The sequence below is a fragment of the Pinus tabuliformis genome, chromosome 9 (genome assembly GCF_031772625.1).
Source record: "Pinus tabuliformis cultivar Carrire ecotype Pingquan chromosome 9, CPIR1, whole genome shotgun sequence".
In the NCBI taxonomy this organism is placed as follows: Eukaryota; Viridiplantae; Streptophyta; class Pinopsida; order Pinales; family Pinaceae; genus Pinus; species Pinus tabuliformis.
In genome coordinates this window covers 1,705,432,931-1,706,009,646 of record NC_142307.1, presented here as the reverse complement: position 1 = coordinate 1,706,009,646, position 576,716 = coordinate 1,705,432,931, and the positions used below count along the sequence as shown (strand labels likewise).

Genomic DNA, 576,716 nt, shown 5'->3' with positions numbered 1-576,716 from the left:
TTCTTGATGATGAGTCTTGTTGTAGACTTGAAACATCAACACAAAAATGGCTACTATGGAATTTCCGAGCAATAAATATTCTCAAGATTCCCACCACAGAAATCTACAAACAATCAATAATAACGTTAAAAAACATAATTATTACTACATTAGTATTAAAACAGGTAGTGATGGAGCGATGGAGTTGGTGCGATGAGTTAGGATTTCACTTCCTAGCATTCTCTCAGATGATGTCATTGCCTTTGAGATCGTGACTCTTAGTGGAGAAGGGACTTGGTTTGTGAATGACACTCTCATTTCTCTCCAAGGCATTGAACAATGTTGGTACTAGGCTCAATTAATTAAGTAATTTTCACTCCACAAGGTTAGATGCCTTGTTCGAGGTAATCCTAGTGTGACATGCATGTGACAGGAACGCCCAGCTGGGTCAGTGACTATGATTTTGGTAACAAGTTTATTTTCTTGTCATACTTTGTTTTTACTGAGGTTTATAGATAGGGTGCGCCATGTTCAACCTGCTCTTTTAGATGTGGAGGTCACAGATTTGAAGTCTCTTCTCCTCACAAAGGAATTATCATTCCCTAAAAGCACACTTCTTTCTCCCCTATCTGTCCAAGTTGAAAGACATGCAAAAACTAACTGGGGGTTTTTTCATATTTTTCTAAAAACAATAGATGGAAAGACTTCCATACTTTGGACCATGAACTCAAACTTGGTCAGAAACTTGAAACAAAACATTCAATTTAGGTTGTGCATCCTTGCATATTCTCAATGCCTTCCTTTTGAAGGAAAAGTGCTACAAGATTCCTTCCTCATGAAGAATTATCATATTTCGATGAATGCCACCATTATCTTGAATTTAGGATTGCGTGGTGGAGCATCTTGTTCCATAAATCCCAATGGCTCTATATCTTTTAGGGATACTGTGAAAGGGAAGCTTCTTATCCCAACAGATCAAATTCAAAACATTCCATGACCCTATATTATAGAACAACTGGAACCAGCTCCAGCCATGGAAGTTAAGATTTCATAGGTAAATTCACTATTTTCTTCCCTTCAATCCAACGTTGTTATCCAGTGGGTTTTTTCTTCTTGGACACCCAACTGTGACATTTATTCATGTTCCAAAGGCTTTTTCATTATTCAATTTCATACTCTGAAAGATATGGAGAATGTTTTGAATGATGGGTCATGGTTTTGGGGTAGAGATGGGCTCTTCATTACCCCATCGTCCCCTAAGTTTTATCCCACAAATATGGTGATCTCTACAATGTCAATTTGGGTGAGACTCCCAAATATCCCTCTACCCTTCTGGCACCATAAGGTCCTAGAGGATATTGGAAATACTCTAAGTAAATTCAAAAAGATGGACCTTGAAATATCAGAGAAAGGTATATTCACTTTTGCTAGAATTTGTGTAGAGATAAACCTTAGCAAAGGTTTATTTGACCACATTATGTTGAAGCATAAAAACTTTCAACGGACTCAAGCATTAGATTACGAGAACACGACTTTCAGATGTTGAATATGCTGCCAAACAGGGAATTTGTACAACACATGTCCATAGGAAAAAATCACCCAAAAAATAAAAAGAGGTAGGCCCATAGGTCAAAAAGATGGCAAGTGTCAGACAACCCCCCCCATAAGAAGAAGATAAAAATACCATGGAGAGTCAAATAGTCTAAGTAGAAGTGGATGCTCATCACAATGCTACCCTCAATCAGATCAGGGAAAATTAACTAGGAATCTAGTAATCAGAACATCAAACAAAAGTGATACACCGGGAGGATGGAATAGTTGGCACAAAGTGAGTCCATGCCTTTGAAAGATCAAATTCAAATAAATAACATCCTCCAAATACATCTGTGAGTGAAATGGCTTTGGTACCAGTATGTCCCAAATCTAGGGAATGGCACCAGGTCCAAAAAAAGAAAGGGAAGATAAGTGATTTCTACATTACTTGATCTTCCCCATTGTATTTGTATTTTCTCTTTAGTTCTTATTTCTTTTTAAAGTCATATAGGTCACCTCTTCCGATTGCTTTTAAGCATATGAAAATTGTAATTTTGTTTCCTTTTTGAAATAAAGTTACAATTATTTTCCTTAGGAAAAAAATATTTAAACAGAAAATTAAGATCATATTGTAATACTTGATATTAGTGATAAATGTGTTTGTTTCTATTAATGTTAATAATATTAATAATAAAAATATTAAGAGCTACAACGCAACATAGTCCCTGCCTTTATTTTTGATTGATTGATTAAGGTCATGCTTCATTCAGTGGGGTCTGCAATTCACCTGCATTTCTGTCTACGCACATGCTTCCTCCGCAAACCAGTCATCAACCACCGGCAACCCCTTCGTTAACCAGGCTCGTTACCCCACCCCTTAACACCATGCACCCCCATGATTTGCTTTGAGGTCAACCCTACTGGCTGATGTGCTCATGTCATTTGACGAGTTTGTTCATTGGCGAAGCTTCTCCCGACTCCAAGGCTCAGCGCTCTCAGCTAAAGCTCTCAATGCACTACCTAGCTAAAACCCCCAGTGCGCTACTTGGATGAAACTTCCAGTACGTTACCCGTCTAAAACTCCCAATACACTACCCAGCTAAAAATCCTAGTGTAATACCTTACTGAAACCCACAGTGCACTACCCAACTAAAACTATTTGTGTGCTACCTAGTTAAAACTCTCAATGTGCCTTTAAACCATTCGGGATCCTCTTGTCGGGATGATGTGTATGAGGCTCTATTGTCGACCTTCTTCACCACACCAGCTCTATCATGTCTTCCTGGCCTACTTTGCGTTATTAGTTTTTCCACACCATTCAGACCCCTTCTACCTCGATGCTCCCTTCTGCACCACTTTTGTGAACTTCCGAGATGGAGCCTCCATGCTTATGTCATCATGCACCTTGCATAGTCGTCAACCGCCCCAATTTAATCTTGGTCATTCAATACGTTGGCTTTTCATCTAGTTATGCCTTATGGTCTTATGGTTTAATGACCTCGCATTGAATTCTACACTTGCATGGCCTCATGAATCCCAAATTGTGACCATGGATAAGGTTAAAGGTTGAAGATAGGGGATAACGCTCCCTCCTACTTGACATTATGCACCTTTTGTGAAATACTTCAACCATGGATCAGTTGCGGTGGTTCTGCCCTAAGCTTGGGTCATAACAACTCGACAGATCTTGAATCCGATGGTTTTTTTTTATAGAGGTCCATTACATGGATTCTCACCGCAAAGGGGTTGAGGGAGCGTGTTATGCTACTTTCCAAGTTCAAGAGACTCAACCAGTCTCCTCAATATAAATTTAAGCACATAACAACACCATTGATAGTCGTGCACTTTGTGTGCTCATGGTGTTATCAACAACATCCTTAAATCACCAACTCCATCTGTCTCTTAAACCTATGCAAAGGTTCATTTAACCTTAGGGAAGGAAATCACCATATTATACAGAGAATTACACTATTCCTATATAGTCATATAAGGGACGAAGTGTCCAACACAAACAATTCTTTATCAAGTTCTCCTTGCACTCACATGGGTGCATCTATATTTGAAATCAGTGCATGAAAAGCATGAAAACTCGATGCAGAAAAACATTTATCTTCATTAGTCATGAAGCTTGTGGACTTAGGGAAACAACCCATCCCTCGTGCAATATCAATTAAATTTGGGCTTTTTACATTTAATTAAAGCATGGAAACACCACTAGATTTAATAGTGGAGATTAGGAAACTGATTTAGGGACTACAACTCTCCACCCAACCATAGACAACTGCAACTAAGCTTACTTGCAATTGTCATCCTCGGGATGGATTCCAAAGATTGAGATAGCTTGCTCAAGGGATTGTATGTTAACTAATAGCTGAAATAGGGACTCCAAAGGTCATCCTACCTCCACCCACCAACCAAACAGTAACCAGCAAGTCTTAAAGGAATTGATAGGACTACCACCTCTACCTTCCAACTATTAAACAACTATTGAGCTTTAGGGAATCTAGATACTTCACCCCACCATGAGCACATCGAAAATCATTCCACCCACTAAGGGGACTCGAGAATCCACTATAAAACTGAATAAAACAAGCAAAGGAGACTCCTGAGCTTCTTCCAGGACTTCAAGGGCTAAACCCCTACCCCGGGTTGTCAAGGGACTCTAGAGAAAGCCCATCTCTACCCTCTAGATCCCCCAGGGTATCCTGAAGTTTCCCCTCACCTAGAGAATTTCTTCCTGTACTCCAGATGCTCAATCAAAAATGTAAACAACTCCTTTGAGAGTCGAGGAACTAACTAGATGTGCTTCCATTATTACACCATGTTACCAATAAGTGATTTATTTTCCAGGAGGTGCACAAGCATTATCCCTGGTCCAGACCACACTTTGTTGTGTCTTATTGGTCTCATGCTACAGTAATGCCCAGATCCTAAGCAATTCCTAATTGTTCTATGTTTTTTGTGTTTTCTCTCTTTTGTTGTTGCGTCCTTTGTTTTAGAATGCCTCATCATGTTTCAAAGCGGTAATCAATGAAGGAAAAACTTTGTTCTACTAGCTTGTGTGTGCACTCTATGTGTTCTTGGCCATGGTGGTTCTTCTTAGCATCATAACAATAGATGTAAGCTCCCCCCTCCACTAATTGTACGTGTTGCTTTATATAATCTCTCGTTCATGATGGTTATAGGAAAGTGATTGTTCACCCCCGTTCTTTTTGTATGGTTTCCCCTTTTCAAAACTCCCCCCTGTAATACTTTTCTCATGCAATTCTCTAAGTGCGTTAGCTGCCCTCCATGTGTCCTTGTTCTCTCTTCTCCATAAGACACATCTCCTCTTTGCATTGTCGACCTCTCTCTACCAATACCCTGCATTGCCTTGAATTTGTACTCTTTTGCTTATCCCTTCTTCCAAGCGAGCATGGGTTGTGTACTCTTACTCCATCCTCATAAATTTGAGAAATATTGGGCCATTACAACACAACAACTAGTCTTTAATGTCTGTCACACGATCATACTTGTCTAGTCAGCAAGTAAATTGTGTAACCCAAGCAAAATCCCTCCTCAGTCTCTTGAATTTGTGCCCCATAAGTGAGCCCTTTATGAAAATATTTACATTGCAAAATGAGGTTAAGAAATTGGGGCTATCACAAGGATTATGCTGACAACCGCACAAAAAGGAGGAGAATTAATAAAGTGGGTGGTGTGGCCACCGCCATGCATGCTTAAGCATGCAAGCTCTAGTTATTCTACCGCCCATGATATACAACAAATGCAGATGGAAAGGAATGAGTTCTGACCGAGGGAGGCGAGACTTTGGGAGGAAACAACCAGTAGTTCTAAGAATGGAGGCCTGGTCTAATGCAAAGAAAAATCTAGGGGGGGCTTGCAATAACTGGTATAGTATTTATTAGTCCTTTTTATGGTGGTCTAACCATGGTGTGTCAGGAGGTTACTATACTACCAAGTTGAAGTAGAGTGCAGGATGGACAAACAAAATTTGCTTGTGGTCTCGTTGAGGATTGATCCGGATCTCTTTAGCTATCGGAATTAACCAAGATCTCTTACTTATGTGATGGTAGCATAATTGCATGTGAAAGAGTATGAAAGGCCATGTGTGCATGCTTTAAATAAGATGAAACATAACGACGACCATCAAATCAAAGGACACACACACATTGATAACAGATTTCACCCAATGTGGGTTACGTCTCCCGACCTAGTGTCAAGAGTGGGGAGGCCAAATTCATTAGATGTTGCAGAATGATGATGATGTACATGGTATTTTCTTTGTCATTACAAGGATAAATTCCCTCAACTAGAGTGGCATGTCTCTCCACGAGACGTCATCATATAGGAACTCTCACTCATATGGGTCTTCCTTTTGCATGGCAAGATAATAAATTCTCACATGACGTGGCATACAAGTATCCTTAAACATAATGGTAAAAGGATCTCAACAACAAGAACATCATCTGAGCAAATCAAAAGAAAGACATGGCATCACTGCATCATATACCTCCACTTTCGGGTATGGCCTGAAAATGTAAATATTAGTTGCTCAAACGAACATCATCGCTGAATTCGTGGCGCGAAATCGTGTCAAACGTCTACAAACTTCACCCATTTTGACACCGTCGAAATTTGGACCCTCAGGAATCTCGAAGATTCCCCCAAAGATTACTTCCTTGAGATGGGTGAAAAATCCACTGCTTGGATGAAAATTATGAGTCCACCTTCGCCCTCCTTGTGAAATTCTGAGAAAAATGACTATAAAATCGACATCATTCTGACTTTGTCAAAAATCAGCCTGCAAGGGATTCTTTTAGATTCCTCATGATTCTATAAAGATTCCTCACTCCTGTTTGCCTGGAATTTTGCTGCTCATATGAGGAAGTCGATCACACCATCACGTTCCTTGCAAAATTCTGATTCGTTTGAGCATAAAGTTGACATGATTTTGTCACTGTCAAAAATTGTCCTCCAGGGAATCTTTTAGATTCCTCAAGCATCAAAGAATATTCCCTCAAGATTGTGTCTTTCCCTCAAGATTGTGTCTTGAAAGACATGCCAAGTATGGTTCCGCCTCGGCCAATGTGTCAAGGTTTCACTTCTCGTACTCGACCTCCGAACTGCTCTCCACTATCGAACGAATGAAAAAATTGAGTTCTTTAATAAAGTTCGGGGGAGAATTTTCAAGGTAAGGTCGTTGGGCCACTTGGCAATTTGTCATATTAAAAGGTGAGGGGTCGACGGTTAAAACTGGCCACGCCCCAATTTAAGTTTTTGCACATTTTTATTTTTAAACGTAACTGTGGCAGGTTGTAGTGGTGGTTTATGGGTAATGAGGTGGCATTAGATGTTATGTCGTGTTGTAATTTGATTAGAGATCGATTATTGGTTAACAAAGCCACCCGTTGGAAGACCGGCCCACCGGGTCTAGCAGGTTCGATCCTTGTCGACTCCATGACTCACGACATAGCCATTGTATGGTGGGTGGGGTCCTGGGTCAAATTCGCGGGCCTCAGCCCATACATAATATGTCAGCCCATACATAATATGTCGGCCCATATATAATATGTCGTTGGTAACATGGGGGTGGCGGCCCGCTACCCCATTTTATATTTATATATATATTTTTTCCATATTTAAATGAACATGGACAAAAAAATCCAACCAAAATTTTGGGGTCACCGACAAAATTAACAAGGGGACAAATTCGCCTGTTTCAGCGGCAAGATCTGTCCCAGTACTTTGCCAAATTGTTGCCTTGTTAGTCACTACCGCTTGCCTTGGTTTGTCCAGAAGTTTGATCGTGAATATCTTGACCATATGAACACGGATTTGAGTGTCATTTGTGCTGTTGGAATCAGGATGACGAGCAATATGATCTGGTCCTAGTTTCACTTCAATCTGATGACTTTGATTTTTGAGCTATTCTGAACCACTCCTGAATTCTGAGTGTTTCTGGAGCCACTTGGATCATTCCTCCCCACTAAGGAGCTTTTGATCCTTCAAAAGCGTGAACATAATATGCAACTATTATGTTACATTGTCTTCACACCAAGTGTTCTGACAAGTCACACTTCCTCCTCCTTCACCCTTGTTCTTCGGAGCCATAAGTGATAAACCGGCACCTACATCCTCTACAAACATGTATTACAATATTTGCAAACTACATGTTCAATTACATGACCAATCACGACCCAAGCATCCCCATACTTGCCAATAGTTTATAACACACACTTTGTGTTCAAGCTTACATCATAATAGAAACCAATACCCTAACTATCAATAAAAGGCCAAAAACATCATCATTGCTTTAATAAGCGATGGAAAACACATCATCATTTTTACAATTATATCACAACACGTGATTTACAAAATGCGGCCATGACAAGATACCATACCTAGTAAAACCATCTCTCACTTATCAAAGTGAGCGGGTCATCTCCCTGTGGCGGATTTGCTTGTTGAACATTTTCACCAGCTGGTTCCTGCACGGGTGCTTTGTGAGCATCTAACACGTGGCTCTTTGATGTCTACCTCTGTTGCAATGATTACAAAAAGTTTTCTTCCTCCACACCTGCTTAACCTTCTTCCTTCCCTGATGTGGATATGGTATTTCACGTCTCGTCCTCTTTCTTACTACCATTCTCTTCCAACACTCGGCAACCATGTGGTTATGCAAGCCGCAAAAACTACATGGTTTTCTATGCCATGCTTTCTACTCATCATTAACAATATGCTTGTAATGAAAATGGACTTTAGAATGCTAAGACTTTTTATACCTCTCTTGATTGTCTCTAGTGCAATCCTGACGATGAGAGCTTGCCTTATCTCTTCCTCTACAATGTGCATTGTCATGGGAGGATTGTGATGTGTTCCAATCATCCTCTTTCCTCGATGGTTTAGAAAATTCCTTGCAAGCTTCTGCTACCTTCGAGCACTTTCCTTTAGTGTATCCCAAAACTAAAAATCGAGGTCTTTGTACTTCCTCCAATGGTTGAGTCATTCCTTAGCCATTAACACCAAGTCCTCTTCCTTTATACCCCATCTTGGTAAGGAGTCTCATGCCAGTTCCTGAATTGAGTACCTCCATGTTTCCAATAAAAATATCATCATGTGAAAATGAAACTGAAGAACAATCAACGCTATTTACCTTAGATGTCAATTCTGAAGTAGGTGATGATGGCTTTGCTAAGCCTTCGTTGCGCTTCAACTTTTCCAAGGCCTCTTCCATGGCTCGTAACTAAAGCTGCAATTTCTACTTCTCCTCTTTTTCTTCTCGTAGAAGTCTCCTCAATTCAACATTTTCTTCTTGAAGGCTCTGATTGATCTCCTCATTTGAATAATGAGAAGATGATGAAGAAGAAGATTGTTCACTCGAGGGGGTAGATGGAGCATCGTCCTCTACTCTTTCTTTCTCCTATTCCTCTCTTGTCATCTTCTCCTCATAATCTGTGTACATTATTTCCACCATGCATGTCATCCTGAGGAGGTCCTCATAAAGATCTTTGTTGTTCTCCATTTTCCTTCTCGTTGCATGTTCAATCATTCATACTCACAATTCACATCAGCGAGAAGACCACTATGATACCAAACTTGATCCAGATCTCTTCAGTTATTGGAATTAACCAAGATCGTTTACTTATGTGATGTTAGAAGAATTGCATGTGAAAGAGTATGAAAACCCACACGCACATGCTTTAAACAATATGAAACATAATGACGACCATCAAATCAAAGGGCACACACACATTGATAATGAAGTTCACCCAGTGTGGGTTACGTCTCCGGACCCGATGTCAAGAGTAGGGAGGTCGCTTCATTAAATGTTGCAGAATGATGATGATGTACATGGTATATTCTTTGTCATTACAAGGATAAATTCCCTCAACTAGAGTGGCATGTCTCTCCACGAGACGTCCTCCTATAGGAACTCTCACTCATATGGGTCTTCCTTTAGCATTGCAAGATAATAAATTCTCACATGACGTGGCATACAAGTATCCTTAAACATAATGGTAACAAGGATCTCAACAACAAGAACATCATCTTAGCGAATCAAAAGAAAGACATGATATCAATGCATCATATACCTCCACTTCCGAGGATGCCTTGAAAATGCAAAGTTAGCTGCTGAAACAGACATCACCACTGAATTCGTGGTGTGAAATCGTGTCAAACGACTATAAACTTGGCCCCATTCTAACACCGTTGAAATTTGGATCCTCGAGAATCTCGAAGATTCCCCCAAAGATTCCTTCCTGGAGATGGGAAAAAAATCCATTGCTCGAATGAAAATTGTTAGCACACCATCGCGCTCCTTGCAAAATTATGAGAAAAATGACTATAAAGTTGACATCACTCTACTCTATCAAAAATCAACCTCCATGGGAATCTTTTAGATTCCTCAAGATTCTGTAAAGATTCCTCATTGTTGACTGCCTGAAATTATGTTGCTCAGATGAGGAAACTGATCATGCCATCACATTCCCTGCGAAATTATGGTTCGTTTGAGTATAAAGTTGACATGATTTTGTCACTGTGAAAAATTGCCCTCCAGGGAATCTTTTAGATTCCTCAAGCATCAAAGAATTTTCCTGCAAGATTTTGTCTCGAAAAATGTGCCAGGTATGGTTCCGCCTTGACCACTGTGTCAAGGTTCCGATGCTCGTAATTAGCCTCCGATCCAATCTCCACTATTGGGCGAATGAAAAATTTGGGTTCTTTAATAAAGTTTGGGGAGAAATTTTCGAGCTAAGGTCATTGAGCCACTTGGCAATTGGTCGTATTAAAAGGTGAGGGGTCAGCAGTTCAAATTGGCCGCATCCCAATTTAAGTTTTGGCGCGTTGTTATTTTTAAACATAACCATGGCATGTTGTATTGGCATTTTATGGGTAATGAGGTGGCGTTACATGTTATGTTGCATTGTAATTTGATTGGCGGTTAATTATTGGTTAATGGAGCTGCTCGTTGGTGGGCCAGTCCACCGGGTCGGGCAGGTTCGATTCCTGCGAGCTGCACAACTCACGACATAGCCATTGTATGGTAGGCGGGGTCCCGGTTTAGAGCCGCAGGCGCCGACCCATACATAATATGTCATCCCATATACAATATGTCGTTGGTAACATGGGGATGGAAGCCCGCCACCCCATTTTATATTTTTTTCCATATTTAAAAGAACATGGACAAAAAAATCCGACTGGAAGTTTGGGTTCATCGGTGAAATTAACGAGGTGAAAAATTTTCCCGTTCCGGTGGTTGGATTTCGTGCGTCGGTACTTTTCCAAATTGCTACCTCGTTAGTGACTGCCACTTGGCCTAATTTGTCCAGAACTTTGATCACGAATATCTTGAGCATGCAAATTTGGATTTGAGTCAAAAGAATGTCATCGACAAACATCAAATGTGACAGAGTAATATTCCTCAAAAGCATGCACCCATTGATAATTCCCCCTAGACCTAACCTCCCAAATTCTTCTGCTCAAAACCATCAATCACTATCAAGAACAATAATAGTGACAGGGCACATCCCTGTCTTAATCCTCTAGACGCCTGGAAAATGTGTTTGGGAACCCATTAATGATGACTTCCAAGTGTGCCATCGACACACAAGCCATGATCCAATCGACCCCCTATACTCCAAAACAAATCTTATGGAGTATCGACCTAAGAAGCTCCCATTCAATGAGGTCGTAGGCTTCGATCAGGACTATCCTGAATAGACAAGCCTCAAGCTGCTTGGACTTAATAGAACATGCACTCTCTTGTGAAATAACAACATCGTCATGTATTTGTCTTTGTTTTGGAAAGTCAAATTGCTCAGATGTGACATGCTTTGATAACACAGGCTTGATCTGATTAAAAATCAATTTAGAAATCATTTTATAAACCGTATTACAAAGGGAGATAGGATGATAATCAACAAATGAGGATGGGTTTGCTACCTTTGAGATAAGAGAGATAAAAGTAGCATTTATCGAACCCAGAATCGAGCACAGTCGCCGAGATTCTTTGACCATAGTGATTATCGCTCTCATCATGTAAAGGTATTCGAATGATGGCACATTATCCATTGAAACTAAAGGTCCATTTCGCACCAAGGTGGATGGCCACATTTACCTAGGAGTCTATTAGACTATTTTAATTTCTTTGGATGTGAAACCAATCAATATGACATTCCATTAAGGTATATAAAGCTCAATTTTGGAGAGTATATCTTCCAATGGGAGATCCTTGGCTTGATTTTTTTTTTGCATGTGGCAGATGAGGATTACACATTCTCCAAATACAATGAAGTGGTAAGGATGAAAAGAATGAAAAATGAGAATACCTTGGTAGAGAACATAGGCTTTGGCCAAATTGTTGGTGCCTTCCTTAAAAATATATATATATATACATATATTTTCATTTTTTATATAAGTAATATTTTTTATTGAGTGAATATTTTTTTATTTATTTTAAAAAGGACAATATGAAAATAATTAGGTATCTCCCTCATATTGAACTGTAGAATAACTCAATTAAATTTATATTTTAAAAACAAATAATTAAAATAAATACGTAAAATTTAAATATAAAGATAAACAATAATAATAAATCACTTAAACTATACTTATTTTGAATTCACAATTAAAAAAATATTCAACATCTATAATATAAAAATATTCAATATCTATAATGTAAATTAACATTAAACTTTTCTTTATAATAAAAATATAAAATAAAAATAAAACCATTTTAATTTAATTTTTTATTTTATTTTTACTTTAGTTTTTATAGTGTAAGTAAACAAAAAATTCTTATAATGTAAGTAAACAAAAATTCAAATTCCATATAAAATGATGTTAAAAACATATGGATTGGAATTTGAATATGAATTATTTCAATTATAATTCATTAATTTGCCATTTGTCATTATATTATAAGTTAATAAAATTATAAATAACCAAAATATTATATTTTAAGTGATAATTTTGTTTTTAAAACAAAACTATAAATAAACAAAACGTTATATTTTTAGTGATAATTTTGTTTTTAATTGTTTTAATTTTGGATTAATTTATATATATGATTTGCGGAAGTAGTTTATGTTATCAGAAACGATAATACAAAGGTATTTGTGTCATTAAAATAACTTGAGCGTGAGTTATATCAATCTTTAAAATAGTTGAATTTTAAATTTCTTGTTTTAGCTACCATAAATTTTAAATCTGGAATATTTTATAAAACAATTTTTTTTAAAACAATCCCAATAAAATTTAACTTAAAATAAGTAAAAAATTATTATTTTTAAATTTTATTTTCAATAAAATACTTCATATTAATAACATAAATCCATCTCAATTCTAAATTACATATATATATATATATATATTAATTAATGTATTATAAAAAAAAACTAATTTAATATAATTTTTTTATTTTCTTTATTGTTTTTAACTTTCACACCATATATCAAATTAGTGCAACGACCATACAAGCAAATGTTCTAACATCTCATGTCATTAGGTTATAATAGCAATTCTCCATAGATAACAACTATTCACTAATTGAAATTTTACTAAACAATCTTTCGCATTATATATGAAATTAGTGTGACCACCATATCAACATCTCATGTTATTAGGTTATAAGAACAATTCACTTGATATAACAACTATTCACTCATTGAAATTGTGCTCTGATTCTCCTGAGATAACAACTATTCACTAATTGAAATCTCCATAATAACTACTCAATAATTGAAATTGTTCTAAACAACCTTTCACATTGTAACACCCTCATCCCACATCAACCCAAGTAACCGGCCAACTGGGGTAAACATGTGACGAGAAGTTACTATGATATGATTTGACTCCCTATGTGTTAGTTAAGGAAGTGGAACTGACAAAACACATCACACAGACTTTCCACATCAACAACAGAACTCCCAGGAGCCATCCCAACCACTGAGGTAACCAGTCCCTGAGACCAATTGAAGTTTTAATGCATCAAACCCCTGGATGCTCCCTTGATATGGACTAGGGTGCGTCTAGGAGGCTCTAGAATCTCCCACAACAAGGGCAAGGGAGCTTCTGGGGACCTTTTTCCCCTGTGTTGTGCCCACGAATCCAAGATTTGTGCCACGTTTTTAGGCCCAAAGCCCAAGTCACTGCCCGAAACTTAATGACATCTTCAAAAATGAATTTACACAACATAACAATGATACATTTGCAAAAACATTGACAAGGACTAGACTGGACCCCTACTAGCCATGATAAGCATTTCATCAAACATGTCACAAACATTAAGCAGGTCTTAATAGCAAAACTAAGCATAGGGGTCTCATACTTATCTGAAAATCGCTAAGAAGCATTGATGCCTCAACACATTAGCTACAATTTCATCTATTAGGCCATAGATACATTGTTCATTCATTTACAAGTAAAAACATGATATGAGCCAAACATCATGACAGTCATAAAACTCATTCATAACCAGCATATAAACATCAAAGATGCTAAGCATAGAACAACCATATAAGCCACATAACAATAAGCATATTTACCCATCAATACCATAGGAAAGAGCTTTTATTTCCACAAGAAAAATGCAACCAAGTCTGGGACTTCCACGTACCACTCGACCATAGACATGGTTGAGCCAAATATCTCTTCATCTAGTCACCCTCGTGCCATATTCCAAGCATGAATGTGGGATCTCATGGAACAATCCATCAAAACTGAACCAAGGCTTCCAGAGGCTAAACCACCTCAACCCATCAAACAGTGATTCCACCTCATGATCGGACATCACAAACCATCACCAGATTGGTCTCTACCCAAGCTTTCCAGGGCTCCAGAGCATTTTTTCCAACCAAGGCTTCCAGGACTAGTAACTCAACCCACAATTGTCGTCGGGCTTCCAGGGCGTTTGTCCAACCAAGGCTTCCAAGACTAGTAACTCAACCCACCAAGGGCTTCCGGAGTGGTTGTCCAACCAAGGCTTCTAGGACTAGTAACTCAACCCAAGTTGTTACAGGGCTTCTAGAGCGCTTGTCCAACCAAGGCTTTCAGGAACGAGTAACTCAACCCAAACTAAAGGAACATGAGCACCAACTAAAAAAACAAAGAAATGAACCCACAACACCATGGCTATCCTGGAAATGGCAAGGCTAGGAAAATCCACTGTCAATCCAGGCAATCCTCCATGCCAATGACAGATCATGACCAATAAACCACATGCATATGCCATGCATGCCAAAAATAGTGAGGAAAACATACATGCAACTCGGTACCTGCAAGAAAAACCTGTTGTAGTTGCTAATCCCGATGTCCTCTTGTGCTTTCTTGCTCTTCCTTTGCCTTGTTCCTCCAAGCATCCAAGCATGCCACACTCTCCAAGAGTGCTCCATGAAAACTCTAAGTGTCCAAGAGTATGAAAGAGAGAGAATAGAATGAGAGCTCCAAAATTTAACTGACCAAAAATCTTCACTGACCAAGCCTACCCACTGACCCTCAGGAGCATTTTTATTAATGAGGCCCCTATTTTCTTCAATTTCCAATATTTTCCTTCATTTTCCTCCTCACATGCAACTTGTGACCTTTCAGCTTCCTTTTCTCCTAATTTCCATTATTTATATAAATAAATGTGGCAAAATGTCATTTTAGCTTTCCAAATCCTTTTCCATTTCCTTTGCAAATTTCCTTAGCCATAATAAATCGAATGAACACCCACTAGGATGTTTTTTCCAACATTCATCTTGGAATACGTGTCCCATGACCTTGGTCTTATTTTTTCCTTTATTAACTTTTACATGGATTTTTGACCAGGGATGTTACAAAACCCTCCCCCTTGGGGGAACACTGTCCTTGGTGTTCAATGACACCTATAACCAGCAAGCTGGCTGCAACTGAACATACTACCCATGGAGCTTTATAACTTAGCTCGTTGCAGTATTTACAATGACCACTACTGAAACATGACGAACATATTGTTTATTGGAGATTTATAACATAACTCATTACAATATTTACAATAACCAAATATACACATATGCACATTTTCCAAACCAACAAATAAAAGGATATGATGCATGCATCAACAACAAGGAAATCGAAAGGCTTACACCTTCACCCTCAAAAGTAATGACAGGATTCACTTCCTTCCCAAGAAGTCCATAATCCAATGCCAAAGTGATCCAAATTGGTCATTATATTGTTTGTCATCCATCTTGATTCATTTGGAGTGGAAAAAGTGGAGGAATCAACTCACGGGACCGTTTTTACCGGCGGGACCCAGTTTGGCGAAACGAGGTCTGAAACCTTCCGGGAGCATTTTGAGGCATCAACCAATGTTTTTTTGGGGTAAAAAATTGTTTCTTAGGTGTATCACATTTTATTTCTATCTTACACACAGAGATCTTTCCAACAGTGCGAGAATCGCGTTAATCAGAGTCCGTATGCAAAAGTTATGCCACTCAGAAGTTGACCTTCTTGTTTTCACACCTGTAGTTCGAGAGGATGCCACGTCAGCCCCCATTATTCATGGAAAATGGGCTAGCCACGTGTTTTTTATGTAAAAGACTCTAGAAGAGTCTATTTTGTAACTCTAGTTAAGATTTGATGTAGTCAAACTTAACCACTAGTAGGCTATCGGGTTGTGTTATAACCTGGCCGCTAGGAGGAAGAGGCATTCCATTCTTTTGAGAGCATTTTGTTCCATAGTTGAGAAAGATATCCAAGAGAGATAGGAGGTAGAGAACACAGAGGGGATCTGAGAAGCCCATGGGCCACATGCATTCCTTCTTTGTATCTAATGCCATATTTCCAGATAGAGAAAGAGAGCAAAACAACCTCACCTTCTAGCTGGGTTTCTCCCAAAAGGGTTTTCCAGAGAGCATATCTTGTGTATTATGTGTGTGTGAGATTATTTTTTCATTCTCTACTTTTCTAATTGATTAATTTTACATGCATGCACTAATTATAGTTAATTTTACAGATCTATAAATTAAATAAAACTGTAATAGTGTAGAATCTCAGATGTTTAATATAATATGATCATATATGTTGTGACAAACTGTCTAGTGGAATATCCACGGAAATTTACAGATCATTTTTGTATCAGAGCAGGTTTCTTTTGGTATTTTGTGGAGATTGCAGGGATCTAGATCGGTGAGGCTGAAAATCGTAAAACCCTAATCATGGGCGACGAATCTATAAACGAACCTCGTGATCCTGCAAAGGTGAGGTTTTCGCGGCTCGAAGAACAAGTCGCAGATATAAACCACAATGTAAACCTCCTCATGGCGGCCCTAAGCAATAAGCTGGGGATATTTGGAGAAGAAGGGGGTTCGAATGCAAAGGAAAAATCAGAAGGGGGATCGGGAGATCGGGAAGACGCAGATAACCAGCCGAAGAAAGAACTCAAAAAATATCAACCCAGTTCAAGTGTCGTGAACCAATCCCTGTTTAAAGTGGAAGAAAAATTCAATGTCAAGCTATACCACACCGAGATAGATGCTCTGAAGCTAAACCACTTAAAGCAGCAACTATAAGTTTATTTTAGTTTCCATTAGATCGAGGAAGGGCATAAGATCTCATTTGCGTGACTGAAATTGGAGGGCCATGCACTAACTTGGTGGGAGAGCCACACGGAAACCCTGAGGTTGGAGGGAGAACCTCCAATGACTAAGTGGGAGGATTTCAAAACCCTCATTAAGTCACAGTTTTATCCCATTGGGTACGTGGAAGACTAGTGGATCCGGTGGCATTACTTCAGGCAAAAGTCAGGCCAAAGAGTGCAGGACTACACCAGATAATTCATAAAAATGGCTATAATGTTGGGTATCTCTCCAAAGAACCCAGATGTACTCCTCAAGTATTTGGGGGATTTGCACCACCATCTGCGTGAGAAAGTGATGTTGTTCAAGCCCAAAACGGTGAACGAGGCTTGTGTACAAGCACAATATTTGGAGAACATAGGCCTGAAAAGAGTGCAATCAAGTGGATCGAAGAAAAACGAGAAATAAGACACTTCTAAGGATGGGAAGAAGAAGCAAAAAGGGGGAAAAGATAAAAAGACAACAACCACAACATACCAGTGCAAAGATCCTAGCAACCACTTCAACCACTGCAACATTGATGGTCATACAGAGGAGAAGTGTTGGAAGTTGCATCTAGATCTAAACCCAAAGAACAAGAAGAAATATAGTAAGAAGAAGAATATCATGGCCACTTATTTGAGCAACCAAGTTGAAAGCAACTCAGACGTGGATGAGAAGATTATATGTACATCAGTGTAGAAGGTGGTGAATCTGAGTAGCCTTCAACAACAGGAAGAGAAAGAAATGACCAAACTCTTCCATGTAAATATATAGGTCAAGAAGACGAAGATTGATGCTCTGTTTGACTCAAGATCACAAGAAAATCTCATTGCAGCAGATCTGGTCAAGAAGTTGGAGCTGGAAGTTCGTGATCATCCAAACCCATATCCACTGGGATTGGTACATAAGGATGCAGAGCTAAAGGTAACAAAACAATGTAAAATTAGATTTGCTATCAGTGCTAATTTATTGATGAAGTAGATCTGGATGTGGTTCCCCTTGATGTATGTGGAGTCGTGTTTGGGAGTCCATATATGTACATGTTTGATGAAATATTCATGAGGAGAGCTAACTAGTACTGACTCATCAAGGATGGAAAATCATTCATCATCAACATGCATAAAGGCAAGCCAAAAATTTCACTAGTAAGTGCCAACGAAGCCAAGAAATTGATCAGTTCCAACAAGAAGTATGTCTTATTGCTTTTAAGAGAAAAATCAGTTTGTAGAGGAGTCAATAAGAGGCAAGGCATCCATAGAGGGGTGTACTAAGAAACAAAAACAACAATTGGAGGAGTTTTTATAGGCATACAAGGATGTGTTCCGAAAGCCTAAAGGGCTACCCCCTAAGAGAGAAGTGGAGCAGAAGTTCCAGCTATTGCCAGACTCCCCATTGTCAAATATTGGGTTGTATAGGCAGTATGTTATAGAAGCAAGTGAGGTGAAGAAACAGTTGTAGCAACTGTTGGAACAGGGTGTCATTTGACCAAGTACATCACTATGTGGGTCACCCATCATCATTGTGCCAAAGAAGGATGGAAATTGGCATATGTGTATAGATTACAAGGCATTGAATAAAATCACGCTCAAGAACATATACCCCCTGCCGAGGATAGACAATCTTCTAGATCAGCGGCAACATGTTAGGTCCCTATAATACTAGTGATTCCCCCATTACTATTGTCGTTGTATCCCTTATTGTTATTGTTGTGCCCCTATTTTCCCCATATTGTTATTATTATGCCCCATAAAATCCCACTATTATTATTTGTGTGCCTTTATATTATTATTGTTAGGTCAGAGCTTTGGATTTTAGGGTTTCGCTGCTCCAAACAGGTCATCGTGGAATTTTCGCTATAATTTGTTTTCTGCGACGTTTCAAAAGCTAAAAAACAAAACCATTTGAGATGAAAGCTTGCTAAACCTCGAGCCCGAATTTCATAGTTTGTCTCACTATATTTTCGGAGATATAATATGAGGAAGTTAGGGTTTTTGCAGACCCCCGAATTACATTCCAAACAGGTTACCTTGGGAAAATCGTCATAACTTTTGCTCTGAGCATCAGATTGAATTTACGTAAGAAGTTACAAAAAAAGGATGGACTATAGTTTTTTTGGGTATCATTTTCAGAACCTAAGGTTGATACAGTGACCCGTGGCACGTCGCACAAGTTCGCTCTACCGAACCAGTCTATACTCAGGTCATCGTGGGAGATTTGGCATAACTCTTCATTGGTGAATCCGATATTGATCAAACTTGCGGGGTTAGAAACATTACTCAGAGGGTTACTGAAGGAAGAAATTTCAGACCTAGGAGATCCACAATTACAGAGATACATCATATTCAATATCCAACTCCTACAAAGTGAAAAAAGGTGTGTAGTTTTTTTTAAATTTTTGCATAAGCTTGGTTTGAAAAATTAGTTTGAAGGAATTCAAAGGGCATAGTGAAGCATTATTATCGGTAATTGATGCCCCGAAGAAAGAAAATGGAAACACCTAGTAAGAAACTTGAAAGCTCTAGCATGACTCATGAATAAGAGGAAGAAATGCAACATGATATATCAAAATTACGAGACCAACAAATTTCACTCACACAAAAAGTAACAGAAGCTAATATGGATGGTTTAAAGAAAGACATAGAAGCTAAGATGTATGGGGTGGAAGCTAAGATGGATGGTTTAAAGAAAGGCGTAGAAGCTAAGATGAATGACGTGGAAGCTAAGACGGATGAAGTGGAAGCTAAGATGGATGGCGTGAAGCTAAGATGGATGATTTAAAAAAATGCATGGAAGATTTGAAGACAAATTTGACAAAGTTTCTACAAGAAATGCTTACTAATGGCGAAAGGGTAGTAAAGGAAACTCATGATGAGAACAAAATAAATGTTAATCATGATTTCATAGACTCTAACGTTGAATCGAAGAACCACCATGTTCCAAAGATCGATGAGGAAGTTTGATGGAAAGGATCCCGGAACATGGATACTACAGTTGGAGCAATTTTTTGATCTCCATAATGTGCAAAACACACAAAAGGTACACATTGCAACTTTATATTTGGAACCAAATCAGTTTGTATGGTATCTATGGCTTTTCTCTTGCAAACAAATTGTCACTTGGGCTATTTTTACGAATGAAATGATAGCACATTATGAGGATACAAAAAGCAACATTTTTTTTAGCCAATTGATAAATCTCAAACAAAACGGTTCAATGATGGAGCACATTGAGGACTTCCAAAAATTGAATATAAGGGTAAAAGATATTCCATAGGAGCATAGGATTGATATGTTCATAGGGACTTTAAAAGATAACATCCAACATGAGGTTCGCCTTTGGGAACCAGATTCATTGGAGAAGGCATTCAGGTTGGCAAGAAAAATGGAAAGCAAAATTATGGCAACAAGGAAGCCTACCACTCACAATCATAAAGATGGAAGTGTTGCTACCCCTAGCCATCCATAACCTACAAGGTTGACACCACAACAATTGGAAGAAAAAAGAGCAAAAGGGCTTTGTTACAGTTGTGATAACAAATACACTAAAGGTCATAAGTGTTTCGAGATGAAATTATTTTACATAGATTGTGAAGAGGAGGAAGAAAAGGAACAAGAAATGTCAAAAGAAGAGGATATACACCAAGAAAAAACCCTAGAAAAAGAAGAAATGAATCTGACCATATCTTGTAATGCATTGGTTGGAATTACCACTCCTCAAACTATCAAGATAGAAGGGCATATCAAGAAGAAAAAGGTAATAGTGTTGATTGATTCGGGAAGTACCCATAATTTTATTCATTGTAAGATAGCTAAGGAATTGAATTGCTTCCTATATCCAATAGCAGAGTGTCAAGTAATGGTTGTAAGTGGAGGAACCATAAATTGCTCAGGAAAGTTCCATAATATCAAGCTATCCATGGGAGAATATGTATTAAATAGCCCAATGCTTTCCATTCCAATGGGTGGTGTTGATGTTGTACTAGGAGTCCAATGGCTACAATCCAATAGATTTTAGTTTTCAAGAACTTTTCATGAAATTCTCTTCAGAAGGAAAGGAAGTTGAATTAAGGGGTATCACAGGGAAACCAGGAAAGATAATCAGCTCTAACGGAATGAAAAAGCTTCTAAAGAAAGAACAACGAGGCATAATTGCACAATTATGTTCACTAGAGGTTCCCACATCGAAATCATCCATTTCTCCAGATCTCCAAAAAGTCTTGGACAATCATTCCAAGGTACTTGAGACTCCCAAAGGCCTCCCACCTATTAGTGATCATGATCATGTTATTAATTTGATTCCAGGAAGTGTTCCTCCAAACATCAGGCCTTACAGATATCCTTATGTCCAAAAGAGTGAAATTGAACGTATGGTTGCAGAAATGCTATAGGCTAGTATAATTCAACCTAGTCAAAGTTCTTTATTTGCTCCAGTAGTATTGGTTCACAAGAAGGATGGATCGTGACGGATGTGTCCAAATTATAGGGAGCTCAAGAAGCTCACTATTAAAGATAAATTTCAAATCCCAGTCATTGATGAATTATTGGATGAATTGCACAGATCAATTTACTTCACCAAGTTGGATCTTCGTTCAGGATATCATCAAATCAGAATGACGACTGAAGACATTCCAAAAATAGCATTTAGAACTCATGAGGGTCATTATGAATTTTTGGTCATGCTTTTTGGCCTTACTAATACACCTTCTACATTTCAAGGTTTGATGAATTCCATTTTCAAACCCTTCCTTAGAAAATTTGTGTTAGTATTTTTTGATGATATACTAATCTACAACAAGTCTTGGAAGGATCATGTCCAACATGTTGACATGGTGCTCAAACTATTGGAGGAGAAACAATTATATGCAAAAATCTCCAAATGTTTCTTTGGAGTACAAGAGGTGGAATATTTGGGTCATATTAAATCTCATGAAGGTGTTAAGGTAGATCCTAGCAAAATTAAAACCATTAAGGAATGGAAAATCCCCACATCCATAAAGCATCTACGAGGATTTCTTGGGTTGACAGGGTATTATCACAAGTTTTTTAAGAATCATGGGAGAATAGCAGCACCTCTAACAACATTATTGAAGAAAGATGCTTTTTCATGGACTCCAGAAGCAACGAAGGCCTTTGAATATCTTAAAGAGGCAATGTGCCAAGCATCAGCCTTAACTACATTGTACTTCACAAAAAACTTTATTATGGAATGTGATGCCTTGAGAAATGGAATTGGTGTTGTTTTAATGCAAGAAGAAAGACCCATTGCTTTCAAAAGTCATCCAATCAAAGGAAAGTATTTACACAAAGCTATTTATGAGAAGGAAACGTTGGCAATACTACATGCGCTTAAGAAATGGCGACCCTACCTAACGGGAAGACACTTCAAGGTAAAAACAGATCATGATAGTCTTAAATACTTTTTAGAACAAATATTATCTTCAGAAGAGCAGCAAAAATGGGTCATAAAGATTTTGGGTTATGACTTTGAAATCATCTACAAAAAAGGGAAGCAAAATGTTGTGGAAGATGCACTCTCAAAAAAGGATGAGGATGTGGAAGCATTTCTTTGTGCCATTTCTATTATCCAATCAGATTGGATAAACGAAGCAAGGGATGAATGGAAGAATGACGAGGAAGTGCCGACACTCATTCAAAAGATACAACAAGATCCCAGTACATCTGGTACATTTAGCTGGAAAAATGATTCGTTATGGTACAAGGATCGGTTATACCTATGTAAGAATTCACAATTCAAACAAAAGATTCTTAGGTAATTGCACACCTCTCCCTTAGGAAGGCACTCAGGATTTCTAAAAACATACCACAGGGTTAAGAAGGATTTTTTTTTGGATGGCCTTAAATCAGATATTCAAAAGTTTGTGGTGGAATGTTTGGTTTTCCAACAAAATAAAGTTGAAACAATTAAGACCCCAGGACTATTACAACCTTTATCCATTCCAATCCAACGCTGGGAGGAGGTTTCAATGGATTTTATCACAGGTTTACCCAAGTCCGAAGGAAAGAGTGTTATCATGGTGGTAGTTGACAGACTTACCAAGTATGCACACTTTTGTGCATTATATCATTCATTTAAAGTGAGTACAGTTTCTACTACATTTATGGAAACAATTCAAAAGCTACATGGAAAACCAAAGATTATTGTAAGCGACATAGATTCCATTTTCACTGGAAATTTTTGGACAGAATTATTTTCTTATCTTAGTACTCAATTAGCTCATAGCTCATCTTATCATCGTCAATCTGATGGGCAAACTGAGATAGTAAACAAATGTTTGGAAGGATATCTTCGTTGCTTTGTATCTGATAAACAGACACAATGGGTCAAATGGTTGCCTCTAGTTGAATGGTGGTATAACACTTCCTTCCATACTACAACAAAAATGACCCCATTTATGGGACTTTATGGATATCATCCACCATCCATCACATCATATTTAAGAGAAAATTCTAAGGTTCAAGCAGTGGAAGATCACATCAAGCATCAACAACAAGTTCTCCAACTCTTAAAGGATAACCTCGGCTTGGCGTAGAATAGAATGAAACAATAGGCAGATCAACATCGCAGCGGAATAAGTTTTGATGTAGGTGATTGGGTATTCCGACGATTACAACCATATAAACAAATGTCCCTCAAGTAAGCTAAGAAGGATAATAAATTATCACCAAAGTATTATTGTCCGTACAAGGTGTTACAAAAGATAGGTACTATGGCATACAAATTGGAGGTTCCTGTAGCTTCCTGAGTGCACCCAGTTTTCCATGTTTCATGCTTAAAGAAGGTTATAGGTGACAAGCTTCCAGTTCAAACAATATTGCCAGAACTTGATGGGGAAGGAAAAACCATATTGGAACCTGAAGCAGTCAAAGAAACAAGAACTCGACAGCTACGAAATCGATCAATTTCAGAGTATCTCATTAAGTGGAAGAACTTACCCGTTGAATATTCCACATGGGAGGATGAGAATTTTATACAAAAGCATCCAGAACTACTCAAGCATTGAGGAAAACAATTTTTTGAAGGAGAGGGGCATGTTAGGTCCCTATAATACTAGTGATTCCCCCATTACTATTGTCGTTATATCCCTTATTGTTATTGTTGTGCCCCTATTGTCCCCATATTGTTATTATTGTGCCCCATAGAATCTCACTATTATTATTTGTGTGCCTTTATATTATTATTGTTACGTCGGCTTTGGTTATATTGTGACCGCTTAGACTCCTATATATAGAAAGGAGGTTTTGTCATTTGAATCATCTAAGAATTTTTCATTTGTGTAATGTAAAGGAGGTTTCCCCCTCAAAGAGGCTTATTTCTAAGGCATTGATCTATCTTTTCTATCTTTTTGTGAGCTGGTTTCATAACATAGCAAGCAAAGTATTTCACCAAGCTGGATTTGAAGCCTGGATATCTCCAAGTTTGAGTCAAAGAAGAAGATACATGGAAGACCACCTTCAAAACCATGCAAGGTTTGTATGAGTGATCAATTATGCCATTTGGCTTTTGTAATGCACTAGCTACATTTATGAGATTAATGAATGATGTATTGCGCCCTGTTATAGATTCATTTGTTATTGTCTACTTGGATGATATACTGGTATATAGTGCAACCTGGGAGGAGCATATTTCACATTTGACGCAGGTGCTATAAACATTGAAGAAGCACCAACTGCTAGAAAATCTCAAGAAGTGCAAGTTTGCGCAATAGTCCTTGGTGTATATGGGATATGTGATTGGTGGAGGAGAATTGAAGATAGATCCTTCTAAGATGGAGGCCATCATGAAATGGTCAGTGCCTACTAATTTTACTGAGGTTAGGAGTTTCATTGGAGTAGCATAGTACCTGAGGAAATTCATAGCCTCATTTTCAATGGTAGCAACACCGCTCAAAGCCATAACAATAAGTGGCAAGAGTTTCCAGTGGGGAAAAGGTCAATAGAAGGCTTTTGATGAGTTAAAGAAGAATATCAGTGAATCACCAGTTCTGACATTACCAAACTTGCAATGACCCTTTGAAGTGGAAACATTTGTGAGTGGGTATGCTATGGGAGTTGTCTTGATGCAAGGAGGAAGGCCCATTTGCTACCATTCTTAAGTATTTCATGGGGTAGTTCTTAACTACCCTACTTACAATAAGGAGCTTTATGCCATGGTGCAAGATGTGAAGAAGTGGAAGCACTATCTGATGGGAAAGGAGACAATAATCCAAATGGATCACCAACCGTTATAGTACTTGGATGCCCATAATAAGCTACAACAGACCAGGCATTACAAGTGGATGGGGTTTTTACAGAAATTTCCTTTGGTGATTAAGTATAAGAAGGTTAGCACAAACAAGTTGGTCGATATGCTATCAAGGCCACCCACATCAAAAATTACAGCTTTTGGGACTCTTATGCACATGGAGCCATTCACCCATGATGCATACAGAGAGGCATATTCAGAAGATGAGGACTTCAAGGAGGTGTATCGACAGTTGTAGAGTTAGAGTCATGTGCACGATGGCGACAACACCATTTACTACCAGCTCTAGGATGGGTTACTCTACAGGATGGATAAGCTACGTGTTCCTAAAGGTGAGCATTTGCAGTTGATTAAAGAGGCTCACACCTCCAAGGTTTCAGGGCACTTTGGTGTAGGGACGACCATGGCTAACTTGCAGAGGTATGTGTATTGGCCCAAGATGCAAGAACAAGTAGCTAGGTTCATAAGAGGATGCATGCTTTGTTGTACCAGCAAGGCTAGCAATAGGAAATAGGTTCTGTATCATCCCTTACATTTACCTACTTGTCCTTGGGAAAGAATATCCATGAACTTTGTGGGAGGTTTACCGAAAACCTGGAAGGGACATGACTACCTGTTCGTGGTAGTTGACAGGTTCAACAATATGTTTGTTCTGATGCCATGCAAAAAGACCATCAGCAGACAAGAAGCAACAAACTTGTTCTTTGGATAGGTCTGGGTACACTGTGGGATACCAAGGAGCATCATTTCAAATAGGGATACAAGATTTATCAGTGCATTCTAGACTACATTGTGGGAGAATATGGACACGAAGTTGAAGATATCTACAACATTCCATCCATAGACAGATGGGTAGACAAAAGTAGTCAACGTGACTTTGGTGAAGCTTATGAGGGGTTACAACCATAATCATCTCAAGGACTGGGATGAAAATCTAGTATATATAGAACATTCTTATAACATAGCGGTCCACACATCTACAGGAAAGTCCCTATTTGAAACTTGTTTTGGATATTTTCCACCTTCACCTTTGGATATTGCATATGGGCAGCAAGGAGGAGTGAAGGAAGACATTACAGGAGATGCTTTGAGGGCTGAAAAAATTATAGAGAAGATCAGGTAGATCCATCTACAGGTACAAGAAACACTGTAGAAGTTGTAGGTGAAGTATAAGGCCAGGCATGATCAACACAGAACAAAGAAATCATTCAAGGTGGGAGACAGAGTATGGCTACAGTTGAACAAGGAGAGGCTACAAGGGCCTAGTAAGAAAATGAAGGATATGAGGTATGGTCCCTTTGAGATACTGGAAAAGGTGGGTGATAATGCTTATCGACTCAGTTTACCACCATATATGCGCATTTACTCAGTTGTAAATGTATATAATTTGAAACTATATGAGCCTTCTCTTGTAACATTCTTGTTTTTGATAAGTTAGCTATTAGATAAAAAAATCAAAATGCCATACAAAAAATGATAAGTTAGGATATGGACCAAAAACAAGATGGAAAATAAAAATGTTAGGAGTGATTATTATTGCAGGTCCATATCAAATAAAATGATAGGGTAGTTGCTCTAAAAAAGGAAGGCAAAATGAAAATGATAGATAAGCAACAAAAGAAAAATATTTCCATTTAATTTATAAAATAATTTATGACACTAGTCCAAAAGTCAAAATTACTCGTTGGTCAAGTTAGCCGTTGGAGGCTCTGCTCAAACTATTTAACATGCAAAGTTGGATCTGTTTCTTCAACTTGTCTTGACGATGAACCACACTGGTTGGTTCGAAACGCGTCGACAAATGATATTTCATGTGATTTTCACCGAAAAATCTCTCGTAAACTAAAAAAATATTTTCTTTAGAAAATAAATTAAGGTTGCTAGCTCAAATGCACCTTTGAAAAATGTCCTTTTGATTAATAATGCTTAAGTTATTTAATTATGATTTAATTGTTGTAATAAAGCTTGATGACCTTATAAAATAAGTGACAAATGACTCTTTTGTCGTATTGGCGGAAACAACAACACAACACATCGGGCGCCGATAACCAACGCGTGCTTTGCAACGAAGATCATTCACTCTGCCCGGATCAATGATGGAGGAAGCCTTTCGGACCCCCCTTGGCCATTTCCCATTAACACAAGGGGGGGGGGGGGGGGGGGGGGGGGTTCGAAAAGCAGTTTTCATCGCTGCCGCTTTTTGCAACGTGGTGCCTCCAAAATGTTTCGGACCCCCAAGGCCCGAAACCACAAACCATTATGACCCTCCCCCCCCCCGAAATCCGCTTCTGGTTTTTCTTCCATCCAACCGTTGACTTCTCCTGTGCCTTATGCATCTGTTATCTTCCATCCAATAACGAACCTCCACGTCATCCATCTGTTTTCACTTACCCATTCACTGCCCGCCACGTTATAATACCGTTGCCCATACGCTCCAAAGCCGTTGTTGTGCCTGATTATCTGTTTAAACATCCGTTAAGCATTAATTCACATTTCCCCTACAAATTGAATGCCTATGGCTAGATCTAAACAGTCAATTGAGCCCAATTGAACCTATAAATCCTCCATGGCTCCAATCTTTGCCACTTTTCGCTTCCATCCATAAACCAAAAGCACCATTTGTCGCTCTGTGTATTTTCGCCACTGTCATCAATTTTAGATTAAAAACAACTTCTGAATTTCCCTTGCAGTAGTGATGGCTCCTAAAGAAAAGATACAGAAGACTGCCGAAGAAGGGAATCCCTCCACAGTCTCCCTTGATTTGGATCATATGCCACTTGTAGACTCCCTTTTCAAGATCAATGACTGTGAATGTGAATTTGATTTCTATGAATTACATTCATGGTTAAAACTGAAATATACTGATAAGGAGGATTCCATTCGCTTCTGGGAGACACTTCTGCCATTATTTTCTTTTCCTAAGACCCATCAATTCCCTGATCTAATCTCTTGGTGTCAAGCTAGGTATGACCCTGTGCAAAGAACAATAATGACTCAGGATGGAAAAATCCTGATTACCATCACTGCTCAGAGCATAAACCAGATGCTAATGATACCTCCATCTAATTCCCTTAGCCATTTCTCACCTGCAACTCTCATGGACCTCTACAATAAACTCACCTTCCCACAGAGAGCTCTTATCTTTGAACTTTTCCTACCAGAAGATGCCGAATTACCTAAGAGAAATCCTCCATATTCATCTTCCATGTTCCTTGAAGCTACTAGACACATTATCTCTCTGTTATCATACCTCCTAGGTTATGAAAATGACCAAGCTGTTGATGAATCCATCCTTGGATTCTTTTCTATTTTTAGCAAAGAATATCAACCTGCCTTCATGTATAATTATAGCCACTTTCTGGCTGATAATATACATGAACAATTTATGAATTTGACCACACAAGGAGTATTCAGGTACAGTTCAGTTATAATTCATCTAATTTTGTTTCAATTGGGAGATCTATTGCCTATTCAACTGAATAGACAAGATGAGGAGGGAGTGAATCAATCAATGATTCACTGGACAAAGCTAGTAAGAGCAGGATAGATGAAATAGTACCCCCTTTCTGTGTGACACTAAAGACAAATGAGTCCATGCTATATAATTGTATGCTTGATTCTGGAGCATCACACAATCTCATGCCAAAAACCATCATGGATCATTTAAATATTGACATAACTAGATCCTATCATGATTTGTACACCTTTGATTCCAAAAGAGTACCTTGTCTAGGATTGATTAAGGATTTAGTAGTCACTCTTGCCCAAATCCCAGTAAAGAGCATAGTGTTAGATATTGTTGTCACTGACATCTCTCCCAAATTTGGAATGCTCCTTTCAAGGTCTTGTTGTGCCAAATTAGGGGGAACTCTTCAAATGGATGTGTCGTATGCCACTACTCCAGTTTATGTGGGAGAAAAACTTAGGTTGTATAGAGAGGTTAGATTTGTCCACACGGTATGCAAAACAGATCAACCAAAGAACCACCCCATTTATGCAATTGATCAAGATTTTGGTTGTTTTCAACTCTCTTCAAATCAAATACATGAATCTCAAGTAAAAATTGAAGATGTAGTTGAAAACCCTGTATCAAATCAAACTGATGTATGGAAGTTGTTATTTGATGGTTCTTGTACAAAGGATGGAGCAGGGGCTGGGGTAGTGTTAATCTCACCAGAAAAGGAAAACATAACACAATCATGTAAACTTGATTTTGAAGTTACCAACAATGTAGCAGAATATGAGGCTTTCCTTCTAGGACTACAGTTAGCCAAGAGTTTAAAGGTACACAACCTGAGTGTTTTCACTGACTCAGAGCTCATTGTAATACAAGTTAGAAATATTTGCCAAACAAAGCATCCTAGGCTTAGGTCTTATAGAAATGAGGTTTGGGATTCCATTGAAAATTTATTTGATGCCTTCAACATAACTTATGTCCCTAGAAACGAAAACATACATGCAGATTCTTTGGCTGTTTCTGCAAGCTCATTTAAGATTCCTGATCAAACACAACTGTTATACCAAATCCAGGTTAAATACAGGCCATCTATACCTGATAACCAAAAGCATTGGCAGGTGTTTGAGGATGATGAACAACTAAAATCTTTCCTTCAACTTGTAGGTGAATTTTCTCTTCTGCAAATTGATGAAGACAATCTTGATATGGTCAATCCTCAAGCTGTTGATGATCTAGAATTAAATTCCAAGATTGCAGATCATGACATCATACAATTATCAAACAACTTCATTCCTAAGGGGTTAATTCCTTTAGAGAAATTATTCGATTATAATGATGTCCCCCGAAACCCTCCATCCATTTCTCCTGAAGATGACATAGAAGAAATCAATATTGGATCCCAAGAACAAGTGAAAAATATAAAAATCTCTACATCTTTAGCCCCAGAAGTTAAAGATGAATATCTTAAGTTACTTAAAAAATACAAAGATGTTTTTGCTTGGTCTTATGTTGATCTTAAAACTTATGATACATCCCTCATTGAACATAAGATCCCACTAAAAATTGAAGCTAAACCCTACCAGCAAAAACTTAGAAGAATTAATCCAGTTCTTCTACCAACTATTGAGAAAGAGCTTAAGAAAATGTTAGATGCACAGATTATTCTTCCACTAAGATATTCTAATTGGATTGCCAATCTAGTACCTATCAGAAAAAAGAATGGTGAAATCAGACTCTGTGTTGATTTTAGAAACTTAAATAAAGCATCACTAAAGGACAACTATCCATTACCTAAGATGGATCAGTTACTTCAACAAGTTTCTGGAGCCAACAGACTTTCTATGTTAGATGGTTTTTCTGGTTATAATCAGATTATGGTGGACAAAGAGGATAGGGAAAAGACTGCCTTCACAACACCTTGGGGTACTTTCATGTATGCAAGGATTCCTTTTGGTTTGACAAATGTAGGAGCTACATTCCAGAGAGCTATGGATATAGCTTTTGTAGGCCAGGTAAACAAATTTCTTGTTATTTATCTTGATGACCTTACAGTTTTCTCTAATTCTGATAAAAAACATTTAAAGCACTTGATGAAGGTTTTTGAAAGATGCAGGAAATTTGGGATATCATTGAATCCAAAGAAGTCTCTATTTGCTATCTCAGAAGGGAAATTGCTTGGCCATATAATTTCTAAAGATGGAGTAGTTATCAATCCAAACAGAGTATCAGCCATTCAGACATTAACATTACCAAGAAATAAAAAATAAGTTTAGGCTTTTCTTGGTAAAATCAACTTTTTAAGAAGGTTCATACCCAATTATGCTGAAATTGTCAAAGATATAACTGATATGCTTAAGAAGGGTCATGAAGTTAAATGGACTGTCTCTTCTAGACATGCATTTGATCAAATCAAGAAAGCTATCTCTGAAGCTCCAACCCTGGCCAGCCCTGATTATACCAAACCATTCAGTATCTTTTCCTTTGCCTCTGAAACAACCCTTGCTGCTATTTTACTACAAAAGAATGAAGATTCCCATGACCAACCTATAGCCTTTTTTAGCAAATTCATGAGAGATGCTGAGCTCAAATATGACATAATTGAGAAGCAGGCTTATGCCCTAGTCCAATCCTTGAAATCTTTTAGGATGTATGTTTTACATTCAACCATTATAGCCTATGTTCCCAACAATGCTGTTAAAATTGTTCTCACTCAACCAGATACTGATGGGAGGAGAGGTAGATGGATCACCCAAATTTTGGAGTATGATCTAACTATCAAAACCACAAAGTTAGTAAAAGGTCAAGGATTAGCTAAGATTTTAGTTGAATCCAATTGTAAAGTGTTAGGCATCAACTCTGTTCTAGAAATACCAGGGGAGAATCCACAAGAACCTTCCCAAAATCCTAAAGAAAAGAATCCACAAGAACCTTTACCCTCAGATCATATTGTTTCTGTACACATTGATGAGAAATTTCTTTTATCAGATTGGTATCAAGATATTGTAAATTTCTTAATTCATTTTGAGTGTCCTGCATCATTTTCCAAAAGTCAATGTAAGACTCTCAAATTGAAAGTAGTCAAGTATTGTATCATAAATGCAAATCTATATTGGAAGGACCCACTCAATATCTTGTTATTATGTTTAACAGAATCAGAGACTGAAGGGATCATTGATCAGTTTCATACAGGATTTTGTGGAGGACATTATGCTTGGAGAGCAACAGCATATAAGATATTAAGGGCAGGATTCTATTGGCCAACATTGTTCTTACAAGTAGGAGAAAAGGTCAGAAGTTGTGTCCCTTGTCAGATGTTTGCTGGTAAGCAAAAATTAACAGCTCTTCCACTGATCCCAACAATAGTTTCAACACCTTTTCTCCAATGGGGATTAGATTTTATTGGAGAGATTCATCCTACTTCAAGAAATCAGCATAGATGGATCCTCACTGCAACAGATTACTTTACTAAATGGGTGGAAGAAATTCCAATAAGAAATGCTATTGATTCAGTAGTAATCAAATTCATTGAAGAAAACATTTTATCTAGGTTTGGTTGCCCAACCCAGATTGTTACTGACAATGCCACAACATTTTCTAGTGTTAAAATGATTGAGTTTTGCCAGAAATATCAGATTCTGCTACATCATTCAACTCCATATTATCCTCAAGGTAATGGTCTTGCAAAATCATCTAATAAAAGTCTGGTAAAGGTTATCAGAAAAACTTTAGCAGATCATAAAAAGAGTTGGGACACTCATCTAATTTATGCAGTCTGGGCAAACAGGATTACTCCAAAGAGATCTACTGGAAAATATCCTTTTCAGTTAGTTTATGGGAAAGATGCAATTTTCCCTACCAATTTGGCCTTCCCTGTTTTAAAGTTTCTGTAGGATTCAACTGATGAACCTAATGATTTTTCAAGGAGGATAAATCAAATCATTAAACTAAATGAGAACAGAGATGAAGTTCAATACAAATTGAAAAAGTATCAGAATAAGATGAAGACCCTGTTTGACAGAAGAGCCAAGGAAAGGGACTTCAAGGAGGGTGATCTAGTTCTAAGATGGGATTCCAAAAGAGAAGACAAAGGAAAACATGGAAAGTTTGACAACCTATGGTTTGGACCTCTAACTATTGCTGAAGTAAAAGGAAACAACACTTTTGTGTTACAAAATCTAGAGGGACAATATTCCACATATCCTGTTAACGGAAGATTTCTGAAACATTACATTTAGTACTGAGAAGTTGGAGTAGATTTTACTACCATCATTGTAAAAAGTCCAGTGTTATTTTACTTTTTCAACTGTCAGTTTGATTTTTACAGCAAAGACTCCAGAGCCCGAGGAGAAGGCACATGGATCTGCAAGTTCTCTACATTCTACAGGAGAAAGCAGTCCCCGATTGCAACCGATGTTGTAACATTCTTGTTTTTGATAAGTTAGCTATTAGATAAAAAATTAAAATTCCATACAAAAAATGATAAGTTAGGATATGGACCAAAAACAAGATGGAAACTAAAAATGTTGGGAGTGATTATTATTTGAGGTCTATATCAAATAAAATGATAGGGTAGTTGCTCTAAAAAAGGAAGGAAAAATGAAAATGATAGATAAGCAACAAAAGAAAAATATTTAATTTAGAAAATAAATTAAGGTTGCTAGCTCAAATGCACCTTTGAAAAATGTCCTTTTGATTAATCATGCTTAAGTTCTTTAATTATGATTTAATTGTTGTAATAAAGCTTGATGACCTTATAAAATAAGTGACAAATGACACTTTTGTCGTATTGGCGGAAACGACAAAACAACACATCGGGCACCAATAACCAATGCGTACTTTTCAACGAAGATCCTTCACTCTGCCTGGATCAACAACGGAGGAAGCATTTCGGCCCCCCCTTGGCCATTTCCCGTTAACGCGAGGGGGGGGGTCCGAAAAGTAGTTTTCATGGCTGCCGCTTTTTGCAACGTGGTGCCTCCAAAATATTTTGGACCCCAAGGCCCGAAACCACAAACCATTATGACCCCCCCCCTCCCCCGCCCCGAAATCTGCTTCCGGTTTTTCTTCCATTGGACCGTTGACTTCTCGCACGCCTTGTGCATCCGTTATTCTTCCGTCCAATGACGTCATCCATTCATTTTCACTTACCCATTCACCGCCCGCCACGTTAGAATATTGTTGCCCATACGCTCCAAAGCCGTTGCTGTGCCTAATTATCCGTTTAAACATTCATTAAGCATTAATTCACATTTCCCCTACAAATTGAATGCCTACGGCTAGATCTAAATAGTCAATTGAGCCCAATTGAACCTATAAATCCTCCATGGCTCCAATCTTTTCCACTTTTCACTTCCATCCATAAACCAAAAGCACCATTTGTCGCTCTGTGTATTTTCACCACTGTCATCAATTTTATATTAAAAATAACTTCTGGATTTCCCTTGCAGTGATGGCTCCTAAAGCAAAGATACAGCAGACTGTCGAAGAAGAGAATCCCTCCACAGTCTCCCTTGATTTGGATCATATGCCACTTGTAGACTCCCTTTTCATGGTTAAAACTGAAATATACGGATAAGGAGGATTCCATTCGCTTCTGGGAGACACTTTTGCCATTATTTTCTTTTCCTAAGACCCATCAATTCCCTGATCTAATCTCTTGGTGTCAAGCCAAGTATGACCCTGTGCAAAGAACAATAATGACTCAGGATGGAAAAATCCTGATTACCATCACTGCTCAGAGCATAAACTAGATGCTAATGATACCTCCATCTAATTCCCTTAGTCATTTCTCACATGCAGCTCTCATGGACCTCTACAATAAACTCACCTTCCCACAGAGAGCTCTTATCTTTCAACTTTTCCTACTAGAAGATGTTGAATTACCTAAAAGAAATCCTCCATATTCATCTTCCATGTTCCCTGAAACTACTAGACACATTATCTCTCTGTTATCATACCTCCTAGGTTATGAAAATGACCAAGCTATTGATGAATCCATCCTTGGATTCTTTTCTATTTTTAGCAAAGAATATCAACCTGCCTTCATGTATAATTATAGCCACTTTCTGGCTGATAATATACATGAACAATTTATGAATTTGACCACACAAGGAGTATTCAGGTACATTTCAGTTATAATTCATCTAATTTTGTTTCAACTGGGAGATCTATTGCCTATTCAACTGAACAAACAAGATGAGAAGGGAGTGAATCAATCAGTGATTCACTGGATAGATCTAGTAAGATCAGGATCACTAAATTTTACATTCTCCTAGTTCATTGATTCCTTCGTACATCCAGTTCTCCAATTACTCAACAGTCAGGCAGAGCCCAAAATTGGAGAAGAAATTAAAAATACACTGCACCTATCAAAGCAAACCAAGACTGGTGACTGGTGACTAGTACCTATACTAGAATTACACTGAGATTAGGATATATGGCAGTGAGTTGACTCCATACAAACTACCTAAGTATGTGCCAATGAGAATATTCTCACTGGAATACATCAGGCAAATGATAAATATGGATGAAGTCCATTTTGTCTCAGGCAAGAAGAAATCACAGTTTAAACTCAAAGCCAAAGTAGGGAGTTTCATCTGTAACACTAGGTATGCAGGTACAAAAGCAGACAGATTGCTAAAGAACATGAACCTCCAGCCAAGCTTCACTTGGTCTTATGATCCTTTTGGGATTATTTCAGCTCTCAGAGTGTAGTTGAAGGCAACACCTTACAACCATACTCCCAAGCCAGAATTGGAGAAATTCATGAACCAGGAGCAATGGTTTGAAGGTACTCTCATAGAAGCTAATGAACAGGTTATATAAACTCCTCAGAAAAAGACTCCAGCTACACAGAGTACTCAGTATAAAAGAGCTAGAGAGGAAACTCAATCAGCTACAAAACCAGGTAAAGAGTACTATATCTTACAAAAGAAGTTGAAAACTGGGTTGTCAATGTCATCAGGAAGCAAGCCACCATAGATAATTGATCTTGGAGAATTGGAAGATGTTTCATCAGCAGGGACCACTGATCCCAAGCCTCCCTCTACTTCTTCAACTACTTCTTCAACTGAACCTATGGAGATTATCCAATCAACTGAGACCAGCTCAGCAGGAGATACTAATATCTTCTCAACATTTTTGGAAATCAAGCAAAAGAATGAAAGTCTTAAATCTCAAGTTTACAGTCAATTTTGGAAACATACATCCACTTCTCAGCATAGACTTCTCTTTGCCTTCGACAGTGAAAGAGGAAGGATGAAAATGGCATTTTTGCAGGCTCAGATTCCATTTCCTAAATCCACAGCAAACTACAAGAAGACCATCTTCTCATTTGATGTGAACCAGATACATCCCATTGATCAAATGGATTTGCATAGGCAATCAGGTGAGATGTTATTTTCAACAATGACTACAACTGCCATGTCTCTTTCCAAGCTCAGAACTACTTTGTCCAATGTACAGTCACAACTTAAGATTGAAAAGTTGTCATCCTTGTCTAAAGATAACAAATTAAAATCTTTATAAGATATCATTATCAAGATTGGATATGATCCCTAAGACTGTAAAGCAATTGAAGAAATACTGCAAAAGAAGAATGTTGATATTACAGCCTTGAAGAAATAGTTGAAGCTGCCTTCAACTGAGGATCCACAGATCAAAGAAATGGCAAAAAATGAACAGCACAGGGAGGAGATGTTAAAGATCATTATTGAGCAAAACATACAGATCAAGAAAATGGAGCAAATAGAACAATTGCTCAAGGAAAAAGAGACAACACAACTTGATGTGACCTTAGTGATAACAATTCTAATGACAGGTGCAGATTTAAGCTCATCTCCTGCTGACATTGCTTCGTCTTCAGCAACAGGTGAAACAACAAGGTTATCACAGGAGCTACAAGCACATAAACAACAAAATGAGAAGTTACTCCGGAAGTTCCAAGCCCTGGAGTCACAAAAGGTAAAAAATGATACCTTGTATGTAGAAGAAATGCAAAAGTCACATAGGTTAGAGCTCAAGGTTAAACAGTTAGAAAGCAAGACTCTAATGGCAGACACTTTGGCCTAAGCCAAAGAAGATATTTGGTTAGATATTAGCCACTCTATAACAAAAGTATGGCCATCCATACAAATCATTTTTGAGCAGCAAGAACTAATTATTAAATGCAGAGCAGAGATAGAGACCCAGAAGGCAGCATTGGGCACAAAACCCAAAGAAGCATCAGGAATGATCAGGGTACTAAACTCTAAAACTAGGCAGCAGTTACAAGAGATGAACATTCCAGATAGGACAACTACTATTTTGGAAATTAGTCCTAGTGATGAAGAATCTGTTAACTTAGCTAAAAATAAAGTGTGATGCTATGAACACTGCAGTCAGGAGGTTTCACTCTAAATTCAGTATATTACATAAGAAAGGTTTACCAGAGATAGTATCATCAAATGATCAACTAGTAAAATTGGAGGATTACTGTGAAAGGCTTTATACCATTGCAGCAGACAACAGTCAATTTGTAGGGATAAAAAGGCAGATTATTGGCAAGGAGTTTTTGGAAGCTTTAAGCTTAGACCTCTCCATTAAATATGAAATTGGTCATATTTTTCTCACCAAACCCAATTTTGAGAGATATACCGAAGTTGATGAGATACTTAGAAGGATGGTAAATCTTGAGATACCTAGTGAGAAAAGGTGGGATCAATTGTGTGAAACAATTGATTAACTTTTCATTCCAACAAGAAGACAGCAACAACATATTTTGAAGGAATAGTCATCAACAACTTCCTATCTAATAGGGACACATCATGCAACAATTTTTCTTTTCCTATCTTCTTTCAAGCTATCTTGTAATCAGTTTAGGATATTTTGTTTAGAACTTGTATAAATAACTCTCTTCTATGAGTTATTAAAGGTGGTACCTTTCCATAAGCAATTTTGTAAAAGCATTGATGTACAAGCTGTCTCTAGATCACTGATAATAAAGCAAAGGATTTTGAATTTGGTCTCATACAATTTCGTTTTCTTCTGTAATTTTTTCATGTGTTTCATTCATTATGTTTATTCTGCATATGTTTAAGTTTTATAGAGATATCAGGTGAGAATAAATGTGTTATAGTTATTCTTAAAATTCCTTTCTGAAGTTATTATCATAAAGAGACTGAGATATTGGACTGTCTGTCTAGAAAGCTCCCTCTAAATCATAACATTGTCAACATCTTATGTAATCTTAAGCATAGTTTGTTTAACTTTTGAACATTGGACAAAGGTTTTCCACTTATGATAATTTATCTTTCTGTCTGAAATCTAAATTAATCATACCTCCTTACTATTCTTTCTAAACACCTTATAAATTCAAATCACTGTGTGAAGTCAAATAGTAACCCTTTGATTATCTATTAGTACAATCTAAAAGAGTTAATACATCATTCTTACAATTTGTTATATGTATTGGTCCTCCTTAAAAACCAAAACCAAAACCCCTAAAACAAATATCTTAGATGCCTTGGCATGATCAATTGACCATTATCGTCTCAGAGGAACAACACCTTCCATGCTAGATCAGGAAGAGGAACAGGTCCTACCTTCTGTGGAGGATTTGGCACCAAACGCTCAGGCAGAGTTGACAGAAGATGCAGTTTTGCAAGGTCCAGAACTTCAAGACAAAGGCAACAAGACCTTTCGCAAATTGGGTTGAAGGGACAACTTCCAGGCAAACCTAAATGGTACACTAGAGAGAAGGTGGAGGAAAAATTTCCTCACCTCATTTAGTAAAAGATTTTGGGGACAAAAGCCTCCAAAAATGGGGAGGTGTGATCTGAATTGGATCATTATATTTTTTTTCCTCCATCTCGATGCATTTGGAGTGGAAAAAGTGGAGGAATCATCTAACGGGACCATTTTTACCGGTGGGACCTAGTTTGGTGAAACGGGGTCTGAAACCTTCTAGGAGAGTTTTGAGGCATAAAAGGATTTTTTTTTGGTGTAAAACTTTGTTTCTAAAGTGAAGCAAGTTTTCATGCTATTCTAAACACATAGAGCTTTCCAACGGCGCAATAATCGCTTCAATCGGAGTCTGTATGCAAAAGTTATGCCACTCAGAAGTTGACCTTCCTGTAGTTCAGGAGGATGTTGTATCAGCCCCCATTATTCATGGAAAGGGGGCTAGCCACGTGTTTGTGATGTAAAATACTCTAGAATATTCTATTTTGTAACTCTAGTTAAGACTTTATGTAGTCAAACTTAACCACTAGTAGGCTATCAGGTTGTGTTATAACCAGGCCGCTAGGAGGAAGAGGCATTCCATTCTTTCTAGAGAATTTTGTTCCATAGTTGAGCAAAGATAGCCTAGAGAGATAGGAGGTAGAGCACACAAAGGGGATCTATGCACCGTAGAAGCCCATGGGCCACAGGCATTACTTCTTTGTATCTGCAGCCATATTTCCAAAGAAGAGAAAGAGAGCGAAGCGACCTCACCTTCCAGCTGGGTTTTCTCCTGAAAGAGTTTCCCAAAGAGCATATCTTGTGTATTATGTGTGTGTGGGCTTATTTTTTCGTTCTCTACTTTTCTACTTGATTTACTTTTACATGCATGCACTAATTAGAGTTAATTTTACATATCTAGAAATTAAATAAAATTGTAATAGTGTAGAATCTCAGATGTTTAATATAATATTATCAAATCTATTGTGATGAACTATCAAGTGGAATATCCACGACAGTTTATGGATCACAAAGTCAAAGCTGCATCCAATGTCCAATGCTACAGTTTTGCGCCACTCGTCCTCTCAGCGAACAATTACCGGCTCATTGTTCCACGGCGCACTCCCAATGTGCATCTGATTCCATCTGGCAATGCTAATGACCAAAAAAAATCCATCCTCAGCCTTCCCTTCTCTGCTACACAGTACCTCGGGCAATCCGATCACCCCTTCCATGCAATCACTCACCTTTTGAGTTCCTCTGCATCCCCTATCCCAGGCAATCCATCCCTTGGCAAGGCTTCCTCGCATCGGAAGGTCAAACAACCAAGGCATATACCTGCCTCAAAACCATCATACCAATCATAGCATGCTCATGGAAATCAATGGACACTATTGGGTACCAATGTCCCACAATGGCCCTGCTCCTGAAGTGCTTTACTAGCATACTTCTACATGTTCCAATTTCTTTCGCTACTGCTGCTAATTCTTGCAGTCGGTTTCAACCACCCAACCCGGGCATTTCCCATGCTTTCCTGTACTAATCACATAAGTTCCATTAGCTTCAAAATAAATTGAAATAACTTCAAATCATCATGTATAAACATATCACATCAGGTTAGCTAAAAAAAAAATGATCATAGATCAAAATCATGAATCACATGCAATCATCATAAACCAAAATCATAGATCACATGTAACCATCATAGACCACAATCATAAATCACATCCATAAAAAAATTGAAATAAAATATTGATATTTATCCTTTAATCAATCCTTGGCTTCTACTTTTGTCTTTATTCCGCACGCACACCGAATCAATTTCCACACTCGACAAACACCCAGTTCCTTCTCTTCAACCATGTACACATGCACATAGTGTAAATCACACACATATAACCACACACGACATACAACACCATGCAATACATGCACCTACACTTGACATACAACACATACACCTACACCCAATGTACAACACAACACAATACATACTCCTACACCTAGTGTACACCACAACACAATACATACATCTACACCCAATGTACAACACAACACAAATACGTACACAAAGTACAACATAATAAATACATATGTCATGATACCATGACTACACAATGCACATATATAGTACCGGATGCCCACAACATAACATGCACACAATATCACATGTACACCAGTACCATATGTACAACATGTACACAATACCACCTGTACACAACATCACATGCATGACATGTACACAACACCCCCTGCACACATCACCACATGTACAACATGTACACAACACCACATGTACAATCATGCACACAACACCATATGTACATAGTACCACTTGTACAACATGCACACAACACCATATGTACATAGCACTGCATATGCATGTACATAACATCATATGTAAACAACACTGCAATCCAACATGTGCACAACACCATATGCACACAACGTCGCATATTTGTCATGCGCACAATACCATATGTACACAACACCACATATCCAATATGTACATAGCACCATCTATACCCAGCACTGCATATGAAATATGCACACAACACCATAGGTACAATCACTGAATATAAAATATGCACAACATATACACAACAATAGCACTGCACATCCAATACCACACTACCTCTACCAAGCAACCTTGCTTCTAGTGTCTCTCTACCATCCATGCTTATCCTAGCATGTCGTGGATCACGTTGTTTTCATTCCACTGATGTATCTCTCAGCATTAGCCTGTCCATAACATAAACATAGACATAGTATAATCACATAATATCAATTCATATCCACATGATACTAACCTCGGAGATATATCAGGCTACTCTTCCCACTTGATTCCTCATGAACCAAGAATCTATTCATTCCATTCACCTGCATAAGCAATCATTCCTCCACAAGAACGATTCTTGATGACCTTATCAGATAATGGTATGCATACATACACACACACATATATATATATATATACATATAAACATCAACATAAAACAATCATGATCCTGTTAGACAACGACATACATACATACATATATACATGCATATATATAAACATTAGCATAAACATGATCACAACATAATTACCAAATATCATAAGGTCAATGTTAAGAGAACTCCCTTTATCCATGCACAACATGCACAACATTGATAACAATCGTTCCCAACATAACCAAGGAATCAAATGCCTCACATCCATTCACTTTACCTTTCATGTTAGCTTTCTCATGATTTTCCTGCCACCATCCATATACACTAATGGACCCAACCAACTTAGCCGACTGTCATACTCTTACCTTTCTTGTTACCTTTCTCATGATTGTCATGCCACTGTCCATTATCCCAATGGACCAAACCAATCCAACTGGATGTCATATTCTTTCCTTCAACTTCCTTTTACTCATGTACTGAGCTTCATATGAGTCTCATATTACCTGACGGGTTTCATTCAGCTTCTCCCGAGCTCCATTAACTTTCCTCTTTGCCAACCAATTTCCAAGACTTAAAACTTAAAAGGAAATCACAAGAAACAAACAAGAAGAAGACCATGAAAACCAATAACAACACAACACCACAACAAAGTGGCAAGACCTTGCACCAGACATAAGAAAACCGCAAATCAAGCTCAACAAATCACAAAAGACCAAAAGCAAAAGACTAGCAACAGACCCCGTGAATCCATCCCCATGGTTCCTAGTGCCTCCAAGTGAAAGCTCAACTTGAGCCTTCTTTAAGAGTTCATGGAAATATCTTTTGCCATGGAATCCCCTGCATCATGCTGCCATAAATACATAACCTTTAGCTCATAAGCAAACATAACAACATACTAGTTACCTTACCTTGTCATACTAATGCCAAGCATGTTACCCTGCAACTGCTCACACATGTCGACCACATGTTCCAAGGATCAAGGCAACATATCTACTAATTTGAAATCAACCTTTACCAAGACTAAAAATCATGTCATAATCCATAGTCAACTCATAGTCATTAGACATAATGCTACAACTATCACCTACTTACACTCAAGTACATATCAACTATCTCAACACATATGTGTTAGTACAATCATCTTAAAACAAGATCATTTGAACACATACTCATATTATGCAATTCATCAAACATTCAACCAACTTGAAAACATACCATGTTAAATAAATCAACTAGACAACATAATAGACACCAAACACTCAAACACCAAATAGACAACATAATCCAACTCATATCTTAATGTATCTCAGGGGAGGTTATCTTGTCTGCACAATCAATCCAGATTAGCATGATATAACTTCACGACATATCAACTCAACCATAAATAAGGTCATGATATCCATAATAGTCACTAGCTAACATGTTCACATCATAAACTCATAAACAATTATCATTCATACATAATAATCACATCTGCACAGTCAGTCTAGATTAGTATGACATAATATCACAACATATTAACTCATACATGAATGTCATAACCCTAACCATTTGCATAGACCAATACAAAGTTGTATGATACATATAACATCAAGATCTTAATGTAATAACCCTAATTATCAAGTTACTAGCATATAACAACAACATGTTATATATCATGCTCATCAACAACATATAACACAATCATCAAGTTATCTAACATAAAACAACAATAACAGTGCATACAACCACAAGTTACTATCATTCACGACTATCTGACACATGTGCATACGACTACATTAATCAACTAGCATTTATCATGTATGTAACCATAACATCAATAGAATGAAAGGCATACACATAACCATAATGCATATAACAATCTTTAACCTATATACCTTCATGCCCAACATACAAACTTGTATGACAACATGCTCTTGCCTCGAGGTCCAATGTTGCAACTTCACTTTGATGGTATGCATCTCCTACTTTTTCTCAACCAACTCATTAACATCATAACATACCAATAACATCATGATGACCTAATTGCATACAATGACCTCATAATGCATGTCTGACCTACCATACATGCATAACCATAACCATGACAATGCATGCATAACAACATATAGACATTGACATGCATAGAAAATGCATATATAACCGACATGCATTCATGATAAACACATCCCAACAACAACATCATCAACTCCTACACGGAAACACAACTATAAAAATGAACACCACCATGCATACATAACAAGCACATATATAACCTACATGCATGCATGACAAACACATTCCGCCCATCCAATCCAAGGGCGAACCATGCTCTGATACCACTCTGTAACACCCTCATCCCACATCTACCCAATTAACCAGTAAACTGGGGCAAACATATGACGAGAAGTTACTATGATATGATTTGAATCCCTATGTGTCAGTTAAGGAAGTGGAACTAGCAGAACAAATCACGCAAACCTTCCACATCAACAACAGAACTCCCAAGAGCCATCCCAACCACTCAGGTAACCAACCCCTGAGACCAACTGAATTTTTAGTGCATCAAACCCCTAGATGCTCCCTTGATATGGACCAGGGTGCATCTAGGAGGCTCTAGAAGCTCCCATAGCAAGGGCAAGGGAGATTTCGGGGATTTCCCCCCCCAGTTTTGTGCCTATGACTCTGGGATTTGTGCCACTTTTTTAGGCCCAGAGCCCAGGTCACTTCCCAGAACTCAATGAAACCTTCAAAAATGAATTTACACAACATAACAATGATACATTTGAAAAAACATTGAGAAGGACTAGATTGGACCCCTACTAGCCATGAAAGGCATTTCATCAAACATGTCACAAACATGAAAGATACGAGTCTTAACATCAGAACTAAGCATAGGGGTCTCATCCTTATCTGAAAATCGCTAAGAAGCATTGATGCCTCAACACATTAGCTGCAATTTCATCTATTAGGCCATAGATACATTGTTCATTCATTTACAAGTAAAAACATGATATGAGCCAAATTTCATGACAATCATAAAACTCATTCATAACCACCATATAAACATCAGAGATGCTAAGCATAGAACAACCATACAAGCCACATAATAATAAGCATATTTAATCATCAATACCATAGGAAAGAAATTTTATTTCCATAAGCAAAATGCAACAAAGTCTAGGACTTCCACGTACCACCCAACCATAGACATGGTTGAGCCAAATCTCTCTTTAGCTAGTCACCCCCGTTCCATCTTCCAAGCATGAATGTGGAATTTCATGGAACAATCCATCAAAATCGAACCAGGGCTTCCAGAGGCCAAACCACCTCAACCCATCAAACAGTGATTCCACCTCACAATCGGACATCACAAACCATCACCGGATTGGTCTCTACCCAAGCCTTCTAGGGATCCAAAGTGTTTGTTCCAACCAAGGCTTCCAGGAATAGTAACTCAACCCACCAAGGGCTTCCAGGACTAGTAACTCCACCCACCAAGGGCTTCCAGAGCGTTTGTCCAACTAAGGCTTCTAGGACTAGTAACTCAACCCAAGCTATTACAGGGCTTCTAACGTTTGTCCAACCAAGGATTTCAGGAACTACTAACTCAACCCAAGCAAAAGGAACATGAGCACCAACTAGAAAAACAAAGAAATGAACCCACAAAACCATGGTTATCCCGAAAACGGAAAGGCTAAGCAAAACCACTATCAATCTAGGTAATCCTCCATGCCAATGACAGATCATGACCAATAAAGCACATGCATGCCAAAACTAGTGAGGAAAACATACATGAAACTCAGTACCTACAAGAAAAACCAGTTGTAGTTGTTGATCTCGATGTCCTCTTATTCTTTCCTTCTCTTCCTTTGCCTTCTTGCTCCAAGCATCCAAGTATGCCACACTCTCCAAGAGTGCTCCAAGAAAGCTCTAAGTGTCCAAGAGTATGTGAGAGAGAGAGAATAAAATGAGAGCTCCAAAACTTAACTAACCAAAAAACTTCACTAACCAACCTTGGCCATTGATCCTTAGAAGCCTTTTTATCAATGAGGCCTTTCTTTTCTTCAATTTCCATTATTTTCCTCCTCACATGCAACCTGTGACCTTTCACCTTCCTTTTCTTGTAATTTCCATTATTTTCATAAATAAATGTGCCAAAATGCCATTTTTCCTTTCCAAAGCCTTTGCCAATTTCCTTAGCCATAATAAACCAAATTAACACCCACTAGGATGTTTTGCCCAACGTTCAGCTTGGAATACATGTCCCATGACCAGGGTCTTATTTTTTCCTTTATTAACTTTTACATGGGTTTTTGGTGAGGGTTGTTACACACATTATACATCAAATTAATGTGACAACCATACATACAAATGTTCAACATTTCATGCCATTAGGTTATAAAAACAATTCATTTGAAATAAAAACAATTCACTCATTAAAATTGTGCTCTAATTCTCTCGAGATAACAACAACTATTCACTCGTTGAAATTGTGCTCTAATTCTCTCGGGATAACAACAACTATTTATTCATTGAAATTTTTCTCTAAAATGGGAAAAGGTGTTTAAGTCATACAATAGTTAAGAAATAGTGAGTTTATATACATTAATCAATCTCATTCGAGGTCTGTTTATCTTTATAGTTTTAAGGCGCTTTTTAATGTGTGATTACAAAAAAATCAATTGCCTTTTTCACAATGTTGCAAAAACAAGTAGTGTTAAACATTTTGGATTTCAACGTATCTAACACTATTTATCTTTTTTAACTTCATATCTCATAGAATGATCTAAATGTTGTGCTCAAACGATGTTACCTTCACCTTGAGTTTCTAGAATTTAAACCATTTGTCACCGAACTTTTCAATGACCTTTGCATATGATCATGTGGATGTTATTCTTCCAATTGATGGATAGTTCATATTTAAACACAACTTACAATTATTTTTTTAAACTGGTTCAAAATCAAATTAACAAAACACAAAATAAAATAAAATTATAGCAAATTAATAAAATATAATCATAGCATACTATGGCTCACCTCTAGTGAAATTGGAACCATATTAAGTCAAAATGGTTGTATTTTTCTTATGAGTTTGTAGTATAGAGTTACCAAAACTTAAAATCTTAGCATTTGTAGTATACAGTTACCAAAAAAATTAAATTTTAAAGTAAGTTTGTTTAGAAAAATTTTCAATATATCATTGTTAATGGATTAACGAGACCAAATTAAGATACCTGTTGAATATCTGTAAATTTAATTAGAGATGACATATGCTACTTACCCAAGATCAAACATCCTTGCTTCCACTATGAGGGGTGTTCTCCTCCTCCTCGGTATGTTCATCAAGCAGAATTGGGTGAGAAGGGGTGCCCTTAGTTTCTTTGGCTTCATCGCCCATATTTTTATTTGTTTCTTCAACTAGGCCATGTTTGACATCCCGTGGGTCTATCACAATGATATCAATGTCATAGATTGCTGTGAAAACAAACTTAAGTTTTTTTTTTCCATCATATTTACTTTCAAGAAAATTTCCTACTATTGTGGAGCTCTTTCTTCCATGACTTCAACTCTAAAAGATTTGTTAATCCAATGGAGTTATGACAACCTAAAAGTTTGGTGTCTTTATGTTGAAATTAGGGAGAAAAGTGATTCCTTGTTTTGTGCCTTAATTCAAGGAGTCAAAGTTGAGTTCCTTTTTTGTGCATGGTCAAGTTCCTAAAATTTAGGAGTTTCCCTAAAAATTAGGAGTACATGAGGCAATTAACTGATGTGTTGAAATTAAAAGTCAATTTCTTGATTTTCTAGTGTGAGTTAATTTGGAAATTGAAAGAACAAGTGGAGTTAGCCTCCTAAATTTTAGAAGGAACTAGTTAACAAGTTGTGGTAACTATTGTTAACTAGAAAAGCACCAGTTCGAATTTCCAAACATAGAACTAACTAATTTTAACCATTCAAATTGCCTTTAAAAGGAGGAACGAAGACACAAGTTTAATCATTGTTTTGGTGAGCATGATTTGGTGAGAGAAAACAATAGGAAGCACAAGGTTGTGCATGGAGCTTGTGAGAGAAGGTGAACAAGGCTAGGAAAGGCTTGTTGAAATTGGAGAAGGACGAATTCTTTGGGTAAGGAAGGAGAGATCAGAATTATTGCATATGTTTCAAGCTTAGATTAAGTAGGAAAGACAAGTGTGTAAGAGATCTAATGCTCAATTTTCCTCAATAAATTCTCAATAATCAAGCAAAGTGTTTTCCTAGTTGGGTTCCCTATAAAAATTGTGATGTTTAATTGTGTGTTTGTGCTTTTATTTATGTTCCTAATTCCACTGCAAATCGAGTGGAAAAAATTTGTGTTTTAGTGAAAAAAAAACTAGTTTTCAGTTTCAGATTGTTCACTATAACATTTTCATAATTTCAAGGAAATTCTACATGGTATCAGAGCTCAGATCAAAATAAAAATAACACATCCAAAGTGTAAAACACATCAAGGAAGATATATGAAGTGGCTGCAGACTTGAATAACTCCAACAAAGGTGAAAAGGAGTCGGGGTTGTGTCTTTTCTAGACTGTTTGGAGGGTTGAGTTGCATGGGCAGAAGTCTGAGACTATAGGAGGGACATCTGGGTTGTTTTTGTGCAAAAAAAAGAAGTGTTTTGTCTCCTGTTTAGGTTGCATAAATTATGTGTAATTTCAGAGGTGAGGTAGCTCTTGGTTGGAGGGCCAAGAGGCCTAAAGAGGGTTTACACACTAGGCCACATTCACAGAAAGTATAATGTAGGTGAAGAAAGAGTGGTCTTCTCTTTGGTAACAGGTTTGAAACATTTGCTATGCCCTAGTTGGAGAACCATAGGCCTGTAGGTGTCTTTTGGAGGACCCAAAAAGGCCAAGTAGGAGTGTTGGAAGTGATAGATGGGACAACAAGTTAGGACTGACAGTTGGGAAAGAGAACCACAGTCATTTGGAGTAGATTTAGGGTTGTTTTGTGCCCTGAACAATGCTAAAAAAAAATTGCACAATTGCCAAGGACAAAGGGAGTAAAAATAAGGTATGTATGTCTCCTTTTGCTAATGTGGTTCTGCTAGAGGATAGAGTACATGTTGGACAAATATTTGTTTGGAATTTTAATAGTAATGAGGGGGTTGCTAATAGGTGTCAAAAGGAGACCTACATGCATATCAAAGAAGGATGTTTGGTATGCTAAGAGAGGCAGTTTTAGAGGCCCTAAGTACAGTTCTTGTGAAGGACTACAAGATTGTTAGTGGGAAATTTTTAAGAGAGCTCTCAAGGGAAGCGATATGGCTTTCTAAGGGTTGAGAGAAGATCACTGTCTAGAGGGAGCATCAAACTTCATAGCTTAGAAAGGGAGGATCATGATAGTGTTGGAAGATAATGGGGTGGGAGAGTACATCAAGCAGGCAATAGCACCACCTCAAGACCCTCATAAATTGGCCCAACATAATAAGAATGATATCAAAGCAAAGAATGTCATTCTAGAAGGGGTCAAAGATCATATAGTGCCTCACATCCATGAGAAGAAGACATCATATGGGATGTGAAATACAAGCTTGAAGTTGTTTCACAATACCAGCGATACTAGGAAGCTTGCTCTTAAGGAGAGGTTGAGGAGTATCTAGATGAGTAAGGATGATCCCATCATCCCATATTTGACAAGGTTCACTCATGTATGAGATGAACTAGGTGGGGTGGGTGTGGTTGTATATGATCATGATCTTGTCAGTTTTTCCTTACTTGGACTTCACAAGTCATGGAAAGGGTTCGAGGATGATGTTAGTGGGAGAGATAAATTTCCAAATTAGGAAACGTTTTGGACTGATCACATACAGGAAGAGATCTGAATAGAAAAGATAACAGGGAGATCATTTATGACAAAGGATGATGAGAATGGTGCCCTGGCAGACAAGGATAACAATGCTAAGGGAAAGAAGGGGCAAGGAGAGGTTGGGTCAAATGAGAAGGGTAGGAAGAAGGATCTAAGTGAGATAAAATGCTTCATTGCCATGAGTTTGGATGTTATTCTCCTAAGTGTCTTGGTAAAAAGAAGGGGGTTAGGAAGTATCATGATGCTACATCAACAAAGGTAGATGAATTTTTTGTCTTGTTCGAGAAGGATTTATCATAGATAGCTTGCATGGCAAGCTCAACAGATAAAAATATGTGGTATATTGATTCGGGAGTTTCCTTCCACATGACCAGGAATAGTTTCAACCACCTGAAGGAGAAGGACATGCAGGTTCAAATTGAGCTAGGAGATGATGGTCAGTATGTAGCTAGATGAGTCGGTATTATTAGTTTTTCAGAGGAAGTCAGGTAATCCTCTTCATCTCAGAGATGTTCTCTATGTTCCAGAATTGAGGCATAATATTGTTTCAGTAGCTACCCTTGAGGACAAGGGATATGATTTCATATTCAGTAGAGGTAAGGCACACCTCCAACACTTAGCTTCTATTTGTAAGAAGTAGGTAGGTGTGAGGATGAAGAATCTATATGAGTTGCAGGTAGAGACAGGTGTAGCCTCAAACAACAAGCTAGGTGGAGCACATAGTAGAGAAGTGATGGTTGAGTGAGAGCAAGATAGATCTCTCAATATGGAGCCTCAGGCATATCTCATTTTCAGGTTAAGCTAATTGGCAGTTGGGTTGACCAACTTGATGAGGAGGAGGAGGAGTAGATCTCGTAGAGTATGGTGGGAAAGAACAAGTCTTCAAATTAGGTTATGAAGAAGAAATCAAAGAATCCTTCTAGCTCATAAGGAGCAGCTACAACAACGGAGAACTTGGTAGTGTTCGGGTCAAATCCAGGTGGACAAGATTCTTCGAGGAACACCTTCCTTGCTAAGAGGGGGTGTTGAAATTAGCGAGAAAAGTGATTCCTTGATTTGTTCCTTAATTCAAGGAGTCAAAGTCGAGTTCCTTTTTTGTGCATGGTTGAGTTCCTAAGATTTAGGAGGTTCCCGAAAAATTAGGAGTGCATGAAGCAGTTAACTGCTGTGTTGAAATTGAAAGTCAAGTTCTTGATTTTCTAGTGTGAGTTAGTTTGGAAACTGAAAGAACAAGTGGAGTTAGCCTTCTAAATTTTAGAAGGAACTGATTAACAAGTTGTGATTACTGTTGTTAACTAGAAAATCACTAGTTTGAATTTCCAATCATAGAACTCACTAATTTTTACCATTCAAATTACCTTTAAAAGGAGGAATGAAGGCACAAATTTAATCATTATTTTGGTGAGCACGAGTTGGTGAGACAAAACAACAGGAAGCACAATGTTGTGCGTGGAGCTTGTGAGAGAAGGTGAACATGCCTAGGAAAGGCTTGTTGGAATTGGAGAAGGAAGAATTCGTTGGGTAAGGAAGAAGAGATCATAATTCTTGCATAGGTTTCAAGATTAGATTAAGCAGGAAAGACAAGTGTGTCTTTTAGATTGAAACAATTGTATTGTAAGAGATCTAATGCTCAATTTTCTTCAATAAATTCTCAATATTTAAGAAGAGGGTTTTCCCAATTGGTTTCCTTATAAAAATTGTGATATTCAATTGTGTGATTGTGCTTTTATTGATGTTATAATTCCACCGCAAATCAAGTAGAGAAATTATGTGTTTTATTGAAAAGAAACCAGTTTTCAGTTTTTAGATTGTTCACTATAACATTTGCAGAATTTCAAGGAAATTCTACATGGTATCAGAGCTCAGATTAGAATAAAAATGGCACATCCAAAGTGCACAACACATCAAGGAATATCTATGAAGTGGTTTTAGACTTGAAGGACTCGAGCGAAGGTGAAAAGGAGCACGGGTTGTGTCATTTCTAGACTATTTGGAGGGCTGAGTTGCATGGGCAGAAGGCTAAGGCTATAGGAGGGAGATCTGGGTTATTTTGTGGAACAAAAAGAAGTGTTTTGTCTTATGTTCAGGTTGCAGAAATTCTATGTAATTGCAAATGTGAGGTAGCTCTTGGTTGGAGGGCCAAGAGGCCTAGAGAGGGTCTACACACTAGGCCGCATTCACAGAAAGTACAACACATGTGAACATAGGGTGGTATTCTCTTTGGTAATAAGTGAAACATCTTAACCATAGGCCTTTAGGTGTCTTTTGGAGGACCCAAAAAGGCTAAACAGGAGTGTTGGAAGTGATAGAAGGGACAACAAGTTAGGGAGGACAGTTGGGAAAGAGAATTGTAGTCATTTGGAGAAAATTTAGGGCTATTTTGTGTAGAAAATCCTTGTAGATTCAAATTTCTAATTGCAATTTACTAAAACAATAGACTTGAATCTACTCTACTCATCAACGGAAACAATTAAATGATCATGAAATCACGAAGCATACAAAAGAAAGAATTCAATCAACAAATTACACAATGATTTCCTAGGAAATCCACGGCTAAAAACCCATGCTATTTGTATATTGCATTAGTTAGAAAATATAAGAAGATTACAATGCTTTGATCAAGCTTGAGCAACCTCTGCACTATCTCTATCTATCTCACAGCTTTCTAGGCAAGCCTTGGATGAATACAATATGCTTTGCTCAACCTTGAGCTCAACCTGCACAAGTATTTTCTATCCTCTATCTCACTGACTGCCTTTGGCCAGTACTTTGCCAAATTCCTAGCATTCCAAACTCCTACTACCTTTCCCTCAAAAGCTCCATGCACAAAGTTGTGCTTCCTATTGCTTGGTCTCTCCAACTCGTGCTCACCAAAACAATGATTAAACTTATGCCTTCATTCCTCCTTTTAAAGGCAATTCGAATGGTTAAATTAGTGAATTTTATAATTAAGGAATGATTTATTTTAGGCCTTATTCTGACTGCATGCACCATATGTTTAATTTAGATGATTTTACAACTGATAGTACATTGTCCCTGAACTCCAATCTCAACTGAGTCTTTCACTGATCTGACATGGATGAGTTAAATATGAGTGAATCTTCAGTTTACTAGTTGATCACTACATGCAACACCACATTGCACTTCAAGAAACACCCCATTGTTCGACAGGAAGCACCAAACTACTGTAGTTTATACCCCACTATTGCAGGTTACACCACTACTGCAGATTACACCTCACTACTGGACCTCCCACTAATTCCTCCATCAATTTGAACTAGTTTAATTGATGTTAACTCAGTTAGACTGAATTAAATAATTACAACTCAAAATAAACCCAACTAGTGCTCCTAATTGTAGGAGACGCTCCACATGACTCTAGTTAGACCCTCAACTCAAATTAACTAAGCTAACTAAGTCAAATTAACTTGGTGCCCTAACCAGAGCTGAAAAAAGTACACAATTTCCAAAGACAAAGGGAGTAGAAATAAGGTATGTTTGTCTCCTTTTGCTGGTGTGGTTCTTCTACAGGATAGAGTCCAGGGTGGACAGAGATTTGTTTGGTATCTTAAGAGCAGTGAAGAGGGGTGCTAAAAGGTGTCAAAAGGAGGCCTAAGTGCAGATCAAAGAAGGAAATTTGGGTTGCTAAGAGAGACAGTCTTAAAGGCCCTAATTATAGTTCTTGTGAAGGACTACAAGATTGTTAATGGGCAAGTTTTAAGAGAGCTCTCAAGGGAAGCGGTATGGCTTACCAAGGGTTGAGAGAAGATCACTATCTAGAGGGAGAATCAAAATTCATAGCTTGAAAAGGGAAGATCACGATAGTGCTGGAAGATAATGGGGTGGGAGAGTACATCAAGCAGGTGATAACACCACCTCAAGGCCCCCAACAATTGGCCAAACATAATAAGAATGATATCAAGGAAAATATGATCATTCTAGAAGGGGTTAAAGATCATATAGTGCCTCACATCTATGAGAAGAAGACATTGTATGAGATGTATGATACAATCCTGAAGTTGTATAAGAGTACCAATGATACTAGGAAGCTTGCTCTTAAGGAGAAATTGCGAAGCATCCGAATGAGCAAGGATGAGCCCATCATCCCATATTTGACAAAGTTCACTCATGTACAAGATGAACTATGTGGGGTGGGCATGGTTGTATTTGATTTCCTGACTTGGACTTCGCAAGTTGTGGAAAGTGTTATGGGATGTTGTTAGTGGGAGAGAGAACTTTCCAAATTGGGAAAGGTTTTGGATTGATTGCATACAAGAAGAGGTCCGAAGAGGAAAGATGGAAGGGAGATCATTTATGATAAAGGACAAGGAGAACTGTGCCCTGAAAGGAAAGGGTAGCAAAGCTAAGGGAAAGAAGGGCCAATGAGAGGTTAGTTCCAATGAGAAGGGAAAGAAGAGGGATCTAAGTAAGATCAAGTGCTTCCATTGCCATTAATTTGGACACTGTGCTCCTAAGTGTCCTGGTAAGAAGAAGGGGGCTGGGAAGGATCATGTTATTGTATCAGCGAAGGTAGATGAATTTTCTGCCTAGTTTGAGAAGGATTTCTCGTTGATAAATTGCATGGAAAGCTCAACATATAACAATATGTGGTATATAGATTTAGGAGCTTCCTTCCACATGACCAAAAACAAGAATAGTTTCAACCACCTGAAAGAGAAGGACATCCATGTTCAGTTTGAGCTAGGAGATGATCGTCAGTATGTAGCTAGAGGAGTCGATATTGAGAGTTTTCATAGGGAGTCAGGCAATCCTATTCATCTCAGATATGTTCTCTATTTTCCAGGATTGAGGCAGAATCTTGTTTCAGTAGCTACCCTTGAGGATAAGGGATATGATGTCATCTTCAATAGAGGTAAGACATACCTCCAACACTTAGCTTATGGTTGTAAGAAGTTGGTAGGTGTGAGGATGAAGAATCTATACAAGTTGCAGGTAGAGAGAGGTGCAACCTTGAGCAGCAAGGCAGGTAGTGCACAAATTAGAGAAGTGATGCTTGAGCGAGATGAAGATGGAACCTCAACTATTATCTCAATTTCAGGTTAAGCTAGTTGGCAGTTGGGCTGACCAGCTAGATGACGAGGAGGAGGAGCAGAGCTCATAGAGTATGGTGGGAAAGAATATGTCTTCAAAGTAGGTTATGCACAAGAAAGAAAGGAAGCCTTCTAGTTTAGAGAGAGCAACTCCAACAATGGAGAACTTGGTAGTGTTCGGGACAGATCCAGGTGGGAGAGGTTCTTCTAGGAACACCTTCCTCGCTAAGAGGGAGTCTTGAAATTAGCGAGAAAAGTGATTCCTTGATTTGTGCCTTTATTCAAGGAGTCAAAGTCGAGTTCCTTTTTTGTGCATGGTCAATATCCCAAAATTTGGGAGTTTCCCTAAAAATTAGGAATGCTTGAGGCAGTTAACTGATGTGTTGAAATTGAAAGTCAAGTTCTTGAATTTCTGGTGTGATTTAGTTTGGAAACTGAAAGAAAAAGTGAAGTTAGCCTCCTAAATTTTAGGAGGAACTAGTTAACAAGTTGTGTTAATTATTGTTAACTAGAAAAGCACCGGCAGTTTAATTTTCCAAACAAGGAACTCACTAATTGTAACCATTTGAATTGCCTTTAAAAGGAGGAACGAAGGCACAAGTTTAATCATTGTTTTGGCGAGCACGAGTTAGTGAGAACAAACAATAGGAAGCACAAGGTTGTGCGTGGATCTTGTGAGAGAACGTGAACAAGCCTAGGAAAGGCTTGTTGGAATTGGAGAAGGACAGATTCCTTGGGTAAGGAAGCAGAGATCATAATTCTTGCATAGGTTCAAGCTTATATTAAGCAAGAAAGACAAGTGTGTCTTTCATATTGAAACAATTGTATTGTAAGAGAGATCTAATGCTCAGTTTTCTTCAATAAATTCTCAATAATCGAGCAAAGGGTCTTCCCTATTGGGTTCCCTGTAAAAATTGTGTTGTTCAATTGTGGTTGTGCTTTTATTTCTATTCCTAATTCCGCTACAAATCGAGTGGAGATATTTTGTGTTTTAGTGAAAAAAAACTAGTTTTCTATTTTCAGATTGTTCACTATAACGACTGCATAATTTCAAGTATATTCTACACTCTATTGCTATAGGACTCTATAAGGGGCCCATTTTAGAAATTTGGCCTTTATTTATTCATTGGTTACTTTCTTTCTTGTGCTCCTAATCAAGTTTTATGTATTATTGACCTCATCCTTAACAAGTCTAGAAAAGTGTTGTTGGTAATTACCACAATATCTATGTAATTGTTAGCTTGTGTTTGGACAATTTGTTCGAGTTGTTGAAGGTACAAGGTCTTAGAGTGCATATTTTCATAGTTTGAATTCGTGTTGGAGAAAAGATTCTAGAAATAATTGTGTGTGGAGAAACTACAATGTCTAAATGTTTCAGGTGAACACTTCACCCATCTTCAAGGACTGTAAGCTTGAAAATTCACGGTGAAAAGAGAGCAAGACCAGTTAATTTAAAGATGATTAGGGTTAATCAATCATTGAAGGAAAATTAAATTAATTAAAAGGTTTTGAACGTTTATTCATAAATAAGTTAAATAAATTTAAGGTTGAACATTCAAGTAAACTAGAAGAAGGAATTAATAATAAAATAATAAATTTGAAATAAGGATGGGTAAGATCAAGAAAGGAAAGGTCATAAATAATTATTTAGCAATTAACGAGATTATTATAATGATATATATATATATAAATTAGAAAGGGTATCCTATAAAATTATTATCATTATTATAGTGGGATTGTTAATTAGGCAAATTATTATTATTACTACTAGATATTATTTATCTATTACTAGAATTCATATCGTTAGTACTTGATCATCGTATTATGTTATATTTCATAGTAATGGATCATATTAATAGATTGTATTATTTCAAATAAATATTAAAATATTATAGTCAATATAAACGGATTCTAAGGAGGAGAGAACCCTTAATTAGCGGATCAAAAGAATAAAGAAAAGAGAGATCAAAGGATCAAGAGAGATAAATTGAAAGACAATCAATGATTGAAGATGTGGAATGAGGAAATCAATCAGCCCAAGGGGAAGGCTTATCGTAAATATGGTGCATGGTGGGTTTCCATGATTGACTGAGTTTGAAGTCGTCTTCCTGATTAAAGTTGTTGGGGTTCTTTTCGATTTCAATGGCTTCTCTGATGATGGGAGAAGATTGGAAAGTATTAGAACCTAAAAAATTATTTTGTCAAAGCAAATAAGGTGTTTTGAATTTGTGGAATGCTCAACAATAGCATATTTTGTGATTTTGTTATGGAAGGTGTCAACAATGTGTTCTCTTAGATGAGCCTTAAAGGACCTTCTTATTTAGCCTATATAAGACTTGTCATGTGAACAAGGAATTTCATAGGCCTCAAGGCCAAGCATAGGGCTAGAGTTATCTTTAAGGGTTTTAAAAAGGTTTTAGAGGGTCCTATGGGGCTTAAACAAAGTTTTTAGGTTTTGTTTGCGCAAGATTTTCGCTATATGATTTGTGATCCCATGAATGTGGGGTAGAGAAATGGTTAAGGGAGGAGATGGGGGGAGCACCTTTAGTTTGGGATGAAGGGATGAGTGAAAGGATTTATTATGTTGAGAGGAGGAGTAACGTTGGATAAAAAGGCTTTTGTAAGGTGGGCCCATTCTTTTTCAAGGTGTTGGGGATCAGAAATGCGAATGGATTCGGATATTAAGGTTTTGAGGACAACATATTTTTTAGTAGGGAAGTGATGGGATTGGGCATGAAGATATCTATTGGTAAGTATTTTTCCAACGTATTTAATGACATAGGGAACCATCCAAGATCTTAGAGAGAAAAACGTCGAGGAAGGTAAGAGAATTGTTATTTTCCAATTCTATGGTGAATTGAATATGGGAGGAGAATTGATTAAGATGGTTTAGGAAATAGTATAATGTAGGGAGGCCTTGGGGCTAGATTACAAAGGTGTAATCTACAAATTGATGCTATCACTTTGGTTTTAAATAGAAGCTATCTAGGGCTCAAGATTTGAAATTATCCATAAAGATGTTGGCAACTACTAGGGATAAGTAGGATCCCATGTCAAAGCCTTTAGTTTGTTTGTAACAAACACATTTGAAGGTGAAGAAGGTAGAGGAGAGGTAAATATTCATGAGGTTCATGGTTTTGAAGTCAACTAGTGCAGCAATGAGTTTGAGGGTCTCATGAGCAAAAATTTTGGTGAAAAGGGAGGCAATGTCAAAGATTATCATGATGGCATAGTCAGAAAGTTTAAGGTGCTTGGTTTTTAGGATAAATTTCAAGGAAACTTTGAGAAATGAGGTTGTTTGTCCCATGAAGGGACGAAGCTTGTAAGCATGGTACCAAGATAGGGCATGATTGGAGTGTCAATTCTGGTAACAACGGGCTGCAGGGGGATGCCAACCTTATGGATTTTGGTCGATCCATAAATTCTTGGAGTGCGAGGATTGTGGGGAATAATTTTTCTTTGGGTGACATGATTTATTGAAGAGGATTTGATTGATTTTGTGACAAGGTTGGTTATAGAGGTTAGAGGGTTTTTGGAAAGAGATTTATAAGAAGAGGATGAGAGGAGTTCACGCTTTTTCCAATCATAGTAAGCTTGATTCATAATGACAAAAGCATTCATTTTGTAAGCTTTAAGAATTAGGATATTGGGGTTGTTGTTGAGGTTCTTGATGGATTGGGATTTGCTTTTAGTAATGTTGGGTTTTGGGTGCTTATATCAATACTTAATGTGATTGTGTTCTTGATTAATATCTTCGGCAATATGGCGAGGTAATTGGCGAGATTGATTCCACTGAGAATATAACCTCTTAAGTGAGGATGCAATAGAGGAGCAATGCATAGTTAAATCCTTTTTCCCAAATACTCAAGATATATTGGTCTAGAGTTTTAATGGAAAGGTTAACCACCTCGGAGAAAAGGGATAAAGTGAGAATGAGCAGGTTAGGGTAAGATATTGACGTAGGTAAAAGGGGAATATTATAACTCATACACGAGAGAGAAGGAGAAGAGGGGGAGGGGGAGATGACCAAGCTAAGAGGAAAGGAACACGAATTGAGAGGTGAGTAAGGGTTTGGATAGTTCAATGAATGAGGAGAAGCTGTAGAAATATCGGGGGACGACAACATCCAAAGGATGACCTATCAGGTTGATGGTACACAAGTGTGGAAGATTATGAAAAATCATAAGGATTATGAATGGAAGGAAGGGTGCTATTAGAACGCTAGGGGTATTACGCTAAGGGGTATCGCTATGGACAAATTTGACGTCCAAATTTGCAGGAGAATTATGGTTGGGAGGGTGAGGATTCAAGAAGGAAAATGAGGGAGGTTGGATGGAGGAAGAAGTTACACATGAAGGTTTAGCATAAGGTGAATGCCCAGGGTCTTCCTACTTGTTTTTTTATTCCTCTTTTTATCCCCTTGTTTGCTAGATTCCAGTCAAGACTCACATTTAGGCTTCAACATTTTATCCCCGTGATAAGAAATAGTCATAAAAGAGGGAAATTGATGAGGAAGGATTAGGAGAGACCATTATATATGGGGGATAGAATTCATAGCCAATACACCAACGCCCTACAATGAAAGGACATATAAAAATGGACATAGTCCCCAAAGTTACACAAAAATATCCTAACCAACTAAGTAGAGTAGTGGTTGCCTTTCGAGGAAAAATAAAGTGTTGAATAAGAGAAATCCAAACTGCAATAAAGAAAATGAAACAGAAAGGTAAACTAGACAAATATAACCTAGATATAGGAAAAACCAATAATGTGTTACAACTCTCCCCATTCTTAGTTTCTTCCTCCATTTCTTGTTGCGTGGTTCTACCATTTAAATTTCCAACCCAATTCTTGTAATGAATTAGTGTATGGGAAGAATAATAACCATGCCCTAATTAAAAAAAGTTTATCTTACAAGAAAACTCTATAATAAAATCCCCTATCTTTACAACCACCATTCATATAACCTCCTACATACTCGAACCTATATGTTTATACAACCAGCCTGGATCCAACCTAACTCTGGATCTATCAAGCACTGAGAGGGATTAAATCTCTCGAGGTGCAAACCTCTTTTTTGAGTATAAAACTTGATGAAATGTTTGCACCTCGAGATATTTGATCCCTCTCGGCACTTGACAGATCCGAAGTTAAGATGGATCTAGGTTGGTTTCAGTCGTGTTTGGCCAAGGAAAATCTATCGAACATATGATTAATTTTATCAATAATATGTAAATACATCTAATATTAATATAATCATTTTAAATATGCTAAATATATCTAATATTTATCTGGTCATTTTAATTTTAAATTTGCTTAGTTACCTCAGTTTGTTGAGATGATAAATATTGTTAATAAATTTAATGATGAAAAATGATGAAATAAAAATTTTGAATGCAAAGTGACAATGTAATAGTGTTGAATGATAGAAAATGTGAATAATAAGAATGTAGTCAATTACAAATAGTCTTTATTATGATTAATTTCAAACTATTTTCTTGTATTATTCTTATTGTCACCCTTATTAGTTTTGTCATCTTTTCACATCGATTATATGAAAAAGACAGTTGAAATCACAAACCATGTAAATATTTAGCTCGAGTTGTTGTAATAAACATTATACCTTGTTTCTCTTGCTCTCCAATATTAATAGGCTGAATTAATATAACACAAAAACCAATGTACATTGTCAATAATCTTTTGTGCTTAAACTGAAATCAATACACACTGTTAATCCGATCACTTTAAAATTAATGTACCATTATACATCTAAGTACATCAAATCAGAAATCAACATCTACCCTGAAATCAATGTCTCTAATGCAAGCAATCAAATAAGAGTAGCAAACAAAATCTACAATGAAATCAATGCATCTAATGCAAGTAATCATATAGGATTAAAAATCAACATCTACACTCAAATCAATGCATCTAGTGAAAGCAATCAAATAGGATTAGAAATCACCATCTACACTGAAATCAATGCATTTAGTGCCAGCAATCAAATAGGATTAAAAATCATCTACATTGAAATCAATGCATCTAGTCCAAGCAATCAAATGTCATTAGAAATCAACATCTACATTGAAATTAATGCATCTAGTGCAAGCAATCAAATAGGATTAGAAATCACCATCTACACTAAAATCAATGCATTTAGTGCAAGCAATCAAATAGGATTAAAAATCATATACATTGAAATCAATGCATCTAGTGCAAGCAATCAAATATCATTAGAAATCAACATCTACACTAAAATCAATGCATATAGTGAAAGCAATCAAATAGGATTAGAAATCACCATCTACACTAAAATAAATGCATCTAGTGCATGAAATGTTCTTCCCTCCCCCCCCCCCATCTATATCTATATCTCCCTCTATCTCTCTTTCTTTGTATCTCTATCTCACCCCCCCAAACTCACACTCTCTCACTCCATATCTATCAATATCTTTGTCCCTCCCTCCCTGTCTCCATCTCTCTCTTCTTCCCTCTCTTCACCTTCCATCTATATCTCTATCTCCCTCTATCTCTCTATATCACCCCGAAAACATACACTCTCTTTCTCCAATCTATCTATCTATCACTCCCTCCTCCTCTCCCTCTCTCTCTTTCTTCCCCTTCTCTCCCTCTTCCCTGCTTCTATCTCTCTTCCCTCCTGTTGTCCTCACTCCCTCTCTCTCCATTTTCCTTATCACTCCCTCTCTCTCTCTATGTATTTCTTCTTACCTCCCTCTCTCTCCCCCTCCATTTCCATCTCTCTTTCCCTAACTCTCTCACATACTCTCTCTTCCTCCCTCTCTCTCCATTTCTCTCCCACCTCTCTTTGTCTCTATCTCTCTTCACCCTCCAACTCTATTACTATATGCCTCTCTCTCTCCTTCTCTGCCCCCTTCTCTCCATCTCTCCTTCTTTGTCTCATTATCTCACCCCCAAACATACACACTCTCTCTCCATCTCTCCCTTGCCACTCCCTCTCTCTCTCCACTTCTCACTCTCTGTGTATTTCTTCTTCCCTCCCTCTCTCCCCCCTCCAACTCCATATCTCTATCCCTCCCTCTCTCCTCCTCTCTCTCAAGTCCTCTCTCTCCCTTTATCTCCTACCTTCCCCTCTCTTCCCCCATCTCTCTCTCTCTCTCCCCTCCAGTCCTCTCTCTTCCCCCGTCACTCTCTTCCTCTCTCTCAAGTCCTCTCGCTTTTCCTTCCAATCCTCTCTCTCTCTCCCTTTCTCTCCTACCTCCCTCTATCTTCCCCCCCCCCTCTCTTTTCCATCCAATCCTCTCTCTCTCTCTCTCTCTCTCCCCCCCCAACTATGTTACTATATCCCTCCCTCTCTCCTTCTCTCCCCCCTTGTCTCCATATCTCCTTCTTTGTTTCTTTATCTCACCCCTAAACATACACACTCTCTCTCCATCTCTCCCTTTTCACTCCCTATCTCTCTTCACTTCTCACTCTCTGTGTCTTTCTTCTTCCCTCCCTCTCTCCCCCTCCAACTCCATCTCTTTATCCCTCCTGATCTCCTCCTCTCTCAAGTACTCCCTTTCATCCTTCCTCTCTCTCCCTTTCTCTCCTACCTCCCTCTCTCTTCCCCCATCTCTCTCTCTCTCTCTACTCTCCAAATCCTCTCACTATCTCCCTCCCTCTCTCCTTCTCTCTCTCCCACCTCCATCATTATGTCTCTCTCTCCCTCTCTTACCCTTCTCTACCTCTCTCTCTCTCTTCATTCTTCCTCTCCCCTTTCCTTCAATTTATCTCCAGCTCTCCCTTATCTCTCCCCCTATCTCTCCACCTGTATCACTCTGTGTCTAGAGTGGAGCCAAAATCAAACATGTCTGATTTAGTGTTGTAATGCTCCTCCTTAACTACTAGGGGGGTACTTTCCTTTGTCTTAGTGGATTTAATGTTTCTCCATCTAATTTTTATTGTACTCCACATGACCTCCTAAATTTGAGTTGATATTTTACAACAATAGGCTATTTTTGGGTATGCCTACCCACAAGGAGCAGTGTTCCAAAGCTCATTACAACTGTCATGACATCACTTGGGTGTCGAATTGACATCGTGGGGGTGTACCTTTGCCCCATGCTAGCAAAAAAAAAAATCATATCTTCCACATGTTTGAATAAGTGAGGGATGAGACAAGCTCTGAACCCAAATTTCAAGATGAGAATTTCCCTTGCATGTTGTAGAGGGGGAGAGGTAGCCATTTTTTCCCTTTCCCATTTGGGATAAATACCCTTTGTAGAAATTTCACCGTAGATCACCTGATAATGCAATATACTAAAGCAAAATACTTGATCTACTTCTACTATCAAACTTTGCGGAAGCTTAATCAATTTGAGCAAGATCAATCGGAACACATATAATAGAGAAGAAGAAATCATACACATATGAACACAGAAGAATACTCTGGGGAAAGCCTCAGCTAAAAACCCCGCTATCTGTATTATCATACAAGTGGAAATATCTCTGGATTACACAAAGCTTTAGCTCACAAGCAATCCAACTTTCAGTACAATCCCTCAATGCTACTCATAGACTGAATAGACACAACATATGCCTTCCCTCAGTCCTCCAAGCCTCCTATTTCCTTGCGCAGTTTTTCCTAGGTCCTCTGGCTGCCACCTGTGTGAATTCACCTCTCACACAACTCACCAAACTCAGAAATAATTGCGCAATCCTGAAGGAGATAATTCCTTCTGCATGGATGAGTTTCCTATATAGGAAAAATCCTCCAACTGATAGTACACTGTCCCTTCCTCTGATCTCAACTGGGTCTCTGACTGAACTGGCATGCATGAGTTATTTATGAGAAAATATTCAGTTATCTGAAGTACATTAATTACATGCATGCATGCATTAACTAACTGAACTCACAATTAGTTCCACAAACTGTTGGAACTAATCTAACTGGACTTAACTCAGTTAACTGAGCTAACTAATTACAACTCATCCTGATCTCCTTAATTAAGGGATAGCTCCTCAATCAAAGGGATAATTGTTGCATGTCTTCACATAGACTTCATGTTTGATTTTCTCCAACTAATTAACTCAATATGAATTAATTAATTATTTTTCAAATAGTTGCTAAGATCAAATTCGAATTTTAATTCTCAATTTTAGTTCAGGGACTAACTAAAATTGGAATGTATCCTGAAATGCTATTTTTAGCATTTCTATTTTATCATCCCTTGTTGCTATATCCAACACTGGTACCTGAAATGCTATTTATAGCATTTATTGTTGCTATTTTCAACACCCTTTATCTTTTTTTTTTTATAATTCATCGGATTGTGCATATTTTGCTAGAATGTTGTCCTCTCTCTTGTCATTTTTTTCTCCAACCTTTATCTGGAAACCTCTTAAATATCCCAAAGCGAAGCCTAGAAGGTGAAAGGTATGCCTACAACTTGAAGATTTGGCTTGATTGGATCCATGACTAGTTCAAGGAGGCAAACCAGTGAGGCATAGATCATTGCCTCTAGCTATAGCATTGGACCATGATATACTAAATGTTAGAACCCATGGTCACACAAAATATGTTAGAACACTCCATAGTATGAACCCAAAAGGTTTGATCTTATAGGATTATAAGGAAACAATTATCAACGAAGTCCCATTAACTAACTGCCCAAAATTTGGTCTCGAGAGAAGGATCCTATGGGTTAGACCATATTGAATTTAGAGGTTATGAGATAGATGAGAGAGTTTGTTGTCGGACTCTGAGTCCCTAAACAATCACAAAGTCCAAGATCATATTGACATGAGTTGTAAACCTTATCTCTTGATAAGGCATTGTGACAATATATTGATGAGTTGTCAATGAGATTTAGATCTAGAGTGTTCAAATGCATGTACTATAAATTTATATCATGAGATCAATTCAATATGTTGAGAAAGTTTTGTAGTGGCTACAACCATCCTTCAAAATTTTGGCTCACATGCAAATTCGGAGCCTACCTTGGATCCTGCGATCGATCGTTCCTTGGTCACTTGTTGGTAAGCTAATGATATCAAGCTCCCCTCCTTAATCTTAAGAGTTTTCCATGCTCTCATCTTTATGCGGCATATGTGTCATCTTTGGGCATAGGGATTGTTGTTTTTCATGCAAAGGGGATGTTGTTTTGCTTCAAGGGAAAGCATGCATGCATGAGTTGTTATCATCTCATAGACATGTTTACACTCACTTCACGCACTCTTGTCACGAAAGTTGTTGCATCAAGAAGAGTATGTTTTATACATTCTGGATGACCTACATTATATCACTAAGTGTTCATGTGTGATCATAGTCGAGTCCTATCACTGTTCACATATGTTTCACTGATATCACACTTAGCTCATGTCCCGAGAAACCTAGCCTCATCCAGCTTCCGAAACTGTGCACTTTTCTTCTGCAAACCTTCAAACTTTCTCCCTTACCTGCTAGAACCTCGTAGTGCGCAGAGACCCCAACTTCCCTTGGCACCCAAAAATGCGCAGTGGTTTCCTCCAATGTCTTCCCCCTGCCGGAACCCACTGTCTCCAGAAATTGTGCAATCCTGTCCCTCAGCTGCTCAGTCTGTCTTGCAACCTGAAACTATGTAGATGTGTCCTCCTAGAACCCATCCTACAGCATTGCCTTGCATCAGAAATTGCGCAGTATTGCCTTTCATCTGCCCAAGCCGCATTGCATCCAGAAACAACGTAGAGGTGTCCTCCTAGGACCCCATCTCACAACAGTGTCCTGTGCCTCAAAACTGTACAGTGTTGTCCAAGTTGTCATGTTTGTCTTGCATGCAAAAACTGCAGAGATGGGCCCCCATGGCCTCATTTTGGCAGTAGTGACTTCCCGTTGAAGCTGCGTTGATCTATCTCTCAGTGATTACAGGAAAAGGTGACACTCCCAAGGAGTTGAGGAGAAGGACCAAGAGTCCAAGTGATGGGAAAAGATAAGGACCACATGCAAACTTCATTGGATGCATGATCATCTCGAGGGTAAGTATGGTAAGTAAAGAACACCTTTCGAAGTACACCTCTTAGTTGAGTTGCAAGATTGCTTGTCATTGTCATATCATCTTGTCTTCAGTAACATGCATGTGTGCAAAAACAAAATTCATTTCATGTGTTTCCTCTACATGTTTTGCTTCCTTTTTGCTTGTTTGACCAATTGTCATCTTCGGCATGTTGATTGCTATGTTAGGCTTGCGACCTTGTTCTGTCTATGTTGAAGGTCTGTCTTTGTGTGTACAAGTTGTTTTTTCTATGTACATCGCAATCACACACGAAGTTGTATGCAATGTCGTGCAAGTGTTTTCATGGTTGTTTAATGATCTCTCCGAAGTGTCGCACTTGTCGCTTTCACCATTAAACAATCCTGCAGTCAGTCACATTGAGACATGCTATCTCTTTGGTTTGAGGTGTCTTGTCATCGATTCATGTTGAGTGTGTGTTCACAAGGTCATATACACGAGTTCACTTGCTCACACACTTAACCATTTTGTTGAAGATTTGTCTACTTGACCACCCTCCATCAGTTGAACCTCCACTGAGCTGCATTATGCATTCTCAACCCTCAGTGACCAAGCATTGTTGCCCATAATTGTGCAGAGATTGAGGCTGCCTTCTAGGAAGTATACACTGCGCAATCCTAGAATCAACCTGACTGATTATCACCCAGAACAATGCAAAAGTTACCCAAGAAGTTGTCTTAGTCTGCGCTTCCCGCAAGCCTATCCATCAAGTCTCCCACTGGTCAACAGAGAATTTGACTTGGGAAGTGACCCAGGTCTGCACTCCTCCCAAAAATTGTGCAGAAGATGCCAGCCTCCCTACTTGCACTGCCTGAAGAAATTGCGTAGACAAGAGGGACAAGCACCCGGTACTTGTCACTGCACTATATCTAGAAATTGCACAGATTTGTCGGTCAGTCCCGCTATCGGCCTGCTTGCCACTCCTCCTGAAAATTGCACAGTTTTCATGGACAGTCCACCTGCTACCTGGCACCCAACTTAGCCTGGAAAATGTGCAGACATGTCTTGCATGACTGCCTCCCAGATCTGTGCAGTTATGGCCAGCAAGCTCACGCAGCCCGATCCTGACCTCTTGTTGAAAACTACGCAGTATTCATTGCCTGTGCTTCCTGCTACCCGCATTGTCTCCCCGGGAAAATTGCGCAATCCTACCTCCCAGCTAAGCCATCTCATACAGATGTCACTACTGTCCCGGATTGTTCAACCTAGCCTCTCAGTGACCTCTGTGCAGTTTTTCCCGACAATGTCCCGGAGCCTCGCATCCCGACCTAACATGTGTTATGCATTTGTTTCAGAGTCTTGTCCTCTCTCCCGGTTACCTGCACCCAGAAACGAAAGACAATGTATCATGGTAGACTAGGGGATTTCTAGATTTGATGTCGCCTCATCATGAGTGATTGCAGAAACACGTACATGGATGAGACATGGCGCAGCGATGAACGAGATGAATAAGGAGTGCATGCTAGAAGACTTGCTCGCGGTTGGACAAACACATGAAGCATACCAAGCGAAGGAGATAAGTGCACGTGCATGGACCATCAAGAGAACACCAAGACCATTGAAGACTCCGCGCACTTTGCCATGCGAAGGTGAATCTATGGTACACCACGGGCACACTCATCACTCAATAGCACAACAGCTCGACACGAACAACACAACCAACATGTGCATACCAACAGTGTTATGTCGAGTTGTGTCACAATTCGCCTCGGCCACATCACTACTTTGGGTCATACTTGTGTAATGTAATTTGGAAGTCCAAGAGACCCACGGATGAAGTTAAAGAGTCATGTAAGTCGAAAAGTCATGTAATTCGAATAATCATGAGGGAAGTCAAAGATTATCAAGGTCCAGTTTCACCCTTGGCTATATATACCCCTCATTTGTACATGCAAAGGACTTTTCACCTTGGCTCCTCCCACATAGCCTTGAGAGTCTGTAGTATTTTCTTTGAGGAGTGAGCAGTGGCTCCAACGCCTCGCTATTGGGGCTAGTGATGTATGGTGTACAGATGTGTCTTGGAACTTTTGCTTAATTCAGAAGCCTGTTAACAGGCCAACATGTTTTTCGCACATATTGTATTTGTTTGTAAGACTATTCTTTGGACGCTTGTAATGAATGTGGTTTTAACTTGTACTAAGATAGTTGAATTATTTCAGTTGTTTTAGTGAATATGATGTTGGAAATGTGTTGTATTAGTTGTTATCGTCATCTCGCCCGTGTGGACTACTCCATCGGACATTCGATAGATTCATTCTCGTAAACTTGTTATAAACAATTGTCACACTCGTGTGGACTACTCTGTTGGGTATTGTATGTGCTATCTGTTCGCTTTGTGTTTGTGACTGTCGCATTCTTGTTGACTACTCCGCCGGAAGCTGTGCATGTCCTATTGTGTTGTGTGTCTCTAACTAAGTTGGGACTATTCCCTTTCGACTTGAGACTTGCTCTCACCCTCTCCCTTTGCAGTGAAAGAAATTTGACACAAGCGACACTAAGCACTCACCAGGCACACGAACGTCGTTGTTTGAAGACTAAGTATACCACTCTCATGTGCTGACAAGCAAGAGATAAGGCATATCTTTAAGATAATGGCAACTGAGCCATCAACCGAATGGGACTCCTACACCAAACAGTGTGAGGGCTTGTTGGGACTTCATACTGGGGAGAACCCTTGAATGTTGGCAGGTCTAAGACTGTGAATAGAAAGGCTTAAGCTTTTGCTGCCATATTTTGTGTCGCTCATGCTGGTGCTCAATTCTTAACATGTTATTAGAGCCATGGTCAAGTAATGTTACTGGAAAGTTTGATTTCATATTCCTATAGTTCTTAGGGTATGAACAAGTCATTGAAGAGCTTATGATGATGGTGATAATGGTGTTGCCTACAACAAAAAATTGCAAATTTATGATTTTTGGCATGCACAATGGCATTAAAGAAGTCATTATATTTTCGGCCTAAGTTTAATAAGGTTAATATCATATTATATATCTTACTCTTGTTATTCTCAAATTCTTATTTGTATATGCCTTTATATCACTTTCACAATTTGTAAATTGAAGTGTTACCTAACAAGTTTGCTCATAATAATTTGGTGCATGTTGTGATATATAAGAGAATTGAGATCTATATAAATCCATCAAAATATCTCATCAATTTATTGTATAAAATACTCCTTCACACTCACATTGTGGATATAACAGGCAAGCGATTTAAGTATTGTAGGTGTGTCAATTTGAGTTTTGATTTTGACATTGTATATCTAAAAGATAGAGAAAACCCACATCAATGTCCCACAAGGTAGATTTTGTGGCAATATTGAAAGGATTATATGGCATGTATCAAGATATATGGACCTCCCCATCATGCTTGATTTTACTTGTTACTTGTACCTTTCCATTGGTGTAGTCAAACCCTCCAATCTCCTTGTGATATTCATCATATTTCTTGTTATCATTCCTTGCTTCCCATAGATGTAATTGAAGTTTTATATGACGAACTTATTGACTCTTTCCTTTCAAATTCCACATGGTCTATGAACTACCCATATTGAGAACCTTATAGGAAAGCAAAGATTGATCCAACTTAGAAGTCTCGAGTTTGATTCTTGTTTGAGTCATTTTGAAAAGTTCTGGAGATGCATAGGCTTGAAAGTGTAGAGGTGGGAGTCGCTTGCCTTTTGTTGTGATGATGCTACTATTTCAATCAATAAATCAATCGATGGTAAAAATTTTCTATTGTTTATTATGGTAAACAAGGGGAAAACATATAGATTGGTGTTGGAAATGGAGCATAAATCTTAATTTTTATCACTTGGGAGAAAGATAACACATAATTATATTCATCTAGGCTCATATGGATTGATGATCCTTGACATCAAATTTGGAGTTTCCTGGAGCTATATTTGGCCAACTCAACAACTGTTGGAGACCCTCCATTGCAACAATTTCACCAAGGAGCCCACACACAACTTACATGAAAAATGGGGGTGAAGTATTTACATTATTTTTTTTGCACTTTTTTTCCATGCGGATTGCTTATATGAAAACTCATATTCAAGATTGTCCATGGTGGAGAATGCTAAATGAAGAGGAGAGTTAAACCCTTTTATTCAAAAGATCCATATTGTCAAGTACTTTGCCAAATATTTTTTCTTAAGAGTAAGGACCCTTTTTTTTCTTGGGGTAAGAAGAAGTATTAAAAGGAATAAGATAATGTTTTGGTTTTTATTGAGCCAAAAGTAATGATGATTGGAACTATTATTTTGTAATGGAAGCTTGGGGAAATTAGTTTTCATGCAAGTGCTTGGAGAATTGCTATGAAGCTAGAAGGCTTGTAATTGGCAAGATAAGAAGTGAAGACCATTGGAAGATTCCATTTGTAATATTCTTGCAAGAAGGATACCATAATAAATTCAAATTTTTGCAATGGTATTTTGTCCTAGATCCACTGGAACTTGATTAAGGGGATCTAAGGACATTTGTACTTGTGTGCATTTATGCATAATTGAGTGTCTAGTTTTTTGACACTCTATTTTAATTAGGTTAAAAAAACAAGCACAAAAAAAATTAAATACTCATGCACTCATGAAAGATAGTGGTGCATTATCAAAAATAAGGATAATGGTCCATTGCAATTAGGATTTGAAAACATTAAATAAGAGGAAAAATAGTTTTTTTCTCCTCTTATTATTTGAATCATTAAATTGACCACTACATTGTAAATTTTGAAGGACGAGTATTTGAATCTAAGTGTTGAAACAAACGAAGTGTAAAATTGTAAACCCTTTCAAAGCAATAAAGAGTTTTTTCCTTCAAGTCAAAAATCAATTGTGACTTGCCTCAAATTGAATGAGGAGGTCAAAAGTGAAGTCATTATGGTGCATGATTAGTAGTACCTAACACTCTAAGGTGACTTAAAATCAAGCACCAAGGGCTTCACTCAATGAACCTGTGACATATCACGTGTGTTCATGACATACTAAACAATACCCCCAAATTGACTACATATTGGAAAATATCTCTAAAAATCACATTATTTAACCCCCTACCAATGCGAACCCAATACACCTTCCCAATTTAAAAAATCCCTACTTTCACTAGATATTATAGGTATTCATTTTTTCATTAACATTTTTTGTACCCCTTTATATTTTTCATTAACTTTGAGCTCCATTTCTAATACCTGGCAATATAAAAACCCTTTACCCCCAATATATTCTCAATATATTATGTCATTTTTTCCTCAATATATATCTGCCAATATGAATGCACGTGGTATGTAATTTCTCCCTTAGTGAAGCCCCTGTAAAATCAAGCAAGCGTGATATAATTAAACAAAGTACAAGCGGGCAATTACAAGGGAGTGTAAGCATAAGTAAGTGAGTACAAGGGAGTGTAAGTGCAATCAAGTGTGATAAGTGAGCTTAAGAAAAATGGGTAAAGCAAGAAAGAATTTACAAAATTCCTCTCGAGAAATCAAGGAATTGCATGGTTACAAAAATGAATTGCATAATTGGCTTATGGATCTTCAGGATCAAACATATATGAAGGATTAACTAATTGATGCACTTCAAATAAAACTAAGAGAAAATCGTAATCAAATTGTTGATATGCTTGATGCAACATATGTAGTTAATAAACTCTTATATAAAATGTTGATGCAATTTGTGATACAAAGGATCTCATACAAAAAATTAAAGCAATTTGTAATACATATAAACACATCTAGAAGGTTGATGTAAGTTGTGATATCGAGGATATATCCAAAAGATTGACGTAGCATGTGATAAAGATGAGATTGTGCAAAAGGTTGATGCAACTTGTGACACACAAGATATAATAGAGTTGGTGGATGCTCATTGTAATATAGAAGGCCTTATGGATATGGGATCATGCAGTCAAATAATGAAGGGAACAATGATTGAAGATGAGTCATGAGCATAATGGAAACAACAACAACAAAAAAATTGAAGAAGAAAAATAACAACAAAGTGATATTTTTAGGATGTTTGTCAGACCTCAGGAAGAATTTTTATTCAATAGAAATTGACATGGCTTGGGATACAACAAATGAAATAATTGTCATATCCCATATTGCTCCAAACCAATTTAGTTTGTTAGTATAGGATTTCACGAAGTTATCAAGAATATTGCTATCAAGTGCCAACATTGTCAAAGAGTTGGTCATATAGAGAATCACTATTTTGATCTCCATCGTTGTCTTCATTGTGGGAGGACAAATCACCTATTTAAAAAATGACAAAAGTAGAAACATGTTAATAAAATAATCCATTATGGATGGATAAATTATTGGAGATGGAATCAACAAGTATATAAGTTGCATAACTCTTACCATCTAGTCACGATAGAGGTAAAAATACAACTAGATGAAGAAATGACCAAAGCAAAAAGATTTCAAATAGTTATTCCAAAAGTTTTTTGTCATGACCAGATCTAATTCTATATGCTCTTTGAAGTCAAAGAAGGTGCTCATCACACCTTAAGGTGGAGGACTACATTATAAACGAAACTCTCCTAAACCTTAAGGTGGGGAGTGAAGATGGTTAGTGGAAAAACAAAGCCACCACATCAATCAAATCAAATTGTTTAGTGGTCATCCAAAACCACCATATTGTTCAAAACAAATTGGTTAATGGTCAACCAAAACCACCATGTTGTTAAAAAAATATTGATTAATGGTCATCCAAAGCCACCACATTGTTCAACTGAAAATAGTTAGGGATAAACACAAACCACTAGTAACAGATGGTTAGTGGTCAACTAGAAAAACCACCAAATGAAGTGAAGATGGTTGACGATCAACCAATAAAACCACCACCTAAAGAATACAAAGCTCCAACTTTGATCCTTCAACTATGAATTATTGAAAAACAAAAGAATCCAATACTCAAGCTTGGATACCTTGAAACATAGAATAATAAAAAGGTTCAACTTGGATCCCTTCAACAAAGTTCTCACCTTACGCTTGACAAGGGGGATATCAGATATCAATGATGATATTCATGCTCCAAGTTTCAAATTCCTATCAATCAATAAAAAATCAAACATCATTTGGGAATTCCAACATAGCAATTGGTCTCCTCAAAATCAATCAAATCAACTATTGGGATGATAATTAAAACGTGAGAATGTTTAGGCATGGAATTATTCACTTCCATATATCAATGGTTTTTCAGGAATATCTTCATCGAAGCTTAGTTCAATAATTCTAGATTAAAGATGTTATGAGTTATTGGTATAATTATTCAGACTTGTGATTCAAGGAGGGAATGTTCAAGTGTGAGACCCTGAACAATAAAAAACTCCAAGACCAAATTGATATGAGTTGTAAACCCTTATCTCTTGATGAGGTTTTGTTATGATCTACTGATTAGTTGACAATGAGATCTAGATCTAGAATTTCCAAATGCATGTACTATAAATTGTGATCAGGTGCTCAGAATTATGCTCAAAAATCAAAGTGTCAGCATATTCTCAAACTCAACTTCATATTGAAGAACTTGTCATTTTGAATCCAACGATGCGAATGAAACTCGAATCCAAGTTCGTATGCGGAAGTTAGAGCAAGTCAAATTTCAAGTTTGACTTGCCTACATGGCAGGATTAGGATGATGCGGCAAGTCTTCAGCGAATAAGGAGGAGCCAAGTGGTAGTCCACCATTGGCCCTTGCAAATCACATATCACAGCGGTAGGCGAAAAAGGTGTTTCAAATCGGCCCGTGGTAGGTTGGGTTGCGATGCGATCAAATCGCAATCGAAATCGGTGAAAGGGATCAAAGAACAGGTATTGGCCCCAGCCTCGGCAAGGTTAGCGATGCAATCACATATCGCAATCGTAGCAGTAACATGAATCGGCCCCGGTGCAAGTTAAGTCCCGAATGTGAAAGACCCTGGACGCGATAACATTATATGTCACAATTTAAAACTCCGGCGGGTCCGTGATATCGCAATCGCAACATTTCACCGAGTAAACAAGACATTCCGCTCGGTGCAACCTGCCGATTGCAATCTGCGATAAGGCCAACATGATATGGCCTGCGGTGCGGTGATATTATTGCCCGACTAGCTGATTTTGGGGCTAATTTGTAGTTTTCTGCCGGTTTTGGAGCATTTTGTGGAACGAATACTGGGAGAAGTCATAAATCCTTCAGTTCTTATCCAAATTTGATGCAAAAATAGTCAATTCTAGCAATTTTTGGTATCCTGAACTCATTGAGATAGATTTCAAAGGATTCTGAGCATTGTAAACACACTTTTGATGTAATTTGAGCATAATAGAGAGGCCCAAGCCATTGGAAGCTGGACCAAGGAGACCCAAGAGGGGTGAACTCCTTTATCATGTGCTTGTTGTGTGTGGTATATTGATGTTCGTTGTTGTTATACTACTTTTGGTCAGCATATGTTTTTATGCTAAATTGTTTATAACATTTACATAAGAAACTCTCATGGGAATCTGTTAATTGCAAAAGTTTTTGAATCCTTAAGCACTTGAAAAAGCAAATGATAAGCATCTTGGATTTCTTTTTGAATGGGGAATTAGCACAACATTACTAATCTTCTCCAATTTAGATCAAGTTGGTATTAGTGCACTGGTTTTTCTTACTAGATTTTCTTTGTGAAAGAAGGATTTAATTGTTTGCGAGTTTATGTCATGCTCACAAGGTTAAAGCTAAAAAGAGGTGAAGGAAAGCTGGTTGAAAGCCTTGAAATTGGGTCAAAGGGAAGAAGAGAAAGGTTGCCAAAGTATTCTACACCAATACAGCCTCAAGTTGCAGAATTTGTAGTTGAGATTCCAACACTAGTATAACCTCAAGTTGTAGTTGAGTCTTTAGAGACCATGTCTCATGAAGGAGAACCTATCATGACAGAAGATGAGAATACCTTTAGAAAGGCTTTCTTTGATATGAAATAGATGGTTAAGGTCCTCTATGAAGAGAGGAACAACAAACTACAAGGAGAAAGTTTCAAGCCTCCCAATGGAGAAGGCTCTTCAGGAGGAGTTAATGGAAAATAAGATAAATGAAAAGGAAATAATCGAAATGGAGACAAACCTCCACCATCTCCACCATATTCTTCATCTTCTTCTTCGAAAGCATCTTCACACTCTTCCACCAATACCACCATTACTCATACTCATCATCATTCTTCAAAAGGGGTTGGTAAATCACCTTTTCTGAAGCTTGATGTTAAATTCAAGTTGCTTGTGTACAATGGAGAAGTTAATGCAGAGAAGCTAGATGACTAGATTCGTCAGTTGGAGGTGTATTGTAGAATTCAGAACCTTCAAGAGGATGATATCAAGATTCATTTGGCTTCATTGAGAATGGAGGGTGAAACACTTGTATGGTGGGAAGCAAGGACTCAAGACGAGATCAAGAAACATGGTAAGATCTCTATTACTTGGTCTGATTTCATTGCTGCTATAAAAATACAGTTCTACCCTTTAGCTCATATGCAAAAAGCCATTATGAATTGGCAAAATTTTAGACAGTTGAAAGGTCAAAATGTGCAAGAGTATACTCAAGAGTTTAGGAAAAGAGCTCTTATGCTAGGAGTAGACTTACAGTCACAAGATACCTTGCTGAAATACATAGGAGGGTTGCATAGCTATCTTCGACATACTATTCTTATGTTCAATCCCATGAATCTTGATGAGGTCTGTGTTCAAGCTACACACCTCGAAGCAAGAGGGAAAAATATACAGGAAGAAGGTAAGAAGAAGCCATTTCAGAGTGTTGAAAAAGGGAAGAAGTTTAAAGGAAAGCAGAAGAAAAATGCTTTTGTTAAGAAAGAAGGGGAGAGACCCGTGTACTAGAATTGTTCCAACGAAGGACACAATGAAGCACATTGTTGGAAGCTTCATCCAGAATTACGACCAAAGAAATTCAACAATAAAGGGAAACATAAGACTAATGTTGTAGCACAACAAGACTTGGGTTCAGACTCACAGGATGAAACAAAAGTCGCAGCCACAGTCACCAAAGGAAAATTCATGTCAAAAGCAAGCAAAGAGGTCAAAAAAGAGGTAGCTGTAGCAAGTACCAGCACAAAAAATAATACCCACAACATTTCAAATGAGGAAAACTGAATAGAGCTATTCCATATCTAAGTCATTTCCAAACATATGAAAATCGATACGTTGTTTGATAGTGGATCGCAGGCCAACTTAATTTCTGCGGATTTGGTTAAGAAAATGAATCTGGAAACCATGCCCCATCACAAACCATATCTATTGGGATGGATAACCAAGGATGCTAATTTACAGGTCACATAGAAATGTATTTTCAGGTTTGCAATCACCGCTAATTTCATTGATGAAGTTGAATTAGATGTTGTGCCATTGGATATCTCAGGAATTGTGTTGGGAAGTCCGTATTTGTATGAAAAGAAGGTTGTTTTCCACAGATTTGAGAAAAAATACCATTTGTTCAAAAACGGAGTGGAGTACATTGTGAGATCCCATCGCAAGAAACTTAATCTGTCTTTGGAAAGCGCATGTGAAATGAAACGACTGGTTAATTCCAACAAGAGTCTCGTGCTCCTCATGATCAAGCAGAAAAATGACACGGAGCAGGAATCCTTTGCAGGCTGTGATGTAAATTTGAAAATTGAATTGATTGATGTGGTCAATCAATATGGGGACATGTTTCAAGAACCAAAGGGACTGCCACCAAAAAGAGGAATTCAACATGAAATTCAGCTACAGCAAGACTGTCCACTCCCAAACATTGGTATGTATCGAATGTCAATTCTGGAAAGTTTAGAAATTAAAAAACAAGTCCAAGAATTGTTAGATAAAGGAGTAATTCGTCCTTCTACTTCACCATGTGGTTCACCAATAGTATTGGTACCCAAGAAAGATGGAACCTGGCGCATGTGTGTAGATTATCGAGCTTTAAATAAGATCACAATAAAGAATCGATACCCACTGCCCAGAATAGATGATTTGCTAGATCAGTTGAAAAATGCAAAGTATTTTACTAAATTAGACTTGAGAAGTGGATATCATCAAGTAAGAATAGTTGAGGAGGACATATGGAAGACTGCTTTTAAAACCAAACAGGGATTGTTTGAGTGGCTGGTTATGCCTTTTGGTCTTTGCAATGCTCCAGCTACATTCATGAGAGTTATGAATGATGTTTTAAGATCATTTATTGATGAATTTGTAATTGTCTATTTAGATGATATTTTTATATTCAACAAATCAAGAGAAGAGCATGTCAAGCATGTTAGGAAAGTTTTGGATATCATGAGAAAAGAACAATTATTTCTAAATATGTCTAAATGTGAATTCGGGAAAACTTCCTTAGTGTATTTGGGCCACATAGTTGGAGGAGGTGAGCTGAAGATTGATCCCTCTAAAGTTTCAATCATTGTGAATTGGCCAATACCCAAATCAGTCACAGAAGTAAGGAGTTTTTTAGGAGTAGCGCAGTACTGGAGGAAGTTCATTGCCAATTTCTCCTCCATAGCAACTCCACTACATGAATTGACAAACTTGAAGGTTTTCTTCCAATGGGGAGCAAACAAAAAAAAGCTTATGATGCTTTGAAACAAAAGATCAATTCAGCCCCAGTTTTGGCATTGCCGGATTTGAAACAACCATTTGAAATATAAACAGATGCAAGTGACTACGCCATGGGTGCAGTTATTTTACAACATGGTAAGCCCATTTCATTTCATTCTGAAATTTTTAATGGTGATGTTATTAATTATCCTACGTATGATAAAGAGATTTACACATTGGTACAAAGTGTGAAGAAATGGAAGCATTATTTGATGGGAAAATAAACCATTATTCACACGATCATCAGCCTTTGCAATATCTGCAATTTAAAACCAAATTGCAACAGTCAAGGAACTTTTGTTGGATGGGATTTTTACAGCAATTCCACTTGGTAATCAGGTACAAGAAAGGCATTTATAACAGAGTTGCTGATATGCTTTCTAGACCGGTTGTAAATGTAGCCATTTTACTCAAGAATAATTATGTTTCTCCTGAACGCTATGTTGAACAATATGCACAGGACGCTGACTTTCAAGAGGTGTATTTAAACTTATTCAAGGCCACCAAGTTGAGGAATTAGACTACCATGTACATGATAATCTATTGTATCATTTGGGAAAACTTTGTGTTCCACAGGGGAAGAGAGTAAATGTCACAAGGGAAGCACACACTTCTCTTATTGCTGGACATTTTGGTGTAAGTAAAATAGTGGAAAATCTTCAGAGGTATTTTTATTGGCCTCGTATGCTTGAAAGTGTGTCACATTTTATAAGAGGTTGTTCATTGTGTGCAGTCAGTAAGCCTAGTAATAGGAAACTAGGATTGTACACACCACTTCCAATGCCTTCAAGACCATGGGAAAGTGTTTCTATGGATTTTGTAGGAGGTCTTCCTTTGTCAAGGAAAGGTCATGATTATTTGTATGTAGTTGTGGATAGGTTCAACAAGATGTGCATGTTAATGCCTTGTAAAAAGAAAATTACAACTGAACAAACAACTCAACTTTTCTTTCAAAATGTATGGGTTCATTTTGGATTGCCTACTTCTATTGTAAGTGATTGTGATTCTCGATTTGTTGGGAATTTTTGGTCAAGTTTATGGAACTTGATGGACACCAAGTTGAAGAAAAGTACAACCTTCCATCTATAAATAGATGGTCAAACTGAAGTGGTAAACATGACAGTAATTCATTTACTAAGAGGATATTGCAGCTGTTAGAGCCAATATTTGCATACAGCCATCAGTGATAAAAATTCATCTTTTCATATCATATTAGGGTCCAATTTTGTAATTTTTGTCATTCCACTAGGTCGTCATGCAAAAAATTGGTCACTGAAGGTTGAATTAGGGTTTCCTTTTGTAGGTTTTAACCCCGTACAGAAAATACTTGCATACGAATTCTAAAACAAAGAAAATAAACAATGCGAGAGCATAACACATATACACAAAGATTTTCCCTTGGATCCCAAAACCGGGACTACCAACTTATTTTTTTATTATGTTCCTTTCAATGTTACAATACATATTTATACATGCTGAAGCATCCAATACCATGGACCGAAAACCATCGCGTCCAAAAGCATGTGCGAAAATCATGCACAAAACCATAGGTAGGTCCGCCCAACCTAACATAGGGTCCAAAACCAAAATTTTCCATGGCGCTACCCTGGACCCCATAGAGTGGGGTTACCTGCACCCCGCTATGCAATTGGCGCAACGAAGGGGGGGCTCCGCCCCCCTTCTAACCCCCGGTTAACTACGTGGGCTAGTCGTGGAAAGAATATAACACAACCCAACATTCTCCCACTTGTTGTTTTCTTTCCACAGGGGGCCACAAGAGAGCTTAGTCATTTATCCAACCCTGCAACGTCCATTGTTTCTCTACACCAAGAGAACTTCTCAGAGCTCACAGATTTTGTCAATGCATCTACAGTATTCTTCAAAGTGTTCACCTTTACCACCAACACCTTTTTGTCTTCTATCATATCCCTCACAAAGTGATACTGAACATCATTGTGCTTTGTCTTTGAATGATATGCAGGGTTCTTTGCCAAGAAAATTGCACTTTGGCTATCACAGTCTATCCTTATAGCTCCCTGTACTAACCCCATATTTGAACATAATCTCTGCAAGCAAACTGCTTCCTTGCTTGCATGAGTGGCTGCCATGTATTTTGCCTTTGTAGTTGATAGTGCCACTATAGATTGTTTCTTACTCATCCAATTGACTGCACCTCCAAATAGGTTAAACACATACCCACTTGTAGATCTTCTCTGATCTAGATCTCCAGCCCAGTCTACATCAACAAAGCCACGAATATCCAACACTCTGTCTAATCTTGGTCTTCCTTGGTAGCACAAACCATAGTCACTAGTGCCATGCAAATACCTGAAAACCCGCTTCACTATTGTCCAATGCTCCTTCCCTGGTTTTGACATAAACCTGCTCAATACTCCCACTGCATGTGCAATGTCTGGTCTAGTACAGACCATCACATACATTAGGCTACCGACTGCACTTGCATATGGAACACGGGACATGTCCTCTTCCTCTTCTTGTGTCTTGGGACACTGTTAAACAGATAACTTTACACCTACAGGAATAGGAACCTTCACCAGTTTACTATCCTGCATATTAAACCTATGCAATATTGTCTCGACATACTTCCTCTGGTTTAACCAGAGCTTCCTCTTTGTCCGATCTCTTTTAATTTCCATGCCCAAAATATAGTTTGTAGCACCAAGATCTTTCATGTCGAATTTGGAGGACAAATGGGTCTTCAAATCCTGGACAATTTCTTTGTCATTTCCAACCAACAACATATCATCCACATACAAAACTAGATAAATAACACGGACACCAATTAATTTAAAATACACACAGTGATCTACTTTGCTTCTGGTGAAGCCAAGTCCCCATATAAATGTATCAAATTTCTGATACCACATCCTTGGTGACTGTTTTAACCCATACAGAGACTTATTTAACTTGCATACCAGCTCTTTCTTACCCTTCACTGCAAAGCCTTCAGGTTGCTTCATATAGATCTCCTCTTCCAGATCCCCATGAAAAAATGTTGTCTTCACATCCATCTGTTCTACCTCAAAATCAAAAGCAGCAGCAACAGATAAAAGTAATCTAATAGAAGTTACCTTGGCAACAGGAGAAAAAATTTCACCAAAATCAATACCTGGCACTTGGGAATAACCTTTTGCTACCAACCGAGCTTTGTATTTCTCCACCTTTCCTTCTGCATTTGTCTTCTTCTTGAACACCCATTTGCTGCCAATGGGTTTCCTTCCAAACAGCAACTCCACCAGATCCCAAGCCTCATTTTTGTGCAAATATGTCATTTCATCAACCATGGCTTCTTTCTAGAGTTTTCCATCCTCTGAATCTACTGCTTCCTTAACAGTTCTGGGATCATCATTAGTAATAGATAAAGCAAAATTTGAACAGAAAGCAGATGGACTATACCTTTTTGGCTGCCTTCTTTCTCGAACTGATCTTCTCACACCCGAAGTTTGTGGCTCTTCATCTTCTGATTCCTCCTCTGCTGTATAGTTTGATTCTTCTTCCTTTAGCTCAAACTCTATCTTCTCAAGATCCTTTGGTTGGACTTCATGTTTAATAACATATTTCACCTCTCTGAACACCACATCTCGGCTGTACACAACCTTCCTTGTTACTGGGTTCCAAAGCTTATAACCCTTTAAACCATCCTTATATCCAATAAAGATGCACTTTTCAAATTTACTATCCAACTTGGTTCGTTTCTCCTTTGGAACATGTACATATGCATCACATCCAAATACCCTCAGATGTGAAAGAGAGGGTTTCTTACCAGTCCATACCTCTTGTGGAGTCTTATCCTCCAACGTTGATGAAGGTGATCTATTGACCAGGTAAAATGCTGTCTCCAACGCCTCTGCCCAGAATTCCTACCCTAACTCGGCACCACTAAGCATGCTTCTTGCCCTTTCCATAAACGTCTTCTTCATTCTTTCTGCAACTCCATTTTGTTGAGGTGTATATGGAGTAGTCTTCTGCCATGCTATACCACACTTCTTACAGAATTCTTCAAATTCCTTACTGCAAAACTCTCCACCGTTATCTGTCCTCAGCACCTTTATCTTCTTCTCTGTCTGGTTTTCCACCAGAGCCTTAAATTCTTTAAACCTGTCAAAGACTTCATATTTTTTCTTAAGGAAATATATCCATGTATTCCTTGAGAAGTCATCTATAAATGATACATAGTACACAGACTTACCCAGTGATGGAACCTTCACAGGTCCAAACACATCACTGTGCACAAGCTCTAATATATGTTTCGCCCTCTTACCACCAGAGGGGAAACTCACCCGATTCTGCTTCCCATATACACAATTTTCACAGAAATCAAAATCCAGAGAGCTATTACTCATACCTTCTACCATACCTTTACCATGAAGTATTCGAAGGCCCTTCTCTCTAATATGTCCAAGCCTTTGATGCCACAACATGGTCTTCTCTCCAGAGACCACTAGATTTTCTGCTCCACTTTTAGGAACCACAGAACTATAACACCCATAAAAAACAACGCTACCTTGTAGCTTGTACAGAGTTCCAATCCGAACTCCCCACATCAATACCAGTGCTCCCCGAACCATCTTGCAGGTATCTTTCTTGAACACTGTTTTTACGCCTGCATCATCCATCTTGCTTACAGAAATCAGATTTCTGGCCAATGAAGGAATATGTAGAACACCCAAAGTTTTCTAACCCTTCCACCTTGCAACTTCAACTTTACTTTCCGCGACCAGCGATTCTAGCCTTCCTATCATCCCCTAAGAAGACATCGCCACCATCGTATTTCTCATACTCGTAAAACCACTCTCTATGGGGAGTGAAGTGAAAGGATGCACCTAAGTCAATCAACCATGCCTCATGATCTACATGTGTACTTGAAGAAGCCAAGTACACATCCCCACCTTGATCTGAGGTAGTTTTCGCCTCTGCAGAAGGAGCATCATCAGATCCCTTTCCTTTGTCAGGAGATTTAGATTTACAGTCCCTTTTGTAGTTCCCTTCCTTTCCGCATTTCTAGCACACCACCTTTACAGGTTTTCTTGGATATTTAGATCTCCCTCTAGATTTAGATCTCTCACTCGATGAATTATTTTTGTTTCTGTTCTGGGACCATCCTCGTACAGACAAGGCATCACCATTCTGGCTCTCCATATTTTTCCATCTCATCTCCTCCATCAGCAAGGATGATACTATTTCATCAAACTGTAAGGCAGTTGCATTGCTACCTATTGCAATAACCAGACTATCCCACAAATCTGGTAGAGAACACAACAAACTGATGCACTTATCTTCATCTGAAATTTTAATATCAACAGATAATAACTGACTTACCATGGTATTAAATGCATTCAAATGCTCTGTCATTGAGTCTCCATCTTTCATCCTCAGGTTATACAGATTTTTCCGCAAGAACAGTTTATTCATGAGAAACTTAGATTGGTAAAAAGTCCCTAACTTGTCCCACAAAGCCTTCGCCGTAGCTTCCCCTAATACATTCAACAATACTAAATCTGAGACACACAATCATATTGTACTCTTTGCCTTCCGATCCAACTTCTTCCATTCTTCATCGGACACTCCCGTTGGTTTAGTACCCAGATCTACCACGATCCACTGATGTTTATCCACCAACACATCCTCCATCTTGAGTTTCCACAACTCAAAACTCTGACCATTAAATTTCTCGATCTCTATCTTTCCACTGCTTGCCATCTTCTTTCACCACCAGAATCGATCTCGCAGATCTCCCACTGAACAGGGTCTACCACAGGCCCGAGCGAAACCCCTCAGTAACAAAGGCGTCCCCTTGAAGCCAAAACAGCTCTGATACCAAATGTAGGTTTTAACCCCGTACAGAAATTACTTGCATACGAATTCTAAAACACCGAAAATAAACAATGCAAGAGCATAACACATAAAACACATATACATAGAGATTTTCCCCTAGATCCCAAAATTGGGACTACCAGCTTGACTTTTTATTATGTTCCTTTCAATGTTACAATACATATCTATACATGCTGAAGCATTCAATACCATGGACCGAAAACCATCGCGTCCAAAACCATGGACCGAAAACCATCGCATCCAAAACCATGTGCAAAAATCATACACAAAACCATAGATAGGTCCGCCCAACCTAACATAGGGTCCAATACCAAAATTTTGGACCCCATAGAGTGGGGTTACCTGCACCACTCAAACCCCATGTGACTCCCCCCGCTACGCAATCAACGCAACGAAGGGGGGGCTCCGCCCCCCTTCTAACCCCCCGGTTAACTACGTGGGCTAGTCGTGGAAAGAATATAACACAACCCAACACCTTTACTCCTTTTAGAAATTCACCCCTTGTTGGCTCATTTCAACCGTGTTGAGTATCCATTGTCCATAAATTTAATGACATCATGCCATCACATCAGTCATGCCATCTTGAAATTCAGTCCTTCAAGGTCTCATTAGGTCTTTTAGGGTTTTTCAAGGTTTCATTAGGTCATTATGGTTTCCAAGGTTCCAATAAAACTCCATTCCATTGCATAAGACCAGCAAGTAAAGGGTGATCAAATAACATCTCTTCACCATGTGAAGATGATTTGTAAAGAGAAATTCTTATTTCATCATGTAATTTTATGTTCACTATATGTAATAAGTATTGTTCCTAAGCTACCAACTCAATCTCTATATGCCAACTTCATTAAAGCAAAGTCAAATTCAAAGAGTTCTCAAAGACCATCAAAATATCAATTTGTCAAAGGAAATAGTCAAGTGAAAGGGTAATGTTTCAAAAAGTTAAGTGAATGCCAAAGGGAGTTGTCTTTTCCCAAGGGTGTCCAAATCATCATTTTCCACAAGCACTAAACCCTAATTTCCTCTCCCACTGAGATAGGGTTGGCTATGGAATCAGAGACATCTGAGTAGAGGAGGCCTAAGGGAGGTCATTTCAGCAAGTATGAGGTCATTCCAACTCATAAACATCATGTCTCCATCATTTTTCAAGAAGTCATTCCAAGGGACAAATCATTTGCCACACATAGGGCTAGTTTTGCTTCAAAGTATGTTTCCAACCAAATAGAGATGGATTTTACAAATGTGAGAGAGGTTTTTGTCCATAATAGTATAATTATGAAAAACCTCCTTCAGTGTTTACAAAAGTTCCATGGTTTTGAATAAATGTCAAAAATACAGTTGCTACAAGAGGTTTTCTGCATTTCTGGAGCGACCTTGGGAAAACCATTTTTGCTTCTATCCGAGGTGTCCAAATGACTTACTTGATGAGTCAAATGATAAATATACAGAACGAGATTTCCAATTTGGTATCATGAGGTCAATTTGGAGTTTAGGAAGACCTCCAAAAGTTTCCTGCAAGAGCACACTGCATTTTTTCACCCCCATTCTGCACTTTTTGACCAGTCTTGGGAGAATTGATTCTTGAAGGGCTATACTTGATCATTTTCAGTTCTTGATAGGTCCATTGTGTAGCCAAGAGAGATATATTTCCAAAGAGCTATCATGAGGTCAATTTGGACACTGGAAGGCACTCCTAACTCGGCTGGAAGATGGCGTTGTGCACAGACTAAAGGCACTGCGCATAGACCACTGGCGCTACGCACAGGAACAGTCTCGGGAGATTGAATTTTTGGAGGGTCAAATCTTATCATTTTTTGGAACCAAGTGAATTTTTGGAAAATAGACATGATAAGGTTTCCAATGAGATACCTTGAGCTCAATTTGGACATCAGGAACCCCTTCAAAACTCAGCTAGAAGATGGCGCTACGCATAGGACAATTTGCCTTATTTTTCACTGTTTTTCTCCAATTTTGATTTTAATCCTTGGGAATCAACTTTTTACTGATGTAATTGATATGATAAATGTAATTATGGTCTTTTACTATTACCTAGGGGTAAATACATTAGGTAAATAGTCTTCATCAAGTCAAATGAATCAGTTTCAATGTAATTAGGGATGAGTCACTTTTAACACCCTACACTCTAGCTATCAGTTCAGATTTTGGTGGAATTGCTCCTCCTCTCATGGATTCGACCCCTGAGGTTGGGAGGAGTTTGTTTTGATGTCCATATCTTTCCTTTCTTCAGTTTTTTCAGAGGCTGGACTCAGTTGGATGTTGTACTAGTGATCAGAGACACTATTGTATCAAATTTTTTCCAGTATTAATAGATGAGTTGCAGCTATTTCTTTGGGATACATGTGGTATGGATGTTTAGCATTCTTTCTTCTTTGTTATCATTTGTATGAATGCTTTGTAAGCTCATAAACCATTTCATGTCTATTATATGGTCATTTTCAAGTTGATAGGCAAAATACATGTTTGCTCATGCCTAGTTTTAGGAAAGTTATCATAATTTGTCCATCTTTCTTTAGTTTAGGAAGAATACATATCCTATGCTCTTCCTAACTCCTCATCAGTATTAAACCATCTCACCAAATCACCTTTTAAGTGCTAAGCCTCCTACTTACCTTTCCCCTTTGAATGTCTGCAATCATATCTGATTTGCCCTGACCTAGCCTCTTTGACCTAATATCCTCATCCAACAATAACCCAATCAAATCAAATCAAAACAAACCTCTGCACTTTATACCTAGCCTAAAACCCTAATCCCACCCCCTTGGTTGTGATTCTTTGGAGAGAGCCCTCTCCGGCCTAGTAGGCTAGCTACCCAAGTCAAAAGGTTGGTCTGTGGTCACCTCAGCTAGACTCTTCCTCAGCCTTGGAGATCCAGAGGAGTGATAACAGCAGCAAACAGCCTAAGTTGTGGGATGAATAGTTGCATTATATTCAACATGCTTACAACCGAGAAAAACAATCTTCTACTCTAACTTCACCTTTTGAGGCATGTCTTGGGTATTTGCCTAAATCGCCTTTGGATTTCATATTTGAGAAAGATGTAGTTGTAGATGGACATAATGAAATAGACCGAGCAAGGAAATTCATTGAGAAAATTCAGTTCATTCATCGAACAGTTCAAGAATAACTAGATAAGAGTAAAGGCAATTATAAGGCAAGGCATGATAAGCATTGTGTGGATCATCAGTTTCAAGTAGGTGATGAAGTTTGGCTATACATTAGCAAGGAAAGGCTTCAAGGTGAAGGTAAAAAGCTGAAACCAATTCGTTATGGTCCATTTAAAATTCTGGAAAAGATTAGTAATAATGCTTTCAAGCTTGACTTGCCTTCATATATGCAAATCTATTTCGTTGTTAATGTTGAAAATTTGAGATTATATGAACCTCCTTTGATTTAAGATCAAGGATAGAATGTTCAAATTACATCTATTGAAGACTTTTCTCCAGAATACCTTGATGTGCTTCAGCAAGACACTATACTTGACAGAAGGACAAGGACAACTAAAAGAGGAAATATTGATTATCTTCGGGTGGGTCTCAAAGATACATATCCATCAAAGGCCAAATGGATTGAAGTGGGGAAGGTGAGGGAACAATATCCTCATCTGTTCAATAAATGAAAGTGATCCTTTTTGGGTCCAAAAGGCTTCCAGTGGGGAGGAGTGATCAAGTGATCAAAATTATGCTCAAAATTAAAAGTGTCAAAATCTTCCAAAACTCAGCTTCAATCTGAAGAGCTTTTCATTTTGAATCTAATGGTGTGAATGACACTTGAATCTGAGTTCGTATGCAGAAGTTGGAGCAAGTAAAAGTTCAAGTTTGACTTGGCTACATGGTAGGATTACGATGATGGGGCAAGTCTTCAACGAATAAGGAGGTGCCAAGTGGCAGTCCACCATTGGCCCTCATAAATTGCATATCTCAGAGGTCGGCGAAAAAGGTGTTTCAAATCGGCCCCTGGTAGGTTGGGTTGTGACGCGATCAAATCATAATCGCAATCAGTGAAAGGGATCAAAGAAAAGGTATCGGCCCCGGCCTCGACAAGGTTAGCGATGTGATCACATATCACAATCAAAGTAGTAACATGAATCGACCCCGACGCAAGTTAAGTCTCAAATGCAAAAGACCCCGAACACGATAACATTATATGTCACAGTTTAAAACTCTGACGGGTCCGCGATATCGCAATCGCAACATTTCGCCCACCAAAACCCACTGATTGCAATCTGCGATAAGACCGACATGATATGGCCCGCGGTGCGGTGAAATTATTGCCTGGCTAGCAGATTTTGGGGCTAATTTGTAGTTTTTTGCCTATTTCAAAGCATTTTGTGGAACAAATAGTGGGAGAAGTCATAACTCCTTTAGTTCTTACCCAAATTTGATGCAAAAATAATCAAGTCTAGTATTTTTTGGTATTCTAAACTCATTGAGATAGGTTTCAGAGGCATCTGAGCATTTTAAACACACATTTGATGTAATTTGAGCATAATATAGAGGCCCAAGCCATTGGAAGCTGGACCAAGGAGACGTAGCCCAAGAGGGGTGAACTCCTTTATCATATGCTTGTTGTATGTTGTATATTGATGTTCATTGTTGTTATACTATTGTTGTTCAACATATGTTTTTATGTTAAATTGTTTATAACATTTACATAAGAAACTCTCATGGGAATCTGTTAATTGCAAAAGTTTTGAATCCTTAAGCACTTGAAAAAACAAATGATAAGCATCTTGGGTTTATTTTTGAATGGGGAATTAGCACAACATGACTAATCTGCTCCAATTCAGATCAAGTTGATATCATGAAATCAATTCAACGTGTTGAGGATGGCTTAATATTTTTCCACCATATTGTGTTTCATTCATGTTTGTGCTCAATTCTTAACATTTGAAACTAGGACATATAATGATGAAACCAAAGGGAAACCTTGTCGAATTGACCGAAAATTTCCTACTATGTTAGATTCATTTCTATTTATGGAAAGATGGGATGACACATCAATAAATAGGGTTTTAGCATAATTAATGAAATTGGGACCAAACATTGGAGCTTTGGTCATCAGTAAAATGAAAGACTATTTTACTTAGCCACATGCTTTCTAAAAATCAATCTGGATAAACAATGTGTATGGACCAGAAGATGGTCCCATTCCATTCCCTCCTAAACTAATGAAGGTAAATTCTATATTTATCCCTTTCTAAAAATCATCAAAGTGAACAAAATAGAAACATAGTCTCACAATGATTACAGCGAGGGTTGTAGAACCCAAGGCACACCTTCAAAGTAAACTAAGCTTATTTTTCCCCAACTACTAGAAGGGTGGGAAACATCCTTTATTTGTCTTCTTCAAATTTAACCATGTTAAAGTCTCCATGATGTGTCAAGTATTTCATCATCTAATAAATTCCATAAGGATGCATGCCCTCCTAAATCATCAGAAGCATAGATATGGCCAAATCCAAAATTTAGCCATCGAGATTGAGTAACACGCAAAGAATCCTTTGAGAAGGGCTAGTCCTGTAATCAATAACAACGTTGGCTAAGTGAAGGTAGACACACATTAAAACATAATTTTTCCTTTTAACATGCTAAGAGAAGCTATGGTGGGCTCTAGGCCATACAAGAACGAAGGGAAAACACAACATGAATCCCATGATGTTTACTTCTTGCAAACACAGAATATATGTCCCACTAATTGAAGACAATGATTGATGAACAATATGTTATTTTCAAGGTTTTATTAAGTCTTAAAAATTTAGAGAGATCACTTTCATTGCAAACCAATGGAACCTTGAATCTTCACATCATTAACTTTGAGGTCTCAAAGAGTGGCCAAAAAAATATTTGTAATAATTAGTGATTTAAGAATCCAATCTGCAAACATAATTTGTTTTAGGCATTTACTTTGGTTGTTATCCTCATTCAAAGTTTATTTTCCCTTGAGATGTGGGATTGAAGGTGTTTTTCAAGCTTGATGGGTCCCACTCCTAGGTTAGGCCAAACTTGAGGAAGTTTTATTTGTGTGGCTATCGACACTTGATGGATCTAGTCATGACTAAAGTTTTAGAGGTGAAAGCTTTCAATGTACGATTCTTACATATTATATCATTTTTGTTCTTCCTTGCCATACAAATATAATCTTATTCGCCCACATTTTAGGCTTGGGAGGATTTAATAAGTAAGGGGGCTGCATGCATTGAGTCATTATAGAATTGTTGTAAGACACTAGTAAATAGTCACAAATACTATAGTATGAGCTTTGGCACTAAGAGAAATTGTTATGAATATTTATCTAGCAAATCGATTGCCTATACTATTATTCCATATCTAGATGAGAACATAATTCCCAAGGTTCCTTGAAAGGTTTACCCAGACACAAACTTGATGTTGGGCCATGGGATAAAGAACTACTTAGGTTCACAACATATGAAATCCCCTAAGGGGGCAAAGATACACTTTATGGTCGCCCAAAACTAGATTTGGAGGCTAATAAGTTTGACTAGATTAGGCACAATAATTGTGCCACTTTATTAATTGAAAAGTCATGAGACTAACCAAATAAAATAATTAGGGCGTTCTTGCAAAACCATGGGTTGTGACATAAGATTTCCATCACATGGGTTAATTCATTGAAATGGGAAGAAAAAAATCCTTGGATTAGACTATAGGTATGGGTGCGGTGCCATCCTTTTGTATCCTTGCACGCCTCCTTGCTATGTCCCCAAATAATTTCCTTAAGAAGTACCCTCCAAACAAAATGAAATCAAGTGGATCTAGATCCAAACTGATTACATCAATAATCATATTTAGATTTAAAAAAAAAAGAATATAAGAAGGGGTTCATTGCCTCATGATAGAGCTTTGGAGTAAATTTATGGGGAGTTGTGGGTATTGTGATTTCTCTATGAATCGATTGTTACTTCTAGCATCATGGATGTTTTTTGGCTAGTGAGGAAACCATAATACCCATCCTAACCATATGGCCAACAATTGCAACGTGACAATATGATCATGCCACTTCAATGTGAAAATACATATAATAACTCTACAACAACCTTAAGAGATCATAATCCTTTCACCCTTGTTAATCTAGTAAACATTGAAAGAGTTTATGAGTTTACATCCTCACACACACACATTGTAAGGCTAGGCAGAGCTAAACAGACATAAAGTTTTGTTTGTTTCTATTGAACTACTGCTTGGGAAACTAGACTAGTGACACAATAATAGTTATTTTATCTATACGAGAGAAGAATATGATATCCATTGCTCAAAATTGATAAAAAGTTTGATAATGTATAAACTAAAACATGAAAGTTGAAACCTATCTTTTTTACTATGAGCAACCTTTTTGTTTCTAAAACAAAAGACATATACTAAAATGATAATTTATTATGCTAGAAGGGATTCCGCCTGAATGGTGGTAAGAACTTCAATATCCTCCTCATAATTAAGAATTATAGGTTGCCTATTTTCTTAGTGAGGATTGAAACTTTGTCATCCATTTTTTGAAGTTGTATCTGAGCTTCATTAATATAAATAACACTTTCTTGTTGGGTCTCTGACCCCTCTACTAGAACCTCCCCCGTTATAGTTTTCAATTTCCAATATAAATCTACTAACTACATGTAATGGGTCTACCAAGTGCGAGCATTACCAGTCTTGGGAATCCCACTATTAAATTCTTCCTATATGTCGGCTTTGGATATAAACCTCCTTTCCATCCAAGCTTCATCCTTAGTTTGGCGTATTTCTCGATGGGTTTTTAGATTTATGGTAGTTATTTATATTGCAGCAAAATGTTGTGCAACAACCTGGACTCTTGATGAGGAAGAGAACTAGGCCACTTGAAAATCCCCCTAGCCTGAGGGTTGATGGATCCTAGGTATCAAAATGAGCCACACTAAGGGAGGAGATAGAAGACAACAAGGGATAGTAGTAGGGTGAAGCTAAGTCAATATCGAGCTTTAAAGGAAGGTGGGATAATGGGATACAAGAAACACAGAGGAATGGGACACAAAAGAGAAAACCACCCTGGAAAATGAATAGCAATAAAAAAAACCTAATACTTTAACCCAAGAGAAGCCTCAAGATGGAAAGGAGAGAAAAAGATGAGGGATTTTGTCACAAAGTCAAAGGGCTCAAAACCAAAGGGAGTCTAACCCCAATTGATAAACCTAGTAATAAAAGACTAAACATATAACAATGTCCATATGAACCTACCCACTCAATATTAGCAAATCAATCATGTAATATTATGCTTCGCTAGCATTATTTTTGGGTTATAGAGCTTAAGTAAGTAAGCCTACTGCTTAACCGAGAGAGTAACAAGGTGGGTGAGAGAGCCTAACCTTTGAGAATGAAGAAGAGAGCATAGAGGAAGGGTTGGAGAAATAATCAGTGAGCTGGGTGAGAGAACCTAGTTTGAATTTTGAAAGAAAGAAGGGCCAACGTAGAGCTTGGGTTATAAAGTTGGAGAGGTAGAGATTGGGATTGGAACTTGGCTTGTAGAGACTTCACAATTATGAGCACTGGGGAAAGCTTAAATATCAAAGACCAAGAAAAATCCAAAAAAGGAGAGAGAAAACCTCCTAAATAAATTTTTTATTTGACAAACACTATTACAATTGTATTAAAGGGAAATAATTATGACGAGGGCTTACAAAAGAGTTACAAAATGCTCCACAAGAAATAAATGGAGTGAGAATTTGCCTTGAAATACATCATACTATTGTTTTATGTATTGTTGGCATGTTACATTAACATTTTTCCAATTCTAACTTAAATATGGACAACAAAGAATTTGACCCTATTTGCATGACCCAACAAACCCAAAAGGCATTGATGACAGACCCAACTCTTATAGTGATTTCTAATTATATATATCATAGTGTGTGATTAGATAGACTAAATCGCTAAAGCAAAACCAAGAGTACAAGTTAAAGCTAAAAAGCCAAAAAAAATGAGATAAGTACCGTAAGGCTAGAGAAACCTGAGACAGAGAGCAAATTAAGTTGGTGGAGGAAAAGATAAACCATTTGGAACACCAAAGCGAGCTAACTGTAGACTAATAAGGAGTGTGGTAGATGAGATTTTTCCAACATCTAGGAGTGTCCCTATCGATTGTTGTTACATGGCCACGGGTGGTAACTTCTTTTCTAACATGCTAACCCTGCTTTCCAAGCCATTGACCCAATGATTAAGATGCAAGAGAACACCCAAAGATAGGTCCAATCTTTGTTGTGGTGTTTTCTAAGGCCTACATTCTTCTTGAAAGGATCATCCATGTTGAATCAAAGCTCATTGATGGTGATGGAGTGCTATCATAGGGAGTTACCAATAACTCATGGCTCCCTAACGTCCATAACATATGTAGAGAAGGATAACCTTGACAGATTAATGCCAGAATTAGTCACCCAAACTGCACTATCAACCATACATTTGAGCTAGGGAGAATACCACAATTCTTCATCACAAGCCATATTTATTCCCATATAAATCCCAAAACATGCACACTAGATATCATAATGGGGGGGGGAGGTGGACAATGATTAAACTCGATGTGAGGATGATCCTGACAAATCCATGTGGTACAAGTTTGAGATATCACTTGGTGATTATGAAGTTAGGGAATGGGATGGTTGTGATGTCTACCTTTGAAATATATACCCCAATTTTATCTAAGCTAATGATGATATTAAGATGATGATCAACAAATTGATTAAGTCCCCTCTTTACGTAATATCATTCAATCAAACATGCTAAAACTTGGAATCATACTTGGTTGTTGACAGAAGCGAGTCCAATGTATTATGCATTTGTTCCTTTGGCTATATATATGATTATGAGTTGAGAATATCTAAACACTGGAAGTGGTTATGGGTGAAAAGCTTGAGCTAGAGTGACGTCTTTCAAGAGTGCACAAGCTTCTTCCATGTTGTTGGTCCTTGTTCCAAGTTTCCAAGCAAAAGATCCTTTGATTGTTCCTCCAAGGCAAAAGACAACACCTTGTCTCCTTCCCCCCCATCTCCACACCTGCCTTCTCTGGGTTGCCCTTTGAGGCTCCAACAAAGAATAAAATATAAGAGTCTTGAGATTTCCACTCTAAGGAGAATTATACTAAGTCTAATTGAAGTTGTCAAAATGATTTTAAGGGAACTTTGAAAACAAATTGTTGCTTGGAGGTGTATAAATCAATGATAGACAACCACCGTGCTTTATTTGCTTCATCTAAATGAAGTTCAGGTTAGCATAAGACAATATGATACAAGAATTCTTGAAGGGAAAATCATGTTTTTTTGGCCACATATTTAGGAAGGAGAATAATTTGATGAAAAATGGTTTTGTTGCGAGCAAGCCATAATTTCGAAAGAAAAATTTTTGGATGGTCGTCCATAACAAATTGAAGCTTGATTTAGATCAAAGGAGCCATTATATTGTCTATGCCAATTTGCAATCAAATTGTGCCATGTGGATGAGGGGGTTGACATGAGGATTCAACTCTTAAAGAGGAAGGACCAAACTTGTTTAGCATATGGGAAGTCAAGAAAAATATGCTTGGATGTTTCCTTAGAGACCAAACAAAGGTCTCATCTAGAAAGCTCAAAGGATTCCTCTTATACTTGTTTGTCAACTATTAAAATCTTCTCGTGTTCCATAATCCAGTAAAGGAATTTTTAGAGGGGCATTGTTGACCAATTTTTTTCCACATCAGATTTTTCGTGGTGATGTTTTGCTGTTTGATTTTCCATAAATGTCCTTCTTTGATAGTGAATTATCCAATTTTCTAAGGGACTTGGGAGCACATCCTGTAAGTGAATACTCTAGGATGGGGATCAAATGAGAGATCTGAATTGCACATTGAGTCACATTCCATCATATCCTTAATCCATCTAGGTCCCAAAGGGAGATGTCTTTGAGAGTCCTTTTGTCCATGTTGTCTAAAAATTGTTTTAAAGGATACAAGAGTTGATTCTCAGACAATGGAGGGTGTAATTTGATGCTATCAGTCCATATATCGATACACTTCACACTGTATGGAACCCATGATAGCTTAGATTTAACGATGGGAATGGTTTCTAGATAGGGGAGCTTGATTGTTCTTTCATAGGAGAGTCGATGCATTTTTTCCTATCCCCTTTGAAATATTTTTTTGAAGAATTTTTTTCCACCACTCTGATTCCACGTGACTAGTCTCCACAGGGTTTTGGATCCCATCACTAGATTGACTAAATGGGGTCCCTAATTACCAATCCACTAGAGGAGAAGGGCACTTTGACTATCTCCCGTTTGACCAAATTAATTTTTTGTTGTTGTAGAGGTCTTTCCTCCTTCCCACAAAAAAATAGTTTTCTTTTGAGAATTTAAGTGTTACATTTGAAGGAGCTAGGGGGGGAGGAGAAATGGAATATAGGGACAGTAAAGAGTATATGTTTTGGGAGAACCAAGCAACTAGTAGGGTTTAACCAATGGGATCCTTAGATGGTTATTTTTCTTTTGATCTTGGAATTTGTTTTTTTTCCAATGAATGGAGTAGAGGGAATGAAGACTAATGGGGATGCCCAAATAAGTGGAGTCCCATTTTCTAGAGAAAGGGAAGGATAGGATTTCAACAATGTTAGAGAGGATTTGATTACTCACGTTCCAACCATAAACTTGATATTTCTTATTGTTGATATTCCCTCTTGAGACTCTTAAGAAAGTTTCAAGAATTATTTTGAATTGACGGACCATGATTCTGGAAGCTCCACTTAAAAAGATAGTGTCATTGAAAATTTTGGAATATTATCTCTTTTGGAGCAATACTATCTTGATTTCAGGTATTTGGCTTGACATTCTTTCATTTTACAATTTCTTGCTTAAAGAATTTGCCATTATAGTATATAGCAGAGGGGAGGTGGGGAAGACTTGTTCAAGGCCTCTTCTAGCTTTGCAAAAGGAGGTGGGCCTACCATTTACTAGGGGGCATATTCTTGGACTTCAAATACAAGCAAAGGTAAGGATTATAAAGGCTTGACTGAACCCAAACTTACCTAGAACTTTGAATGTGAAGGATTGATTTACTTGGTTGAAAGCATTGGCCATATCCAATTTGATGGCCATGAATTTGTCACCCCTACATTTACTTGAGTGAATGGATTCAAGGATTAGTGATGGAATAGGAATCCCCCATTGATTTTCAGATATGAGCTTTGGAAGCAGAGTCTTTAGTCTATTAGCCAATACATACGTAAGAATCTCATATGGTGCATTGGATAATTAGATGGGACAAAAGTGAGCAAAGGAAGAAGGATTTGAGTCTTTAAGGATGAGAGCTAAGAATGTAACGTTGATTGACCCCTAGTTCTTGAGGATTTTTAGACATACCCGATCACTCTCACTAGATCGAATTTGATCAATTTCCAACATGATTTGTAGAAGTTGATTGCGAAACCATCTAAACTTGGGGCTTTGTCAAGATCTAGGGACCAAATTGTAGCCTACACATCTTCCTCCTTTATTTCTACTTTAATGTGTTGTTTCCATCCAATGAGAGACTTGTGGGGATGTGTTCCAACATTTGATCGATATCATCTTTGGGAGGTTATAAGGTGGCCATATAAAGGTATTCAAAGTTCCAAATTACCTATTCTTTGATATGTTCTATGGAGGATAAATATTGACCTTCTTTAGATTTGATAGAACTGACAATGTTTTTCCATTGCCTAATTCCAGCTTAATTGTGGAAAAAGGTGGTGTTTTTTGTCTCCAACTAAAAACCATAAACATCAAGACTTGAGTCTCCATTCTAGTTCTTGGTTGTGGATTGCTTTTTCATATGCAAAGTGCACCTCTCTTTCCTTATGAAGCAATCAAAGGGTGACTTGATTAGATTCAATTTACTTCTGAATATCTTTTAGAGATTCGTTGCAAGACAATAACTTTTTATCTGTGGGGGGGGGGTGATGGTTTTTGGCCTAGACTTTGAGAACTAATTTGGTTACTTTGACTTTTTGCTCCCAAATAAAGGTGGGGAATCCTTTGATCCAAGTTGACCAAACTTTATGATATTTTGAGTGTCTTGGTGTTGAAGCCAAAGGGAATTGAATATGAAGGGGATGGGACCTTAATTAAGATTGGGAGTGATATCTAGATTGATGGGACGATGATTGGAAGCGGCCTAAAGGATGATGCGAGAAGATATGGATAACAACTCTTGAAGGAAAAAATAGTGACTAAGAAAATGATCTGGCCTCACTGCTATGTGGCCTGAGCCAAGACGTTTATTAAACCATGTAAACTTCCTTGCACATGACTTGACATCTGGTAAGTCCCAGTGATTGATGAGATTTTCCAGTTACTCTTTGTAGGGATCTTGAACTCTAGAGTCTCCTCTTCTTTCTAACTAATCTATTGTTATATTGAAATCACCCCAACGGTTTTCTAAATAAATATTACTAACATAAAATGTTAAAATTATTAAACAAACTAATAAATACCATCAAAACATAATATTACCCATAAATTCATTAAAAAAAAAACTCAATATTTAAATTTTATTATAAAAAATAATATTATAATTTTAACCCTTTTAAATTGAAATAATTATGCTCTAATTTAAACTTTTAAAATTTAAAATAACTTTAGACCTACAATCTATTGTCTTATAAAAAAAATACCAAAATTTTCACAATCATTCCTTACGTATCTCACTTAAATGTCCTACTTTAAATCTCACTTAAATATCCTACTTTGAATGGATTCTCTTTTCATAAACCCGCCCATAGTAATGGGTGATTATCTTTTCATATACCCACCCACCCATCGGTAGATGGATTGGAACCATGTGGAAATCAATTGGAGGACTTGGATCCATGTCAACCATACATAAAAGTAATGAAAACATCCTTTGAAAAGATCATAAATTGCGCTACTTTTTAAAGTTCCAGTATTTCATTTGTCAACCACACTCCTTTGACTCAGTCCTCATCAACCAACCCATTCGTTCGTAGGACCCAATTGGACCTAATAGATGACAATAACCAATTGTAATGTGAAATTGTGGTCTTAATACCTTGGGTAATTCATGGTTGATGAAGCTCCACACCTATCATATCAGTTGGATCTAATAGATGACAATAACCAACTGCACTAAGAAATTGTGGCCTTCATACGTTGGCCAATTCACGGTCGAAGAAACTACATGACCTATCATCTTTTTATTGTTTCATGATTTTTTTGGGATTCAATGATGTGAATGACAACGATGTTAAAAAAGTAGTAGTTTCTCTATTTTGATCAATTATATGATGTTTATAAATAAGTTGAGGGGAAATAGTTTGAATAAGTGGATGGATATTGTTTGAATACTGGAAAGATGAGTTAGACAATATTTGGTTAATTGTGATAAGGTTAGGAGAGTACATATTTTTCAACATGTGACATTCATACAAGTGTTTTTTTAAATGTCTTTACCATCACTAAGTCATAAATGATTGGTCATGTGACATCCATAGAAGTGTTTTTCTAAATGTCTCTACCATCGCCAAGTCATAAATTATTGGTATATCTAACTTGCATATTATTAAATATACTCTTGGATTATAATGTCAACTATTCGACTATCATGGATCTAACTTAAATCACTTTGATGAGTTATCAATTTTCATAAAACAAAAAAACAAATAAGAGAAGAGAAGAGAAAAGGAAGGTGCTAATTGTGTTTCTCTTATCTTCTCTTCTCTTCTTTTCTAAGAAACACAATTAGCATCTTTCTTTTCTCTTCTCTTTTTGTTTTGTTTTGTTTTTTTTTTTTTAATGAAAATTGATAACTCATCAAAGTGATTTAAGTTAGGTGCATGATCAAGTTGAATAGTTGACATTATAATCCAAGAGTATATTTAATAGCACGCAAGTTAGTTATACCAATAATTTATGACTTAGCGATGGTCGATCGATATATATATATATATATATATATATCCACATGGAAAATACCTTCATATTCTATATGAGGAATATACATGTTTCGATTCTCGAGGACTATTCATTCTCAACAACAAAGCTTGAAGGCATTACATTAAAACTCATCATGTCACTTGTGGGAATTGCACTTGGGTGGGGAGGATCTCAATCATTCTTTCTAGCCACCCAAGATAACCCCCTCAAACACACATATTTGAGGTAAAATATTGCTATATTAATAAGTTAAATTTAAAATATGTATATAATTTTTTAATATAGATTAACTAAGATTGAATTATCTATGTGATTGGAAGTTTCAATACCCTAGGCCTAATTATATGATTATTAGGTGAATGCTTCGCTATTGAGTTAATAGTCCATTATGTAGGCATTCTAGGATGAAGGCTTATGGATACATTAATACTATTTTTTAGAAAATTCAATATAAAAAGTGAGTAATACCCTGTTTTATAGGTCTCCTTACGATGGAGACCTTGATATGTCCAAAATTGCAAAAGATAAATTGTCACTAACCTATAGTTTGCTTGAATTTTGATTTACAAATTTGAGTTTCTCTCGAGTTTGTTTTGGCACTTGAGGTTGTGTAACAATTCCATGCCTTAGTTGCAAGGTTTGACTAGCTTGCTTCACTACAACTAGACTATGTGTCTTCACTTAGGGTCTACTCATAACTTCACTCTAAGCTACAAACTATGAAATACAACTAAATCCTACTCAACCAAGTCCATTCAACAATAAGAACACATCTAATCACAACTTTTAAAACATCCCAACAACACTTAAACACTCAGCCAATATTTCAATACTTAGCCAACATAAAGCAAAGTAAGGAAAAATAACATCCAATAATCATAAAGAGTCCACAACACACTTGTATAGGTGAAACCCATGGCAAAGGTCTTAAATTTATTATATGAAGAATGGGACAACCATACAACAAGAGAGTTGCATCTTTTTGTTGACAACCCTATTACAAATGTACAATGAATCCAAGACAAATTTTCTACCTACAACTCTATTATAGATGTACAATGAGCCCGGGGAAATATTTCCTTATAATTATTACTCGACAAACTTGCATAATCCAACTCTTTGAAGTAACCACAAGTTTGCATCCTAGTTGTTACGGGGCTAGAATTCTCATTCAACTTAAACATCCCACACCACTCAAGAACTCTAGTCATCATGTGTCATGAAGGTTACCTTGCTAGTCGTGCATGTTTTAACATTGTACAATTAATTGATGTAAATAGATTCTCAACTAAAACAAAAAAGGTGCAATGAAAAACACACACATTAACACATAGATTTTATCTTGGAAACCCAAATTGGTAAAACCAACAAGTTTTTTCAATATATATTCTTTTGTACAATATTGCAATACAATATATATTTTGTGTCATCCATGAACCACCAATCCATTTATCTTGGATGCAACTGTAGTTCCTTAACTGAAACCATGGGAAAAAACACCATGCACCACAAAACCACTTTTAGCAAAAATCGTGTGCTAAAAACCACCAAAAATGGACACAAAAATTTCTTCTTCCTTTTTTTTTTTTTTTTTTTTTTTTTTTTCTTTTTTTTTTTTTTCAGGGGCACTCCTCCCCTCTAACCCTCTTGTTACACATCACACATTTTTACAACACGTGGGGATAGTCATGCAAAGAATATAACACATACCCAACAAGTTGGGCATGACCATCAATCCCTTGTATATCTCAAAATATCCCTACTTGACATGTCCTAATGAAGCCCATGACGGGCACCTTCACTCGTGCAGAATATTAGAGTGCTTGTTTCACTGTAGATGATGTAGCATCATCACTACCCAACCATAGAAAACCTATTGTCACTTCACCCAAACCAAGCATACTTGAATTATTGACTATCCAATGTGAGCCCATGCTATCATCCATTTTAACTAACACATGATGTCTATGATAATCAATTCCCTCTTTCATTAGGCGTTCACATATATTTTTACAACACCATTATCTTCCAATAGACAACACACACAATCTATCAAATTGTTGAACCACCCCATCCTACATCTAAGCTTGCAATGAAACACCTTATTGGTCATTTGTCCTACTCAACAAGACATCTTTGGTCCTCCCAGTCTATGTGCTAGTACATCGTCCTAATCATCTTACGAATCACCATGACTAACAAAACTTATAAACTCATAATGCAACTTGCCAAATATATTCATCACACTCTCTGTTGTGTCATTACCAATAACACCTCAGGTCAACTCCTTGAAAAACCCTTCTCTTTTTTTTCCTACATTCCTTTGTAAGATATCTACAAATATTAGGGATATCTACCAATATTATTCGAGAGTTTTCGTATTGAATGAATGAATGCAATTTTAACGTCCATGATCCGCTGAAGTTGATGCAAGTTAGTGTTTAATTGAGCAGTAAGAATCTTTGCTCTCCACAGAGTGTTAGCTCCATTGTACTCTTTTTGTTGGAGATCACAAGTAAGGTTGAATTCCTTAACATAATACTTCTTCTTTCTACCTAACTATTTTCCCCAAATATGCTCGTGAAACTTTTCCAAAACAAAATTATATAACTCCTTGCTATTTGTGGCACAGACATTGAGGTAGATATTCCATTTTTGCATCGATTTATTGTTTTGTCTCATCCATGTTTTCTTTCTTTCACTCATGCCTTCATTGAAGACAACTTTAGGCCATTTACTACTCCCACTTGCTCAATTATTTTTAGATATCTTATGAGATGTACCATAGCAATTGCTTCGATGGGAGCTACCTTATTTCACTCAACATTATCTCATAAGGAACCAAACTTTTCATTTTGAACTCGTTTATTTTTATTTTTTATAAGTCAATATTTTTCTATTATATCATGAGAAAAATACATCATGAGGAGTTATGAGAGGATGCAAAAATGGCCTCACTCTGACCGGATTTGTTGGCCTTTAAGTATAAACAGAACAAAATAGAGAAAAACTTGACAAAATAGGGCCTAATCAGATCTATAGTCCACCATGAACAAAATATATCCAAAAAGTAAATACAACCAATAATCATCCTTGCATCTGAGTAGGTGGGGTGGGGTTGACCTCTGTAGCTCCACCTTTAGTCTCTGGGTGGTGGAAGGCTTCATGGATGTGAGATTCCACGTGAGCCATTCGAGTCTAAAAGTTGGCCATGCAATTTTGGAGACGCCTCTGGTTCCTTCTGAGAGTGGCCTGATGGTCCAAAATGCGATGCTGATTATGAAGAATGTCAACCATGAAACTAACCAATTTTGCATGGTCCTCATTCTGAGATTGGGATAACTAATCGACTGAGCATTGTAGATGGTGTCTTTGTGCTTCGATGGAGTCAAAAGGGGCAGGTAGGTCGACTCAACCAGATGAATTCCTGATTACCGGGACCAATTATCCATCATCCTCGTGCCCTCCTCGTCCTTGGTTCCCGCCACCCCACTGAGGTCGTCCTATTTGGCACAACATGTGAAATGAGCCTCTCCCACCTTGAACCATGACAAATGTATCCTTTCTCACCAAACCACTGGATTGACTCACCCCAGGAACCACGACTCTCCACATACTATTATCCTTGCAGCTGACATGAGAGGGCTTGAAAAGGTTGAGAATAAGAGTGCCTTCTAGTGAAGCGAGAGCCAATTTGAGATGCCACTGATACAAGGAATGAAGGAGGGAGCTATCCAAGCTCCCTACCGAAGCATTCGAAGATAATACCCAATTTCGAGAGACTCGCCTTACAACAAAGAAAGGTCTGAGGAACACTTGAAAGAGACCAAACAAATAGGGAATTACCCGAGAGGAAGACAAATCTGTACTAAGAAATCCTTTGGGTCCTTTAGGTTGAGCTTCAATCGCAAACTTCGCTCCACGGTTCACCTAGAGTCTACCTATCTTTACGCCAGGATCCCACAAAAAAGGACCGCATCAGAGACTAGGTACACAAACTATCCAAAGAGTGGATAAAGCATGATCCCGAGACTTCTCTCGCCAATAGAAGATGGAAAGGGAGCCTAGGGAGCTATCCTCTGCATGGGCTTTGGTTTTCTGAGTTACTTGGTTCAATTCCTCACTCATCGTAATGCCAACCGTTTCAGCTGCCTCGACTAATAACCTCATCGCTGCATCGAGAACCTTCACCGACCATTCTCCTGAAGCGCAGTTATTCCGCCCCATGATTCCTTTCAGCCTTGTGTGATGGATAAATGCCTCCTGTCCTGTCATCGACCTTGGTACTCACCCCCATTTGTGTTATTTTAAACTTGTTCATTATCAAGCATTTTTAGATTTTCTCAATCTGTTTCTATTTTGAAATAGGGTGTTGATAGCCCATAATTCACATCCATATAACATCACTATTTTCTCAATTTGTTTCCATTTTGAAATGGGGTGTTGCTAGCCCATGATTCACACCCATATAGCATGACTTGATAAACTAGAACCCAACAACACTTTAGTCATTTTCCAATCCCATAACTCTACCTCTCTAGTTTCTATTAAAAGAAATAAAAGTTAACATATTCATCCAAAATTTAGATCCATAGGTAATCATGTTTTTCACTTATGGATGCCCTTAAGAAGGAGCTATCATTCTCCAACGCATCGATTTTCGAAAAAACCATAGCTTGTACAATTAATCATTGGGCCCTAAGTCCTACCAAATGCTATTATGAAATGAAATGATATTTTAAGGTCCACGAGACTAAAAATAGTCTATGAGACCATTAGTTACCCGTTTTCCGCCTTTTGCAATTCAATCCTTTTCTTATTCAAATTGATGATGGGTTGGCCCAACCTTCCAACAATCCCCTCGTTGAAAAGACAATGCCAAGAAACCGATGCTAACATATTCCCATAATTTTCTCTGATGTCTTTGAATGCATCACATTCCAAAATGAAATGTTTTTTCCGATTCCACTGCCCTAGACGTGCAAAATGTACACACTCGTTCTTCCCAAGCTTCTTTAGGTATTTTCCACCGTCCTGTTTCACATCGAAGTTGATGCGATTTGGTCCATAATTGAGCAATAAGAACCATTTCCCTCCACGAAATGCTAACTCCAATGAACTCTTTTTGTTGTAGATCACACGCAGGGTTGAATTCCTCAATGTAGTACTTCTTCTTTCTACCCAACTTTTTTCCCCATACCCTTTTACGAAACTTCTCCATAACAAAATTCTTTAGCTCCTTGCTATTTGTGGTACAAACATTGAGGTAGATATTCCATTTTTGCATCCATGTGTAGTTTTGTTTCATCCATGTTTTCTTTCTTTCACTCATGCCTTCATTGAAGATAACATTAGGCCATCTACCTACTCCCATTTGCTCAATTCTTTTTAGATATCTTATGAGTTGCACCATAGCAATTGCTTTGATGGGAGTTGCTCCTGTTTCACTTAACATTATCTCATAAGGCATCAAACTTTTTATTTTGAATTTGCTCATGATCAAGCATTTTTGGATTTTCTCAAATTGTTTCCATTTTGAGACGGGGGTACTGCTAGTCCACAATTCACACCCATATAGTATCATTGGACAAACTAGGAGTCCAAAAAACACTTTAATCTTTTTCCAATCCCATAACTCTGCCTCTCTACATCTGTTTTGAAGAGCATATAATGTTTTCCACCCTCCTAAAATTCTCTTCTTTCTGCAGTCCTCCCAATTAAGTTTATTGTTGAAATCAATCTCGAGGTACTTGTACTCACTTACTTCTTTAAATATATTGTACACTGACATATTATATCTTTAGCAACAACCCACCTTCTAAATGAGAAGTCTCATTTAAGGAGTCCAGGGAGATTCGTCCAGGGAAGTGACATGATTCTTTACTTACCTTAGATACCTTTAGACTTGATAGTTAGGAGTGTATGAGTAACACGTGTATAGTAGAGTCTTGAGGATTGAGTCCACCCAACCTTCTACTAATGGATAGCATGAGTATTCGATACATCACAAACGTAAGAACCACAAGTTGGTTTAAATTGGTCATTGGACCCAAAGTCACCGCCACAATTAAAAAAAAAAAGGAACAACAGTTAAAAAGGATCCCCATGCAAGTGAGGTGCGCAGAATGCGAGATTTAACGTAGAACACGTCGTTGAACAGTCGCCAAAAGAAAATGAAACATTATTGACGGAAGCAAAAAATACATAATAAATAATTTAAAAAAAAAAAAAAAAAGTGGAGGAGAAGAAGCAGAAGCAGGCGTAGAGGTCCAAAACAAGGCATTTACATAAAAAGTATATATATTCAACCCTCAGTGAGCCTTGAAACCCTTCATAAAATTTGTTCTCAAGCCTGCAATTCTGAGACACAGCCTTCATTCAGAGAATTGAATTTAAACGGAGGAAAATGGCTGCGGGTTTCATTTGCAATAGCGAGTTCGACGGCGTCGACGAGCTCCCTACGGTCTTTTCTTTTCTCAGTTCTTTTTAATATTTTTAATTCTATTTTCATAATTGTCTTAATTTAATTTGTTTTAATTCCGTGAATTCATGCCTGCAATGGCCGAATGCAGTTCGGGGATTCGAGTTCCAGTAGCCACTGGGAGCAGCAGAGGAGTAATATATATGATCTCGTGCTGCAAGGCAACAGAGCATTTCGAGAAAATAAACTCGAAGAGGTAAGTCTCAGGGAATTGTTCAGGAATATTTGTAAAAAAAGCGTTGCGATGTAAATTCGAATTGAATAATTTGTTTGAGAAATTGGAGTTATTTTGCATTTCTGCTTCACTGTCATGAGCTGCAATGAATTTTGACCTCCTTTGAGCCAACCTGGTTTGTAGTGCTTTTCTTTATAGAAACAGAATTGAAATTTAAGTTTAACAAGGATTTATCACAATTTAATCCTGTTTCGATGCCGATTTAACGTATATTTAATCCATAATAAAAATATCGATGTGAAAGATTTCGTTCCTACGATTGAATCGGTATGTTATGAAATTTCTCGGTTCTCGTGAAATAAGATGTTTTGGATTTAGGGCCTAAATCGGGCTTCATTTAGGTAAGTGTTTGCTGAGAAAATATACCCAGATGCGCTTTCGTATTTAGCTTCTTCTCACTGAATTGCAAAACACAGGATACGGAAAACAGAGCTTTAAATGTAGGTTTTTTATGTAATTGTTATTTGTAGTAGGTGGAGTTAGAGTACTCGTATGTTAAAGCAGACATTATATTCTTGTTCCTTAGATGCCCAAGAGTTAGATGAGCTTATTTTTGTCGACATGTGAGTTGATGCTATAATTGTTGGTGCTTCTTATATTAATTGTTTCCATGGGCAGTGTCTTAGTATTTTGGGGTCAATTGGTAAATTTACCATCTTTAGTAAATTGATATATGTAGCAAGACCTATCCCAGGCACAAATATGAGTAGTCGGGAAGTGGTGTCCGTATTTGCTGAATGATGTTAGCTTCAGTTGAGTGGACATGGTTTGAATGAGGTCTAGTTTGGTTGAGCTAGCTTCAGTTTGGTCCTGCTACACTTCAGTTTATTAGTGTACATGTGATATTTACTGAGCAAGGGTAGCATTCCAGCTCAGGAAGCTTCTTGGAAGCTTATGTTGTGCATGAGTTGATTTTTCTTCATTAAGGGGTCATGCACCTTGGTGGATTTGCCTATTTTTAGAGTTTGAGTGCTTGTTTATTTTAAGCAGATTATCTTGATGGTGGCTTCATAGCAAAGTTACCTTTTTTGGATGAAGGCCCATGGATGGAGGAAGTTCCCATAAGTGTAAGAAGTTTCCATGCTTTTAGTCTTGGACTAAACCTTATCCACATGTGTGCTTGAGTTGAGTGCCTGAAGCAACAAAACTTAAAGCTTGTTGAAAATACACAAAGGTACTTGTAATAATAATTTATTATATATATATAAGATGTACAAGCGATGTTGAATGTTACAATGAGGACCTGCATATATACCTAAGCAGGTGTCCTTTCGTGACTGGGCATGTCTTTTAGACATGCCTTTTCACTTAATGATTCTTTAACATAATCATCATTTCATTATTTATTATTTATATTTATTTATGTTTATCTTATTTTATACAATTTATGTTCGTAACATTGCTCCTTCCTTCAAAAGCTTTGTCCTCAAAGCTATATTGTTGGCAATTGTCTTTGCGGTTGTCATCTTGGCATATGGAAACTCACCGTCACTGGTAGCTCAACTTTTATAATTCGCTGGTAACTTTGTTTTGAGTCCAGGGTTATGTCTACTCTTGAACCTAGGGTTATGTCTACTCATTTTTTTAAATAATAATAATAATAATAATAATAATAATAAATTAAGACATGTTTGACTGTTTATTAAATTTATTGATACGTAAAAATGATTTGGGTTTGACCGATCTGAATTTTATTGATACAAATTGATCCGCCGGTAGAAAAAACGTGATGTTTGACTGTTCGACGTGGAATGGGATGTCGGGCTGTGGAAACAGGATAAACCGACGACGGTTGTATGGCGGCTCGGATGGGGAGCGGAAAATGCGTGACAAGCCGACAACACAGGACGGGACGGGGTAGTAGAGGAACCTGGGAGTATGACAGGAGGGTGGTTAGCAACGTACAACGTCGGGATGGAGACTGTGGTGGCTTGGCAACAGGGGCAGGGTTGTGCAGAGATGGAGGGTTGTCGGTGGAAATCGAGGGTGGAGAACTTTGATGGAAGAGTGTGGATATGGGACGACGAATGTGGGAGCATCGGGACTTCAGGGAAGCGCAACAGTGACAGTGGATGGTCGTGAGCAGCGGACATTGAGCGACAACAAAAGTGCATGTTGGTTTGGGGTAGCATCGGATGTGCTCTAGGCCTCAAATTTTGCAGGGAGGCTTGGGCACATGTATTCCAAAGAACCTAGAAAGCATTTTGGGAAATTCCACCCAGAAGCATTTTTATTAAAATAATTAATATTTTTTAATGGGCCCCTAAGTCTAAACCTGGGAAATTAAAAATATTAATGGGTATTAGTCTCATTGTGGGTGTAACTTCTAGAAGAAGATGAGGATCAAGCTAAATGATCTTAGCCATTGATTAGCTTTTAATTTGGGTCGTTGATTGTCAACGAGAAGATTATTTAAGGAAGCTTGAGGGTCATTTGGAAAATACATCGAGAGATCAAGAGATCGAATTTATGAAGTGAGAAGTTCTCAGGAGGAAATTTTGATCGAGTAGATTTCTTGCAGTTGAGGGGCAGAGATAGCATTCAGAGAGAGAGAGGTTTTCTCAGCTGGAGAATCATCAACAGAGAGAGGCAGAGAGTGATCTAGTAGCTCTCACATAGAGGCTGACGCATGGCCACGCAGAGGGTGAGAGAGAGTCCTAAATTTTGCAGTAGAGTCAGTTTCAGAAGCCGAGAGTCAGGGTGTGAGATCGGGAGGCTGAGAATAGTGACTCTGGGCAACAAATCGATCAGTTGGCTGGGTGACGTAGTGCCTAGAGGAACTGACGTAGGGACTGCATAAGGACTGCACAGAGGCAGCGCAGGGCATTCCAGAGGCACCTCATCCAGTGATCGAATTAGCCGAGATTTTTCTCAGTTATTGTGTGAGGTAATCTCACAGATCTTTTTGCCAATATTTATCTCTGTAACTGAATAACCCTTGAGGTATTCAAAGATGTATTCAAAATTTGCTACTGCTTAATAAAAATAAACCCTCAGATTTGCTACACTGGTTTTCCCGCATTGGGTTTTTTCTGGGGACATTTGTCCAAAAATAACGGTGTCATTTGTGTTGTATTTTCTTTCTTACTCAGTCTCTTGTTTCCGCATAATATTTAATTAAGTTAAGGCTGTAGTGTATGTATTTCAATATTTGCCGTAGGAAATTGCAATTAATTTGTTTGAAGGAATTTAACAAATAGGAGAAATATCATCAGTTGCTATAGTAGGAATTCTGGTTTAGGAATTTTCACAGTGCAAACGGGTGAAGTCGGAGTTAAGGATGAAGTTCGCTGGCCGGCGGTCGGTCGACAGAGCAAAGGTAATGACTTCTCGATTCAAGCAAGTGAACTCATACATGACTTTTCTAATCTCACACCCTAAAGCCTTGGCACTCGCTTCACCTAATATAATATTTGCAATCTTTGGCTTATCAAGATTGCCATCACTCTTTTCCTATGAATATTTTCTCTCATTCTTGTGATTGTTATTTATTGGGTTATTCTCAGGTTGATGTATATGCAAAACAAGGCTTGCAATATGTAGAGTTTGATCATCCCTTCCACTAACCACACAGTGAAGTGAACCCAAATTCTCAGCCTTCAGACTTCCATCACTGTTTAAATTTGAAATGTAAAGACAATTGACTCCAGATTGGTGGGCAGAATAAAACACATGTAAAAGCTAAACCCTTCATATTTCATTATAACTGCCTCCAGTATCTAGATTTATTGAAGGTCCTGAGGAACTTTTTTGGATTCTACTATTTCAAATTCAATTTGTCTGATAGAGTTATCCTTTTGCTCCTCAGAAATTTTATTTTCACTGCCATTAAGACCATAATTCAAGATGGTTTCTTCTCCAATGGTATGCAAGGGTGTTGTGCTTGATGATGAATTGCAAATATGAATATTTGCAGAGCCTGTTTGATGAACAATCGCTCTTGGAAATCCATCTTGCTTCCTTATAAGTAATTAATAGGGCGAGGAACGCATTGGGCAAGAATAGTAGAACTATCGGTACCTCTCCCCTTGGTCTTCGAGTTCCTCTATTTTGGGGCTCATCCTTACCCTCTGCGGGAAACCTCCAGTGACGCCCACCCTGACTTCTTCTCCCAGTGCGTGGGCATCTTTGGGCAACAATATCCTCTCTAGGATAATAAGCAAAAATTTTAAAATTGAAATCCCTGACTATGTCTGTCAAGTCCCACACCGCGATACTCCCAGTTGTTGCTCCACTAAGTACGAGTTATATGTTTTGAATGTTTTCTTGTATAATATTTACACCATCATTATAATCTTCTATATATTCATCTTTAGTGGACAGAATGTCACCCAACCTTTTATTCGATTTGATTCCTTTATTTGATTCAATACCAGATTTATTCAGTTCCTTTTTATTTTCATCTTCACAACCCTTCTGTGATGCTCTCTCATGGGGAATACCAAGCTGAAGTGCCTTTGTAGGCTTGTAATCCTTTTTCTCTCTTTTGGTGCGCTCTCTATTTTCTTCTACCTTTTCCTTTGGTCTCTTAGCACGAAGATTGACCACCTCTACACTATACTGAGCTGGGTTGAAACGCGGTTGATGATAGCTAGGATTGATCATTTCATCCTCTTTGTCATCAATTGGATCTTTATGACATTGTTCTTTTTTCTTACTTTCATCATAAACCATTCTCATAGGAACTTCATCATCGACTTCGATTTCCATATCATTTCTAGCTTCCTCATTCTCATTATCAATGTCCATATCATTTATATTCACAGATTCTTTGTCTCCCTCCAAATCAACAATTTTGATATCTTCCCCTTTATCATCTACGGATTCATTTCTTCCATTGGTACTCTTTGCATCCACATCTTTCTCTCCCTTATCATAATAAACCATTTTCACTTCCTTTTCATTATCAAAATGAGTAATCTTCACATCTTCATCATCGACAACTGCATTTACATCCTTAAATTCATTTCCACCACATCTTATCTCTCCGTTCATTTCATTTTCCTCTTTATCAGCATTATCTGGATCATCATCTTGATCTATATCATCCTCATCCACATCAAGATCAGCTCATCTGGATCCTCATCCCGATCTATATCAACTTCATCGGAATTTACAACATTATAATCATCTCCCACTTCAACTTGTTTCATTTCACCATCTCTATCATCTTCTTTATTATGGATTTCCTTTAGACATGCTTTAACTTCTACATATGATTTTCCCATTGCTGAAGCTTTTCTTGAATTCAGGACGTAAACGTAATGGCATATTGTGCGGCGAACAACGTTCAAAGACTCGCATGGTTATATTGTGTGACTGATAATGTTCAAGGTCTCGTATGGATCTGATACCACTGAAGCAATAAAACTTAAAGCTTGTTGAATTAATGTAAAAATACACAAAGGTATTTGTAATAATAATTTATTATATATAAAATGTACAAGTGATGTTGAATGTTACAATGAGGACCCACATACATACCTAAGTAGGTGTGCTTTCGTGACTGGGCATGTCTGCTAGACATGCTTTTTCACTTAACTTAATGATTATTTAACATAATCATCATTTCATTATTTATTATTTATATTTTTTTATGTTTATCTTATTTTATACAATTTGTGTTCGTAACAATGCCTCACTTAGGATGCTTTTTGAAGGTTCCTTTCCTATGTTAAGATCATAAACATGTTAATTAATTATGTGGAGTTAATTTTTATGGAGTAACCTTGTGTTGAATTTTTTTACGTGCAATGTTCTATTTTTATCCAACATTGGAGCGTTCCACTTAGGAGTGATATTATTACTAAATACAAATGCTTTTCTTTCTTGTTTGGTAGTTTTTGTAGCATCGAAGGTGTTCTAGTCTCAAAACTTTATAGAGAGGCTAGAATACAGGATTTCTCCATAACCCATAAATCGTTTCAGGAAATTCCACCAATAAGTGTCTCAATTAGACTATTAACCTATTTTTTTTTAATGTTTCCTAAGTCTAAACTTAGGAAAATTGGTTAATTAATCAATATTAATTGAGATAAGGTGTGAATCATCTAGAAACTCACACAGATCGACTAGGAATTAATTTGGGCCCTTGATTAAGTTTTAATCTTAGACATTGGAGGTCCAATAGAAGATTATAAGAAGCAGTCGATGGATAGATGGACAACACACTTGAGGAGTTCGATTTCCTTGGATAGTTTAATTTTCTAGAGAGGCAGCAGTGCTGGGAGAGTTCGAGCTTCAATAAGGAAGCAGAGACAGAGAGGGGCAGAGACAGTGAAGTCGAAGGAAGATTTCCATATCCGACGAGTGCATTTGCAGAGAGGCAAAGAATCAAGATAGCCACAGTGAGGCTAATGCAGGGGCTCTGAAGAAGCCTCTAGAGGCAGTTTGATTTTCTGGAGAGAAGCCAAGTTTCAGTTCTAGAGGCTAGGAAAGGGTTCCAGAAGGCCGGAGAGACAACTTCTCTGCCAGTGGTAGACAAGACGACTACAGGAGAAGTTGATTTAGGCTGAGCACAGAAGGGATTGCGCTAGGGTGATGCAGGCCTGCGCAAATTAGTTTGGATGACTCACTTGGAGCTGCAGTTAGAGCCCGAATTTTCTTGTGGGGTGAGAAAACTCCTCACTAGATTTTTGCTAGTATTTTTCTTTGTAAGATTGCTAGATTCAACATCCAGATTGTACTCAAAATTTCTCATTGTTGCTTAAGAATATAAAACCCTCAACTGCTGCACCAATTTTCCCAAGTTGGGTTTTTCCGAGGACATTTGTCCAAAAATAACTGTGTCAATTTTTATGTGTGTGTGTGCTAGTATTCCTCAGTTTCCAATGCTATTTTCTTCCGCAGTTTATTTATGAAGGTTGCAGTGTGAATTATTTGGTATTTGCCGTAGCAGATAAATTGTTAAATTAAATTAACAATTAGAAAAATAATTTCCAGTTGCTGCAATAGGATTTCAAATTTGAAATTTTCACATGGTATCAGAGCGTGATTGATCAGCCGGGAAGTGCATAAGTGGAGAAGGGAATTTTGCTGGTCAGAGGGAGCAACAGGCCGAAATTCTCAAAGGCTGCGCAGTATCTAGACAAGCAGTACAAATTGTTGGGGCAATGGTTCGATTTTCAATTGCAGGTTGGCAGAAAAATCAATTTGCCCAGAATAGTGATTTCAACAGTCAAAGGCAGCAACCACAACTTAGATTTTCGCTGAGTAGATTCCTTGGTTGGACGCAGAGGGTTTTGCAAAAACAAAATCAACGTCGGGTGGAAGAGGAAAGCACAAACAACAAAGGGAAAATTTCTCCCAGGGAACTTCGAGTTTTAGAAGTTCAATTTTTCCAGTTGCAAGTGGCAGTATTAGCTAGCAAGACCGTGCATTCCAAAAGGGAGTGTGAGTAGCAGAACAACAACCAAGCAAAGGCAAAGAGGGAATTTTCGACAGTTTCAGAGATGGCCACAACTAGGCTTAGAGATCAGGATAGGTTGGAGGGAGCCTCCAATTATGTCATTTTGAACGCTAGGATGTCCTTCCTGCTAGATGAACATGGCCTAAAAACCTATATAGATAATGTGGCAGCAGTACCCTAGGACCCTGATCTGCTGAAGGAGTACAAAAGAGAAATGGCGAAGGCAAAGCGGATAATCTTGGATGGAGTCCGAGGTCATAGTCTCACATATATCTGACAAGAACATGACCAAGGAGATGTGGGATGGTCTTTCCACGCTGTATCAGAGTTCTTCCGAGCAACGAAAGATGTTTCTCCAAGAGAAGTTGAGAAGCGTCAAGATGCAGAAGGGCGAGAGCATAGATGCCTTTCTCACTCGGATTCAGGAAGTCCGAGATCAGTTGGTAGCCGTTGGGGAGGTGTCCCAACCCACAAAGCTTGTACGACTGGCAATAAATAGTGTCTCGGAGGATTGACAGGTATTTGTCCAAAGTATCTTGGGCAAAGACACATTGCCAAGATGGGACAGGATGTGGGCCGATCTACAACAGGAGTTGAGGCGTGCTCTATTGAAGAGTACCATCAACAGAAGCAACAACAAGGGCATGAAGAGTGAGAAGGAAGAGGAAAATGTGGCCCTAGCATCTAAGGGTCCTAGTGAGGGGCAGGGGGAAAAGAAGAAGAAGGACCTATCAAAGGTCAAGTGCTTCAGATGTGGTGAGTTCAGTCACTACAATACGCAGTGTCCTCTTAGGAAGAAGGACAAGTAGGAGAAGCGAGACCAGGCGGCAACGTTGGCTGAGATAAATAAGTTGTCCTTCAGGATGGAGGAAGACTTCGCTATGATGGCAACCATACCTCCAGGAATGAGGTGGGGCGACATGGAGCTATAGTCTAGAATTGCAGAGATTGGGCAGGATCATTGAGTGTCCTCCTCATGGATCAATACATTGCTATGGGGGCCCATAGTATTCAGTGGCAGGATGGGTCAATGTCAGTGATACAGTGTGATTCCAGAGTGATAGTTGTAGACTAGTCGTACTCAGGGGTTGAGGAGTGTAGTGCAATGTTGGTAGTAGAGCAGGTGGCTCAGTGGCAATGTCAACAACAACGTAGATTCTTCAATGGACAATGCAGAGGCTAGTAGCAGTCAAGACTCAGGAGGCAAATGCATCATACTAAACATAGTTGATTCAGTATTTCAGATGCTTCTCAGTTGCAGTAGTTGCAGTTGCAACAACAACAAATGAGAGCGAGTTGCAGTGCAGAGCTAGCAATAGTATGATAGTGTCAGCAACAACACAGATGCAACATCAGAGTTGCGCAGTGGTTGGTGGGCAGTCACAGTGGCCAGACATTAGTAGCATGACAGAGGGTGATATAGAGACAGGGTATTGTAGCGCTACGACACTAGAACACCTTCCTCACTAAGAGGGAGTGTTAGTTTTTGTAGCATCAGACGTGTTCTAGTCTCGAAACTTTGTGGAGAGGCTAGAATATAGGAGTTCTTCATAACCTAGAAATCGTTTCTGGAAATTCCAACTAGAAGTGTCTCAATTAGATTATTAACTTATTTTTTTAATGTTTCCTAAGTCTAAACTTAGGGAAATTGGTTATTTAATCAGTATTAATTGAAATAAGGTGTGAGTCATCTAGAAACTCACACATATCGACTAGGAATTAATCTGGGCCTTTGATTAAGTTTTAATCTTGGCCGTTGGAGGCCCAACAAAAGATTAGAGGAAGTTGATGGGTAGATGGAGAACACACTTGAGGAGTTCGATTTCCTTGGAGAGTTCGATTTTCCAGAGAGCCAACAGTGCTGGAGAGTTCGAGCATAAGTAAGGAAGTAGAGACAGAGAGGGGTAGAGACAGTGAGGACGAAGGAAGCTTTACAGATCTGACGAGTGCATTTGCAGAGAGGCAGAGATAGCTACAGTGAGGCTGACGCAGGGGCTGCGTAGAAGTTTCTAGAGGTAGTTCGATTTTTTTGGAGAGAAGCTGAGTTTCAGTTCCAAAGGTTGGGAAAGGGTTCCAGAAGGCCAAAGAGACAGTTTCTCAGCCAGTGGCAGATAGGACGACTATAGGAGCAACTGATTCAGGTTGAGCACAAAAGGGATTGCGCTAGGGTGACGTAGACTTGTGCAGATTAGTTTGGACGACTCACTTGGAGCTGTAGTCAGAGCCCAGATTTGCCTGCGGGGTGAGGAAAATTCCTCACTAGATTTTTGCCAGTATTTTCTCTGTAGGATTGCCATATTCGACATCCAGATTGTACTTAGAATTTCTCACTGCTGCTTAATAATATAAAACCCTCAGTTGTTGCACCGATTTTCCCAAGTTGGATTTTTCCGGGGACATTTGTCTAAAAATAACTGTGTTAATTTTTATGTGTGTGTGTGTGCTAATACTACCTCAGTTTCCGCTTTGTTTTCTTTCGCAGTTTATTTGTGAAGGTTGTAGTGTGAATTATTTGGTATTTACCGTAGCAGATAAATTGTTAAATTAAATTAACAATTAGAAAAGTAATTTCCAGTGGCTGCAATAGGATTCAGATTTAAAATTTTCACATTGTTTTGCTAAGAAAATTAAGGATATGATTCTTCAAGAAGGAAGCTCATTGATTACTTGGAGGCATGCACTCTAGTTGGGCCTCTTAGAGCTTATCTTTGCAGATATTTTTGCATATTGTTAACATGAAGGAAAGTGCACCACTCTTGGAGGATCTTTGGCATGCATGTAGGATATTTTTAGCAGGATTGGAGCACCCTAATTGAAGGAGATTTCTTGGAGTTCATTTTATCTTCTTTCCTTCAACTCTTACTTATTCTATTTTGATCTCTCTCATTCTATTCAAGGGACTATCCTATCCCAGTCTCATCCTATGATAGCCAAGAAATTCCACTTAGTAGGTTGATCATGATTTTCATTGAGTCCCCTAGTCTTTCAACGTTTTATTGTTAGTGTGAGAGAGCATACCAATGTGTGAGAGGTAGTGGTTACCTTCATCTTGTTCATCTGTTCCAAACCCTGAACTAGTTGACGGAAGGAGATTTGGTTGTGGGTTGTATCCCATAGAGTGATTTGAGTGTGAAGCTTGTATCTACAAACCTTGTACTTGCAACTTTTGAATATAGCTATAATGTTTTTGGCAACTATATCTTGCGCTTTTGGCATGTTTAATTGCATTAATTGGAAATGGTATGTTGAAATTTCTAAGTCGATCCGTTAGAAATTTTATCTGTATTCTTCTGGTTTATTTCTCCTACTTGTTAATTACAAACAAGTTATTTAAACATATAAACATCGAAATAAACACAATACAGTCTCAACCATCTATAGATCAATAGCTGAAAGAATAGCAAACACACAGGTGACACCGTTATTTTTGGACAACTCGTCCCCAGAAAAACCCAACTTGGGAAAACCAGTGCAACAATTTTGAGGGTTTTATTATTATGTAGTATATCGTTGAGTACAACTGGGTGCCAAACTGGCTCACCTGACAGAGAAAAATAATCGACAGTAATACCTCTCTATTCGAAAGTAGATATTCAGAAAATCTGCGCCATGAAACCCTCTCTAGCACCACTGAAGCACTACGTCAGCCCTCTTGGCCTCCGCGTTAGCCTCAAATCCTCTGCGTCAGCCCTTTGAGGCACTGCGCAGCCTCTATGGCCTTTTGCGTCACTCTTGCTGCCCTTTGCGTGGATGACGCAGGGCGCTCTGGCTCTGCGCTGTCTTTGCTGGGCTCTGCGTGGCCTGCTCTGGCTTCTGTGTCTACCTCTCTACCTCTGCGCTGGTCTCTTGGTACTATCTCTGCCTCTCTGTCCAGTAATCACTACCCCTCGCTACAAACTGATCACTGATTCGACTTTATTTAGCAAACCCCGCTTTAGTAAATCGAATGACTGATCACTCTGGTGTGTTCTCCAATTGACCCTCAAGCCTCCTCTTATACTTTTCTTGTTGGTCCTTCAATGGTCGAGATTACATCTCTAATCAATGGCTAAGATTAGATTTGGCTTGATTCGTGTCATTTGGAACCTTCTAGCCCAATTTTATATTAATACCCATTAATATTTTATTTTTCCTAAGTTTAGACTTTGGAACTCCATTAAAAATATTAATTATTTTAATATCTCCCAAACCGGGTACAATCTGTCCAAACCATTTCTAGGTCTTGGATATCCCATGTGCTTTAGCCTCTCCACCAATTTTCATGGCTAGAGCACATCCGATGCTACCCCAAATCAACACTCCCTCTTAGCGAGGACTGTGCTCTAGTAATACTCCACACTGAGCATCACCCAGATTATCCGGCACTGGTCCCTGTGCTAATGCTAGGTCTCCTTGCCCAACATCCTCTGCACTGCCGCATCCTGTACTATTGCCCATGGCCCTGCCACTGCCACTACTGCATCCGTACTGCAACTCCCTCTGCATCCGCGCCGCTGTTGGTCCATCCTCCCAACACTGCATCTGCATTGCATCCCCTCTCATCATGTTGCATCGTGCTACTGCATACTGCTACTACACTGCAACTCAGTTACTGAGAAGTAAGTAATTGATCCACCCAACTTCTGACATCCTTGTCAGTCTAGAAACACTCTCGATGCTGAAGCTCCCTCTGCCGCTAACAAGTGCTCCCTCTACTGGTCTCTGCGCTGCAACAACTCCCTGCATCTCGCACTGTTTGCACACCTCTTTGTGCCATCCTGCACTGGTGCAACACTCTTCGTACCTCTCGCACTGTTGCAGCCTGCTAGCCTCGCGTTGCCCGGGAACTCCTGCACTGTAGCACTCTCTGCTACTTCATCTGCATCTGTCTCTACCTACATTTGCCAGTCTTGCTACTCCTCTTCGGGGCTCCTGTAGCAAGGTATAATCCAAGAGGTTGGGTACCTCAAGGATCCTGTCCCTCATCGCCTGTAGTCCTCCTAACTACAGCTCTATGTCTCCCCACTTCTTCTCAAGTGGCACATGAGCACTCATGGCACAATCGTTATCCTCAACTTCTTTCTCTATGCTCGCTGGCACTGCCTTTGAGTCAGATGCCTCTCCCTTGTTCTTCTTCCTCGGACACTAGTTCACATAGTGTCCTAGTTCCCCACAATGGAAGCACTTGACCTTGGAGATGTCCTTTTTCTTCCTCTTCTCTTGCTTTCCCGCAGATGCCAGAGCCGCATCCTCTTCCTCTTACTTTTCATTAGATACCGGGTCAACTGGGATAGCCATCACTCTCAAGGCGAAGCCCTTGATATGATGTCTGTCTAGAATGAGCAAGATCCCGACCTTCTAGACCAAAAAGTTGGACGCTCCGTCCAACCTGTCTTGATCTCTCAGCGCATTCACGGCCATCTCGCTGCTCTTCTGTCGACTCCTCCGAGTCTCTCTACTTCCCGCCTAGAAGTTCTTGGTTCGACTCTTGCTGAGTCTCTCTACTTTGCGTCTGGAAGTTCTCGGTTCGACTCCTGTTGAGTCTCTCTACTTCTTGTTTGGAAGTTCTCTTCTAGACTCCCTCTGAGTCTTGATTTCCCTCTTGGAAATCCTTCTTCCAACTGTCAAGTACTCCTCTTTGATCGTTTGTGCAATTGCAACACTAATCCGGATTCCTTGGCTAGAAATCTGCCTCGGCAACAACTCCCTCTACCTTGGTCTTGCCCTGTTAGGTACTATTATAACCACAGTACCCTACCAGCTTCGCTCTGCAAACTACCCACAGCCTCCTATGCCCCAACAACTGAAGGATTGAGCCTCTTGGCTCTGCGCAATCCCAACACCAGCAAAACAACTCCCTCAACCGTGTCAGCCCTTCTGGCCTCTGCGTGGCTCTGTGTGAGCCTCTCTCTGCCCTCCTCAACCTCTGCGCTAGCCTCTCTCTGGCCTAGACTGATGACGCAGTCCCTCTGCGTCAACCCTTCCTCTGTCGCTTCTGTAAGGATTAGCTACTGTCACTTGGGTTAGCTGATTTTGCTGCAAATGCTTTTCTCAGCTGATGCCTTCAGTTTTCCTGTGATCTGCAACTACGCTCCGATACCATGTTGAAATTTCTAAGTCTATCCGTTAGAAATTTTATCTGTATTCTTCTGGTTTATTTCTCCTACTTGTTAATTACGAACAAGTTATTTAAACATATAAACATCGAAATAAACACAATACAGTCTCAACCATCTACAGATCAACAACTGAAAGAATAGCAAACACATAGGTGACACCGTTATTTCTGGACAACTCGTCCCCGGAAAAACCCAACTTGGGAAAACCGGTGCAACAATTTTGAGGGTTTTATTATTATGCAGTATAACCTTGAGTACAACTGGTTGCCAAACTAGCTCAACCGACAGAGAAAAATAACCGACAGTAATACCTCTCTATTCAGAAGCAGATATTCAGAAAATATGCCCCATGAAACCCTCTCCAGCACCACTGAAGCACTGTGTCAGCCCTCCTGGCCTCTGCGTCATCTGAGGCACTGCGCAACCTCTACGGCCTTTTGCGTCACTCCTGCTGCCCTTTGCGTGGATGACGCAGGCCCTTTTGGCTCTGCGCTGTCTCTGCTGGGCTCTGCGTGGCCTGCTCTGGCTTCTGCGTCTGCATCTCTGCCTCTACGCTGGTCTCTTGGCACTATCTCTGCCTCCATGTCTAGTACTCACTACCCCTTGCTGCAAACTGATCATTGATTCAAATTTATTTAGCAAACCCTACTCTAGTAAATCGAATGACTGATCACTCTGGTGTGTTCTCCAATTGACCCTCAAGCCTCTTCTTATACTTTTCCTGTTGGTCCTTCAACAACCGAGATTACATCTCTAATCAACGGTTAAGATTATATTTGGCTTGATCCATGTCATTTGGAACCTTCTAACCCAGTTTTATATTAATACCCATTAATATTTTATTTTTCCTAAGTTTAGACTTAGGAACTCCATTAAAAATATTAATTATTTTAATATCTCCCAAACTGGGTACAATTTGTCCAAATCATTTCTGGGTCTTGGAGATCCCATGTGCTTTAGCCTCTCCACCAATTTTCATGGCTAGAGCACATTCGATGCCACCCCAAATCAACATGGTATCCATAGTACATAAATGATTAATCATTCACACATAAGCCATATAGTGATTATAAACAAAAAGACAAATTTTTGAGCCATATAATAGGGATTAGACCATTGACTTATGTAATGAAATGGGTTATCGACCCACTGTTAACATGACCAAATAGTTATGTTTACAAAATATGTCATTTGGATCATTTCTAACATGATATTTTAATTGAAGTATGAAGACCAAAAGGTCCAAAATGCTAAACATGAGCTAGTTGCTTAAGACTATGAGTCTATGACTTATAAAGTAGATAAAAAGGAGAAACAATTATTCTAATTTCTGTTTACTTTTACTTCCTCTTTGCACCACCATGATTGCTGGTGAGCCTCCATGTGGTGGTAGTGGAGCTGAAGCGAGAGGTAGTTGTGTAGAAGCAAATGGAAGTGGAAGTGAACATGAAGCCCCTACTCTTGCAACTAGAGTCTTGGCAAGGGGGCCATGGCAATGGATGAGTGTGGTATTTCAACATGATCATTGTCATTTGTAAGAGCATTCTCCAATTGCTCCAAAACCAATAATCCATTCTCCAAATCATCCTTCTTCGGATTGTTGTTCCAAGTCTTAAATACTTTATCCATGTTTGACTCCTCATAGTAATGGGACAATAATCACAAGTTATAATGCAAATAAACGAAGCTATTTATTGGTTTATATTCAATTTGTTTGTTTTGGAACTGTGGATGAAACTGTAGGTGCTCCAACATGTATTTATAAAAAGAACTGTTCAACGCTTGTGAAAGCACTCAAGTTGCCAAATGTTGCAGTTGTGTGATAGCACTGCCATGCATGTTCCACCATTTGAGAGAGGACAAATTCCCTCAATCTATAATTGCACGGTATAGTGGCTCAGTTGTCTCCATATGGTATCACATTCCTCCTCATCAGGGACCAGTTTGTCTAATGTTTGCATATAACCAACCTGAACCTCTAGATCCTGGTATGGTTTTCTATTCACCCCATCATGAGTTGCTAATGCTAAAAGCCATAATATATGATATAATTCTGGTGTAAGCACGTATTCTAAGGCATGAAAAACATTTTGTCTTCTCCCAATGTTTTTTTCCACCTCTATATCAATATGACTATACAAGTTGTCAATGGATTAAATGTTGAATAAGGTTGGTGTGTGTGTGTGTGTGTGTGTCTCTCTCTCTCTCTCTCTCTATATATATATATATATATACTATATATATATATATATATATATATATATATATATATATATATATATATATATATATATATATATATATATATATATATATATATATGTGCAACGTTGGAAAAGGATTGGAGCCAATGTAAATGTGTAGTCAACATTAAAATGTTGTTGAGCCGACCTGTGTTGGGTTAATTTCAATAGCACTAACTTGTGCACTGGAATAAAAATTAGAGAGCGTTGTTGGAAAAGGATTGGAGCCAATGTAAATGCGTAGTCAACATTAAAATGTTGTTGAGCCGACCTGTGTTGGGTTAATTTCAATAGCACTAACTTGTGCGCTGGAATAAAAATTAGAGAGCGTTGACCTGGAAAATAACATATAAAATGTTGGGAAACAATACATTGGAGTCGACATATGGTGTAAATACCGAGTTGACCCCTATACATGTTGAGTTATGTCATTTACTCGTGATATATGGATTTGGGCACCCTTGCATGATGTGATGAATGCCATTATATCCACATATTTACATCCCTAGGGATCTTGCTTACATAACATATTGAGGAGTCATTTCCTTAAACAAGTTTAAGGGTTGATAATTACACCTTGAAGCTTTCTTGTCCACATTTGGAGATAGTTTTAAGTTACCTTTGTTGATTTGGGATAGCATCGGATGTGCTCTAGCCATGAAAATTGGTGGAGAGGCTAAAGCACATGAGATATCCAAGAATCAGAAATGGTTTTGGTAGATTCTACTCGGTTTGGGAGATATTAAAATAATTAATATTTTTAATGGAGTTTCCAAGTCTAAACTTAGGAAAAATAAAATATTAATGGGTATTAATATAAAACTGGGTTAGAAGGTTCCAAAAGACATGGATCAAGCCAAATCTAATCTTAGTCGTTGATTAGAGATGTAATCTCGGTCGTTGAAGGACCAACAGGAAAAGTATAAGAGGAGGCTTGAGGGTCAGTTGGAGAATACACCAGAGTGATCAGTCATTCGATTTACTAGAGCGGGGTTTGCTAAGTAAAGTCGAATCAGTGATCAGTTTGCAGCGAGGGGCAGTGAGTACTGGACAGAGAGGCAGAGATAGTACCGGGAGACCAACGTAGAGGTAGAGAGGTAGACGTAGAAGAGGCCACGCAGAGTCTAGTAGAGACAGCGCAGAGCTAGAAGGGCCTGCGTCATCCACGCAGAGGGCAGCAGGAGTGATGCAGAAGGCCGTAGAGGCTGCGCAGTGCCTCAGAGGGCTGACGCAGAGGGGTTTGAGGCTGACACAGAGGCCAGGAGGGCTGACACAGTGCTTCAGTTGTGCTGGAGAGGGTTTTGTGGGGCAGATTTTCTGAATATCTGCTTCCGAATAGAGAGGTATTATTGCCGATTATTTTTCTTTGTCGGGTGAGCTAGTTTGGCACCCAGTTGTACTCAAGGATATATTAATATACTGCATAATAAATAACCCTCAAAATTGCTGCATCGGTTTTCCCAAGTTGGGTTTTTCTGGGGACGAGTTGTCCAAAAATAACGGTGTCACTTGTGTGTTTTCTATTTCTTTCAGTTGTTGATCTGTAGATGGTTGAGACTGTATTGTGTTTATTTCGATGTTTATATGTTTAAATAACTTGTTTGTAATTAACAAGTAGGAGAAATAAACCAAAAGAATACAGATAAAATTTCTAACGGTTAGACTTAGAAATTTCAACATGGTATCAGAGCGTGGTTACAGATCACAGGAGAGCTGAAGGCACTAGTTGAAGAAGAGCATTTGCAACAGAGACAGCTGTCTCGAGTGAAAAAAGTTGTTCCTTGCAGAAAGCGACAAAAGAAGGGTTGATGCAGAGTGACTACGTCATTAGTCCGGGCCAGAGAGAGGCCAGTGCAGAGGCTGAGGAGGGCAAAAAAGGCTCACGCAGAGCCACGCAAAGACCAGGAGGGTTGACGCAGGTTGCGCAGAGCATAGAGGCTCAGTCCTTCAGTTGCTGGCGTTAAGGAAGCTGTGGGCAGTTTGCGAGAAGTGAAGCTGGTTGGGTGCTATGGGCAGAACAATACCTAATAGGGAAAAACCAAGGTAGACAGAGTCACTATCGAGGCAGATTTCTAGCCAAGGAATCCGGATCTGTGTTGCAGGTGCACATAAGATTGGAGAGGTGCGACTTGACGGTTGGCAGGCAGATTTCCAGGAGGGAAATCGAGACTCAGAGGGAGTCTAGCAGAGAACTTCCAGACGAGAAGTAGCGACTCAGAGGGAGTCGAAAAGAGAACTTCCAGAGGGAAGTAGAGACTCGGAGGAGTCGAACGAAAGAACAGAGAGACAACCATGAATGGACTGAGGGATCAGGACAGGCTGGACGCGGCGTCCAAATTTGTGGTTTGGAAGGCCAGGATCCTGCCCATTCTAGATAGACATCACATCAAGGCTTTCGCCTTGAGAACAGTGGCTATCCCAATTGACCCGACTGATAATGAGAAGTATGAGGAGGCAATGGCCAAGGCGAAATGCATCATCCTTGATGGGGTCAAGGATCATGTGGTCCAACATATTGCCGAGAAGGAGACGGCAAAGGAAATGTGGGACACCTTGAAGACGTTGTACCATCATACTTCCGTGCAGAGGAAGATGTTACTTGAGAATCAACTGCGGTCGTACCAGATGCAGAAGGGGGAGCAAATAGATCACTTCCTTGGTCGGTTGAAGGAGATCCAGGACCAACTGACTTCCATAGGGGCCACGCCGGATCAGGAGTTGATGTTGAGGATCGCACTAAATGTAGTCTCCGAGGAGTGGGAGACATTTGTCCAAGCATACTAGGCAGGGAAAATCTTCCAGATTGGGAAGAATTGGGGCGGCTCTTCGCCAAGAAGAGGTCAAACAGTTGAGCAAGATAGGGAGTAGCAACAAAGGAGTCTGGATCAAGAAGGAAGAGGAAGAGGATGCAACTTTGGCATCTGCAGGGAAGCAAGAGAAGAGGAAGAAAAAGGACCTCTCCAAGGTTAAGTGCTTCAACTGTGGGGAACTGGGTCATTATGCGAACCAATGTCCGAGGAAGAAGAACAAGGGAGAGGTGTCTGACTCCAAGGCAGTGCCAACGAAGGCGGAAACGGAGGTAGAGGAGGATGACGATTGTGCCATGAGTGCTCACGTACCTCTAGAGAAGAGGCGGGGAGACATTGAGCTGTAGTCAGGAAGACTGCATGCGATGTGGGGCAGGATCCTTGAGGTACCCAAACTCTTGGATTATACCTTGCTACGGGAGCCCCGAAGAGAGAGTAGCAGGATTGGCGGATGTCGGTAGAAACAGATGTGGATGAAGCGGCAGAGAGTGCTACAGTGCAGGAGTCCCAGGCAACGCAGAGCTAGCAGGCTGCAACAGTGCAACACAAAGAGGGTTACAACAGTGTAGGATGGCACAAAGAGGTTTTGCAGCGTTGCGAGAGGCAGGGATTTGTTGCAGCAACGTAGAGGGAGCACTTGATAGCGATAGAGAGAGCTTCAACATCGAGAGTGTTTCTAGCCTAACAGGGATGTCAGTAGTTGGGTGGATCAGTTACTTACTTCTCAGTAACTGAGTTGCAGTGCAGTAGCGGTCAGTAGTAGCACAATGCAACATGATGAGAGGGGGCTGTAGTGCAAATGTAGTGTTGGGAGAGCGGACCAGCAACAACACGGATGCAGCAGTGGCAGAGCCATGGGTAGTAGTACAGGATGTAGCAGTGCAGAGGATTTTGGGCGGGGAGGCCTAGCATCAACACAGGTACCAATGCCATATAATTCGAGTGATGCTCAGTGTAGAGTATTACTAGAGCACAATCCTCGCTAAGAGGGATTGTTGATTTGGGGTAGCATCTGATGTGCTCTAGCCATGAAAATTGGTGGAGAGGCTAAAGCACATGAGATCTCCAAGACCCAGAAATGGTTTGGGCAGATTCTACTCGTTTGGGAGATATTAAAATAATTAATATTTTTAATGGAGTTCCTAAGTCTAAACTTAGGAAAAATAAAATATTGATGGGTATTAATATAAAACTGGGTTAGAAGGTTCCAAAAGACATGGATCAAACCAAATCTAATCTTAGTCGTTGATTAGAGATGTAATCTCGGCCGTTGAAGGACCAACATGAAAAGTATAAGAGGAGGCTTGAGGGTCAGTTGGAGAATACACCAAAGTGATCAGTCATTCGATTTACTAGAGCGGGGTTTGCTTAGTAAAGTCAAATCAGTGATCAGTTTGCAGCGAGGGCTAGTGATTACTTGACAGAGAGGCAGAAATAGTACCGAGAGACCAGCGCAGAGGCAGAGAGACAGACGTAGAAGCTAGAGCAAGCGACGCGGAGCCCCACAAAGACAACGCAAAGCTAGAAGGGCCTGCGTCCTCCACACAGAGGGCAACAGGAGTGACGCAAAAGGCCGTAGAGGCTACGCGGTGCCTCAGAGGGCTGACGCAGAGGGGTTTGAGGCTAATGCAGAGGCCAGGAGGGCTGACATAGTGCTTTAGTTGTGCTGGTGAGGGTTTCGTGGGGCAATTTTTTTTGAATATCTGCTTCCGAGTAGAGAGGTATTACTGTTGGTTATTTTTCTTTGTTGGGTGAGCCAGTTTGGCACCCAATTGTACTCAAGGATATAGTAATATACTGCATAATAAATAACCCTTAGAATTGCTGCACTAGTTTTCCCAAGTTGGGTTTTTCGGGGACGAGTTGTCCAAAAATAACTGTGTCACTTGTGTGTTTGCTATTTCTTTTAGCTGTTGATCTGTAGATGGTTGAGATTGTATTGTGTTTATTTCGATGTTTATATGTTTAAATAACTTGTTTGTAATTAACAAGTCGGAGAAATAAACCAGAAGAATACAGATAAAATTTCAAATGGTTAGACTTATAAATTTCAACAACCTTGTGAAGAATGTTACTTAAGGGTTCATAAGATCCTTTTGGAGGTTGGATGTGACTTAGGAAAGCCACCTTGGATGATGTTTGGAGGCCACTAGGGTGCCTGTTTAGGTAATCCTTGGAGAAGAAGTTGTGACCCCTTACAGGCTTGTGTGTCTAATTTGGAGGGTTACATGGCAGGTTTGAAGAATAATTGGAGGATTCTTATGCATTGAAGGGCCTTTGGAGGCTGGACATTGCACCGAAAACCCACTTTTGCCCCTCATTTATTGGATTTGGATCGCTTTTGAGGGCTTTTTCCCCATAGAATTTGTAGAAGTGGCATAAATGCCCCTTAATTTTTGTAATTTAGATGAACTAATGATGAAGAGGGCCTTTGGCCTCTTCTTAGGCTAGATTAGGGGATTTTAGCATATAAAAATAATATTTTAATGTAAAATAAGTTGAGCACCTCCTCTATAAATTGAGGCGCACTTCTCATTTTCTCATGGTTGGATTGGGGGAGAATTCCCTTAGCAAATCTGTTTTTTTGAGAATTTTCTCTATTATAATTTGGCTATGGATGGATTTTGTTAATGTGGATTTTGATATCTTTTCATGGATGGTTATGGTGAAACTTGGATGAATGAATGGTAAATGAAGTAGGCTAACTTCTTTTTATTGGATGGATAAATCCTCCAAGTCTTTGAGGAAGTAGCATGTTAGCTTCTTCCCTTAAAATTCTTTGTGAAAATTGATGGCCTTGATCCAAAACCCTAAGGTAAGTTGGTTTACTTGCCCTAGTCTATTTGAGCCTTGTATCTACTCCATATTTTCCCAAATATTGTATGTTCCTTGACCCCATATGCCTCAAAAATATATTGGCAAGATAAGGCACCCATTTTTCTTTATAATTTTTATGACTGTTTTGCTAGTGTTTCCTCTCCAAGATCATTTGGCAATCCCTTGTTTGTGTATGTTTGGGAATTCCCCTTTTGAACTCAAATCCTAGAACTACCAAGCCCTAGCAATCTTGTCCTAGGGAGAATCCCCTTTGAGACGAAAGAGAGCTGATTAGAAGTGAGAAGAGGGTTGGTGAGGTGACAGTGGCTCCCTCGGGTGTAGTGGGTTTTGTACTTGAGCTTTCAAGCTTTATCTCAGGAAGTGCGAGATTTTGTTGTAACAGGTCCTAGTTCCTTCAAGTTGGATTTCCCACCTCAGCTTGGCATCATGATGTGGTGAATGTCAGAAAGTTAAAGTTAAATGAGCCATCTCACTTGCAGGAATATGTTCTAGTCACATATCTATAGGCTACAATTTCAGATTTTTAGCCTCCCCTTCATGAAGATACATTTCTTGATATCCACACCATACCCACTAGGGGTTGTCAAATCAGCACTTGGTGGACTGCAAAAGTAGTTTGCCCTCTCAAGCCAAGTGGCTGTCACCGTGAGCATTTGAGAAGATCTTTCCACATCTCCAACAAAAGTCAGGGATGTTCTCCTCTCAACATTGAGGGGTTGATGATATAGTCTAGTGAACATGTATTATATTTGTACTTCTCTATTTTATACTTTATCCTTATCTCTTTTGAGTGACTTAGGCTAAATTGATCACTTATTTTTTTGTATTTTATTGGAAAGTTGGTCAACTTTGATCACTTTTCCCACAGTTCTGTACTATATATAGTAATACAAATGATTGTACAATAAGTGTATAGTTTTGGCAATATTCTCTCATACTTGCATATTAGCTCTGTTGTGTTTTATTAGTATCATTCTTTTATTGCTGGTATTGTGCTCATATCACTTTCATTTTGGATAAAAATCATATCAAGTTATGGGCTTTGCCAGGCCATCTATTCAACGAATTTAATATGTTCCGACATAAAATACACTTAGTCAACCAAGGTCTTACTTAAGCTGTCTTTGCTTCCCTCGCCCACACATGATTTTGCCATGTCCATAGATAAAAGACAGTTTGACTGCCTATCTTTAATTGTCAGAATTCCAACTCATACGTAAGTCACAAGTTCATGTCTCATGGACAACACACAAAACAAAATGTTGCAAGGATATGTATGACATGGATGGGTGCATCCCACACCTAATGGGGATTTGTAGATAATCTCCCCTTTCACAAAATCTGGATGATAGCATAAATTTACCCATCCACTCTACATAACAATAATGATGTATACGGAAAACATGTACAACATGGGTATTAAAAGTGACGTACTTGCAGTAAATTATTTATGTGAATGCAAACTTGCAAAGTACGATTTTTAATACTTTGGCTGGAGCAATCTGCAAGTTCATACAAATTTTGGTATTATTTTATATATCATGTGAAAGAGGCTAGCCCCGAAGGTTAGCTCAATTGGTCGAGGTCCCGCTGCTAAAAGACCTTGCTATTGGGAGGTCATGGGTTCAATTCTCCTCGACGCTCTCGGGGTTAGGCTCGGATTAGTTTGGCCGGGAGTGTGGTCCCTTTGGGTGGACCTACCCTGATTTTCCACTAAAAATAAAATAAAATATGAAAGATGCTATAGAATGTGCTAACCCTTCCCGATAGTAAAGTGAGCATCACTTTTGTAGTTTGTCATTAAAGATATCCTTTCTTACAACTGTTCTGCTGTGCAGGCAATTAGTATATATTCAAAAGCTCACAGATTGCATCCTACTGATCCTGTCATTTTGAGCAATCGTAGTGCTGCCTTTGGTCGGTGAGTGAAAAGTTTCTTAACAGTTAATCTGAATTCCAATCCATTCTGTATTAATGTATGATAATTTAATGAAGATAAGCTGATATCACTTATTTACTCGATTAGAATACTAAAGGATTCGGTCACTTTTTATAGTTATAGTCAATATCTGAGGAACCGTCCTGCAGCAATGTCTGAGACTGAAGCTCTGATTGGAATGGATCCCATGATGCATGCAGAGGTACTAGTGATCTTAGACTTCAAAGTTTATATTTATTTATATCCTTCCAAAGTGCCCATCTATTATCTTCATCATTAAGATTTAGATTTCTTTACATCCTTCAAAATGCTCGTCTATTATCTTTATGATTTTGTGGTTTTCAGCTTGCCTTGAAGGATGCAGAGAAGTTACATGAAATCCAAAGTAGTTGGCCAAAATCATATTATCGGAAAGCAGTATCACTTATCCTGGTAATTTTATACCAGTGAATTTAAGAAAATGGCTATGCTAATGTTACAAGTCCTGATAAATAGCTGCTATTATTTTGATGCAATATAGTCAATTTAATATTCGAATTCTCCTGTTGTAGTGTTCTTTCTACAAATGCTTGCATTGATCTCCTGATACCAACCCACTACAAGATGGCAATTCTTGCTTTTCCTGTGTATGCATTTTAGTGGAACATGTTGCTATGAAAGCACTATAAATCTGAAGTACTGACTTTTATATTCTAGTGATTTTTGTGATGTTGGAAATCATAGAAGGATAAGTTATACGTGATTCTTGAAGTTTTGCAGGCTTTGTGTCAGCATTGAAACGAAGGGGTGTTAGCATTATATTATGGCTGTAATGCACTGAGACAGCAAGAGAAGAATGACTACAATGTCTTCCCATACAAATAATTGATTATAAACGCATTTGTTGAAACTTAGAGCCATATCTTGAATTCCCTTCATGCCTAGTAGCCTGAGCTCAGAATCTAGATAGCTTGTGCTGTATAAATTAAATGTTGATTGCCTCTTTAGAAGATATGGACCACTGGCATGTGTGAAACATCCATTAATTATGTAATACTCTTAGATACATGGATAACACTTAGCAAGAGCGAACAAATCCAACCCCTATATTGATAATAATTCTGAGATGGATTGATTTCTATTACATTTATTTCAGCCTCTTGTCAATGCTCAATTTATTGAGGATCACTTTGATTAGCTATTTTAGGCCATCCCTGTGCCAATTGTTAGATGAACTGCGATGTTTGGTATTTACCTCATTTTGGAGAATATGTTGCACTGGAAGGCAATCTGGAAGGTGGGAATGGGAAAAGGCTGGCTGGGATAATGCGAAAGGGAAATGGTTTTCTATCTGGCTTTCTGACTGGCTTTCTGGCAATGCTGGCTTCATGGGCATTGGAATCAATGGCTGGCAGGAGCGGAGCCCACTTCAGTGTCAGTGTTTGGAGCAATGTTCGTACCGAAAAAAAGATGTTCAACTTTGATCCTAAAGAATCCGCAAGTACGTTCAGAATTAAGTCTGTCTGCATTGGGTCTATTTTTCCAGGAGCAGTGAAAATCCAGTGGGTAGGTTTATAGGTGATTCCTCATCTGGGTTTATGAGCGGCAATAATCTTGAAATAAACCCCCCTCTTCATAGGCCAAACTCTATTTCTAATGAGTAATAGAATGTGCTTAGCACACCTATAATTTATGAGAGGAACATGGTGTACAGATGAGGTGACCGTACAGCAAGTCAAGCCATCGGAGAAGGGGAAGAATGTTCAAATAGATTCAACGCCATCTCACCTAAGTTAGAGTGATTCCCTTGCTGCAGTAGACAAGTTACCAAAAAAATAGGTATCCAAACTCTTAATAGAGAAGTGTTGGCTTTGTTGGGACAGCAATGAGAGAATGGGAATAAAGTTATAAACAGACAAAAATATTATTGTATGCCAATGAGTGAGAAAATTGAAATGGGACTTTTGTTGCAAAATACTGCAGAAAATTTTCAATCAGATTTCTGAATAGGCAAACAGTATGGAGAAAAATTCAGCTAGAGAAATGACAAAGGAACAAAAGCTATAAGCTGGCTTGAGCTCTTTCATGTTTGTTGGTACAACATAATCTAGCACCTCCATATGATACAAAGTCCCAAGCATCAAGGAGTTAGTCTTTTGCAACTTCGAAAGACTGCCCATTGTCATCATAGCAGCTCTTCCTCTTGCTTTTGGTTGGCTTTTCTCCAACTCAAGGGGGGATTACCTAGAAATATGGTTACTAAGGCTATAGTTTGGAGGCACAAGGTGATTTATTGAAGAGTAAGCATAAGAAAAAGAAATGGGCTTTAGTATGGATAGATAATAAATGACACAGTTGTCAATTGGGCTTATCTCGGATGGTTGGGAGGAATGATTGGGATCCTCCCCACCTAGGTTCAATTCTTGCAAGTGACATATGAGCTTTGATGTAATGGCTTCGAGCCTTGTTGTTGAGAATGAATAGTCCCTTGAGGACTAGAACATGTATATTCCTCGTATGGAATATTTCTACTTGGAAAAAAATAAATAAATGGCACAATTTAGCGAGATTATGCCCGTACGTGGATCTAATTCACCAAGGAATTGGGGAATTGGGGATTCATATCTGATTCTAGAGGATTCGGTCAATTTTTTTTCAGATCTGTTTCCATTGTTAAGAAACTGATTTGGTTGTTTAGGAAACAGATCCTCAATTAGGATTTGGCGTACTAATTAAGGGAAATGGATCCCATTGGTGGAACTGAATCCTAAAGGTTATGAATCAGTTCCCCCAATGGGAATTGCTTCCTATTGATGTTTGTAGCATCAGAAAGGAACTTCTGCACAGGTCTATGTGTCAAGATGTGTGGAAGTCATCCGAAGTCTTCAATCTTAGCAAGTTTAGTTTAAGTAAAGGACATATCAAAATGAATTGCTTTTTTATAAAACTGAGTTTAATCTAATGAAATTTAAAAGTTTTTACATTAGTGAATTAGATGATTCTTAACTGTTGATCTCAAGAGATGCGAGATCTAATTTGAATTGTCAATCACTTTGGAGATTGGAGTTAATGGATTCGGTCAAGAACTCAAGATTATAAAAGGAAGTCTAGGTGAAGGAGAAAGACACACTTGAGACATTGAGTGACTTAGTCACAAAGGACAGTGATTCAAGAAGATCTTAGCAAGGGTGATAAAGGAGTTTCATCTAGAGATCAAGTCCAAATGAGAGTGTAAGCAGTAGAAATCTGCAACAAAAGGATTTAGCCACCCAACAAGTTGTACAAGGCGACAGAGTGCAGACTGAGAGTACAATTGCATAAGTGTTGTGTAGAGTTCGTGTAGCAGGTCGAGACTGCAACTGTACTGTGAAAATTTCTGAATCGAACCAGTCAGAAATCCTACTGCAGTAAACTGATTTGCATTACCTACTTGTGTTCTTCATTTAACAAGTTATTTTCTGAATTATTCAGAAAATATTAAATGCAAATACATTGCAGACTACACCAACATATAGATCAAGTACTGAAAAATAAATGAGTCAAACACGCAGAGGACACTTATTTTGGGCTAAACGTCCCCAGAAAAACCGGTGCAGCAGCTCTGAGGGTTTTCTATTATTAAGCAGAAGTTCTGAATACAAATGCTAGTTTCCCTCCCGACAAACCAGTGACAGAGAAATACAATGGCAGAAAACCTGAGTGAGTTTTACCTCACTTCACTCGGTAGATTCCGGCTGATCCGGCAGCAAAACTGGCTGGCCCTGGCTACAACTGCGCTGCCCCTTCGCAGTAACTGCATGGGCCTACGTGGAGCTCTCTAAGGCTCTGTGTCAGCTCTTCTGCCCACTTCTTCAGCTTTCCCGGTTGTTCCAGCGATTCCCGGCAATTTCGTCTCTCTGCGTGGAAGGCAACTTTCTCCCTCTGCGCTAGCCCTTCTGGCTCTGGGTCAAGGTTACGTGGGCCCAAACTAGACCAGCGTTAGCTCTTCTTGGCTACTGTGCTGCCTCCACAAGCTTCTCTCCGCCTCTCTGTCAGTATTCCCGAACTATCACTGCCCCTCAGCTGTAAGATCTCCCCAAACGATTTCCCTCCTAAGAACTTCTTACCTCAGAAAATCTATTTCCTCAATCTCTTTGTGTGTCTTCTCCAACTGACCTCAAGCCTCCATTTATACTTTTCCTGTTGAGAAATCAACGGTCGTGATCTAATCTCTAATCAACGACTAAGATTAAATTAGATTTGATCCTCGTCTCTTAGAAGCTTCTCACCCATATTTTCATTAATACCCATTAATATTTTAATTTTCCTAAGTTTAGACTTGGGAACCCCATTAAAAATATTAATTATTTTAATAAAATACAATCCGGGTGGAATTTCACCAAATGATTTCTGTGTCTTGGAGATCTCATGTGTTCTAACCCCTCCACAAAATTTCGGAGCTAGAGCACATCCCATGCTACCCAAAAAATCAACACTCCCTGTTAGCGAGGAATGTGCTCTAGCAATACTTCCCAACAAAAGTATCACACTGATCAATGTCATCGGTCTTTTGCGCTGCTGATGCTCGACTTGTTGCCCCTCATCTACTGTGTTGTTGCAACCTGTACTGCTGCCCATGACACTGCCACTGTCACTGCTACATCTATACTGCAGTGCCCTCTCAATATGCTGCATCATGCTTCCCATAGCACTGCCACTGCTAACTGCTGCACAACAACTTAGTTGCTGAGAAGTAAGCAACTGAAAATCTACCCAAAAGCTAACATGCTGGTCAGTCGGGATGTCCTTGGATGCTGAAGCTACCTCTGGTCCTCTACTGCTAATCTGTGCTAACCCTCAAATGCTACTACGCTGCTGTTGTATCTGCTTTGTGCCTCCTGCACTGCTGCAACACTCTACTGTGCTGCTTCAGACTTTCGCATTCTAGCTCTACCACTGTTGCTCCATCATTCCTCCCACCAACCAACTCCCGTCATTTTGCCACTGTCATTAAGGGCTCTCGTCATTGTATGTGATCCAAGTGTTGATTTGGGGTAGCATCGGATGTTCTCTAGCGATGAAAATTGGTGGAGAGGCTAAAGCACATGAGATCTCCAAGGCCCATAAATGGTTTGGGTAGATTCTAACTGGTTTGGGAGATATTAAAATAATTAATATTTTTAATGGAGTTCCTAAGTCTAACCTTAGGAAAAATAAAATATTAATGGGTATTAATATAAAAATGGGTTAGAAGGTTCCAAAAGACATGGATCAAGCCAAATCTAATCTTAGCCGTTGAAGGACCAACAGGAAAAGTATAAAAGGAGGCTTGAGGGTCAGTTGGAGAACACACCAGAGTGATTAGTCTTTCGATATACTAGAGCGGGGTTGCTAAGTAAAGTCGAATCAGTGATCAACAACGAGGGGCAGTGAGTACTGGACAGAGAGGCAGAGATAGTGCCGAGAGACCAACACAAAGGCAGACGCAGAAGCCATAGAAGGCCATGCAGAGCCCAACAGAGACTGTGCAGAGGCCAGAGGGCCTGCGTCATCCATGCAGAGGGCAACAGGAGTGACGTAGAGGGTTCGAGAGGCTGCGCACTGCCTCAGAGGGCTGACACAGAGGGGTCTGAGGCTGACACAGAGGCCAGGGGGCTGACGCAGTGCTTCAGTGGTGTTGGAGAAGGTTTCGTGGGGTAGGTTTTTTGAATACCTGCTTCTGAATAGAGAGGTGTTATTGCCGGGTATTTTTCTCTGTCGGGTGAGCCTGTTTGGCACCCAATTGTACTCAAGGATATACTGCATAATAATATAACCCTCAGAATTGCTGCACCAGTTTTCCCGCATTGGGTTTTTTCGGGGGACAAGATGTCCAAAATAACTGTCACTTGTGTGTTTGCTATTTCTTTCAGCTGTTGATCTGTAGATGGTTGAGACTGTATTGTGTTTATTTCGATGTTTATATGTTTAAATAACATGTTGGTAATTAACAAGTAGGAGAAATAAACCAGAAGAATACAGAGAAAATTTCTAATGGTTAGACCTAGAAATTTCAACATGGTTTCAGAGGGTGTTTGTAGATCACAAGAGAGTTGAAGGCATCAACTGAAACAAAGCATTTGCAGCAGAAAACAACTGTCCCGAGTGACAAAAGTTGTTCCTTGCAGAAAGTGACAGGAGAAGGGTTGACGCAGAGGGACTGCGTCATCAGTCTGGGCCAGAGAGAGGCCAACGCAGAGGCTGAGGAGGGTAGAAAAGGCTCACGCAGAGACCAGGAGGGCTGACGCAGTTGGCTGGGGGAGCATTTTAGCCAGTGTCGGGATTGCGCAGAGCCTAGAGGCTTAGTCTTTTTATGTCTGGGGTTTAGGAAGCTATGGGCAGTTTGCGAGGAGTGAAGCTGGTGGGGTGCTGTGGGCAGTTTGCGAGGAGAGAAGCTGGTGGGGTGCTGTGGGCAGTTTGCGAGGAGTGAAGCTGGTGGGGTCCTGTGGGTAGAATATTACCTAACAAGGAAAAACCAAGGTAGAGGGAGTCGCTACTGTCAGGCCAGGTTAACTACAGGAATTATGAGCGCAAGACAGAACTGAGTGATATTATTCATTAGACTATTATTATTTATACATATACAGAAACGGATCAGTTCATCTTCTAGATGACTGTCCGGCTTCACCTCATCCGTTTCGGATTAGGTGTCAACATTCCCCCCCTTAATCTGAAGGGATGTTGGTGAGTCCAAGCATCGTTCTGAATCTTTCAAGCTTTTCTCTTCCAAGCGCTTTGGTGAAGATGTCTGCAATTTTCTCGTTTGTGGAACAATGACGGAGATGGATTGTTTTGGCCTCAACATGATGTCGGATCAGATGATATTTAGTATTGATGTGCTTAGTACGATCATGGAACTTTGGATTCTTGGCCAACTTTATTGCAGATGTGTTATCAATCATGAGTGGAGTAGATTGTATTTGTTTTACTTGCAAATCTTCAAGAATTTTCCTGAGCCACACAATTTCTTTCGTTGCTTCAGCTGCTGCCACGTATTCTGCTTCTGTTGTGGAATCTGTTGGTACTGATTGTTTGCGTGATCTCCAGGAGACAGCTCCTGATCCAAGACTCATAGCATATCCTGAAGTAGATACCCCAGTTTCTTTGTCTCCATTGAAGTCTGAATCAGAGTATCCAATCAAGTTGAAGTCGTCCACCTGTGTATACTTGATTCCAAGGTCTTGAGTTCCCTTCAAGTACCTTAGAACTCTTTTTGCAGCAGACCAATGTCCCTCACAAGGCTTTTGCATAAACCTGGAGAGGATTCCAACAACAAATGAAATGTCTGGTCTGGTAGTAGTGAGGTAGATGAGACTTCCTACAAGTTGTCTATACTTTGTTGCATCCTCAAATTCTTTTCCTTCAGTAGATGTGAGCTTCAAGTTTTGTTCCATTGGAGTAGAAAGGGGATTGCACTCTGTCATGCCAAATCTGTATAACAAATCTCCAATGTATTTCTTTTGAGAAAGAAATATGGACTTTGGATGTTGGGTTACTTCAATGCCAAGATAGTAATGAACATAGCCCAAATCAGTCATTTCAAAAAATTTTCCTAATTCTTTCTTTATGGATGCAATATAGCTTTCATTGTTCCCTGTCATTAAAAGATCATCTACATATACCACAAGATATACAACTGTTTTGCCAACTTTCTTGACAAATAAAGTTGCATCATCAAGATCAAAATGTTTGAAGTTGAGTTTCAGAAGATGCTCAGTTAGTTTTTCATACCAGGCTCGTGGTGCTTGTTTGAGGCCATACAAGGACTTCACAAGTTTGCATACTTTGTGTTCATGTCCTTTCACAGCAAATCCTTCAGGCTGGGACATAAAAACATTCTCTTTTAGATCTCCATTCAAGAATGCAGTTTTTACATCCATTTGATGGACTTTCCAACCGTTCTGAGCAGCTAGTGCAAAGAGTGTCCGGATGGTGGCCCATTTTGCTGTGGGAGCAAAAGTTTCCTCATAATCGACCCCTTCCTTCTGTGCAAAACCTTTTGCCACAAGCCTAGCTTTGTGCTTGTCAAGTGAGCCATCAACTTTTTACTTGTTCTTGTAGACCCACTTGTAGCCAATTGGTTTGGTTCCAAATGGAGGATCAACCAGCTTCCAAGTGCCATTCTTTATGAGGGCATCATACTCCTTCTGCATCGCTTCTTTCCATTCATCATGAGAAGCAACTTCTTTGAAGGAAGTTGGTTCAAAATCTGTAGACAAGTTCAATTCACAATCATAACATCCATATCAACAAGTGAATTAGAGTTATCTACATCACCTCCATCTTGTCGGTTTGAATTTCTGGTTCCTGTTTTTCCAATTTCATCAGGATGAACACTTTCAAGTGTCTTTGTCAGCCACTTTGGGGGACCTTTCTGAGATGGTCCAGGCTGTTCTGTTGATTGAGTTGGGTCTGAATCAAGATTAAGTCTCTCAATTCTATCAATTACATCACTTAAAGCATCATCCGTTGTTGGAGTGTCATGCAGGGGAGATTGTTCTTTAGAAGAAGATTCCACATGTTGATCTAGTATAGGAATCCCCCCTTCAAGATGTGGAATCTGATTATCAAACTCTTGAAATGATTTCGGTTTTGTGAATCTATCCAGGCGATCAAGTTGCCGCTCAACAACACTGTCAGATTTGGATGATTCAAGAAAAATGACATCTCTAGATAAAACAAACTTTTTATTTACTTCATCATAAAGGCGGTATGCTTTAGATGTGTTTGAATACCCCAGGAAGATACACTTACGACTTCTAGCACCAAGTTTGTTTCTATGTACCTTTGGTATTAAAGCATAACAGGTGGAACCAAATATCCTGAGATGTTTTACCGAAGGAACATGTCCATACCACAATTCATAAGGAGTCTTGTTTCTTATAGCACTAGATGGGCATCTATTCTTTATATATGCAGCACATAGAACAACATCAGCCCAAAACATTGTCTTTACATTTTTGAAGAAAAGCATGGATCGTACCATATTCAAAATTGTTCTGTTCATTCTTTCAGCTACACCATTCTGTTGAGGATTATAAGGCACAGTTGTTTGATGTTTAATCCCATGTTGGCGAAGATAGTGTTCAAATTCATTTGATGTATATTCTTTTCCATTATCAGTGCGAATAGACCCAATATGAGATTGTGCATCATTTTCAATCCATTTATGAAAATTCTTGAATGTTTGAAAAGCATCAGATTTGTTCTTCAATAAGTAAACCCAACACATTCTGGTGTAATCATCAATAAATGTCATGATATACTTATTTCCATTTGCAGAAGGAACAGGCATTGGACCACATAAATCTGAATGAATAAGTTCAAGCTTCCTATGTGCTCTTGAATGTGAATCATGAAAAGACTGTTTGCTATGCTTTCCTAGAATGCAAGCATCACATTGTTTATGTTTTCTAGGAATTGTAGGCAAACCAACAACACCATTTTTCTTCAACAAGCGGAGACTATCATAGTTTAAATGTCCAAATCTAGCATGCCATAATAAACTTGATGGAAGTGTACCTTCATCATGATGAGAAATATATGAAAAATGCTGTGCATGAGCAGAGTTTCCTTGCAGTTTAAGAAGTCTTTCTTCTTCTATACCCCTCATGACAAGTGAATGGTCGGATGTCTTTCTTACCTCAAGCTTTCCATCAAACATATGAATGGAGTGACCTTGCTGGCGGATGTGGACTAGGGACAACAAGTTTCTCTTGAGCTGTGGGAGATATAGAACATGATCCAGAAGAAAGTCTGGAAGACCAGGCAGTTTAAGCCTGACTGTGCCAAGCCTTGATGGCTTGATTTTTGACTGATCTGCAAAGTATACTGCTCCATCAACATTATCAGTGAAATCTTCAAAAAAATCTTTCCTATGAGTCATATGACAGGTTGCTCCTGAATCAAGCAACCAGTCATTTTTCGAAGAAGTAAGTGAAGCATTAAACAGATCTTCATTTACTCCAATGTTACATTGTGCCTCAATATAGTGAGCGGATTCAGGTGCTTTACCTTTGTCTGTGTTATCAGTTTTACCTTTCTGCTGATTTCTTCTCTGCTCAATCTTTTCCCATGGTAGCTTGCATGTAGAAGCATCATGAGATCCATTTCGTTTGCAGCGAATGCAATGTAAGTCTGCCTTTTCTTCTTGAGAATGTCTGCCCCCCCTGCCTCTGAAATATCTTCCTCTTTCTCTCGAATGCATACTGTAACAAAAATTATTTCTGCTGATAGAAAAATAATTTTGCTTATAAAAAGAACTTCTGCTGATAAAAAAATCCTTACGCCAGAGCCTTATGCATTTTATTTTCTTCTGACAGTTAATAGAAGCATCAACATTTCTTATATCATCATTTACAATGTTTGAAAAATGCACAATGGATCACTTCACTTCATTCTATTAATATATCACTTCAATATATTAAAAATGCGCAAGGGATATATCACTTCAATATATATATCAAAATTATTATGAAGGCAGCGCAACAAAACTTTTGAATGATACAAATGTTTTGAACAATACTGAACACTAGCAGCTTCGTGTCAAGAATGCATGGAGAACCACCCTCTCAATCCTTTCCGTTCCAAGTATAAGCATCTGTGTGTGCATACTATAATATTCAATGTCTATACAGCTGACAGCTAATAACTTGTTTCAAATACATGCATACAATAATATCATCATACAATATCTTTATGCCTAGGTCCCGCTGAGCATATTTTGAAACATCAAAGTTTATGAGAGAAATATGATTGGCGCAGTTCACAGGAACTTGTTCCCGTAGAGCTCGATCTGTTCCTGTACTTGAAAATATTTTAATTGCTATACAAGAGAATATGTATCAACAAGGGTACCGAAAGAAAGCATTCTTGAAGTAAAATGCGTGGTTCCATCTAAACTGCACACGAGAGAGTAATAAAAATATTGCACTGTCGCCCATATAACATTATATGTCCATCTTCAAACAGCTTCAGCAAATCGGAAAAAAAACGAGTTTGAGCCAACAGTCCGGCCAATCATGAATCCATTCATGGTATTCATACCTCTGCTAGCCGAGGCCTGGAATTACGTGTCGGAGGTCACCGCGTTTGAATCAGATCCATTCGCAATGGTTCTCCCCACCAAGAAATTGCTGGGGGTGAGGAATCCTGGTTACTGGTGCTTGTTGCGTGCAACCTTCAAAAACGCATCATACCATCTTCAAAAACGCAGCCAATACGCATAACAGGTGGAGCAGTCTTCAAAAACGCATTACAGGTGGAGCAGTCTTCAACAAGCATAACAGGTGGAGCAGTCTTCAAAAACGCATTACAGGTGGAGCAGTCTTCAACAAGCATAACAGGTGGAGCAGTCTTCAAAAACGCATCATACCATCTTCAAAAACGCAGCCAATACCATTCTTACCACAGTCTTTACAAACAAAACGCAGCCACAGTCTTTACAAACAAAACGCAGTCACCATTAAAAAGGCAGTAAGTATTGACTTGCATATATTATACTGATTTGCTGCATATGCTTGCACTTGTTATGCACATAAGATTGCTCGCAAATTTACTCTGGACAGTTGCATATGCCCATGGTTTGACACACTTCAGTTCTCACATTCTTCCACAACATCCAATTAAAAAGCCGCACTAACAACAATTACTGGGCATTCAATATTAAAGCTAAAAGAGTACAGCCAACACATCGCACACCCTCAATGTCACGTATTCGGATCCATCACCACTTTTAAACTCATTACCAGCAAATTTCGAGTAGAGAACAGTATTTCCAGCAGTCATGAAGATGGCATTACAAACGCAGTTTTCATTACAGCAATTCAACGCAGTCATGGCATGGCTTTGATAAAAACGCAGTCACCATTTACAAACTCCAATATCATTTTTCAAAAAAAAAAACGCAGTTGCATTTTCACCAAAAACGCAGTCATGGTTATGACAACTGAAACGCATCAACGCATACTTACATTCAACAGCGCATTCCACTCATCAACGCATAGAGCTGGACAGTCATGTCAGTCCAGGGGCGCTCAGATCACTGCCAGAAGCACGCAGTCTCAGGACAGAGGTAGGTTTCATGAGGCAGTAGAAACCTGGCAGAGGCAGGAGCTATTTCTGGGACCTGTGCTCTGATACCATGTCAGGCCAGGTTAACTCCAAGAATTATGAGCGCAAGACAGAACTGAGTGATATTATTCATTAGACTATTATTATTTATACATATACAGAAACGGATCAGTTCATCTTCTAGATGACTGTCCGGCTTCACCTCATCCGTTTCGGATTAGGTGTCAACAGCTACTGAGACAGATTTCTAGCCAAGGAATCCAGATTAGTGTTGTAGGTGCACAAAACATCGAAGAGGTGTGACTTGACGATTGGTAGGAGGATTTCCAGAAGGAAAATCATGACTCAGAGGGAGTCTAGCAGAGAATTTCCAGGCGGGAAGTAGAGAGACTCAGCAGGAGTTGAAGAGAGAACTTCCGGAGGGAAGTAGAGAGACTCGGAGGAGTTGACAAGAAGAGAAGAGAGATGGCCATGAATGTGTTGAGGGATCAAGATAGGCTGGATGGGGCATCCAACTTTGTGGTCTGGAAGGCCAGGATCCTGTCCATTCTAGATAGACATCGCATCAAGGCCTTCACATTGACAACAGTGACGATCCCAGTTGACCCGACTGATAATGAGAAGTACGAGGAGGCAATGGCCAAGGTGAAATGCATCATCCTTGATGGGGTCAAGGATCATGTGGTCCAACATATTGCTGAGAAGGAGACGGCAAAGGAAATGTGGGACACCTTGAAGACGTTGTACCAGCACACTTCCGTGTAGAGGAAGATGTTACTTGAGAATCAACTGCCGTCATACTAGATGCAGAAGGGGGAGCAGATAGATCACTTCCTTGGTCAGTTGAAAGAGATCCGGGACCGACTGACTTCCATAGTGGCCAAGAGTTGATGTTGAGGACCGCACTAAATGCAGTCTCTGAGCAGTGGGAGACATTTCTCCAGAGCATACTAGGCAGGGCGAATCTTCTAGATTGGGAAGAATTGTGGCTAGCTCTTCGTCAAGAAGAGATCAGACTTCTGAGCAAGACGGGAAGTAGCAGCAAATGAGTCTAGATCAAGAAGGAAGAGGAAGAGGATGCAACTCTGGCATTTGCGCTAAAGCAGGAGAAGAGGAAGAAAAAGGACCTCTCCAAGGTCAAGTGCTTCAACTGTGGGGAACTGGGTCGTTATGCGAACCAACGTCCGAGGAAGAAGACTAAGGGTGAGGCGTCTGACTCCAAGGCAGTGCCAACGAAGGTGGAGAAGGAGGTAGAGGCGAATGACGATTGTGCCATGAGTGCTATTGTACCTTTAGAGAAGAGGTGAGGAGACATCGAGCTGTAGTCAGGAGGACTACAGGTGATGAGGGGTAGAATCCTTGAGGTACCCAACTTCTTGGATTATACCTCACTACGGGAGCCTAGAAAAGAGAGTAGCAAGACTGGCAGATGTCGGTAGAGACGGATGCAGATGATGCGACAGAGTGCTACAGTGCAGGAGTTCTTGGGCAATGCAAGGCTAGTAGGCTACAACAGTGCGAGAGGCAAGGAGTTGTTGCAGCAGAGCAGAGGCAGTAGAGGGAGCACTTGATAGCGGCAGAGAGAGCTTCAGCATCGAGAGTGTTTCTAGCCTGACAGGGATGTCAGTAGTTGGGTGGATCAGTTACTTACTTCTTAGTAACTAATTTGCAGTGCAGTAGCATGATGCAGCATGATGAGAGGGGGTTGCAGCAGATGCAATGTTGGGAGAAAGAACCAGCAGCAACTTGGATGTAGAGGGAGCTACCGTATGGATGCAGCAGTGGCAGTGGCAGAGCCATGGGCAACAATACAGGATGCAACAGTGCAGAGGATGTTGGGCGGGTAGGCCTAGCATCAGCACAGTTACCGATGCCATATAATCAAAGTGATGCTCAGTGAGGAGTATTACTAGAGCACAATCCTCGCTAAGAGGGAGTGTTGATTTGGGGTAGCATCGGATGTGCTTTAGCCATGAAAATTGGTGGAGAGACAAAAGCACATGAGATCTCCAAGACCCAGAAATGGTTTGGACAGATTCTAACTGGTTTGGGAGATATTAAAATAATTAATATTTTTAATGGAGTTCCTAAGTCTAAACTTAGGAAAAATAAAATATTAATGGGTATTAATATAAAACTGGGTTAGAAGGTTCCAAAGACACGGATCAAGCCAAATCTAATCTTAGCCGATGATTAGAGATGTAATCTCGGTCGTTGAAGGACCAACATGAAAAGTATAAGAGAAGGCTTGAGGGTCAGTTGGAGAACACACTAGAGTGATCAGTCATTCGATTTACTAGAGCGGGGTTGCTAAGTAAAGTCGAATTAGTGATCAACAGCGAGGGGCAGCGATTACTGGACAGAGAGGCAAAGATAGTGCTGAGAGACTAATGCAGAGGTAGAGAGGTAGATGCAGAAGCCAGAGCAGGCCACACAGAGCCTAGTAGAGACAGCGCAAAGGCTAGAGGGCCTGCGTCATCCACGCAGAAGGCAACAGGAGTGACGCAGAGGGTTCCAGAGGACGCGCAGTGCCTCAGAGGGATGACACAGAGGGGTCAGAGACTGACGCAAAGGTCAGGAGGGTTGACGCAGTGCTTCAGTGGTGCTGGAGAGGGTTTCATGGGGCATGTTTTTTGAATACCTGCTTTCGAATAGAGAGGTATTACTGCCAGGTATTTTTCTTTACTGGGTGAGCCTTTATTGTTGATCCACTTACCTACCATCCTTGCCTTGCTAGGGTTTTGGTATCCTAGGATAGGAGAATGGTCTAATGGTGCATCCTGCCCCGGGGGGTGGCCCTTGAAACGACCCATTTCATTATCCCCACTCAAGATGGCTAAGGGTACCGCCTACTACCCAGGTTTCTATCAGTCTGAGGGCCTATACAGGTCATCTCTCCTCCTTGAATGCCTGAGGAGGTGGCTTTCTAGCCTTTTTATTGGGGATTTCCTACCAATTCTTCCTCTAGCCTTTTCTCTAAAATTTCTTGGTAATTGGGTCCAGATACTTACGGTAGTACCTATCCTTCCTAAGATCCCCTCCTTCCCCACTCGGATAACATTCCTAGAGTTGGTCTTTCCTTTCCTTAAGGGTCTATAGGTATTTTTCCCCGGATGACCAGTAGTTATCCTCAGAGCCATGACTTTCTGGCCTGCTCCTCTGAACAGAGGTGGACACCGTTGCCCTGGTCTGAGGGCTCCTACATACTGGATTTGTCTACTCCTTGATCTGGGCTTCATGGTCCTCTCAGGCATGTTTCCTAGACTTCTATTTCTAACTACAGCGTAAAATACCAAGTAAGAGGTTGAGACTACATCCCACCTTACCCCGCCATCTCCTTTGCCTATTCATTACTCCTATCGTCCACCACCTTTCTGCGTTCCAGCCAGCTTCGTTCTCTATTGCATGCAAGGTCAGGAGGGTTGACGCAGTGCTTCAGTGGTGCTGGAGAGGGTTTCGTGGGAAGTCAGAAACTCAACAACTGTTTTTGAGTAAACCGGTGCAGTAGCTCAACAACTGTTTCAATCCACATAGGAACTCTTGATTCAAAACTCTAATTCAACCATAAAATAGATGTTCTTAAGGCTTTCTATATTTGAAATGATTGGTGTATTGGAAAATCGAGATCAACCCCATAATTTGGAACAATTCTCACTCAAAAAACACAATATATTTACATAGAGACTTAATTTGACTTCACGATTCGTACAAACTTCGATTCTCAAATATATACACAGACTTAGAACATACACTCAAACAGAGATTATCAGAGAGGTGTAATCTCATTCAAATTTGACACCATATGTCAAACATTAACACAAGAATATTGAACTCACAAAACTGGGGAAGAAAATACACCACTTTCATTAATCTGAACTCAGAACTTGATTTCTGTAAACTTAAAATTACCTCATACCCTTGGTTGGTCTGATTACACATTTTACCTGGGCGTTTCTTGGCCCTGGCTGTTGAAAAGTGTAGTGAGAGAAGCTCTACTCTGGTGTGTGCCTTGGCCAGAAAGACCTTGAATTGTCCTCAGGAGATAGACTTCAGTTGTGGTGAGTTAATTTCCAGTTTATGGGAATAATCATCATGAGTTCATGCGTAGAGTTGGAGCTCCAGTTAAAGAGGAGTCTTCTTCAATTAACTACAGGATAGATGGCAGTTCAAATTTAGAAAAGGACGAGTTGGGAACTTCAGTCTTTGATTGAAGGAGGATGAGTTATAACTCCAAGTGATGATTGGAGAAGAGAACTAGTTCGACTCAGTTAACTAGTCAGTCACAACTCAACTTCCAAATTTGTAACTTGCCTATTATAGCGTGGACAAAATCTATAAAGGAAGGATGAAAGGCACAAGTTATTCAATTGTTTTGTGCACAAGGATTGTGAGACAAAGCAAGTTCACAAGTTAGTGAGAGAGATCTCTTTGCTTGTGGTGTGCGTAGCCTTGAGGAGCAAGCATGAACTGGTTTGGTGAGCAGACTTGCACAAGGTTTAGGAACTGCCTCCTATATAATAGAGGCCTGGTGCACACAGAAATAGGAGCCTGCTGTGCTATAAAATAGGAGTTTTTGTGCGCACAGATATAGGCCATAGTATGCTAGGAAATGTGAAAATTCGTTGAATGCAATTAATTGGAGATTTATCTTCTAACTGTTAGCAATTTATTTTTCTTCTGAATTATTATTCGACAAATAATAATAAATTCACAATTGCATTCTTCACAATAAAAACGCAAACTGGAACTGAGAAATAGATGCACACACACAAAAATATAACACTGTTGTTTTTGAAATTTGGACAATTGTCCCTAGGAAAACCTCGAAGGGAAAATCAGTGCAACAGATGAGGGTTTTATTATTATTCAACAATTTAAGAGTACAATGATTTGCTTGCCAATCTGGAAAAGTTCCAACAATATTCTACTGGCAAAATAATCTAAAAGGAACCCTTGTCTTCCTCTGGAACTGATCTGGCCCTCTCTGGCAAAATCGCACTTCTCTCGCTGCTCGCTCAGCAGTCCAGAATTGTGCACTGCTTGCGTAGATAAAATCGTACAACCCCAAAAATAGCTCCAGGCAAGTCATATAGCCTCCCTTTGCATCTAAAATCCACTTGCTTTGCCTCGGGGACCCTGATCTGGCAATTGGAAACTGAAACGTGTCTCTTCTGGCAATTTGCATGGGTAAACTGGCTAACTCGCACTGTTGTATTTGGCCCCCTCTTTGTCTCCCATACACTGAAAAATGTTGAGGAAAATTCCTCCAGACTCCTGCTCTCAAATCTCTACTGATCCCTTGCTTCGATGCTTTCCCTAGCTTCAACTATGCCCTTGCTAAATACCTGCAACTGGGCAGTTGAACTGCTCAACTTATGAAATGATGCATCCTCCAAGCCCTTCGACATGCTCTTATAATCTCTTGTTGGTCTCAATGGCCACGATTACATCTCAACCAATGGCTAAGATCAATTTGACTTCATCAATAGAAGCCTCTAGAGCAAAATCAAACTTCCTTAATTAATTGCCTTTAATTAACCAATTTTTCTAAGTTAGACTTAGGAACTTTTTAATTATTGGCTAATTAATTTAATTAAGGTGTCTCCAAGTATTTTCCTGCCCTCCCTAGGGCCTTTGTGAGATATCAACCTCCTGCTGGTTTGTGGGAACATGTAGTAGCCAAACTCATCCACGCTGCTGGTGTCTGACATCTGTGAAACCTCCTTGACATCTTCAAGCTGATCTGACTTCTTGTCACTTGAAATCACTGTGAAGAAACTACACCGACTATCACTATCCACCACGCTACTACGCATACTCCGATCTCGCATTGATGATGCCTTTGTATTGAAGTCATCACTGCATCTGTGTGTACTAAGCTCTCAGAATCTGAAGATCAAGCTTCCATAGGGTTGCTCCCTCTGAAGCTAGTCTCCCCCTGAGTAAAAAACTTTGTTGATCTATTGTGTCATTGCAACTGGCTCTGCACATGTCTCTCGAGTATCTGACTGCACTGAACTGGCTTTGCACTGTCTCTCGAGTATCTGACTGCACTGAACTGGGTTTGCACTATCTCTCGAGAATTTGGTTGCGCCTTGTTGAGACTTCGATCGTCCTGCTACTTTAACTCTTCGGTTCCTATAGCAAAGGTACTAATCCATGTGAAAAATATACAGTAACTGGATCTGATCTACTGATCAAGCCCTCCTTGTCTATATCTAGACCTTTTGCTACTTCTCCCTTAGATCTTGCCCGATCTGGCATACTGGAGTATCATAACCCTCCATCTGAGGATATTGCAACAAACATAGCGAACTCATCCTCCTACTTGGCGGATAAGTCACCAATCTCTACCGAAGCTGTCGTCTGCTTCCCCTTCTTGTCCTTCTTCCTCTTTGGACATTGGTTGATGTAGTGACCAAGCTCACCACATCCAAAACACTTGACCTTCAACAGGTCCTTATTCTTCTTCTCTCCTTTAGAGTCCTGTCCTTGGCTGGGACCCTTCTTCGCTTTTCCTTTTCCTGCAAGAGCAATGTTTTCTTCTTCCTTCTCTACCTTCGGTCCCTTGCCACTAGTGGTGGTGGTACCATCTACAAGATCAAGCCTTAGATCCTCCTGAGTGAAGTTACTCCATAGGTGCTCCCAACTAGGAACTGTATCTTGCCTAGAAATCACTTGGGCGAATGTATGCCACTCCTTGGTGAATCCATTGAGTGCTGTGTGCACCAACTCACTATCTAATGGTTTCTCTCCAACAACTGCAAGTTCATCTTTGATAGCCTGAATCCTAGTGAGATAGGATGTAATATTCTCGCCCTTTTGCATCTCGACCATCCTCAGCTTCTCCTTGAGAATCATATCCCAATTCTCAGATGGATCTTGGTATAGCTTCACGATGACATCCCACTTGTCTTTTGCTGTTGTCTTGTCTGCAATATGTGGGATGATATGATCCCAAACTCCATCTAAGACCATCCTCTTGGCTTTGGCCATATCCTTCTTGTACTCATGGTACTAGATAGGATTGGTTGGTTCAACAATCACTGCTGTCATGAACTCCTTTAGACCTTGGTCATCCAAAAGGAATTGCATCCTGGCCTTCCAAATGCCAAAGTTTGACGCTCCATCCAACCTGTCCTAATCTTTGAGTCTTGCTGCGACCATCTCCTTTGAAAACTGCGAAACTCAAATAAACTAGATATCTCTCACTCCTACTAGAAAATCACTTTGGAAATGCTAAGCTTCCTTTGCAAAAAACTGACTTGACCTTCTTCGGAAAATCACACCCCTCTGCAGCTCGCTCTGGATCCTGCACCCTGCACTAGATCCTGCAACTCGAAATTCTCACTGAGAAATTCTTCGGAAATCCTTTTCAATGAATATGCTGCCTCCTTCTGTCTTTGAAGCTATTTGCAATTCCTCCGACAAATGGATCCGACAATTGGAAATAAAATTATTGCTTTAGATCTACGAATTTGGTAATCTGACTATTCAATCTGCTTGATTTGGCCCTTTTCTGCAGATAAATTGGCCTTTCTCTAACTTTGAGAATATTGGAGAAATGAGACCCTCGTGTGTTTTTCTCTTCCTTGCCCTGCGCTGATTTGTTGCTGCAAAATCATTGTGCTAGATTTGCTCTGCGAAATGACTGATCTACTCATCGGAAACCCTCATCTGGTAACTTTACTGCCTGCTGCTATTGCTCTTGAGACAAATCAAACTTTTCTTTCGACATGGACTGGAAATTGATTTGTTGTCTCTCCTGCAATTCGCACTGCCTGGCTAGGCTTGCGCAAGTCTGGAATTTTGCGCTTCAGGTCTGCCTCTAAACTACACAAATCTCGCGTCCTTCACTTCTAGAGCCTTTGATCTAATCTTTACTGCTTTGATACCATGTGAAAATTCCACGATTGCAATAAACTGGAGATTTATCTTCGAACTGTCAGCAATTTATTTGTCCTCTGAATTATTATTCGACAAATAACGATAAATTCACAATTTCATTCTTCATAATAAAAACGCCGCGGAAATATAAAAATCGGAATTGAGAAATAGATGCACACACACAAAAATAATAAATATAACATCGTTGTTTTTGGACAATTATCCCTAGAAAAACCCCGAAGGGATAACCAGTGCAGCAGATGAGGGTTTTATTATTATTTAAGAATTCAAGAGTATGATGATTTGCTTGCCAATCTGGCAAACTTCGACAATCTTCTACTCACAAAATGATCTGAAAGACACCCTTGTCTCCCTCTTCAACTGAACTGGCCCTCTCTGGCAAACTTGCACTTCTCTTGCTACTCGCTCTACAGTCTAGAAATGTGCATTGCCTGTGCAGGTAAAATCGTACATCCCCGGAAATAGCTCCAGGCAAGTCGTCTAGCCTCCCTTTGCCTTTGAAACCCACTCGCTCTGCCTCTAGGACCCTGATATGACAACTGACAACTGAAACTTGTCTCTTTTGGCAACTTGCACGGGTAAACTGGCTAAGTTGCATTGCGATATTCGACCTCCTCTGCAGATGAATTCGGTCTCCACTTTCCTCTCTCCCGGAGATTGGAAAAATGTTGAGGAAAATTCCTTTGGACTCCTCTCAAATCTCTGCCGGTCCCTTGCTCTAATGCTTTCCCTAACTTCAACTGCGTCCTTGCTGAATACTTGCAACTGGGTAGTCAAAATGCTCAACTTATGAACTGATTCCTTCTCAAATCCCTTCAACCTGCTTTTATAACCTCTCGTTGGAGTTTCAACGACCACAATTACATCTCAACCAATGCCTACGATCATTTTGACTTCATCAACAAAAGCCTCCAGAGAAAAATCAATTTCCTTAATTAATTGCCTTTAATTAACCAATATTCCTAAGTTAGACTTAGGAACTTTTTAATTATTGGCTAATTAATTTAATTAAGGCATCTCTAAGTCTTCTCATGAAACCTTTTCTGGGTTTTGGATCTCGTGTTCCTTAGCCTCTTAGACATCATAGAGACTAGAACACTTGTCTACTGCTACCCCAAACTCAAAAACTAACAAGAAGTAGGGCTAGTATTGTGCAGAGTTTAGGAGGAGGAGTCAAGTGAGTTTTGCAGGTTGTTTTAAGCTAGTACAACAAAGAACAAGTCTGTTCTCAAATTGCCTTACAAGAGAATTCATTGCTCAAGTTTTATCAATAAATACTACAACAAAGAAGAGGGTTTTCTCAGTTGGGTTTCCCAAGAAAATTTATTTTGTAACTTGTGTGACTGTGTTTATTCTTTTTCTTATAAGTTTTAAGAAATTCTATGTCTTGATGAAAGAAAGTTAATTTCAGATTGTTCATCTAAGTAGTTGCAAAATTTCATGGAAAATTAACGCACTCCTATTCCATTTCTCACAGCCTCTATTTTCGCTACTCTACTCTCATTTACAAAGATTAATTATATACAAGAATGATGGTTTGTTGAGATCCACTAAAAGTGGATCTAATCTTACATACAAGGAAAATATCAAACCTAATCCTACCCAGTGTTCCAAACATCTTGATTTTATTGCGAAAAAATTACAAAATCGCAAAAGGAAAATATCAAACCTTATCCTACCTAGTGTTGCAAACATCTTGATTTTATAGCAAAAAAATTACAAAATCGCGATTTTTTGGCCTATATGATGTTGGCCGATTTTTAGCGATATTTTGATGGTATCTTAATTTTGCCGAAGTTTGCCAATTTTTACCAATATTTTCTCTATTTTTACAATTTTTTGGTTTTTTAGAGGGTTGCCTCAAAATCTAACAGGGCTTGTAAGGGGGAGCTACAAGGCAAAAACTAGACTAAGGGACAACAATGAGGTGTGGCCCAATGTCACCAAGGCTACTACCTCTTGCTTTTTGGTGGATTTTCACCACTAGGGAGGCTTCCCTTTGTATGGGTCACCTAAGGATATATTAAGTTCAAGGATCAAGGTGATAAGAAAGGCTTATAGAGGACAACTCTTTCTAAGAACAAAGATCAGCAAGTGCAAAAGGACAATTCTCATCCTCTAACAAGGCCTATTAAGGCACACGTGATCTAGGGCTTGAGAGATAACAAGCCATACCCTAGAGTCAAGAGGCCAAGAAAAGGTTTCCAAACAATGAATACTAGCAATAAAATGGAACAAGAAACCTTCAATAAGCCCCCAAGTTGAAGCCTAGGGAATCTAGGGTTTCCTAGGGCAAAATCTACCCGGGGAAAAAGAATTTAGCCTTAGAATGGATGGATTGGCCACTATAAGGAAGTGATTTTGAGGCAATCAACACTCCTTCCAATGTTGAATCCTTTCACAAGTGAAAATTTCCACACTAGATCAATTCGTGCCCTAGCTAGTTGCTTGACCTTAAAGAGGCCGAAAATCAGAATAGGAGAGAGAAAATTAGATTTATGGTGAAATTTGTACGCGATCAAAGAAGTGACAAGGCCAATGCCTAGTCCTTGGGATGATGGAGTCTATGGGAGTGAAAAATATGCTAAGTCTTGGTAAGGAGTAAGGGAATTTTGAAGCCCTAGCTCAAAACCCTAACTATTACTTTTGTGAGGGAACAAATTCACTTGGGAGAGCTAGTACACCGAGGGGATCGCCATTCACATTCTACTAATGAGTAATGTATACAATGTCATCATCTAGATTGCATACATTGATTTTCAACAATTACTAGCAGAATCGAAACCCTAGAAAATAAATCATTCCATACATTTGTTGAGTATGTTGTCATTGATGTCAAAGCAGGTGCCTGATGTCAAAGCAAGTGCATGATGTCATAGTGGGTGCAGGATGTCATTAGTGATGTCCTTGGCACGCTGACATGTATGGATGAGATGATGCATTGGTGAAACCCTAGCTCCAGGGTTTGATTTCCTTGGACAATGATCATACCCCACAATTGATGGAGATTTTGAAGCAGAGGATCAATCAATTCGTCTTGAAGATTCTCGCCATTGGATTCTATTTGTCATGCTGATTCTATTGATATTTGGAGCGCCACGAGAGCCTTCACGGTTTGAGAGATATGCCCTGTCAAAGACAATGCACCCTCATTGTGGTCAAAAACCCCAAAGTGTGATGACATGGCAATTTATCATTGGTTCATAGGCTTAGAAGGATTTCACCTTGGTTGGAGGAATAATTATTTTTATGATTAAAGGGAATTTCATAATGTTTTATCATAAGGTTGTGGAGGGTGTCAAAATTATTTTGAAGCGGTAAAGGGTTTTGGCTCCAAATTCAAATTATTTGAAAATTCAAATACTCCCTCAAATATTACTCAAGTTTCCTGTCCAATTCATGTCCCTCAGAAACTATAAGAAGGGTATTACTCTTCCATCAATTGTATGGATCAATTGCACATCATTGAGCTCTGTACTCTCGACCTTGTGAGGAATTGAAGGTGGAAGCTTATAGCAGGGGGTTTCTGGGGACCTTTTCTATTGGGATTAGGGTTTCATCTTGTCTTATTTTTGTAGGTGCACTCCTAAATTTTGCGGCCCTAATGAAAGGCATTAAGTTGTCCTTTGAAGACTAAAGCTGAAGCAGTGATTTGCCCTAATAATTTTGCTAGAATCCCTCTTGATGTATTTTAACAAACACCTGAAGATTTGCAGTCTGAATTCTTCGTCCACACACTCAAATATACACTGAATGTAGATTGAAGAAGTGAGTTTGTGGCACAAGTTTAATTGTAATTTTGAAATCCCTAGAGGGTTGCTTTTCCTGTAGAAATCACAAGCTTGTGTGTGGCATTGATACTCCCATTAGGGTTCGATCTGATAAACAACGAAGCCCTAACTTATGCGATGGTTCCACTTCTCATTATAAGCCAAATTTGTGTTGGAGGTAACACCTTTCCAGTCAAAGGACAAGTTTTGTGTTTACACTTGCGAAGAACTCAGTGAAGGACTGTACCAGAACTCACATATTCTGAGAGTTTTCGGGCACACTAGATCTGGAACAGAAGTAGTAATTAGAGATCATCTTGATGCATTCAATTCCTTGGAAAGTCTGATGCAACTAGGATAAATTTGTCGGTGATGACAAACAATTTTCTGAAGTTTGGACGATCAAGGATTCTGTTCATAAGATGCAATTGTTTTTTTTGTCTCGATGGTGAATTAAAGCAACACTCTAAAATTAAATTCGTTGGATTGTTCGTTGAACCTTGATATGATACAACCTTGATATGGCTGTTCATTGAACTTTGATGGCATGACCGCATTTCATAAACCCGCGAAGCCCATTTCAATGCTCACAAATTTACATCACAGCAAAGTGACCATTGACAAAAATCTTGAGATGCAATTGCAAGTTCAAAAGTTCAGCTTTGGCATCATCCATCAAAATCACTTGTATAGTAGTGCTCATTCTCAAGGATCATACTTTGATCATCTGTGGGTTTGTCATCTGGCAGCTTGAAGAAGAGGTCATCTGCAATTTGCAAATAGATAGTATATTGATTGAGATTGGTTGAGAACAATAAACTCTAAGTCTGTCATCTCAAGAAACCATATGTATCTCACAAACTTGGATTGATTTCAGTACTGCTCCTCTAGATGAACATAACTGCATTCTGGGTTATTCTATCTTCAGCCCATGCATAGAACCTTCACTGTGCAAATATCAATCTGTGACTGTGATGCCTTCTGGAATTGTGGATTATTGATGGGATATTCTAAGCCCCAAAACCATTAAAGCAAGCTGCTTCAGGGCATGTGGTGACGTTTTAGTTGAAGTGTAGCAAGCTATGCAAAGATTGATTGGTCGTCATGGAAACTAACAATGCTATGACCTGAATTGCGGTGCATAAATAAGGATCTTGTGTCTACAAGCGATGTGCTAGAGTAATCCCTGAACCGTGCGAAAGATTACTGGACTTTTGATGAAGTTTCGAGAATTAATAAACTTATGCAATGTTAAGTATGATGCCTCCATTCTAAGTATGTTGATGCAACAGAGTCATTTGCTAGGGTTATAAGAATAAGATTTGAATTGATCTAAGGCCCTTTCAAGAAAGTAGTTGACTAGAATTGAAGAGCAAAATATGGCTATGTTTTGTGACTTTTATGCCCAAAAAATTGAAGACTGTATAGCTACAAAATTGAGGCATTGAAACCAAGTATTGCATATTCAGAAATTAGTGTGTAAGAGCAGAGAAAGTTCACTTGATGAGGATATTGCTTATTGAGTACAAAACAGACGCTGTTGATTCAGAGTTTAATGACATATAACCAGTGCTTGTTTCTTAGACAGAGTTGAGTCATTTTGTGAGCAGGGTTTGTCAAGCTGTTTGACGATGGAAAATGATCAGTGGTTGATGATAAGGGTAGAGATTGATTTGAGTATGATAGTGTAGCCAGGGTATGGTGGGCCAACAGTGTGGTGAAATGCAACAAACTTTATGACAGTAAAAACAGTAATCTTCATGACAGTTATGACATTGTGATTGTTGGCTTGCTTGTGACAGTAAGGGAAGCTGATACATATCAAAGTTTGCAAGACAGTGATGTCAAGCAACAATGGCAGCAGATAGAGGAGTGAAGCGGATTTGAGCAGCAGGTAGTGTGGAAGAGAATTGGTATAAGTGGTAGTAGCAGCAGTGGAAGTAAGAGTGGACAGTGGTAGTTGTAGCAGTATCAGTGAGAATGGACAGTAGTAGCAACAACAACAGTAGTTGAAGTGGCAGATTGTAGTTGGGTCATTGTCCCTAGTATGGGAGCCAAAACTCATTCAGGGAGCATTTGCTTCCTTCTAGCCTTGTTGGTAAAACCCTTGGGGAGTCTTGTACTTCCTTCTAGTTCAACTGGTAATTTGTATGTAAACCATACATAATCAAAGCTTGCTGAGAAAAACCTCTTGTGTACTGATGTTTCATGTTTGTTTGATGCTCTAAATGTTTAAAAGATAAACTAACCAATCATGAAAATTAAGGGAAATACTGATTCACCCCCTCTCAGTATTCCCAACAACATTAGATACAAGAATAAAAATTTATCAAATCTAAGGCACACTTACAAGATAAAATGCATGTACAATCCTTTATTGCTCCAAAGTAGCATCTCCAAGACCAAAGAAATAGCTCCAAATAGCAAAGTACGCCATAGAGTCACATCTCCACAAGAGTCCAAGAATGCCGAAAATCTCTAAGAGGGTCGAGAACAGTCACAAGTGATGATGATCCAATACAAATGAACCTATCTTTTATTTATATGAGGATTAGGAATGCTAATAAGCCTACAAAACCCCTAAAAGCAAGTTTGATGCTAAAATGAACTTGGGTTACAAGCCAACCCATTAGCTTTGTGAAGTATGCCCTAATTATCCCACACGTGTGAGCCATAAGCTCTTTAGGGTGACATCATCCAATGTAAGTGCTCCAAATGTCATTTCCAAGGGTGATGAGGTGTCCAAGGTGGTGTAGGCACATGTCAAGTCCATGATTTGAGGGTTGGCCCTCAATTCCACCTCATTGCCTCCTATGGGGACCCAATATCCAATTGGGGCACCCACAAAGTGGTGCCCATGGGTCTCCAACTGCTAAAAGTGGCCTCCTCTGCTCGAGCGTTAGGGGGTTCTTTTGAAAATTCCTCAAATTGCATCAACTGTAATTTATTCTTCTAACTGATTAGTAGTGAATTTGTTTCATGATAAATAATGAATAAATCACATGCAATATTTTCACAGTAAAATTACGCTGTGGAAGTAAAATCAGGAACTGAGAAATAGATGCACACACATAAAAATTTGAAACAATTATTTTGGAATAAAAGTCCCCGAAAAAACCTCGAAGGGAAAACTGATGCAATAGATGAGGGTTAATTTTATTATTATGCAACAAATTTTGAGAGTATAATAATCTGGATGCCCAATTGGCAATCCTCCGGCAAATATTTGGCCAAAATAATCTGGAGTTCCCAGATTTTGTTTGCTAAACAAATCGACGTCCTTTATCCTACTTGAACCCCACATTGGCTATTCGCACTACAACATGGAATTCACATTGTTGGCCCTAGGTAACTTGCACTGCTTGGAAATTGGCTCCAAGTGAGCCGTCCTGCTCAAGGTTACTTTGGAGAGGGAGCGAAAGTGGGGAGTGACATTTTCAAAAGCTCCTGGTTCGGGAGGAATCAGGTGCAAATTTTTATATATTTTGATGCATATATGTCAACAAAAGCATGTAGAATGATGAATTAGATATAAAAAACATAAAAACATGGATTGAACAATATAACATCAATCATCTACAAGTTATAATCTTCATCAACTACGTCCACAAGTTAGTAACATACAACATATTGAGCCTCATGATTCATCAATCTTAAAGTTTCAAACTTTCAAAATTCAATACATAACATTTATCATCATTGATCCCTAAAGTTGTAACTTGTACTTGTAATCATTACCATTATCAAGTAACCAAATGATAACAAAGAATATCTAACATGAAATGAAATGTTTCAACTTTCAACTTTCACGAAGCATCATATTCATAATTCATTACCAATGAGTTATAGATGCATATATTGTTTACAAAAAATACTATAATAAATATGAAAGAGTCAATAGTTATAAAAATTACTAGAAACTAGAAAAGACAAGTAAATCTATTATCTACCGCTTGACCCTCTTTCCATGAGAAATTTCTAATTACTTGTCTCTTGCTTTATTGGGAGTCTCCTCGTGCATAGTCGAATGGCCTTGGTGCTCTTGATTAAATACAAGTTCCATACCCTTGTACCCTAAGTGCTCTTGATTATTGGGAGTCTCCCCACAAAGAGGGCTTGGTGCTCTTGATTAAATACAAGTTCCATACCCTAGTACATGACAAAATCCAATGGAAACAATGCAATCCCCCACAATCTTGAAACCCTGAAAAAATGACAAGTCTGCTGGATTTTAAGTGAGATCTAAAATTCTACTTTCTCCATATGACATCCAATCAGGTCGAAACCACTCTCAAACATCCTGAGTCATTTCATGGTAATGTTAAAAATTTAAATAATGTCACTTTTACTTTAAGAATTTAACATTACCATGAACTGCATATCAACACTAGGGCCATAGGCTTGAACATTAGGCTACCCCACTCAAAAAAAAGTTGTTTCCAATCTTCAATAACTCTTTAATAGGGAGGAGTGAATTTTTTTAGGGAGCACGCTTCGGGAGCTGATTTGACCGGGGAGGAGGGGGGGCGCTCCCCCACAACCCTGGTCTTGCTGCCCTCTGCCTCCTAGAAGTTGATCCGGTCTTTGACAATTGAATCCTCTTTCGGCGACTCACATTGGGGTTTCTGGTTGTTGGCACTAGCTTCTGCAACCCTCTTTGCAGATAATTCGACCTCCTGTCTCCTACCAATCTGACATTGGAGAAACACTAGAAAGCTCTCTCGTATCTTGGTCTCAGATTTTTTGTTGCTCCCTCTCTCCAATGCTCTCCTTCTGGCTCAAACTGTACCCTCACTAAAGATGTGAACTGGGTAGCTCGATTTGCCATGAAAAAACTAAGGCTCGATGTATCTCTCTCTATCCCTTTGAGATGCTCTTATAATTTGTCATTGAGACTTCAACGACCAAGATTAAATCTCCATCAAGGGCTAAGATCAATTAGACTTCATCAGTAGAAGTCTCTAGAGCAATCTCGAACATTCTTAATTAATTGTTGGCATTATGACTCAGGTTTGGTGCTATGGCACAAGTGTTGTCCTTGATGGCAACTCACTCAAGTGGCAAATCTCTGTTTAGGCTCTCAAAATAATAGAAAATGTGATACCCGCAGGTTCTCCGAACAAAAGGTGCGGACGTCAAATTCACTCACTTTCATGCAGAGAAGTGCGCGCACGTGGGAATTTTTATGACTGGTCCATGGTATCTAGTCCGATGTGTGTGATCCTATGGTTTTGGTTCGTGGTATTGCATCTAAAATATTGAACCCTGGTTTTTGGGTCCCTTGTATTGGCTTTCTATGGTTTTGATCCATGGTTTGAGTAAGGGCTTGCCTATAAAAAGGAAAGGAGATCAATTGGCTAAGCATACCCGCAGGTTCTCCGAACAAAAGGTGTGGACGTCAAATTCACTCACTTTCATGCAGAGAAGCGCGCGCACGTGGGAATTTTTATGACTGGTCCATGATATCTAGTCCGATGTGTGTGATCCTATGGTTTTGGTTCGTGGTATTGCATCTAAAATATTGAACCCTGGTTTTTGGGTCCCTTGTATTGGCTTTCTATGGTTTTGATCCATGGTTTGAGTAAGGGCTTGCCTATAAAAAGGAAAGGAGATCAATTGGCTAAGCACTTTTTATATGTTGAATATCTTAAGAGGAACAAGATCTGAAATAATTATAATCGGTTGGTGAGTTAGAGTTGAACCTGAGCATGAGAAGACAGATCAATTGAGGGGTCGTGATCTCTTTGGCGCATGATCAGATCTGTGGATCTGACAGTCTGTGGCACATTGGAGGATTGATAATTTGGCTCTATTCGGAGGTCCGCAGGCGATCCACAGCGCAGGTGCGGTGGTACACAGCTCAGCGATAAGAGCAGGTGCGGAGGTACGCAGTCCAGTAGAAGGCGCAGGTGCGCAGTCCAGAAGAAGCCATAGGTGTGGAGATACGCAATCCAGTAGAAGGCGCAGGTGCGGAGGTGTGCAGTCTAGAAGAAGCCGCATGTGCGTAGGTACGTGGACCAGCAGAAGCCACAGGTGTGCAATTCAGCAGAAGCCGCAGGTGCGCAGTCTAGCAAACGGATCACGTGCGGAGATCCGCAGTCCAGTGAACGGAGTAGGTGCGGAGGTGCGCAGTTCAGCAGACGGATCAGGTGCGAAGGTACACTGTCAAGTAAATAGAGCAGGTGCGGAGCTACGCAGGGTAGACAAAGAAGAACTGCGGATATTCGCAGGTTTCTATTGGTGAAGTTGCAGACTTTTCTTGAAATATTTGTTGGCTGCCTTTTGTCTATTGCTGCTGAATTCTGGGTTTAGATTACTGGTATTGCTTGTCTGGTTACTGCATTCTGAGAGGCTCATTAGTTGATTGTAAAAGGAGATTGGTTGATTCACATGTACTTGATGATGATTTGATGTTCATGGATCCAGTCTGAAAATTAATGAAACGTGGTCCTTGGAAGAAAAGAAGTAGGTCAGCATCTATGTACTAGTAGCTCAGCTAGTACAAGAGCTAAGTGGGTTGTAGCTCCCTTCCAGGAGAGACTGGAAAATGAGAGAGGGTTGTAGCTCTCTGCAGGTTGCAGCCTGCGTACTGGTAAAGGACTGCACCAGTACGGAATCATTGTAAAAGAATTTTCTAATTGAAAGAAGATAGAAACACATTGCAGCAGGTGGTTTTCACCCACATTGGGTTTCCACCTTTATATCTGGTGTTCTTTGGTGTGATTGTCTGTTTTTCTTGTTCCTGTTCATTATTATATGGTACTGAAATTCAAATTAATGGTCAACATCTGAAGAATAATTTAAATTATAAATCTAGAGGGAATATTGAAAAGAATTTGATAATACTGATTCACCCCCCCTCTCAGTATTATTTCCAACAATTGGTATCAGAGCAGGTCCTTCAGAAGAAGCTTGATCGCTTGAAGGAAGATTTATCATCATGAGCAACTACGAGAGAGAAGCATCGATCAGGCCACCTATTTTTTATGGGACAAACTTCGTATATTGGACGGTAAGAGTCACTGCCTATCTTCAATCTCTTGGTACAGAAGTCTGGGATATCATAGATACAGGGTACACTTTTCCGTCAGCAACACCTAGAGATCCGGCGGGTAAGAAGCAATATGAAACAAATGCAAAAGTTGTTAATACTCTATTAGGATGTCTATCTCAATCAGAATTCGTCAAGGTTATGCAGTATAAATCCACAAAAGAAATATGGGACAAGATTGTTCTGAGCTATGGAGATGAACAGGTAAAACGAGCAAAACTTCAAACCCTCAAAATTCAGTATGAAAATCTCAGAATGCACAATGATGAAAGTGTGGCTAACTATTTCCTTCATGTAGATGAGATTGTTAATTGTATGAAAAATTTGGGTGAAGAAGTAAAAGAGGCTGTTGTGGTTGAAAAGGTTCTAAGATCCTTGTCCCCTAAATTTGAATCTAAAGTCTCTGCAATAGAAGAAAAGGAGAATCTACGAAATCTCACTATGTCACAGCTGCACGGAATTCTGACCACTTACGAAATGAGGAAAGGAGGACCATCAGACAGAAGAGAAGCTGCATTCAAGGCTTCAGGCAAAGGAGATTACTATGAGTCAGGACATCTATCAGAAGAAGACGAAGAATCAAATTTTGTCAAGGACCTTCAACGGGGTGCTGGAAGATTCAGTGGTAAGTTACCTTTCAAATGCTTTGCTTGTGGAAGAGTCGGTCACTATGCTGCAAAGTGTCCTCATAAAGACAAGCTTGATAAAGGTAAGGAACCTATCAGATGGAACAAGAAACAGAATGTAAATAAGAAAAGCTATTACACTCATGAAGACAGTGATGGACTTTCAAATAGTGACGAAGATGAACAAGGTAACAATTATAGACTCTTAATGGCCTTTGAAGATGATGATTTCATGGATGCTATAGATGAAGAAGGTCTGTATGAAGAGATTTCTAAACTCAAAATTTGTTTAGAAGAGAAAAATATGATTATTGATACTCTGCAGTTCCAACTGGGTGAAAAAGAAAAACTTCATGAAAAGTTAGAATGTGAAATTGTTGGTCTTAGAAAAGAGATTGAGAAAACAAAAGCTCTTAATCTTAAGTTTGTTAAAGGATCTGAAACTCTGGATGAGATTATCAATGTGCAGCATTCTCCACTAATCAAGACAGGTCTGGGATATAATGAAGAAGCATCTCAAGCATCCACCTCCAAAATTTATCTTGATGCAGCAAGGAGGAGCGAGCAAAGGCCTAATAGAAATCATCAGGTAAATCAGGGACAGTTTACCTCAAGAATGAACAAAGACTATCAGGTAAATCGGGGACAATCTACTTTAAGGACAAATAGAAGCTACAACCAGCCTCAGGTAAAACCTTCTCAATTTGCTTCAAGAATGGGTGTCAATAGAAACTACAATCGTTTGGCCAGTAGATTTGATAATCACAGGAGTTTCTTCAATGGCCAATGTTTCTCTTGTCATAACTTTGGCCACAATGTAGCTCAATGTGTTGCCTATAAGACAATCATGACTAGAGAAGCTCAAAAACAAAGGAGCATGACTGGGATCGTGAAAAGAACCTACAATAACTTTTCTGCTCTTGAAAATGAAATAGAATGCTCTATTTGTAACCAGTGTAACAGGAATCGGCAAAAAATCGGAATAATCGCGAGTGGGAGTCGGATCGGCGGCAGAACGAGCAGATTCGAAACTGGGCGTGTCAACTCGCGTTGACCGAGTGTAACTCGTGGTCAACGCGAGTTCGACTCGCGATTTATGCGATTCGTCCGATTTTCACGAGTTTTACGAGTCCCGCCAAATTAATAAGGGTTTTCGCCTTCCGGTTTGCCGCGTTTGCTTTCCCGCATCGGTGAACCGTGACTTGTTTAACAGTTTAACGCTGCCGCCTTTATAACTGTTAACAGTGCCGCGTTTGTCATTGCAATTTGCAGCATTCGAAGTTCGAACACGATCGGACGAAGCCTTCGACTCGAAGCATATCCCTGTCTCTTCGACCGACGACATTGCTTCAGCCTTGGAAGCACAGTCTCTTCGACCGACGAAGCCCGCATTGGAAGCACAGTCTCTTCGACCGACCGGCGACGACATTGCTTGCATCTATTCGAGTCTCGAGTCTCGACAGTCGACTGTTGATAATAGATATACGTTAACCGACGGTTACAGTGTTGACAACTTGCAGGTCCCGTTAACTTTAAAGCCGGAGAGAATGGAAGCTTGCCGAGACTACAACTGAATCCAGATTCCATACTCTTGGTCAAAGGTAAGTGTACAGCTCCTTTTATTTCTCTGAGTCTCAGTTTACGTCTATTTCTAGTGAGTTTATTACTAGTTGAACCATTCGTTTTTTTTTAAATTACCACATCATATTTTGAGTAACCTGTACTGCGTCAAATGATTGGCAATATGCACTACATCATACTACATATAATATTATGGCAATAAATGTTAAGGAGAGGCAACTTTCAGGCCAATTGTTAGTTTCTAGTTTGTTCTCCTTTTATAAATCAGAATACTATCACTAGTCTCATCTCCTTCAGAAGTGCTACCTGCATCAAAATTATCATATTTCAAGAATGATGTGAAGATTAGCTCTCCATTTCAACAAGCTTCAGCAATCCAACGACAATCTTCAAGAAACTGTTGATATACTGTAGAATGCTAAAAATACAACCTCTATGACAGCTTGAAAACACCATCTCCAGAAGCTCTATGACTGATGTATGAAGCCAAGAATAATATATTCTGGTCTCCTGTAATGAGGCTCCTATGGCTAATGTTGCATCTTCGCATTTTCATTTTCAATATTTATGTATGTTGCAATATAAGCCTGCAATGTATATAGCTTACAAGAATCTTTCTTGATAAACAGTATATATTAGCACCTGCCACCAAGTCTGAGCTTGAAGCAGCTACAGATATGAGTGTTTTGTCCATCTGTCTTGAGACTCTTGAGTCTTGACTCTTCATTTACTTTTTTAAATTTCTAGCATATTTTAAATTTTTGGATGATTTTTAAATTTGATTTTTTCTTGTCTTTCACAGGACTCATCTTAACAGAAACTACAAATTAAACACAAGTTCAAAGCAACAACAATGCCGAGAGAGAAGGACTTTGCTTGGGCTTATTGTGACAAGATTCCTGGAAAAGCCTTGCTCCTTTGTACATTTTGCAAAAAGGAATGCAGTGGAGGCATTTATAGATTCAAGTTCCACCTTGCAAAAATACCTGGCCATGATATAGGTATTTGCACCAAGGTTGACGAGAATGTCCAACACCAAGCAGCCTTGGCCCTTGAAATGTTAGAGCAACATAATGCTAAGAAAGCAAAGCAAACTGCTGAAATAGGAAATGTTGGAGTTGATACTTTTTCTGTCACTAGCCCCATGTCACCTCAATCTGTTGAATCCTCAATGCCGTTCCCAAGTTTTCCACACATGCCTCAAAGCCATGCCAGTCCTTCAACTCCTTCCTTGAACACTGGAGGTGGAAACATAAACGCCTTTTTTGCTCCCCGCACAAAACCCGGTTCCCAACCTACCTTGGATGGCACTGGTTGGAAAAAAAATATCCATATTCAGGCAAGGAAGGCCATTGCTAACTTTTGGTTCTATTCTGACATACCTTTCCACTGTGCCAGAAGTCCTTATTGGCAAGCTATGATTGATGCAATTGCTAATGCAGGTCCAGGGTTCAAAGCCCCTACATCAGAGAGCCTTAGGACAGATATGTTGTTAGAGAGTGTTGAAGATGTCATGCTTCTGCTAGCTGAGTTTCGTTCATCATGGGTAGAAACAGGGTGCACCATCATGAGTGATGGATGGACAGATCAGAGGAATAGAACTTTAATAAATTTCCTTGTATCTTGTCCCGCAGGCACAATGTTTCTCAAGTCAGTGGATGCTTCAGATAAGGTTAAGAGTGCCCAACTTATCTGTGAAAAGATGGAGGAAGTTGTTCAAGAAGTGGGAGAAGAAAATGTTGTACAAATTGTCACCGATAATGCAACGAATTATATGGCTGCTGGTAGACTTTTTGAGATGAGGCACCCCACTATTTTTTGGACCTCTTGCGTTGCCCATTGCATAGATTTAATGCTTGAGGACATTGGTAAGCTTCATTGGATACATGAGGTTGTGGAGAAGGCAAAATCCATAACCAAATACCTATACAACCACACTATTGTCCTAAACACTATGAGAATATACACTGAAGGTAAAGAAATTGTTCGACCTGCAGTGACTAGATTTGCAACAAATTTCATATCTTTGCAATCTGTGGTTGAGCAAAAGATAAATCTGAAGAGGATGTTCTTGGGACCTGAGTGGATGGGATCTAAACATTCCAAGACCCCTGAAGGCATCGAAATTGCTGCACTTGTGTTTAATGATGGCTTCTGGAAAGATGCTGAAGAGATTATTGCTGTGACGGAGTCCCTTGTTAGAGTTCTCAGGTACTTTTAGTCTTTTAACTTTTTCATTTTTTAAATTTCATTTCAAGCTTCTTTTTATTTACAATGTTTCATATTTCTTTAAATTTGAATGCTTGAACTTTCAGGATGGTTGATGGTGACAAACCCGCTATGGGTTACATTTATGAGGCGATGGATCTCGCAAAGGAGGCCATCAAAAGAAGATATGGGGATGATGAGACAAAGTATATGCCTCTTTGGGACATTATAGATGCACGTTGGGATAGGAAATTGCATTCCCCCTTACATGCTGCTGGGTACTTCTTAAACCCACAATATTTTTATGATAAGAGAAAATTTAATGAGGATGGGGAGGTTGGCAGAGGACTTATGACATGCTTGGAAAGGTGCTTCCCTGATCCAGAACAACAAAGTCGTGTCTTTTCCCAACTACAAGATTATAGGACACCATCTAAATTGTTTGCCTATACCAGTGCTATAAGACAAAGGTCAAAGATTTTGCTAGGTACCCAGCTTGAAGGCTTCATCAATTCATTAAATTTGTTTAAACTTTATTTTGTATGTTAAATGTTTTATTAAATTTTATTTTCTTTTTAAGTTTTTACTATTTACTAATTTGGTACTTCTAGTCTTCTACTCACAAACCCTTACCACTTGCTAGGTCTTTGGTGGCAAAACTTTGGTAGTGATACGCCAGATTTGAAGAGATTTGCCATTCGAATCTTAAACCAAGCATGCAGTGCTTCAGGTTGTGAACGCAACTGGAGCATGTTTGAGAAAATACATTCTAAGAAGCGCAACCGATTGACACAAAAGCGCTTGAATGACCTTGTATTTGTCCATTACAATCTACGACTTCGCAACAAACAAATACAAGGTGAGATTCGAGAGCTTGAATTTGAAGGTTTCATAATCTAGTTCGTACTTTAAAAGTTTAAACTTTAAAGTTCAAACTTCAAAGTGAAATTTTAATTCACATTTCAATGTCTCATGATAATGACAGGTATTGATCATTCACCAATTGACCTTGAAGAGTTAGATTTGCAAGCTACAAATGCGGCAGAATGGGTTCAATTAGATGAGCCTCCTCTTTTCAGCCTTCATGACTTGGAGAACTTTGAGAGTCAAGCAAGCGAAGGAGCGGGAGGAATTGCTTCTAGTTCTCACTCTTAAGAGTCTTAGACTCTTAGTTGCTGATTTTTTTCTGATTAGTATGCAGTTTTTTACTTTTTTGTAAACTTTTAGAAGCATATGCTTCTAAGGACTCAAAACTCAGTGCTTTGGATCATGTGTGGACTCATAACATATATGAGATACTTATTTATTCATGATATTTTGGACATCTATTGATATTATGCATTGTTTGGACATACCTTTACCCAATATTAATGAAAAATGGTTTTTTTAATTCAATATATGTGTATATTTTTATTTAATGAATTTGCCGATTTTTTCCCGATTTTTTCCCGATCCGATTAAAACTCTTCGCTCTTTTGCCTCGCCGATTTATTGCCGATTCCGAGTCTGGTAACATTGTTTGTAACAACTTCGATCATGAAGATTCTGAATGCAGGAGCAGGTTTCGGCAGACAACTCAGAAGGAGCAAGCCTCAAGTGTCAAAACATGGAGAATGAAGGAACTACAACCAGAGAGATGTGGTATAGCTTTATATGCAGAAGGGCAAGAAAATCAATGGTACATTGACAGTGGCTGTTCGAAACACATGACGGGTGACAAGGAAAAACTCCAGTCATATAGTGCCTTAGAGAAGGAGAAGAAGGTCTCTTTTGGAAATGACACCCCTGCGCTCATAAAATGTAAAGGTTCTGTTCAGTTGAAAGAAAAGGTCAAAGCTAGAAATGTTATGTATGTTGATGGGTTAAAGCATAATTTGTTGAGTGTCAGTCAGATGTGTGATCAAGGAACAAAGGTAATATTTCGATCAAATGGATGTAGTGTTCGCGATCTGGATACAGGAAAAACAGTGATCAAAGGCATAAGGACTCCAAATAATTTATACATATTCATAGAAGGACAACATCAATGCTATCTAAGCAAGAACGATGAACACTGGTTATGGCACAGAAGACTGGGGCATCTTAGCTTCTCACAGATAAGGAAAGCTTGTAAATACCAGGCAGGTCGTGGTCTTCCAGACATCAGAATTCCAGACAATACAATTTGCAAATCGTGTCAGTTTGGTAAGCAAACCAGAACTAACTTCCCTGAGAAGGAAGGATCAGCTAGCAGGCCACTTGAACTTGTCCATACTGATGTATGTGGCCCATCTAGGAAAATGTCACCTCGAGGAGAAGAATATTTCATATTATTCATTGATGACATTTCCAGGATGTGTTGGATAGGACTTATGAAGCACAAAGACGAAGCCTTTGAAAAGTTCAAATCATTCAAAGCCTTGGTGGAGAACGAATCAGATCACAAAATCAAATGCCTAAGGTCTGATAGAGGTGGGGAGTTTACCTCGAATGAATTTTTTGACTTTTGTGAAGAACATGGAATAAGAAGGGAATTCTCTACAACTAGGACTCCACAGCAAAATGGAGTGGTGGAAAGGATGAACAGAACGGTTCAACAAATGGCTCGAGCTATGCTTGATGAGTCTGGAACTCCCGCAACCTTCTGGGGTGAAGCCGCATTTGCTGCAGTTGTTATTCTCAACAAGACAAATATTCGGGTGAACAGAACTCAAACTCCTCATGAGCTCTGGTATGGTGAGACTCCTTCAGTAAAACATTTCAAAATTTTTGGAAGCGAATGCTATATTAAAAATAATGATGAAAATCTTGGCAAGTTTGAACCTAGAGCAGATGAAGGCATTCTCCTTGGTTATTCTCCTCACAGCAAAGCTTACAAATGTTACAATAAAAGGCTTGGAAGAATTGTCGACAGCATTGATGTAGTGGTGGATGAAAAAGAAAACACTCCCAGGCAGGTAAGATCTGAAGACTTCGAAGATGATGAGGACTATCCATCAACATCAAATCAGATTCATAATGAAGAAGAAACCCATGAGGCACCAGAGGAATAGATAAGGATAGAAGAAAAGACTCCATTCAGGTATGTTCAAAAGAATCATCCAGAATCTCAAATTTTGAGGCAAAAGGAGGCAGGCATACAAACAAGAAGAACAATTGCAGAAGCTTCAAGCTATTTGGCATTACTTTCCTCCACTGAACCACAAAATGTAAGAGAGGCATGCAAAGATGAATGCTGGGTCAAGGCAATGGATGAAGAACTTGAACAGATTGAAAGGAATAACACTTGGGAATTGGTTCCTATAACAAAAGATAAGAATGTCATAAGGACAAAGTGGATTTTCAAAAATAAACTAAATGAAAATGGTGATGTGGTTAGAAACAAGGCAAGACTTGTTTGTAAAGGATATGCGCAACAAGAGGGCATAGACTTTGAAGAAACCTTTGCACCAGTTGCTAGACTTGAGGCTATAAGAATGTTTCTTGCTCTCTCTAGCTTTCAAAAGTTCAAAGTATTTCAGATGGACGTAAAATCTGCCTTTCTGAATGGAGACTTGAATGAAGAAGTGTACATTGAACAACCAGATGGGTTCATCCTTGGAAATGATCCAAATCTTGTATGCAGGCTCAAAAAGGCTCTCTATGGTCTTAAACAGGCTCCTAGGGCATGGTATTATCGGTTGGATAAATATCTTCATCAACAAGGTTTTATAAAAGGATCAACTGACAGCAATCTATATATAAAGGTTGATAATGAAAAGTTGCTAATACTTGTTGTGTATGTAGATGATATCATCTTTGGTAGCAATGAAGAAGACATGAGTCAAAAGTTTGCCTTGGTGATGCAAAAGGAGTTTGAAATGTCCATGCTTGGTGAGCTCACATATTTCCTTGGTTTGCAAGTCCAACAAAACAAAGATGGTATTTTTCTATCACAAACCAAGTATCTCAAGCAGATCTTGAAGAAATATGGGATGGAGGATTCGAAACCAGTATGTACCCCTATGGTGACAGGATGCAGCCTCAGCGCAAATGATGAGTCGGCAGCAGTACATCAACCAACCTATAGATCCATGATTGGAAGTCTGCTTTATTTGACAGGTACCCGACCAGACATCATGCATGCAGTGGGAATTGTTGGAAGATTTCAGGCAAATCCAAAGGAAACTCATCTTCAGGCAGTTAAGAGAATCTTCAAGTACCTTCAAGGAACTCAAAACTATGGCTTATGGTATCTTAGAGATACAGATCCCACACTTCATGCTTATACAGATGCAGATTGGGTTGGAAGCATGGATGACAGGAAAAGCCCTAGTGGTTGTGCATTCTTCATGGGTCCTAGATTAGTATCTTGGTTCAGCAAGAAACAAAGCTCTATTGCATTATCTACAGCTGAAGCAGAATATGTAGCTGCTGCATCTTGCTGCACACAACTCCTTTGGATGATGCAAACATTGCAAGACATGCAAATCACTTGTACTCCACCTATCTCCATCTTCTGTGATAATACAAGTGCAATCAGTATTTCAAAGAATCCTGTCATGCATTCAAAGACCAAGCACATTCCAATCAAGTATCATTTTCTTCGGGAACAAGTGCTTGAACAAAAGGTCAAGTTGGAGTATGTTCCCTCTAAGGAACAAGTTGCAGATATACTCACCAAACCGCTGCCCAGGGAGACCTTTGAATACCTCATGCAAAAGCTAGGGGTAGTTGATGCATCATCTTGCTGTTGAATCTTGTCTGTTTCAGAGATTGTTGGTTGTACGCGAGTTTCATATGAGGTATACGCGTACATTCGCTGGTTTATGGATTGGTCGAAGAACGAATGGCACAGGTTCAGGGGGAGCATATATTCTTCTAATAATGCATTGTTGGCATTATTGTAGATCAATGTTACTTGGGAGCGGGAGCGGAAGCGGGAGCGGGAGCGACCATTTTCAGAAGCTTCCGGTTTGGGAGCGAATCCCGGAGCGATTTTTTAAAAATATATATATTTTTTATATTTTTTAATTTTTGATACATATATGTCAACAAAAACATGTAGAATGATGAATTAGATATAAAAAACATAAAAAAACATAGATTGAACCATATAACAACAATCATCTAGAACTTTAGAAGTTATAATCTTCATCAACCACGTCCGCAAGTTAGTAACATAGTAACATACAACATATTGAGTCTCATGATTCATCAATCTTAAAGTTTCAAGCTTTCAAAATTCAATATATAACATTTATCATCATTGATCACCAAAGTTGTACTTGTAAGCTAAGTGTAACCATTACAACAAATAATATCTAACATGAAATGAAATGTTATAAAATGAAATGAAATGAAACAACTTTCAACTTTCATGAAGCATCATATTCATAATTCATTACTAATGAGTTATAATTGCCAACATCAAACTTAAATTGTCATATATTGTTTAAAAAAATATCATAATAAATATGAAAGAGTCAATAGTTATAAAAGCTACTAGAAACTAGAAAAGAGAAGTAAATCTATTATCTATTTCCTATGCTTGGGCCTCTTGCCACCACGAGAAATGTCTAATTTTTTAGTCTTGTTGCAAAATCAGGATCTTTGTCATTAGTATCACCCTCCAAGCATTAATATCCAGAGGTATCTTTGTCATTACCTTTGTATCTGTATAGGGATCTTTGTCATTAATATCACCCTCTAAGCATTAACATAAGATAGAAAAAGCATAGCATGTCAAGTCAAGATTTTGTTTGAGTGATGCGTACATTTTTAGAAGGGTCATGATAGAGGAGTTCGACAACCAATGTCACTAACATCAAGGTACATAGAGGGATTGGTACTCTTGATTAAATATGAGTTCCATACCCTAATACATGACAAAATTCAATGGAAACATTGCAATCCCCCAATCCTGAAATCCTGAAAAATTGATAAGTCTGCTGGATTTTGAATGAAATCTAAAATTCTACTTTCTCCATATGAAATCCAATGAGGACGAAACCACTCTCAAACATCCTGAGTCATTTCATGGTAATGTTAAAAATTTAAGTAAAAGGATGAAAATGAAAATTAAAGAAAATGTCACTTTTACTTTAAGAATTTAACATTACCATGAATAGCATATCAATACTAGGGCCTAGACTTGATCATTAAGTTGCCCCACTCAAAAACTATTTGTTTCTTTCAAAAAAAATTGCATTTCGAACATTAATACAAAAAAAATAATGCAAAAAAGGCAAAACGCTCCCGAAAAGGCTCCCGAAAAGGCAGGGAGCGATTTTTTTTTTAGGGAGCGCGCTCCCGAAATCTCTCCCTTTTCGAGAGCGATTTCGGGAGCGCGCTCCCGACCCGCTCCCGAGTCGCTCCCGCCCGGAGCGCGGATCGGGAGCGGGAGCGAGGGGGGGGGCGCTCCCCCGCAACACTGTTGTAGATCTTGGAGGAGCATGTACAGAAGGAGTACATGGATGCTGATCTAATATTGCTGCTAATGTTTTGTCTCTATGTCTTATACTTCTTTTGTCAAGGTCATGTAACGGCCTATGTCCGGGATGAATGATGTAATGTACTTGGTTGTCATATGTAAATTTCTGATGTAACCCCACTTGGTTGGGAGGATGATCCCCACTTGGTTGGGTGATGAATGTATGTATAGAATCTTTTGGTGATAGGAAGGTCATTTGGTGTATGGTGGTTTATGGTTCTTCTTGAAGAGAATTTCTTTTGCAGATCTGGTCTACAGTCAGGGGGAGCACTATCAGCACAGCATGATCTTAGGGGGAGCATAACCCTTTGCCCTTGATGACAAAGGGGGAGAATGACTTTGAGGATCTTGGGGTTGCCATCAAGTCCAAAGGGGGAGATTGTTGGCATTATGACTTAGGTTTGGTGCTATGGCACAGGTGTTGTCCTTGATGGCAACTCACTCAAGTGGCAAATCTTTGTTTAGGCTCTCAAAATAATAGAAAATGTGATACCTGCAGGTGAGCCTAACAAAAGCTGCGGACCCGCAGGTGCCCTGAACAAGAAGTGCGGGCATACCCGCAGGTTCTCCGAACAAAAGGTGCGGATGTCAAATTCACTCACTTTCATGCAGAGAAGCGCGCACACGTGGGAATTTTTATGACTGGTCCATGGTATCTAGTCCGACATGTGTGATCCTATGGTTTTGGTCCGTGGTATTGCATCTAAAATATTGAACCCCGGTTTTTGGGTCCCTTGTATTGGCTTTCTATGGTTTTGATCCATGGTTTGAGTAAGGGCTTGCCTATAAAAAGGAAAGGAGATCAATTGGCTAAGCACTTTTTATATGTTGAATATCTTAAGAGGAACAAGATCTGAAATAATTATAATCGGTTGGTGAGTTAGAGTTGAACCTGAGCATGAGAAGACAGATCAACTGAGGGGTCGTGATCTCTTTGGCGCATGATCAGATTTGTGGATCTGACAGTCTGTGGCACATTGGAGGATTGATAATTTGGCTCTATTCGGAGGTCCGCAGGCGATCCACAACGCAGGTGTGGTGGTACGCAGCTCAGCGACAAGAGCAGGTGCGGAGGTACGCAGTCCAGTAGAAGGCGCAGGTGTGGAGGTGCGCAGTCCAGAAGAAGCCGCAGGTGTGGAGGTACGCAGTCCAGTAGAAGGCGCAGGTGTGGAGGTGCGCAGTCCAGAAGAAGCCGCAGGTGCGGAGGTACGCAGACCAGCAGAAGCCACAGGTGCGGAGGTGCGTAGTTCAGCAGAAGCCGCAGGTGTGGAGGTGTGCAGTCTAGCAGACGGATCACGTGCGGAGATCCGTAGTCCAGTGAATGGAGTAGGTGCGCAGTTCAACAGACGGATCAGGTGCGTAGGTATGCTGTCTAGTAAACAGAGTAGGTGCGGAGCTACGCAGGGTAGATAAAGAAGAACTGCGGATATTCGCAGGTTTCTATTGGTGAAGTTGCGGACTTTTCTTGAAATATTTGTTGGCTGCCTTTTGTCTATTGCTGCTGAATTATGGGTTTAGATTACTGGTATTGCTTGTCTGGTTACTGCATTCTGAGAGGCTCATTAGTTGATTGTAAAAGGAGATTGGTTGATTCACATGTACTTGATGATGATTTGATGTTCATGGATCCAGTCTGAAAATTAATGAAACGTGGTCCTTGGAAGAAAAGAAATAGGTCAGTACCTACGTACTAGTAGCTCAGCTAGTACAAGAGCTAAGGGGGTTGTAGCTCCCTTCCAGGAGAGACTGGAAAACGAGAGAGGGTTGTAGCTCTCTGTAGGCTGCAGCCTGCGTACTGGTAAAGGAATGCACCAGTACAGAATCATTGTAAAAGAAGTTTCTAATTGAAAGAAGATAGAGACACATTGCAGCAGGTGGTTTTCACCCACATTGGGTTTCCACCTTATATCTGGTGTTCTTTGGTGTGATTGTCTGTTTTTCTTGTTCCTGTTCATTATTATATGGTACTGACATTCAAATTAATGGTCAACATCTGAAGAATAATTTAAATTATAAATCTAGAGGGAATATTGAAAAGAATTTGATAATACTGATTCACCCCCCCTCTCAGTATTATTTCCAACATTAATTAACTTTAATTAACCAACTTCCCCAAGTTAAACTTAAGAATTAATTCAATTATTGGATAATTAATTTAATTAAGGTGTTTTAGAGCCATATCTCGTGAAACTATTTTTGGGTATTGGAGATCCTATGTTCCTTAGCCTCTTAGAACCATCTGAGACTAGAGCACTTGTCCGATGCTACCAAGAATCCATAAACTAACACTCCTTAGCAAGGAAGGTGTTCTCCACTATATGCATTTGTTCTCTAAAATAGACGAACTTAGCTCTCCCTAGAGATTTCGTGAGTATATCTGCAACCTGTTGCGCCGTGGGAACATGTTGTAGCTGGACTGCTCCATGCTGCATGCAATCTCTAATGAAATGGTATCGTATGTCTATATGCTTCAACCTATCATGAAACACTAGATTGTTAGAGAGTTTGATGCAACTCTGATTATCACAGTAAATACGGTCGCCTCCATCTTTTGACCGAATAGACTCACTAGCAGCTTCTAAAGCCAAATAGCTTTGTATGTGGCCATGTTAGCTGCCATATACTCTGCTTCTGCAGAGCTCAGTGCCACGAAATTTTGCTTCCTGTTGCACCAAGATACAACTCTTGATCCAACGCTGAAGCAACACCCAGATGTGCTTTTCGATCCACTGAACTGCCTGCCCAATCTGCATCCGTATAACCACATAACCTGACACCATCACCTCGAGTATACCTCAACCCATACTCGATTGTGCCGCGCAAATACCTCAGTATATGCCTCGTTGCTTTCTAGTGCACTCTCTTAGGTCCCACCATAAACTGACTGAGAGTGTTGACTGCGAAGCAGATATCTGGCCTAGTGTTGACTAGGTATATGAGGGAACTGATGAGATTCCTATACAAGGTTGGGTCAACGTCCTCGTCCTCTGATGCATTGATCTTCCTCTAGTTCGTAATCATAGGCGTAGACATAGGCCTATAGTTCTGCATCCTGAACCTCTTCAGAATCTCTGTAGTGTATCTCCCTTGACCAAGGAAGATCTCCCCGTCCCTCTGCCATACTTCCAAGCCTAAGAAGTAATGCATCAGTACCAGATCCTTCATGTCAAACTCTGTTGCCAGTTTCCTCTTGCAGTCCTCTATGAGCCCTGATGACCTAGTAAGAAAGAGGTCATCCACATATAAAACTAGGATGAGTGTCTCACCCTCTACCATCAAATAGTAAAGGTTGGGATCTACATCACTCTTGACAAATCCCATTTTATGCAAGTAGCTGTCAATCCGACCATACCACACCCTAGGAACCTTTTTGAGCCTGTATAGAACACTCTTCAGTCTGCACACATGTGCCTCTCTCATGTGTCTCGAAGCCCTCTAGCTATTCGATGTATACTGCCTCCTCTATCACCTAGTTCACGAAAGCTGTCTTGATGTCCATCTGGTGAATCTGCCATGGCATCTATGCTACTAGAGATATAACGAAACAAATGGAAGTATATTTGGCAACTGGGGAAAGGTCTCCTCATAATCTATGCCTTCCTTTTGCGCATACCCCTTTTCAATGAACCTAGCCTTGTACTTGTTTACGCTTCCATTTGCAACATACTTGATCTTATAGATCCATCGAGAGCCCACAATTGACCTATCCATAGGCCTCAACACTACCTCCCAAACATTTTTCATCATGATAGTGCTATACTCCTCCACCATGGCATCTACCTGTTGATTTTGGATAACATCGGATGTGCTCTAGCTTTGAAATTTAATGGAGGGGCTAGAACGCATGAGATCTCCAGAATCCATAAATCGTTTAGAGAAATTCCACCCGGATGAGGAGTTATTAAAATAATTAATATTTTTTAATGGGTGAGAATTTCTAAGAAAATGGGTGAGAAGGTTCTAAGTGACGACGATCAAGCCAATTCTAATCTAAGCCGTTGATTAGGGACTTAATCTCAGCCATTGATTCATCAACAGGACAAGTATAAGAGGAGGCTTGAGGGTTAGTTGGAGATACACCAAGAGATTAAAGAGTTCTATTTTTTTGGGGCGTGGTTTGTTGAGAAAGTCGAGCTAAGTGATTTGAGTTGCAGTGAGTGGCAGTTCGGCAAGGGAACTTTAGTCTGAGGTCGAAGAATACATAGAGAGAGGCAGAGCAACACTGGGAGAGACAGCGTAGTCCCAAAGAGGGTGACGCAGAGGCCGTAGGGGTTGACGTAGGTGACGCAAAAGCCGTAGGGGTTGACACAGGCCCTTAGAGGCAGTGCTGGGGAGATTCTGTGGGGCAGAGAGGGAGGAGTTCAACAAATTGACTTTCTTAATAAGGGAGACTCACTGTGGGGGTGAAATAGTTCCAGCGCAAAGCTTGGAGCAGCCATTACTGCCCAGCACTGGGAACAATCGGGTCATCTATGGGGTTTGATCATCCAGTTGTTGAATTTGCCGGAATATCTGTCTCCGAATAGAGGTACTTTTGCCAGGATTTTTCTCTGTTGGGTGAGCCATATCTGGCACCCTAGTTGTATTCAAGAATCTGCTTAATAATACAAACCCTCTATATGCTGCACCGGTTTTCCCGAATTGGGTTTTTTCGGGGACGATTGTCCAAAAATAACGGTGTCCCTTGTGTGATTGTCTCAGTGTATTTCAGTTCATGATCTGTATGTATGTGTAGGCTGCAATAGTGTTTTACATCGATATTTATGTAATTAAATAACTTGTTAATGCAAAGAACAAGTAGGAGATGTTAAACCAGTAATTGCAGTAGGGGTTTCTGATGTGTAGATTCATAAATTTTCACACTACCCACACCTGATGCTGTGCAGCCTCATGATAGCTGGAAGGTTCAACAACCCGTGCCACCAATGCTTGGTACCTGTCTAGTTGTTTGTGTTCTCTCAAGTTCGTCCTAGGAGCTCTTATGAACTCCTTTTCATCCCTTAGTGTTTGATGAACTTCGCTGTTGGTTTGACCACTAGTGGTGGGAAGATCAACCAGCTCCTCATCCTGCCGTTGCTGCTCCGTTTGCTGCAAACTCATAGGATCGCCTGCACTTGAGGTCATGCTAGCACTGGTAACTATACTAGATCCTTGTGACTGTCCTAACTGCTATCCTTGTGGTTGCCCCTGCTGTTGGACTAATGGAGCTATTGTTGTCTCACTCTAATCACCCGTTGGCATCTCGCGAGATCTCTTGAAGGCCCTGTCCTCCATGAACTTCGTGTTTCTTTTCATGATAATCTTTTTGCTGCTAGGAATAAAGATCTTGTATGCCTTTGAGGTTTCGCTATAGCCAACGAAGAACCCATTCTTTGCAGTCTGAACCAACTTAGTGTGTTTTTCATCTGCTATATGGCAGCAAGCTACACTACCAAAGACCCTGAAGTGACTAACTTTTGGTTTCTTCCCTTAGAAGACTTCTGCGAGTGTTATCTTCCCCAATGCCTTGTGAGGAACGCTATTCTGTATATACACCGTTGTGTTACATGCATCCACTCATAGAAACTTGGGCATGCCCTAGTCATACAACATAGCCTTTGCCGCCCCAACTATAAACCTATTCTTCTGTTCCACTACATTTTGCTGTGATTGTATGGAGTTGTCCATTCCCTCTTAATGCCCTTCTTTGCACAAAATCTCGTGAAGTCACTGTCTGTGTACTCTCCTCCGTTATCTTTGCGAAGTACCTTGATCTTCTTTCTTGTCGCATTCTCCACTAGAGCCTTGAACTCTTGGAAGCAATTGAAGACCTCATCCTTGGTCTTAAAGAAATAGATCCAAGTTTTCCTGGAGTAGTCATTGATGAAGGTGATGAAGTACTCGTACCCTTTGAGAGATCTAGTGGACATAGGGCCACAAATATCCGAGTGTATAAGCTACAACACGCCATTTGATCTACTATCACTTCTTGGGAATGTTGCCTTATCATATTTTCCAAGCACACACCCCTTGCACACATCATCGTGTTTTGTATTAATTTTGGAACACTTGTCACTGTCTCCCTGAGCATCCTAAGTGCTCCATGGTGTAAACACCCCATTATCATATTCCATAGTTCATTTATGTCTCTCCCATTGCTATTGCTATCACTTTTGCTGCTGCTAACTAGTGCCTTTAAAGAGTTGATCTGCAACTTATACAGCATGTTGCTACGAACTCCAATCTGCTTGACCTTTTTCCAATTTCGGTGTTTGATGAAGCCTTCTTCCCTACAAAGTGGACATTATATCCCTTATCGTGTAGCTGGGACACTGAAATAAGGTTCACGTTGATTTGGGGTAGCATCGGATGTGCTCTAGCCACGAAATTTGGTGGAGAGGCTAAGGCACATGAGATCTCTAATACCTAGAAAGGGTTTGGACAAATTCTTAACAATTTGGGAGATATTAAAATAATTAATATTTTTAATGGAGTCCCTAAGTCTAAACTTAGGGAAATTAAAGTATTAATGTGAATTAATATAAAACTGTGTTAGAATGGTCCAAAAGTCATGGATCAAGCCATATCTAATCTTAGCCATTGATTAGGGACTTAATCTCGACCGTTGATTTGTCAATGAGAAAAGTATAAGAGGAGGTTTGAGGGTCACTTGGAGAACACACCAAGAGATCAAGATTTCGACTTTCTAGGGCTGGGTTTGCTGAGAAAGTTGAGAGAGTGATCTAGAGTTGCAGCTGAGGGGTAGTGAATACAGAAGCAGAGAGGCAGAGATAGTGCCAGGAGGATCAGTGCAGCAGCCAGGAAAGCTGACGCAGAGGGCAGAAGCTGGAATTGCCGGAATTGCAGGGAAAGCTGATGCAAAGGGCAGAAGCCGGAATTGCCGGGAACAGCCGGAACTGTCGGGAAAGCTGACGCAGAGGGCAGAAGCCGGAACTGTCGGGAAAGCTGACGTAAAGGGCAGAAGAGGCTGACGTAGTCCCTAGACGCTGATGCTGGGGTTTTTCATGGGGCAGATTGGAGCTGAGGAGTTGCCGGAGTCTTTATCTGGGGTTTCGGCCGGAGCATCTGTCTCTGAAGGAGTGGTACTACTGCCAAGATTTTTCTTTGTTGGGTGAGCCAGATTTGGAACCCAGATTGTATTCTGAAACTGCTTAATAAATCAAACCCTCAGATAGCTGCACTGGTTTTCCCGCATTGGGTTTTTCCGGGGACATTAGTCCAAAAATAACGGTGTCATTTGTGTGCTTGTTTCTGTTTCCTTCAGTTGATGATTTGTAACGTGTTGAGCATGTACTTGTGTTTATTTTCAATATTTACATGGTAAATAACTTGTTAATTAATCAAAACAAGTAGGAAGGAATAAATCAAAAAGTACATGGAGGGTTTCTAAATGTTAGACTTAGAAACTTCAACATGGTATCAGAGCGTGGTTGCAGATCACAGGAGAAATGAGGACATTAGCTGAGCAGAGTAGCAACAGCAGAAAACAACGGTCCTGAGTGACATAAGCTATTCCTAGCAGCAAAACAACAAGGAAGGGGTGATGTAGTGCCTGCGTCATCAAGTTCGAGCCAAGAAGAGGCTGTGCAGAGGCTGAGGGAGGCAAAGACAGGCTCACGCAGAGCCACACAGAGGCCAGGAGGGCTAACACAGTTGGCTTAGGGAGCTAGTTTGCCAGTGCTGGGACTGCGCAGAGCCTAGGAGCTCTCACCTTCAGGTTGCTGGGGTTTAGGAGGCTGTGGATAAGTTGTAGAGTGGAGCTGGTGGGGTACTATTGTCAGAACAATACCTAACAGGGCAAGGCCAAGGAGGAGGGAGTTGCTACTAAGGGTTTCTAGCCGAGAAATCCGGATCAGTGGTGCGGTTGCATAGACGATCAGAGTAAGGGGCATCTCAACATCGGCAGAAGGATTTCCAGGAGGGAAATCGAGGCTCAGAGGGAGTCACATCGAGAACTTCCAGGAGGGAAGTAGAAGAGTAGCGGAATGGCACTACACGGAGTAAGAGACCAGGACAGACTGGACGGAGCCTCAAACTTCGTAGTCTGGAAGGCCAGAATCTTATCCGTACTTGACAAAAATCATGTCAAGCACTTCGCCTTGAAGATGATAGTGGTCCCAGTTGACCCAATTGACAATGATAGGTATGAGGAAGCAATGGCGAGGGCCAAGAGTATTATTCTTGACGATGTCAAGGATCATATAGTACCACATATTGCCGAGAAGAATACGGCACGGGAGATGTGGGAGGCCCTGACCAAGTTGTAACATCATACTTCTGTGCAGAGGAAGGTGCTCCTAGAAAATCAGTTGCGGTCATACTAGATGCAAAAGGGAGAATAGGTCGACACCTTCCTCGGTCGATTGAAGGAGATCCGAGATAAATTGACTTCCATAGGGGCCACACCAGACCCAAAGTTGATGGTGAGAACAACCCTGAATGCAGTCTTAGAAGATTGGGAGGTGTTTGTCCAGAGCATATTGAGCAGGGCGACCCTTCCAGATTGGGAGGAAATGTGGGCAGCTTTTCGCCAGGAAGAGATTAGGAGGGTGACCAAGATGGGAAGTAGCAGCAAGGGGATCAGAATCAAGGAGGAGGAGGTGGATGCTGTCCTAGCATCTGAGGGTAAGCAAGAAAATCGGAAGAAGAAGGACCTCTCCAAGGTTAAATGCTTCCACTATGCGGAGCTGGGTCATTAGGCGACCCAGTGTCCGAGGAAGAAGAGCAAGGGAGATGAAAGGACCTTAAAGCAGATGTAAATACAATAAATGGGTTTTTATCATGAGCCTGTAATTAATTTCCTGAAATCTTACAAAATTAACTAACAAAACTGTTGAGGGTACCTACCTGTGCACCTGCGGTTGATGATGCCTCCAGCTACCCTGTGCACCTGCAGTGGATGATTCCTCCAGCTACCCTGCTTCGGTTACCAAAAGACCGAATCCACCTAGCCAAACTGAGCAGAACCTCGCTACTCAGTCCTGTAAGCTTCTTAGTTGAAGCAGACTGTTCCCCCGTGCCTAGAAACCTCAGAACAATCTGCGCTCTTCCTGTTGGTAACTCCAGTTTATGGATGTCCTCCCTTCAGTTTCCCTTTCCTCCGTTCTTTTCCTTCCTCCCGGCTCCCTTCCAAAATTCTTCTCGGTGGTTTATATCTCGTTTCTTGGCGGTGGCCGCTCTTCCACCAGCAGCCCACCGCTTAGCCTCCTGGTGACACCCTTCCATGTCACGTATCATATATATATCTTTTATGGTCACGTATATATATTTCTTTTATGATTTAATAAATTATATTTCTTTATGATTTAATAAAATATATTTCTTTTATGATTTAATAAATATATTTCTTTTATGGTTTAGTAAAGTACCTTTAATATAAAGATCATAAGGTTATACTAAGTACCTTACTTTTAATTAATTTATTATATTATTATTATAATTTATTAATAATCTAAAATATATAATTATATAACCATCTTTTAGGATTTAGCTTAATTTTTAACATCTATCCTTTTATTGTTATGTTTATATTATACATTTTAAATTTAGTATCTACCCATTAATCATGATACATTAAGCAATATGGGTGTTGATGGATGAATAGAACTTCTATTTGAAGAAGTGTCATGATATTTAATACTTATAGTTAATTTAGTATATAAATACTAGTGCGGTGTATGCGACACATGCATATGTAGCTATCATATGCATGCATCGTATGCTTGCTATTATTCTTGTGTTCTCTATATTTATAGATAGGTCGTTACATACACTCCCCCTTCAGAAAACTTTGTCCGAAGTTAGAGTTTTTATTTTATATGATTACTTATGATAGCAATTAGTACATTCTTCTTAGGATTGTAAATCGAGGTTAAATTATTATTTAATGTGAAGACACTATAAAATTGGTGTTTTGAATACTTCTAGGTTTATAATTTTAATGAATATGCTTTACCTCAATCAGGTCCCCAAGCTATTACAAAATCATCCTATCCTTCCTAATCTCTTCCGCCCCATCCTATCCGTCCTCTACTGGAGTATGCCATGGCGTCAGTTATACTGACCTAACCATTCATAAACTCTAAGGATGACAGCGTCGGCTATACCGACCTGATTCCCAGTAGGCATCCAACAGTCATCATCACATGTCTAGGGGAGCGTGATTCGCACAGTCTTCCCATGACTCCAGGGTTTGGAGGATAAACGGTGGGCAACACCTCCACCCCTCCCAGTAGAATCAAGGTTAATACCCTATCATGGAATCTCTTTGAGCCTTAATTGTTCTGAGGTTTCTGTCATCACGTGGTCATTTTGGTAACGGATATTATCTGCAATCATAAACACTTGTCCATGCATTTATAAAATGTGCATTAACATATTAAAAAACAAACAGCTTATGTATAATTCACACACATCAACTACGGTGTAACATACTTTGCCATATCCTATTCATGTCATTAACTTTCATATTAAAATGTAATCATTCTTTGATTTCTATCTCATCAATCATATTGATACGTATAAATGAAACGAAGTTATAATATCTTAATTCCCATTAGAAGCAAAATTACTCAAATATTTTAAACTTTACTTCGATAACTATAATTTAGTAAGATCAATAACATATTCCGTCTTGGTATCCATGTACCAACAGAATTTAAACATATATTATGTCATAAAAATTCACGTTTATATATGATCATTCAAAAATGGTTGAGTCTCTGATTTATAGTAAAGTAAATATATACAAAACATAGTTTAAAGTTTTTCAAAATTGACACAGATTGGGGTATTTTTGACATATGTTCTTTGTATCTTTCCAAGTAGCTAATCCAGGGCTATCCTTGTCCCACTGGACCTTAACTTGGTCTACTAGACGATTTCTGAGTTGTCGAACTCTACGTTCCAGTATACGTAATGGTTCGACCAATATGGTTTCTTCGTCCGATACCTGCAGTTCCTTCCATTGAAGGTTATGAGATTCGTCAGCTATGTAATGTTGTAATACAGTACATGAAATACATTATGAACTTTATGCAAGTGAGGTGGTAGTGCAAGTCGATAGGCAACAGGTCCAACCCTTTCCATGGCTTTAAATGGTCCAATAAATCGGGGTGATAATTTTGTTCATTTTCCGAATCGGATAGTACTTTTATTCGGTTTGATGCGGATGAAAACCTGATCCCCTACTTCATACTTCCTATCAGTTCTGTGGGCATCAACATAACTCTTTTGTCTGTCCTGTGCTTTGTTTAATCGCTGTCTAATTTATTTTACCTGCTCTTCCATTTCTTGGATTAATTTTGCTCCTATTATCACTCGGTCTTCTAACCTGTCCCAAGTTAATGGTGTTCTGCAAGGTCTGCCGTATAATGCTTCAAATGGAGGCATCCCGATTGAACTGTGGTAACTGTTATTGTATGCAAATTCGACTAAGGATAAGTACCTTTCCTAGTGTGATTGCTGATCCATAACATATATCCTCAACATATCTTCAAGTACTTGATTTACCCTTTCTGTTTGCCTAGCAGTTTCAGGATGATAAGCTGTGCTCAAATTTAGTTGAGTTCCTAAGGCTGACTGCATGCAAGTTCAGAATCTTGAAGTAAATCGTGAATCTCTATCTGATATAATCTTCTTAGGTACTCTATGAAATCTGATAATTTCATTTATGAATACTCGGGCTACGTCAGCAACTTCGTAAGTATCTCTTACGGGAATAAAATGGGTGCTTTTCGTTAATTTATCCACTACTACCAGAATGGCATTGTGTCTTTGAGATGTAAGAGGTAGTCCAGTGATGAAATCCATGGAAATGATCTCCCATTTGGTCATAGGAATGTCGTGAGGTTGTAAGAGACCCGCTGGGTGACAATGATCTGCTTTTATTTGCTGACATTCCAAACATCTTGCAACAAATTGAACGATATCGCGTTTCATGCTTGACCAGAAGAAGAGTTTTTTAGTATCCGTATACATTTTCTTTACTCCAGGATGTTCACAATATACTGCTCTGTGGGCTTCCTTAAGGATGGTGTCTCGAAGATCCCTATTATCAAGAATATACATCCTTCCATGAAATCGTAAGATTCCATCATCTTCTATTTCATATCCTTCAAATTGAGATTCTTTCGGCTTTTTACTATCGAGACTAGATCTTACCTTTAAATACCAGCTATCTTTTATGAGATGTTCTAGTACTCGCTGCCTTAAGTCTACTTTCATAGGTATTGAGGGAGAATATCCGGGGTTTTCTGCTTAAAGCATCTGCCACTACATTTTCTTTTCCTTTAATATATGATATTCCAAAGTCATATTCACGTAGGAATTCACTCCATCGTCTTTGCTTGGCATTTAAGTCTCTTTGGGTGAACAAATATTGAAGACTTTGATGGTCGCTTTTAAGCGTAAAACTTCGCCCTACTAGATAATGTCTCCAAATCTTTAAAGCTAGTACTACAGCGACTAACTCTAAATCGTGAGTAGCATAGAGTTCTTCGTGAGGTTTTAACTTTCTGGAGGCATATGCTATTACTCCTCTATCCTGCATTAATACTGCACCTAACCCATGTTTGGATGCATTAGCACATACCGTAAAATCTTTGTCCATATCAGGGACTCTTAAGATTGGTGCACTGGTTAGTAGTCTTTTGACTTCAGAGAATGCTTTGTTACATTCCTCAGTCCATTCATACTTAATACCTTTATGCTGAAGGGTTGTAATTGGCCTTGCAATTTTAGAGAATCCTTCCACAAATCTTTGGTAGTAACCGGTTAAACCCATAAAGCTTCGTACTTCATGTGCATTTTTCGGTATTGGCCATTCCATGATTGCTTTTATTTTCTCAGGGTCTATTGAGATTCCTTCACCTGATATGATATGACCTAAGTAATGAATCTTTTCCTGAAAGAACGAACACTTGGATAATTTTCCATACAACTGATGTTTTCTAAGGCAAGACAACACTATCTGTAAATGATCTTCATGCTCTTTCTCATTCTTGGAATAGATGAGTATATCATCTAAAAAGACTTGTACAAATTGATCAAGATACTTGCGGAAAACATTGTTCATAAGATTCATGAACACTGCTGGTGTATTTGTTAATCCAAATGGTACCACAGTTGATTCATAATGTCCAAAACGTGTCCGGAATGCAGTCTTAGAAATATCGCTTTCTGAAATCGTTCGCTGATGATAGCCTGATCGAAGATCAATTTTTGAAAAGACAGCAGCTCCTTTCATTTGATCGAAAATATCATCAATTCGAGGCATAAGATATCGATTCTTTACTGTAGCTCGATTCAAGTCTCGATAATCTATGCATAATCTTAAGGATCCATCTTTCTTTTTGACAAAAATTACAGGAGCACCCCAAGGTGATATACTGGGTCGAATATGTCCTATATCGTATAGTTTCTTCAATTGAATTTGTAATTATTGAAGTTCTGGAACTGTCTTTCTATAAGGCGATTTAGAGATTGGTTGAGTACCAAGTTTCAATTCAATAGTGAGATCTAGCTCTCTTACAGGGGGTAATCCTAGTAATTCCTTTGGAAATACATTCGGAAATTCGGTTAACACCGGATATTGTTCTAAGGATGGTCCTTTTTCTTTACTTCTTGAATTACATATGCCTGACAACTTTTTCTTAAGCAACGTTTCTTTTTCATTGCGGATATGTAGCGTAAAGATACTTTTCTCTTGATTCCTTGAATTTGGATTGCTTCTCCTTCATCATTTATACCTAGAATTTTTTTCCCATAACAGTCTACCCAAGCTTGATGAGCTTCTAGCCAATCCATACCTATGACAAGATTATAAGTTCCTAAGGCTGTGACATAAACTTTCAGTTTAGTCGTACAGACCCTTAGGTCAATTTTGCATTGATCCACACTTCAGTCTACGGATTTGAGTTTTCTTGAGGCCATTTCTACCTGTCTGAAATCATTTTGTCTGCGAGCTGCCAACCCACATTTGTTTAATGCATATGGCGAAATGAAACTATCTGTGGCACCAGTATCAAATAAGATTTTGAATTTTATACCATTAATAATCCCTGAAGATTCCACTACAGTGGATTGATGAGCTGCTTGGTCGTTGTTGACTAATGCATGATTTCTATGATTGCCTTGATTATTTGATATTGGTTCCTTTCTAGTCCTATGCAATATACTCGATGAAGCTTCTGGACAATCATGTTGAAAATGCGGTCCTCCACATCCTCAACAATTAACCTGTGTTGGTCCTCTTGAATCAGGACGTGAATTTTTAGATAAAGAGCTTCATGCTCTCATGTTGCTTCCTCTCGAATTTCTTCCTCTATTAGCAGTTCCGCGAGATGTCCATGGACTGGTGTTTGATGATTCAGCGGCTATAGTATTAACTGCCATGGGGGCTCTTGTGCCTACATTTCTTGGGATAAATTTATTACCATAAGGTGGTCTTGGGCTACCTCCCCTGAAGGAATTTCGGGGAGTCTTTCCTGGAAATCTTGATTGTAAAGGTTCTGCTGGCCCTACATCCTTTTTGATTCCTAGATGTTCTTCTGCATAACCGCCACATTCTACTGCCTCAGCTATTGATGATGGTTTCCACATGCTCACCAAGGCCCTGATGCGAGGATTTAACCCAAATATGAAGCGTTCAGCTTGACGTTCATCAGAATCTAAGTAGTGAATGTATTTTACAAGCTCCATAAACCTTATCTCATATTCTTCCACTGTTTTATTACCTTGAACTAATGTATGAAAGGCTCTGGCTTGTTGTTGTTGAAAGTATGGAGGTAAATACTTTGCGCGGAATCTTTCCTCGAACAATTCCCAAGGGACATTATCCGATGTGAGGTGTAGTTGTTTTTCCAGATTTCCCCACCAAATCAAGGCACTTTCCTTTAATTGAAATACAACAATTTTTGTTTTTGTAGAAGAAGAATATTCTCTTAATCTAAAACATTTGTTCATTCCTTCTAACCATGCCTCAGCACGTTCACCTGCTCGACCTCTTGAAAATTCTGGGAGTTTAATTTTCTGAAGCTCCCTAGAAATATCTTCTTTTGATCTTTTATGCTCAAAATTCTTTGGTTCCGCTGAATTGGTTGCTAAGGGTTGAAGTTCTTCTTTGGTCTTAGCCATAGTTGACCCTTTTAATGTTTCCAATAAGGCTTCCAATGAGTTCATTATCACGGTCAACTCCGGTGCTGGAGCGATTGGTGTTGATGATGGTCTCGGTGGAGACGATGATGATGGTGGTGGTGATGGGGATGATGATGACGACGGTGGTGGCATTAATGATGGTGATGCTGCCTGATCACGTCGTTGTCGCTCATATGTCCTTACCATTGTAATGTTTCCTGTGTACATAATAAAATTTTGTAAAAATTTGAGGTATACATTCGAATTTAACATATAGTTCTTTTTTTTTTAATATACGCTTTGTTAGTTTCAAAGTTGGGTGCTGGAATTCTGACAAATTCCAAAACGTTAACGGTAGTGACAAAGATGTTATCCATTGACGTTACATACTGAAGAGGCAACGTTGGCCGTCACATTGAATTTAATGGCGTGGATGGATTTGGCATATCAACATTTGATTAATATAATTAAAATATATATGGCTTAATTTATAATTAATTTATATAATGTTTATATAAATATTAATTAAACGGTATTAGTTTATATAAATATTGAGTTATACGATATAATTTGTAAAGCCGGTCAATTGGCAATTTAACGGTGAACAGAAGGCGAGGAATACAGACGGCAAGGGTTTATGGCGTCAGTGTGGCCCTGGTTCATTGGTAAGACGCTGCGTTAATACAAAGGAGGTTTGTGGGTTCCATTTGGGTGTAAATACCGATTTCCACGAACCAGTAAGGAACAACTTACGTTTTATAAATCGAATATAGGCAGGGTAGGGAAATGAGGGATTTACAAACAATAATACCATTGTATACCATTATTCAAGTCAAAATTGGACAAACCTTGAAATTCATCCTGTGACTACGTTTAGCTTCAAAGTCGTGCCGACAAAGTTGAATTGAATGGTTCCAAAAACAAAATTTTAGAAAACGATGCCATCACACACCATTGCCATTCCCTCCATCTGCAAACATGAGGAGTCCCGTCATAGTCGAATTCCAGTGTGAGCCTGACCAGCAAAGTCAATAGCAATGAAACCTCTTTCTAATAGCCATTGTTTCAGATTATGGGCGGTGATGATATATAGCAGGAAATTGAGGTTTCAAGTTACCTCAGAATTCAGTTCGATACTTTCACTGAGACGGTTGCTTTCGAGTCCATGGTTCTAGCTCGTAGTTTTATTTAGAAAATGAAGACAAGGGAAAACTATTTCTACAGTTGTGAAGCTTATGCCAACAAAATTCAGGTTTGCCTGAAAATCTAAAAAGACAAATCTAAGAGGCAGAAAACACAGGTGGGTGTAAGGCCTGTAAGGTCAAAGGGTTTTAACCTCCTTTGATACCAAAATGAAAGGACCGTAAAGCAGATTTAAATACAGTAAAGGGGTTTTTATCATGAGCCTGTAATTAATTTCCCGAAATCTTACAAAATTAACTAACAGAACTGCTGAGGGTACCTACCTGTGCACCTGCGGTTGATGATGCCTCCAGCTACCTTGTGCACCTGCGTTGGATGATGCCTCCAGCTACCCTGCTTCGGTTACCAAAAGACCGAATCCACCTAGCCAAACTGAGCAGAACCTCTCTACTCAGTCCAGTAAGCTTCTTAGTTGAAGCAGACTGTTCCCCCGTGCCTAGAAACCTCAAAACAATCTGCGCTCTTCTTGTTGGTAACTCCAGTTTATGGATGTCCTCCCTTCTTCAGTTTCCCTTTCCTCCATTCTTTTCAGGATTCCCTGGACAGCGCGAGGCTAGCAAGCTGTAACAATGCGAGAGGCACAGGAGTGTTGCACCAGTGCAGGATGGCACAGAGGGGTGTGCAACGGTGATAGATGCAGGGAGTTGTCGCAGCAGCGCAGAGGTCAAAGAGGGAGCACTTATCAGTGACAGAGGGAGCTTCAGCATCGAGAGTGTCTCTAGCCTGACAGAGATGTCAGAGTTGGGAGATCAGTTACTTACTTCTCAGTAACTGAGTTGTAGTGCAATAGTTAGCAGTGGCGGTGCTATGGGTAGCACGTTGCAACATGATGAGAGGGGATGCAGTGCAGACGCAGCAGTGGTAGTGGCAGGGCCATGGGCAGCAGGGATGTAGAGGGAGTTGTCGTACAGATGCAGCAGTGGTAGTGGCAGAGCCATGGGTGGCAGTATGAGATGCAGCAGTACATATGATGGACAGTAGGCCTAGCATTAAAGACTGATGCCGGATGATCAGAGTAATACTTAGTAAAGAGTATTGCTAAAGCACAATCCTTGCTAAGAGGTAGTGTTGATTTGGGGTAGCATCGGATGTGCTCTAGCCACGAAATTTGGTGGAGAGGCTAAGGCACATGAGATCTCCAATACCCAGAAAGGGTTTGGGCAGATTCTAAACAGTTTGGGAGATATTAAAATAATTAATATTTTTAATGGAGTCCCTAAGTCTAAACTTAGGGAAATTAAAATATTAATGTGAATTAATATAAAACTGTGTTAGAATGGTCCAAAAGTCATAGATCAAGCCATATCTAATCTTAGCCGTTGATTGGCTGTTGATTAAGGACTTAATCTTGGCCGTTGATTTGTCAACAAGAAAAGTATAAGAGGAGGCTTGAGGGTCACTTGGAGAACACACCAAGAGATCAAGATTTCGACTTTCTGGGGTTGGGTTTGCTAAGAAAGTTGAGAGAGTGATATGGAGTTACAGTTGGGGCAGTGAATACAGAAGCAGAGAGGCAGAGAGTGCCGGGAGGATCAGCGCAGCATCCGGGAAAGCTGACGTAGAGGGCAGAAGCTGGAACTGCAGGGAAAGTTTACGCAGAGGGCAGAAGCTGGAACTACCGGGAACAACCGGAACTGCCGGGAAAGTTGATGCAGAGGGCAGAAGCCGAAAGTGCTGGGAATAGTTGAAACTGCCGGGAAAGCTGACATAGAGGGTAGAAGAGGCCGACGCAGTCCCTAGAGGCTGACGCTGGGGTTTTTCATGGGGCAGATTGGAGCTGAGGAGTTGCTGGAGTGTTTATCTGGGGTTTCAGCCGGAGCATCTGTCTCTGAAGGAGTGGTACTACTGCTAAGATTTTTCTTTGTTGGGTGAGCCGGATTTGGAACCCAGATTGTATTCTGAAACTGCTTAATAAATCAAACCCTCAGATAGCTGCACTGGTTTTCCCGCATTGGGTTTTTCCGGGGACATTAGTCCAAAAATAACGGTGTCATTTGTGTGCTTGTTTCTGTTTCCTACAGTTGATTTGTAACGTGTTGAGCATGTAATTGTGTTTATTTTCAACATTTACATGGTAAATAACTTGTTAATTAATCAGAACAAGTAGGAAGAAATACATCAGAAAGTACATGGAGGGTTTCTAACTGTTAGACTTAGAAACTTCAACAGTTCATGCCCAAGTCAGGCACATGCAACACATTTGTAACACTGGTGCTTGCTTCTGACTCCCTTTGAATCTTGATGGTACCTCTCCCAACTGGAGTACATTTACTCTTGTTTCCCATCTGATTTTGGAAGTCCATCTCCTCCTCCTTGTAGCTAGAGAAGTAGTCTCTAGCTCCTGCCATATGAGCTGATGATCTATTGTCTATATACAAGACACCCTATGAAGATGAGTTAGAGAGGCAAGCTATCTGAGCAAATTCATTCTCCACTTTGGAAGACAAATCCGTAGCCTCTTGAATGTTGAATATCTCTATGGCCATATAGGAGAAATCTGAGAATTTTACTGGAGAAGTCCCCGGTATAATTTCTGTGTGCTTTTCTCTTCTTGCCCTGTGCAGATTTGCAACTGCAACTCTTGCTGCAAATCTTCTGTGCCTAGATCTACTTTGCGAATCAACTGATCTGCTCATCGGAACCCTCTTTCCGACAAATCCACTGCTTGCTGGAATTGCTACTGAGCAAATCGAAGTTTTCCACCTCATTGGTTCTGGAAATTGATTTTCTGCCCAACAACTCGCACTGGCCGTCTTGTGTAGATCTGAATTCTGTGCTTCAGATCTCCCTCTTAAACTGCACGATCTCTCGATCTTTTGCCTTTGAGCCTCTCAATAATGCTCTGATACCATGTGAAAATTCCTTGAACTGCAACAACTGGAATTAATTTTTCTAACTGATTAGCAGTTTATTTGTTTCACGACAAATAACGAATAAATCATAATGCAATTCTTCACAATAAAATTATGCCATGAAAGTAAAATCAGGAATTGAGAAATAGGTGCACACACATAAATTTGACATGATTACTTTGGACTAAAAGCCCTTAGAAAAACCAATGAAGCAAATGAGGGTTTATTTTATTATTATGCAACAAATTTTGAGAGTACAATAATTTGGATGCCCAACTAGCAATCCTCCAAAAAATATCTGGCCAAAATAATCTGGAGATCCCAGATATCCTCTGCTAAACAAATCGACCTCCTTTATCCTACTCAAGCCCCACACTAGCTACTTGCATTGCACCCTGGAATTTGCACTGTTGGCCCTAGGTAACTTGCACTGCCTGGAAATTGGCTCCAAGTGAGTCGTCATGCCTCCCTCTGCCTCTCGAAGTGACTTGCTTTGCCTCTTGGAAGCTGATTCGGCCTCCGACAACTGAATGGTCTCTCTTCCGACAACTTTCACTGGGGTTTCTAGTTGTTCGTACTAGCTTCTGCAACCCTCTCTGCAGATAATTTAGACTCATGTCTCCTGCCAATCCGACACTAGAGAAACACTGGAAAGCTCTCTAGTATCCTGCTCTTAGATTTTCTGTTGCTTCCTCTCTCCGACGCTCTCCCTCTGGCTTGAACTGCACCCTCACTGAAGTTGTGAGCTGGGTAGCTTGATCTGCCAAGAAAACACTGATGCTCGATGAATCTCTCTCCATCCCTTCGAGCTGCTCTTATAATCTCTCGTTGAGACTTCAATGGCCAAGATTAAATCTCTGAATTGCCTAATACCTTAAAATTCAATTGTCTTTTGTGTCTTTGGAGTTTGGACCCCCACCTTCTGGCAAGTCTCTTTACAATCAGTGGTGTAGAGGTTGTCTTCACAGTGTTATCTCATTATAGTCCTAGCTCCATCTTGAATCTTTCCAAATAGGACCAAGTATTTCTGGTTGCAGTTGAAGAGGTTAAAATGATGAATAGCTTTACAGAGTTCGAGGTAGGTAATTTTGTTAGTGTTTGAGAGACGTTTGTTATGGTTAATTGTTATCCATTCTATGTACATGCTTCTTAATATGTATCACAAATGTACCAAAACTAGAAATTTCTTCTTGACAATCATTTTATATAGATTTGGAAAAATATCCTATCTGTTCTCAAACAATGCAAGGTCCTGATTGATGAATTTCATGTTTCTCCATGAATTTTCATCAGCTTTCATATATGCTTTAAAGTACAAAGTGACGCTATACTCGCTTTTTATTGTCTTTCTGGATATTATTGAGTGCTATCAATTTTGTGTTCTTCATCCTACCTGCTATGCTTTGCTTTGCTAATAATATATACTACAGTCTCATCATGATGATAGGGTTGAAGTTTGAATTTTCATATTTGAAAGGAAAGATTGGAGAGGGGGAGGGAAGGAAAAATTTTTCCCATCCAAAGTTATGCAAGTCGGTTGTCATACAATATACTCAACATATTGATTTTGCAGCTAGAACGATATGGCGATGCCAGACAAACGCTTCTTTCTGGGCTGCAGGTTGATCCGTTCAGGTATACTGGTTTCTTTGAGAACAGACATAAGAAAATAGATTTCATTGATAATTCTCTCTTCTTGCTTGTCTTCCTGAAATTGAAAGAGGTTTCAATTGTTTTATATTTGGTTGTTTATTTCTTTTCACGGTAAGTCTATAAACTTATGCTTGAAGACAGTTGTCATTTCACCTCTCTGGGCTTTTATTACAGCATTCCCTTGAAGGCAGCATTGGCTGAGTTAGATAGACGAATTGGGTTAGGATCATCGGACGATATGACAAATAGGATTAAACGGGCCAAAATCCAGAGAACTGATGACTTTGAATGTACTCTATGTTTGAAGTTGCTTTATGATCCTGTGACTACTCCATGTGGACATACATTCTGCCGTGCCTGCCTTCTTCAATCCATGGATCATGGTAAGCTTTGGTTGACTAGAAAATGCCTCACAATTTTTCTGGCTGTAGGTTTTCATTTACCCCATCTAACATTTCTCTTGGTTTAATGTAGGTAATAAGTGTCCAATGTGCAGGACAGTACTACTACTAAGTCCTAGGACATACCCTTTAAGGTAGAAATTGGAGTTCCTCTCTTGTCCATTATATTATATTCTTGTCTTTTGTCCATTTACATAAAATCATTAATCCATATTTTGTCCATAATTTATTTTAAAAATGAAAATTGATGCCCATTTTTTGTTACTATTTTAACTAGTGCAATTATTTGACAGCTTTGAGTTTACTTTTAAGATAAATACAAGCCTGTCCATAAAATGTCAGCAGGGTTTCTACAGCTAATCAATATAGGGGTTTTTTGTAGATTTCCATTTTTTTTAATAAATTGACAAGCTTAGAAGGTGTTCAATTATATTGTATTGATTGGCTTTTCTCAGTGTGACTCTGAACAATATTATACAGAAAAATTTTCCTGAGGAGCATGCCGAACGAAAAGCTGAGCAGGAGACCCTGACACATTTAGGAATTCATATATTGCCTCTATTTGTTATGGATGTTGTGCTTCCATGCCAGAAATTAGCACTCAACATATTTGAGCCTCGATATAGACTTATGGTGAGCTATATTTTGATCTTATTAACATCAAAGATACTGTTCATGAGTACAATGATATTTGCTCATCATGGATACATGAAAAAGGTGTTTTAGTTAATGGAAGTTATTCTTAAGGCTGCAGGTTTTTCTCTATCTTTTCCAGAAATCATGTTTACATTACCACTGAACATTGTCAGCACAGATTCCTGGATACTGCAAATATGTTCTAACAGTTATTGGAAATAGGTCGAAAGACATTTCAGGGAGCTTCAATAGGTGTTTTGGCTAGAATTGCCACTTCATCCCTTGCCATCGGTTGTTATTTTCTTTTTCCTATCCTATTTACCCATTATCCAAGCTTTTTCTTGCTCAATTTCTTTTGCCGTTTTCCTAGTCAAAGTTAGTGTTTAAGAATATTTGTCTCCCCTTGAAAGGTGCAACTCTGTTAAATCAAGTGGTTATAAATAATCTACATAGTGATATCATTTCTTTTATTCCTAAATTTGTACATTTTGACAAACGATTCTTAATATTTATTTTACTGAACTCTACTGCACTTATTTTCCTTCTTTTTAACTAACCCTAATTCCCATTCCCTTATTTGAAATTTGTCACTTTCCCCCTTTTTCCACATCCATGCTGTTGAGGTTCTGCACCTTAATTTATAATATCTGTTGATTTTCTTTAGGGTTATAGTAAAAAACACAGTTAAACTTATGTTTCAGATGGGTATTTATCTTGTTAAATGCCAAACCTGAACTTCCTTTTTAGTTTGTGATCCCTGTGCGCATCCTCAATGATCAATATATTGCTTCAAAATTGCTTGAAATCATTGTCTAGATTTTGATGGAATAGGATTGCTGGCAGTTGAGGTTAGTCTAATACAATGAATCACATGCTTATCTTTTATGGTTACTGCCTGCTCCTGTTGTATTTCCTTATGTGTATCATATCTTTCTTCCAAGATAACTTCGATGTGTTCTGATCAATCACATTCATTTTTATACGTGGGTTTTCTGTTGGTAAAATAAACCAATGTTGCACTTATTGTGATATTATTTAAATCATCAAGATAATATTGCCAAAACTAACCTTGGTGATAATATCATTACTATATATTGCGATAATTGGCCCTTTTGAAATTATCATGATAATTTTTAGGTAATTATCGTGATAATTTGAAAATCAACGTTCTTTCAATGTTGTTATTACCTTATAACCAATTTTCTGGTCATTTAACTCTCAATTTTTAAAAGAGAGACAGGGGATTTAGCTTTGAGGATATTGTGACCATTTTCCATTAAGCAAACAAGGGGAAATCTATTGTTTTCATTTCCCATGATTGATCTTATGAGATACATACCCTAGTAGTTAATGATAATATTAAAGATTTAAATTTTTAACGTTACCATTAATTGTTTAAGGATGTTTGAGAGAGGTTCTAACCTCATTGAATTTCACATGGAGAAAGTAGAATTTTAGATCCCATTAAAAATTCAACAGATGTAGGAGTTTTAGGATTTCAAAATTGGCAGGATTGCCATCTTTCCATTGGATAATGGGATGTATGAGGGTATGAAACTGACTTTTAATCAAGAGCACCCAACCTTCTATGTATCTCGATGTTGATGGCATTGATTTTTGAACTCCTCTATCATGACCCTAGTAAAAATGTACCCTTCACTCGAGCAAAATAACTGTTTAGGCATGTTAAGATTTTTCTATCTTATTTTAATTCTTAGTGTGATATTGACGAGGAGCATCCGAATATAGGCAATGATTATTGATGCTATGTAACTATTTGTTGTAGCATGTTGTAGGCATTTAGAGCCTCTTTGTTGATGTATTTTGGTTTAGAGATGGATTTTCCTCGGTGCTATTCTGGTTATATGCACCCTTACTATATACATGAGAAACTTTGCATATTTGTGTCTAATGATTTGGATTCATATGGATGCACATGAATTCTATGTTTTTTTTCAAAAATTTAAAGTTGTCTTTTTTGGTCAACGGGTCCACTGATTTTGTTCTATAACATTGAGGATGTTGTGAGTTGTGACCATTTTCCAACAAGCAACCAATAGGAAATCCATTATTTTCATTGCCATGATTCTTCTCATGAGATACACTTATTTTTGTTTTGATGTGATTTTGTATCATGTTCTTAGAAAGTATGGCTTAAGATAAATATCATATTTCAGTATCGATATTTAATGTACCACTTGACATTTGATATATCTTATATATCAATTTTATTTTTATATTTATGTAACAATGTATTTATTTGATGTTGATGTTGGTTTAGAAGTTAAAAAAATTGAAAAAATGATTATTTTTTTGCTTTTTTAAATTTCTTGATAGTTTTCGATATTTTCTCGATGTTGCTGATAATTTAAATTTTGGAACCCCAACAATAAATTGTTGATAATGATAAATGCAACATTGAAATAAACATAGCATTTCTCTTTCTCTGTTAAATGATTTCTGTATTGTTGTCTAGACTCTGCATATAATTTCAATTATAATAAAATAATTTAATTTTGTTACAGTAGATTAAAAGATAATTTTGCCATTTATATTTATGATTCCTAAAAGTTGACTTGGCATTGGTTCTACCTTAAGTGGGTGCAAGTCTCGCTAGTTTTTGGTGAAGCAATAGAAACATACAATTTAACCTTCATATTCAATCAATAGAGTAAGAATTTAAAAAATCAATAATGAGTAAAGCACATAATGGTCCATGCCACGTTGACATTAATTGTTCCTTAGTAGTGAGAAATCGAATAATGTAACGAGTATGTTATGTTAAAGTCAAAATAGCAAGATTTGAGAATATGGCGATCGTTTTGGGTGTAGGAAGTGTCGTCGCTCGGATTGTATAGGCACCACGACAATGCTCAGGTTGGGGGCTATCACCCTGATCCCCGACCTCTCCGTTCTCGCTGCACTGGTTTTCCCAAGTTGGGGATTTTCCGAGGAATTTTGTCCAAAAACAATAGTGTTAATTTTGATGTGTGTGGGCTAGCATTTCTTAGTTCCAGTGCTATTTTATTTCCACAGTTTTTATTTGTGAAGGTTGTAGTGTGTTTATTTCGATGTTGTTGTAGCAATAAACTGAATAACTAATTTATCGGTTAGAAGAAATAATACCAGTTGTTGCAATAGGATTCCAGTTTTTGGAATTTTCACATGGTAATAGAGCATGAGCGATCATCCAGGAAGCTCAGAAGAAGAGAAATAATTTCGCTGCTCAGAGAGAGCAGCAGGCCGAAATTCCTGTGGCAGTGTAGTGCTCAGAGACAGGCAGGCCGAATTGGTGGGCCAACAGTTCGATTTTTAGTTGTAGGAGTGCAGAAAATTCGATTAGCCCAAGAGAGTGATTCCAACAGTTAGAGGGAGCAGCTACAACTCATATTTTCGCTGAGCAGATTTCTGGTTGGACGCAGAGGGTTTTTGCAGCAACAAAACTAGTGTTGGGTGGAAGAGAAAAGCACACAACAGAGGGAAAATTTTTCTCAGGGAACTTCGAGTCTCAGAAGTTCGATTTTTCCTTGTGGATTGGCAGTAGTTGTGAGCAGATCTTCTCGCTCTAGTAGGGAGTGCGAGTAGTGGAACAACAACCAAGCAGAAGGAAAGAGGAGATTTTCGACAATTTTCACTATAGGGCTTAGAGATTAGGATAGGGTGGATGGATCATCCAACTATGTCATCTGGAAGGCTAGGATGTCTTTCCTTCTAGATGAATATGGCCTGAAAGCCTACATTGATAATGTAGTGGCAGTTCCTTAGGATGCAGACTAGCTAAAGGAATATAGGAAGGAGATGGCGCAGGCGAAGCGTTTCATCTTGGATGGAGTCCGGGACCATATAGTCTCACATATAGCGACCAAGGGGATGATCAAAGAAATGTGGGATGCTCTCTCCACACTATACCAGGGTACTTTTGAGCAACAGAATATGTTCCTGGAGGAGAAGCTAAGATGCATCAGGATGTAGAAGCAGGAAGGCATAGATCCTTTCCTCACCAAGTTTCAGGAGGTCCAAGACCAAATTGCAGTTGTTGGGGCAATGCCTCAACCTTCAGAGCTAGTACGATTGGCTCTCAATAGTGTCTCAGAGGATTAACAGGTCTTCGTCCAAAGTATATGAGGCAAAGACACGCTACTAGGATGGGACATAATGTGGGTTGATTTGCAACAGGAGGAATTGAGACGAGCTGTGCTGAAGAGCTCCATCAGTGGCAGTGGACAAAAGGTGGTGAAGGAGGAGGAGAATGTGTCCCTAGCATCTAAGGGTCCCAGTCAAGGGCAGGGGGAGCAGAGAAAGAAGAAGAATGACCTGTCAAAGGTCAAGTGCTTCAGGTGTGGTGAGATCGATCACCACAGCACGCAGTGTCCTCTGAGGAGGAAGGACAAGTCGGAGAAGCATGACCAATAGGAAGCAGCGTCAGCTAAGATTGACAAGTTGCCCTCCAGGTTGGAGGAAGACTTCGCGATGATGGTAGCCATACATCTAGGAGTGAGGTGGGGTGACTTGGAGTTGTAGCCCCAAAGAGCTACAGATTTGGGTAGGGTCCTTGAGGAGTCCACCTCATGGATCATTACCTGGATATGGGGGCCAACATTATTTAGTGGCATGATGGATCAGTGGTAGTTGATGTCGTCAGTAGCAGAGTGATAGTTGCAGACTAGTAGCAGTCAGATTCTGAGGAGCGCAGTGTAGTGTTGACAGCAGAGCAGGTGGCTCAGTGTAGAGTAGGTAGCATCACATATTCTTCTGTGATAGTGCAGATGCTAGTAGCAGTCAGGGCTTGGGAGACAGATGCATCAAACTGAACACAGTAGATTCAGTATTTTGGAAGCTTCTTGGTTGCAGTAGTTGCAGTTGCAGCGACAAAAAACGAGAGGGAGTTGTAGTGCAGATGTAGAGCTAGCAGCAACACAGATGCAACATCAGAGTTGCGTAGTGGTTGGTGTGCAACAACAACCAGACATCAACAACGTAACAAAGATGATAAAGAGACAAGAGTGTTGTAGTAGGGTGTGCAACACTAGAACACATTCCTCACTAATTATTTTTTGTAGCATTGGATGTGTTCTAGCCACGAAATTTGGTGGAGAAGCTAGAATACATGAGTTCTCCAAAACCCACAAGTATTTTTTGGAAATTCCACCTAGAAGTGTCTCAATTAGATTATTAGCCGTTTTTAAAATATTTCTAAGTCTAAACTTAGGGAATATGGTTATTTAATCAGTATTAATTGAGATAAGGTGAGAATCATCTAGAAAATCACACAGATTGACTTCAAGATGATCCTAGCCATTGATTAAGATTTAATCTTGGTCGTTGGTGCTCCAACAATGGATTATAAGAGGAAGTCGATGGGCACTTGGAGAACACACTTGAGGACACCAGAAGTTCGATATCCTTGGAAAATTGATTTCCAGAGTAGCAGCAGTCAGCTGCCAGAGAACTAGAGATCGAAGCAGTCAGTGAGGGGTAGGGACAGTGATTCGGAGGAGATTTTCCAGATTCAAAGAATTATATAGGAGGGCTGAGTTTCCTCAATGAGGCTGCGCTGAAGCTTCAGAGGCAACAATTCGATTTTGCCAGATAGAGGGTCGATTCAGTTGCTAGAGGCTGGGAAGATTTCTGGAAGGGACCAACGAGTCATTCTCAGAGGCTGGATTGGGTAGACGACTTTATCAGTTGTAGGTCCAGGTAGAGCATATCAGTGGTTGCGCAGGCTTGACACAGAGGCTGGCATAGGGGTTTTGTGGAGCCCACGCAGAGCCAGTTTTGAAGCTAGATCAGTGCCGAGTGAGACAAAAATTGTCTCACTAATTTTTGTGGCCAGTTTCTCCTATAGTGGATTGCTAGTTTGTGCATCCAGATTGTACTCAGATTTCACTGCTGCATAATAAGATAAAGCCCTTATCCGTTGCAACGGTTTTCCCAAGTTGGGTTTTTTCGGGGACATTTGTCCAAAAAAAAGGTGTTAATTTTGATGTGTGTGGGCTAGCATTTCTTAGTTCCAATGCTATTTTATTTCCGTAGTTTTTATTTGTGAAGATTGTAGTGTGTTTATTTCGATGTCGCTGTAGCAATAAACTAAATAATTAATTTAATAGTTAGAAGAAATAATACCAGTTGTTGCAACAAGATTCTAGTTTTTGGAATTTTCATAGATTGCTCCCTCCTACATCTATATACCCATGTGTGGGCTTCCCTCATTATAGCTACCCTTGTACCATGGCATGTGGCTTGGAGCCTTCCCCTACTACCCCACTTCGTTCGATCATTATTTCATATGACACCTGCCATCTGATGAATGTACCATGGACTGGTCACTCCCTTAGAGGTTGAAACCACTTAATATGGTCCTTAATTAACCTCCTTCTTGAGCCTGGAGACAACTGTATGTTGATTTGGGGTAGCATTGGATGTACTCTAGCCACGAAAATTGGTGGAGAGGCTAAGGCACATGAGATCTCCAATACCCAGAAAGGGTTTGGGCATATTCTAAACAGTTTGGGAGATATTAAAATAATTAATATTTTTAATAGAATCCCTAAGTCTAAACTTAGGGAAAATAAAATATTAATGTGTATTAATATAAAAGTGGGTTAGAATGGTCCAAAAGTCATGGATCAAGCCAGATCTAATCTTAGTCGTTGATTAGGGACTTAATCTCGGCCGTTGATTTGTCAACGAGAAAAGTATAAGAGGAGGCTTGAGGGTCACTTGGAGAACACACTGAGGAGACCAGTCAGTTCAATTTCTGGAGCGGGGTTAGCTGAGAAATTGAAGCAGTGGTATGGTGAGCAGTCAAAAGGTAGCAAGTATGGAGCAGAGAGGCGGGATCAGCCATTGGAGATCATTGCTGAGGCAGGAGAGGTAGACGCAGAGGCAGCAGAAGACTGCACAGTCACTTGCTGGGCCTGTGTGAGTGACGCAGAGAGGCCCAGGGCTGATGCAGAGGGTTTGAGAGCCATGTAGAGGTTAGCCGGGCTGACGCTGGGATTGGGAGAAGTGCTGGAGAATTATTTCTCTGTGGGTAAGCTAGTTTGGCACCCTGTTGTACACAACAATTGCTGAATAATACAATCCTCCCTTGCTGCACTGGTTTTCCCACATTGGGTTTTTTCGGGGATTGTTGTCCAAAATATCTATGTCAATGTGTTAATTCTTGTGCTATGTTTGTTTTTGTATTACGGTGTGATATTTGCAGCTGTATTTATTTTAATGTTTATTGAAGGAATTTGATAAATAACTTATTGTGGAATAAGTAGGGAAAATAAATCAGTTGCTGCAGTGATAGAATCTTCACATGGTATTAGAGCAAGTAATCAGAGACAGAAAGGGAAAATCAGTTATGGGTCGAGACCACAATGCCGAGGCATCCACGTCAGGGGGCTCACACAGATTTTCAGAAGATTGCACAAGAGAGAGATTTCAATTTCTCTATGTTGGCTTCCAGGCTGGAAGAAGAAGTGGCGTGTATGACTGGTGTTGCATCATCAGAAGTATGGTATATAGACAGCGGAGATTCGTGGCATTTGATGGGAATCAGGGTGTGTTTCTCAGAATATCGAGAAGAGAAATGAACTTTCAGATCACCATGGGGAACAAGGCAAAGTGTACTCCAGTAGGGAAGGGTACCATAGTTTTTCAAACAAAATCGAGAGAACGGTTCCGTGCTACAAATGTACTGCATGTACCAGGATTGGGGATGAACTTACTTTCCGTGTCGCAACTACAAGGCAAGGGCTATGACGTCTACTTCATCAAGGAGAAGGTATATGTCAAACACCCGAGCTGGAAAAAGAAAGTGCAGATCGGGATCAAAAGTAATCGGTTGTATAGATTGCAACTAGAATCACCAATGGCACTAATAGGCAGTCATGGAGACAAGGACTTGAACGAACTATGGCACAGAAGAATGGGTCACTTGCACCATGGAGCTCTGAGAATTCTCAGGAGCACTGTAACAGGAGTTCCGGATCTGAGTACGGAACGAGATGATGTATGCAGGGGATGTGTTCTAGGAAAGTATGCCAAGACAACATTTCCTAGGAGCAAACACAGGGCCAAGAGTGTACTAGGATTGATACACTCTGATATTTGCGGACCTATGTCCGTCAAAGCTCTCAGTGGTGCCGAGTATTTCCTTACCTTCATTGATGACCACTCAAGGAAAACTTGGATTTATTTTCTGAAAACCAAGGATGAGGTTTTTGTTGATTCAAGGAGTTAAAGGCTCTAGTGGAGAATCTGATTGGGAAGAAAATAAAAGTTTTGCGCTCAGATAATGGTGGAGAATATGTTGATAAGGACTTCACTGATTTTTGCGCTAAGGAGGGCATCAAAAGAGAGTGGACAACTCCATATAATCCAGAGCAGAATGGGGTAGCAGAAAGAAAGAACAGGACTATTGTAGAAGCAGCTAGGGCCATGATGTATGATCAGGATATGCCAAAATTCCTGTGGGCAGAAGCATGCAACATAGCAGTCTATGTTCAGAACAGGACTCCTCATCGGGCAGTGGGCAAGATTACTCCAGAGAAAGTCTTCATAGGGAAGACACCTGAAGTTAGTCATTTTAGGATATTTGGGAGTCTAGCATATTGCCGCATACTCGAAGAAAAGAGGAAGAAGCTGGATCAGATTGCGGAAAAGGGATATCTGGTAGGATATAGCGAGAACGCTAAGGCATACAGAATCTATCTTCCAGGGAGCATAAAGGTAGTAGTACGACGAGATGTAAAGTTCATGGAGGATAGGGCTTTCAAAAGATCTCGTGAGATGCCTTCTGAGGAGTAGTCAAAAGAGGAGCCATTGGTTAAGCATCTTCAACCAACAAAAGTAAAGAATTATTCCTTAGGACAGGAAGGTTCTCAGGATGAGGAGGAGGAGCGAATAGAAGCACCTGCAGGCAGAGGAAGACTAGCAGGGAACTTCGTTGGATTCTGCGAGATGCAGAGGACTTGATCGGTGCGCCAAGAAACAATAAGAGGGAGCGAAAACAACCAGATAGATATCAGGCATTAGTAGCTCACGATGGAGAGCCTGCCAGTTTCAAGGAGGCAACTCAACATCAGGTTTGGCTAGATGCGATGGTAGAGGAATACAACTCCATAATGGTAAATGATGTCTGGGAGGTGGTGCCAAGATCTCAAGACAAATCAGTGGTAGGTTTTAGATGGATCTACAAGATCAAATACGCTGCAGATAGCAGTGTTGAGAAATACAAGGCCAGGTTTGTGGCTAAGGGGTATGCTCAAAAGGAAGGGATTGACTATGAGGAGACCTTCGCCCCGGTATCCAGGTATACGTGTATTAGGACTGTGATATCTCTTGCAGGCCAGATGGGATGGGAGATCCATCATATGGATGTCAAAATGGCATTTCTGAACGGGGTAATAGAAGATGAGGTATACATTGAACAACCAGAGGGCTTTGAAACTCATGAGAAGAAGTCTCATGTATGCAGATTGAAGAAAGCCTTGTATGGGCTGAAACAGGCACCGAGAGCATGGTATGGTTGAATAGATGGCTACTTGCAGAAGATGGGGTTTGTCAAGAGTGACGCGGATCTGAATCTATACTATCTGGTTGTAGAGAATGAGCCGCTAATCTTAGTATTGTATGTGGATGATCTCTTTCTGACAAGATCATCCAGACTCATTGGGGACTGCAAGAAGAATCTAGCCACATAATTCGATATGAAGGATTTGGGACGAATGCACTACTTCCTAGGGTTGGAAGTTTGGCAGCAGAAGGGGGAAATCTTCCTTAGGCATGGGAGGTATGCTACTGAAATCCTGAAAAGATTCGGGATGGAAGAATGTAGACTTATGGCTACGCCAATGATCACCAACTGGAAGAAGATTGATGCATCACAAGACAAGGATGTCGATCCCACCCTAAACATGCAACTCATAGGGTCCTTTATGTATTTGGTCAATACCAGGCCAAACATTTGCTACTTTGTCAACACCCTCAGTTAGTTCATGGTGGAATCGAAGAGGGCGCACTAGGCAGTAGCCAAACACGTTCTCAGGTATTGACAGGGAACAATTGATTATGGACTCTTGTACACCAGTAGTAAGGATATCAGATTGAGTGGATTTACTGATGCAAATTGGGCAGGAAGTTCAGTGGATCAGGAAAGTACCTCTAGGTACTGTTTCAACATTGGATCAGAATGACCTCATGCTGTAGTAGGAAACAAAATTCCGTGGGTTGGAACTCATCTAAGGCAGAAAATATGGCGGGAAGCACAACGTCGTGCGAGGCCATATGGCTTAGAAAACTGCTTGTGAATGGAAACCGGGATCATGTGTGATAATTAGAGTTGCATCAAGTTCTCCGAGAATCCAGTGTTTCATGATAGGTTGAAGCATATTGATATCTAATGTTACTTTGTCAGGGACTGTGTCCAACGAGGAGCTGTACAGTTGAGTTACACTCCTACAGGAGAACAAGTGGCGGACATACTCACCAAGGCCCTTGGAAGGACAAAATTTGACTACTTCAGGGAAAAGATGGGGATGGTAAAGAACCCGTTTCAGTAGAAGAAATGGGAGTAATAACTGCAAGGATGCAAATGGAGTTGCATTGCAGATGTAGTGTTGGGAGAAAGGACCAGCAACAACACAGATGCAGAGGGAGTTGTCGTACAGATGCAGCAGTGGCAGTGGCAGAGTCATGGGCAGCAGTGCAGGATGCAGCAATGCAGAGGATGTTGGGCAAGGAGGCTTAGCATCAGCATAGGGACCGATGCCGGATAATCAGGGTGATACTTAGTGAGGAGTATTACTAGAGCACAGTCCTCGCTAAGAGGGAGTGTTGATTTGGGGTAGTATCGGATGTGCTCTAGCCACGAAAATTGGTGGAGAGGCTAAGGCACATGAGATCTCCAATACCCAGAAAGGGTTTGGGCAGATTCTAAACAATTTGAGAGATATTAAAATAATTAATATTTATAATGGAGTCCTTAAGTCTAAACTTAGGGAAAATAAAATATTAATGTGTATTAATATAAAACTGTGTTAGAATGGTCCAAAAGTCATGGATCAAGCCAGATCTAATCTTAGACATTGATTAGGGACTTAATCTCCACTGTTGATTTGTCAACGAGAAAAGTATAAGAGGAGGCTTGAGGGTCACGTGGAGAACACACTGAGGGAGACCAGTCAGTTCAATTTCTGGAGCGGGGTTAGCTGAGAAATTGAACCAGTGGTCTGGTGAGCAGTCAAGAGGCAGCAAGTACGGAGCAGAGAGGCAGGATCAGCCATTGGAGATCAACGCTGAGGCAGGAGAGGCAGACGCAGGGCTTTCAGGCAAACGCAGAGGCAGTAGAAGACTGTGCAGTCACTTGCAGGGCTTACGTGTGTGACGCAGAGAGGCTCAGGGTTGACGCAATCAAGCAGGGGCTGACGCAGAGGGTTTGAGAGCCATGCAGAGGTCAGCCGGGCTGACGCTGGGATTGGGAGAAGTGCTGGAGAATTAATTCTCTGTGTGGGTAAGCCAGTTTGGCACCTTGTTGTACAGAAAAATTGCTGAATAATAAAATCCTCCCTTGCTGCACCGATTTTCCCACATTGTGTTTTTCCAGGGACTATTGTCCAAAATATTTGTGTCAATGTGTTAATGCTTGTGCTTATGTTTGTTTTTGTATTACGGTGTGATATCTGCAACAATATTTATTTTAATGTTTATTGAAGGAATTTCATAAATAACTTATTGTGGAATAAGTAGGAAAAATAAATCAGTTGCTGCAGTGATAGAATTTTCACACTGTACATTCTAAAGCCCATTATGGAAGGGCATGCCACTATGAAGTGCCCACTTGGTTCCATGATTTGTAAGCTCATTTGCTCAATTGCATTAATGAATTGTTGTACTGGAAGGTGAGGAGACACATTGGATCTTATACAGGATTGTAGGTGGGTCTTCATCTTGGGGTTTGGTCTCCCTATACGGGATCCAAGCCCTCCAGAGGGTCATGATGGCACTTGTAGGGTGAGCGTTGAGAGCCATGGGCCTCCACCATAACAGAGAGCAGATAGCCACACCATGGGATCCTTCAACACCACCTATTGCTTTCTCGTGTCCCAGTTATTCGATGATGATGATGCACTTGGACCACATTGCCCAGCCAACTACACACTTGCACCACACACTTGACAGTTGATCTAGGGCCTAGATGGGGTTTTATCTCACCTAGAGAGACAAGAGAAGGCTTGCATCATCGTTCCAGCCCCTATAGATGGATCACAGGCTTGCTTGATTTAGTTGGAGACCCATGAGGCCATTCTTTGTGCCCCCATAGTCACTTGGGAGCACCACAGTTTATTTTCTTGTAGATTAAGGGGCCACCTCCTTTATCATTGTTATCAGAGCCCTCCTATTAGGACTTGATTTGGCCATCCAATGACCCTATTAGCTATTGTTCTATCATTTCGGCCCTCTTGAGAGGCTTGTCATTTACTTTTGGAGCTATTTGGTGGGCTTGTCATTAATTTAGTTGTTATTTGCACACTAAAATATTAATTAGGAGCTAATTAGGTTGAATTAGACCATTTGAACTTGTGAGAGGCTCATATATATTGATGAGACCTCATTTGTAGTTCCTCATCCCACTTGGGATTTTTCACTAGCCTCATTAGAGGATTTCAGCTTGCAATTTTTGGAGAGAATTTGGATGTTTTTGGGATACACTTTGATGTATGGATAATTTGCTATCTTTTTGGAGCCTCTAAATGCGTTATTGATGGATGTATATACTTCATATTGTCTAGTAAGTGCCTTTTCTTGTTGAATGTCCTTATGCAAATGTCTAATACATCGAATTCTTTCTCATAGTGAAAATTTATGTGCTAATTTACTTGATTTGGTGCGAAATTGTGCTCTTGAGAAATTTTGCGTGTGTTACTCATTGATGATATGAAATGAATTGTCCATGAAACTCCATTAAATAATGTAATGAAGCTAATTGTTGAAAGGGGTAGTTAGGGCTTCCTCTTTTAGCCTCCTTGAAGGTCAATTTAATCTACCATAAGCACCCATGACTCCATTCTCCCAATGGTACAGACATTATTCAAATTCCTTGGTGGTCACCCTTCCTTAAACCTTTTTCTCCCTCCTTTTCTATTTTCGGCCCTAAGCCTAGGAGGCCAATTAGGGCCTAGCACGAATTGCATTAGAGACATCTCCTTGGGGTGCTGATTGGTACACTACTGCGCTATCCTTTTCTCTAGGTGCCCTCAAAGTTTCAAGCAATTGTTGTGGCTAGTTTGAGAAAAAGTTCAAGCCCTAGCTCCAAAACCGTTTCTATTCTTCATCTTCCTTGGTTAATAGCATTTCTAGGGTCATTTTCTCTTGAAAACTCGTTGGAAGTTCACCTTCCTTCGACCCTTCCTTCTAATCTTTGCTTGACCTAGTCATATTGTTGATGATCACCCCAAACCTTAGCCCTTGCTTGGATCCCCTAGGTCTCTCTTATGGCCCCAGCCTTTATATGTTGTACATTTCACAAAACCTTAAGAGATGTCCTTCTCCCTTTCTAGGAAACCTTGATCTAGGCATAACTCTTCTATTAAATATCCTTTCACCGAGGTCTCGGTCTCCTTCCCACAAGCCTCTCTTGGAGAGCCCTTCTTTTGCTTCTAAAACAAGCAACCTATTATCTGAGCGTCTCCTCTGAATGGGCTTTGGAGATCACATTGTATGTTGTTATTGACCTCATCATTCTAGTGATTTCCTTAATATCGAGCCTCCTCCCATTGGTGAAAGTCCATAAAGAGCAAGGGACATTGATTGAGGTGACAGTGGTTCCTTTCCCTGTTGTTGCCATTTGGTCTAGTAGTTGTCCCTTGGGAACCCCTCTTTGGACCCTTGCTAGAATGCGTGGTAACAAGCATCATTCAAAAAATTGTAGTCAAAGGTGGCGAAATGACACGTGGGGCTTCCTGGGGCAAATTAGGGTGAAAAATTGACATGCATGAGCAGACTTTATGTCAAAGTTGAAGTGAATCATGTTTTAGAGGAAATAATATAAATTAGATTTGCAAGTATTGTCAAGTTTAAGTTGCATTTACATCATTCTATACTTAAATCACATTTTTATTTTTATTTTTTAAAAATTAATGGTTCTATATTCAAACCCTAATCATGATTTACCCTAAACTGTTTAGCTCACGTGTATATATTTTATTTTATTTATCATAACAAATATGGAATTTAACATTGCTTAAGAAAAATCAAATTTGCAATTTAGTTAAGTGTGGTGCTTTGACATAGTCATAATCAAATTCTAGACTTATTTTGTAATTCACAATTTGGAATCATTCTTCAAGGTTCATATATTAAGGATCTAACTATGATTTACCTTAAGCTTTGCATTTCAAGGTTTATCTTTCACTGAAGGCTATTTTTATTCATGGAAGCAAATTAGAAATTTAATCTTGTATAATATAAATCAAATTTTCGATTGTTGATAAAGTCTTGTTAATTTGACCTGTTACCCACCATTTTTGGGTGATATCCCTAGGAGATTTTTTTTTTCTCCAAGATGGTCCTCAGCTGGCAGACAACAACCCCTTGTAGCCACCAACTAGCTCATTGTGCCATTTCTCTGCCACCTGAGCCAGCCATGTGGTCCCTCACCCATCTGTCATGATCATATGTTTGAAGGTGGGCGTCTCGAACCTAAAGGTATGCCTTGTCATTTGGTAATTGAGTAATATAGTTTGCTTATCATGGACACTTCTGGGCATAGATTAATGGCGGGATTTGGTGGAAAGAGTGGGCTAGGCCTGTGCTCGTCCCCTAGACCTATTTTGGATGTTATCCTTGGACCCTAGTCCCGTGGGCTCTCTTTTACTAACCCTTGGGATTTAGGGATCATACTACATGGGAAACCCTGATTTTGGTTGTGTGGCTCCGCTCCCTCATCCATATATGTTGCCCCCTTCCACTCATTATAACCCCATTCATCATTTCTCCCACCTAGGTCCACATAGGGTTAGCCTTCCCCTTCCCCTTTGCCCACACGTTTGGTCAGGCCTGGAATGATGCCCCGAAGGTTGATGCGGCTGAAAAGAAAAGTAAATGCATAATTGGCCACATTCAACAGGAAAATGTACCAAAAAATGCAAAAGATGGTCGGAACAAACACATTTAGCTTGTGGGAAAAAGCCAATACATGAGATCTACCCCATCATCATGGCCATCATCTTGGTTTCTATAGGCCCTAGATGAGCCTCCTTTATCATTCAGGAACACATGCAGGAGGGTTGATGCAGTGCTTCAGATTGTGTTGGAGAGGGTTTCGTGGGGCAGACTTTCAGAAAATCTGCTTCCAAAGAGAGGTATTACTGCCAGATTATTTATCTCTGTCGGGTGAGCCAGTTTGGTACCCAGTGTACTCAAGAAAAGCTACTTAATAATAAAACCCTCGAACTGCTGCACCGGTTTTCCCATGTTTGGTTTTTCCGGGGACGATTGTCCAAAAATAACTGTGTTCCTTATGTGTTTGTCTATTTCTTTCAGCTATTGATTTGTAGATGGTTGAGACTGTATTGTGTTTATTTCAATGTTTATATGGTTAAATAACTTGTTAGTAATTAAACAAGTAGGCGAAATAAACCAGAGAATATAGATAAAATTTCTAACGGGTAATACTTAGAAATTTCAACGGGTCCCTCCTTAAATCCTCTTGTTAAAGAGCCACTCACATCTCCTCCCATGAAGGTAGTTTTTCTCTGCCCAATATGATTTGGATGAAAACTTGCCATTCATCCGAGATTCCATTCAGGGCTATCCTCACCATCGCGGTTGGCTGAGGAGTGGATCCCACTGCAGCAAGCTGGTCTCTAGTGCCTTGAAGACACTGAAGATAGAGGTTCACCCCTTCTCCTTTTTGCATCAAAGTCAGCTGCAACTTCTGCTCCAAAAACATATTCCGCTGTTCGGAAGAGCCTTCATACAGAGAAGACAAGGCTTCTCACATCTCTTGGGTTGTATCCTTAACCTGCAAGTGTGAGACCACATGATATCGAACTCCATCGAGAATGAGCCTCTTTTCCTTCCCCTACTCGACATTGTATTTCTTCTTTTGATCGTTGTCAGCAGGAACAACTACAACACTATTGATGTAGGCCTCGAGATCACGTTCCTCCAGAACATTTATGATTTTGGTCTTCCATATGACATAGTTGGAGGCTCCTTCCAACCTGTCCTGATCTTTGAGCCCATGTGATGCCATCTTTGAGCCCATGTGATGCCATCTTACCCATCTTAGTCACTTCTTAGCACTGCTTAGCTGCTCAGCAAGTGAGAAATTCGAACTTTCTTGCCGAAAGTTCTTTGAGGAGAAAATTCCCCTTTTATGTGTCTTCGTTCTTTTCCAGCAGATTTCTGCCCAGCAGAAACTATGCCCTGCAAGCATTGCGCTGAGGCTCTACGTCACTCCCTCTGCCTCTGCAAACTCACGAATTGGAAATCGTACCTCTCTATCGTCTCACTCAGAGAGAGATTTCCTTGGATCTGCTTCACGGCAAGGACTGCACAATCCCTTCAAGGGGATTTGAATTGCTGCCAAGTGCAACTTTAGGCCTCATTGCTTAGCACTGGATTTGCTCTTCTTGTTTCAAAATCAATGCTCTGATACCATGTGAAAATTCCTAGACTCGAAGGAACTCCTACTGCAACAAATCTAAATCTACTTCATCTACTTGATTTTTAAATTACATTCATCATGTTATTCTTTTGAATACTGAAGAAAATTACTTCTGTAGCCTACACTAATTAAATATTTGATCTCATGAAACAAAAAACAGAGCAAAGAACAAGATACATAGGACACACTTATTTTTGGACACAATAGTCCCCGAAAAAACCCAATGCGGGAAAACCGATGCAGCAGTTCCGAGGGTTTATTATTATGCAGGAGAAATATTTGAATACAAATCTAGGATGCTCATCTAGCAATCCTTTACAGAGAAAAATACTGGCGGAAAATCTGATTGAGTTTTAACTTTTACCTCACTTCACCTGGCAGAATTCCGGTTGATTCGACACAAGACTGGCTAACCTCGACTATTTTTGCACTGGCTCTGCGTCATCCTTGCGTCACCTTCTCTGCTCTCTGTGTCAGCTCTCCTAGGTGTTCCGGCAGTTCCCGACAGTTTCAACACTTCTGGATTCTGCGTGACAGGCAACTTTTCTGTGTCAACTCTCTCGGCTAATGCGTTGCCTCTGTATCAGCGCTCTTGACTGTTCCGGCAGTTCTGGATTCTGCGTGTCAGGCAGCGTTTCTGCGTCAGCTCTCTCGGCTACTGCGCTGCCTCTCTGCAAGCTCTCTCCGCCTCTCTATTTTGTATTTTCCGGAAAGTCCTTCTCTCGAATTCTCTTTGCCCCTCAGCTGCAAGATCTCGCTAATCGATATTCCTTCTGAGAACTTCTCACCTCAGAAAATCGATTTCCTCAATCTCTCCGTGTGTGTTTCCAAATGAACCCCAAGCCTCCATTTTATACTTTTCCTGTTGAGTCTTCAACGACCGAGATTAAGTCTCTAATCAATGGCTAAGATTAAAACATGACTTGATTCGCCTTCTAGATCATTCTCACCCATATTTTGATTAATACCCATTAATATTTTAATTTCCCTAAGTTTAAACTTAGGAACTCCATTAAAAATATTAATTATTTTAATAAAATACAATTCGGGTGGAATTTCACCAAACAGTTTTTGAGTTCTTTAGAACTCATGTGCCTTAGCCTCTCCATCAATTTTCAAGGCTAAAGCACTTCTGATGCTACCAAAAACTAACATCCTGGTGGGCAATGAACCACCCTACCTTAAGGGGGGTATCCACTGCTATATCTCACAAATCATGCTCTTACCCCTTGATCCCTGAGTAGTTAGTTAAAGAAAAATCATAAAAAAGGCATATAAAGAAGGGTGGAAAAATCAAGGCCAGGGCACCTCATGTACCACGATTTCTCCCTCCTATACAATATATACCCAAGTGTGGGCTTCCCTTTTATTAGCTACCCTTGAACCCCAACATGTGGCCTAGGGCTGCCCATTTCATTCCCTACTCCATTGATCCCTTTATCACATGCCACCTCCCTTTAAAGAATGTACCTTGGACATGCCATCCCCTATAGAAGTAGAAACCACCCAATAGGATACTTGGTTAACCCCATTTGGAGCTTGGAGACATTAGCACATGCCAAAGCCCACTATGGAAGGGCGTGGCCATTATGAAGCCCCCACCTGTTGTCCATGGTTTGTAAGCTCCTTTACTCAATTTCCTTGATGACTTGTTGTACTGGAAGGGTAGGGGACGCATTGAATCTTATGCAGGATTGCAGATGGTCTTCATTTTGGGTTTGGTCTCCCTATACGGGGCGCTAACCCTCCAGAGGGCTACATTGGCACATGTAGGGTGTGTGTTGAGAACCATGGGCCTCCACTACAATAGAAAACACTCCATGGATCCCTAGAGATGTTCAAAGATTGCTCAGGATTCACCTTTTGGACGAGGAAGATGCACTTGGTTCACCTTTGCTCAGTTAGCCCCACAGTCGTACCATGCACTTGGAAGATGACCCAAGACTTGTATGCTGATGTGGCATCACTTACACCATCATCTGAGCCCTTCAGATGGTCTATAGGCATCTTCGACTTACTTGGAGATCCATGAGGTCACTTGCGTGCCCTCACACCCATTGGGAGCACCACTGGTTTATTGTGTGGAGAATAAGCGGCCATCGCCTTGTCCATTACTTTTGGGAGTCCTATTCATCATTATGGCACTTATGGTCTTCATCAGGCTTCTTAGAGAGCCCAATGACATGTATTATTGATCATTCAAACTCTGGAGAGGCTTGTTATTTTGTTTATGAGCTAATTTGGTGGGCTTGTCACCAAAAGTCGGTTATTTGCACATTATTCTTATTTTACGGGCTAATGTAGGCTCAAGTAGCTAAATCAAACTCATTTGGAGTGTATAAATATAAATGATGAGAGTTCATTTCTGATCATCACTTGGTTTGGACTTGTATCTCTCTTGATATTTTCGCCATTCCTTCATGGTGGACAAAATTTTGGAGCATGGATGAATTTTGATGTATGAATTGTCTTTTCTTATCTTGGAGCTTCATGATTGGCAAGTCTATTGGTGGTTGGATATATTTTCTTACATGTATGTGCAAATTTAATGCTATTATTCTTTTACTTTGTCACATGCATTGATAATGAGATTTTCGCTATACTAGAGCTAGTTGCTGCATGCATTTACTGCGAAATTGTGGAATTATGTTTCTATATAGCATATCTCTATGTATGGGCCATGTATGTTGAACGAATTCTCCTAGGGACAATTCTATGGTTGAATTTATCTTGATAATCCACTTCACCTTGCAAAACGAAGTATAAAATCTTTTAAAGTCACTCTCTTTTGCCCTAGTGAGAAGCGAAGTTGATCTTAAGGCCTCCTTGACCTAGAAACGAAGTCTATCTTCATATTCTTCTTGACTCCAATCTCCCCAAAGGATTAGGCATTGGTCTACCATAAGGTGATCAATCAAAGAAACATTTTTTCTTCACCTCTCCCTTTATTCTAGGTCTAGCCACGTTAGGGATCTTGGGCATCATTTTCTTGACAAACCACCCATAAGAAAAATTCGATCTCTTGGCCTCTATTGCGCTGGTGTGTCTCCTAGGCCTCCTCCAAATTTGAGGAAATTTCAACGGTGTGGGGTTGTGAGATATCCCAAGGCCTAGCCTCAAGATTGGTTTTTGCCCTAAGTTTCCCTACTAGCTCCTCATAGGGATCATTTTTCACTTTCAACTAAAAATCAATTCTTTGATCCCCTTCTCCTCCTGGTCAAATATATCATTGATTGTCAAAATCCTCTCCCTTGACCTAGCCTGGGTCCACTTGGTCCCGTGTGGTCCCATATCTCTGAAAGGTCAACTCTTCAAAAACCATTTGGGAAACCAAGTTCAACAAGGATTTTAGGCTTTGGAAGCTCCTTTAGGATTCGCACTCCTTAAACCTAGCCCTTAAATCGTCATCACCTTCTCCTAGAAAGCTTTGTACCTTGCTTGAGAAGCAAGCAAGTCCTATTCTTGAGCCTCCTCTAGGAAAGGGTCCCCGAGATCACTTCACACCCATCTTAGTTGATCTATCCTTTATAAGTGATTCCCTATATACCGGGTCTCCTCCCATCGGTGAAAGTCCGTAAAGAGTAGGAAGTTTTAGCTGTGGTGATAGTGGGCTTTAGCTTCATTGTTGCTTTTGACCTAGCAAGTGCCCCTCTAGGACCCCCTACTAGTTTGAGCGGTAAAATGATCTAGTTGCAATCACATTCTAGACTTGTCTCTTAAATCATAATTTGAAGCTATCTCAATTCTTATATATCAATAACCAAATTGTGATTTAACCTAAGTTTGTTCTTGAAGAATTTATCTTTCACTTGGGTTGCTATTTATTTTCACAAATCTGGAATTTCATCTTGTACACTATAAATCAGATTTGTAAATTAAGTCTTTGAGCTTAGTTTCATGACATAGGAAGAGTTTGAGCAAGTGGTTTTAACCACTAGGCTCAAATCTGGAAATTTCCTTCATTATATAACAAAACCAGATTTGGGTTTGATCCACATAATTCGTAGTGGCTTTATATGTAAGTGGGTTTTATGTGATGTATGTTTTTTTCTATTAAGGCTAAAATGAACTTGTATGAAGCATTACATCACTAAGCATTGAATTTTCTATTTATAATTCTCTTATACTGTATTGTATTCTCCCGTTTTCTCCCTTATTTCATATCCTGTTCAAATTTCACAAATGACAATCATGTGGTTGTCCTACTGTGCACAACTATTGATTTACTGAGACTAATTATCTCCTTATGTTTCATCTTTTTGTGGTTTAATTTTTGGTTTCTTTTCTCTTCCTCATAAGTGATTTGGTATGATTAAAACAGCACTTAGTTTTAAAACTTTATTCTATTTTGAAACCTTGAACCAGATGCTAAAATTAGCGTACTAATCATTGGTGTTGTCTTTGTGCAGGTAAGGAGAATCATGGAAGGTAGTCGGCGAATGGGGATGGTAAGGCATATGTGTAATACTTGCTTAACTATTCAGGATTTTCTTATTTTAGGAAACTCTTTTTATTTTGCTGAGGTTCTATTGTTTATTTTGCTATGTTGTTTATGCAGGTTGGAATTGATTCTACAACAAGTTCTATTGCAACTGTTGCTTGTGAAGTTGAAATATGCGAGTGAGTGTAATACATGTTCGTTGTTGGAAATAGAAGCTATCATTCGACATCCATCCAAAAAGGATGGCATTTGTAGAAGATGAAGTACATTAAGAAAGTCAGATCTAAAAGAGAATTTAAACACTGATGAGAGAGAAACATGGAATTATCATTGCTGTTACTGGAATATTCATAAATAAGGAAGAAATGTCTATGAATTTACAAACAAGGCTGCCTCCAAAGAAAATTGCATGAACATTAATTCTTTTGGATTTGCATGTTGCTTATCTTTTTAATTTGAGTTCATTCTATTTCTCCTTTCTATTTCAGTTGACTGGTAGAAGAGATATTGTGTATTGTTTCCCCTAATATTTCTTTGTTCTTTTTAACAGTTGTGAGCCACTTCCAGATGGACGATTCTTATTGCAGGTTAGCCAGTTATGACCTCAATAAGTTATTCTCATTGAAGCAAAAGCAATAGAGAAAATGAATGGAGGAGAGAAACCAAAACAAATAAATCCATTTTTTGCTTTGCATGAATAAAGAGATGCCTTTATTTTTCATGTGGTAAACTGCAGTCATTAAATCGACCATTAAACTCCATAATTCTTTTTCTTTTGAAAATGCAATTTATATAACTTCAAATATGTTACCGCACAAACTAGCACTTTAAAATTAGTCCAAAACAGCATTGCTAGTCTATGGGCAACTTGAAGGGCTTATCCTATGTCATCACAACAATCCACTTCCACTCTTTGGGTTGGATTTTCTACAACTCAAAGGGGGCTTTGCTAAGGTAGGAATACTAAAGCTTATTACAAGGAGGCTCAAGGTGATTAGAAAAAATAGCTTTAGTAAGACATAATTTCTTAGAAGAGCTTTAATAAAAAGGGTGATGGGAAGATCAAGACCCATGTCAATTCCATTAGGCAAGTGGAGCAAGCATTAACTACTAATGGCAACAACTAAGATATCAAGAGTGGATGTAGCCCAAATTAAGAACCTACAGAGAAATAACTCTTGCTGTCAACTATGTGCAGAAAATTAATTGTGAATATATCCAAATTAAAGAGCAATTCCAAACATGTAGGAGAGGGTGTGTTTATTGAATGGTATGTGAATATGTAGCTAGCCTGAATTAAAAAGATAGGTACTTATGAATAAACCCCGGCAACAAGATACAATGTCTTGGAAGGAATGAATCACACATTAGCTCTTCTAAATCAAGGAACCATCTTCTTGATTAGGAATAGTGTTACCTATATTTTCAGCCCTTCCACATACATTTGATGCAAGTAATTTCCATCCATAGTCTTCAACAAGTGAACCCAATCACATATGTCACAATAAATAAGATAGATAATTTTATTAATGTCCAATGACTGACAACAAAAGTAGGTCAATGGGACTGAAGAATACAAACAGTATGAATGTAGTGTGAGAGTGCAAGTGCAACTCCTAGAAAATGCCAAAAATAACATAAAGAAAGAACAAAACCTACAGTAGTATATCCTTAATATAAAACACGTATATATGATCGTGACAAAGGTACAATGATACAAAATACAAACACTGAGTATGTCCTGTTACCGCTCAAACTAGCGGGGGACCTAAGGGGGATCCCTAAAGGGAAAATGCTAGGCCAAGGGCAACAAATGGAGACTTAGCTCATTGTCACCTCACCTAAGGCTCCCTTCTATTTATGGACTTTCACCGATGGGAGAAGACCCGGTATATTATGGAGGCACCGATGAAAGATAAAGTCAATGAAAGGATGTAGGGTGACCCAAATAATCCCTTTCCCGGAAGAGTTGGAAAGATGGAGCTTGCTTGCTTTCTAAGCAAGGTACAATGTCTTCTAGGGAAAGGAAAGGATGATTTGAGGGTTTGGTTTATAGGATATGACTTATGAAGGAATTTCCTAGTCCCTGAAATCCTTATTGAAATGCATATCCCGGATGGTTCTTGAAGAATTGTCCTTCAAGGGAATGAGACCACATGGGACCAAGTGGACCCAGTCTAGGGTAGGGGAGAAGAGTAGGGTAATCAATGATTTTCCCTAACCTGGACAAGGTATGGAAATGGATCAAAGAAAGAATATCCACTTGAGGGTTTGAATTGATCTAATAAGGTGCTAGCCTTTGGGGATGCTAGGGCAAATTTTGATCCTGAAGCTAGAACTTGGCTTTTCTCACAACTCCATCGTCGGAATGGCCTCAAATTTGGAGGAGGACTTGAGGAAACCCAGCGCAGGAGACCCTAAGAGATCAAACTTTTTGGATGTGCAGTTCGCTGGGAAAATGATGCCCTAGGTGACCCAACTTGGTTAGACCTAGAGAAAGGTGAAAAATATGTGATTTTAGGTGACCACCTCTTGGTAGATCAATGCCTTAGTCTTGGGAGAATGGAGTCTATGATGAATATGAGTAAGGACCTTTGGTTCTTGGTCAAGGAGGCCTCAAGACTACTTCACTAGCCTTCTAGGTCAAAGAGAAGCAATCTTGTAGCTTTTATACTTCGATGTACAAAGGAGATGGCTTATCAAGGTCAATTCATTGTTAGAATTACCCCTAGGAGATTTCGTTCACATTACATGGCCCATACATTGAGACATGCTATAATAGAGACAATTCCACAATTTAAAGTAGTAAATGCATGCAACAATTAGCCCTAAAAATAGTGAAAATCCCAGTCCAATGTATATGACAAAGTAAAACAAGAATAACATTAAAAGCATGTACTTACATGTAACAAAATATATCCAACCATCCACAATTGACAAAAGAGAAGCTCCAAGATAAGATAGACCAATATCCACACATCAAAATTCATCCATAAAGCTCCAATTCATCCTCTAGAAAAAGTGCGAAATTCTCAAGAGAGAGAAAAGATCCAATCCAAAGTGATGATGAGAAAATGAACTCATCTCACTTGTATTTAGACACTACTTAGGATTTTGAATTAGTCTCTTAGGATTATGATTACTAGGCAAGGGACACTGATGAGGTGGAAAAACACAAGTAGGTTGCCCATGATGATCATACTGAAATGGGGGATTATAAATTGATCATGATCTTGAGGGTGTGTCAAAAGAGATAAAGTACAGTTAATGAGGGGTTCTTCCTTGACACCATACTCAAAAAGGGGAAAGGGCTCATGGTCACTCGGGATCATTTGAAAAGGGGTGAGGGAATCACTTGTGGAAGACTTGAAGTGATGGATAAAAGGATAAGGCAAAGGGGAGGGTGAAGTATTATGTTCAACAGGTTTTCCATCCTCAAAATCATCCTCTTCATGTAAGGGAAATAATGACCCTTCTTCTCAAGGGTATCAATGGATATGTCATCATAAATAATGCCTGAGAGAAAGGGCAGACCACTCTTAACCTCATCTTCCTTGTCGGTGTCATAAATGGCAGCACAATCAAATTGAGGACCAACAATTTCCCATTTCTCCTTTTTAATGTGGAAGTAATCTTCAATGTCATCTTCCAAGGGGCTAATGGGGTCACATTCTTCAAGGTTCTCAATAGGAGATTCATCGAGAGTGATATCCTTGAGAAAGGTAAGGTTAGTCTCAACTTCAGTTTCAATGGACTCATCCTTCCCAACACGTGTTCTCAAAATCATTCTCTTCATCATGTGGACCCAAGGAGGACTCATCTTCCCATTCATCACTTAGATTCTCAATGTCTTGATGATGCTCGATGAAGCCTTCCTCTTGAATTCTCAATGTGGGGCATACTTGAAAATTTCTAAGAAAGCCATCAACGAACTCCTCAATAGATGAGATGCTCCTAGGTTCGTGATTTTGCAACCATGAGTTATGACCATAGAGAGAACTAAAGAATAACAACATAAGGACATCTTGGTGGACCACTTTCTCCTTTGAAGTATGTACATTAAATCTTTCCACATGGTTAGTTGTAGAGCTGGGGTCACCATCAAACACGGGTATTCCACGTACCATCCTTCCTGTGACATGATTGGGGTGCCTAGGGACGCTAGCGATGTACAAAGCAGGAAAATCATCAAAGGAAGACTCCCTACTTCAGGAATACATCTATATTCTATAGGAGTCGCCAAGGAGATTTTAATTATGCCTAGAAAAATGCTTGCTTCACCCTACAAGCATCGACCTTAAAGTTCAATGAAGAACTAGGGCTTTGTTCTTCTAATGGAGTCGCCAGTAATGATATGTCAATGTGTCGTATGGGGAAAAAACACACGTTTCGTGTCGCTGACAATGGCGCCAAAATGTTATCGCTCAAACTAGCAGGGGTCCTAAAAGGGATCTTTGAAGGGCTACTACTAGGTCAAGGGAAACAATGGAGCAATAACCCACTGTCACCTCGACTAAAGCTCAATTTTACGAACTTTCACCGATGGTAGGAGACCCGTTGTAATAAGGATCACGAAAATGAATGGATCAATGATGATGAAAGGTGATCCTAGAAGCCTATTCACAAGAGAGGCTCAGATATATGGCTTTCTTGCTTTGAAATCAGGATAAAAGGCTCTCTAGGAAGGGCTTAGGGGAATTCTATGAGCTAGGGTTTGAGTATATGACTTGTCAAGAAGACTCTTAGCTCCTATAATCCTGTGGAAACTTGGATTCCAAGTGGTCTTTGTGAAATTGGCTTGAATAAGTTGTGGGACCACACGAGACCATGTGGACCTAGAATTAGGCCAAGGGGATAGAATTTATCAACCAAGGGTGAGCTTAACCTAATTGAGGGGGAGAAAGGGATTAAAGGAGATTTTTTCTTTGAATTTGATGCAATAATCCCAGTGAGGTCACTAGCCAAAGGAAACCTAGGGCAAGAAACGGTCCTCGGCTAGGGCTTGCAATATATCGAGATCCCACCAGCGGATTTGCCTTAAATTTGGGGGCCTCTAGAGAAAATTCTAATGCAGTTGTGGACCAAAACTCGAATTATTTGGATGGCTAGATTGTGAGATAAGTGATGCCCTAGGTGACCTATGTAGGCTATGCCTAGAAAGAAAGAGAGAAGGTGAAGAAAAATATTCTTTAAAGTGATCACCAATGGAAGACCAGTGCCTTGCTCTTTGGCCGAGATGGAGTCATGGATAAATTAGGGTTTGGCTCAATTTCAACTTATCAAGGAGGCCTAGAAGACACTTCGCTAGGCTTAGGGCTAGTTTGAAGCAACTTCAAGGTCTTTATACTTTGTTTAGCATAATTCGATGACTTATCAGGAGAAATAGTTATCCCTAGGAACATTCATTCATTCATTGCATGGCCCAATCACGATACAACACCATTTAGAAACTTAATTTCCACAACCTTGCATAAATTGATGCAGTAAATAAGCCCTAGAATAGCGAAATTCCCAGCATCATGATGCAGCAAAATTACATAACAAAATAGCATTTTAAAGGTGCTAACATGCAAAAAGAATATATCCAATCATCAAATTTTCCAACAAGAGAAGCTCCAATACAAAGAAGATTTAACCAGACATCAAAATTCATCCATTCATCCAAAAATCTCCTCCAAAGAATGCAAAATTATCACAGGAGCTAATGATCAATCCAAGTGAGATGAGTTCATTTTCTCATCATCACTTGGATTGATCATTAGCTCTTGTGAGAATTTCACATTCTTTGGAGGAGGAGATTTTGGATGAATGGATGAATTTTGATGTTTGGTTAAATCTTCTTTGTCTTGGAGCTTCTCTTGTTGGCAAATTTGATGATTGGATATATTCTTCTTGCATGTAAGTACCTTTAAAATGCTATTTTTGTTATGTAATTTTGTTGCATCATGATGCTGGGAATTTTGCTATTCTAGGGCTTATTTACTACATCAATTTATGCAAGGTTGTGGAAATTAAGTTTCTAAATGGTGTTGTATCATGATTGGGCCATGCAATGAATGAATGAATGTTCCTAGGGATAACTATTTCTCCTGATAAGTCATCAAATTATGCTAAACGAAGTATAAAGACCTTGAAGTTGCTTCAAACTAGCCCTAAGCCTAGCGAAGTGTCTTCTAGGCCTCCTTGATAAGTTGAAATCGAGCCAAACCCTAATTTATCCATGACTCCATCTCTCCCAAAGAGCAAGGCACTGGTCTTCCACTGGTGATCACTTTAAAGAATATTTTTCTTCACCTTCTCTCTTTCTTTCTAGGCCTAGCCTACATAGGTCACCTAGGGCATCACTTATCTCACAATCTAGCCATCCAAATACTTCGATTTTTGGTCCACAATTGTGCTGGAGTTTTCTCTAGAGGCCCTCCAAATTTGAGGCAAATCCGACAGTGGGATCTCGAGATATTGCAAGCCCTAGCTCGAGGATTGTTTCTTGCCCTAGGTTTCCTTTGGCTAGTGACCTCATTGGGATTATTGCATCAAATTCAAAGAAAATTTCTCCTTTAATCCCTTTCTCCCCCTCAATTAGGTTAAGCACACCCTTGGTTGATAAATTCCATCCCCTTGACCTAATTCTGGGTCCACTTGGTCCCGTGTGGTCCCACAACTTATTGAAGCCAATTTCACAAAGACCACTTGGAATCCAAGTTTCCAAAAGGATTTTAGGAGCTAAGAGTCTTCTTGACAAGTCATATACTCGAACTCTAGCTCTTAGAATTCCCCTAAGCCCTTCCTAGAGAGTCTTTCATCTTGCTTTCAAGCAAGCAAGCCATATATCTGAGCCTCTCTTGTGAATAGGCTTCTAGGATTGCCTCTCTAGGATTTTAGGAGCTAAGAGTATTCTTGACAAGTCATATACTCAAACCCTAGCTCTTAGAATTCCCCTAAGCCCTTCCTAGAGAGTCTTTCATCTTGCTTTCAAAGCAAGCAAGCCATATATCTAGGCCTCTCATCCTATCATTGATCCATTCATTTTCATGATCCTTATTATAATGGGTCTCCTCCCATCGGTGAAAGTCCATAAAGAGTAGGGAGCTTTAGCCGAGGTGACAGTGGGTTATTGCTCCATTGTTGCCCTTGACCTAGTAGTAGGCCTTCAAGGATCCCGTTTTAGGACCCCTGCTAGTTTGAGCGGTAACATGTCCAACATCGGAAAACTGGACAACTCAAAAACCTGTCAAGAGAGAGAGTGAGTGGAAAGTGGTAAGTATGGAATAGGGAGAGATGGGACTACACCATCTCAATCAGGGCTTCCCCACTAGTGCCCCTTCCTAAAGCCATGACCATTAAGGGAGGTCTCACTGGATTAGGATTGAAAACTAAACCCCCATTTAAGGTGAGGGAACAAGATTAGGGGCAAGATCCTTCTTTTTTCTAAGTTACCCCATAATCCATGTTCAAATTCTCAAATTCAAACATGCATAAGCACCCAATTGCAAAATGAATAAAGTACCTTTTGATTAGAAACCCACCTTCCAACATGTGTTCTTGACAAATGGGCGAGGATACATATCACTACTGCAGGTGGTGGAGATATGAATGGCATGTCACATCAGCCACAAGGTGGCTGTACGGTGCTGCCAGCTGGAAGACATGAATAGGAGAAAAGTTTCTCATAGGGGTTACCCAATTTTGGTGGGTAACAAGGCACATAAACATAAGCTCACTGACCTCTAACTACACAGGGAAATCTCCAAATTTAGCCAATCCAAAGACAGATCTGTATACAACTACTTGATGTTAAGCCTTCATACTGAATAGAATGGAAGGTTAATCTTCTTTTACCAGTTTCTGTACTAGTGCAGGTGCTGCTGTGTACATTGCCAGTTATGTCTATGTGTGGTAATGCTTTTCTAACCATGATTACTTGGGACAACACACATTTAATGAATGGTTGAATCCAAATTATGTGGGAATTCATAATAGTCATAGTGAATGTTTGCATGTGTTGTATTAAAAGAAGGCACACTGAAACACTGCCTATATAGTTATGAGCATATTTATGGAATAAATAATGTCCAGCGATGTATTCATTATTTAAAAGTTATGCCATTTTTTATTGAGTACTGCAGGCACACCTTATCCCAATAATTACTGTTACTAAGCTTGTACTTGTTCCTGTTGATTGAATTACCTCTGCAACCAAAATATACTTATCAACGGATCTTATATAGGGTGATTCTTAATAGTATCTTTATCTTGTTCAGATCCCATCATGCTGATACTGTCAGAAATGATACAGTGCTTATAGAATAGTTGTTTGTTAATAGTATTTACCTGTTTTATATTGTTTTTCCTCTCATGGTAGTAAGGGATTTGTTTTCTTTCCTCTTCACTTCCTTATTCTGACAATTTAAATCTGTAATTCTGCAACAGGTTGAAGGACGTCGTCGTTTTCGTATTATTAGGTCTTGGGATCAGGATGGGTAAGTATGATGCTGGAGATCCAGGCTATAGTACGTAGCTGTAGCTTTTTTGTGTTGACACTTGTAGAAAGTTGACGTATGCCCAATTTCCATTTTCTGAATTCAGCAAGCCGAAATCTATAATTGAGAATCTGGTTGGCAGGTATAGAAATGCTGTGGTCTGTGATTTAATATGTGAAAAAGTAATCAGGGAATTGGGTGTATTCGGAAACATTACAGTTTGTTTTCTCCTTCAAAATATCATGTTCTGCTTCAGAGAGTAGTTGTTATTTGTTTAAACTTCAGAGTAGTTGGCAAACAAAAGGAAATGGTCGCAACATACCATTAAACTCCGAATGCTTATCTGTTTTATAAATAACAGCAGAAAACAGTTTTGGTAAATGTGTTTTTGCTTTGAACTCATGCAAACTGAAATTATGGACATAAATATGTAATCAACAACTGAAACTATTTTTCCATGGAAAAACTAATTAAATTCCTGTGAGCAAGAATGTTTGAAATTACTTATGGTAATTGGTTTTGGTTGTTGATGTTTTTCCGTTTTCTTATTGAGCTTGTTAGTGTTTTATATTGCTAGAAACTTAGAAAATGATAATCTTTGAGAAAAGAAGAAGAATGCAAAATCTTTGCTTGTGACACTAGAAAATTTATCAAAGCTATCTGGAATACCAATCCATTAGTTTCAAGTGCACGTGGCTGAGAGTGTAGATTTTACATATGGGCGTTGTTGCCTCTGTGTTAACACCTAGACATGCCTGTGCAACTGGAGGGTTAAGATATGTTGATTTTGGGTAGCGTCGGATGTGCTTTGCTTCGAAATTTTGTGGAGGGGTTAGAATACTTAAGATCTCCAAGACCCAAAAATTGTTTGGAGAAATTCTATCTGGATTGTGAGTTATTAAAATAATTAATATTTTTAATGGGGTTCTTAAGTCTAAACTTAAGAAAATAAAAATATTAATGGGTATTAATAAAAATATGGGTGAGAAGCTTCTAAGAAACGAGGATCAAGTCTATTTTAATCTTAGCCGTTGATTAGGGACTTAATCTTGGCTGTTTATTCATCAACAGAAAAAGTATAAGAGGAGGCTTGAGGGTCAGTTGGAGACACACCAAGTGATCAGTCAGTTCGATTTTTTTGGGGCGTGGTTTGCTGAGAAAATCGAATAAGTGCTCTGAGTTGCAGTGAGAGGGGCAGAAACAGAGATTTGGATCGGAAAGGAGTTCTGAGCCAAAGAGTATGTGGCAGAGAGGCAACGCAGATGCCTACGCAACCTAGGTGGGGCTCACGCAGTGCTGACACAGGCCAGGAGGGTCTCTTGCAGTGGCAGTGCAGAGTATTCGTCAAAGGTTTGTGTATGTCTGCAACCTTATTATGTATGCCCTTCTTATATCTGATAACAAGATGAAATTACTGTAGAAAACCCATCCACCGATAATGTCTTGATTGTTGCAATTTAGTTTGTGAGTGTAAATATTGAAGTGGTTGATGATCTGTGTGTATGATTGTTTCTTTACCCATTATGTAATGTTTCCACTTTTTAACACTCTGAACTAATGCATATAATTCCTTATCATATGTAAGATAGTTAACTACTACTGATGTGAATGTCTCAGAATGAAAGCATATAGGCTTTCTGTGCTGCATTAACACTGCCCCCATGGCATATTCACTTGTGTCTGTCTCGATCTCAAATGGATGCTGAAGATCTGGCAGTGCTAATACTGGCGTTGTACTGATCCTTTCTTTCAATGTGTCGAAGGCTTTCTGTTGTTTGCCTCCCCACCAAAACACCTGTTTCACACTTGTCAAAGCATGTAAAGGAGCTGCAATCAAAGAAAAATTAGCAATAAACTTTCTCCAATATTGTGCTGCCCCTAAGAAACTTCTAACTTCTGTAACAGTGTTGGGCTTAGGCCAATATTTATAATGACTTCGACCTTAGAGGGATCTATCTTCAATTCACCACCCCCTACAATATAACCCAAATAATTCAAAGATGTTCTGCCAAATTTACAATTTGACAGTTTTACATAGAGATTTTCTCTTTTCAAAACCTCTAAAACCTGTTTTACATGCTTTACATGTTCATCCCATGTTCTACTGAAAACAAGAATATCATCTAAATAGACTATTACAAAATCATCAATGAATGGCCTAAATACATCATTCATGACTCGCATGAATGTAGTTGGAGCGTTAGTTAAGCCAAAAGGCATAACCATCCATTCATAGAGTCCTTGCTTTGTTTTGAAAGCAGTCTTCCATACATCCTGTTCTGCAACTCTGATATGATGGTAGCTGCTTCAAAAGTCCAATTTAGAGAAGTAAACTGCATCTTTTAATTGATTTAACAAATCATCAATACGAGGAAGAGGATAACGATTCTTTATTGTGATTTTATTTAATGCTCTAAAATCAATGCACATTCTCCACGAACTGGCTTTCTTTCGCGCTAACACAATAAGTGATCCACACGGTGATGTGCTTGGTCGAATAAACCCTTGATCGAGCAACTCCCGTACCTGCTTCTTTATCTCTGCATTCTCTAGAGCTGATAACCTGTACATTCTAATGTTAGGTAGTGGAGCATCTTGCTGCAAATAAATCTCATGTTCTATCTCTCGCTTGGGTGGAAGCCCTCTAGGCTCTTGAAACTGAATATCATAATCAGAAACAACTTTAACTAGATCTGCTTTCTGTTTAAGATTACAGCCTTGGAAAGCATCAGATTTATCAATATCCTTTGCTTTTACAATCATAAGTAAAAATTGTTTACTTGAATTTACAATTCTTTTCATCTGTCCTGAATTTATGAGAGAGAAATTATCTTTGAGTTTATGAGCCCTTACAATATATTCAATTCCATCCTTAGTGAGTTGATACTTATTTTCAGTTCGATAGAAGATAGCATTTCTATCGTACAAGTATGGACTTCCTAATACAATTCCACATATGTCCAATGGGACTATGTCTAACTCAACCTCATCTACAAACTTTGACCCAATAGCAAAACGAAGTTTACATTGTTTTGTAACTTGTAGCTTAGTTTTATCACACACCCAACCTAATGGATATGGCTTTTTATGAGGTTTTGTTTCTAGACCCAACTTCTTTACAATTGCTTCAGAAATCAAATTAACTTGTGACCCACTATCAAATAAAGTATCAATTTTAGTATGCTTGGAAATGACTCTAATGTGAAATAGCTCATTTCTTTTCCTCTCATCATTATCATTATCAATAGAATGTGAAGAAGTACTTGTAGATGCTTTAGAATCTTTACCTTTTATACCTGTCGTTGTAACCGTTGTTTCGTCACCTGAATATGATCCCAAGTCCTTTTGGATAACAACAACATTCTTATGCTCTTTACTCCCAAACTTCTTAGGCTTCAATTCCGGATGCAATGAGTAGCATTGTGCCTCATCGTGTCCTTCCTTCTTACAATGAGTGCATGAAGGTTTATCTTTCTTCACAGTGTTTGTTTTCTTCTCCTTCCATTTAAGTTTCTTCTTGCCTTTATTCTTGCTTTCAATAGGTTTGGATGATTTCCCAACATCTTGGGTTACATTTTTGCCTCTAGCTTCTAGATGAGTTGCTTGGACCGACACGTCATCTAAGCTAGTTGGATTAAACATAAGTATGGTATGCCTCAAATAACTATGAAAACCACCTATGTATTTCAACAATGTATCTGGTGAGTCCAATGATATGCCTAATGTTAAAGCTCTCTTATGGAATTCCTGAGTATAACTTTGAACACTTTGACCTTTTAATTGACGTAGTGTTTGCCAACTCATCATTGCTTGTTGCATATAAGCCAAAGGATAAAATTGCTTTTTAATAGCAGAAACAAATTCATTCCAAGTTGAAATGATTTTACCATGCTTTTGGAGATCTGCTTGTGTCTTGCCTTCCCACCATACAAGTGCGGTTCCTCCAAGTCGAAGGCTAGCAAGCTGGATCTTCTTCCTTTCTGAAACAACTTTCTGCACCCTGCAATACACTTCAATTTGTCTTATCCAATTATCAATCTTTTCAGCGTTAAGTTCTCCATCATAAATTGGCAAATCAAATTTTACATCTAATTTGATCAAAGAGGATTTCTTCTTTTTCTTCTTAGAAGGACTAGATTTATGAGAAGAAGAGGATGATGATGATGATGATGGTGATGATGGAGGAGATGGTGGAGGAAGCATTCCTCCCTTTCCCTTATCTTCTTGATCTTTGTTATGAATATAATTCATAACAATTAGATAAATAAAATAAAATATAAATATTAGATAATTAAATATTATTTAGGGTAAATAGTCATTAAATTAAGTGAAAAGGCATGTCTAAAAGACATGCCCATTCATGAAAGGTCACCTGCTGAGGTATAAAAGCAGGGTCCTCATTGTAATCTTATATCATCTTATACATTTTATATATATTAATAAATTATTATATTAAGTACCTGTGTGTATTTTTATATTAAAGTCTATAAGCTATCAGTTTTCGTGCTTCGGCATAAGTTTTTATGCTACAGTGGTATTAGAGCCATGACACTCTATATAATCATGCGGGCCTTTGAACGTAGTTCTCCGCACAATGTGCCATTACGTTCACATCTTGATTACGTTGAACAACTTACTATTCAAGAAGCATTTCAGCGTTTAGAAAAATCATGTGCAGAAGTTAAAGTATGTATAAAGGAAATCAATAATAAGGAAGATGATAGTGAAAGTGAAGGAACAGAACAAGGTGAAGTAGGAGAAGAAGATGTTGACCAGAATAGTGATAATCAAAATGAAGATGTAATAAATGATATATTTGATGAAGATAAAGATGATGATCCAAATGAAGTTGAAGATGGAAAAAGGGGCTTGGAAAGACAATCAATGAGATTAAAGTTGGAGGCATCAAATACCGCTAAGGATTCACAAGATGCCCACCAAAATGCACCATCTCCATCCAATGATCTAGAAGTAAAGAAAGTTGCTGACAAGTTAGCATGTTTTGTGGCAACTTGGCAAGGAATGGGAGACATTTTGAAAATATTACGAGGCAAAAAAAAATCCTAGTGATACACCTTTTAGGTTCTTGTTCGATGTACATTGTCCTGACTAGAAAGATTTTGAATATCGTGTTTCTGAAGAAGAAAGAGCACTTGCACAGACGAGGGATTCTTAGAATACTGGGACTGCCAGTACAAGCAATACAACATCACGACAAGGTAGAAATTTGCAAAAAGGTGCTCCTCAACAGCGAACAAATTATCAAACTCCAGCATCTGCACTCTATGATGCTGGTGGTGTAGATTCAAGATGGTCAAATCAATCAACTCATGTAGCTTGTTCCTCTGGTGACCGCACCACTGAGCCACCACCCACAACAGCAGATCCAGTAGCCATGATGGAATACTATGTGAAGAAAGCTGCAGCAGAAGAGCTAAGGAAACCACCTAAGCAGACCAAAGATGAAATGCCCCCTCCAGCTTCCCTATCGGGTCCACCAAAGAAAGGTCACCACATGGGTGACTACATTCCTCTTGACGAGCTAGAAAAAATTCTAGCATCTTGCAATGATGCTACTGCCCAAAAAGCTTACAGGGAAGCAATAGAGAAGGCAAAAATTCAGTCAGATAATGTTGGGCATAAGCTATTGTCAAAGATGGTTACTGAAGGTCGGAATCCGAGCGACGAGGACGAACACTTGGAAGAAGGGGAAGAAAATCCGGAGCTGCCAGTGGATGACAAGGAGCAGAGACGAAGACAAAAAATCAGAGACCAATCCCGCTCCTTTTTCTCCAACGTCCGCCGCAAATACAATGGCAATACTTTTCAGAATTGGTCTGCAGAGATCCGGAAGCCCACTGAAATCTGCGAGGGCACCATCATGCTGAAATCATACCAAACAGACGTGGAGGCCGTGGTGGTGGCCTCCGTGGTGTCTCGTCTCTTCGAAATAGTCGCGCAACCAATTCGTGACCTGAAAAATAACTCTGATTCTATCAGACACCCATGATTACCAAAAGTAATACTCAACAAGCCCGTCGGGTGCTACGATTACCTCCTCAATCGCGAACTCGCAAAAGGCAACCCAGTTCTTGACTGCCAAAGCAACCACATCATTAGAAAGTTCGTGCAGCCCTGCCACGAACACTTCATGGAATTGGTCAGAGCTGTGAAAAACAAGACAGGTCGTGCAAATCCTATTCAAAACCCTGCTCAGATAAAGAGAAAGGAAATTCGAGCAATGTCCGTAGCATACGTAGAGTATTATGAACATGGGTAGCCAAAGATGGGGGGGTTTGAATGATCTTCGAATGGGCACTGCAGACAAATCGCTGAATTGCGAAACCTGTGGGTCGGGTTTTCACACCTGGACCCAGTGGCGGATCTGACTGCAAGCACAGGAACGGGCTTAGCAGCGTCTGAGGTCAGATCCCCGTCAGCAACCGTGGCCTGTGTCCCCTGGATCTGTGGCATGGAGAAACCGTGCTCCACGATGTGGATCATGGTTGTCGTTGTTCAGATTAGCGGTCGATCGAAGATCCCCTTTTCACAAACCCGGTCAAGTCTCCACTCATACAACGTGACTGTTGGTCATACACTCGTCCCTTTGTTAATAAGGTTTTTAAAATATATATATAGTCGCTCTGCTACATTAAACGCATTCCAGCCATTTTGCTATGACCAGTACGTCCTTCCACTCGCCATTTTTGCACACAGATCATGTTAGCGTTGGGTTTTTCAAAGGACGTGTCTTCTGCCCGAGAATCAATTCGGAAATGATGATTTGGTCAGGGCTTGATATGTTATAAAGAAAAAAATTATAATCACATTTATATAATATATATATAAAACTTATCTATATATATATATAATATAAATTATAATTAAAAAAATTCCAAGGTAATATTATTGATGAGCTACATTATGAAACGATGCCTAGATTATATGCCAAAAAGATAACCACCACAAAGACAATTGCCAGCAATATAGCTTTGAGGACAAAGCTTCTGAAGGGAGAGGCTATGTTATGAATATAATTTATAACAATTAGATAAATAAAATAAAATATAAATATTAAATAATTAAATATTATTTAGGGTAAATTGTCATTGAATTAAGTGAAAGGGCATGTCTAAAATACATGCCCATTCACGAAAGGTCACCTGCTGAGGTATAAAAGCAGGGTCCTCATTGTAATCTTATATCATCTTATACATTTTATATATATTAATAAATTATTATATTAAGTACCTGTGTGTATTTTTATATTAAAGTCTACAAGCTATCAATTTTCGTGCTTCAGCATAAGTTTTTATGCTACAATATTTAGGTGATGAAGTGCCTTCATCTTTGTTCTTCTTAAACTCGCGATACATCTCTTCCACCATTGCACGTATCGTCATGAAACTATCCAAGAATTGAGATTCTGACCCAAGTGGAGTTTCATCTGCCATCCTTCTTTGTGAAAAGACCCTTCCAATCTCTGGATTTGCCTCAACAAGTTCACCTTCACCTCGTCCGAGCCTCAACCTAGTAAGCATTCAAATCTTCACACAAACTTGTCAAACCTTAAAAACCTTGCTGCTCTGATACCACTTGATCCATTAATGAAAAAGGTATTATAGACTTTATGTGAAGTTGCTTATGTTACTTAGTGCAACAGATCGAAAAGATTGCAAATAACATAAACACATAAACAAGTTGAAAACACATTCAAACACATCAACACAGCAAAATTTAATAAAGGAGTTCACCAGACTTCCTGGCTACGTCTCCTGGTCCTTTAGCTTCCAGTGCTGACTTCTTTATTTTGTTTTCAAATTGCTGTTACAGGTATGAGCTTGAAAACACAGACTCAAATGAGAAAATGGACCTCACCACTGCATTCAGCTCGAAATTACAGTCAAACGAGTATAAACTTGACCATATTTGGTCACTGTGACCTCTAGACCCCCTGGAATGGTCCAAAACCGCCTTTGTCCCAGCAAAACCACTCTCTGTTTTGAAAAAACCACCTTGGCCTGCATAAAACCACCTCGGTCTACACGTTGGTGGTATGGCGGGTTCAGCACCTGCAACAGTTTAAATAAAATTTTGTTCGACTTTGTATCAAGGCCGAACATGTGACATGTTGGTTAACTGAGGTATGTTAAAGCGTTGCATGTTTTGGTGGGTCGAGGGTTTGAAACCCCCACCTGACCATTCCGCCATTGGTTACGTTATACATCGTATATGGTTGGTTGATATGATATATGGTATATCCGTTGGTTTAAACATTAATCAGATGGTATTAATATACCATGTATAACTGTGACTTGTGGTGAATGTGGGATATTGCATATGTTTCAAATGATAAATCAAAGGTCCGGCGGTCGTGGGGTTGACCCCGACCGTCCGGCGTTTTTCTGGTGATCCAAAATGGATCCTAAAAACCCTCTAAGTCTTCAAAATCAAAAAACTATCGCAAAAGGATGGACTTTCACAAAATGGCGGAAAACATTATCGGGAGCGAAAAACATGAAGAAACAGTGGAAAATAGGCCTATTGAAGGTCAAAGGAACGACGCACAGGAGCCATTGGATCTGGCCGATCAACGGTCCAGATCCGATCAACATATTGCAATCGGCGGAGGCTATTGAAGGCTACCATATGAAATATGCGATAGCGATCAGCGCGGGTCAACAAGGACCATCGATCAAGCGCGCAGATCGACGGCCCAGGTTAACTCGCAATATTGCAATTGGCAGATTACAAAGGAGCGCTTACAAACGGCCCGGGGTCTATGCAATATGCGATTGCGATCAATCGCATCGCAATATCACGTCGGAGTAATACAACGGAGCGGGGCCGATATAAATATGACTCGCGATAGTCGGACTCGATGGGGTTATAGATGATATTTAACATATTTTGAGATTCGGAAAACAACATTTTTTTGTGTATTTCACATTTTCGCCAAATAAACGAAATACAAAGGGAATGCGCCCGATGCGATGAATCCGGACCCGAAAGGGTTTATAAATGCAAATGTATATTATTTGAAGTCCGCCATAAAGCCATTCGACGGTATTTTCAGTGTTTTAATGTATTTTTACAAATACAAAGGAAATGCGAATTGGGCGATATAACGGACCCAAAAGGGTTTTATACGCAGCGAGATGTGTTTTGAGTTCCGAAACGAGTGGGATTTCGGGCGGGCTGTAGGCGGTAAGTGGTATTGGCCGGGCTTCGCTCGAGCCCATACACTGGCCGCCACGTGGCTAGGCGTTAGAGAGAGAAAACCACCCTTTTCGGGCGGGTAATCTCTGTGCGCGTTAGCCACCCGAAATCAATAACAGCTGTAGGATCATGATCACTTGCGATAGTGCCCGAAGACGGATCCGAAAGGATTATAAGGCGGAATTAATAATATTTTAGGTCCGAGAAAAGGCACTTAGACGGATTTTTACAGTGTTTTAGTGTATTTCTCTGTGTAAACAGAGAATGATTATTCTGAGGATTTCAAAGGCGCTGATGGTCCTTCCGTTACAGAATAGGTGGCTACCATCCCTGAAGGTATTTAGCAATGATTGCTAACGCTGAGAGGGGGATTTGAGCGGATAGAGGCTGGGAGCTAGAGAGCCCAGAAGAGGAAACACACAGACAACGCCGATTGGCTTAAAAGCCACAGAAGACAGAAGACAGAGACAAGCAGTGCTGAGATAGAGAGAAAACAGAGCCAGAGAAGGAGAGAAAGAGTTTGTGTACTCAGAGAGGCTTGAGGGATTCAAGAAAACTCCTGTTTTTTTGTATATGTTGTGTTGAGACTCAAATTGAGCTCACATTTTGTAAAACTCTGCTCTTGAAGACATAATAGAGAGGTCACCACTGAAGGCTGGACCAGGAGACGTAGCCCAAGAGTTTTGGGTGAACTCCATATTAAATTTGCTGCGTTATGTGTGTTTGTCTATTATGTTTCTTTAATTGCTTCCTTGTCTATGTTATTCGCAATCTTATCGATCCATTGCACCAAGTAATATAGGCAAATCCATGCACGAGTCTGTAATACCTTAAAATTAATCTAAGATCTTCATTTTCAAATCAAGTAGTATTAGAGCTTTAGGTTTGCTAAGGTTAGACAAGCTTGTGCTGGATTGTTGAATGCTAACTAGGTCAAAGCTCAAATTAGGAGGAGAACTGGTTGAGGCTAATCCAGAAATTGGAAGAGTCTATCCTGGGAGGAAAATGGCAGAACAAGTCCCATTGGAATCAAAATCTCAATTCATGGACAGTTTCATGACCATGAGAGCCATGGTAGAAGAGATGTATCGAGAATTCAAGAAGGGTCGAGGTGAAAGCACTTCGACACCCAAACAAGATAAAGGAGCAGAGGAACCTTCTCTAGATGCCCCAGAGGGCAAAGGGAAAGCGGAAAATCTTTCTCCATCATCTCCTCCACCATCACCTCCATCATCCTCATCTCCTAGCCCTGAAATTAAAAAGAAGAAAACATCTTTGATTAAATTAGATGTAAAGTTTGATTTGCCAATCTATGATGGAGAATTAAATGCAGAAAAGCTAGATAACTGGATTAGACAGATTGATGTATATTGTAGGGTGCAGAACATCGATTTAGAAAGGAAAAAGATTCAGCTGGCTAGCCTTCGCCTTGGAGGAACTGCCCTAGTGTGGTGGGAAGGCAGGACACAAGCTGATTTGAAGAAGCATGGTAAAATTCTTTCTACCTAGAATGAATTTGTTTCTACCATTAAAAAACAATTCTATCCACTAGCTTATATGCAGCAAGCAATGATGAGTTGGCAAACTCTTCGCTAATTAAAGGGCCAAAGTGTACAAATCTATACCAAGAATTTAGAAAAAGAGCTTTAACTCTAGGCATTTCTTTAGACTCACCTGAAACTTTTCTAAAGTATATAGGTGGTCTGCATAGCTATTTGAGGCACACCATTCTCATGTTTAACCCCACTAGCCTAGATGATGTATCAGTTCAGGCTACACATCTAGAGGCTAGAGGCAAGAATGTGAACCCAGAGATTGGGGGATCATCAAAACCCTCTGTAGGCAAGAACAAGGAAAAGAAGAAGTAGAAATGGAAGGAGAGGAAGACAAACACTATACAGAAAGACAAACCTTCATGCACTCACTGCAAGAAGGATGGACACGATGATGAACACTGCTGGTCTTTGCATCCGGAGCTGAAACCCAAAAAGTTCGGTGGTAAGAAGAAGAAGGCTGCTGCTGCTATTCAGAAAGATTTGGGGTCAGACTCAGCTGATGAAACAACAGTCACAGCTACAGGTATAAAAGGTAAAATTTTTGAAGCATTTACAAGTAATTCAAGTAATTCTGCTCAATCTATTGATAATGAAGATAATGAGAGGAAAAGACATGAGCTTTTTCATATTAGAGTTATTTCCAAGCACCAAAAGATTGATACTTTATTTGATAGTGGTTCACAAGTAAACTTGATTTCTGAAACAATTGTAAAGAAGTTGGGCTTACTAACAACACCTCACAAGAAACCATATCCATTAGGTTGGGTATGTGATAAAGCAAAGCTACAAGTGACTAGACAATGTAAACTTAGGTTTGCTATTGGGTCAACATTTGTAGATGAGGTTGAGTTAGATATAGTTCCCTTGGATATATGTGGTATAGTCCTTACTTGTATGATAGAAAAGCCATTTTTTATAGAGCTGAAAATAAGTATCAACTCACTAAAGATGGAACAAAATACATTGTAAGAGCTCATAAACTCAAAAATAACTACACTCCCATAAACTCAGGGCAAATGAAAAGAATTGTAAATTCATTCAAACAATTTTTACTAATGGTTGTAATGGAAAAGAACCCTGATAAAACCAATGTATTTGAACGCTGTGATGCTAAATAGAAATCTGATTTAGAAAAAGTTGTTTCAGAATATGATATCCTATTTCAAAAACCTAAAGGTTTGCCACCCAAAAGGGAAATAGTACATGATATTCATTTGCAGCAAGATGCTCCATTGCATAACATCAGAATGTACAGGTTATCCGCTTTAGAGAATGCAGAGATCAAGAAGCAGGTACAAGAGCTGCTCGATAAAGGGTTCATAAGACCAAGCACATCACCATGCGGATCTCCAATCGTGTTGGTGAGAAAGATGGTTCGTGGAGGATGTGCATTGACTACAAAGCACTGAATAAAATAATGATCAAGAATCGTTATCCTCTTCCTCTCATTGATGATCTATTAGATTAGCTGAAAGAAGCAGTTTACTTTTCCAAGTTAGACTTGCATAGTGGTTACCATCAGGTCAGAGTTGCAGAACAAGATGCATGGAAGACTGCTTTCAAAGCAAAGCAAGGGCTGTATGAATGGTTGGTTATGCCTTTTGGCTTAACTAATGCTCCTGCCACTTTCATGAGAGTTATGAATGATGTACTCTGACCTTTTATTGATGATTTTGTAATTGTATATTTAGATGACATTCTTGTTTCGAGTAAAACATGGGAAGAACATTTGAAGCATGTAAAGCAGACTTTAGAAGTTTTGAAAAGAGAAAATCTCTACATGAAGTTATCAAAATGTGAATTTGGCAAAACATCTTTAAATTATTTGGGTCATATTATAGGGGGTGGTGAATTGAAGATAGATCCCTCTAAGGTTGAAGTCATTGTGAACTGGCCTAAATCCAAATCTGCTACAAAAGTTAGGAGCTTCCTAGGAGCAGCACAATATTGGAGAAAGTTTATTTCTAACTTTTCCTTGATTGCAGCTCCCTTACATGCTTTAACAGGATTGAATAAGGTGTTTCAGTGGGGAGGCAAACAGCAGAAAGCCTTCGACACCTTGAAAAAAAAATTTGTACAACACCAGTACTAGCATTGTCAGATCTTCAACGACCATTTGAGATTGAAACAGATGCCAGTGACTATGCGATGGGAGCAATGTTGATGCAACATGGTAAACCCATATGTTATCATTCTGAGACATTTACTTTTGCAGTAGTTAATTATCCCACATATGATAAAGAATTGTATGCATTAGTACAGAGTGAAAAAGTGGAAACATTACCTAATGGGCAAAGAAACAATTATACATACAGATCATCAACCACTTCAATATTTACACTCACAAACTAAATTGCAGCAATCAAGACACTATAGGTGGATGGGTTTTCTACAGCAGTTTCATCTTGTCATCAGCTATAAGAAGGGCATACACAATAAGGTTGCAGATATGTTATCAAGACCAATTATAAATGCATCTACTATACTTTAGCATAACTCAGTATTGCATGAAAGCTACATTGAACAATATGCTCAAGATGTAGATTTTAAAGATGTATATGCAACTTTAAGTCTTGGCAAACAAGTAGAAGAATTGGATTATCATGTTAAGGACTGACTCTTATATCATTTGGGAAAGTTATGCATTCCTCAAACTGAAAGAGTTAACATAATCAGAGAAGCACATCTCTAATATCAGGTCATTTTGGTGTAAATAAAACAGTGGCACAACTGCAAAGGTTTCTTATTGGCCAAGAATGCATGAAACAGTTTCTAGATATATTAAAAGGTGTACCCTGTGTGCTAAAAGCAAGCCCAACAATAGAAAATTAAGCTTGTACACTCCACTTCCAATTCCTTCTTGACCTTGGGAAAATGTTTCCATGGACTTTGTTGGGGGGTTGCCAAAATCTAGGAAAGGTCATGATTATTTATATGTTATTGTGGAAAGGTTCAACAAAATGTGTATTTTAATACCTTGTAACAAGCAGATTATAGCTGAACAAACAATGAAGTTGTTCTTTCAGCATGTATGGGTTCATTTTGGGTTACCCACTTCTATTGTATCTGATCGAGATTCCCGATTTGTTGGGAAGTTTTGGTCAAGTCTATGGGAGTTGATGGACACCAGATTGAAGAAGAGCACAACATTTCATCCACAAATAGATGGCCAAACAGAGGTGGTCAACAGGATAGTGATCTAGTTGCTCAGGGGCTATTGCAGCAAGCATCCCAAGCTTTGGGATGAACATTTGTGTTATGTGCAACATGCTTACAACCATCCCAAGCACTCTTCTACATAGAGATCTCCTTTTGAGACTTGTTTTGGTTTTACACCAAAGTATTCCTTGGATTTTGTTTTTAGTAAAGACATAGCAGTTGATGGACACAATGATGTGGACAAAGCAACCAGGTTCATTGAACAGATCCAAGAAATTCACCAAGCAGTGCAGGAACAGCTGGAAAGAAGCCAGGCCAAGTATAAGGCAAGGCATGACAAGCATCGAATTGAGCATAGCTTCCAAGTTGGTGATCAAGTCTGGCTGTACATCAGCAAAGACAGAATGCAAGGTGAAGGTAAGAAGCTGAAGCCAATAAGGTATGGGCCTTTCAAGATACTTGAGAAAATTGGTGAAAACGCTTTTCGCCTTGATTTGCCAGCTTATATGCATATCTATTCAGTCATTAATGCAGAGAACTTGAGACTATATGAACCTTCATTGATTGAAGATCCCGAAGAGCAAAGTCAGTTGCCTTCTATTGATGATTTGTTGCCTGAATATCTCAATGAGTTGCAGGAAGACACAGTTCTGGACAGGAAGGTGAGAACTACGCGCAGAGGGGATATTGAGTACCTCAGAATTGGACTCAAAGGTTCAAAACCAAGCAGTGCAAGATGGATAGAGATTGGACAAGTGAGGAAGCTGTATCCTCACTTGATTGATGCTTAAAAACCAACTTTTGGTGGTCCAAAAGCTTTTCAGTGGGAAGGCGTGATCCAAAATCGATCTTAAAAACCCTCTAAGTCTTCAAAATCAAAACACTATCGCAAAAGGATGGACTTTCAAAAGATGGCGGAAAGCACTATCAGGAGCGAAAAACATGAAGAACAATGGAAAACTAAAAAACGAACTACTACCCTAAAAAACGAACAGTCGAGGGGTAGATATTAGCATCATGGAGATGCTTGGGTAGGATGAGCTTGGCTCTCACAGATTATTCGCCACTAGGCCTCAGAAGAGGAGGATACAGTCTGCGCAAGATGGGGAGTATGTCATAGTCAGAGTAGTGCAACGTCAGCATGGTGGCACCACTCTGAGTGTTGAAGTTTCTAAGTTTACTTAGTTTAGAAACCCTTCATGCACTTTTTCTGGTTTATTCCTACCTACTTGTCATTTTTCTTTAACAAGTTATTTACAAAGTAAATATTGAAAACAAACACCAGTGCATGCTCAACATATTACAGATCAACTACTAAAAGAAACAAGAACAAACACACCACATGACACCATTATTTTTGGACCAATGTCCTCAGAAAAACCCAATGCGGGAAAACCGGTGCAACTATCTGAGGGTTTTCTTATTAAGCAATATCAGAGTACAATCTGGGTGCCAAAACTGGCCTACCCAATAGAGAATTTCCTTAGCAGCTATACCTCATAGTTTGAGAGAAATCTCCTGTCTGAAACCCCGGAAAATCCTTCCGGCAGCTCCTTAGCACAAAACTGCTTTGCAACCCTAGCGTCTGCCCAATCTGGACTGCGTCAACCTCAAGAGGCCCTGCGTCAGCTTCCTGGACCTCTGCGTCAGACACACTGGTCTCTCTGGTGCTCTTGCGCAACACTTGGTTGCCTCTGCGTGGCTCTGTGTGAGCCCTTGCTGGCTCTGCGTCCCTCTCCTAGGTTGCTGCGCTGCTCTCCCGGCACAATCTCTGCCTTCTCTGTTTCTATATACTCAATGCCCCTTAGCTGCTCTCCTGATCATTGATTCTATCTCTCTTAGCAAACCTCGCTCTAGAGAATAGAATGACTGATCACTCTGGTGCTTTTTCCAAGTGACCCTCAAGCCTCCTCTTATACTTTTCCTGTTGACATCTCAATGGCCGAGATTAAGTCCCTAATTAACGAATAAGATTAGATCTGGATTGACCCATGTCTTTTGGACCATTCTAACACAGATTCATATTAATACACATTAATATTTTGTTTTTCCTAAGTTTAGACTTAGGGACTCCATTAAAAATATTAATTATTTTAATATCTCTTGATCTGTTTAGAATCTGCCCAAACCCTTTCTGGGTATTGGAGATCTCATGTGCCCCAACCTCTCCACCAAATTTCGTGGCTAGAGCACATCCGATGCTACCCCAAATCAACACTCCCTCTTAGCGAGGACTGTGCTCTAGCAATACTCCTCACTAAGTATTACTCTGATCATCTGGCATCGGTACCTGTGCTGATGCTAGGCCTTCCTGCCCAACATCCTCTGCACTGTTGCATCTTGTACTGTTGCCCATGGTTCTGCCACTTCCACTGTTGCATCTGTACGACAACTCTCTCTACATCCGTGCTGTTGCTGGTCCTTCCTTCCAACACTACATCTGCACTGCACTTCCTCTCATCATGTTGCATCGTGCTGCCCACTGCTGCACTGCAACTCAGTTACTGAGAAGTAAGTAACTAATCTCCCAATTGACCTCCCTGTTGGGCTAGAAACACCCTCTGATGTTGAAGCTCCCTCTGTCGCTGACAAGTGCTCCCTCTTTATCCTCTGCACTGGTGCAACAATTCCCTTGCATCTCGCACCGTTGCACACCTCTCTATGTCGTCCTGCACTGGTGCAACACTCCTGTGACTCTCGCATTGCTGCAGCTTGCTAGCCTTGCGCTATCTCAGGACTCCTGCACTGTAGCTCTCTTTGCCGCTCCATCCGCATCCGTCTCTACCCACTCAGCCAATCCTGCTACTCCTCGTCGGGGCTCTCGTAGCAAGGTCTAATCCAAGACGCTGGGTACCTCAAGTATCCTTCCCCTCATCGCCTGTAGTCCACCTGATTATAGCTCGATGTCTCCCCACTTCTGCTCAAGTGGTGCATGTGCACTCGTGGCAAAATCATCGTCTGTCAAAACTTCCTTCTCTGCCCGTGCTGGTGCTGCCTTAGTCTCGAAAGACTCTCCCTTACTCTTCTTCCTTGGGCACTGGGTCGCATAATGACCCATCTCCCCACAGTGGAAGCACTTGATCTTGGAGAGATCTTTCTTCTTCCGCTTCTCCTGCTTTCCCTTAGATGTTAGGGCCACATCCTCCTCCTGCGTGACCTTGATCCCTTTGCTGTTGCTACCTGTCTTAGACTGTTGTCTGATCTCTTCCTGGCGAAGAGCTGCACACATCTCGTCCCAAGGTAGGAGAGTCCCTCTGTCCAGGATACTGTGGACAAACACTTCCCAATCTTCTAAGACAACATTCAGGGCTGTCCTCACCATAAGCTCCTGATCCAGTGTCGCTTCTATAACAGTCAACTGGTCTCGGATCTCATTCAATCCTCCGAGAAATGTGTCAATTGATTGACCCTTCTTCATTTGATACGACCTCATCTGGTTCTCGAGCAACATTCTTCTCTGCACAAAAGTATGTTGTTATAGGTTCTTGAGAGCCTCCCACATCTCAACTGCCGTTTCCTTCTCGGCTATATGTGGTACCACATGGTCCTTGACCCCGTCAAGGATAATGCACTTGGCCCTTGCCATTGCCTCTTTGTACTTGTCGTTATCATTGGGGTCGACTGGGATAGCTATAACCTTCAAGGCGAAGTTCTTGACACGATTCCTGTCAAGCACTGATAAGATTCTGGCCTTCCAGACTACGAAGTTTGATGCTCCGTCCAGTCTATCCTAGTCTTTTACCTCGTGTAGTGCCATGGCGCTCCTCTACTTCCCTCCTGGAAGTTCTCTGTTCGACTCCTCTGAGTCTCTACTTCCCGTCTGGAAGTTCTCTTATGGACTCCCTCTGAGTCCTGATTTACCTCCTAGAAATCCTTTTTCCACTTATCGAGATGCCCCCTACTCTGATCGTCTTGTGCAACTGCACTGCTGATCCAGGTTCCTCGGCTAGAAACCCTTGGTAACAACTCCTTTGGCCCTACTCTGTCAAGTAGTGTTCTGACTCCAGTACCTCACCAACTCCACTCTGCAATATTTCTGCAACCTTCTAGACTCCAACAACTGCCTCTCTGTGAACTACGTCAGCCCCTCTCTGCCTCACGCTGGCTAGGCATCACCCTAGATGGTTCTGCGTCAGCCATCTGGCCCTCTGCGTCAGCAACGCTGGCCTCTCTGAGGCTCTGCACAGCTCCCGACTTCTTCTGCGTGGCTCTCGCTGGCTCTACGTCACACTTCTTAGCTTCTATGCTGCTAGAAACAGCTTCTGTCACCTCGAGACAACTGTTTTCTGCTGCTATTTTTCCTCTTGGCTGATGTCTTTTAGTCCTTCTGTGATCTGCAATCACGCTCTGATACCACGTTGAAGTTTCTAAGTTTATTTAGTTTAGAAGCCCTTCATGCACTTTTTCTGATTTATTCCTACCTACTTGTTATTTTTCTTTAACAAGTTATTTACAAAGTAAATACTGAAAATAAACACCAGTGCATGCTCAACATATTACAGATTAGCAACTAAAAGAAACAAGAACAAACACACCACATGACACCATTATTTTTGGACCAATGTCCCCGGAAAAACCCAATGCGGGAAAACTGGTGCAGCTATCTGAGGGTTTTCTTATTAAGCAATATCAGAGTACAATCTGGGTGCCGAAACTGGCCTACCCAACAGAGAATTTCCTTAGCAGCTATACCTCACAGTTTGAGAGAAATCTCCTAGTTGAAACCCTGGAAAATCCTTCCGACAGCTCCTCAGCACAAAACTGCTTTGCAACCCCAGCGTCTGCCCAATCTAGATTGCGTCAGCCCCTCTTTGTCTCACACTCGGCCTGCGTCAGCCTTTCTTGGCCTGCGTCAGCCTCAGGAGGCCCTGCGTCAGCTTCCTGGGCCTTTGTGTCAGACACACTGGCCTCTCTGGTGCTCTGCGCAACACTTGGCTGCCTTTGCGTGGCCCTGCATGAGCCCTTGCTGTCTCTGCATCCCTCTCTTTGCCTGTTGCGCTGCTCTCCCGGCACAATCTCTGCCTTCTCTGTTTCTTTGTACTCAATGCCCCTCAACTGCTTTCTCGATCACTGATTCTATCTCTCTTAGCAAACCTCGCTCTAGAGAATAGAAATACCGATCACTCTGGTGCTTTTTCCAAGTGACACCCAAGCCTCCTCTTATACTTTTCCTGTTGACATCTCAATGGCCGAGATTAAGTCCCTAATCAATGGCTAAGATTAGATTTGGCTTGATCCATGTCTTTTGGACCATTCTAACACAGATTCATATTAATACACATTAATATTTTATTTTCCCTAAGTTTAGACTTAGGGACTCCATTAAAAATATTATTTTAATATTTCCTGATCTGTTTAGAATCTGCCCAAACCCTTTTTGGGTATTGGAGATCTCATGTGCCCCAACCTCTCCACCAAATTTCGTGGCTAGAGCACATTCGATGCTAACCCAAATCAACACTGAGATTAGCGGGGGACCTGTGTGAAAATTCGGTGACCCTGAATCCTACTGCAGCAACTGATAATGTTTCTTCTATGTAATAAATTAATCAAACAAATTACTTGCAATTTCCTATGGCAAATATCTAAATATATACATTGTAGCCTTCACAAATACAATACTGCGGAAGAAATAAAAATATTGGAAGAATAGATGCACACGCACAATAATATGCCATTATTTTTGGACTAATGTCCCGAGAAAAACCCAACTTGGGAAAACGGGTGGTGCAACTAAGGGTTTTATTATTATGCAGTAGCAAATCTGAGTACAAATCTATGGAAGCTTAAATCTAGCTTTCCATATAGAGAAAATGACTGACAAAAGTCTAGTGAGAAAAACCTCACTTCCACCAGTGATCCGACACTAATCTTAGTTCAAGATGAGCTGCCCCTTGCTGCCTCTGCGTCAGCGTACTGGGACCAACATCTCTCTCACTCTGTTGATCAGCTGCTGCTCTGGAAACTCGATCTTCTTCCCTTCGGGCTCCCACTCCAGTTCTTGCCTCTGAATCTCGACTTTTCCTAAGCAAATACAGATCTCCCTCTGAATCTCTGCATTGCCTCTCTGCACTGCGTCAGCCTGTCTGTCGATTATGCTCTCTCTGCTATGCCCTCACCGGACTAGAAAAACTTCCTTCTGGCCTTACTATCCCTGCCCTTCTCTTACTGCTTTGAAACTACTGAATCACCTCCAGCAACACACAACTGCTACTTTGGAGTTCTATTTCCCAGCAATATCGAATTCCTTGCTCCTTAAGTGTGTTCTCCAACCTCCATCGAATTTCTTCTTATAATCTCTCGTTGGGACTTCAACGACCAAGATTAAAACATAATCGATGGGTAAGATTAACATGAAATCGATCCATGTCTTCTTCTAGAAGCTTCTCACCATGACTTAATTAATACCCTTTAATTAACTAGATTTCCTAAGTTTAGACTTAGGAACCATTAAAAGAAAGTTAATTATTTTAGCTAAGTCGTCTCTAGGCGGAATTTCCAGAAATGATTTTTGGGTTTTGGAGAATACATTTATTCTAGCCTCTCCACAAAATTTCGTGGCTACAACACATCCGATACTACAAAAATCAATGGCCTAAGCATCACAGCTCTTCACAGCTCAATAACCTTTACGGATGAGTTGGCTACTATAGGGAGAGATCATGCAAGTCTTCCATTGGGCTTTAGTGAGTCACTGATGGAGTGGGGGACTTCATTAGCATGGTAGGTGGGCCAACAGGATGATATCAGGAGAAGCTCACGTGAGCGAGACACTATCTCTACAGGGATTGGGTGGTATCTTCGAGAGTATACTCTTGGAGTGCATGGGATGGCCTACGTGGTAGGACAACTTCACGAGGGGTTGGGCATAGTGCCACATTATCATGATCCCCTACTCATTGATGGTATGTAGGGGACTTCTGGTACTTGTACCAGGCAGGATAGTGAGTGGAGCGAGGGGAGCTTCACGCTGGACAAGATGGCTTGGGATCCTAGTATTGAGGGCTTCTTTCATGTCAGGACAGTGCAGAGGTCAGGGATGATTTAGTGGCACATCTGGGACCCTGGTCCATTTTGCAGTGACAGTGGGGAGCAACAACTAGAGAGGATGCTTGTTCAGGCATTGCTTGAGGACAAGCAATTTTTGGCGAGGAGGACTGTAATATCCCTTCCCATAAAAATCTGCTAAGTGCCTTTCTCAATTTTTGTAAATTATGGATGGGGAAAATTTTGGATACAAACTTAGGAAAAGCGGGTGGACATTAATTAAATTAATGTTGTGTGGTAGTGGAGGCCCCAAACATTAGACAAAGGGAAGATTAATCACATAGTGGGATGTGGGGACCACCCCATGATGAAATACGCACCCCTTGATGGAGAAATTCGAATGGCTAAGGAGGGGGCTTGAATTGCTTGGTGAAGAGGCCCATGTGAAGGAAGAGAGCAGAAATTATAAATGAGAGGAAGACAACATCATTGAGCACTTTTGATGATTTGACATTTTGCACATTGTTGCTCAAGCTGTTCAGTTGAGTCGCAGGTGTTGTTTAGCACTAGAGGTTTCCAAGGGGAAATCTCACCCTCTTCTTCAGTGGACCACGAGTGCCACCCCAGGGAGGAAAATTCTACTCATCTTTGGTAGCCGGGAGGATTGGAGGGGATTTTGGAGTATTTTTCAGCATTTTGGTGGAGCAGCAAATGCTACATATACTACAAGTTACATCTTCTGCTTGTGGAGGAGGGCCAAGCATTTGGGGTCAATTTTGGAGCGTCAAAACTAGGAGAAATCCTTTCTGGGTTTTGCTGGGTTTTTCTGACCAAGAGGTATATCCATTTGTTATAGACTCTCATAATATTTACCCAATTTTGCGACACAATATGTTTTAGTAGACCAAGTGATCTGTAATAAAATAATTTAACCAAATAGCTTAAATTATTCCCAAACCACTTTTACAATAGACTGAACTGAAAACATTAGGACTCACCTAAGACTTTGTCATTAAATTCCACCCTAGTTTTGGGGTTTAAGATGGGGGGAAAATGCCGTCGATTATCTGTGTTTAGAAACACACATAATGCAGTGAGACGAAAAACCTCCTAAGATGAAATTCGTCGCCAAAATCATAGGCTTACCTAGGTTGTTACATAATTAAACGGTTATACTAGCATCATTTACATTACAATTTGTAGAAATTGGACATAACAAGCTGTTGGCTGATGATTTTGAACTTTCAAAAAATTTGCACAAACTGCTTCCATGGACTTGTGACAAAATAGGTGCAAAAAGGTTCATCTTGTATGAGATATCCTAAAAGTGACTTTGGAGGCATGGCCTCTAAAAGGGAAATGGTACCTTGTCCCTTGGTGAGCTGTAGCTAAAATGCCTTTTGGATTGAAGCAAGGCTTGTGAGGTGCAACACTCATAAGTGGAATATCCATCTCATCTATGATAGGAGCGATATTTGTTAATACTCATATGAAGGTCACAAACATAATAGAATTTATTTGTAGAAATGTAATAACCCAAAATTTGAGGACTCACAGAACATGAAATGTATATCAAGATTTATGACGTGAATTTGCATTTGTATTAGAGGCCTTTATTTATGGATAATGTTTTATATTGTTGAGGAATAGTTATCATGGTACGTACATATATTGAGCTCTTGATATACATGTGAATTGTGATCGCCAACACAATGAGTAAGGACTAATAAAAAAAGCTTAGAGCAAGACTAACACGAGTGCCTTCATGTGACTAACATATGGTTCATCAAAGATATCGTGTCATTGTCTGTTTTAACTTGTTGACTGAATGTTAAAATCTCTTAAGAAACAACATGGTTTCCAATTACAATCATCAATTATTGCCTATTGCTTGGAAGTATGTTTTGTTTTTCGTTTTTTTTTTCATTTATTGAAAGAATATGATGTTTAAAATGTTTATTGATTTTGGCTTGATATGTGTGTGCAGGTATCGAGTTGCAGAAGTTGAATGGATTGGTGACAACTGTCCCCCAGATGGAACTAAGGATAAAGAAGATGTAAGATACTCTTGTTGTGCAAATCCTCTCTCTCTCTCTCTCTCTCGCATGTATGCACTTGTGCAAGGCTGTCTTTGGTGGCATAACATATATAACTTCTCACTTTGATTATTCTATATTATAGAATTATCTCTAATTTTCTAAGAAGCTGTAAAAGAAACAACTATATCGACTTAACCTTTGGATTCTTGATTTTAAAGTTCATTTTAGGCCAAACTTTTATATTATTATTGCCCCTTCGCAATGAGCTTGTCTTCGAAGAGGAGATATTGATATTGCTTCCTTTGGCTTCCACTTACAAAGGGTCTATTAATGGAAATATAAGATTGGGACTTGGGTCATAGCAATTGTAGAATATTTATGATATTCTATTTTCTAGCTTTGAGAAATTTTATCTTTATATTCTCCAATTTAGAAGAGCATTATGTTCCCTACTAGGGATTTGGGCTATTTTTTACAGCTTTGAAATATATGACATATTAGCATCTATTTCCTGCTCAAGACAAATGCTACAATGAACATACATTAGTACATTCTAAACAAGTCCAAGAATTCGCATAATTTCAGAAGCCTAAAGATTCTAGATGGGGCTTGTGTAATATTCAATCTAATTAAAATTCTGCAAAGTGAATTCTAAAATTTTGCAATTTTGATGGAGGACAAATTTTGGACACAAAACTTACGAAAAGTCGGTGAGAGACATAAAATTAATTTTGTGAGAAAGGAGGCTTCCAAACATTAGAAAGGAGGAAAAATTATTTGGGTAGTGGAATGTGGGGGCCACCCAAGGAGAAATTCAAACTCCCTTGAGGAATTCGATTTGGAGGGAAGGAGGAGAGAGAAGGAGGTTGAATGGGAGGCCCACAAGGAGAGAGAAGGAAGCTAGGATAAATAGAAGTGGGGAGCTTCATTTTGGGATTTTTTTGCCAATTTTAGATCTGAACTCTAGTTTGCTTGAGCTGCTTAGCTAAGTCGAATCGTACTGCTTAGTACAAGAGATTTCTGGGAGGGAATCTCACCTCTTTCTTCAGTGGACTTTGAGTGCTACTCTAGGAGAGTCCAATTTCACAATTGCAGAGCTGTTCCAGAGTCCATTGCAGGTGTGTTCGACCAATTCTATGAGCAGTGGGGTGCAGAAAAGGAATTCAAACTTCTTGGGAGAGGCAGCTCCAGTGCCAGCAAGTTTCTGGCTATTTATGGGGTTCTTTTCCATCAAATTTGTTGGAGGTTTGAGGTAATTTGTAGGGATGAGTGTGGAGGAAAGCCTCAATCAGAATTTGGGGCTTTTTAGGGCCCGTGCAAGCTATCATTGGCAGGGATTGCGCAGGGGTTTTGGGGAGGAATTTTTTGAGGAGAAAGGTTGGATATTTTAAGAGGGAAATTGCAGGGGAATTTTACAGGGATTTTATTGGTCATTTGGGGAGTATTGTACAATAGTGCCCCAATAGTACGTTCAGGAGGACGAATTGGGCAAACACTAATTTGTGGGTTTTTCAGAGAGCTGGTTTGGAGCCAAACCCTTTCTGGGTTTTGCTAGCCTCAACGAAAAAGTACACTAGCTGAAGTTTCAAAATTTTCTAAGCACTTTTGAGGGAATTTTTTTATTTCTAATCCTGCAACAATAGTAGAAAAACTCCGGGTCAGCACAAAACATGGAGTGGAGCCTATCTAGCACTTGGGCAACATGATTATTACTTGGGTTTGGCCTAGCTTGCTGTAGTAAGCCCATGTTTTTCTATTCCCACTTATTGTATTCCATTTGCTCAGTATAACAAAATGGCTCAGTATTTTTGGTGCAATTACTGGTGTAACTTACATTTTTGTGTGTTAATTTTGGTTGCATGTTTATGATTTTGCTTTTGTTATCACTTAATATTTCCCTCAGGAATATTACAGTGGTATTAAAACTGTGATCTGTCCAGCTATGGGGAAGAATTCTTTCTATGATCCTATGAGATAAGCATGTTGGGTTGTGTTATATTCTTTCCACGACTAGCCCACGTAGTTAACCGGGGGGTTAGAAGGGGGGAGGAGCCCCCCCTTCGTTGCGCTAATTGTGTAGTAGGGGGAGTCACGGGGGGTTTGAGGGGTGCAAGTAACCCCACTTTATGGGGTCCGGGGCAGCGCTCCGAAAATTTTTGGTGTTGGTTCCTATGTTAGGTTGGGCGGACCTACCCATGGTTTTGTGCATGATTTTCGCACATGATTTTGGACGCAATGGTTTTCGGTCCATGGTTTTGGACGCGATGGTTTTAGGTCCATGGTATTGGATGGTTCGGCATGTATAAATATGTATTGTAACATTTAAAGGAACATAATGAAAAAAATCAAGCTGGTAGTCGCGGTTTTGGGATCCAGGGGAAATCTCTGTGTACATGTGTTTTATGTGTTATGCTCTCGCATTGTTTATTTTCTGTGTTTTAGAATTCGTATGCAGGTAATTTCTGTACGGGGTTAAAACCTACATTTGGTATCAGAGCTGTTTTGGCTTCAAGGGGACGCCTTTGTTGCTGAGGGGTTTCGCTCGGGCCTGTGGTAAACCGTGTTCAGTGAGAGATCTGCGGGATTGATTCTGGTGGTGAAAGAAGATGGCGAGCAGTGGAAAGATAGAGATCGAGAGATTTAATGGTCAGAGTTTTGAGTTGTGGAAACTCAAGATGGAGGATCTGTTGGTGGATAAAGATCAGTGGATTGCGGTAGATCCGGGTACTAAACCAACAGGAGTGTCAGATAAAGAATGGAAGAAGTTGGATCAGAAGGCAAAGAGCACAATACGATTGTGTGTCTCAGATTCAGTATTGCTGAATGTATGAGGGGAAGCTACAACGAAGGCTTTGTGGGACAAGTTAGGGACTTTGTTCCAATATAAGTCTCTGGTGAATAAACTGTTCCTACGGAAAAAGCTATATAACTCGAGGATGAAAGATGGAGACTCGGTGACAGAGCATCTAAATGCGTTTAATACTATGGTAAGTCAACTATCGTCTGTTGATATCAAAATTTCAGATGAAGATAAGTGCATTAGTTTGTTGTGTTCTCTACGAGATTCTTAGGATAGTCTGGTTATTGCAATAGGTAGCAATGCAATTGCCTTGCAATTTGATGAAATAGTCTTATCCTTGCTAACGAAGGAGATGAGACGGAAAAATATGGGGATCCAGAATGGTGATGCCTTGTCTGTAGGAGGACTGTCCCAGAATCGAAACAAAAATAAGTCATCGAGTGGGAGGTCTAAATCTAGAGGGAGATCTAAATCTCCAAGAAAACCTGTAAGGGTGGTGTGCTGGAAATGCGGAAAGGAAGGGCACTACAAAAGGGACTGTAAATCTAAAGCTCCTGATAAAGGAAAGGGATCTGATGATGCTCCTTCTGCAGAAGCGAAAACCACATCAGATGAAGGTGGGGATGTGTACTTGGCTTCTTCAAGTACACATGTGGATCACGAGGCATGGTTGATTGACTCAGGTGCATCCTTTCACTTCGCTCCCCATAGAGAGTGGTTCTGCGAGTATGAGAAATATGATGGTGGTGATGTCTTCTTGGGGGATGACAGGAAAGATATAATTGTTGGTCGCGGAAAAGTAAAGTTGAAGTTGCAAGGTGGAAGGGTTAGAACACTTCCGGGTGTTCTGCATATTCCTGCATTAGCCAGAAATCTGATTTCTATAAGCAAGTTGGATGATGTAGGTGTAAAAATAGTGTTCGAGAAGGATACCTGCAAGATGGTTCGGGGGGCACTGGTATTGATGCGGGGAGTTTGAATTGGAACTCTGTACAAGCTGCAAGGTAGCACTATTGTTGATGGGTGCAACAGTTCTGTGGTTCCTGAAAGTAGAGCAGAAAATCTAGTGATCTCTGGAGAGAAGACTATGCTGTGGCATCAAAGGCTTGGACATATTGGAGAGAAGGGCCTTCGAATACTTCATGGTAAAGGTATGAGTAATAGCTCTCTGGATTTTGATTTCTGTTAAAATTGTTTATATGGGAAGCAGAATCGGGTGAGTTTTCCCTATGGTGGTAAGAGGGCGAAACAAATATTAGAGCTTGTGCACATGTGAAGTTTCCATCACTGGGTAAGTCTGTGTACTATGTACCTTTATAGATGACTTCTTAAGGAATACATGGATATATTTCCTTAAGAAGAAATCTGAAGTCTTTGACAGGTTTAAAGAATTTAAGGCTTTGGTGGAAAACCAGATAGAGAAGAAGATAAAGGTGCTAAGGACAGATAACGGTAGAGAGTTTTGCAGTAAGGAATTTGAAAAATTCTATAAGAACTGTGGTATAACATGGCAGAAGACTGCTCCATATACACCTGAGCAAAATGGAGTTACAGAAAGAATGAACAAGACGTTGATGGAAAGGGCAAGAAGCATGTTTAGTGGTGCCGGGTTAGGACGGAAATTCTGGGCAGAGGCGGTGGAGACATGTTCCCTGGTCAATAGATCACCTTCATCAACGTTGGAGGATAAGACTCTACAAGAGGTATGGACTGGTAAGAAACCCTCTTTTTCACATCTGAGGGTATTTGGATGTGATGCATATGTACATGTTCCAAAGGAGAAACAAACCAAGTTGGATAGTAAATTTGAAAAGTGCATCTTTATTGGGTATAAGGATGGTTTAAAGGGTTATAAGCTTTGGAACCCAGTAACAAGGAAGGTTGTGTACAACCGAGATGTGGTGTTCAAAGAGGTAAAAGATGTTATTAAACATGAAGTCGAACCAAAGGAACCTGAGAAGATAGATTTTGAGCTAAAGGAGGAAGAATTAGACTCTACAACAGAGGAGGAATCAAAAGATGAAGAGCCACAAACTCTAGGTGTAAGAAGATCAGTTCGAGAAAGAAGGCTGCCAAAAAGGTATAGTCCATTTTCTTTCTGTTCAAATTTTGCTTTATCTATTACTAATTATGATCCCAGAACTGTGAAGGAAGTAGTAGATTCAGAGGATGGAAAACTCTGGAAAGAGGCCATGGTTGATGAAATGGCATCTTTGCACTAAAATGAGGCTTGGGATCTGGTGGAGTTGCCGGCTGGAAGGAAACCCATTGGCAGCAAATGGGTGTTCAAGAGGAAGACAAATGCAGAAGGAAAGGTGGAGAAATACAAAGCTCGGTTGGTAGCAAAAGGTTATTCCCAGGTGCCGGAAATTGATTTTGGTGATATTTTTTCTCTTGTTGCCAAGGTATCTTCTATTAGATTACCTTTATCTATTGCTGTTGCTTTTGATTTTGAGGTAGAACAGATGGATGTGAAGACAACATTTCTTCACGGGGATCTGGAAGAGGAAATCTACATGAAGCAACCTGAAGGCTTTGTAAGGATAAGAAAGAACTGGTATGCAAGTTAAAGAAGTCTTTGTATGGGTTAAAACAGTCACCAAGGATGTGGTATCATAAATTTGATACATTTATACAGGGACTTGGCTTCACCAGAAGCAAAGCAGATCACTGTGTTATTTTAAATTAATTGGTGACCGTGTTATTTATCTGGTCTTGTATGTGGATGATATGTTGTTGGTTGGAAATGACAATGAAATTATCCAGGATTTGAAGACCCAATTGTCCTCCAAATTCGACATGAAAGATCTTGGTGCTGCAAACTATATTTTGGGCATGGAAATTAAAAGAGATCGGACAAAGAAGAAGCTCTGGTTAAACCAGAGGAAGTATGTCGAGACAATATTGCAGAGGTTTAATATGCAGGATAGTAAACCGGTGAAGGTTCCTATTCCTGTAGGTGTAAAGTTATCTGTTGAACAGTGTCTCAAGACACAAGAAGAGGAAGAGGACATGTCCCGTGTTCCATATGCAAGTGTAGTCGGTAGCCTGATGTATGCGATGGTTTGTACTAGACCAGACATTGCACATGCAGTGGGAGTATTGAGCAGGTTTATGTCAAAACCAAGGAAGGAGCACTGGACAACAGTGAAGCGGGTTTTCAGGTATTTGCGTGGCACTAGTGATTATGGTTTGTGCTACCAAGGAAGACCAGGATTGGACAGGGTTGGATATTCGTGGCTTTGTTGATGCAGACTAGGCTGGGGATCTGGATCAGAGAAGATCTACTAGTGGGTATGTGTTTAACCTATTTGGAGGTGCAGTCAGTTGGATGAATAAGAAACAATCTGTAGTGGCACTATCAACTATAGAGGCAGAATACATGGCAGCCACTCATGCAAGCAAGGAAGCAGTTTGGTTGCAGAGATTGTATTCAAGTATGGGGTTAGTATAGGGAGCTATAAGGATAGACTGTGACAGCCAAAGTGCAATTTTCTTGGCAAAGAACCCTGCATATCATTCAAAGACAAAGCACATTGATGTTAAGTATCACTTTGTGAGGGATATGATAGAAGACAAAAAGGTGTTGGTGGTAAAGGTGGACACTTTGAAGAATACTGCAGATGCATTGACAAAATATGTGAGCTCTGAGAAGTTCTCTTGGTGTAGAGAAACAATGGGTGTTGCAGGGCTGGATAAATGACTAAGCTCTCTTGTGGCCCCCTTTGGAAAGAAAACAACAAGTGGGAGAATGTGGGTTGTGTTATATTCTTTCCACGACTAGCCCACGTAGTTAACCGGGGGGTTAGGCGGAGCCCCCCTTTCGTTGCGCCGATTGCGTAGTGGGGGGAGTCACAGGGGGTTTGAGGGGTGCAAGTAACCCCACTCTATGGGGTCCGGGGCAACGCCCCAGAAAATTTTGTTTTTGGTCCCTATGTTAGGTTGGGTGGACCTACCTATGGTTTTGTGCATGATTTTCACACATGATTTTGGACGTGATGGTTTTCGGTCCATGGTTTTGGACACGATGGTTTTCGGTCCATGGTATTGGATGCTTTAGAAAATTTTGGTTTTGGTCCCTATGTCTATGTTAGGTTGGGCGGACCTACCTATGGTTTTGTGCATGATTTTCGCACATGATTTTGGATGCGATGGTTTTCGGTCCATGGTTTTGGACACGATAGTTTTCGGTCCATGGTATTGGATGCTTCGGCATGTATAAATATGTATTGTAATATTGAAAGGAACATAATGAAAAAAAATCAAGTTGGTAGTCCCGGTTTTGGGATCTAGGGGAAAATCTTTGTTTACGTGTGTTTTATGTGTTATGCTCTCGCAATGTTTACTTTCTGTGTTTTAAAATTCGTATGCAGGTAATTTCTGTACGGGGCTAAAACCTACAAAGCATAATATAACTTACCGAAGGTACAAATACAAGGGAAACGAGTGAGAATTATAAAATACTCCAAACGCAGAGGTCCTTGAGCAGGAAGTGGTAGAGACAGCCATGGGGAACACAGACAAAGATGACAAAACTCTTCAAAGCATAGTAAAGGCTTTGAATGATTTGGTAAAGGGACAAAAGGAAGTGATGGATCAGACGAGGTAGTAGCACATCAGAGACAACCATAGGGAGTTCATGGGAGGAGAGAGTTCTAGTGCATCCCGCAATACAGATAACACTATTCCCTGGTGCTACCACCTCATGTACAGTGGATAACCCAGATCTACCGTGTGCATGTTCTTGACAACAGGCACTGGGGAACAACTGGACATAGATGAGATGCCTATGGGAGAAAATTTTCGTGAATATCAATCCATGGGGGAAGAGTTTCGTGCTGCTTTGACCTTCAAGGACTTTTGCCAGCTCAAGCATAATAATAAAGGCAAGGGAACCTGTGGCTCATCTGCGTAGGGCTCAGATTTACAACACACAGTTGGGAGGTTGTACCTTCCCACTTTTGATGGCTCTTCTAAGTGCACCACTAGGGCATGGGTGGAAAAACTAGACGCCTATTTTCTCCTTAACCAGATGATAGAAGTAGAGACGATCAAGATGGCTACTCTACACATGGAGGGAGATGCTCATGATTGGTGGTTCCATGGACTATCCATGTTGGGGCATGCCAGCGTGACTTCTTATGAGGACTTTACTAGGAGGGTGTTGGAGCGTTTTGAACTGAGAGACCTTCAGACACACTTCAGAGAGCTAAACCATCTCAAGTAGACAGGAGGCGCAGGGCAGTACATAGCAGAGTTCTTGAGATTGTTAGTGATGGTCCTAGAGCTGTCAGAGTCCAGGAGAGTCTTCCTGTTTGTGGAGGGTTTAGATGAACCCTTGCGTGGATTGGTGAGGTTTAATAGACCTACTTCGCTTCAAGATGCAGTGAGCAGGGATTGGGATTTACAAGGGGCGACAATCCCCAAGACTAAACCCCTAGTACCTGCGAGACCTACTTTTCCACAGAAAGGTAGAGATACTGACCCCCACTATAGAGGGAGATGCCAGGGCGTGGGCGGTTGGATGATGAGACGAGGAGAGAGCTTCGGAGGAGGAAGTTGTGTTTCACGTGCCATGAGCCATAAGCACTAGGGCACAGGTGTACCAAGGGTAAGACCAATTAAATAGAGGTGTTCTCGGATTGTGAACTGGAGGATGATGCAGAGCAGGAGGCAGAGGGAGGTGACAAGGAGCCATAGGCTATTGGAAGAGGAGGGCAACCTCCCCCACCTAGAGGAGGCCCTTTCTTGCCCACAGGTGGAGTTATTGCTTCACTTTGGGAAGTACCAAAGTACATGACATTGAGGATCAGAGGCGCGGTGTAGGGGGCAGTGTGTATCAATGTTGGTGGACAGTGGGGCTACCCTCAATTTCGTTGATGCCCAGACAGTGGAGCGAAGAGGGCTTTTTAGTTCTAGTGCCTGGAGACAGGACCATGCAATTTACCAGATACGTCCCTAGCATGACTATGACTATGGGGAAATACTCGATGACATATCATTTCTTTGTAGTTGATGTTCTGGACACTAATGTGGTGATGGGTATTCAGTGGATTTACTCCTTTGGGCGTGTCACCACGGACTAAAGGAGATTGGAGATGGAGTTCACAAGGCCAGATGGGAAGTTGGTTGTACTGGGGGCATGCACTTCTACCCACCTTACCCGGTGTTGGCACACAAGATGTAGGCTGATTTGTGACATGCTGATATAGAGTGGGTTGTGGATCTCAAGATCTCAGAGGCACAGACTCAGCCATGACCGCCACATCCTGATATTTAGGCGATATTGGACAGGTACCCGACAATTTTTGGAGACATTCCCCCAGGCTGTCCATCAGATAGAAGGTTTGAGCACACGATTGAGCTATAGAAGGGCGTACACACAATTGTCACTATGCCATACAGACATCCCAAGGCTTACTGTGATGAGAATCGAGATCAAGCGGTCCATACAAGAGTTGCTGGCCTTGGGACAGATCAGGCCCAATTCTAGCCCCTTCGCTTCATCTGTAGTGTTGGTGAAGAAGAAGGATGTGACCCTCCGCATGTGCAGTGACTACAGGGCCCTGAACAAGAAGATATTGAAGAACCAATACTCGATTCCACATATTGACGAGTTCATGGATGAGGTTAGAGGAGCCAAGTACTTCTCTAAGGTAGATTTCCGCACGGGGTACCATCAAATTCGGGTGAGGGAGCAGGATATCCCGAAGACGACGTTTAGGTGTCACTATGGATACTTTGAGTTCTTGGTGATGCCCTTCGGGCTAACCAACGCTCCAACTACCTTCCTGTTTTGCATGAACCATGTGTTCCACAAGCAGCTGCACAAATATATGCTAGTTTTCTTTGATGACATCCTGATTTATAGCAGGATGTAGGAGGAGCATTTACAATGCTCGGAAGAGGTGCTATGCATCCTAAAGGAGTAACAACTGTATGCCAAGATGTCCAAGTGTGAGTTTGGACTAATAGAGATGTTGTATCTTGGCCATGTCATTGGGGAGGATGGGGTGCGAGTTCACCAGGAGAAGATCAAGGCCATTTTGGAATGGCCTACACCCAACACCCAGGAATGTGACAGAGTTGTGGGGATTCTTGGGCATATGTACTTATTACAAGAGTTTCGTGAGCTGATTTTTCCAGTTGGTAGCACCCCTTATAGATTTGACAAAGAAAGGGGTGTTTGTGTGGACCAATGTGGCATAGAAGGCTTTTGAGCGCCCCAAAAGGGTAATGAGCAATTGCCTAGTGTTGGCTTTCCCTGATTTCTCACAACCCTTTGTCTTGGAGCGTGATGCATTTGGAGAGGGCATTGGGGTAGTTTTGATGCAGGGGGACACCTGATTTCTTTTGAGAGTCGGAAGTTGTAGGCACATGAGACACTGTATTTTATATACGACAAGGAGATGTTGGCCATCATGCATGCATTGGCCAAGTTTCGATAGTATTTGGTGGGCAATAGGTTTAAGGTAATGATTGACCACAACAACCTCTGATTCTTCTTGGAGTAGAAGCAATTGTAGGAGAGGCAACATAAGTGGGTTAGTAAGATCTAGGCATGCGATTTTGACATAGAGTACATCAAGGGCAAGCAGAATGTGATGGCGGATGCACTGTCTAAGAGGCCCACGACATTCTCACTCATGAGCATTGCTCAGGATTGAAGAGTGCACTTGTTGGTTGAGTACTCCAAGGATCGACATGCGTGTTAGATCCTAGATAGCATAGCTGGGGATGATTGATACAAGGTGATGAACAAGGCGATGTACTACAAGGACAAGATTTATTTGGTACCAGGCTCCCAATTGCGGGAGAAGATCATGCAGGTTGCACATGACTTACTGTTAGCCGGCATCAAGGATTCCTTAAGATATACAGGACCATTAGAGAGCATTTCACTTGGAGGGGCCTCAAGGAGGACATTTTGAGGCATGTTCGAGAGTGTGACACTTCTTAGAGGAACAAGGGTGAGCATACCAATCCGGCTGGCCTACTGCACCCTCTCCCTATTCCTAAGAGGAAATGGGAGAGGATCTCTATGGACTTCATCACAGGTTTGTCAACAGTACAGGGACGAGATTTCATTCATGTGGTGGTTGACAAGCTGATTAAATTGGCCCAATTTTTCGCCATTCCTACTCAGTACTCAACTTCACAAGTGGTCGAGTTATTCTTCCGGGAGGTTTTTAGGCTACATGGTCTCCTTAAGACCATTGTTAATGACAGAGACTGTAGATTCATGGGAGGATTTTGGCTAGAGTTGTTTCAACTTGTGGGGACTGAGCTCACTCCTAGCACTAGCTATCACCTGTAGACGAACGACCAAATGAAGATAGTGAATAAGTGGCTGGAGGGGTACTTACACAACTATGTGACAAGGCAACAACGTGCATGGGTGAAGTGGTTGCATCTTGGAGAGTATTGCTATAACACCACCTACCACATGTCTATATGTATGCCACCTTTCCGTGCTTTTTATGGTTATGATGCATTAACCTTTGCTGATATGGTTTTTGGTAGTGTTCCATAGGGACGCGTCCCCCAGGGTTAGGTGTGCGCACCCCTTGCATCCCACGCACTCGGGATGGGGAGACTATTGGGGGTGCGTTTCCCCACACACCCCTTTTGGGGAGACTTGGGGAGATGCAAGGGGATTCGTTTGCCCAGTGTCGGAGACGCGACTCCCCAAAAGGGGTGCTTCTGGGCGTCCCCCCCATAACATGGGTGCTTCTGGGCATCCCCTTTTGTGGGGGGACGTGGCCCCCTTCGAATTTGTCTAATGCCCCTTAATATAAAAAATATTGAAAATTAGTGTATCAAAAAACTAAAAATTAAAATAAAAAAATAAAACAAAACTAACAACTAAAAATGAAACAATGAAAACTTTCCTAGGTTTCCTTTTTCATTTCCGCCATCGAGTTTTCACCTCTTTTCATGTGCCCACGTCAAGCTCTGCGCTATCGATTCCACCATCGAGCTCTGCTGCCTTCGATTCCACGTCAAGCTCTTGCCTGCGCCCATGCTTTGCAGACTATCGTTGAGGTTCCACAGTCGCTTGATGCTCCACACTCCACATTCGCTCGACGCTCGACTTCCATAGTCACTGCTCGACGCTCGATTTCCACAGTCATTGCTCAACGCTCGGTTTCCACAGTTGTGGCTCGACGCTCGTGGCTTCTACACTGCTTGCCGCTCCACACTACATAGGCCGCTATCGACCCTACCGGCGACCCTGCCGTCGACCCTCACCGCTCCACACTACACAGGCTGCTCGTGGCTTCCACACTTCTCCTTATCGTCGAACCTGCCTTTGCCGCTGTCGATTCACCGTCCACTCCAACGTAACGCTGTCGAACACTGATCTTTGTTGCAGGCTGCAGCTTGCTTGCCGTCGTCGACCCTCTGTTGCAGGTTGCAGCGTGCTTGCCGCCGTCAACCCTCTGTTGTAGGTTGTAGCTTGCTTGTCGCCGTCGACCCTCTGTTGCAGAGCCACAGGTGACTGCAAAGTTGCATATATGATTTTTTATTTTTTTTGACCAGTGTTTTTGTGGGATTGCTTGACCAACGATTTTGTGGTGCTTTTGACATTTTGTGCCACTGCTTGTAGGCTGCAGCTCTCTCGACCAACGTTGGCATCCATAGTTTTTTACCTCCAACATCTACTGTCCAGATTTAGCTTCGCTATCATTTTTTGGCATTTGCAATTTTGTAGCATCCAATGTCTCTTGTAAGTTGCTGCATTTTGATTTTTTCATGTTCTAATGTGGCATTAAAATTTTTGTAAACCATGGAAACTAGTAATGACTCGGATTTATAAATTATCAGTAGTTTTAAATTTTAGATTTTGACAAATTCAAATTATCAAAAACATTTGGCATTAGATTTTAAAATTTTAAAACCCTTCCTGCAGGGCACTAAATATAAAAAATTCTGCAAAATAAATTGAAACCCAACGAGATGCAAGTGCAAAATGAGTGATCACGATAGTAGCCACAGTGCCACCGACAGTGATAGTGAATATGATCCTCAAACAACAAGTCCTCTTCAAACTGAAACCCCATCAACAATGAATGAAACCCATGGCAGTAGTGCTACTAGTGCTACTCTCAGTCTAACGACTCCAACCCGATCAGAGTCATTGGCAGAATATGCAAAGGAGACATTTAATCCAAGCAAACCCCTTTTGATATATGCTACCAAAATGGCTGGCTCCTCAACCCAACCAAAACCAGGAAGCAAAAGAGGTGGGACACGCCATTGGACACGCAATGTTTGTGGCCATTCTTGGGGCGGGAGTTATAGTTGTGTCAGGGTGCATCTTTTGGGTGTAGGTGGCAAAGGGGTTACTATATGTACAAAATTAACCATGCTGCAAAAGTCAGAGCTCTTGAGGATGCAAATGGTAGCAGATGTAAAGGGCATGTTCTCAAGCAAAACTGTCATGGCCCAAGCTCATCAGAATATTGATGAAGCTACAAGCTCCAAAAGAAAATTAAAAGAGATGAAAAATATGCCTCCACCATCTCCTGTTGGGACTAAGGGTTCCCGTTCTTGTGTAGTGGGACCAACTCTTGCAGAGATGTATAGTAAGTTGAACTGTGATGATACATATGATGCCATTAGAAAATTTGGCTTTGCCAATGGCATTCGTTTCCATGTTAGTCGTTCTCCTTACTACAAGGAGATGGTCAAGGCAATTGCAGCAGTAGGACCCTCATATGTGCCCCCAGGTGAACATAAGTTGAGGACAGTGATATTAGAAAGGCAAGTGGCCAATATTAATGTGCAAAAGGAAACTCTGAGGCAGACATGGGTGAGGGAAGGTTGTTCTATTGTTATCGATGGGTGGACAAACATTGCCAAACGTCGACTTATCAACATCATAATTGCTGAGAGGGGCCTTTCTTTCTTAGAGCTATTGATTGTTCTGGAAAGCGCAATGATGTAGCTTTCCAATTTGAGCTTCTTCATGATGCTATAGAGGAGGTTGGCTCTACAAATGTTGTATAGGTTGTGATAGATGCAGCAATAGTGTGTAGATCAACAGGATTAATGATTCAAAGTAAACACAAACATATTTTCTAGACCTTTTGTTGTGTGTATGCGCTCAATAATGCATTGAAAGACGTTTGCAAAATTGAGTGGGTATCTAACTTGGTGACAACTGCAAGAAATGTACAGATGTTTATTTGCAATCACCACAGCTCTTTAGCCATGTACAGGTCTCATGCGAGGAAGGAATTACTTAATCCTACTGATACAGACATGCTAATTATTTTCTTTTATTAGAGAGGATGTTGGAGGTGCAGTCAGCATTGCAGGCCATGGTTGTGACTCCAGATTGGAACAGATGGGCAGAATCCAAGAGAGAGGAAGGGAAGAAAATCAGAATTTAGATATTGGATAATGATTGGTGGACAAATTGTGGTTATTTGGTGTCACTCTTACGTCCTATAGTTGAGGTCATTCGCTACACTGACACAGATTCTCCTACTCTTGGAGAAATCTATGAGACTTTTGATAGTATGTTGGATCAAGTAAGGGTCGCCATTCGTGAGAAAGATCCTTCCTTAGAGTTCTATACGACCCAGATTCGACCCATTATTCAGCGTAGGTGGGATTGAATGAATACACCTTTGCACATGGCAACATATGCACTCAAGCCAAAATGGTATGTGGCAAAGACTGGTAGAATTCTTCCCATTGAAGATCCAGAGGTCAAGAAGGGATTTCGAGCTGCCATTACAAAAATGTATAGTTCAAAATAAGGGAGAATAGTTAGGAGACAGTGGATGCAATTTGCAAGTCTCAATGGTCCCTTCAATAAGTTTGATGCAAAGGAAGATCACAATGATTTAGGCTAGACTTGTTGAAGGAAGTGTAACTAGGTTCGGTCTTCATAAATGTACTTTTGATATTTGTACTTATTCAAGAAAAGAAATATTATTTTTATAATATATGTCAGTGAGTTTCTTTCTCATTGAAATATGTCCAGCACATGTCAAAGTGCTATAGGTGAGTCGAATAGTCAAAAGAAAATGTTGAAGGCCTTAAGGGCATGTTACACCATGTATAAATATATATTTAAGTCAAAGGGATAACCTCCAACCAAAGTCAAGTCTAATCCTATGCAATGGCATCATCAAAATCTCCTTCAAGCATGCTACACCACCATGGAAACTATCCGAATTTTGCTCAACAAATCAACCTCCAAAACAGCCTCAAAGTCGACCTACAAACAAGGTGACTAGTCAACGTAAATGGAGGGACAATCCTCTATTTATAGAGGCTGTCCACTCCAAATACAATGCACCAAATTAGCTCTGAAATCCACAAGAGAAAGAGAGGACAAGAAGAACGAAGGAAGCCGAGGTAAAGGGTCTACTAGGGCAGCGAAGTAAGGAGGAAGAACAACGAAGATTGAGGGACTGTTTTCTAGGGTATACACAGTCACATGTGCGAGGAAATGAAGGACAGTCTGCGGCTATAACAATAGTGAGATCACAGTTATATATTCTTCTTTGTTTGGGCTAGTGACTTAGGCCTATTAGGCCCCATACTCAAGCGAAGAAGAGGGTCTCTCTAGCGAAGGAAAAAGGAGCTAAAAGCTTAAAGGAAACCTCCCACACATGCGAGAAGGTAGGGCTGCAGTACCACTATATCAAGTCTGCACTATACATCAAGAAGAAGCTCGATTGGGTCAAGAGAAAGAAGGTATACTCTTGGTGAAAGATCTCACTAAGGATCAAAGATTAGTGTCTCTTCTAGAACTAGTATAAGAGAGCCTACTAAGGAGTAGAAGAACGAAGTGCCGGAAGGAGGAGGACGAAGTGCTGGAAAACAAAGTGCCGAGGTATATGGTGCAGAAAGGAGTGAAGACTTGACTTGTGCTTGGAGGATCTCTTTGTCAGGGGTCTAGGGTTTGGCATTGATCAATAGAAGCTTCAATAAGAGAAATTCACTAAAGGTTTTTCCTCTTAAGAGAAGGGAGGTTTTGGCCCTGGCAGAGAGCCAACATCTTGTGTTCTTGTTTTTATGCTACACCACCATGGAAACTATTTGAAGTCTGCTCAACAAATTAGCCTCCAAAACAACCCTCAAAGTCGGCCTACAAACAAGGTGACTAGTCAGCTTAAATGGAGGGATAATCCTCTATTTATAGAGTCTGTTCACTCCAAATACAACGCAAGAAATTAGCTCTGAAATCCACAAGAGAAAGAGAGGACAAGAAGAACGAAGGAAGCCGAGGTAAAGGGTCTACTAGGGCAGCGAAGTAAGGAGGAAGAACAACGAAGATTGAGGGACTGTTTTCTAGGGTATACACAGTCACACGTGTGAGGAAATGAAGGACAGTCTGCGGCTATAACAACAGTGAGATCACAGTTATATATTCTTCTTTGTTTGGGCTAGTGACTTAGGCCTATTAGGCCCCATACTCAAGTGAAGAAGAGGGTCTCTCTAGCGAAGGAAAAAGGAGATAAAAGCTTAAAGGAAACCTCCCACACGTGCAAGAAGGTAGGGCTGCTGTACCATTATATTAAGTCTGCACTATACACCAAGAAGAAGCTCGATTGGGTCAAGAGAAAGAAGGTATACTCTTGGTGAAAGATCTCACTAAGGATCAAATATTAGTGTTTGTTGACCACTACGTGTCAACTACCCATAACAGTACACCCTCTTATTTTTCGCAAAACGGATGGTGCTTAATCGACATGTTCGTGCCATTCGACAGTCATCGTCGACTTGATCATGTTATGTTGTAAACCCAGTCTGCATGTGTAACTTGTAAATAATCTTAGCAGATCTGAGTCATGTATGTAAATAGCTTAGGTAAACTTAATTTTCTAGTGATAATCTACATTCTGAAAGGTTTTTTGTCTCACTGATCCATGATCGGCAGAGTTTTCCTTCAGCCTAACCCCAATGCCGGAATGAATTTTGTCTTTTTTGAGAAGAATCTCTGGCAAAAATCACATAGAGATATTTTTGTCGACGCGTTTCGAACCAACTAGTGTGGTTCATCGTCAGGACAAGTTGAATGAGCAGATAATGCATAGCAAGATCTGCTCATTCAACTTGTCCTGACGATGAACCACACTAGTTGGTTCGAAACGCGCCGACAAAAATATCTCTGTGTGATGTTCGCTGAAGATTCTTCTCAAAATTGATATGGATCACAGAAGCCTAAATTCAATAAATGAATTTTGTCATTAGAATCTTTTAGGGGAATCCTAGTGTGCTTCGAGTCTGTGTAAAAGTAATTTGGAAATAATTCTAACTATTTGGTTAGGTTATTACAAATTGCTTGATCTGCTAGATTATATTTGTGTCGCAGAACTGGGTGGTCTATGAGAGTCTATGTCAAATGGGTTTTCCCCCTTGAGATGTAAAAGTGTAAAAGTCATGATATAAAGTGTCTTGAGGGTTAGAAAATGTTTTATCCCCTCATAAGTCATAAGTCCTAAGTCCTAGGTCCTAGGTGATTTTTCCAAAGGCTAAGTTCGAGGATCCAAAAATAAAAAATGAAAAAACAATAAAATAATAAAAAAAAAAAAAAAAATTAAAAAATAAAATAAAATAATAAAATAATAATAAGTCAAAGTTTTGAGAAAATAAATGTAAAGTTTTAATTTTTTAATATATTAAAAAGCATTTAAAATTTCGACAGATGAGATTAAAAGGGATTGTGATCCTCATCGACGGTCGAGATTAGTTTGACATGGATCACTCGAACTAGCCGTTGAGAATTTTTCCTTTAAATAGGGTGTTAGGGGTCATTTGAGAAGATTTGATCTGAGAGTCTGGTGCTAAAAAAAGCTCTCTTGTAGTCATTTTTTGTGCAACAAAGAAAGATTTTGGGGTTGAAAATCTTGCTGGTGTTACTCTTCTGGAAATGCTGTATGATGTTTTATTTTTCTGCATAATTTTATTTTCAGCCATTGATAATAGCTTGATGAAGATTGATCTAGGCACAGGTATCTTGTCTGATCTTTGGGGTTTGAATGATAGTTTAGTTTCTGAAATATAATGGCAGGTATCTCCATTTGATCTGGATTTTACTATTGTTTTCTCCCTCTATGTTAATAGTTGATTTTAAGTTGTGCAGGAAATCCTTTTTTTAGATTACCAGGTGTTCGGGGAAGTTTTCGGCCGAACTAGCCAACTTCCGGATTGCATTTTTTGAGAGAGCCCAGCCAGTTCTTGATCCCGGGCTTATCATTTGATTTTTTTTTTTTTTTTAATGAATGCATGAAGGGTTTTCTGAAGCATCTCACATTAAATTTAAAATTCTAAAAATACTTCTGTGGATTATTGATAAATCTGGCTGCTTAGAGTCGTTAATCTGTAAATACTATAATTATTTAGCTGGTTTTAGGGTTTTTAGGTTTTGTCTCTTGCACATTTTACTTCTGGGTGTTCGGTTTTTTTTTTGCAGGTTGCAGGTACAGATTTTGAAAAATCTTCAGGGTTTCTATCAGGCAATCTGGAGCAGGAAGGATTTAAAATTTTGATTAAATTTCTTGATTATGGATCTATTTCCTCCAGTTTAAGTTTTTCTGCTGCTTGAGATCCGTGTCCTTCAAGCTGCAGCTCTGCCATCAAAATCAAGTAACGTCCATTATTTCACCTGCGCATTCTACACGCACTCCATTACAATTCTCCTACGCTGCCAGGTCATCCCTCCTCATCCACGCGTTGCTTCAGCTCACCTCACGCAGTCTTTTTTTTTGCTCCATTCTGAAACTGCGTGTTACCCATCGCTTTTCTCTAGACCTGCATGGTTTCCTCAGTTCTGCCCTTCGATTTGCCTGCGTTTTTCCTTTCCTATGCAGTTTTAGCTCCATCTTATCTCTGATTTGGTCTCTTCTTCAATGAAAAAAACCGCTCTCTATTCCCTCACGCAATCATCAAATCCAAAACGCAGTTGTAACTCGTCTGTCCTTTGTATTGCTGCCAACGTAGCCTCTCCTCCACCCATCCTTTCACCTGCGTATTTCTTTTTCCACGTGAACTCCACATACCTGCGCACTTCCACTAGTCTCATCATTGGAGCTCCACGCAGCCTTGGCAACCCTTGTCACCCGCGTAAATCCTCACTGCTCGCTCCACTGCCCTCACTTCTCTCGTTGCCACGCCATCCATACTTGCTCTCCACTGCTCCACGCAAACCCTGCGGTGTTCTCCCATCGAACCCTCTCTGCCGTTGCTTCGCAGTTCCTCCCTCCGTCAACTTTTTTCATCTGCAGACCTGTACACACAGCCAACAAAAAACTCAAAGTGTTTTCGATTATTGAGATGCGTCTCATGAGTTAGCGTAGGTATTTCTTTGTTTTTTTACGAGTTTCATTTAGTTTAGGCATTAGTTTAATTTTTTGTTTTAGTTTTAGAATTAAAGTTTAGTTTTAGATCTATTTCTTTTAGTTTTGTTTTATTTAATTTTTTTTTTTTAGAATTTTGAAATCATAAAAATATAAAAATTAAAAAAATCAAAAGAATCAAAAAGGGGTTTTTTATGGTTTTGTTTAGTTTCTGAGTTAGCGTTAGTTCATTTAGAGTTAGATTTAGTTTAGATTTTAGTATTAGAATAAATTTTTAGTTAGATTTTGGTTTTAGATTTATTTTATTCTAAGATTTGTTTAGTTAGGTTTTAGTTTTAATAAATCTTCATTTGGTTAGAATTAGACTTTTGATTTTGCAGTTTTAATTTTAGAATTAGATTTGTTTTATTTAACAAATAATATCAAAAAAATATAAAAATATCCCAAAAAGCATAAAAAAGTTTTAATCCTTAGGTTTTTTTTGGTTTAGTTTAAAATTTTATTTTTATTTTCTTTTGTTTTATAAATAAAAATAAATAAAAATTTCAAAAGTCCAAAAACATTTAAATCGAAAACTTTTCATCTTGCTTGGCATACTAAAAAAATGATTTTCCAAATTTGTGAGTTTAAAGCTTCCTTATATGGTTAAATGTGCGATTAGCTATCTGAAAGTGGTGAATCATTTTATGAACTGGTTAGCATTTAAATTTTGTGGTTATTTAAAGCATTTGATTTTCTAAAGTTTAATTGCTAAAATTTTGTGCATCTGGTGAATGTCTCGCATCTATCTTTCGTTATTGCTTGATTAATGCTTATCACTTCTATAACTATTTCCAAGCTATTGTTAAAGGGTTTGTTTCCATTTCTATTTTCTAAGCAGTAAACCAATCTAGCAAAGGCATTGGTCTTAAAGTACTTAAAAGGCTAATCAATTCTTAAATCAATCAAGTGCTTGTTGCCTCGCTATGTCCCAACCCAACTGGTCCACAGTTGGTCATCCTTTATCTCATAGGGTCTACCCCCTTAGCCTCGTGAGACGGCTTAAATGGAGAGATTGGGGATCAGGGTGACAGCCCCCGGTCTGAGCATTGTCGTGACAATCTGTGCGACATCTTTTGGCGCCGTTGCCAGGGATAGAGTTTTTTCTCTTGTTGGTTCCTTCAACATTCGTCTCGTTTTTTTCCTCTCGTCCTTAGCTCTTTCATTTCAAGCCTTTCCATGTTTCACTTCCTATCCGGGTGGCGACTCCACTTCATATATCATCTGCAAGAGTGTATACTAGAAGACATCCAATCAGTTTGTGCAATCCTGCGCTTGATCCTGAAAGGGCTCTCAGGGTACGATTACACAAACTCTCTTCTCGTACACTTCTTGTTAACCTCGAACAAGAAGCCCTCTCTGATATCCATTTGCTTTTTACTAGTCAAGTTGGGCACGACATCAGGGATATATATGCCCCTTGCGATTTTTCTAACATTCAAGGTTATCCCAATGATCTTCCAGCACTTGGGATAGATAAGTTGCCTAGCTTTCAGGGAGATAATGCGATTAGTGCTAATTCGCATATGAGAGATTTTAGTATATGGATGGCTAAGTACGCAAGGTCTGCTGATTTTGATCATGAGGATGTTAGAATGACTCTTTTTATTTTAACCTTGGGGGGCGATGCTCATGAGTGGTTTTCAGAAAAGCCTCGGAATTCATTTAACTCCTTACAATTGATCATTGATGCCTTTAAGGAAAAGTATGGAGATAAGAGAGAAGGAAGACACCTCGTGAAAGCTATTAGCATAATAAAAAAAAGAGAGAATGAAATCGTTGAAGAATTTAACAAAAGGTTTAATGATATTATTAAAGAATTACCTCAAGATTATAAACCTACCGACAAATCTCTTCGAGATTTTTACATTGATGCCTTTAGTCCTGAGCCCTCTTATGAATTAAGGCGTGCTAAACTTAATGATTATAGGGATTGCCAAGCCTTAGCAATAGAGCTTGAAAAGGACAAGGCGGCGTTTGGGAAGTCTGAGATCCTAGGTTTCGATAGGGCTACTACGAAACTAAAAGAACCTAAAGGAAAAGAGGTTCAAGAACCTGATAGCGAGCTTGTTCAGAAATTGCTCCAAAAGATCGAAAGCATGCAAATTAATCTAGCGAAATTAACATCTAACCATGCTAAGGAGATAGTTACTTTGCAAATTAGGTTGGTCCAAATGGAAAGAGCGCAAATGCAAAATTTCTAGCCCGGAAATAATAACAATAATACAAATAATAATTGGCAAAAGAAGGGTCAATCTAGTGAGCAAAGACCTCCTAATCCGCTTACTAATTTGGTCGATGATGCTCCGCCTTACTGTTAGGTTTGTGATGCTCTTCATGAGGAGGCTGCTTGTCCCATCATTAGAAATTTTTTGGATAATGGAATGTTTGGGATAGGTGATCAAATAAATGTAGTGGGTAACGAGTTTCCTTTGTCTATGAATGATTGGATGGAGGTTAAGGAAAATAGTCGAGACGTTATGCATCCCTCGTCAGTTTTTGGTATAAATAATCTTGAAAATGAAGATGACATTTTGGCTAAGTTATATGGTGAAAAACCCTCTCTAGAGAAAATCATGGAAATTGCTAGAGATAAAACCTATTAGAGAAGGGATGATCAGAGCGGGAATCAAATTCCCCCTCGAACTTTTAACCTTGATTTAAACTCTCGATTCGATGTCGATTTGGGAAGTTGGTTTAACAATGCGAAAATCTGGGTTCCTATCTCTAAGATTGCTAAAATCCCTTCCCAAAGAGATAAGTTACTGAAAGCTATTCAGGGTCCTCTAGTAAATATTTCTCAGCAGAAGACCCAGGAAGTTGACTATCACGATGCTCCCATATATCTGCAAAGCTTAGATGCAGATAATAAAGATCACCAACTTTTCTTTATCACCTTTGTAGAAATTTCTCATTTCCCACCTCGGTTTTCAGTTTCTCCTTATTTCTCCCATATAGTTAAATGCCCTTTCTCATAACCATACATTTAACAAGCTGGAAAAAAAATAAATTTGCTGAAAACACAAATTCTGGAAATTTTACAGAATGCTGGAAATTGTAGAAATAAAAATCAGCAGTGATAAACAGCCATTAAAACACATTTAAACACTGAGATTGTTGGTCAATGAGACCCTGGAAAAACCCCCTACAACTCTTGGGGAAAACCAGTTTGAGAGCTCTTCTTTATTTATGGAAAATGCCTTTTTACAGTAAGAGAAATATTCAGCAAAAATCAGCAAGCAAACTTTTACAACTTATCTTAACCATGTTGAAACTCAGCCTTGCTGAAACTCCGCCCCGCTGAAACTCTGCCGTACAGACTTGCTGAAACTCCGCTGTTGAAACTCCGTGCTGCTGAAACTCCGCAGCTCACTGTCCAGAAATATCCCTTGCTCTCTTGCTCTTCTTCTCTCAATCTGCTCATGAAAGAATGAATGACCTTTTCCTTTCTAATTTTTCATTGACTTTATAAAAGTCACTTTAAAATTAGACTTAGTAACTTTATCACTTAAAGTCACTTTTGAATTAGATTTAACTTTATAAAGTTATAAAGTCACTTTAGGAGAAAAATTAAATTCTTTTGGACACTTTTCCCTAGGCCAAAGATCAAAGCCTAAGGGAACCACCTGTCCTCCGGTACCAAATTTCAACAACCTTGTTGGTTAATGGATATAAATTGAATAATTGCATGTTGGATTCTGGTGCATCAGCTTGTGTCATGACTAAAAGGGTCATGGAACAGCTTAACTTAGGAGTTTTTAGACCCTACTATAATATATGTGCCATGGATTCTAAGAAGATTGAAGTGCATGGTTTGATCAAAGATTTACAAGTTCATCTATCAGTTTACCCAGACATCATGATTGTTAAGGATATTGTTGTTGTTGATGTGCCTGATGCCTAGAAAGTGGGCTTCTGATCTAGGAGGAAGAATTCAAATGAATTGGTCATATGCTATGATTCCTCCTCCTAGAGGTGATGGTTTTGTAAGACTTAATAGAGAGCCCAAAAGAAAATTTCATGTTGAAGATCCTAAGGGACCCCACAACGAAATAATTAAAGAACAATCTGACATTGGGAATTACGCTATCATGTCTAATTTCATAATTCCTCCTGATGATAAGATTAAGGATCTCAATTATAGAGTTTGGTACATGTACTTTGATGGTGCATCGTCTAGGCATGGTAAAGGTGCAGGAATAGTGCTTAAGTCACCTCTTGGTCACATTTTCAAGTTTGCCTATCGATTAGAATTTGAAGTAACCAACAATGTTGCTGAATATGAGGCTTTATTGTTGGGTCTTGAATTGGCAAAATCTTTGAAAATTAAGTTGCTTAGCATTAAGGGGGATTTTGATTTAATTATCATGCAACTTAAAAATAAGTTTACATGTAAAAATCAAAGATTAAGGAATTATCGAATTGCTGTGTGGGATACTATGGAACACTTTGATGCCCTTGACCTTGAAGCTATCCCAAGAGAGCATAATAGTTCGGCGGATGAACTTGCCATAGCTGCTACTACCTTCCAGTTATCTGATGAGCTAATTAAGGATAAGATCAAAATGGAAGTTATATTTAGACCATCTGTTCTAGATAACTCAGAGCATTGGCAAGTCTTTAATGATGAAAGGCAAGTCATTCGTTTTCTTGATAGTCTGGACGAGTTTGAAGATTTCCGGATAGATTATGAGGAGAATGGATATTTTAATCATGAGCGTATCATAAATCCTACTCCTAGGAATGTGGTTGCCTTAGAGCAACACCGTGATTGTCATGATGCCACGAAGTTGAGAGAGGAAAACAAAATGGACCCAGGAAAACATAAGAAGTTCGACAGTTTGTGGCTAGGACCATGCATTATTCGAGATAGTGTTGGACCAAACTCATTCCACTTGAGCAAATTAGATGGCGAACCACTTGATTTACCTGCAAATGGCCAAATGCTCAAGCTGTTCTTCAAAGATGATCTCTGATGCCATGGGGCATCCTTTGTATTGTATTTCTAACCTTACTCCTTGTCATTTCAGCGTTTGATTTCTGTTTTAGGATTAGATTTACTTTTCATGTTACTAGATAGTTAATACATGAAGAGTTTATATCTTTCCTGTGCTTAAAGTTATATGATGATTTTTGGATGGACGCTACTTATTTTTGGTTGTGTGTTCCGCGGATGCAGATTCTGGATTCTCACATTCCTACAGTGCAACAACGTGTTCCCAAGTAGAGCCAGATGTTGACTACTATGTGTCAACTACCCATAGCAGTACACCCCTTTTTTTTTCGCAAAAGGGATGGCGCTTAATCGACATATCCGTGCCATTCGACAGTCATCGTTGACTTGATCATGTTATGTTGTAAACCCAGTCTGCATGTGTAACTTGTAAATAATCTTAGCAGATCTGAGTCATGTATGTAAATTGCCTAGGTAAACCTAATTTTCTAGTGATAATCTACGTTCCGGAAGGTTTTTGTCTCCCCGATCCATGATCGGCAGAGTTTTCCTTCAGCCTAACCCCAACGCCGGAATGAATTTTGTCATTAGAATCTTAGGGGAATCTAGTGTGCTTCGAGTCTGTGTAAAAGTAATTTGGAAATAATTCTAACTATTTGGTTAAGTTATTACAAATTGTTTGATTTGCTAGATTATATTTGTGTCGTAGAACTGGGTGGTCTATGACGGTCTATGTCAAATGGGTTTTCCCCCTTGAGATGTAAAAGTGTAAAAGTCATGATGTAAAGTGTCTTGAGGGTTAAAAAATGTTTTATCCCCTCATAAGTCATAAGTCCTAAGTCCTAGGTCCTAGGTGATTTTTCCTAAGGCTAAGTTCGAGGATCCAAAAATAAAAAATGAAAAAACAATAAAATAATAAAAAAATAATAAAAAATAACAAAATTAAAAAATTAAAAAATAAAATAATAATAAGTCAGTTTTGAGAAAATAAATGCAAAGCTTTAATTTTTTAATATATTAAAAAGCATTTAAAATTTCGACGGATGAGATTAAAAGGGATTTTGATCCTCATCGAAGGTCGAGATTAGTTTGACATGGATCACTCGAACTAGCCGTTGGGAATTCTTCCTTTAAATAAGGTGTTAGGGGTCATTTGAGAAGATTTGATCTGAGAGTTGGTGCTAAAGAAAGCTCTCTTGTAGTCATTTTTTGTGCAATAAAGAAAGACTTTGGAGCTGAAAATCTTGCTGGTGTTATTTTTCTGGAAACGCTGTAAGATGTTTTATTTTTCTGCATAATTTTATTTTCAGCTATTGATAATAGCTTGATGAAGATTGATCTAGGCATAGGTATCTTGTCTGATCTCTGGGGTTTGAATGATAGTTTAGATTCTGAAATATAATGGTAGGTATCTCCATTTGATCTGGATTTCGCTATTGTTTTCTTCCTCTATGTTAATGGTTGATTTTAAGCTGTGCAGGAAATCCTTTTTTTAGATTACCGGGCGTTCGAGGAAGTTCTCGGCTGAACCAACCAACTCCCAGATTGCTTTTTTTGAAAGAGCCTAGCCAGTGCTTGATCCCGGGCTTATCATTTGAATTTTTTTTTTTAATGAATGCATGAAGGGTTTCCTGAAGCATCTCACATTAAATTTAAAATTCTAAAAATACTTCTGTGGATTATTGATAAATCTGGCTGCTTAGGGTCGTTAATCTATAAATACTGTAATTATTTAGTTGGTTTTAGAGTTTTTAGGTTTTGTCTCTTGCACATTTTACTTCTGGGTGTTCGGTTTTTTTTTTGCAGGTTGCAGGTACAGATTTTGAAAAATTTTCAGGGTTTCTATTAGGCAATTTGGAGCAGGAAGGATTTAAAATTTTGATTAAATTTCTTGATTACAGATCTGTTTCCTCCGGTTTAAGTTTCTTTGTTGCCTGAAATCCGCATCCTTCAAGCTGCAGCTCTGCCATCAAAATCAAGCAGCGTCCATTATTTCACCTGCGCATTCTCCACGCACTCCATTACAATTCTCCTACGCTGCCAGGTCATCCCTCCTCATCCACGCATTGCTTCAGCTCACCTCACACAGTTTTTTTTTTTTTTTGCTCCATTCTGAAACTGCGTGTTACCCATCGCTTTTCTCCAGACCTGCGTGGTTTCCTCAGTTCTGCCCTTCGATTTGCCTGCGTTTTTCCTTTCCTATGCAGTTTCAGCTCCATCTTATCTCCGATTTGGTCTCTTCTTCAACGCAGAAAACCGCTCTCTATTCCCTCACGCAATCATCAAATCCAAAACGCAGTTGCAACTCGTCTATCCTTTTTATTGCTGCCAACGTAGCCTCTCCTCCACTCATCCTTTCACCTGCGTATTTCTTTTTCCACTTGAACTCCTCCACATACCTGCGCAATTCCACTGGCCTCGTCATTGGAGCTCCACGCAGCCTTGGAAACCCTTGTCACCTGCGTAAATCCTCACTGCTCGCTCCACTGCCCTCACTTCTCTCGCTGCCACACCATCCATATTTGCTCTCCGCTACTCCACGCAAACTCTGCGGCGTTATCCCATCGAACCCTCTCTGCCGCTGCTTCGCAGTTCCACCCTCCGTCGACTTTTTTTCATCCGCGGACCTATATACGTAGCCAACAAAAAACTCAAAGTGTTTTCGATTTTTGAGATGCGTCTCATGAGTTAGCATAGGTATTTCTTTGTTTTTTTTATGAGTTTCATTTAGTTTAGGCATTAGTTTAATTTTTCGTTTTAGTTTTAGAATTAAAGTTTAGTTTTAGATCTATTTCTTTCAGTTTAGTTTTATTTATTTATTTAGAATTTTAAAATCATAGAAATATAAAAATTAAAAAAATCAAAAGAATCAAAAAGGGGTTTTTTATGGTTTTGTTTTATTTTCTGAGTTAGCGTTAGTTCATTTAGAGTTAGATTTTAGTATTAGAATAAATTTTTAGTTAGATTTTGGTTTTAGGTTTATTTTATTCTAAGATTTGTTTAGTTAGGTTTTAGCTTTAATAAATCTTCATTTGGTTAGAATTAGACTTTTGATTCTGTAGTTTTAATTTTAGAATTAGATTTATTTTATTTAATAAATAATATCAAAAAAATATAAAAATATCCCAAAAAGCATAAAAATGTTTTTAATCCTTAGGTTTTTTCTGGTTTAGTTTTGATTTTTGGTTTAGTTTAAAATTTTATTTTTATTTTCTTTTGTTTTATAATTTTAATTTTTTTTTTTTTTTTTTTTTTTTTTTTTTCAGAAGTCCAAAAAAATTTAAATCGAAAACTTTTCATCTCGCTTGGCATTAAAAAAAAAATGATTTTCCAAATTTGTGAGTTTAAAGCTTCCTTATCTGGTTAAATGTGCGATTAGCTATCTGAAAGTGGTGAATCATTTTATGAATTGGTTAGCATTTAAATTTTGTGGTTATTTAATCATTTGATTTTCTAAAGTTTAATTGCTAAAATTTTGTGCGTCTGGTGAATGTCTCACATCTATCTTTTGTTATTGCTTGATTAATGCTTATCACTTCTATAACTATTTTCAAGCTATTGTTAAAGGGTTTGTTTCCATTTCTATTTTCTAAGCAGCAAACCAATCTAGCAAAGGCATTGGTCTTAAAGTACTTAAAGGCTAATCAATTCTTAAATCAATCAAGTGCTTGTTTGCCTCGTTGTGTCTCCCAACCCAACTGGTCCACAGTTGGTCATCCTTTATCTCATAGGGTCTACCCCCCTTAGCCTTGGGAGACGGCTTAAACGGAGAGATCGGGGATCAGGGTGACAACCCCTGGTCTGAGCGTTGTCGTGACAATTTGTGTAACAAGAGTGTTTATTCTAGAACTAGTATATGAGAGCCTACTGAGGAGTAGAAGAACGAAGTGTCGGAAGAAGGAGGACGAAGTGCCGGAAGAAGTGCCGGGGTATATGGTGCAGAAAGGAGTGAAGACTGACTTGTGCTTGCAAGATCTCTTTGTCAGGGGTCTAGGGTTTGGAATTGATCAATAGAAGCTTCAATAAGAGAAATTCACTAAAGGGTTTTCCTCTCAAGAGAAGAGAGGTTTTGGCCCCGACCGAGAGCGAACATCTTGTGTTCTTGTTTTTATGTTGTGGTAGCAGTTTGATGAAGTAAACACATATGCATTAATAATAATAAGAAGAAGATTAAGCTAACAAGAAAAGTAAAAAGACTCCACAAATTGTTATCAAGTAATGAAGAATCACACTACCCCACTTTGCCCTAGTTTTTTCAACAACATTGATCCCATTGGTTGGTGGACCATGCATGGGGATGATGCTCCAGAGACCCAACAATTTTCTATTCGCTTATTGTCTTAGATTGCTAGTTCCTCTGCAACAAAGAGGAATTGGTCCACATATAGCTTCATCTACTCTATCAAGAGGAATAGACTATCCTCTAGGAGAGAAGAGAAGCTAGTTGTAGTGCACAGTTCTCTACGTCTTGCACATAGGACGACACCAGAGTATAGAAGGGGACCAACAACACAATGGGATGTGGATCCAGAGGATAGTGCACAACTAGATGACGAGGATGGATCAGATGAGTTGCAACATGGTTTGGTTGGAGTTTTGTTGGTTACTCAAGAGAGTGACTTTGACTCAGATAATGACATTCTCATTGATGGTCCCGATGACTTCATGTAGTAGATGGATGTGGAGGACCAATCTTTGAGATCGAGTCCTTGATGTTGATTTTATTTTCAGTGCTCATTATCCATTTTTACTTTTTAGTTTTAACCTTTGAGTTGTGACACTAGATATTGATGACCTCAAACTGATTCTTGACTCTTCACTCTTAACTATTTTTGAGTTTGAAACTTTGAGTTATATAAATTTAGTGTTCAAACTTCAGTATCTAGTATATAGCATATAGTAAGATACTAGTATGTTTTGCTTTCAATTTATATTCTATAATGATGAATGATGGATTTGTTGAGAAATCTAGGGCATTTAAAGTTAATAATTTCTCTGCTTGATAATTGCTTGTGATACACTTTTACTTCTTAGCTTATAATCTTTTCTTCGTTATGTCATTATTGTGTTCTCTTTATCAAGACAATTACCAATAAGAACAATAAAGACAATTGACACAGTATGTAGGCTTCTCAGCCAGGGGCCAAGACCTCTCACCTCTTGAGAGGAAAACCCGATCAAAATTCTTCTTCTAGATCTTCAATTGATAAGTACCAAGACCTTGACACAGACCCTTAACTATAGTATCCTCCCAAGAACCTTGTCACTAACCTTGATGTTCTGCCTATTCCTTCCTTCGCCTGTCTTCTTGATCTTGAACTGCCTCTCCTCGGCTCCTTCTAGAGAAACTCAGTCTCTATCCTTTTCCACTGCTCTTTCACAACTTCCCTAGAGAATCTCGGTCTCTAGGTCTTCTATGGAGAAACTCAATCTCAATTTCGATCACCCAGAAGGGTCTTCTTCTGCTGCCCCAAAAGATACCTTCCTTCACTATCCCAGAAGAAACCCTACTTCGCAGGTCCTAGAAGAATCCTTCTTTGTATGCCCAGAAGAATTCTATTCACTGCCTCCTCCGTTGTTCCAGAAGATCCCTTCTTTGCTGCCCCAAAAGAATATTTTTCGTAGCCGTAGAAGAAACTTCGCTATACCCAGAAGATAGTCTCCCAGAAGAAACTTCCTACTTTACTTCAAGATCCTATTTTGTACTCCTTTTAACCCTTTCTTCGCACTTCTTTCTAGACCGAATTTAGATTGAGTTACTTGCTTAGAATCGAGGCCGAGTTAGGCTATCTATACACCACTTGACATGATCTTTAGGCCGACTTGACAACTGGAGTTAGGCCGACTTCATCTAGAGAGTTCCTTCATTGTTTGTAGGCTGACTTGAAGAGGTTAGGTGACAAGTTCTTGGAGGATACTTTACATAGACAAGGTGACTTTTTTCGAAGTATAACATGACTTCATTTACATGACAATGACTAACATTTATGAATAGATGACAAATAAATCCTAAAGGCTCTCAATGGGAGTCTTGACTCAAAAATAAAATCCTTGCTCATGAAACCCATGAAGCAAGTCAATATAATAATTTTATTTTTCCTTATTTACATCTCATTACATAAAATTAGAATTGCATGTCATTATGAACATTGAACCTAGTTACACTTTTCAACACGCCCTCTTAACTAGGGAGGTATTCATAATGGCACTTGGACTTTCTCAATTTGAAGAATATTTCATAAGAAGAATTCGAGTTTGTAACTCATTTGTATAGCATCATATCAACCAACATTGTTATATAAAAAGGCCTTGAATAACAACTCTATCTCTCCACAAGATCAAAGCACAATGCTGGTGAGACTAATGATTTATAGACATACTCATCATTGTCTCTCTTGGAACATAACCCACCAGGGTTCTCTCAGGATATGCTCCATTAGGACTATTATTTTCTTGGACTCCCTAGTCCCACAAAGAATATTGGTCCTCCACGACTACTCTTTCATGGGATTCCCTATCTCATCCCCTAAGAGTATCGTATGCCAAATGATTACACAATCCTCCATTCTGTCTTCCCAGGTCAAGACCAGAATGACAAGTCTATCTCTCCTTTTACAAACCTGGAGGACATATTCCAGTAAATAAATGTACTCATTCCTATCACAAAGGAATGTACCTAAGCTCTCTGCTTAGGAATTTTCAAGTTTCTTCCAAGTAAGAACTTCTTTTCAGGCTCCCTCTTAACTAGTGACTTACTGCAACTCCTCATGTGGAGATCCTAGAACAATCAGCTACTTGAAGAGCTCCTTCCTTCGATGTCATGAATTTCTTCTTCGTTAAGGAGTCTTCATCTTTTGCAACTTCTACATAGGGCACAAATCATCCATCACTTTTATCCATGAGTTAGTCATGCCCTCAACTCATCAAAAAGTGATCCAATAGATTTTCCATCTGGCTTTGCTTCATGTCATTCTGCTTTCAAGCCATATATCTTAGAGGGATATTGCATCCTTCTATATGGTCCACTTGGAAGTCATCTGCAGATTTCCCTTTGGTAGTCCTACAATAGCCTATCCAGGGATTAGTTTAAAAATAATTAATGAACACTTCAAATCAAAATTACCTTTGTGATGATCTTTCACCATGACATCTTCTTGTGAGTATCAACATCCTGCATGCAGATTGACACATCTCCCACAGATATCCATTGTCAAGGGTCTCTATCTTTTTCTGACTTTCATTAGAGTTTTCACATCTTTCCGGGAGATATTCTAGTTAAATCTTCTTGGACTTTGGATGTTGAATACCTTCTACCTTTGTTGCATATTATCATGATCTCTTCCTATCTTTTCATACATACTTTATTTCTAGGAGCTTCCAATCATAGTTCCTTGATTGTAGTCAGCTTCCTCATGATTCATATGAGAACATATTATGTTGATTTCATCTAGTGCGACTTATGCTTTGCTGCAGTCTTTTGGAGGAGGAGATCCTTTCTTCTCTTGATCATATTTCCCAAGATGGAAATAGTGATCCATATTATTTGCAACCATATGACATGACTTTCATAATTATCTATATAAGCATTCATACCTCATTTTTCTTTCGGTCATCTAGACTTGTTAGGATATTCCGACACATAGGAAATAGTTAAGTATAACTTGGTCTAGTATAGAGTTAGGTAAAGTGTGTTTCTTTACTATGTACATTTTGTAACTTACAATCCGACAGTCACGATATGTAGTGATCCGACGGTTCATTCTCTCCTCGGTATTACCGACACTTGATCCGTGGCTTAACACCCGATTGGTCCATGATCTCTATTTAAAGAGCATGGAGGGTCATTTGTAGGTTAACCGTCCATGAGAGAAGCTTATGTAAATTTTCATTCTTTTATTAATAAATTGCCTGAAGTGGCCGCGTTGGCTCAGGCCGTGGAATGTTTCCCTCTTTGAGGGTTTTAACCACGTCAAAAGCACTGGTGTATTGATCTGTGATCTGTTTGTGAGCGGTGTCCTTTGGTGTTCTGTCTGAGGAACTTACCCTGTAAATTCCTACATGGTATCTGAGCTATTTGAGGGCCGCGTCCATTGGTGATCCAAATCTGAAGTCGGTAGAACTGCATCCGACTGTCGTTTCCTAGATCTACTGTTTCTGACTACTTTCGGGCCGAGAGGACTGCTCTATTGTGTTGGGAGCATTTGTTCTAGTGTGGAACCCCTTTCGTTTCACGCGAAAAGGTTTCCGGTAGCCCTAGCTACGTCATTTTTAAGATCTGGAGGTATACAATTATTTGCAGTTTACAGTTATTTTCTCTCTGTTTATTTCAGTTTCGGTTTATTTAGCCTTTCTATACCTTTCATTTCTGCGTATGCTCTTTGCCTCGCGACTCTGTGCGATCTGGGCAAATCAGAAACAGAAAGGAAGGATTTTTCTCATGCATATGCTCTTTTCTGTTGCGCCTTAGTGTGATCTCGGAAAATCAGAAACATTGAGGAAAATATTTAGTTTCCGGCTAAAGCTAACTTCGAGCCGCAAGGTTCGTTTTTTTTTGTATGTCCGTGTTGGGTTTTGTGTTTTTTGTTTTGTAGGGAAAAAGAGCTTTCTCAAAGCAAGCACGCAACCCAAAACTTCAACACCCCCCCCTCTCTCTCTCAAACTTTTTGTATAGCTCACTTGGTCCAAAGCTAATTTATGAGAGTAGAGGTCTTGAGTTCAAGTCTCCTTTTTGTGGGGGCGGATTTTTCATTCCCGCACATTCCCGCACTTCGTCGGCATCTTCATCAAATTTTCTTCATAAAGCCATAACTTCTTCATCCGGAAGCCGTTTTCAGAACCGTTTTTTTTGAAATAGCCTAATTTTTTGAGATCTTTCCATTGGAACACTTAGTTTCAGCATCTATAGCTTCAGTTTCTGTTAAAATGGAAAGTCCATTGCAAGTTATTCTTGACAACACCAACTAGTTTCAATGGTGGTCCTACATTGTGGATTTACTTAGAAGTAAAGGTCTCTACAGAATAGCCTCAGGCCAAGAAACCAAACCGAAAGATGAAGATAAGGCAGCTAAATGGGAAAATAGGCAAGATCAAGTACGTGGGTTGATAGGGATGTCTATTTCTCCAGATCTTAGATTCCATATTGCAGAACTTGATACTCCTGATAAAGCATTGAAACAGATTACTAAAGTTTTTGGAATAAAAATGAACTTAGAGCCCATCAACTTGAAAATGAGTTGCTTACATTGGACCCCAATAATTTTTCTTGCATTGAAGATTTTTTGTCCAAGTTCAAGACCCTTAGACTTCTCTTGGAAGGTGTTAAGGTTAAGAAAGAAGATAGTAACCTTATCTATTCCATTCTTACTAAGTTGGGACCAGCCTACTCTGTGTTTGTTTCCACCTTCCATTCTACAAGAGAAGCCTTCATTTCTCAAGGACAAGACTACAAGTCCCCTTCCTTTGATTCTTTTTGTGATTCTTTAATAAGAGAACAAGAAAAACTCTTACACCTTGGTCTTCTTAATCTTGGAAACTCTTCCAAGAAAGCGTTAGCCGCCCAGCAACAACCAAATCCAAAGAATCCTAAGAAGTTGTATCCTAAAAGGAATGGTCCTAAACCAAACAAGGGTCCTAAGCAATCTCAGCCTCAAAATGAAAAATCATTTCAACAAAATGATAAGACAAATAAAAACAAAGGGAAAAAGATTGATAGACATTGCAACTTTTGTAATCGAGATGGCCACTTAGAATCCAAATGCTTTAAGAAGATGGAAGCCTTGGAAGCAGCAATGAAGAAGCATAACATCCATTTGGAGCACTCTTCAACTTCAACTTCATCTTCAGGAATGGCACTTTCTGCATGTGGTTGTCAAGCATCTCGGTCTGGCTATGCACTAAATGTATCTTCTTCTTTTCATTCTCATGAGTGGCTCATTGATTCTGGAGCTTCTTATCACATGGCCAAAAACAAAGCCATGTTTTCTTCTTTAAATGATTGTAACACCAAAAATATATATGTTGGTGATGATAGATCTCTTAGTGTTGTAGGGACTGGAACTGTTCATATAGACAATGGTCAGTTTAATGATGTATTATGTGTTCCAACCTTATCCTGCAACCTTCTATCTGTATATCAGATAACTCATTCAGGTGAAGGTAAAATCATTGAATTTTCACCTCACGATGTTGTAATTAAGGACCTAAGAGATCCTAGACAGATTTTAGCTACTGGCATTACTGATGATTCTACAAGGTTGTATAAGTTTCACAACTTTGGGTCATCAAATCTTCCCTCAGTGTTTGTTGCTCATAACGATGAAGTGAGCAAACTTTGGCATGAGCGATTTGGTCACTTAAACTATCGCTCCCTTCAGAATCTATGTAAAGAAAATATGGTGACAGGTCTTCCAATGGTATCTTGCAGAGATGGTGTTTGTTCCGGATGTGTACTCGGAAAACATCATCGGGATAGTTTTGAAAAACGTGCCTCTTGGCACGCCTCAGCCCCTTTACAGCTCGTGCATAGTGATTTATGTGGTCCACTTCCAGTTGTTTCATTCTCTGGCTACAAGTATTTCTTAACTTTCATTGATGATTTCTCCAGACGCACTTGGGTATACTTCTTAAAACTCAAGAGTGAAGTATTTAACATGTTCTTGGCCTTTAAGGCCTTTGTTGAAAAACAATCTGGACATCAAATTCTTAAGCTAAGATCTAATAATGGCGGAGAATATGTTAACAACAAATTCATCAACTTTTGCACTGAGAATGGAATTCAAATGCAACATACTGTTCCATATACTCCACAACAAAATGGTGTAGCTGAAAGGAAGAATCGCACCTTAAAGGAAATGGCTAATTGTATGCTTCAATCTAAAGGACTTAGTCTTAATTATTGGGCAGAAGCAATTAACTGTGCAAATTACATAATAAATCGCACTCCTACTAAGGTTTTAAAGAATATCACTCCAGAAGAAGCATGGAGCTCAATTAAACCAGATGTAAGTCACTTTCGTGTTTTTGGAAGTGAAGCATGGGCCCATATTCCAAATGAGAAACATAAAGCTTTAGAACCTGAGAGTGAAAAATGTATTTTTGTTGGATATTCTGAAGATGTCAAAGGATATAGACTTATTCCACTTAAGTCCAAAAATGTTATCATTAGAAGAGATGTAAAGTTTGCTGAAAATATATTGGCATACGAGCCTAGTTCGGCGGATGTGCCACCTCTCCCTATCTCTTCTACTTTTGAAAATATTTTTTCTTCAGATGATGAAAGCGAGGATGAAAATCCTTCCCCACCTTCTCAGGATCCTCCTTCAGCTCCTCAGCTTCCAAAATGGGTCCGTGCTACTCGGGATGCAGCAGGTGATCTTGCCGGTGATCCTACAGATCAACGATGTACACATTCTCAGTTTGATAGAGCCTCTTCTTTACTGGCTCAAGCTTCAGTGAATTATGATCCTGTCACCTTTGCAGAAGCTTCAGGCCATCCAGATTGCGAAGCAGCTATGAATGAAGAATATCATATTATTGGCAAATGATACACGGGATCTTGTTCCTCTACCAAAGGGACGAAAACTTGTTAGATGCAAATGGGTTTACATAACCAAGTATGGACCAGATGGGAAAGTTGATAAACATAAAGCTTGTCTTGTTGCTAAGGGTTTTTCACAAGTTGAAGGCATTGACTACACTGAAACCTTCTCCCCTGTTGCCAAAATGAACTCTATCCGCCTTGTTCTTTCCCTTGCTGCCTCTTTCAAATGGGAAGTCCATCATATGGATGTTAAATCTGCCTTCTTGCATGGGGACTTGCATGAAGAAATCTATATGGAACAACCTATTGGCTTTATACAAACAGACTCCAACCTTGTATGTCGGCTTAAGAAATCCCTTTATGGTCTCAAGCAAGCTCCTCGAGCTTGGTATGCCAAAATGGATAACTTTATTTTAGAAAATGGCTTTTCTAGGTGTCATTCTGACAATACTGTCTACACCAAGAAAGTGGGCAAGTCTCTTATCATTCTTGTTCTTTATGTTGATGATCTTATTCTGTCTGGTAGTGATCCCAACCTTATAAACCATGCGAAGACTAGCCTTAAAAGGAAGTTTGAAATGACAGACTTAGAACACTTACATTATTTTCTTGGTCTTCAAGTCTTGCAATCCAAGGAAGGTATTTCCCTTTCCCAGTCCAAGTATGCCTGTGATATTCTACGCCATTTTAACATGGAAGACTGTAAGCCAGCCCCTTCTCCCTTTCAGTCTGGAGTCAAACTTTCAGTCACTTGTACTTCTCCTGAAGTTGATGCTACCTTATACCGTCAACTTGTAGGAAAACTTTTGTATCTAACCCATACTCGTCTTGACCTTTCCTTTGCTGTTGGCCTTGTTGCTCGGTTTTTGCAAAACCCACGTGAAAGTCATTGGAAAGCAGCTAAAATAATACTTCGTTATGTTCGAGGTATAGTTCAGTTTGGGATTCATTACTGTGCCGAAGCATCTCCTCTATTGGTTGGTTTCACTGATTCCGATTGGGCTGGTGACCCTGATGATCGGAAGTCTACTGCAGGTTATGTGTTTACTCTTGGTTCAAGACCTATTACATGGGCTTGCAAGAAACAAGGTGCTATTTCTCTTTCTTCAGCAGAAGCAGAGTATCGTGGTGCCGTAGAAGCTAGTAAGGAAGCCTTGTGGCTTCGTCAGATCCTGTCAGAGTTTGGCGTTCAGCAGCAACATCCGACTACACTTTGGTGTGATAATCAAAGTGCCATTCAACTATGCAAAGATCCAGTCCAACATTAGCGCAACAAACACATTGAACTGCACATGCACTTCATCAAAAAGCTCATTCACGACCATGTTCTTGAAGTGCAATATTGTTCAACAGATGATCAAGTTGCAAACATCTTTACAAAGGCTCTCATAGAGGCGAAGTTCACTAAACTTCGATTTATGGTTGGAGTTCAGGAAGTTGTCACTAAGGGGGGATAGGCTCTAGTGCCTCCTTCCTTCTCCTATTGTGTCATATTTGTAAATCCTTCAATCCTATCCCAAGTTGTTCTTAAGGGGGGATGTTAGGATATTCCGACACATAGGAAATAGTTAAGTATAACTTGGTCTAGTATAGAGTTAGGTAAAGTGTGTTTCTTTACTATGTACATTTTGTAACTTACAATCCGACGGTCACGATATGTAGTGATCCGACGGTCCATTCTCTCCTCGGTATTACCGACACTTGATCCGTGGCTTAACACCCAATTGGTCCATGATCTCTATTTAAAGAGCATGGAGGGTCATTTGTAGGTTAACCGTCCATGAGAGAAGCTTATGTAAATTTTCATTCTTTTATTAATAAATTGCCTGAAGTGGCCGCGTTGGCTTAGGCCGTGGACTGTTTCCCTCTTTGAGGGTTTTAACCACGTCAAAAGTACTGGTGTATTGATCTGTGATCTGTTTGTGAGCGGTGTCCTTTTTTGTTTTGTCTGAGGAACTTACCCTGTAAATTCCTACAAGACTTCCTGTAGCAGATTCATTCGAAAGGACTTTATCTTGCTTTCCTGTTATGTCATCATGCCATCATCCCTTGAATCCCACGAGTTGGAATTCCTGATGAAAACCTTGTTTTTCTTTCTACATCGGTGAATCCTTTGAATTAGGACTCTATCAGAGAAACTCGAGGATGTTTCATATCCTCACCTGACAGATGTTTTCATTATTGACTATGATGGTCCCTGTCGATGATGACCTCTGCTTCCTTTTATAAGTATCAATGAGGTTTCCTAAGAGCTTCATATTCTTTGTAATCAATAGGATTTGTACCAGACATACTTTTTGCTTCTCATGTCACGAGCTCTTACTTCTAATGCTTCTATAATGCTATTTTCTAATCTGATGCATCCTATCTTATTTACACTGCACCCTATCTATAATTTACAAGTGGAAAGTACCTTCTAGAAGAAGATCATCTCAGTCATAGTAGAGATCTTTTACTTCTTCATTCTTAAGCTTCTTTGACTCAGGTTCTTTCACTTCTTCAGTAATGTGGGCTTCTTCCCTATTCCTCTTGTCCTTACTACGATTAGGACAATCTCTTCTATAGTGCCCAAGTTCATGACATCCATAGCATCTTATCTTATCCATGTTCTTCCTTTTCTTTGGAGGACCGAACTTTCCAAATTTTCCTTTTCTTCTTGTCATCGCAGCATATGCTTGATTCTGCTCACTTGGTCCAACATCAATCTTTGCCTTCAGTCTAGTTTCTTCGATCTTATAGAGTGACAATAGATCTTGAAATGGAGTAGTTTCTTTCTTCCCATATAAAATTGAAGTGAAGTTACCCCATTCTTCCGGTAGTGCATTTAGTACCACTGTCGTTATCTCTCTATCAAACATGACTTCTCCTAGTTCTTGTAGTTGATCTCGAATTTCTGATATCCTCATGAAGTATGAAGCTATTCCATCTTCCTTGGATATCTTCAGTTTGTAGAGTTTTTTCCTTAAAGAGATTACTTCTCCTGCAGTACTTACGGAAAACAACTCTACCAATTTGTCATATATAGCTTTTGCAGTCTCCAATTTTGATACACATGGGATTAGAGCCTTTTATAGATTCTATAAGAATCCTTTGGGCTCTCACTTATCCCTTCATGTATCTAGCATGAGCTTGAGTATCTTTTTTTGGAGGCTGGGTTATCGATCCCTTAATGTGATCCATGATCTCATTCTCAATAAGATTTAGGTCTGTCCTTTTCTTCCATACAAGTAAATTTACAACCCCAACCAATTTATTTCTTTCCTTCCAAAAATGCATTTTGATATTATCAGATATAGTCATAGACTTACTTGAGTGATTGTTGCTTGCTTCCTCCTTAATCTCAATGTTGATAGAAGATCTTCTTCTTGAGTGATTGATGAGAGAGAGATTGATTCACGATCCTTCTTGAATGTTCTAGTCTTCCTTCTTTCTTGAAGAGCTTTCACTCCGTTGATGATGTGATGATCTCTGAAGTGCTTCTAGGGTTTTGGTCTTTCTTCCTGCTTCCTTCTTCAATCTAGGGTTTCTTTGATGTAGATCTCAATCTTGTTGATAACCTTTGACTTTCTTTGATGCCTTTCTTTGAAGATTGATTCTCGTGTGTCAGCTTGCTTTGACTGCCCCCTCTTGTCTTCAACACCTGAGCTCTGATACCATGTTGAGAAATCTAGGGCATTCAAAGTTAACAATTTCTTTGCTTGATAATTGCTTGTGATATACTTTTACTTCTTAGCTGATAATCTTTTCTTCGTTATGTTTTATTGTGTTCTCTTCATCAAGACAATCACCAATAAGCACAATAAAGACAAGTGGCACAGTATGTAGGCATCTCGGCCAGGGCCAAAACCTCTCACCTCTTGAGAGGAAAACCCGATCAAAATTCTTCTTCTATATCTTCAATTGATAAGTACCGAGACCTTAACAGAGACCCTTGACTCTAGTATCCTCCCAAGAACCTTGTCACTAACCTTGATGTTTTGCCTCTTCCTTCCTTCACCTTTCTTCTTGATCTTGAACTGCCTCTCCTCAGCTCCTTCTAGAGAAACTTGGTCTCTATCCTTTTCCACTTCTCTTTCACAACTTCCCTAGAGAATCTCGGTCTCTAGGTCTTCTATAGAGAAACTCGGTCTCTATTTGGATCACCCAGAAGAGTCTTTCTCTGCTGCCCCAAAAGATAGCTTCCTTCTCTATCCCAGAAGAAACCCTACTTAGCAGGTCCCAGAAGAATCCTTCTTTGTATGCCCAAAAGAATCCTATATACTGCCTCCTTCGCTAATCCAAAAGATCCATTATTTGCTGCCCCAGAAGAATGACTTTCGTAGCCATAGAAGAAACTTCGCTAGACCCAGAAGATAGTCTCTGAGAAGAAAATTCGTACTTTTCTTCACAACTCCTTCGCAGCACTCCTTTCCACCCTTTCTTCGCACTTCTTTCTAGACCGAATTTAGATCGAGTTACTTACTTAGAATGGAGGTCGAGTTAGGCTATTTATACACCACTTCACATGATCTTTAGGCTGATTTGATAGCTAGAGTTAGGTTGACTTCATCTAGAGCAGTGATGATAATATCGGCGATATGTCGCCGAATATCGAAAATATCGCGATATTTTCGGCGAGCCGAAATATCGTTGAGCTGAAATATCGCGATATGTTGGCTCCCGAAAATATCGCAATATTTCTGAGATATCGCCGATATCTCAGCAAAATATCGTGAGACGACAGAAAATATCGCCGGGCGTGTTATGCCATGGCTAGAAAAAGGGAAAATTGTTTTTTTTCTTCATTTCTGTTTCTGAGTGTTGGAGAAGGAAGCGGAAGAGTTTTGTGGTGGTTGTCAAGGAGGGTTTGAGGATCAAACAACGATTATCACCACCAGCTAAGATTTTTTTGTGGATCAAAGATTGAAGAACAGTGAGACAAACTTCATTTCTTCCATTAATAGGTATGTTCTTAAAAACCCCTATGTTAATGATTTTTTCATAGATTTAGGGTTATGTTTGCTTGCCTCTTTGCCTACCAACATTTTGTTTCTTTGTTTTTTTCCATTTGCTATGATTTTCATGCCCATGACCCAATGCAAGGGTTTTCTCCATATCTGGACAACAAGCTTCAATTTTTTTTTCAACTTTCTTATGCTGCCTCTTATTGCCATTTTTCGTTCACATTGCAAAATGCAAATAATGTAGTAATTTTTTTAAAATGAGGTGGTTATTACTTATTATTTTTTGTGTCGGGGGGTTTAATGCCGATTTTTTGTTTTTTTGTGCCCTAGGTTTGAATTAGTTCACTACAAATGTCAAATATGCCAAAAGCCTTGGATCCATTTTGGGAGTATGGGGACGCTGTTGGTGGGGCAAATCGGGCATATATATCATGCAAATTGTGTGGGACCAAGATGTCAAGAGGGGTTACATGATTGAAATACCATCTGGCTAGACTCCCTGCACATGATGCAGATGTAATGCCTTGTATGGTTTCTAGTGTAGAGGTTATACAAAAAGCTCTTGAAGCAATTGCTGAACAAGACAAAAAGAAAGTTGCTAGGGAGAGGCCAATGGTTTTAGATAGATAGCTGCTAGTTTTATTTGTTTTGCAACTTTTTCTACATATAAGTTTATAACTCATGATGATGAAATAATTTTAAAGTTTTATATATGTGATGTTATTTTGTTTGAGTCCTTGATTGGACAATTATCAGGGATCAATAGGATATATGATGTTATTTTGTTTGAGTCCTTGATTGGACAATTATCAGGGATCAATAGGATATATGATGTTATTTTGTTTGAGTCCTTGATTGGACAATTATCAGGGATCGGCAAGATTTGGTATCGCCTTTGAAGTTTGATGTATCATTTCTATTTGACGTCATATATATCAATGCTTTCTTCATATTTATGTGCCAATGTGTTTAGTTCTTGTTGTTATTGCGTTATATGTTTAGAAATTTGAAAAAAATGAATATATTATGCATTTTTTATGCTTGCCGATATTTTTGCCGATATTGCCAATAAGATGTTTTCTGGACCCTCACCGATATTTTGTCGATACTAATATTTTCAACATTGATCTAGAGAGTTCCGTCATCCTTTGTAGGCCGAATTGAAGAGGTTAGGTGACAAGTTCTTGGAGGATACTTCACATAGACAAGATGACCTTTTTCAAAGTGTAACATGACTTCATTTACATGACAATGACTAACATTTTATGATTAGATGAAAAATAAATCCTAAAGACACTCAATGAGAGTCTTGATTCAAAAACAAAATCCTTGCTAATAAAACCCATGAAGCAAGTCAATATAATAATTTTATTTTTCTTTATTTACATCTCATTACATAAAATCATAATTGCATGTCATTATGAAGACCGAACCTAGTTACACTTTTCAACAAAATTTAATTTTTAAATGAATGTAGATTGTAGAATGATGAATGATATGGATCAATGTATTCATAGTTTTAAAAACCGGCTGGCTTTAACTGGAAACCGGTCAAATTGGACAAAAAACCTGGTTTATGGGCCTATTTTACCAAAAAACTACAAAAATCGGCCCAAACTGGCTGATTTATGAAGGAGCCAACCGATTTTCCCATAAACCGATCAGTTCCTTCATAACCCGACCGGTTTATTTTCAGGCCAGCTACAGACCCCACATAATGCAATTGTCTGAGTTTTGATGTTGTTTTGAGGGAAATTAGGAGTTGTTTCCGTCCAAAAACAACCCGTCTAAGAAAAGCATGCCTCCCCTCTCATTTGCCTCACACATATCAAGTAAAAGTGGCATTTCCTTTATTTTTTATTTTCATCCTTTTACTTAAATTTTTAACATTACCATGAAATGACTTAGGATGTTTAAGAGTGATTTAGAGTCTAGACCTCATTGGATTTGATATGGAGAAACTAGAATTTTAGAGTTTACTCAAAATTCAACAGACTTAATGGTTTTCACGATTTCATGGTTTGGGGGTCTGTAATGTTTCCATTTGATTCTATCATGCAAGAGGGTATGCGATTGGCGTTTGATCAAGAGCATGAAGCACTTTAAGGATCTTGATGTTGGTGGCATTGATTTTTCAACTTTGTTGATGTTGGTGGTACTGATTGTTGAACTCCTCTACCATGGCCTTAACAATAATGTACCCTTCCCTCAAGGGAAAACAATTGGTTAGGGATGCTAAGCTTTTTCTACCACATTATAAGGTTGAGGAGATGAACCCTTCACTCAAACCAAAATCACTAGTTAGGCATGTTAAACTTCAATTTCTATCATATTATAAGGTTGAGCAATCCAAGTATGAAGACTTTGAGCGAGATGATGTTTATGTATCTCTTGTTGATGATCCCATTTTTAGTAGCGTTGAATCAATGATGAGTTTCATGAGTGATCATGTTGATGAATGACTTGTAGTTTTGATGTCTATTTTTAATGGGTTCCTAAGTCTAAACTTAGGAAAATAAAATATTAGTGTGTATTAGTAAAATATGGGTGAGAAAGTTCTAAGTGACGAGGATCAAGCTTGTTCTAATCTTAGCCGTTGATTAGAGATTAGATCACGGTTGTTGATTCATCAACAGGAAAAGTATAAGAGGAGGATTGAGGGTCAATTGGAGACACACCAAGAGAGATCAGTCAATTCGATTTTCTGGGGCAATGTTTGTTGAGGAAATCGAGCAAGTGATCAGTTGCAGTGAGGGACAGTTCGGTAGGAAGCCAAAGAATACATAGCAGAGAGGCAGTGCAGTGCCAAGAGAGACAGTGCAGGCCCAAGAATGGATGACACAAAGGCCGAAGGAGCCAGCGCAGAGGATGCAAAGGGCCTCAGAGGCAGCGCTGGGAGATTTTGTGGGGCAGACTGGGAGCTGATCAACAAATCCTGAGCTGGGAGAGGGCGACGCATTTCCAGAGAGGGTGACGTAGTTCCAGAGCAGTGCTTGGAGCAGCTTTTGCTAGAAACAGTTAGAGTCATTATAGGGTTGATCATCCAGTTGCTGATTTGCTGGAATATCTGTCTTCAGAGAGAGGTACTACTGCCAAGGATATTCTCTGAAGGGTGAGCCAATTCTGGCACCCTAGATGTATTCACTTATCTGCTTAATAACATGAACCCTTTATACGCTGCACCGATTTTCCCGCATTTGGTTTTTCCGGGGGTGATTATCCAAAAATAACAGTGTCCCTTGGGTGATTGTCTCAGTTTATTTCAGTACATGATTTGTATATCTGTGAAGGCTGCATTTGTGTTTACGTCAATGTTTATGCAATTAAATAACTTGTTAATGTAAAGAAAAAGTAGGAGATAGTAAACTAGAAATTGCATTAGGGGTTTATGATGTGTTAGATTAAGGAATTTTCACATGGTACCAGAGCGATTGCAGATCAGAGGCAACTGAAGACACCGGCCGAGAAAATTTGAAAATTTGCAGCAGAAAGCAACTGTCCCGAGAGACAGCGTTGTTTCAGAGTCAAAGACGTAGAAGGAGGAGGGATCCAGTGCAGAGAAAGTGACGCAAAGGCTCACGTAGTGCCTGCGTTAGCACTCTGAGTCAGGTAAAGGTAACGCAGTAGCTGGGAGGAGCCCATGCAGTAGCTGCGCTAGCTATCCAGGCCAGCGCAGAGGCAAAGGGGGGGCAGTTCAGGCCTACGTAGTGCCAAGTCATCTTTCTCAGCCAGGAAGGATTGACGTAGTGGCTAGGAGGAGCTGATCCAACTCTCACTGTGATTGCACAGAGCCAGAAGGGCTTAGATTCTTCATTTGCCAGGGCTAAGGGAGCTGAGAAGATTCTGATTTGTGGAGCTGGTGGGACGTTGTTTCTATGAGTACAGAACAATGTCTAAGGAGACTAAACCAAGGTAGAGGGAAGCACTACCTCGATAGATTTCTAGCCAAGAAATCTAGATATGGGGTGCAGCAACAAAAGGGAATTGGAGATGAGTGATTCGACAGTTGGCCAGAGGATTTTCGAAAGGGAAATCAAGACTCAGAGGGAGTCTAGAGTAGAGGAGCAGAGATGGCAGTGAACGGATTGAGGGATCAGGACAGATTTGATGGGGCTTCCAATTTTGTAATCTGGAAGGCCAGGATCCTGGAAATCTTGGATAAACATCACATCAAGGACTATGCCTTGAAAAAATTTGATGTCCTAGTTGACCCTAATGCAAATGAGAAGTATGAGGAGGCCTAGGCGAAGGCAAAATGCATGATTCTAGACGGGGTTAAGGATCAGGTCATACCACATATTGCTGAGAAGAACACAACAAGGGAGATGTGGTAGATGCTGACCACCTTATACCAGGGCTCTTTCGTGCAGCAGAAGATGTTATTAGAGAATCAACTAAGGTCATATTAGATGCAAAAAGGAGAGGAGATAGATTCGTTCCTTCTGAGGTTGCAAGGAATTTGCGACCAACTTACTTTCGTGGGGTCTACACTGGATCTAGAGTTTATGGTCAGGACTGCTCTGAATGCAGTCTCCAAGGACTGAGAGACGTTTGTCCAAAGCATTTTGGGCAGAGCGACTCTCCCTAGTTGGGAGGAGATGTGGGCAACTCTTCGACAGGAAGAGATCAGGAGGTTGACCAAGGCGGGGAGTAGCGGTAAGGGAGTACGAATCAAGGAGGAGGAGGATGCAACTCTAGCATCTGCCGGATAGTAGGGGGTTCAGAAGAGGAAGAAGAAAGATATCTCCAAGGTCAAGTGCTTCAACTGTGGGGAGCTGGGACATTATGCCTCTTAGTGCCCCAGGAAGAAAGGCAAGGGAGAAGCTTCCGACTCAAAGGCTGCTCCAGCAAAGGTGGAGAAGGATGTCGAGACTGATGACGATTGTGCCATGAGTGCTCATGCGCCTCTAGAGAAGAGGTGGGGAGACATAGAGCTGTAGTCGAGAGGACTACAGAAGAGGGGCAGGATCCTTGAGGTGCCCAAACTCTTGGATCACATACGGCTACGGGAACCCTTAAGGGTAGTAGCATGATGATAGGTGTCAGATGGAGCAACAGTAGCAGTGCTAGAGTGCCGAAATCTAAGGCTGCGCAGTGGAGGTTGCGGCAGTGCGAGAAGCACAGAGGTTTTTGCAGCACCGCGGTGGCAGCAGAGGGAGCACAAGGTAGCAGTTGAGGTAGCTTCAGCGTCACAAGGCTTCTAGACTAACCAGGATGTCAGTGATTAGGTGAAGTCAGTTACTTACTTCTCGGTAACTGAGTTGCAGTGCAACAGTTAGTAGTGGCAGTGCTATGGGCAGCATGCGCAACATTTTGAGAGGGAGTTGCAATACAGATGTAGTAGTGGTAGTGATAGTATCATGGGAAGCAGTACAAGAAGCAACAATGCAGTGGATGTGAGGCAACGGTCCAAGCATCGACATAGAGGACCGATGTGGAGGATCAATGTGATGCTTCTATGGTGAAGCATTGCTAGAGCACATTCCTCGCTAAGAGGGCATGTTGATTTTGGGTAGCATCAGATGTGCTCTAGCCTTGAAAATTGGTGGAGAGGCTAAGGCACATGAGATCTCCAAGACCCAGAAATCACTTGGAAAAATTCCACCTAGATGAGGAATTATTAAAATAATTAATATTTTTAATGGGTTATATTAATGTGTATTAATAAAATATGGGTGAGAAAGTTCTAAGTGATGAGGATCAATCTAGTTCTAATATTAGCTGTTGATTAGAGATTAGATCACGGTAGTTGATTCATCAACAGGAAACGTATAAGAGGAGGCTTGAGGGTAAGTTGGAGACACACCAAGAGAGATCAGTTAGTATGATTTTCTGGGGCGAGGTTTGCTGAGGAAATCGAGCAAGTGATCAGTTGCAGTGAGGGGCAGTTTGGTAGGAGGCTGAAGAATACATAGTAGAGAGGCAGCGCAGTGCCGAGAGAGACAGCGTAGGCCCAAGAAGGGATGACGCAGAGGATGCATATAGCCGTAGAGGTTGACGTAGAAGTCGTAGAGGTTGATGCAGAGGACGTCGAGGGCCATACAGGTTGATGGAGAAGCCATAGAGGCTGACGCAAAGGGCCTCAAAGGCAGTGCTGGGAGATTCTGTGGGGTAGACTGGGAGCTGATCAACAAATCCTGAGCCGAGAGAGGGTGACGCAATTCCAGAGCAATGCTTGGAGCAGTTTTTGCTATCTAGCACAAGGAACAATTAAAGTCACTGTGGGGTTGATTATCCGGTGGCTAATTTGCTGGAATATCTGTCTCCGGAGAGAGGTACTACTGCCAAGGATATTCTCTGAAGGGTGAGCCAATTCTAGCACCCTAGTTGTATTAACGAATCTGTTTAATAATACAAACCCTCTATATGTTGCACCAGTTTCCCACATTGGGTTTTTTCGGGGACGATTGTCCAAAAATAACGGTATCCCTTGTGTGATTGTCTCAGTTTATTTTAGTAGATGATCTGTATATTTGTGAAGGTTGCATTTGTGTTTACTTCGATGTTTATGCAATTAAATAACTTGTTAATGTAAAGAACAAGTAGGAGATAGTAAACTAGAAATTGCAGTAGGGGTTTCTAATGTGTTAGATTCAGGAATTTTCACACTGTCCCACCTTAAGGGGGTATTCATTGCTATTTCTCACATATCATGCTCTCATCCCTTCGAGCCCCGAGCAATTACAAAAGAAAAATTTATAAAAGGAAAATGGCATATGAAGAAGGGTGGAAAAACAATTATTGGGGTAACTCATGTACCATGATTGCTCCCTCCTACATTCATATACCCATCTGTGGGCTTCCCCTATTTTAGCTACCCTTGTATTGTGGCATGTGGTTTGGACCCTTCCCCTAATGCCCCACTTTATTCCATCGTTATTTCACATACTGTCTTCCATTTGATGGATTTACCATGGGCATGTCACCCCCCTTGGGTGAAACCACTTACTTGGTTAACCTTCTTCTTGAGCTTGGAGACACCTGTACGTTCTAAAGCTCTATGGAAGGGCATGCCATTAGGAAGTGTCCATTCGGATCCATGATTTGTAAGCTCTTTTACTTAATTGCACTAATGTTTGGTTGTACTGGAAGGTGAGGGGATGCATTGGATCTTATACAGGATTGCAGGTGGGTCTTCGTCGAGGGTTTGGTCTCCGTATACAGGGTACAAGCCCTCTAGAGGGTCATATTGACATTTGCAGGGCGATTGTTGAGAGCCGCGACTCTCCACCATAGCAGAGAGAAGATTGCCACTTCATGGGATCCTTCAGTTCCACTTATTCCTTGCTCATGTTCCACCTATTGGATGATGATGATGCACCTAGACCACCTTGTCCAGTGGGCTCCACTCTTGCACCACACACTTGGCAGCTGATCTAGGGCCTAGATGAGGATGTGCCTCACCATGAGAGACAATGGGAGGGCTTGTATCGTTCTTCCAGCCCTTAGAGATGGGATATAGGCTTGGTCGATCCATTTGGAGACTCATGAGGATGTTTTGTGCCCCCAGAGCCACTTGGGGGCACTACAGGTCATTTGTTTGGATATCAAGGGGCCAACCCTTTTATCTGTGAAAATTAGGCTAACCCCGAATCCTATTGCAACAACTGATGTCATTTCTTCTATTTGTTAAATTAATTAAACAAATTATTTGTTGTGTGCTACAACAAATATCGGAACAAATACACTGCAACCGTCACAATTAAAATACTGCGGAAGAAATAAAACGCTGGAAGAAATAGATGCGCACACACAATATGACACCGTAATTTTTGGATTGAGTCCCCGGAAAAACCACCTCGGGAAAACCTATGCAGCAACCGAGGGTTTTATTATTATGTAGTAGTGAAGTTCTGAGTACAAACTATGGATGTCCAAACTGGCTATCCAAACAGAGGAAATTTGGCAAAAAATAACTAGTGAGGAAAATTGCTCACTCCACAGGTGATTTGACACAGACCTCAGCTCGAAACTGAGCTGTCCCTTGCTACCTCTGTGCAGTCTCTGTGTCAGCCTATGTAGTCACTGCGTCCCTCTAGCTTGGAACTGCATCACCTCTCACTGTCTCGTCAGCTACTGTCTGGGAAACTGATTCTCTCGGCCTATGGAACCTCTATCCAGCTTCTGGCATTGAGTCTCGACTTCTCCCCAACAAAACGGAAATCTCCTCTAGAGGGCTCTATTTGCCTTTGTACTGCCTCTCTCTAGCAATCATTGCCTCTCTGCAATGTACTCGCTAGAACTGGAAAAGCTTCCTCCGGCCTCACTATCTCTGCCCCTCTCACTGCTTCGGTCTCATTGAATCTCCTTCGACAACTGAATGCTGCTACTCTAGAGATTGATTTCCTAGCAAAATCGAATGATCAACTGATTCGGTGTATCTTCTACAGGCCCCATCGACCTCTTCCTATAAGCCTCCGTTGAGACTTCAACAGTCACAATTAAATCTTATTTGATGGCTAGAAATCGATCCATGTACTTTTCTAGAACATTCTCACCATGACTTTTTAATTCTGATTAATTAATCATATTTCCTAAGTTTAGACTTAGGAAATATTACAAATTGACTAATAAATCTAATTAAGTAGTCTCTAGGTGGAATTTAAAGAAACAATTTCTGGGTCTTGGAGAATACATGTATTCTAGTCTCTCCACAAAATTTCGTGGCTAGAACACATCCGATGCTACAAAAACTAACATTATCACTATGTTTGGAGCTCATTCATTCATCTTGGCACACATAGGACTCCACTAGGCCTCCTCAATTGCCTTTCGACCTATTGTATCTATTATTTTTCCCTCTTGAGAGGCTCATTGTTGTATTATGGAGCTATCTTGGTGGGCTTGTCACGAAGTTGTGTTATTTTTGCACATTATTTTATTATTTGGGGCATTAGTAGGCCTAATTAGGCAAATCAAACCCCTTAGGGAGGATATATATATTGATGTGATGATCATTTCATTTAATGATCACTTGGACTTGGATCATTATCTCTTCTTGAGATTTTTGCTATAGCTCTTGGAGAAGAATTGGAGATTCTTGAATGCATTTTGATGTTTGGGTTGATGCTATTCTATTTTGGAGCTTCTCTTTTGCAAATGTAATGGATGGATATACGTTTTCTGCCATGTAAGTTTCCCTTTTATGTGAAACTTTCATTAAATATCTAATGTATGGAATACTACATCATGAAGCTGCTTGTGCTCTAAATTATGCAAAATTCTTAAATCACTTCATAGTCTTGATCTATTGCATGCGTTATTCATTGGGCAAGGAAAAGTGAATGTTGCTAGGGGTTTTCTTTGAAGCCTAACGCTAAAACTCCATTCTTTTGGCAAGTCGAAGTATAAATCCTTGTTGTAGCTGGGTAGTTGCTTGACTAGGGCATGCGATGCTGCAACTAGGCTCCTTGATAGAGCAAAGACTTGGAATCAATCTCATTCTTGACTCCTTTCTCCCAATAGGCTAGGCACTGGTCTAGTCCTAGGTGCACCAAAATGAAAATCATTCTCACCTTTTTTCTTCTTTTTTAAGCCCTAACCCTAGGAGGCTTCCTAGGGCATCACATGAAATCAATTATAGCCATCCAAAATTAGTGAAACTTGGTCAAGAGTTATGTTGTTGTGTCCTTGAGAGGTCCTCCAATTTTCAAGCCATTCCAATGGTGTAACTTCAAGTTATCCCAACCCCTAGATCAAAAACCGCTTCTCCCTATGCTTCCTTTTGTTAGGGGCTTCATTAAGGATCATTGCATTGAAAATCTTGGTCAAATCCTATATCTTTGATCCTTTCTCCTTCCTCACTTGGTCGAGTCGATTTGTTTTAAATTTCACCCCAAACCCTTTACCTCACTTGGGTCCGCTAGGGCTTTCTTGTGGTCCTGCAACCTTGTCACTCCAATTTCACAAGGATTGCTTGGAAACCCTATTATTTTAGAATTCTATGGTCTAGGGCACTTCATATCAAGAAATACCCCTCAACCCTAGGTCTAGGTCTCCTTCTAGCCCTTCTTGGAAAGCTGTTGACCTTGCTTCTAAAGAAAGAAATCCCCATAATTAGAGTCTCTCCTCTGAATAGGATTTTGAAATCACTATCCACACACCACTGATATATTTCTCCTAGTGGTTTCCCTGATACCGGGACTCCTCCCATTGGTTAAAGTTCGTAAAGAGTAGGGAGCATTAGCTGAGGTGACAGTGGGCTATTGCTCCATTGTGGCCATTTGAGACCTAGTAGTTGCTGTATAAGAACCCCTCCTAGGACCCCTGCTAGTTTGAGCGGTAACAGGGCTGAGTACCGTCAGGCCCGAAAATTTAGGAGCAACGGAAATTTAGGGCTGACTTCTGTTAGGCCTGAAAATTAAGGAGCAGCGAAAATTCTGGGACAAAAATCTAGGAGCAGCTCGAGTTTTAAGAAGACTAAGGCCCAGCTTTTCAGGAGACCACCAGTTCAAATTTTCTGTGTAGTATCAGGCCTAAAACACTGGAAAATACCTCTTTTATGGCACAATTTTGGAGACTGAAAGTTAGTGGACAGTGTGTATCCTGACTGTGTATATTTCAGGCTTCCAGACTAAAACTTCTGGATTATTCACAACAGAAACTAAGGGTTGTTTTCCTGTAGTAAAACTCAATGTTTTATGTGACTGTTGGAGAAGTAAAACCAAGCAGAAGTCTGGCAAGTAGAGGTTTGCCTGAGGCAAGGAGTACAAGAACAGTTGCACAAATTCCTAGAAGGCTGAGCTTTAACTTCAAGGGAGATAAGTACTTGAAGTTTAATTTGCTGTGTAAAATATATCTCTAAGATTGCAAATAAAATCCTCCTTTCAATGGTTTTCCCCTTGTGGGTTTTTCTAGGGTGAATTGACCAAAAACAAGTGTGTACTGTGTCTATTTAATGTGTGTGTGCATGCATTTAATTTTTTATATCAATGGGAAAATTCAAAAATCAAATGGTAGAGGTAGCCTTGTGTTGCAAATAAATTGCGTCATAAAAGTTTATATAAGACTTGGGAGTTTGGGACTGTGGGTATCAAACTTTTAAGCAAATAATTTGAAACCTGTGAGGGCTGCCAGCTTATTAACTTTTGTACATGGTATTAGAGCTTGGGAAGCTCTAAATCTGAGAAAAGAACCTTCAGATCTGAGAACCTTCAGCTGATATTTCAGAGCAACAAGCAACATTCTACTAGAACAGTGACAAGACAACCTAAAACCTCTTCAGAAACCCAAAGGATTGTTGGTTGAGATGGAGGTAGGCTGCCTAGTGACAGATCTGATATTTTTGTCTTGGTTGGGAGAGTCATGGCGACTAGTATAAGGGTGGAGGACAAACTGGTAGGGACAAAAAAATTTCGCTCCTAGAAGGAGAGGATGACACTTTCGTTTGAGGAGTTTGAGGTATGGGATGTTGTGGAGAATGTCATAGAACCTCCTAAGGATCCTGTTCAGTTCACTGTGTTCAACAAGAAGAACGTAAAAGCAAAGAGAATCATTGTCGATGCCATCAGAGACCACCTATTTCCTCATGTGTCTGGGATGAAATTTGCCTACGAGATTTGGGAGTTTGTTGTCACATTACACCAGAGTTCAATTGAGAACAGGAAAATTGTGTTGAGACATGTTGTTGCTTTTTCTAGCATCTGTAGCACAAGTGCTTCAAGAGATATAGAAAGCTTCCTAGAGACAGCCTCTGGGTTGATTGTAAACCAGTGCCTAGGACATCTTAAATAGAGGAGTGCATTGGAGATTATCTGTAAGGGGTTTCTACAACATTCCAATTGTCATGAAGTTTGAAGAAGAGAATAAAAGGGGCTTGGTTCAATAGCCCTTCATCAAGGTAGACTCAAGCCAATACATGGATCCAAATGTTCAGGGGGTAAATTGGGCCAACCTTAAAGAGAAATGTCTGGTTCTGGTGGCCGACACACAACAACAGGCAGCTTAATATTGACATTGTAGTAAAGTGAAGAGGAGGAAAGGGAGGAGGGGATTCGGTGCGTAGGGCTGATTGCAATACAGAATCCTAAGCAATTATTGTTTCGACAGAAATATGGAAGAGGGAGGAGATGAAAGAGTGGAAAGAGTGGAGTGCGAATTAAGGTTTCATGCCATATACCTCATGGGTACCTTTATCACCAAACAACATGAGTAAATCTGTGCTCATACAGGTACTGCAGGTTAATCAAATAACACAAGTAGATTTGTCTTGTACACAAGTACTGTAGGTTATAGACTAACATAAGTAAATTTGTCTTAAACACAGGTATTGTTTGCTATTTAGCAACGTAGATAAATCCATGAATCAGAGAGAAACCGACAACTTCATCACACTATTTCAGAGAAAGAAAAAAATATATGAAATAAGATTTACAGAGGGGAAAACATACTGCGCATTACCATGATTGGAATCACCAAAGAGTTTCATTAATCTTCGAAATGAGTCCCATTCACCAATCCATTTACATTCAACAATCTATAGCTCAAGTCCCTCATGAACAAGCTTCATAGAACTGAAGTGGAACCACAAAAATTTGGACCACTGAGGGTGCAGAATTCCAGAGCTTGTATTAAGTGTTTCTTCCTCCCTTTTATAAGGAGAGAGAGATCTTGGAAATTAATTACAAAAATATCTCATCCTGAGCATCCAATTGTCTGCTAAACTAGTTGTCTCAGCGTGCAAGGCTCTGTCGCCCCAAAATGATTTCATTCGGATTTTATTCTGTTCTTGGAAATATAGAAATTACAAAATAATAAAAATTACAGAAAAATAGAAACAAAGGAAATTGAATGATGATGGAGAAAAATATCTTTCTGAGGTACCTGTGAAGGCTTCTGATCAGGCCACGTCTCTGCGACAATGTGTCCCTCCAGCTACTCAGTTGGTTCCTGTTGCTTTTGCCTTAACTATCTGTTTTCACCACTCTCTGGAGTTGGTAGCGATCGACTGTGTTTGCTTGTCATAGAGCAGAAGCAGAGTTTGTCCTGGCAGTCCTTCGTTGTGTATCTGAGTGGAGCTCCATGCTGAGCCATTAAGTCTTCCTGAGTCCCATACCTCCATTTACTCTCCGAAGACGTGCGATGAAGCAATCAAATTCATTTCTGTGGCCCATGTAGTCCTTGGTTTCTTGTTGCAGGGGCTTCTATAGGATTAGCCCATATCGATTTGCAACTGCTCCATGCCTCTATTCAATGTCTTAGCTGCCGACCCATCCGCCTTTAAAGCTTTGTACCATGCTATCGGAACATTACTGCATCGGGACTTTTATTCTAGAGGACGTTACAAACAACGAGTTTTGATGCTCCTTGGCCCCCTTTGGTTTAGCCCCTTTCAGTATTTCTTCATCATAGGACCGAGGGCTGTGACTTGGGGCTCAGCCTCAAGGCGCTAGGGCCTTTAGACCCCTGTTGGGGGCCGTTTTCATTTTATAAAGCACTTTTTACCCCTTTTCTTTAAGTTCCTCTAGCGATCGCGCGCTTAGCCAAATATCGGAGCTCCTCTACATCGGAGGTTTCCAGTCAGGGTTCTTATATTGGAGCCGCAACATGTTTGCGATCTTCAATTGTGATAGCCCTTTAGTGCTTGGCCTCCAGCTCGACCTTTGGTTTTTTATGCCTTTGTGACCGCGGACCAGCCCCCCACATTGGAGCCCCTTTATCACACTTTCCCATGTGTGCACTGCGTTACAAAGTGTGATAAGCCTCAACCTTCGATTTGCGATTGCCGATGTGATGTCATCACTGCCACGTGGCACTTCCTGAGTGGTGACACGTGTCACCCGGATATGCCCTCTTTGGACCCTTGAAAATGCCAGATTTGCATGCCACGTGTCCTCCGTACTGCCACATCATGATGACGTTAGACGCCACGTGGATTTATCGAGACCAATAGTATTCCACCACGTGGCCTTCTAGAGGAGAGAGAAAAGGCCCATCCATCCTTGGCTTTTCTCTAATTTCATTTGCAAATCGCTTTCGGCCTTTCCAGGTGATTTGTAATATCGGCATATTCTCCCCGCGATTTCTTAAGAGTGGTCGGTTGAATATCGCCGATTGCTGATTTGTGACATATTTGTGCTGTCGCAATCGTCGATCGCCGATTCACCCCGCCAATATACCTAATCGCTAATTGCTAATTGGCAAAATGCTTTTGCTATTTGCACTATACTTTGAAACCCGCGATCGTTGATTTGCTATATTGGCTCGCTGATTTCACCCCAAACCTCCGATTGCCTCATTGCTGCCTTGGATCACTGATCTTTGATATCAACGATCACGGATTGCTGGTATACTCTACCCTGCCATGCTGCCTGATCCTCCAATATGCGATTTGCGAGATGCTCCTGAACTTTTGATATGCTTCTCTCCTTCATTTCAATGGCAACAAAACCCGTGAACTTCAATAGGCCATATCTTCAGATACTGAAGTCCATTTTTGGGCCTCCACATACTGCTGGAAAGCTTATTCCGAGCACTATCCAATGGGGAGGGTCCGATTTAGCTTTGAGAGCTTCTGTGGCTTGGAAGATGGCTTCATAATTCACTTCTCTTTTGCACTTTGGGCAACTGAAAACCCATTTTGCAGTGAGTGACAACATTGGCTCCAACTGGGGATAGTGCCTTGTTGGCAAGGTGCTAAGAACTTGCAGACCAATAGCCTTCACCATTGGGCATGGAGTTAAAAATATAATGAACTTATATAACTAGAAAATGTCCATGAAACTTCATTCGCAGAGAGTACTTTTGTCATCAAACTGAAATGCAGAAAAATAAATTCTACCAACTGTAAAGTAAATGCTCAGCTAGTGAGCTTATTTATATACAACTCCTACTTACGTACAGGGCTCAATTCACCTAATTGAGTTCAACCCTCCAATGGAGCCAGGCCAACATTTGGGTACTAGACCTCATGCCTCCCTGTTGCTGAAATTTAAAAATTAAAATAAGCATGCACCATGAAAAATATGTCCTAATAATGTGGTCATGTAATCAGCTACAGGGTCATAGAACTGACAAGGAAAATTTGCAGCTGCCTTATTTTCATGAACAGTCTGCTGACCAATATCTTCTTGGTCAGGGCAACTACAAACACTGTTCAACTCCTCAACTTTAGATTTTTCGAGAAAAACTTGTTGCTGATATTTTGCTACCCATTTGTCAACGGGCCAACCCTCTTGGAAATCTGCAATAGATTCTTCATTGTTTGAACTGTAAGAGTCATGGATTGGAGAATCTACTGAGAATTCCTGGCAGGAATCTTTCTGCAACAGGCAGTCACAGACTCTGCTTGGTCCTTCAACTTTGGGCTCTTCTTGAAAAATTTGTTGTTGAGAGCTTTCTCCCCACTTTCTTGTAAGCGGATCCCTTTGACAATTCGCGACCATCTCATCCTCCTCTGAATAATATGAATCATAAATCAGAGGAGGTTCTTGATCTTGTTCTCTAGGTGAAGGATGTGCATTGTAAACTGGAGCCTCTTTATTAACCTCCTAGTGGGCTTCCTCTTCTTGTTCAACGTCCTATGACTAGGAGCGTTGTGGCTCTGCATCACTTTACTCTCCATAAGAAGGAGAAACATCCAATTCGGCCGAATAAAATCTCTGAGGGTTTATTTGTAGCTCGATGATGTTTCCTTCTCTTTCTTGATCATTAGGTGATGCTTCTTGATGCGAGTAGATGTTTTTTGCTCCACAAAATCTTCAGCAGGAACATTAACCTCAAGAATATTTTCAACATTAAAACGCAGGCAACAATCTTCAAACAGAGCATTCTGTGGATATAATCTTTTGCAATAATGATTGAATGCTATGTGAAAGCTCTTTAAGGAAGATATGCTACCACGAGGTATTGTTCTGTACCAAATTCTAAAATCGTCTTCCAAAGACTACATGAACAATTTCATTTGCGCATCTTCAAAAATAATACCCTGTTATTCCATGCATTCATGAAAATCCTTAAGGTGCTGGTCCGACCTTCAATCTGTGTTTCCACTTGTTGATTTGGGGTAGCATCAGATGTGCTCTAGCCATGAAAATGGGTGGAGAGGCTAAGGCACATGAGATCTCCAATACCCAGAAAGGTTTGGGTAGATTCTAAACAGTTTGGGAGATATTAAAATAATTAATATTTTTAATGGAGTCCCTAAGTCTAAACTTAGGGAAAATAAAATATTAATGTGTGTTAATATAAAATTGTGTTAGAATGGCCCAAAAGTCATGGATCAAGCCAGATTTAATCTTAGCCATTGATTATGGACTTAATCTTTGTCGTTGATTTGTTAAAGAGAAAAGTATAAAAAGAGGCTTGAGGGTCACTTGGAGAACACACCAAGAGATCAAGATTTCGACTTTTTGGGGCTGGGTTTGCTAAGAAAGTTGAGAGAGTGATCAGAGTTGCAGCTGAGGTGCAATAAATATAGAAGCAGAGAGGCCAAGATAGCACCGGGAGGATCAGCGCAATAGCTAGAGAGGGATGCAGAAGTAGCCAAGGGTTCACACAGAGCCAGCCAGGGATCATGCAGAGGGCCAGCATGGGTGACGCAGAGGGCCAGAGGGCTGATGCAGTGCCTCTAGAGGCTGACGCATGCCAAGCCGGAGTGACGCTGGGCTAACGTTGGGCCAGAGAGAGGCTGACGCAATCCCTAGACGCTGATGCTCGGGTTTCGTGGGGCAGATTGGGGCTGTGGAGCTGTCGGAGTGTTTATTCGGGGTTTCAACGGGAATATCTGCTTCCTAGTAGAGAGGTACTACTGTCGAGATTTTTCTTTGTTGGGTGAGCTGGATTTGGCACCTAGATTATATTCTGAAACAACTTAATAAATCAAACTCTCAAATAGCTTCACCAATTTTCCCGCATTGGGTTTTTCCAGGGACATTAGTCAAAAAACAACGGTGTCACTTGTGTGCTTGTTTCTATTTCCTTCAGTTGATGATTTGCAATGTGTTGAGCATGTACTTGTATTATTTCCAATATTTACATGGTAAATAACTTGTTAATTAACATAACAAGTAGATAGGAATAAATCAATAAATTGCATGAAGGGTTTCTAATGTGTCAGACTTAGAAATTCCAACACCACTGAATCTAAGAAAATAGGTATTCCATTCATGAAACAAAGGGACATGATTGGGATAACCAGGAATAGAAGAAAAATCCAGTGGGGCAAATTGGTTGGCCAGGAATGTAGGAATGGCCATTTTGAAAACCCCCTAGGTGAGTGATCTTAGTTTTGAATGTAGGGAAAGTTTTCGGCCGCTTTAGCATAAGAGTGATAATGAGGCTACTTGAAAGCCAGGATGATCAAATAGAGATATGGATAGTGGAGTCGCTAGGATATTTACCATAAAATTGAAACAACGGAGTCGCCAAGATGAGAGATCTTCAACCCACACTTCCCTTGCTCACCGAATAGAGGGAATGTAAAAATTTGTTGTACCCAGGGAAAAATATTCTAATCCGTTCCCCGACATCGATGCCAGAAAGATGTTGTCACTTTTTCTAGCACCTGTAGCACAAGTGCTGCAGGAGATATAGAAAGCTTCCTAGAGACAACCTTTGGGTTGATTGTAGACCAGTGCCTAGGACATCTTAAATAGAGGAGTGCATTGGAGATTATCTGTGAGGGGTTTCTGCAGCACTCCAATTGCCACGAAGTTTGAAGAAGAGAATAAAAGGGGCTTGGTTCAATCGCCCTTCATCAAGGTAGGCTCAAGCCAATACATGGATCCAAATGTTCAGGGGGTAAATTGGGCCAACCTTAGAGAGAAATCGCTGTTTTTGGTGGTCGACACACAACAATGGGCAGCTTAATATTGACGTTTTAGTAAAGTGAAGAGGAGGAAAGGGAGGAGGGAATTTGGTGCGTAGGGCTGATTGCAATATAGAATCCTAAGAAACGATTGTTCCGACAAAAATATGGAAGAGGGAGGAGATGAAAGAGCAGAAAGAGTGGAGCGCGTATTAAGGTTTCATGTCATAAACCTCATGGGTACCTTTATCACTAAACATCACGAGTAAATCTGTGCTCATACAGGTACTGCAGGTTAATCGAATAACACAAGTAGATCTATCTTGTACACAGGTATTGTAGGTTATAGACTAATATAAGTAAATCTGTCTTATACACAGGTATTGTTCGCTATTTAGCAGCCTAGATAAATCCATGAATCAGAGAGAAACTGACAACTTCATCACACTATTTCAGAGAAAGAAAAACACATATGAAATGAGATTTACAGAGGGGAAAACATACTGCGCATTGCCATGATTGGAATCACCAAAGAGTTTCATTAATCTTCGAAATGAGTCCCATTCACTAGTCCATTTACATTCAACAATCTATAGCTCAAGTCCCTCATGAACAAGCTTCATAGAACCAAAGTGGAACCACAGAATTTGGACCACTGCGGGTGCAGAATTCCGAAACCTGTATTAAGTGTTTCTTCCTCCCTTTTATAAGGAGAGGGAGATCTTGGAAATTAATTACAAAAATATCTCACCCTGAGCATCTGGTTGTCTGCTAAACTAGTTGTCTTGGCGTGCAAGGCTCTGTCACCCCAAAATGATTTCATTTGGATTTGATTCCGTTCTTGGAAATATAAAAATTACAGAATAATAGAAATTACAGAAAAATAGAAACAAAGGAAACTGAATGATGATGGAGGAAAATATTGTTCTGCGGTTCCTGTGAAGGCCCCTGATTAGGCCACGTCTCTGCCACAATGTGTCCCTCTAGCTGCTCAGCTGGTTCCTGTCGCTTTCGCCTTAACTGTTTGGCTTCACCACTCTCTGGAGTTGGTAGCGATCGACTGTGTTTGCTTGTCATAGAGCAGAAGCAGAGTTTGTACTGACAGTCCTTCATTGTGTATCTGAATGGAGCTCCATGTTGAGCCATTAAGTCTTCCTGAGTCCCAAACCTCCATTTACTCTCCGAAGATGTGCGACGAAGCAGTCAAATTCATTTCTGCGGCCCATGTAGTCCTTGGTTTCTTGTTGCAGGGGCTTCTACAGGATTAGCCCATATCGATTTGCAACTGCTCCATGCCTCTATTCAATGTCTCAGCTGCCGACCCATCCGCCTTTAAAGCTCTGTACCACGCTATCGGAACATTACTGCATCGAGACATTTATTCTAGAGGACATTACAAACAACGAGTTCCGATGCTCCTTGGCCCGCTTTGGTTTAGCTCCTTTCAGTATTTCTTCATCATAGGACCGAGCGTTGTGCCCTGGGGCTTAGCCTCAAGGCGCTAGGGCCTTTAGACTCCTGCCGGGGGCCGTTTTCGTTTTATAAAGCACTTTTTGCCCCTTTCCTTTAAGTTCCTCTAGCGACCGCACGCTTAGCCAAATATCGGAGCTCCTCTACATTAGAGGTTTCTAGTCGGGGTTCTTATATTGGAGCCACAACATGTTTGCATTCTCCGATTGCGATATCCCTTTAGTGCTTGGCCTCCAGCTCGACCTTTGGTTTTTTTATGCCTTTGTGACCGCGGACCAACCCCCCACATTGGAGCCCCTTTATTGCACTTTCCCATGCGTGTGCTACGTTACAAAGTGTCGATAAGACTCAACCTCCGATTTGCGATTGCTGATTTGACGTCATCACTGCCATGTGGCAGTTCCTGAGTGGTGACATTTGTCACCCGAATATGCCCTATTTGGACCCTTGAAAATACCAGATTTGCTTGCCACGTGTGCTCCGTATTGCCATGTCATGATGACGTCAGAAGCCATGTGGATTTATCGAGACCAATAGTATTCCGCCACGTGGCCTTCTAGAGGAGAGAGAAAAGGCCCATCTGCCCTTGGCTTTTTTTGCTAATTTCCTTTGTAAATCACTTTCGGCGTTTTCAGGTGATTTGTAATATCAACATATTCTCCCTGCGATTTCTTAAGAGTGGTCAGTTGAATATCGCCGATTGCGGATTTGCGACATATTTGTGCTGTTGCGTTTGGCGATCACCGATTCGCTCCGCTGATATGCCTGATCGCTAATCGCTAATTGGTGAAATGCTTCTACTATTTGCACTGTACTTTGAAACCCTTGATTGCCAATTTGCGATATTGGCGATTGCTGATTGTTGATTTCACCCCAAACCTTCGATTGCCTCATCGTTGCCTTGGACCACTCATCTCCGATATCGGTGATCGCTGATCACTGGTATACTCTATCCTGCCATGTTCCCTGATCCTTTGATTTGCGAGATGCTCTCAGACCTCCGATATGCTATTCTCCTTCATTTCAAAGGCAACAAAATCCCTAAACTTCAATAGGCCATATCTTTTGATCCAGAAGTCCATTTTTGGGCCTCCATATACCGTTGGAAAGCTCTTTCCAAGGACTATCCAATTGATAGGGTCCGATTTAGCATTGGGAGCTTCTGTGGCTTGGAAGATGGCTTCATACTTCGTTGATTTTTTGCACTTTGGGCAACTGAACCCATTTTGCAGTGAGTGACAACTAGACAGAAGCTAAGAAGCACCAAGATGACCAAGACCGACAATGTGACCTCGTACCTCACTAGGATCTCACAGGTGAAGGAGGAGTTCGTTGTCATGGGAGAGGCTATTCCTAAGGACCAGTTGGTCAGGATTGCACTAGATGGTTTCTCAGAGAAGTGAGATGGATTCATACATGGCAGTGTGGCCAAAGAGCACTTTTTAGACTAGAGGAGGTTGTGGGATGATTTCATCTAAGAGGAGACCAAGAGGAATGCCAAGGCGGTGTCAATTTTCCACTGCTCTATGCTGTTGCAATTACTTTAGCCCAATTCACTTAATCAATTAACAATATTTTCAATGACAATTAATTCTTCCAATAAACAATTCAATAATTGAAGATAGAACAATAGGAGACAATCAACACAACAACAAGAGACACTGATTTGGTCAAAGACCGAGGAAAAAACCCACAAGGGGGAAAACCCTTTGAAATCCTTCTTCTAGTAGATTTTCGTCAAATGTTCAGCAAAGTACAATGAGCCTAAATCCATAAACAATAATCAAAGTCAAAGTTTTGACTTGTATAATAAATCTACCAACCAATATCAAAATATGTGCCAATAGTCAAATCTGGTCAACTGTCATAAAGTTTGCAATTCTGAAAACTCAACAATAGTCAACTTGCCCTACTAGTCCTTCAGTCAATGGACAAACTACCCTTCAAGAGCTCAAACAACAATCTACAATTTTCACCCCAGTTGCTGGTCAAAGTCAGCCCAAAATAGTCAACAAAAATCCAGTCAAACTCGGTCAAATGAGAGATAAGGTCTGTGGTCAAAATCTGCAATCTCATGCTGTTAAAGCCTGCAGTCAATGCAGGTCAAACAACCTAGAATATCTCGGTTTGTATGCCAATGAACTTATCCTGAAGAGATCGAACTTTTCCTAGTCAAGGTAAATCAAATCAAGAAGTCAAACTCTGTCAAACAGTTGTCAAACTGTCCAGAGAAAAAAGTAAATCCAAAAATGTCAAAGAAGCCTCCAAGACCCTCACACGTGTGAAGAAGAACAAATGCCTTAGACCTGTATGAACCAATCCAAGCAAGAGTGAGAAGAAGAGATGTTGATGTGATGTCAAATGAGCTTGAGGTCACTTGTATTTATATGCAACTTTGGAGGGGCAATTTGTCGTTAGGGCGACCTTGATGATTTGTTTACCTGTGGGCTTCACTTCAAAAATACACTTTCCCTAATCCAAATTTAGTGCTTCAAAAGTCAGAATTGGTCTTCTCGGAATGAGGAATCCAGTCCAATGATTGGAATTTGTCACTGAGTTTCCAAATTAACACTCCCTCTCGGCTAGGAAGAAGTTCCCACTGCATCATGTGATCATCGCAAGTATCCTATCATGAAATCATATCCCATCTTTGCTCGACTCTATCTGGTTTAACATTCTTGAATCTAAAGAAGAAGAATCATACAACTACCACCCTATAGGGACAATGAGGAAGGTCCTATGGGACACTCTCACCTCATGTCTATGACAGTGAGGAAGGTCCTCTGGGACACCCTCACTGCCTGCAAACTCTGCTCTAAGAAAATTCACACTTTTCCTCCGAATTGGATCTGGAAATTGAATTTCCTGCCTCTGCAATTTGCACCCCTAGCTTGGCCTGTGCAGATCTGGATAAAGTGCTTCAAATCTCCCTCTGAAATTGCTTGATCTCGCTTATTCTCGCCTCTGAAGTCTATAGAGAGGAAGAAAACCGATTTTTTGGTGCCTCTCTCTCTTTGTTTCGTGGTTTGGGTTGGGAGATCGAAGTCTCCTAAGATTTCGTTGTTGCCAGAAGCTACATGTTGCTGGAAGTTGCTTCCTAGTTGAAGTTGCTGGAAGGGGTCAAAGATCTGGGAGGCTGACATGGTGTGGAGGGAAAGTCTGGTATTGGTCTAGGGTAAAGAGTCTCAAATAATACTATTGAAAGGAAGAATTATCTTGACTGGGTTTTCCTCTCGAAGGGGGTTTTTCCTTGGCATGTGCCTATATCTTGTGTCTCTTGTTTTGTGATCTTTATACACACATAATATGGTAATTTCTTGATGAAAGATAAGATAATAAAGAAGTAAAAGAAGGCAACACAGTCACAAGTAATTATCAAGAAAGGAGAATCAAGCCTTAATATAATATCTTTGATTTTCCAACATGGTATCACAATTAAGGTCAAGAGAAGTCAAAGATCACTTTGTTGGCATGGATTCTCCCTCTATGGGGAACTACATAAGATTGGGTTACAAAACTGCTGGAAGCTAGATCAAGAATGTCATCTATTGCTTGTTCAACAAGGTTAAGAGTCAAGGATTCTTGGCTGCCCTTACAGGTTCTCTTTTTGATGACAATGCATGGATCATTGATAGTGGAGCATCGAGACACATGACAGGTGAAAGCGAGCAACTTCATACGCTATCAAAGGAGCCATCCTCTCATGTAGTGGAATTGGGTGTGTTGACCACTACGTGTCAACGACCCATAGCAGTACACCCCCTTTTTCGCAAAAGGGATAGCGCTTGATCGATATGTTCATGCCATTTGACTGTCATCATCAGCGCGATCATGTTATGTTGTAAACCCAGTTTGCATGTGTAAATTGTAAATAATCTTAGCAGATTTGTGTCATGTATGTATTTGCCTAGGTAAACCTAATCTTCTAGTGATGATCTACGTTCCAGAAGGTTTTTTGTCTCACCGATCCATGATCAGCAGAGTTTTCCTTCAGCCTAACCCCAAAGCTGGAATGGATTTTGTCATTAGAATCTTAGGGGAATCCTAGTGTGCTAGGTCGAGTCTATGTAAAAGTAATTTGGAAATAATCCTAACTATTTGGTTAGGTTATTACAAATTGCTTGATCTGCTAGATTATATTTGTGTCGCAGAACTGGGTGGTCTATGAGGGTCTATGTCAAATGGGTTTTCCCCCTTGAGATGTAAAAATGTAAAAAATCATGATGTAAAGTGTCTTGAGGGTTAGAAAATGTTTTATCCCCTCATAAGTCCTAGGTCCTAGGTGATTTTTCCAAAGGCTAAGTTCGAGGGTCCAATAAAAATAATAAAAAAATAATAAAAAATAATAAAATTAAAAAAAATAAAATAAAAAAATTAAAATATAAAAAATAAAATAAATAACATAAAAAATAAATATTATTATTTTTTAAATAAAATAAAATAATAATAAGTCAAAGTTTTGAGGAAATAAATGCAAAATTTTAATTTTTAATATATTAAAATGCATTTAAAATCTCGAAGGGTGAGATTAAAAGAGATTTTGATCCTCATCGACGATCGAGATCACTTTGGCATGGATCATTTGAGCTAGCCGTTGGGAAATTTTCCTTTAAATAGAGTGTCAGGGGTCATTTGAGATCATTGGATCTATGAGTCTTGTGCTAAAGAAAGTTCTCTTGTAGTCATTTTTTATGTGCAATAAAGAAAGACTTTGGGGTTGAAATCTTGCTGGTGTTACTCTTCCGGAAATGTTGTAAGATGTTTTATTTTTGTGCATGATTTTTAATTTCAGCCATTGATGATAGCTTTATGAAGAGTGATTTTAAACACAGGTATCTTGTTTAATCGCTAGGGTTTGAATGGTAGTTAAATCTCTGGATATGATGGCAGGTATCTCCATTAGATTTGGATTTTAGTATCGTTTTCTGCCTCTTTGTTAATGGTTGAAGTAAGCTGTGTAGGAAAATCTAGATTTTGAAGATCAATGGGTGTTTGGGGAAGTTCTCGGCCAAACCAGCCAACTCCCGAAAAAGCATTTTCTAAAGAGCCCAGCCAGTTTGATCCTGGGCTTATCATTTGAATTTTTCTTGTGAATGCATGAAGGGTTTTCTAAAGCACCTCATATCGAACTTAAAATCTTAAAAAAATATATATTTCTATGGCGTACCGATAAATCTGGCTATTTAGAGCCTTTAAACTGTGAATACTGTAATTATTTAGCTGGTTTTAGGGTTTTTAGTTTTGTTTCTTGCACATTTTATTTCTGGGTGTTCGGTTTTTGTTATTGCAGGTTGCAGATCGGAAGAAAACATTTTGTCCGAAGCCAGATCTAGGCCCTGGAGGGTAAGATCTGGCCTCAAGTTCACCTCTGGCTACTTCATATCTGGAAAATTTTGCGGGGTTTTCATCAGGCAATCCGAAGCAGAAATATTTTAAATTTTAATTAAGTTTTCTGAAAAACCATTTGTTCAGGGGTTTCTAGGTCACCAGTTCAGTTTCTCTGCTGCCCAAGATCTGCGTCCTTCAAGCTGCAGCTCTGCCATCAAAATCAAGCAGTGCCCATTATTTCACCATTCAGAACCTGGGTTCATCTCACAACATTCTCCACATAGTACTCTACCTGTGTCAGTCCATCTCTCCATTCACGTTGCTCTCTCGCAACCATCTTAACGCTTCCATCACCAGCTTCCTTTCCTGCGTGCTGGCTCCCCATCGGTCCATTCTCACACGCTGTTTTCTTATTCGCATCCTCTCCAAATCTTTGTTGTTCCACGCATCTGCAAACAAAAACATAAACTCGTGGCTCCTTGCGTTGGTTGCTCCACGCTGTCACTCCTTCACCTTATCCGCAACAAACCCCTGCGTTTCTGCCATCCCACGCTGCATAACCTTTCGACTTCCAAAACCTACATCCACTGCTGCCATCCCATGCACAACCTTACCTTCATCGCTGTACCTTCGCTCCTCAGCAACCTGCTAGACCTGCGTTCCTCCGTCGGCCATCACCTGTACATGCACACAATAAGATTTCGATTTTTTTTTTTTTAATTTTTTTTATGCGTGGGTAAAGCTAAGGGTTAGCATAGATTAGAACGTATTTAAAATTTTAAGTTAGCGTATTTTCTTTTTGTTCATTCAGATTAGATTTTAATTTTATTTAAGTTAGATTTTAGTTTTATTCTATTTTGATTTTAAATTTAGAATTTTACAATCTATAAAAAATAAAAATAATAAAAAATTTCGATTTTTATTGTTGTATGTTTGATGCTATTAGGTGTTAAGATTTTTTTTATTATTATTTACTTTTAGTTTCATTTAGCTTAGGTTTATTTTTGGTCTTAGAATTAGGTATGTTTTAGTTTAGTTTTGTTTTATTTTTTGATTTTAAAATAAATCAAAAATCCTAATTAAAAATTGAAAATTCCTTTTGATGTCTTTTCTTTGTTGTGGGATTAATATTTGTCATTTTTATGTAGTTAAATGCGCTTAAGATTAGCTATATGAAAGTGATGAATCATTTTATGAACTGGTCAGCATTTGAATTTCATGGTTGAATAATGAATTTTGATCCTTTGAAATTTAATTGCGAGAACTCTGTGCATCTTTTGATTATCTTGCATCTGGCGAAATTAATCATTGTTTGGATTATATAATGCTCGTTACATGTTGGATATTTTGTAAATATTTTCAAGCAATCATTAAATTACTTCATAAGTAGCAACAACTAATTAATTACTTGGTTTTCATTAACTCCATAAGGCACTGGTCTTAAGCATTTAAAGATCTAATCAAATTCTAAAATCGATCAAGTGCTTGTTTTCCCTTGCTGTGTCTCCCAAGCCAGCTGATTCCCAATTGGTCTTCCTTTATCCCATAGGGTCTACCCCGCTTAGCCTGCTTCAGGGAGACGACTTAAACAGAGAGATCGGGGATCAGGGTGACAGCTCCTGGTCTGAGTGTTGTCGCGATGCCTAGACAATCTATGCGACAATAGGGTGACGACAAAAGCTATGTTGTTAGAGGCCTGGGATCAACATCATTGAAGTTGGATAATTGATCGAAGTTGCATCTCGACAACATTCTCTATGTTCCAGGTTTGAAAAGGAATTTACTTTCTATTTCTTGTTTAGAAGATAAAGGGGAAAGGATTGCTTTTGTTGATGGAAAAGTATTGGTTTGGGGAAAGACTCTAGCATTGATAAAGCTAGGGTTGTTGGAGTTCATGAAGGAAGTCTTTTCTGGGTCATTACACCATCCCTTCAAGCTTTGGTTCATATGGAAATAATACTCTAAGTTCTGACAATTGTGGGGAATACACTTCTAAAGAATTGATTGCATATTGTAAGGATGTAGGTATTAAGAGGGAGCTCATTGTTCCCTACTGTCCCGAACAAAATGGATTGGTCGAAAGAAAGAATAGGTCAATTGAAGAGGGCATTCAAACTATGCTTCTTGATCAAGATCTACCGAAGTTTTATGGGGTGAAGCATCGATGACTGCCATATACATTCAAAATAGAAGTCCTCATAATAGTCTTGATAATATGGCAGCGCCGTAGCCGCCGTCTTGCGTTACTAAATAGGCCGACTGCTGCACCCATTGTCCATAATAGATGCCGCCACGCTGGAGCAGTTGCAACGATAGTGCCGTCGCAATAAGCTGACACGCCCAAGCACCACAACCGCAACTTGCTTAGCTTATCTCTGTCAACACCGCTCCCGACAATTGACACCGATCTCGTTGTCTCCCCATCATTTAAAGTCGTTGTGCCTTCAGTCGCCCATCAAAATTGTCTGCATCCCTCCACCACATTGATTCATGTTCTAGAAGACATTTAATTATATACATTAATTTAAAACTATATAATTTATTATATAGTTAATTCGTATTTTATATATATATATATATTAATTAAAGCTATTTAATTAATTAAATTATTTATTAAAAAAATATTAATTAATTAAAAAGGGGGGTTATATTAAGAAAGACAATCAAAGAAAAAAAGAAGGTGATTACCTTTAAACCCTAAGCTTAGCGACAAACAAAAATAAAAGTTCATCACTGAAGAAAGATAGAGTCTGTTGTCACACAGAATGTCTAGGCACCGTGACAACGACTCAGATCAGGGGTTGTCACCCTGATCCCCAATCTCTCTGTTTAAGTTGTCTCCCTACAACAGGCTAAGGGGGGTAGACCCTATGGAAAAGTGGAATGAAGAAGAACTAGTTGGGAACTAACCAGTTTGGGAGACACAATGAAGCGATCAAGTACTTGATTAAGATTTATCAAGACTTATAGGATTTGATTAGATTTTAAATGATTGTTACCAGTGCCTTATGGAGTCAACGATCTTGCTAGGGAAAATAAGACCAAGTAATCGATTAGCAACTGCTGCTTAGATGAATGACTATTTTATATGAAATGCAGATCCTAAAATTAATGTGAGATACACGAATCTTGTTTAATTTTAGTTAAATGCCTATTTAAATGTGAACCCTTCAATCCTTTTTGTGTTGAGCCTGATTTCGTAGTAATTGGCAGAGAGAATATTAGGAGAAGCACACTAAGGTGTGATTAACGATACCTCTCTTGAAATTCTAACATACCCAGTGCCTCTGGCGCTGCAGAGAACTGTGGCTTTGACGACTGCAAGGTCACCGTTTTAAGTACAATTAAAACAGGCTTCTCAAGAAAAGACGGATGGAGATTTATCTGTCTATCGACCAAGCTTATTCTTGGAAGTAAATTTTATCTATGCAAAGTTAACTTATATGCAAATGCACCGGAAGATGATATGAAGTTAAACTCGAGAATGGGAAAACACTTATGCCGCAAAAATCCTCAATTACCCAAATGAAATGCTCGCCTTTTTTTAGATGAAGACTTAGAAAATAAACTTTTGAAGATACTATAGTTAAAACACCAGCTTATTTCAAATCTTCTTGATACAATTCAGCTCAAAGAAAACAAAAACAACTTTGCAATTCGATATCAATGTCGACAGATGCTCAAAAAAAATACTCAGTTTATGAAACAAAGGATATGCATTTTATCACAATTCCATGACAGAGTACTTAATTTTCAGAAATTAATTTTTAGGACAGCAGTAAGAAAAACTTTATTACAACAACAATATGACAATGAAAACAGTAAGCTATCAATGATATCTTTATGCCAAAAATTTACCGAAATTTTTCCAAACTTGCCCACATGAATTATCAAAATTTTTCAGCCTGTTGTGGTGTGATTTCCGAAATTATATCAGATCTGATATACTTATTACAGTCAGCAATTAAAACATGAAATAAGCTTAATGATGAATGTCCAACTCAAGAAATTAATTCCTTAATGTATTAGACAACTTAAGAACTGGTTTTAGGTTAACCAACATGAAATTTTTCCACTGTTATATTTCAAACTTTAGAAACAAAATTATTCAGAGATAACAGTGACCCAAAATGTAGATCTAGGCCAAATTCATCAAACATAAATGACTTATTAATGTATTTAGCAATTTTTTAGTTAATTTCAAATCACTTAGATGTATTTTTCACCACTATTAGAAAGGTATATGATTGTTGTAGCAAACAATGAGGAAAAAGATGGTTGAGATATCAAACCCTTAGGCCCTAGGCCCTGAAGATCACTTGCCCAAGTTGCCAAAAAAATTCAATACCTGAAACACAAATTTTTACCAAATTTTCTGCAAAAACCCACCAATGATTAGCTTCAGAAAATTAAATATTCAGATCAGAAATTGAGCAAGGGGAATCTAGCGCCAATGAGAGCTGGCACTTGGGCTAGGAGAAGCCAGATCTGGGCTTAGGAACCCCAAAACTTGAAACCCTTGGTCTCAAAAAATTATTTTGCTTCAGGTCTTCAGATTTATTGCAAAATATTTAATGGTTGGCCTTGCAAAAATATTTGGGATAAGATATTGCCTTCCAGGGCCTAGATCTCTCTCAAAACCACCAGATTTGCTTGAAAAATCTTAGATCCGAAGATTTACTTGGTTGATTTCTCAAATCTATTCCTGCAAACAATCTTTGAGCCCAGATCTTGCTCTCGAGGGTCTAGATCTAGCTCAGATCTATATATTTACTTCGCTGATTTCTCAAATCTATTGCTGCAAACAATCTTTGAGCCCAGATCTTACCCTCCAAGGTCTAGATCTAGCTCAGATCTGAAGATTTACATGGCTGATTTCTCAGATCTATTTCTGCACAAGTGAAAAAACAAAAACCCAATACCCAATATGTACAAAAATAGAGAAAATCCCAAAAACCCAAGTGTTAAAATTTAAAATTATGTTACAAAATTTCAGATCTACACAAGTAAATAACAGATCTATACAAATAATTTACAGATCTATACAAATAATTTACAGATCTATCAGATCTGAGGAGTATGAGTCCAACTCCGCTCCCAGATCTGATAATCTAAGGCTCTTAATAGCCAGATCTATCAAAATTTCCACAAAATATTTAAAAGATTTTGAAATTTTAGAGAGGTACTAGCCCAAAAACACCCTGCAGAAAAAAGATTATCATTAGATAAATCTTGAGGCTTATATGAAGTAGGCTCTTCAGAAAATATGTGTTGAGAGTTGGCTGGTCCAACCGAGAACTATCCCCAAATGCTCAATGAGAACCTGAGAGATCTTCTGCAAACACTAGATCAACCATCAAATCAAGTAGAGAAATAGAACAAAAATAAAATTATGAAGAAATAGAGATACCTGCTACTTCAATAAAAATTAAAAATGTTACCCTAGAACCAATAAACTAAATAAGATATCTGTATTCAGATTATTCTAAGAGAGCTATTGATTGATAGTTTTCACATAATATTAAGCAGAAATTAAAACAATGTCACCATAAATTCATGAAGAGGAACACTACAACATGTTGAAACCCCAAAGACTTTTGCATTAATTCAAAAAAGTATACAAGAGAGCTTGAGAGCTTAGTACACAATCCAAACATTGGATGATCTCAACTAACAATTGACCTCCTATTTAAAGATAAATCTTTCGACGGCTGGTTTGAGTGATCCTTGTCAAAGTAATGTCGGTCGTTGATGAGGATCAAAATTTCTTTAACCTCATTTGTTGAAATTTTAATTATTGAGGAAATTTCAAAATTTTCAATTAAATGCATTTTAATTAATTCAAAAATTAAATTTTTGAATTAATTTCTTCAAAATTTTGACTTTGACTTAAGCCCAGGGACCAAAGGCTTAAAATTTAGCAAAATAATCAATTAACCTTAGTCCCTAAACCTTTTAAAATTTAGTTTTTAAAGAACCCACGAATTTTGCCTTTGGAAAATTTAAATTTACCTAGGACCTATAATTAATTAAATTGCTAGCTTATGATTTTAATTAATTTTGGCCATAAAATTTAATTAATTAACCTACGAGGGGATAAATTTTTTTCTAACCCTCAAGACAGTTTACATCATGATTTTCACATTTTTTGCATCTCAAGGGGGAAAACCCATTTGCAAAAGACCCTTACAGACTACCCAGTTCTGCGACACAAATATAATCTAGCAGATCAAACAATTTGTAATAAAATAACCTAACCAAATAGTTAGGACTATCCCCAAATCATTGAAGAATAGATTCGAAGAAGTTTTCGCAAAGGAAGCATCAAAATCGCTAGATGTAGTAGTCCAAGTTGGGGAAGAAGAAACAAACATCGATCCCACTAATCTTATAGTTCAGGCAAATCCAAATACTACTAAAGTAAAGACGTACTCAAAGGTTGTCGTTCAAACTACGAACACTCCAAATGAGGATTTAGTAATCAATTCTACAACAACAAAGCTTGAAGAAAATCAGTAAACAACCACTAACATGATCAGGGAAAGTCCAACCAGACGAGCTTTTTATTGACATCCAAATCACAAGAGCAGATTTTCCAGTCAACCTAAGTATCAATATCATTAAGAGAACAAACAACAAATTTATGTTCCAAATAATACTGAAGCTTGCAGAACCCAACCCTATGATAACGATTCATCACAAAATCCCAGAGATCAGAAGATTCCATAGAAGGTTAATCTAGGATGGTTCGATCCATTTCAGTACGACAATTCTATCTGTCGCTTAGAACATCATATCATCTTGTATCAACAAAGATGAAATCTCAGAAACAAGAAGATATTCCGAATGATAGAAGAGATCCAGTCCTTCATCATTAAGCTTTGAGGACAAAGCTTTTTGAAGGGGAAGGCAATGTTATGAACATAAATTATATAAAAATAGATAATAAATATAAATATAAATATAAATATAATAATAAATAATAAGTAATTAACTAATGGTTAGTTAGTTAGTAATGAAAAGGCATGTCTTAGAGACATGACCGTTCGTGGAAGGGCACCTGCCTAGGGTATATAAGCAGGTCCTCATTTTCAATTGTAATCATCCTACATCAATTCTTTATACATTATACAATTTACAATTACTATCCTACAATGGATGTCTTTGTCTATGAAGTATTTTAATATTTCCGCTGCGTATACGACTACTGGTCATTACAAAAGGAGGCTCTACCTTTATTTGAAGTTTCATGTAAATCCATCAGTTGCTTCCAAATAGCTGCAACCTCACGCCAGTGTGCCTCAGGAAGCATTTCGTTAGTCTCCAAAAGCTTTATCGACATCACTTTGTTTTATCCTAGTTTTAGCTTTGGCATTTTCTAGGAGTTGCATTTGCACTCCCACATTGTACTTGTACTGCCCTTCAGTCCCATTGACCTATTTATGGTCATCCATTGGACATTAATAAAATTATCTTATCTTATCTTATCTATTCCACTAGTCAATTTCATTAGTCACTAAAAACTTTATCAGCATCACGATTTCTCTATTCCACTCATCAAACTTGGTTTGATTATTTTCAGCTATTGTTGATTGTGCTTCCTTGCCTAGCACAAGCTGATCTCAACACCTGTACTAAAAAATGGCTAACATACGCATGTTTCCAGGTCCTATAAGTTTATTTAGAAAATTCATGTTTACCTTCTAACATTATGCTAAATGAACTGACCACTAGAACACAAAAAAGCGGTCTATTTATGGCTAGAAATAGAATTTGCAATTCAAATAAAGACTTAAAACCAATCAATTGGGTGTAGCTTGAGTGGTGAGGAAAAGTGCTACCCTCTCCACCTAAAAGAATGTTGAATGAATTAATTTCGAATGAGCAAACAGCTCAAACATAATACAGAGATATTTACAATAATAGAAACATCAGGTTTCTATGTAGAATATAGAAACACTCAGTTTCATCAAAGAAACTGCTAAAATAATACAAATAGCAACAGCTAAAAGGAATGAGCATTAAATGCTAAATAGGGATATTCTAATATATTCTAATACCCTCCCTTAATGCTCAATCTATTTACAACACCAATAGACCCTCTGAATTTTACAAATTTATCAGGACCAAGAGGCTTGGTGAAGATGTCGGCGGGCTGCTCTGTTGTGGGAACATATTGTAACTGAACTGAGCCGTCTTCAACAAGCTGGCGAATGTAGTGGCAATGAGTTTCCACATGCTTTGTTCGTTCATGAAATACAGGATTCTTGGCAAGTTTGAGTACTCCCTGATTATCACAAAACAAAGAAGTAGGCCCTGTCTGGGAAACATGCATATCTGCCAGCATACGTCAAAGCCAAACTGCCTCACAGGATGCCTTAACTGCTCCCCGATACTCGGCTTCTGTTGAGGAGAGAGCCACGGCCTGTTGCTTCTTACTAGTCCAAGTAACAGCACCGGATCCTAGATTAAACACATACCCAGCTGTAGATTTACGGTCATCAACCGAACCTGCCCAGTCAGAATCAGTGTAACCACTGAGAATAGGATTGGAACTTCGAGTGTATAGGAGGCCATAATCAGAAGTGCCACGCACATATCGTAGCACACGCTTTGCTGCTTGCCAATGATCAGCTTTAGGAGCGGACATGAAGCGAGAAATGTAGCTTACTGCAAAACTGATGTCAGGTCTGGTAGCAGTAAGATAGATGAGACTGCCCACTAATTGTCTGAATAAAGTTTCATCCACAAGGGGAGAGGATGATTGAGCTGAAAGTTTGAGCCTTGGTTCCATAGGAGTCGTGGCCGGTTTGCAATCCTGCATTCTGAATCTGTCCACAAGATTTTTGGCATACTTGGACTGAGAGAGAAAGATCTGATTTTCAGTCTGCCAAACTTCAACCCCCAGACAATAATGAAGAAGGCCCAAGTCTGTCATCTCAAAAGTTCTGCATAAATCTTGTTTGATCCCATGGATCAAATGTGCAGAGCTGCCAGTAATGATAAGATCATCCACATAGACAACCACAAACAAGATATCATCACCAGTATGCTTGATGTACAGGTTTGCATCAGAAGGGCTCCGCTGAAAACCCTGATCTGTCAGGTACTGATCAATTTTCATGTACCAAGCCCGAGGAGCTTGTTTCAATCCATAGATTGCTTTAGCTAACCGACACACTTTTTGTTCTTGACCAGCAACCTTGAATCCTGGAGGCTGCATCATGTAGACTTCTTCTTGGAGATCACCATTTAGGAAAGCACTTTTTACATCCATCTGATGAACTTTCCAATTGAACTGAGCTGCTAGGGCAAGAACAAGCCTTATGGTACTCATCTTGGCTGTAGGAGCAAAAGTCTCCTCATAGTCGATGCCTTCCTTCTGTGAGAATCCTCGAGCCACAAGCCGAGCTTTATACTTGTCTATGGTTCCATCAGCTTTGTATTTCACTTTATACACCCATTTGCAGCCTATGGGATTTTTGTCTGCAGGAAGATCAGAAAGTGTCCATGTGTGATTCTTCTGAAGACTCTGGAATTCGGCTTCCATAGCCTGTTCCCACTCAGATGTACCCTTAGCCTCTGAATAGGTTTGAGGCTCAAAAATACTGTGCAGGTTAGCCATAAGAGCAAAATTGACTGTAGACTGTTGTCTGTTCTTATGTCTAGAAGTTCTGCCTTCAAGGAGCTCATCATCCCGGAGATCACCAATGGTTTTAGCCCACCATTTTGGCCGAAGAGTAGAAGAAGCAATAGCAGGGGTAGAGGAACCAATATCAGGAGGAGGTGGAGAAGACTCAAGAGCGATAGGGGCCGCAATAGGAGGATTATTTTCTGGAGGACGCTCAGATAGAGTATTATCAAATACTGATGCTACATCATCCCTCCCATCAGGTGGACCAACCGGAAGAAGAACACTGTGAGGCTGATCCTCAGAATACCGCTTAGAAGAAGAAGACTGAAAAAATCCTCTGTCTTCATCAAATACTACATCCCGACTGAAGCTAAGACGACCAGTTGCTATATCTATCAGCCTATAGGCCTTGTGATGGTCACTGTACCCTGTCATCATAAGTTTCTGGCTTTTGGAATCCAACTTAGATCGCTTAGCAGCTGGAATCCAAACATATGCAACGGAGCCAAATACTTTGAGATGACTGATCTTAGGCTTACGGCCAGACCAAACCTCTTCAGGAGTCTTCCCTGTAACAGCCTGAGTGGGTGATCTGTTAAGAAGATAAACAGCAGTAAATACTGCTTCAGCCCAGAATTTGTTTGGAACACTCCTGTGTTGTAGCATGGAACGAGCCATTTCAACAACCGTGCGATTGCGACGCTCAACAACACTATTTTGCTGAGGAGTGTAAGGAGTGGTTAATTGACGTTTGATGCCATGAATATCACAGAAGTTGGCAAACGCCGAAGAACAAAATTCCCCCCCATTGTCGGTCCTAAGGGTCATGATGTTACAACCAGATTCTTTTTCCACTAAGGTTTTAAACTTCTGAAAGGTACTAAGAGCATCAGATTTATTTTTTAAAAAATATACCCACATCTTTCTACTGAAATCATCTACAATAAGTAAAAAATATTTGCAAGCAGTGATAGAAGCTGTATTCATAGGACCGCAAATATCAGCATGAAGTAACTGAAGTACCTTAGATGCGCGCCAAGATTCTCCATTTTTGAATGAAGACCGATGTTGCTTTCCTGCTTGACAGGCGCTGCATACCCCCAACTGCTGAGTCTGAATATCAGGTAATCCAGACACAAGTCCCTCCCGAGAGAGCTGAGAGAGATACTGCATATTGAGATGCCCATATCGCTGATGCCATAGAGTGCTGATAGGAGAGATACGTGCTGCTAGAGCCACTTCTGGAGAGTCACCGGTGTCAAGTAGCCTGTATAGACCATGATCCTCTAGGTCGACAGCAACTGTTAAACTAGTCTCCCTGTCAATAATGGAACACTTGTGGGTACTGAACACTACATCAAGTTGAGGAGAATTCCTCATAATCTGGCTGACAGATAGCAGATTAATTTCCATACCAGGAACATAGTATACATTCAGAAATATAAGTGTGCGCCCACCAGACTGAATTTGAACTGTCCCTCTGCCAACTACTGTGTACTTTTCACCTCCGCCAAATACCACGGAATCACTGAAAGGTGAGAAGTCAATAAACCAGTCACGCCTGTGAGAAAAATGACGTGATGCGCCAGAATCAATGTACCATGCAGAGGAAGGAATAGGATCTGAAGCTCTTTTAGCCATAAAGGCGTAAAAGGCAGACTCTGTCTGCTCGGAATGTTCTGCAACATTTGTTGTCTGATGTGGCCCTCCCTGTTTCCTCTGTTCAGAAGCAATCCTCTGTCGACAGTCTTTCTTCATGTGACCGAACCTGTGACAGTAATTACACTGCACACTTTTCTTCCGAGCAGGATCAAAAGGCTGAGAGGAGCCTTTCTGCTGAAAGGACTGAGAGGACTGATATTTTGCAGAAAATGCATTTTCCGAGGACACTGATGAAGCACTACTACCAAATTGTTGTTTCCACCGATCCTGCTGCAGAAGTTTGGTACATAAATCTGGAAACTTCAGATCAACATTTGTAGTGGTAATGTTGAGTGTTTCGATGAAATGTTCATAGGATTTCGGTAGACTTTTCAAAGTAATAACTACCATATCTTCCTCCTCCATGGTCCTACCAATGGCTTCGAGCTGATCTCGAATGTCTTTAATTTTGTTGAGATGTTCCTGTAAGGACATATGTTCGTCCATCATGATGGAGAACAACTGATTTTTGAGAAAAAAGCTCTGCTTTTGTCAGATGTCTCATGCAGTTCTTTCAACTGTTGCCAGATTTCAGCAGCTATCTTGCCAGAAGGGATTTGTGGTAACTGATCATCAGCGACAGAGAGCTTGAGAAGCATAACAGCCTCTCGATTTCGATCATCAAATTTATCTTGATCGGTCCCAGCTGTACCAGGACGAAGCTCTTTGCCCAAAATGAGTTGATCAAGACGCCTGTACTAAAAAATGGTCAGCATTCTTTGTTTCCAAATGTTATAGTTGTTGCCATTAAAGCGTTGATTTCCTTCTAACATCAGATTGGTGAGTGTGGCCATTTTCCCAAAGAAAATGCAGAGGTCAGCAAAAATATCTCTCCAGTCTAAAAAACAATAGTAATACTGCTGAAACTGTCCCCTTTAATCCTGCTGCAAAAATCCCCTTCTTTAATAAATGTGACAGGTCCAAATCATAAAATAAAGTTTGAGGTTCCTTTATCTGTCCAGATCTGAGTTTTATCCTAAGATAAGCACAGGTCTGAGAATACAGTTTCCCACAGGTTTGCTTCAGGTCCGTGGAGCTCCACCAGAATCCGAGTGGCAACAGAAAATTTCAGGTCTGAGATTGTAATGGGAACACACTGCTGGTTTGGAACAGATAAGAAAAGAACGCTGATTGGGAACACACTGAGCGACAACAGGTAACAAAAAACGCTGATTGGCTGATTGGAAACACGCTGCCGGCAAACACTGCTGATTGGGAACACTGATAAAGTAAATACGAGGATCTAAAATTTGGCCCACGTGAGCTATCACAGCTTCACGTCACGTCTCAGCTATGTGAAATACACTTATATATATACACGTTTGAAACGTATTCCGAGTCGTTTGAAATATATTCACGGCTTTTGAAATATATCCACGGGCTTAGTTGTTTGAAATATATCCACGGGCTTTATAACACTTCGAAATATATATTCACGGGATTCAAATAAACCACGGGTTTGAAATATATATATTTACGGGATTCAGATAAGCCACGGGTTTGAAGAATATATATTCACGGGTTTCAGATAGCCACGGGTTTGAAGTATATATATTCACAGGTTTCAGATAGCCACGGGTTTGAAGTATATATCTACGGATTTCAAATGTATAGCCACGAGTATCTACGGATATCAAATGTATAGCCACGGGTTTGACATATATATCCACGGGTTTCAAATGTATAGCCACGGATTTGGAATATATATAGCCACGGGTTTGACAGAGTTTCAAAAATATATCCACGGGTTTTGAACTAACACGCGTATCCACAGATATCCTGTTTGACAGCGTTCGAGAATAAAAAAAATAGACAGTTGCCCGCAGATTGACTTTTCAGACCACGACTCCGATTTAAAAAAATGAGTTTTGAACTAGAGAAAACACCTGGAACACGATTGCTGAGGAATTCCACGTTGTAGCCGCCAGGCGAAGAGGAAGATAGCCGGATTCACGATTCCAAGCAAGACTGGCCAGCCAAAAAAAATTTCGCTCCCACGAAAACAGTCACCGCCACAAAGTTATTTCCTTAAAACAATGATCATGCAAGGGAAGAATCCATTTCTGTATCGAGATGGACGACTGTAAGCTTTTATCACAACGAGCAAAGCCGAGGCTAAGACTCAGTGAAGGCTGCCTGGCTTACAGAGGGCTCGACCTTAGAAAGGACTCAAGAGGTTGCGATGCAGAGAGAATTACTGTTCAAGAAAACCTCTTAACCTTGCTCTGATACCATAAAAGAATGTTGAATGAATTAATTTCGAATGAGCAAACAGCTCAAACATAATACAGAGATATTTACAATAATAGAAACATCAGGTTTCTATGTAGAATATAGAAACACTCAGTTTCATCAAAGAAACTGCTAAAAGAATACAAATAGCAACAGCTAAAAGGAATGAGCATTAAATGCTAAATAGGGATATTCTAATATATTCTAATACCACCTACATTCAATCCCACTTTCTGACACATTTTCTGTTTGTGCACTGGTTGTCGATGAGCTATATAGGATCTATTCATGAGTTGCTGACCTGGCCTTGTGCCTTGAAAAATTTAAGCTTTATCTCAGGTACCATCCTTGAAATAAAGAGTTCTTAAGAGGTTTAATATATCCTGGATTAAGAGAGAGAGCAAGAGAGAGAGAGACTAAATGTGATGGAGATATTAAAAAAAAATTATCATTATTATTATTATTATTATTATTGAATTACTGATAAACCTGCAGAACAGTGCACATATATGTTACAAATCTACAAAATACATGCTAAATCAGAGAAATTTATGCAAAATCAAAGTGCTGGACTGTATATTTGATTACTGAGCATCAAATTCGTTGTTGTAAGGTCAAATTCACTGCAAAATCCATCAATTCCTGCTCTTGGGTGCTCATACAGGCTATATGCAAGCTGAGCTTCCTAGGCAGTGACTGTCCTGTGGCATTCATAGGGTCATACTGTTGCTGCTGATTGTACATTGTGGTACGATGGCTGGTCCATACAATGGCTTTTCCAAAAGAAATGGATTTTTTTTAATCGGTTCTTTTCTCCTTTTCTTTTTCTTTTGATTTTTTGTATATCCCGTCTTTCCTTTTTAAATTAAAAAACAAGGCCTTGCTAGGTCAGTGAAAAAGAACATAACCTGTCTTTTAAAACCAAATATTAATCAAGTGCCTCTCTTTTTCAAAAAACTAAATGTGGCTTAAGAAACTGAAAATCCAATCATGGTTCGCTTTCTTTGCTGGAAGGCCTTTTTCGTTTCTTGGTGTGTATTGCAAATCACTACCTCATCCATCGCTCATATTTGCAGTCCCTAGGCATTTACCAGCATTGATTCCGCCTAAGTATGTCTCTAATACCATAATATAAAAAGACCAAACACATGGAAAAGCTGAGAACACCAAAGAACTTGGAAGAGAGAAATACTTCTTGAATAATAAAATAGAGAGAGCGCATCTTTTTAGGTATTGTCTAACTATTATACATTTTAGTTTTTTTCGCTTGAATCCAGTGATACAATTGTGGGAACAATTGTGATCTTCGGTTGTTTATAATGCTTTTTTGACTGCATAAATGGATTCAACACCCTGAAAAACCTTGGAGCACCTAGATTGTACAGATTACCCAACTCGAACTTGTAAATCTAACAAATATGTGCTGGATTTCAGCAAAAATGGCTGGAAAATAATGCCTGGAAAAGCTCCAAAATGTAGAAGAGTTAAACTACTACCATCTTTTTATAGTGAAGGAGTGGTATAAACCCTAAAATGACTTAAATATACTTTAAGTCATTAATACATCACTAAAGCATGAATTAGACCAAGACAAAAAGTGACAGTATAAAGTTTAAACATACCTATGTCTATAGTCTAAATGACCATTATGAACTGTATAACTCCGACAATTCATGACTGTAAGAAACGTTGACCCTTGTGAATTTGGAATCTTAATGAAAAAACAAACCAGCGTCTTTGTCGAGGTACCCACTGACAATTCATGACTGTAAGAAACGTTGACCCTTGTGAATTTGGAATCTTAATGAAAAAACAAACCAGCGTCTTTGTCGAGGTACCCACTTTCCATTGGTTTAGCATGTAAGTAATAATGTAAATGAGTATGTATATTGGAAATGAGCATGCAAAGTAGATTTGAAAACGTAGCTTGTTAGTCTTGGAGTTTCTGCACATATGCCTTCATGACATAAAAATCTCTTTTTGGGTGATGTCAGCTACAAGAAATGGCTAGAAGAGCAGAAGAATTAGCACGATCTTGGCTAAGACGTGCACGAGCAGGTACTTGAACTACTCTTTTTCCATATGAGAGTTTCTCTTGATTTCTTCTCCGAGAATATCTTCATCTTGTTATTTTCTGTTGGCTTCAAAGTTCTCATACGGTGTAGTTACTCCTAGTTTTCTCATCTAGATACAGTGATTTACTGTCTTCCCTAATAGCAGTTTGGAAGCCATCTGCCATATATGTTACAATTAAATTGAGAATGCGTATTCCTTTGAACTGTCAAAAAGTGTACAAAGGCCGTTGATATTGATTTCCTGCTTTAACAAGACAACTTGGAATCACTAGTATATGAACTTCAATTAAAGCAACACTATAACAGCTTAGAAGACTCTAAAAGATGAAAAGCTACACATAAGTAAGAGGTCAAGTATCACAGACAGTATAACACTTTGAATGACTAAAAAATGTTCTATATTTGTCCTTTCTTCTGAACCAATTGCATTGGAGAAATAAGGAAAAGCTGACCATGATGCTGGAATAAGGGAATGAGAAAAATATATTATTCATATCAAGCAGTTCAACTATTAACAAAATTGATGGCAATGTTAACTGGAACACTGGATGATGCCACCGATTACAGAGATAGAGAATCATGCTTATGGTCAGAGGTGAGGAAATAAGGCTTTGACATGTGACTGCCTTACGTGAAGGCTGAAGCGTTAAGCATACCATTTGTGATCCACAGATTTCAGAGAATTCTTGAAATTCCTTTTGTTGTAGGTTTGATTTCCCCCATAGGTAATACACAGATAACTAAATGATCAAACTAGAGGATTTACTGGTTAAAAGGATACCCTTGTTCAAGATGTAAAATTTGAAGGATGAGATGAACATAACCAAAAAATCACTGAAAAAAGTCGTTCCTTGATGTTGGTAAGGAGACTGAGGTTTCTGCATGTTCAACGAGAGGTTTAGAATCACCTTACAAGGTTTAAAAGAGATGTCACCATGACAACATATATTGTTGTGATTGATTGTATATGGTGAGAACCGTTTTTGTCTTCTATTAGCTCTTTCCTTGTTTGTTCTGTAGAAACTGAGTAATATGTAACACAAAATTACAAAAAGGACAGAGATTAGTGCATCAAAAAGCTATTCTTCCCTCCCTACCCAGGGAAGGAGGGAAAGAAGGTCTGAGTGAGTCCCTCAGCTTGCTGATGTGTACTTTCTAAGAAGATGGAACCTAGCTCAGAGTTATGTTACTGTTTCATCCATACAAAATGGACACTTGCATCACAAAAGTCTCACTCAACATCATCAAGTGTTTCCCTATTTTTATGAACATTGGGAAGTATATAGCTCTAGGCTAGAGAACAAACCAAAAGCTCCAAGCCACCTTCTTAGAGAACTGTGGGTTTCCAGGCAGAGTTGCTAACCAATGGGCATATCGATAAAGGATAACTGGGAATCGTTGGTTGATTCTTATTTCACAGTTAGCAGGGAAATACACATTCCCAACAAGTGTGTTTGATATCCTACTCTCTTCCACATTTTTCATAAAGCTCACTTCTCAAGCTTATATTTCATGAGTCAGTCTATATTTGCTACCCAATCCTTGGAAACAGATTAGCTAGCAACGTACTATGAGTTTTCAAAGCACATGCACTGATTGAAATATATTTACATTATGAAGCCATTTATCTTTGGGTCCATGTTACCACTCAAACCAGCAGGGGACATAAAAGGGGTTCCTAAGAGGGTAAATGTTAGGTTAAGGGCAATGGTGGAGGCTTAGCCCATTGTCACCACAGCTAAGTCTCCCTGCTCTTTACGGACTTTCACCGATGGGAGGAGTCCCGGTAGTGTAGGGATCACTTGTAAAGTATATGTCAATGGATAGGTGGAAAGTGACCCTGGAAACCCTTTCCCAAGGATGGAGTGAAGAATGGAACTTGCTTGCTCTTTAAGCAAGGGACTTGGTCCTCCAGGGGTAAGGGGTGAGGATTGGAGGGTTGAGGGAGAAGGAATAGGCTTATAGACGAGGTTCTCAATCCCTATAATCCTTGGGAAACTTGGATTCCCAAATGATCCTTGACAAATAATCTTTATTGAGAAGTGGGACCACACGGGGCCAAGTGGACCCAGCGCAGGTTCGGGGATGGAATGCAACAACCAATGATGTTCCTATCCTAGACAAGGTGAAGGGAAAGGACCAAACAAGAATATTTACTTCAAAAGGTTGAATTGATCTTATTGAGGTCTAGCCTTGGGGATGCCTAGGCAAAATTCGATCTTAGAGCTAGGGCTTGGGATTCATAGAGATTCCACCATTATAATTGCCTCAAATTTGGAGGAGAGGGAGGGGACCCACCAACGCAGTAGCCTATAGGAGATCGAAGTTTTTCCTTGGGTCAATTCCCGAGAAATTGATGCCCTAGGTGACCTTTGAGGGCTAGACCTAGGAAAAAGTGGTAAAAGGTGGAAAAGGTGAAGAAGATGACCACCATTTCTAGGGATCAGTGCCTAATTCACTTGGGGATATGGAGTCAAAGCCCACTTTTCTATTGGAATTTTTAAGTCTATTCGTTAGAAATTCTTTCTGTACTATCTGATTTATTTCTTCCTACTTGTTCAATTACTTAACAAGTTATTTACCATGTAAATACTAAAATTAAATACAAGTGCAGTATCAACACATACAGATCATAAACTGAAAGAAACAAGCACACAAGTGACACCATTGTTTTTGGACTAATGTCCCCGGAAAAACCCAATGCAGGAAAACCGGTGCAGCTATTCAGAGGGTTTTATTATTATGTAGTTTTAGAATACAACCAGGGTGCCAGAAATGGCTCACCCAACAGAGAATGCCCTCGGCAGTAGTACCTCTCATTTAGAGACGGATATTCCAGCTAAATCACCAGATGAATGATCCCACAGCAACAATGCAGCTTCTGTTGCTCTGCGTCACCCTATTCAGCTCTCTAGCTCCAATCTGTCCCACGAAATCTCCCAGCGCTGCCTCTAGGGTCTACGTCAACCTCTTTGGCTTAGCGTCAACCTCTCGGGGCTCTGCGTCAGCCTCTGGAGCCTCTACGTCTCACACGCTGGCCCTCCTCAGGCTCTGCGCAGCTCCTGGCTGCCTCTGCGTGGCTTCTAGCTAGCTCTACGTGAACCCTTTCCTGTCTTCTGCGCTGATGCTTCCAGTACTAACTCTGCCTCTTTGCTATGTATTCACTGCCCCTCAGCTGCAACTCAGTTCACTTCACTCAATTTCCTCAGCAAATCCTGCGCCAGAAAATCGAGTTCTTGATCTCTCTCAGTGTGTTTTCCAACTAACCCTCAAGCCTCCTCTTATACGTTTCTCGTTGGTCCATCAATGGTCGAGATTAAATCTCTAATCAACGACTAAGATTAGATTTGGCTTGATCCATGACTTTTGGACCATTCTAACCCAGTTTTATATTAATTCACATTAATATTTTATTTTTCTTAAGTTTAGACTTAGGAACTCCATTAAAAATATTAATTATTTTAATATCTCTCAAACTGGTTAGATTCTGCCCAAACCATTTTTGGGTCTTGGAGATCTCATGTGCTATAGCCTCTCCACCAATTTTTGTGGCTAGAGCACATCCGATGCTACCCCAAATCAACATTTTCTATGTCATTCAAATCGTATGGATTCATGGATTTCATGAATACATAGCATGAGAAGTTGATGGATGTCAACAAATTAACACATCGATAAGAAATGGAGGATAGACAGAGGAAATGGACATCAAAAAAGGGTGAAAAACAGAGGCCAATGGAGATAGGACGAATACAACAACAGAAAAGGTTGATGCAAGACCAGGATGGTAGAGGTGGCCAGAGATCGACGAGTGTGAACATCAAGGAGGTAAAAAAATCGACTCCTTAGACTACATTAATTTTATATTGTATGGCACTAAAAATTTGTACATATGGTACGATTTTTAAAATGCATAGTGAAAGTGATCACTTATATCAAATGGTACTACCACTACCATAATTAGTTTTCTGTTTGGAACGCATGAATGGTGTAAGGTACAATTGGTGGTTGGGTACACGATAGAAAATATGGTCGATTCTTTTTAATTTGTAACTCTTGACAATTAGTCCATACGGTCCATTTCTTTAATTATATGGCTTCTCTGGCTACAAATTAATTTCTTTAACTTGTACAATATATATATATATATATATATATATATATATGGTTTAACTAATAGTTGAAATGGCCTTTTGCAATGCATATTTTCTGGTCAATTTTAACCAAAATCCAGCAGAGATTTTAAACAACTTGAGTTTAAGTTGTTTAATCTATATAATTTGAGTGTTAAATCCATTTATGCATTCAAAAATGTATTTTAAACAATAAACAGTTGCAATCATGCTTGAAATTGTATTGTCAGATTTTGGTGAAAGAGGCCATTTTCACGATGGTTACAAATTTTTGGTGGTTATAGATTCTGGTTCTTGATTTTTTTCAAATTGACAGTAGATAATAAATAGTAAATTTTGAATTGTGTAGCCAAGGGTTGGTTTGTGGTCAAAAACTTTGAAATTGGAGAAATTCCAAAAACATGGCCAATGGCCCAGATAAAAAATGAGGCTTTGATACCAAATGTGACAACCAAACCTGCCTTGCAAATGAGATTATCCAAAATATTTGGAAAATAAAAATATTCATTCAAATAAATAAATAATATATAAATGTACAAGTAAAAATAATATGATTTGATAGTACAATGAAGCCCCAAATATATACCTATGTGGAATGTTCTTTCATTAATATTCATGTCTTGTGACACATTTCTTTTCGTTATACTAATTATTATTTAAGATTATTTATATTTTTATATTCATTACACTCTGACCACTTGTTTGCATGGGGGAGCTATGTGCTTACTCATAAGGATGATTCTTTACGTTCTTGATAGAGCTTCTTGATCCGAATTGGATCCATAAAGAACTGTCAAAAGAACCATGACTGTATCAGGTCGGGACCAACATCAAAGAATTCAAGATAGCGATAAAAAAACCTCCGAACCAGTGGCAGTTGGCAGCCAGCGTGGAACGACGAGGACCTCGGTCAAAGCGTGTTGACTGAGGCCCATGGAGACTGCGCGGGAGGTGGAATTAGCCCCTGGGAGGCCCGACTCGGGAAACAGAGGAGGTTTTTGATGCGCGATTAGTGCTGGGCGAAAAGGCTCGAAATGGAGAAGGCCGAGCGCTTGGTCGCGTGGAGAGCCGAAGGGCGAAATGCGAAAAGGCTAAAGGACAAGGCGGGACCCGCGCTCCGAAATCGACGGCATTGATTAGGGGCTCCTTGAACGGTAAGCGGTTTTGGATGAAAGCGGAGCGATCTCACTCAGCGATTGACGCGTGGCAAGCGGAGGAGAGAGAAAACCGCCGCTCATCGCGTGCTAACAGTTGAGCAAGTCAACTGCGCGAAATGAGCGGATGGCGTTGGATTTGGGGGATCCAGATCTGACGGTTGACATTGCGCCCGACGACAAGACCGGATTTAAGGAGGGAATAAGCCGCAGTTTGTAAAGATTTGAGGTCCGCTTTGACTGCCATGGTGGAGGAGGACTCGTTCCATGACGTAATTGAAGAATTGAACCGACGAAGCAGGCTGGTGCATTACAGGAGGACATGTGGCCACTCCTTGTGAGCCTGATGATGGCGCCGAACAGGGAACTCCAAGCGTAGCTGCAGAAGGCGATTCGACACAGGTGGAAGAGGAACTGAACAGACATGGGAACGGATGGCCTTAAAGCCATGAACAGAGATAGGAGACACAGAGAGAGACAGAGAGACCAGAACCCTGAGAGGAGGACGAAACACAGAGAAGAAGACAGTGAATCAAAAGCAGTAAGAAGACAGAGGGCCGAGCTGACCAAAGGCGGCATCAAGCACCAGAGAGCTTGAGAGATTCAAGCCATCCCAGAGAGGATCTGTCAGACCAGAGAGGTCAAAGAGCTGGTAAGCAAAAGAGTCTGTGCACTCCAGTGGCTTGGGAAATCCAAGAACCACCCTGCCAAGCAAATCTGTTTCAAGAGACTTATATTTAGCTCTTGCATTGTAATTCTCTGCTTAAGGCACAATAAAATAAGGCCACCACTGAGAGCTGGACTGGAAATGTAGCCCTGGAGGATAGGGTGAACTCCTTATTAATTTCTTGTGTTCTTGTATTTGCTTACTGTATTTCTCTGGTGTCTTTCCATTTCAAGTGTCTGTGTATTTGCAATTTGATCGATCCGTTGCTTAAATAACATAGACACACACACTAGCACATGAGTTTGTAATACCTTTATTCAATACATCTTTAACTGAGGTCACTCATAGGGTGATTATCAGATCAAGTGGTATTAGAGCTTTAGGCTGTAAGGTTAGACAAGCTTGTGTTGGTTTAGTTGTTGAATGCTCACTAGATCAAAGATCAAATTAGGAGAAGGAGAGTTGGTGAAAACTAATCCTGAAATTGGGAGAGTCTATCCTCGGAAGACAATGTCATAGGAAGGTTCTGTGGGGCTAGACCCTCAATTCATAGAAAGTTTCCTAGCTATAAAGTCTATGGTAGAAGAAATGTATAGGGACTTTAGAAAGCATAAGATTGAAGATTCATCAGGTTCTAAACAAGATAAAGAAGAAGATGAGTCTCACTTCCATGACCACTCCAAAGGAAAAGGGAAAGAGGAAAGCTTTCTCACACCTCTTAATAGCCCTGTGCATAATAAGAAAGTGTCTTTGATTAAGCTAGATGTTAAATTTGACTTGCCTATATATGATGGAGAGCTAAATGCTGAAAAGCTGGACAATTGGATTAGACAAATTGATGTGTATTGCAGAGTACAAAACATAGACTCAGACAAGAGTAAGATTCAGCTGGCAAGCCTCCGCCTAGGATGCACTGCCTTGGTTTGGTGGGAAGGTAGAACCCAAGCTGATATAAAAAGACATGGTAAGACCATCTCTGTCTGGAGTGAATTTGTTTCTGCAATTAAAAAGTAGTTCTATCCATTGGCCTACATGCAACAAGCCATGATGAGTTGGCAAACTCTTCGGCAATTGAAAGGGCAAAGTGTGCAAGGGTATACTCAAGAGTTTAGAAAGAGAGCATTGATGCTGGGTATCTCATTAGACTCACCAGACACTCTTTTGAAGTACATTGGTGGTCTACACAGCTACATGAGGCATACCATCCTCATATTTAATGCCACTAGTATAGATGAGGTATCTATACAAGCTACTCATCTAGAAGCTAGAGGAAATAATGGAAATCTAGAAGTTGGGGGACCATCCCAACCCACTGCAAGCAAGAGCAAGGAGAAAAGAAAGCAGAAGTGGAAAGCAAGGAAGGCTAACACTGCACAGAAAAGCAAAGCTTCATGCACTCACTGTAAAAAGGATGGGCATGATGATGAGCATTGTTGGATTCTGCATCAAGAGCTAAGACCTAAGAAGTCCGAGGGCAAGAAGAAGAAGGCTGCTGCAGTTATTCAGAAAGATTTGGGGTTAGACTCGGGAGATGAAACAACTATTGCAGCCACAGGTATAAAAGGTAAGAATTCTGAAGCATCTACTAGTAATTCTGCTCAATCTGTTATTGATGAAGAAAATGAGAGAAAAAGACATGAGCTTTTCCATATTCAAGTTGTTTCCAAATATTAAAAGATTGATACTTTGTTTGATAGTGGCTCACAAGTAAATCTAATTTCTGAAGCAATTGTAAAGAAATTGGGATTAGCAACTACACCTCATAAGAAACCATACCCATTAGGATGGTTGAATGATAAAGCACAACTACAAGTGACTAGACAGTGCAAACTCATGTTTTCTTTTGGGTCGGAATTTGTAGACGAGGTTGAGTTAGACATAATTCCTTTGGATATATGTGGAATTGTTTTAGGAAGTCTTTACTTGTATGATAGAAACGCTATTTTCTATAGAGCTGAGAACAAGTATCTACTTGTTAAAGATGGAATCGAATACTTTGTAAGAGCTCACAAGCTCAAGAATAATTATACTCTCATAAACTCAGAGCAGATGAAAAGAATGATAAATTCATGCAAACAATTCTTACTGATGGTTGTAAAGGAAAGGAAACCTGATAAAACCAATGTATTTGAGGGCTGTAATGCTGAACAGCAAGCTGATATAGAAAAGGTTGTTTCAGAGTATGATGTCTTATTTCAAGAACCTAAAGGTCTGCCACCCAAAAAGGGAATAGTACATGATATTATTTTGTAGCAAGATGTTCCATTGCCTAACACTGGGATGTATAGGTTGTCTGCTTTAGAGAATGCTGAAATCAAGAAGCAGGTGCAGGATTTGCTCGAGAAAGGGTTCATCAGACCTAACACATCACCATGTGGGTCACCAATTGTTTTGGTGAGAAAGAAAGATGGCTCGTGGAGAATGTGCATTGATTACCGAGCATTGAATAAGATAACAATAAAAAATCGTTATCCCCTTCCTCGCATAGATGATCTTTTAGATCAATTAAAGGAAGTTGTTTATTTCACCAAGCTAGATTTGCACAGTGGATACCATCAGGTCAGGGTTGCAGAGCAAGATGCATGGAAGACTGCTTTCAAAACAAAGCAGGGATTGTATGAATGGCTGGTTATGCCTTTTGGCTTAACTAATGCTCCTGCTACTTTCATGAGATTAATGAATGATGTACTCAGACCTTTTCTTGATGATTTTTTTATTGTGTACTTGGATGACATTCTGATTTTTAGTAAAACGTGGGAAGAACATTTAAAGCATGTTAAGCAAACACTAGATGTTTTGAAAAGAGAAAAACTTTATGTTAAACTCTCAAAATGTGATTTTGGCAAAACATCTCTAAACTACTTGGGACATATAGTAGGGGTTGGTGAATTGAAAATAGATCCCTCTAAAGTGGCAGTCATTGTAAACTGGCCTAAACCCAAGTCTGCTACAGAAGTGAGAAGCTTCTTAGGAGCAGCACAATATTGGAGGAAGTTCATTTCTAACTTTTCCTCAATTACAGCTCCCTTACATGCTTTAACAGGATTGAACAAGGTGTTTCAGTGGGGAGGCAAAAATCAGAAAGCCTTTGACACTTTGAAAGAAAAGATTAGTACAACACCTATGCTAGCACTGCCTGATCTGCAAAAACCATTTGAGATCCAAACTAATGCCAGTGACTATGCCATGGGAGCAGTGTTGACACAGCACGGTAAACCCATATGTTATCATTCTGAGACTTTTAATCCTGCAGTAGTTAACTATCCTACATATGATAAAAAATTGTATGCATTAGTTCAGAGTGAAAAAGTGGAAACATTACTTAATGAGCAAAGAGACAGTAATACATACTGATCCTCAACCACTTCAATATTTGCACTCCCAAACTAAGTTACAGCAATCAAGACATTACGGATGGATGGGGTTTCTACAAGAGTTTCATTTAGTCATCAGATATAAAAAGGGCATACATAACAAAGTTGCAGACATGTTATTTGGACCCATTATAAGTGCATCTACCATGCTTAAGCATAATTCTGTACTACATGAAAGCTACATTGAACAATATGCTCAGGATATGGATTTTAAAGATGTATATGCAACTTTGAGTCAAGGCAAAAGAGTAGAAGAATTGGACTATCATATGAAGGACCGACTCTTATATCATTGTGGGAAACTCTGCATTCCACAAACTGAGAGAATAAAGACAATTAGGGAAGCACACACTTCTCTAATATCAGGTCACTTTGGGGTAAGTAAAACAGTTGCACAGCTGCAAAGGTTTTGTTATTAGACGAAAATGAATGAGACGGTTTCTAGATATATAAGAGGGTGTACTATGTGTGCTAAAAGCAAGCCCAGCAACAAAAAACTAGGCTTGTACACTCCATTGCCAATTCCTTCTCACCCTTGGGAAAGTGTTTCCATGGATTTTGTTGGAGGACTGCCTAAATCTAGGAAAGGTCGTGATTATCTATATGTTGTTGTGGATAGGTTCAGCAAAATGTGTATTTTGATACCTTGTAATAAACAGATTACAGCTGAACACACTGCAAAATTGTTCTTTGAACATGTATGGGTTCATTTTGGATTACCCACTTCTATTGTATCCGATTGAGACACCTGATTTGTGGGTAGGTTTTGGTCAAGTCTGTGGGAATTGATGGACACCAAACTGAAGAAAAGCACAACTTTTTATCCACAAACTGATGGCCAGACATAAGTAGTTAACAGGACAGTGATCCAGTTACTGAGAGGATATTGCAGCAAACATCCTAGGCTTTGGGATGAACATTTGTGTTATGTGCAACATGCTTACAACAGAGCAAAACATTCTTCTACACAGAGATCTCCTTTTGAGACCTGTTTTGGTTTCACACCAAGGTCTCTTTTAGATTTTGTCTTTGGTAAAGATACCATGGTTGATGGACACAGTGATGTGGACAGGGCAACTAGGTTCATTGAACAGATCTAGGAGATCCACCAGGCAGTACAGGAACAGCTGGAAAAGAGCCAAGCCAAATACAAAGCTAGGCATGATAAGCATCGGATGGAGCATAGTTTTCAAGTTGGTGACCAGGTCTAGCTGTATATCAGCAAGGACCAGTGAAACAGGAATAAGTGATTTTGCCGATTAATCGCGATTCCCACTCTGCTCGGCCATGAAACAATTCGAACTGAATCTTCCCGAGTCAAATCGCATTGCCCGAGTTTGACTCGTGGTCAACGCGAGTTTGACTCGCGAGTATGGCGATTATTCCGACTCTGCGTTTTTTTTTCTGAGTCCCGCCAAATTTTTTGGGTTTAGGTTTATCGGGTTTTGGGTTTCGGATTGTCGCGTTTATCACTTTATCGGTTACGTGGTAGAGTTGTTTCATAATTCATCGTCCCGCGTCCATAGTCCCGCGTCCAGACTCCAGACACCGCACAGTCGACACCGCCGCAGAGCCTCAGAGCTGCATTCGACGCCGCATTGTTGAGATATCATATACCTGCGTGAGCCTTGAGGTAACCCCTCTCTCTATATATATAATGATGAATCGTGATATTGTGCAGTGTGATCATGTGATGCGAATCGCGATACAGCAGAGAAGAACAGAGATGCTAATGCGGCAATGCCATATATATAACAGTTATGCGTCATGCCTGCCATATATGTATTTGCCTGATATATAACGCAGAGTTAATCGGAATCCATACAAGTTTACAACTATGACCAACTATAACGCAGAGAGATGACAGACATAACCATATCGCAGAGATGCCATGCCTGCCATATATGTATCTGACAGTAGTACTAAGGTGCAACATCCTACAGGGATCAAGCTGTTTTCCAACTCTGATATTTATTTATCCAACTCTGATATTTATTTATCCTTATTTTATTTAGTTTGAGAAACAAATTGCACTGTTTTCCAACTCTGATATGAAGCATATCAGATCTATTTCAAATCCACGTCTAATGAGGTAGCTTACTGATACTCCCTAAGCTACGTTCTTGGGATATGCACATGGAGGACCAACATATGTAATAAAAAGTTAAAAACAGGCCCACAACAAATATTACTCCTCTCTGGACTAAGATCAGAATTATTCTCATCCCCATCTGAAGTATGCTCCATTTGTTCCCAAAGATTCTTGAGGACTGAGTTTTCCTCTTCTAATATGCCAATAAAGTTCAGGCAATCCTCATTGATCCTGAGATCAGATATCAAATCACCATGGACTTGAGCTTTCCTTTCTATCGTTGGACATCTGGCCAAGATAGGAACTGAGGGTTTATCAATTTCATTTGCTATGTGTGCAAAAGGGCATTGAAGCCTTTCTTTAATGTTATTCTCTACTAAACCTATCTCTCTGTACTCCACATTATCTGTTAAAATAGGCTTGCAGTGAATACTAGTCTTCTCTGGGCTAAGACTGAGATTATTTCCATCTCTATACTATATAGAAAGCCTGATCCATTTCCATCCAGAAACTTTTAAGAACTGAGTTATCCTCTTCTATAGTGCCACTAAAATTCAAGCCATCACCATTGATCCTCAAGTCAGATACCATATCATCATGGATCTCAACTTTCTTCTCTACCATTGAAGTTATGTATTATCATTATGGAGGTTGCTCACACCTCAGGCTAAGTCAAATTCACCTGTGAAGACTTTCTGTTATTTTAATTTTTGCATGATCAATAAACAAGCTTGAAAATTACTTATTCCAATTTCCAAGCACCTTTTTCGAGATTTAATGAGAGATAAGTCAACCTTAGAGGAGGGTGCTACTGTTGCTGCTGTTAGTGTGATGGAGAGCACAGTTTTTGGATCTCTTTTGCATAAGATAGGGTGTTGATTTTTGAGTATGTTTGCTTGGTAAGGACTCAAGGAGATGCACTTCTTAAGAAATTTTCAAGCAGTTAATGTGCCATTTTTTGGTCTGCTTCGCATGTCATCTGTGCCGCTGTTATGACTATTCTCAACCAGCAAAACTTAAAAGGCAGTACTGCACTTTGGCCTTTCAGCATGACATGGCACTTTCTTGGTGTGCTTTTGTGCCAATTTTTAGAGCTATGTTGTGCTCCATTGAATAAAACCAGGGTTCTGCATGTTTTCTAGTTTTATTGAAAGGCAACATTTCTATATGTTTACTGACATCTGTCTTCATTTAATTTTTTAGATTTCTAGCATATTTTAAATTTTTGGATCATTTTTAAATTTGATTTTTTGTTGTCTTTCACAAGAGCCACAAATTAAACAGAAACCACGACTCCAAATCTTAATAGAAGCCACAAATTAAACACAAGTTCAAAGCGACAACAATGCCGGAGAGATGGACTTTGCTTGGGCTTATTGTGACAAGATTCACGGAAAATCCAAGCTCCTTTGTAAATTTTGCAAAAGGGAATGTAGTGGAGGCATTTATAGATTCAAGTTCCACCTTGCACAAATACCTGGCCATGATATAGGTCTTTGCGGCAAGGTTGAGGATAATGTCAAATACCAAGCAGCCTTGGCCCTTGAGATGTTAGATCAGCATAATGCCAAGAAAGCAAAGCAAAATATTGAAATAGGAACTCTTGGAGTTGATAGTTTTTCTACCACTAGCCCCATGTCACCTCACTCTGTTGAATCATCAATGCCGTTCCCACGTTTTCCACACATGCCTCCAAGGCCAAGTCAAACTCAAAGCCATACGAGTCCTTCGACTCCTTCCTTCAACACTGGAGGTGGAAACATAAACACCTTTTTTGCTCCCCGCACAAAACTCGGTTCCCAACCTACCTTGGATGCCACTGGTTGAAAAAAATATCCATAGTCAGGCAAGGAAGGCCATTGCTAACTTTTGGTACTATTCTGGCATACCTTTCCACTATGCCAGAAGTCCTTATTGGCAAGCTATGATTGATGCAATTGCTATTTCAGGACCAGGGTTCAAAGCCCCTACATCAGAGAGCCTTATGCCAGATATGTTGTTAGAGAGTGTTGAAGATGTCATGCTTGTGCTAGCTGAGTTTCGTTCATCATGGGTAGAAACAGGGTGCACCATCATGAGTGATGGATGGACAGATCAGAGGAATAGAACTTTAATAAATTTCCTTGTATCTTGTCCCGCAAGCACAATGTTTCTCAAATCAGTGGATGCTTCAGACAAGGTTAAGATTGCCCAACTTACCTGTGAAATGATGGAGGAAGTCGTTCAAGAAGTGGGAGAAGAACATGTTGTACAAATTGTCACCGATAATGCAGCTAATTATATGGCTGTTGGTAGACTTTTTGAGATTAGGCACCCCACTATTTTTTGGACCTCTTGTGCTGCCCATTGCATAGATTTAATGCTTGAGGACATTGGTAAGCCTCATTGGATACATGAGGTTGTGGAGAAGGCAAAATCCATAACCAAATACCTATACAACCGCACTATTGTCCTAAACACTATGAGAATATACATTGAAGGTAAAGAAATTGTTCGACCTGCAGTGACTAGATTTGCAACAAATTTCATATCTTTGCAATCTGTGGTTGAGCAAAAGATAAATCTGAAGAGGATGTTCTTGGGACCTGAGTGGATGGGATCTAAACATTCCAAGACCCCTGAAGGCATCGAAATTGTTGCACTTGTGTTTAATGATGGCTTCTGGAAAGATGCCGAAGAGATTATTGTTGTGACAGAGTCCCTTGTTAGAGTTCTCAGGTACTTCAAGTCTTTTAACTTTTTCATTTTTTAAATTTCATTTCAAGCTTCTTTTTATTTACAATGTTTCATATTTCTTTAAATTTGAATGCATGAACTTTCAGGATGGTTGATGGTGACAAACCCGCTATGGGTTACATTTATGAGGCGATGGATCTCGCAAAGGAGGCCATCAAAAGAAGATATGGGGATGATGAGACAAAGTATATGCCTCTTTGGGACATTATAGATGCACGTTGGGATAGGCAATTGCATTCCCCCTTACATGCTGCTGGGTACTTCTTAAACCCACAATATTTTTATGATAAGAGCAAATTTAATGAGGATGGGGAGGTTGGCAGAGGACTTATGACATGCGTGGAAAGGTGCTTCCTTGATCTAGAACAACAAAGTCGTGTCTTTTCCCAACTACAAGATTATAGGGCACCATCTAAATTGTTTGCCTATACCAGTGCTATAAGACAAAGGTCTAAGATGTTGCCAGGTACCCAGCTTGAAGGCTTCATCAATTCATTAAATTTGTTTAAACTTTATTTTGTATGTTAAATGTTTTATTAAATTTTCTTTTCTTTTTAAGTTTTTACTATTTACTAATTTAGTACTTCTAGTCTTCTACTCACAAACCCTTACCACTTGCTAGGTCTTTGGTGGCAAAACTTTGGTAGTGATACGCTCGATTTGAAGAGATTTGTCATTCGAATCTTAAACCAAGCATGCAGTGCTTCAGGTTGTGAATGCAACTGGAGCATGTTTGAGAAAATTCATTCTAAGAAGCACAACCGATTAACACAAAAACGCTTGAATGACCTTGTATTTGTCCATTACAATCTACGACTTCGCAACAAACAAATACAAGGTGAGATTCGAGAGCTTGAATTTGAAGGTTTCATAATCTAGTTCGTACTTTAAACTTCAAACTTCAAAGTGAAACTTTAATTCACATTTCAATGTCTCATGATAATGACAGGTATGGATCATTCACCAATCGACCTTGAAGAGATAGATTTTCAAGCTACAAATGCACCAGACTGGGTTCAATTAGATGAGCCTCCTCTTTTAAGCCTTCATGACTTGGAGAACTTTGAGAGTCAAGCAAGTGAAGGAGTGGAAGGAATCGCTTCTAGTTCTCACTCTTAAGAGTCTTAGACTCTTAGTTGCTGATTTTCTTCTGATTAGTATGAAGTTTTTTGTAAACTTTTAGAAGCATATGCTTCTAAGGACTCAAGACTCAGTGCTTTGGATCATGTTTGGACTCATAACATATATGAGATACTTATTTATTCATGATATTTTGGACATCTATCGATATTATGCATTGTTTGGACATGCCTTTACCCAATATTAATGAAAAATGGTTTTTTTAATTCAATATATGTGTATATTTTTATTTAATGAATTCAACGATTTTTTGCCGATTTTTTCCCAATCCGATTAAAACTCTTTGCTCTTTTGCCTCGCCGATTTATTGCCAATTCCGAGTTTGGTAACATTGGCAATGACAGAATGCAAGGTGAAGGTAAAAAGCTAAAGCCTATCAGCTATGGACCCTTTAGGATAATTGAGAAGATTGGCGAAAATGATTTTCGCCTTGATCTACTAGCTTACATGCACATCTACTCAGTCGTAAATGCAGAATGCTTGAGATTGTTTGAACCTTCAATGATTGAGGACCCTGAAGAGCAGATTCAATTGCCTTCTATTGATGACCTGCTACCTAAGTATCTTAATGAATTGCAGGAAGACACCATGCTGGACAGGAAGGTGAGGATGACGCGCAGGGGAGATGTGGAGTACCTGAGGATTGGGCTCAAAGGTTCAAAGCCAAGCAATGCAAAGTGGATTGAGATTGGGCAAGTGAGAAAACAATACCCTCACTTAGTCGATGCTTGAAAACCAACTTTTGGTGGTCCAAAAGCTTTTCAGTGGGAAGGCTATGATCTGAATTGGATCCATAAAGAACTGTCAAAAAAACCATGACTGTATCAGGTTGGGACCAACATCAAAGAATTCAAGACAACAATCAAAAAACCTCTGAACCAGTGGCAATTGGCAGCCAACGTGGAACGACGAGCACCTCAGTCAAAGCACGATGACTGAGGCCCATGGAGACTGCGCGGGAGGTGGAATTAGCCCCTAGGAGGCCTAGATCGGGAAACATAGGAGGTTTTTGATGCGCGATTAGCGTAATCACGCATCGCTGGGCAAAAAGGCCTGAAATGGAGAAGTCTGAGTGCTTGGTCGCGTGGAGAGTAGGAGAACCGAAGGGTGAAAGGCGAAAAGGCTAAAGGACAAGGCGGGACCCGCGCTCCGAAACCGGCGGTATTGATCGGGGGCTCCTTTAACGGTAAGCAGTTTTGGATGAAAGCGGAGCGATCCCACTCAGCAATCGACGCGTGCCAAGCGAAGGAGAGAGAAAACCGCCGCTCATCGCGCGCTAACGGTCGAGCAAGTCAACCGCGTGAAATGAGTGGATGGCGTTGGATCTGGGGGATCCAGATTTGACGATTAACATCGCACCCGACGACAAGACCGGATTTAACGAGGGAATAAGCCACAATTTGTAAAGATTTGAGGTTCGCTTTGACCGCCACGGTGGAGGAGGACTCGTTCCATGACGTAACTGAAGAATTGAACCGACGAAGCAGGCTAACGCATTACAGGAGGACATGTGGTCACTCCCTGTTAGCTTGATGATGGTGCCGAACATGGAACTCCAAGCGCAGCTGCAGAAGGCTATTCGACACAGGCGGAAGAGGAATTGAACAGACATGGGAACGGATGGCCTTAAAGCCATGAACAGAGACATAAGACACAGAGAGAGACAGAGAGACTAGAATCCCGAGAGGAGGACGGAACACAGAGAAGAAGATAGTGAAGCAAAAGCAGTAAGAAGACAGAGGGCTGAGCTGACCAAAGGTGGCATCGAGCACCAGAGAGCTTGAGAGATTCAAGCCATCCCAGAGAGGATCTGTCAGACCAGAGAGGTCAAAGAGTTGGTAGGCAAAAGAGTCTGTGCACTCCAGTGGCTTGGGAAATCCAAGAACCACCCTTCGAAGCAAATTTGTTTCAAGAGACTTATATTTAGCTCTTGCATTGTAATTCTCTGCTTAAGACAATAAAATAAGGCCACCACTGAGAGCTGGACCGGAGATGTAGCCCTAAAGGATAGGGTGAACTCCTTATTAATTTCTTGTGTTCTTGTATTTGCTTACTGTATTTCTCTGTTGTCTTTCCATTTCAAGTGTCTGTGTATTTGCAATCTGATCGATCCGATGCTTAAATAACATAGACACACACATAGTACGTGAGCCTGTAATACCTTTGTTCAATAAATCTTTAACTGAGGTCACTCATAGGGTGATTATCAGATCACTTCTACTCATAGGTTTGCATGATCCTATACCTTCTTACATGTTCTTCTAGTGATGAATCTTAGTCTATTCTAATAAATCTCAACTTTCAACATTGCAATATCGGTCTCTATCTAGTGGAGATAGTGGTGCCATCCATATAGGCTAGAACAAGCGAGTAATGGGTGTGAGGCAATTCTAGCTCATTTTCAAAGTTGGAAGATAAAGTTAGATAAGATTATTATCTAACAAATGACTATTGTTACCTCTTAACTCTCACTTCATGTGTAAAATTTCCAAGGACTTAGAGGTGCTATCCATTGTCACCTTGGTAACTCCCTTTGTCACTTTAGGTTGGCTCTTCTCCAACTGAACCAGGTGGATATTGATGGCCACCCACCTATTCCACTTGGACCCCCACCATTGTTTCTTTCAATTTCCTTAATTTTAGCATGGTTTACTATTTTTGGCAGTTTTTTTGGTCATGAACTTCCGACGTTGTTTTGAGGCCCTAAAGGACATTTTTTTGGAAATCTGGCAAGCTCATAACCTATGGCAGGGGTTTGCAGTCAAAAGTTGTAGCCGGACATATTTTTCTAACGAGGTGTCGTATGCCAAAGTTACGACCCTGGGAAGTTTGTTGAAGTTTCTAAGTTTACTTAGTTAAAAACCCTTCATGCACTTTATCTGATTTATTCCTACCTACTTGTTATTTTACTTAGCAAGTTATTTACAATGTAAATACTGAAAATAAACACTAGTGCATTCTCAACATATTACAGATCAACAACTAAAGGAAACAGAAACAATCACACCATATGACACCATTATTTTTGGACCAATGTCCCCGGAAAAACCTAATGTGGGAAAACCGGTGTAGCTATCTAAGGGTTTTCTTATTAAGCAATATCATAGTACAATTTCGGTGTCGAAATTGGCCGACACAATAAAGAATTTCCTTGGCAGTAATACCTCTTAGTTTCTGACAAATCTGCGGGCTGAAACCCTAGATAATCCTTCCGACAGCTACTTAACACCAATCTGCCCCATAAACCCCAGCCTCACCATCTCTCTGGATTGCGTCAGCCCCTCTCTGCCCCATGCTGGCCCTGCGTCACCCCAGATGGGTCTGCGTCAGCCTTAGGAGGGCCTACGTCAACCATCTGGCCCTCTGTGTCAGTAACGCTGGCCTCTCTGAGGCTCTGCGCAGCTCCTGGTTGCCCCTGCATGCGCCCTAGTTGGCTCTGCGTTACTCTCCCCGGCTATTGCGCTGCTCTCCCGACACTATCTCTGCCTCTCTGTCTCTCTGTACTCAAATGCCCCTTAGCCGCATCTCCCAATCACTAATTCTATCTCTCTTAGCAAATCCTGCTGTAGAGAATAGAATGACTGATCACTCTGGTGTGTTCTCCAAGTGACCCTCAAACCTCCTCTTATACTTTTCCTGTTGACATATCAACGGCCGAGATTAAGTCCCTAATCAACGGCTAAGATTAGATTTGGCTTGATCCATGTCTTTTGGACCATTTTAACACAATTTCACATTAATACACATTAATATTTTATTTTCCCTAAGTTTAGACTTAGGGACTCCATTAAAAATATTAATTATTTTAATATCTCCTGAACTGTTTAGAATCTGCCCAAACCCTTTCTGGTAATTGGAGATCTCATGTGCCCCAACCTCTCCACGAAATTTCGTGGTTAGAGCACATTTGATGCTACCCCAAATCAACAAAGTTGATGTACCAATTTACCCCAATGGGGCCCACAGACTTTTGGCGCTTCATCTCCTAGAGTTAGGTTTTTGGATGTTTAGGGTTTTCCTTTGTTTCTCAATAATAAATAGGCCTTCGAGCCTCATTGTAACATAGTTCAAAAGGGATCTAGCCGCCACATTTCATCTTAGAGATAAGCTATCATCGCTTAAGCTAGTTTATTTCCATTCTGCATGTAAATAGAGTTCAATACTTTGTTGTTAATGAATTGAAATTTTGTTTTTGATGTATCTTTGTGTTTCTATTCATATCTGTATTTCATTTCGTTCCTTCATAAATTTGGATCAATAGTATCAGGTTGGTTTGCTCTTTCTCTTTTTTTTAGTGCATGTCCCCAATGAGGTCGGTGTATAAGGAGTTAGGACTTGAACTGGTTGAACCTTTGAAAGACTAGCTTCACCGACCCCGACGACCTCCCATGGTAGAAGAAAAGAAAGACGAGGGAGTAGGAGATCCTTTCAAAATATTGCTCGAAGAATCCCTCAAGTGACAAAGGAACGCAATGATGGACAACTTTGCCCAGATCCTTCGGTGGATGCCCACTGGCAACAGATCTTCATCCAACAGTCACTTCGGAGGCACAACCCCCTTCAAGGTACAAGTAAACTTCAATATCCTTATATTCGAAGGTCAAATAGATGCAAATGTTGTAGATAAATGGTTGATTATGTTGGAAGGTTACTTTTTAGTCCATAGTTTCTCCAATAGGGAGAAGACTACTTTTGCACTACTTAAGGTTGCTTGCCATGTGAAGGACTAGTGGGAAACTTATTGTGAGAAAAAGGTCGAGGAACCCTCTCTATTTACAGCTGCCCCTCTTGGAACTCTTTCCAAGACGCTTTCAAGGACAAGTATTACCTTGTGGGGAGCTATGAAGACAAGTACATACAATGGACCACACTACAACAACAAAGGGACCAAGATGTGCATGAGCTCACAAATATTTTTCATATTCTATGCACAAAATTGGGTATCAAAGACTTTAAGCGACATCTGGTGCTCAAGTACCGCAGTTGTCTGCACAAATACATTAAGGAAGAGATGGAGTTCCTAGACATCTCCTTACTTGGTGCAGCATACCGATATGCTACCAAGATTGAACAAAAATTTAAACAAAAGACAAATCAAAGGCGGGGTGGCCCAAGACAACCTGCTGAACCCGCAAGCAAAGAACAAAACCATGAAGATAAAGAAGGACACAGGAAAGTGGTGTGAGTTCCATAAGAGCCCCACTCACAACACACGTGAGTGTTGATCCAAGCAATCACTGGTGGCCGAACTAAAGGCTTTAGAGTCAGATGCATGTTCCGACTCTGAGTCAGAACCTGACAAGGGAAATGACAAAGGGAAGCAGATTATTGATGCAGAGCCCCGCCCCATTGTTGGCACCACCAAGATCCAAAAGATTGAGCCCGAAGATCCAGAGGATGGGGAGTGTCTCTTCCACTCATAGATGTGGGTGAAGAGTTCTTCGTTGTATTTCATTATCGACAATAGGGAGCCAAAAGAATCTCATTTCAACAGAGGTCGTGAAGTGGTTGGACCTGCTGACCACACCACACCTGCAGTTATACACCATTGGGTGGCTTCAGCAACGATGAGATCTCTGCGTCAGTAGTGTCATCTTCCCTACAACATCAAGCCCTTCACGGATGAGGTATTGTGTGATGTTGCTCCTCTTGAAGTTGTGATGTATTATTAGGCCAACCATACTTGTGGAAGTGCCATGCTGTGTATGAGTCTAGGCCTTACACTGTTATCATTACTTTGGGCAATAAGTTATATAGGATGCCAGAGTTAGCCCTGCCTACCGCCATCTTTTTTTATCTTTGCTCAGCAATGCAGTAAGATCATCTCCCAGATCGGGAAATTTGTTTTTTTCTGATTCGATCTCAAAGTAAGGGGAAATCGTGGCCACATCCATGGCCCCTGGGAAGGGTTCCTCCACACAGCCAAAGTAGGTGGATAAGGTCGTGGAAGAATACAGGGACATCTTCTCCTCACCCATAGGGGTACCGTTGCACTATCAGGTCAAGCATTCGATCGATCTGACTCCTGGTGTTGAGAAATCTAGGGCATCAAGTATTAGGTGATTTCTTTGAGAGATAACTGCTTGTGAATGCTTTTTACTTCTTAGATTAGGTTCTTCTGTTTAGATTGTTATTGTGTTCTTCTTTCATCAAACAGTTACCAATGCATAAACAATAAAGAGACAAGAGACATAGAATGTAGGCTATTTGCCTGGGCCAAAACCTCTCCACTTGAGAGGAAAACTCACACAGATTCTTCTTCTTATAGAGACTCCAATTGATGAATACGAAGACCAAGACCCTTGACCTATTCAGCTTCTCCAAGACCAAGACACCAAGATTCTTGTTTTGATCTCTATTTAGAGTCAAAGATAATCAACTGCTTGCCCCTTCTACTTCTGCCTTGGATTCCTTGTCTTTGCTTCAAACATGCAGCTCCTCGGTCCTAATTCAGAGACCTTAGTACATGTGGATGGCCTTCTTTAACACCTTTATTTCCATCGCTTAGGGTAGAGACCTTTCCTTGCTTAACTCGACTTCTCCTTCTTCTGTAATTAGGTTAACTAGATGACTGAAGTATTTCCTTCCTTTTCCTGTAGCTTCACAGTCCTACAATCTTGCACTTGTGAAGTGATATCAGCCTAAAACAACCTTGTCTTCTAGTCCTTCCTTCTTCGCTTGGGTAGAGGCTTCCTTAATGAGACTTTGCACTTCCTATTGCAGACTTGTTGTACCTCGCACTTCAGACTGTGATGACTGAAAATCTGCCTCTGAAATGATGTCGAGTACTCCTATTTATAGTTGTTTCCCAAGGTAATTAGTCGACCTAACATGTAGGTGAGTCGACGTGACTGTTGGAGGAGACAATTAATTTCACTTTGAAGCCAACTTGAGGTTAATGCTTGTGCTTGGTCTTGGAGGGCTACTTGACATATTCATTGACTCATATACAAATATAATATGCCCAAGAAGGGTCCTTCATACATGAGAGAGACCCAAATTGACTTTATGACCAATCCTAAGGATTCACAATGGGATTCATACTAAAAATAAACATCCTTGCTCATGAAACTCATGAGACATTGCAATAATAATTCTATTTTTCTTATTTCAATAATTACATAAAATTACAATTACACATGTCATTATGAAGACCGAACCTAGTTACACTTTTCAACACCTGGAGCACCCCTACCCAATGGTCTGATATAATGTTGCTCCATTCTGGAAAATGAAGAGATCAAGCGGCAGATCTAGGAGTTGTTGCAAGAAGTGCACATTCGACTAAGTTCCTCACCATGTGGGAGCTCAATTGTACTTGTACAGAGGAAGGATGGGACCTGGAGGCTCTGCATTGCTTATTGGGCACTAAACAAAATCACTGAGAGGAATAGGTATCCAATCCCCTGGATTGATGACTTTTTGGACTAGCTCAAGGGGGCCAAGTATTTCATCTAGATCGATCCGAAGTCTGGCTATCACCAAGTTCCGATAGAGCCTACAGATGTATGAAACACTGCCTTCAAATCCAAGGAAAGCATTTTTGAATGGTTGGTCATGCCCTTCGGGTTAACAAATGCCCCTGTAGCCCTGCTACTTTTATGAAGTTGATGGATGGCATCTTGCCACCCTTCACCAACTCGCTCATAGTTGTTTATCTGGACAACATCCTCATCTTTGTTAGAGAATCAGAAAGGCAGTAATGATTTTCTTAATCTTGATAATTACTTGTGATGTTTCTTATTATTACGATTCTTTATATCTTCTTTCTTTAGTTCATCAAGCAATTACTAAAAGCAGAACACATAAAACAATAGACACCAGATGTAGACACATGCAAGGGAAAAACCCCCCTTGAGGGGAAAACCCAGTCAAGATAATTCTTCCTTTCAATAGTATTCTTTGAGACTCTTCACCCTAGACCAAGACCAGACCTTCCCTCCACACCAAGTCAGCCTCCCAGAATTTCGACCTCTTCCCAGCAACTTCGACTATGCAGCAATTTACGACAACTGGTAGCTTCCTGTAACAGTGAAATTTGGATGACTTCGATCTCCCAATCCAGGACACAAAACAGAGAGAGAGACACACCAAAATTTTGATTTTCCTTGTCTCCTTAGACTTCCCCAAACTCACATTCACTTTAGCTTCCCGGCAACAGACTTCGCACCTTTTCCCAACTACAAGAGAACTTCGCACTTCTGCCCAACAACAAGAGATTTTCACACTTCTTTCTAACGACAAGAGAATTCGAACTTGTGAGAGAATGATGCTCCAAAAGAATTCGATGAGCTTCCTTTTATAGGCTTCTTGTGAGGTCGAATAGTGTCCTTAGGCCGACTTGATCTTCTCTTATACCGACATGGTGTGGAGGTTACATAATTCATATTTGACTCAATACTTAACCTTTTTACTTGATTCAAAAGTCTAAGAAGGGTCTCTTTAAATGTACAATGACTCTATAGACTTAGAATAAATCCTAGAAGTCCTCAATGGGGACTTTGACCTAAAACATGGTGACCCAAGCATGAAATGCATGCTAATAAGTCACAATAATAATAATAAAAGTTATTTTCTTTATTCTTTTGACAAGTACATTACATGATGACTCAAGTACATTATTGAAGACCGAACATAATTACATTTTCCAACACTCCTTCTTAACTAGGGAGGTACTCATAATGTACAAATAAATAGAAGATCTCAAACTATATGAAACATGAAGAAATTTAGGCACCGCAATGCCATGGACTAGATTCCTGACCAGGGAAATCTATCCAAATAGTCACTCAATAGTTTAGGCACCGCAATGCCATGGACTAGATTCCTGACCAAGGCAATCTATCCAGGTGGGACTAAGATGGACTCAAGCTTTCAGCCCCTTTAGATACCCTCAGGATTACTTGCTAACCATCAACCCAAAAAATCTAGGTGTGTATCCAAAACATAGTTCAATAATCAACACCACCTTTCTAATTGTGGGACCTAGACATCAACACAAAATGACAGCCAGAAATCTTCCCAGACAATGCTTCACTCACAAAGCTCAGCACCCCTTGATCTAGCAGATCAAGAATGATCAATCTCTCCCAGTCAAATTGATTAGTAACCAGCATGCTATCAAATCCTTCGAGAGATTCACCTGTACAAACACAACCCCAATCAATAATATACTTTCACATGTACATACTCAAATACAAACCTCTTTGGTCTTTCAGACAACTAGATGTTGCTTCTCAACTTTCCATAGTAGGACTATCAACCAAATCTTTGACAAAAGATTCCTAAATCATATGTTTTCCTTCCTACTTCCCATGTAGCAACATATTCTCTAAAATTCGTTCTAAATTTAACATCAAGCTATGCCCTCCCTCTCAACTAGAAAGCATCTCTTTATCTGGACTCCCTCTTAATCTTAGGAAGTTCTCTTTTATTCATGCTTTCTTAGGGAGATCAGCTTCTTCTTTTTATCATCGGAGAATCTTTCATGGCTGCCAACCATATCAGAGTTATCATCATCCCCATCATGTTTTTTACATCAATGAGCATCTTCACCATATTGAAGATTGTGTACCTGAACAAATTAAATAGCAAGTACAATCAAATCTATTGAAGCATGATGTTAGCCATATCAGAATTACAGAAGCATTTCATCTTTATACATATCAGATATCCAAACTCAATTATAAACAAGAAACATATACTCTTCAACATTTTGCTAGGGACTTTTGGCTCACACCCTAGACTACATCAGAATACTTCTTATTCCATCTAGGGTTTCAATGTTTCTTCCAAAGGTATGACATACCTTCCTTCGACATATAACAAACTCTAGAAACAATTCACACAAATATAGATCTTCGAAGCATCTAACAACCTTTCAAAATACATATGTTAGACTTCTCACTAGGGATTCATACAAATCCTAGATTTCATACAAAAGAATTAATCAATGTTAATCACAGCTTAGTCATTAACCTGACTAGCTTCCACTAGGATTAGTTCCAGCCCCTAGATTTTCAATCAACCATCAATCAGTCATTAACGTGACCAGTTACCACTAGGGTTAGTTGCAAACCCTAGATTTCTGATCAATCATTAATCTCAACCAAAAATTCAAATTTCAACAAATCTCAAATTATCATACAGTCATCATACATCAAAGATTTCTACTTCGACTAAGGTTTAACTCCAAAACCCTACAATTCCAATTTCACAATCTTAGCAATTTTACACAAATCTCAAACCATATTTCAGATCTTTTACTTTGACTAAGGTTTAACTCCAAAACCCTAGAATTCCATTTTTCACAATCTCAACAGTCATTAAATACATAAATCTCAGATTGTATATTACACACATTAGACAATGTCACTACTAGGATTTAATTGCCAAACCCTAGATTTTCATTTTCCAACAATCATCTAAATAGATTTCAGATTGTTATATCACACATACTAGACAATTTAACTTCACTAGGGTTTAGCTACAAAAACCCTAGTTTTCCAAATATTATCATCCTCGAATTTTAGACAAGGATGTCCATTAAATCCTAAGACTTATGACCATCAATGACTAGGTCAACACACACATCTAGGAATTCATAATCATACATAAGCATCTCATATGTCCAACAACATTAATACATTTGACCTAGACCAAGCTAGGTTTTCCAACCAAAAGTACATATCTATACATGCCTAAATTTCATCATTATGCAAGTATATTTCATATCATGTGTTAGTGAAACCCATCTTCACAATGATCAACAAGAGTTCGACACAGAACCATCTTGATTACACTAGGGTTTGATCAAACAAACACACACATACCAAGGAAATCATTTCTAAGACAATATAAGGGTCTTGCTCACACATTCCACCAAACCCTAATGAGCTAGGGTTTCAATGTAGAAACATAGAAAACCCAATATTACCAAAACTTTAATAAGTTCAGGATTTTAGACCTTATCATTCAACCCTAACAAGTTAGGTTTTCCTGATCATACTAAAAACCCAAACAGGACATCATCAATAAAACGTCAACTAGCATTCCACAATATCCTTAAGCAGTTTAGGGTTTCAAACATTCACATTAGCATACCCTTCAGTTAGGGTTTTCCAAAACTTGTCTAGGGTTTTACATAATCAGTGAAGTGTGGGGTGGGTAGATTTATCAAAAGATGAATCACCCAAACAAGAATCAATAAGATTCAATACAGCGAGTCATAACAAAGTCAGTAATAGATCATCAAATGAATAATCCTTTCAATCAATGTATTTAAGCATACCTTTGTTACTTGACTAACCTTGTCTTAAGAGATCCTCCTTGTAGATGTTTTTCCTAGTCAAGGCAATAGAGGGAGAAAGGTGATTAGTATTTAATATAATCAAAACACTAAATGAGTACATGAACCCAAAACTGAAATGACATGAAATACTTATCTTTGGAAGTTGTTGGGGGCTCCCTCCAAAGATTGAGGGATACCTACAAACTTATAAAAACAATACAAAACTGTCTTTTCCAAAATATGTTAAAAACCTATAAACTCTAAAACATATAAAAGAAGATATATAAAGCTCCAAGAAAAGGACTTAATAGTGTAAGTCCTTAATTTTGGGTTCTTTGGGCTTGACTTTCTTTGAGTCTCCTTCTATAGCAAGGTTGGCTTGATACCTTCCTCTTTTCTTATTCTTTGGATTCTCGGGACAGTCACTCTTGTAGTGACCCTTCCTATGACATTGATAACACTCTATCTTGGACATGTCAACTTTCTTCCTCGGTCCCTTCGATCTCTTTCCTTTATGATGAGCAACATAAGTGATCTGAAAATGGGGCTATTTAGGCTTCGTGTCTAACTTACAAGAACCTCTCCCACTTCCAAAGCTTTTAATTATTCCCAATTCTTTATGATTAACCAAATGCGGAATTAATAAGTGCTTGACAATATAGGTGTATGCTTATTTTTTTTTAGAACTGTTTATGTGTTGTAAGTTGATGTGCTTAAACTGATATATAAATACATATAACAGTAAATAATGCAGCAGTAAAACAAACACATAAGACAGCAATTTAATTAGTAGTTCACCCAAAACTCTCGGGCTATGTCTCCGTGAGCTCTAGTCAAATCAACTAGGCTCTTTGGGATTATGGCAAAGTCCTTTTTACAAGCTCTTGGCTCAATTCCACTATTTTAAACAGAAACAATGGGTTTAGACACCATTTTATCCCTGGCTCTTGAAGCTCTCGGCTTTCTGGCTCTGGCTCTGGCTCTGGCTTTGGCTCTCGGCTCTGGCTCTGGCTCTTGGCTCTTCAGCTCTGGCTCTTCGGCTCTGCAGCTTACATCTCTCTGGCATTTCACTTGACCTCCAAGTGACTCCCTCGGCTGCTCTGCGCATTAGCTTTTTTCTCTCTTTGCCTCTTTTGCTTCCCCTCTTTCAATTGAGCTCTCTGCCTCCTTTGAGGTACTGTTTTTGGCTTTTCGACTACCCTAGCCATTTCTCTGTGTTTCATTATCCCTCTGTGGCTCTGTGGCTCCATGGCTTTAAAATGCATCATTGCCTGTAAAAACGCCTGCTGCAGTGTGGCATGATGATCAAGAGCGGTTATAGAAGGAATCGGGGCCGTTTCATAGGCAAAAACCTGAAAAATGAGAAAATCCCATCACACAGAGAATGTTTGCCAAATACACTATCGGGCGTGAAATCCCAGTCAATCGCCCCTAAATCCCTATCAGGTACGCCATTTGGCGTTATATCGCATCGCATAAGCATATTGGACAAAAATCCCAAATACACGGGAAAAAGATGAAAAACCCGACAAAATTCATCCTATTGGACTTCAAATTATATATGAAATCGCCCTAAAATCGCATCAGGTCCACCTTTGGCTGCTATTGCAATCCCCACGGTCGATCTGGGTACTCTCCAATCAACGGTCGATATCCAATTTCGGGCGGCTTAGGCATAGGGAGGTTACCCGCCCGAAAAAGTGGTTTTCCTCTCTCCTCCGCCAGCCATGTGTCGACCAGTGTGTGGGCTCGGGCGAAGCCAGCCCAATACCGCTTTCTGCCTAAGGCTCGCCCAAAATCCCGCCTTATCGGAACTCAAATTTTATGCGTCGCATTTATAATTCCCTTTCGTGTCCAGCTTTATCGCTTCGGGCGTTCTTCCTTCGTATTTCGGTTTTTACACTGAAAAGCATTAATACACAGAAACCCGACATATATCAGATCTCAAAATTTATAGTGTCGTGCGTATAAAATCCATTGGGCCCGGTGTTATCGCCCCTTTACATTGCTGCGTCGCGACGTTGCGGTGCGATATATCGCAATCACAAGTCGCATGGGCCCGAGGGTCTGTTCCTTTTACTCGTGGCATCTGCGATGCCGATCCGCTGATATTGGCGATCGCAATATCGCTTGGCCCGGGGTCCTGCCATCGAACACGGACCTATCTTCGTCCCAATATATCGGAGATCGGCAATCGAGGGTTTCTCCCCTTTCTTCTTAAGTTTGCCTTGGACCTCCTCCAATGTGATTTCCCTTTTTAAGGGTTTTTTTGCCATTTTTAGGGGATTTTGCCTCTTTTTCTAAAGAATAAGGGCATCTTCTTTCTGCGATAACTTCTGCATCCTAAGTCCATTTTTTCCCATTCAAGTTGCAATAGATTCAAAAGGAAAAGATCTCTGCAATGGGGCTATTTCCAGGAACTTTCTTGGACTTTCATTTTCCTTTGTGAGGAACACTTAGACTTAGGAGTCTATCCAACATCCATTTTGGATCACGCCTTCCCACTAAAAGAACTTTTGGTCTCCAAAAGACTGATATACTGATTTGGATAGTAAATGAGAGTAATAGAACCCTCCTCTTTCAGCCTCCACACACTTGCCTTTGCATAGTGCCTCTGAACCAAAGCCTCTGACCACTTTCCTTCCTGGATACGCTGGTCCCCTGGGAAGAACTGTTTTCCTCCTTGCCTTCCTGCAGAACTCTTGTTGAGATGGTCATAGAAGGTAGTTTGAACTTTTCTACCTTGATCATTGATCCAAGGTGAATCAAACAAATGTGAAGTACATCTGCTTCACAAAACTTTCATTTGTACCTATTTGACAAGTTGTCAACAACAACTGTTAACAACTGTTAACAACAACAGAAACACAGATAACAATTGGATGGACTAACTCCTGCTTCAACAAATGAAACAGATTTCACATCTTGTGAACACCTCCATGTCTTACATCTGCATACAAATGATGGACTAGACAACAAGCCCATAAAACATGCCTTTAAAACAAATGACCCTTCAAGTTAAGCATGTAGAAAAAGACCATTAGGACTCTTTTTCAAAAGATCAAACACTTCATCATTATCTCCATCTTGGAGATCCGGTTAACTTCTCCCAAGTCAACATTGCATCGCATTAATGTCAAAGCAATCAACCCTACCAGTTAATTACACATACATGTTCAAAAAAAACAAGGAAAACATCAACATCCCTGTGTCCATGCACATCATGCTCATGCATGCATTTCGTCCTTCAACTTTCACTTAAGCACACTATACTTTCGAAGCTGAAATGAAATATAATGTTGCAGCAACAAAGCGAGCCTCCTTCTCAACTTTTCCATTCACCTACTTGGTAAAATCCTGCAACTTGCATTCCATTAACAAAGAAATGCAAATAGATGCATCAATAGACATGCAATCTTAATTGGATAAGAACTCTAACCATTTCTCACCAATCCCTTTCAAAGGTACTACCTTTGTCTGCACATCAGCATCAACATGTGAATCATCCTGAGACACATCATTCATGGAATCTTCCTTTCCATTTCTGCCATTTTGTCTTTCCAGTTTCTTCAGCTTTTGTGGAAGCATTGCCGGATTCAGAGTCCAACACTTTTCAACAAGATGCCCTTGCTTATGGCAGTAAGTGCACTGCATGTGCATCATCTTGACAACATGATTTGCCTTGTCCAATGGCCCTTTGGCTTCTTGCTTCTTTCCCTTGAAAAGTTTCCTGTATGTGGCCATTCTCTTCCAACATCTAGAAACATTATGGTTATCCAAACCACTAAAGGAACATGCAATTATTTTCCCATATCTATGTGGAAATTTATCATGCTTTGCAAAATCAAAAGGAATGTGTTTAGAACTAGATTTATACCTGCCTCTTTCACCTTTATTGCCTTCATGAGGAGGTGAAGCAAATGAAGAAGTGGCTCCCTTTGGAACACTATCAATCTCTTCAAGGTTGTCAGAGTTTCCACAACTCTCTGGTTCAAGTGTGTGCTTCTGAACACCTGCATCCTACAAATGATGTTTCAAGCTATTGCATTCCTCCTGAATACAATCTTCACACTCTGCAATGCAACTCCTTCTTGGAGCTGTTTCACTGGCCTTCATGGTAGCTTTGGAACTCTCTCCATAAGACTGTCCATAGCCAAGACCCAAATACTTAGGCCTTTCCTCAAACATTATTGGCTCAACAATACCTTGTGCATGTCTGCCCAAGCCTTTTCCTTCATAGCCCATCTTGGACATTAGCTTGGAACCTATGCCTCTAGTATGTTTTTCAAAAGAACCAATATAAGCATTCTTAGAAGAATTTGAAGACAAACTGGAATGGTTTACCTCTTCTTCAAGCTGATACTTGACCAAGGCTTCTTGGGCAACAAAGAGCTACGACTCCAACTCATGCATCTTTTTCAAGTTCATATTAGCAATATGAAGTTGCCTCTCCATTTCCTTCAATTTGTCAGAAAGCAACTGCTTCTCTTCCTTCATGGAATTCAATTGCTCTCTAAGTATGCTGCTCTTCTTTCCATCCTCATACATTTCTCTCACCATATCCATCATGGTGAACAAGTCTTGCTTCATGTCTTCATCAAAGACTTTTGTGAAGAAAGGAGAATTTGAGGACTCACTTGTAGAAGTTGTCATTATGCCAATGAACAAAAGAACTTCAAACAAGATTAATAAAGAGCTTATTCAGCAACCTTTTGTGCTTTAAGGACTGCCTTGAGGTCCTTTGGGATACAAGAATGCCTTCAACCCTTTTTCCTTCTTGTCCTTCTTGCACTGAGCTATCAATAACTTTCCCTTCACCTCTGCAAACTCAGAAAATGGTCAGTCTGCAAGCAAGCATACATTCACTCAGACAATCAATCCTTGACTACCCAAACACCTTTCAGACAAGGAATCTTTGCTTTGTTCATCAAGCATTCTGATATAACCTTCTTTGAATGAGAGGTTACCAATCTTGCACTCTGATACCAACCTGATCTGAAAGTTGGGCTATTTAGGCTTCTTGTCTAACTTACAAGAACCTCTCCCACTTCCAAAGCTTTTAATTATTCCCAAGTCTTTATGATTAACCAAATGCGGAATTAATAAGTGCTTGACAATATAGGTGTATGCTTATGTCTGTTTTAGAACTGTTTATGCACTGTAGGTTGATGTGCTTAAACTGATATATAAATACATATAACAGTAAATAGTGCAGCAGTAAAACAAACACATAAGACAACAATTTAATTAGGAGTTCACCCAAAACTCTTGGGCTATGTCTCCGTGAGCTCTAGTCAACTCAACTAGGCTCTCTAGGATTATGGCAAAGTCCTTTTTACAAGTTCTTGGCTCAGCTCCATTGTTTTACACAGAAACAATGGGTTTAGATACCATTTTATCCCTGGCTCTTGAAGCTCTCAGCTTTCTGGCTCTTGGCTCTGGCGTTGGCTCTCGGCTCTGGCTCTAGCTCTTGGCTCTTCAGCTCTGGCTCTGGCTCTGGCTCTTCGGATTTGCAGCTTACAACTCTCTGGCATTTCACTTGACCTTGAAGTGACTCCCTCGGCTGCTCTACGCATTAGCTTTTCACTCTCTCTGCCTCTTTTGCTTCCCCTCTTTCAATTGAGCTCTCTGCCTCCTTTGAGGTACTGTTTCTGGCTTTTCGGCTACCCCATCCGTTTCTCTGCGTTTCATTATCCCTCCATGGCTCTGCGGTCTTCTCTGCTCCCTGTCAGTTAGACTGGCCATCTGGCTCTGCGGCTCCGTGGCCTCAAAATGCATCATTGCCTGTAAAGACGCTTGTCGCAGCATGGCATGATGATTAGGAGTGGTTACAGAAGGAATCGGGGCCGTTTCATAGGCAAAAACCTGAAAAATGAGAAAATCCCATCACACAGAGAATGTCTGCCAAATACATTATCGGGGGTGATTTTCGGACGTGAAATCCCATTCAATCGCCCCTAAATCCCTATCGGGTCTGCCATTTGGCGTTATATTGCATCGCATAAGTGTATTGGACAAAAATCCCAAATACACGGGAAAATGATGAAAAATCCGACAAAATTCGTCCTATCAAACTTCAAATTATATATGAAATTGCCCTAAAGTCGCATCAGGTTTGCCTTTGGCTGCATTCGCAATCCCCACCGTCGATCTGGGTGATCTATGATGAACGGTCGATATCCAATTTCAGGGGGCTTAGGAGTAGGGAGGTTACCCGCCCGAAAAGGTGGTTTTCCTCTCTCCTCCGCCAGCCACGTGTCAACCAGTGTGTTGGCTCCGGTGGAGCCAGCCCAATACCGCTTTCCACCTAAAGCCCGCCCGAAATCCCACCTTATCGGAACTCAAATTTTATGTGCCGCATTTATAATTCCCTTTCGGGTCCGGCTTTATCGCTTCGGGCGTTCTTCCTTCGTATTTCGGTTTTTACACCGAAAAGTGTTACTATACAGAAACCCGACATATATCGAATCTCAAAATTTATAGTGCCGTGCGTATAAAATCCATCGGGTCCGACGTTATCGCCCCTTTACATCGCTGCGTCGCGACGTTGCGATGCGATATATCGCAATCGCAAGTCGCATGGGCCTGGGGGTCCATCCCTTTAATCGTGGCATCTGCGACGCCGATCCGCCGATATAGGCAATCGCAATATCGCTCGGCCCGGGGTCCCACCATCGAACGCAGGCCTATCTTCGACCCAATATATCGGAGATCGGCAATCGAGGGTTTCACCCCTTTCCACTTAAGTCCGCCATGGACCTCCTCTGATGCGATTTCCCTTTTTAAGGGTTTTTTTGCCATTTTTAGGGGATTTTGCCTCTTTTTCTAAAGAACAAGGGCATCTTCTTTCTGCGATAACTTCTACATCCTAAGTCCATTTTTTCCTATTCAAGTTGCAGTAGATTCAGAAGGAAAAGATCTCTGCAATGGGGCTATTTCCAGGAACTTCCTTGGACTTTCATTTTCCTCTGTGAGGAACACTTAGACTTAGGAGTCTATCCAAAATCCATTTTGAATCAATAAGCATTTGATACTCCTTCAGGATTGTAAACCATTGAGATCCTTAATTCTTCTTGACTACAGGCGGTCCATAATTCTTCAAAGGTGGGAGCTACCTTCCAACTGTTGAGACCTGCAACAAATGCACCCCAAGAGGGTGGCAATCCTAATAGAGCAGTGATCACAAGTTCTTTGTCTAGAACAATCTCATCAATGGCCAAGAGATCATCCCTGAGTCTAGCTATCTTCACAAAGAAGGTTGCCATAGTATCTTCTTTAGTCATCTTCGTAGTCCTTAGCTCATTCTTCAAACTTGCTACTTGACCAATGTTCTTAATAGTAAATAGCTTCGACAAGGCTTCATACATTTCTTGAGCATGATCGATGTTGGCTATGAATGGGACAAGATTGTCCTTTATCCCTTCTACCATCAGAGTCATGGCTACCAATTCTAGTTCTCTGTATTTTGCTTTGTCGACGTCACTGGCTTCTTCTGTAGGCTTCTTAGCAAGTCCAACACCTTGTTCTTTTCGAGGATTAGGTCAATCATCTTCTTCCAGCACCTGAAGTTAGATGCACCTTCAAGTTTGTTCTCACCCTTGATTGAGTTAGACATCTTCCTTGAATATAATAGACTCCTTCCCTGAGATAGTACCTATGAATGGATCAAGTGCTTGAGATGGCCTTTTTTTCTTCCTTCTTCACGAAAGCTCTGATACTATGTTAGAAAATCAGAAAGGCAATAAAGATTTTCTTAATCTTGATAATTACTTGTGATGTTTCTTATTATTACAATTCTTTATATCTTCTTTCTTTAGCTCATCAAGCAATTACCAAAAGCAACAACACATAAAACAATAGACACCAAATGTAGGCACATGTTAGGGCAAAATCTGTTATGAAACCAGCTCAAGAAAACGATAGAAAAGATAGATCAACGCCTTAGAATTCAGCCTCTTCGAGGGGGCAACCTCCTTTACATTACATAAATGAACAATTCTTGGATGATACAAATGAAAAGACCTCCTTTCTATATATAGGAGTCTAAGGGGTCATAACATAATCAGAGCCGACATAACAATAATAATGTAAGGGCATAATAATAACAATAGTGGGCTTCTATGGGGCACAATAGTAACAATATGGGCACTACATGGGTACCTCAATATGATAAGTGGGTTGTACTAATAACAATAAGGGGTTACACTAGTAGTATAGGGGCCTAACATGCCCCTCCCCTTCAAAAAGCGTTGTCCTCAATGCTTGAGTAGTTCTTGATGCTTCTGTATAAAATTCTTATCCTCCCATGTGGAATCTTCAGCGGGTAAGTTCTTCCACTTGATGAGATACTTTGAAATTAATCGATTTCGTAGCTGTCGGGTTCTTGTTTCTGTGACTGCTCCAGGTTCCAATATGATTTTTCCTTCCTCTTCAATTTCTAGCAATATTGTTTGAATTGGGATCTTTTGAAACTTTTGAATAAGTGGCCATACTTCTTCGTCCTTCTTCCATTCATCCCTTGCTTCGTTTATCCAATCTGGTTGGATAATAGAAATAGTACAAAACAATGCTTCCACATCCTCATCCTTGAAGAGTCTTCCCATTCGGTAAGGTCGCCATTTTTTAAGTGCATGTAGTATTGCCAACATTTCCTTCTCATAAATAACTCGCTTGAGATGTAGCAGTAAAAATACCCAATCACCTACATGAAAACATTTTTCACTACAATGTTGATCTACCTGTTGTTTCATTTGATTTTGCACCGAAGTGGCATTATCCTTTAAAATTTGGAGAACTTGTTGTTGATGCTCGATGTGATATTTCACTGCTTGAACCTTTTTCTTTTTGATATGTCCTTCTATCTCTAGAGTTTGAGGAGTGGTAATTTCTTCCAGTCCTCTACAAGATATGGTCGGATTGATTTCTTGATGCTCGATGTGATCTTTCACTTCTTGAACATTTTTCTTCTTGATATGTCCTTCTATCTTGATAGTTTGAGGAGTGGTAATTTCGACCAATGAATTACAAGATATGGTTGGATTCATTTCTTCTTTCTCGATGTGATCTTTCACTTCTTGCACCTTTTTCTTCTTGATATGTCCTTCTATCTTGAGAGTTTGAGTGGTAATTCTTGTCAATGCTTTACAAGATATGGTCTGATTCATTTCTTCTTTCTTTGGGGTGGGGTCCTGGCGTATATCTTCTTCTTTTGATGTTTCTTGATCTTTCTCTTCCTTCTCTTCATATTCTATGTAAAATAATTTCTTCTCAGCACACTTATGACTTTTAGTGTATTTGCTATCACAATTGTAACAAAGCCCTTTTTCTCTTTTTTCTTCCAATTGTTGTGGTGTAACCCTTGTAGGTTGTGGAAGGCTAGGAGAAACAACACTTCCATCTTTATAGTTGTGAGGGGTATGCTTCCTGGTTTCCATAATTCAGCTTTTCACTGTCACAAATCCCTTTTACTCTTTCCAATTTTTGTGGTGTTGCTCTGAAGAAGTTGTTTCTCTTTGTGTCCTCATAATGTGCTATCATTTCCTCCGTGAAAATCGACCACGTAACAAGTCGTTTACGAGAACAAAGCCCTTCATACCATAAAAATTGATCCGGTTCTAAATATGAAGATGCAATACATACCTTTTGTAACAATGGTACACCATGTAGATCAAAATATTGCTCCATTTGAAGTATCCAATTTACCGGATCCTTGCCATCAAACTTCCTCATCTTGCTTTTTCTTGATTTTAGGAGCTCAATCTTGAAACGACTATAACTCTGTACTTTCGGATCTTTAATTTCTAAAATTGCGACCTGTAGTAGCCCTCTGTGTCCTCTTTCCAATGCCACTAGTCTGATCCAAATTGGATTCTCCAAGAAAGAGTTATGCGAAATCTCCCAAGATGACCTGATTATAGACCTTTCCAGAAGAGCGAACTTTTATGAAGTGCCACGTGTCACTGTTTCGACCTTTGGATCTGAAAAAGATATACAAGAAACTACAGTCCGTCCTCTTTCTGTACCTTCTTACGAAATTTCAATCCGATCCCCAGAGAGAAAGTTATGATGATTTTTCCTAGGTCACCTGTTTGGAATGTAATTCAGGAGTCTGCAAAAAGACCAACTTCCTCAGATCATATCTCCGCAAATATAGTTCGAAAAGCTCTGAAATTTGGACCCGAGGTTCAGCGCAATTTCTTCTCAAATGATTTTTTTTTTGCAACTTCTGAAACGTCGCAGAAAAAAAGTTATAACGAAAATGCCATGATGACCTGTTTGGAGCAGCGAAACCCTAGAATCCAAAGCTCTGATACCAAATGTTATGAAACTAGCTCAAGAAAAAGATAGAAAAGATAGATCAACGCCTTAGAATTCAGCCTCTTCGAGGGGCAACCTCCTTTACATTACATAAATGAGCAATTCTTGGATGATACAAATGAAAAGACCTTCTTTCTATATATAGGAGTCTAAGGGGTCATAACATAATCAGAGCTGACATAACAATAATAATGTAAGGGCATAATAATAACAATAGTGGGCTTCTATGGGGCACAATAGTAACAATATGGGCACTACATGGGTACCTCAATATAATAAGTGGGTTGTACTAATAACAATAAGGGGTTACACTAGTAGTATAGGGGCCTAACAAAATCCCCCTTGAGGGGAAAACCCAGTGAAGGTAATTCTTCCTTTCAAAAGTATTCTTTGAGACTTTTCACCCTAGACCAAGACCAGACCTTCCCTCCACACCAAGTCAGCCTCCTAGAATTTCGACCTCTTCCCAACAACTTCAACTATGCAGCAACTTACGACAACTAGCAGCTTCCGACAATAGTGAAATTTGGAAGACTTTGATCTCCCAATCGAGGACATGAAACAAAGAGAGAGAGACACCAAAATTTCAATTTTCCTTGTCTCCTTAGACTTCCCCAAACTCACATTCACTTCGGCTTCTCGACAATAGACTTCGCATCTTTTCCCAACTACAAGAGAACTTCGCACTTTTGCCCAGCAACAAGAGATTTTCGCACTTCTTCCCAGCTACAAGAGAATTCAAACTTGTGAGAGAATGATGCTCCAAAAGAATTCGATGAGCTTCCTTTTATAGGCTTCTTGTAGGGTCGAATAGGGTCCTTGGGCCAACTTGATCTTCTCTTAGGCCGACATGGTGTGGAAGTTACATAATTCATACTTGACTCAATATTTAACCTTTTTATATGATTCAAAAGCCCAAGAAGGGTCTCTTTAAATGTACAATGACTCTATAGACTCAAAATAAATCCTATAAGTCCTCAATGGGGACTTGACCTAAAACATGGTGATCCAAGCATGAAACCCGTGCTTTAATCAGTGATAATAATAATAATAAAAATTCTTTTCTTTATTCTTTTGACAAGTACATTACATGATGACTCAAGTACATTATTGAAGACCGAACATAGTTATATTTTCCAACAATCTTCAGCAAGGGTTGGGAAGAGCACTTGCAACACATTAGGCAGGTCCTTCAAACCCTGCGACAACACAAACTGTGTGCCAACTTGGAGAAATGCACCTTTGGCATGAGCTAGGTCCAAATCTGGGTTACATCATAGATGAGCAAGGTGTGCATGTGGATCTAGTTAAGATCCAAGTCATTCGGGATTGACCAGTCTCAATCACTCTAATAGAGCTTTGTATCTTTTTGGGCCTCACAAATTTTTATCGGAGGTTTGTGTTGGGATTCTCCCATATCACCTGGCCTTTGAGTCAGATTACCAAGGGCTGAGTGAAGGCAAAGTTTTCTTGGTCTGAGCCCCAACAAAAGGCGTTCGTTGAGCTGAAGCACTGCCTATGCTCTGCACCTATACTCACATTGCGAGACTTGCAGCAACCATTTGAAATTGAGACAGACGCCTCTGATTATGATATTGGTGCAATCCTCACCCAGCACAAGCATCCAGTGGACTATCATAGTGAGACACTTTCTGATACAATTCGGAAGTATTGCACCTATGATAAAGAGATATATTCTATTGTGCAGGCTTGCTGGCAATGGAAACATTACATTCTGGGGAAGGAGACGGTCATCCATACTGATCACCGACCTCTTCAGCTTATACATGCACAAGGAAAGTTGCAGAATGATCACCATCAGAAGTGGTCTACATATCTGCAACAATTCCACTTGAACATTAAATACAAAAAGGGCAGCACCAATCATGTTGCAAATTGACTCAACCAGCCCCTAGTTGTAGCACTGACTACTGTTCTCAACTCTTGTGGCCACGAGACCTCTGGATGGTTGCAATTGTATGAAAATGATCCAGAGTTCGCCACCACATACCAGATGCTAGTGGATGGCAAGCAAGTTCTTGATTTCCACCTCTAGGACGCATTATTATGCTACCTAGGCCACCTTTGTGTCCCATCAAGCAAGCGTGCCAAGCTCGTTTGGGATTCGCACTACAGTCGGGTCGTACTATCGTAGGACACTTTGGTATGGAGAAAACTGTGGCCATACTACATAAGTACTTTTATTAGTGAAAACTTCGATAGGATGTTGGAAAATATATTAGATCTTGCACTGCCTGTGCCATCGCCAAGTCAACCTTCAAGAAGCAAGGCTTTTACACTCCTCTACCTACTCTCATCCAGCCCTTGGAATCCATTTCCATGGACTATCTGTCTGTTCTCCCTTCTACCAAGCATGGTCATGATTGTGTATTTGTCATCGTGGACAAATTTTCTAAGATGGCTATATTGGTAGCCTGCAAGAAGAGTATCACAGTAGAGGACACTGCCAAACTCTTTTTCAACGAGTGTGGGTACATTTTGGGATCTCATAGACCATTATATCATATCGGGATAACAAGTTCCTGAGCACATTTTGGTCAAGCCTCTGGACACTATTAGACACCAAGCTCACCAAGTCGACTGCATTCCATCCCTAGACTGATGGCCAGACAAAGGTGGTCAACAGGATGATAGTGCACATAATCCGCATGTACAACTCCAAGCCTCCAGGAACCTAGGTTGAGAACCTTCCCTATGTGCAACACAACTATAACAAAGCTCTCCATAGCTCGACTGGTTGCAGTCCCTTTCAAGTGGGTTTGGGATTTCAACCATTATGTGTGATTGATGTCGCCATGCGTCATACGACTACACATACAAAATCCACACATGTCTAGTGTGAGGTTGATAAAGCCACCAGGTTTATTAAATGCATCCAACACATCTGCCAACAGGTTCACGACATCTTGGAGAAGTCCAATGCCAAGTACAAGTAGCGACATGATCAACATCGGGTGCCACACAAGTTTCAGGTGGGCGACAAAGTTTGGTTGCATTTGCAGAAAGAACGCCTTACTGGAGCCCATCAGAAGCTCAGACCACTTCGATATGGCCTTACACCATCACCAAGGTCGTGGGAGACAATAGTTTTGAGCTCAACATTCCCCCATTCCTTGGCCTGGACCCAGTGTTCAATGTAAACCGCCTTCGGCCATACTTTCCACAATTACTGGAAATATCAAACATTGCAGAACAGGGCACACCAACATAGTTAAACCCAAACTGCATGGAACAGGCCAAAACTGATTGGACCATGGACACACAAATCAAGAACACTTGTTAGCAAAAAATCTCACTGTATTGGGTTGTCAAAGTTGGCCAATTCCTGCACCAAGACAAGTGGCTCACCAGGGACCAAGTTCAGTAGAAGTTTCCCCATCTCATGGAGGCACTCAATGCAATGGGGACCATTGCTTCCTAAGGGGGAGGACTGATCTAGGTGGATATTGGTGGCCACTCACCTATTCGATTTCGACCCCCACTATTGTTTCTTTCAGTTTCCTTAATTGTAGCACAATTACTATTTTTGACAATTTTTTGGGTCCTAAACTTCCAGAGCTGTTTTGAGGACCTAAATGACTTTTTTTGGAAAACGGGCAAACCCCCAAAGGTTTGTAGTCAAAAGTTGTAGTCCTCAGATAGATCTTTCTAGCGAGGTATCATACGCGTCAAACGAAGATCATATGCCAAAGTTACGACCTGAGAAGTTGATGTACTAATTTACCCTAATGGGGCCCACAAGCTTTTGGCACTTCATCTTATTCTTCTAGGGTTAAGTTTTTGCATGTTTAGGGTCGTCCGTTGTTTCTCAATAATAAATTGGTCTTCGAGCCTCATTATAACACGATTCAGAAGGCATATAGTTGCTAGTCTCTTTTCAGAGATAAGCTTTCATCGCCTAAGCTAGTTTATTTCCATTCTGCATGTAAACAGTTTTCAATACTTTGTTATTACTGAATTGAAGTTTTGTTTTCGCTGTATCTTTGTGTTTTTGTTCATATCTGTGTTTCATTTTGTTCCTTTATAAATCTGGATCACCAACACAAAGGAGGTAAGCCTGAAGGTGATGTGCGGAGATCGCTTAGCAAAACAATGATTTTGATTTTTTCTGAAGTTGGTTTCAGACTTTTCTGCTCAAATTCAGTAGCCAAATTCAAGTTTCAGCAGGCTCAACTTGAATTCAGTACCTTTGGGTGCGATTTTTAGCGGCCCAAACAAGTTCCAATTGCCTGCAATTATCAACAGTAATTCCACTTGCAAATTTGGTTGTTTTCCACTCGTCAGTACTATCACAGCTCTTGTAAGCTCTCTTTCTGCACCACCTGTGTCCTGCACACTTCCCACCTCCCAAATAATGGTCCCCTCGACTCCCCACTTGCATCCTCCTGTCCTTGCCAAGAAGACTTGCAATTTTCCTGCTGTGCCATTCGCTGACAGTTTTCAGCTGTCCTAGGCACCTCCTCCATATCTTCATAAACTTTTGTTAGTTGGCTGCCCAACTACCCAGCTCTCTTTCAAGAGCTGACTTTTGGGTGAACAGGCAAAGAGGAAGAATTTTAAATTTAAATTTTTGGCAATATGGTAATATGGGTTTTCAGCAGAAGTCCTTTGCTTGGCCGGTAAGGTAATTCCCAGCCTCCTCACTAGTTTCCACTCGTGGTATCATGGCCAACACCAATGCTCCATCCTTCAGTTTAGTTCGGCAAATTTTCATCAATTAAACGGAATACATTCACATTATTACAGTTTGTCCATTAGTCTTTAAAGGGACAAAACATCTTTGCCATGGACACTGAGACGTAGTTATAATCACAGACTGTAACCCTTGGCACCTACCCTAGAGAATTCGTACACATTTCACAATTTCGTATCGATAATTTTGTGGAAATGTGTTTTTTTTTTTTTTGGTCTCTGATTCCAAACATATGGCATGCGGTCTTCCAAGGTTATGTTTGTTGAAATTTGGTACCGGAGGACAGGTGGTCCCCTAAGGCTTTTGATCTTTGGCCTAGGGAAAAGTGTCCAAAAGAATTTAATTTTTCTCCTAAAGTGACTTTATAATTTTTATAAAGTCAAATCTAATTTAAAAGTGCTGACACCTAATCCTCTGCGATTGGGTGAATTTGGAATGTGAACAGTCATCAAGAAAATGAACTGATCAGTCATATTCATGTATATAACAATAGCTACCTAATGAAATATACGAATCAGTTTTTCTGAGTTTTCTGCCAAACTGGAGTTACTGCTTGGCCTGACATGGTATCAGAGCACAGGTCCCAGGTTCCTTTTTTGGCGTGCCTTGTAACTCCTCTATCCCATACTCTGCCATAATGCATCTGCCTGAGCAGCTCCTGACATAGTAACTGCCCCACTATGCAGCGCTGTCCATGCTGTTTGACTGTCCATAAACCTGTGCGTTAAAATTTTTGAAACCTTGTATCCTGCTATTGATATCATCTATGCACCACTTCTTTTCGTTTCTGCAGCTTTCCATATCCATTTTGAAGCCTCTGCTGCGTGTAAAAACCCGTGCCTCTCGCATAAACCTCTGCTGCATGTAATGGTGTGGCTGCCCTTCGTTGGAAGTCCCGAGACCACACGAACCTCTCTGGCATCGCCTGAGATATCGAGCAACTTGTCTATTTCCTTTTCCAACTGCTTCCTTATGAAATCCATGGAGTGAGCTGTGACCCTCTTTCTTAGCAAAACTCTAAGCGTCTTCTGTTGATACGCCTCGTAGATGCTTTGAATATACAGAAAATTTCCGCTGTACAGTGATAGAGCTCTATATATAAATTCCTTGCTCGAAATTGCTCGGTTTGTGCAAGGAATTCTCGGGATGCCTGAAAGGATCATACCACCTTCCCTGGGCTTATTGTTGTTCGGGAAAGGAGAAGTCCTCACCCTGGTTGTTATTCATGAAAAGCAAGGTCCTCACCGTTGTACAGTGACATAGCTCCATGTATTAAATTCCTTGTTTGAAAATTGTTGGGTTTGTGAAAGGAAGTTTCCCGCTCCCTGAATGAAACCATTAAAAGGATCATACCGCGCCGTTGTTCATGGAATGGAATGTTCTCACCCTGGTTGTTCTTCATGAAACTCAACCTTGAGACATGGATAATTCCATTTGACTCGAACAAATTTCGAACGCACGATTCCAACGAAAAAGCAGCCTTGTTTAATTGGAGCTTCAATCTCTGGAATAAGGAACGGGTCAAGCAAGGATACAAGTTGTGAGAAGAAGCGGTAACCGTCGGACCCCGTTATTGAAAACCTTGCAAATTCGATGGTCACTCTGCTCTCAGTATATATATATTAACCAGCGTTTGAGTTTTGAATGCGTAGTCTGTACATATGTAATATGGTGAGGATCTTCGGAGGGATTTGAAGAAACAATAAAGTATTTAAAAAAAAAAATTGCCCTTTTTTAGTACAATTTCACTGTACATCAGTAGAAGTTATTTATCAGTAGAAGTATTTTTTCTATCAGCAGAAGTTTTTTGTTACAGTATGCCTTCAAGAGAAAGAGGAAGATATTTCAGAGGCAGGGGGGGCAAACATACTCAAGGAGAAAAGGCAGATCTGCATTGCATTCGCTGCAAACGAAATGGATCAAATGATGCTTCTACATGCAAGCTACCATGGGACAAAATTGAGCAGAAAAGAAACCAGCAGAAAGGTAAAACTGATGATATAGACAAAGGTAAAGCACCTGAATCCGCTCACTATATTGAGGCACAATGTAACATTGGAGTAAATGAAGATTTGTTTAATGCTTCACTTGCTTCTTCGAAAAATGATTGGTTGCTTGATTCAGGAGCAACCTGTCATATGACTCATAGAAAAGATTTTTTTGAAGATTTCAATGACAATGTTGATGGAGCAGTATACCTTGCAGATCAGTCAAAAATCAAGCCATTAGGGCTTGGCACAATCAGGCTTAAACTGCCTAGTCTTCCAGACTTTCTTCTAGATCATGTTCTATATCTCCCACAGCTCAAGAGAAACTTGCTCTCCTTGGTCCACATCCGCCAGCAAGGTCACTCCATTCATATGTTTGATGGCAAGCTTGAGGTAAGAAAAGCATCTGAGCACTCACTTGTCATGAGGGGAATAGAAGAAGAAAGGCTTCTCAAACTGCAAGGAACCTCTGCTCATGCACAACATTTCTCATATAGTTCTCATTATGAAGAAGGTACACTTCCATCAAGTTTATTATGGCATGCTAGATTTGGACATTTAAACTATGACAGTCTCCGCTTATTGAAGAAAAATGGTGTTGCTGGTTTGCCTACAATTCCTAGGAAACATAAGCAATGTGATGCTTGCATTCTAGGAAAGCATAGCAAACAATCTTTTCATGATTCACATTCAAGAGCACATAGGAAGCTTGAACTCATTCATTCAGATTTATGTGGTCCAATGCCTGTTCCTTCTGCAAATGGAAATAAATATATCATGACATTTATTGATGATTACACCAGAATGTGTTGGGTTTATTTATTGAAGAACAAATCTGATGCTTTTCAAACATTCAAGAATTTTCATAAATGGATTGAAAATGATGCACAATCTCATATTGGGTCTATTCGCACTGATAATGGAAAAGAATATACATCAAATGAATTTGAAAACTATCTTCACCAACATGGGATCAAACATCAAACAACTATGCCTTATAATCCCCAACAAAATGGTGTAGCTGAAAGAATGAATAGAACAATCTTGAATATGGTACGATCCATGTTTTTCTTCAAAAATGTAAAGATAATGTTTTGGGTTGATGCTGTTCTATGTGCTGTATATATAAAGAATAGATGTCCATCAAATGTTATAAGAAACAAGACTCCTTATGAATTGTGGTATGGACATGTTCCTTCGGTAAAACATCTCAGGATCATTGGTTCCACCTGTTATGCTTTGATACCAAAGGTACATAGAAACAAACTTGGTTCTAGAAGTCGTAAGTGTATCTTCCTGGGGTATTCAAACACCTCTAAAGCGTACCGCCTCTATGATGAAGTAAATAAAAAGTTTGTTGTATCTAGAGATGTCATTTTTCTTGAATCATCCAAATCTGACAATGTTGTTGAGCGGCAACTTGATCGCTTGGATAGATTCGCAAAAACGAAATCATTTCAAGAATTTGATAATCAGATTCCACATCTTGAAGGGGGGATTCCTATACTAGATCAACATGTGGAATCTTCTTCTGAAGAACAATCTCCCCTGCATGAAACTCCAACAACGGATGATGCTTTAAGTGATGTAATTGATAGAATTGGGAGACTCAATCTTGATTCAGTCCCAACTCAATCAACAGAGCAGCCTGGACCATCTCAGAAAGGTCCCCCAAAGTGGCTGACAAAGACACTTGAAAGTGTTCATCCTGATGAAATTGGAAAAACAGGAACCAGAAATTCAAACCGACAAAATGGAGGTGATGTAGATGACTTTAATTCACCTGTTGATATGGATGTTACTTATGATTGTGAATTGAACTTGTCTACAGATTTTGAACCAACTTCCTTCAAAGAAGCTGCTTCTCATGATGAATGGAAAGAAGCGATGAAAAAGGAGTATGATGCCCTCATAAAGAATGGCACTTGGAAGCTGGTTGATCCTCCATTTGGAACCAAACCAATTGGCTGCAAGTGGGTCTACAAGAACAAATACAAAGCTGATGGCTCACTTGACAAGCACAAAGCTAGGCTTGTGGCAAAAGGTTTTGCACAAAAGAAAGGGGTCGATTATGAGGAAACTTTTGCCCCCACAGCAAAATGGGCCACCATCTAGACACTCTTTGCACTAGCTGCTTAGAATGGTTGGAAAGTCCATCAAATGGATGTAAAAACTGCATTCTTGAATGAAGATTTAAAAGAGAATGTTTTTATGTCCCAGCGTGAAGGATTCGCTGTGAAAGGACATGAACATAAAGTATGCAAACTTGTGAAGTCCTTGTATGGCCTCAAACAAGCACCGCGAGCCTAGTATGAAAAACTAACTGAGCATCTTCTGAAACTCAACTTCAATCATTTTGATCTTGATGATGCAACTTTATTTGTCAAGAAAGTTGGCAAAACAGTTGTGTATCTTGTGGTATATGTAGATGATCTTTTAATGACAGGGAACAATGAAAGCTACATTGCACCCATAAAGAAGGAATTAGGAAAAAGTTTTGAAATGACTGATTTGGGCTATGTTCATTACTATCTTGGCATTGAAGTAACCCAACATCCAAAATCCATATTTCTTTCTCAAAAGAAATATATTGGAGATTTGTTAAACAGATTTGGCATGACAGAGTGCAATCCTCTTTCTACTCCAATGGAACAAAACTTAAAGCTCACATCTATTGAAGGAAAGGAATTTGAGGATGCAACAAAGTAATAGACAGCTTGTAGGAATTCTCATCTACCTCACTACTACCAGACCAGACATTTCATTTACTGTTGGAATCCTCTCCAGGTTCATGCAAAAGCCTTGTGAGGGACATTGGTCTGCTGCAAAAAGAGTTCTAAGCTACTTGAAGGGAACTCAAGACCTTGGAATCAAGTATACACAGGTGGACGACTTCAGCTTGATTGGATACTCTGATTCAGACTTCGATGGAGACAAAGAAATTGGGGTATCTACTTCAGGATATGCTATGAGTCTTGGATCAGGAGCTGTCTCCTGGAGATCACGCAAACAATCAGTTCCAGCAAATTCCACAACTGAAGCAGAATACGTGGCAGCAGCTGAAGCAACGAAAGAAATTGTGTGGCTCATGAAAATTCTTGAAGATTTGCAGGTAAAACAAGTACAATCAACTCCACTCATGATTGATAAAACCTCTGCAATAAAGTTGGCCAAGAACCCAAAGTTCCATGATCGTACAAAGCACATCAATACTAAATATCATCTGATCCGACATCATGTTGAGGCCAAAACAATCCATCTCCGTCATTGTTCCACAAATGAGCAAATTGCAGACATCTTCACCAAAGCGCTTGGAAGAGAAAAACTTGAAAGATTCAGAACGATGCTTGGACTCACCAACATCCCTTCAGATTAAGGGGGGGAATGTTGACACCTAATCCTCTGCGATTGGGTGAATTTGGAATGTGAACAGTCATCAAGAAGATGAACTGATCAGTCACATTCATGTATATAACAATAGCTACCTAATGAAATATACGAATCAGTTTTTCTGAGTTTTCTGCCAAACTAGAGTTACTGCCTGGCCTAACAAAAAGTGACTTTAAGTGATAAAGTTACTAAAGTCTAATTTTAAAGTGACTTTATTAAAGTCAATGAAAAATTAGAAAGGAAAAATGACTTTGGAAATAAATAACTAAGTGGGTCTTTATTAAAGTGGGGTGAATTAAAAAATAGAAAGTGAGATTTAAATGAGTATTTAATCTCAGCCCTAGATCTCAATCTATTTCATCCATTGGATTTAGGGATCACCCAAAAGTCACTTAGGGTTAGATTAAAGAAGGAAAATGAGGAAAATGCCATTCATTCTTTCATGAGCAGATTGGGAGAAGGAGAGCAAGAGAGCAAGGGAGATTTTTGGACAGGGAGGAGAAGGAGGCAGCAGCTTGGCACACATTCCAAGGCAGCATTCCAGCAAGTCCGTACAGCTAAGTTAGCATACAGTGAAAGGCAGATTTTTGGGCACGATTTTCAAGGAGGTCATACAACAGTTTGCACAGAAATCGAGGAGCAGAAATCTGAGTTTGCTGGCACGATTTTCAAGGAGGTTGTACAACAGATTTTCAAGGAGGTCGTACAGCAGTGTTAGGCACAGAAATCGAGGAAATCGTATAGCAGAATTTCTGGCAGCTTGCACGATTTTCTAGGCAAGCCGTACAGCAGAATTTAACGCTGAAAATTGGCACAGTTTTCGAGAAGGACGTACAACATTTATTGTTGTTCAGATTTTGTTGTTTGCAAAGTTTTTCCAGTTGGCTGAGGCACGGAAAACGAGATAAGTTGTAAAAGTTTACTTGCTGATTTTTGTTGAATATTTCTCACTATAAAAAGCATTTTTTCAGAAATAAGGAGCTCTCGAACTGGTTTTCCCCAAGAGTTGTAGGGGGTTTTTCTAGGGTCACCTTGACAAAAAATTACTGTGTTTAAATGTGTTAAATGGCTGTTTGTACCTGCTGATTTTTTTATTTCTGCATTTTCCAGCATTCTGTAAAATTTCTAGAATTTGTGTTTTCAGCAAAATTTAATTTTCAGTTGTTGAATGTATGGATATGGGAAAGGGCATTTAACTATTTTGGAGAAATAAGGTGAAACTGAAAACCGGGGTGAGAAATGAGAAATTTTTTCGTGGTATCAGAGCTTGAGTGCTGAAGTGCAGTTTGAGACAGCAAGGAGGAAAATTACAGCCCGCTGATTTTTCACTCAGAAAATTCTAGCAAGCTGATTTTTCACAAACAACAGTTTTATCTTTACTACAGCAGTGCTATTTTTTAGTTTTAGGACAACGGGATGTTATTGGGATCGAGGGTGGAGGATAGGTTGGATGGGCATAGCAATTACAGTGTTTGGAAGGAGAGAATGCAGAGTATCTGTGAGAAGGCAGAAGTCTTAGACATCATGGTGTGTACCACACAAAACCCTGTTGTTGTGCCTACTGATACTACTCAGTTGGTTGAGTATAATAAAAAGAACAACAAGGGTAAGAGACTGATTCTAGACAGAGTCAAAGATCATTGCATTCTTCATGTGAGAGAAAAGAGAAGTGCCCATGAGATGTGGACAGCATTGTCCAATCTCTACCAAAGTACCAATGAGATCCGGAAAATGGTCCTGAAGGAGAAGCTGAAGACTATTGAGATGGGCAATGATAGTGCAGTTGGATATCTCACAAAGATTACTAATGTGAGAGATCAGTTGGCAGCAGTTGGAGAGGACATTCCACCCACTAAGTTGGTGCGGATTGCAGTGAATGGCCTCCCTGGTTCATGGATGAACTTTGTTGATGGGGTTTGTGCACGTGAGACCCTTCCCACATGGGAGAGGTTTTGGGATGATTGCATTCAGACAGAGATCAGGAAAGGTCAGCTTGGGGCAACCAAGCCAGTTGAGCAGGATGAGGATGTAGTACTGTAGGCAGGAGGTAAGAAAGGCAAAGGGAAGAAGCAGGCTTCCACAAGCAATGGTGGGGGCAAAGGCAAAGGTAAAGGTAAACAGGGTAACACACAAAAGGACTATACCAAGGTGAAGTGTTGGAATTGTCAAAAGATGGGACACTATGCACTTGTATGCCTGGAGAAGAAGAAGAAGGGGAAGAACCAGAGCGTGGCAGCTTCAACAAAGGTTGAGGACTTTGCAGTTCGTTTTGACCGGGAGTTTGGGTTCACTGCGTATGAGTCCTCTAGTGCAGGATCAGCTGCCACACAGGTTCAGAGGGAGCATGCTTTTCCCTCGATTAGCGAAGCATCTTCGGGTATCTGGTATGTGGATAGTGGGGCTTCACGTCACATGACAGGAGTCTGTGAGTACTTCTCAGAGCTTTCAGAGAGTGGCACTGATATAGAGGTAGTACTCGGTGATGACAGAGTTGTTAGAGCAGTCGGGGTGGGGACACTGACATTTCAGAGGGAGTCGAAACCTCCCTTGAAGGTGTCAAATGTTCTTTATGTGCCAGGGATGAGGAAGAACCTCATATCCGTCTCAACTTTGGAGAACAGAGGATATGAGGTACTGTTCAGGGGAGGACAGGTGTTGATGTATCCCAGGGGCACTCCAACTGATTCAGCTAGAGTGATAGGTGTACGCCATGCAAAGGTGTACAAGTTTGCATTCCAGTGCTTTTTGGCATTGAGCAGTAGTACCGACAGCAGAGCTAGCAGTTCTGAGCTGTGTGAGATTTGGCACCGCAGGATGGGACATATGTATCATGGAGCCTTGAGGACCTTGCGGGAGATTACTACAGGTGTGCCAGATTTCAGTACTGATCACTTTAATACTTGCAGAGGATGTGCGATGGGCAAGTTTGCCAAATCCCCTTTTCTCAACAGTGACAACAGAGTGACTGGGATACTTGATTTGATTCATTCCGATGTGAGCGGTCGGATGTCTCATGTTTCCTTGAGTGGATATGAGTACTATGTTTTATTCATTGATGATCACTCCAGGAGGACCTGGATTTATTTCTTGAAGACCAAGAGTGAGGTCTTCAAGCGGTTTCAGGTGTTCAGACTGTTGTGGAGACATAGACAGGTTGGAAGATCAAGTCCCTGAGGTCGGACAATGGGGGAGAGTACACCCTTGGAGAATTTGTTGATTATTGTGCGGAGGCAGGCATTAGGAGGGAGTTCACTGTTCCTTACAACCCCCAACAGAATGGGGTTGTGGAGAGGAAGAATAGATCCATCGTAGGGGCTGCCAAAGCCATGTTACATAATCAGGGGTTGTCATTGTTCTTGTGGGCAGAGGCCCTTCAACATAGTTGTTTATTTGCAGAACAGGAGTCTGCATCGCGCCTTGGGGCACATGACTCCGGAGGAGGCTTTTTCTGGGAAGAAGCCTGATATTTGTCATCTTCGTATCTTTGGGTGCATCACATACTCCTACATACCCAAGGAGAAGAGGACCAAACTAGAGCCCACCGCAGAGAAGGGTATCTTTGTGGGCTACAGTGAGACCTCAAAGGCCTTTCAGATTTACATTCCTGCACAGAGGAAAGTTGTTGTCAGACGGGATGTGAAGTTCGAAGAGGACAGGACCTTTAGGAGGTCACGGGAGTTAAAGTATCTGGATCAGCCAGACCCTCAGCAGCAGTTGAGTCAGTCGCAGGGATCCAGTGGACAGGGATCAAGAGGATCCGGAGGTACATCTATGAAGATGTCAGGTCCGTCAGTGAGCAGTGGCTCGCCGAGCCAGAGGGGTGGTGCTCCGGGCTGCATGCAGAGCAGTTCACTAGGGAGTCCACTGATGGACAGTTCACACGGTACCTCAGCTTCTACAGGTTCAGGTGTAGGCAGGAGGACAACAAACAGACAGTGAGGAGTTCAGGCTCCTGATGATGATGGGGAGGAGTTTCATTCTCCTATGGGAGACGTGCACTCAGGGAAGAGGAAGCCCAAGTGGCTTCAGGACAACTTGAGAGATGCCACATCTGTTGCTGAGCCTAAGAGGCTAGTCAAAGAGAGTAGACCACCTGAGAGGTTTTGTAGCTATATGGCAATGGTTACCAACATCCTTGACTCTGAGCCTTCTAGCTATGAGGAGGCAGCTAGCCAGCAGGTCTGGAGAGAGGCCATGCAGGAGGAGTATTCTTCTATCATGAAGAATGATGTTTGGGAGGTGGTGTCGAGGCCTGAGGGCAAATCCGTGGTTACTTCCAGATGGCTTTACAAGGTAAAGCACGCTGTAGATGGCAACATTGAGAAATTCAAAGCAAGGTTTGTGGCTAGAGGGTTCTCCCAGGTAGAGGGAGTTGATTATGAGGAGACCTTCGGTCTCGTGGCTCGATATACTTTGATCCGCTCCATTATATCGATAGCAGCAGAGATGGGTTGGAAGATCTACCAGATGGATGTGAAGACTGCATTTCTCAATGGCTTCATACAGGAGGAGGTGTACATTAAGCAGCCACAGGGCTTTGAGGTGCATGGGAAGGAGTCCCATGTGTGCAGACTGAAGAAGGCCCTTTATGGCTTGAGGCAAGCTCCCAGAGCTTGGTACTACAGGATAGATACATACTTGCAGGGGATGGGTTTCACAAAGAGTGACGCAGATCTGAACCTTTACTATATTGTGATAGGTGAGGAGCCTCTCATTCTGGTGCTGTATGTGGATAACTTGGTCATTACAGGTGCAGAGAGACTCATAGAGCACTGCGAGAGATCTTGCAGTGGAGTTTGAGATGAAGGACATCGGCTTGATGCATTACTTTTTGGGTTTGGAGGTGTGGCAGGAGGAGGGGCATTTCTTCCTGGGGTAGGGGAAGTATATTGTGGACATCCTTAGCAGATTCCACATGGAGGATTGTAGACCCATGTCGACACCGATGATCACCAACTGGAAGAAGCTTCATGCTTCGGATTCCGAGTTGGTGGATCCCACATTGTACAGGCAGCTGATTGGTTCCTTGATGTATTTGGTCAACACTAGACCAGATATTTGTTTTGCAGTCAACACGATGAGTCAGTTTATGTGTGAGCCTAGGAAGGTTCACTGGGTCGCTGCAAAACACATTTTGCGGTACTTGCAGAGGACAGTGGATTATGGTCTAGACTACAGGCAGGGGGATGGAGTGAGATTGGTAGGTTATACTGATTTTGATTGGGCAGGTTGTGCTTTTGATAGGAAGAGCACTTCAGGGTGTTGTTTTGGGTTGGGTTTAGCAGTAGTGTCATGGTTCAGCCGAAAGCAGCAGTCAGTAGCATTGAGTTCAGCGGAAGCAGAGTATATGGCAGCCAGTCTAGCTAGTTGTGAAGCCATCTGGCTTCGCAAGATGTTGTTTGGCTTATTTGGTCAGCCATTGAGACCTTCAGTGATTTACTGTGATAATCAGAGTTGCATTAAACTCACGGAGAATCTAGTATTTCATGACAGGTCAAAGCATATTTGGTTCAAATATCATTTCATCAGAGACTGTGTTCAGAAGGGTGCTGTGAAGCTTAAGTATATTCCCACTGATGAGCAGGTTGCAGATATTTTTACCAAAGCCTTACCACGGGGCAAGCATGACTACTTCAGAGACAAGATGGGTGTGGTGAGAAACACCTTCTTCGGTAAGGGGGAGTGTTGAAATTTAGTACCGGAGGACAGGTGGTTCCCTAAGGCTTTGATCTTTGGCCTAGGGAAAACTGTTTAAAAAAATTTAATTTTTTTCCTAAAGTGACTTTATAATTTTTATAAAATCAAATCTAATTTAAAAGTGACTTTAGGTGATAAAGTTACTAAAGTCTAATTTTAAAGTGACTTTATTAAAGTCAATAAAAAATTAGAAAGGAAAAGTGACTTTGGAAATAAATGACTAAGTGGGTCTTTATTAAAGTGGGGTGAATTAAAAAATAGAAAGTGAGATTTAAATGAGCATTTAATCTCAGCCTTAGATCTCAATCTATTTCATCCATTGGATTTAGGGATCACCCAAAAGTCACTAAGGGTTAGATTAAAGAAGGAAAATGAGGAAAAGGTCTTTCATTCTTTCATGAGCAGATTGGGAGAAAAAGAGCAAGGGAGATTTTTGGACAGGGAGGAGAAGGAGGCAACGGCTTGGCACATATTCCAAGGCAGCATTCCAGCAAGTCCGTACAGCTGAGTTAGCATACAGTGAAAGACAAATTTTTGGGCACGATTTTCAAGGAGGTCGTACAGCAGTTTGCACAGAAATCAAGGAGCAGAAATCTGAGTTTGCTGGCATGGTTTTCAAGGAGGCCGTATAGCAATTTTCGGCACAGAAATCGAGGAAATCGTACCGCAAAATTTTTGGCAGCTTGCACGATTTTCTAGGCAAGCCGTATAACAAAATTTAAGGCTGAAAATTGGCACAGAATTCGAGGACGACGTACAGTATTTATTGCTGTTCAGATTTTGCTGTTTGCAAAGTTTTTCCAATTCGCTGTGAGGCACGGAAAACGAAATAAGTTGTAAAAGTTTACTTGTTGATTTTTGTTGAATATTTCTCACTGTAAAAAGCATTTTTTTGGAAATAAGGAGCTCTCGAACTGGTTTTTCCCAAGAGTTGTAGGGGGTTTTTCCAGGATCACTTTGACAAAAAATTATTGTGTTTAAATGTGTTAAATGGCTGTTTGTACCTGCTGATTTTTTTATTTCTACATTTTCCAGCGTTCTGTAAAATTTCCAGAATTTGTATTTTCAGCAAAATTTATTTTTCAGTTGTTGAATGTATGGATATGGGAAATGACATTTAACTATTTTGGAGAAATAAGGTGAAACTGAAAACCGCAGTGGGAAATGAGAAATTTTTTCAATGTTTCCAGTTTTCTAAATTAATACAAATAATAGTTAGTATAGATTTTCATAATGTACAGATGTTATGTGGTCTTGTAAGTTGTGGCCAGCATTAATTGTCCAAATGCTGAAGATTATGTTGAACACTAACATGACATTTTCTTACTAATCCCAAAGTGAATTATGTTATCATTTTAATCATTATTTTCAACCACTGTTTACCCTTTTATAATTGAGTCGCGAGTATGCCATTTTCAAACCGGTGTTTAGCTGTTCAGCTTTTGTTTATCCCCCTTTTCTCAATGCTGCTTCCATTGGCTGTCCCAGATCGGCAATCGAGGCATGATGCTGAACTTTTGAGTCTGGTTGAAGGAATGCCCAGCCCACGTGATCCAGAAGCTTTTAGTTTTTGGGTATGTATGATGAGTTAAGGTCTCAAAGATCAATGTGGTAATGCTAGTATTCTGTGGTTCACCTGTTTATCTCATAGTTAAAATTTAATGGTTTGACTGTAGTTTGTAAACCTTTTACATATGAGGCCTTCCGAGAGACTAGAACTTCTGCGGTTAACTGATACTCGTGAGGTAAATGTTTGTGATCTTCCCAATTATCTCATTTTATATTAATGAACTAATATGTACAAAAAGGATAGGCATATATTAGGGTATTTTAATACTCCCTTCCAGCCTAGATACGCAATTTTTTCATCTCCTTAGTTGGTTGATGAGGAATCGACTGCGCCATAATTATCAAGTCAGAGCTGTTCATGACCGTTTTTCTGTGCTATCCTAATTCATCATCTATCACTTTGTTTGGTCCATGCAGAGGATATCTCGGGGGCTTATTTTCTTACGGGTGGAACGAGGATGCCGTGTATAATTATCCAAATTCAGGGCTGATTTTTTTATTCATGTTTTAATCATTTTTCGTTATAGCATATGCCACTGTATATTCCATTGTATTCAATAGACTTATGGCCTCTAGTTTGCAGATTATTATTATTTTTATTGATATCACAAGATTGGGCAGTGTTCCCTATTAACAAACATATACAAGTCTTGTAAAGTAAACCACAATCAATTTTGTCTGCCAACCAGTGTAAATCACATGGCAGTCCGTGCTTTTTGTATTGCGTTATTTTCAGGAATATTCACATGGTATTATTTATTAGTGTATCAACTCTTTTTATAAATTTATTGCGGTGCCCTTCTTTGACCAGATGGAACCTTTAGTTAGGGGGGATATACTGCACTTCCGATGTATGGGGAGACTCCCCAGGAATGCAGTGAACTCCTTTCTACAATTGTAGGTGTGGTTCTAGTTGTAAAAAATCTTCTGAGTAAACCTGACATTTTGAATGTTTTTATAGTGCATACATGACATGTCTTCGGTAACAGTGAATGATAAGCCGATTATTCTGGTAAGATAATGTTTACTGGTTATGTTTGTTACTACCTCGAAAGAAAATGCATTTTGTATTACATTCTTATTAAAGATATATTTAGCGCTACCTAGGAAATGAGGCTAACGTCCCTTGCTCAATAGAGGCATTAACGGCCACCATATCACCCTTAGCCCCAAGTTCTAAAGAGCTTCATCTTTCTTAAACTTGTCAAGCATTAATCTTAGTGACCAACCCTAACACTGAAAGTTATGAGGTTATGTCCTTCAAGAAGGTCGAACACCAGCCTTTCAACAAGAAAGGAGGGGCTGTGAGGCCAGTGGTCCTTCAACATTATCTTTTTTGTCATTTGAGATGCCAACCATCTCTTTTAAAAGTGCATCCTTCCATTAAAGCACGCCAACGAAGAGAGTTGAAAATTGTATGATTTTTTCACCTTGTCCTGAGGATGAACCACATTATGGTTCGAAACGTCGACCAAATCCTAATGATGTGATTAATCCGAAAGACATTCATCTAGAGTTGAAAATTCTTTTGAAGTCCAGAGCTCTAAACAATGAACCACTTTGCATTCCCAAAAAAACATGCTCAAGTGTGTCTTCTTTCACACATATAACACAAAAGGCATTTACCATACCTTAAAGGTATTGTCATGATTCTATTCTACGATTATGGTTAGCATCATTCATTGTTTTTAATTATTTTATTTTTTTATAATATTAAGGAAGCCATTACAAAAATATACTCATTATGAGTTCAACATATCACTTCTGGGAATTGAACTTGGGTGGAGAGGGTAACAATCATTCCTTCCAACCATCCGATATAAATCCAATTAACAGAAGTAATAAAATATTATATAAGAATGTACAAAACCGGAACCTTTTATTAGTAAAATGACTTGGCAATATACAAGCATAAAGATTGTTAGGATTTCAACTTTTAGAGTTTCATAATGGCATTTTTGTTTCTTAATTATATGCAATATCATTATCATAGGTTTACAACTTTACTTAATATTTTACTGCAGTCAATATCATGGTCATTGCCATTCTAGAACATCTATAATTTAATTTGCAATTGTTAAATAATTATAATTCATGAATGTATGAAGTGATATAAACAAATTTGTATTATTCATATAATATAATTATAATTAATGAGTACGAGAAGTGAAATAAACAAACATGTGTTATTCATATGATAAAATGGAGGCTTTTGCAATTGCAAATATTGTTATAGAGTTTTTGGTTTTATTGCATTTAAAAGCTTTTGTGCAAGGTTATCTTCCAATGTAACTAGGACAAACAACTCCACATACATAACAATGTTGAAACTTAAAAGCATATGAATTAAATGTATAATAAAATGCTAAAATGGATATTCTAAAATGGTATGCAAACCATAAACCCTAGCATAATCATACATTTTGTTGCCAACCAATTAAAACCAACATCTCTCATATTAGCAATATGGTAGGCCAGAGTTGGAGAAACATCAATTAGTATTGTCTTCATTAGTTAGACTAATATATACCTTTTGAACATTAGCTTTGGTCAATTGGACAATTTATATTCTCATACAAGGCGAAGCATGTGTTGAGATAAAATGAAAGAATAATTGAGGATAACTTCATCCATGGTTATAAAGAATCTTTCTATTGAGAAAGCTAATGCATTCTTTCAAAGCAATAACTACTTTAACAATGTGGAAAGAAATGATGCATCAAACAAATGCCATTTTTATCATGTTATCTAATATTAAATGGAAATGAAGCCTTAAATAAATGTCATTTTTTTCATGTCATATGACATTTGATTTCTAAAAATTGGAATCTATGGATTATTAAAATTAACATTAAGGGTCAATGTTTTTTTTAATAGACGCATGAACATTTTCTAGTTGGGTTTTTTTTGGCAACTCTTTTTCCATTATGCATGATTCCATCTTACCCATTAACCAATTATTGAAACTGATGTTTGATATTCATGATTTGCAACTTATTGGTAGGAAAGGAAAAAATGGATTACCCTACGAGGTAATTTAAATTTCAAAGTTTGTTGTTTGGGTATTAAAGTTTTAATGCAAGATATTTATGCATGCATTGGATATTCTTTTGATAATGAAGTTATGATATATCCATTTTATTTTAAGTGCTGCAACTTAATTGCAGTTCAAATTCAAAACTAAGACATTGAATATTTAGTATTATAGTGAAGACATTTTTAGGGGAAATTTATTGTCAAGATATATCAAAATTATGGAATTCTCATCTTTTCTTTCATTCTTCCTAAAGAAAACCTTGTTTCCAAGATTCCTTCACTTTTTGTCTTTCTGTGATTTTCATAACCTTCCTTGCATAGGGACAATGAAAGACATTAACTTTTTGGATGTTGACAACTTAATCTAGATGAATAACATACTTTAGTTTGTGAAGCTATGCCACTTACCTTGGGTGGATGATGTTCATTGAGTGTGAAATGCTCAATTATGAGCTCAACTACACTAGTTAAAGATGAGAATAAAGTTGATCAAAGCTTTCTTCGAAGTTGTAGCCACAAAGGAGGCCATGAAATCCATCATTCCTTTGAAGATAGCCATGGTCCATATGACCACACAAGATGAGATTGAGCATGAAATTGTGGATCACTACATAATGGTGTCTTAATCACAAGGGGTGTCTCTATATAGAGAGAAAGTTAGACAAAAATGCCTTGATATCGTTCCATATAAAATCTCAAAAGTGCAGAAGAGAGCATACAATCTAACCTTATCCTTGGTGACCTAGCTACAATGATCCATGAAATGGCAAATGATAAGGTCCCTAACCTCCATGCCTTCCACTTTGAGTTTACAAGATCACATGGGCCTTTGTTAGACCAAATCTCCTTTAGGCTTACAATGAAGCTTTGCACAATTGGTCTCTAGACATGGGGATTAATCAAAGACTCATTTAGTTCATACACAAGGCAAGGGACCCAAAGGTTATCATGAGTTGATTTCCTAGTACTTTGTTCAACACCTCCTACAAGAGTTTAGTCAAAGCTTTGGCTTTATGGCTAAAGCATATACTTTTCACAATTTTAGCTTAAGAACATTGACTTTATTTGGGGTGTTACATTCTTGATAATGTTATCGTAGCTTGGGAGGAAGGGGAATGAGTTCGAACCTCATAGCTTGTTTATAAAATTGATTTTAATGATAAAATAGAGTGGCCCTTCATCTTATCCATGCTCAAAGCCCAAGGGTTTCAACCTATTTTTCTTCATGCATTGAAACCCTCTTTGCCTATATGTTTATTACTAATGTCAATTGTATGGAATTGGATTGTTTCAGTGCATTAGAAAATGTTGCCCCGTGGGTGCATCCCTCTGTGTCATGACAATTGAGGCACTTGGCTACTTGCTTAATTATGTAACCAATCAAGTAAACGTTCAAGTGATTCCTCTTCTTGACCTTTAGGAAGTGTAGTTAATCAACATACACTTTAATTTGCAAATGATTATTTTTTTATTATCTCAAAGAAACAACAATCCCAAAGCCATACCATAAATTGTCTCAACATTTTTTACGTTGCTTCAAGGTCTGGTATTAAATAGTCCAAGAGTCAATGCTACACATGACCAAAGGCCAATTTTAGAGTCACTAACCTCCTAAAAATAAACTTGGAACCAACCTAATTAGTATTTCAAGTTCCTTGGTATTCTTTTTGCTTTCTAGGCTTCTCCTTAGGAGGTTTCGGAGGTGGTAGTGTAAAGAGTTGAGAATAAGGTAGATAAATTGATAATTAAACCCTTACCACTGGTAGCCAAATTCCATATTTGCAACAAAGTGCTAGCATCGAAATTCCATGTTTGTAACAAATTGTTGACAACTACTCATGTATATTACTCTTCAATTAATTTTTGTCAAAGACAACTTATGGGTTCCTTTGAAAATCCCTATGCAACTCTCTCTGGGCCATGTCTAACAAGTGACTGTTATGTAACAATGTGTCTATATATATATATATATATTGAATTGAATAGTTGAATGATGAATATTAAAATAGGGTCCCCATTATAAATACCTAGGCAGGGTACATTTCACTAATGGATGTCTTTACAAAAAGACATGCCCATTCACTAATTAATTAATTAATATTTTTTATGTTTATAACATTTCCGCCTCTTTAGAGAGAGAATCAGTCAGGTGATGAATTAGTAAAAGTAAAGGTATCTCATGCCTCTCAATAAAGAAATAGATTTCTTGTTGCTGACATGCCAATTTGCGTTGTTTGCCACGTGATGGCATCCTTGGAGGGCGTTCCTCCCCTTCCTCCACTCAATGAAGTTGTCTTTTAGGAGTTAGTGGTAGCACTTTCGAATAGCCCTGGAAGCAAAGAAGTGCAATCGAAATTCATCAAGAAATCTATTCCATCCTTTCGATGGCCCTTCCAGTGGGGGTAAGAAGAACAATGTTGGCATTTTCTAAATGAGCCTTTATTGCAAAATTCACAAGGATGTGGTCATCTCCTCATTTGATGGACAGATGGATTGTTAAAATTGGAAACTAGGGCCAAACTCCATGTGGGTCATATTATTAATGGAAGTTGATTATTTTCTTGGACCCCTCTCATCGAGAGGTGTAGGATTGATCTAAGGATCATCCGATTCTGATAAGTATTCATGGAGATATGAATTTATTTTTGTTATGGGACAATTCGTCAAGGTCGGTCAACAACCAAATAAACTCCACTTGTGCTCAACGTTTTAGTATAAGTAGAGGTGGCCTTCAAGTCATTTCAACACACTTGGGATCTCTTTGGGCTTTAGTAGGAAGAGAGATTCTAAGGGATAATGCTTCCCTAATCCAGAGGGCAGAAGCCGGAATTGTTGGGAATAGCCGGAATTGTTGGGAATAGCCAGAATTGCTGGAACTGCCAAAATTGTTGGAATTGCCGGAAACTGCTGGGAACTGTCGGAAAAAGTCGGAACTACCGGGAAAAGCCAAAATTGCCAGAACTACTGGGAATAGCCGAATTGTTGGAACTGCCGGAATTGCCGGAATTGTCGGGAATAGTCGGAATAGCCAGAATTGTTGGAATTGTCAGAACTGTCGGAACTGCCGGGATTGCTGGGAATAGTCGGAATTGTCGGAACTGCCGGGAATAGCCAGAACTGTTGGGAATAGCCGGAACGGCTGGAACAGCCGGGAAAGTTGACGCAGAGGGCAGAAGCCGGAACTGTCAGGAACTGCCAGAATAGCTCGAGCATCTATCTTCGAAGGAGAGCAACATGCAAGGGACAACTAACTAACATTGGGACAGTTGTATGGTACTTAGCAACAAATACACCAAGCATGCAATGTTACAGCTAGCATGCAAGGGACAGCTAGCATGCAACAACAGGCATGCAAAGGACAACAAGCAAGCTAGGGACAACAAGCAAGCAAGATGCAGCCAACACATAGGTCAGTATGGTAACATAGTGTAGCAATGGCACATAATGCAGTACAATGATGGGTACAATCATGATTAATGAAGCATGATGAGATGCAGCATAATGATGATGGGTGCAGCATGGTGAGGTGCAGCATGATGATGAAATGCAACAGAACGATAGGTGAAGGAGTCACCTTGGAGAATCAGTTGAAGCAGCATGTCTTCAACTGATCTCATGTATCATCTTCTTAGAGATGATTTATGCTCTTATCTAGATAAGTCAAAGTGTTGACTTCTGTTGTAAATGTACTATCTCTCTCTCTCTCTCTCTCTCTCTGCTGAACTATTGAAGAACATATAAGAAGAATTGATTAAGGGTTTCCCCACATTGGGGTTTGTCCCTGGCTAGTGCCACATCTTGTGTCCTCTTTTCTTGGCTTGTCTTTTGCGATTTATGTCTATGTTCTATCTGCATTTTACTTTAGTGTTGATGTGATTGCTAATATGGAAAAGATATTGGGCTAACTGTTAAAATTGAAATAAATTGCTCTAAGAATAGAACATACCTAAAATTAACATGGTATCAGAGGTGAGGTGAAGACAATACCCAAGCAAGAGTGAAATAGCAATCACCGAAGACAGTTGGGAAAGGACAAAAGGATCAGTAGATTCCTCATCCCTCTTCAAATTCACCAAGGGTGAAGTCGAAGCAGAGAATATTTTCATAATGGCGTAGCGGAAGTTTCTGATGGCCTACCTAAAGATCACTTCATTGGGAAGTCCGGATCTAAGGGTGGAAGGAAAGGCATATGCCTTGGTTGCAATAAGTTCGGCCATTATGCGAAGGAGTGTCCGAATGGCAGAGACACATCTCTTGATGAAGATAACAATAATTCCAAGGGCATCTTCAATGATCAAAGGAATGACAGTTAATGCAGGTCATCAAGGAAATGGCCGACTCTTCAAAGAAAGAAAGGAACCCTAAGTATGAAGAATCAAATGTTGTTTCTGATAAGATAAAGAAGTGTTATCTTGTATTGGCCCTCTCCTTCAGATTCTTTGTGAATCTGGCTTATTGATCGTAGTGCTTCAAGGCACTTCATCGGATAGAAGGGTGTACTCTCTAATTTGGTAGAGATGGAAACAATCATGGGATTATACTTGGAGCCAATGCCACCTATCTCGGAAAGGGTGTAGGGAATGTTACCCCTCAATTGAATGAGGGTAACTTGATCATTTACAAAATCTCTTTTATGTACCTGATCGCAAGAAGAACCTGGTGTCCATTTCGGCAATGGAGGTCAAAGGTTATAGGGTGGCACTCATCGATGAAAAGGTACGTGTTTGAAAATAGAATTTTCAAAGATGTTTTTGAGTTCAGGGTTGTATCAAGTTGTAGGAAGTCCACTGGGGACCATGTCCATTGACACATAGCACCGGAGGTTTGTGAGCCAGATGGTGACAGGGATGCCTGAATTCAAGAAGAGCATGAAGGTACATGTCTGAGATGTACCGAAGGAAAATATTATAAGGGGACCATTCCCCTCATGCAACAGGTCCATAGGTTTGGAACAACCTGAGGAGTTTGAGATTCATGATCGGGAATCTAATGTATACAGGTGGAAGCAAGCCCTCTATGGATTGAAGCAAAATTCCTTGGGTGTAGTATGAGAGGATTGATAGTTGTCAGATAAAGCTGAGATTCACTAAGAGTGAAGTTGATCCAAACCATTGTTTGAAGGTTGTGGATGATAGACCTCTCATACTAGCACCTTCTGAGGATGACCTATTTCAAATAGGTGCAGACCCTCTCACTTGCAGAAGTAAGAGGGAGTTGGATTCCGGATGTGGAATGGTAAACTGCAAGCCTGTGACTACCTCGAGGATCTTAACTTTCAGAAGTTATATGGTAGTGATGTCGGACCAGATTTGGGAAATTCCTCTGAGTTTCATAAACTCATTCGCGTTGATGTTCTTGGTGAACTTCTGTCCGGACATATGTTTTGCAGTTAGCATGGTGAGCTCATATTTGGTTGAGCCTCACTGGATTGGTGCCAAGAATCTTCTCAGATATCTTTGGGGCACAATCTCTCATGGGTTGAGATACACTACCAGAAATATGAAACTGCATGATTATTCAAATGCTGACTGGGCAGGCAGTGTGGAGGATCACTAGAGCACTTCTCAGTGTTGGTTCTCTTTAGATTCTGCTTTGATATCATGGATGAGCAGGAAGCAGAATTCGGTTGCTATAAGCACCACTGAGACCGAATACATAGCTACGAGTATGATCTCATGTGAAGCTACATGGTTGCAAAAGCTCTTAAGTCAGCTGTTTGTACACATGATGAATACCACTGTGATTCTCTGTGACAACCAGAGGGGGGATTCGATTATTGAGGAATCCTGTATACGATGATTGCTCCAACAGATAGACATCAGATACTGTCTTATCTGGGATATGGTAAGTCGATGAGCGAGGAGGCTCCATCGCATTGAGACTGATGTACAGGTCACATATATTTTGTCAAAGCCCCGGGGAAAGGTCAAATTTGTGACTTTCCCGAACGACTTGGAGTTGTTGAGAGACCTTCTCATAAGGGTCCTGCATGTTGCATGCATTGAGCTCTGGGAGCTCTGGGGGGCTTGGGGTACTTATTGGAGCAACATACGACCACAGGGCGACTCGCCCTCCCCTGGTGGTGCGCTATGTACAAGATGACAGGTTCAACCTCCCCTTGTGATACCCTGTGGCGACTGTGGAACACGATGATTAGTTCTCCTGTGGGGCGTGATGATTAGTTCTCCCATGGCAACTATGGAACAAGATGATTAGTTCTCCTATGGGCTTGGATGATTAGTTCTCCCTTGGCAACTATGGAACAGGATGATTAGTTCTCCTGTGGGCTGGGATGATTAGTTCTCCCGTGGCAACTGTTGAACATGATGATTAGTTCTCCCGTGGCGACTATGGAACAAGATGATTAGTTCTCCTGTGGGTCAGGATGATTAGTTCTCTGGTGGCAACTGTGAAACATGATGATTAGTTCTCATGTGGGCCGGGATGATTAGTTCTCCCGTCGCGACTGTGGGGCAGGATGATTCGTTCTCCTGTGGACAGGATGATTAGTTCTCCTATCGAGGCATCCTACCCATGCAGTCTGGGACTCATGGGAAGTACCTCTCATCTAATCAATGAGAAGGGAAATGGGGTTAGGGACCATAGTAGTACTATCGATGGATGCATCGATGTATCTACCGTACTCCCTATGCTAGGATAACCTCCATTGATCTGGGATAAATGAAACTGATCTGGGATCAGTATGAGTGGTTTGAGACACTCTCTTGTGATATTGATCTAAGATCAATAAAATTGACTTCGAGTCAGTAAGAGTGATGTGACACACTCTCTTTAGATGAAACTGACTTCGGGACAATAGAGAATGGTATGAGACACTCTCAATCAATTCTTCTTCTTCATGGTTAGCAGAGAAAAGCAAAGTAGAGCTCAACAGAGTAGAGCAGTGCAAGGCACCGATGGCAGAGATAGTACAGTCGGACATATGGATCAGTGGATGGAGTTCTCCCTAGTTGAGAGGGAGTGTTAACATTGGCAACTAGGGCCAAACTCCATGTGGGTCATCTTATTAATGGAAGCTGATATTTTTCTTGGATCCCTCTCATCGAGAGGTGTAGGATTGATCTAAAGATCATTCGATTTTGATAAGTATTCATGGAGATATGAATTTATATGTGTTATGGGACAATTCGTCAAGGTCAGCCAGCAACCAAATAAACCCCACTTGTGCTCAACATTTTAGTATAAATAGAGGTGGCCTTCAAGTCATTTCAACACACTTGGGATCTCTTCCTCTCTACTTGTCTTTGGGTTTTAGTAGGAGGAGAGATCCTAAGGGATAACGCTTCCATAATCCAGAGGGCAGAAGCCGAAACTGTCAGGAATAGTCAGAACTGCCGGGAATAGCCGGAACTGTCGGGAATAGCTAGAATTGCTGGAATTGCAGGAATTGCCGGAATTGCTAAAACCGCCGTAATTGCCGAAACTGCCGGGAACTACTGGGAAAAGCTGAAACTACTAGGAAAAGCCGAAACTGTCAGAACTACTGGGAACTGCTGGGAATAGCTGGAATTGTTGGAACTGTCGAAATTGTTGGAACTGTCAGAATTACCGGAATTGCCGGAACTACCAAGAATAGCCGGAATTGCTGGAACTGCCAGAACTGCTAGGAAAAGCCATAACTGCCGAAACTGCCGCGAATCGCTAGAATTACCGGAACTGCCGGGAACTGCTAGAACTGCCGGGAATAGCCGGAATTGCCGGAACTATCGAAACTGTCAGAACTGTCGGAACTGTCAGGAATAGCCGGAACTGCTGGAACAACCAGGAAAGCTGACGTAGAGGGCAAAAGCCAAAACTGTCGAGAACTGTCGGAACAACCCGAGCATCTGTCTCCGAAGGAGAGCAGCATGTAAGGGACAACTAACTAACATTGGGATAGTTGTATGGTACTTAGCAGTAAATACACGAAGCATGCAATGTTACAGCTAGCATGCAAGGGACAACTAGCATGCAACAACAAGCATGCAAACGACAACAAGCATGTTGTGGACAACAAGCAAGCTAGGGACAACAAGCAAGAAGGATGTAGCCAACACATAGGTCAGTACGGCAACATAGTGCAACAAATACGCATAATGCAGTACAGTGATGGGTACAGTGATGATTAATGAAGCATGATGAGATGCAGCATAGTGATGATGGGTGCAGCACGGTGCAACACGGTGAGGTGCAGCATGATGACGAAATGCAGCACAACGATAGGTGAAGGAATCACCTTGGAGAATCCGTTGAAGAAACATGTCTTCAACTGATCTCATGTATCATCTTCTTAAAGAATATTTATGCTCTTATCTAGATAAGTCAAAGTGTTGACTTCTGTTGTAAACGTACTATCTCTCTCTCTCTCTCTGCTAAACTATTGAAGAACATATAAGAAGAATTGATCAAGGGTTTCCCCAAATTGGGGTTTGTCCTTGGCTAGCGCCACATCTTGTGTCCTCTTGTCTTGGCTTGTCTTCTGCGATTTATGTTTATGTTCTATCTGCATTTTACTTTAGTGCTGATGTGATTGCTAATCTAGAAAAGATATTGAGCTAACTGTGAAAAATGAAATAAATTGCTCTAAGCATAGAACATACCAAAAATTAACATGGATCAACAAAAACTGGAAGATAATGAAAGGTATCATCAAGCTTTATGCCTGTGCAAATGGGTTCTTTGATTTTTTATTTGAATTGAAATAAGATAGGGATGTAGTTTTCAGAAACGGTTTCTATTTTTTTAGATCTAGAGGGATGTACCTAAACAAATGGTCCCTAGATTTTAATCCGGACAAAGATATCCCGAATGCAATTCCTATCTGGGTTAAGCTTCCTCAGTTATCGCTTTCTTGTTGGAGTGATGATTGTCTGAGGGCAATTGGAAATGGTGTTAGCAAGTATTTGGATAGGGTCGAACCCAAGGGATCTCAGTTTGTTTGTGCTATGATCTGTGTGGAAGTCGATTTGGAAAATGGCTTGCCCTCTGAAATAAATCTCACTTTGGGAGGATGGAATCATTGTCAAACCCTAGATTACAAGCAAATCCCTTTCAAGTGTCGATTTTGTCATGAATACAACCATTTTTCGAGGGATTGCAAAAAATCCCTTGCTAGCAAGGGGCGAGATCCCCCTACAAATGAAGGTGAACAATGGCAGACACAAAATCAGGGTGGAAATGGAAACAAATCTTCAGGAGATAAGAATCACACTGCTCAAAATAAAAATGGGGCTTTGACTTCTACAAACCCATTTGATGTATTTCAGATTCAAGTGGGAAATGGCGAGGAGGACCCAAACCCTAATCAACACATGGGAATCTCGAGTGAAAAATCTCCAACATTGAATCTGGAAGATGGGTAAATAAATGGTTTAGAGGAGGGTCCTATTAATAAAGGAAGCGTCAAGCCTCCTCAACTGAATTCAATTCCTACAAAGTCTTGAATTGACACTCCTCTTGTTATCGAATCTCATCCTCCAAGATTTGACAATGTTGAAGGAGGTCCTCTTAGTTCAAGGGTGATCACTCGAAACATGGCACATTCTCTTGTTTGGGAAGACGAAGGAAGCAACCGTGAAACTGAAATTAGCAAGAAGAGGCAAGGAAGGCCACCTAAGAAAATAGTCTATGAAAAAGAAGTTGAAAAAAATAATAAATTAGGAAATCCGCAGTGATTTTGGAATTTTGAAATTAAAAGCCCCTTAAGAAGCTAACATACCTAAAGAAGTAGGAAGTTCTCTTCAAAACCCTCCTATGAAATGATGAAAGTATTTTCTGGAACATAATGGGTATGGGAACCCCCTTAAAATCCCGAGTGGTAAAGGATATGATAAAGCAAGAGAACCCATGGATACTCCTTCTACAGTAGACCAAACTTGAGGAGAAAGAGGTCAATGAGGAAGCTAAGTCATTTTGGAGAGACAGTAATGGAAAAGCGCAATACTGAAGAGGTGCTTTAGGCGGTTTAGGTATGTATTGGTTTGAATCTCATTTTAAATTAATTGATATCATGAAGTCTCAATTTTGGATAGCGACTCTCATAGAACTACGTGATTCAAGTGAGTGAATTCTTGTCATTAACGTATACGCTACTGTGTAATATGGTGATAAAATGGAGTTCAAGGACTCTTCAAATATGTGAAGGCCGACATATCAATTGTATAATGGGGGGCGATTTTGACACAATTTTAATGTCTGGTCATTTTTAGTAAGTGATTGGGATTTGGTTGAAGCTCCCACTAAAGTTGGTAAATACACATGGTCGAATGGTAGAAGTGGATAAAATCATAACGCAACTTATTTGGATAGGTTTCTTATCCATAAAAATTGGTTGCTAAAAGGTTTAGAATGTTCCTCATCAATTAAAGCTCAGGGATAATCATATAATAGGCCAATTTTCTTATTGTTGGATAGTATGGAGGATTTAGGCTCAATCCCTTTTAGATACATTTTTTCTTGGACAAATGAAGAAGGCATCACAAAGTTGACCAGGCAAGCATGGAATACTCATGTGACACGGTCGTTTGCATATGGGTGGGAGTCTAAACTTAAATTCGTCAAGCAAGTTCTAAAGAAATGGTTCAAGGAAATTTCTCAATCCTCAGGTCAAAAGCGAAAGGAGTTGATTAAATAATTAGAGCATCATCAAAGCATGATTGAGGAAAGCAATGTAAGACCGTGGCACTACGAAAAGGAAAGGGATCTTACAAAGAAAATTTTTGCATCATACATGCAAGGGGAAGAAATATGGCGATTAAAGTCCCAAAGCTTGTGGCTTCAAGTGGGAGATTAGAACACTGCCTACTTCTAAGAGCAAGCAAAAGCTCATGAAATAATGAACATAGTTAAAGAGAAAGACCTTGAAGGAAGGCCGAATATTTCCACTTTTGAGGACATCAAATAGGAAGGTTTTTGTCATTTTCAGGAGCTATATCATGAGGATGGTGAGGTTGACATGCCCCAAGCCCAAGAATTTCTACAATGCATTCTTCCTATCACTTCGGACACTATAAATCAGATCCGTGTGAAAGAAATCGAGGAGACATGAGTTCTTGATGTAATGGGAATTGGATCCAGATAAGGCCCTAGACCCATATGGTTTTTCCATTAGTTTTTATAGGGCCTTCTAGGTGATGATGAAGGAGTTGATGTTGATGTTAAACAGTCTGAGATGAAAAGAGAAGATAGGAAGCAATACCTACTTCTCCTTTATTTCTCTCATTCCCAAAGAGTAGAACCCAGTGAATTTCTCTTGATTCCATCCAATATCTCTCTACGACTTGTCCTATACAATTTTAAGAAAGATCATTGCTTCCAAATTGAAAAAGATGCGTCTGGAGCTCATTTTAGATAACAAGGGTGGTTTTATGCAACAATAACAAATATTGGAGAATATAATCCTTTTTCAGGAAGCAATTCATTCAAGGAAGTTGGAGAGCTTGAAATGGTGATTAAATTAGATATGGAAAACGCTTTTGATCGGGTAAGGTGCCCCTTTTTTTTCTTAATGCTCGAGAAACTAGGATTCCGTAATGACTTTATAAGATGGATCAAAGAATGTAGTGGATCTCCCTGGATAACTCTACTGGTTAATGGTCATCCTACTCCCTTCTTTGTTGCTTCTAGAGGTTTGTGATATGGGTGTCCCCTGTCTCCTCTTATCTACTTTATAATGGCTGAAATTCTGAGCAAAAACCTAGAAAATGCTAGACAGGAAGGCAAGTTGGTAGGGTTGAGTATAGCTCGGAATATCAAGGGGGTTAATCAATCTTAATTCGCAAATGAAACTCCTCTCCTGGGGGGATAATCCAAAATTATTGTGGCTCACTTTAAAAATATTCTAAACACCTATATAAATTTATGCAAGGGAAAGGTTAATAAAAAGAAGTGCCAAGTATATGGGTGGAATTGTACTAAATCTATGTTGATTGAGATATCTAGAATCCTTGAATTTCATGTTGTTTTGGTGTGGAAATATTTTAAATATCTAGGGATTCCTCTCCTTGGGAGCATCCAATGCAGATGATTAGGAGGAAGTTCTGCAAAAATTGAGGAAAATAATTAAATTCTGGGGCGCGCAATGGTTGAATGTGCAGGTAAGGTAGTATTAATAAAATCAATTCTCTCCTCTCTACTAGTGTATATGGGTTCATGATTGTTGGCGCCTAAGGGAATAATTCAGCAAATAGGTGGTCTGTTGAGGAAGTTCCTTTATCAAGGAGGTAAGGATAATGAAAATAGATTTCATCTTGTAAATTGGAATATTGTTCATTTGCCAATTTTTTTGGAGGACTATCTATCAAGGACCTTGAGCTAATGAACTTAGCTTTGGGAGCCAAAATAGTATGACTTCTTTCACATTCCAAGGAATGGTGGAAGATGACCTTCATACGTAAATATTTTCCTAAGAATTGACTTTTGAGGCTAGGAAAAAAAGTATGGTCGGAGCAGGGATCCAAGATATGGAAATTATGCAGAGTAGTAGCCCCAATTGTTATTGACAAGCTAGAATGGAAAACAAGAAATAGAGTGTGTATTCATCTTTGGAAAGATCGAATGCCAACGACAAAGATTGCAAATGAAAATGCATGAATTAAGGAGTTGGCCTAATGGATGGTAGAAAAGGGATATACAAAGATAGTTGATATTTCACAGTGGGATCATAATGGTTAGTGGACCTAATGGAGTTGTCCTGATGTTCCCTCACACCTTCAATTACACTAGATCTCCTTGCTTAAAGCCTTAAATTATTTTTCCCCAATTATCACCTCCAGTTTGGATAGGAAAACATGGATGGGAGGTAAGAAGAACATATACACAATTCAAGAGGGTTATGAATTGTTGATACAAAAATTCCCTCATCCTCCTCTAGATCGACTATGGAGGAGAATCTAGAATAAAGATGTACTTCCTAAAGTCAACCTATTTTTTTGGTGTTGACATTTCATAATGAAATTCTCTGGACACCAACACTTTGAACCTCTTGGCGACTTGCGAGAGGTAATAGGAGCAGTCACCCTATTGCTTTATGTCGCACGATCAAGGTAGGGTCAATGCTAATACTAACACAACTCAGACTTGTTGCCACTAAGAAGAGAGTTGTCACTCACAAGGAAGAATCTTGGAGTGATTATATCATTTGTAAAATAAAAGAACAAGTCACTAAGCTAACCCTAATCCTAAACACAAGGTTATATATGGAGCAACAAACCAGTCAATTCTCTGAGGTTTGGACCTTAGATAATTGTAGGGCATAGGTTGCATGTAACTTATAAATTAAAGAAATGAAATTGACCATGGCACCCTTTATGTGTAAACAATTAAATAGACAATAGCCTCCTATTATATCAAATATTAGATGCATAAATGAATAAGCAAACAAAAGAAAGCATATTGTATACTTAACACTTCTTTAATTGTTGCTTGATTGTGAAAACCGTAATCAATTGTATAATATGCATTATTAGTTTGGAACAGATAAGACTTTATTATACAACAATTAGATACGATGAAAGAGAGTTGATTGGTCCCTTCATTAATATAATTTTAGTTGGGAAAAATTAACATATTGGGTTTTGAAATTGTGACCTACAAGTTGTACAAGTAATGACTTTACCGTTAGGCCACATACATGACTTATGTAATTAACTCTTTAATTATGTAATTAAATTGTTGATTATGTGCTTGTTTAATGAAATAAAAAATCTTATTAAGTGAAAAAAATGTGCAAATGAGTACTAATTAATAAGTTTATTACTAATAGTGGTGAGACAACAATTAAACAGTAAGAGCCATTACAACCAAATCCAATTTTGAATTTATATGCGAATAATCTATTACATAACAATTGGGTGATATGACAGTGCATAGTAAGCCTCGATTGCAACAAGGTAAAAACGTAAAAGAAAGGAATTGGGCAAGAATTCCTTGGGTTATGTTTGGAAACCTTAATTCCAAACGAATGAGTGTTTTGCATACAGGAAGTATTCTTAACCTTGATTTGTCTGAAATTATGTGGATATGTGCTATATTCATGGACATGTATTCATCAAGTATATTAGCTAGTCTCTAGTTACAGGTGGATTTGTCAATGGGATTGGAGTCCCTTGAGAGATGGCATGGACATTTTCAGCTACAAGGAAATGTTCTTGGGACAATAAGATAATGTATCTGGTTTATTGTTATGTTTATTTATGCGCTAACAGTTATGTGTTTATGGTAGTATGTTGTTGGGGATTGCATGGGAAAGAGACTTCCATGAAATCTTAAAGAAGGCTCAAGTGGAGATTTCCTTTGGAATCACTGGGAACCATGGGGATTGATTCATGGTGTCTGTTGTTAGTCTTGTGCTTTTGGTATTTTGTGATTTTCTTGCACTTGATTTGCAGTTTTGTTATGTCTAGTGCATGATCATGCCACTTTGTTTGTTGTGTCGTATTGTTGTTGATTTTCCATGGTTTTCTTCTTGTTTGCTTCTCGGTATTTCCTTTATTGTTTTGAGAGCCTTGGGGATTGGTTGCGAAAAGAGGAAATTAATGGAGCTCGAGGAGAGTCATGTGGTACCCAACAAGTAATGTAAGACTTGAATGAAGCTCTGTGCATGAGTATGCACAGCGGAAGGTAAGACTATGACGGTCGGTTGGACTGGATGGGTCCATTGTGGTAAAGGAGCGCTGGAGGTAAATTCATGATAAATGTAACCAAAAAGGTAAAGTAAATGGATTTGAGGCATCATATTCCTTGGCTATGTTGGGAATGACTATTCTTAATGTTGCGCATGTGTTGCAATAAAGGAAGTTCTCTTAAACCTTGACCTTGATATCTGGTAATTATGTTATGATCATGATTATGCTGATGTTTATATATGTATACATGTATGTGTGTATGTATGTCGTTGTCTAACAAGATGATGATTGTTTTATGATAATGATTATATATGCATGTATGTATGTATCTGCGTCACTATTTGACAAGGTTGTTAGGGACCATTCTTGTGGAGGAATGATTGCTTATGCAGGCGAATGGCATGAAGAAGTTCCTGGCTATGAGGAATCAAGGGGGAAGAGTAGTCATGACAAATATATGAGGTCGGTATCATGTGAATATGAATTTATATTGTATGTTTGTATTATTCCTATGCTTGTGCTATGGATAGGTTATACCGAGGGATACCTCAGCAAAATGAAAGCAATGTGATCTACGACATGCTAGGATAAGCATGGGTAAGACACTTGAAGCAAGGTTTCTTGGTAAGGACAGTGTGGTTTTGGATGTGTGGTACTACTATTGTGCATATGCTGTATATATTGTACATGTTACATTTATGATTTGTACACATGGTGTTGTGTATATATAGTGTGTGTACATGTTGTTTATGCAATGTTATGTACAGGATGGTACAAATAATGTTGTGCGAATATTGCATATGGTGTTGTGTGCATGATTGGATATGTAGTGTTATGTACAGATAATGCTATGTACATGTTGGATATGCAGTGCTATGTACAAGTGGTGTTGCGTGCATGTTGTACATATGGCGCTATGTACATGTGGAGTTGTGTGCATGATTGTACAAGTGGTGTTGTCTACATGTTGTACAGGTGGCATTGTGTGCAGATGGTGTTGTGTGCATGACGTGCATGTGGTGTTGTGTACATGTGTTGTTGCACACCTGTCCTGTGCATGGTACTGTGTACATGCGGTATTATGTAAACGTTGTACAGTGGTGAAGTGTACATGTGGCATTATGTAGACGTGTGTAGGTGGTGTCGTGTACATGTGATGATGAGCACACGTTGTGTAGGTAGTGCTTTGTATATGTGGTACTGGTGTACACGTGGGATTGAGTGCATGTTGTACATGTTGTGTTACGGGCATGCGGTACTATGTATGTGCATTATGTAGTCATGGTATCATGACATATGCATTCACCGTGTTGCACTCTATATACGTATTTGTGTTGTGTTGTACACCAGATGTAGGTGTATGTGTTTTATGTCAAGTGTGCGTGCATGTATTGCATGGTGTTGTATGGATTGTGTGATTGTATGTGTGTGATGCACACTATGTGTACATATACATGGTTTAGGAGAAGGCACTGGGTGTTGGTCTGGTGTGGCAACCGATCCGAAGTGTGTACAGAATAAAGGCAAAGGTAGAAGCTAAGAATTGATGAAACGATAAGTGTCAACATTTTATTTTGATTTTATTGTGCATGTGATTTATGATTGTGGTATATGATGATTTTATGTGATATATGATTCTGGTTTATGATGGTTACATGCAATTTACGATTTTGATCTATGATGGTTATGTTTTGAGCTAACTTGATGTGATATGTTTATACATGATGATTTGGTCAAAGATGCTAGTTTGACTTGTTGTGACAGAAAGCGAACAAAATTGCAATTGTACCTTGTTGATGAGCTACCAATGAGGTATGATTTGAGGTTATTTCAATTTATTTTAAATCTAATGGAAATTATGTGCTTCGAACAGGAATGCATGGACATTCCCAGTTGAGTGGTTGAAATCGACTGCAAGAATCAGTAGCAGCAACAAAAGGAATTGGAAAATGTAGTAGTATGTTGGTAAAGCACTTCAAGAGTAGCGCCATTATGGGACACTGGTACCCAATAGTGTCCACTGATTTCCATGAGAATGATATGACCAGTATGATGGTTTTGAGGTAGGAATATGCCTTGGTTTTTGTATCTTCCGATGTGAGGAATCCTTGCCAACGGATGGATTGCCTGGGATGGGGGTGCCAACAGAACTTGGAAGGTGAGTGACTACACGGAAGGGATTGACCAAATTGCCCAAGGGAGTGTCTAGCAGAGAAGGTAAGTTGGGGATGAATTTATTTTTGTCATTAGCATTTCCAGATAGAATCAGATGCACATTGGGAGTGCCCTGGAACAATGAGTCGGTAATTGTTCACTAAGGGGACAAGTGGCGCATGATTATAACGTTGGACACTGGATGCATATTTGACTTTGCAGTGGATTCTGGAATTCATGGGAAGGAGTTGAATCATGTTATTAATTTTAGGGTGTAGGTGTGATCCTTTGGATTCCCTTGTTGATTGATACGGGAAACGTATTATCTTATTTGTTGGTTTAGCAGATGTGCATATGTGTATATGTGGTTATTGTAAATATTGTAATGAATTGTGCTATAAAGCTCCAGTAAATGGTTTGTTTGTCATGTTTTAGCAGATGATCATTGTAAATACTACAACGACATATGTTATAAAGCTCCATGGGCAGTATGTTTTGTTTTTAGCAGTCTTGTTGGTTGTGGGTGTCATTGAACAACGAGGATGGTGTTCTCCCAAGGGGGAGGGTTTTGTAACATCCCTGGTGAAAATTCCATGTAATAAAAGCTAATAAAGGCAAAAATAATAACCATGGTTGATGGGACACTTATTCCAAGATGAATTTTGGGCAAGACATCCTAGTGTGGGTGCTTATTTGGTTCTTTATGGCTAAGGAAATTGGCAAAGGAAATGGCTAAGGCTTTGGAAAGGTAAAATGGAATTTTTGACACATTTATTTATGAAAATAATAGAAATTAGGAGAAAATGAAATTGAAAGGTCACAGGTTGCATGTGAGGAGGAAATTGAAGGAAAATGATGGAAAATGAATAAAATAGAGGCCTCATTGATAAAAAGGCTTTTTAGGATCAGTTGGAAAGCTTGATAAGTTCTCATTATTCTCTCTCTCTCTCTCTCTCATACTCTTGGACAATTAGAGTTTTCTTGGATTACTTTGGCATTGGAGAAAGAAAGGCAAAGAAGGCAAGAGGAAGGAAATATCAGGGAGGGAAAGGTAGGATCAAGTAGCTACAACTAGCTTCATTGCAAGCATCAACTTGCATGTGTATTTTCCTTGCTAGATTTGGCATGCATGGGATTGTGTGAGGTTCTTTTCCATCATGGCATGGGTTTTTCCAAGTTTGATAGTGTTCTTCAACCTAGCCTTGCCATTTCCTAATAACTTTGATGAGATGGGTTCTCACATTCGGTTAATGTGGGATGGTCGGGTTGGATTTGAAGCTGAGTAGGGTGGATCTCCGAATTGGAAAACACATGGCCTAGTCGTCCCTGAACGAGACTGTGGATCATGGTAAATCCACTAGCCTAGTAACCTCTGAACTAGACTATGGGTTGTAGTAAATCCAGATTGTGCACCTTGGTGAGCCTAAGAATCCTTGTTGATAAGTGGCGAGATATATGGTAAAGCCAAGAGGTGGATTTTATCTCCATTAGGCCTAGTAGTCCCGGGATGGGATGTACGATAAAGCCTGGAGAGTTTGTCTCAATGTAGGGCCTAGTGATTCCTGGATCAGACTGTGGATTGTGGTAAATCTTGAGAGACTAGGAGGCACTCAAATTGCTCACAATGTAGATGAAGAAATCTGGTGGCATCCATGTTGATTGGTGTTTTTGATGTGCTCTACGATTCCCACATTCATGCTTGGAATATGAAATGGGGGTGATTGGCTGAAGAGAGACTTGGCTTAGCTATTCTATGGACGAGTGGAATGTGGTAGTCCCATCTCCAGTTGGTTTATTGCATTTATTAATGAGACATTCATTCTCTTGGTTTTCATGTGAAAATTAACTGATTTATATGTGGATTTTATGGCTAATATAATCATGGTATTTATGTTATTACTATTCAGGTTATATGTATGTTTTATGACAACAGCCACGTATATATATCAACATGTTTTTACTTGTATATGAATGGATAATGTGTCTGTGACCTAATAGATGATAATGCAACAAATGACATGAGGGAACAATGGCTCATAGCAATTCTTAGATAAGTATGAGATCCCTACACTAGATTTTGTTGTTTACACTTGTAGGTTACATGTTGATGATGTGTTTGATGAAATGCATGTCATGGCTAGTTGGGTTCTGGTTAATGTCTTGTTCAACTTGTTTCTTTTGTATCATTGTTTCCTTGTACTTTTATTGATTTTAAGCTATCACTCCATTCTTGACAGTGACCTGGGCTCTAGGCTTGAAAAATTGGCTTAAATATGGGGGTCGCTGGCATAGAACTGGAAATTTTGGTCTCTGGTCACTAGTAGGCAAGCCTGTGAGAGTGAATTCTGGTTTTTGGTCGTTCCCTTGCCTATATCATGAGAGCGACTGAGGCCTAAGATGTTCAGGACATTAGCGGGACCCGGGGACATTTTGTCGAGTCGCTGACATGTCTCTTGAGGATTCTAAAGATGATTTTGGATGATTGCTTGTGATGTTCCCGTTGGTTCCACTTCCTTAAGGTCACATAGGATGTCAAATCCAATCATAGTGACCTATCTTCTCATGTTTACCCTGGTTGGCTAGTAACCTGGATAGATGTGGGAGGAGTTTGTTACACTATATTGCAAGTTTAAGAGGAAATACAAGGAATAGTTTGAGAAGACTGTACATCAGGGGAATTTTGAGGTCTAAAATGGGCCTCCTAAGGAAATTATAAAATAATAGTGGAAATAATAAAATAAGATTAGATTACATCATTAAATTTTAGATAAAAAAAAAAAAAAAAACAAAAACAAAAAAACTAAAAACTAAAAAAACTATTTAAAAAAAACTATTTTTTCAACTCGTATTTTCAACTTATCTCCCTATGGGTTTATTCAAATTTCAAGCGGCGACACTTATTGGATGCAGAATTTGATTCCTCATCCAAGGAGTACCCATGTTGCATACTTTCGATGGACTCTTCTACATGAAAAATGATAAATACATGAAAAACGTTATTGCAATCACGTTTTTTCATGTATTTCTCATTATTCTTGTAGTAGAGTCCATCGAAACTATGCAACATGCATACTCCTTAGATGAAAAGATAAATTTTGCACCCAACAACTACTCCCGCTCAAAACTTGAGTAAAAGTGGTGAATCACCCCCCATGGTTGACATCATCATCTTCAATCCTATTGGTTCTTATAAAGTTTATTCTTGTTGTACATTTTTCTTAGGAGGCCCATTTTAGACCTCAAAATTCCCCTAATGTCTAGTTGACAGAAAAGGTCGGTTCCCTTTGTAAGACCCTAAACTACAAGAGATATATCCAAAATTTATAATTAATCAGACAATTAATGTTCCCAGAATATGAAACTTATCTTAACAGATATACCAGAATCCATAATTTTCCCTAAATTTATCATTAACCAGACAGTGAATTTGAAATAAAATGCAGAGGAATACGTGGAAATTAGTTTGAATATGTTTCTTGTTTTATTTTTACCAATTTTCTCCCCTTACCAAAAGGCCAAAACCTCCAAGCCAAACTCCACAACTTCAGTACCTAGCTCCAAAGTACTTCAAATTCGAGGTACTCTCGCCCCCGTGCCCAAAATTTCAAGAACAACTAAGCTCAGACTTCCTTCTATCAATGGCATGGAATATCCTCCTTTCTATAATGTCCCTTCTCTGTAATTCTTCTTCTCTGTCATTCCCCCCCCCCCTCCCCACTCAGTATCTGCGTGTTTGGATAAATACTTGTTCTCTGGCAGTCGCCGCCCTCTTCCACCGCCCTCATCCAATTTTATGCATTAGTCATCTGTGTTACATATTGCCTCAAGGTGAGGTACATTAATATAAAGTGGTTGGTGAGTTTAACCTTTAATTCATTTTATAAAATTATAATATTTAAACAAAATGAATATTAATACATAACTTTAATTTATAATATTAGAATAAATGAATAGTTATCCATTTAAATGTGTCAAGTTTTCGATATATAAAAAACGAATATTTGTACATATTTACATTAATGGGATTGAAAGTGTTAATTTTATTTAATAACCTTATAATTAAAAAACATTTAATATGTATCTTTTGGGAGTGTCGAATTTTAGGTAATACTTCCCTTCTTAAATAATTTAGGTATTTGAATAATTATTTAATAATTATACTAGTGCAAGGCACGTGATGTATGCATATGTAGCTACCATATGCATACATCGTATACATGCTAATACCCTTTTGCCTATAAACCTAAATGGGTCATTACATACTCCCTTCCTTTAGAAAACTCTGTCCTGAAGTTAGATTTTATATAATGTATCAATAATTGCTTTAGTGACTAGTGTGATTATGTAAGGATTGTGTTTTGTGATTGAGTTTTCATTTATAATTGTGAGGGCACTTTAAAATTTATATTTTGAATACTTATTGATAGGTTTATAATTTTAATAGTTAAGCCTGACCCTTGCCAGGGTCCCAAACTATTCTAGAATCACCCTATCCTTCTTAATCTCTTCCTCTCCCATCATATCCATCATCTACTGGAACATGCCATGGCGTCAATTATATTGATCTATCCATTCATAAACCTAAAGGGTGATAGTGTTGACTACATCAACCTGATTTTCCAATAGACATCTTGCAGTCATCATCACACGTCTAGGGGAGTTTGACTTGCACAATCCTCCCATGACTCTAGGTTTTGGAGGATAAATGATGGGTAATACATCCACCACTCCTAGTGGGACTAGGGTCAACACTCTATCATGGAATATCATTGAGTCTTAATTGTTCTTGAAATTTTATCATCACATGGTCATTTTGGTAATGTTGTTATCTACAATGTAAACACTTGTCCACATATTATAACATATGTATAAATATATTTAAAATAAATTGTATTTAAATAGCATTTTCAGTGTATTTCACATATGTTTCTATCCATAATATTGATCTTTACGTTCACATAACATAATTATCCATATTCAGTCCATATATTCGTAAGTTAGCTTTCATATTAACATGTATTCATTCTTTTATTTCCATCTGATCAATCATGTCGATATGCAGAAATGAAATGAAATTATAACTTTCTCATCCATAACATAATTCATAATTTAGATTTCATAGTAAAGTTAATCAAATGCTAAACTTCATATTGATATCCATAATTCAGCAATGCTAATTTAATTAACATATTTCATATTGGTATCCACGTACCAGTAGAATTAAGCAAATAACATATATCTTGTTCCAGTAACATAAAATTCATTTTTACATGTGATCATCCCAAAATAGTTTTAAGTATTTGGTTTAAAGTAGAGTAAATATGTACAAAATATAGCTTTAAGTTCTTCAAAATTAACAAAAGTTGGGATATTTATGACATATGATTTCTATATATTCCCATGTAGCCAACCTAGGGCTATACTTGTCCCATTGGACCTTAACTTGGTTTACCAGGTAGTTCTTGAGCTCTTGAACCCTATGTTCCAGTATACGTAATGGTTCCACTGAAACGGTTCCCTCGTCTGATAACTGCAGTTCCTTCCATTTAAAGTTATGATATTTGTTAGCTATGTAATGTCGTAATATGGATTGTTGGCTTGTGGGGGCCTGACCCAGGTTCAACATTAGTTAGCCAAACAAATCCTTAGACTACTGGCCCTTTTGGAATCAGCCCAAGGAGCGCGGACTGAAGTCTCACCCAAAGCAGTATGGGGGGATGCTGGAACCAAATTTTTGCACCCTTTAGATGGTTGTGATGTCAATTTATTCCAACTATACCTGCCTTCGTGCAGGTGGCTTCACTCTCTACTCTATCCTTCAGAACCTTCGTGAAGTGTTACAATCGACTTTCGTGCAGCCCTAACCAAGGGTTGCAGTCCTTTCGTGCTGCTAGAGCAATGATCTACATTGTCTCTCAAACTACGTGAAGTATCTTACTTATTTTATTTGCAGATTTTAGTTAGCTTTGCGTAAATAGATGTTCTTACTTGCATTCACTTAACCAACATAATTATACACATTCGCGCATCATATAAGAATTAGAAGTGAAAATCATACCCAATATAACAGATGTATGAACAGGAAATAAATATGCAGAATGATAGAAAACTTCTCTTTATTAATGATTCCCAATGGATATAGACTCGACTTGCCCTGCGCACTCAGCTACAGGGGTCCACACACTCAGCTGCAGACTACTAGGCCTTTATGCACTCAACTATAGAGCCTCTACCTACGCTACGACCCAAAACTTAGACTTACACTTTAGAGCTATCTCGCATACATCTTCATTGCTTAGACATTGTTGGTTATTCTTCTAACTCCTTAGAGCTTAGCTCTATTTATACAATCCCATGGTCCGCGGACGATGGGTAGATCTATAGCCGGCATTACATTATAAAAATAAGGGCGAACAACCCTATGACTCTTTAACAACTACGCACTCTGCGCCCACAAAATGCAGAGTCTTTACATTGGAATTACAAAATTGGACCAAAATCTGGGCTCTAAGCCCCAAAAATTCCCTTAAGGGATCCCGCGCCCAACAGGCTCCCAACACAAACATCATGACTTGCCCTCGAGTCACTCTGCAGGTGTGAAGATCTTAGCGCGAAGACCTCCCAACTCTGTTTGGATCGCTGCAACTTCGGCAACGCACTGAGCAGCTGCCTGCTGGACTTCCTCCACGTGTTGTTCGGTGACCGTTGTTGCTGAACTGCTGCCCTGAATCCTCTCCTGAGTTTCTTGCAGTTGCATGAGCTTTGCTTCAATGGAGGCTATAATTGTATATGCCTCGTTGATCCATGGTTGTAGGCACACTTTTAAAACCGCTTCTTTGTGCTGAGCGACATCCACCTATTCCTTGAGCACCTTTCTCTGTTACATCCGTGCAAGCATTTGTGTAAGAGAAACCATCTGTGTGGTCCCTTTTACCTCATCATATTTCTATTACATCTCATTCACCTCTATCTCTAGGCGCTCCACATTCGGGTCCTCCTGTAGGGTGGTTAGGACCTCAAATGATTGTTTGAACAGCTTCATGCAGTCTGTCACTGCACTATTAACCAACGCGATCGTTGTTGTAACCGTAGTGGTACGTTGTTCCTTAATCTCTGGCGGGGTTGAAGGTTGAGCCTTCAACTATAGTTCTGTGATCTACAGGTTCAGCTCCAGCTGAACCCTATCCATCTATGCTCTAGCATCGCACACCCTTGTGGCCAACCTCCACCGTTTCCTTTACTTGAATGGCCAACTCTCGGACCATCTGGTAGGCTTCCTCTACTACATGCATTATCTGTTTCTTCCACTCCACTTCCTCATTGTGCTGTAGGCCCAACTGCTCAATGTTGATGCATTGATTGCTCATGAACTATAGAGCACGACTCTCCCTGACCCGAAGTTCTGTGGTGACTCCATCCTATAAGAGGTAGAGTGTCTCCCAAGGGAGCATAGCCATGTTCAACCCTACCCCTTTCAAATTGCTCACCATGGGTCTGTCGACCTCTTTCTCTATAGTAAGTGCCTCATCTGGTAGCATTATCGTGTTGGTCACCCTAGTGCGCAACATTTCCTCGGCAGCTGAAGTGCTGACTGCGAAGCTGGTGGGCACTACGCCAGCCTATGGAGTGCGAACCTGCAACTCCTGCAACTCTATCCGTAGAACCCCCAATACCAACTTTTGTTGTTCCAAAAACTGCTGGAGGGCCTCCGCAATGACATCCCTCACCATTTCGTCAATATCATGCAAATCCCCCTCAGTGAGGGTGATTGGGTCGAAGGACACTATGGATGCCTTGGTCTTCTTTCGCAGCACTGTCTACTCGCGTGGTCACGGATGCTTGAGTTGGGTGGACATTGTCTCCAGTTCCGCGTCACCTTGTTCTGTGTCTGTCTCTGGTTAGGGCAAAGGTGACTTCTATCCTTCCCTCCCTTCTTGTCTTGTTTTTTGTTGTTTTTCCGCCAACTTCTCAATGTCCAGTGTTGCCTGGGCCTTAGTTGCTACTTCTTATTTCCTGTGCTTTTCCACCAGCTACGCCATTCGAAGCTTTGTCTCCTCCTTCTTGCACTGCGTGGAAGACTTTTCTGTTTCCACTGCGAAGCCAATTGGAGTGCACCACTTCGGCGTCCAAGACTCAAGGACTACAAATATTAGATCATCAATCACCAAGTACGGTAAATCATGCCACGTCTTTGTAGGGTCCTTCTGCGCCTTGATGAAGACATGGTGGAAGTCTGCTTTGAACTTTGCAAAGCTCTGTAAACTGTTATATACTATGGGTGATAACCGCAGCTTGTGATTGATCCCCATCCAGATATTCATCTCCATGAATATCCAAAATATCTTGCTCTCCTTTATTCTTTGCACGTCCCTGGCCACCCACAGCGAAGCGTACTTCGCTGCCTCTGGAAGATTTGGCGTGACCAAAGGGAACTAGTTATCTTCGGATAGCTCCCATGCCACCAGTATGATCAACAATAGGAGCCATGCATAATGAAATTTTTTTCTTTGCTCTTGTGCCTCGTGGCAGTTCGCAAGGAACTCGCCACATAGATATTTCACCCAGTTGAACTGGACCCCTTCTGCACATTGCATCACTAGTGCAACCACTAGCGTGGGCACCTCATCCGCGTGACACTTCCACATCACCTTTCCTACCAATATTTGTGTCGCGACCTTAACTGCAAGGTTGTTAATGCTGGAGATGGCATACCCTTGCTTCTTCTTCTCCAACTTAAACTTCTTTTTCATTGCCTCCGCAAGGGCCAACTCACCACCTTTTCCCTCTGAAATGTTTTCTGGGTCCTCTCCTGAGCAAGGTAGCCATGTAATCCAGTGAATCAGATGGTCTGTGATGGGGATGGGCTCCTCCAGCCACAAGCACCCATCATGCACCAAGCAGAGTAGCTACCTGATAATGAAGACGGTCATTGGGGCACGGTGGTAATGCGGCACCCAGAGCAGGTTTAGCAACTCGGCCTTCTCTACACCTCTAAGCCATTTGTGCGGCTCCAATTCAATCATTCCAGCTGTCGCATAGATCTTTTGGCTTATTAGCTTCTCATTTGCTAAATGCAGGAACTTCTCGTGGTCTGCGAGGTCCCAATATTCAAATTTCAACACAGGAACCCACCCCAAGTGCGGTCCCTCAAAGATAATATCGTTTGGGAGCAGCGGAGTTTAAAGAGATATCTTGCTCTCATCTATATCCTTCGGCACCTTGGCTTTACCCTTTCACGGAGGAACATATTCAGGTAACCAGGTAATAGGGTCCACACCCTAAGTTTCAACTTCCATCTCTTCATCCTCCTCCTCCACCAAGATTCCTTTAGATTCCTCCTCATCGACCTCCAAATTAATGGCTTCCCCTTTTCTTGTAATGTGAGCTTGTTCTTTAGTGGATTTTTTAGCAAGACGCGCACCAGGATCATGGCTTGCTTATCCTTCTTAGGTCTCTATGTTCACGGTGATTTAGGTACCTCAACGATTATTCTGGTGTTTCCACTTCTGCAATTTCCTATGCAGCTTCCTCGGCTTTCACTACTCCTGTGTCCATGGCTTCTTCGGGTGCTAACATAGCGCTACTCCATAGTTCTTTCAGTGTCTCTGGTAGTTGCTCAAACAATGAATTCGCTTTTAGAGTCTCAAATAAGTCTCGGTTCATGAATACTTAAGCGCGCAACAACTCAGTTCTCAAATTGCCAAGTGTTGTTTGTTGGACAATCACTTGTAATTTATAGCGCCTTTTGAATTTGAATTCAACCGTTCCCCCAACATTCGGTCTGTTAATGCTAGATTGGCAGCAGATTTCCAAGAATCTAACCCATAAAGTTCGCCTTAAATGCCTGCTGGCCACTCCATTTGGCCTCAAACCAACCATCAAATCGTGAATAGTGACTTTAACGGTCACTTTCTGGCAAACCTGTGCGCCAACGCAGTTGTCTTTGCGTTGTCGCGGACCCTGTGACATTTTGCTAGTGCCCGCAGTCCTAATATCGTGCAGCTCCTGGGCAATGTAGTTTATAGTCCCGCACCTCCTTTCAGCTACCTGGGGCGCTAAGATTGTGCTTATGTTGGCTAGTCAGATGGTCGGGCCACCTGTGTATGGATTCAACCAATTGTCATTTACTTTTCCTGGGAAGGGATCTCCATTCAACTTAACCAGCTGTACTGTGCCTCCGTCGGTAATCTCCTTAATAACTTACGGCCCTAACCAATGCATCCTAAACTTTATAGGGAATTTATCAAACTTACTATCATACAACAGAACTAGATCTTTTACCTTCAATGTGCGCAGCTTGATGTGTTGGTCGTGCCATGCCTTTTCATACTATTTTTGGACCTACTAGTGAAATCCAACCAAAAAATCATTCTTCTTCAAGCTCATCCAACTACGGGAGCCTCTTCTCTAAGGCTCCGTGATCCATCATACCTATGAGCAATATTATGCATAGACTAGGCACAATGTATTCCATTGGCATTACGACTTCCACTCCATAGACAAGCCTAAAAGGTGTATGTCCCGTTAGTTTCTTGCATGTCGTTCGATAATCCCATAACACTGCAGGTATGCATAGGTCCCAATCACTTCATTAAGTGTTGCATACCTTGGTCAATGCGTTTTCAAGAACTTTATTGAACGCCTCCACTGTCATGTTAGCTTGTGGATGATAAGGTGTACTCTTTTGATGATACGCCTGAAATTCCTCCGTTAGTGCGCTGATCGTCTCATTTGGGAAGTGCGTACCATGATGGCTCATCAAAATCTTCCAACACCCAAATCGCGTCAATATGTGTTCAAATAGAAACTTCGCCGCAGTTGCGCCCGTGCAATCCTTCACCAGTTGTGCTTCTACCCAACGAATAAAATACTCCGTCATAGTGATAATATACCTCGCGCCTGTCTTTCCTTAAAGTTTAATAGGTCCTACAAAATCTATTGCCCACTTTTTGAAAGGTTGCAACGTCATTTGTGGATTCAAAGGAATTTCATCCCCCGTAATGGCCTTCCTGTCCACTGGCATACATCACATTCCTTGCAATATGCTTTTGAATCTTGATGAAGGGTTGGCCAACACAACCCAGTGCGTAGAATCTTCTGCGCGGTCACTCTTCCTGCATAATGTCCTCCCGCAGCGCCACCATGGACGTTGCTTCATTCAAACTTAGGTACATACCTTCGTAGTATTTCATCATTCCCCATCTTATATAGATTCCCAGCAATGACAAGAATCTGTTGTGCATACCACTAATTCCTTCTTCTGTTGGATAAAGTATCCTTCCGGTGCAGTTCGAGTTGTTAGAAAGTGTATTATATCTTCAAAATGTCCATCCACTATGCGCACAGCAAAGAGCTAGGCGTCAGGTAATCTATCCTCCAAACTAGTAGGTTCCTCCCCTTTCTTGATGCACAACAGGTGGTCTGGTCCCGCGTTCAATCGTCTAGGCTTCACAACAACTTCAAAGTCATACTCTTGGAACAATAAAATCCATCTGCAAATTCGCCCCCCCAACACAGGCTTATTGACCAGGTACTTTAGCGCGGAGTACAGGTGCACCTACTTAGGTTGGGGCTTTTCTTCATAGACCTGCATCCATGTGCACAGATCATTTTGCCCATCATATTTGTCTTTCATTTGCATCTTAGGCTTCCCAAATCATGCTCGCATCATTCTCCTACATTCGCGCCAATCACCAAAGCTTCCTTTGTGCGTACCCCACCATCTTGCGAGCATAGCGCGCAATACCCAGTCCAAGGCCTGGAAGCGTTGCTTTTTCGACACCTCCCTTTCGAATTCATCTAAGAAGGTATCTACATCATTTAGACCATCATAAGTAGGAAGATCTCTTACTTCTATCGACATGCAGCGCAACGACTGGGTCATCATATTGCAATTCAACATAGTTACTTTGTATCATCGATTCTGCCATCGTTCTACTTCTTCATCAGAATCTGAAGTGCAGGAACTCTCACGCTCCCATGTAATTCGTCCATTCGTGGTGGGATTCACTTAGTCTTGTTCTTGCGCTATTATCTTGGAGATGCAGTCCAGATCATCATCACTCTCATAGTTGCGGATTGGTTCTGTATAGCGCGATCCTTCAGCAGGATCTAGGGGCACTATTACACGCAATGACTTCTTCTCAAAGATCATCTTCCACTTCTTTAGATTAATTACCCATTTCATATCAATAGCCCAATAAATTCCTAGGAGCGCGGGGTAGGGATTGTTGTCTTCAAAAATCTCTATCACGTCAAAATTTGCCAGCGCGCTCGCTCCCTCAATATCCACGGTTATTCCCTGCTATCACCCCATGGGTATGATTTTCTGCTAGTTCACCATTCTCAGGTGAATCGAAGACCATTGCAGTGTGGGTCTCCCCATTCACTCCCATGTATGCTTCAGTAGAACATTCACATCTGATCCCAAATCCATAATGACTTGATCCATCTCATATTCTCCAATCTGTGCTGTGAGCCTCATTTCACACCCATCCTTGTTTTATGTTTTCCGATCTTCCAGACTACACGCGGTTCTCCTGGCGCGGTCCTAACACAGTTGTTGATGAGTTCTTATAATCCTTTCATAGCCTTAGTGTCGCACAGTAACTTCATACAGGTTTCTAGGAAAGTTGTGAGCATGGAGGGATCCATTTCTGACTTAGGCTGATTTTTGCTTCCTAAAGTGGAGGCCTCAGCGAAACTATTCTTAGCTTCCATGAAGGTTTCCCGAGTGCGCTCCAAATCAAACTCATCTTCTTTCATTAGGGCTTTTTGAACCCAGGTTTTTTCTTCCAGCTGTTTTCCCTTGTCATCTCCCATCGTGATTCCACTTCAGAGCACCATATTTATGTTTGGATCTTCCTCACGCGGCTCAGACCTCATCATCTACAGGTTTTGAGTCGGGGGAGGTGGTAGCACTCCTTTGTCATGGATCCTAGCTATTAGCGTAGGACAATCTTATGTCTCATGATCAAATAGTGTGCAATACTTGCACGATGGGCACGTTGGATTAGTGAAATCATAGGCATAGTGTCCTGGCCCTCCACAATTGTAGCAAATCAACTGTTCGTGACCTCTACCAGGTCTTCCTCCGCCTCAGCCTCTTCTGTACCCCTAAAATCCTGTCCGCGCCATTCCTACATTCTGGTCAAGGCGCCGCGTTTCAGCCTGAACTCTATAGGCGGGTTTTCTATCCATCATCAATTCATAGCTCCTGCAAGTACTCTCATCATGTCCCACCGACCAACAAAAGTTACAGAACAATTGTTGCAGAGTTTGCGTATACTTCTACAATAAGTGGCAGTTATCCGTGGCATGCTTTCCGGCTACTTAATAGATAGCACACCACAAAACAGGCGTCGCGCTAGGTCTTGCTTGAGCTTCCGGCCTTAGAGGCATCGGTCCTCCTCCTGCAAGGTAATTTGTAAATACTGGGCAGTGGTCTTTGTCATGACCCTGACTCTTGCATTTCATGCACCATACTTCTTCGTGCACTTCTGGTCGAACCATCCTATCCTACTTCAAGCTTTGCATCTCAAGGCACAGATTCTTTAGCTACGTGTGAATCTACTGAACTCCCAGATTAGGATCTTACATCGGGGTCTCATGTAGTCTCATGGAAATCTCTAGGGCCTCTTCCTGAGTTGTTATCTTCTGCTACGACAATGCACTCCTCAAGTGTGGTAGTAGCGAAGCTACAAACCACTCGCGATGCTGTCCATCCGTCAGATTCATGTTTGCTTCGCGAATCGTACATTTCAAACTTTGATCTAGTTCCAAGGGCGTCTCACCTGGTAGCATCGTAATTTCTTTGAATCCAACAATCAACTGCACTTCAGATTTAGGCCTGCTAAATTCCTTATTTAGTGTTGCTTCGATGTCCGCTACTCTCTCATTCGGGTTATCGCTGGAGTAGTTAATATACCAAGTCAGCGCGCGATCCTGCAGGGCACTAACAATTGTTTCTTTCTTTATATGGCCATATGTAACACCTTGAGCTTCCCATACAACCTTCACTATGAACCAGAATTGGTCTGAATCCTCATCTCCCAAGCCTTTGAACAAACGAAACTTCAATGTGTTCGAAATACTGAATCGCGGTAGTGGTACAGGTGAAGTTGGAGGTGATGGAGGTGAAATCGGTGGTGGTGTGGGTAGAGGTGGTATTCACGGAAATCCTTGCCTTATCAGATGAATAACACTTCGTAGAGAGACCTTCGCGAGCTCTCCCTCGCCCCCTCGCGGAGGTGAAAACAATGGGCTATTTTCTTGACCCTTACTTCCTTCGTTCCTGTAAACCTTTCTACTTCGCGTAGCCCCAAAACATCAAGGTAACTGCATAACCTGCTTTTCGCACAACAACATTTTAATCCAAGTATTCAAAGACTTTATGTGCTTACCTCGCGGTCCTTGGAGAAAGCGTTGCTCTGCCTCACTGTAGCTAACTGATGTGTCAACTGCGAACTCAGTAACAAATCCTCCTATAATGTGATCGATCCAATGATCGACGGTGCACGTGATCTTATCCTTTGATTCTTCCAACCTTCATACTAGCTTCGAGGTCCACACAATAGGACTATCAAGTTTCCACCTGTTGAAAATGGCAACAAGAAATGCTAAAATTAGAAGTGCTAAAAATAGAACTGCCATAAATAGCAATTCAGGTACCAGTGTTGGATTGAGCAACAGGGAATGAAAAATGGAAGTGCTAAAAATAGCATTTCTATTTTTAGCAGTTCGGGATAGATTCCAATTTTAGTCAGTCCCTGGACTAAAATTGAGAAGTAATATTCGAATTTGAACTTAACAGTTGTTTGAAAATAAATTAATTAATTCACCATGAGTTAATTAGTTGTGAAAAATCAAACATGAAGTCTGTGTGAGGACATGCAACAGTTTCTCCATTAATTGAGGAATTTATCCATCAGTTAAAGAGATAAGGATGAGTTCTAATTTGAGTTGTAATTAGTTGGCTCAGTGAACTGAGTCAAGTCTAGTTAGATTTATTTAAACAGTTTGTTTAAATTAATTGTGAGTTCAGTTAGTTAATGCATGCTTGCATATAACTGCGACACTTCAGATAACTGAATATTCTTTCATGAATAACTCATGCATGTCAGTTTAGACAGAGACCCAGTTGAGATCAGAGGAGGGACAGTGTACTATCAGTTGGATGGATTTTTCCTATAAAGGAAGCTCATCCATGGAGAAGGATTTATCTCCTTCAGGATTGCGTAGTTGGATCAGAGGTTAGTGAGCGTGTGAAGAGGCAAATTCACACAAGTGGTTGCACTGGACCCCAAGGAAAATTGCGCAAAGAAATAGGAGGCTTGGAGGGTAGAGGAGAAGCTTTGATAGAGGCCTTTGACTGTCTATGAACAACAGAGGGATTGCAGAGAGAGCAGGATAGCTTGTGAGCTGATTCTTTTTGTAATTCAGACTATATTTCCACTTGTATGATAATACAGAGATTGGGGTTTGAGGCTGAGGCTTTCCCCGTGATATTTATTATGTTTTATGTGTGACTGATTTCTCCTTATCAGTTATATGTGTTCAATTGATCTTACTCAAGTCGATTAAGCTTCCACAAAGTGTTGTAGAAGTAGATCTTGTATTGTGTTTTAGTATATTGCATAATCTGTTGATCTACAGTGGGAATTTCTACACCACCTTCCTTGGCTATCTGCTTCTTTGTGATCCACTTGTATAACTCAGTGGGGAAGGACGCGAAAAAGATTTCATGGATATATGTATACAAGTAGCTCTCTAACCATTGTTCTTTTGACAGTCGCGAGTTTCTGTTTTCCTATGCCGCGAACTCGTGAATTCTTCTATCCAACTAGGTTTCGATTTCTTTCTTAGTTGGATTCCAATGATAAGACATCACACATCTCTTATGCATATTTCGATCCTGGCAATGGAACCATTTGTTGGCTTGTGGGGGTCTGACCTAGGTTCAGCGTTAGTTAGCCAAACAAATCCCTACACTACTGGCCCTTTCGGCATCAGCCTGTGGAGCGCAAATTGAAGTCTCACCCGAAGCAATATGGGGGGATGTTGGAACCAAGTTTCCGCACCCTTGAGATGGTTGTGATGTCAGTTTATTCCAACTATACGTGCCTTCATACAGGTGGCTTCGCTCTCTGCTCTATCCTTTAGTACCTTTGTGAAGTGTTACAATCGGCTTTCGCGCAGCCCTAACTAGGGGTTGCAGTCCTTTCACGCTGCTAGAGCAGCAATCTGTGTTGTCTCTCAAACTAGGTTAAGTATCTTACTTATCTTATTAGCAGATCTTAGTTAGCTTCACGTAAACAAATGTTCTTACTTGCGTTCACTTAACCAATATATTTATACGCATTTGCGCATCGTATAAGCATCAAAAGTGAAATTCATACCCAATATAACAGATGTATGAATAAGAAATAGATACGCAGAATGATAGAAAGCTTTTCTTTATTAATGATTCCCGATGGTTACAGACTCGACTTGCCCTGCACACTCAGCTGCAAGGGTCCGCGCACTCAGTGGCAGAGCGTATACCTACGCTACGACCCAAAACTTAGACTTACACTTCAAAGCTATCTCGCATACATCTTCATTGCTTAGACATTGTTGGTTATTCTTCTAACTACTTAGATATTAGCTCTATTTATACCATCCCATGGTCCGCAGACCATGGGTAGACCTTCTACAACCGACATTAAATTATCAAAATAAGGACAGACAATCCTATTACTCTTTAACAACTACGCACTCTGCACCCAAAAAAATGCGAAGTCTTTACATTGGAATTACAAAATTGGACCAAAATCTGGGCTCCAAGCCCCAAAACTACCCTTGGGGGATCTCGCACCCAACATGGATACATGAAAAGCATTATGAATTTTATGCAAGTGGGGCAGCAGTGCAAGGCGATAGACGAGAGTTCCAACTTTTTCTGAGACTTTGAATGGTCCAATAAATCGGGTTGACAACTTTGTCCATTTTCTGAATCAGATAGTGCTTTTAATTGGTCTAATGCAGACAAAAATCTGATCTCCTACTTCATAAGTCCTATCTATCTTATGTGCATCATCATAACTCTTTTGTATATCTTTTGCCTCTTTCAATATTTGCCTAATTTGTTTCACCTATTCTTCTATCTCTTGAATTAATTCTAGTCTCACTATTACCCGATCTTCTAACCTGTCCCAACTTAACAGTTTTCTACAAGGTCTGTCGTACAATGCTTCAAATGGAGGCGTCCTGATTGAATTGTGGTAATTGTTATTGTATGAAAATTAAACTAAGGGTAAGTACTTTTCCCAGTATGTCTACTCGAAGTCCATAGCATACGTCCTCATCATATATTCTAGTACTTGTTTCACCCTTTCTTTTTTTCCATCGGTCTCAGAATGATAAGCTGTACTTAAATTTAGTTGAACTCCTAAGGCTGACTGCATACAAGCCCAAAATATTGAACTAAATCATGGATATATATCTAATATGATCTTCTTAGGTACTCCATGAGATCTAATAATTTCACTTATAAATACCCGAGCTACGTGAACAACTTCATAAGTATCTCTTACGGGGATGAAATGGCAGATTTTCATTAATTTATCCACCACAACTAGAATGGCATTATGTCATTGTGGAGTAAGAGGTAGCCCGACAATAAAATCCATGGAAATTATCTCCCATTTGGTCATAGGAATGTTGTGAGGTTGTAGGAGACCTACTGGATGACAATGGTCAGCCTTCACCTGCTCACATTCGAGACATTTTGCAACGAATTGGACAATATCGCATTTCATGTCTCCCCAAAAGAAGAGTCTTTTTGTATCAGAATACATTTTCTTTACACCAGGATGTGCACAATATAATGCTTTGTGGGCTTCCTAAAGATGGTGTCTCTGAGATCCCCATTATCAGGAATGTACATCCTCCCATGGAATCACAAAATTCCATCATCTTCTAGTTCATATCCCTCAAACTTAGGTTCCTTTGGATTTTTACTATCGAGCCTGGATCTTACTTTTAGATACCAACTATCTCTCAAGGGATGCTCTAGTACTTGTTTCCTCAAGTCTACCTTGATAGGTATAAGGGAAAATATCCGACGTCTTCTACTTAGAGCATCTGCCACTACATTATATTTTCCTTTAATGTATGAAATTCCATAGTCAAACTCACTTAGGAATTCACTCCATTGTCTTTGCTTAGAATTCAAGTCTCTTTGAGTAAAAAAATATTGTAGACTTTGATGGTTGCTTTTGAGCATAAAGTTTCTCCCTATTAGATAGTGTCTCCATATCTTTAAAACTAGAACTATAGCGGCTAACTCTAAATCATGCGTGGCATAGAGTTCTTCATGAGGATTCATCTTCCTTGAGGCATATGTTATTAATCCTTTGTCCTGCATTAACACTGCACCTAATCCTTGCTTGGATGCATCAGTACATACAGTAAAATATTTGTCCATATCAGGTACTCGCAAGATTGGCGCACTTGTCAACAATATTTTAAGTTCAGAGAATGCTCTATGACATTCCTCGGTCCATTCATACCTAACACCTTTATACTGGAGGGTTCGGATAGGCTTCGCAATTTTGGAGAATCCTTCTACAAATATTCGATAGTAGCCAGTTAAATCTATAAAGCTTCGCACTTCATGTAAATTTTTCGGTATCAGCCATTCCATGATTGCCTTTACCTTCTCAGGATCTATTGAAATTGCTTCACCAGATATTATATGACCCAAGTAATGAATTTTCTTCTGAAGAAAGAACACTTGGATAAATTTCCGTATAATTGGTGTTCTCTGAGGCAAGATAATACTATTTGCAAATTTTCTTCATGCTCCTCCTCATTTTTGGAGTAGATGATAATATCATTTAAGAAGACTTAAACAAATCGATCAAGATATTTGTGGAAAACGTTGTTCATAAGGTTCATAAATATTTTTGGTGCATTGGTCAAACCAAATGCTACCACAGTGAACTCATAATGCCCAAAACGTGTTCGGAGTGCAGTCTTAGAGATATCTCTTTCCGTGATTTTTAATTGATGATAGCCTAACCGTAGATCAATTTTTGAAAAGATAGAAGCTCATTTCATTTGGTTGAAGAGATCGTCAATTTTAGGCATTAAATACTGATTCTTTATTATAGCTCGATTTAAGTCTTGGTAGTCTATGCATAACCGCAAGGAACCATATTTTTTCTTGACAAAAATTACAGGAGCACCCAAGGTGAAATACTAGGTCGAATGTATCCTATATCCAATAGTTCCTTCAACTGAATTTGTAATTCTTGAAGTTTTGGAGTTGTCATTATGTAAGGTGTTTTAGAGATTGGTTTTGTACCAATTTTCAATTCTATTGTGAGATCAAGCTCTCTTTCAGGAGGTAATCTCGATAGCACCTTCAGAAAAACATCCGGAAATTCAGATAACATTGGATATTGTTTTAAGAAAGGTCCTTGTTGGGCCTTAGTTTTGGTCTTATTTTTGCTCTAAGAAACTTATTAATCCATCTATTTTCCATCCATTTTCCCTTCATTCATCCCATTTTGATGTATATTTGATATCCATTCAGGTATTTAATTTTAATTTTTCAATTTCTAACGTTTTTATGAAAGTTTGGTTTTTAGTGCAAAATTGGCAGATTCAGAAATTCTCGTAATAGCTCTATGATTGATGTGGTTGCAGGACACTTGGGCACGAATTGAATGCATGGATAGACAGCTTGGGAACTAGGACTAAGCCAGCTATGCTTAGTTAGAACAAAACAAGCTTTATTAGGCCCATTTGGTGCTAGTCAATCATGACTGGTCATTCAGAAATCCCATAGAAATAGGGCAGTTTTGAGATTCTATGGGATTGGTCATATTTCTTGGGATGGGAGTAATGAATTCGACTTAGATAGGTGGATGAGAGTAGATGGGTTTGTTTGAGTGAATATAGATCAGTTTGTTTCATGAGACTTCTTATTTAAGAGCCAAAACTTTGATGGCTTATGTATTGACTTATTATACTTTAATGTTGTGACACTTTTGGATTGAAGAGTTAATTTGAAGACTTGTACTATTATTATTTTGTTGTTCAATGCTATGGATGTGTGATTGAATTTGAGCTTCTGATATCACTTCTCAAGTGTGCAAGGGAAGGGTGGAGGGCCCCTATTCCAAGCTAAGTACACTTCCTTGTTAACTAGTTTTATTTCTTGTAATCTGGTTATTGTAGAACTGGTTTTTCAAAACTTTATTTCAGATTGATTTATGGTTCATGCATGGTGATTGATTTCATTAGTTCTTAGCTTATTCATCACTTTATTAAGTTGGAAAAACAAGTGTTCAAGTTGAGCATCCATTCTACTAAAATGATGAATTAAAACTAGTTTCCTTTGTTTGCATGCAAGTAGTTTCTTATTATGATTTTGGTATTGAGATGAATGAATTATGATGAAATACCTTATGTGTCTCTTAAGTTAAGAGTTTCTTTCATTAATAATTTATCCATCTTAAGTTCTTGGTTTTAACTTCTGATTCATTAAGTGGTAATTGAGGCAAAAGTGGACTTCTTGAGTCAAGAACCATTTCAATATTTTTTCTCTTTTTAAACTAATTGAATTGGAGTTGTAGGATGTATTACTTTAAGCTTTTGAATAACTTATCTTTCAAGGTTTCATTACATCTGATCTTCACATATAGTGAACTTGCCTCAAAGCATAAATAACCCGAATTGATAAGAAATAATTGTGTTAATTTTGGTAAACAAATTAGCTCAACATTTTGGCGTCGTTGCCGGGGAGGCAAATATCGGCATAGTCAATAGAAGGATAAATTTCAAAACAAACAAAAACATTAGTTACATCCATTTTTAGCTATGTTTCTTTATGCCTAGATATAGAGATCCTCAAGGTAGATTTATTAAAACCCCCCCACAAATAGAGATAGGATCATCAAACACCCTAGTTACTGGTAATCCAATAATTGAGGAATTGGCAGAGAAACAAAGAACTGGACAAAGATTAACTTTGATTGAAAGGCAAACTTTGTTAGCTTGGGAAGCAAAACAGAAACAATCTTCAATTTCTGGAAAACAAAAAGAAATTATCAAAGGAAAACAACCTGTCTTTCCATCCATAAATCCACCTATCTTTCAACAACCTGAATCTCCACTCAAAATCGAAACAAATCAACCAATGGCAGAAGAGGGACATGGATCTGTTATTTTCACTCCTGAACAACGAGCTGAGTATGAAAGACAACAAAGAGAATGGAGAAGAAAGAGAGAGGAGGAGGCAAAACAAGAAAATGATAGGAAGATAGAAAATGATCGGAAAAGACAAGAAGATGGTAATGATCAAGAAGCTACCTTTGGCTTTCCAACAGTAGACATAAATGCAATATTAGGAGAAGAAGTGAAGATGAAAAATATTCCACCTTCTGTATTGCCAAATTTTTATGGAATGTCCACGGAAGTTCCTGATGCATTTATGTTTGAATTTGATATTCTATGTAGAACATATGGATACACTGATGACATTCATAAACTTCGTCTTTTCCCTGCAACATTAAAACACTTTAAAATGGTTCATGGGTTTAGGAGAAAAAAAATAGCTTCTTGGGATGATATGAGATCGGTCTTCCTTAAAAAATATCAAGCTTATTGTAGATCTAGAGATTCAAAGGAAGATGTTTTCAGAATGACACAACAAGAAGATGAAAGTTTAGAAAAATATTTGGAAAGATTTGCATATAATCTACAAAAATCCAAACAACACTCTCTAAATCAAGAAACCATTCGAATAATCTTTCTCAAGGGTGTAAGGGATGAATACCTTGACATTTTGAATGTGATGGGTAAATGAGACATTTCAAACCTACAATTTGAAGAAATTGTTGAGTTATGTCAAAAATATTCTAGAGGAAGATCAAAAACAGGAAAGAGAGAAGCAAGTTCAAAAAGCAGCAAAGTCAGCTGCAGGAGGGATAACAAGAGCTGAAATAGGAAGCTTATTGGAAAACTTCAAAACAAACCTCTTAAGTACATTAGGAACACAAGTAGATGCTCTAAAGGCAAACAAGGAGAAAGAAGAACAAGAACAAGCTCTAGCAATCTTTTGTTCCAAATGTAGAAAGAAACATCCATTGAGAGAATGTCCTTTGGATAGTATTCAGATTTGTGGTCTTTGTACAGAAAATCATTCCACAGAAAATTGTCTAAGATTGAAAGAATTACAAATGAACTCAATGGAAGAAGTGCCAGGAATAGAAGGTTTTTATTATGTATCACCACGAAGACCATGGCAACCTAGGATGCCTCAACAAAATCAACAAAAATTCCCTCAACAAAATTACCTCTATCCATCTCAAAATCCTTGGACCCCTCCAATGCCATGGCAAGCTTGGCCTCCACAACAACTTGCACAAGGTTGGAGAAGATATGGTTATGGAAACCAGCCACCTCAACAGTATCAACAAAAATACCAGCAACAATACCAATAGCCATTTGCATATCCACAATATTCACAGTCCATACCATTTCAACAACAACATTCTGCATATCCACAATCCATGCCATTTCCACCGCAGAATCCACCACCGTTGTTGACCCAACCACAACAGTTACAGCTACTCACAAATCAAACCAGACCAACTCAATTACCAGCCCAACCAATGGCAAATTCGAATAATAAGGTGGACAAATCTGCATATACTGTAGAGGAAGCAACATGTTTTCCCACATATTCGATTCTTCCTCTTAATGATGTCCATCTAAGGTCTGGAAAAGTACTTAAAAAGGATTCTCCTCCAATCATAGAAGAACCAACTAAACAAGGAAAATCACCTGAAACATCACAAACTAAGATACATATTCAGAAAGGAAAAACCATTATAACTCAAACACCACCTTATCCTGAAAGGTTAGTGGAACAACAAAAGGAAATAACCCTTCATGAATTTGATATTTTAGATGAGTTAAAAAATGCTTATGTAAAAATTCCTTTGTTGAAAGCAATGAAAGAAATACCAATATATGCTAAAACAATAAAGGAATTTTGGATTAAGAAATCAGGGAAAAAGAAGAAATATCCTACTACAATCCAAGTCATTGGTAAACTAGCAAGCCTCATGGCTACACAAACCATTGTAGAGAAATATATTGATCCTGGTATCCCTATGGTTACTATATCAATAAATAATTTCTCAGTACCAAACACATTAATAGACTTGGGAGCAGCTATAAATGTAATGACAATGGAGATAATGAAAACTCTGCATTTAAACAACATTAGATAAACTTATACAATTTCAGAACTAGCAGACAGATCTAAAGTTGTTCCAGAAGGAATATTAGAAGATATCATAGTCTCTTTGGATTCATGGGAGTATCCTGTTGACTTCCTTATCTTGCAACCAAAAACAAGGGAGGATATCCTCTAATCTTAGGTAGACCATGGTTAGCTACCGCTGATGCCTTCATAGGATGCAGATCAGAAAGCATGATTATTTCACATGGAGATGAAAGGAAACACATTGCTCTTTATTCACCTACACAATCAACTTTTTTATAATCAGTACTTGAAACTCAAGAAAAACAGCAAACTAAATCAGTTTTAAGTATAAATCAATTCTTTGACTTTAGAGAAGAAGAAGAGAATGAAGACTTAATGGATCTTTTCATTTCAGAACCAAGTATTTCAGAACAGCTTAGAGAAGTCCAATATGAAGCTGCAAGTAACCTTTTGAATCAATGCTTTCAAGAAACTTGTATTGTTCAAACTTTGCGAAATTCTTTTATAGACATCTTTCCTGTAAACAAAATCTCTAATCCAACAATAAAAACAATTGAGGTATATCCTGGGAAACATTTAAACATTGGAAACCAGTTGCAATCAGCACAAGAGCAAGAGGTAATTGCATTATTACAGAAATATTCAAAAGCTTTTGCCTGGGATTATACTGACATGCAAGGAATCCATCCCAGCACATGTATCCACCACATCTATACAGATGATCAACTCAAACCTGTAAGGCAACCTCAAAGACGAATGAACCCCGTGATGAAAGAAATAGTGAAAGAGGAACTGCAAAAATTTTTAAATGTTGGATTCATCTATCCTATTTCAGATAGTCAATGGGTTTCTCCATTGGTTATAGTACCAAAGAAAAATGGAAAGTGGAGGGTATGTGTGGACTATCGGGAACTAAACAAAGCTACACTAAAAGATCATTTTCCTCTACCATTCATTGACCAGGTGTTAGACTCATCAGCTGGAAAGAAATTTTTCTCTTTCTTGGATGGGTTTAGCGGATACAACCAGATTAGAATAGCAACAGAAGACCAAGACAAGACAACATTCACTTGCCCATGGGGAACCTATGCATATAATGTTTTTCCATTTGGTTTATGCAATGCACCTGCGACTTTTCAACGAGCAGTGCTTGCAATATTTGCTGATTTAATTCACGAATGTGTAGAGGTTTATATGGATGACTTCACAGTTTATGGAAACACATATAATGATTGCCTAAATAACCTTGAGAAAGTCTTCAAACGATGCATTAAAACAAATTTGTCATTGAGAAATGAGAAATGCTATATGACGTTGACAGAAGGAATAGTTCTGGGACACCATATTTCCGCTTCAGGAATTAAGGTGAATCTAGCAAAAATCCAAGTCCTAGTTAACTTAATGCCTCCTACAACACAAAAAGAGGTAAGAAATTTCTTAAGCTATGCAGGCTATTATAGAAGATTCATTGAAAACTTCAGTAAAATAGCCCAGCCTCTGTTCAAACTATTAGCAAAAGATATTGAATTTCACTGGACAAATGACTGTCAAAATGCATTTCAAATTCTGAAAGAAAAATGATCAGTTGCACCCATTCTCTGTGGGCCAAACTGGTCTTTGCCATTTCATATTTCAACTGATGCATCTGATACCGCGATAGGTGCCTCTCTTGGGCAGAAGGAGAATTTGTTCAATTATGCAATATACTTTATAAGCAAGAATCTAACACCTGCAGAATTGAACTACACAGTCACAGAGAAAGAAATGTTAGTCGTTATACATGCAGTAAACAAATTCAGGCACTATATAACAGGATATCAAGTTTTCATTCATACAGATCATTCAGCAATCAAATACTTGATGAATAAACCCATCACCAATGGAAGAATAACAAGATGGTTACTGTTATTGCAAGAATTTAATATCACAATACAAGACCAGCCAGGCAAGGAAAATCAAGTGGCTTACTTTTTGTCCCGCATACATTCACCCAACGATCCAAATCCGGTTGTAGACAACTTTCCAGATGAACACCTGTTTGCCATAACAGTAAAAACACCATGGTTTGCAGACATTGCAAATTATTTATCTTCTGGAAAGTTTCCAACTCAATTCTCTAAAAAGCAAAAACGAAAAATTGTTAGAGAAAGTTCTAGGTATAGTTGGGTAAATGGTGATTTATTTTATACTGGTTCAGATCTGATGATTAGAAAATGTGTGTGAGAAGATGAAATATTAGACATTCTGAAAGCATGTCATGATGAACCATGTGGTGGTCATTTTCCAGACAAACGAATAGCATATAAGGTGCTGCAATTGGGCTATTACTGGCCATCCATCTTCAGAGACTCTAAGGCATATGTCAAGCAATGTGACAGTTGCCAAAGAACAGGGAGACCAATCACATCAGATGAGATGCCGCTCAAGCCACAGGTCGTCATAGGACCATTTGAGCAATGGGCACTTGACTTTGTTGGGCCTATTAATCCACCATCAAATGGAAAGAGGTACATCCTAGTATGTACAGATTATGTAACCAAATGGGCGGAGGCCAAAGCAGTGAACAGAGCAACAGAAGATACAGTGGTCACCTTTCTCTTTGAAGAAATCTTTGTAAGATACGAAATACCTATACAAATTGTAACAGATCAAGGGGCACAGTTTACATCAAAGCTGGTACGAGATCTAACAGATAAATACAAGATCAAACACAGGAAGTCTACACCATATCACCCTCAAGCAAATGGGCAGGTTGAATCAACAAATAAAGTCCTAGAAAATATCATGACTAAAACAGTACAGCTGAACAGAAGAGATTGGTCTAAAAAATTAAAAGATGCACTATGGGCCTACAGAATCACATGGAAGAATACAACTGGTTTTAGTCCATACCAGTTGGTATATGGAAAAGAGGCCTTATTGCCTATAGAGTTTCAGATATAAACATACAAACTAGCAGCTGAACTAGGACTAGACATGACTGAAACACAACAATAGCGGATCATGGAACTGAATCAATTAGATGAGCATCGTCAGCAAGCCATAGAACATACCACATTGGTGCAACAACAAAGAATGAAGTGGCACGACAGATATATCAAAACTAAGACATTTCACAAGGGAGACTGGGCATTACTTTTTGACTCCAAATTCAAAGACTTCAAAGCAAAGTTCACAACACACTGGCTAGGCCCATATGAAATTGATGAAATCTTTGACAATGGAGCAGTAAAGATCAGGACAATCAACCAGGACTCCACCTCATTTGTAGTGAATGGACATAGGCTCAAAGTTTATAATAGGTCTATCAGTAAAGAATCATTTATGAAACAACTGATAGAGGATACAGAACTAGAAATCATGTCACACCAGGCTCAGCCATCTTCCAGCCTTGTAGTTGAATAAAAAATAAAAAAAAAACAAAATAAAAAAAATATCAAACATAATAAAAAAAACATATAAAAAATAAATAATTTGTTTGCTAGTGAAAACCAGGAAAGTGGCACCAAGCAAACACGAATTCATAGGGGAAAACCAGCGCTACTTGGACTCTATGAATTTTATATTCTTGTTCTATTGTTCTCACATAATTTCAATGCAAGAAACTCTCCACAGACAACTGACTTGAGGACAAGTCAAATCTTAAGCAAGGGGGAGAATTGCATAAGACCTTTAGCTGGAAAGCTGAAGTATAGATGGAACTTGTATTGTCAACAGAGGGACTTGAAACAAGAAATTATTGCAGAGGGACCTAAAAGACCTGTCAATGTCAAAACAACAAGTACATATTCCATAAGCATTGCAGAGGGACCTGAGTCAAGAAATCATTACAGAGGGACCTGAACAACAATTCAAGAACCAGAGCATGAAGAACAAGGAGCGGCAATAAAGTTTACTTTTCAATCCATCTACAACATTTGATCAACTGATTTCATCCCACTTGTACAGACATCATCCAGGGGAGTATATGTATAGTCATTTTGTGCTTGAAAATTCAAATTTTTCTTAGAAATTTTTAGTCTTTGTTAAGTTGAAATTAGTACCCGAGGATATTCATTATCACTTCATATCCTATATTCTCTATACATACCCTATAACCCTTCTACATCATATTCGATTTCATATCCATATATATCCGATATCTCTTTCATGATCATTAACCCCTAAGTATTTTTCTTTAGAAGCATAAAAAGACCAAACTGGGACAACTTTTCAACCTGCACATACAACTCAAGAATTAGTAATGGTGATAATTTTAAATATGACCCAAGATGGTCATTTTAAAATTATAAAGATGTGCATATAATCAAAGAAGTTATGCGCTATATGAAAATCCATATATGCCATATGCAAATATATGTGCTATAGTCCAAATGGTTATAATATGCATGCGCTATAGTTAAAATGGTGGAGTAAGATTATATGTATATGATATAAACTAAAGCGCATATATATGATATAAACTAAAGGCATGTATATGATATAAGGAAGGGCGCATATGATATAAGGTAAGGTGTATAAAGGGAAGGCCGCGTGCAAACCATATGGCACGACCGCGTACAAAGACAAAACTGAGATTGCATATGTGGCAGCGGGGTATTGTATATGGCTTAAATGATAATTGCACATCGCTCAAACTCATTGCAATACGAACGCATTGTTTAAAATCATTGCATATGAGAATGAGTGAGGAGCACGGTTATAAACACACGACAGTGGAAATCATATTGTATGCAGCCAAGGGTGAGCAACCAAACCAAACGATATCAACAAAATGACAATCCAAGTCAATATCGGCCAGCACACAGGTACGGGGTAAACACCGTGGCATGGCGACTATTTTTTATTGGACTGTGCGCTGTGTAGGAGTTATGTGCATACGTTCAAATTAAAACTATGATTCGACCATCCTCATGACACAGTCGGGCGACTGGTCAATAGGACACCCATACCAACCATACACTATAGCACCATTAAACAGAGTGCACAATACACCCATGAAATGGTCATGAACTGACCGACAGTTCTTGCACTGTTTAAACTCATTCTTCATTGCCGAATAGCTCAGAACGATGGTGTTTGGAGATGCAAGCTAGTGAAAAGGAAATTCAAGTGGGTTTGAGAGGATTTAAGAAGGAAAATTACCTCGAAATTAATGCCGAGTGATCATTGATTTTCAGGATCCATTCAGGTAACGGAGTAGTTTGTTTAAGCTCGGCAACTGTGGAATATAGTTGTAAACTGCCTGTAATTAATGGTTAATGATTCTGCCCTTGCCACCAGTCAGTTGAACGAAGGAACAGGGATTTGGAGCGCCGTTTAACACTCCTCAGTGCTCGTTGACAACCAGGTAACGCCGAAACCACGCATTAACTCCAGCAATAAGTCGGTTGACAGCAGTTAATAAATATGGCGATAAGATTCACTGCGTAAATCATGGCATAGAACACTAGTAAATAGCGCATAATTTAAGTTTAAACTTGTTGCATGGATAACATGTTAGGGTATGGGGATCGCATGTGAAGTTTTGTGAACCAAAATGGAGTGCAGTGTTGTAAATCACAACAAAGTCTATAAACAGAGGAGGCAGAGTCTAGCTCATAGCGCCGAAATGTGATTTTTATGGCATGTTGGTTGATTGCGCACTGTTGGTTGATTGCGCATTGATACACATCCTTTGTTTTGTTGCGCGCTGTCATTATTTATATAGTTGATATATCACATGCCTGTGTATGGAAACGGCCCGTATGGTAAACAAACATAATGGATGTGTCTCCGTTATGGACCTTTTTGCCACTGTGCATCTTTGTTTTGACTAAAACAATGGGTTGAAGTCTGTGTGGGCCGAAAGAGCTGTGTCATGTTTAAAAGAAGAGATGTGTAATGTTTAAGACCGAGCGCTGATTGCCAAAGAGAGTAAAGGCCGAGCCATTTAAAATTCATTTTAAATGCGCTATTTGTTTTTTTTCAATTTGTTTTGAGGCTGAAGCGCTGTTTTTCAAGCTTTTAGATAAGCAGGCCGAGAGCATTTTGTCGATTTTCAAATTTCTATGTTGAGGCCGAGAGCCATTTGAATGCACTGCTAGTTTTAAGAGTTTGTATGTACAACAGTAAGAACAATGTTTGTTTTTAATGACTGTATATACACAGTAAACATATGGCTTGACAGTATACACAGTGTAGGGTGATGGGCATACATGGAATAGTATGAGAAAAAAAGTTGTTTTCATATGTATTTTGTTTACCAAAACAGAGTTTAGCATATTGACAGGGATATACAGGTGTTTGATTACTTGAACAGGGATTTAAAACAGTGTTGCTGCAGAGAAAGGGTAAACAGAGGCTGAAGAAATCAAAGTTAAATTGTTGTGAAGAGGAAGGTAAGCTTCTCTGCTTTCAGAATTTCATTTTGAAAAGAACAATAGTCATAAAATTTTTATTGTCAAGATAAAATTAGTAACAGCAGAAGCATACATTCACTGGTTTTCAGAAACAATGTCAGCTAGAGTAGAGCCAAAATTTCAGATAGAGAGCTGGGGGAAGGAAACTATAGAAAAACTTTACCAAGCGGGGATGATAGGCTTTTTACAAAAATTTGATGGCCACTCTGAAGAGATAACTAGGGACTTTATAAACAATTTCAGTCAGGACCAGACACGGGTAGGAGATGTTATTATTCCTGTGACTCAGGAATATCTTTCCCAAGCTTTAGATCTACTAATGATAGGTGAGAAATATTACAAAGGCCTGCACTTCAAGGAGAAAGCGTGGACTTTCTTTCTTGAGAAAAATTGGAAAGAGACTTTTGATAGAACAAAGGGGATACCAAGGGAATGGTTCAATGAACCATGGGGTGAGTTGGTTTTGGTCATCCAGAAGTTTTTGATTTGTGATAGAGGATATAATGTTGCCCACTTGTATCATGTTAGGCTTCTACAACATATTAAGGAAGAGGATATGATTAACTTTCCATATTTCCTATATAGGAGCCTCTTGAGAATGATTGAAACAGTGAGACATGAACACAGGCCTAAAGCAGGACAAATTTACCACCAAGGATTGATCAAAATCCTAGTTGAGTATCAGGTGAGGTCACAAGGCATAGTATGGAGAGAGTTCATGTCTAAAAATCAGTTCATTGAACAGATTAATGAAATACAGGATAAAATAGAGCAGGAAAACAGAGGATTGATGAATTCACCCTTGTATCCCAGAACAAGAGCTAAACAGCAAAATAACATGGCTATGCAGGAAAATGAAACATCTGTTATGTCTATTCCTAGAAGATTTAGGAATAAAAGTCCCATTGACTTAGACAAGGAAGTAGAAACATATTCTCCAAGAAAACAAGAAGAAAATGACATTGCACAAGAAGTATTTGAGAGGGATTTTTCATATGATGATGCAGCAGCAACATCATTAATGAAAACAACACAAGATTTTGAAAAACAAATCAATTTGGGAAGAATCAGGGACTTAACTGACCAATTGGAAATTAGCAAAATTCTGGAAAAACAATTAAAAGAGGAAAACAAGGAAAATAAGAAGGATAATGCTAAGTTGGTCAAGGAAAATGAAAAGTTAAATGAAGAGTTAGGGAGACTGAAACGGAAAAATGATATACTTTCTAAGCAAGCATTTAAATGACTAAAGGAAAAGAATATGTGGCAGGCAAAGTATGAAAAACAGAAGGTAAAAGCAGCTTTGTTCAAGGAAAGACATCACTCAGGTTTGGATTGTTTGGTCAGGGCAGCACAACAAGAAGCATCTACAGGTACAACATCTACTACAGAGAGAAGAAGATCAAAGATGAGTAAGCAAGCATGGGGACATGCTTGATGATAAGCAAGGGAGAGATGTTGGGCCTTAGTTTTGGTCTTATTTTTGCTCTAAGAAACTTATTAATCCATCTATTTGCCATCCATTTTCCCTTCATTCATCTCATTTTGATGTATATTTGATATCCATTCAAGTATTTAATTTTAATTTTTCAATTTCTAAATTTTTTATGAAAGTTTGGTTTTTAGTGCAAAATTGGCAGATTCAGAAATTCCCGTAATAGCTCTATGGTTGATGTGGTTGCAGGACACTTGGGCACGAATTGAATGCATGGATGGACAGCTTGGGAACTAGGACTAAGCCAGCTATGCTTAGTTCGAACAGAACAAGCTTTATTAGGCCCATTTGGTGCTAGTCAATCATGACTAGTCATTCAAAAATCCCATAGAAATATGACAGTTTTGAGATTCTATGGAATTGGTCATATTTCTTGGGATGGGAGTAATGAATTCGACTTAGATAGGTGGATGAGAGTAGATGGGTTTGTTTGAGTGAATATAGATAAGTTTGTTTCATTAGACTTCTTATTTAAGAGCCAAAACTTTGATGGCTTATGTATTGACTTATTATACTTTTATGTTGTGACACTTTTGGATTGAAGAGTTAATTTGAAGACTTGTGCTATTATTATTTTGTTGTTCAATGCTATGGATGTGTGACTGAATTTGAGCTTCCGATATCACTTCTCAAGTGTGTAAGGCAAGGGTGGAGGGCCCCCATTCCAAGCTAAGTACACTTCCTTGTTAACTAGTTTTATTTCTTGTAATCTGGTTATTGTAGAACTGGTTTTTCAAAGCTTTATTTCAGATTGTTTTATGGTTCATGCATGGTGATTGATTTCATTAGTTCTTAGCTTATTCATCACTTTATTAAGTTGGAAAAACAAGTGTTCAAGTTGAGCATCCCTTCTACTAAAATGATGAATTAAAACTAGTTTCCTTTGTTTGCATGCAAGTAGTTTCTTATTGAGATTTTGGTATTGAGATGAATGAATTATGATGAAATAACTTATGTGTCTCTTAAGTTAAGAGTTTCTTTCATTAATAATTTATCCATTTTAAGTTTTCGGTTTTAACCTCTGATTCATTAAGTGGTAATTGAGACAAAAGTGGACTTCTTGAGTCAAGAACCATTTCAATATTTTTCCTCTTTATAAACTAATTGAATTAGAGTTGTAGGATGTATTACTCTAAGCTTTTGAACAACTTATCTTTCAAGGTTTGATTACATCTGATCTTCACATATAGTGAACTTGCCTCAAAGCATAAACAACCCGGATTGATAAGAAATAATTGTGTTAATTTTGGTAAACAAATTAGCTCAACAGTCATTTCTCTTTGTTTACTTCTTGGACTGCATATACTTAACAACATTTTCTTAAGTAACGCTTTATTTGCATTGTTGAAATGAAGCGTAAAGATACTTTTCTCTTAATACCTTGGATTTGTATCGTCTCTCCTTCATTATTTATACAGAGAATTGTTTTCCTGTAACAGTCTACCCATGCTTGATGAGCTTCTAACCAATCCATCTCTATAACGAGGTCGTAAGTTCCTATGGCTGTGACATATAATTTTAACTTAGTCGAATAGACCCCTAGATCAACTTTGCATTTCTCAACACTTAAGTCTACGGATTGAATTTCTCCTAAATCCATTTCTACCTATCTAAAATCATTTTTCTTTCAAGTTGCTAACCCACATTTATTTAATGCATATGACAAAATGAAACTATCAGTAGCACCATTATTAAACAAGATTTTGATTTTTATCCCATTAATAGAACCTGAGGATTCTACTACATTGGATTTATGTTCTCCATAGTTGTTGTTTACTACAACATGGATTTTATGATTGCCTTGGGTATTTGATGATGGCTCTTTTCCTGCTACATGCATTATACTTGATGAGGCTCCCAGACAATCACATTGCAGATGTTGTCCTCCACATCCCCAATAATTAACTTGGGATGATTGCCTTGAGTTAGGTTGTGAGTTTCTAGAAAAGGAGCTTCGCACTCTTGTGCTACTTCCTCTCGCACTTCTCCCTCTATTATTAGTTCCTAGAGATTTCCACTAATTTGTGTTTGATGATTCAACAGTTATAGTATTAACTATCATGGGAGCTCTTTCTCCTACTCCTCTTGGAGTAAATATATTACCGTAAAGAGGTGGTCTTGAGCTACTTCCCCTGAAGAAGTTTCGGGGAGTCTTCCCTGGAAATTGTGGTTGTGGGGGTCCTATTGATCCAACATATCTTTTGATTCCTAAATGTTCCTCTGCATATCAGGTGCATTCATCTGCCTCTATTATTGATAGTGGCTTCTGCATTCTGACCATGGCCTTGATTCAAGGATTTAGTCCATACACAAATCGCTCAACTTGACATTCATCAGTATCAAGATAAGGAACATATTTCACAAGCTCCATAAATATTATTTCATATTATTCCATTGTTTTATTATCTTGGACTAACATATGGAAAGCTTTGGCTTGCTGCTCTTGAAAGTAAGGTGATAAGTATTTAGTGCGGAACTTTTCCTCGAACAACTCCCAAGGAACATTATCTGTCTTGAGGTTTAATTGTTTTTCCATATTTCCCCACCAAATCAAGGCACTTTTCCTTAACTAAAATATGACAATCTTCGTCTTGAAGGTAGAGGATTACTCTCTTAGCGCAAAACATCTATTCATTCCTTCTAGCCATGCTTCAGCACGTTCTCCAGCTCGACCTCCGGAAAATTGTGGGAGTTTAATTTTCTGCAGCTCCCTAGAAATATCTCCCTTCGGTTGTCTATAGTTAGAATTATTGGGCTCCTATGGGTTTCTTTCTTCAAGTTGAGGTTGCTCTTCTTTGGTATTAGCTATTGGCGACCCTTTTAATGTTTCCAATATGGCTTCCAAATGAACACATTATAACGGTTAACTCAGTTACTGAAGCGGTTGGTGTTGATGATGGTCTTCATAGTGGCAATGGTAATGACGACGGTGGTGGCATCAGTGATGGTGATGCTACATAACCGCATCGTCATCATTGATATGTCTTTACCATCTTTCCTAGATACATAATAAGATTTATGAAAATATGAGATACAATTTAGATTTAATAAATATAATTCTCGTAAATTCAAGCTCACATACGGGTATAGCTTTTTTTTCCTATTATTACCTGCAAGCAGGTCTCACTGGTATTAAGGTCAAGGAGAGTGGTATTGCTACCTCCTTGTCCTAATGCATGGTGTTTTACCCTGATGTATAATAATACTTATCAAAATACATGGGTCTTCTTAGATTGATATATATTAAATAATAAAATTATTTTTCAAACCTTTATTAATAAAAATTATAAATTTTCTAACTATATAGTTAAACAACCATACGATATATTTAATATTCCTTTAAAAATATACTCCCTAAATGTATTCTTATTTAGATATCACTAATTTTAATCAGATACGAGATTGTGGAATCCCAAATTTAGAAATTGACAAATTTTAATAATATTAATCGTAATTTATGAAACCTTAAATTTTGAGATTAGAGAAAATTGGACAAAACCAAAATGAAATCAAGATATATGTTAATTCAACAGGTTAGCAAATAAGACATGATACTTAATCAGACATGGTTATTGTCTCAATTCTAATGTAAATTGTACTTTTATAATATGCTAACACGACCACTCAAAATTCTAAGTCGAGGATAGGCTCAAAATAATTTCATTGTTTCTAGAGCATCCGAGAGTCACTTATATAATTATATTCATGTAATTTCATTAAATATTATGACATATCAATATTCTATAGGTATATTTTTATTTTTAAATAAGCCGTAACCACTATTGAAATCATAAATCAAAACACATACTATTTACTAACTTTCGAACAAAATTAACTAAAAAAATATTACATAATTTTTAATAACATAATAATTATAATAATAAATTAATTGATATTTATAAATAGCAATTAATAATAATTATCTTCATTGTCATTAACAATTACATTATAATATATTTTATTATTTTTACCATATAAAAATATGTATATAAAAGATAACATTTGAACATACTCTTTGTACTTTTTTTTTTCAGAAGAAAAAGCAGTATTGTATTATATTATGTTCAATAAAAGTTTTGAATATTACAAAAATTGTGGGCATTTGTCCCGGAATAGGCCTCATTTCTAGCGTATTTCAGCAGATATCTTTCATTTATATATTACAATATTTTTGGGGAACTTGTTATCATATCATCATAGCAATTTTTTTTAACTATCCAGTATATGTAGAATGCCAGCAGATCTGAGATATTTCCAGAAAATTGGTTGCTATAGCATACCTGTTATAGATGACTTTATATGCCGTGAATGTCATATGTACAGGGGTCAAAAGTGATAAACAGGTGCCACTTACCAAAAGGCCAATGCATTCTTTTCTTTGACAGAACATCTGCTTGTTCATTTTGTTTGCGCCTTATATGAGAGATACTCTATGTACTTAATATTGAAGAGGATAAAGTTTTGGACATAGTTTCTATACTTATTATACTTGGACAGACCATTCAACGCAGTCTCCGTTCTTAATCCGTCCTTCGTGGAATCTACGCTGCCAATGAGAACGAATGTCCAACTTTTGTTCAATATGGGCAGTCCCTATGAAAGACTCCAAGCCCACTCGAATTTAATTAAATTCGACATGAAGAAATTCTAAACACCCTAGAATTTAAAGTGGATTCACCCCAAATCAAACAACAAACTGCTAATGACGTGAACCCCACCCCCAAACGACCTGCTGACCCTGTGGCGCAATACATGCATTTTTCAGAACATCAGGAGGCCCCTCAATTCCATCATCATCTCAATCACGGGCCATATGCCCACCTCTGATTAAACCATGGTCTAATTTGTTTTCTATACTTCGTCATTTTGGTCCTCTTTCGCACAATGCGGGTGTTTCTATAGGTTTTTGGCATGTTGTTCTGTCTAAGTGATTCAATAGTTTCCAATACAGTTCTTGATCCATCCCCTGGATGCGTAATATGTCTGCTTCCCCTTATGAAGCGCTCTGTTAAGTTGATGATGGTCTTCAGGCGTTTTAGTTTCACTCAATTTGGCGATGGGTGTTTTGTCATTTTTGGCTGGTTTTATCATGATTGGATACAGGGGATTATATGCTGCCGCAACTGCCAGTCATGTTGGTTTTTTTTTAGCTGTTTATCTCTGGTTTTGATATGTAACAGATCATTATATTTCCTAAATATAATACATTTTGATTTTTCGTCTGAAAAAAAATATTAAAATTGATATATATTGAAATTAAATTTCAAAGTTAGTATTTCAATTAGTAAAGCACTTTAATTCTGCAGTTGTGCAGTTGGTCACAGTCGGAGCCTTGGGTTGTGAAACAGAAAATAATATACAGTGCTAAAGTCACTGCAACAGAGAAAAAGTAATACGAGTTTGAAAATCACAAAGATAATTCAAGAGAGGTCCTAAGATCCCTAGAGTTTGAAAACTAAGCTCTGATACCAATGTGCAGTACCTTAAATTAGAAGATATAGAATCTCCAGGGACATTTTTCTAGCGGTGAAACGCGACTCCTTTGCAGAGGGACCCATGGGGACAACGGGGATATGTCTCTCTCATTTTTTTGTCTAATAAATTTTATAAAACATTAAAATAAAAAAATACAAATTTAAATATATGAAAAATTAAAATAAAAAAATGAAACTATATTAAAACGTAAAATTTAAGCAAAGTCTTTCGGTATGCTTAATTCATTATGGATCACAGAATACAGAGCTTAAAACTTATTAAAGAGTTTAGACTTCTGTGATCCATACTTGATTGAGAATGATTTCAGCAAAATCACATAGAGAATCATTTGTAGTGTGGTTCATCGTCACGACAAGTTGAGGAACGCACGCTATATGAACGTGCAACGGTTAAAAATACCCTTAATGGTTATTCTCTCTCTCTCTCTCTCTCTATATATATATATATATATATATATATTATAATAATTATTATTATTTAATTATTTATTTATCTATTTATTTACAGTAATATTATTGTATTAACTATTAGTAATATTATTATATTAACTTCAAGCTAATATTACTCTATTAATTTTAAATTAATATTGTTAATAATATGAATATTATTATCAATAATCACAATTACAGATATAATGCACTGCGTAAATCCCCCATACTTAAATTCAAAAAGAGTCAAGGGATCTCTACTTGAATGGTTCATGAGGCACAATACTTGCTAAGGTTTTGCAAATGGGGTAGCAAGCTAAGTGGGCTTGATTGTGGGGAAAACTCCACAGTTAAGCGCGCTTGAGCCAGAGGAGTTCTGGGATGGGTGACCTCCTGGGAAGTCCTGGTTACCGGGTGCAAGCCCCGGAAGTGATGATTGATGCTATGTGATTCGTTCTCCACATTTCACTAGTTTCAATCCCACTTCTTCACCCCTGTGAGCATCACCCGATGCAATGAGTGCTAAGTGAACTATTCAAAAATCATGAGAAATTAGTCACTTACGACTACCTCTCATGGAAATGGTCATACGTTTGAATGACTTACTTAACCTCTCATGGAAATGGTCATACTTTTGAATGACTTACTTAACGCAGTTGAATCCCAAAAATGATATCTAATATAATAATCTTATTTGACTCCAATTCTAAATTAAATTTTAAATTATAACTTATTATTAATATTTTTTTAAATTTAATTTGAAAAGCATTAAAATCACCACAACCATCATTAAATTTCAAATTATAAAAACATAAAACAATATAAAATCAAATCATTTTAAATTAATAAGAGGGAATGATTATAAAATGAATAATAGAATATTAAACCGTAAAATATTAAATCATAATAAAATTATTATAATAACTTTATATATATATAGATATATATATATATATATATATACATCAAATTATTAAAATATTGTTATTAATAGTAATATTATTGTGATAACCTATAGTAATATTATAAGATTAACTCCAAGGCAATATGATATTAATTACCAATTAATATTAATAATATCAGTCTAGGGTAAAATAAATTTTTTTGGGTTAAAACTTAATTTATTTATCTTTAAATAACTAAATAAATAAAATTATATTAAAATTTAAAACTTAAAAAATAAAATAAAAACAATAACAAAAATAAAAAACTTAAAGTATATTAAAACTTAAGACTTAATATTTATTAATATTATTTAGTATTTTTAAAATATTTATTAGTATTTCATTCTTCAGTGTTTTCTATGTTTACTTTTAATTTAGTATTTTATGGTTATTTTAGACTTCAACATAATGTCATTGTCATATGATGAATTTACTTTTTATCGTTTTTGAAAATTTGATGTGCATTGCATAATTTCAATTGTCAAATGATGGATTCAATTTAGTGATTTAAGTTTGGATTTGATGTGCATTGCATAATTTCAATTGTCAAATGATGGATTCAATTTAGTGATTTACGTTTGGATTTACAATGCAGAAATGTCAAGTGATAATAGTCTAATATGTAATAATGATCATATTTAGTTTTTAAATGTACATTTCATAATTATTAAGATTTTCTATTTAATTATTAACATATTTTTGGGATTTTTTTTAATTTTTTTATTTTTATATATTAAATTTTTAATAATTTATAATTTTTTAATTTTTATGACTACGACCTCCGAAAAATCCCTAAAATTTGGGGCTGTTTCCCGAAAAATCCCTAAAATTTGGGGATGCTTATATACGTCCCCCTTGTGTGTATCCCCACTCTCACATACCCCATCCCAGAAACTCTGTGGAACATTGAATTTTTCCCTAAATTTATCATTAACCAGACAGTGAATTTGAAAATAAAATGTGGAGGAATGAAATTGGTTTGAAGATGTTTCTTGTTTGGTGTTTCTCAATTTTTCCCGTTACTAAAAGACCAAAACCTTCCAGCCAAACAAAGCACAACTTCAGTGCCTAGCTCCAAATTCGAGATACTCTAGTCCTTGTGCCCAGAATTTCAAAAACAATTGAGCTCAGACTTCCTTCTATCAGTAGCATGGAATTTCCTTCTTTGTATTTCTTCCACTCTATCATTTCCCTCCCACCCGGTCTCTGTGTGTTTGGATAAATACTTGTTCTTAGGTGGTCATCGCCCTCTTCCACCACCATCATCCAATTTTATGGATCATCCAATTTTATGCATTAGTCATCTATGTTACGTGTTGTACGCTAATATAAAGTGGTCGGTGAGTTTTACTTTTAATTATTTTTTTAAATTACAATATTTAAACAAAATGAATATTAATACATAACTTTAATTTATAATATTAGAATAAATGAATAATTATCCATATAGATGTGTAAAGTGTTTGATATATAAAAAATAAACATTTAAAAATGAATATTTGTACATTAAGGGCATTGAAAATGTATTTTTATTTAATAACTTTATAATTACAAAATATTTAATATGTATCTTTTGAGAATGTCAAATTGTAGGTAATAGTTCTCTTCTTAAATCATTTAGGTATTTAATAATTATTTAATAAGTATATTAATGTAAGGCATGCGATGTATGCATATATAGCTATCATATGCATACATGATATACAGGTAATACCCCATTTGCTATAAGCTGAAATAGATCATTACACCCTTGAAGTAACAAACCGTTCTAAAAAACAAAGAGAATTCTCACATCTTAAAGATGAGATATTTGAAGATCACCATCTTGATGTCAGGAAAGGTGGGGTGGAAAGGTGGGGTGGTGCTATATCCTTGATTCAAATTCATTTCAATCAACTCGATTCCCAAGTCAATATACTTGACTCTGTGATCCAAATAATATTTCAAAATAAACTGTAATGAAGATAATCATTCTCAAAGAGGGAAGGAACATATATCACCAATATATTTGAAACAACATCTATATTCACAAAGTAGACTCAATACATTTTTTTGAAACAACATCTATATTCACAAAGTAGACTCAAATGTTGGCACTTTCTATTAAATAAAAAGCAATTCCAGTACATATATAATCATATAATTATCCCAAAAAAAAAGAAGAAAGACAAGATCATCAACATAAGTCCTTTTACTGCTACCCAGGTTTTAAAGAAGCACAAGGTCACATAGTTATATCAAAATAACACATTCCACTCTCCATGGTAGAAATAACACATTCCACTCTCCATAATCTACCATGAACAAGAGTCGGGCATTTAACTAGACGAAGAATCAAAAAGTGCATCATACTATTGCAAACAAAATAGCTAACCGTGGACTCCAGAATCAAAATTTAAGGCATCTCAAGGTTTCCCTCCTTCATCACCTTTACATCAACTAAAAACCTGAAATGTATTAAACCTGCTGCAGTACCCAATCCTTGCTTTGATCCTTGTTCTGAGAGACCATCCACCACCAAGTTACGCTCCATGTAGACATGTGAAAGGGAAATATATCAAATAAACCAATAAGCGTAAACCTGCTGCAGTACCCAATCCTTGCTTTGATCCTTGTTTTGAGAGACCATCCACCACCAAGTTACGCTCCATGTAGACATGTGAAAGGGAAATATGATCAAATAAACCAATAACCGTCTTAATGTGATCCATCCATCCAACTAGGGAGGGGGCGAGGAGGACGACTTCCTAGCCATGGATTCAATAGTGTATCTAGAACCCCCATGCACTGAAATCTTCAGTTGTAGACATTTAGCAAAAACCAACAAACCCCACAGTGCCAATAATTCAACATTTGAATTCGAACCCAAAACTCCATATCAGTAAAGGAGAAAATGAATGTGAGCGTTAATCCTCAGCCATCGCATCCACGCCTGTCATCATGTGTCGCACCATCAAAAAAAACCTACGGGAAAGACCACCTGTAGAGGGGGACAGCATGTCCTGGAAGTATTATCATCCTGAATTGCATTCCTCCCCACCGAAAACCAAGCCAAGATTTTTGTGCAAATTCTAGGGACATTGGGAGGTCTATCTTCAAATATAACCAGATCTCTTGCTCGCCAATATCCCATATTCGCCAATATCCCATATTGTGTATAGAGGAAGTGTTTTATACCTCCCTCTTCTACTGAAATCGAAGGAATCCACCGGAGAAATCTGGACTTGCTTCAATATACTCCCCCAGACTTCCACCAAATCTGGACTTGCTTCAATATACTCCCCAGACTTCCACCAAGAATGGGACAATGGATAAAAAGATGTGCCACACTTTCCAAATCCAAATGACAAAAAACACACCAACCTGACCCAAGAAATTCCCTTTTGCAGATGTTATCCCATGTTAAGATCTTATTTTTCCAAGCCAACCAACAGAAGATGGTCAACTTTAAAGAGACTTGCTACCTCCAAACATTCTTGTACCAACACTGGTTAACACTAAGGCCGACATAATTAGAAATAAACTGATAAATGCCTGAAACCACCACCGAGAATTAGAAATAAACTGATAAATGTCTGAAACCACCACCGAGCCCTATGTCAGAATGTCATCCCACACCAAAGAATCACCAAAATTCTTCTTCATGAAACCCGCCAAGCAAAACTTCTGAATGAGGCTATGCCAAGATGTCACAAGGCTATTTGATAAACTGAGGTCCTTCGCGCTCTTTCACACCGAATACGAAAGATCTGGCTACCACTTCTCAATAGCTTGATCCAGAAATAAAATGCCTCTCGAATGTAGAGAATTAATAAGATCAAGATTGGAGTGATGTAAAGAACCAACACCCAATATAGAATCCCATTCAAACAAAATTTTATCGCCCCTCCCAAAATACCAGAGCATCTTGCCAAGTAACCATTTACTGACTTAGAGAAACTCATCCAAATGTAGAATCCCTTTTTAACACCAACCACACCCTTTTTGTATCAATCTTAAAAATGCCCCTTGGGCACCACAAGATCACTATCAAAGGACAATCGATCTCCATCATTTTGGACATAATTTCGGATCATCATCACATCTACATTCTTTTGTTCACGCGTGCGAAGAGGAAGACTTTTGGGCAGAGTTTGAGAGGGCCTAGATTCTGCTTGTAGGAGGCCAAAGGCCTCAGGTCTGCATACCTTGTTTCTGTGGAAGGGCTGAAGCCCTAGAGGGACAGAGATCTTGTTTTCTTTGGAGGGACAAAGCCCTAGAGGAGGCCAAGAGCCTCAGCCTTGTAATCAGAAGGGACCTAGACCAGATACGCAGCCTGGATTGAAAAGTTATGAGGTTTGTTTTGACCAGCACTATGATTTTGTCTAGGTTGACCTAGGCTGATGTGAATATCAGGTTGTATTTTTCTTGAACTGAACAATTTCTCCTAAGAAAGGTTGCTGAGTTTTTTCAGAGATTGGGTTTTTCCAAGGTAAATTTGTGTCTCTTTTGTGTTTGCTGTCTCTTTATGATCTTACTATCATTATTGCACTATTGTTGAGATTTTCTATGTATAATTGCTTAATGTTATATGTAACATAAGTTAACTTGATTAAGAAATGATTGGAAAATAATTATAAAATTAGAAGATCAAATTTTCCTGGAGAAAAATCAACATTTTCAAAGGAAATAATTGGAAAATAATTATCAAATTAGAAGATCAAATTTTCCTGGAGAAAAATCAACATTTTCAAAGAGGGAAGTGGGAAGTGTGGTTTTCTCTGGTGAATTGTATTTCTAAAGCTGTTAAATTAACCAGAGCTACTAGAAATTATTTAAATTCCAAGATGAATGGGAAAGAAAATGAGCAGAAGGCATTGCTGTTACAGGAAGGGAAGTATATATATCTAAGTCTTTAAGATGTACACTGTTGAATTTTCTCTAAATTAAAAAATTTCCATCCGAATTTTTATCACATCATCGAATTCAAATCCAAATTCGAATTCGAAATTGATAAGTATCGATCCAGCTGAAACAATTTTTGGATACCTCTGAGTGGCCTTTCTTTGGCTTTAACTAAAAAATGGAGAAATCCATGCCCACTTCCATAGTATAAAAGCTTGTGATACTAACAATTCCCAAAATATCAGCCAGAAATGGGATTATAACATTTCTTTTCCTGGTCCAAATCATGAAGTACAGATTTTGTGTCCGGTACGTAACCAGCATCCTTCAAAACTTTAGTCAATTTTTCCAATATTGCATATATGTCATTAGTTTGAGGATGAGATCTGTCGCCCACAACAAATACATGTACCCTGTTGCCCACCTGAATCCAACTACGCCCTGGCTCCTTTTTCATTCCTTTGTCTTTCATCAACTTTCTCACCTTTTCAACATCACTCCACCTGCCAGCTGCTGCATAGGTGTTAGAGAGCAACACATAGGTTGTAGAATCATGAGCTTCCAACTCAAGAATATATTCTGCTGCACGCTTGGCTATCTCCACTTTGCCATGAGTTCTGCAGGCACCCAGCAAGATCCGCCATAATGGAGCTTTATGGTCAAATGAAGCATTTTTTATGAAATCTTCGGCTTTTTCAAGATATCCACCTCGGCCTAAAATGTCAACCATACAGCCATAGTGGTCGATTCTTGGAATGATATTGTGATCATGAATCATATAATTAAAATACTGCCATCCTTGATCCACTAAACCTCCATGGCTACATGCAGACAGAACATTAATAAAGGTGATGTCATCTGGTTTTGTGCCAGTCTGTTGCATATGTCCAAATAGCTGAAGGGCTTCCATGCCACGGCCGTGCTGAGAATATCCCGCAATTATTGAATTCCACGAGACAACATCTCGAGTGGGCATTTTGTCAAACACTGCCCACGCATCATCAATACTACCACCTTTCGCATACATGGTAGTCAGGGCACTTCCTACAGAAACATCCAAGTCGAGTCCAATTTTATATATGTGTCCATGAACCTGTTTGCCCTGTTCCAATCCCGCTAGGCTGGCACATGCACTAAGAACACAAGTCAGTGTATACTGGTTCGGCTTTATCCCAGCATGTTCCATTTGACAGAACAGGCTCATTACCTCTTCGCCATTCCCATTTCGCATATACCCAGCAATCAATGCAGTCCATGACACCATATCCTTCTCAGGCATCTCGCCAAATCCTCGGTGTGCTTCTTCTATGCTCCCACATTTGGCATACATGTCAACAAGGGCGCTTCCAACAAAAATTTGTGCCCCGAATCCCAATTTGAGGATTGAGCTATGGATCTGTTTCCCCTGCTCCAAAGCTTCCTCGATGGCACAAGCTTTGAGAACACTAACAAATGTGAACTGGTTTGGCTTTAATCCCGAGTATTGCATCTCACAAAAGAAGCAGAGGGCTTTCTCACCATGCACATTCTGGGCATACCCTGTAATCATTGCGTTCCATGACACTAAATCATGTTTCGACGCAAGTCTGAATGCTTGCAGTGCATCGTCAATGCTCCCACAGTTGGCATACATGGTCACAAGAGCATTCCCAACTGATACATCCATCTCCAACCCATTTTTTATCGCATGAACATGAATTTGCTCGCCCTGTTCCAAGCCTCGTGGGTGGGCAAATGCACTAAGGACACTAGTAAAGATGAATTTGTTCAAACCAACATCTGTCCATTGCATCAACTCAAAGACCTCCATGGCCTCATCTCCACATTCCTGCAAGGCATATCCTGTAATCATGGCAGTCCAAGAAACGACATTTCGTTCAGGCATTTTGTCGAACAGTTGGCGTGCATCCTCCAAACTATTACATTTAGCATACATGTTAACAAGGGAACATCCCACAGAAACATGAAGCTCAAAACCAGTTTTGATGCTGTGGGTGTGTAGCTGTTTCCCCAATTTTGGAACCCTTAAATTGGAACAGGCCACGAGAAGACTTCCAAAGGTGTAGTGATCTGCTTGTTTGCTTTCTCTTCCCATTTGCCTGAACAGTTCTACAGCCGCTTTCAACTCCCCCTGCCTAGCATAAGCTGCAATTATGGCATTCCATGAAACCTGGTCCCGTTCAGTCAAATTATCAAATTCATTCTTTGCACCAACTAAATCATCACATTTGGCATACATGTTAATCAGGCTATTTCTCAAGAATATGTCTGGCTGAATCCCATTTTTTATCATGTGGGCATGAACCAGCTTGCCCTCTATCAGGTTTTTTTTATGAATACAGTCCTGCAAGAGACGAGTGTATGTATAAGAGCTTGGGCTATCCATGGAATCTATCATACCGTCACGACCGGATGTAACTCCATGATCATTTGTGCTGATTTTTACTTTGTCAATGCTAGTTCTATCCTCATATGTACAGAACCACATAAGCATATGCTTACAGAACCCAAAACACGAAATATTGAAAACTATGAAGTTGTCATTGCTTTTTAGGGTTGGCATTACCCTGAAAAGCATGTCTCAGATTTTGCAGCGCTGCTGCCGTTTCACGTAAACCCTCACTGCTTCCATGGACTCGCCGTCCATCTCAGATGGTGACAAAAGTGGCGCATTTTAAAGGAGGCTCAAAACAAATCCATATTGGTTGTGATTATTATATTTTTTAGTATTTAATTATTTTAAGTTATAACTTAATGCAGTTTAGTGAGATATTTAACATAGATAGGCTTTTTATTATGCAAAGTTTTAAAATGGCCATTTTATTTGGCCTCTTCCTAGGTAAAGCTTTTGGTAGGTTAAGATATAACCCTCTCATATATCTCCATTTTGTCACTATGTTTTTCATTAAAATTAATGTTAACATTAAGTTAATTTCACTAAATATTTTCATGAAATCTTTATCTTTGGAAAAAAATAATGAGGAAAACTAAAAGTGAAAAGTAAAGAAATAAGAATTTTAAAAAAAATTGAGGTCGGAAACATATTTTCATGGTTAAACCAAGATCTAAAAATATGAATGGAGGCATTCACAACTTTCTCAAAGATTAAAATAAAAGAAATAGATAGGGAAAATATTTTTTCAAAGAAAGTTGCCATGGTTGATATTCTTAAAATAAAAAATTAAAAAAAATAGTTTTTATAAAAAGTATTTTTTTTTCGAATTTAAAAAAAAAAATTATATATTTAAAAGTAATTAAATTTAAAATATATATCATTAATATAATTTTAATCTTAGTACTAAGGGTTAGTTCAAGTGGTCGAGTCCTCGTCGTTAAAACATCTTTGTTATTGAAAGGTTATTGGTTCAATTTTCTCAACACTCTCAAGACCAAGCTCTGTGGTTGCACTGGCAAGAAGTCATTGATTTTCAAAGTTCGTGTATTGGAGCCATCTCCAAGAATTCATTACAGTTATACAACCAAGATCCAAGATGCCAGACAAAGGATTTGCCAACAATCAGTGGACTGTCATGCGATCACTAAAGCTCTCAAAAGATATAGGGTGCAACCACAAACCAACCAGAACTGCACGTACCATGAACTAACCACGAACAACGCCACCTTCCAACAAAGTACAAGTGCATACATCGAAGCTCTCAAAAGATATAGGGCGCAACCACAAACCAACCAGAACCACACCTACCATGAACTAACCATGAACAACGCCACCTTCAAACAGAGTACAAGTGCATACACCAGGCTCCAAGTACTATAAAGAACCAACTGGTAACATCATTAGTGTACATTTCACTTAAACCAAAAATGTACGTATCCAGGAATAACATAAAAACCACCACATACCCAGCGCATTCCAAGCTGTGAAAGCTAACAAAGAAGACTCTACAACGCTGAAACAAAATTTTTCAAAATGTCAACAAAAAAGATGTGAGCTCAATTTCTAATCATGGTCAAATGAGATAATAGTGAGGTCTTGAACACTATCTATTGGTGGATCAAATTGGATCTTCAGGAGGGTCAATAAGGTCACTAGAGGCAGAATTCGACACCATAAATCTTCCCACCTAAACCAATCTAGAATTAGCATTGTCAAGACAGAAACATTGATTTCGTAACATACACCTAATGTCCTCTAACCCAAAAAATATATTATAATTTTCAACTTATTTTTCTTTCAAAATTAGGGATAACAGTGTATCCATTTGTTGATGCAAAGCCAAAGAGTATAAGAAATGGAGTCTCCTCTTGCGAAATCTACCTGGGTCTGGAACCCTTTTCACATCTGCATCTGTCACTTGTAGCTCAGATCAGAATGGTAAGGGTGTTCCCCAGTTTCTTTTGACTCCAACAAAAGAATTTATTTCCTCACTTCAAGAGGAACAACATCAAAAAAAGTTCCAACAGAGTCATATGCAAAAGGTCGAATTCTCTTAAGTCCAACATTGCCCATACTGCCCTCCTGCTCATCATTGTAACACCCTCCTCCCACATTTACCCAAGTTAACCAGTTTGTTGGGGTAAACATGTGATGAGAGGTTACTACAGTCTGATTCAACTCCCCATGTACAGTTAAGGAAGTGGAACCAACACAACATAATAAATTTGACCTTTTGCACATGTCACGGAACCTACTAGAGCCAACCAACCCTTCCATATGATCAACCCCTAAGGCAACCTGACACTTCACTTCCCTAGAGCCTTAGTCACTCCCATGATATGGGAATTCATGCGACTGGGGCCCTCTAGTCACTCTCACAACATGGGCGTGAAAGCGAATGGGGCCTTTTTCAGCTAGTTCTGAGCCTGCAACCCCAGATTCTGTGCCACCTTTTTAGGGTTGGGACTCAAGCCACTACCCGAAACTACATGAAACTTTTAGGAATGAAAAGTAACATCGAAACAATGATAGAAATGCAAATAATTGAACAAAGGCTTGGTTGGACCCCTATTATCCATGACAGGCATTTCGTCAAACATGTCACAAATATGCATTTTGCAGGTCATAACAACAGATCTAAGTAGGGGTCTCATACTTATTTGAGAATTGCTAAGAAGCATTGATGTCTTATCACATTAGTTGCATTATCATCTATTAGTTCATATATTCATTGTACATTCATTTACAAATCAAAACATGATGAGAGCCATACATCACCACTATCATAAAACATGTTCATAACCAGCATATAACCAACAAAAATAACAAGGATACATTAGCCATATATGCTTCATATGAACCAATACATTTGCTTATAAAATACCAAGGAGAAATAGTTCTTATTAATGAATGATTAGGCCAACTAGGTTCGCAACTTCCACGTATCACCCAACCATAGATTGGTTGAACCAAACCTTTCTTTCAACCAATCACCCCCTGCCATATTCCAAGCATGAATGTGGAACTTTCCAAAATTGATCAGGGCTTCCGAAGGCTACACCAGCTCACCCTCAACAATAGAAGCAGGCTTTACCGCAATACCCAGCGGATCACTAGGCCATAAACAATAAATATACAATATCAAGCTTTACCACAATCCTCACCGAATCACTAGGCCAAAAACAAGCATGGATGCCACTGGATTTCTCCACCTACACCGTGAGGTAATTTTCCATCCCAACCTCTTAGATTTACTGTGTATCCCACCATTACCAGTCAAGGAATTCCTAGGCCTACAAGGTCTTCACCCTCTGGGCTTTACCATGTATCCCATTCCGGGATTCCTAGGCCCAATCAAGGGTACTCACCATTGAGATTTATTGTGTATCCCGCCATTCACTAGTCAAGGGATTCCTACACTCAATTAAGGTGTTCACATTTAGGCTTTACAGTGTATCCCATCTTGAGATTCCTAGGCCTGTGAATAATCCTGGGACCACCCCACTCAACTTCGAGTCCATCCGACAATCTAACTCAACCACATACAAAAGAACCCACCACACCATGGCTATCCGGAAATGGCAAGGCTAAGCTGAAAAGCACGATCACACCTAGCAAAACCCATGCTAATGACAGTAAGAGAACCAAGAACACACATGCATAACCATGCATGCCTAAACTAGCAAGGAAATCACACATGAAAATTAAGACCTTCAAATAATCTCGTTGTAGCTACTAGATCATGCTCTTCCTTGCTTGATCTTTGCTTTCCTTTGCCTTTTTCTTTTCTTGATCGAATGCTAAAGTGCTCCAAGAAAACTCCAAGTGTCCAAGAGTGTGTGAGAGAGAGAATAGAGAGAGAGCTCCAAAACTGAACTGATAAAAGGTTACATTGACAAAAGGTTACCCATTGATCCTCAGAATCCTTTTTATTGATAAGGCCTCTATTTTCTTCATTTTACATTATTTTCCTTCATTTTCTTCCTCACATGCAACCTGTGACCTTTCACCTTCCTTTTCTCCAAATTTCCTTTATTTTCATAAATATAATGCCAAATAATGCCTCTTTGCCTTTCCAAAGCCTTTGTCATTTCCTTTTCCATTTTCCTTTAGCCATAATTACCGAAATGAACACCCAATAGGATGTTTGCCCACCATTCATCTTAGAATACGTGTCCCATGACCTTGGTCTTAGTTTTTCCTTTATTAACTTTTACATGAAATTTTGACCATGGCGGTTACGAAACCCTCCGCCTCGGGGGAACACCATCCTCAATGTTCAATGACACCTACAACTAGTAAGACCACTGAAAAGCAAACATACTGTCTATGGAGCTTTATAGCATAGCTCGTTGCAGTGTTTATAATGACCATTGCTGAAACATGACAAACATATTACAAACATATTGTGTACTGGAGCTTTATAACATAGCTCATTATGGTATTTACAATAACAACCACATATACTCATGCACATTTGCTTCAACAAGCAAATAACCATACTATCTATGGAGCTTTATAGCATACCTTGAAACAATATTTATAATAATATACACATATGCACATTTGCTCAACTAGCAAATAAAAGTATATGATGACTACATCCACAATAAGGGAATCCAGAGGCTCACACCTCCACCCTCAAAGTAGTACCATGATTCACCTCCTTCCTAGGAAGTCTAGAATCCACTACCAAAGTCAAATTTGCACCCAATGTCCATCGCTACAATCCTGCACCACTTGTCCTCTCAGTGAACAGTTACCGGCTCATTGTTACAGGTCACACTCCCAATATGCATCTGATTCGATCTAGCAATGCTAATAACCAAATAAAATCGATTCCCCATGTTCGTTTACATCCCCTATCCTAGGTGATCCATCCCTTGGTAAGACTTCCTTGCATCGGAAGGTCAAACAACCAAGGCATATCCCTACCTCAAAACCATCATACTAGTCATAGCATGCTCATGGAAATCAATGGGCACTATTGGGTACCAATGTCACATAATGGCCCTACTCCTTAAATGATTTACTAGCATACTGCTACCTGTCCCAGTTCCTTTCACTGACGCTGCTAATTCTTGTAGTCAATTTCATCCACCCAGTCCGGTCATTTCCATGCTTTCCTGTACCAAGCACATAACTGCCATTAGACTCAAAAGAAATTGAAATAAACTCAAATCAAGTATCTTGTCAACAAGGTACACCTGCAAATTCGTTTACTTCCTATCAGAACAAGTCAAACTAGTTGTTTGATAAAATCAACATGTATAAACATATCACTTCTAGTTAGCTCAAAACGCAACCATCATAAATCACATGTAACCATCATAAACCAAAATCATAGATCACATGCATAATTAAAACTGAAATAAAGTACTAATACTTATCCTTTAATCAATTCTTAGCTTCTATCTTTGTCCTTATTTTGTACGCACATCGGATCGGTTGCCACACCTGAAAAACACCCATAAACCATGCACCAAAGCATAACCATAACCGTTGGCAGATAAATGAAAAGGGGCCAACCCTAAGAGTCAGCATTATGTCATATGACCCTCGACAAGACTAGGTGCACAAAGGTGTAAGGGGGCCAGACCTGGGCCACATGTGCGCCCGTGAGACCATGTCACAACAGAGACAGGGGTGGACCTTCTAAGCCCTCGACCCAGAATATTCAACACTAAACCCGGTCACATGCGCGCCCATATGACCATGCTTTTCGAAACTGGGGGGTTAATGGGAAGTTTAATTGTCCTAAATTTCTCCCATCGGGCAGTATTGTAGGCCGTATTTGCACATCGATTCTGAGATTGGGGTGCTCCAGCCAAGTTTGGGTCGAATTGGAGGATGATTAGCTATGGAATTAGGTAAAAACTTGTAACAAGCATAACTTTCTCAATTTTTATCCAAATGAGGTTTAAGGGTTTTTGACAGTTATGGATCCATTGGAGACATTAGTTCTATTTTTTGAGCATTGTAAAGCCATGTAAACATAATTTTAAGCACTTAATGAAAGAGGCTCTACATTGGAAATTAGACCAGAAGATGTAGCCCAGGAGAGGGGTGAACTCCTTTATCGTATTTTATGTTATGTGTTTCGGATATGGTTATTTGTCTTTGTTTGGATGTAAAATTTGGCTAAAAAACACTTGTTTATGTGTTTAGTAAATTGATCCATTGAACAAAATAGATATAAATTTTACCTAAAATTTGTTCAAATCTTCAAGTTTTCAATTACAAGATCATTTTGGTATCAGAGCATCAGGTTATTGTGAAGGTTTGATTTGTTTGCAAGTTTTTTGTTGATGCTTATAAGGTTGAAGCTTAAAATTGGAGAAGGATAACTTGTGGATCCATGATCTCAAATTGTTTCAAGGAGAAAAAACATAGCTCAAGCTTCAATAGTTATGGCATATGAAGAAGGTCGTGAAGGTATGTCTGAAGATGAGAAAATTTTCAAAAAAGAATTCTTTGAGATTTGTGAAATGGTTAAGATTTTTTCGAAGAAATGAATTCAAGATTATATAGAGAGAGCTCAAAGCTTCCAAAAGGAGATCGAGAAAAAGGATACAAGCCTCCAAAATGGAATGGAGGTAATGATGATAAGCCACCACCTTCACCTCCATCCTCCTCCTCATCTTTATCCTCATCTTATACTTCTTCTACCCTTTTACAAACACCTCCAAATTCTCCAAAGGGATATGGTAAAACTCCTTTTCTTAAGCTTGATATAAAGTTTGAATTGCCTATGTACAATGGGGAGGTAAATGCTAAGAAATTGGATAATTAGGTTTGTCGGATTGAAGTGTATTGTAGAATACAAAGAATCAAAGATAATGAGACCAAAATTCAGCTTGCTTCTCTTAGATGGGAAGGTGAAACACTTATTTGGTGGGAAGCCAAAACTCAAGAGGACATGAAGAAACATGGTAAGGTTTTATCCTCTTGGAATGATTTTGTTTTTGCAATAAGAAGGCAATTTTATCCATTAGCATACATGTAGAAATCTATTATGGATTGGAAAAACTTTAGACAAGCTAAGGGGAAAAATGTTCAAAGCTATACTCAAGAATTTAGGAAAAGGGCTTTGATTTTGGGCATAGATTTGTCTTCTCAAGATACTTTTCTCAAATACATTGGAGCATTACATAGTTATTTGAGGCATACAATTCTCATGTTTAACCCTACAAAACTAGATGAAATTTGTGTACAGGAAACTCATTTAGAAGCAAGAGGGAGGAATGTTCCTCAAGAGGGCAAAAAAAATCCATTCAAGAATGGTGACAAAGGAAATGGGAAATTCAAAGGAAAAGGAAAGAAGAACAATTCAGTCAAGAAAGAGCAAGAAAAACTCACATGTAAACATTGTTCAAAAGAAGGCCATGATGAAGACCATTGTTGGAAACTTGATCCTGAAATGAGACCCAAAAAGTTTAACAACAAAGGGAAACAAAAGATTGTTGCAACTACACAACATAATTTAGGATCTGACTCTGGGGATGAAATAAAGATCACAGCCATGGGATTTAAAGGTAACGACTTTATTGCAAGTACTAGTTCTTAAAGTAGTATCCTCAATGAAACTCAACATGAAAAAGAAATAATAGAGCTTTTCCACATTAGATTTATTTCAAAACATACCAAGATAGATATATTGTTTGATAGTGGTTCACAAGCAAACCTCATCTCTCAAGACACTATCAAGAAATTGAATTTGGAAACAACTCCTCATCCTAAACCATATCCTTTAGGTTGGATATGTGACAATGCAAACTTGCATGTGACAAAAAGATGTAAATTAAGATTTCCATCACTACAAACTTTATAGATGAGGTAGAGCTTGATTTCATTCCACTTGATTTTTGTGGTATTGTTTTGGGAAGCCCATATCTATATGATAGGAGAGCCATGTTTCATCACCATGAGAACAAATATCACTTGTTTAAAAATGGAGTTGAGTACATTGTTATAGCACATAACAAGAAGTTGAATTTGTCACTTGTGAATGATGGACAAATGAAAATATTAGTTAATGCTAGTAAGAACTTTGTACTCTTGATGATAAAACCCAAAGAGAATGTTGAAAATGAAGTTTTCCAAGGATGTGATGCAAAGTTAAAATCTGATTTATATGAGGTTGTTAACACATATGATGAGATGTTTCAAGAGCCCAAAGGATTGCCTCCTAAAAGAGGTATCCAACATGAGATCCAATTGAAGCAAGATTGTCCTTTTCTAAACATTGGCATGTATAGGATGTTAGTCATGGAGAATGCAAAAATCAAAAGACAAATCTAAGAGTTGTTTGATAAAGGGGTCATCAAACCAAGCACATCGCGATGTGGGTCACCAATTTTTTTAGTACCAAAGAAAGATGGTACATGGTGCATGTTACGACAAAGAATTGTTACCCTCTTCCTTGAATTGATGATTTTCTTGATCAATTGAAAGATGATGTGTATTTCACTAAGTTGGACTTGAGAAGTGGTTATCATCATATTAGGATTATTGAAGGAGACACATGGAAGACAACTTTCAAAACAAAGCAAGGTTTGTTTGAATGGTTGGTTATGCCATTTGGCCTTGTAATGCTCCTGCAACATTCATGCGATTTATGAATGATGTATTAAGGCCTTTCCTTTATAATTTTGTAATTGTCTACCTAGATGACATATTGATATTCAGCAAATCTCGTGAAGAACATGTCAGGCATGTGAAACAAGTCTTAGATGTCTTGAAGAAAGGAAAAAAAAATAAAGATGTCTAAATGTGAGTTTGGAAAGACCTCATTACTTAATTTGGAACATATGGTTGGAGGGAGTGAATTGAATATAGATCCCTCAAAGGTCAAAGTCATTGTAGATTGGCCTAAGCCCAAAAATGCAACTGAGGTTAGAATCTGTTTGGGAGCATCCCAATATTGGAGAAAGTTTATTTCTAACTTTTGTAGCTCCATTACATGCCTTGACAAGCATAAAGCAGGGTTTTCAATGGGGAGGCAAGCAGCGAAAATATTTTGATGCATTGAAGGAGAGAATCAGTAGAGCTCCAGTTCTTGCACTTCCTGATTTAAGATAGCCATTTGAGATACAAACAAATGCAAGTGGCTACGTCATGGGAGTGGTCTTGATGCAACATGGTAAGCCCATATGTTACCATTCTGAAACTTTTAATGGTGTAGTAGTTAACTATCCTACTTACGACAATGAATTGTATACATTGGTGCAAAATATGAAAAAGTGGAAACATTATCTGATGGGAAAGGAAACTATTATTCACATTAATCATCAACCATTGGAATACTTGCAATCATAAACTAAGCTACAGCGAGCGAGGCACTTCAGATGGATGGGTTTCTTGCAGAAATTCCACTTGGTGATAAGGTATAAGAAAGGTATCTATAACAAGGTTTTTGACATGCTTTCTAGACCAATTGTTAGTGCTTCAGTTATTCTTAAGCATAATTCTATCATGCATGAGAGCTATGTTGAACAATATGCTTTAGATGATGACTTTAAAGATGTATATGCAACTTTGTGTCAAGGAAACCAAGTAGAGGAATTGGATTACCATGTGCATGATAAAATTTTGTATCATCTTGGAAAGCTATGCATTCCATAGGGTGAAAGAGTCAACATCATAAGGGAAGCGCATACTTCTCTTATTGTTGGTGTTACACAAAATATTGTCACCATGACTTTTTGCAGTCAGTGTGAGTCTATCACCACTCATACTGTCCTCCTTTACAAGTCTCAAACCTCAGCTCTTCATGTCAAGCCTTAAAAATGAGAGAAAGTCCTTGAAAATCTCGTTCCACACTTTCTCTTAGCATTACCTGCGGTCCCGCACCCCTTGGTCATGTTCCCTGCGGACCTGCCCGCTCTGTCTCTAAAGGAAAGGGTGCGAACCCCTGTAAAAGTAAAAAAGACGCAAGTTTATTATTAAAAACTCACTTTGGGTTAATTCTGGAGGCTTCTAGAAGGAATCTTGAGGTGGCAAGTTCGCTCCTAGGTGGTTCATGCATCCCATAACTAAAGGAGCTAACCCCTTGATGAGAGGAGCTTATCCCTTTGAAGGAGGACTCTATCCCTTTGAAGGTGGACCTGGTAACTTCCTTCCTCTGCACTATAAAATGAGGCATTAGGCTGGTTGCTAGGGAGGTTTAAAGCTAAATATTTTTTAGGGTAAATGCTGTTGGAACTTAGACTTCCTAATTGAGCTTGAGAGGAGAGATTACGTACCTTTTGATCTCTTTGGGAAGAGAGTGAAGCTTGTCAAAGTAGAGGAGATTCTTGCTGGACCCTGGGAGGAGCTTGTACAACAGCTGGCCATTTCAGTGTAGGAAAGACAGTGGCACATATACAAAGGCATTAGTGTTGGCCTAGAATGAAGGAAAGTGTATCACGATATGTAAGAGGATGTTCTTTATGTGCTACAAGTAAGCCTAGCAATAGAAATTTAGGATTATATATTCCACTTCCAGTTCCTTCCCATACTTGGGAAAGTGTTTCTATGGACTTTGTAGGAGGACTGCCTATGTCTAAAAAAATCATGATTATCTTTATTTTGTGGTGGATCGTTTCAACAAGATGTGTATTTTGATGCCTTGTAAGAAGTAGGTTACAACTGAACAGACTACACAAATTTTCTTTCAACATGTATGGATACATTTTGGGTTGCCCAAATCCATTATTTCTAATCGAAATTCTCGATTTGTTGGGAACTTTTGGTCAAGCTTATGGGAACTCATGGACACCAAGTTGAAAAAGTGCACAACATTCCATCCACAAATTGATGGTTAGATAGAAGTGGTGAATAGAATGGTAGTACATCTTCTTCGTGGTTATTGCAACAAACATCCTAAGCTTTGGGATGAACACTTACATTACATTCAGCATGCTTATAATAGAGAAAATCATTCATCAACTTGAACACCTCCATTTGAGGCATGCTTTGGTTACTTACCAAAATCTCCTTTAGGTTTTATCTTTGGGAAGGATGTTTCTATTGATGGTTGTAGTGACATTGACAAGGCCAAGCGTTTCATTGAACAAGTTCAATTGGTGCATCAAATGGTTCAAGAACAGTTGGAAAAGAGCCAAGCCAAGTACAAGACAAGGCATGATAAGCATCGTGTTGACCATAGTTTCCAAGTTGGAGATGAAGTTTGGTTTTACATTAGCAAAGAGAGGCTTAAAGGAGAAGGTAAAAAGCTGAAACCAATCAGGTATGGACCTTCTAATATTCTATAAAAGATTGATAACAATGCCTTCTGTTTGGATTTGCCTCCTTATATGCAAATGTATGTAGTTGTTAATGTTGAGAATTTGAGACTATATGAGCCTCCTTTGATTGATGATCAAGGAGAGCATGTTCATATTCCTTCAATAGAATATTTCTCGCCAGAATTTCTTGAAGAATTGCAACAGGATACCATCCTTGATAGAAGGACAAGAACTTCAAAATGAGGGAATGTGGACTACCTTCTTTTTGGTCTCAAAGGCACAAATCCAAGAAAATCTAAATTTATTTAGGTTGTAAGGGTGAGGGAACTATACCCTCATCTATTTTTTGACTGAAAGTAGTTTTTTGGAGGTCCAAAAGCTTCCAATGGGGAGGAGTGATCCAAGGGATCAGTTTAGTGCTCAAAATTAAAAGTGCTAAAAATTCTCAAAACCTATATGATTGGATAGATCTTGACGATCTGAATCCAACGCAACCTGTTTCACTCAAAACCGATATTGTATGCTCCTGATATCATGTTTTGATTGATTTTCCAAACAACTAAAATTTTAAAAGTCGAAGTTGCAGGTACACCTAGTCATCAGTCCGTACGCTGACTGGGAATATGAATGAGCAAGGTGATTGTATGTTGATAGTTCAATGACAATTTGACAAGTGTCTCATTATGATTGGTTCGTGGTTGGAGAAATTCGATTAGGTTATGGCTTATGGAGGTGGTCGAATGGAAAGAGGACACATGGGCCAATGGTGGTTGCCACTTAGCCTCCCGAGGGTTAATGAAAAAATTTGTTTAGGTCCCAACTGACCTCTGAGGGATCAAACACATGACCTAGAAGCAAACACCACAGGCCCTACAACAATGCTTCATACATGTGACTTAACATTATGGGCTTGCAAATTATATTTAAAGTTCGACATAATTCATTTCAAAAGTTGGGGTCGAGGATAAGCCCCAGTCATGGTCCCTGCACCCTCAAAACTAAGGGCGGGACCAAGGGCTAGGGCTTAGCCCTAGCCCCATGTTCACGACCCTCCCATAAACCATGCACCGGATCATAACCAGAATAGTGGGCAGATAAATGGAAAGGGATCAACTCTAAGAGCCAGCCCTGAGTCACGTGACCCTCGATAGGACCAGATGCATGGAGGTGTAAGGCAGCCAGCCTTGGGCCACATGTGCGCCCATGTGACCATGTTGTAGGGGAGAAAGGGGCGCGCCTTCTAAGCCCTTGACCTAGAATCTTTGGCACTAAACCCAGTCACATGCATGCCCATACAACCCTATTTTTCTGAACCAGGGGTTAATGGGTAGTTTAACTATCCTACAATTTCACTCGTCGAGCAGGATTTTAAGCCATATTTTCAAGTTGGTTCTGGGTTTGGGGTGCTCAAGCTAGGTTTGGGTTGAATTGGAGGATGATTAGCTATGGAATTGGATAAAAATTTGTAACATGCATAACTTTCTCAATTTTTGGCCAAATGAGGTGCAGAAAGAACCCAGATGGGGGTTTTGACAATTCTTGATCCATTAGAGACATCAAATTGTTGTTTAAACATTGTAAAGCCATGTAAACACACTTTTGGGCACTTAATGAAAGATGCCCTGCATTGGAAACTGGACCAGGAGATGTATCCGAGGGGAGGGGTGAACTCCTTTATCATGTTTTGTGTTATGTGTTTCAAATATCATTATTTGTCTTTGTTTAGCTATAAATTTTGGTTAAAAATCACTTGTTTCTGTGTTTAGTAAATTGATCCATTGCACAAAAAACATATAAATTTTACTTGCAATTTGTTCAAATCATCAAGTTTTCAATTACGTATCAACTTCCCACGATAATTTAGGCAAGTCTTTGCATAAGAAATGGATAGGAATAAGACGTAAATAAATATACCTATCAAGAGTTACTTTTCACTATTATTTATGTTTTTCTTAAATGTGTAGATTCACTGGTTGTTACTACCCACCAAATTTTATGCATGCCCTTGTGCTTTAGCAGACAATTAATTTATCCACTTCACATCTCAATTTATTAGCTAATTTATTAGCTCTTGCCAAAGCCTATAGAATTCGATTTGCTTATTGACTTCTATTAATTTTGCATTTACAAATGTAGGTTGGAATTTTTGATGCAAATTTTAGTAGAGCATAAATGGACATTACAATATTTTACTTGTGGTTGATAGTAAAATATTTTTGTTATTAATATATTTTTGTTTTAAATATTACATGTAAATTGAAGATAGAATGAAATACATATCATGCAATCTCAAGAATATTATTTTATGTCAACCTCATATTAAGTAGTGAATAAAGTACATATATGCTTTCTCATATATATATATATATATATATATTACGTTGTAAAGCGTTCCCTCTGAAAACCAATGTTCCAACAAGACTCCGGGACAGGTAGATGCGGATCTCGAGGAGACGCATAAGGGGGACGTGTGGGAGTACCCTCAAATTTTATTGAAATTTAAGGGGGATGGGAGGACGTCGGGGTATATAATTTTTTTTTCATTTTTAATATATATATATATATATATATATATATATTTCAAATTCATATTCAATAATGAAAGCATAAATAGAATGATACATACATAATTGAATTAAATAATGAAATACATTGATCCATACTCATCATTCTTACTAATACATACATGATTCATCCATAAACCATGAGATTCAATAATGAAATACTTTGATCCATATTCATTATTCACCATTCTAGAATCTACATTGATTTAAAAATTAAATTCATCATTCTACATTCTAAATTGATTTAAAATTAGAATTCACCATTTATCATTCTAGAATCTAATTAGTACTAAGAAAAATACACTATAATAGATACTGAAATCTAGAAACTAAAATATTAAAATGATATAACTAAAACTCAAAAACAATGGAGTGACGAGTCTAAAAATCACTCTAAAGTACATAGAGGGCTTGGTGCTCTTAATTAAAGACTAATTCCATACCTTTGTACATGACAAAATGCAATGGAAACATTGAAATCCATCAAATCCTGAATTCCTGAAAAACTGTTAAGTCTGCTGCATTTTGAGTGAGATCTAAAATTCTACTTTCTCCATATGAAATCCAATGAGGTCAGAACCACTCTCAAACATCCTGAGTCATTTCATAGTAATGTTAAAAATTTAAGTATAAAGAAAATGAAATATAAAGAAGAATGTCACTTTTACTTTAAGAATTTAACATTACCATGATTGCATAGCATTAATAGGGAAATATGGTCAAATACTAGGTTTTCCTTGTCATAAATCATTGTTTACAAGCAAATTTAAGGGGGGACACATAGACCATTTTGAGGGGAGACGTCGCGTCCTCTTTTTGGGGAGTTGCGTCCCCCACACTGGGGAAACGTCCCCCCCTGCATCTCCATGCGTCTCTCAAAAAGGGGACGTGGGGAAACGTTCCCCTAGACGTCCCGGGTGCGTCGGGTGTGAGGGGTGCACGCACCCAACCCTGGGGGACGCGTCCCCGTGGAAAACTACTGAGAACAACTCCCCTCCCATGCCACCTATATCATTTTGAGCAATTGATTTTGGTGTTAGACAGTTGAAATATTATCTGACATAAGATTAAAAACCATATTGTTCGATAAAAATGCTTAACAAAATTCTACCATACAATATTTATCCCCCTTAAGAGACTCTCTCTCAATTTGGAGCAACCGTTCTACAAACGGTGTTGGGAATTCAAGAAGATGGTTGGCCTCCATTCTGTTGTCAAAACATATTTGAACAAAATTTTTGCGCTCATCTTGCTTTCCAACTTCAAACCATATTTTGAAGTTGGATTTGCAGGAGTCTCGATCTGCCAAAGTTTTGCGCTCATCTTGCTTTCCAACTTCAAACCATATTTTGAAGTTGGATTCGCAGGACTCTCGATCTGCCAAGTCTCCACAACGGTCGCGCTCCTTCTATGTAAGTCATGCACATAACTATAAAATTCTCTTTTTGGAAGCTGGGAAAAGTTGAGAAAGCCAATTGGACAATGTTAATCCTCCTCATGTAAATTTAGGATTTTCAAATACATAAACTTGTTGCACCAATATCGCTCTGCAAATTTAAACTTCAAGTGACATGGCGCAATTTCATGTTATTTCCTACATTTTACGCTTTAAACTCGTTCTAATTTTTTTGCCACAATTATTCATATCCAACATGTAATTACTAGTTTTCTTCTCGTAGCGCGTTGAAATTAAGGAAATCTTCGAAGTCGCAGGCATGAACAGGGTGCACTATACACTGTCTGAAAAGGAAACGGAGAATTTGTTAAAAACAAATCAAACATATAAACCTGTCACATTTCAATTAAATTCATCCCTTTGAAAACTTTGTGCAAAATGATCTCGCTTTGTATTTATTCAGATTTTATTTTAGATTTTGATGGGTTGGAAATGAAGAATTTATTTTATATATATATAAACATGTCACATCTGAATTAAATTCATTCCCTTCTCTCTCGTTTTGTATTTGTTTTTAGGAATATATTGATATTGTATTTTAGATTTTGACCGTTTTTTTATAATTTTGATCGCATTTAGTATTTGAAAGTCACATATATATGGGGTTTATTATAATTTTAGATTTATTAATTGTTTATAGGAATTAAATCTTTTAAAATGTAAATACATTTTTATAACTCAAGTAATTGTTTGCATCTTAAGAAATTTGATTCTACTTTAAAATTTAGATAAGTCTCTGCTAGTTTTGATGATGGTGGTGGTGGTGGTGGTCGTTAACGTACCTATAATTCTCTTAGTCTTTAGTTATCTGGCTCCTCGTCTTTCTTTGCGAGATTGGTGCTGTAGCTTTTTTTTTTCTCTACGGTCTTCCAACATTCTTTATCTTGCATTTCCTTCATCTCTTCTGGTTCTTGGGACATTGATGTCTTAGCTTCGCAATCTATTTTGTTCGTCCTTTTGAAAATAGTCGAAGAAAAAGTTTGGTCTACGAGATTTGCTTTGTTGTTAAATGAAGATTTATTTTGTGCGGTATTCGAATCCTCATAACTGTTGATTTGTTGGGCGGGGCTTTCTCCGTGCTTGTCTTGAGAGTTGTTTCTTTCTTGCCTGATTTCTTGTGATTCAGAATTTTCTCTAGAGTATTCTTCTTTAATGACAGTGTAGTGTTATTTTTGTGCTCCTTCCCACCATGTAGATCTGTGGTGGTTTTTTCTAACATAATTTTTCTGGGAGGCTTTTGGGAAATTTTTGGCTAGATGGCCTGTCTCAAAGCAGAATCGACATCTGAAGAGAACACTTTCATAATCGAGTTTCTGGTTCCATACATAGTCTTTACTTGTTAGGTTTATTTCAGCTGGGAATCCGGTGCTGAAATCCATTTCCACACAGATGCGTGCATAAGTGGTTCTGGCATATTTCTCTGTTTCTGGGCATCTGCAGTAAAATTTCCCAATTGCATTTCCAATGGCTTTGAGAGAGGAGAGATTACAGAGATGCAAGGGTAGGCTTGGCAATCTCACCCAAACTGGTGTTGAGGTTATGACAGCTGTAGAGGGATCAAATGATGGGTTCCATGGCTTCATGAATAGGCCTGATTTTTCCCAAAAACAAGCGCTGGAATCTAGAATACATTGCCTCCTATCAAGATTTTCAAAATCTACTATAAAAAAACCCCTAGCACAGGGGTAGATATTAATTTATCAGAAATGACAAGTTTCCATAGCATCGATAAGCTCGAAGGCTATTTAGAGGAAGCAAGATGTGATGGCATGATCTTAGGTGGGATAGTCGGCATCCTTATTCTCTATGTTGATGATATTGTTCTTTTGGCAAGGTGCCCATCTGATCTTGATAAGCAACTCAGGCTTCTTAAGGATTTTTGCTCTACCATGGGGATGACTGTTAACACTGACAAAACAAAAGTTATGATTATCAAATCCAAGAAGGATACTTACGCTAATTTTATGTATGACAATAATAACTTGGAAGAAGTGTATTCTTACAAGTACCTAGGAATTGATATTCATTATAAGCTCAATCGGAACCATAGCATTGAGAAAAGGATTAATGGGGGGTAGAAAGCTTATTTTGGTCTTGAAAATAATTGTAAAATAGAAAACCTTGTAATGTGGGATAAAAAGAAGTTCCTCTTTGAAACTTTAGTCACTCCTGTTGTCTTATATGGTTGTGAGGTTTGGGGTTGCAGCATCTCCAGAGAATCATAGATAACGATTGAGCAAATCCAGAAGCGTTTTATAAGTTATAACCTGAAAATTAAAAGTAATACACCCTATCATATTCTCCTTATAGAAGCAGGTACTTCCCCTATTGAGAGCCTAGCTATGATTAGGTTTCTATTGTACAAGCACAAACTCAATAACATAAACGATCATAGACTTCCTAAGCTAGCTTTAAATTCCAGCCAAAACCACCTAAGACTCAATCAGGGGTGGCATAAAGACACAAGGGCCTCGTTAAACTATTGGGAGATCAACGAGAATGATGCATTGCAAAACATAAATAACATTAAAGATATTGTTACTTCTAAGTTCAAAGAAAAAATGCGGTGTGAGAAAGATTTAGCGGCTAAAAGAAAATTAAGTTATTATAAGAAGGTCATCAACCCCACCCTAGAATATCAAAAGTATCTCTCTATTTTAACTAGCTCAAAGAAGAAAATTAATGTAGCAAAGATTAGAATGAATTCTCATGAGCTCCATAGTGAAACAGGTCATTGAAAAGTTCCTAAAACGCCATGGATGGAAAGGATCTGCCATATATGTGAGAATAGGAACATCAAGGATGAAAACCACTTCCTCATAGAGTGCCCCACATACAACCACATTAGATCCCAGTTTCACAATCTTTGTTACAATACTAAACTTCCTAGCCTTTTACAATGTCAAAATTATAGTGAGCTCGGGAGGCTTCTCTCCAAGCTTTTTGAGCATAGGAATAAAATCTTAAATCAAAATAAATAATTTGTTTCTTTAGGTCCAATAGACCAATGTTTGGTCTTAGTAGACGTTAACCACCACCACCACCATCATCATCATCATCATCATCATCATCATCAATTAAAATTAAATAAGATTGGTTAATTTATTAATTAATTAAGCAAACAAAATATAATTAATTATTTTGTTAATTAATTATATTAATTTATTAATTAATTATATAAATTGGTTTATTAATTTATTATATGAATTAATTTATTGATTATATTAAGTAATAAATTAATTTATTATATTAATTGATTTATTAATTTAATATATTAATTAATGAATATTAATTAATTTATGAATTACTTATATTAATCAATAAAAATTAATAATAAATAAAATTAAAATTAAATAAGATTAATTAATTAATTAATTAATCAAATAAAATATAATTAATTAATTTGTTACATTAATCTATTAATCAATTATATAAATTAATTTACTATATGAATTAATTTATTGATTAATTATTTTAAGTAATAAATTAATTTATTATATTAATTAATTTGATGATGATGATGATGATGATGATGGTGGTGGTGGTGGTGGTTAACATCCACTGCGACCAAATTGGTCTATCGGACCTATAACTTTCTTAGTTTTTAATTATCTGGCTCCTCGTCTTTCTTGGCGAGATTGGTGCTGTAGCTTTCCTTTTTTCCCTACGGTATTCCAACTTCCTTTATCTTGCATCCCTTTCATCTCTTCTGGTTCTTGGGACATTGGTGTTTTAGCTTCGTGATCTATTGTGTTCGTCCTTTTGAAGATAGTCAGAGAAGAAGTTTGGTCTAGGAGAACTGCTTTGCTCTTAAATGAAGACTTATTTTGTGCGGTCGAATCCTCATAATTGTTGATTTGTTGGGCGGGGCTTTCTCCCTGTCTGTCTTGAGAGTTGTTTCTTTCCTGCCCGATTTCTTGTGATTCAGAATTTTCTCCAGAGTATTCTTCTTTGATGACAGTGTAATGTTCTTTTTGTGCTCCTTCCCACCATGTAGATCTGTGGTGGTTGTTTCTAGCATTATTTTTCTGGGAGGCTTTTGGACAATTTTTGACTAGATGCCCTGTCTCAAAGCAGGATCGACATCTAAAGAAGACACTTTCGTAATCGAGTTTCTGGTTCCATACATAGTCTTTACTTGTTAGGTTTATTTCAGCTGGGAATCCAGCGCTGAAATCCATTTCCACACAGATGCGTGCATAGGTGGTTCTTGCATATTCCTCTGTTTCTGGGCACCTGCAGTAAAATTTCTCAATTGCATCTCCAATGGCTTTTAGCCACGAGAGATTCCAAAGATGCAAAGGTAGGCTTGGAAATCTCACCCAAACTAGTGCTAAAGTTATGACTGCTGTAGAGGGATCGAATGATGGGTTCCATGGTTTCATGAATAGGCCTGATTTTTCCCAAAACTAAGGGCCAGAATCTAGAATACATTGTCTACTTTCAGGATTTTCAAAATCTACTATAAAGAAACCCCTAGCACAGGGGTAGATATTAATTTCATCAGAAATGACAGGCTTCCATAGCATCGATAAGCTCGAAGGCTATTTAGAGGAAGCAGGATGTGATGGCATGATCTTAGCTGGGATAGTCGGCATCCTTATTCTCTATGCTGACGATATTGTTCTTTTAGCAAGGTGCCCATCTGATCTTGATAAGCAACTCAGGCTTCTTAAGGATTTCTGCTCTACCATGGGGATGACTGTTAACACTGACAAAACAAAAGTTATGATTATCAAATCCAAGAAGGATACTTACGCTAATTTTATGTATGACAATAATAACTTGGAAGAAGTGTATTCTTACAAGTACCTAGGAATTGATATTCATCATAAGCTCAATTGGAACCATAGCATTGAGAAAAGGATTAATGTGGGGTAGAAAGCTTATTTTGGTCTTGAAAATAATTGTAAAATAGCAAACCTTGTAATGTGGGATAAAAAGAAGTTCCTCTTTGAAACTTTAGTCACTCCTGTTGTCTTATATGGTTGTGAGGTTTGGAGTTGATCTCCAGAGAATAATGGAGAAAGATTGAGCAAATCCAGAAGCGTTTTATAACTTATAACCTGAAAATTAAAAGTAATACACCCTATCCTATTCTCCTTATAGAAGCAGATATTTCCCCTATTGAGAGACTAGCTATGATTAGGTTTCTGTTGTACAAGCACAAACTCAGTAACATAAATGATCATAGACTTCCTAAGCTAGCTTTAAATACCAGCCAAAACCACCTAAGGCTCAATCAGGGGTGGCATAAAGACACAAGGGCCTCGTTAAACTATTGGGAGATCAATGAGAATGATGCATTGCAAAACATAAATAACATTAAAGATATTGTTACTTCTAAGTTCAAAGAAAAAATGTGGTGTGAGAAAGATTTAGCGGCTAAAAGAACATTAAGTTATTATAAGAAGGTCATCAACCCCACCCTAGCATATCAAAAGTATCTCTCTATTTTAACTAGCTCAAAGAAGAAAATTAATGTAGCAAAGATTAGAATGAATTCTCATGAGCTCCATAGTGAAATAGGTCATTGGGCAGTTCCTAAAACGCCATGGATGGAAAGGATCTGCCATATATGTGAGAATAGGAACATCGAGGATGAAAACCACTTCCTCTTAGAGTGCCCCGCGTACAACCACATTAGATCCCAGTTTCACAATCTTTGTTACAATACTAACCTTCCTAGCCTTTTACAATGTCAAAACTATAGTGAGCTCGGGAGGCTTCTCTCCAAGCTTTTTGAGCATAGGAATAAAATCTTAAACCAAAATAAATAATTTGTTTCTTTAGGTCCGATAAACCAATGTTTGGTCTTAGCGGACGTTAACCACCACCACCATCATCATCATCATTATCATCATCAATCAAAATTAAATAAGATTAATTAATTAAGCAAACAAAATATAATTAATTATATTAATTTATTAATTAATTATATAAATTGGTTTATTAATTTATTAATTTATTATATGAATTGATTTATTGATTATATTAAGTAATAAATTAATTTATTAATTTAACATATTAATTAATGAATATTAATTAATTTATGAATTACTTATATTAATCAATAAAAATTAATAATAAATAAAATTAAAATTAAATAAGATTAATTAATTAATTAATTAATAAAATAAAATATAATTAATTAATTTGTTACATTAATCTATTAATCAATTATATAAATTAATTTACTATATGAATTAATTTATTGATTAATTATATTAAGTAATAAATTGATTTATTATATTAATTAATTTGATGATGATGATGATGATGATGATGATGGTGGTGGTGGTGGTGGTGGTGGTGGTGGTGGTTAACGTCCACTGTGACCAAATTGGTCTATCGGACCTATAAATTTCTTAGTTTTTGATTATCTGGCTCCTCGTCTTTCTTGGCGAGATTGTTGTTGTAGCTTTCTTTTTTTCTCTACGGTCTTCCAACTTCCTTTATCTTGCATCCCCTTCATCTCTTCTGGTTCTTGGGACATTGGTGTTTTAGCTTCACGATCTATTGTGTTCGTCCTTTTGAAGATAGTCGGAGAAGAAGTTTGGTCTAGGAGATCTGCTTTGCTGTTAAATGAAGACTTATTTTGTGCGATAGAATCCTCATAATTGTTGATTTGTTGGGCGGGGCTTTCTCCCTGCCTGTCTTGAGAGTTGTTTCTTTCCTGCCCGATTTCTTGTGATTTAGAGTTTTCTCTAGAGTATTCTTCTTTGATGACAGTGTAGTGTTCTTTTTGTGCTCCTTCCCACCATGTAGATCTGTGGTGGTTGTTTCTAGCATAATTTTTCTAGGAGGCTTTTGGGAAATTTTTGACTAGATGCCCTGTCTCAAAGCAGGATCGACATCTGAGGAGGACACTTTTGTAATCGAGTTTCTGGTTCCATACATAGTCTTTACTTGTTAGGTTTATTTCAGCAGGGAATCCAGCACTGAAATCCATCTCCACACAGATGCGTGCATAGGTGATTCTTGCATATTCCTCTGTTTCTGGGCACCTGCAGTAAAATTTCCCAATTGCATCTCCAATGGCTTTTAGCGACGAGAGATTCCAAAGATGCAAAGGTGGGCTTGGCAATCTCACCCAAACTAGTGTTGAAGTTATGACTGTTGTAGAGGGATCGAATGATGGGTTCCATGGCTTCATGAATAGGCCTGATTTTTCCCAAAACCAAGGGCTGGAATCTAGAATACATTGTCTGCTTTCAGGATTTTCAAAATCTACTATAAAGAAACCCCTAGCACAGGGGTAGATATTAATTTCATCAGAAATGACAGGCTTCCATAGCATCGATAAGCTCGAAGGCTAGAATAGCAAACCTTGTAATGTGGGATAAAAAGAAGTTCCTCTTTGAAACTTTAGTCACTCCTGTTGTCTTATATGGTTGTGAGGTTTGGGGTTGCAGCATCTCCAGAGAATCATGGAGAAAGATTGAGCAAATACAGAAGCGTTTTATAACTTATAACCTTAAAATTAAAAGAAATACACCCTATCCTATTCTCCTTATAGAAGCAGGTATTTCCCCTATTGAGAGCCTAGCTTTGATTAGGTTTCTGTTGTACAAGCACAAAATCAATAACATAAACGATCATAGACTTCCTAAGCTAGCTTTAAATTCCAGCCAAAACCACCTAAGGCTCAATCAGGGGTGGCATAAAGACACAAGGGCCTCGTTAAACTATTGGGAGATCAACGAGAATGATGCATTGCAAAACATAAATAACATTAAAGATATTGTTACTTCTAAGTTCAAAGAAAAAATGTGGTGTGAGAAAGATTTAGCGGCTAAAAGAAAATTAAGTTATTATAAGAAGGTCATCAACCCCACCCTAGAATATCAAAAGTATCTCTCTATTTTAACTAGCTCAAAGAAGAAAATTAATGTAGCAAAGATTAGAATGAATTCTCATGAGCTCCATAGTGAAATAGGTCATTGGGCAGTTCCTAAAGCGCCATGGATGGAAAGGATCTGCCATATATGTGAGAATAGGAACATCGAGGATGAAAGCCACTTCCTCTTAGAGTGCCCCACGTACAACCACATTAGATCCCAGTTTCACAATCTTTGTTACACTACTAACCTTCCTAGCCTTTTACAATGTCAAAATTATAGTGAGCTCAGGAGGCTTTTCTCCAGGCTTTTTGAGCATAGGAATAAAATCTTAAATCAAAATAAATAATTTGTTTCTTTAGGTCCGATAGACCAATGTTTGGTCTTAGCGGACGTTAACCACCATCATCATCATCAATTAAAATTAAATAAGATTAATTAATTTATTAATTAATTAAGCCAACAAAATATAATTAATTATTTTGTTAATTAATTATATTAATTTATTAATTAATTATATAAATTGGTTTATTAATTTATTATATGAATTAATTTATTGATTATATTAAGTAATAAATTAATTTATTATATTAATTAATTTATTAATTTAATATATTAATTAATGAATATTAATTAATTTATGAATTACTTATATTAATCAATAAAAATTAATAATAAATAAAATTAAAATTAAATAAGATTAATTAATTAATTAATTAAACAAATAAAATATAATTAATTAATTTGTTACATTAATCTATTAATCAATTATATAAATTAATTTACTATATGAATTAATTTGTTGATTAATTATATTAAGTAATAAATTAATTTATTATATTAATTAATTTGATGATGATGATGATGATGATGATGGTGGTGGTGGTTAACGTCCACTGCGACCAAATTGGTCTATCGGACCTATAACTTTCTTAGTTTTTAATTATTTGGCTCCTCGTCTTTCTTGGCGAGATTGGTGCTGTAGCTTTCTTTTTTTTCTCTACAGTCTTCCAACTTCCTTTATCTTGCATCCCCTTCATCTCTTTTAGTTCTTGGGACATTGGTGTTTTAGCTTCGCGATCTATTGTGTTCGTCCTTTTCAAGATAGTCGGAGAAGAAGTTTGGTCTAGGAGATCTGCTTTTCTGTTAAATGAAGACTTATTTTGTGTGGTCGAATCCTCATAATTGTTGATTTGTTGGGTGGGGCTTCCTCCCTGCCTGTCTTGAGAGTTGTTTCTTTCCTGCCCGATTTCTTGTGATTCAGAGTTTTCTCCAGAGTATTCTTCTTTGATGACAGTGTAGTGTTCTTTTTGTGCTCCTTCCCACCATGTAGATCTGTGGTGGTTGTTTCTAGCATAATTTTTTTGGGAGGCTTTTGGGCAATTTTTGACTAGATGCCCTGTCTCAAAGCAGGATCGACATCTAAAGAGGACACTTTCGTAATCGAGTTTTTGGTTCCATACATAGTCTTTATTTGTTAGGTTTATTTCAGCTGGGAATCCGGGGCTGAAATCCATTTCCACACAGATGCGTGCATAGGTGGTTCTTGCATATTCCTCTATTTCTGGGCACCTGCATTAAAATTTGCCAATTGCATCTCCAATGGCTTTTAGCGACGAGAGATTCCAAAGATGCAAAGGTAGGCTTGGCAATCTCACCCAAACTAGTGCTGAAGTTATGACTGTTGTAGAGGGATCGAATGATGGGTTCCATGGCTTCATGAATAGGCCTGATTTTTCCCAAAGCCAAGGGCCGGAATCTAGAATACATTGTCTGCTTTCAGGATTTTCAAAATCTACTATAAAGAAACCCTTAGCACAGGGGTAGATATTAATTTCATCAGAAATAACAGGCTTCCATAGCATCGATAAGCTCGAAGGCTATTTAGAGGAAGCAGGATGTGATGGCATGATCTTAGCTGGGATAGTCGGCATCCTTATTCTCTATGCTGACGATATTGTTCTTTTGGCAAGGTGCCCATCTGATCTTGATAAGCAACTCAGGCTTCTTAAGGATTTCTGCTCTACCATGGGGATGTGTTATGAAACCAGATCAAGAAAAGATAGAAAAGATAGATCAACGCCTTAGAATTCAGCCTCTTCGAGGGGGCAACCTCCTTTACATTACATAAATGAACAATTCTTGGATGATTCAAATGAAAAAACCTCCTTTCTATATATAGGAGTCTAAGGAGTCACAATATAATCCAGCCGACCTAACAATAATAATATAAAGCCACAAAAATAACAATAGAGGGATTCTATGGGGCACAGAAATAACAATATGGGGTAATAGGGGCACAACAATATAAATAAGGGGTATAACTACAATAGTAATGGGGTAATCACTAGTATTATAGGGACCCAACATGCCCCTCTCCTTCAAAAAAGTGTTGTCCTCAACGCTTGAGTAGTTCTGGATACTTCTGCATAAAATTCTCATCCTCCCATGTGGAATCTTCAGCGGATAAGTTCTTCCACTTGATAAGATACTCTGAAATTGATCGATTTCGTAGCTGTCGAGTTCTTGTTTCTGTGACTGCTTCCGGTTCCAATATAATTTTTCCTTCCTCGTCAAGTTCTGGCAATATTGTTTGAATTGGGAGCTTGTCACCTATAACCTTCTTTAAACATGAAACATGGAAAACTGGGTGCAATCGAGAAGCTGCAGGAAGCTCCAATTTGTATGCCATAGTACCAATCTTTTGCAACACCTTGTACGGACCATAATACTTTGGTGATAATTTATTATCCTTCTTAGCTTGCTTTAGGGACATTTGCTTATATGGTTGTAGCCGTAGGAATACCCAATCACCTACATCAAAACTTCTTTCACTGCGATGTTGATCTGCCTGTTGTTTCATTCTATTTTGTGCCAACACGAGGTTATCCTTTAAGAGTTGGAGGACTTGTTGTTGATGTTCGATGTGATGTTCCACTGCCTGAACCTTAGAATTTTCTCTTAAATATGATGTGATGGATGGTGGTTGATACCCATAAAGTGCCATAAATGGGGTCATTTTTGTTGCTGTATGGAAGGAAGTGTTATACCACCATTCAGCCAGAGGCAACCATTTGACCCATTGTGTCTGTTTATCAGATACAAAGCAACGAAGATATCCTTCCAAACATTTGTTTACTATCTCAGTTTGCCCATCAGATTGAGGATGATAAGATGAGCTATGAGCTAACTGAGTACCAAGACAAGAAAATAATTCTGTCCAAAAATTTCCAGTGAAAATGGGATCTCTGTCACTTACAATAATCTTTGGGTTTCCATGTAGCTTTTGAACTGTTTCCATAAATGCAGTAGAAACTGTACTGGCTTTAAATGGATGTGATAATGCACAAAAGTGTGCATACTTGGTAAGTCTGTCAACTACCACCATGATGACACTCTTTCCCTCAGACTTGGGTAAACCTGTGATAAAATCCATTGAAACCTCCTCCCAACGTTGGCTTGGAATGGATAAAGGTTGTAATAGACCCGGTGTCTTAATTGTTTCAACTTTATTTTGTTGGCAAACCAAACATTCCGCCACAAACTTTTGAATATCTGATTTAAGGCCATCCCAAAAAAATTCCTTCTTAACCCTGTGGTAAGTTTTTAAAAATCCTGAGTGCCCTCCTAAGGGAGAAGTGTGCAATTCCATAAGAATCTTTTGTTTTAGCTGGGAATTCTTACAGAGGTATAAGCGATCTTTGTACCATAACGAATCATTTTTCCAGCTAAATGTATCAGAAGTACTGGAATCTTGTTGTAGCTTTCGAATAAGTGCCCACACTTCTTCGTCATTCTTCCATTCCTCCCTTGCTTCGTTTATCCAATCTGGTTGGATAATAGAAATGGCACACAACAATGCTTCCACATCCTCATCCTTTCTTGAGAGTGCATCTGCCACCACATTTTGCTTCCCTTTTTTGTAGATGATTTCAAAGTCATAACCCAACATCTTTGTGACCCACTTTTGTTGCTCTTCAGAGGATAATCTTTGTTCTAAAAAGTATTTAAGGCTATCATGATCCGTTTTTACCTTGAAGTGTCTTCCCATTAGGTAGGGTCGCCATTTCTTAAGTGCATGGAGTATTGCCAACATTTCCTTCTCATAAATAGCTTTGCTTAAAAACTTTCCCTTGATTGGACGACTTTCAAAAGCAATGGGTCTTTCATCTTGCATTAGAACAACACCAATTCCATTTCCTGAAGCATCACATTCCACAATAAAGGTTTTTGTGAAGTCCGGTGTAGCTAAGACCGGTGCTTGGCACATTGCCTCTTTAAGATGTTCAAAGGCCTTTGTTGCTTCCGGAGTCCATGAAAATGAATCTTTCTTCAATAATGTTGTTAGAGGTGCTGCTATTCTCCCATAATTCTTAACAAACTTGCGATAATACCCTGTCAACCCAAGAAATCCTCGCAGATGCTTTATGGATGTGGGGATTTTCCATTCCTTAATGGCTTTAATTTTGCTAGGGTCTACCTTAACTCCTTCATGAGATACAATATGACCCAAATATTCCACCTCCTGGACTCCAAAGAAACATTTGGATCTTTTTGCATATAATTGTTTCTCCTCCAATAGTTGTAGCACCCTGTCAACATGTTCAACATGATCCTTCCAAGACTTGCTGTAGATTAGTATATCATCAAAAAATACTAACACAAATTTTCTAAGGAATGGTTTGAAAATTGAATTCATCAAACCTTGAAATGTTGAAGGTGCATTGGTAAGGCCAAAAGGCATGACCAAAAATTCATAATGACCCTCATGAGTTCTAAATGCCGTTTTCGGAATGTCTTCAATCTTCATTCTGATTTGATGATATCCCGAACGAAGATCCAACTTGGTGAAGTAAATTGATCCATGCAATTCATCCAGTAATTCATCAATGACAGGAATGGGGAACTTATCTTTAATAGTGAGCTTGTTGAGCTCCCTATAATCTGGACACATGCGCCATGATCCATCCTTCTTGTGCACCAATACTACTGGAGCTGAGAAAGAACTTTGACTCGGTTGAATTATACCAGCCTCTAGCATTTCTGCAACCATACGTTCAATTTCACTTTTTTGGACATAGGGATATCTGTACGGCCTGATGTTTGGAGGAACACTTCCTGGAATCAGATGAATAGCATGATCATGATCACGCATAGGTGGGAGACCTTTGGGAGTCTCAAATACCTTGGAATGATTGTCCAGGACTTTTTGGAGATCTGGAGAAATAGATGATTCCAATGTGGAAACATCTAGCGAACATAATTGTGCAATTACACCTCTTTGCTCCTTTTTTAGAAGCTTTGTCATGCCATTAGAGCTGATTATCTTTCCTGGTTTCCCTGCAATACCCCTTAATTCAACTTCCTTTCCTTCCGTAGAAAATTTGATGAAAAGTTCTTGAAAATTAAAAGCTATTGTACCCAAGGATTGTAGCCATTGGACTCCTAGTACAACATCAGCACCTCCCATTGGAATGGAAAGCATTGGGCTAGTCAATACATATTCTCCCATGGATAGCTTGATATTATGGCACTTTCCAGAGCAATTTATTGTTCCTCCATTTGCAATCATCACTTGACACTCTGGTGCTGGATATAGGAAGCAATTCAATTCTTTTGCTACCCTACAATGAATAAAATTGTGGGTGCTTCCTGAATCAATCAACACTATTACCTTTTTCTTCTTGATTTGTCCTTCTATCTTGATGGTTTGAGGAGTGGTAATTCCCGCCAATGCATTACAAGATATGGTCGGATTTATTTGTTCTTCATCTAGGCTTTGTTCCTGGAGTATATCCTCTTCTTTTGACCTTTCTTGCTCCTTTTCTTCTTCCTCTTCACAATCTATGTAGAATAATTTCTTCTCAGCACACTTATGACCTTTTGTGTATTTGCTATCACAACTGTAACAAAGCCCTTTTGCTCTTTTTTCTTCCAATTGTTGTGGTGTCAACCTTGTAGGTTGTGGAAGACTAGGGGCAACAACACTTCCGTCTTTATAGTTGTGAGTGGTATGCTTCCTAGTTGCCATAATTTTGCTTTCCATTTTTCTTGCTAACCTGAATGCCTTCTCTAATGAATCAGGTTCCCAAAGGCGACATCATGTTGGATATTATCCTTTAAAGACCCTATGAACACATCAATCCTATGCTCCTCTGGAATATCTTTTACCCTTATGTTCAATTTTTGGAACTCCTCAATGTGCTCCATTATTGAACCCTTTTGTTTGAGACTTATCAATTGGCTAAAAAAAGTGTTGCTTTTTGTATCCTCATAATGTGCTATCAATTCTTCCGTAAAAATTGCCCAAGTGATAAATTGTTTACGAGAACAAAGCCATTGATACCATACAAACTGATTTGGTTCCAAATATAAAGTTGCCATACGTACCTTTTGTGTGTTTTGCACATTATTGAGATCGAAGAATTGCTCCATCTGTAATATCCATGTGGCGGGATCCTTGCCATCAAACTTCCTCATATCGATTTTTGGAATATGGTGATTCTTCGATCCAACATTAGAGTCTATGGAATCATGATTAACATTTCTTTTGTTCTCATCATGAGTTTCCTTTACTACCCTTTCACCATTAGTGACCATTTCTTGTAGCAACTTATTCATATTTATCTTCAATTCGTCCATGTCTGTCTTCAAATCTATCTTCAAATCATCCATCTTAGCTTCCACGTCAATTATCTTAGCTTCTACACCTTTCTTTAAACATCCATCTTAGCTTCTACATCTTTCTTTAAACCATCCATCTTAGCTTCTGTTCCTTTTTGTGCAAGGACATTTGTTGCACTTGTTCTTGTAATTTTGATATATCATGTAGCATTTCTTCCTCTTCTTCATGAGTCATGCTAGAGCTTTCAGGTTCCTTACTAGGTGTTTGCATTTTCTTTCCTCGGGGCATCAGTTACCGATAATAATGCTCTACTATGCCCTTTGAATTCTTTAAAATAAATTTTCAAACCAAGCTTAAGCAAAAATTTAAAAAAATCTACACACCTTTTTTCACTTTGTAGGAGCTCGATATTGCCTCTGATGTATCTCTGTACTTTCCAATCATCTAGTTCTGAATTTGTGACCTGTAGTAGCCCTCTGTGTCCTCTTTCCAATGCCACAAGTCTGACCCAAATTGGATTCTCCAAGGAAGAGTTATGTGAAATCTCCCACAGTGACTTGCTTTTAGACTAGTTCAGTAGAGCGAACTTGTACGACGTGCCACGAGTCACTGTTTCAACCTTTGGATCTGAAACAAGCATACAAGAAACTACAGTCCGTCCTCTTTCTGTACCTTCTTACGAAATTTCAATCCGATCCCCAGAGAGAAAGTTATGACGATTTTCCCAGGTCACCTGTTTTGAATGTAATTCAGGAGTCTGCAAAAAGACCAACTTCCTCAGATCATATCTCCGCAAATATCGCGCGAAAAGCTCTGAAATTCGGACCCAAGGTTCAGCAAAATTTCTTCTCAAATGGGTTTTTTTTGCGACTTCTGAAACGTCACAGAAAAAAAGTTATAGCGAAAATGCCACGATGACCTGTTTGGAGCAGCGAAACCCTAGAATCCAAAGCTCTGATACCAAATGTTATGAAACCAGCTCAAGAAAAGATAGAAAAGATAGATCAACGCCTTAGAATTCAGCCTCTTCGAGGGGCAACCTCCTTTACATTACATAAATGAACAATTCTTGGATGATTAAAATGACAAAACCTCCTTTCTATATATAGGAGTCTAAGGAGTCACAATATAATCCAGCCGACCTAACAATAATAATATAAAGCCACAAAAATAACAATAGAGGGATTCTATGGGGCACAGAAATAACAATATGGTGGTAATAGGGGCACAACAATATAAATAAGGGGTATAACTACAATAGTAATGGGGTAATCACTAGTATTATAGGGACCCAACAAGATGACTGTTAACACTGACAAAACAAAAGTTATGATTATCAAATCCAAGAAGGATACTTATGCTAATTTTATGTATGACAATAATAACTTGGAAGAAGTGTATTCTTACAAGTACCTAGGAATTGATATTCATCATAAGCTCAATTGGAACCATAGCATTCAGAAAAGGATTAATGGGGGGTAGAAAGCCTATTTTGGTCTTGAAAATAATTGTAAAATAGCAAACCTTGTTATGTGGGATAAAAAGAAGTTCCTCTTTGAAACTTTAGTTGCTCTTGTTGTCTTATGTGGTTGTGAGGTTTGGGGTTGTAGCATCTCCAGAGAATCATGGAGAAAGATTGAGAAAATCCAGAAGTGTTTTATAACTTATAACCTGAAAATTAAAAGTAATACACCCTATCCTATTCTCCTTATAGAAGCAGGTATTTCCCCTATTGAGAGCCTAGCTATGATTAGGATTATGTTGTACAAGCAAAAACTCAATAACATAAACGATCATAGACTTCCTAAGCTAGCTTTAAATTCCGGCCAAAACCACCTAAGGCTCAATCAGGGGTGGCATAAAGACACAAGGGCCTCGTTAAACTATTGGGAGATCAACGAAAATGATGCATTGCAAAACATAAATAACATTAAAGATATTGTTACTTCTAAGTTCAAAGAAAAAGATGTGGTGTGAGAAAGATTTAGCGGCTAAAAGAAAATTAAGTTATTATAAGAAGGTCATCAACCCCACCCTAGCATATCAAAAGTATCTCTCTATTTTAACTAGCTCAAAGAAGAAAATTAATGTAGCAAAGATTAGAATGAATTCTCATGAGCTCCATAGTGAAATAGGTCATTGGGCAGTTCCTAAAACGCCATGGATGGAAAGGATCTGCCATATATGTGAGAATAGGAACATCGAGGATGAAAACCACTTCCTCTTAGAGTTCCCCGCGTACAACCACATTAGATCCCAGTTTCACAATCTTTGTTACAATACTAACCTTCCTAGCCTTTTACAATGACAAAATTATAGTGAGCTCGGGAGGCTTCTCTCCAAGCTTTTTGAGCATAGGAATAAAATCTTAAATCAAAATAAATAATTTGTTTCTTTAGGTCCGATAGACCAATGTTTGGTCTTAGCAGACGTTAACCATCATCATCATCATCATCAATTAAAATTAAATAAGATTAATTAATTAAGCAAACAAAATATAATTAATTATTTTGTTAATTAATTATATTAATTTATTAATTAATTATATAAATTGGTTTACTAATTTATTATTTTATTATATGAATTAATTTATTGATTATATTAAGTAATAAATTAATTTATTAATTTAATATATTAATTAATTTATGAATTACTAATATTAATCAATAAAAATTAATAATAAATAAAATTAAAATTAAATAAGATTAATTAATTAATTAATTAATCAAATAAAATATAATTAATTAATTTGTTACATTAATCTATTAATCAATTATATAAATTAATTTACGATATGAATTAATTTATTGATTAATTATATTAAGTAATAAATTACTTTATTATATTAATTTATTATATTAATTAATTTGATGATGATGATGATGATGTTGATGATGATGGTGGTGGTGGTGGTGGTTAACGTCCACTACGACCAAATTGGTCTATCGGACCTATAACTTTCTTAGTTTTTAGTTATCTGGCTCCTCGTCTTTCTTGGCGAGATTGGTGTTGTAGCTTTCTTTTTTTTCTCTACGGTCTTCCAACTTCCTTTATCTTGCATCCCCTTCATCTCTTCTGGTTCTTGAGACATTGATGTTTTAGCTTCGTGATCTATTGTGTTCGTCCTTTTGAAGATAGTCGGAGAAGAAGTTTGGTCTAGGAGATCTGCTTTGGTATTAAATGAAGACTTATTTTGTCCGGTCGAATCCTCATAATTGTTGATTTGTTGGGTGCAGCTTTCTCCCTCCCTGTCTTGAGAGTTGTTTCTTTCCTGCCCGATTTCTTGTGATTCAGAGTTTTCTCCAGAGTATTCTTCTTTGATGACAGTGTAGTGTTCTTTTTGTGCTCCTTCCCACCATGTAGATCTGTGGTGGTTGTTTCTAGCATAATTTTTCTGGGATGCTTTTGGGCAATTTTTGACTAGATGCCCTGTCTCAAAGCATGATCGACATCTGAAGAGGACACTTTCGTAATCGAGTTTCTGGTTCCATACACAGTCTTTAATGTTAGGTTTATTTCAGCTGGGAATCTGGCACTGAAATCCATTTCCACATAGAGGCGTGCATAGGTGGTTCTTGCATATTCCTATGTTTCTGGGCACCTGCAGTAAAATTTGCCAATTGCATCTCCAATGGATTTTAGCGACGAGAGATTCCAAAGATGCAAAGGTAGGCTTGGCAATCTCACCCAAACTAGTGCTGAAGTTATGACTGTTGTAGAGGGATCGAATGATGGGTTCCATGGCTTCATGAATAGGCCTGATTTTTCCCAAAACCAAGGGTCAGAATCTAGAATACATTGTCTACTTTCAGGATTTTCAAAATCTACTATGAAGAAACCCCTAGCATAGGGGTAGATATTAATTTCATCAGAAATGACAGGCTTCCATAGCATCGATAAGCTCGAAGGCTATTTAGAGGAAGCAGGATGTGATGGCATGATCTTAGCTGGGATAGTCAGCATCCTTATTCTCTATGGTGACGATATTGTTCTTTTGGCAAGGTGCCCATCTGATCTTGATAAGCAACTCAGGCTTCTTAAGGATTTCTGCTCTACCATGGGGATGACTGTTAACACTGACAAAACAAAAGTTATGATTATCAAATCCAAGAAGGATACTTATGCTAATTTTATGTATGACAATAATAACTTGGAAGAAGTGTATTCTTACAAGTACCTAGGAATTGATATTCACCATAAGCTCAATTGGAACCATAGCATTGAGAAAAGGATTAATGGGGGGTAGAAAGCTTATTTTGGTCTTGAAAATAATTGTAAAATAGCAAACCTTGTAATGTGGGACAAAAAGAAGTTCCTCTTTGAAACTTTAGTCACTCCTGTTGTCTTATATGGTTGTGAGGTTTGGGGTTGCAACATCTCCAGAGAATCATGGAGAAAGATTGAGCAAATCCAGAAGTGTTTTATAACTTATAACCTGAAAATTAAAAGTAATACACCCTATCCTATTCTCCTTATAGAAGCAGGTATTTCCCCTATTGAGAGCCTAGCTATGATTAGGTTTCTGTTGTACAAGCACAAACTCAATAACATAAACGATCATAGACTTCCTAAGCTAGCTTTAAATTCCAGCCAAAACCACCTAAGGCTCAATCAGGGGTGGCATAAAGACACAAGGGCCTCGTTAAACTATTGGGAGATCAACGACAATGATGCATTGCAAAACATAAATAACATTAAAGATATTGTTACTTCTAAGTTCAAAGAAAAAATGTGGTGTGAGAAAGATTTAGCGGCTAAAAGAAAATTAAGTTATTATAAGAAGGTCATCAACCCCACCCTAGAATATCAAAAGTATCTCTCTATTTTAACTAGCTCAAAGAAGAAAATTAATGTAGCAAATATTAGGATGAATTATCATGAGCTCCATAGTGAAATAGGTCATTGGGCAGTTCCTAAAACGCCATGGATGGAAAGGATCTGCCATATATGTGAGAATAGGAACATCGAGGATGAAAACCACTTCCTCTTAGAGTGCCCCGCGTACAACCACATTAAATCCCAGTTTCACAATCTTTGTTACAATACTAACCTTCCTAGCCTTTTACAATGTCAAAATTATAGTGAGCTCGGGAGGCTTCTTTCCAAGCTTTTTGAGCATAGGAATAAAATCTTAAATCAAAATAAATAATTTTTTTCTTTGGGTCCGATAGACCAATGATTGGTCTTAGCGGACGTTAACCATCATCATCATCATCATCAATTAAAATTAAATAAGATTAATTAATTTATTAATTAATTAAGCAAAAAAAATATAATTAATTATTTTGTTAATTAATTATATTAATTTATTAATTAATTATATAAATTGGTTTATTAATTTATTATTTTATTATATGAATTAATTTATTGATTATATTAAGTAATAAATTAATTTGTTATATTAATTTAATATATTAATTAATGAATATTAATTAATTTATGAATTACTTATATTAATCAATAAAAATTAATAATAAATAAAATTAAAATTAAATAAGATTAATTAATTAATTAATTAATCAAATAAAATATAATTAATTAATTTGTTACATTAATCTATTAATCAATTATATAAATTAATTTACTATATGAATTAATTTATTGATTAATTATATTAGGTAATAAATTAATTTATTATATTAATTAATTTGATGATGATGATGATGATGATGATGATGATGATGATGATGATGATGATGATGGTGGTGGTGGTGGTGGTTAACGTCCACTGCGACCAAATTGGTCTATCGGACCTATAACTTTCTTAGTTTTTAATTATCTGGCTCCTCGTCTTTCTTAGCGAGATTGGTGCTGTAGCTTTCTTTTTTTTCTCTACGGTCTTCCAACTTCCTTTATCTTGCATCCCTTTCATCTCTTCTGGTTCTTGGGACATTGGTGTTTTAGCTTCGCGATCTATTGTGTTCGTGCTTTTGAAGATAGTCGGAGAAGAAGTTTGGTCTAGGAGATCTGCTTTGCTATTAAATGAAGACTTATTTTGTGCGGTTGAATTCTCATAATTGTTGATTTGTTGGGCGGGGCTTTCTCCCTACCTGTCTTGAGAGTTGTTTCTTTCCTGCCCAATTTCTTGTGATTCAAAGTTTTCTCCAGAGTATTCTTCTTTGATGACAGCGTAGTGTTCTTTTTGTGCTCCTTCCCACCATGTAGATCTGTGGTGGTTGTTTCTAGCATTATTTTTATGGGATGCTTTTGGGCAATTTTTGACTAGATGCCCTGTCTCAAAGCAATATCGACATCTGAATAGGACACTTTCATAATCGAGTTTCTGGTTCCATACATAGTCTTTACTGGTTAGGTTTATTTCAGCTGAGAATCCGGCGCTGATATCCATTTCCACACAGATGCGTGCATAGGTGGTTCTTGCATATTCCTCTGTTTCTGGGCACCTGCAGTAAAATTTCCCAATTGCATCTCCAATGGCTTTTAGTGACGAGAGATTCCAAAGATGCAAAGGTAGGCTTGGCAATCTCACCCAAACTAGTGCTGAAGTTATGACCGCTGTAGAGGGATCGAATGATGGGTTCCATGGCTTCATGAATAGGCATGATTTTTCCCAAAACCAAGGGCCGGAATCTAGAATACACTGTCTGATTTCAGGATTTTCAAAATCTACTATGAAGAAACCCCTAGCATAGGGGTAGATATTAATTTCATCAGAAATGACAGGCTTCCATAGCATCGATAAGCTCGAAGGCTATTTAGAGGAAGCAGGATGTGATGGCATGATCTTAGCTGGGATAATCGACATCCTTATTCTCTATGCTGACGATATTGTTCTTTTGGCAAGGTGCCCATCTGATCTTGATAAGCAACTCAGGCTTCTTAAGGATTTCTGCTCTACCATGGGGATGACTGTTAACACTGACAAAACAAAAGTTATGATTATCAAATCCAAGAAGGATACTTACGCTAATTTTATGTATGACAATAATAACTTGGAAGAAGTGTATTCTTACAAGCACCTAGGAATTGATATTCATCATAAGCTCAATTGGAACCATAGCATTCAGAAAAGGATTAATGGGGGGTAGAAAGCTTATTTTGGTCTTGAAAATAATTGTAAAATAGCAAACCTTGTAATGTGGGATAAAAAGAAGTTCCTCTTTGAAACTTTAGTCACTCCTGTTGTCTTATATGGTTGTGAGGTTTGGGGTTGCAGCATCTCCAGAGAATTATGGAGAAATATTGAGCAAATCCAGAAGCGTTTTATAACTTATAACTTGAAAATTAAAAGTAATACACCCTATCCTATTCTCCTTATAGAAGCAGGTATTTCCCCTATTGAGAGCCTAGCTATGATTAGGTTTCTATTGTACAAGCACAAACTTAGTAACATAAACGATCATAGACTTCCTAAGCTAGCTTTAAATTCCAGCCAAAACCACCTAAGGCTCAATCAGGGGTGGCATAATGACACAAGGGCCTCGTTAAACTATTGGGAGATCAACGAGAATGTTGCATTGCAAAACATAAATAACATTAAAGATATTGTTACTTCTAAGTTCAAAGAAAAAATGTGGTGTGAGAAAGATTTAGCGGCTAAAAGAAAATTAAGTTATTAAAATAAGGTCATCAACCCCACCCTAGAATATCAAAAGTATCTCTCTATTTTAACTAGCTCAAAGAAGAAAATTAATGTAGCAAAGATTAGAGTGAATTATCATGAGCTCCATAGTGAAAAAGGTCATTGGGCAGTTCCTAAAACGCCATGGATGGAAAGGATCTGCCATATATGTGAGAATAGGAACATCGAGGATGAAAACCACTTCCTCTTAGGGTGCCCCGCGTACAACCACATTAGATCCCAGTTTCACAATCTTTGTTACAATACTAACCTTCCTAGCCTTTTACAATGTCAAAATTATAGTGAGCTCGGGAGGCTTCTCTCCAAGCTTTTTGAGCATAGGAATAAAATCTTAAATAAAAATAGATAATTTGTTTCTTTGGGTCCGATAGACCAATGATTGGTCTTAGCGAACGTTAACCACCACCATCATCATCATCATCAATTAAAATTAAATAAGATTAATTAATTTATTAATTAATTAAGCAAACAAAATATAATTAATTATTTTGTTAATTAATTATATAAATTGGTTAATTAATTTATTATTTTATTATATAAATTAATTTATTGATTATATTAAGTAATAAATTAATTTATTATATTAATTAATTTATTAATTTAATATATTAATTAATGAATATTAATTAATTTATGAATTACTTATATTATTCAACAAAAATTAATAATAAATAAAATTAAAATTAAAGAAGATTAATTAATTAATTAATTAATTAATCAATCAAATAAAATATAGCTAATTAATTTGTTACATTAATCTATTAATCAATTATATAAATTAATTTACTATATGAATTAATTTATTGATTAATTATATTAAGTAATAAATTAATTTATTATATTAATTAATTTGATGATGATGATGATGATGATGATGATGATGGTGGTGGTGGTGGTGGTGGTGGTGGTTAACGTCCACTGCGACCAAATTGGTCTATCAGACCTATAACTCTCTTAGTTTTTAATTATCTGGCTCCTCGTCTTTCTTGGCGAGATTGGTGCTGTAGCTTTCTTTTTTTTCTCTACGGTCTTCCAACTTCCTTTATCTTGCATCCCTTTCATCTCTTCTGGTTCTTGGGACATTGGTGTTTTAGCTGCACGATCTATTGTGTTCGTCCTTTTGATGATAGTCGGAGAAGAAGTTTGGTCTAGGAGATCTGCTTTGCTGTTAAATGAAGACTTATTTTGTGCGGTCGAATTCTCATAATTGTTGATTTGTTGGGCGGGGATTTCTCCCTGCCTGTCTTGAGAGTTGTTTCTTTCCTGCCCGATTTCTTGTGATTCAGAGTTTTCTCCAGAGTATTCTTCTTTGATGACAGTGTAGTGTTCTTTTTGTGCTCCTTCCCACCATGTAGATCTGTGGTGGTTGTTTCTAGCATAATTTTTCTGGGATGCTTTTGGGCAATTTTTGACTAGATGCCCTGTCTCAAAGCAGGATCGACATCTGAAGAGGACACTTTCGTAATCGAGTTTTTGGTAACATACATAGTCTTTACTTAGGTTTATTTCAGCTGGGAATCCGATGCTGAAATCCATTTCCACATAGATGTGTGCATAGGTGGTTCTTGCATATTCCTCTGTTTCTGGACAACTGCAATAAAATTTCCCAATTGCATCTCCAATGGCTTTTAGCGACGAGAGATTCCAAAGATGCAAAGGTAGGCTTGGCAATCTCACCCAAACTAGTGCTGAAGTTATGACTGCTGTAGAGGGTTCGAATGATGGGTTCCATGACTTCATGAATAGGCCTGATTTTTCCCAAAACCAAGGGCCGGAATCTAGAATACATTGTCTGCTTTCAGGATTTTCAAAATCTACTATAAAGAAACCCCTAGCACAGGGGTAGATATTACTTTCATCAGAAATGACAGGCTTCCATAACATCGATAAGCTCGAAGGCTATTTAGAGGAAGCAGGATGTGATGGCATGATCTTAGCTGTGATAGTCGGCATCCTTATTCTCTATGCTGATGATATTGTTCTTTTGGCAAGGTGCCCATCTGATCTTGATAAGCAACTAAGGCTTCTTAAGGATTTCTGTTCTACCATGGGGATGACTGTTAACACTGACAAAACAAAAGTTATGATTATCAAATCCAAGAAGGATACTTACGCTAATTTTATGTATGACAATAATAACTTGGAAGAAGTGTATTCTTACAAGTACCTAGGAATTGATATTCATCATAAGCTCAATTCGAACCATAGCATTGAGAAAAGGATTAATGGGGGGTAGAAAGCTTATTTTGGTCTTGAAAATAATTGTAAAATAGAAAACCTTGTAATGTGGGATAAAATGAAGTTCCTCTTTGAAACTTTAGTCACTCCTGTTGTCTTATATGGTTGTGAGGTTTGGGGTTGCAGCATCTCCAGAGAATCATGGAGAAAGATTGAGCAAATCCAGAAGCGTTTTATAACTTATAACCTGGAAACTAAAAGTAATACACCCTATCCTATTCTCCTTATAGAAGCAGGTATTTCCCCTATTGAGAGCCTAGCTATGATTAGGTTTCTGTTGTACAAGCACAAACTCAATAACATAAACGATCATAGACTTCCTAAGCTAGCTTTAAATTCCAGCCAAAACCACCTAAGGCTCAATCAGGGGTGGGATAAAGATACAAGGGCCTCGTTAAACTATTAGGAGATCAACGAGAATGATGCATTGCAAAACACAAATAACATTAAAGATATTGTTACTTCTAAGTTCAAAGAAAAAATGTGGTGTGATAAAGATTTAGCGGCTAAAAGAAAATTAAGTTATTATAAGAAGGTCATCAACCCCACCCTAGAATATCAAAAGTATCTCTCTATTTTAACTAGCTCAAGGAAGAAAATTAAGGTAGCAAAGATTAGAATGAATTCTCATGAGCTCCATAGTGAAATAGGTCATTGGGCAGTTCCTAAAACGCCATGGATGGAAAGGATCTGCCATATATGTGAGAATAGGAACATCGAGGATGAAAACCACTTCCTCTTAGAGTGCCCCGCGTACAACCACATTAGATCCCAGTTTCGCAATCTTTGTTACAATACTAACCTTCCTAGCCTTTTACGATGTCAAAATTATAGTGAGCTCGAGAGGCTTCTCTCCAAGCTTTTTGAGCATAGGAATAAAATCTTAAATCAAAATAAATAATTTGTTTCTTTAGGTCCGATAGACCAATGTTTGGTCTTAGCGGACGTTAACCACCACCACCACCACCACCACCATCATCATCATCATCATCATCATCATCATCATCAATTAAATAAGATTAATTAATTTATTAATTAATTAAGCAAACAAAATATAATTAATTATTTTGTTAATTAATTATATTAATTTATTAATTAATTATATAAATTGGTTTATTAATTTATTATATTAATTAATTTATTGATTATATTAAGTAATAAATTAATTTATTATATTAATTTATTTATTAATTTAATATATTAATTAATGAATATTAATTAATTTATGAATTACTTATATTAATCAATTAAAATTAATAATAAATAAAATTAAAATTAAAGAAGATTAATTAATTAATTAATTAATCAAATAAAATATAATTAATTAATTTGTTGCATTAATCTATTAATCAATTATATAAATTAATTTACTATATCAATTAATTTATTGATTAATTATATTAAGTAATAAATTAATTTATTATATTAATTAATTTGATGATGATGATGGTGGTGGTGGTGGTGGTTAACGTCCACTGCGACCAAATTGGTCTATCGGACCTATAACTTTCTTAGTTTTTAATTATCTGGCTCCTCGTCTTTCTTGGTGAGATTGGTACTCTAGCTTTCTTTTTTTTCTCTACGGTCTTCCAACTTCCTTTATCTCGCATCCCCTTCATCTCTTCTGGTTCTTGGGACATTGGCGTTTTAGATTCGCGATCTATTATGTTCGTCCTTTTGAAGATAATCGGAGAAGAAGTTTGGTCTAGGAGATCTGCTTTGCTATTAAATGAAGACTTATTTTGTGCGGTCGAATCCTCATAATTGTTGATTTGTTGGGCGGGTCTTTCTCCCTGCCTGTCTTGAGAGTTGTTTCTTTCCTGCCCGATTTCTTGTGATTCAGAGTTTTCACCAGAGTATTCTTTTTTGATGACGGTGTAGTGTTCCTTTTGTGCTCCTTCCCACCATGTAGATCTGTGGTGGTTGTTTCTAGCATAATTTTTCTGGGAGGCTTTTTTGCAATTTTTGACTAGATGCCCTGTCTCAAAGCAGGATCGACATTTGAAGAGGACACTTTCGTAATCGAGTTTCTGGTTCCATACATAGTCTTTATTTGTTAGGTTTATTTCAGCTGGGAATCCGACGCTCAAATCCATTTCGACACAGATGCGTGCATAGGTGGTTCTTGCATATTCCTCTGTTTCTGGGCACCAGTAGTAAAATTTCCCAATTGCATCTCCAATGGCTTTTAGCGACGAGAGATTCCAAAGATGCAAAGGTAGGCTTGGCAATCTCACCCAAACTAGTGCTGAAGTTATGACTGTTGTAGAGGGATCGAATGATGGGTTCCATGGCTTCATGAATAGGCCTGATTTTTCCCAAAACCAAGGGTCGGAATTTAGAATACATTGTCTGCTTTCAGGATTTTCAAAATCTACTATAAAGAAACCCGTAGCACAGGGGTAGATATTAATTTCATCAGAAATGACAGGCTTCCATAGCATCGATAAGCTCGAAGGCTATTTAGAGGAAGCAGGATGTGATGGCATGATCTTAGCTGGGATAGTCGGCATCCTTATTCTCTATGCTGACGATATTGTTCTTTTGGCAAGGTGCCCATCTGATCTTGATAAGCAACTCAGGCTTCTTAAGGATTTCTGCTCTACCATGGGGATGACTGTTAACACTGACAAAACAAAAGTTATGATTATCAAATCCAAGAAGGATACTTACGCTAATTTTATGTATGATAATAATAACTTGGAAGAAGTGTATTCTTACAAGTACCTAGGAATTGATATTCATCATAAGCTCAATCGGAACCATAACATTGAGAAAAGGATTAATGGGGGGTAGAAAGCTTATTTTGGTCTTGAAAATAATTGTAAAATAGCAAACCTTGTAATGTGGGATAAAAAGAAGTTCCTCTTTGAAACTTTAGTCACTCCTGTTGTCTTATATGGTTGTGAGGTTTGGGGTTGCAGCATCTCCAGAGAATCATGGAGAAAGATTGAGCAAATCCAGAAGCGTTTTATAACTTATAACCTGAAAATTAAAAGTAATACACCCTATCCTATTCTCCTTATAGAAGCAGGTATTTCCCCTATTGAGAGCCTAGCTATGATTAGGTTTCTGTTGTACAAGCACAAACTCAATAACTTAAACGATCATATACTTCCTAAGCTAGCTTTAAATTCCAGCCAAAACCACCTAAGGCTCAATCAGGGGTGGCATAAAGACACAAGGGCCTCGTTAAACTATTGGGAGATCAACGAAAATGATGCATTGAAAAACATAAATAACATTAAAGATATTATTACTTCTAAGTTCAAAGAAAAAATGTGGTGTGAGAAAGATTTAGTGGCTAAAAGAAAATTAAGTTATTATAAGAAGGTCATCAACCCCACCCTAGAATATCAAAAGTATCTCTGTATTTTAACTAGCTCAAAGAAGAAAATTAATGTAGCAAAGATTAGAATGAATTCTCATGAGCTCCATAGTGAAATAGGTCATTGGGCAGTTCCTAAAAGGCCATGGATGGAAAGGATCTGCCATATATGTGAGAATAGGAACATCGAGGATGAAAACCACTTCCTCTTAGAGTGCCCCGCATACAACCACATTAGATACCAGTTTCACAATCTTTGTTACAATACTAACCTTCCTAGCCTTTTACAATGTCAAAATTATAGTGAGCTCGGGAGGCTTCTCTCCAAGCTTTTTGAGCATAGGAATAAAATCTTAAATCAAAATAAATAATTTGTTTCTTTAGGTCCGATAGACCAATGTTTGGTCTTAGCGGACGTTAACCACCACCATCATCATCTTCATCATCATCATCAATTAAAATTAAATAAGATTAATTAATTAAGCAAACAAAATATAATTAATTATTTTGTTAATTAATTATATTAATTTATTAATTAATTATATAAATTGGTTTATTAATTGATTAATTTATTATATGAATTAATTTATTGATTATATTAAGTAATAAATTTATTTATTTATTAATTTAATATATTAATTAATTTATGAATTACTTATATTAATCAATAAAAATTAATAATAAATAAAATTAAAATTAAATACGATTAATTAATTAATTAATTAATCAAATAAAGTATAATTAATTAATTTGTTACATTAATCTATTAATCAATTATATAAATTAATTTACTATGTGAATTAATTTATTGATTAATTATATTAAGTAATAAATTAATTTATTATATTAATTAATTTGATGATGATGGTGGTGGTGGTGGTGGTTGTGGTGGTTAACGTCTACTGCGACCAAATTGGTCTATCGGACCTATAACTTTCTTAGTTTTTAATTATCTGGCTCCTCGTCTTTCTTGGCGGATTTGTGCTGTAGCTTTCTTTTTTTTCTCTACGGTCTTCCAACTTCCTTTATCTTGCATCCCCTTCATCTGTTTTGATTCTTGGGACATTGGTGTTTTAGCTTCGCGATCTATTGTGTTCGTCCTTTTGAAGATAGTCGGAGAAGAAGTTTGGTCTAAGAGATCTGCTTTGCTGTTAAATGAAGACTTATTTTGTGTGCTCGAATCCTCATAATTGCTGATTTCTTGGGCGGGGCTTTCTCCCTCCCTGTCTTGAGAGTTGTTTCTTTCTTGCCCGATTTCTTGTGATTCAGAGTTTTCTCCAGAGTATTCTTCTTTGATGACAGTGTAGTGTTCTTTTTGTGCTCCTTCCCACCATGTAGATCTGTGGTGGTTGTTTCTAGCATAATTTTTCTCGGAGGCTTTTGGGAAATTTTTGACTAGATGCCCTGTCTCAAAGCAGGATCGACATCTGAAGAGGACACTTTCGTAATCGAGTTTCTGGTTCCATACATAGTCTTTACTTGTTAGGTTTATTTCAGCTGGGAATCCGGCGCTGAAATCCATTTCCACACAGATGCGTGCATAGGTGGTTCTTGCATATTCCTCTGTTTCTGGGCACCTGCAGTAAAATTTCCCAATTGCATCTCCAATGGCTTTTAGCAACGAGAGATTCCAAAGATGAAAAGGTAGGCTTGGCAATCTCACCCAAACTAGTGCTGAAGTTATGACTGCAGTAGAGGGATCGAATGATGGGTTCCATGGCTTCATGAATAGGCCTGATTTTTTGAAAACCAAGTGCCGGAATCTAGAATACATTGTCTGCTTTCAGGATTTTCAAAATCTACTATAAAGAAACCCCTAGCACAGGGGTAGATATTAATTTCATCAGAAATGACAGGCTTCCATAGCATCGATAAGCTCGAAGGCTATTTAGAGGAAGCAGGATGTGATGGCATGATATTAGCTGGGATAGTTGACATCCTTATTCTCTATGCTGATGATATTGTTCTTTTGGCAAGGTGCCCATCTGATCTTGATAAGCAACTCAGACTTCTTAAGGATTTCTGCTCTACCATGGGGATGACTGTTAACACTGACAAAACAAAAGTTATGATTATCAAATCCAAGAAGGATACTTACGCTAATTTTATGTATGACAATAATAACTTGGAAGAAGTGTATTCTTACAAGTACCTAGGAATTGATATTCATCATAAGCTCAATTGGAACCATAGCATTGAGAAAAGGATTAATGGGGGGTAGAAAGCTTATTTTGGTCTTGAAAATAATTGTAAAATAGCAAACCTTGTAATGTGGGATAAAAAGAAGTTCCTCTTTGAAACTTTAGTCACTCCTGTTGTCTTATATGGTTGTGAGGTTTGGGGTTGCAGCATCTCCAGAGAATCATGGAGAAAGATTGAGCAAATTCAGAAGCGTTTTATAACTTATAACCTGAAAATTAAAAGTAATACACCCTATCCTATTCTCCTTATAGAAGCAGGTATTTCCCCTATTGAGAGCCTAGCTATGATTAGGTTTCTGTTGTACAAGCACAAACTCAATAACATAAACGATCATAAACTTCCTAAGCTAGCTTTAAATTCCAGCCAAAACCACCTAAGGCTCAATCAGGGGTGGCATAAAGACACAAGGGCCTCGTTAAACTATTGGGAGATCAACGAGAATGATGCATTGAAAAACATAAATAACATTAAAGATATTGTTACTTCTAAGTTCAAAGAAAAAAAGCGGTGTGAGAAAGATTTAGCGGCTAAAAGAAAATTAAGTTATTATAAGAAGGTCATCAACCCCACCCTAGAATATCAAAAGTATCTCTCTATTTTAACTAGCTCAAAGAAGAAAATTAATGTAGCAAAGATTAGAATGAATTCTCATGAGCTCCATAGTGAAATAGGTCATTGGGCAGTTCCTAAAACGCCATGGATGGAATGGATCTGCCATATATGTGAGAATAGGAACATCGAGGATGAAAACCACTTCCTCTTAGAGTGCCCCGCGTACAACCACATTAGGTCCCAGTTTCACAATCTTTATTACAATATTAACCTTCCTATCCTTTTACAATGTCAAAATTATAGTGAGCTCGGGAGGCTTCTCTCCAAGCTTTTTGAGCATAGGAATAAAATCTTTAATCAAAATAAATAATTTGTTTCTTTAGGTCCGATAGACCAATGTTTGGTCTTAGCGGATGTTAACCACCACCACCACCACCACCACCACCACCACCATCATCATCATCATCATCATCATCATCAATTAAAATTAAATAAGATTAATTAATTTATTAATTAATTAAGCAAACAAAATATAATTAATTATTTTGTTAATTTATTATATTAAGTTATTAATTAATTATATAAATTGGTTTATTGATTTATTATTTTATTATATGAATTAATTTATTGATTATATTAAGTAATAAATTAATTTATTATATTAATTAATTTATTAATTTAATATATTAATTAATTTATGAATTCCTTATATTAATCAATAAAAAATAATAATAAATAAAATTAAAATTAAATAAGATTAATTAATTAATCAAATAAAATATAATTAATTAATTATTTAATCAAATAAAATATAATTAATTAATTTGTTACATTAATCTATTAATCAATTATATAAATTAATTTACTATATGAATTAATTTATTGATTAATTATATTAAGTAATAAATTAATTTATTATATTAATTAATTTTATGATGACGATGATGACGATGATGATGATGATGATGGTGGTGGTGGTGGTGGTGGTGGTGGTTAACGTCCACTGCGACCAAATTGGTCTATCATACCTATAAATTTCTTAGTTTTTAATTATCTGGCTCCTCGTCTTTCTTGGCGAGATTGGTGCTGTACCTTTCTTTTTTTTCTCTACGGTCTTCCAACTTCCTTTATCTTGCATCCCCTTCATCTCTTTTGGTTCTTGGGACATTGGTGTTTTAGCTTCGCGATCTATTGTGTTCGTCCTTTTGAAGATAGTCGGAGAAGAAGTTTGGTCTAGGAGATCTGCTTTGTTGTTAAATGAAGACTTATTTTGTGCAGTCGAATCCTCATAATTGTTGATTTGTTGGGCGGGGCTTTCTTCCTGCCTGTCTTGAGAGTTGTTTCTTTCTTGCCCGATTTCTTGTGATTCAGAGTTTTCTCCAGAGTATTCTTCTTTGATGACAGTGTAGTGTTCTTTTTGTGCTCCTTCCCACCATGTAGATCTATGGTGGTTGTTTCAAACATAATTTTTCTGGGAGGCTTTTGGGCAATTTTTGACTAGATGCCCTGTCTCACAGCAGGATCGACATCTGAAGAGGACACTTTCGTAATCGAGTTTCTGGTTCCATACATAGTCTTTACTTGTTAGGTTTATTTTAGCTCGGAATCTGGCGCTGAAATCCATTTCCACACAGATGCGTGCATAGGTGGTTCTTGCATATTCCTCTGTTTCTGGGCACCTGCAGTAAAATTTCCTAATTGCATCTCCAATGGCTTTTAGCGACGAGAGATTCCAAAGATGCAAAGGTAGGCTTGGCAATCTCACCTAGACTAGTGCTGAAGTTATGACTGTTGTAGAGGGATCGAATGATGGGTTCCATCGCTTCATGAATAGGCCTGATTTTTCCCAAAACCAAGGGCCGAAATCTAGAATACATTGTCTGCTTTCAAGATTTTCAAAATCTACTATAAAGAAACCCCTAGCACAGGGGTAGATATTAATTTCATCAGAAATGACAAGCTTCCATACCTCCGAGATCCAGTTGTGGAGAGCTGTAAGTCGCGGCCAAAAACCATTAAACCGGCAGATTAGGGCACTTTCAGAAAACTTCAAAGCCTCATCGGGTGAGGCCTGGACCACCTGGACAGTGGGAACTGGGGCTTCAATTAATTAATTTAGTATATTAATTAATTTACGAATATTAATTAATTTATGAATTACTTATATTAGTTAATAAATTAATTTTCAGATTAATTAATTAATTAATTAATTGATATAATTGATTAATTAATTTATTAATTAATTATATATAAAAATAATAATAATATGGAAAATAATTGAATAATTATTTATTTATTGATTAGATTAAGTAATAAATTAATTTATTAATTTAATATATTAATTAATGAATATTAATCAATTTATGAGCCCCTCTCCCCTACCCTATTTGGCATTTACATCGATAAACTCGAAGGCTATTTAGAGGAAGCAAGATGTGATGGCACAATCTTAGCTCGGATAGTCGCCATCCTTCTTCTTTATGCTGACGATATTGTTCTTTTGGCAAGGTGCCCATCTGATCTTGATAAGCAACTCAGGCTTCTTAAGGATTTCTGCTCTACCATGGGTATGACTGTTAACACTGACAAAACAAAAGTTATGATTATCAAATCCAAGAAGGACAATTACGCTAATTTTATATATGACAATAATAACTTGGAAGAAGTGTATTCTTACAAGTACCTAGGAATTGATATTCATCACAAGCTCAACTAGAACCATAGCATTGAGAAAAGGATTAATGGGGGTGGAAAGCTTATTTTGGTCTTGAAAATAATTGTAAAATAGCAAACCTCATAATGTGGGATAAAAAGAATTTCCTCTTTGAAACTTTAGTCGCTCCTGTTATCTTATATGGCTGTGAGGTTTGGGGTTGCAGCATCGCTAGAGAATCATGGAGAAAGATTGAGCAAATCCAGAAGCTTTTTATAACTTATAACTTGAAAATTAAAAGTAATACACCCTATCCTATTCTCCTTATAGAAGGAGGTCTTTCCCCTATTGAGAACGTAGCTATGCTTAGGTTTCTGTTGTACAAGCACAAACTCAATAACATAGACGATCATAGACTTCCTAAGCTAGCTTTAAATTCTAGCCAAAACCACCTTTAGAAGGCTCAATCGAGGGTGGCATAAAGACACAAGGGCCTGGTTAAACTATTGGGAGATCAACGAAAATCATGCATTGCAAAACATAAATAACATTAAAGATATTGTTACTTCTAAGTTCAAAGAAAAAATGTGGTGTGAGAAAGATTTAGCAGCTAAAAGAAAATTAAGTTATTATAAGAAGGTCATCAACCCCACCCTAGAAGATCAAAAGTATCTCTCTATTTTAACTAGCTCAAAGAAGAAAATTAAAATAGTAAAGGTTAGAGCGAATTCTCATGAGCTCCATAGTGAAATAGGTCGTTGGGCAATTCCTAAAACGCCATGGATGGAAATGATCTGCCATATATGTGAGAATAGGAACATCGAGGATGAAAACCACTTCCTCTTAGAGTGCCCCGCATACAACCACATTAGATCTCAGTTTCACAATCTTTGTTACAATACTGGCCTTCCTAGCCTTTTACAATGTCAAAATTATAGTGAGCTCGGGAGGCTTCTCTCCAAGCTTTTTGAGCATAGGAATAAAATCTTAAATCAAAATAAATAATTTGTTTCTTTGGGTCCGATAAACCATTGTTTTGTCTCAGTGGATATTAACCATCATCATCATCATTATTAATCAATAAAAATTAATAATAAATAAAATTAAAATTAAAATTAAATAAGATTAATTTATTAATTAATTAATCAAATAAAATATAATTAATTAATTTGTTACATTAATCTATTAAACAATTATATAAATTAATTTATTGATTATTATATTAAGTAATAAATTAATTTATTATATTAATTATTTATATTAATTAATTTATTAATTTTGTATATTAATTAATTTATGAATTACTTATATTAGTTAATAAATTAATTTATCAGATTAATAAATTAATTAATTAATCAGATTAATTAATTAATTTATCAAATTAATTAATTAATGAATTAATTGATTAATTAATTAATTGAATTAATAAATTAATTGATTAATTAATAAATTAATTGATCAAATTAATTAATAAATTAATTATATTATATTAATTAATTAATTGATTAATTAATTAAATGAATTAATTTATTAATTAATTATATTAAAAAATATTAATAATAATAATTATATTAAAAATTCAGTTTAACCTATATTGAAAATCAACATGCAATCCACATCCCTATAATTCTTTTTAATTATAAATAGATCTGACATCATAACATGATATACATTGATCCTATTAAGCTCATTTTCATCTCTTTTAAAACTCAACCTGCAGTCCATATCAATATCAATTTTTGTTTTCCACTTTCAACCTGCAGTCCATATCAATATCAATTTTTGTTTTCCACTTTCCCCAGCAATACTGCTGGAGCATAAGCACAACTATGATTGACATGAGCGATGGGATCAAAATCACAACTTACATGAGCTTATCTTGCTGTTTTTGTTTTTGTTTTTTATGAATCGAGAATATGGAAAGTAATATACAACAATGAAATAAATTTATTATTTAGCTTAAAGTGATATATACCAATTAAATATAATATCTAATATATAATCTAGTAAATTTTATAATTTTTATTTTTTTATATGGGTATTTTGAAATGTATAATGAGGTAATTGTTTTCATATTTATAAATATTTATTAATTATTTAATTTAGATAATTAAGATAATAATTTAGTAAATAAAGTAAACAAATTCAATCTCCAAAGAAAAATTGTTATACAAAAAACTTGACACATTCAATACCAAATGAAAAATTTAACATTTCAGATTGTTTTTTTTTTTTTTCACTGTTTAAATACCTTTCTGTTATTCCAAGGAATAAAAAAAAGTAGAGAGTTCAGAGCTAAAAAAAAAAGGTACAGAGTTAGGAGTTAAAAAAAACTCTTTCACAACATAAACTCAAGAGTTTCCAAATAATATATTTGTTACACTAAAATCTGACTGCTAGGCCTGATTATTGGCTATGATCTACAAAGAAACAATTAACTAAAATTTTCTCATTACAGCATAACTGCAAGAAACTAAACAACAATAATGCTAATCGAGTTGTCTCATACATAAAAAATACAATAACAAACAACAATGTTTTGAATTACAACACGATTGCTAGAAAAAACAACATTAATGTTAATCAAGTTGTATAATACCAACTAAAAGAAACAACAATCTACATGATTAAAAACTAAGAACAATGAAAATATAACAGTAAAAGAGAAAAAAAACCTTGAGACTGATGCCTTCAAGTTGAATGATGAATCTTCAAAAGACATTTTTGAAGTGCTGATTGACTGACACTGGTAATGTTGGATCTCAATTCAATTCATGAATATTATGGGGATGGATTGGATGCTCTGAAAATTGTTGTCTATGTATTCTTCATTTATAATTTTTTCGGTATCAAGGGAGAATGCGCTTTTTGATAACTTGTTCTATTGTACTCCCTATATATGTGTCAGAATCTGATAACCTGAAAAAATGATTTTGTTTCTTCAATTATAATTTTTTAGGCCTCAAAATTCAAGAACTCCAAATGAGCACTACCTGTCAACCAATCTATGACACATTGAAAGTCTCTGATAATTTGAACCCTTTTTATGTTGTAAATCTTAGCAAGCATCATGAGGGCCCATGCTGCAATCAACTCTGTTTCAGTATTTGTCCCAACACCAAGGTCTATTCTGAAGAGGATAGTTCTTTTAGCATTTATTTTAATCATTCCCCCTCCATCACAAATATTCCATTGAGCTACTCCATCAAAGAAACAAATATGAAGTTTTTACAAGATGTTAGGAAATTGGGCTCTTCTAAGAGTTTTTAATCTTTGGTGTGGAAGAAATTCAGTGAAGAGGGAGATAATATTTGTGGCTTGAAGAAGAATACATTTACTTTTACTGTTAAATATGAGATTATTTATTATAAGCCATATTCCCCATCCTACAGAAACGGGCAAAGCTCTGAGCTGCTTGTAATTTTTCACATAATAAAGTAGCAGATCTTCAAAAGAGGACATGTTCAAGCCTTCATTGATAATCAATATCTGTAAGACTATCTTTTAGACATTTTGAGCAACAAGGTTGTTTAAAACTAAATGGTCCATTGATTCTTCTTGCTTTCTATGTAATATGTATCAATTTGGACCCGAAAAGCCCATTTTTAGAAGGTTTTCCAAAGTTAAAATTTTGTTGTGAAGGACCAACCAAATGAAGGATTTTAATTTGATGGGGATAGGCCATTTCCAAATAAATTTATTACACCAATTTTCATTTTTTGTTATCTCATACTAGACTATTACTTCATAGGCATAACTAGCTTTGATCTTCCATGCAAAGAAGTCCCAACTCTAGACCAGAGAATCACTAGAATTGAGAAGCCTCACCCCATTGACATTTCACTGTTTAGTGAAAGAATTCCATTCCTTAGCAAGAGCTTCAGACAATTCAATCTCCACTGAGGAGAACCAATAGTTGTTGGACACCTGGGAAGGAGTTTATTTCCTAATATTGCACATGTAGAAAATTCCTTTGTTATATAAAAATTTTCTTAGTTCAAAGAATTCCATTCCTTAGCAAGAGCTTCAGACAATTCAATCTCCACTGAGGAGAACCAATAGTTGTTGGACACCTGGGAAGGAGTTGATTTCCTAATATTGCACATGTAGAAAATTCCTTTGTAATATAAAAATTTTCTTAGTTCAGAGGACAACTTATATAGTCTTCCACAACCTATAAATGGATCCTTTCCAAGGATGACTTTCTTTCCGTCTCCCAATTTCCACACAAGCCATTTGTAGAGTATAAGAAAAGAATCCATGAGCACTTTCCAGAATGTGGAGCCTCTTTTGGTAGGTTTAAAATCATGTCCTCTAACCCATTCTGCCACCGGCAAGTAGCTTAAATATTTTTCCTTAATGATCTGACTCCAAATTCCCTCCCCAAATTAACTTCTGCATAGAGTTTTTAGGCTAGAGCTTTGGAAAACCTTTTCATATTTTTAATACCCAAACCTTATAGACTTTTAGGGATATATAGAGAGGACCAATTTTCTACATGTACACCTTCTTTACTGGATTTTCTTGGCCACGGAAATTGAAGATCAATTGTTTGATGGAATTGAGGATAGAAGAGGGAATTTTAGCTAAAGAGATCCAATAAACTAGAATATTTTCTAATACAATTTTCGCAAGGATCAATCTACCCCCAAGAGAGAGTGATTTGTTTCACCATATATTAATTTATTTGCTTCACTCTTCTTATCATCCACTTCAAATCATCTTTAAGATAGTTGTGTGGTTTAAGAAAGAATCTAAGGTACTTGATACCATTTTCTAAGGGGACAGTCTGCAGTGCTAAGAAAGACTGAATCTTCGTAAGTGTATCTATACTTAATACATATTGATTGATCAATTTACTATCGTGGATATTCTGTTGGAAAGTTCGTCACAACAAATCTTATAATAATATATTAAAATACTGAAATTTTACACTATTACAGTTCTATTAAACTTTAAGATTTGTATATTTAACACTAATTAGTGTTTGCATGCGAATATAAATTATGCCGAAAAATAAAGAACAACAAAATAATCTTACACACACACATGAGACACAAGATATGCTCTCTAGGAAACCCTTTCAGGAGAAAACCTAGCTGGAAGATGAGGCCACTTCCTTTTGTTCCTCTGTCTAGAAATATGGCTACAGGTACAAAGAAGTAATGCATGTGGCCCATGGGCTGCTACAGTGCACATACCTTCTCTGTGTGCTCTTGCTCCTACCTCTCCTGACTATATTTTCTCAACTATGGAACAAAATTCTCTCGAAAGAATGGAATGCCTCTTCCTCCTAGTGGTCTGGTTATAACACAACCCAATAGCCTACTAGTGGTTAATTTTGATTACATAAACTCTTAACTAGAGTTACAATATAGAATGTTATAAATTATTTTACATCATAATCACGTAGCTAGCCTCTTTTCCATGAATAATGGGGGCTAACACGACATCCTATCGAACTGTATGTGTGAAAATGGGAATGTCAAATTCTCAATGGCATAACTTTTGCATACTGACTCTGATTGACATGCTTCTTGTGAAGTTGGTAATACATTTGTGTGTATAATATCATAAAAATGTGTTGCACTAAAGAGGCAAAGGTTTACCCCAAAAAATGTCATTTGATGCCTCAAAACACTCCTGGAAGTTTTCAAACCCTGTTTCGCCAAACTTCCTCCCGCTGGTAAAAATGGTCCTGTCAGTTGATTCCTCCACTTTTTCCACTCCAAATGCATCGATATGGATGAAAAAAATATAATGATGCAATTCAGATCATTGATGAAAGGATTATTTATTGAGATTAATCTCCATTCCAGTGGCACTACAAAACAGATTTATGATTTTGTGAAATGCTTTCCATTAAGTCATGGTTACCAACCCCAGAAGAAGCGCATCATCCACTCCAATCCAGTACACATGTAAAACGCTCAAAGGGCTCTAAATTTGGGAATTATTACAAAGGTATAATAAGGAACCTTGAATTGGTCACCAAACCTGTAGCCTAAGGGTTAGGTAGAAGCCAAAAAGTTACAAGGTAGTTAGTTCAAGGCTGCTAGCATAGGTTCCATACACATACATTACAAGTTCACCTTAGATCGCACATGCCACTCCATTATTATGGTGGTCATACCTGAAATATTAACCATGCTTGTATGTTTAAGTTAGGAGGTAGAATTATTTTCTCCAAAGCCCTAGGAGCATATGCCAAGGGTTATTTCTTTTAAGGAAAAAGAAATAAACATTATCTAACTAACTTAAAAGCTACAATGATATACAAATATAAGTGTGTATAGGGCTCGCTTGCAAGAAATTAGAGCAATTGAAATCATTCCGTTGAATATATATAGTATGTCAACAAAATGATTCTCATTTAAAAAGAAAAAAAAAAATCTATCTAGACATGTGACACCATCAATGGAAAAAGTTCAACAAGGGGAACTCAAATCAGCCGACACAATCTCAAACTAGGTCCAAACTCATGGATCTGAATAGTTAAAATATTAGCAGGGCTAAAGAAAAAGAATCACTAAAGTGTTGGTGTTGTGGTGAGCCTCATCTGTTGAGGGATTTTCCACATAATACCAGATCTGTTGAAAATATCCAAGCTATCCATGAAGCCACCACAAGGAATGATGTTGCTAGAAATATTCCAAGGGTAAGCACAACCTTGGAGGATAGGTAAGTGGAGCATCAATCAACAATGATCGACATTGAAGGTATTATTTTAAATCAATGTGTTTTTGCTTTAATTGATCCGTGAGCTAGTTTAAGTTACATTGGGCCACAGGTAATAGAAAAATGTAAACTTAAAATTTGTAAGTATAAGACTACCTGTGTGGTATGGTTAGCAACCAACACCAAGAGAAGATTAACCAGCCAAGTAAAACAATGTCATCTTGATTTAAATGGCTATTTTACAATAGTGAACCTAAATATACTTCCCTATGATCATATGATATGTCAATAGGCATGGATTGGTTGGAAAAACAACAAGCCATTATAAATTGTTTAGAAAAAAACAATGATTTGTGTAAATCAAAAGGGATAAACTAAAATAATCTGAGGCATACCAAAACCCATATCAGTTAGACAAATCTCAACCTTACAAATGAAAAAAGAGTGCATGAAAAGGGTTTCTATTATTCATGGTTCATGTGTTAGCAAGTGAACAACAAAGAGAAGAATCAAAATTAGACACCTTGCCAGTTATTAAGGAGTTCTAAGATGTCTTCCTGGAGTGAATCCTAGGTTTACCCCTCCCGTAGAGATATATTTTTCCATTGATTAGTACTCAGTGAAGCCCCAATGTCTAGAACCCCTTACTGAATGAGCCCACCTGAGTTATTGAAGCTAGAGATGCAACTACAAGAACTACTCGACAAAGGCTATATTAGACCTAGTGTATCACCATGGGGGGCTCCCATGCTATTTGTCAAGAAGAAGGATGACACGTTTAGGATGTGCATCGATGATCAATAATTACAAAATTTAACCATTAAAACTAAATATCCATTGCCTCGAATTGATTATTTGTTTGATCAAGTAAGGGGGGAAACCATTTTTAAAAAAATTGATTTAAGGATAGGATATCATCAATTAAGAATAAAAAATGAAGAAATTTATAATGCATCTTTCAAAACCAGATATGGTAACTATGAGTTTGTAGCGTTACCATTTGGCCTTACTAATGCCCCAACAACCTTTATGTGCTTGATGAACAAAAATTTGTGTTGGTATATATCGATGACATTCTGGTGTATTCCAAGGATGAAGAAGAAAACAAGGAACACTTAAATTTAGTGCCGCAAAATCTAGGAGAACATCATTTATATGCTAAATTTAGTAAATGTGACTCTTACAAAAATAGAATGCAGTATTTAGGCCACATAATTTCAAAGGAAGGACTAGCAGTTGATTTAGAAAAGGTCAAGGCCATAGTAAATTGGCCCATACCAAAGGATGTGTTTGTTGTCCATTCATTTATGGGAATTATGAGATATTACTGAAGATTTATAAAGGGATTTTCAAAACTAGCACATCCTATTACATCTTTATAGAATAAGGGAGTAAAATTTGAATGGACAACCAAATGTAAGGAAAGTTTTGATAAACTAAAATGTATACTTAGAGTGGCTCCTATATGAAAAATTGCATATCCAAATAAAGATTTTATAGTTTGCACTGATGCATGTATGGATGGGCTAGGAGGAGTTTTAATGCAAGAAAATTCAGTGGTAGTTTATGAATCTAGAAAGTTAAAAACACATGAAAGAAATTATGCTATATATGATTTATAACTAGTTTTTGTAATGCATGCCTTAAATATGTGGAGGAACTATCTATTAGGGAAGAAATTCACTCTAGTAACATATCATATCATCTTAAAATATCTTTTCATCCAACCATATCTCAATTTCAAACAAACTAGGTGGATGACATTCCTTAGTGAGTTTGAGTTCGACATTAAGCATATAAAAGGAAAAGAAAACAACAAAGCATATGCTTTGAGAAAGCACGCCTATACTTTAATGGGGGTATCCGTCAGCAGTGTTAGGACAAATTTGGTGGAGCATATTAAAAATTCAATAACCATTGATCCTAAATACTTGGAAATTCACCAAAAATGGCAGAAGACTGACATCCATGATTATGCCAAAAAAATTAGAAAATTTTTTGATTTACAGAAAACATATATATATTCCCAATGTGAATGCCTTGAAACAAATGGTAGTAGATGAGTATCATAAGAAACCATATGTAGGACATCCTCAATATCAAAAGATGATAACAACATTAAGAACTAATTGATTTTGGCTAGGTATCAAGAAAGAGGTGGAAGAATATTTATCAAAATGTTTAGAATGTGAACAATAGAAAATAGAACATCATATCTGTCGAGAAATCTTTTTCCATCCAGGATTTCTCCTTTTCTAGTTTTTAATTCACTTTTTGAAACTCTCCAGGTATGCTCTTTTTTTTCATCTTTATGTTATATATCCTTGAATATGTATGATTTATGATTGGTGGATCTATGTCGACAATAAGCTTATATCCCAAAAAATATAATGTGACTGTGCAAAAAGTCTTGTATATGGTTAATTGTGTGTCAGCTCCAAAGGTTTCATTCAGAATGCACATAGTATCCAGTTTTGTTTTTTTGGTTTCTGAACTTCTCCAACTTTTAAAAGCTTATGATGTACTATCTGTTATCTTTATATTGTCTCAATATAATACAATCATGCTTTTTCATTCTGAAAATATATATATATATATATATACCACTTTTTCACATACATATACAGACCGAGAGGTGGGGTTACCGTTGGCATTGACGGGCATTGACAGCTCTGCTGCGTTAGCAATTTTTCGTACGTAATCGCTAATTCTCCGCAATGTAAACGCTGAGCCTTGGCCTGGAAACAGTACTGATTGATGAGTGGGAGACATCGAGGGCGAAACCGCGTCACGCCCAATCACTTGTGCGCTGGTTGCAATTTTTAATGTATATTTGATTTCTGTTGATCGTTCCTAGATTTCGACTACCTATTCCCACAGTTACAATCAAAGCCTCCGCTGCATGGTTCATGAGCGAGAGTCGTCCTGGGCTAAACTGCGTGACAGCCTACCCTGCCTAGCTGGATTATAATTTTTAATGTATATTTGATTCCTTTCAGATATGTTCATGATTTCAACAGCCTACTAAACAATTACACTTATACCCTTCCTATATAATTGTCCAGACATAACCCATCTGCAAACAAGTTCTTCAATTCTTATTCATTCTGTTCCAAACCCAAATCAAATAGGCAGTCAATTAGATTAGTCTGCCACTGTTGTATGCTCAATACCTATCCAACAATATATCATCAATGGAGGCTCCAAATCTCTCTGGCTATCTCCATCTAATTCTTATGATTGTTATAATATGCAGTACTGGTATATATCCCACAGTCCATGCAAACTTTTACAATGATATAGATATAACATGGGGTGATAACAACGTCGAGATATTCGACAACGGCGAGGAATTGCAGCTTTCTCTCGATAATGCTTCAGGTATTCTAATGTTATTGATATATAACTGTATTGTTAGCTTTTTACTGCTTTATGTTTGTGTGGTAATATACTATCAGCATAGAATAACAGCAGATATTTTTTCGGTATTGTTTAATTAGGCTCGGGATTTCAATCCAAAGCACAATTTTTGTTTGGAAGCGTCGATATGTTTATGCAGCTGGTGCCCAATAATTCTGCTGGAACGGTTACAACATTCTATGTGAGATAAATTTGCGAAATTTATATTCAATAATATTCCAATATTCATGTAAAAGGTTTTTGGGAATTTTTGTAATTTGATAGAGAGAAATTATTGAGAAAAGTCATTAATTGATAGTAAATTTTGGGAATAATTTAGCATATGATAGGCAAAAATTATGGAGGATAGTGAGAAATTTTTGGGATCCATTGATTTCACTCAACTCCTATCCATCCGATATAGAAATCTTAAATCCATATAAAATTACGTTAAAATTCATAGCATTCTCACTATTATAATGTTCTCTAACGAACGGAGAAAATACGCTGCAGTTATCTTCGACAGGCGACAGGCACGACGAAATTGATATTGAATTTCTAGGAAATGTTTCTGGTCAGCCATATATTCTCAATACAAACATCTATACAAATGGTTCAGGTGGTAGGGAGCAAGATTTCTATTTATGGTTCGATCCCACAACAGATTTCCACAATTACTCAATTCTCTGGAACCCCGAGCAAATTGTGTAAGCTACCTCCTCCTCTGAACATGGTTTAATCTGTTTTTCTATTGTGATGAATCCATCTCACCTGATATCTTCGTTTCAGGATTTTTGTAGATGGACAACCTATCAGAGTATTTGGGAACAATGAAGACATAGGTGTGCCTTACGCGAACGGGCAGGCGATGAGAGTGTACTCCAGCATATGGGACGGAGATAGTTGGGCAACTCAAGGGGGACGGGTGAAAATCGATTGGTCTTACGCACCATTTGTGGCTTCGTACAGAAATTTCACAGCAGACGTATGCGAATGGACAGGCAGTGGCAACTCCTCCCAGTGTTGGGCTAATACTCCCAGTAACTGGTGGAATCAGCCAGCTTATGAGAACTTGACCTATGCCCAACAAGGACAATTACAGTGGGTTCGCAGTAATTTTCTAGTTTACGATTACTGCAAAGATCCGGCCAGATTCAATAATCAGCTTCCAGCTGAATGCTCCAGACAACCATAAAATAATTCCCAGCGCTTCCATGCGATTGCGGTGCGATTTCATTCCAATAAAGCGTCCCTGTTCGTTGGCTCTTAAAAATACTTATTTGATCTCATTTGCCATCGAAGGCGCTAAATTAAAATTATTTTCTCTCTTACCGTTCTTGTTCTAACCATCTGAACGTTTTGAAACACAACAGGATTTATTGTATGTCAACATATGTCATGCATGTCCGTCAAAAATAAAATGATGATTCTCTCTTGGAACATGTTGACCTAGTGATTTAAAAATAGAATATTTGGTTAGGATAAGTATTATTTTTATATATAATAATAAGTGTAGTTTATTTGAATTCAAGTTTTTGTGATTTATAATCTGTTAATTTATGAAGATTTTAAGAAAAAATTATATTTTCCATGTTTGGTTGACGTATTTTAAATTAGCAAGTATGGTTCATTTTCAAGATAAGAAAAAGAGACAGATCTCAGAAGAAGGTTAAATAGGAAGATAGGCCATCCTAATAATTAGATGGAAACGGATAAATAGTTAGATCTCTCATTTTCATCACGGCAAGTTTGCTTTAGCTGAACATGCAGTGAAGACCAAGCATCATATTATGCATTGATGAGGCTAAGGTCGTCGCAAAAATCTTTCATTTTTATCACAACAAGTTTAGGGAAGCATCTCTCATTTTCATCATGGCAAGTTTAGGGAAGCGATTGAGATTCCCACCCTCTCCTCTTAGTTTTTCCCCTCTTTGTCTCGACTTTTTCTTTTTTATGTCCATCCTGCTGAGTCTGCTCTTGCTAATATCATAGGAACTTAGTATACCCGACTTGCAAGTGGTTGGCTATGCTCTTGGTGTTATAATGGCAGCGATGAAGTTTGATCTTGGGTCTCCCATAAATTAGCCCTTGCAGTTACTGATTCACCATGTAGTAAAATATATATATATATATATATTATTTGTGTATTAGTATTTATTTATTTATCGCTATTATTATTATTATTATTATTGTTTAAGAGCACTTTGACCTTTCATTTTTATACCCTTGTTATTAATTTTTATTGGTAATTATTTACTCTTAATATTTATTTATTTATTTTTTAATGTTTTTTTTATTTGTTGATTTATTTTATTTTTTTTATTTGAATTTTTTTAGTTAACAATTTATCATACTTGCTATACTTTTCCTAGTGAAATATCAAATAAATAATGGAATCAAGAAATTAATTAAATAAATAAATATTAAATATTTAAACCAATTAAATAATTCCCTCCCCTAATCAAATATAATTGTTTGGTTAAGTTATAATAATATATAAATTAATTAATTAATTAGTAAACAATATATTTTTCTTTTTTTTGGTCAAATTTAATCTTTAAGATGACTTGACCTATCTTCCTATTTAACCTTTTTTTGAAATATATCTCTTCATCGTATCCTGAACATGAACCACAAGGCTCAACCAAACATTAATAATGTAATTTTTTCCAAAAATCTTCATAAATTAATAAATATAATTTAATTTAAATTTCAAAATATAACTTTAACTAAAATATAATTTTTATAGTTTAAAATATATTTTTAAATACATAAATAAATTTAACATTTTAGAAAATTTATACAACACATTAATTTTACAATTTTATTTAGCTTTTCATAATATTTAAAATATATACACAAATAAAACATCGTCTTCGATATTCCTGTCGTACGATCTTTCATCTTTCCCCCTGTAATCTCTATTTTTCACATAACAACAGTCTCACTACGATCTTGACTTAACTTGCTTTTGACTTAAAAATTAAATAATATTGTAATATATTTATATTATAATATTAATTTTATTATTTTTAAAAATATTTTAATTTTATTTATTTAAAATAAATAATATTGTAACATTAATTTTATTAATTTTTTAAAATATTTTAATTTTAAAAGATTTTAATTTTATTTACTTTAAAGTTGATTGATTCATTTTATTTTCTTCTTACTTTGCAATGATCTTTTTATTTTGCAATGATGATCACATACAGCCTTCCTCAATTGACTTGAACTTGCATACATATAACACCCTTTGTCGCCCCATCATTTTTGCTCACGTGGAAAATAAAAAACCGCTCTCATAAAATAAGTTAAAAAATGTAATCAAATACTTAATCAAATGAATTAAAAAGATTGTGTCTGGTGTTAATTAACATTAATGTTATATTATAACCCAATTTTTTTTGGGTCTATAAATTCAATGAAACGATGAATATTATAAATAAATGATGCTTGCTAAAATAAACAATTTTTTCTACAACATCTTTATTGTAATTGTGGTAAGAATTATAAGATTGTCCAATCAAATCATTTTCATTTCAATTCTAGCGTGTGTCATTAATTCCATGTGTGAAATTTAGGCTTATTTGAAACAAAACAACATTAAGGATCTGTTGATTTTATTTTATTTTGTTTAATTGAAGGTTTATATTGATTCTAAAGGGAATATGCACAACATATGCTTAGTCTTCATGCTTATCAATGACTGTAGTGTATTAAATAGTTGTTTGTTGGCATTAACTTTTAATAAATTAAAAAATTAGATTTGTGTTAGGTGGCTCTCTACCCACCAATTTCCTACGGATTTGAGATTATTCCAATTCTAATAAGTTCCTCTATGATAAGTTTCTCATTATTATTTATAACATTTATTTTTATATAAGAAAAAATTATTTAGCAAAATGGTCCATTTTACAGTAACATGTATAATTCATTTTTTTCTTAAGTTAAACTTGACGCATAACATTTGTATTCACTAATTATCAAATCTTTTCGAGACCTATAAAAATATAAAAAAAAAAATATTATTGCCTAAGGCTTCTTATTTCATCTTAAGATAGATGAATATCTGTTGGTTTTTATTTTATTTTTTAATTGAGGGCCTAGAATTATTCTCAAGGAAATATGTTCAACATATGCTTAGTTTATTCCTTATCAATGTATTACATAGTTTTCGAGGTTGCATTGAATTATAATAAATTAAAAGAAAAATAGATTCGTGCCAAGCCCACCAATTTCCTAGGGATTTGATATTATTCCAATTCTACTAAGTTCCTCCATGATGAGTTCTTCATTATTATTTATAAAATTCATTTATATATAAGAAAATTATATTTAGCAAAATGGTCCATTACTTTTAATAAATTTAAAAAATTATATTCGTGCCACCTGCCTTCCCACCCACCAATTTCTTCGCGATTTGAGATTATTCCAATTCTAATAATTTCCTCCATGATAAGTTCCTCATTATTATTTATAGCATTAATTTATAATTGGTTTAATTTCTTAAGTTAAAGTTGACCCATAACCTTTTTATACATGGTTAATCAAGGAAATCAGTGCATTAGTGATAAAAAATTGAATATACAAACTATATAGTAACTGGCTCTCCAGGTGAGATACCTGGAGAGTGTACAAACACTCATACACGCCCTATATTTCATTGAGTTAGATGAGCCTCAAATATATAGGCTTTCACAATATCGGGTGGTTTGAACCACTCCCTAACAAATAGGATCTCAATCATATTCTAAAGCAACAAACACTTAAACATAGAAAAGCTAACTTTCTCCATTAATGCTAACACTCCCCCTTAATGGAGAAAGGGTTCACTAAAAAACTCAAATGACATACGACGCTTATTGGTCTCAGTCTCAGCTAGGCTTACAATGGTAAAAGACAGAGCTTTCATTTTTGTCTTCTTGCAGCAGAGCCCATACTTGTTCATTTGTGGATGAAGCTTCATCTTCACTTTCTTTGCCATAAGAAAATGATGGAGCTTCACCTCCTTTTTATGTTTCTCCCCCTCCGAAGGAACACATGAAATCTTATCCTCCTCTTCGAGTATATACTAACATTATTTACATTTGATGTTGCAGGTTCTTGGGATTCTTCAATTGCTTCTTCTTGTCTCCCAATATCTGCATAAAAAAAAAAAAAAAGGTTAGATTTATAAAGAGGACCACAATTCCTTTTATCTTCTTGCTCCTTCAAGAGAGATTTCATTTCTCCATCTCTCCCTACTCCATTCCTCCCTGTTGTCATAGTTATGCCTTCAGCCTCTTCAGCCAGTTTTGTTGCTGCAAGCATGTTCTGCATTTGATTTGTATGTGAAGATAGGTATTCCTTCTCACCAAACAGTAATTCATCAATAAGATGTTTTTCAATTATCAAATTGATCCACTCATCATGAGGTATATAAGTCTCATAAAACTTGATTTCTACATTTGGAAAACTTTGATGTTCTACAATAATGGATGTGTTTTCATCATCACAAGTTTCAATTATAGACACACATTCATCACCATCATTTCATCTTTAGTTTCACAATCAAATATGGGATCATTTTCAAGAGCCATATCTTCAGCATGATTGCCCTCATTCAAACAGTATTTCATTTCTAAAACATCCCATAAGAATTTTACACTAAGAACCTCTCCATATTCATATATTATGTTGAGTATGACGTTACCATCTAATGCAGATGTTATAAGACTTAATGTTGATGCATCTCCACTATCATTAATAACATCTTCAACATAATCCTATAAATTTACCTTCCATGATATTGTTTTCATTTCATTTGCCCATATTTCATAATTCATACATGAAAAAAAAATGACAAATTTAACCATTTAATAATCTCACCAAATTCCAAATCTGCATCTTGATCAGCTAGTGTGTTGACACCTAATCCTCAGCAGTTGGGTGAACTCGGACTGTGAACAGTCATCAAGAAGATGAACTGATCAGTCACATTCATGTATATAAACAATAGCTACCTAATGAAATATACGAATCAGTTTTTCTGCCAAGTCTGGAGTTACTCCTGGCCTGACATGGTATCAGAGCCAAATTCTAAAATAGTCGTAACTCCCTGCCACTGCCTCTGTCCTGAAATATCATTACTCTGTCCTGAGCGCCACTCTGTCCTGAGCGCTGCCTCTGTCCTGCGTCTCTGCCACGCCTGTGCTGCCCTAACGCTCTCTCACCTAACGTTCTCTCACCTAATGCTCTCACCGTTCTGAGAGACTCCATGCGCAGCGAAAACACCATCGACAAGATTGTTGAACGCTGCCTGATCCAGGGTTTTCATCCTTTTACCAGTTGGGAAGGTTTTTGAGACGTGAATCCAGATTTTGGTGCCATTCCGGTGATGCAAATCTCCATTGTGGAGGACGCAGCTGGACTGTTGAACGCTGCCTGACAAAGAATGTGGTATCATCGTTCTGAATGCGCAGTGCATTAAAACTGGTAACGGGTTTGTATATGCATTGTTTACACGATGTTTGTATATGCCTTGGACGCTGTCGGTTCAGTTATTGGATATACAATGTATACAACGCTGCTTATATTGAATTCATAATGTATACAATGCTGAGAATTGTTGCGGTGTTTTATGTCTGCCACCCGTTGCCATGAAAACAAAAATTTAATCCATTCTGCTGAGAATTGTTGCGGTGTTTTATGTCTGCCACCCGTTGCCATGAAAACAAAAATTTAATCCATTCTGCTGAGAATTGTTGCGCCACCCGTTGCCATGAAAACAAAAATTTTCTGCTGAGTATTGTTGCGGATTTCTAGTCTCCGGTTGGAACCGTCCGTGGCAAGAAGATCTCTCACTTATATCATTTGAACTCCAACGTGATACGTGAATACATCCGTCCTCTTTTTAGAGATTTCAAATAAGTCGTTCAATGCTCTGTAGTGCTCTCTAGCTCAGTTGGTAGAGCGCAAGGCTCTTAACCTTTTGGTCGTGGGTTCGTGCCCCACGGTGGGCGTTTAAGTTGATTTTGATATTTTCGTAAAAACATATTCAGCTATCGCATGAATTTCGGTGTTTTGAGTAAAACTGGTAGCGAACTCCCCAAGTCTCTTCAGTAATTACATGTGGACCAGTCATGTGGCTTCTTGTGTTGGCAATCTGAGTTTAATCAACCAGAGCGACGGTAATAGCACAGCATATTGTTTGCGATCTAATTGTTCCATTACCATGTCCCGCGGACGTTTGGGCAGCGTTTAACACAAGCACTTAAATTGTTTATGCAGTGATATATATGTGGTGATATATGTTACAGTGGTAGTATGTTATCAGCATTCGTTTCAATGGTCAATAACATATAAATGGCATAGCAGAATCAGAATCATTCTTTTAGCAGCAAAAGTTTTTTTTCCTCAAAAGCACATTTTTTTTTGTCAGCAGAAGTAATTTTCTACAGAATGCATTCAATCATCTCTATGGTAGGAATAGTTCTCACTGGCAAGGAGAACTATCCTGAATGGTCCCGGATGGTAAAACACACCCTCATCTACAATGAGTTGTGGAAAGGAGTGTGTGTCGGAGAAGAAGACAAAGACCCAGTGCAGCCTACATCAGATAAAGAGCTTGTCATTTGGGAAAACAAGAACAACAAAGCCTATGCATTGATCGCAACATTTGTAAATGAAGAAGTAAGTCATCATATTTCATCTTATTCAACTGCCTTTGAAGCTTTACAAAAGCTGAAAGAACTCTATGACTCACATTCTGCACTTGAAGTTGTTCAGCTCATGATTAAACTCTTCACTCTTGAACTGAAAAATAATGATCCTCTTGCTCTTGCATCTGAAGTAAAGTCTATAATGCATGATATTAAATCCACTAAGGTTGAGCTGGATATCCCTCTTATTGCTTTTCTCAAGGCACTCTATCCTACCTACTCCAATTATCTTGAGTCTTTACAAGCAAATGGAAATATTAAAGATATAACCTTTGACTCTCTTGTGAAAAAGTTTGTTGAAAGAGAGAAAGCCTTTGGAAAGAAGACAGTCCCTGAATCTTCTGAAGAGACTGTGTGCCTTGCTCATAAAGAAAAGCATCCTGCTCAAGACTCTACAAGAGGAAGAGGTGGACGAAGAGGAAGAGGAAGATATTTCAGAGGCAGGGGGGGGCAGACATTCTCAAGGAGAAAAGGTAGATCTGCATTGCATTCGCTGCAAACGAAATGGATCACATGATGCTTCTACATGCAAGCTACCATGGGATAAAATTGAGCAGAAAAGAAACCAGCAAAAAGGTAAAACTGATGATACAGACAAAGGTAAAGCACCTGAATCCGCTCACTATATTGAGGCACAATGTAACATTGGAGTAAATGAAGATTTGTTTAATGCTTCACTTGCTTCTTCGAAAAATGATTGGTTGCTTGATTCAGGAGCAACCTGTCATATGACTCATAGGAAAGATTTTTTTGAATATTTCACTGACAATGTTGATGGAGCAGTATACTTTGCAGATCAGTCAAAAATCAAGCCATCAGGGCTTGGCACAATCAGGCTTAAACTGCCTGGTCTTCCAGACTTTCTTCTGGATCATGTTCTATATCTCCCACAGCTCAAGAGAAACTTGTTGTCCTTGGTCCACATCCGCCAACAAGGTCACTCCATTCATATGTTTGATGGCAAGCTTGAGGTAAGAAAAGCTTCTGACCACTCACTTGTCATGAGGGGAATAGAAGAAGAAAGGCTTCTCAAACTGCAAGGAACCTCTGCTCATGCACAACATTTCTCATATATTTCTCATCATGAAGAAGGTACACTTCCATCAAGTTTATTATGGCATGCTAGGTTTGGACATTTAAACTATGACAGTCTCCACTTATTGAAGAAAAATGGTGTTGCTGGTTTGCCTACAATTCCTAGAAAACATAAGCAATGTGATGCTTGCATTCTAGGAAAGCATAGCAAACAGTCTTTTCATGATTCACATTCAAGAGCACATAGGAAGCTTGAACTCATTCATTCAGATTTATGTGGTCCAATGCCTGTTCCTTCTGCAAATGGAAATAAATATATCATGACATTTATTGATGATTACACTAGAATTTGTTGGGTTTATTTATTGAACAAATCTGATGCTTTTCAAACATTCAAGAATTTTCATAAATGGATTGAAAATGATGCACAATCTCATATTGGGTCTATTTGCACTGATAATGGAAAGGAATATACATCAAATGAATTTGACAACTATCTTCGCCAACATGGGATCAAACATCAAACAATTGTACCTTATAATCCCCAACAGAATGGTGTAGCAGAAAGAATGAATAGAACAATCTTGAATATGGTACGATCCATGCTTTTCTTCAAAAATGTAAAGATAATGTTTTGGGCTGACGTTGTTCTATGTTCTGCATATATAAAGAATAGATGTCCATCAAATGCTATAAGAAACAAGACTCCTTATGAATTGTTATGGACATGTTTCTTCAGTAAAACATCTCAGGATCTTTGGTTCCACCTGTTATGCTTTGATACCAAAGGTACATAGAAACAAACTTGGTGCTAGAAGTCGTAAGTGTATCTTCCTGGGGTATTCAAACACCTCTAAAGCATATCGTCTCTATGATGAAGTAAATAAAAAGTTTGTTGTATCTAGAGATGTCATTTTTCTTGAATCATCCAAATCTGACAGTGTTGTTGAGCGGCAACTTGATCGCTTGGATAGATTCAAAAAAACGAAATCATTTCAAGAGTTTGATAATCAGATTCCACATCTTGAAGGGGGGATTCCTATACTAGATCAACATGTGGAATCTTCTTCTGAAGAACAATCTCCCCTGCATGAAACTCCAACACCGGATGATCCTTTAAGTGATGTAATTGATAGAATTGGGAGACTCAATCTTGATTCAGTCCCAACTCAATCAACAGAGCAGCCTGGACCATCTCAGAAAGGTCCCCCAAAGTGGCTGACAAAGACACTTGAAAGTGTTCATCCTGATGAAATTGGAAAAACAGGAACCAGAAATAGAAACCGACAAGATGGAGGTGATGTAGATGACTCTAATTCACCTGTTGATATGGATGTTACTTATGATTGTGAATTGAACTTGTCTACAGATTTTGAACCAACTTCCTTCAAAGAAGCTGCTTCTCATAATGAATGGAAAGAAGCGATGCAAAAGGAGTATGATGCCCTCATAAAGAATGGCACTTGGAAGCTGGTTGATCCTCCATTTGGAACCAAACCAATTGGCTGCAAGTGGGTCTACAAGAACAAATACAAAGCTGATGGATCACTTGACAAGCACAAAGCTAGGCTTGTGGCAAAAGGTTTTGCACAGAAGGAAGGGGTCGATTATGAGGAAACTTTTGCCCCCACAGCAAAATGGGCCACCATCCGGACACTCTTTGCACTAGCTGCTCAGAATGGTTGGAAAGTCCATCAAATGGATGTAAAAACTGCATTCTTGAATGGAGATCTAAAAGAGAATGTTTTTATGTCCCAGCCTGAAGGATTTGTTGTGAAAGGACATGAACATAAAGTATGCAAACTTGTGAAGTCCTTGTATGGCCTCAAACAAGCACCACGATCCTGGTATGAAAAACTAACTGAGCATCTTCTGAAACTCAACTTCAATCATTTTGATCTTGATGATGCAACTTTATTTGTCAAGAAAGTTGGCAAAACAGTTGTATATCTTGTGGTATATGTAGATGATCTTTTAATGACAGGGAACAATGAAAGCTATATTGCATCCATAAAGAAAGAATTAGGAAAAAGTTTTGAAATGACTGATTTGGGCTATGTTCATTACTATCTTGGCATTGAAGTAACCCAACATCCAAAATCCATATTTCTTTCTCAAAAGAAATACATTGGAGATTTGTTAAACAGATTTGGCATGACAGAGTGCAATCCTCTTTCTAATCCAATGGAACAAAACTTAAAGCTCACATCTATTGAAGGAAAGGAATTTGAGGATGCAACAAAGTATACACATCTTGTAGGAAGTCTCGTCTACCTCACTACTACCAGACCAGACATTTCATTTGCTGTTGGAATCCTCTCAAGGTTTATGAAAAAACCTTGTGAGGGACATTGGTCTGCTGCAAAAATAGTTCTAAGGTACTTGAAGGGAACTCAAGACCTTGGAATCAAATATACACAGGTGGACGACTTCAGCTTGATTGGATACTCTGATTCAGACTTCGATGGAGACAAAGAAACTGGGGTATCTACTTCAAGATATGCTATGAGTCTTGGATCAGGAGCTGTCTCCTGGAGATCACGCAAACAATCAGTTCCAGCAGATTCCACAACAGAAGCAGAATACGTGGCAGCAGTTGAAGCAACGAAAGAAATTGTGTGGCTCAGGAAAATTCTTGAAGATTTGCAGGTAAAACAAGTACAATCAACTCCATTCATGATTGATAACACCTCTGCAATAAAGTTGGCCAAGAACACAAAGTTCCATGATAGTACTAAGCACATCAATACTAAATATCATCTGATCTGACATCATGTTGAGGCCAAAACAATCCATCTCCGTCATTGTTCCACAAATGAGCAAATTGCAGACATCTTCACCAAAGCGCTTGGAAGAGAAAAGCTTGAAAGATTCAGAACGATGCTTGGACTCACCAACATCCCTTCAGATTAAGGGGGGGAATGTTGACACCTAATCCTCAGCGGTTGGGTGAACCCGGAATGTGAATAGTCATCAAGAAGATGAACTGATCAGTCACATTCATGTATATAAACAATAGCTACCTAATGAAATAAACGAATCAGTTTTTCTGCCAAGTCTGGAGTTACTCCTGGCCTGACATAGTGATCCATCAGCGTCAACCTGAAACACATCACTAAATTCAGCAAAACAATAATTTGCATTTCTCCTATGATGCTTTCTCCTTAGTTTTCTACAAGACTCTTTTAGTTTACTTTGAAGGCCCATTTTCTCCCCTATCAGTTTCAGATCTGGAAATCGATCCACCACGCTCACAAATACACACTTCAGTCTGCTCTAACAGCCACACCAAAGCACCACATTTGAATGTCACACCGATGCTCTCGGTTCTCTCCACCAGCATGATCACAGTTCCGTCCAGGCAGTGGAAGACACAACTCGACGTCCCCCTGAGCTTCCTGTGCTTGTCTAAACACATGCGCTCAACTCCTACAACGCTCACGCTCCAGCCACACAGGGATGGGCCACTAGGTCGATCAAACAATGGGGGATTGCAGCAGCAAATTCTATGAACCCATCAGAAATCTGTCAGATATTCAACCTCGACACCAGTATGCAACACAATCTCATCAAATGGGACTGAAACAACGGGATTTTGGTGGAGGGCATTATAAAATGAAATCTAAACACCACACCTGCAATTACAGGTCTAGAATCTGCTACTTGTGGAAAATTCTCATAAGTGTGAGCTAACGACACTAGAAATGAAATAGCGAAAAAATCGCTGGACACAATTTTCCATATCACAAAATGACTCTGCGAAGAATCACCAGACACTGTCAATGTGGCCAAGGCCACTTCTACCTACTCCTCCAGGCATTATCTAATCAGTCGCTCACCACATGGTCAATTCGGCGTGTTTCCTAACTGGAGGTTACCGCCATGAATGTGCGCAAAAAATGACCTCTCAAAAAATATTCTTTGATCGAAAAGATCAACGATCCCGAAAAAACAATACCCTTAAAAAAGAAGACAGTCTCCAAATGCTCAATGTTTAAATGTTGGAAAAACACCTCGCACCTTCAATGCCATGGATTGTATATTATGTAGGCATTGAATGATTTAGTCGTCTCTCACAAACAGAAATGACCTGCTCTAGAACACCGTCTTCCTATATCATGCAAACACTGGCTTCGTTGTTTGGCGCACGAGGACTGGGAGGATCTGTGGCTGAGTTTCCATTGAGACTTCACAAGGTGTATTCAGTGCAAGAGGTGGGGATTTAATTTGGTTTTTCTATCTCACTCAATAAAGACTTTTAAGACAACCACCAAGTGATGCAGCTCCAATATGTAGATGTCTGGTTGGTTTTGTGCCAAATTTCACACCCTCTCTCGAATTGAATTGTGATCTGTCACCCAACGACAACCACATCCCTCGACTCCATATCTGCAGGTTCACCACACGCAGCTCTAGCACGCAACTGTCACTAAACAAGGCACTAGAACGCAACACAGGTCTTCTCTTTGCCTCCTCGATTAATGCCATGACAAACGCTAGGCTCCCTAATCACCCGAGCAAACCACAGACTAATGTACAAATCCTATCTGTGTCGCAGTTTCGCAATCAGCCCTTCAGAGCAGTTAAGACCCTCACGTCACCCTCCGCTTTAGCCTTACTACACCTTTAGCATGACTACCAATGAATGACGGCCAAATTTCTCACCACTCCGACAGATCTGCTCTCGCCACACAACAACTGGTCTGGGACATTCAACACTAATCAACAACATCTGATCCATGCCATAGCAGATCCGCCTCCATTGCTGCAATTTCCAACCTTTGGCATTATACAACTCTTCACCACACTTCCTTTGCAACAGATCGAAACTTGAGCAGGAGATCCACGATTTTTGACGCCCACGCACCACACCGAGCTGCTTCGGCAACCAAAAATATGGTCAAACTCCACGGCTATCTCGAGCTCCTGCGTTCTTCAGGCACCAACAGCTTACCACAGGGCAGCGCTCGTCTCTTTCTTCTCACAGCTTCCTCCACAGCTACCAATGCCATCACTGAATACACAAGTGATGATCTGGTGCCCAGATCACACCCCCCCTTGAAGGATTTTCCTCCTTGGGCTGTCTGCAACTAGCCTTACGCCGATCAACAGCTGCCTTGAGTGATCCGGCCACCTCTACTGTTCTTCTGTTGTTTTGCTTGGCAGTCTAGCCTCCTCACCTTCTCGTGTCACCTCGACATCCAACAGCGACAACTCTCACACAGTTCTCCAGCTACAATTCAAGCATAGCTTCTTACGCAGTTGTCCTCCACACAAATGCAGCAGCAATCCAGAAGCACGCACCTACGCGGTCTTTCTCCAAGCAGCCTCCCACGAGAACGCAACCCTTTTTGTTTCCACGATCGACGTTCGTATCCACCAGGGAGTCGCGAAGTTCTTTGCAGATATCTAGCATGGAGTCGCAACGTCGCGCCGAGTTTTCAAATTTGTCATATGGGTGAACTGCTACAGTGTGATTGTCGTGTTTTTCCACCCAAACTGCACGATGATTTCGCCTTAGTCGCACCCTTCACTCAACGTACAGGATCGACAACCTGAAGCTCTGATACCATGATTAAAAGTGAATATACACACTATATAGTAATTGGCTCTCCAAGTGAGATACCTGGAGAGTGTACAAACACTCATACACGCCCTATATTTCATTGAGTTAGATGTGCCTCAAATATATAGGCTTTCACAATATCGGGTGGTTTGAACCACTCCCTAACAAATAGGATCTCAATCATATTCTAAAGCAACAAACACTTAAACATAGAAAAGCTAACTTTCTCCATTAATGCTAACAATTAATAGGGCATTCTTACATGTTGAAATATTTTTTTTTGTTATATTTATGAAGTCTTTGGCTATATCAACCACATTAATATTTTTAATGTATTTGTACTAGTATTTTATACTAGTACCTCCTTAGCCTCAAATACTACTATGATAACCTATGCCATATCATGGAAGATTCGGTTTTTGGCCTATGCTATACCAATAAATTAATTAATAAATATATTAACGAGCCATGAATAATTATACCCTACATCAATAATTCACAAAAAAATACATATAAAAAATCTTTCTTGCTAGAAAACTTCTTTTGCCCAACATACTAGATAAACTATCACTAACTTGGTTGAAGTGAGGGAACATTTTAGGGGCTAATATTTGCAGGTGGACTAATTTCCCATGCTTTTTCCAAAAAAAATTGACTAATTTCCATCTTTTATAAAATTATTTCACCTTAAAAATTGCCAAAATTTTATATAAAAACTATGTAAATTTTCTAAAAATTTAAACATTTTTACAAAAATATTGTCAAACATTTTATAGCTTACATATGATGGACTAAAAACTCAAGATAAATTTCCAACCTTAAAAATTTCCTAATTATAATTAAAAAACAATTCAAATCACCAAAATATATTTCATTGAATTTAAAATTTAAATGGTGCTCCCAACGACCGTGTTCTTCTACCTTTCTCTTTTTAAAACAAGGAGCCACTGCCGTGGCGGTAGTCCCTGCCGGGGTCTGCAGGGAACTTAAAGGAGGTGCCAACCTTGCAGAAACCATATTTAACTTTGCCTTTGGATGACCAAATGTGATTAATGAAGAGTTTGGTGGGTGCGGCAATCACATTCCATCCAACATAAAACTTAGTTTTGTGCTTTGTGATACGAATATTATATTTCTACTGTAATATAATTTACTCTCTAAATATTTGTTAAGAATAAAACTTCTAATTTAAAAACAAAAAAATCGAACTTTTGTAAACTATTACATTAATTTATTAAGATATTTAAATTAAAACATTATTTTATATAATGAATATGCTTATAAAATGTTTAAATTAAAATTTAGCAAACTGTCTATCCAGAAGTTATGAAATTGACCAATTAATTGTTTCCCTAAAAAATAGGAGGTTGTATTTGGGAGTGGGAAACAAAATCTCATTAATGATCTAGTAACTACCTGCCACTTTTTGGTGAGGTGGAGGTAGTTACTAACCACAAAAGAGTGGTAGATTGGAAATTGATAAAAATCTTGTGTTTGATTTCTTTTGGCTCATTGTGAGAGAAAATGTTAAAGAGAAGCAATATCCTTGAGGGGACAATGGTTGGATGCAATATCAATGTTGAGAGGAGCCAAGTACTCAACTACTAGTTTTCCCAAACTACTGATTTTGAAGTCAGTGTCCTTACCTATTGTTCTTTTTTCTTTGGAAAAAGTAAATAATTATGTTTTCCATTAGCAAATTTTATGTAGAAGAAAGAAAATAATTTAGTTACATTTTACTTACTCATTTTCCATAGTAAAAGAAAAGGAAAAGAGTTAGTTATAATTTTATTAGAGAATTTTGCACTGTAAAGAAAAAAGGGCTAATTCTTTTGTTTTATTTTATAAATTTTATATAGTAGAAAACTTATGGTTATATTTTTATTCATAAATATTGTGTGGAGGACTATTAAAGGAAGAAAACTAGAAATTATGCTAAAGAAAACAATCGCATACATAGTAGACATTTAATGTGTTAATTGAGAAATTAAACATGAAGGTATTTGTTGAAACTAGATAGGTATTGGTTATGTATACAAGTCTATCTATATGTGTTATTTCAACACACACCGCACCTAGTAATACAGGATTGGAAAACCTTGTTCGACTTTGAAGAGTAAATATGTATACAAAACAATAATAAAATATGTATATAATAAATTTTGATTAACGTAATAACTCTTAATTTTCACTTTGCGAATATAATAAACTAGCCTAGATACACAATGATCAAAAATACAAAAGTATCAATATTTACCATTGTTTTCACAAGAAAACACAATGGTATTGTTTTCCAAAATTATACAAAGTTTCATTTATGATCTAAAAATATCATTACATGGAGACAAGATTTGGAAGAGCTCTAACCGACCTCAAGAAACATGTAATTAGAAAAATAATTATATAACTTAAATGTTTTCCTCATAATCGAAAACAATACTCAATACATGAGAGGCTCATATCATTTTATAAATAATTATGTTTCGGAGGAACTACATGTCCCAAAAGACGTGAAAGAAAACAATTAACAAACATTTCAGAGGTTAACAGTCGGGAGATTCCTCTTCGAACAAGAGAAATCACACCCATGTAGAATGAGAAACCAAAATTTGGGTACCTTAGACGTGGCAGAAGAGTTGAATAAGTTGAAATCAAGCCATGCCAAATTTGGAAAAGTTAAAGGAAAACGCTATGTTCAAAAGAGAAATCGGTACCTGAAATAAGCATATACGAAATTAATAATTAGTAAACAAGAACTGGATAAATAACACAAAGAAAATATAGCATTAAAGGAACAAATGTGAAGAGGGTTATAAAAATAACTTGAAAATAAGTTACAAAATTTTGATGGCTTCTTCCACCTATACAAGAGTAAAATTAACTTATTTACTATACATAGAAAAATGGTTGCTATCTAAAATAAAGACAACAATGTTATAGGTAAAAATAATTAAAGATTGAACTCAGAAATTATAAAGTGAATAACAATGTAAACCCGATGATTACATTATTTTAACCTATGTAAAACAAATAATTGATTTTTGGATAAATACCAATCTAAACTCTGTACAATGTGGGAAGGAAATAATTGCTGAGTAATTAAGAACTTAAATTCATAATTATTTTTGGGTAAATTTACCGCAGGCATATGACTTTATCGCGCTTCATGCAAATGACAAGATGAAAGAAATGAAGAACTTTTAAACAGATACTTATACACAATACCATAAATAAATCATAAATATAACGTCAAGAACCCAAGAGACAACTTGTCATCTTCAAAAAAAAATTCATACACGACCACAAGAAGATCAGACAAAATCAAATAACCTGAATGATTGATATGTTCAGCTAGTTGTAGTTGAGTAATCAACATATTCTTATCGACTTCGACTATATGGCTTGAGAAAGACCAATTTTGAACATTGGAGGGTTTGGTTAGCCTATTGATTTCTTTAAGTACCATAGCGGTCTTTATAAGCTTATTTAATGATAATTGCAGTGTAATCAACCACCTTAGAAGACCCAATATTCTAAAACAGATCTGACTATTGGAGGAGTTAGTGCTTTTTTGGAGCGAAATGAGACGATCCTGTTCCGTCAGATTACTGACGGTCAAAGAAAAGTCCTTACGTTGCAGTTAAATATTTTATCGACGACATTTTGAGAAACTTTAGGTTTTGTGAATATTTAGATATTATTAAACAATGGGACACCATATGTTCAGCAGAATGAAAACGAAGGTTTCCCGTGCGTCTTCGTCTTTTCAAATACAATTTTGGGTGACAACGGCTTCAAACCTAAAACAGATCATGTTTTTAACTTGAAAAGAGAGGCAAAGTTTTTCCTCAATTACAATCGTTTCTAATTGGTCTACTTCCAAACGTCATGAACCTCGATTCCCTTAATTCCAAATTTTCTTGGCTGTGGCAATGCAAAATCATTTTGAATGAATGGATGTTCATTCAACTGCCAAATATCATCCTCCCACAGAGACCCATAGAAAACTTCCGTGGTCTCAACATAGCTATGCACAGCATCCAAATACATAATTTCGGGAATTGAATCTCCATTGGCATAGTTCATGATGATTCCAAGTTCATCCGTACTAAACTGATCTACGAAACAAATCAAGCTCTGCGCGAGCATCTTCGTAACATGTGAAGTCTCCTATATCAGAAGTTACCGAGGTCACTTGAGAGTTCCGTTCTGCAGTTAATACGCTTTGCTTTTTTGAACCCTGTCTACGAAAACGAAAATTTAATAATGCGGTACAATTACAGTATAAGAACTTAAGAGCTGGCCGTGCTTCGGTATAAAGCCGACAACCAACCCGAACAGCTAAGCTACCAAAACAACTAAAATACTTATGACATTAAACAAGACCGAAGGAAAACTCTTCAATTCGCAAACCGCCAGAGGATTTCATGGCAGAACCAACCTGAGGACAGAAGATGAATTTCTCTGTTAACAACCCACCCATCTGAATCCGCACTTTTGGAAAAACGCATGACAAACTGCAATGGCAAGTTAGAAGTTAAAGCCATCTGAGATTCTTAAACAATATTAAACCGGAAGAAAAACAGAATGCTACAAGCCCCTTCTTACCTGTGAAGGAGCCGCACCGGACAAGTGAGAATCGAATACCTGGAAGAACCATGCAAAAGTTAGTGCCTGTGCATCTACTCAGGCTGGGAGAAACAGAGGAATACCCATTTCAAAACTCTGAAAAAACCCTTACCTCTGCGGGAGGGCCATCCTCTTATCGCTGTGACTCTGCTGGAGGAAACAAGGTAGTAGTTGGAGAACATGGCTGCAAACAAAGACAAATAGATTAGAGGTATTCGTTCAGGCGATGAATCAAACCCGAAGGTAGAGTGTTGACAGTGTATTCCCTTGACACCAATGGAACGTACTTCTATCTCTCATCGGAATTGAACAGACTGGAGCTATAACTCATAGACATCCACTATTTACCTCATAGGGTTGGGTTAGTTCATGATATTATACACAATCCGCTGCAAGCCACAGTTGGACACCTTTATCAATGTGCCTACATGCAAAAACACACCTGGCCTCAAACCTGCATGCAGAAGCGCAGTTGTCCTCAAAATAAAACCTAGGATATGATCTTCAAAAAATTATATAACGAGTTTAAAGGTCAAACTTAGGTTAAAACGACAAAGTAAATGCATTGATCACTTAAATCTAAAACAAGGTTGCAAAATAAAACTTAGTATACGATCTTCAAAAATTTATATAACGAATTTAAAGCTCGAACTTAGGGTAAAATGGCAAAGTAAATGCTCTGATCACTTCAATCTACATTGGGATAAGCGAAGCTTGCAATAAGAGGTCCTTTTTTGCCCAGCCAAAAACTTTGGTTAAAATTTTGATAGACGAAAATTGTCATTTTAAAACATTGGTTAAACCATGATAATGCAAAAAAAAACATGGTCAACGAATGGATTAATGGGCGGTCAACGATCTATCGATCGCTATAGTCCAGGCAGGGACTAATAAAGTGAAGTGTGCGTTTTGCTGATAGAGACATCTAACAAACCTTTCATAATTCCGTGTGATTCATAATTTTTTTTTTTAATTGTAAAATATATCAAATTACTTTTCAATTACTATTTCTTTAAAAAGTTATATTTTTTTTTAAATCATAAAATATATCAAATTACCTTTAAATTAGTATTCTTTGAAAAGTTATAAAATTAAAATATTAAAAAAAAAATCATCTTAAAAAACTTCGAAGACCACTTTGTATTTATTATTATCATCGTATCGTATAACAATCATAAAAATGTCAAACATAAAACCTGACTATGGGTATTAATGAGATATTCGCATATCAAAAACTTAGAAGAAAACTTTATATTTATGTGTTGAACTTGAATTAATCTGTTTTTGAAAATAAATTAATAATATATAATTATAATATTATTATTAAAATATTAGATTTATTTATTTTTGAAATATTTTAATTTTATTTACTTAATTTGATTGGTTTATTTTCTGCTCTTCTTAATTTGTAATGATGAAGATGTATACCAATTCATAAATACATAAAATCTCTTTGCATGATGCAATAAAGCAATGTTGTATAATAGATATTTTATTGATATCTTAGATACATTGAATTAAAATAGTTAGCACCGTGGGAATGATATTGATAATCATATTTTTCACTCTATATAGTAGTACGTGTCATATGTATTTAAGCAAAGAATTTAATCAACAATATCTTAAATGATTAACATTTTTCTTTTTCATAAAATCAAATTTTAGAAGGGAAAGGTTGGTTTTGTCATTCCTTGCTACATGACATTAGCTATTAGGTAAACCTTTTAAGATGGGTTTATATGATTTCATTGGATATGAATTTAGAAAGAGCTTTACTAATAACACTTTTTAAATCATAAAAAATTATATATATATATATATATATATAGGATTTGATATATAATATTATTTTGGTCTATTAAACCCCAAGGGTTAGCTTAATCTGTTGAGTTTCCATTGCTAAGTACCTTACTAGTTGGGAGGTTACGTATCCTTGAGGCCCTTAGGAGCTATATGCTGAGTGTGTTGATCTGCTCTAGTTTCCATTGCTAAGTACCTTACTAATTGGGAGGTTCCATATCCTTAAGGCCCTTAGGAGCTATATGCTGAGTGCGTTGATCTGCTCTGATGATTTGTTGATCTGATGATTTTTCAGTGGATGTAACAACCAAAAAAATATTATTTTGGTCCATTGAAACTCTAAATTAATTAGAAATTTTCTTAGCAAGACATACATATATATTGCTAAATCTAATTACCCATTCAAATACTCTAACATAAGCTATATATAGAAATTTTTAGTACTATTATTTGCAAAGTAATTTTTTCTTTCATTTATCAATCTTTTATTCAAAAACATAACATTTGGATACCAACTCATAAATGGTCTTAACTAACATTTAAAATATTTTTAGAAGCCTATGGCCTTCCATATTATTTATTTTACACTTATACATTTAATACATGATTACATTGTAAATAAAAAATATTCAAACAAATAAAATAAAATATATTACTTTTAAAACTTTTAACATATTTTTATTATTATTTAAAACTGCTATAACCTTAGACATTATAACCATAGAAAAGAAATCTCACTATTTAAAAACTAATGACTTAAATTAAATTAGTTATCACTATTCAACATCAATAGCTTAGTGTGATTGTTCTAAGAGTTCTTTTCTATCGATACATAATCTTTAATTAACATGCATAGATGGAATTGGTGATGAAAACCTTAATTTTTATGAACAATTCATCAATTTTTGAGAATATTTCGATCACATTATAAGCTTTTGTGATCTATATCAAGTTTTTGAGAAGATTTCGATCATATTATAATACTTTTGTGGACTTCGAACCAACGAGTGTGGTTCATCGTCAAGACAAGTTGAAGAATGAGATCATGGCTGCATGTTATTGTTTTTTTTACTTTACTTTAATTGTATTTCCCTTGTTAAAATATAAAAAGTGATTATGCTCCTCAATACCTGTCAAACAACATATCATCAATGGAGGCACCTAATCCATCAAGTTATGCCCGTCTCATTCTTATGATAGTGGTACATATACCACAATCCATGCAAACTTCTACAATGATATAGATATAACATGGAGTTATAAGTTATAACAACGTCAACATATTCGACAACGACGAGGAATTGCAGCTTTCTCTCGATAATGCTTCCAGTATTCTAATGTTATTGTTATATAACTGTATTGTTAGCTTTTCAATTCTCCATCGATCCTACATCAAACTTTCACAATTACTCAATTCTCTCGAACCCGCAGCAAATTGTGTAAGCTATCTCTTTCTCTAAACCTGGTTTAACATTTTCTTCAATTATAATGAATCCATATCACCTGATATCTTCGTTTCAGGCTTTTGGTAGATGGACTGCCTATCAGAGTATTCGGGAACAATGAAGACATAGGTGTGCCTTATTCAAAGTGGCAGGCCATGAGCGTGTACTCCATCATATGGGATAGAGGTAGTTTGAAACATTTATTTTCACTTTTCATTAGATTGGTGGAACTATGGATAGTCGAAAATTGACCAAGCCCAACATTGACCAATGCCAATTTAATGTACTATGGATGCCATCTCTGTTTAATGTACTTTAACATGTTCAAATTAGTAAATCTCATTGTTGGTTATTATTTTGCTTATCATCTTTATTTTGCCCACTCTAATCCTATTATCTATGGATCTTTTTGTTATTCCCCTAGATCTATTCTTGCAAGTCTAATTCTTTAAAGGGTGTTAGCTCAATGGAAGAGCACTTGCTTTACAAGTAGGAGGTTGGTGGTTCGATTCCATCGTGCCCTGATATTCAGATGGAATGACGATGATTATTTTTTGGTGACAAAGGTTCTTTTGACTATCACCAATGAGTTTATGGTGACATTTTTCGACCCTCACCAAAATATGAAATGGTGATGGTCAATGAATGCCACCATATATATGCATCAATAGTGACGACCATGAAAGGTCCATCACCATAAATCGTTGATGTTCATATGAAATGGTGACAGTTAATGGACATCACCATATATATATGCATTAATAGTGACGGTCATGAAAGGTTCATCGCAATAAATCATTGTTGTTCATATGAAATGGTGACGGTCACTGCCCGTCATTATAATCATTATTCGTGACGAACCTTGAATGTCACCACATCTATATTTTTGGTGACGCCACCATTAGTGACATTCAATTTTTTGATGATGGTTGCTAAGGTTCATCACCATTGCTAATATGAAATGGTGACGGTCACTATCCATTATTATAAATCATTATTGATGACAAACCTTGAATGTCACCATAACACTTATACTTTTGGCGACGCCACCTCTGGTAACATTCAGTTTTTGGTGACAGAGGCTCTTTTGATCGTCACCAATGAGCTTATGGTGAAACTTTTTAACCCTCACCAATATCCTTTTTTCTTGTAGTGCATGTTGCATGTATGGAAAACTAGCAAGGAAACCATAGATGAAACTCGATACCTACAAAGAAAACATGTTGTAGCTGATGATATCGCTATCCCCTTGCAATTTCTTGCTCTTTTTTTTTCCTTCTTTCTCCAAATCCTAAGTATGCCACAAGACTCCAAGAGTAATCCAAGAAAACTGTAAGTATGCAAGAGCACGAGAGAGAGAATAGAGTAGAGAGCTCCAAGCTAAAACTGACAAAATCTAACACTAACAAAAATCCATTAACTAATCCTCATAAGCCTTTTTATCATTGAGGCCTATATTTTCTTCATTTTCCTTATTTTTTCCTTCAATTTCCTCCTCATGCAAATTTGTGACCTTTCACTTTCATTTTCTCCTATTTTCCTTTATTTTCATAAATAAAATTCCAATTAATTCCCCTTTGCCTTTGCCATTGCCTTTGTCATTTTAATTAGCCATACTAAACCAAATGAACACCCACTAGGATGTTTTTCCCACCATTCAGCTTGGAATATGTGTCCCATGACCTTGGTCTTATATTTTTTACATGATTTTTTAATCAGGGTTGTTACAACATTTGTCAATATGACATTTTCTTTAATTAATTAATTTGAAATAAATTAATTAAAATACGATAACTAACTTGGAGATAAATCTTAATCTTTTATTTTTGAATGTTAGTATGAATATTTAACCATATTCCATAGAGATTAAACCTCTAACATCCACCTATTAATTACTAATAATTAAATTAAAATGTGGAAAGTGTATTCTGAAATAGACATGTCTATGTGCTTAATTTACCAAATATGTATATTTCTTTTTGTTTAGACATTATTTTTTTATATAGAAGATAATTTATTTTATTTTAAAAGGACACATGTCAACTCCAAGTTAATCATGGAAGGAATTACACATCTCCCTCATATTGGATTTTACAAAAACTCACCATGAAATTTGAAGAATTGACGTTTCTAACATTTTACAACATTTTAATTGAACTTAATTGTAATTAAGTAAACAAGTTAAGAAGTTACCAAAAACTACTTGAGTTACTAAAAAGTATTATTGCCATCATTAGAGAATCATTTATTTTTTTTAATGAGTAGGATTTGTATTAAAATCTGTGTTGGGAAGTTACTCACGAAGTGAGTTATAATATTTATTCTTCAGCTAGGAGCAAGGAGGAAAATATTCCTATACTAAGTCTTTTGGTTTTTATTCTTACTATTACAAAAGAGTAGGAATAATTTCTAAAAATTTGCTTACACAGAAAAATATAGAAACAATACATTTTTATAAATTGCTAGAGGATGGCCCTCTACTTGACCTACAGATGTGAGAATCAGAGTTTTTTCTACCATGATCTTTCTTTCTTCTTGTTATTGATTGGGAGGAACATTGCTTTTTAAGTACAACTGAATAGGAAATGAAGAAGAGGAGGATTTTTTCTTAGCCACGTTAATATCTTTTCCATATTTCAATACAAATATCTCTATGTAAATCTTTCCCGGCGTTGTTGGAGGAGCCCAATCTAGATCTTCTTCATCATTCAAGTGAGGAGGGACTTTTGGAACAGATTTGTTTGGTTGATCCACTTGTGCCTCAAAATTCTCACTTTCTTCTTTAGAAGCATTCAACAATGTAAACTTTGAAACGGGAACTGATACTGTTACCCGTTTCGTAGAGATAGCAAAAAAATGACCTGATTTTGAAAAGGGGTGATGCTGAACACAAATGTTTTTTTTAGACCATAGTTTTTGGAACCTTAATTTTTTTCATGTGCATTACATTTTAGAATGGTAGTGATTTTCATGCTGATTTTAAAAAAGTGAGTATTCTGCATCACACCCTTTTTTTAAAAGACCTATTTTTTGACTTTAAATTTTCTAGTGTATGAAATGTAAATAATTATTTTCTAAATTTGATAGTTTTTGAAGTGGTTGTTTTCTTCATATTTTATTGTTTTCTATTTTAATTTTAATTTTTTTTGTAGTGGGGTTTTTATTGTTTTTCATTTTTAAATTAGAAAGTCGATAGTTTTAATTTTACATAATCTACATATTTATACATCCTTAATTAATTTTTCAATCCACATGAAATAATTGTTTCTAAAAAACAATATTTTTTAACAATGGACATAAAAATAACCATTTTTAACATAAAAATAACAAAAAAACTACATGTTTTGATAATTTTTTGTTAGAATTAACATGTCAAAATCACAATTTTTATACAAAAATTTTAACTAAAAATGGTCAAATAATAGTTTTTTTAATGAATTTCATGTCAAAAAAGTAACAATAATCATTTTTTTTTCAAAAAATAATAATTAACTTAAAAATCAATGCGAAAATCACAAATTACAAATATTGAACACATAACAACTTTAATTGATTGATTATTCTTTTCATAAAATGTCAGAGTCAAAACATTGCAAAACTTGATTTCCAAGAATAACTTAAAATTAATCAACAATGTCATGTAATCCAAACTCTTCATCCTCTAGAGTTTCATCATTGTTTTCTTCCATAATATTTTCTGCTTCATTTTGCGCATTTTCCTCTTCTAATGGGTCTTTGATGTCTGCGAATCTCCCAATGTATGTCTTTCCAAACATACCATGTAATGGTGGTTGGGGTTCCTTTGCCTTTTTTGCCACACGTGATTCACTAAAGTCCCCTTTCTTCAACCCAATTTCTTGCATTGCATCTGGAAGAAATTGAAGAGCATTAATTCTTTGCTGAATGAAATTGCATTGTAATGGATCTTTCTCAATTGCAATGCAATTTCTTCCTTTTTGAAGGCAGCATGCTAGTGTTGTACCTAATTATCAAGCACAAAAAAATAATGAAGTAAATTAGTACAGTGACATATTAATTAAAAAAAAAACATATTGAAATTCAATTCCATATAGCAAAACCTACCTGAGCCAGAAAATAAATCCAAAACCCAATCTCCTTCATTTGAACATATGTCTATAAGATAGTTAATCAATAATTGTGGTTTTTGATAGATGTTAACTATCTCTCCTTTCATTTCTTTGTCTTCATATGTTAGTTTTCTCACAACAACATCATAAGTCAGTATTTGGCTATGACTCTTTCCGTCCACCCGATTAAAAATCATAGACATATGGCTATCATCTTTTGCCCAACTATCAATATGAATGAACTCACAGTCATTTATAAATTGTTGATCTTCATTGTTAAGAAGATTTGACTTTTGCCTGTAATATGAAATAGTAAAATTTCAGTTAACTTGTACATAAATGAATTTTTCAACATTAATAAAATATACCTATTAAACGTCTTAACATGTAAGCTGCATCCTTGAATTTGTTTTCCCCTTGAAGCTTGACAATATCATTGCCAATTTTGTGTCTGAATGAAATGTCACAAATCTCCATAATGGTGATGACGTCACTTCTACAATCCCGCAACCACTTTATTAAAAGCTTGATAAGTATAAGGGTCACTATCATAGTAAATGTTTGGAATATTGAAACCATGGGGAATATCTGCAATAACTAGGGCATAATCCCTTTTTGGTATGAGTTTGGCAATGTCTTCACAGTCGCCTTGTATTACTTGATATTGAATAGTGTCTAGCCCATTCCAAATGAAATGATTAAGAGTTGGATCAAGTTCAACATTCTTAATACGTTGCTTCCTCAGTCTTTCAATCTTTATTTTTTCAATAAAAATCTTGAAACTGTCTGGTGCTCCATTATCTTCCTTCCTTATCTTTTATCAAATAAACAAATATATGTGTAAGTTTTAAATTAAAAATAGTACACAGATGAATAAAACTGAATGTATAAATCAAGATACCTTTTTAAATGCAAGATAAAAAGCTTTTAATGTTGATGTAGAACTTGAATCTGGATAGTTGCGTACAACATCATCCCAACTATATTCATTCAACAATCTAACCATTTGTTCCTGAATTTTCATGTAAACTTTGTGACTGCATAGATAAAGTAACAAAAAGTTAAAATAATGATATGTATAACAAATAGTACCAAGAACAACATGTTTTATTTAAAAGATAACTATAATCCTGGAAATAAATAAAAATAATTCGGCAAACTTACTTTTGAAATTCTTTAGACATTTCTTCTAATGATAATTCCCCTGACCTCACACGAGATAATATTGTTTTGACAATTTTTTCATCTTTCACTCCTTGCATCGCCCTCCAAGGCGTGATGGTCATATCGTCTAGAAGTTGCTTCAGTTCAGGAGCTGATTTACTGTTGCTACATATCAATGGCTTAGATTTTTTGACCCTTTGGTTTTTAATGCCAATGTCTTCCCACATGGTAAAAATCTCATCAATCAACTTCCAAACATCTCCAGTTCTAAATGCCAATTGGAAAATGTTATCAACACCTCTGAATAAATCACTATGTTTGTTGTCTTTTCCACCTTTTGAATTGGTTTTCTCTTCAATTTGATAGCCTATTTCCATACAACATTCCTTTCGGAAATCTACAGTAACATGTATCCTATCCCCACCACATTTTTCTTGAAATTCACTATGAATAAATCTAACCCTTTGGATGAAAGTCATAGACATCCTATATTCATTATCTGAATTATGGTCCCATGCTACTAACTTTGCTTTTGTTTCATTTAAACCAGCATAAATGATGCATTTCATTGTTTCAAAACGTGGGTTATTAGGATATTCCTCCATCAATTGTCTTTGAGCTTCTACAGAATGGTTCCCCCCAAGCACATAATAATTGTATTCAAAACATTTTGACTTATCAAATGCTTCTTTGTTGGGAACTTGAATTGGATCAACAAGAAGCACATAACTAACCACATGAGCTTATGGATTGTACCTCATCAATGTCTTCAAGTTGTGAACATGCAGATGATGTGGCTTTCTGACTTGATATTGGCATTGTCCTTCACTTGCCTTATAGGTTTGTCTGACATTTAGCTGAAATGTATGACCACCATCAATTAAGTTTCTTTTTGTCAAGTTCTGTCGAATGGCATTTTGTTTTGTTTTGATAATGCCATCATCTAAATCAGCTCTTGGTGTAATGATTTCTCTACTTCCTTTTGAAGTTTCACTAGGTTCTTGACTGCTGGTAATGACTACTTCAAGATCTTCAACTCTACTTTTCTTCGTCATAACATTCTCAACAAATTATTCTTGGGCATTGTTACTTTTGGTCTTTTACGACTTTTCTGAGTTCCAGTGTCATCTTCAGTAATGGCAACATATGCTTCACTGTCAATTTCAACTTCATCGTCCTCAAAAGTAACTTGTTTACCCTTGCTAGATTTATCCACCAGAGACCTTTTTTTTTCTGATTCTTTGGATGTAGTTTTGTAGCATCATCAATTACTACATTTTCCATGTTTTCCATATCTTCTTCTCACACTGAGTAAAAATGGCTGACAACTTTCATGATATCATGCTCTATGAAATGAATGCCTCCCAACCTAATTGAACAACTTTCAACAAAATTCTGCCAAACAAAATATCATATGTCAATAAAAACAAAATTAAAAAAATATAGCGAGACACTTTCAAGAACGCAAAATAAAAATAAAAATAACAATAGTTACGATGTTTTGTGTCATCTCGTTTACGATTTGTTTACACAACTTTGTAGATACCTCTCTCGTGTCATATAATGAATATGATAGTCGGTATTTAATGCTTTCATGTGACTTGGGAGCTTTTGTAAGTACATAAACAACTTCAGTGTTCGGTACCGAACACATATCTATGACTCTTCCCATCACCTCCAAATTTTCATTATTATGGGGTGTATCAATATATAGATATATATTCACATTTGTGCTCTCTCTTTCTTTCACATACCAGGCCCTTGATGAAAATTTAAGCTCTTTTGAAGTTTTCCAGTCTGAAATTATCTTCTTATCACTTAAGGCACTTGAATGATTTGTAGCCATGAGCTCAGGTGGAGTTCGTTCACCAATGTTTTTCGAAGATGCACCTCTAAGAGTCTTTGGTCTAGAAAGATTCATAGAAATTTTCTTTGATGCCATTTTCCTAAAAAATAAAAAACATAAATTAGTAAATAAAAAAAAGCATATCAACTTAAATTAACAACGAAAATATACCATAAATTTGTTATTTGTATAATCAAAATGGCCCAGCCACCTCTAACAGGTGGGCAGGCGGGTCGATGGGCGGGCGGGAGCTCGGGTCAGGGACAAAGAAGCTAAGTGGACTGCTGGGCAAGTGAGGGCGAGCTGCCTACCCCCCACCCATGCGCCCCCCACAACCCACCTAACTCCCCCCCTCCCTCGGCCCCCCCACCTAACTCCTCTACACACCCCCCCAACTCCCCCCCCCCAACTCCCCTACCCCGCCCCCATTTAACTCCCCTACACACCCCCGGCCCCCCCTTAACCCCCCCACGCACCCTCCCCCACTCCTCTAACCCCTACCCTGTGCCCCCCCTTAACCCCCTCACCCCCCTAACCCATGCCCCCCCTTAACCCCCCCCTTAACCCCTACCCCCATAACCCCCACAAACCCCCCCCCCCCAACCCCTACCCGTGCCCCCCCCTACCCCCCCGTGCCCCCCCCACCCCACCTAACCCCCACCCGTGCCCCCCCTTACCCCGCCACCCACCCCCTAACCCCTACCCGTGCCCCCGCCCCTACCCCTCCCCTCCCCCCGGCCCACGACCCCCCCTCCCCACTCCCCGGCCCGCCCGCCCTCTCCCCATCTCCCTCGGCGCAACCCTCCGGCTCGCCCGACCGGCGGCGGTCGATTCCCGGAATCGACCGCCCGCCGGTTGGGCGGGGCGGAGGGCTGCGCGGGTGGCACTGGCCCTGCGGCCCTCCGCCCCGCCCGATCGGCGGGTGGTCGATTCCCGGAATCAACCGCCACCAGTCAGGCGGGCCGGAGGGTCGCGCCAAGGGAGATGGGAAGTGGCGGGGGGGCCGGGGAGTGGGGAGGGGGGCCGTGGGCCGGGGGGGAGGGGAGGGGGGGGCACGGGTAGGGGTTAGGGGGGCACGGGTAGGGGTTAGGGGGTGAGGGGGGTAGGGGTTAGGGGGGGGGACGAGTAGGGGTTATGGGGTGAGGGGGGGTAGGGGTTAGGGGGTGGCGGGGGCACGGGTAGGGGTTAGGGGGGGTGGAACGGGTAGGGGTTAGGGGGTGAGGGGGGGCAGGGGTTAGGGGGTGGGGGGGGAATGGATAGGGGGGTTAAGGGGGGGCACGGGGTAGGGGTTAGGGGTGAGGGGGGGTGGCTGGGGGGGTTAAGGGGGGCACAGGGTAGGGGTTAGGGGGCGGCGGGGTTAGGGTAGTTGGGGGGGTTAGGGGTGGGGGGCCGTGGGGTAGGGGTTAGGGGGTAAGGTGAGGGGGGCGGGGGGACCCACGGGGGGTGGGGGGGGCGTTGGCCTGGGGGGGTTAGGGGGGAGGGGGAGGGGGAGGGGGAGGGGGGTTGGGGGGGGTAGGCGGATGGAACCACGGGGCAGGGGGATGGGGTGTTAGGGGGGTGGGGCCGGGGATTGGGTTGGGCGGGGAGCGTGGGAGTTAGGGGGTGGGGGAGGTGAGGGAGGGGAGTTGAGGAGGGGGGGCGCATGGGTTGGGTAGGAAGGTGAAGAGGGCATGGGTGAGGGGGAGAGGTTGGTAATGGGTTGGGGGGAGGCTGAGAGGTGAGGGGGGAGGGCGCATGGGTTGAGGGAGGGTGGCGTGGGACATGGGGGGCACGATGACGACCTACCCATGGTTATTGGGCGATTGAGTTTGATCGGTCCCACCATGCTCAAAAAAATTATTAATTAAAAAAAAAATTCTTCTTCATTAAATTAATTTAATATGAAAATTTTGAAGGAAAAAAGTTGAACTTACCTTTCAATTGCGAGAATTCTTTGTTCAATATGTTGTTGATAACAATGCAGCTGCTCCACAAATTCACGAGTCTTTCAACGAACCTCAAAAAACCTGGATGTGACGTGAGTAATAGTGATAATGAAATTTAATATATAAGTGAAATTACGAAGATGTTTTTCCGTACGATTAATGTGGGATAATTTGTTTTAAAATATTATAAAGCGAATATTGTAGAATTGTTTTACAGCGGATTGAATGTGGGATTAATTTGTTTTAGAATATATTATAAAAATTTAAAAAAAAATTCAGTTGTTAGTAAATATTATATACTTTAACTATTACAATAATTAATGTACAAGTTATAGTTTATAATTTTAACTTTAGTGATTTATTTCATAAAAAAATTTAGTTTGCATTTTTCAATAAATTGTAGAATAAATTAATGAAGGTAAATAAATCTAACAAATTTTTGGAGGGAAATTATTTCGCGAAAATTTTTGGAGGGAAATATTTTCGCGAAACTTTTTGGAGGGAATATTTCATTCTTTAAGCTATATAATATCCTTAGGAGACTCCATTTGTATCATTCAACATCTCCTATTTCAAAGGGATGGATTGTTCTGATAGTGAAGTTTCGATTTATACACCATCAACATCTTCATCGTGTAACAATTCTATTCATATTAATGAATATAGCGGGAATTTTTCCACTATGAATAGAAAGTCAATTCTTCCACTTAGTCCCCATTCTAAAGACTATGAGAGCAGCACTGATGAAAGAGGGGATGGAGAATTTCAAATTAATAAAGTGTCACAGATTCCACTTAGTCCTAATTCTAAGGACTATGAAAGCAGCGGTGATGAAGAGCATGATGGTGAAGTTCAAATGAATGGAGTGTCACGATGTCCACTTAGTCCTAATTCTGAGGACTATGAGAGTAGCAGTTTTGAAAAGCATGATGGTGAAGTTCAAAAGGATGGAGTGTCACGGTGTCCACTTAGTCCTAATTCCGAGGACTATGAGAGCAGCAGTTTTGAAGTGCATGATGGCGAATTTCAAAAGAATGGAGTGTCACGGTGTCCACTTAGTCCTAATTTTGAGGACTATGAGAGCAGCAGTGATGAAGAGCGTGGTGATGAATTTCAAAAAAATGGAGTGTCAAAGTGTCCACTTAGTCTTAATTCTAAGGACTATGAGAGCAGCAGTGATGAAGAGCGTGGTGATGAATTTCAAAAGAATGGAGTGTCAAAGTGTCCACTTAGTCCTAATTCTAAGGACTATGAGAGCAGCAGTGATGAAGAGCGTGGTGATGAATTTCAAAAGAATGGAGTGTCAAAGTGTCCACTTAGTCCTAATTCTAAGGGCTATGAGAGCAGCAGTGATGAAGAGTGTGGTGATGAATTTCAAAAGAATGGAGTGTCAAAGTGTCCACTTAGTCCTAACTCTAAGGACTATGAGAGCAACAGTGATGAAGAGCGTGGTGATGAATTTCAAAAGTATGGAGTGTCAAAGTGTCCACTTAGTCCTAATTCGAAGGACTATGAGAGCAGCAGTGATGAAGCGTGGGATGATGAATTTCAAAATATTGGAGTGTCACATGTCCTCTTAGTCCTAATTCTAAGGACTATGAGAGCAGCAATGATGAAGGACAGGATCATGCAGTTAGTCCTAATTCTAATGATTATAAAGGTAGCAGTGACAAAGGACGGGATGTAGCATCTTCAATAAGTAAACAGTCTCATTTTCAACGTAGTCCTAATTCTATGGACTATGAGAGTAGCACTGACAATGCACATGAGGAAGAATATCCATTAAACATTGATTCAAATTTTCCATTCAGCCCGAATTCTAAAGACTATGACAGTGGCACTGAAGAAGGGGAAGATGAAGAGTATCCTCTAAGTCAATATCTGAAAAGTATAGCTGATGATAGTGTGGATAACATTCCTCTTAATGATGATGAAAATCCTTATAAAAATGATGATCCAATGATGGAGATGTTGCCCAAAAATATTGTATCGAGGAGTAGGAGCAGACCTTTTCGTATAAATGCAAGTTGTTCTAGTTATACAAGGGGTAGAGCAGAATATCTGACGAGAAGAAGTTCTATCAGTTTTCTCATTTCAAGTGAATGTTGCCAAAAAAAATTCTTGAAACATATGGATTTCACATTTGCATTAGAAAGCAGGAAGAGATATTTGTCAATGAATAAAAGCATGCAAAATTCATATTTAGTTGGATGCATGCAATCTACATTGTCAGGTTATGATTATCATATTAGGAATTTATTATTGTGTAGAAAATCTTTCAAAATGTTTCATTCGATTAGGAATTTTCGTCTCTCGAGAATTCAAGAAAATTTGGAAAAGGATCCCACGTTTTATTCAGAAGTACGTCATAAAAGACAGTTTGGGCTATTATCAAACACTGCAATGTCATGGATGAAAGATTTCTTTTCAAAGCATGGAGAGTGTATGCCAAATAGAGAGACAATACATATTCCAGATAATTTTTCAAGACGAGAAATCTACAACTTATACAAAGAATATGCAGAAGGTGCTGAGGCACATGGCCAATTTATTACATATCAATATTTTGTGAATATATGGAAGAAAGAATTCAATAATGTCTATATTCCTAAGAAGACAAGGATGGGGATTTGCAGTACATGTGCTTCTCTTAAATAAAAAAGGGACAAATGTGAAGGCTCAGAAAGAGGTAAGCGTTCATAACTTTAACTTTTAAAATTGTATAGTCATCAACTATGAAAACATATTTCTTAATGAATTTCTTTTATGTTGTGTAGATTTAATTGTCAAAGAACTTCAGGAGGATCGCGAACAACAAACAAATGAAAGGAAGAAGTTGCACAAGCATCGAAAGAAGTGTTATGATAATTCGAATAAATATTTGGGTTTGATAATTGATGGTATGGACCAGAAGAAAACACTTTTACCACATTTTGTTCGCACACCCAAAAATTTACAAGAGGAAAATTTTATTCAGTTTCACTTGGTCGGTTGTATGGTCTTCAATGGGAAAATGTTGCCAAGGGTGTACTTCACAGCTCCAAATATTCATAATGATGCAAATCTGACCATAACCATAATTCATGATGTGATTTCTCATTGGTCTGGTAATCTTCCTGAAGTTTTGTATCTACAATTGGACAACACTCGCCGCGAAAACAAAAATCAGGTTGTTTTTGGATATCTAAACATGCTTGTTGAATTGAGATTTTTTCAAAAGGTAAAGGTTGGTTTCCTTCTTGTTGGGCACACTGATGACCATATTGATCAGATGTTCAGTCGTTTTTTAGTCACATTGAGGAGGAAGGAAGTTGGGAGCTTGCCATCACTAATTGAATGTATTAAGAAATCATACATGCCAGAGCCTACGTTTGATGTGTTGGAAGAAACTATTGACATGCGAAGGTTTATTCTGGGATCATATGGTGAGGGGAAATGCATTGAACAACTTAATGACATTAGCTTCCAACATCAATTTCGTATCAAAAAAATTGATGGGAAAATACTAATATGGGGCAAGAAGTTTTCAACTACTAGAGAACGGGCACCGTCATCAGGTTTGCAATTTTTGAAGTTCATTCCAGATTGTCCAATATTTGCATCAAAAATATTGTTATTACAATCAGTTGGTGAAGTTCAGAATGCACGCAGACAGAATAGACATATAAATTATTCTGATTGCCTGGAAGAAATTAAAAATGTATTAGATATACATATGAGTACTTTGACATTGCTGATTCAGTTTGGTGGGAATCATTTTTCAATAATCAAAGTGATATCATTTCAACAACAACAAATGAAGATATACCTTTGAAAAATCCATTTAGTTGGTCACAAAATGTGTCGAATGAACATGAGGAAGTAAACATTGTTGAACAACAACAAAGTCAAGGTATTATTAATTCTTCACAGGCAATGGAAAGAGAGATGTATATTGGTTCCAGAAGATCTCGTGCACAACGTGAAGCCATGGATGACCTTTATAGGGGTTCAGTACAGGATATTAAGGAGGGTTGCATGATTGCAGTGCTAGCAGATGGAGATCCCAATGGCTATCCATTTTGGGTTGCTAAAGTTATAAAGGTCTTTACAGAAAATGAGGATGTTGCAGGTGTTGAAGTACATTGGTATGCCACAAATACACACCCATTCAATGGTGTGTATAAGCCAGAGATGGTAGCTGACAAAAAAAATGGCGGAAAAAGAAAAAGAAAGGGTACAAATATAATTCGTCGCCGCACAGACATATTACAATTGGAGGATGTTGACATACTTGTTTATGACTTCAATTTAACAAAGAGAGGAACTCTTCGCTTCAGGATGATAGAGATTCTGAAAAGGTTGTTACCAGAAGGAACAATGTTGACATGGGAGTCTGCTGAAACCAGTCGTAGATCTAGAAAAAATTTGAAACCTGGAATGTTCGGCATGCATGTGGACTCAGATGGGGCACTAGTTGACGAAAGAGAAGAATATGGAACATCTTCGTCAGCGTCCAGTCACTCATCTGAAGATGTGAATTCTGATGGTGTGCAAGAAAATATGAGTGATTTTGAATAATTGTTTAAGACAGTTTATATAATTGATGTATGCATCGTATCTTCAAATAAAATTAATGTTTTCCATATGGTGTTAAATGAGAAGTTATGAATCATTTTTATGTTGTTGGATTATATGTCTTAAGTATGATAAATTTTATTGTTTAAATATCTACAATGCAATATCAAATTAGAGATATAATGTATGTTTTATTTAGTATACAAATAAAGACTTTTGAATTCATTTAGTGATGTAATTTTTTCATAATGTCATGGTTTCTTAATTTTATAGTTGAAAATTTTTCAATTTCTTTTGTATCTAGCATGTTATGGTTGAAAACATGTTAAATTTATACTTAGGAAAGAAAAATGATATTCTACCAAAAACATTAATGTGTTTTTTCCTCATAAATAAATTTGTTTGAGACATAAAAATTTGGTTTTATTAGCATTTTTTTAAAATTTCGAAAATTGACCCTAAAAAAAAATCATTGTTCCAGTATCATTACTTTCATTTTGAAGCTATTATTTGCACATAAATTTCATAGTAAATTTCGTATTCACTGCCATTTTTAAAACATGTTCAAAATTTACGCCTAAAAAATAAAAACATCGTTCCAATATACACATTTTTCGTTTTTAGCACTATTTTTTATGTTTTTTTGGGGTTTTTGGGCCAGAGTTCCCGTTTTGAGTTTATAGTTCCCGTTTCAAAGTTTACATTGTTATTCAAGGATTAAAAATAATTTTCAAAAAAGGGATGATGCTTAGGATCAACCTTGAAAGTTTTATTTTTTTACTTCCTTTCTTCTTATGTTTCCTTTTAATGAGAGTGAATCCTTTCTTGTTTTCTCCTTGCTCTAGAGGAGGCGATGGAGTTGAGGAGGTTTCAAAAGCTAACTATTTTGGACAATGTTTCGCAAAGTGTCCATACTTTTGCCATAGATTACAGTTGAAAGGAACCTATTCCTAATCTAGAGCCTGAAGATGAGACCACCCATCCAAATTGAGTTGAATTGCCTCAAGGAGGCCTTTGGAGAAATCCATTTCAACACAAATTCAAGGGCATGAAAATTATTCTTGTGTTCCATATCACAGGTAATATATTTTCCCATCTTACCACCTATGACCTTAAAATTTTCTTCACCCCAGCAAAGGAGAGGGAAAAAAGGTAATATCATCCACACTGGTGTAAATGAAATTTCCATCAATGGATTAAATTCCAGATACCAATCAATGATATAAACAAAGCTCTGGTGCCCATGAAATAGGGACCTGATTTGTAGATTTGGTCTCTATCTTCTTGTTTTTCAAAGAGCAATAGATAATATCCATTTACGCCATAGAAGATGTTCCTAGGATCATAATTTTCCCAGTTGTCAAATACCCAGTCTTTAACAACTTCAAGACTTGACCACAAACTAGTGGACTTTCCTAGTAACCCTTTTTGCTTAAAGAATACCACATTCTCTTTTGTTGAGAAGAGAAACCCCGGATCCAAAGATGGATTTGATTATGCTTTATTCACAAATTTATTTAGGGTGCTCATTGTACCTACATGAAGCACACATCCAATAAAACAACCCAAAAACCCTCATAACAGTCACTAAATGGCAAGAAACTTATAGCAACAAAAAGCTCAGATCTTTGTGTAGACTACATTTGATCTACACTTCAACATGATAGATCTAAGCTCCCTCAAAAACATGATTTGTGAACAACTAGTTAAATGAGCTCATATATGAGATCGAGATGGAAGCGAAGGTGCTAAAAAACTCATATCTTCCTTATAGTAATTTTTTTCCATCATTAGAGTATTTTAATACTTGATATGTAATGAAATACTATCTCCCTCATATTTTTTCTTCTCTTAATTTATTTTCATCTAATCTTCCCTTAATTGTTAATATTTTCATCTAATTTTTTGGAAAATATTTTTATATTCAACTTCAATAGGATCCAAATCCAAGTGTTAATAAACACTTACCATTCAGTCCACCTTAAGCATGGAGATCAATGGCCCTCACGATATAGTTTTGGGAATGCAGAATGCAAAGATGCAGAGTTTTCAGAGTAAGTTCATTGTGCTGAGTGTGAAAGACCTTTCCACTCCACACAATTAACTTTCTTTGCAGTTCGACCGGACATAGGCTATATGCATTATCAGATCACACCATCTTTGGATGGGTGGTATCTTCTTTCTCTTTGTATTATGTATCTTTTAAATTGAGTGTCGACCGATAAGATTCTAAATTTTTCTTTTTTGTATTAATGTGTTCGATCATGGACGAAAGCTTGACGCTAAAATCTAAACTTGTGGAGTTGCATTGTGTCTATCACTATTTTTGCACTACCTTAATCAATTAATTAGAAATAGATATAAAAACTATACTAAATTATATCTATTAATCTTATTTAATTTATATTATTTCTTTTTTAAATAAAATACACATCCAAAAAAACTTACTTAATACATTTCTTATTTTCAAAAATAATATAAAAATAAATTCATCACTTAATTCTTCATAAACACATGAAATAAAATCTATAATATTTATAAAAACAACCTAACCACAACCTCATACTCTATATTTTATATGAATTAATAAATATTCAAACAACCCACCAAAATGTGAAACTAATTACACAAATCAATATTAAAAATAAAAAACTTTAATACTACTTTTATTATAGTTACAACATAATGTATATCATCACACAACATAGATGACCAATTATTCCACCAAAATATTCCATTTCCTATAAATAGATTTAATAAGGTTAAGAATTCTTTATATAAGTAATGTTATTAACCCACTTTATTAAAGTATAATATAAATGAGGGTAAAACCTTGAATTTTCTCATTATAAACTAAAATTACGCCAATAATACTAAAGATAAGCCTATGTTACATGCACTTTAATATATTTATTTACTTCGAATTTAAATCCAAATCCAAGCAGTTCGCTCATACCAACATGCAAGTATTTATCCGTATTAGAAAACCTAAAAAGTAATATTTTTATAAAGGATTTTTCGGCGAAGATCACATGAGACATCATCTGTCGACGCGTTTCGAACCAACCAGTGTGGTTCATCGTCAGGACAAGTTGAAGAAACAGAGCCAGCTTAGCAGGTTAAATAGATAGAGCAAAGCCTCCAACGGCTAAAAAGACAACGGCTACTTTTGACTAGGTCCAAGGATCAAAACTCTATTTACTAAACATGGTAACCTGGGGGGGGCTAGTCCATTAAATAAAATAATAATATGATAAAAAAATATTAATAAATAATTAAAATATTAAAAATAATTAAACAGTGATGTCCGATTAGTACCTAAAAATAATTCCTAATAATAGTTAGTTAAAGATAAATAATAAAAAATTATATCTAGGGAAAATAAATAAATAAATAATAAAAATAAATAAATTAATCTAGAGAGGGACCAGTCCCTTAAAAAGTAATATTTTTTTTAAATATGTTTGAATATTTCTAATAGTTGAAAGTATGGCATAAAATAATACAAGGGAGGCTTTTCAAAACTTTAGCAAGTGTAAAATGAGGTGGACTCTTCATAGTAAGTTTATAAAGTAGAATTCAGTGGACAAATTTCTAACAAAAATAACTAAAAGTGAGTCTACCATATTAGTTACTTAAGAAAGGACACCTTTAACTAAGGACACCCTTAACTAATTTATACAAAAGGTAATATATACAAAAAGTGACTGCAAAACGAGAGATATGGAGAATATTATTTTTACAGAGGAAACAATTATAAACTGAACAAATTACCCGATTATGAACATGAACTATGAACATGCAGAAGACTATACAGTAGAGTAAAAATAAAATATAAACTGAAGCTTTTAGTTTCCTTCCTCCTTGAGGACTGAGACAACTTTCTGAAGAACACTAGTCAATGATAATGACTGGCCAGCACGGGAATTTGGATGAATAGTGTTAAAAGGCATAGCATTGATACTTGCTGCTTCTTCCTAGTTATCATTTGAATTAGTGTTTGAATCAAACACTATAGTTTTTAGTTATCATTTGAATTAGTGTTTGAATCAAATATTATAGAACGTTTTACTCGACTTAATCTCATTTCAATATCATCAAAATTATATATGATTTTCTCTAATATGTGTTATATTTCTTCTTGGTCAACAAAGAGTTTGTAGTTATTTTTTTCCACAATATGATCTTTATTTCTTCTCGGTTAACAAAGAGTTTGTAGTTAGTGAATTGTTTATGACAATACTATGTTAAGCAATGTTTCCATTTGACGATGGTGAATGACAGAGTGAAGAAATTGAATTCTTTTTCTCTAAAATTTTCATGGATCCAATACCCATTTAACACTTCTTCCACTTATCTTTGAGTCAGAGAAATATTTGTGATCTGTCAATTCTTTAGCTTCCAGAAATAGAATTTCTTTTCTAACCTTAAAAAAAGACAGGGTCAAAGAAATTCACAACTGATTCCCACCCATCCAAAAAAATGATGCTCCCAAAGCACCACCCTGTCCCACAGATAATCATTGGCGAAGAGCCATGCAATGCCTGCAAATAAAACACTTGCCTACAAGCACAAAAAAATGAACAACCACCCTAGTATTATGATGACAAGAGTGTAGACTCACCCAGACGCAGAAGGATAGCTTAATTATAGGACATAAGGTTATTGTGGAGAAATACAGGGCAGGTAAGTGACATCCTTCGTAATCTCACTGTGGTAATTGGACCACAATTGTGACAATTTTGGAAGACCAAGGTTGGAAAAGTGGAAATCTAGTTTCAGAACCAAATGGAAAATGGGTCGGAATACCAAATCCCACAAGCACTGGACAATTAAATGAAACTCCAGAGAATCAGAGAACGCACACTGATACTGAACACAAAACACACACAACATGTCTTCATTCGATGGCTGAACCGGTTTTTATACATAGCAGAGAACTTTCTGGAGTCGGTGGCTTCTCCAGGAAGCTATCCATCTCTCAAGACGTCCGTTGAATCCTCCAGAATAGTCTAGCAACTGCATTAATGGCGGGTGGTTGGAATTAATGTCTTCCAACACTCCCCCTTAATTCCAACCATATGACAAATATACTACAACAAAATACATAAGATACTGTAAACATACTCTTAATTGTCATGCCTGTTGGTCTAAGTCTCAGCTAGGCTTACAATATAATCTTGATTTTCTACAACACATAACTTACTTCTACAAAACTCAAATTTTGCCTTCCCAAGAGGCTTAGTAAATATGTCAGCTACATTCTCATTTGTATTACAGTATATTAGAGAAATTTCTTTTGATTGGACCTTTTCTCTTACAAAATGATATTGTGTGTCTATATGTTTTGACCTTGCATGACATACAGGATTGTTCCCTAGTTTGATGGTGCTTTGATTGCTACATCTGATCACTGTAGGTTCTTGTTTTCCTTCACCAACATCTTCAAGTATTCTTCTAAGCCATATAGCTTCACATGTGTTACTACATAATGCTTTATATTCTGCTTCAGTTGATGACAAGGACACTGTTGCCTGTTTCTTACTGCTCCATGATATAGCTCCCGATCCTATATTGAAGACGTATCCAGTGGTGGATCTCCTATCATCTGGATTTCCAGCCCAGTCAGAATCAGAATGACCTGTCAATGCAACATTACAAGCATTAGTATATTCAATACCAAAATTCATAGTTCCCTTTAAGTATCGAAGGACCCTTTTTGTAGCTATCTAATGGCTTTCATGAGGCTTAGCCATGAATTGACTAAGTATGCTTACTTCATAAGCAATGTCTGGTCTAGTGGTAGTGAGACAATTCAGACTTCCCACTAATTGTCGATACAATGTTCGATTCACCTCTTTTGTTCCATCATCACTTATTAATTTGATATTTTGTTCCAATGGAGTACTCACTGCTTTACGTCCATTCATATGAAATCTCTTTAGTACTTCATTTGTATATTTGCTTTGTGTGATTATGGTTCTTCCATCATCTCTCCATATTTCAAGACCTAGACAATAGTGCATCTCACCAAGATCCTTCATCTCAAATTCCTGAGATAACTTCATTTTTATATCTGTAATTAATTTATCAGCACTCCCTGTTATTATTAGATCATCAACATATATAGAAAGTAATACTATAACCCCATTTTTGTCTATCTTGACATACAAATTAGGATCATTTTTACTCTTTTTAAATCCTTGCTGAAAGAAGAATTTGTCGATTTTCTCATACCAATATCTGGGGCCCTATTTTAGTCAATATAAGGCCTTTTTTAACTTTCATGCAAGATGTTCTTGACCCTTTTTTACAAATAATTCTGGTTGAACAAGATAAATCTCTTCTGTTAAGTCACCATTTAGAAAAGCTGACTTTACATCTAATTGATGTAGCTTCCAATCATATTTAGTTGCCAATGCTATCATTATTCTGATTGTATTCATTTTTGCAACCGGAGCAAAGGTATATTCATAATCTATACCTTCTTTTTGTGAATAACCTTTTGCAACCAATCTTGCCTTATACTTGTCTATGCTACCATCTGCATTAAATTTGTCTTGTACAACCATTTTGATCCTATAGGGACTTTATTTTCAGGTAATTTTGTTAATTCCCAAGTTTCATTTTTTATTATAGAGTCATATTCTTCTTTCATAGCTTCCATCCATTCTTTATGATTTTTGGCTTGTTCATAATTTAAGGGCTCAAAAACAGTCATTACTTGAGACATTAAGGCATAATATTTATACCTAATGGGGGCTTGAATCTATCGTGTTGACCTTCTTAGAGGTTCATTACTTTGTGGAGTACCTTCTCCTTTTCTTCTCTGTGGAGTGCCTTCATCACTTCTTTGTGGACTTTAATTTCTTGATGTGTCTTTCGGAATGTCCATGTGTTCTAGTTCTTGAGTTGATTCCACAACTTCTTCTTCTTCCTTAAAGCTTTCATAAGAAGATTGTCATGTATTATGTTCATCTTCTTTTATTTGTTTATCTATATGCTCATGAAATATAACATCTCTACTTGCAAAGACCTTGTGAGTACTTGGATCATACATTTTATATGCTTTTTGATCAGTGAAATATCCAATAAAAATACATTTGATGGCTTTGGAATCTAACTTTCTCCTATCCTCTTTAGGAATATGAGCAAAGGCCTTTCATCCAAATATCCTTAAATGAATAACTTTAGGTTTAAAACCATACAATGCTTCAAATGGTGTTTTGTACTCAAGATACTTAGTAGGGCTTCTATTTTTAAGATATACAGCTGTGTTAATGGCTTCAGCCCAAAAACTATTAGAAAGTCCTTTACTTTTTAACATACTTCGAGCACATTCAACTAATGTTCTATTCTTTCTTTCAGCTACTCCATTTTGTTGAGGTGTATGTGGTACTGTAAATTGTTGCATAATTCCATTTTGTTTACAATATTTGATAAAAGCTCCTGAAGTGTACTCACCACCTTTATCTAATCGAAGAATTTTAATGCTCTTTCATGTTTGTTTTTCAACCATACTCTTGAATTCTTTAAAGTATTCAAACGCGTCACTTTTGTTTCTTATAAAGTATACCCAGGTGAATCTAGTGATATCATCAATAAATATAAGAAAGTAATATGCTCCACCAAGTGACTTAGTTTGCATTGGACCACATAAATCAGTATGCACTAGTTCAAGTATTTCACGTTTTCTTCTATTTTCATGCACATGAAATTCTTCCCTATGTTGTTTTCCTAGTGCACAACCTTCACATTCAAAGTGTTCAGCCTTAATAATTGGAAGACCTTCTACCATCAGTTTCTTTTGTAGTAACATTAGGTCATTATGATTTAAGTGTCCATACCTTTGATGTCAAAGTTCTATAGTTGACATGCTTGTTGATGCCAAAGCTTGATGCCCATTATTCATTACATCCAACTTGTATAAGCCTCCAACTCTCATTCCTTTTGCAACAACCTTGTACCTGTCCTACACATCCTTTACCAAACAATGTGATTTCACAAATTCAACTTTTAAATGTTGATCTGTAATAGTAGAGACTGAAATTAAGTTCTTTTTTAATCCTGGAACATACACCACATTTTGAATTTGTTTTTCTTGTCCATTAGGCATCATAAAACTTATATACCACATCCTTTAATTTCATGTGATCTATTATCTCCTAAATATATGTTTCCACCATTATTAATCTCACGATAAGTATCAAACCAATCTCTTTTGCATGACATATGGATTGATGCACCAAAATCTATAAACCAAGCATTATCATCATCAGTTTCTACTGATAAAGCAGCATTGGACACAAACAATTTAAGATTGCTAACATCTTGACTAATTGCTTCATCTCTATCAACATAATTTCTTGAATGCCTTCTTTATTTAAATTGATCAGACATCCTTTTCATGCAATTCTTAGCAAAATGACCAGGTTTTCCACAGTAATAAAACACATCATCTCTACTTGATTTTGCATTTGTCCTTGATAAAGGGGTACCTTGAAATGATTTTACCTGTGGCTTTTTTCCTTTATTTTTCTCCCATTGTTTGCCTTTGAAGCACTGCTTCCCTTTGGCCATTAATGCCAAATATGAATTGGGAGATTTCTGTTTAAGGATTCTTCTCTGCTCTTCTTCCTGCATAAGTATACTTGCCAACTCATCAAAAGTAGGAGCCTTCTCCCTAGCTGAAAACTAGTGATAAACATTTGATATTCATCAAGCATTCTATTTAATGTCACAGTAACCATGTCTGTACTAGATATTGATTCACCAATGTCACCTAATTTATCCTTTAGAGCTTTAATTCTAGAAATAAAATCAATACCACTTTCATTTTCTTCCATCTTAATTGAAAGAAGCTTACTCTTTAAATACAATATTCGATTTGTAGTCTTCGTCTCATACAAATTTTTGAGAGTGTCTCATGTCAACTTGGATGTTTTGCACTCTCTAATGTGTGGAATAATGTTGTCCTTAACCGTCATCTGCAAAAGCACCTTTGCTTTGTTTTCCAACTTAAACTTCCAATTTGCATAATTTTCACCATCTATCTTGTTAGATTTAGATAAATAAGATTCTGCCAATATATTAGCCATTGTCAGTAAGCTTCTAAATCCTTAAGTAAAAAAATTTATCCAATATTATTGGATAATATGGCTGCCTTCTTCTTTCTTTTTTTAGAAACAAACATCAAACATTACGAGTCTTATTAAGCGATAATAACATTTGATTCCTGGAATAGCAAGCATAGAGCTGCATACAACTGGATATTTTTCAGAAACTATCCAAGCAAATTATTCCAAAGCCTAGAACGATTTTGGCATACAAACACGACTGGAGACACTTTCAGCCGTTGAAAGCAACAAAAGGAGCCGTTCATGAAAGCGAAAACATAAAGCCTAAAAACTTTACGAAGAAGGAGGCATTTGATTGGATGTCTCTTCAGATTGAAAGCTTCCAGCAGAGGAACAACAAAAGCTTACAAACGCAACAACAACATCCAATGAAAATCAACAACTCTGTAATTCTAGACGCAAGCCTTGAAAATGGCCAGTCGTATTAATCGACGGTGACAGAATCAGAGAACATGAAACTAGCTATTAAGCCAAAAACGATGGACTGATAACATCAAGCAACTGGTGAGAGTTTAGTTTTCCCTCACCGCACCAGCACAAAATTACGCACAGCTTCCGGACAATATGCCCTCCACGCTTCCGCTGCGCCACAATTAATTGGCCTCTCCTCTCAGCTCACCTGAGCTCGTTCTTCTCACACCTCACACCTGCTCTGATACCAAATCAGAGAACACACACTGATACTGAACACAAAACACACACAACATGTCTTCATTCGATGGCTGAACCTGTTTTTATACACAACAGAGAACTTTCTAGAGTTGGTGGCTTCTCCAAGAAGCTATCCATCTCTCAAGACGTCCGCCGAATCCTCCAAAATAGTCTAGCAACTGCATTAATGGCGGGTGGTTGGAATTAATGTCTTCCAACACAAAGGCCCATAAAAATGTCAGGGATAAAACACCCACAAGTTCAAAGGACCCAGTTTTTAAACATTTAAATTGGGATAACCTATACATGTGAACCCCGTATCTAAAGGTGAAGGCGCCAAGCGCAAGCCATGCATGACAAGTGTATGGCCAAGTTTGTGCCTTGAGGGTCGCCAAAGTCTGCCAATAAAAAAAACACGCGTATGGTAAGATGACATAGTAAGATAATGGGAGTGTTATAAAATTCTTGCCGAGAGCCGATTAACACGCTCCCTGGAAATCGGTTGTCGGAGAAGCACCCCATCGAGAAACCTAAAAGGTAATATCAATGGAATCATGTGAACTAAGTTCTAAGATCCATTAGTTTGTAAAATTGGTCTTTAGCCAAAGTAGTTGATCCATAAAAGAAATTGAAAATTTGTAAATTCCCGTGTCTATAAATTCTCGTCCCTGTTCGTAGTCTGCAACAAATTCCTGGACTTGGAGCACAACAATTTTCCTGTTGTGTATTAAATCCACAATCTTCAATTCAATTTGGAATTAGCTCGGTGCTGCCGAGCAGAGGAGTGTTGTCGAATAGCAACCAGCCAGGTTTCTCTCACCATTGCAGTCAACCTATGGCTATCTTGCAGGTGCGTGCTTTTGGAAGGTAAGTCATGCATGCCTTCCTTGCTCTCACAATGCCACGTTTCTCCCCTTTCCCCCTGTAACAGATGAGCTTTTTGTCTGAAGCGATTCCCATGCATGTTCGAATCACTACTTCAGACGTTTTTTTTCCTCGCCCCACCTACTGACAGTTTTTTTTGGTTTGAAAGCGGTAGCATTACATGCAAAACCACCTTGTGACACGCTCACTCCTTCGTTCGCTGGCCATACGGCTCTGAATTTTTTCATAAAACCAGTTTCTGACGTTAGGGAGAAGGTTTCGTTCACCCCTCTTTCCCCCGTGCGTTCAGGCGCAGGGTTGGGTTAACCTCATAATTTCACATTTCCTTTCCATGCGCATTCAACCTCCATGCTTTTCAATTATACTGGTTTTATATGCACTGGTTTCAAATCATCTGGTTCTGGTCTGCTGGCGGATTATAGGCGCTCTTCCCTCGGCATGCACTCGGAAAAAGGTTAGGTTTTTCTGTTCTCAGTCTGAATTTAAATGTTTTTCTTATGGTTAACAGTAGCATCTCTGAAATGATATAGTTCTCAGAACAGTCAGTATGTTAGTAGGAATAGATGTTGTTATAGACATTTTTGGGCACTGCAACCCCAAGCATAAAATGTCAATAAAATAAGGGCTCTTTAGTCCCTAAATGTGTTGTTTCAACCCCTAAAAGAACAAGGTCAACTGATTACAGCTCCTCCCAGAAGTTCTCCATGAAAAACTGCTCAGAACTGGTCAAAACTGGATTATTTCACTTGCTCCATGGCCAGGGTGCGATGCATCTCACCGTGTACACACGAGAAGTGCGTTTCATTTCAAAAATCCCTTCTATGGGTTGCGATGGACGAGAAAATACAAGTGGCGGAGACATTTTGCGAGGTGGATGATCATGGAATCTTCCAGAAACTTCTCCTGTGACACTTGCCTCTCAGAATCGCCCAAGGATGAGTAAGAGATCAATGAGATCTCCAAGTGGAAGCAAGAACTATCAGAGAGAAGACACTAATCAAAAACCCAGAGCTAGCTCACACCTCTGCAAATATCTATATATAGATCTCTCATCCCAGAGATCCAGGAAGTTAGAGGCTGAAATTTTGCATATTGTAAGGAATTGTTGTTGGTTTCTTGAGACAACATCAGATTGTTGGGTGATCTAAGCTTTGTATGAGGTGAAGAGGGGTTTCCCTGCTGAGAGGATGATGTTGGTTCAAAACAACTGGTTGTAACTCCCTTGGCCCTTTCTTGTTTATCAATAAAAGTTATTCAAGTTTTCCTCCATACTCTTGTGTCATTTATGTTTTCTGCATTTGTATGGTCAATTTACATCTGATCCTAGATTGTTTATGATTATAGATCCATGTTCTTGTATAGTGTTATGCTACTATGATCTTACAGGTACTCTGTGAAGTTGGGCATGCAAGGGAACAAGTAGCGAAAGACTATCAAGAGAGAGAGGAATCGAACTAGGAGATTAGCGGAAGATAGAGGTTGGTCTTCTTTGTTCTTCTCTCATCTATATTTCATAAAGGAAAAACGAAAGTAGCTTTACTTTGTTTGTTTCGAAGGCAACTATCACACCTTAGTGGGATAAGCAGTTCTGTGTAGACACTTTTCCCTGTAACAAAATGGCAACTCCACTGGGGACGAATTAGTTTGTTTGTTTATCTTCTTTGTTGTCTATTTTATAAACTTACAGACGGAGCCTGAAGTCGAGCCAGGTAGCTTTCGAAGTGAATTTTCTATGCAAATTCAAAGTAGATAAATGTCGCTTCAGTCAATCTCTGGGATTTGTTTATAAATTAAACAACTGATTTACAAACTCTCTGATTGCCCCTTGTGGTAGCTCTTAGATCCTCCTTACCCCTAATTGTTGCATTACTGATTACCATTTTCTCGGCCAAACCCCATGAACTGAACTGCAAACTGTGACCCGAAACCCAAGCAAAGTCTCGTCTCTGGCCCAGCGCAGGTATTGTTCTGTGAATCTAAAATTCAGCGCACTTCCCGAGTGTAGTAGGTGCGCTGCATTTCAAATTCCATGTGTTTCAGATGCACTGATCAGACTAGGCATTGTTCAGTTTTGGTTTCTGTGATTCATTCTTTCCAGTTCTATTCATGAATTTTGCTGCCTATGATCAGTATATCTCTGTTTGAAACCCCTTTTCCTTGTTGTTATTCCGCCTCCTTTGTACAAAAGAACTGTAAATGTTTTTGTGTATTTGTTGAGTAATTTTTAGTTCTCCTTTACAAAAAGTAACGTAATCGTACTGTCGTCCTTTGATTTGAAAGTGTCGCAAGTGTCGTTTTCAATCATAGGAAAGAGTTTGATTGTTGTTGATAGTCGATTACCCTGTTACTATTGTATTTGGTCTAAATTTGTAGTTGTTCTAATGTCAAAAAAAAGTATTCATTTCCAAATCGTAGAATGTTGTGATTGTCTCCATTTTTTATTTTGAAAAGAAACTTGTTAATGTTTGTCGCTTGAAAAGTAATTCAGATTTGTGCATCAACTTTCTTTTTACCATTCACATACTATGACAGTCGAAAACAAATACATGCATGTGCATTTGCATTTAGACTGTTTGATTGGTTTGATTTAAGACAGTGCATTTAGAGTGTGCTCTTTGCTATTTGTGAAAGAATATTGTCTCTCTTTCCTTAGTAGCTTGGATTTTCATTGCACAAAGAAGATAAAAGATTGTTTATCATCTTAGATTGCATTTTAGGAATTATACATCTACATCTCGCGGTGAACCTGAAAGGCAAATTTCATAAACAAGATCAACTATAAAATAAATTCAATGAATCTAACAACGCTTTGGAACCTAACGCACAACATTTAGAAGTCTAGGCTAGATACGTATTCCGGCGTCGTAAACCCTGTTAACTGTTATTCTCACTGATGGTTGGGTGATTCCTCCACTTTGAGATGATAAGTGCCAGTATGGACTTGTGCTCCCACGTACCGTCGAGTATATTTTGGGAGACCACAATAGGATTAATCCTTTATCCATAGGAATCCGTGTCTGCCACCCTATCGATCGCAATGCACTGAACACAACTTTCGGGAAGATTGACTGCCGTACCGTAAAAAGTATTCTGCAGTTTTGCGATTGGTTTGGTAATCCCTCTACCTAGATTTCTAGAGCAGTCCCTTTCGTTCCTTTTCAGACTCCTTAACGGAAAAGGTCCATCTGAGCACTTGTCACTTCAGGCTCATTAAAAATGGAAGGCGACTAGAGTCATCTTTTGTTTTTTCTCGACTCTTAAAAATTGAAAAAACAAGTTGTGTCAAAGCGTCTAAAATTCATCTAATTCATAAACATACTTCCCCTTTGTTTTTAGTTGATCGAGTAATCAGCAATCGTGGAAGAAAGTAAATTGAAACCCCTTCGTTCGCGGAGGCTTACGAGTCAACCGTCTTTGTCTCCGGAATCGAAGCTAGTACGGACAAAGCGAACTTGTTTAACCGGTTCCAAATCTCCTGTTAAAGTTAGAACAAGTGTTCCAACAACATCAGAGATTCTGGTTACTCCAAACATTTCTGGTATCCCTGCCTTTACAGAAGAAGTTCAGCAGCCACAAAAGGACAGTGGTACTGATCCTAGTCTGAGGGTAAACACTTGTATCACTGAACCAGTTCCATCTACAACCAGTTCGGAGAGTGTTGCTCCCCAAACATCTGTCGCTGCAGATTCCATACCTTCTTCGGCACCAGAAATATTCTACGGACCTGACGGTCTACCCCTTCCACCTGGTCTGATTGCTATAGAAGAGATTGTGGAAGATCCTCCATCTAGTACTCCATCGTAATTTGGAGTCGGGATCACTCTGTATCATTCTTCATCAGAAATTAGTCTACCGCCAGCGGAAGCTCCTGTAGAATCGCTAGGTAATCTTTTGGATAGACTAGAAATGTCTGAACAACCATCAACATCTAGAACTATGTCGTTTGACACAGCGATGGCAGAACTTCCTGCTATCACTCCAACAATGTTTGCCGGTATACCATCTGTCCCAACTAGCTCTCAATCGCTAGAAGGAGCCCACTCAGGGGCCATTTCGACAATATGGTCTGTTCCTGTTTGTTCATCCGGAATAATATCCGAAAACTCTTATGTTGAGTCTCAACAAATTGATCCATTTGGAGGAAAATTTGGGCAGTCCGGCCCTCAAGGGAAAATCATTCCCTTAAGTACCGGATTACCACCATATGGGGGGCAGTATACCCTTTCATTATCCCCTCCGGGAGGACATCCATACGAGAGTTCGCAACAAAATTTGGGTTATGTTGGAATTACGTCAAGCGGTTGGGTATCGATACTACCTCAACAAACAAGAGTTGTATATTCGATGCAAAAATGCTTACCTATGTCAAGTATACCAACTACGCTAGCTATTGTGACGGTGTCGCAAGTTCAAGCGCTACCTATTGTATGCAAACCTCAAGTTTCTCAGGTTGTATTGCAACAGCCCCTTGACCCTACAACTCAACCACAATCGCCGACTGGTGGAATGACACAGGTTCAAACGGGTACAATTACCCCTCATCTTAGTCAAACAGTTAGTATCGGGCAACAGCACATGGCTCCACAACCATCGCTAGTGCAATACCAACATCCGCAGTTCCAACAAGTATACCAAGGTTCTGAGCAACAAATCTTTGCGAATAGTGGGAAACCGTATATTCAAAACGGTCAAAATCAACCATTTTACAATGGTCATGCCCACCAACCTTACCAAAGTTACCAGCATCAAATTCATTATGCTGGTATGCAAAGACCAACTGCTCAGGCAATCCCATCTTATCCTGGGTATGCTTCACCTAACCTGAATCAACAGTTACCCTTCGTGGCGACTTTAGAGTTACCTGATTTAAATCGGTTAACAAACAATCCAATCGCTTACGCCCCTTGGTGGCCAGCGATCCTGCATAAACTTCCATCATATATTCCTAAATTTAATGGAAATCCGGGTGAATATCTGTCGAATCATGTGATGAACTTTCATCTGTGGTGTTCATCAAACACCCTAAACGATGATTCGATTAGGCCTCGCCTTTTGCAGAGGACGTTAACTGGTCTAGCAGCAAAATGGTATATTGAATTGCCTAGAGCTTCATTTGACAACTTCAGTACCCTAGCCACAACCTTTTTAACCCATTTTCAGTTACCAATAAGGTACGAAACGGGAATGGAACTTCTTACCAACTTCAAACAAACGACGACCACTCACATATCTGATCATATACATGAGTGGCGACATCATCGTAGAATGGTGAAAACGTATGTTCCCGATCAGCTTTTAGCTGAATGGTTTATTAATTCATTACTGCCTTCCATCACGGAAGATGTGGCAAAAGGGGGAGTCATCACAGAAGAGCAAGTTATCGCTCGTGCACAATATTTGGACTTGATTTACACTCAGTCTGGCACACTCTACGATAAAATACCTAACGCTCCTAGACCGGAATTCTCAGTTCCTCCTCCTCCTAAATCAACAATGACTCTCATGCCGGCAATGGCGTGATTGGCACAACAGACACGAAATCGACAAAGGCTACATCCAAAAAGGCTCGTAAGATTTCCGGTCAAAATGCAAAAGAAGAACTTCTTGCCTCGGAAGTAAATGTCGTATCGACAAATAAAGGCAAAGAAACCAAGCAACCAGGGGGCAAGAAGAAAGGCAAAGGGAAGAAGAAGAAACAGGAAGAATCATCACTTGAAAAATCTTCTGCAAACCCTTCTGGAAATAAGAAACCAAATCATCCATGCTTTATATGCGATGAGGATCATTGGACATCAGATTGTCCATATAAAGTTGAGCTTAAAAAATTCTTCAAGAATACAAAGACCTCAGCAGTATTAACTGATCCGTTTCCGAATCCAGGAACAAATCTGGTTGACAGTGGAAATGCTTCCCCGTCTCAAGTGCTAATGTTGTCGGTTTCAAAACAGCAAAATGATGCTTTGATATCGACAAGGAACAAAGATTATGGGAATCCACAACTGTCGAACAACAAGGATAAAGATCAACCTAGTAGTTCGACAACAACTTCAACAGAAGTTGCGCCGCCCATCATTCCTGAACTGACAATAAAAATGCCAAAGGGAGTAGTACACAAGTCGACATTTAATCCTCATGCTAGAGCAGCACAACATTATAATATAGTGGAAGATTTGGCCCAATCGCCATCCGCTATGTCGACTCTTGAGGTACCGCAAAATTGCCTCTCCCAAAAGCAGGATCTATTATCAGTAATAGGTGGGATTGACCCAACAGATTCCAATCTTGTATCCTTTAATCACAAAGGATATGACCCTCAATTACCAGCTCAACTAGCTTTCCTTATTCAAGTGAAAGCCCTCAATAAAACTGTTCATCGAACACTTATTGATGAGGGGGCATCTATATGTATTATGTCGATGAGTTGCTGGAAAATTTTAGGCTCACCACCCTTGTCGCGATCATCAACAATGTTAAAAGCATTTGATCGACGATCATACACTCCATACGGGATTTTAAGTAACTTGCAAGTTGAACTAGGGGGAAAAACAGTAGAAATTGATGTTGAAGTAATCGACAGAAACCTCGATTACAACATCCTACTGGGAAGGCCCTGGATATATGCCATGGCCGCAGAAGTGTCAACCTACTTTAGGAAGATTGCATTTCCCTTTCAAGGAGAAATTAAAATCATCGACCAACAAACATTTCTCCCCAACGGTTCACAAGTTACAGGAAGCATTCCAATGATCCATGGAAGCAATCATTCGCTCCAAAATATCGGAGTAGGTCTCCTAAAAGACCCTGCCTTAATGGGTACTTTTGCCCTACCGCCTCCGAGTAACCTGGAGGAAGTGGCCACAGTGGAAACCCGCAATATGAAATCTTCTATACCTAATGGATTCAGAAGATTCCTAAACATTTTGTCAGCATCGATCATCGCCCTTTTAGAAATATTGTAGCAATCAATTTTCTTGGCCTGGGGGGCAAACCCAAATCAATGCTCATCGAGTGTTTTGATAGATAGGTCTAAGGAATATGGTACCTCTTCAGATCCTTGGTCATGTACATTCTACAGACAAAGGAATCATTCAGTCAATGATGTTAGGAGAGGCACCATGGGAAGATTACCACCATCATTCCCATCTCCCAGATTACAACGAATATTATTCCAATGACCTTAATCATCCATCAGTTTTTTATTTTCTATCAAATACTGTAAATACGATGGATTTCGAGGATGGTTCTTATCTCGTGTCGACCTCATTAAAAAATGAAACAAGAAGTCTTGAGGATAGTTCTTTTACTGTGTCAACCTCATTAAAAAATGAAACGACTCCCTTTCCAAATCGAGTCTTTGATTACGATCTCGTAAAATCAAAGTCGAGTCTTTCGAAGATCTCAAAGGTAAACCTTCATTCCAACCACCGAGTTGAATGCAATGAAGCTTGGGGGGCATGCACCTCGATTTGCGTTATTATGCTGGGGGCATGCAAACTTATCACGAGCAGTGTTTCTGCAGGGTTCAAGCTCGTTAAAAATTAAACCCGCCACGAGCAGTGTTACTACAGGGTTCAAGCTCGTTAAAAAATAAACCTGCATCGAGCAGTTTTAACGCAGACTTCATGCTCATTAAAAAATAAACATAAGCAATGAGCAAATGTTTCCCCCAGCGTTTAAGCTCAATAAAAAATGAACCAATTTTCGGTAAATAACCATCGTGAATGTAGTACTTCAGCCTTTAAAGCCTTGGTCGTGTTCTCATCATCACCTCCACTTTGTATTGGCCGATCATTCACCTCCATTTGATTGTTTACCCCTTTTGAGGAACAAATGCGAAGAGTGATCCCACTAGCCATCCTTGTAACACTGTCGTGATTGGAAAATTCCAAACCTTACATGGAATCAACTGCTACCCAATTTTATCACTCGTTCCTCAAAAGATGAGTCTCCTTTAAGCTCTTTTCAACTGACTCGTAAAATATGAAAAGATTGCCGAGCCATTGGCCTATCCAGCTCGTTAAAGGGACCAGAAGTGCTATCCATCCTTTAGATTTTAATCTTTTTGGACCTGAGGGATTATTAAACAAAAAGATCGAGCGCTTGTTTTTTTCGGCTCGTTAAAAGTATCGAAAATTCATCCCTTCTGAATTGTTTTATACTTTTTTGGACTTAAGGGATCAGATGACGAAAAAGGAATTTTGGATTTTCCTTTACGTCCCTTTTCAGACTCTCTAAAATTGAAAAGGACCGAGTTGTCTTTGTCGTTAAACTCGTTAAAACCTAATAGCGACAAACTTGTCCATAACAGACAAGAACAAGTTTCACTATCGCTAGGCTCGTTAAAACATAGCGATGGGTTTGCCCGAAGGGCAAATTATAGAACAAGCATATGTTATCCTCCTCAAGCTTGAAAAAAATAAAGAGGTATTGGTCAACAATGACTGGGGAAAAATTGGGAAGAAAACTTGAAGAAACTTTGTTGGTAGCAAGTCACTCTTGAACATGACGCTTTCACTCCACATCCAAGTCGGGTTGGGTTGTTTCATTCACCGGTCACATCACCATGGTCCCATCACACCATCCACATTTGGGGTTAATGCTACCAATCCATCACGTCAGTGTCGCTGATGTGTTCAAGAGAAGTCACTCAGAGAATTCACCTGTGTCTCACCCGCTGCAATATATTTACGCTATATTCTTTCATGGCCGCCACCCTGAACCTTATATCACCAGATCGTTTTCACCTCCATTAAAATCATTTGCTCCGTTCCGTGTCATTGATGTGGGATTCATTAAGGCCCTCCTATGACGGATCGCTTCTTGTCGACATCAGCTCATTATGCAAGAAGCCGATCTAGGGACACCTCATTCAGTACTTTGAAGCTTGCATGCCCCAATGGCAAGTTTCTCACTTCCGGCGACAGGTTTACATCAATGGCCTTCGACCGAAAGATTTTGTGTGGTGTTCGACGCCAAGTCCTTTATTCAAACCACGTGAATTGTACTGCAGTACCTTGAGGGTCATTATCATTATCAGTGATTCCTCTCGCGCCTGTTAACAGCTTACATCATTGGCCGGTAATCAGGCAATGTCTTTCCATGTTTGACTCCAGAACATCTCTCACATGGATAGACTTGTACTTCGAGTGAAGATCGAACGAAATTGAAGACCCGGATCTAGTTTCATCCATCCAGGCTGCGATATATATTCAGGGAAATAAAGACATCAAATGTACATCGTTGCTGCACAGATAATCATCCAATCAAAGGGATGATGGCTCTACCAGAATCATCAGTCTACAATCAGACGATTGTCTGTCCTATGTACATGAAAATGAATTTATAAATCTGAGCATGGGAATGTTCGCCTCAGCTAGATCATGAAAAAATTATGAAGATAATGTATTGTATTGTATCTTATTACAGGTCTCCTCCCAGCTTGAAAGAACTTTGGATCCTCATAATAAAGCATTTCACCCGACATCAAAAACGATTAACGACCTCATGCTTTAGGGGGCAACTGTTATAGACATTTTTGGGCACTACAACCCCAAGCATAAAATTTCCATAAACTAAGGGCTCCTAAGCCCCTAAAGGTGCTGTTCCAACCCCTAAAAGAACAAGGTCAACTGATTACAGCTCCTCCCAAAAGTTCTCCATGAAAAACTGCTCAGAACTAGTCAAAACTGGATCATTTCACTTGCTCCATGGCCAGGGTGCAATGCATATCACCTTGTACACACGGGAAGTGCGTTGCATTTCAAAAAGCCCTTTTATGGGGTGCGATGGACGAGCAAAGACAAGTGGCGGAGACAATTTGCGAGGTGGATGATCATGGAATCTTCCAGAAACTTCTCCTGTGACACTTGCCTCTCAGAATCGCCCAAGGATGAGTAAGAGATCAATGAGATCTCCAAGTGGAAGCAAGAACTATCAGAGAGAAGACACTAATCAAAAACCCAGAGCTCACTCACACCTCTGCAAATATCTATATATAGATCTCTCATCCCAGAGATCCAGGAGGTTAGAGGCTGGAATTTTGCATATTGTAAGGAATTGTTGTTGGTTTCTTGAGACAACATCAGATTGTTGGGTGATCTAAGCTTTGTATGAGGTGAAGAGGGGCTTCCTTCCTGAGAGGATGATGTTGGGTCAGAACAACTGGTTGTAACTCCCTTGGCTCTTTCTTGTTTATCAATAAAAGCTATTCAAGTTTTCCTCCATACTCTTGTGTCATTTATGTTTTCTGCATTTGTATGGTCAATTTACATCTGATCCTAGATTGTTTATGATTATAGATCCATGTTCTTGTATAGTGCTATGCTACTGTGATCTTACAGGTACTCTATGAAGCTGGGCGTGCAAGGGAACAAGGAGCGAAAGACTATCAAGAGAGAGAGGAATCGAACTAGGAGATTAGCGCAAGATAGAGGTTGGTCTTCTTTGTTCTTCTCTCATCTATATTTCATAAAGGAAAAACGAAAGTAGTTTTACTTTGTTTGTTTCGAAGGCAGCTATCACACCTTAGTGGGATAAGCAGTTCTGTGTAGACACTTTTCCCTGTAACAGATGTGCTCTATTTGCTTTAAAAATAAAAATAAAAATAAATACTGTCTGCGTATCCAAAATCTTCCATTCTCGAAGTACTGTATGCACAACTTCAAGCTCATATGCCAGGGTCTGTAATTTTTAGTGTTATCCGAGTATTCATTCAAAAAGTGAAGAATTACTTAGTTATCTATAAACCATGCTCAGATTTCCATTTTAAAATAGGTTCTTGGTGGTGTATTTATGAAATATATTGTTGTTGTATAACATGCCCGGATACATCATCTTGAAAATCAATCTGCAGAGTCGAATTTTCTAGGTATGTTTAGGGTGGTTACATGTTATGGATTGCTTGATTAGCCCTCTAGTCTACCAAGGATGATGTTTCTCTCACACTCTAGAGGAGCGGGAGTTCCCCGGGCAGTAGTCTGTAGTTTTTTCCTACAAAGCTTGGCCCTGGTTTTTCCGGACCGGAAAACTCATCCTCAAGGGACCGGAAAATTCAAAATCCTGAACCCGGTGGTTGAAAGCCTGCAGAGCAAGGAGATTCAAATCTCATAGTTTTTTGGGAGGATAGTACTATAGGTGATGTGTCATGTACTTGGGGGAATATAGAATTTAGGCCAGTCCTTCATCCGTCTTTTCCCTCATCAGGCTATGTCATCCAGCTTTATTATTTCAGGGCAGCTGGCTACATGAGATCCTGTGCCTCCCTCGAAAAGTGAGATCCTTTTCTCGAGGCTTCCATTTGCCTGTACCCATGTCAGGAAAGTCTTAAATTTCCATCTTTGGCCTTATCCTATCTAGGTAATATGTTCAAAAAAAGGGCAGATTCTATTTATTAGTTGAGTAAATTTCCGATCCGGGAAATCCAGTCAGGACAAAAGGTACTTTAGCAAAGTCAGGGGGAGGATTTTGGCGTCGTATGGATTATGCATCTGATGCATCGGCCACGGAGGCCATGATACGTGCTGCAATATAGGCCAAAGCTGGATGGGAGGGTGCCACGTTATCAGGTGGCTGGCAGTCTACTCTTGATGACGTGGTTGTCCAACCAACGCTGCCAGTTGCTGACTGGGATGGTGAAGGGTCACAAAGAGCGCAAGATTTTTGGGAGGTCAACAAAAAAAATGCTTTTCAACAAAAGGAAAAGGTAATATGTGAACATGCAAACCGCTATAATAAGAATCGGAAGCCTGTTAAAACCACCCCCCGCCAGCTGCTATAAATCTGGACAGTATCTATTTGACCGAGCGCATATCAAGCCTACAGGAACTCGCTTTGGTGGGTAGGTGGCACTTCCCAGAGATGGATGATGCCATGATGCGGAAATGGCTGGAGATTCAGTGGAAACCACTGATTGGATATATACCTATCGTTTCTAATCTCATGAAAGACTGGTATTGTTTTCATTTTCTGAGTGCCAGTGATCTAGATACCATTCAGAAACGTCCCTGGGTTCATAAAAGGAGTTTCCTTGCCCTTTACAAGTGGTATATTGGGTACAACCCACTGAAGAACACTCCTTCAAATAACTTAATATGGGTCAAACTCCCTGGCCTTCCTCTGGAGTTATGGTCGAAGGAAACTTTAACTGAGATAGGTAACGCCATAGGAAAGTGTGTCTATGTTGACCCAAGATGTCTTGGGGAAAAGGACAAGCAAATAGCATGGATTCTTATAGAAAAGGCTTTCAGGGGAGGGTTTCCCGACCACATAGAGATAGCTTGGAGAGATTTAAAAATAGATCAGAGATTGGATTTTTGGGGAATCCCCTTCAGATGTTCAGCATGTCACAGGACAGGACACTTGATCAAAAACTGCCCTCGGCGCCTTGCTCCAAAAAACAGACCGCATCATGGAAAAATCTGGACAGATACCAACAAATATAAGATGAATCCCCAGCCTCCTGAAAAGGCAAAGCCATCTTCTACAATTAGCTTATCTCTGTCAGAACATGATGAGATGCAAGAATTTACAGATGTGGGAAAATATATCAGTCAATCTCCCCAGTATTATTCACAGGATATTTCCCATCCATCAATATTGTTTCAGAGTCACTGCACCATGCCAGAAATCTCGAGAAGGTTAGTATCCACTCCCGATAAAATGACCCAAGCTATTCAGTGTTCGCCCTCCCTAGAACCAAATGATGATAAAGAAGTCCCTCCCCCTCCACCGACCACCCAGCCTTTCAAAAATTTTACTGTGGGCTCCTAAACCATATTTATTTCATCACCCTCCCCATCACCCAAAAATGGAGTTGCTCCATCTATGAAAGGAAAAGAGCCCATGATTTTAGCTTCCCCTCTAAATTCCCCTGTCTCATCTCCAACAAATTTGCTTGATAGTGACATAGACTATCTTCTAAGCAAGAAGTCACTCGAACTAGAACCCTTAACCATTCATAAACCAGGAAACCATCGCCTCCTCTTATAAGCCTTGACTTTGCAAGAAATATAACAGTGAGAAGAAAAAATAACAGAGGCAGTCGACATTTTAGGGGGAGGGCGGTTGGCGCAGACAGAGAAGTAAGGAACCTGTCTCTTGTTGATGTACCCATCATTGATATGTCAGAGAATTAGCCTCTTAGAGCAAGAGCGGCTGAAGAAACCCCTCAATGACTTTCATCATATCTATGAACATAAGAGGTCTGGGAGCAGACCAAAAAATTTTGGCGCTAAAGAATCTTTTCCACTCAGCTCAGCCAAAAATTATATTAATACAAGAAACTATGCATAGCAATACTGCATCCATCTCCTATTTTAGGAAAATGTTTCCCACTTGGCACTTGGTTGCCTCGGAAGCCAAAGGCCTATCAGGGGGGTTGGCGGTCTTATGGGACCCTGTTTGGATTAGAGCAAAGGCTTATAAATGTTTTGCGGGCATTCTCATCTCAGCCTCTGTTTGAGGAAAATATTGTCCCATTAATATTTTAAATATCTACGCCCCATACAAGAACAGGTTCCCGTTCTGGGAAAAATTATTTGGATAAGATATTTTTGATATTGAATCCTTGATGATTGTAGGAGATTTCAATGTAACTCTAAATCCGGAGGAACGATGGGGGATAAGCAGGAAAGGGGACCCGCTGGCAGATCGTATCAAATATGAACTTCTGCACAGGAATCTTGTAGACATAAAACCTGCTAAAATGATGCCAACATGGGACAATGGAAGGATAGAAGAGGTGTATATTGCAAAAAGAATTGTTTGATTCATTGTACATGTCAGCATTATTTATAGAATGGGTATGTGTTACTCCTCCATTGGAAATGTATTCATACTGACCAGAGGATGATATATCTCAGCTCGAGGGAAAAGGGGTTTAGGAAAGGGTACCCTTTTTAATTTAACAAGTCATGGCTAGACGAACCAGATTTTAATGATATCATAACAAGAACCTAGAAGGATTTATCAGCAAGAGACAAGATCCCCCCTTTTTTGACATTTAGAGACAAACTGGCCTCGATGAGAAAGGTTGTAAAAGAATGGCAGTTTAAGAAAAGACATATGGACAGAAAGGCCCTTCGGGAAATACAGATGGAATTGGATAGTATCTCCGGAGTCCTGGCTGCTAATACTCTTCCATTTAATATGAGATGTCGTATCAACGAGCTTGAAAGGAAAAAACAAAAAATCCTGAAGCAGGAAGAAGCCTCATGGAGACTTAAGAGTAGGACGATTTAGTTCAAGGAAGGTGACAAAAACACCAAAATTTTTCATAGGTACGCAAATTCCAGGCATGAGAAAAACTCCATATGGAAAATAAGCGATGGTTAGGGGGGCTTCCGTTTCTCCCAACAAGACATCCAAAAGGAAGTTGTGAGACACTTTGTAAAACAATATAAAAGAATGGATGTTTGCAGGTTTCAGGATATTTTATGGGGAGTAGATCAGTTCCCTCAAATGTTTGATGATGGAAAAAAAAAATCCCTTTTCCAGCCCATAACAGAGGGGGAACTTCTAGGAGTTATGAATTCCTTCAAGAAGGACAAATGCCCTGGCCCGGATGGCTGGACAATAGAATTCTTTATCCACTTCTATGATCTCATCAAACAAGACCTGCTGAGGATGGTTGAAGCAGCAAGAATCTCAGGCAGCATACACCAGATAATGTCCTCCACTCAAATAGCACTCATCCCAAAGAAAATGGACGTTGAATCCTTCTAAGACTTTAGGCCGATTTCCCTCTGCAACATAACTTTCAAAATAATTACAAAAATTATTGCTGAAAGGATAAAATCTACCTTAGCTTGTTTTTAAATAAAGGATCAGCATGTTTTTTTAAAAGGAAGGAATATATTGGATGTTGTCGCCAACACACAAGAAAGTTTGTTCACCATGCATTCAAATAAATCTGAAGCTGCCTTATTGAAAATTGATCTACAAAAAGCATATGATTGCTTAGATTGGGGGTTTATCATATGCTTATTAGCAAAGATTGGCTTGAAATCCAATATAATAAATTGGATCATGGCATGCGTGGAGAAAGTAAACTATGTTGTCATCATAAATGGGATCCCATCCCCTTTTTTTGCAAAAAGAGGTCTACGTCAAGGTTGTCCCCTATCTCCTCTTTTGTTTATCTTGGCAATGAATTCATTAAGTCTTCATATTAACAAAGCAGTCAGTGAAAACAGGTGCAAGCCCATGAAGATTTGCAGAAACAACTACATTTCACATAACTTATTTGTAGATGATGTGCTCATATTTGCAATGCTATGCAGAGTCACTTGGATACAACTTCACGAAATTCTGAAAAGATTCCAAGATGCTACTAGTATTCAAATTAACAAATCAAAATCCATCCTCTTTCATAATGATGTCAACATGGAAATAGTAGAATGGATTTCAGTGCTGTTTGGGATAGATATGAGATCCATAAAAAATGGATTAAAATATCTAGGATTCCAGCTAAAAGCAAAGGGATACTCTAAAGCAGACTGGCAGTGGATAATAGACAGGTACTACAAAAAGATATCTGCTTGGGAATATAAGTGCCTATCATTGGCAGGAAGAATTATTCTATCACAAGCAGTATTAACTCAACTTGTTGTATACTGGGCACACTTATTCTTCCTCCCTGCAAGCATCATCCAGAAAATGAATAAGATAACTACAAACTTTATATGGGGCAGCAAATCAGAGCAGAGAAAATATCATCTTACTAGAATGGAAAAGATCTCTATGCCGAAGAATTCAGGTGGTTGGGGACTACTGGACTTGAGAACTTTTGGGAAGGCGCTCCTGTGCAAATCACTATGGAGAGGGATTTATGGAGAGGGCCCCTGGAGTATCACAATAAAAAAGAAATACATGGGCGGCAAAGATGTGGCACATTGGTACAGATTAGGGAGGATCGGATCCAAGTATGGGTCAGCAATTTGGCTCAGCTTTCGAAAGATTGAGCACTATTTTCTAAAGAATTTGATATGGAGCTTTCAATCCGGCAGTAGGATTATCATTGGAATAGACCCTTTCATATGTGGTCGTGAGAAGATATCTCCTCCTGAAAGACTCCTAAGCTTCTTCCATAGGAAGGGTTTCTTCACCTGGGACAAACTCATAGCAACATGGCAGGGCCCTATCCCTCTTTGGAAAGAGGCTGACAGTATGGGGATGTCTGAGTCTTTGGCAAGACATTGGAACATAATCAGAGATGGCTTGAGAAGTTGTGGTTTACATTGTTCTTTGCCAGAAGATGTTCTTATCTGGAAAGTGCCAAATGCAAGTGCCCAAGTTTGTGTTAAAGACATTTACATAAACTTGATTGGTTTAAAAATAGCGCGCGCTAGCCCTACTTTTCCATCAATTTTCTGGAAAACCAGATGTCCTCCCAAATTAACATATTTCTCATGGTTGGTATTCCACAATAAGAACTTGTCTTGGGAAAATATGAAAAAATAAATAAATAAATAAATAATAAAAAAAAAAATTGGCATGGGCGAGGCTTTTGCTTAATGTGTGAATCAACGGAGGAAAGCAACTATCATATGTTTTTCCAATGCCAGAAAACGCTACTATTATGGTATGAACTGGCAACTTTATTAGGTTTCCCTGTTGTGACTCATGCTTCCACGCAAGAAGCTTTCCACTGGTGGAGTGGGCAAAAAGATTCATGGAGACCAATAATTATCATAGTTCTTTGGTGTGCATGGAAGTGGAGAAACAACATAATTTTTAAAGCCAGGAAAGAGCCTTTTATGGCTATGCTACAAAATGTTGTATCCATCTATGAATCCCTGCCGGCTAAGGATCACAAAAGAAAAATGTCAATCGAAACGAGCAAGATGATAATCACTCAGGGGTCCCAAGAGCATATTTTGATGGTGTTGCTCAGCAAAATTCTTGTGGTTGCGGGGTACACACATTAATGGACGAGAACCTTCAATATCTCATCTCATGGAATGGAGGAAAGGGCTCTAACAGTATGGCTGAGGCGATGGCTCTAGCGGGTCTTCTTACCTTCTGCATCTTCTTTGATATTCAGTTTGTTTCAATCTATGGGGATTCCAAAATCATGGTCGATCACGTTATGGGAAAATGTCGTATCAGATGCCCACACCTTGCAGGTTGGATGGACAGAATTATGTATTTATGGGGCAAAGTGAAAGGATGCTCCATTCAACACATCTATAGATCCCAGAACCAGCAAGCAGACAGTTTATCAAAGGAAGGGCTTCTATCTCAAACAGGTACCTGGATCATGAAGGTAATATCTGCCGAGAAATCCTTTTCCATCCAGGATTTCTCCTTCCCTGGTTTTTAATTCACTTTTTGAAACTCTCCAGGTATGCTCTGTTTTTTGATCTTTATGTTATATATCCTTGAATATGTATGGTTTATGAATGGTTGATCTATCTCGGCAATAAGCTTATATCCCAGGAAATATCATGTGACTGTGCAAAAAGTCTTGTATATGGTTAATTGTGTGTCAGCTCCAAAGCTTTCATTCCAGATGCACATAGTATCCAGTTTTGTTTTTTTAGTTTCTGAACTTCTCCAGCTTTTAAAAGCTTATGATGTACTATCTGTTATCTTTATAATACAATCATACTTTTTCATTCGGAAAATGTATATATATATATATATATATATATATATATATATATATATATATATATATATATACAACTTCTTCATATACATATACAGACGGAGAGGTGGGGTTCCGTTTGTGTGTCATCCACTGTGGCATTGACAGCTCTGCTGCGTTAGCAATTTTTCGTACGTAATCGCTAATTCTCCGCAATGTAAACGCTGAGCCTTGGCCTGGAAAGAGTCCTGATTGATGAGTGGGAGACATCTAGGGCTAAACCGCGTCACACCCAATCACTTGTACGCTGGTTGCAATTTTTAATGTATATTTGATTTCTGTTGATCGTTCCCAGATTTCGACTACCTATCCCCACAGTTACAATCAAAGCCTCCGCTACATGGTTCATGTTTATCGTTCCCAGATTTCGACTACCTATCCCCACAGTTACAATCAAAGCCTCCGCTGCATGGTTCATGAGCGAGAGTCGTCCTCGGCTAAACTGCGTGACAGCCTACCCTACCTAGCTGGATTATAATTTTTAATGTATATTTGATTCCATTATAATTTTTAATGTATATTTGATTCCTTTCAGATATGTTCACGATTTCAACAGCCTACAAAACAATTACACTTACACCCTTCAATCCAATTACAATTACAATTACACATAACCCATCTGCAAACAAGTTCTTCAATCCTTATTCATTCTGTTGCAAACCCAAATCAAATAGGCAGTCAATTAGATTAGTCTGCCACTGTTGTATGCTCAATACCTATCCAAAAATATATCATCTATGGAGGCTCCAAATCTATCTGGCTATTTCCATCTAATTCTTATGATTGTTATAATATGCAGTACTGGTATATATCCTGTAAATGTGTTAGAAAACCTGCACAGATGAATCTAGCTAGTAAAGGTTGAACACACAGCTTTGCAAAGCAAAAACTCTAAAAGAAAATCGAAAGAAGAGAAGAATGATTCAAATGAAAATTATGTTACAATGCTCATGATATAGCATTACTGGGTGAAGATCCCAAGGTAATGACTATAGTGGTGATCAATGAGAAGACTCAACACCTACAACCAGTTCCGGAGATAACTAGTCAGTTGTGGAGTTAAAGAATGAGCAAATCAAGGAGTAAATCAAGGAGTAAATCATGCAAAAGGAATTTTGCATGCAATCCCATGCTCTAACTAAAAGTCTGCATGTAGATGTGTAGTAGTTCCAACATGCAAAAGGAATCTTGCATGCAGTCACATGCTCTAACTAAGAGTCTGCATGTAGGTGTGTAGTAGTTCCAACACCCCCCCTGAACACCATTATGGGAAAAATAGAAAATGGGCCCTGGCAACTAAGGCCAAAGGTCACCCAAAATACAGTGCAACTTGTACTAAAATTGAGGAAATAGGGAAAACCTCGTGGGAAAAACCCCCCCTCAAAATACAATGTAATCAAAAGAGAAGAGAAAGAAAAATACAGTTGCTAAGCAATCGTGTCCTTCACTCCAAGACGATCACGCAAAGAGCGAAACTTCTGCTCAGTGAATGTCTTGGTGAAGATGTCTGCAGTCTGTTCTGCTGAAGGACAGAACTGCAAATCAATGACCCGATCATGTACTAAGTCTCTAATGTAGTGCATATGGATCTCTATGTGCTTCGTCCGCTGCCGCTGTACTGGATCCCTGCAAAATTTGAGAGTGCTCTGGTTGTCACACCAGATGACAATGGGCTGGTGGAACTGGACGCCCAACTCAGTGAGGAAGTGTTGTAGCCACAGAGCCTGAATGGTGATGTTGACTACTCCTCGGTACTCAGCCTCAGCTGAAGAGAGAGCAATAGCAGCTTGCTTCTTGCTCGACCAACAGATAGGGCCAGATCCTAGACTGAGTGAATATCTGGAGGTGGACTTGCGATCAATGCTGTCTCCCGCCCAATCAGAATCTGTGAAGCCAAGGAGATTCAATGAAGTGCCTGCTGCATAGTGAATCCCGAAGGTGATGGTGCCCTGCACATATCGGAGGATGCGCTTGGCAGCATTCCAGTGTAGCTCATGCGGCTCCTGCATGTATCTGGAAACTTCCCCTACTGCATATGAGAGATCTGGTCTGGAGTGGGTGAGGTACAATAAGCTCCCCACTAGCTGTCGGTAGAGAGTGCTGTCAACTAATGGAGTGTCACCTCCATCCTCAAGGCGGGCCCCAGACAGAAACGGAGTCGGTGCTGGCTTGCAGTCAGTCATGCGAAATCTCTCGAGGAGATCCCGTGCATACTTAGCCTGAGAGAGTTTGATGCCTGTGGCATTCTGGCTAATCTCAAGACCAAGAAAGAAGTGTAATGGACCCATGTCCGTCATCAAGAACCTATCATGCAAGGCCCTCTTGACTGTAGCAATGGCTGAAGCTGCGCTGCCAGTGATTAGGAGATCATCTACATACAAAACTAAGATAAGAAGAGAATCATGTGTCCTAAGCATGTAAACATTCGGATCAGACTTACATCTTTCAAAGTTTTGTGATAAGAGAAAAGAATCCATCTTCGCGTACCAAGCTCTCGGGGCTTGCTTAAGGCCGTAGAGATATTTCTTCAGTCTGCAGACCAAAGATGAATCCTGAATGAAACCATGTGGCTGCTCCATGTAGATCTCCTCAGATAGGTCTCCGTGAAGAAAGGAATTCTTCACATCCATCTGATGTACTTCCCACCGCTGGGCAGCCGCAATGGCAAGTGTAAGGCGTATGGAATCCATCTTTGCTACTGGAGCAAAGGTCTCGTCATAATCAATGCCATGCACTTGTTGGAAGCCTTTGGCTACTAGCCTTGCTTTCCGTCTAGTGATTTGCCCATCTGCAGCACTCTTGGTCTTGTAGACCCATTTGCATCGGACAAGTTTCCTTCCTGAAGGAAGGGGGACCAGATCCCAAGTCTGGTTCTCGAGGAGGGAGTTATACTCCTCCTCCATGGCAGACTCCCAAGATGGATGCCCAGCAGCCTCAGCATAAGACTGTGGATCAGAAGACTGAACCAAATGACAATTCCAGGAGGGCGATGGTTCAGTGGCAGTGAGGACAAGAGGAGGCTCAATAAACTCTGAGCTAGTCCTCTGCAGATCAGAATTATCCCCCACAAGACCATTTCTAGCAGCTGGTTGGTCTTGTGCATATATCTCACGTAAGCTCCTTGTTCTCTGATTTATGACAAGGGAATATGATTCACTGCTGGAAGCCCAATTTGGGCTTGGATGTGGATCATCATTTGCATGCACTAGATTTGTATCTGAAGACTCTGTCTTTGCATCTGCATGCTCTTCCTCGGCATCTGCATGATCTATATCGGCATCTGAATGCACTGAGTCATCATCTCGGACATGAGGTAGATAAAAAGTGTCTGCATACGGTGCTTGAGGTGCATGCGAGAGACTTTCCTCAAATTTGACACTTCGCTCAATGATGAGCTTGTCCGTAGAGGGAATCAGGAGTCGATATCCCTTCACACCATCAGGGTATCCAACAAATATGCACTCAATGCTCTGTGGATCAAGAGCTTTCCTCTTTTCAGAGGGAATCCGGGCCCATGCTCGAGAGCCGAAAACACGGAGATGAGTGACCTCTGGTTTAGTGCCGCTCCAAGCCTCAAAGGGGGTCTGGTCCTTGACAGACCTATGAGGAGATCTGTTCTGGATGTAGTTAGCACAATTAAGTGCTTCGGCCCAAAGCTTATGAGGCAGTGACTTGGCATGCAACATGCAGGAAGCCATCTCTTTGAGAGATCGATTCTTTCTCTCAGCAACTCCATTCTGCTGCGGAGTGTATGGAACTGTATACTGCAACTGTATGTCAGACTGAAGGCAAAGGTTCTGAAGTGCTGTGTTAACATATTCCCCCCCATTGTCTGTACGGAGGGCTTTGATCTTTCTCTCTGACTATGTCTCAACTAGTGCTTTGAAATCTTCAAAGTGCTCAAAAACTTCAGATTTGTTCCTGAGAAGATACACCCAGGTATACCGTGAGAAATCATCAATAAATGTAAGCACATACCTTTCTTTGTTGATGGAAGGATGAGGAAAAGGCCCCATGAGATCACTATGGATCAGATCTAGAGGAGAGGATGCTCTGTGAGTCTTTCTGGTGTCAAACTTTTCTCTAGGATGTTTGCCAAGAACACACCCTTCACAAACTCCTTTGGAGAAACTGATATTTGGCAAGCCTTCCACCATCTCATTCTTGCTTAGCTGCTGCATATACCTGTAATTTAAGTGACCAAACCTCTCGTGCCAAAGCCTACTACTATCATCAGCATGTGTAAGCAATAAGGAGGATTCAGATTCAATAAATTCAGAAAATGTATACAGTCTGGCTCCATTGTTTACCTCACCAATTGCAATTTTGTCATTGCTATGTAGATCATATATGTTCACTACATCTAGAGTGAATTCCACTCTCTTTCCGGTGCCGGAATGAGTGATCTGATAAACTGAAAGCAGGTTTACCGAAAGTTTTGGAACATGAAGCACATCTTCAAGGCTTCCGTGTAAAAGTTCCACTCTACCTTTTCCGGTGACCTCAATAGGTGAGTCATCTCCCATGAGGATGGGAGGTCCTTTGCATGCATCCAAAGAGGAATAGACTTCCTTTGCAGCAGCCATATGATGTGATAAACCAGAATCTATAATCCATGCATCAGGAGAAGAATTAATTGCAACTAAAGCATGAAAATTGTTACCTTTCCCGTGTGGCGGATCCTCAGTTTTCTTCTTGGCGCCCTGAGGGATGTGGTCCCCAAGGTTGTGCTTCTGAAGGATTTCTGCCATTTGGTCAATTTGTTTCTTCATGCAAGAGGATTCTGGATGGAATCCTCTTTGACAGTAGGTGCATCTGTTTCCTTTCTTCCCTTTCTCATTTCTCGAGCCGGAGGAGTCATTGAAGGGCTTGGTGTACCCTTCCTTCTTTGGATGGGAATGTGCTTTTCCTTTGTCTTTTTGCTGCTGATTTTTCTGATTTGAATCAGATCTGTGATTTTTATTGTGGCTGCCATCATGCACAGCAAGTGCATGTGCTTTTGGAGGTTTGATTTTCCCCATGCCAATGAGTTTATCTTGCTCAAAAATAAGAGACTCCATAAATTCTTTGAGAGAAGGCATAGTGTAGGATTTACCTGTTGCAAGCCTTACTGAATGAAAAGTAGACACAAATACGGAGTATTCCGGTCCGAGCTTTGACATAATAGAGAGAACTTGGCGACTCTCCTCCTTGGATTTGTCAATTCCACAACCCTTGAGTTGCAGCAATAAATCATTATATTTGGTGAAGAAATCTTGAATTCTGTCATAGTTCCGTGGATCCAATGATAGCAGCTCCACTTCGAGCAGGTGTCCTTTCATCTCATCTTGTTTCCCGTAGAGCTCTTCAACCTTTTTCCAAATCTCATTGGGAGTATTGCAGGCAGATAGATGAAACTGCAACTCTGTAGAGATGCACATGCATATGGATCCGTGGGCCTCATCCATACGGTTGAGGTACTTGGATTTCTCTATGGCTGAAGTGGGTTCCACTTCTGTAGCCATGGTAATCCTGTACAACCCTTTATGACGAAGGTATCGAGCCATTTGGTCCTTCCATTCATGATAGTTGTACGGTGTTAGGATCGATGCTTTGGGAAACTCCATTTTTCTGTCAATCTTCGATCTCCAAGCTGTAATACTTGCAAAATAAAGTACTGGTGCGCCTTTTATCTAGCAACCTGTGGGCTCTGATACCATGTAAATGTGTTAGAAAACCTGCACAGATGAATCTAGCTAGTAAAGGTTGAACACACAGCTTTGCAAAGCAAAAACACTAAAAGAAAATCGAAAGAAGAGAAGAATGATTCAATTGAAAATTATGTTACAATGCTCATGATATAGCATTACTGGGTGAAGATCCCAAGGTAATGACTATAGTGGTGATCAATGAGAAGACTCAACACCTACAACCAGTTCCGGAGATAACTAGTCAGTTGTGGAGTTAAAGAAGGAGCAAATCAAGGAGTAAATCATGCAAAAGGAATTTTGCATGCAATCCCATGCTCTAACTAAAAGTCCGCATGTAGATGTGTAGTAGTTCCAACATGCAAAAGGAATCTTGCATGCAGTCACATGCTCTAACTAAGACTCTACATGTAGGTGTGTAGTAGTTCCAACATATCCCACAGTGCATGCAAACTTTTACAATGATATAGATATAACATGGGGTTATAACAACGTCGAGATATTCGACAACGGCGAGGAATTGCAGCTTTCTCTCAATAATGCTTCAGGTATTCTAATGTTATTGATATATAACTGTATTGTTAGCTTTTTACTGCTTTATGTTTGTGTGGTAATATACTATCCAGCATAGAAAAACAGCGATATTTTTTGGGTATTGTTTAATTAGGCTCGGGATTTCAATCCAAAGCACAATTTTTGTTTGGAAGCGTCGATATGTTTATGAAGCTGGTGCCCAATAATTCTGCTGGAACGGTTACAACATTCTATGTGAGATAAATTTGCGAAATTTGTATTCAATAATATTCTAATATTCAAGTAAAAAAAAATTTGGGAATTTTTGTAATTTGATACAGAGAAATTATTGAGAAAAGTCATTAATTGATTGTAAATTTTGGGAATAATTTAGCATATGATAGGCAAAAATTATGGAGGATAGTGAGAAAATTTTTGGGATCCATTGATTTCACTCAACTCCTATCCATCCGGTATAGAAATCTTAAATCCATATAAAATTACTTTAAAATTCATAGCATTCTCACTATTATAATGTTCTCTAACAAACGGAGAAAATGCGCTGCAGTTATCTTCGACAGGCGACAGGCACGACGAAATTGATATTGAATTTCTAGGAAATGTTTCTGGTCAGCCATATATTCTCAATACAAACATCTATACAGATGGTTCAGGTAGTAGGGAGCAAGATTTCTATTTATGGTTCGATCCCACAGCAGATTTCCACAATTACTCAATTCTCTGGAACCCCGAGCAAATTGTGTAAGCTACCTCCTCCTCTGAACATGGTTTAATCTGTTTTTCTATTGTGATGAATCCATCTCACCTGATATCTTCGTTTCAGGTTTTAACGTAATCAAATGAATTAAAAAGATTGTGGCTGGTGTTAATTAACATTAATGTTATATTATAACCCAATTTTTTTGGGTCTATAAATTCATGAAACGATGAATATTATAAATAAATGATGCTTGTTAAAAATAAACAACTTTTTCTGTAACATCTTTATTGTAATTGTGGTAAGAATTATAAGATTGTCTAATCAAATCATTTTCATTTCAATTCTAACGTGTGCCACTCAATTCCATATGTGAAATTTAGGTTTCTGTAAAACAAAACCACGTTGAGGATTTGTTGATTTTTTTTTGTTTAATTGAAGGTTTATATTGATTCTAAAGGGAATATGCACAACATATGCTTAGTCTTCATGCTTATCAATGATTGTATCGATGACTGTAGTGTATTAAATAGTTGTTTGTTGGCATTAACTTTTAATAAATTAAAAAATTAGATTTGTGTTAGGTGGCTCTCTACCCACCAATTTCCTACGGATTTGAGATTATTCCAATTCTAATAAGTTCCTCTATGATAAGTTTCTCATTATTATTTATAACATTTATTTTTGTATAAGAAAAAATTATTTAGCAAAATGGTCCATTTTACAGTAACATGTATAATTCATTTTTTTTCTTAAGTTAAACTTGACCCATAACATTTGTATTCACTAATTATCAAAGCTTTTCGAGACCTATAAAAATATAAAAAAAATCTTATTGCCTAAGGCTTCTTATTTCAACTTAAGATAGATGAATATCTGTTGGTTTTTTATTTTATTTTTTAATTGAGGGCCTAGAATTATTCTCAAGGAAATATGTTCAACATATGCTTAGTTTATTCCTTATCAATGTATTACATAGTTTTCGAGGTTGCATTGAATTATAATAAATTTTAAAAAAATAGATTCGTGCCAAGCCCACCAATTTCCTAGGGATTTGATATTATTCCAATTCTACTAAGCTCCTCCACGATGAGTTCTTCATTATTATTTATAGAGTTCATTTATACATAAGAAAACTATATTTAGCAAAATGGTCCATTACTTTTAATAAATTTAAAAAATTATATTGGCGCCACCTACCTTCCCACCCACCAATTTCTTCGGGATTTAATATTATTCCAATTCTAATAATTTTCTCCATGATAAGTTCCTCATTATTGTTTATAGCATTAATTTATAATTGGTTTAATTTCTTAAGTTAAAGTTGACCCATAACCTTTATATGCATGGTTAATCAAGGAAATCAGTGCATTAGTGATAAAAAGTGAATATACAAACTATATAGTAACTGCCTCTCCAGGTGAGATACCTGGAGAGTGTACAAACACTCATACACGCCCTATATTTCATTGAGTTAGATGAGCCTCAAATATATAAGCTTTCACAATATCGGGTGGTTTGAACTCCCTAAAAAATATGATCTCAATCATATTTTAAAGCAACCAACACTTAAACATAGAAAAGCTAACTTTTTCCATTAATGCTAACACTCCCCCTTAATGGAGAAAGGGTTCACTAAAACACTCAAATAACATATGACGCCTATTGGTCTCAGTCTCAGCTAGGCTTACAATGGTAAAAGACAGAGCTTTCATTTTTGTCTTCTTGCAGCAGAGCCCATACTTGTTCATTTGTGGATGAAGCTTCATTTTCACTTTCTTTGCCATAAGAAAATGATGGAGCTTCACCTCCTTTTTATGTTTCTCCCCCTCCAGAGGAACACATGAACTCTTATCCTCCTCTTCGAGTATATACTAACATTCTTTACATTTGAGGTTGCAGGTTCTTGGGATTCTTCAATTTCTTCTTCTTGTCTCCCAATATCTGCACAAAAAAAAAGAAGTTAGATTTATAAAAAAGACCACATTAACTTTTATTTTCTTGCTCCTTCAAGAGAGATTTCATTTCTCCATCTCTCCCTATTCCATTCCTCCCTACTGTCAGAGTTATGCCTTCAGCCTCTTAAGTTAGTTCTGTTGCTGCAAGCATGTTCTACATTTGATCTGTATGTGAAGATAGGTATTCCTTCTCACCAAACAGTAATTCATCAATAAGATGTTTTTCAATTATCAAATTGATCCACTCATCATGAGGTATATAAGTCTCATAAAACTTGATTTCTACATTTGGAAAACTTTCACGTTCTACGATAATGGATGTGTTTTCATCATCACAAGTTTCAATTATAGACACACATTCATCACCCATCATTTCATCTTTAGTTTCACAATCAAATATGGGATCATTTTCAAGAGCAATATCTTCAGCATGATTGCCCTCATTCAAACAGTATTTCATTTCTAAAACATCCCATAAGAATTTTACACTAAGAACCTCTCCATATTCATATATTATGTTGAGTATGATGTTACCATCTAATGCAGATGTTATAAGACTTAATGCTGATGCATCTCCACTATCATTAATAATATCTTCAACATAATCTTGTAAATTTACCTTCCATAATATTGTTTTCATTTCATTTGCCCATATTTCATAATTCATACATGAAAAAAAAAACGGCAAATTTAACCATTTAATAATCTCACCAAAGTCCAAATCTACATCTTGATCAGCTACTAGTCCATCAGCATTAACCTGAAACACATAACTAAATTCAGCAAAACAATAATTTGCATTTCTCCTATGATGCCTTCTCCTTAGTTTTCTACGAGACTCTTTTAGTTTACTTTGAAGACCCATTTTCTCCCCTATCAGTTTTAGATCTGGAAATCGATCCACCACGCTCACGACTACACACTTCAGTCTGCTCTAGCAGCCACACCAAAGCACCACATTTGAATGTCACACCGATGCTCTTGGTTCTTTGCACCAGCATGATCACAGTTTCGTCCACGTAGTGGAAGACACAACTCGACGTCCCCCTGAGCTTCTTGTGCTTGTCTAAACACATGCGCTCGACTCCTACAACGCTCACGCTCCAGCCACACAGGGATGGGCCACTAGGTCGATCAAACAATGGAGGATCGCAGTAGCAAATTCTATGAACCCATCGGAAATCTGTCAGATATTTAACCTCGACACCAGTATGCAACACAATCTCATCAAATGGGACTGAAACAATAGGATTTTGGTCAAGGGAATTATAAAATGAATTCTCAACACCACACCTGCAATTACAGGTCTACAATCTGCTACTTGTAGAAAATTCTCATAAGTGT

The 576,716-nt window shown here is 38.6% G+C and overlaps 4 protein-coding genes, 1 non-coding gene and 1 pseudogene across 9 annotated transcripts; 5 read left to right on the top strand and 1 right to left on the bottom strand.

Annotated features, from left to right (window-relative positions):
* Positions 1-103,870: 103,870 nt before the first annotated feature.
* LOC149155464 (zinc finger (C3HC4-type RING finger) family protein) lies at positions 103,871-379,879 on the top strand. 5 transcript variants are annotated; one of them, XM_089445601.1, is made up of 18 exons: positions 103,876-104,192; positions 104,302-104,406; positions 127,678-127,760; positions 127,896-127,980; positions 128,124-128,210; positions 190,206-190,267; positions 190,460-190,668; positions 190,760-190,820; positions 191,142-191,319; positions 212,395-212,433; positions 212,544-212,605; positions 212,977-213,013; positions 220,857-220,906; positions 243,815-243,884; positions 324,569-324,632; positions 378,830-378,915; positions 379,018-379,086; positions 379,328-379,879. In XM_089445601.1, the coding sequence occupies exons 1-18, from the start codon at positions 104,136-104,138 to the stop codon at positions 379,379-379,381; spliced, it is 1,458 nt and encodes a 485-aa protein (XP_089301727.1). In that variant the 5' UTR covers positions 103,876-104,135; the 3' UTR covers positions 379,382-379,879. The 5 variants fall into 5 exon arrangements, 3 of the variants coding, with proteins under 3 accessions (XP_089301729.1, XP_089301728.1, XP_089301727.1); XR_016263638.1 differs by lacking the exon at positions 324,569-324,632 and having other exon boundaries at positions 103,872-104,192; positions 379,328-379,393; XM_089445602.1 differs by lacking the exon at positions 379,018-379,086 and having other exon boundaries at positions 103,873-104,192.
* LOC149155466 (uncharacterized) lies at positions 162,658-163,728 on the top strand. Its single transcript, XM_089439427.1, has 3 exons — positions 162,658-162,994; positions 163,099-163,461; positions 163,722-163,728. The coding sequence occupies exons 1-3, from the start codon at positions 162,738-162,740 to the stop codon at positions 163,726-163,728; spliced, it is 627 nt and encodes a 208-aa protein (XP_089295553.1). The 5' UTR covers positions 162,658-162,737.
* Positions 225,470-226,916, top strand: LOC149155465 (SURP and G-patch domain-containing protein 1-like protein; annotated as a pseudogene).
* A 61,107-nt stretch (positions 379,880-440,986) lies between the features above and the next one.
* Positions 440,987-444,345, bottom strand: LOC149155463 (pentatricopeptide repeat-containing protein At2g33680-like). The gene is made up of 2 exons (XM_089445557.1): positions 444,223-444,345; positions 440,987-444,000 (listed from the first exon to the last, which is right to left on the bottom strand). The coding sequence occupies exons 1-2, from the start codon at positions 444,232-444,234 to the stop codon at positions 441,898-441,900; spliced, it is 2,115 nt and encodes a 704-aa protein (XP_089301683.1). The 5' UTR covers positions 444,235-444,345; the 3' UTR covers positions 440,987-441,897.
* A 57,868-nt stretch (positions 444,346-502,213) lies between these two features.
* On the top strand, positions 502,214-503,781 carry LOC149155462 (xyloglucan endotransglucosylase protein 7-like). Its single transcript, XM_089445037.1, has 4 exons — positions 502,214-502,400; positions 502,520-502,620; positions 502,932-503,125; positions 503,208-503,781. The coding sequence occupies exons 1-4, from the start codon at positions 502,214-502,216 to the stop codon at positions 503,611-503,613; spliced, it is 888 nt and encodes a 295-aa protein (XP_089301163.1). The 3' UTR covers positions 503,614-503,781.
* A 5,569-nt stretch (positions 503,782-509,350) lies between these two features.
* Positions 509,351-509,422, top strand: TRNAK-CUU (transfer RNA lysine (anticodon CUU)). The gene has a single exon. It is a non-coding gene; the product is annotated as a tRNA-Lys (tRNA).
* Positions 509,423-576,716: the final 67,294 nt, after the last annotated feature.

Coding starts and splice junctions, on each gene's coding strand:
- LOC149155462 (XM_089445037.1), top strand. CDS start 502,214: ATGGAGGCTCCAAATCTCTCTGGCTATCTCCATCTAATTCTTATGATT. Junction 502,621..502,931: donor GAACGGTTACAACATTCTAT/GTGAGATAAATT, acceptor AATACGCTGCAG/TTATCTTCGACAGGCGACAG. Junction 503,126..503,207: donor TGGAACCCCGAGCAAATTGT/GTAAGCTACCTC, acceptor TCTTCGTTTCAG/GATTTTTGTAGATGGACAAC.
- LOC149155466 (XM_089439427.1), top strand. CDS start 162,738: ATGAGAATATACACTGAAGGTAAAGAAATTGTTCGACCTGCAGTGACT. Junction 162,995..163,098: donor TCCCTTGTTAGAGTTCTCAG/GTACTTTTAGTC, acceptor TTGAACTTTCAG/GATGGTTGATGGTGACAAAC.
- LOC149155464 (XM_089445601.1), top strand. CDS start 104,136: ATGGCTGCGGGTTTCATTTGCAATAGCGAGTTCGACGGCGTCGACGAG. Junction 212,434..212,543: donor GTAGTCGGCGAATGGGGATG/GTAAGGCATATG, acceptor TTGTTTATGCAG/GTTGGAATTGATTCTACAAC. Junction 220,907..243,814: donor AGGTCTTGGGATCAGGATGG/GTAAGTATGATG, acceptor ATGTGTGTGCAG/GTATCGAGTTGCAGAAGTTG.